The 576,716-nt window shown below is 40.6% G+C and overlaps 17 protein-coding genes, 1 long non-coding RNA gene and 1 other non-coding gene across 28 annotated transcripts in view; 11 read left to right on the forward strand and 8 right to left on the reverse strand.

Moving 5' to 3' along the window:
• usp54b (ubiquitin specific peptidase 54b) overlaps positions 1-22,530 on the forward strand; it is a 113,754-nt gene extending 91,224 nt beyond the window's left edge. The window contains exons 9-21 of one of the 3 annotated variants that reach the window (XM_066665008.1): positions 242-391; positions 505-676; positions 1,887-2,063; positions 2,739-3,351; positions 6,090-6,217; positions 6,401-6,559; positions 7,683-7,802; positions 11,762-11,930; positions 16,543-17,468; positions 19,071-19,192; positions 19,892-20,020; positions 21,372-21,461; positions 22,306-22,530. In XM_066665008.1, coding sequence (XP_066521105.1) covers positions 242-391; positions 505-676; positions 1,887-2,063; positions 2,739-3,351; positions 6,090-6,217; positions 6,401-6,559; positions 7,683-7,802; positions 11,762-11,930; positions 16,543-17,468; positions 19,071-19,192; positions 19,892-20,020; positions 21,372-21,461; positions 22,306-22,392 — 3,042 coding nt within the window. In that variant the 3' untranslated portion in view covers positions 22,393-22,530. Of the gene's footprint in view, positions 1-241; positions 392-504; positions 677-1,886; positions 2,064-2,738; positions 3,352-6,089; positions 6,218-6,400; positions 6,560-7,682; positions 7,803-11,761; positions 11,931-16,542; positions 17,469-19,070; positions 19,193-19,891; positions 20,021-21,371; positions 21,462-22,305 lie in introns of those variants that run through there. The other 2 variants (XM_066665009.1, XM_066665011.1) reach the window with 2 other exon arrangements.
• A 33,929-nt stretch (positions 22,531-56,459) lies between these two features.
• On the forward strand, positions 56,460-97,201 carry opn4b (opsin 4b). Its single transcript, XM_066663028.1, has 11 exons — positions 56,460-56,585; positions 77,084-77,226; positions 79,464-79,597; positions 85,815-86,018; positions 86,156-86,327; positions 86,707-86,874; positions 89,190-89,297; positions 90,536-90,722; positions 92,543-92,758; positions 95,877-95,942; positions 96,959-97,201. The coding sequence occupies exons 1-11, from the start codon at positions 56,460-56,462 to the stop codon at positions 97,199-97,201; spliced, it is 1,767 nt and encodes a 588-aa protein (XP_066519125.1).
• A 12,671-nt stretch (positions 97,202-109,872) lies between these two features.
• Positions 109,873-130,718, forward strand: ldb3b (LIM domain binding 3b). Of its 2 annotated transcripts, XM_066665854.1 has the most exons (8): positions 109,873-109,991; positions 119,552-119,703; positions 122,837-122,912; positions 125,925-125,947; positions 127,334-127,534; positions 129,815-129,981; positions 130,113-130,149; positions 130,260-130,718. In XM_066665854.1, the coding sequence occupies exons 1-8, from the start codon at positions 109,896-109,898 to the stop codon at positions 130,351-130,353; spliced, it is 846 nt and encodes a 281-aa protein (XP_066521951.1). In that variant the 5' UTR covers positions 109,873-109,895; the 3' UTR covers positions 130,354-130,718. The 2 variants fall into 2 exon arrangements, with proteins under 2 accessions (XP_066521951.1, XP_066521950.1); XM_066665853.1 differs by lacking the exon at positions 125,925-125,947 and having other exon boundaries at positions 122,837-122,938.
• Positions 130,719-132,270: 1,552 nt separating this feature from the next.
• On the forward strand, positions 132,271-172,879 carry bmpr1ab (bone morphogenetic protein receptor, type IAb). 2 transcript variants are annotated; one of them, XM_066662753.1, is made up of 13 exons: positions 132,271-132,566; positions 143,964-144,103; positions 153,136-153,329; positions 165,546-165,717; positions 165,816-165,918; positions 166,158-166,257; positions 166,359-166,455; positions 166,730-166,865; positions 167,931-168,123; positions 168,998-169,295; positions 169,900-170,075; positions 170,957-171,087; positions 171,211-172,879. In XM_066662753.1, exons 3-13 carry the CDS (start codon positions 153,263-153,265, stop codon positions 171,334-171,336), a joined length of 1,599 nt encoding a protein of 532 aa, XP_066518850.1. In that variant the 5' UTR covers positions 132,271-132,566; positions 143,964-144,103; positions 153,136-153,262; the 3' UTR covers positions 171,337-172,879. The 2 variants fall into 2 exon arrangements, with proteins under 2 accessions (XP_066518850.1, XP_066518851.1); XM_066662754.1 differs by having other exon boundaries at positions 143,967-144,103.
• Positions 172,880-175,274: 2,395 nt separating this feature from the next.
• Positions 175,275-187,162, reverse strand: mmrn2b (multimerin 2b). Its single transcript, XM_066662755.1, has 8 exons — positions 186,767-187,162; positions 182,307-182,429; positions 181,040-181,146; positions 180,182-180,253; positions 179,440-179,538; positions 177,489-177,907; positions 175,885-177,373; positions 175,275-175,685 (listed from the first exon to the last, which is right to left on the reverse strand). Exons 1-8 carry the CDS (start codon positions 187,033-187,035, stop codon positions 175,282-175,284), a joined length of 2,982 nt encoding a protein of 993 aa, XP_066518852.1. The 5' UTR covers positions 187,036-187,162; the 3' UTR covers positions 175,275-175,281.
• A 4,834-nt stretch (positions 187,163-191,996) lies between these two features.
• sncgb (synuclein, gamma b (breast cancer-specific protein 1)) lies at positions 191,997-201,370 on the forward strand. The gene is made up of 5 exons (XM_066665066.1): positions 191,997-192,517; positions 195,836-195,877; positions 195,981-196,108; positions 198,551-198,595; positions 200,108-201,370. The coding sequence occupies exons 1-5, from the start codon at positions 192,397-192,399 to the stop codon at positions 200,114-200,116; spliced, it is 345 nt and encodes a 114-aa protein (XP_066521163.1). The 5' UTR covers positions 191,997-192,396; the 3' UTR covers positions 200,117-201,370.
• Positions 201,371-205,969: 4,599 nt separating this feature from the next.
• glud1b (glutamate dehydrogenase 1b) lies at positions 205,970-224,134 on the reverse strand. The gene is made up of 13 exons (XM_066663468.1): positions 223,592-224,134; positions 219,756-219,836; positions 219,568-219,623; positions 218,495-218,558; positions 216,867-216,961; positions 213,983-214,162; positions 212,133-212,270; positions 211,852-211,989; positions 211,178-211,258; positions 210,798-210,921; positions 209,681-209,772; positions 209,167-209,229; positions 205,970-206,976 (listed from the first exon to the last, which is right to left on the reverse strand). Exons 1-13 carry the CDS (start codon positions 223,986-223,988, stop codon positions 206,857-206,859), a joined length of 1,629 nt encoding a protein of 542 aa, XP_066519565.1. The 5' UTR covers positions 223,989-224,134; the 3' UTR covers positions 205,970-206,856.
• Positions 224,135-242,250: 18,116 nt separating this feature from the next.
• epas1a (endothelial PAS domain protein 1a) lies at positions 242,251-266,167 on the reverse strand. Its single transcript, XM_066663838.1, has 16 exons — positions 265,758-266,167; positions 257,988-258,178; positions 256,145-256,290; positions 255,954-256,038; positions 254,672-254,790; positions 254,221-254,423; positions 250,483-250,589; positions 248,820-248,967; positions 248,414-248,625; positions 247,425-247,591; positions 247,191-247,304; positions 246,504-246,886; positions 246,275-246,401; positions 246,074-246,188; positions 245,782-245,943; positions 242,251-244,744 (listed from the first exon to the last, which is right to left on the reverse strand). Exons 1-16 carry the CDS (start codon positions 265,790-265,792, stop codon positions 244,593-244,595), a joined length of 2,466 nt encoding a protein of 821 aa, XP_066519935.1. The 5' UTR covers positions 265,793-266,167; the 3' UTR covers positions 242,251-244,592.
• A 1,027-nt stretch (positions 266,168-267,194) lies between these two features.
• On the reverse strand, positions 267,195-342,316 carry prkcea (protein kinase C, epsilon a). 2 transcript variants are annotated; one of them, XM_066663432.1, is made up of 15 exons: positions 341,377-342,316; positions 316,896-316,959; positions 301,732-301,897; positions 301,074-301,108; positions 300,203-300,291; positions 298,620-298,749; positions 298,339-298,481; positions 297,959-298,058; positions 297,205-297,407; positions 296,918-297,091; positions 285,620-285,774; positions 273,435-273,573; positions 272,439-272,627; positions 271,679-271,825; positions 267,195-269,770 (listed from the first exon to the last, which is right to left on the reverse strand). In XM_066663432.1, the coding sequence occupies exons 1-15, from the start codon at positions 341,722-341,724 to the stop codon at positions 269,624-269,626; spliced, it is 2,229 nt and encodes a 742-aa protein (XP_066519529.1). In that variant the 5' UTR covers positions 341,725-342,316; the 3' UTR covers positions 267,195-269,623. The 2 variants fall into 2 exon arrangements, with proteins under 2 accessions (XP_066519529.1, XP_066519528.1); XM_066663431.1 differs by having other exon boundaries at positions 298,315-298,481.
• Positions 342,317-360,375: 18,059 nt separating this feature from the next.
• six2b (SIX homeobox 2b) lies at positions 360,376-362,533 on the forward strand. Its single transcript, XM_066666099.1, has 2 exons — positions 360,376-360,935; positions 362,185-362,533. The coding sequence occupies exons 1-2, from the start codon at positions 360,376-360,378 to the stop codon at positions 362,531-362,533; spliced, it is 909 nt and encodes a 302-aa protein (XP_066522196.1).
• A 9,575-nt stretch (positions 362,534-372,108) lies between these two features.
• Positions 372,109-377,240, reverse strand: six3b (SIX homeobox 3b). The gene is made up of 2 exons (XM_066665487.1): positions 376,259-377,240; positions 372,109-372,527 (listed from the first exon to the last, which is right to left on the reverse strand). Exons 1-2 carry the CDS (start codon positions 376,966-376,968, stop codon positions 372,329-372,331), a joined length of 909 nt encoding a protein of 302 aa, XP_066521584.1. The 5' UTR covers positions 376,969-377,240; the 3' UTR covers positions 372,109-372,328.
• A 48,536-nt stretch (positions 377,241-425,776) lies between these two features.
• ppm1bb (protein phosphatase, Mg2+/Mn2+ dependent, 1Bb) lies at positions 425,777-450,360 on the reverse strand. Of its 3 annotated transcripts, none has more exons than XM_066663417.1 (6): positions 449,950-450,359; positions 432,244-433,089; positions 431,765-431,882; positions 431,522-431,633; positions 431,289-431,346; positions 425,777-427,730 (listed from the first exon to the last, which is right to left on the reverse strand). In XM_066663417.1, the coding sequence occupies exons 2-6, from the start codon at positions 433,072-433,074 to the stop codon at positions 427,701-427,703; spliced, it is 1,149 nt and encodes a 382-aa protein (XP_066519514.1). In that variant the 5' UTR covers positions 433,075-433,089; positions 449,950-450,359; the 3' UTR covers positions 425,777-427,700. The 3 variants fall into 3 exon arrangements, with proteins under 3 accessions (XP_066519514.1, XP_066519513.1, XP_066519512.1); XM_066663416.1 differs by lacking the exons at positions 425,777-427,730; positions 449,950-450,359 and adding exons at positions 428,488-430,501; positions 448,244-448,383; XM_066663415.1 differs by lacking the exon at positions 425,777-427,730 and adding an exon at positions 428,491-430,501 and having other exon boundaries at positions 449,950-450,360.
• Positions 449,866-454,813, forward strand: LOC136691104 (uncharacterized). Its single transcript, XR_010801831.1, has 5 exons — positions 449,866-449,959; positions 450,292-450,385; positions 453,177-453,353; positions 453,492-453,549; positions 453,655-454,813. It is a non-coding gene; the product is annotated as an uncharacterized lncRNA (long non-coding RNA).
• A 13,822-nt stretch (positions 454,814-468,635) lies between these two features.
• On the forward strand, positions 468,636-472,021 carry zfp36l2 (zinc finger protein 36, C3H type-like 2). 2 transcript variants are annotated; one of them, XM_066664651.1, is made up of 2 exons: positions 468,636-468,884; positions 469,554-472,021. In XM_066664651.1, exons 1-2 carry the CDS (start codon positions 468,834-468,836, stop codon positions 470,604-470,606), a joined length of 1,104 nt encoding a protein of 367 aa, XP_066520748.1. In that variant the 5' UTR covers positions 468,636-468,833; the 3' UTR covers positions 470,607-472,021. The 2 variants fall into 2 exon arrangements, with proteins under 2 accessions (XP_066520748.1, XP_066520749.1); XM_066664652.1 differs by having other exon boundaries at positions 469,557-472,021.
• Positions 472,022-521,816: 49,795 nt separating this feature from the next.
• Positions 521,817-521,910, reverse strand: trnai-uau (transfer RNA isoleucine (anticodon UAU)). The gene is made up of 2 exons: positions 521,873-521,910; positions 521,817-521,852 (listed from the first exon to the last, which is right to left on the reverse strand). It is a non-coding gene; the product is annotated as a tRNA-Ile (tRNA).
• Positions 521,911-522,467: 557 nt separating this feature from the next.
• hcar1-4 (hydroxycarboxylic acid receptor 1-4) lies at positions 522,468-526,498 on the forward strand. The gene is made up of 3 exons (XM_066663377.1): positions 522,468-522,707; positions 523,306-523,430; positions 525,299-526,498. Exon 3 carries the CDS (start codon positions 525,339-525,341, stop codon positions 526,302-526,304), a length of 966 nt encoding a protein of 321 aa, XP_066519474.1. The 5' UTR covers positions 522,468-522,707; positions 523,306-523,430; positions 525,299-525,338; the 3' UTR covers positions 526,305-526,498.
• A 26-nt stretch (positions 526,499-526,524) lies between these two features.
• On the reverse strand, positions 526,525-557,678 carry mta3 (metastasis associated 1 family, member 3). 2 transcript variants are annotated; one of them, XM_066663379.1, is made up of 21 exons: positions 556,826-557,084; positions 555,621-555,654; positions 555,084-555,151; positions 549,861-549,954; positions 546,876-547,002; positions 546,080-546,143; positions 545,543-545,660; positions 543,774-543,876; positions 543,391-543,490; positions 543,075-543,263; positions 540,824-540,898; positions 540,681-540,739; positions 540,453-540,574; positions 537,397-537,554; positions 536,013-536,235; positions 532,276-532,368; positions 531,983-532,165; positions 531,844-531,875; positions 530,818-530,942; positions 529,771-529,798; positions 527,704-527,887 (listed from the first exon to the last, which is right to left on the reverse strand). In XM_066663379.1, the coding sequence occupies exons 1-21, from the start codon at positions 556,826-556,828 to the stop codon at positions 527,840-527,842; spliced, it is 2,046 nt and encodes a 681-aa protein (XP_066519476.1). In that variant the 5' UTR covers positions 556,829-557,084; the 3' UTR covers positions 527,704-527,839. The 2 variants fall into 2 exon arrangements, with proteins under 2 accessions (XP_066519475.1, XP_066519476.1); XM_066663378.1 differs by lacking the exons at positions 529,771-529,798; positions 555,621-555,654; positions 556,826-557,084 and adding an exon at positions 557,399-557,678 and having other exon boundaries at positions 526,525-527,887.
• Positions 557,679-560,039: 2,361 nt separating this feature from the next.
• kcng3 (potassium voltage-gated channel, subfamily G, member 3) lies at positions 560,040-565,286 on the forward strand. Its single transcript, XM_066666639.1, has 2 exons — positions 560,040-560,650; positions 564,641-565,286. Exons 1-2 carry the CDS (start codon positions 560,040-560,042, stop codon positions 565,284-565,286), a joined length of 1,257 nt encoding a protein of 418 aa, XP_066522736.1.
• Positions 565,287-570,596: 5,310 nt separating this feature from the next.
• cox7a2l (cytochrome c oxidase subunit 7A2 like) lies at positions 570,597-575,313 on the forward strand. Its single transcript, XM_066664993.1, has 3 exons — positions 570,597-570,785; positions 573,559-573,693; positions 573,784-575,313. The coding sequence occupies exons 1-3, from the start codon at positions 570,714-570,716 to the stop codon at positions 573,922-573,924; spliced, it is 348 nt and encodes a 115-aa protein (XP_066521090.1). The 5' UTR covers positions 570,597-570,713; the 3' UTR covers positions 573,925-575,313.
• The last annotated feature ends 1,403 nt before the right edge of the window (positions 575,314-576,716 follow it).

The raw sequence follows: 576,716 nt of genomic DNA on the forward strand, positions 1-576,716 counted from the left end.
TCAGAAACGTTTAGCTTCAGTCATGTGACTTTTATGGATGTATTGCTGTATGGCATGTATTCATTGTACTGTCGATGTGGCCATATGAGTCAGGACGCCCTCCACCAGTGCTGATGAGTCAGTATCTCCCCTGATGATTTAGTCTCTCACTGAAGATTCATACAATGGAGTGGCAAACTGTGCGTTTGCGTCATGGACTGTTTGACTGGCTCTCACATCTCTTCTGTGTCTCCACCCCTAGTTGTTCTATAGAGTGACAGACGACCGGGCCAAGCAATCAGAGCTCTACCTTGTGGGCATGGTGTGTTATTATGGCAAACACTACTCCACTTTCTTCTTCCAAACCAAGATACGCAAGTGGATGTACTTTGATGATGCTCACGTCAAAGAGGTAACAGCAAGCAGCCGGCACTGTGTTTCTTCAATAATATTGCCACTCCTCAGTAAATAAAGGTAACTGATGGGTTTTTAACCTCCCTCCAATATGTGTGTGTCTGTTGTCAGATTGGACCCAAGTGGAAGGACGTGGTGTCGCGCTGTATAAAGGGACACTACCAGCCACTACTGCTGCTTTATGCTGACCCCCGAGGGACGCCTGTGTCATCACAGGATGTCCCCTCAGCTCAGCTGGATTTGCATCACTGCAGCAAGGCTGGCTATGACAGTGAAGACTCTGGTATGAGAAATAAATGGTGGATGAGGAAGGAGAAAAATTAGAAATAAATTGAGGGAGAATGTGCGAGTGAAAGATAAGGAAGCTGAAATGTAGGAATCATTCTTTCAGCTGGAGACATTTTATTTTGTAATATGTAAAGCACTTTGACTGGCAAATTCATAGGGGATCCAGTGTCTGTGTGGCTGACCATTCCAGTTTCAAGTTTCTCCACACTTTTGCATTTAATCATTTGCCAGTTCCACCCAATGGCTAGGTGTCCTCTCTCACACACACATGGTGGACAATTCTGCACCGCCATTCCACTTACCAACATGTGTTTTTTTGGATTGTGAGAAGAAACTGAAGCACTCTGAGAAAACCCACAGGAAACCAACACAGACACAGGGGGGAACACACCAAACATTTCACAGACTTTTGAGGGGATTGAACAGCAGAGCCCAAGCTCCTAGAGCTGTGTTGTGCCACTACCTGTTGTGCCACAGCGCCATCTTGGAGGAGAACACTAACCACCATCATGTATTCATCATGCTGAGAGATTGGGGAGAGGGATGACTATCTCACTCTCTTTAAGCCAGTTGTGTTCTCTTGTACTCTTGGATTTGGATGTGTACAGCAATGCCAGGGATTGAACTTGCTATCTTCTTGATGTAGCCCATGCTTAAAAAGTTGCTACACTCACATGTTATATTCAGCAGCAACTTGTAAACACAATTTATGAGTTCTGACCAAATCTGAAAAAAAGACTTTTAGAAACATATTGAAAAGCTGCTGTGAAATAATACTTTTGTGATATAAATATCTAAAAATATAGCTACAAATAGCTCAGGATTATTGGTAGTCTGGATGTAAATGTCAATGTAATGTGACAAAATGCCAGTGGTATTAGCAGGTTTGTTTGTTTGAGATCAATTATAACAGTTACTGTTACTGAGAGAGCTTTGGGTTCAGCCAATTACAGAAGGTCATTCACTCTGGAATCATTACTTGTCAGGTTTGAGGACTGCAGACATTGCAGATTTGTCCTGGGAATAATATCACGAAGCTCATTTGTGTACAAATTATAACCTCTCCCTAGATAAAACTAACCCAGCTCGATTTGGGTTAAAGTGAAAATAGATGAAAAATAGTCTGAAACAGCTTTCTGAACTCTGCTATTATTAGTTTCTGTGACTGTGTCTGTGCCTGAATGTTGTGGTTGATGTGTCTTCAGGGAGGGAGCCGTCTATCTCCAGTGACACACGCACAGACTCTTCTACAGACAGTTACAGTTACAAGCACTCCCGCTCACACCATGAGTCCATGGCCTCCCACTTCTCCTCCGACTCTCAGGGAACCGTGGTGTGTAATCAGGACAGCAGCGGCTCACAGAACAGCATGGACTCCGCAGGTACTGCTACCGCCACACAAACATACACACAAATATTTCTAATAGAGAACCACACTGGCCGTCACTGGAATTTTGGTTTTTAGTTGAGAAAGGTGTAGAATAGCCCTTTTATTCCACATTTTGGAATAAGTTCTCCAGTGTAGACTGAAAAAGTAAACATGAGATCTTTTAGATGTTTTATTTATTATATTTCAAATTTATAGAAAATTCTAGCTGTTGATTTTATTGAGACTTTCTTATGTTTTTGATTCTGTTTGTAGTTTTGGATGTTATACAACTGACCTAGTCATTTTAGAATCATCAACAGAGTGAATGTGCATTTCAACTCGTTCTTATATTTAAGTTTTCTTGTTCATGAATATGAATGAATATGGATAATCAGTTCACCTCAGGGAAAAATAAAATGCAGGGTTTAGATGAATTAATACAGGGCTGCAGGCTTGCCATCTTAACATTTTAAGTGACAGTACTTGTGTAGCATAAGAATTAGCTTGCAAATGAATATATTGAAAACATTTGGTAGTTTTTGTGTTGTATACGCAACAGAGGCTGTCTTCTCAGAAGGACTAATGAGCAAGTAGAACTAAAGGGTACATTGTTAACCTATATTTTTTTGCCTGTATTTTTGTAACAAAATGTAAAGATTCAAATCAGTTGTCAATGCCTTTTATCTAGGCGAGGTCCTCAAAGAGCAGCCCACCCCTATGTCCACACCTCGGCCCTCTTCCACAGGCCAGCTGCAGGACTATAAAGAGACCGTGAGTATCATGATCCACAGTCGGCCGCTCTCCTCCTCCTCCAGTTCGGGAGTAGGAGGGTCGGAGGCTGGTGCACGAGTTAGAGACTGGGAAGACGAGAGCACCAGCAGCGAGTCCAAGTCCAGTTCCAGCGGGGGGCGCTACCGGCCATCATGGAGACCCAGGAGAGAAGCCCTGAATATCGATAGCATCTTCACCCGGGACAGACCGAGGCAAGGTGGCTACAGCTCTCTGGGTGCCTCCCCTCTGCCAGAGGATGCAGCTGCACAAACGTTCGGAGAATGTATGTCAGGGCCAGGAACTGAGGATCCTAGAGCAGGACAGTCGGGGAATGTGACAGATGGGGCAGGGAGCGGGTCTGCTCTTGGGGTGGGGCATCTAGCTGCTCCTTCCGCACTGAGAGGTGTAGAGCAGCAGCCTCGGCTGATCCAGAGGATGGAGAGTGGCTATGAAAGCAGTGAGAGGAACAGCAACAGCCCCATCAGCATGGACATGCCTCTCACTGATACCCACAACATCAGTGCACCCAGGTACCATTCACTACTTCTTAAATATTAGGTTAGAGCGAACATATCAAGAAACAGTTTGGAAAAATGGAATTCAACAGCATTATGTTTGACATGTGAAGTAAAGAGTCTCTGTAATGTTATGGCTTCTATGTTTTTTGTTTTGTTTTTATTTTTTCAAATCAAATCTGAAACGATTAGAATTTATTAGATTTGGTTTGATTTTTTCAAAGAACTTAAACAAAAGAAGCAAAGTCCACACAGAGAATAATTTGGCTCATCAACTACATCTAGGGGAAGTGGAAATGTGTACGTTTTTCAACATTTCAATCTATGAGGCACAACAGAGTAGCCAGTCATAACAGAGATAATCAGTCTCATGAGCCTTGAAGACACAAATATAATAAGGGTACTTAATGAAATAAAAATATAATGCAAGAGAATAAGTCCTACTCAATGAGATAAATAGTGGCACAGCACAGTGGCACAACAGCTAGTGTTGCTGTCACATCTCCAGGGTCCTGGCTTGGATCATAACTTCAGATCAATGTCAGAGGAGTTTGGTGTATTCTCCCTGTGTCTGTGTGGGTTTCCTCCAGGTGCTCCGGTTTCCTCCCACAATCCAAATACACACGTTGGTAGGTGGATTGGTGACTCAAAAGTGTCCGTACGTGTGAATGAATGTGAGAGTGTGTGTGTGTGTGTTGCCCTGTGAAGGACTGGCGCCCCCTCCAGGGTGTATTCCCGCCTTGCGCCCAATGATTCCAGGTAGGCTCTGGACTCACCGTGACCCTGAAATGGATAAGCAGTTACAGATAATGAAAGGATAGATGGAGAAGTCCTACTCAATGAGATAAATAGTGGGGTAGCACAGTGGCACAACAGCTAGTGTTGCTGTCACATCTCCAGGGTCCTGGCTTGGATCATAACTTCAGATCAATGTCAGAGGAGTTTGGTGTATTCTCCCTGTGTCTGTGTGGGTTTCCTCTGGGGGCTCTAGCTTCTTCCCAAAGTTCAAAACCACATGCTGGTAGGTAGACTGACTATGCAAAAAAAAAAAGAGTGTGTACAGCCCTGTGATGGACTGGTGGCCTGTCCGGTGGCGGGGGTGTTCCGGGTAGCACCAATTGATTGTGGGTAGACTCTGGACACGTGCCATTCCTGAACTTGATAAAGCAGTTACAGAAATCGAATGAACTGAAAAAAGATCTTCATCATGAAGTTCAAACTACTATTCCAACATTAAAATTCATGAATAACTAGAAAAATTTACATAGTTATCAAGCATCTTGGATCAGTTCAAAACTCTTTCTGTGTGTGTCTCTCTCCGAATTGTGAATTTATAGTTGGGCAGTTTGAGAACATTGAGTTCCTGTATAGTGTGCTGTTTATATTGTGCAGAAACACTGTCATTTAATGAAATCCCCACTGAGACAGCGTGTCCTGTCTGTTTGATGACTGACTAATCAAAACACTGGAGAACTAGAGTCAGCGATCATGATCTCAGGACTGGAACACAACTTGGCAAGCACAAGTGCTTCCTTCACAGTGTCAGATAGGTAATATACACTGTTGGTGAAAAATTCACATTCATTTCTCTCTTTTTTTTTTAAATAGTACTGTTTTTCATAAACTTTTCAAAGATGAAATATAAATAGTGTCTAATACTTTTATTTTCAGCAGTTGCTTACTCATACGTGGGCTATATTTTGCAACATTTTTATGCCACGTCTATCAGCTTTGAAATAATTAAGTTAATATTTAAATCTGACTTAATTCAATTGCATATCTAAAGCAAACCTGTGCTGTGCAACTGAAAATAATTTAAATATAAAACAAAAACCATTGGCGCAGCGGGTAGTGTCGCAGTCACACAGCTTCAGGGACCTGGAGGTTGTGGGTTCAATTCCCACTCCAGGTGACTGTCTGTGAGGAGTTTGGTGTGGTCTCCCTGTGTCTGTGTGGGTTTCCTCTGTGTGACTGTCTGTGAGGAGTGTGGTGTGTTCTCCCTGTGTCTGTGTGGGTTTCCTCTGTGTGACTGTCTGTGAGGAGTGTGGTGTGTTCTCCCTGTGTCTGTGTGGGTTTCCTCTGTGTGACTGTCTGTGAGGAGTGTGGTGTGTTCTCCCAGTGTCCGTGTGGGTTTCCTCCGGGTGCTCTGGTTTCCTCCCACAGTCCAAAAACACACGTTGGTAGGTGGATTGGTGTCTGTAGGTGTGAGTGTGTGAATGAATGTGTGCGTGTGTGTGTGTGTTGCCCTGTGAAGGACTGGCGCCCCCTCCAGGGTGTATTCCTACCTTGCGCCCAATGATTCCAGGTAGGCTCTGGACCCACTGTGACCCTGAACTGGATAAGCGGTTACAGATAATGGATGGAAGGATGGACAAAAAATATTTCCCCCAAAATCTGTTTAATTTATACTAGCATATATAAAAAGTGTTTCTGGCCAAAGATAACTTTAAACACCTTAAAAGAATTAATGCCTGTGAGTGCTGATTAAATGCTTATAAAATGCAAGGGTCATCCCCATATCCAGTTCTGACACAAATACTTACAGGTATTATACTGATTTTGTATTTGATTAGTAGTATTACACATACCCATATCCATACTTAACCATATATAACCATTGCCAGGCTAAAACATTTGAACAGTGTACATTCAAGTATGAAAACAGAAGGCTGTCTTTACTTGGACTGAAACTGTTAAAAATACTTCAGTGATGGTTTACTCTAATCTTGATCATCCTCTTGTTTCTGCTTTAGGGAGGCTAGCAGTAAAAGGGCTGTGATCTCAGGGCCGTCCTGGCGCACTGTGCCCAAGTCCAAGAGCAGCAGTGCCATCCTGCAAGAACTGAGATCTCCGACCTGGAGCAGTAGCCCCACCAGCCTGGGTCAGCCTCAACATCCAACAGCATGCACATCTTTCTCTAACTGCTCTTACCAGCGTATGGACACAAATAGACAAACAAAAAAATACGGAAAGAAGAAACTGTTTTTAATGTTTTTAGAAGGACATTTACTGTAGTGTATTGTATAATGTAGTGTACTCACTCATGCCTTGTGTATGTGTGCAGGAGAGGGCCGCAGTGAGCTGGATGAACTGCAGGAAGAGGTGGCGCGCAGAGCGAGACAGCAAGAGCTCCAGAGGAAGAAGGAGAAGGAGAGAGAGGCAGCCATGGGCTTCAACCCCAAACCCAGCAAATTCATGGACCTGGATGAACTTCAGCACCAGGGTAAATACCCCACAAGCTCTGTAGACATACAGAGTGAGGAAAACACTGGAGTCCTAATTCAGGATCATCATGAAGAAGAGCTGTATTTTCGTTGCAAACTTATACATGGAAACAACCATCCGGAATTTTGGGAAATATACACATGGGCCGTACAATTAAGTTTAAGAACTTGTGACATAGATAAGGTTTAAATGTAGCTGTATTTGTTGTTGTTGTTGTTGTTGTTTGTTTTGTCTTCCTACCTCTCACTAGTCTTTTTAAGTGGGTTAGACTGTCTTTAGTGCTCTCAGAGAGAATGAGAGCGAGAGACAGGCAGAGAGGTACTGACAGAGTAAATGAAGACAGAGGGCAGCAGGGGGCCAGGTTGCCTTCTGCAGACCTGAATTGACTCACAGTACAGAAGTGAGCTCTCAGTAATCCGTCGTCTTCCACTTGAGCATGCTCCAAAGGCTCCTCTGTCTTCTGCAGGTGTGACCAGTGGAAGTTATCTAATTCAGTAGCACAACAGGGTCACGGGATTGAGGCAGATCTCTTCAGTAATAGAACGTTGGCTTAATGTATACATTCACTAATCATGCTAACTATGCAGAGATGGAAGAAGGCACCAATTAACACCAATCAACAATTGCAATAATAGAAGAGCTCTTTGAGGAACAAGCACATCCTGTATGGTAATGTACTAACAACAAATGCATGGTTATAGGCACCAATTAGATCTGTGTAATTTGCATAATGTGATCGAGACTTGGCACGATTCGAACTCCTGTCTTTAGTACAAAGAGATACACACATGCGGAGAACAGTTGAAACATTTTTCACTAAGAAATAGCTGGCTGTACCAGATGCTGAGTGTAGACAAACTATTCCTTTACTTCTGATTATATAAGTCAATGTAAGCGTGAGTATGTACTCAAACATAAATCACTGCTTTTCACAGTAGCCCTGCAGACTTTTTAACTTCCTGATTGCCTCCGAACTGATGATCACTGCATATCCCTGTCGTATAAAGTGATAGTGCTTTAAACTGTTAAGGTGTATTCGGGAACACGCCCGGCCTGCTGTGGCCAGTGTTTGTGTGTGTGTATGTGTTTTCAGTGGCCTGGCCTTGGTGTGTTAATTGCAGGGAAGGGGGGCAGTTTTGAGCGCTGCCTGGCTGAGGCGGACGCTCTGTTAGAGCAGTCTCTGCGCCTGGAGCAGGCTGGAGACCCAGCCGCCGCCCTGGCGCTCTCGCACCACGCAGTGTGTAAGTAATGCTGACCCAGACCCCGCCCCCTGCCTGTGTCTAACCCCACAAAAACCTCCCCCATTCCTCCTCCACCAAAGCTGCCCCCCTTTGTCCCACAGCTGCCCGCTTTTGCCTTTGTTTGTGAGCTTCTGTCTGTCCCTCTCCGTGTCCGTCCTAACCATTGTGTCGCTGTTGTCCTCGTCCGCTTTTCTACCTGAGTGTGTGCCTCTCTTTTTATCTCTCTTTTTCTCTCTCTCTCTGTGCCTGGGCAGGGTTACACAAGCAGGTCCTGACTGGCTCAGCCTAGGTGGATTAACACTACCGCTGATAGCATCACGCTATTGAAAAGCACTTGGCTTGGGTAGATGGGAAGCCCAATGTAAAACGGAGATGGAAGCAGCTTTATAGCCCAGTGGGTTTTGGAACATCTCATTCCGTGTGAGAGTTATCCGTTAAGAATGCCATTTGGATGGGCCTTTTAGCTTATGATGTTTTAAACCTGCATATCTAGAATGAAATTCATTCGGAATTTCAGGGCACAATTTTATGACCCCTCTAAGCCCCCATTTGATTGAATTAGACTACATTTAACTTTAAAGGTTGGAATTCTTGAACAGCTATAAAACCCAGTTGATATATACAGGGGTTGGACAATGAAACTGAAACATCTGTCATTTTAGTGTGGGAGGATTCATGGCTGAATTGAAGCAGCCTGGTGGCCAATCTTCATTAATTGCACATTGCACCAATAAGAGCAGAGTGTGAAGGTTTAATTAGCAGAGGGGCACAGTTTTGCTCAAAATATTGCAATGCACACAACATTATGGGTGACATACCAGAGTTCAAAAGAGGACAAATTGTTGGTGCATGTCTTGCTGGCACATCTGTGACCAAGACAGCAAGTCTTTGTGATGTATCAAGAGCCACGGTATCCAGGGTAATGTCAGCATACCTCCAAGAAGGACAAAACGCATCCAACAGGATTAACTGTGGACGCAAGAGGAAGCTGTCTGAAAGAGATGTTCCAGTGCTGACCCGGATTGTATCCAAAAAACATAAAACCATGGCTGCCCAAATCACGGCAGGATTAAATGTGCACCTCAACTCTCCTGTTTCCACCAGAACTGTCCGTCGGGAGCTCCACAGGGTCAATATACACGGCCGGGCTGCTATAGCCAAACCTTTGGTCATTCATGCCAATGCCAAACGTCGGTTTCAAAGATCTTGGGCTGTGGACAATGTGAACATGTGTTGTTCTCTGATGAGTCCACCTTTACTGTTTCCCCCACATCCGGGAGAGTTACGGTGTGGAGAAGCCCCAAAGAAGCGTACCACCAGACTGTTGCATGCCCAGAGTGAAGCATGGGGGTGGATCAGTGATGGTTTGGGCTGCCATATCATGGCATTCCCTTGGCCCAATACTTGTGCTAGATGGGCGCGTCACTGCCAAGGGCTACCGAACCATTCTGGAGGACCATGTGCATCCAATGGTTCAAACATTGTGTCCTGAAGGCGGTGCCGTGTATCAGGACGACAATGCACCAATACACACAGCAAGACTGGTGAAAGATTGGTTTGATGAACATGAAAGTGAAGTTGAACATCTCCCATGGCCTGCACAGTCACCAGATCTAAATATTATTGAGCCACTTTGGGGTGTTTTGGAGGAGCGAGTCAGGAAACGTTTTCCTCCACCAGCATCACGTAGCGACCTGGCCACTATCCTGCAAGAAGAATGGCTTAAAATCCCTCTGACCACTGTGCAGGACTTGTATATGTCATTCCCAAGACGAATTGATGCTGTATTGGCCGCAAAAGGAGGCCCTATACCATACTAATAAATTATTGTGGCCTAAAACCAGGTGTTTCAGTTTCATTGTCCAACCACAAAAATGCATTGTGCAATTACAGAATCTCCTCCAAAACATGTGGAAATTGTATTTTATGTCTATGTTGAAAACGGTTTAAAATGCTTCACCCTTAACCTCAACAAAGTCACAGTAACTATCAGTTCCTCAGTTTGTATTTGATACTACCCCATCAACAAGGATTTCTTAAGCTTTAAATGGGAAAAACGATTAACACAGTGCTTATAAACGTTCAATCAAGCAAACCAACCCCCAGTCATTGTTTACATGGTGCAGACGTAACCGACTGGTGAACTGACTCACTGTTCATGTATTCAAGTCTTCAATCAGAAATAGGGGATTTTCTGGATTCAGCCCTAAATACTTATAATATACTTCACACAATTTCCTTTAAGAATAATAGTGTTAGCACTGTATAATAGGAAATAAAATTCAATTGCAGTCATTAATCCAAAGAAGCGTAATTAGATATTTTGCCCAGATAATTCAGTCCTAATCAGATCCGCCTGAAGCTGTTTGTCTTGTTCAAATTGAAAAGCTGGGGCCAGGTATCTTCTTTCGGGAATGGTTTTCTGTCCTGGATGTTGGTTCCAGGATATTGTCCAAAGCGCCGACATACCTGCATGAATGATTAATGAGGAGAGAACAATTTCAGCCAAGCAAAACTCTCCACCAAAGCTATTTATACCACGCCCCGCTCGCAAAACTGCTATCCAGGTCAGCAAACCCTCCATGTCTCTCTCTCTTCTGCTCGGAGTTCAGTGTGTGTATGTGTGGCAGAGTTGTACTCTGGGAAAAGGCAGGCTGTGTAAATATTGTTCTTCTGAATCTTTCAGTGCGCTGGCTCCTAAATAATTTAAACCAAACTAATACCTATCTATCCATAGTGTACAGGAAGTTCAAAGCTTAAACCTTCTATTCCACTTTTCAGGCTCTAAAACTGCGGCCCAGTCTACGAGGTCATGCTTTCAGTGTGGTTTAGAACTATCAGGTTCTCTCGCATAGATGGCCCAGATTAAGGCGACCACTGCTGTGAACTCGTAATCCATCAATGGCATTCATTCTCTCTCTCTCTCTCTCTCTCTCTCTCTCTCTCTCTCTCTCTCTATGTATCTTTCCCCCTCTTTTTCTCTCTTCATTTCTATGCCTGTGTCTCTGTCTGTGTGTGTGTGTTCAGGCTGTACTCCTGCTTCGCTCTGTGTGTGTGTGAGAGTGTTATGTGCTGGCCCTAACACCCCCCCCCCCCCCACCCTCAAACCCAGCACCCACCCTTCTCAGCTCAGTCATGAGAGCAGAGCGTCAGCAGTATGTACAGTGAACCAAAGAGCAGCTGGTGTTGACAGCCTTAAACGTTCTGAAAATAGAACATTCATGAAAGGCAGATTTAATGACATATCAAGTCTTCAATGAAACCCGTTTTTCAGGGATCTGTGGCGTGACACTCTAACCTCCCCATGCAGTCTTCCATGTAACAGCTGCAGACAGGAGAGCAACCAAACCAGCCGCTTTCTCTTAAAGATCTCGGAAAAACCCGCAAACAGCTTCCTCTCAGAGCTACAAGAAAATCTTCATATTCACTGCATAGAATGGGCCCTTGGATTTATTCTTGGCTTTATCTTTTACTAACAAACTGAGGTTGGTTTCTCTCCTGTTTGTCACCAGGACAGTGCTTCTCCATACTGTTACCTGGTTTAATCTTAATTAACATTTCACTCATACAGGTATGGGTGTGTTCAGTAAGCAAAACACTGCACGTTCGACCAGAGGAATTTTTTATGAGATTTTGCTTAAACAGGGAATAATGGTTATGGTTCATTAAAAGTTGATGTGTACAAATGGATGTTGTTATTAATCAGTGTACAAAGCTTTGCCTATTGAACACAGCCTAGACCACATTTTCGGGTGGAAGGTGGGCTGCCCTTCTTCACCGCTCTCCTTTTTTTAAAATTCACTACTGTCGTTTCTATAACAAAAGAAATGGTCTGCATGCGGGCCCCTCATAACTCAGCTCTTTCTTTTCTTTCTACATTTTCTTTCCTTTCTTCTCTGCTCTCTTCTCTCTTTTCTTTGTTTTCCTCTCTTTTTTTTTGTTGTTTTTCTGCATTGTAGCTAAACTAAGATTTTCCATGCATGAGGGCAGTGCTAACACTCATAGCAGGACTATGGCTGCTGACGCCAAGCTGCAAAAATGCATGAGGAGAGCGCGGGGCCTACAGCAGCGCATGCAGCAACAGCCAGAGCAGACGCAGGAGCCCAGCCGCCCACAGGGGCCTTCCAGGTACCACTACTGTCTCCCCTGTGTGTCCGGCTTACTGCCTGTCCCAAAATACTCAGCCAGCTCCCCTGTGTCTCACAGTGCATTTTAACCAGAGTAACAGAAATCAGCCATGGCTCGTGGTTTAGTGAAAAAAAAAAGCAATAGTTTGGTGAAAAATCACATTTACACAATTTTCTGCTTGCTCCAAATACAGTTGTGTTACTGTCACATTTGGGGTGAGGGCACATTGTGTAAATTTGTTTATTTGTGGCTAAGTATTGCTTAAAAGAGAGGCACTGTTTGTATCCTGTTTGTGTGTTCCTTAAATTGTGTGCTATTGCTACTGTTGTGTTTGTTTTTGTCAAAATGATTTGTTAACGTTAGTGTTTACTGTGTTGTTGTGAAAGCTTTTTTTCATCAGTGGCTACAATATCCAGCACACCTCTTCAGAAATGTGTGTTGCTGCTTTATAAATAAGGAAGCATTTCTTTAAAAAGGAAGCTTGTCTTAAAATTTGCTGGTGCTAGTTAGGGTGGCATGGTGATGCAACCGGTGATGTTGCTGCCCCACAGCTCCAGGGTACTGGGGTTGTGAGTTCCATCCCTGCCTCGGGCCACTGGCTGTGAGGATACGGGTGTTTCCAGGTTTCTCCCACAGTCCAAAAACACAATTTGGTAGGTGAATTGACCGTATGAAAATGCCCATAGGTGTGATTGTGTGTGTGATGTCCTGTGATGAACCCTGTCTGGGTTTTGTTACTGCCATGTGATTCCTTGTCAAAGATCAAATTAACCACCTGAATGAATGAATGAATGAATGAACAAATTAATGAACGAATGAACAAACAAACAAATGAATGATTAGTTCTAGTTGCATTTTTTTGAGTTGTAGTTCCTTAGTATATGTGACTTTTTACAGCGGTCATAATGTACCACATAATGCTCCCTGTTGTATTAATGAAATGTGCCCTGCTTTGGTCAAAAAATAAATGAAAGAAGAATCAACAACACAGCACAGTTCAGTTGTCTCCAGTCTAAACAGCCCTGTTCAGCACAACCACTTTCAGCACCTGTTCTTTTAAATTAGTATGAGCCACAGTTCTGGATTGTAGCCTTTTTTGCTTGGTTCTCTTTCTTCTTTGTTCTGGATTTATTAGTAAACGTATTTACATCCCCACACTCACCTATGGTCATGAGCTTTGGATATTGACTGGAAGAACAAGATTGCAGATATAAGAGGCTGAAAACATTTATCTTTGGTTGGTTACTGGGCTTCTTTGATTGCCCTGCCCTGATAGATTAGGCAGAAAAGATGATGATTATGATAAATAAGTTGATGATGGCTTATTTCTCCATGCAGATTCTGTTTGTTTTGTTGGTTTAATCAAAAGATTGTGCTGAAAATGTGACTTTTCATCCATTAAGATTACATAAACAATGTACTAGATTAGAACAATGCACAATACAGTAAAGTCTTATGTTTTCAGCTGAGATAAAGTCTTGTGCTATAAACAGAGGTCAGCCACCCACACTGTAAGCACAGACGAGCCAGAGGACATCACTTTTTTCACAGCCCCTGCTTTCACTGTAGCTGAGTACTTATTAAGGGATGGTGCTTGCTGGCCGTCTTGTCAGGACGGAGACCTGGGACTGCGGGCAATGGTGGGGTGGGGTGGGGTGGCGCCGCATTCTGGTCAATGGATTGCGGTTATTTTGCTTCACACTTTTTTCCTTTCTCATCCCTCACAATCGATTAGAGGTGCTGATGTGATGTATGGCCTGACCCGGGCAAAGACCCTTGGGTAATTACCTTACGCGCTGCTTGAGGAGTATTTACAGGGAGCCGATGCGCTAGCACATTCATCAGGAATGTTTACTCTAGTACTTCCCAACTGCCCCCTCTACTTCCCCCTTTCCCCACGCTCTGGAGCATGTGGACATAAGGAGACGCCCTCAGAGTCCACTAGCACGGTTTAAATTGAATGTACTTTGCTTGCTTAAATGGGATTATGGCTCTTCATCTTTGTCGTTCCCATTTTCTCTTTCTCTAATCCAGAGGAAAAAAAGAGGCTTCACACACTTTCTATAGGGATATAAATGTCTTATGAATAGTGAATATTAAGGAAAGGCCTTGGGTTCGGGTCGTAAATGTCAAATTTGCTGTTAAATACGAAGGTAAAAATTGTGTATTTCTACTAGCCTCAAGCATTCTAGAATGTCGTAATGAAGATAATGATGCACATAAACACAATTTATTCATTACATGTTAAACATTTGAAGCTGTAAAACCATTTATATTAGCATATACTTCACCTTGTTTGAAGCATTTTCTCCAATGGCTGTTTCTCTGCAGACCACTGACACATAGCTCCTGCAGTTTTCTATTTATAAAAAAAGTCTAAGACATGTTTTGTCAGTATCAAGAACTTTTTTTACCTCCACTCATTAGAAATCAGAAAGTGACTGGAATAATCTGCTGCCATTTCCTTTTGGTGGTAGATTATTTAAAATGCCAAGCCATCAGTTCAGCTCCTGAAGGCCTATCCAGTGTGAGAGTTTACTTGGCTATGCCCATTAAATCCTATACATTAACCTACAGCACTTGATTACAGTTAGAATATATGTCATAGACCAATATTTAAACAAATAATCAGAAGTAATTAATGATAAATAATACAATAACCTTACCCTGAGTATGTGCTTTGGTCGGACGGTGTTTGTCCTTTCACTCGAGTCACATATTAGAGGGAAACTTACGTGGTGATTATTTTGCACTGCTGGTCATTCTGCGGGTCACAGGGAGACATTACTGGATTGGAGCCCAGATGAATGTCCTGCACTTTTGTTTAAGGGCTGAATTTAGAGACAGTGTTTGGAAATCTACTGGATTCATGTTCAGTGGAGCTTATGGGCCTGTTTATTGCTTCTGTAACTCTTCTGTTTTATGCAATGGTTATGAAAACAATGTCAAGGTCATACTGTGAATCAACTGCTGAAGGCACACAGTCTGTATAAATTTGTGTAAGAGAATGTGTGTTCTGTGTTTGTGTGTGTGTGTGGTGTGGTGTGAAATGTGGCGCATGACTAAAGAAGAAACTGACCTTGGTCTCTCGGTGACATGGTGCCTTTTAAAGTGCCCTTCAGAGTATCATATTCTTATTGAAGTAAACGAGTGTGGAAAAATGAGTTTCTTCAGTGACTACTTTCATGTCAAGGTCTAAAAGGGATTAGAATGAGCTAATAATAGTGTTTATAGATCTTACAAATTAAATAACTGTCAAAATTGTGTTAACATAAAACAACTTGTTATTAATACTTCCTGTACATTTTGGTATCAAAGTGTCCCTCAAGGTAAAACATTGTCTGTTTGAGTTTTCTTCTCCAAATGATTTGTTAAAAAGCACGTATTAAAAATATTTTGCCTCAAAGGTGTTATATCAGGAAGTTAAATTAAGCGACATTTGGCATTATACTCAATGTCGTACTGACAAATGTTTATAGGCTCTGCTGTAATTAATATTTTCTTTTTTAACTTTTGCTAATTTTACCTAATATGTTGTGTTATGTAAGAAATGTAAACCCACAACGTGCGCTCATTTTTTTGTATACAGTACTGTGCAAAAATCAGGGACCATTCTTTACTTATTTAGTATTTCCACATAAGGGAAATGTCATCATGAATCCTCAGCAGATGGCGGGGAGTCTGCAAACTGTTGTTGGATTCCACAATCCACTGGAACTCAATCCTGCTGGCATAACTCACATGAAGGCTCACAAGTTCCCCTTGGAACCTTAGCAAAAAATAATAAATAAAGTGCCTGCAATTGTCATAAAAAAAGCAGAAGGTAGTGTCTAGGTCACACAGCTCCAGGGACCTGGAGGTTGTGGGTTCGAGTCCCATTCCAGGTGACAGTCTGTAAGGAGTTTGGTGTGTTCTCCCCGTGTCGGCGTGGGTTTCCTCCGGGTGACTGTCTGTGAGGAGTGTGGTGTGTTCTCTCTGTGTCCGCGTGGGTTTCCTCCGGGTGCTCCGGTTTCCTCCCACAGTCCAAAAACACACGTTGGTAGGTGGATTGCCTGCTCAAAAGTTTCCATAGGTGTAAGTGTGTGTGTGTTGCCCTGTGAAGGACTGGCGCCCCCTCCAGGGTGTATTCCTGCCTTGTGCCCAATGATTCCGGGTAGGCTCCGGACCCACTGCGACCCTCAACTGGATAAGTTACAGATAATGAATGAATGAAAAGGGGAATATTATAGTTGCGTAGCGATTATAGAAGCTCCAACACAACATCTGTTCAATTTATACACACGCACACATTAACTGTTCCATTTCATTTTATAATATTTGGAACTTGACCCTTAGTTATGCAAGTGGACTATCTTAAACGTAATGAACTTCTGAAAAATTAGTACTGACACTTCAGTGCAGTTACAATGCAGTTTGCCTCTGATTTTTTGCACAATACTGTACTAAGGTATTTATTAAACATTATTTGAAATTTGTTCTGTTTCTTTTAATGCATATCAGTCTGTTTTTGCAGTGTCAATGATGCATTTATTCTTTGATATCAAAGTAATGTGAACATTCGACTTGGAGCAGTAGCATTTTCTGAGTCTGACCACTGCCCTCTTTTTTGCAGTGAACAGCCTGGCCCGGTCCAAATACTGCTGACAGACAATCCTGAAGAGGTGTGGGAAGCCAGCCAGGACACTACCCCAGGCCTGCCACCTCCCACCCAGATGATGCCACCCCCCTCTAATATGTTTTCTGCTTTGAACTGCCCATCACTTGGCGGTCCACACCCTTCTGCATCTCAGCAATGCCCTCAAGACCCCACACAAGGCAGTAATTATTCTTTGCAGAAAGAAGAGGAATGGGGGAACATTCGAATTTCTGATGTTCTGCAGGCCTCTGGGGTGCGGATCAGGCCCATTCGGAAGCACCTGGCCATCTCTCTGCCCTCACTGCCCCTGGATTTCTGGGGGAGTTTGGATGAGGACAGAGAGATGTCTCAGCAGCAGCAGCAGCAGCCTCCACCTTCCCCTTCATCACCTCCCCCTCCTGCCCCTCCCATGTGGAAGAGCACATCCCATAGCCCAGACTGGAGTTGCCATCCAAGTGCGACATCAAGCCCCCAGCCTGAGATGAGACAGGAGCATCCCAGAGCCCCAGTATGGCAGCCCTTACGCAACTCTGCCTTACCTCACTCAACCTTCGTGTCCCGCTCCAGCCCTAGGCCGGCTCCTGTGGCCCGTCACTGGTCTTCCTGGAGCCTGGATCGTCCTGATGCTGTGGTCACTCCCCATGAGACACCTCCAGACCAGAGTCACCTTGTCACATCCACAGTCTCTCCACTCTCTCCTGGATGGAATATTCCCTCACGCAGCCCCCCACTGAAGATCAAGAGCATCCCAAAACACCCCTTCTCCCAGCCAGACCCAAACCTAGAGTCTGAGGACCAGGAGCTTTCTGAACTGGACTCACTGTACCAGGCCAGTCTGCAGGCGGGTCCTGGTCCAGGCCGAGCCCAGCAGAGAGCCATTTCTCCAGCCATGGGGAAACCAGGTATACTGACCATGCATGACATTTCAGATTTACCAGCCTCAATTGGTGAAAAATCTAATTAGTCTAAAGTGTGTTCATGCTTGTAGTTTGTTTAAAGATGATACATTGTTACATTGTTACAAACAAGACATACCTGAAATACATACCCTTGGCATTGGAAGGTCTGGAGAAGCTTTGTTGCTTCAATGTCTTTGTTTGCAATAATAACAAGTAATAAACTATAAAATTAGTTTATTACTTGTTTTTGAACATTTCTAAAACCAAGCACCTTAACATTTTATCAACCAAGTATCTATACTTGATAAAGGGCATTGCTTAAACTAGATATTTATTACTGACTTACATTTCTATAAGTGACCGACTGATAAAACGATGCTGTAACAAATTCACAGCCCCGTTTATTTTGAGTAGCACCTCGCTCTGGTGTTCTGGCTTTAATAACCTAGAGATTCACATGTACTTTACTCGTCAGAATGTCAGTAACGTTAGTAAAGAAAAGGTTGTGACACAGAAACATTCTCCAAAAATAAGGAAGAGACTATGACAAATATTACCTCATCAACGTTCAACACATTTCTGTTTGAAGCTCCAGTAAAACACTGAGCTGCACCGCGGTGGACGGTGGACCTACAGCGCTGAAGTGACACGAACATGTCCCAATTCAGCTCTCAACTCTCTGAATCCTTGAACACTTGAACATGCATTTTTTAGGCCCCCAAAAGTGTTCACAAACCTGAATGTGAAATATGGCTGGACTAACAACAGCGGCGTAGTGGTGGTGTGGCACTACATTAAATTCTCTCTGTGAAATATGGGTGAATTAACAGTTCTTACTCATACCTGCGCATTTCAACGTTAGGTGTCAGTCAGTCAGTCAGTCAGTAAGCGCATATGCCTCTTCTAGGCTGGCCCAGCAAGCAGTCCAGCAAAAAAAAAAAAACATACACAAATTATATATTGCAGGCCATTCATCAGAACAATCCATCAGGTTGGATTGAAGGCCTGTAATGTAGCGGTGTATACCTGGGGGTATTATTACCAACTGGAAACCCAGCTGTAGGTTTATTTAAAATATATTAAGGAGTCAGAACAGCACCATAAATTCCTCATTGCTCTAGGTTTGTCCTCAGCTCATTGTTTGTTTGAAACTCACTCATTTCACTTGCAGTGTTTAGTGTCACATCTGTTTGTCTAGATGCCTTTGGTTCTTATTGTGTTCATACTTGAAAGAAACTGTACCAGAGTTCATTTAGAAATGGACAGAGACCCACCTGCTCAGGCAGTCCTGGTCTGCTTGTTTATAAAGAACCACAGTAACAGAGCAATAGACCAGGGTTCATTTTAATCAGACCAAAGTTGATAAATACAAACACACTATTAATACAGACACTACAGTATGTACTTGTCAAAGATCCTGTGCTTTCGAATATGCTGCTATCTGTGAAATCACATTAAAACCAAAAAAACATTCTGGTTACTTCTACTTGTAAAACTGTTTATTTAATAACTGAGCACATGTCTTAGAATGCTGTCAGCAAAAATGTCTAAAACTATTAGCCCCTGTGCAAAACTAAAAAGCTAATTTCATCTTGCCTTGCACAGTTCCTCCTGCTACACGGAAACTGTTCTCTGGGGTGGGGCGCTCTCGGACCCCTACGGCTGAGTTGGAGAGAACTGCATTTGGGCCACCAGGCAGTCGCAGTCCCACTGCACACCTGAATATGGTCAGACATTTACAGACAATTGTATATACACCATCCGTTGTCCATTCTCTCAGCTTAGCTGACCATACAGCCATATACTTTATAGTTTGACAATTACAGACTTTAGTCCATCGTTTTATCTGAATATGTGTTAGCCCCCTTTTACTCTTTCTCCAATGCTCAGAACCCCAACAACGCCACCACAGAGCAGGTGTTTTTGGGTTGTAGAACATTCTCACCGTTGCAGTGACCCTGGAGTGGTGGTGGTTTGTTAGTGTGTGTGTGGTGCTGGTAGGAGTAGATCAGACACAGTAGTTTCAACATTTGAAATATTGTCTTTGTACAATTTTCAATTAAATATAGGGTTTAAATGACTTGCACATCATTGCATTTTGTTTTTATTTACATTGTACACAGCCTCCCAATTTGTATGGATTGTATCATTGCATATACTTTCAAATGATACAGACACCATCTCTGAAAATTTAATTAAAATACTCTTTTGAAGGCTGCACAGTAAAGTCAGAAGATGTTCATTTACATATTTGCATAAAAATATGTAAAACAGCTTTTTTATGACTGTGTTTGTTAAATAAAATGAATGACACAAATGTTATCAGTGGAGAAACAGTACTTTATAGCCCTTTAGTTGTGTTGTATATTATTGTGTGTGTGTTTTTTTTTATTAGTATATTTACTAAATGTGTAATTGTTCTCTAGCCATTCTCAGTGGCAGATCAGGGGCTTCAGGAGCAGTGTGACGCTGACCACCTGCGCCACATTGCTCGAAGCCTGAGCGGGACCACCATAGGACGCCGGCAGGACCGACTTGCTGTCTCCCGCAGCTTTGTAAGTTCCACAATCTCATTATTTCCCTCACACACTCCCTATAATATACCTGAGTTCTTAATTTATACCCCACATAAGTCACCTCCCATATGAAACATTCACCACCACTAATTGGAACTGTCTACCAGGAAATGTACCGCAGCCTGTTCATTAGAGAATCTCAGCTCTAGCCTTTGAAGCCTGGACTTAGAGTAGCTCATTAATGGCTAAGATAAAGAGGAGGTTAGCACCGGAGCTAAAACGGGCTTGGTGGTGATGAGCTAGCAGAGGCACTGGGGGAAAGGGGTTTGGTGGGGGGTTGGGTGGGCAGGGGGGATGTGCCACAGAAATCTGACCGCAGTGCTGTCACTTCAGCATGAGAGTGACCACTAACATACATCTACTCCCACTTTAGCCTGATCTGTGTGTGCTGCCTGTTCCCTGTCAATCACTGCACAGCTTGGCATCATCATATACACACACTCAATCGTTTACTGTACATACTACACCACCATCTTGTAATATCTTGTTGCAAATAAAAGCTTATCAAGGGCAGATATGTAAGCACATGTATAGCACTTATTTAGTAATTTTATCCCATTTGTCTTCAGCTAACTCACTCTTTGGACACACTGCTGTCCATACACAAGGTCTGAGGTGAAATACAGTACAGTGAGACCATTAATGATGTCATAATAATGTGATTTGCCTAAGAACAGTTAGTATGTTTTTCTTAAAAAATTGAAGTGTCTTAAAAATCAAATATCACATTTGCAACTGCTGTGATGGCAGTTTAATAAAAGCAGTCATGCCAGCTACGGTGGTGGATGATTTGTGACATATCCATGCAACATTTAGCTTAGACAGTGCATCATTTTTTTTTAACAATGAACAGCATATCTCACTCTCAGCAGCTCCCAGCACTGTTTGATTATAGCTGCGTATATACTGCGACTAATCAGCAAAGAGTATGTGCATTTCATCCACTGCCATCCTTTTCACTCACTCTCACACACACACACACACACACACACACACACACACACGCTTCTAATCACCATCTTTGAGTCATACTGCCATCCTGTGCCCACATGCTGTAACTGTCGATTGGAAAGAATCCTGGGTCTGCTCATGCTTAAAGTATGCCTTAGTGAAGACGGGTCCTTTCCATGTGTGAAATTTTTAACTCCCCCTCTCTCCCTCTCTTCCCTTCCCCTCTTTCTGTCTCTTTTTCTTTCTGTCTTGTTTATGGCTGCGTGCATGTGTGATTGTGCGTATGCCTTGTACGCAAAGCTGGGGGACACCAGGGTCACATCGTGTCACATTTCCCCCCAGTTTTCTTGCTCACACAATCCTTCTATGTGTCCATCAGCCCATCATGTCTTCCACCCGCACCATCTCCATCTTCCTGCCTCTCCGCAGCCTGCTCGCCAGCAGCTTGGGCTGGGTGTGGATATCCCAGGTAAAACTGCTCCAGGCCCTCCACCTCCATGAGTTTCACAAGCTGTGAAAGCCATTTGTGTGCCACTCCTGCTGCTTTCTGCTTCTCAACGTTCATGTAATTGCTTTGGGCCTGAGTGCCGGCGGTCTTTTCCTAGTGCTGGGCGATATGTGCTCTATGTTGATAGACTGGCTGTGGTGCACTGATCTAATCAAGTTTTAGCAAGGATGGTTCAAAATACCCCAAAACTATATTACAGCATTTTTTCTTCTCTTCACTTATGATATTTGTGTGATTTTCTGTGCCAAGTGTTTTTTGCCTTATTCAAAATCAATGTAGGCTGAATCATGCCATGTTATTTCTCCATGAAAAATCTAAAATGGCGTAGGCTGAATAGGTGTACAGTTATGTAAATGATTTAGTTTTTCCACCACAAACATTGCATATATATAGTTTGCTATTAGATTATTATTTTTTTATAATAATATAATGCCCAGTACCTTTGATGATGGGTAAGGGATGCGAAAGGCTATATAGAAAATGCAGATACAATAAAAAACCTCTTGTTTATATGAAATATTTTGCATTCATTTACAGCACCAGTACTTGGAAATAATAACATTATTAAAGCACACTGAGACACATGTAATGTGATATATTCTGGGATTATATGTCATTTTTATCAATACCGCCCAGCACTACCTTCTCCAAAACTGTTTTTTATATATTGTGCCTTTGTTTTATTTCGCTTATTCGTTTGTGTATGGCTGTGGAAGTTGTTCCACTTTTGTTGTTGTTCTTCTTCTTTTTTTTTTTTAATGGTTTGGATCCTGTCCTTCACACTCCACCATCCCTCCCCCCGCAGGACGTGTCCAGAGGGTCCCCAAGCTTTTGGCTGTGTTTGACTGGGGTCAAGCTCTCTCCAGTAGGCAGTGCCACAGTCCAGCACTGAACCGTAGCAGCCAGTCCTCAAGGGGAACCCGGACCACAGGGTCCTTGGGGTCCAGATTTCTCCGCCCCTGGGACAGTCTATCAGCATTGGACTGGCCATCAACAGTCCCTGAGTCCTTCAGGCCTGCAGCTTCTCCTCAGAGGCATCTGCATCATTCCTGCTTTCTCCTCCCACCCCCGAGGGCATATACAACTCCCCCCAACTCCCAGCCACACTAAGCCCTTTGTGTAGCATCAGTCCTGGAGGAATGTATTCCTGAATGCACAAACCACACTCAGCTCCAGATCCACTTTTGCTTTGCAGGCCAATGTGATGGGCTTCTATCACCTCTGTTACTCCTGTGTCTTCCTAACTGTCTTTTTTATTTATTTTTTTCTTCTTGGGCTGCTCTGCCCTCTCTTCTTGGTCATGCATAATGAATCTGGGACAGCTAGTTCTTCTCTGTCTGCTTCACAGCAGCGTGTTAAAAAGGTAAAGCGCTTTTCTCATCCTGGCCAATACTACCTGCTCTGCCCCCCACAGCACGGTGAAGGAAGAAACAGAGCTGAACTCTTTCATCTGTCACCAAGGTGTGGGATAGTCTGATAGAGCTTGTGTGTCATTAGCAGGGGTCAGGCTAACAGCCTGCTGTGATACAGGAAAGGCTCGGAGACTCAGAAAGCTCCTGCAGCGGGCCGTCCCAACCCCGAGCACTTAACTTAATTAAACACACCACGTGGAGCTGCAGAGCTAGAGAGAGCCAGCGGCATTCTGGCTAACTTTTTAATATCAGTGAGTTCCATTTAGCCTCTTCAGAAGCGACATGATTAACATGAGTGTGTGTGTGTGAGTGTGTGTGTTTGAGTGCACATGGAGGGGGCCGAGAGCATGTCCTCATGATTCTCTAGTGGAAAAAAAAATGACAACAAGCCATCACTCTGGTCCTGTGCCCTACAAAAGCAAACCCTACACAGCTGAAATTTTCTATGGATTCCTATTGTTTCTTCCACTCTGTTGTTTTAGAAAGAATCTTCTATTTTGTAGGGAGATGGGTATGTAGTGTATAGCTTGTACTGATTTATCCACTAAATACGTACTTAATAGACCCTGAAAAAGAAAAACAAAGGAAAAGAGCAAAGCGGATGGGAGCTGCTCGTGTTTTTGTATGTCTTCATCTCTGAGCTCTGGTGCTGTGTCAGAGCAGGCATGTGTGTGTGCGCAGCCCTGGCGTGGAGAGTCGACGGGACTAACTTGAACTTTTCTTCCTCTTGTATGGGCATTCCCTGTAGCACATATCTGTTTTATGTCTAGTGTTACAGGCAAAAGACTGCTTTACTCATTGTGACTGAATATACACTAATAAATGAATTTATTGTTCAAAATATGAAAACTACGAATACTTAAGAAATATCCAGAGGAATGGAGAAAATCTACGTTATGATGTTATGGAATGTTAATAAAATTTTAGTGATTATAATTATCTGCATTAAGACGAGTATAGTACACTTCAGAAGTGTAAAGCTGGAGTCAAACTGCTATTTTAATTCTACTGACAGTTCTCCCATTTGTACAGGGAGATATGCCAAGTTAAGCTTTCTTTTTGTTTCTTTTGTAATCTGCAGTGACACTGACAACGTAGCTATGAGGCTGGAACAAGCTTTCGAAAGGCACCAGAGAGTAGTCAGTGCTTCTGGTCTGTGGAAGGAATGCAGTCATTCCATGTTAGTTTTACATCTCTTTGGAACCTTCCTTTAAAGAACTAAATAAAAGATTTGAAGCCAAACAAGTTAAACAACATTTGGCTCTGATTGCAACTGAAAGGAAGTTGAAAAACTTGAAGCTTTGAGTGCTTCAGTAATTTATTAACGTTTTGCACAAGAAAGATTAGTTTATGCTGTAAGCATATGATCAAACATATAAATCATTATTGACATGATGTAATGGAGATCGATCTCAGCGTAGTTTGAATATTGTGATATTAAACACGTTGTTCTTAATCATATTGTGATACGTGTTATTTTTTGCTTTGAAAAAGAAGCGATCAGCTATGGATTTAAAGTAAAACTTATTTTCCATTTCATTCTCTTTGTTTAATGTTGTTTCAGCCAAAGATTGGCACAAACACAGAGATCCCCCATTTAGTTTTTTTTTTTTTTTAATCATTATAAGGATGTTTGAGAATGTAGCAATGGTGGCGCACGAGTATGCTATGCAACAAAACGCACTCTCCAGAACAACCAGCAAAGAGTCAGACTGGGAAAACCCAAGGTCTTTTTGTTTGTATGTTTGTTTTTGTGTTTATTTTTACATGTACCTTATGTTCCTTTTATCTGAGGAAGAAAGTGATTCTTGCTGAATTGTCATTTATGTACATATTAATGTCTGTACAAATAACAGCCTTTGAATGCTAGCTGTAGCCAGAGAGAGAGATGGATTTCTCGAAAATGAAACAGCATTTCAATGGTTTTCCTGTTTGGGACACATTTGTAAATGCTTGGGACAGAGGGAACTTGTATTTTTGCAATAAAGTTATTACCAAGGCCCTCCAGCAGGGGCGCTGCACAACCGCCTATGTGCTCTTTGTTTGTGTGCTATTTTCATCACTAAATTAGCAGTTTTCACTGTCACATCTCTCCTGAAATGCACTTACACAGACATCACACAGAAGTCTTTAGGTTTTAGTAAGATATATGTACGCTTTTATTAAAGCTTCTACTATTTTTAGATATAAGCAAATTCAGTCAAAGAAAGTGGTTGCATTTTCTTTTTCTAGCAATCCAGTTATCCCCAAACACAGAGTGACGGTGAGGTCTGGGCTCTGGGTTGGGACTGTATTCTCCGCCACAGACGCTTCACCCACAACCTGATGGAGAGTCTGATACTTTCAGTGTGTTAAGTTGGCCTTATAATTTGTCAGGACTCTGTCAGTTACATTCTGCTTGGCTCTCTGCCTCCTTCTACACCGTCTGCCAAAATAGCAGACTTGTAATTGGTTCTTTTGTGTGAAATTTCTTTCCCTGCAGTAGTAGGCAGCTCTTGGCCACATTGTGACAAACGGTACAATACGAGACTATTGTTCTGAGAAATTTGATTTGCTAATTCATATTTGTCCATTTATATTGTCTAGAAACACACCCACAGTGTTGAGTTAAGACGGTAGTTATTCTTCACAAAATTGATTGTCTTTTATGTAATTTTCCCAAAAACATCAACTGTGAACAAACAGTAACTGAATAACAAAACTAGACTGTGTACAGTGAGAGTGATCTTGGAATATTGTACAATGCTGGATTAACAGTGATGGAAAACCTATTGTAAAAGGTTCTTTAAACTCCACTGTTAGGCAGCTGTTTCTCTCACATGCAGCAGACCTGCTGTGATTAAAATAACGAGAGAGTCTTTCACCATTGGAAGAGGAAGAGCTCCACTTCGTGGTCGTTTCTCCTCATTGCACCCCTCTCACTTCTCTGGTCATGGTACCCTTGTGACCACGTCTCCTCAATTCCTCACCTGTGACTATATAGAAAACTAGCACTGTATAATACCTCAATGTCTCCCTGACCTACACTTATGTGATGTGTGCCATTCACTTTGCAAAGGGGAATGTGGTATTCTGATAAAGGTAGCCTTCTGGGAAGTCTGGTGCACTAGGGTCATGCTTTGATGTGGGAAAGATGGAATAATGCCTTCATCAGGGTGATTACATTAATATGGTTAAAGTGACCTAAAGGCTTTTAGGCTTAGTCCCGTCTCCATGTTGTTATTTTTGAAACCATCAGTGGAATTGCGCAGGTATCTGATTGAGGAATATAACAGTTGTTTTACTTTAATTTTGTTCAGTAGTAGATTTTGGGTCAAGATCGTAAAATACAGTAATCAGTGGCAGCATATAAAAAATTAAGATGGTTGAAAAATGCTGGTAGAAAGGAAAGCAGAAACTTGCTGATTATTTTTAACCTGTATTGTCATTCTTTGAGGCACATTGTTTTTAAATACACCTGAACAGACTAGACTTTGCCTGCAAGCTGCTTTTGTACTGTAACCTGTGCTCAGTTATGTCCCTTGTCTCCTTTATGCTTTGTTACTGGTTCTATCTTCCTTGTGCTTTTGTTCCCTTGTGTTCCCTGCGTTTTGTTTATATAGCCATGTGCTGTTTTTCCCTTCATGCCAACCCTTGCCATGCCCCCTCGTTCAAATGCCTGCCTAGGTGTACTTTGTTTTTTGTGTGTCTTCTTACGCCTGTGCTCTGTGTTCCTGAATATCTTTTTTTTATCCCTTCCAGTGCGGTTTTCATTTAACCTTCCCTTAGTCCCTCTTGTAGATAATTCTTGTAGATAAAAAGCTTTTTAAATCTGATTTTCTCAGGTCCCTAAAACTTTTCCACTGTATTATATAATTTATTTATTTATTTATATTTTTTGTAGTTCCTGACTTGTTGTCAAAGAAATAATTTAGCAGTTTGAACAACCCCAGGCACAGCCTCTGTAAAATACCATCACGAGTTCCACAAGGAGGTCTTGTTTTATCTTGCACTTGACTTTCAATATTATCCTACTATCCTATCCCAAGATAATACTTCAATTAGCCTGTTCTTGTGTTTTTTTCAGTGATCACAAACGCTGAAACTCTTACCAGACAGAAAATCCCTTAGATGCATCAAGAGGGCGAGTTCAGTGACGAGATCAGTAGCCATTGAATAAATGACGCTTTTGCACATTTATCTGTTTAAAGATGCTCAGTAGAAGGAAGCTGTCATCAAGGCCAGTGGCATCAAGGCCATAAAGCATTCCTTTCACTTGCTGAAGACAAGCCTGAATGCAAAAAACATTCAAAATAAGCAGCTAATGAAATTAGCCACATTACACACCTGGCACATCATCGTCAGATACCCAGAGTCCAGTTGTGTCAATACCCAGATACCTAGAGTCTGCTCATGTCTATTGATCACAAACATTAGATAGAAATAAATGTAATGCAGTTCGGATGCACACGTTTCTTAACTGAGTTGAAAATCTCTTCAAAAAAATAAAAAATAAATAAAAATAAAAATCCCTCCAAGAAATTCACTTAAAATTTGTGCCGTTAAAATATAATAGAGAAAAACTAGTGATGATTCTAATCCATACATTTCCAGGCCATCCATTCTGGACACAAGAGAATTACCAACTACAGAACATGTTCAATGCTGTGTCCCGAGGGAGGACCCAGCACTAGAAACATGATGCAAGAGTTTGATAACAAACAGATTCAGAGCGAATAACTCCGATATTAACTATATTTAAGTATGTTTGAAAGTAGTAAATAGTAAATATGTGAGTCACCCAGTCTGAATCTGTTTGTTATGAAACTCTTGCGTCATGTTTCTAGTGCTTGGTCCTCCCTCGGCACACAGCACTGAACCTGTTCTGTTGTTGGGCATTCTCTTGGAAATACATCAACAAGAAAAATCAATCTCTATTTCACTTTCAGTTGTACAGGTTCTCCAACACCTTATTCCACTCTGTGGGCGGCTTTACAAAAGCGTCACTGCATTCTTCCTTTGTGGAGCGCTCTTTTTCCAGACGGGTAACTGCTCTGCTTTTACTTCAGTGGAAAAGGAAAGGGTAAATTGCAGCTTCTGTTTTGTTGCCATTGACTGGACAGGAGAGGTGTTTGAGTTGAGTTTTGATTACAGTGCATTCAAGGACATCAACGTATTTTTTTCTTTGTTTTTCTGTGTACTACTAATGATTGCAGGCCTTTCCTAAGATATTAGAGGGGAGATGTAACTGAAGATGTATGGAGAAATGTGGAGTCAGAGTAAAACCAAATGTTTTGAAAATCAAAAGCAAAAAGAATCAAAACCTCAACTACTGTGAGGGACTGGGGGCGGACTGACGGGGGTGGACGCAAATGCTACACAAACTTTATTTGAACATCAAGAGATAACAAAACAGATAGGGACAAAGAGACAATACACAGGGAGCTAAACTGAGACTTAGACAAAGGAGCTAAACGGACTAGACTTGAACACAGTGTTAAACAGACTAAACCTGGACATGGAGAGCTAAACAGATTAAACTTGGACACAGAAAGCTAAATAGACGACAGAGGAAACTTGGAGACAGAGTTAAACAGAGTAAACTATAACACAGAGAGCTAAATAGACTAAACATAAACACAGAGTTAAACAGACAACTGGTACTGACAGACAAAGGAAAGAGAAGGAAATCATGGAATGGACGAGACAACCGAAAATCAAACAAGGAGACCGCAAACCAAATGTAATCAAACCAAGACACGTTGAATGTCCAACAAATAGGAAGTAACACAAAGAAGCCTAAATAGACGACACTGACAAGGGACACCTGGAATAGAAAGCAAAGAGGGAGGAGCTAGGGCGGGACTAGGGTGGAGACAGAAACAAAAACAAACACAACCATGTGCTAAACAAGCACATGGTGGGAACAACAAACAGGACAGGGTCAAGGTGTTACATACTGTGAGGGGTGAGCAACTAAGGAAGATATTACGAAAAATAAAATATGAAAACATATAATACACAATGGATTATTAAATATGGACATATTCTGTTTATGGAAAAATTGCTAAACCTTTTGATTAATGACTCTTGTTTACTAAATTTGATTTGATTCTCAGTTTTGGTTCTTCCTACATTTCATTTTTCACAGCAGCACCGTGATGCCGAAGGCAATTTGATCTTCACCTCGGGTCATTGTCTGTGAGAGGTTGTGTTCTCCCCTCCTCCCCTTCTCCATCTTCTCCATCTGTGAGCAATTTCACACAGGTTTGAGTGTGTGAGTGACTTGGTGAAATTGTGGTGCCCTGTGATGGACCCTGTCTATGGTGTGTCCCTGTCTTGCACCCAGTGATTCCAGGTAAGCTCTGGACCCTCAGAGACTTGAATTGAGATGTAACAGCATTGTAACAGCATACAGACATTTGCCTGATAAATAATGGCATACCATATACTACAGAATAAGCAGGAGCTTAAAAAGAAGTTGATGCACAGGGAAGTAACACTCCACATTCTACTACTTTTTTTTTTTTTTAGCTTGGAATGAATGGGTGTCTCTCCACAGTGTGTGGGTGTTTCAGTGAAGGGATGCTGTAGCTGTTGGTGATTCAGCTTCTTCCCCCACCCCCCCACATTCTCACTCTCTCCGCCCCTGTTCCTCTGCATGGTCTCTATCTGTGCATGTGCCACTGCCTCACGTGTGCCCAGCTGCAGACGAGCAGCATGTCGGCTGAATGAAAAACGTCTTGAGCTGCTAAAAATACCCACAGCACAGGAGTAGGAGGGAAATAGAATCTGGGAGGTTATTTTTACCCTGCCTTTCACAGACTCTGGATCGTGACTTCCTTCTCCCCGCATGAGTCTTTTTGCTTTTCATTATTTATCTATTTGTTTGGCTCCTCACTTGAGGAGTTATTTTAAGAAAAGGTACTTCAGGGAACAAGGGAGATGTGGTACACAATAAAAGACAGAACTTGAGGAATCTCCCACTGCCCCAACACAGGCACATACTTCATCAGCACCCCTTTATTCTCTCCGTCATCACGTTCAGCTTCTGAGGAATAAAGTTGCGGCTGACTCACTATAGCTGCTCTTCACAACATTGAAGAGGTGACTAAAATGTGAAACTTCACTCTCTCCATTCATCCATGCGCAATAGGTTTGGATTACCGATCACAGGGCATCACTCACTCATCCAGTCATCCACACTCCCACACTTATGGACACTTTTGCATAGCCTGTTCACCTACAAGCGTGTTTTTGGACTGTGGGAAGAAACAGGATCACCTGGAGGCAACCAACACAGACACTGGGAGAACACACTAGGACCCTGAGATCCTGGAGCTGTGTGGCGGCGACACAAGCTGTACTTCCACTGTGCTGCCCGTGATATATAGTTATCATTCAGTATCAGAATAGTGGGGTTCTGGGTTCTGTCCATTGTCCATTAATATGTGGACGTAGATAACAAAACCTACTATCACTGTATGATGTGCAGATGTTATGCGTTTGTGTCTGTTTCTGTTTCTCAACAAGGATTCCACATCCTTTCAGACCCAGCTCTGTTTTTTTTCAACGTGAAAAGATGGACAGAAACAACTGGATTTGTCAGTTCTAAAGCAGGATCTTTCCTCTTCCTTTTGCAGGTGAATTATGCCCAGTAGTGTATCACTGGTGAAGTTTCATACGCCTGGCCAAGGACTGACCCCTCTTTTACACTGACGGTAAAGCCAGTTTGAGGCATGTTGCATAACCCAGGGACCTTTTGGGCTGGGAATAAAGGGCCCGACGGCCTAAATTGAAATAATGTTGATCAGTTTCCGGAATCCCATGCAGCTTTTTGAGGAAACTCATTAATTTGGCAGGATCAGCATGACGGTGAGTGAGTATATGGTGATTAGTTGCGAATATAATAAAACACCCACAGCATATTGTAATTTAATTGTTGCCCTGCTTTTAAGATATTGCAGTCGAGTTGATAATGAGGTGAAGCTCGGATAATGTGGTTCTGTGTGGAAGTGTGGGTTACTGCAGTGTACCAGCAAAATGGGCAAATATCCCCATATCACTGCATTGCAAGGGTGTTGCTTAGCAACAACATTTGCTGGGCTATCACCTTGTCACTGGACTTGTGAAATGTCAAGGAAGAAAGGGTTAATTCCTCTTTTATTTTTGTTAATAAATCCTCCATTGTTCTGCTGAAATTCCTCTGCTTACTTTCACCTTTTAGATAAACACCTTTTTAAACTAATAAAACTAAACTAAGTGTGCTCCTCAGAGTAACTAACTGTAAGCTGAGTGTTTCAGGCCCACGCTGCTCACTTTTCTTGCTCCGTGACTTCCTGGGTTGGGAAACATTACAGTCCTCTTTGATTTCCATCAGGTGGCACTATGCTCATAACCCTAAACTAGACTCTGTGTAACCCCCAGCACACACCGTTCCTCAGAAGCAGTGCATCTTTGTACAGATGTCATGTCGTTTTTAACCTGTGCTCAGCAGGACCTCAAGCCCTGCTATCCAGCTCTAATGCTCCTAAAGAATTTCTTCTCACGTTAACTCAACCAGCCGGAAGCTGCTCTTCAAGCCCGGAGAGGTAAAAACTGTTGACAAACATCAGGAGCAAAGAGCTCTTTGAAAATCTGAAGTATCCTGAGGCACGCTGCATTCAAGACCCAGTAACTCCCATGACCAGACAACAGGGAAATAATGAGTGATCTAGAGACAAGCTCCAGGGCATTTGGATCACAGAGCACAGAGGTTTTATACAGTAGAGAAACTGTATGAAACACACCATAAACAGGTCTGTTCATTAGCTAAAAAAAACGATTCAGAGGGAAGTATTTCAAGGAATCGTTTTTCAGGAAAAAAAAAAAAATCTGTTTTTTAACATGGTTAACATGTCTGTGTTTTTTTTTTTTTTTATTAATTGATTAATACATTTTTATAGTGAAGAAGTGAAATATGCTGCATATTTATAGATCTTCACATGCTGAATGAAGGTGTAGTGTAACGTCTTTTAAAGCATTAGTAGGTCTTACGTTGGAAAGTACGTCTAAATAGGAAATATTTTATTGGCCCCAAGGAGAGATTGCAGTTATTACAGCTGCAACCATTTATAGAAAAAAAAGATAAAACAAAAAAGAAATTTGCAATATGTATATGTTTCAGTTCTTACAAATACAGTAAAATGGCAGTGGCTGTTATAATAAATATGGAATATACTGTATAAAGCAGTTCAAATTATTGTACCTTTGAATTATTGCACACATAATTAAAGATTAATTCCATTATTATTATTATTATTATTATTATTATTATTATTATTGCCCATATAGTGTAATTTGGTATTGAGTAGTGCACAGATGAACCATAGCTTCACACATTGAGAGAGGAGTTGTCAAGTTTGATAGTCACAGGTAGAAATGACCTCCTGTGGCGCTCTGTGGTGCATTTCTGTGGAATTAGTCTTGCACTGAATGTAATCCTGTGTTTCATCAACTTGTTGTAGAGTTTTAAAATGTAGCCTATGACTTTCCAACCACTATTGCAGCTGACAATACAGTGTAGAGTAGCCACCATATTGGGGACCTACTCATTACTCAAAAGCTGTGATATTTAAATTGTTGATTTGTTTCTGTCAACACTCATAGTCCTCATTTAGACATTAAAATGAAAGAAATGCGAGTATGAATCCATGACCCATTTATCCACACCACTTTTTTAAACAGAGCTCTGTTTGTCTGAGTCAGTCTGTAGAGGAAGCTTGGACCACATCCCAAAGTAACGACATAGTCCCTACATAGTGCACATCACAGGATCATTTTTTTATGACACTGTGCCCTACAGAGGGTGTAGGGAGACATGGATTCAGCCTCGGCTTTGCTGCACCATGGAAAACTCTCTCACTGATCACATACACTTTCAGACAAGGAGAACTATGTTATTAACGCTTAAGCCAAACCAGAGGAATCATTTAGGCAGATAGTCACGATAAAACACTATCCTCCAAAAATCTGTTCCACTCTCAAAGCGCATGGACAGCAGAATCAGATTATATACCCTTTAAACAGGGAAAAGAAAGTGAGAAAATAATGTGGTTTGTAGTCTCACTAAAACAACACATGAGTGAAATAAGATGATAACTGAAGCTTGTATATGATCTGTGTAAGAATAACACAGACAGAAGTGCATTAGAGACTGATGTGCTAACAGTGTTCCATTATATCCTATGATGAAAATGCTAATGTGGCTAACAGATTCTAACATTTTTTTTCTACTCATTATGCTACACCGAGCAATTATTTACCCCCTTGACACATAGAACCAGTGGGCTTCTTTGCTTCTGGGTGATGTAAAACTCTCTCCAGTGCAGGGAGAGGAGATGTGTATGAGATAAATTTAACCGTATTTCCCATTCATTTACATTAGTGCTACACTCTGAAACCAGACAGTCGCTCCCTAATATGGCACCCATACCAGAAATAAATCACTTGACTGCAACTCATGGATAGTAATGTCCTTGCTTAAAATTGACTCACCACCTTTGATATGGGTGTTTCCTTAATGTTGTGTATACTTTTGACAAACCCTTTTAGACCTAAGGCTGCAGTGAAAACCTGTATGAGTTGTGATTACATGTTACCTTTAAATGGCACTGAAGCATCTTGTCAAAATTATTGTTATTGTAAACTAAATTAAACTAAACCAAAAACTTTATACAAGAAGAATGCATTCATTTCAGGACACTGCAGGTTATTGACCTCTTAGAACAGAGTTCATATCATTTTCCACTGAAGATGGATAGAGTTAATTAGGTCCAGAGTAATGTAAGCCTGTGGGCCATGAGTGTTGATGAGGCTGACGAAAGAGAAGGGGTGGATGGTTTTACTATCGACACCATCTACAAGAGAAAAGTCAATACTCAGCCTGACCATCTCCAGCCTTCAGGGGTATGAGGATCACATGGACCCAGCCCTCCCTCCCCCCATTTGCCCACACCCCAACCCCTTGTTAATCAGGTCATTTCAGCCTGTGCCCTGAACTTTGTCATGAGTTACACTAATACAGCATGGGAGATGGGACTGAGCATGATTTCTTATGTGCTCATGGAGTCTGAACCAGAGCATAAACAAGACTTTACACTCTATACTCATCATTCACCTGCTATGAGTCTGGAATTATGTCAGTTGTGCTACATTAAGCTGCTTCTCTCTATGAATCACTGAGAATTCAACCAGGTGGATCTTTTTCAGCCACTGATATCCATCCATCCATTATCTGTAGCCGCTTATCCAATTCTAGGGTCGCGGGGGGTCCAGAGCCTACCTGGAATCATTGGGCGCAAGGCGGGAATACACCCTGGAGGGGACGCCAGGCCTTCACAGGGCAGCCACTGATATGGAGTGCTTGAATTTTGGAGCTGTAAAAAACAGCAGCAGAAGAAGATGAAAACGTTCAAAACTTGTGATCACTAAACTAAACTTGTGCTCTCTTGTTCTTCTTTATCCACCATTCTGGCTTCCCTATAACTGTCACATAGACCTATGTCTAGAGCTGAAGGAGCAATCATCCAGCATGCTATGTCTTCAGCAGGAGGTCATCACCTCATGTATCACAGTAATGTTATTGGCCAAGGCTGTCCAGTGACTGTATCAACCTTTTTGAGTGCAATGCCCTTCTGTCACTATGGTCTTTTGTAGTCAACTGCACTCTTAGATAGGGTTCTTTAAAATCCTTACACTGCAGAACATTTCAACATACAGTTTCTAAAGAATAATCTTAATGGGACATATAAAGAATTTTAGTACAAGTACACAGTACAAGATTGACAGACCACCATCATCCTCCAGCAACTATGCAAACATGGGAGACCACCAAGAAAATCACAATAAGGTAACAAGTATTTAAACCTTTCAAAAGTCGGACAATATCAAGCTCCCGACTTGCTCTCGTTCAGAAAATCCCAGATGTTTGTGTTTCAACGGTCTCTTAGAAACCTCAACTCCATAACTGCAACTCTTCAAACTCAGTTTAACAATATGGGCCTGAAAGGATGTGTATCTGCAAACAACAGATACAGAATACAGAATAACAAAACGATTAGGAAAATCAAAAAGCTGCTGGTGGGCGGCACGGTGGCGCAGCAGGTAGTGTTGCAGTCACACATTCTTCCTGAGCAAGTGCTATGTTGTCCTCCTTTCTATTGTAATGCTATGATTTTAATTATGAAAAATCATTGGGTACAATGGGCAATAGCAATGAGATGACCTCAACTTAACAGTCAATTGCCCATTGATGTAAGGTCAGGAATTTTTATTTAATGGAATTAGTAACCATAGAGGGGGCACGGTGGCGCAGCAGGTAGGTGTCACAGTCACACAGCTCCAGGGGCCTGGAGGTTGTGGGTTCGATTCCCGCTCCGGGTGACTGTCTGTGAGGAGTTGGTGTGATCTCCCCGTGTCTGAGTGGGTTTCCAATCTACCTACCAACACACGTTGGTGACTCAAAAGTGTCCGTAGGTGTGAGTGAATGTGTTTGTGTGTCTATGTTGCCCTGTGTATTCCCGCCTTGCGCCCAATGATTCCAGGTAGGCTCTGGACCCACCGTGACCCTGAATTGGATAAGCGGTTACAGATAATGAATGAATGAATAAACAGCTGCTGGTGTTGTCAGAACAATGGGCCCTGTCAGTGTCTACGTCTCAACATAATTGAATATGTTTGAACTTCATGAGAAGCAGCAAAACACATTCAACTTCTAACCCCCCACTGAGGTGTGGCAAAAACATCTGACCAAAAATCTGAAATGAAAGGGCTTCTCCCAGAAAGCACTGAACTTGCAGTTGAATAAGGCTGAGTGACACTCAAATGTAACATAAACTTAGTGACCAGTTAACCTGGGCGTTAAATGAATAAAAAGTGGTCCCTGATTTTGCACAGCACTGCATGTGGAAATTTTTCTAGTGTGTTGCTAGGAGCTCCCCAAGCTTGGAGACTGACTCCTCGGCTTATTTTGTATTCAGATCATACCCTGAATATGGAAAGTAACAACACAAGTAACGTACAGATGCTGGTATGATGGAATATTAGTTCTGGGAAAGATCAGATTAAAGCACTAGTGCTGCCTTAAGGTCCAGTGGTTATGGAGCTTTATCATAACATTGCTGCTTTGAAGGCTCTGTCACAGGTCACAACTGACTGGAACCTGGAATTCATTGTACACACATTCTTCGATGTCTGGACAGAACATCTCCAATATAAGAATTTTTTCTCTTTTTGTTTTGGGCGTTGGGGTGGGGGGATGTCAGGTGACGTCTAGTACTTATAATGTAGGTTATTATATTTGTTTCAAAGGAATTTTGGACCCTTTCTATTGGTCCATTAACTATGAAGAATTTTAGTAAACATTAATTCATTTCTACAGCACTGTCCTGAAATCGGGGCGGCACGGTGGCGCAGCAGGTAGTGTCGCAGTCACACAGCTCCAGGGACTTGGAGGTTCTGGGTTCAATTCCCGCTCCGGGTGACTGTCTGTGAGGAGTGTGGTGTGTTCTCCCTGTGTCTGCGTGGGTTTCCTCCGGGTGCTCCGGTTTTTCTCCCACAGTCCAAAAACACACGTTGGTAGGTGGACTGGTGACTCAAAAGTGTCCATAGGTGTGTGTGTGTGTGGGCACCAGTCCTGTGAAGTCCTGTGAAGGACTGGTGCCCATCCAGGGTGTGTTCCCGCCTTGCGGCCAATGACTCCAGGTAGGCTCTGGACCCACCGCGACCCTGAACTGGATAAGAGTTACAAATAATTAATGAATGAATGAATGTCCTGAAATCAAGGGGGAAGGGGAACGAGGCTGGGTGGTTTCCTACCCTCCTCCAAAAATTGCATAGCGCCGTTTCTGCAGTGTCAATCAAATATCACAATGATCTGTAATTTTCGAGGTATAAATATACATGGTGTTCCTATAAAGGTCTGATGATGTATTTAATTTAGGCATGGGCATTGTGTGCTGTTAGAAGCTAAGGGGTGTGGCCATGCAAAGTAATTCCCTGCATGTGTTTTGCATGTGTTTTTTCCCTGTTTGTGTTTGTTGGTGTTTTTTGTTAAGGAGTGCGTAGTGTTTGGTTTATTATTGTGCCTATTTATTGGTGTTGTTTACAGGCCCTGTGGGTTTTGTTGTTGTGTTATTCCACTGTAACTAATGCCTTCCACGTTGCTTACTGAGGTGTTAAACAAAGCCTTTTAAATTATTGGTAATTTGCCTGTTCAAAAGATAGCATTCTTCCTGAGCAAATGCTATGTTGTCCTCACTACTTTCTATTGTAATGCTATGATTCTAATTATGAAAAATCATTGGGTACAATGAGCAATAGATGACCCTAACTTAACAATCAATTGCCTATTGGTGTAAGGTCAGGAATTTTTATTTAATGGAATTATTAACCATAGAGGTGGCACGGTGGTGCAGCAGGTAGGTGTCGCAGTCACAAAGCTCCAGGGACCTGGAGGATGTAGGCTCGATTCCTGCTCCGGGTGACTGTCTGTGAGGAGTTGGTGTGTTCTCCCTGTGTCTCCGTGGGTTTCTTCCGGGTGCTCCGGTTTCCTCCCACAGTCCAAAAACACACGTTGGTAGGTGGATTGGTGACTCAAAAGTGTCCGTAGGTGTGAGTGTGTGAGTGAATGTGTGTGTGTGTCTGTGTTGCCCTGTGAAGGACTGGCGCCCCCTCCAGGGTGTAGTCCCGCCTTGTGCCTAATGATTCCAGGTAGGTTCTGGACCCACCGTGAACCTGAACTGGATAAGCGCTTACAGATAATGAATGAATGAATTAGCCATAGAGCCATAAGTACTCTGCTTCAAATGTTAAAAAAAATAACCTACTATGCAAGCAATTATATTCTATTTCTCAATAAGGATATTACATTCATTAAGATGAGCAAGTTGACCAATCATGTAGCTGACCTCCTACACTTCTCTGTATGTGCTGAAATAATGCCATGGCCTTTTTCAAATGACCTTCTCTCCTGTGGCTTTCAAGGACCCTATTGTATGTTGTTTTTTTCCCCCTCTTTCATCTAAGGCCAACATGTGACATTTGTATGGGTTCCTACACCAGAAACATTCTTTTATTAATTTTCTCTAAACACTTCTTCCTAAACAGGGTTATGTCCAGAGCCATCCATGTAATCATAGGATACAAGGCAGGAAAGAAAACACCCTGGACAGAGCATGAGTCTATTACAGGCTACTATGCAAATCACAACACACAAATGGACATTTGTGCACAGCCATTCCTGCTCAGATATCTGGTGAGCTGCCATCCTCCTGCTGAGTTCATAGAACTTTCTAGACTCTTGTAAACATATTATGTAATGCACCACTGTCTACAATTAAAACCTGAGCCCTCGTGGTGCTTTGTGCTTGGCAGATATCAGTGTTTCAGACAGACACAATGCAGAGACAGAAAGCAAGGATGGCTAGTGACTAATGCTAATAGTTTTGTGAAATCAAACTCTGCACCTGTAAATCTGATTCAGCTTGTACAAGGATGTCCTTGCTCACCCTCTCAATGTTCCACTTCACTGGGCTCTGCTTTTGTTTACTAGAATTCTTGGAATCCCACAGTCTTTCAGGAATCTAAGACCTTTCTGAGAATAATGAGATTTCAGTGATTGCTACAGCTGACTTTAGATGCAAAGAGAAAAGGTTCACATCTGAATATCAGTAAACAAGAACACTGTATCACTTCCCCCTACAAAGAAACATAGATTTCTAATGTAGCACTTTTCACCTGCTCAACACAAGTGAGTTATTAAACAGTTTCATGTAGTGATTTTTATTTAAACATATACTCATTCATTCATTATCTGTAACTGCTTATCCAGTCCAGGATCACAGGGGTCCAGAGCCTACCTGGAATCATTGGGTGCAAGGCGGGAATACACCCTGGAGGGCAACACAGACACACACACACATTCAGACACTTTTGAGTCACCAATCCACCTACTAACGTGTGTTTTTGGACTGTGGGAGGAAACTGGAGCACATTGGAGGAAACCCATGCAGACATGGGGAGAACACACCAACTCCTCAGAGACAGTCACCCATAGCGGGAATCGAACCCACAACCTCCAGGACCCTGGAGCTGTGTGATTGCAATACTACCTGCTGCGCCACCGTGCCGCCCTAAACATATACTTCAAAGTTTAAAGATGCCTGCCATTTTGCTCCAAATCTGACCATAACATGTTTTGAATTTAAAATGAAGAGGGTAAAACAATATTCTATCTGACTTGAACCAGAACAGATTACCAGGTAAAGACAAATATATCAGTAGATCAGAGATTATTTATAAAGGAAAATAATGAAAGGAATAGTAGGTAGTATTTTTTATCTCAGAATCGATGTTGCGATGTTTCACTTGTAATAGAAAGAATAGACCCTCTGTTGTTACTACACTATGTAATATTTGGAGGAGGGCAGGAAAACAATCCCCCTTCCTATTAATTTTAGAACAGTGCTGTAAAAGTGAATTGTGCTCTGTGACTCTAAGGGAAGCTCAGAAGCAAAAAATTCCAAATCGAACTTGGTGTTACTTTAAGTTTAAATCTCAGTTTTAAAAAATATATTCAATAAACAATGCTTCAAGAAATAAGTAAATAAGTAATTAAATATGGGGGCACAGTGGCGCAGCAGGTAATGTCACAGTCGCAAAGCTCCAGGGATCTGGAGATTGTCCACGTGGGCATTCCTCCGCATGCTTCTGTTTCCTCCCACGGTCCAAAAACATATGGTGGTAGGTGGAATGGTAGCTTAGAAGTGTCCATATGTGTGTGTGTGTCTGTGTGTGTGTGTGTGTTGCTCTGTGACGGACTAGCGCCAACCCTCCAAGGTGTGGTCCTGCCTTATGCCAACCGGGTAAGCTCTGGACCCACAGTGACCCTGAACTGGGATAAGCAGTTACAGAAAATGAATGAAAACAATTTTCAAAACCCCAAAGTCACTTTAAGAGAAAAGATAGAAGGTGCAAATCACATACAATTACTTTACAGTTTCAAATAAAATAAATATAATATGTACACCCCATTTGCCACTCCCTCACAAGTGTGTGGCTCCAAAACACCAGATTTAAAATAAACAGGCAAACAATAAGGCAGTGGAAACCAAAGTAAAAGTAAGTTGAAAAGATAAATAATGGGAAATGCAGTATAAAATCAGGTTGTGATAATGTTTTGTAAGTTATGCATTTCATGCTCTGTTTCATGGTATTGGTTTCACAGCAATTATAATACGATAGGTGTTTTGTGTTTAGTGGAAGTCTTCAGCACTGCTATTGATCATCTCCTACAAATTTACGATGTAACTGTTGGTTGATATATCCTTTTGGTCTACACAGTATTTTCTTCTTTTGTGTGCACTGAAGCACCTTTTGTTACCTCTACCACACAAGCAGACCTTGACAGATGAGTTGTCCCTGAAACTCACTGAATTGAAAACAGTTTCTGGCAGCAATCAGAGGAACACTCTCATGGACACTGGAGCTGTGGTGTGACAAGGTGATTAGGCTGCTTTCTTCAGCAGAATGAAAAATGTCCCTTTCCCAGACGTACATTATAGAGTGGAGAAGCAGTGCACTTGAATTCAAACTGTTCAATTTGTTTTGCACTCATTGATTTGTTTCGTGGAAAGCAGTGATCAGAGAATTGTGTTAATCGGCGTTTTGTCCTGAGCGCAGTTCTATGACAAGCCTGAATAAATAGATCTGTCATGCCTCTGAGGCGCCCTTAACTCAGCCTTGTTCAACGGCGTAAAATCCCCCTGACTTTGCTGCTGACAACAGCCTGCGCTCCTAGAATCAATCACTTTTTTATGAATGGCTATTAAAGCATAAAGAGACTGACTAAATTATCAGCAGGAAGAAACAGTGATGAGAGTGTGAAATAACAGTTTTGTCTTCTTTTTTCTTATTATTTCTTAGAATTAAAGGATTCTGTTCTAATCACAGGTAAGACGCAAACACATGCACAGCAATTGCTACAACGACTGAATCAATAGACGATTATAGAATGGACTGGTGTAACCAAAGTGACGGCTGTGCAATTAGAGGCTTCAGTTTTATGTCCCTAGCAACAACCAAACACTGCCTAATAGCGCTGGACATTTTTGCATCTTGTTTGAAACTGAGTAACACACATCAAAGGTTTCATTTTATGTCTGGAGCTCCTTCATTCATGATTATGACGCTGTAGTTTGAATGTGATCATGTGAGTCATCACTGGCAACTCCCTCCCACATCTCAAATCAAGCCTTGATGTGTTTGGATTATGTGTTATGTGCCGTAACATCCTGTAGTGTAGCACTAATTCAATCATTCTGTGTCAAATCTGATGTAAAAGAAAATGTAAATATACCCTGTAAAATAGGAAGTCTGCTCCTGTTTAACTACCTTTAGCTGGTCCTTTTTAAAATATCGACTGGCCCCTAAACTCACATCATGTGGTGGTAACAAACAGTTTAACCGGTGTTATTCAGCTAAAGTGAAAGATTTGGAAAACAAAAATTTGAAAAGCAAGGTGCTTCCAGGAATTTTGAGACTGTTCATTTAAAAAAATACCACAGGTGAGTACAGACATGATTTCCATTTCGTTGTGCATCCCTAGTAAAAGGAAATCACCAATTTATGTGAATAAATACTCAGCTGTCACTTGACTGTTATATATTTAATGCTGGTAACACTTCTAATGAAGCATTTTTCCATTCGGTTAGGTTTTGACCCCTGCTTTGACCCTATCCTTTTCACACTAGGTCTGTCACTTTAGGCAGTGTAGGACTCAGTTAATTCACTTGGGGACATTTCTGACATCTTCACTTAGTCTCCTGGACCTCATCTCTCTTTGTCTTTCTTCAACTTTTAGCCTGTTTCTATTTTTCCCCAATAACAGCAGAGTTAACTTTTTTGATGCTGATGCACAAGTGGCCAAACGCGTGCACACACAAGTGTAATACATGTGTATCTGTGGGTTTTTGATGATGTGTGTCTCTTTGTGCGTTTTTGCATGTGGGAAGGATGCTGTGGGACAGGATTATTGTGGGATTAATGTACATTACAAAATCCTATCTCCCTGTTTTCATAGTAATCCTCCCATCAGACTAAATCCCACAGTTTCAGAGGGGGGCCTTAGTGGTTTCTAATCTCAGAGTATATGTCGAGCCTCAGCCTCAGCCGCTTTCTTTCATGACTCAGGTGACATGCATCTCTTGTCTTGACAATCCAAATTTGTTTTCCCATGGAGAGGCAAAAACATTTCTCTCTGAACAACTCTGAGCACTGTGGAGCCACATCAAGAAGAGTGGGTTTAAACAATGAGGTGGCAATTAAAACAATTAAGAGAAAACAGGTTGGAGTTGACTCCTGGTATTCCTGGACAACAAACACTCATTGGCTTGACCATCAATTTCAACATGAACATATATTCAGATAACTCTCATTGTCAACTTTCTTTTAAATGCATTTGTGTTATAAATCATTTGGTAAGACTAAAAGTGTGCACTATACTTTTAAATAATTGATCATTATTTACTTGAGTTTGAGTTTACTTTTGTTTAATTGGAATATTCCTTATTTGGCATTTAGCAATATCTAAATTTTCAACACTTTTTCATTTCCCCACAACCAGCCAGACCTCTTCAGCATATATCCAGAGATGGAGATGGCCACAGCTATGAACATTATCCAGATGACCATGATGTCTTTTCAAACATAATACAAGGTCAGCTGTTTTATTTTGTTAATTATATAGTTGCAGTGTGTTGACAAATAGCTTTCATTAATGAAATTTTATATGCATTGGCTCTTATGAGTTTCATAACATTAAAAAATAAGGCAATTAAATTGTAATAGAATTTGATTTCATAAAAATATATATTTTAAAAACTTCATGTCAATTTGGTAATTTGATCATTCAATGCTACAAAGTGCATTGGACTGGAATCAGACTAAAATCTTAATTCTTAATTTTTATTTAATTTGCTACTTTTAATTTTGTGCAGTTCTTGCAATTGCAGCTCTTCCATACTCTCAATTACTGTCAGGCTTGGTAAACAAGAGAGACGCTCGCGGGTGTTTAACAAAAAGAGATTTACTTTAGGGATGTGCAAAGCACACCGTAAAGAGAAAGCAATTACAGCAAAAGGGGCAATCCAAAGAATAGTGAGGGACAGGCTAGGGTCAGAAACACAACGTAGTAAACAGTAGCAGTCCGTAATCAAAAACACAGAGTCAAGTGAAACGTAAGCAAGGGTCATACACGGGTAGGCTTTCAGAGATAAGGTTCGCTCGGTAAGTAACATGGGTTAGCAATACTTCGGAAAGGTTGAAGGTAAGAGTCCGGGTTTATATGGTGAGTGAGTGATTGAGACAAAACCGAAACAGCTGTGAATTAAAATTCAGGTGACTTGGAACGTGTGAGAGGAGTTCTATTGGTTGGTGATGTTATGTGACCATCAGCTGAATCATGGGAATTGAAGTCCTCTGAGTCTTTCCCAGACTCAAGTGGTAGAGTGTCCTTAACTGAGGGAGGAAGCGAGACGTCCGCAGATACAGGCGTGACAATTACAAACCGGATTCCAAAAAAGTTGGGACACTAAACAAAATGTGAATAAAAACTGAAGGAAATGATGTGGAGATTTCAAATGTCAATATTTTATTCATAATAGAACATAGATGACAGATCAAAAGTTTAATCTGAGTAAATGTAACATTTTAAAGGACAAATATGTTGATTCCAAATTTCACAGTGTCAACAAATCCCAAAAAAGTTGGGACAAGTAGCAATAAGTGGCTGGAAAAAGGAAATTGAGCATATAACGAACAGCTGGAAGACCAACACTAATTAGGTCAATTGACAACATGACTGGGTATAAAAAGAGCTTCTCAGAATGTCAGTGTCTCTCTGAAGCCAAGATACCAGAATGGTGTTACCCAGCGTAAAATAGCAAAGACTTTTAAGTTATCATCATCAACCGTGCATAACATAATCAAAAGGTTCAGAGAATCTGGAACAATTGCTGTGCATAAGGGTCGAGGCCGTAAAACTCTACTGGATGCTCGTGATCTCCGGGCCCTTAAACGTCACTGCACCTCAAATAGGAATGCCACTGTCAAGGAAATAACAGAACGGGCTCAGGAATACTTCCAGAAAGCATTGTCAGTGAACACAATCCACCGTGCCATCCGCTGTTGCCAGCTGAAACTCTACAGTGCAAAGAGGAAGCCATTTCTAAGCAAGCTCCACAAGCTCAGACGTTTGCACTGGGCCAGGGGTCTTTTAAAATGGAGTGTGGCAAAATGGAAGACTGTTCTGTGGTCAGATGAGTCACGATTTGAAGTTCTTTATGGAACCCTGGGACACCATGTCATCCGGACCAGAGAGGACAAGGATAACCCAAGTTGTTATCAACTCTCCGTTCAGAAGCCTGCATCACTGATGGCATGGGGTTGCATGAGTGCTTGTGGCATGGGCAGCTTGCATGTCTGGAAAGGCACCATTAATGCAGAGAACTATGTTCAGGTTCTAGAACAACATATGCTCCCATCTAGACGTCATCTCTTTCAGGTAAGACTCTGCATTTTTCAACAAGATAATGCCAGACCACATTCTGCAGCAATCACAACATCAAGGCTACATAGGAGAAGGATGCGGGTACTGAAATGGCAGCCTGCAGTCCAGATCTTTCACCTATAGAGAACATTTGGAGCATCATAAAGAGGAAGGTGCGACAAAGAAGGCCCAAGACAATTGAACAGTTAGAGGCCTGTATTAGACATGAATGGGAGAGCATTCCTATTTCTAAACTTGAGAAACTGGTCTCCTCTGTTCCCAGATGTCTGAGTGTTGTAAGAAGGGGGGATGCCACACAGTGGTAAAAAATGGCCTTGTCCCAACTTTTTTGGGATTTGTTGACGCCATGAAATTTTGAAACAACAAATTTTTCCCTTAAAATGATACATTCTCTCAGTTTAAACTTTTGATCTGTGATTTGTGTTCTATTCTGAATAAAATATTAGATGTTGGCACCTCCACATCATTGCATTCGGTTTTTATTCACAATATGTTTAGTGTCCCAACTTTTTTGGAATCCGTGTTGTAGAACTGTGACCAAAAAAAAACAAAAACCCAAAACTGTTCTCAGAGGACTCAATGACTTTTTCAAGACACATTAAAATTTACATGAGCAATAACCCCACACTCATCAGCTGCCTCACTTTTCATGTGCATCTAAATTGCTGAAAAATGTATATTTATCATGAGTTAAGGAATGCAAATAAGTCTACGAAAAATAGGAGAAAATCCTAGATAGAACTGCTCTTGCTCCAGAGGACCATTTAATGCTGTGAGCCTGAAAAGATGTGTAGCCGTTAAGTTGTTATTCCTGATAAAAGAGCAAAAGACAAAAAAAGAACCCTGCACTAGAACACAAAGATGTGTTAAATGGAATACTACACACCAGAGACAAGCCTTGCATTTGGAAATGTGTTTGGGGTTTAGTTCACCACAAGCAAGAGAAATATGAAAATTGAAATATATTTTAAAGGTGAGATTTAAACTTAAAGGAACACCAAGTAAGACTGGGCAGTTTTGCTCCTGAGCTCCCTTTGGAGTCATAGAGCACAATTTACTTACAGCACTGTCTTAAATTCAATAGGAAGGGGGACTGTTGTCCTGCCCTCCTCCAAATATTACATAGTGTAGCAAGAACAGAGGCTCTATTCTTCTTATTACAAGTCAGTGAAACATCACAGTGATTTTGAAACTGTAATTCTGAGGTAAAAATACTACCTTGTGTTCCTAGTGTACCTTTCATTTCAGACAATGTATTATTTTCCTTTATAAATAATATCTGATCTACTGATATATTTACCTTTACCTGGTAATCTGTTCTGCTTGAAGTCAAATGAATATTATTTTACTGTTCATTATAAATTTTCTTAAAATATGAAAACAAGTGTTTTGAAAAGAATTGGAGATGTAATAAATAATCAAAACATGATTAGTTAGGCGTATATTATTGTGTAGTATTGTCTTGTACCAAAACAACACAGAATATGAGAGTTGAATTTGGCTTGTTTTTTCTGGGCTGTGATTTTCTCAATGTGCTACTCTTGGATTATTTCCAACTCATTTGAAACTGAGCTAAATACCTGCTGTATGTTAATCGTGCTGCCAAACAGCAAAACATCTGGAGGCCAGCATGCCTGCTTACACAAAATAATCTTGATTTATCCACTACACCACTGTTAAACTTCAAGACATGAGCATGTTTCTAGGGACAATTTTAGAAAGCAAGCAGAGGTTAAGTTGAATCGAACCTGAGTGTTTTTAAAAGTGAAAAATTACTGAGATGATAATTCAGCTGGGTATAATGGGAGATTACAGGTTCCAGTTTGCTAAGAGCAGTATCAAAATGTAATTAGAGTTGCTTGAGTTTTTTTGAAAAATCTGGTTCTTTAATGAGATTAAGTTTATCAAACAGACAAGGTTTCATACATCATAAACCTAAGGAACCGTTTCCTTATCACTGGCTTAGAGGAGCTTTTAAAGCTAGAGATAGGAATTAATAGAATATTCCTAGATCTTTATCTGAATTAAGGCAAGGGTATATAGTTATACTACATATTACATAAGGCATTTTAAGGCATTAGGTGCTCCTTCTTGTAAATAACTCCTAATTATATATTTTTTATGCACACAGGTGAATTTTTAGAGGTAATATAATACATAATATAATGTAACTGACCTCGGAACTGCTGAAGGCAAAATATTTAGATTTTTTGATTCTGAAATTAGATTTGCATGTGATTACCTGCCTTGTGAGAAATGTTTGTACAAATGTCTATTTCTGCAAGAACAACAAGTGGCAGCTCTGGCCTCCATACATCTTGTTATTGTGTGAATACCAGTATTCTTCTCTTGGCTTTAAGTGTTCACTCTCAGAAAAATGTTCTGGAGAGGTACATTATTGGTCACTAAAAGTACAAACAGTGTAAACATGCCTTTAAAGGTACAACAGTGGTGTTAAAGTCAAGTTTTGCTCCCTAAAGATACATTACATTCTTTTCTTCTGAAGCAGAGGTGAATGTGTGATTTAATTACAGAATTTTGTAAAATTAAAGACATAATAAAAGCCTTTAAAGTAGTATTTAATTAATTGTTTAATTTTTTATATATATTTTCAGTTTCCTCTAATGTTTAGAAAGATTTAAAATTATGTTTTTGTTATTTCAAATGAATTATGTTCTCTTTATATTATTTTACTTCTATGTTTTCACATTCAGTATCAAACATTTAGCTCCATATGTCATTTTTTAACATAAAGGTTAGTGCACTTGCTGCTACACCTATACCAAATACTGAAGCATTATTATGCAGAACTCATTTTGATAAACATTTAGTAGCCTTTTACTTTCAATGAAAAACATTAGTTGTTGCTTCCCATTACAAAGTACATAATTAGAAAATATTAATTTACATAGTAGTGTCAGGTTGATTAAATGTTTCTGTTTATTTCACACTGAAACCTTGTGTGGTGCATGGAAGGAACGAACACTGTGATAAATGAGTGTGTGGCAAGCGAGTAAGTCCAAATTTGTGCTAAATTGGAGGAGCTATCCTGGGCCATCAGTAATGTGATGAAAATGTCAGGATGAAACCAGGATGAGACTTTGACTAACAGCATGTGGAAAATCAAACCAAATTCTTACCAGATTTACAGTGGCCTAGAGTGACCATTCATCAAGCTATTGTAGAAGTGCTACAGTTCTGGATGCTCATTTCCTGGTACTTTTTAGCTCAGAGTATATAGATCTTAGCTCAAATTATTTGGTTGGATGTTCTCCACAAAATGTTGGCAGTGCGCTTATGGCCAGAGCTCCTTCATCTGAGAGAAGGGACCCTGCCCTGCCCAAGTGCTCTACAGAACTTATTGTATCTTGCTTGTTCTAGCGCCCAGATATGAGTTCACTCTAACCAACTTGAGTGTAAATCATATTTAAGAGTTTGTTCTAAAGAAAACTGATGAAAACAAAAATGAAAAAACATATTTCAGTCATTTACAATTTTGCCATTTAGCCAAAAGACTTGGCTCATTTTGTGCTTAGGCTGGTAATTTAGCCCAGTTAAGTGTTACAACCCAGATGACGGATGAGGTGCTTGCCACTGGAACAGAACCTCAACAAACTGAATAACATCAATGGCACTATTGCTGATTTGCTGATAGAGAGAGGGTCTGATGTCATCACTGCTCCACTCAGTAGTAAAGGAGGCCTTGTTGTAGTGATTCCATTGGCCAGCTTATGGACCCTAAAGCTTATCCTTGTATTTCCAGTGGCACAGCAACGCTCCATCAAAAGACCGGGCCATACATGCGGTCTACTTTGAAGGGCCTTTGGAGGAATTACCGTGTGTTGCCTCACATGTTGTTGTAGCTCATAGCTGTTTGGTTCTTATATAGAGTCAGTTTAACAACTAGTGCGGTTTACAATACTCTTATATTAAAGAGTTTTTTCATATATTTATTATAAATATATTTATTGAGAAGTGGAAGGATAAGCAACCTGACATACAGGAATGACATACAGTATTTAATCCAGGTCTAACCTCACCACCCTTTTGCCGAGTCCAGCAGCCTGTCAATGTGTCCTTGTCAAAGTGGAAGGAGGGCACTTTTTAGGCACTGCTCACTGCTTGCACAATCCCAAGATGATCCCTTTTAACATGAAATTGATATCAAGGATACTCTCGCTTCACTTCAATAACTGTGGCAGCATTGTGTCTCAGCTCATGAGGTTTTCAGAGCCACTGCCTGCAACTTATTCTGAAATACCTGGCACCAGATATCTCTTTCTCACATTAGTGTTTCTCGAAGTACAATATAGTAGTCATTCCAGGTTTTTTTTTTTTCATTTTATGCCTACTACATAAACATAACAATTATATTTGCTATCCAAAACAACTGGTAAAAGTACATTTTTGGAGGGATTTTGGAAAAAAACAGGCAAATAAGAAAAACAAATATTCTTGGAGGAATGTCTTGTTTTTTAATGCCCAGTATGTATTTCTCAACAAGTAATAGATTATGACCTATATATCAACTTCTTAAACAAATCTTCAAAATCTTTATAAAACAGTATTCTAGGTATCAGGCAATGCATTCATAAATGTTGTGTGTAAGGTGTTTCTACTGAAGACATTCTCTTTAAATGTCTGGTTTCTATTACCATTAATGGCATTAGTTTAATCAGTGATAGCTAATGTGTGTAGGAACTTTACTATTTACTATGTCTCACTGCCAAAAGAGTATAGAGCTTTGCAGAGGTTATGTTACACCAATACAAACAGGTTCAGCTTCCCCTTTGGAACAGCTTATGTTTGAAATATTTTTGTGTTTTTTATTCTTGATATTAGTTCTTTAATGCATGTAAAGTGTTTTTATGTTTTGTATGTCTTTGGCTGTTGGTTGTTATAACCATTATTAATATCCTGGGTCTGTACCAAACAATGTAAATTTTATTTATTTATTTTCAGAAATCGCTTGCGGGCGCAGTACTGTCAAACTCCAGGGTCCTGAGTCTGTGAAGGCTTTGCTGTGCTCTCCCCACGTCCACGTGGGTTTCCTCCTGGAGCTCTGGTTTACGCCCATGGTCCAAAAACACACGTTGGTAGGTGGACTGGTGACGCAAGTGTCCAAAGATGTGAATGTGTGAGTGTGTGATGCCCTGTGAAGGACTGGCGCACCCTCCAGGGTGTCTTCCTTGAAGTGCCCCAGACTCACCATGACCCTGAACTGGATAACATTGTTACAGACAATGAATGAATGAATGATATCCCTTGCTGTTTTTTTTAAGGTCCATTGTCTCATTGCCTCTTCCAGCTGAACTCTGTGAAATGTAAACAAAAGCATGAATGATCAGCAGTGGGTAGTCGATTAGCTCAAGCAAGCAGGAATAATTTAACATGTCAGCAAAGTAAAATGCTGTAATGGTGTCCTGTGACAATTGTGAAGAACGTGGCTAATTATATCCCCCCAGTCACCAATTTAAAGCATGACCATTTCATAGATTGAGAGGACACTAGCATGAGCTGACTTCAGTGTGACTGTGGTGAATATGGGATGGGATTTTCCCACATTGACTCTGTAAAATAAAGAGTCAGATCCTACATGAAACTCACTGTCCCACAGCTGTGGCGGTGTGTACATTTTCAGGCATGAATAATCATATTTAGATCCAGTGTTTATGCATGATACACACAATGTGACAGGTAACAGGATTGCTGAGCTCTTTTGCTGAAGCACTGAGAGACACTCAGCAGAGTGGATTATTAGCAGAGCTACAGCAGGGAGCATGGTGTCGTGGGCTACACCATGAATGTTTTATAACCACATGAAGGGCACAGTGTTTAACATATGGCCTGGCTCCAGGACTGACAATGTGTCCATCTCCTGTAAAGTTTCATGGAGTTTACATTATAAGATGCAATATATATATACTTCTATAAATATAAACACACAGGATGGGGCAGTAAATCATTGCTGTGCAATTTTTTTTTCCATTTCAATTTTCTTTTTTCTACATTCTTTATACACAGATGTCCTCTGTTTGATGGAGAATGGACTTCGAATGATCATCTTAATGTACTTTAGAAGCAAAGAACATTTTGCTTTCTCCTGTAAAACTGCCATTTAGTAGATGCTTCTGGAAATTTGCTTGGACAGCAATGAACTATGGGATGAGGATCAGTTATGTGCTGATGTCTGAGTGTGGTGTCTAAAGCCCATGGTTTCAATGCTGGGCCAAGTCCGCTCTGCTCTTTTTTCTTTTTATTCCTGGGAGACCTATGGAAAGAGAAATGCTGTGTTGGGTTTTTCAAGCATTTTCACCCACACTCATTTATCTCAGTGTCTGGTCAGATCAGAAATAGTCTCTAGATGAGGGAGGTCATGTTTTCAGTGAATAATCTCTATCTCTTGTTTAATCTTATAGTTCCCAAGCATTTTTGTGAGATTGTATGTCCTTAAACGCACCCATCTTATGAAAACTGAGACCTACATAGTCTGATGCTTTGCTTGTCATTTTACAACAAAACAGTAAATTCATGCCTCTACATTTAACCCTTTTGTGGCAGTGAACACAAACACACCAGTGCAATAGGGGAGCATATCGAAAACCCCTAGTAATGCGGTTGTCAGCCATCCCAGTGACCAAGGCACTTCAGCCATGTATTCTGAGGGAGGGGTGACAGTTTTTTAATGACTTTCCCCATTTTTTCCTGCAAGTTGAGGAGATGGTATGTGTGACAGTAAAAAAATCAGTTCAGTAAGTGATATTCAGCTGATACTTAATTAGGGTTTGTTCACATTGGAAATCTGACCAAATCTGATTGAGATGGCAGACTGTTGTCTCAACTGTTTGTGTGTCCCCACTAGCTGTCAATGTTATAGCCTGACCACACTTAGGGTGATTTATCTGAACTAGAGTTTGGAGAAAAAAACACCAGGGAAAATGTGCAAACATGGCAATATAATAAAAAAATATAAATTTTCTATATAGGCCTGAAGATTGTAAAAAAAATCCCATCTGATCATAGGAAAAATAGGATATCTTAACTTCCTGTCTGCTACATCACCTTGTGCATAGTCAGAGACTCCACACATGTAGGTGAAGGCTCAACACACAGAGAAGTGTGGCATTGCTAAACAAAGAAAATAAAAATGCAGGTAGAGAAGGCTTCCAACTAAAAGAGGCTGGATGAAGCCAGAGGGCAAACCACAATGAACACATATGTAAGTAAAATGTAAGCATTTTCTGACATGTAAATGAGACAAGAGGCAGGATGATATCTGAAGGCAAATCGTTTTTCACCTCTCTCTGCGTGATTTATCAAACATTGCATAGCATTGCTCTGTTTGAGGGGAGTGGCTTTAAAGTTGGGTTAAATGCACTTGTTCTTGACTCAAGCTTTAAGACACATTTACAATCTCTGTCCTTAATTCTTTTTCATCTAGGTTAAGGTTCCTATAAACATACATTTCACGGAACTGTCATGATATTCATTTAATGAAAGCAGTGAAGTAATGTATTACTTTATGACATTTTCATGCACAAATCCCTAGCCAGTTGTTTATGAAATAAATGTCAAAAATTTGTATACCAGGGCCGTGCTTCAAGGGGTTGTATTTATTTAGATCTGTTTGTTAGACACAGGGTGCAATATCTGAGTGTCGTATGCTGAAATAAGTACATTAGAATTACACAAAGGATTGTACACATTGGTAGAGAAAATGTGCATTTCATAGAGGTTATTTCAACTTGATCAAAGAACAAACATCATCACTCACTCAAAGCACCACAGTGATAAATACTTTAAGAGGTGCCAGGTCCAGCACAATCTTCAGCTTGAATTGTCAACTGAAGATCGCAGTGTTGTTTATGTCATAGAAGAGGTATTGTGTGCGGCCAACACCAGGCAGGTGGCGCAGCATGTAGTGTCACAGTCACACAGCTCCAGGGGCCTGGAGGTTGTGGGTTCGATTCCCACTCTGGGTGACTGTCTGTGAGGAGTTGGTGTGTTCTCCCTGTGTCTGCGTGGGTTTCCTCCCACAGTCCAAAAACACACGTTGGTAGGTGGATTAGTGACTCAAAAGTGTCCGTAGGTGTGAGTGAATGTGTGTGTGTCTGTTTCCCTGTGAAGGACTGGCGCCCCCTCCAGGGTGTATTCCCGCCTTGCGCCCAATGATTCCAGGTAGGCTCTGGACCCACTGCGACCCTGAACTGGATAAGTGCTTACAGATAATGAATGAATAAAAGAGGTATAGTGAAGGCATCATATATGATTCCTCAAAAGAAATAACTGGACAGTTGATCTATTAGTTTACATATTTTGAAGCAGACACTCAAAAACCCTGTGTGTTTCTAATCCAGTACAATATAAGCCTGTTACTAACCAATTAAGGGAATGTAACTATGCTGCTATGTTCAGGTAGTTACAGTAAAGCGTTACTGTATTTAGTGCCAAGACAAATGTCTGGTTTTATGCAAACTTGATGTATTCTGATTTTTATTCTGAATCCTGTAATGGCAGGTAAAGCCGATTGTTCACTATGTTTTAAGAAAATGCCTCCAGATAAAGCAGAATGGAGTTAGCTCTACCAAGTGTAAGGTCAGACCTAAGCGTCAGATTAGATAGTCAGGTCTATTCAACACAGCTGTGCTCAGCATCTTAGTGCTGTGATTTATTTTACTAACTCCTTTGATTTGAACTTCACTGTACTTAGAAGAACATTATCAGTAAATTGGTCCTCTCAGCTTTGTCCAGCAGAATTATTAACATGAGCAGTGTACTGATAACACACATAAAAGTCATAGCTGCTGCAGAACTACTGTAGACCTACACCTTGGTTCTTAAACACTATTTCTACACTATTCTGTGTTTATTGTTTAGTGATTTATACTGAGTTTTGTATGTTTGTTTGTGTAGTCTGTTGTGTGTATTATATTCATACTCACTTTCCACTGCTGCCTTCTGCTCTACTATATTCAGTTATTCACCCAGTACATCTGTGTTTTTTAGGGATGACAAAAAAATTGACTCTGATTATAACAGTTAAAAGCAGACTAATGTTAAGTTTGACCTTTGACCCTTGTTGACTTTGTGGTGACCTCAGAAGAACCATGCTGCAGAATATTTCTGCCATGTGTTTACAAATTCCAGTATCATACACATGACATATTTTTGTGTGATAGGAATCGAGGCCTAATCACAGCGTTCTCAGTTCATTTTCAAGTAGCGTTTCTTCTAATTGCGTTCCATCAAGTTTTACCCATGGCTTGGTCTAAACATTGAGCAAGCAGTCTTATGACAACTAAGAAAAAAAAACCCACAGGATCAGTCTCAGGGAAGCATTGAATAGCCTCTCTTACACCGCCAGCTTACACAATGCTAGGTTTTAGAGCTCATAACTCTATAAATCTCTCTTTATCCAGTTGAAGAAACAAAGAATTTCTGTGTATGTGAGCCATGTCCCTCTCAACTTGCCCCATATTCTCATGTTTATTTCATAAAACCACTATTGTTCTGAATGACCCAGCTTTTCCTTTATCTACATATTACTATCTGCACTTGCTCCCTGTTGCCTCTTAGAGTCCTCTTTAAGGCCAATAATAATCAAGCTGTAACAGCATATACTAGAACTTTTTGACAGTACATATTTACTCTTCATTACCCCCAAGTAGTGAGTGTCCAGTATTTAGCCTAAACATAGTAAAAATAAAGTTTTATAATGTCAATAATAGGTAGTTATAGGTGTAGGTAGTTATTCTCAGAGTGACAGATGGAGTAAACTGTTTTATGGGACAGAACATTGTAGTGGGAGCACTGGGGTTTCAGGTGTGACTGTGTGTCAATGACAAATGGTTTACATGGCTCAAGCGTCAGGAAGGCCCATTAGCAGATTTTTGCTTAGGGTCCCAGAGAGGTCAGGAACGGCCCTGCAGCCAATGATTTGTATGTATATATGTATGCATGGGGGGGTTACTATAGATTGAAACCTCAGTGTTAACATCAGGCTAATTGTCACTTACTATATTTTTAAAGATAGATAGGTTACAAGCAGGGTCTACACTGTGTATCAAGGGTGTAAAATTAGCATGGACAGAGGTGACGTGTCCCCACTAAAACCCAGCGATTATTGAATTGTCCCAACCAGTAATTTGATCCCCTCCAAAATAAAAGACCCGATCTGTCACGGCCTCATTAACTTAGAGGTGCATTCATTCATTCATTCATTATCAGTAACCCTTATCCAATTCAGGGTCACGGTGGGTCCAGAGCCTACCTGGAATCATTGGGCGCAAGGCGGGAATACACCCTGGAGGGGACACCAGTCCTTCACAGGACAACACAGACACACACACACATTCACTCACACCTATGGACACTTTTGAGTCGCCAATCCACCTACCAACGTGTGTTTTTGGACTGTGGGAGGAAACCCACATGGACATGGGGCGAACACACCAACTCCTCACAGACAGGGACTTGAACCCACAACCTCCAGGTCCCTGGAGCTGTGTGACTGCGACACTACATGCTGCGCCACCGTGCCGCCCCCTAGAGGTGCATAAAGGGTTAAATTACATTCTCTACTCGAGTTCTACCACCCCGTAACACATATGGCCAGTGCGATTGGCTGTGCCTTTCCCTACTGTCATGTCTGTAGTTTGGTTGTTAGCAGCGCCAAACCTGGAAGGAAAACTTTCTAGTCATAAGCGAGTAACACTGCAAGACTCAGGTGAATCGTCTGTGACTCATGGGTGTCAAAAGTCAGTGAGGATGTCAGAAAAAGAAGGTGGACATAAGGAACTATTTTTTAAACACACGTGTAAGTCACTTAAAGTCAAGTTCGCTAATGAAATTAGTCCATTATATATATATATACATAATATATATTAATAAAAGTTAAGAAGGTGTTTTTCTGTGGACAGTGACAGTAGGTAAATGTTCTTTTCAAAGACTAGATGTGTTGTTCCTATTGTCTGTTTCCCAGTATTGTGTGAATATTCATTCCAGAGTCGCGGTGGGTCTGGAGCCTACACGGAATCACTGGGCGAGAGGCAGGAACACATCCTGGAGGGATCGCCAGTCCTTCACACACTCACACATTCACTCACACCTATGTGATATTTGTGTGTGTTTTTGGACTGTGGGAGGAAACCGGAGCACCCAGAGGAAACCCACGTGGACACAGGGAGAACACACCACTCCTCAGAGAAAGTCACCCGGAGCGAGACTTGACCCCAAAACCTCCAGGTCCCTGGAGCTGTGACTGTGACACTAACTGCTGCGCCATGCCACCCCACATAATCTAATGAGACAGTAAAGATTTCCACTCATAGAGTCACTGAAATGTTTGGATTACCAGCTGTTTGGTGTTTGCCTTTTTTTTCTTTCAGTTTTCACTTTTATGTGCTTTCACTGGTTGAGCATTCGAGAGTGTATATCAATGAGCAGCTGTTAATTAAAACTCTACAGCTGGAAGGACTGAATGTGTGCGTGCGTGCGTGCGTGTGAGAGAGAGAGAGAGAGAGAGAGAGAGAGAGAGACACTCTAACATCGATATGCATGCACTAGTGGCTTATAAACACACATGGAGCACGCGCTGGATGGGGGAATGTGATGGAGCTGTGGAGCTGAACTTGAGCAAGGGTCAGTGAGACGGCACCGAGACTGCTCTCTCACCTTCTTCAGCGCACTACCCCACTCCCACACGCGCGCGCTGACACTGGTTAAACTTCCCAGTCACGGAGTTGCACGGAGCCGGAGACAGCGCGAGCGCAGCACTTCTCAGCACTTCCTTCACGCCCCCAACCCCAAACCCTCATCATCATCATCATCCTCATCCTCACCCAATCCCTCCTGCACTCCACTTTTCCCGCTGGAGATGTCGCGTGATGCCGCAGTGAGGCTGAGCGAGGCTCTCTGACTGATCTCTCTCCTCCGCTGAGCGCGTGTGCGTTCCCCAGCGCAATGAGCGAAGGAATGACCACCCCGCTGCCGGACAGCAGCAGCAGCAGCAGCACTGACGGAGCGCCCTGGAACCACAGCGCCGCCAGCGCCTACAAGAGCGCCGCGCTGCCCGAGCGCGCCACCTCGGTAAGAAGCGGTGTTCAGTATACTAACTCTTCATTGGCTGAGCAGGAGTTGCTAAATGCTTTATTAGCACGAGACTAAACGTAAAGTTCCCAAAGAGAAACAGGAGCCAGTGATGATGCTCCATTTATAGGTTATGACTATTAATCTCATTGCAATAATATTCACGTTATAATTCTGCATTCAAGTTATAATACTGACAGTAAAAGTGGCACTACTTTTTAGGGACGTTTACCAAAGTTCTAACGTTTTGACACTGACATTTGTATTCAGTATCTAAGACTGTTGCTGTCACATGATGGTAAATGCTTCCTCTGAGACACGTGAACCCAGCCACTACATTAACTGCATAGCTTAACACACTTGGAGGAGAATGTTAACTGCCCAGTTCTGTTGGCTGTGTTGGCTACACATGCCCACACTGATAGCAAGGAGACGGTGGACCACTGTTGGTGACTGAGGGCACTGAAGTTGGAGGTCCACTAGTGTTTCACACAGCGTTTTCTGGACGGACCGCTGTGAATTAAACAGAATTTTATACAAAATTCCACATTTTAGCACTTTTCCATTCACAGTCCAATTTACATTTTTTCCCTTCAATAGTTTCTTTTGTTATTGTTTATAAATAAGATTATTAAATAATTTTAATCCAGCACAGTGTCAACATTTTTAGCATAATCATTTTATATCAGGCTTATACTCATTATTATATCTCTTATAGTTGTTGGTGATATTTGTATTAGTGTGCTTTCCAGAATAAAAGTCTCTGTGAATGTAAAGTCTGTTTGAGGAGATTATAAATGAGTTATATCCTGTACAGGACAGTAATCTGAGTGGTACGATGGTGGACCAGCAGTGGTCTAAAGTCAGTGGTGTGCCAGCATTTTTATGCCAGTGGACTGGATGGATATGGCTTGTCTCACCAGCTGATGGTGACTTTAAGTAACTCTGCATTTTCATCTGTTGCAATGTAACTTATAAACTTAAAAAGTGTAGAATTTTCTGACCAAAAATAAGGTTAAAATCATGTGATCACTTCCAAATAAACCAGAGATAATATCTAATGAATTTAATGTTTATGATTTTTTTTTCTCATCAAATGCTACATTTGCTGAAAGAGCTAGTAGAACAGCAAAATCTCCCACATGGGATAAAGTTATACACCATGCCTCCATTTTCAACGCATTATGAATAGCTCATTAACAAAATAATCTGGACCACAGTCTATATATAAACACAATTATATTTTATTTGGCCACTATACCTACCATAATCGACACTGCAGGAGCATCTACACTACACTATGAAGTATCTTGCTTATATAAAAAAATGTCTTTCAAAATTACATCTAAGTTACTTATTAAAGGGGCATATATCAGCGTTAGACTGAATACATTCAGCTGATTTAAAAAGCAGTCACTTAAATGAGTTAAATTAGAGGTCCCATTTACCTGTTTCCCCACTTAATCTGAGCTCACCCTGCATGCCACGCATTTACGATGTAGTAAAACATTGCCTGTTTCAAGTGGGCACATTGAAATGAAAGAATCTATAGTCTGCGAACAGTCATCAAGCACTCAAGCTCATCCTACACTAAACCTCTGGATTAAACTGGCTTCTGACAGATAGTCATTCCTGGAGAACCTGGGATATAAGACTTCAAAAGCTGTCAGTGAGTGATGAACTGATGCTGTTTGCATTTAAAGCAGGAAACATGTATTCGCTATTGAATTCGTTCACTGTGATTGTGGCACTCCTCAGGTATCCCAGCATTTCACAGCTTTTGAAAAATCTCATATTCATCAAGCAGTGTTTCGTGAAACAGCCAATCAGTATGCCAGAAACATATAACTTGCTTCTATGTGGTTGTACACTGTAGGATGGTACTTTGCGTTATCCATGAGATAAGAGCATAAGAGCAACTGGTCCAAAATTTCTTGGAGAACAGTCTTTCATTAACTAATATCAACAGTTGCTTTAAAAACTTTAGTTCATTCATGAATTCATTCCTTCTTCTTCTGTAATTGCTTCATCCTACTCTGGATCACTGTGGATCTGGAACCTACTAAAATCACTAGGTTGAACCACTCCAAATGGCTTCTTAGCATGTATACATCTCCATCAATTAGTGTCTTCGCTCCCTCTGCTGTGGGAACAAAGTGTGTGATTACATGTTCTGCATATATGCATTGCCTGAGAAGCAACTCTGTAAAAACGTCATCACTTGACAATGCAAGAGCTGTCCCTCTCGCTCTGTGTCACACATTTGCTCTGGGGTGATTACTGTAATGTGCCTGTGCATGAGCATGGGTGTCAGACTGAGGTCCAGTCAATTCAGTGTTTCTCTTTAGGCAGGCTGCATACACACTGGGCAGTGTGGGTCACGGCTGGGTCTTAGATATGCACACTCAGATATCTTTCCAAGCGAAGATGTTAACATGCTGCTCTAGCTATTCCTGAAATGATACTAATGCACTGTACAGTCTCTAAACAAGCAATGTTCCTCAGTCCAGTCACCCATACGCTTAAAAATCAACCTCTGTCCTTTTCCATTTTTTAAATGCAGCAAAGCTCAAAGAGGAAGCGGAATGAGTGAAGTTCCTATGGCTTTAATATCAGCCTGCCCTCAGTCATTTACGCATTACTTGCTGTCATTTCAAACATGTGAGAGATGTATTCATAATCACGGAGTTCTGACTGATGACTCAGAGGACTTCATTCAGAGAGGCAGTGAATGCAGAGCAGATGTGTAAAATGTGTTAAATGCAAGATAAAAATTAATTACCTCATCCTTTCTCTCCAGAGACATAACTATTAATGTGCTAATGATATCGTAATAATGTTTTACCAACAAAATATATAGCCAAACATTTGGGGATTGTAATGATCTATTCTAATTATGAAAATTCAAACTATGTTTTGGAACATTTCTCTGAGAATTTGGTGGCATTCAGTCTCAAGAACATTAGTGAGGTCATGTACTGATGTTTAAGTCTGGAACACAAATGCTGCTTTAACTCAGACAAAAGCTATTGGATGGTGCACCATTATTTTAGTGTGCATTTCCACTGCTTCACAGTCCTATCCTGGGATGCTTTATAACCTTCAAATGCTTGGCGTGGAGCACTGTGACGTTAAGCTCCTGCAATGATGCTTCTGAGTATTGTTTCATTTTATTCTGTCCTATGGGAATTATACAAGCTGTCCATTCACCCTTGAAAATCCACAATGGGTGCTACTTTAAATTAGCTGAATTTCCTAAATATAAGGGGTGTCAACATTTTGGCATATACTTTAAGGGGGATCATCACAGATCAGTCCAGAGATGGTTAGAGTTTTCTTGATAGGGTTTTCAAACAGATCCCAAAACAAAACACTAAAGCTAATTATCAGTAAATGTTATATCTTCTTCCTTTTACACTCCTTTAAACATAAGCTAATGGTAATTAAATGTTGAAGCTTTGCTAAACATTTAGATCACTCCTGATTAATCAAAGTTGACTTGCATTTACCTGTAATTACAATAATTTTGTGACATTTGGCAAACTGCAGTAAGACTTGCATGAGAGTTAATTAATGATACTGACATGTTGCTTTCTGACATTAACAGAGTCTTTTTTCAATATATAATCAATACAACATTTCTGTCATGGCATATTTTTTCAAGCCTCATTTACTGTCTTTATTGTGCTAATTCTTCATTTTCCAAACCATTTCATTTCTGTATTCCCAAGAAGATATTGAGAGATTGTGTGATGTGTTGTATAATGTGTCTCAGTACCTGACCCATGTTTAAAGAACACAGAGAGAGAGAGAGAGAGAGAGAGAGAGAGAGAGAGAGAGAGAGAGAGAGAGAGAGAGTCTGAAACATAGTGAGGCCACTCTAAAGGAGATGGCTGTAGGAAGCAGAATACCTGTGCCAAGCATATTGGTAATCAATGGCTGATCACATGGGTTGACCTGTTTGTGTCATAACACTGCCTGACTATTAGTCAGGAATATTAAAAGAAAAACACCAAAAACTAAAAAAAGCATTGCACAATCCAAATCCCATTCATGAATTCTCTGTATTAAAGCAATACTATGTAACTTTTTAAAAATCTTAAAAATGCAGCTTCAAATTTGTTATGATGAAGTAGTGACCTGTAATAGAGAGATCTGCACCTATGCTACTCCAGGCTCAACACCAAAGTAACTAGACTTTAAAAAATTTGTAGGAGGGTAGGAAACCTCTCAGAAGAACTGTGCAATGCTTCAAAGCACAAGCCAAATCTTGCATAGTGTTGCTTTAATGTTGCTATAGATCACTGTTCCCTAGCTTATTCCTGCAGTATCTCCCGTTTGTAGATAACAATAGTTTCATGCTCCTTGCAACTCTCCCCAGGGGATGTGTCCCCCATTTTTGATCTTTTATATTTCAGGACATAACTTAAAGCATTAAGCCCCAGTCTTGCCTCAGTTTTGAAAAAAATACATAGATGTTCTATCATACTTCCATTGGAGAACCATGTGTGGGTCTGAAAATATGTGGAGCTTCCAATACCATCTTAAACAAAAGAAAGGAAACTGACAAAAAAGAAGATAAACTGCAAGTAAAACAGTCACTAACATTGCTCCCACTGTGAACTGTGATTTTGAAAAAAAGCACACTGTCTCCTCTCTTTAGTGTATGTTTATTGTTTTTGCACTTGTCTTGTGTGTTTGCACTCATGCCCTTCACGTAGTCTTGTGTTTGTCATGTATGTAGCACCTTGGTCCTGGAGGAACATTTTTTCCTTTGTGTAATGTACACACTGTGTATGGTTAAAGTAAGAATAAAAACCACACAGAGATATGGACCAACTGCCTCTGAGCCCAGAACATTACTTGAACTATGAGAAACAGAACATTCAAACAACTTCTCTCATTGAATTATTATGGGCGGCACGGTGGCGTAGCAGGTAGTGTTGCAGTCACACAGCTCCAGGGGCCTGGAGGTTGTGGGTTCGATTCCCGCTCCAGGTGACTGTCTGTGAGGAGTTGGTGTGTTCTCCCCGTGTCCGCGTAGGTTTCCTCCGGGTGCTCCGGTTTCCTCCCACAGTCCAAAAACACACGTTGCAGGTGGATTGGCGACTCGAAAGTGTCCGTAGGTGTGAGTGTGTGAGTGAATGTGTGTGTGTCTGTGTTGCCCTGTGAAGGACTGGCGTCCCCTCCAGGGTGTATTCCCGCCTTGCGCCCGATGATTCCAGGTAGGCTCTGGACCCCCCGCGACCCTAAATTGGATAAGCGGTTACAGATAATGGATGGATGGATCATTATTATTTTTGTGTGTGGTGGGAGAAAAAGAGTGGTATGTAATGTATGCAAAATACTGTTCAGTTTTAATTGCAGAATTTTCATGTGCTCATTATTGGTGGAGAAAAAAAACAACAATATTCTATTATAGTATACGTGTTTTGGTTAAAAAAGTCAACAGATGTATAAGATTCTCTGCCAAATGCAGAAGTCAAAGTGTGTCTAATTTGGTGAAGATTATGTAATAAGAGCTGTCTGTCTGGCATTTTAGACCCATATAAGACTGCAGTTTTCTGTGCTGCTGTGATGGAAATACACTCACAGTAAATTCTACTTTTCCAGCATAAAGTAGGTTACAAAATGCCATTTGAAATTCATTTTTTGTTGAGCACCTGTAAGTGAAACATTTCCATTCACATAATTGAATGAACAGCCTGCTTTATAGTTACTAATGTCTCTGACTGGGTCTATTTTTGTAACTGGAACTTTGCTATTAGTGCTCTACAGCTTTTGTAAACAACTGTTTGAGGTAGAAATAGTAATGTTTTGCCACTTTGATATGGGGTTTAACTGAATTTGTATTAGAAACAAAATAAAAGCGAGAGGAACCTTTTTTTTTCTAACATTACTGATTGATTCATGCCTCTGAAAATCACTTTTTATGTTTGCTATAAAGGCACTGACTGTGATCAATGAGATTTCCTCAGCCAACTTTAAAAGTGGACAAAAAATGCACTGCTTCAAACAGAAAAATTGCAAAGTGAAGTTTGAAGAGATGCTTTTCTTATTTTTGAAGAAAAAACAAACATGATTAGGAAACGTCTTCTACTAGTATGGTGATAGGTGAAATGCCAGTCAGTGTTGTTTCATCCCACTTTGTAAATCTGTTATATTCAGAAAAAAAAATTAGACCCTAAAATGCAATTCATTGTGGCTCACCTGCCGTTCTGTGATTGTAAAAGACACAGCAATATCAATATGTCCACCTAATTTATTCAATATTGTGTTGGTGTCCTGCATTTATTTGTATTTAATGACCAGGGGCATCATTACACCCAATGTTGGAAATAGTACTGTTTTGCTACAAGATTCACAAAAAATTCAGAGAATAAAGTCAGAATTCTCAGAATATTCTCGGAATAATTTGCTGTGTATAATGGAGCAGACACAGTGTAACTGTGGAATTCAGTGTGTTGCTGAAGTCATACTATGGTATAGATTTCAGGAATAAACACTCAGTTCTCTTCCACATCAGGACCACAGTGTGATTAGTATTTAAACCCTGAATCGGTGCACAAACCCATGGCATGTAGTTTCACATGATATGATTAATGATCACGAAAATGATCGATCCAGAGTGAGTGGAACTCCAGTGCCCACGAGGCTCCATCGCATTACGGCTCGGACTCGTACAATGAACTAAAACCTTATGCATCGCAGTCAGGGGCTGCACTGATGGGGTCGTCATGTCATGTGGATGCCTTTAATAAATAATTCTGTTCATTTCACTGACTGCTTTCTTCACAACTCACTCATGGCGCACAGACTGTGAGTCTGTCTGTCTACATTATAATAATTAATAACCCAAACAGTGTTCCTCTAAATATTCTGATTATATTATCGAAATTATACACACCTTTTTTACTCAATTATTCTGAAATTTGTTTCTCATAATTATTCCGAGAATATTCTCAGAATTCGTAGACCTACAGATCACGTCATGCAAGACGTGAGACTACATTGCCCATAATGCCCCAGCAATTTTCCAATAGCTTTAACCACTTAGTTTGCAATAAGAGACAGTTCACTTCGGTTTTTGCAGAGTAATGGACACCCATCAATATTTAAGGAAAACTCAGCCTCGAAACAGACAATATAAGGATAGCTCACAGCTTTATGTTTTGGTTATAGACACTTTTAACCATCTAAACTACCAAAAATATATATTACACCACCAAAGGAGTCTGACATTCCCTGCTTATATAAAAATGGAGCATAAAACACCACACAAAATAACTTCTTATTAACGTATTCATTTTAAAGACAGTTCTCTCACACTATTGGTATTTCCCACATGTAAAAATGGGTGCCGTTTTGGCAAATAATCCAAATCGTGACGATTTATACTATCTGTTTTTATTTTTTCATATAAACCGCATAAACAAATGAATGGCACAAAAAAGTTATTTAGTGGAAATGGCAGGGTCATTAATTTAGTGTTTAACAGTCTTTATGCACTGTTATGACTCTATGACTAATTTGCAAGCAGTAACCCTAGTAAGATGTTCCTTTGTTTAAGCACTGATGACTTGTCCTTGTCCTTTAAGGCCCCCGAAACACTGAATATTCTTCCATTCTCCTTTGAGCAATGCTTTGATAAGTGTGGGTTCTTGAATGGTTTATTTTTTTAGCCATGTTTAACATTTCATTTGTACTGGGACTGTCCATAAAACTTAACCAGGAGGGACAAGCAGTCATGATAGAGTCTCAATCCAGACAGTTGCATGAAGCACTGAAGACAGATTGTTTAGGCAGACTGGCTCCTCTCACTTTAGCCATAATATGTAGTTTCCATCTGTTTTGCAGGTGCAGATTTTTTTTGCATTATGCATTTTTTTTCTTCAGTGACATTGACAGAATTTATTTAAATGCAAATCTCTATGATTTACATAACTTGAAATGACCTTGATTGTTTTATTTATAAAGAAACCTTGTTATTTTATTTTGTTTAAATATTGTTTTTACTTTTGTCGCATTTGTATTTTTGTAGTTGTCTTTTACTTTGTTGATATTTTCCATTGCTTTCACAGTATTGTGCATTCACTCTTTGATTTCACTCCTCATTGCTCTCTAGCAGTTCAACATGAAAACCTGATATCTAACCTCTGGCCCCAGGCCTCATAACTGAAATGTAGACAAATATTTTATTTCTTTATATAAAACTTGGTCAGTATGAGGCCTGTAGAGAGACACTTCCGAAAGCTCTGCAAACGCTTAAGCAGGTGTGTATCCTGTGTATTGACATGGTCAAACATAATCAAGGTGCTGTTGATTAGTGCTCAAAGTATGATTACATCAGTGCACCATTAGGACCCAGTACTGTTCACTCCTCCATGGACAGTTGATTGACCTCCACATCATAGAGCCCCCTGCATACCTTCATTTGATTAGATGGTCAATCCTCAATCTAGAAAATACACACAGCTGCAGGCAGATGGCTCCCCCAGCTCTCAGATGCTTCAAGTGACATTGATGAATGCTGACCTCTTATGTAAAGTGTAAAGTGCCATTGATGGACACTGACATGTCTCTCGACAAAGGCCTTGCAGCTAATTATGGTTTTAATACACCTCAAGCAAAACCTTTTCTGTCAAGCTTCGTAGACGGCTGAAGAGAAGATATAAAGCAGAATGAAAGATTGCTCTTGTGAGATCTCCACTGATTTCCTCTTAGTGAAACTGTGAAGTCAGATATGTCTGTGCTTTATCCAATACCACATACACCTTGCATTCTCTGAACATTTGAATTGTTACACTATTAAATATAGCAATGTTTACATGGATTATCTGGTGTAAGGAGAACCACTTTTATTTTTCTCAAAGCAGAGGCTCACATTCTGATGCTTAGGGGCTCCCAGATGTTTCACATTCTTGCTCAGATAACTACACATAGGGATAAAGATGTTGATTTTGAGGGCCAGATTGAGAACCACATAGAACATTTCTATGAACAGAGGTACTGTACATTTAATGTGGATAGAACCTAAACACTGAGGCATTATTTGTCAGATATAATTATCAAATTAAAAGAAACACTTGAAATATATCAGTCTGTGTGTAATGAATGAGTATAATATACAAGTTTCACTTTTTGAATTAAATAAATCAACTTTTTCATGATATTCTAATTTTATGACCAGCACCTGTATATATAAAGCACTGTATGGTCTTTATCTGATAAGCACTGAGAGCACTGAGGCAGGCTGTTTGTTTTGTTTAGCTGTGCTGAAGGGTCAATCCATTGTGTGTGCTGTGCTGTGTATTGAGTGGTCTGGCTGAAGCTGTTACTAAGATGAAATGCAATTTTTCCCTGAAACTGTGTTCTCTCTTGGCTCTAGGGTTCATTTGCTTTTTTTGAAGTATTCTCAAAGGGCACAATCCTGTTGTAACTCTAATCTGTTACTGATTCATATGCAGTGTCATGTGTAAAAAGCCCAGATCACTGTAACTACAGTGATTTCTACTCTTTCTTCTTCATTACAAGCCCATGCTGAAAAATGCAGTTGTTCAACTTTCCTTTAGGTAGATATCAGCTATTTTCACTATTAAATCTTCACACTATGAATAACACGACTGCCCCAGTGTGAGGGACCTGCCCTATAGGGGATAAATTGTTTGAGTCAGTGCCTAAAGAGAGATTTGATTTTTCATCTCATGTAAGTTTCACTTTATAAACAAAAGCAAATAAATTAAATAATCCATCCATCCATTATCTGTAACCGCTTATCCAATTCATACACCCTGGAGGGGGCGCCAGTCCTTCACAGGGCAACACACACACTCTCACATTCACTCACACACCTACAGACACTTTTGAGTCGCCAATCCACCTACCAACATGTGTTTTTGGACTGTGGGAGGAAACCGGAGCACCCAGAGGAAACCCACACGGACACGGGGAAAACACACCAACTCCTCACAGACAGTCACCCGGAGCGGGAATCCAACCCACAACCTCCAGGTCCCTGGAGCTGTGAGACTGCGACACTACCTGCTGCGCTAGGTATCACATATCACATATAAGCAGCAAATATGTCACCAACACGTATCATTTCAGTGCTAAGTATGATCCACCACACAGATCTTACCTGCTGTGTACTAGTCTGGGCTAATATAATATGCAGAGTAACAGGTCAGCAGTCTGTACGTGGAGATGATAAACTGGACAATGTTGAGCTTATCGAGTAATTTTAAATGTTTTTGGATGATCAGTGTTTAAAGCTAGATTACGTTATTATTCATCCATCCATTATCTGTAACCGCTTATCCAATTTTTAGGGTCGCGGGGGGTCCAGAGCCTACCTGGAATCATCGGGCGCAAGGCGGGAATACACCCTGGAGGGGGCGCCAGTCCTTCACAGGGCAACACAGACACACACACATTCACTCACATTCACTACGGACACCCGGAGGAAACCCACGCGGACACGGGGAGAACACACCAACTCCTTACAGACAGTCACCCGGAGCGGGAATCGAACCCACAACCTCCAGGCCCCTAGAGCTGTGTGACTGCGACACTACCTGCTGCAGTTTGAGTCAGACCAGAGACAAATACAATAGTGGCACTTCTACCTGCCTGGATGCTCGCTCCCTGTAGCAAGGTTTTGTTGTTGTTTTCTTCTACATACATCCTGTGATGTCCAAACCAATGACTGTGACAGAGAGTGCAAGCAAGCTGCGAGGAGCAAGGTGCCCACAGCTTCATGTTCAAACATTATCCACCAACCTCAGGTCCCACTCACATGTAAGTAAACACCCAACAGCTTCACGGATGTTCACTCTGGATTGCCCTCTGGCTTTGGTTTCCATTTCTGCACCCCTCTACCTCCAGACAACATCCATGGATTCTCTGCAGTGTGTGTTTGTGGGCAGTGTGATCAGTGTGGCTTTCAGGGTGATGTTGTAGACAGGCAGGTAAGCCATTCATTCATTTTGTTTGGTCATGAATTAGAGCTTTTACAGGCCTGGGCCTGTGTAGAAAAGGGTTCCATTTGTTTGTGCCATCAGAGCATTTATTTATCTGATTATCAGGATGTTAAAATTTTTCAAGAAATATAACAAAACATTTAAGAAAAAATCACTCACCAAACCTATAAAAGACATGGTCAGAAATGTATGTTGCCACACAGTTGTTAATATATCTGTAAACTATCATCACCCATGCTGTGCACCATGTTGTCATTGAGTCAGTGTTTCTGCAGCACAGCCTAGGTCTGAGCGATGGTGACATCCTGTTTGAATAAGCTGCTCGTCTGTTTTCTGCAGAACCGTCCTCATTGTGACAATGTGTCCCTCTCTGCTCTGTCTCTAATCCCTCATCAATGGAGCTAAAAGACAAGCCTTTAATATCACTGACATCTGGGGATTAAACAAGACATCACCATAGCCCCTCTGGATTTTCCCCAGTTTCATGGGAATGGTGATTGGAGGCAAATTTCTGTCAACCTTTCAACTATTTGCCCTTGAGTGGCAGAATCACTGCCTAATAGTGCAGAAGAAAGCCCTAGTGGTGGGATTGATTTTCAAACACCAATTGTGTCAAACGTCATCTGTAGTCCTAGAAGCTGCATTAAGTTCTCACAGGAACTGCTTGTCCATTATATCCAGGAAACACAAGCTGTGTCAAGTGCCCTCTGTTTTCTCTTAGAATTATAACCCTGCACTGTAGTGTTGGATCTTGTATTGAACACAGAGTTGATAAAATGGGTAACGCAAAAAAAAAACATGTTAAAGTATGCCTTCAGCTATATGAAATTTGCACTGAAAACAATATCAAACAAGTGTGCACGCACCAAGACAAATTCCTTCTTCTGTAGTGTATGCATGTTTTATTGTCATCATTAAAATGCAGATTTTTTTCACTCCTTCTATATGGGTCAGCAGCTGAGTTAACCCAGTTCAGCATTGTTACATAATGTCCTGCGCAGATGGTAAACATACTCATGAATTTCTGGCCTTTGTAAGAAGAGGGAAGTTTGTCTATTACCACAGTGGTATGAATGGATCAGACACATTAATGATACTGGAGTTATTAAACATTGTGTTCAATCACTGTCCTCTCTGTTAGACACCACCTAGTAGATATCAATCAGAGACAGTAGCTCATCTCTGCAGCAACAGTTTGTGTTGGAGTGTAGAAACAAGGAGACATTTAAAACAATTTTCATCTAGATATGTTGGTGAGGTGAAGTATATTTGGAGTTCAAACGTGTGACTTGGTAACTGCTGAACAATGTCCACTTAGAAAAAAAGTATTTTGTAGATACTCATGTAAATGCTTACACTCACAGGGAAAGCTATGTGGCTTGGAGACAGGTCAGTCTATTACTGCTCTCTGTGGATGGAATTCTGAGAAATAACACTAGGGTCTGTGGGGATATCTTCAAGTGAAAAGCACATCAAAGCAGGAGGGCAGCTAAAAGCTTTCAGTGCTCTTTAGAGCCTCTGTTGTGGACTCTCAGTCTCTCTTCATTTCACAATTTTTGCATAACACTGGACAGGTGATACATGAGCTAAAATGTCAAGTTCCAATCGTGGTAAATGTTGGATGAACTACGCTCTAAAGTGGAATTAACCAAGCCCCAGATGCTCAAAGATGGTCAAAACCTTCTTGATGTCAAATATGAGTGAATTAACTGAAATTTTATACCAAGACATTTTGGGCATTTTATCAGTCTATCTTTCATGGAGACTCACACAACACAAATTAAGGTTTTATCAAGTTACACAATACAAAGAATACAAAGCTGTGTTCAAATGTTGTAGAAAAGTAAAAATGAAAATGGAGATACAACAACAATGAATTAAACTTGCCGCCACAACAATGGCAAATTCATACACAGAAAACCATTCTTAACTTTAATGTACGCTAATGTACAAGCTAACAAAAATAATTTTTCTAGTCATAAGTCATTTTTGTTGGACTTTTCACATGAATTGTTGGCACAACATGAACAGCTTCTGGCATTTTCAAATAATAAAAAAAAAAGTAACAGAAAAAGACATGACAGCAGTGATAAGCAAGCTATTTTCTTTCAGCAACTCAAACAAACAATATTGTCAAGGCAGATTTAAGTTGCCTTCTTTTTTCATGCATAAAACATAGTTAATCTGAAGCTGGTTCCCTAATAGGATTTGACAAGCGTTACTAAAGTTATATGTATTAAGAGCACATGGAAGGGAACCAATTCAGATGTACAGATGCCAAAGTCAGATAAAATTGTTTAATGTATTTAATCCACAGTCAAAATGCCCTTTATGTACAAGGTTTATTATATGCATTATTATATGTTATATAATTTTATGTTGTATTCATATAATACAACCCCAATTCCAATGAAGTTGGGATGTATTGTAAAACAATGTATAAAGAAAAACAGTGTTATACAATGATTTGCAAATCGTTTTCAACCTTTATTCAATTGAATACACTACAAAGATAAGATATTTAATGTTCAAATGGATAAATTTATAGATTTTTCCAAATATTCACTAATTTTGTAGTTGAGGCCCATAACAAGTTCCAAAAGAGTTGGGACAGGGGCATGTTTACCACTGTCTTACATCACCTTTCCTTTGAATAACACTCAGTAAGTGTTTGGGGACTGAGGACACTAATTGTTGAACCTTTGTAGGTGGAATTCTTTCCTATTCTAAATTGATGTACAACTTCAGTTGCTCAACAGTCCGGGGTCTCCGTTGTCGTATTTTGCGCTTCATAATGCACCACACATTTTCAATGGGAGACAGGTCTGGACTGTAGGCAGGCCAGTCCAGTACCCACATTCTTTTACTACAAAGTCACACTCTTCAAACACGTGTAGAATGTGGCTTGGCATTGTCTTGCTGAAGTAAGAAGGGATGTCCCTGAAAAAGACGTTGCTTGGATGGCAGCATATGTTGCTCCAAAACCTGTATGTACCTTTCAGCATTAATTGTGCCTTCACAGATGTGCAAGTTACCCATGCCATGGGCACTAACACACCCCCATACCATTACAGATGCTGGCTTTTGAACTTTGCGCTGATAACAATTGGGACAATCCTTTTCCTCTTTGGCCCTGAGGACACGATGTCCATGATTTCCAAAAACAATTCGAAATGTGGACTCATCAGACCACAGAACACTTTTCCAGTCCATCTCAGATGAGCTCGGGCCCAGAGAAGCCTGCTGCGTTTCTGGATGTTGTTGATATATGGCTTTCGCTTTACCTGGTAGAGTTTGAACTTGCACTTGTAGATGGAGCGACAAACTGTGTTCACTGACCATGGTTTTCTGGTGTTCCTGAGCCCATGTGGTAATACCTGTTACAGTATGATGTCGGTTTTTAATGCAGTGGGGTTAATGTAGTGTTAATGCAGTGAGGTATCGAAGGTTACAGGTAATCAATGTTGGTTTTTGGCCTTGCCACTTACCTGCAGAGATTTCTCCAGATTCTCAAAATCCGTTGATGATATTATGGACTGTAGATGATGAAAACTCTAAATTCCTTGCAACTGTACATTGAGAAACATTGTTCTTAAACTGTTTGCTCACGCAGTTGTTCACAAAGTGGTGAATCCACCCCATCCTTGCTTGTGAACGACTGAGCCCTTCGGGGATGCTCCCTTTAAACCCAATCATGACACTCACCTGTTTCCAATTTACCTGTTCACCTGTGGAATGTTCCAAACATGTGTTTTTTGAGCAATCCTCAATTTTCCCAGTCTATTGTTGCCCCTGTCCCAACTCTTTTGGAACATGTTGCAGGCCTCAAATTCTCTCTCTCTCTCTCTCTCTCTCTCTCTCTCTCTCTCTCTCTCTCTCTCTCTCTATCTCTCTCTCTCTCTCTCTCTCTCTCTCTCTCTCTATCTATCTATCTATCTATCTATCTATTTCTAACATATAACATATAATACACCATAACATATAATACCAAGAAGTACACAGAACAAAGAATCTAGAATAACACAGATAACCTGAAAATACACAGATGTAACCAACCCAAACTAGCCAAAGAAAATACATGTTTTCGCTAAATCAGTGCAGTTTAAGGCACGCTGTCACATTGGGACATGATTTAAGCTTGTTTTCCTGTATGGACAGCACTAAGAACAATGTGGGATTAGTTTTTGCCACAAAAAGTACAATGTGATGAGCTGAATTGATGAAAGAACAGTTTTATGTCTGTGTGGGCATCCCTACCATGCTTACACATGAGAACTGAAGCTGATTATGTTTCATATATGCAGAGTAATCACTTCTTTCCCAGATTTACCAACCTCTCCTGATTGCTGCTTCTAGAGGCTGAGCAGGAAAATGAAGGATTAAGTGTCAGATCGCAGGAGTCCCACTCTAGCCAAATGGCAGAGCAGAGGGATATTCCTTAAAGTCGAAACCCTTGGTTAGTCAGGTATCATTAGCCCAAAGATCAGAGTTGCCTATTTAGAAAGTCTGCAAGCTCTTTTGGACACTTGATTTTGAGTTTAAGTTAAATGGACATCTAAGAGCAGCTTTTAGATATAGCTTTGTTTGATTTTAGTAAATGGAAAATTAAGTAGTGAATGAGTGTATTATCATGAATTACATTTTAAACAGTTTGAAAAAACAAATTAGTAACAAGTTAATATTTTAATAGCCCATATAACTCTTGACACAAACCTTGCATCTACAAACTGGTAACTTTTCAGAAAGAGATTTTGACCATTTTTAATCTATTTCATAAATATCATGCTATAATTAAAACAATACACTGTTGGTGGGTTGTTTTCCTATTATCCTCCTTTTTATGGATTATAAAGGGAACAGGATGTTGGCTGTTTGTCTTGAAATGTTAATCTGGGATTAGCCTGGTCTTATATATAAGAGGACCATGAGAAACATGAAACAGCATGAAACTGGATTGCACAAAAATCATGAAACAAAGATTGTAGGATTGGCAGTTTTTTTACCTTGTCATTTATCACATGTTACACTATTACAGATTAAACATACAGTAAAAATCTGCAAGTTTGTTAGTGTTAATTACTCACTCACACAAATCTAGAGCAGATTGAGATTATCATCATCATTCATCATCATCATTCTCTTCTCCGCTTCTCCATTTCAGGGTCGCGGTGGCAACAGGGCGAGCAAAGAAGCCCAGACGTCTCTGTCCCTTGCAACATCCACCAATTCCTCCTGGGGGATCCCAAGGCGTTCCCAGGACAGCTGGGAGATATAATCCCTCCAGCGTGTCCTGGGTCTACCCCGGGGTCTCCTTCCAGTTGGACGTGCCTGGTATACCTCCAGTGGGAGGCGTCCAGGAGGCATCCTGATCAAATGCCCAAACCACCTCAACTGACTTCTCTCAATGCGAAGGAGCAGCGACTCTACTCCGAGCTCCTCCCTAGTCACTGAGCTCCTCACCCGATCACGGAGAGTACGCCCAGCGACCCGTCGGAGAAAGCTCATTTCGGCCGCTTGTATCCGCGATCTTGTTCTTTCGGTCATTACCCAGAGCTCATGACCATAGGTGAGAGTGGGAACATAGACTGACCGGTAAATTGAGAGCTTTGCTTTATGGCTCAGCTCTCTCTTCACCACAACGGTGCGGTACAGTGACCGCATTACTGCAGACGCTGCACCTATCCTACGGTCAATCTCACCATCCCTCTTCCCATCACTCGTGAACAAGAACCCGAGATACTTGAACTCCTTCACTTGGGGCAGGTTCTCACCCCTTACCTGAAGGGAGCATGCCATCTGTTTCCGGGAGATAACCATGGCCTCAGACTTGGAGGTACTGATCCGCATACCGACCGCTTCACACTCGGCTGCAAACTGCTCAAGTGAACGCTGGAGGCCTCCGTGCGAAGAAGCCAGAAGAACAACATCGTCCGCAAAAAGCAGAGATGCCACCTCCCGAGATCCTCGACGGAAGCCCTCCTGCCCCAGGCTACGCCGCGCCACCCTGTCCATGAATATCAGGAACAGGAGTGGAGATAAGGCACAGCCCTGACGGAGTCCAATGCCCACACTGAACAAGCCTGACTTACTACCAAGGATGCGAACACAACTCAAACTCTGAGAGTACAAGGACCGTACGGCTCGCCGAAGCGACCCTGGCACCCCATACTCCTGGAGCACCTCCCACAGAATCTCTCGGGGAACACGGTCATATGCCTTCTCCAAATCCACAAAGCATGTGTAGAGTGGAGTAGCAAATTCCCACGCCCCCTCAATCATCTGTGCAAAAGTAAAGAGTTGGTCCATAGTTCCACGGCCAGGACGAAATCCGCATTGTTCCTCCAATATCCTAGGTTCGACTATCGGACGGATTCTCCTTTCCAGCACCTTGGCATAGACTTTCCCCGGGAGGCTGAGAAGTGTAATGCCACGATAATTGGCACACTTTCTCCGGTCCCCTTTTTTGAAAATAGGAACCACCACCCCGGTTTGCCAATCCAAAGGCACCGTTCCCGAGGTCCATGCGATATTGTATAGGCGTGTCATCCAAGACAGCCCCACAGTATCGAGTGCCTTCAGTAACTCTGGGCGAATCTCATCCACTCCTGGAGCTTTGCCACTGCGAAGCTTTTTCACCACCTCAGTGACTTCAGCCAAGGAAATGGAATCTGACCCCCCAGACACTTCTGGCCCTACCTCCTGTACAGGAGGCATGTCTCTCGGGTTAAGGAGTTCCTCAAAGTGCTCCTTCCAACGCCCAACAATACGCTCAGTCGAGTTCAGAGTTTCACCATCCTTGCTGAGCACAGCTTGGACAGTGTCCCCCCTCCCCCTCCTGAGCTGTCGGAGTGTTTTCCAGAACCTCTTTGAGGCCGCCCGGAAGTCATTCTCCATGGCCTCTCCAAACTCCTCCCATGCTCTGGATTTTGCTTCAGCAACTGCCACAGCTGCAGCCTTTTTCGCCTGCCGGTACCCATCCGCAGAATCTGAAGTTCCCCGAGCTAGCCAATCTCGAAAAGCCTCCTTCTTCCGCTTGACAGCTTCCCTCACCCCTGGTGTCCACCAACGGGTTCTTGGGTTGCCGCCATAACAAGCACCGACAAGCTTTTGACCACAGCTACATGCAGCCGCTTCCACGATGGAGGTCCGGAACAGTGTCCATTCAGACTCCATTCCCCCTACCTCCTCCGGAACATGTGAGAAGTTCTCTCGGAGGTGAGAGTTGAAATCCATCCGGACAGAGTCATCTGCCAGCTTTTCCCAGCACACCCTCACAATACGTTTGGGTTTACCAGGTCTGTCCGGCAGCTTTCCCCGCCATCGGATCCAACTCACCACCAGATGGTGATCGGTTGACAGCTCAGCCCCTCTCTTTACCCGAGTGTCCAAAACATACGGCCTCAGGTCAGAAGACACAACCACAAAGTCGATCATTGACCTTTGGCCCAGAGTGCTCTGGTACCAAGTACACTTATGAGCAATCTTATGTTCGAACATGGTGTTCGTTATGGACAAACCATGGCTAGCACAGAAGTCCAACAACATCACACCACTCGGGTTTAGATCAGGCAGTCCGTTCCTCCCAATCACTCCTCTCCAGGTTTCCCAGTCATTGCCAACGTGAGCATTGAAGTCCCCCAGCAAAACAACAGAGTCAGTGCATGGAATCCCCTCTAGAACTCCAGTCACTGCCTCCAAGAAGGCCGAATACTCTGAGCTGCTGTTCGGTGCATACGCACACACAACAGTCAAAGTTTTCCTCTCTGCAAGCCGGAGCCGCATTGAGGCGACCCTCTCGTTTACTGGGACAAACTCCAGCTGTACAGGCGCCAGCCGGGGACTTGTGAGTATCCCCACACCCGCCCGTCGCCTCTCACCCTGTGCAACTCCTGAGTAAGAGAGAGACCAACCCCTATCGAGGAGTTTGGTTCCAGAGCCTACACTGTGTGTAGAGGTGAGCCCAACTATATCTAGCTGGTATCTCTCAACCTCACGCACCAGCTCTGGCTCTTTCCCCCCCAGTGAGGTTATGTTCCACGTACCAAGAACCAGTTTCCGCTGACAAGTTCCACGACGCCAGGGGCCCCCTTGCCCCCGCTCTGTGCCCGATGGGCATTGCACCGCACCCCTACTCTGAATCTTGCGGGTGGTGAGCCTACATGATCCTCCCACGTTGCCATTTCGGGCTGAGCCCGGCCGGGTTACGTGGGCTGCCCAGCCACCAGGCGCTCGCCGTCGGACACTACCCCCAGGCCTGGCTCCAGGGGTAGGTCCCGGTAACCCTTTCCCGGGCAGGGTACACTGAATTTTAATGTGTGTACTCATAGGAATGCTTTTGGATCATGTTTGTCTGGATCTTCACTCCAGACCTGTTCGCCATGGGAGACCCTACTGGGAGCTAACAGCTCCCGACGACATAGCCCTGGAGGTCATGAGACCACACAAGCCCTTCCGCCACGACAAGGCCCTGATCCAGGAAGGGAGATTGAGATTATGAGCTTGTTATATCTGTGTTTCACTTTTTGTCAGTTTTTTCAAATTTTTTCACAGATTATTTCTAATACAGCATTTTGTCTTGTTTATCTGAGACTCTCACTTTAAGATATTACTTTTTTTTCTCATAAATTAGTGACTTGTTTCTTGAGATAATTTGATCAGATATGACACTTCATCTTTGTTATATTATAATGTAATAGAATATTATTTAATTTTTCATAGTGGAATGTGTTCGCAGTTTGCCTTTTATTCTTTTCTGGAAACGTTCATTAAAAGCATTAAAATATTAATAAAAGTATTATTTTTCCGCCACTCATTCTCACACTGAGGGCTGGGTAAACAGTTCAATGTTTTGAGACAACCAGCAGCTTCTTAGTTTCAATGGAAAATTATTCCTCTTTTTTGTCTTTTTCATTTTCGTAGTAATGGCTTCCTGGCAGGTACTTGACAGCTGAAAAATGAAAACTCATACTTAGTAGTACATGTTATGATGGGAGTGGAAATTAAATTAAAAACAAAGTTAAACTAATTTGAATTTTACAGAGTAGTATAAAGTTTTTGCAGTGTTTCTGTCCTAGCTGAGTCTCAAACTTGAATTATGAAACACCTTATGTCTGAGTGGATGGGCAGGAAGAAAAACATGTAAAGAAAGGTTTTCAAATAAAGCAAGGTCACTGAACCTGCCTGTTGAACGCTTATTGCCTAAAGTTGTCCCTAATTTTCATAAAATGCTTTGGTCACTTCATGCAAAACCCTGAAGCTAAAACAGCAAGATCTCACATGCTGCAAATGTGTAAGTGTTGTAATGCCAATTGAACAAGTCTCAGTTGAAGATTCACAATAAAGCAGTACATGGCAGTGATTAAACCATAACTTTACACCATGGTTTTTTACTCTTCTTTGTCCCATGTCATATTTTAAGGATTATCTCTATTTGAGTTGAGGTCAGTAATGTACAATGTTATGGCCTTCTCTGCTATACTTTAGACTTGGTTTCACCTGCTTGCTTGTATCTGTTTACAGGTGGCTATGGTTCAAGACTCCCAGCATCCTTTTCCCACTGTGGACGTTCCAGACCATGCACACTATACCATTGGATCCGTCATCTTAGTCATTGGCATCACCGGCATGGTGGGCAACTTCTTGGTCATGTACGCCTTCTGCAAGTAAGCCCTTACAGATCCAATCAACATCTTACCCCCATAAATATACATTCTTAAATAAATAGTCAAAAAGATTACAGTGTGTGATGTCATACAGGGACCAGTTTGGTTCCCTTAACAACCTTTCAGCGGGACTGTTTTAACTGAGGATTGAAAGAAGCACCATATTGAAAGATTTCAGTTGTGGAATTTAAAAGGGACCAAAGGCAGTTCTCCTTTAGCCTTGCTTCCTAATTAACATTAAAATGCAGTAATACTTGGTGTGCCAGTATACAAGTTGCCTAAAGTTGCAGACAAGTTATGGGCTAGTGTCAGGTATTGCCCAGAGTGTAATAAGAGTTCAATTTTGCATATTTTGAAAATTTCAGTTCAATATTCAGCATTTTACCACATTTTTAATTTCTATTTACCACTCTGGTGAATGTTAATCATCAGTCTATTATTATAAACTACAATACATTTCATTTTTGAGTTATTCCAGTGTTAGCTGTGTCCATGGAAGTCTAATTTACTGTGTGTGGATTGTTTTAATGCATTCATTTAAACAGTGTGCTCAATGAAAATATGTTTAAAATAAATAACTTTTAATAATATGTAGAATAAAAAGATAAGATCTGTTTTTTTTGGTTGTTTTTTTTTTTTTTTTTTGTTTTTGTTTGTTTTTTTGCTCCTGGGCTCCACCTACAGTTTCAGGGTGTATTTCACTTTTACAGCACTGTCTGGAAATCAAGAGGCAGAGGGAGGAAGAGGGTATTTGTGTCCTACCGTCCTCCAAAATTTGCATAGTGCAATTTTTGCAGTGCTCAGCCCAGTATAGCAACAACCGAGGCTATACTCTCCTTGTAACAGGTCAGCGGAGCATTCCAATGAATTTGATTAAGGTAAAAATGCTACCCAGTGTTCCTTTAAATTGTCAGGAAAGAGTTGTATGGTTAACAGATTTCTCTTTGTAAGCTGGTGTTGGGAATGCTGAAATCTTAAGTTTGATTTAGAAACAAATCCTAAATCCTTAGGAACCTATTCTTTGCATTGAGACAGTCAAATCATTCATTCATTGTCTGTGACCGCTTATCCTGTTAGTTCAGGGCCACGGTGGGTCTCGAGACTACCTGGAATCACTGGGTTCTTTGGATTTTTTGCTAATATGTTTATATCAGTAAAGATCCTTTATGGTTTTTTTTAAACCTTTAAAAGTTTTTCCACACTTGCACATTCCTTAAACAAAAATGGTTCCTTATGGAACCAAAAAATGGTTATGACATCTCTCAAAGGACCTTTTGTAGCACCTTTATTTTTAAGAACATGTATGACAGTGTTTCACAATACAAACCAAGTGGACCAAATGCTGTTCTTCCATTGCCTCAACATTAGCATTAATCTCCAAACCCAGTCCTAATTGGTATTATTTTATGCTTTTAACATTCCAAATAAACCTTACCATAAGTAAATAATGTTGAGGCCTGGGTTATAATGTGGCTAGTCCACGTTTTTTTCACTGGTGTTTTTACAATGGACCTTTTGTATCTGATGGACACCCAAAACTCCTCTGGATATTTTGTTTTCCCAGAAGTGGGATGTGAGATCATATAAATAGACACTGAATACAGTATTAGTGTGAAAATATTTGCTAGCGGGATATCTATAAGTGGAGGATAAGAGTGACTGATGAAGTGTTAATCCATGTGGCAACACTAGATTAATGTTAGGAAGCTTATGATCTAAGGTTTAGACAGTTTGTATTGCAAATGCCTGGAAGAAGATGCCTTTGCTTTTGCAGTTAAAACTTTTCTAATCCTTAAGCTTTATCAACACATTGACAGAGACCTCAAGAAAGGAGAGCACTCAGTCTTTCACTCAAGGAATTGGTGCCAGTCCCAGCCCAGATCCTGATTCTGATCAAAGAATGTATCTGTCTTCACTCCTGCCCAATTTTCTTCAAAATAAAGGATGAGCTTGATGAACCTGACATGATTTGTAAAGAATGTGCCTCTCTCTCTCTCTCTCTCTCTCTCTCTCTCTCTTGTTCCTCAAGTAGTGAATAAGTGTTTGATACCCTGCACAGGTGGTACACCACACTCTGCCAATAAGAGTCTTAGGGTAACGCTTTTAAAGCAGTGATGGCCTACATATGTTGATTAAAATTGTAAGTCGCTCTGGATAAGATAAATGTAATAAATGCAAATCTCTCTTGCTCTCCCTCACTTCATCACCCTCCCTCCCTCCCTCTCTCTCTGTGGTAGGAGTAGAAGCCTGAGAACACCATCCAACATGTTCATTATTAACCTGGCCATCACAGATTTCCTGATGTGTGTCACTCAGACGCCTATCTTCTTCATCACCAGCATGCACAAGAGATGGATCTTTGGGGAGAAAGGTAATCCAGCAGTCAGCCAGCCTTCTTAATCGCTTTTTCCTTTCATCTCTCTAAATGGTTCAGTTCCAGGCCATCATAGCTTCGCCAGCAGAAGCAGGGATAAAGAGTCTGACATCACCTCTTGAAGCTGCCCTTGAACATCGAGTGATTTGTTTGAGAGTCATTCATCTGTTTTGTTTTCTCATTCCTTCTTTTACGTGGAAGACGACCTGATGGTGATAAAGTAGATGAGTACTTGGATTGAGTAGATGTTTGCTGTTTGGAGCAAGTCTCTTTGCTTTTGCACCAAGTGCTTTTATAATAAATATATAATGTTATGTCCCTAGGACAAAAGCTAACATAGATCTTGACCTTGGTCTTTGTTCATATAATAATGTATCTCCAAAACAGCTTTACAGCAGAAGGCAAACAACGTTCTTAAATTGAATTTATTTTTTATAGATATTTTGGAACATTTGTATTATTATATTTTCCCACATTTTGAAGAGAAGCTGTTAAGTTCAAATGATGTAGAGAAATGGAGATGATGGTAGTCTTTAGACAACAACAATATGCACTCGACACTGTGCATATACCTTTAGCACAACCTATTCATTTTTAGCATCCTGTACTTGTAGGAAGATATGCTTTTAATACTTTATGAGCACGAAAGTCTGCTGGGATATATTTCTGCTTTCTGTAAACACATCTAAAGTTCCTCATAATCCGAGTAATCCTAATTACAAATTTAGACGAATGGGGTCATAAAACTTTACTACACAGTCATACTCTCCAATTTCAGATGGCGATGTACTAGTGTAGATTTTCTCTCTTAATTTCAGAAATGACTTTTAGAGAACACAAAACCGTTCACACTCATAGCATTGAGATGTCTTCTCACAGTAAAAGGAAGGACAGTTTCTCTCACAGATGAATTATTCAAACACTGTTTTTCTTGATTGTGAATTATTATACAGTGGTATACTAATAATTTCAAGAAATTTTGGATGTGCCCAGGTTTATTTTTCTTTGGACATATATGTGTTAAAGATTTGTACTGTTCCAATATTTCCATATAGATTCATGTTTATGCTAATTGCATATACAAATCCCATTTCCAGAAAATGTGTGATGCTGTGCAAAATGTAAATAAAATCAGAATGATGTGATGTGCAAATTATACGTTTAAAAGAAACTAGTACAAAGCAATTTTCCAAATTTTCAAACTGAGGGGTTTATATATATATACAGCTGTTTTGAATTTGATGCCAGCAATATGTTTAAGGTTAAGTCTTTCCGAAATAAAGATGAGAAGGGGTTGATCGCTCTGTAAAAGTTGTGCAACAATTCTTAAATAGTGTTTCTCTTAAACATAAAATTTAAATGTAAATAACTTGTGGATTTCGTTTTCAATATTACATGATATAAATAGGGGCGGCACGGTGGCGCAGCAGGTAGTGTCACACAGCTCCAGGGACCTGGAGGTTGTGGGTTCGATTCCTGCTCCGGGTGACTGTCTGTGAGGAGTTGGTGTGTTCTCCCTGTGTCTGCGTGGGTTTCCGCCAGGTGCTCCAGTTTCCTCCCATCCATACCTCTCACCCACTGAAAAAAACTGGTGCATTATGAAATGAGAAACACTATAATGGAGATCCCGAGCTGTTGAGCAGCAGAAATTGTATAACAAACAATGCTGGGGAATCATTTCACTTTTAAAACTGTGACCGTTCTGTTAAGTTCCCATACATTTTCAGAGTGGTGGTAAACAGAGAAGTGATGCAACACCATGGTAAACATGCCCCGGCAGTTTGGCAGTTCAGCATCATATTCTACTAGTCAATGCTTTTCTGTAGTAATTGTACAAAATCTGTGCGCACGGCAAAATACCTGTGTCAGTGGGTGCACCTTAAAATAGTATTTTATGGATGTCTCACCTCTCTTAAGAACTTTATCATAGATTCTGTGAAGAAATGATAAAAGCTTTAAATAAACATTGACTATTGGAAAATAATAGTGTTCAGCCCCTAATCTTATTGCCTTCAGCCGTTTTTTTCTTTGGTGCTAAGCTAAGGATCCTGTTTTTTCTTTGATGTTATGGATGTTACAGATGTGTCAATGCAACTTTATTCATAGTTCGTAACTTCTTAAAATACTGACAGATTATTCCCATGCATTGTTATATTCTGGCAGAATGTGTGTGTTTTTAATCATTCTGCTTAAATCATTCATGTGCTGTAAAGGTATTTTCATGTTTCTGTGGCTGTACTCAGGACCCTAAAAGTCTAAAAAAAAAAAACCCATTATATTAGAGGGCATAATTGTGATGTTCATATGGCATTTGAAATCATGCTAAGCCTACAACATTAAGATCATGTTTGTATCTCTTGTGATCATTCCTGTAGGGACATGTATAACTTATGCAAGAAAAATGTAACCAGTGTCCACAGAGATTTCTCTTCATCAAAACCAGAAAACCACAGTTACATGTAGAGCACGGGGCATTCTAGGTCCTAAGTTGTGAACCACTGCTGTATTTGTGGAATATAAAGAAGGTACTATACAAGTGGCAGGAGATTTTCCATTGTATGGTATCTTTAATGGTTTACAAACAGCATGACAGTATTCTGTTTAAAATCAAGGAAACAGACATAATTAGCGCCTCGGTTTGTATATTGTACAAGTACAATGTAATTCATCCAAACAATCAAAAACAACTCTAAACACACAACAAACAAATCCGATATAACTTATAAAGACAGTTTGCATCATGGGAGACATAGCGTCATCTGCTGTTCCCACCCCACCTCCATCACCTTCTCAAAAACACTGCTCTGCTTGTGACAGCAACATCCATAACTTTGAATGCAACAAGAAGTTGAGTGGTACTTAACGAGATAAATATATAGTGAATGCATGTGTTTTTCAATGATACAAACCTTTGTTTTTAATTTTTAACAGTTCAGTGCCAACTCCATCACTCCATATGCCCAGGTCTTCTAAAGGTTTGAGATTATAAACTACGAGATGTCACAGCTTTTTTCGTTGTATAAATTGATCATTTTATATCAAGCCAACATCAGATGTCATTAGTTGGGTCGATTGAGCTGCCTTTGATCACTGCTGGACCTCTGTTTAGTTTTAAACCCTTTAAAAGGTTCCTGTTTGAAGTCAGGTATTTACCAGATGATTGAATGAGTGCAAGTCCATCTGAATTTACTTTCGGGCCAATGCGAAACAGCTCAAACTCTGTTTCTCTCTCAAAATGTAGTGAAATATCTCTCTCTCTCTCTCTCTCTCTCTCTCTCTCTCTCTTGCTCTTTCTCTCTCTCTGTCTCTCTCTCATTCCCTCTGTCATGGTATTGTCTCTTCATAGCTTTCTTTATTAACCCACTTTCTTTTCTCCCTCTCTCTGTCTCTCTCTCTCTGTCTGTCTCTTTTTCTCTATCATCACATTCTCTCACTTTCTATTTTCAATTCATCTCTCTCTCTACCCATACTCCACTTTTTTCTTCTCTTTATTTATCCTCCACAAGCTCGAGCTCACTCATTTCTATTCTCGCTTAAGCTCAGTTTTTCTTCTTATTCACATTCTCTCTCTTCTTATCTCCCACCAGTCTAAATAAATTAAATTTTATATAATAAAATGATTGTGAATATGAACATGAAAGTGTGATACAGAGACCCGCAGCCTCACAGAGGAAAAGTGGATCCTAATTACAGCATTACATACCCATCTTTATCCTCAGCAGCTGCCACAGATGTTTGATAAGAATGAGTGTTTGAAAGTATGAATGAAGCTATAGCAATCATCCATTCTTATCTCAGTGACTCTTTCCTTCTGACAATCTTTCCCTTCTCTTTCTGTCTCTTTTATCCCTTCATCCATTTTTCTTTTTATCTCTCTCTCTCTCTCTCTCTCTCTCTCTCTCTCTCTCTCTCTCTCTCTCTGTTCTCACTCCATCTCTTTCTACATAACTCCTTTTTCTCTCTCATTTTTTTCTGTCTCCCCTCCCCAGTGCTCTACTCCTGGGGTTCTGTTGATTGTGTCTATGTTGTATGTGTTGCATTTTCTCTGTAAAACTGAATTAAGCCTAAGCTCTCATTAAGCTGAATGCTTTTCTTCAGACATGCGCAGAAGCCAATGATCACAACTGAGGCCAGACACACAGTTACACAGCTTTTCTGCTGTTAATCTGAGGATAGTTTTCAGCAGCTGAATGCATGATCTAGTACAAAGATCAGGGAAGCTTCCAAAAACCCAGCATTCCTGCTGTTAATTTACAAACCCCTTTTCCAACTTGATAGGACAAAACAAATTGTGATTTAAAACAAAATATAATGATGTGTAAATCATTTAAACCCTACATTAAATAGAAAATAGCACTCGCAAAAGTCCTGGAGATGAGATGGAGCATATGAAATCAACACAATTTAAAAATCTATCATTAGAGTACAACTATGTTCCCCTACTAAAGCTACAGGAAATCTATCCTGTAGAACACCACCACAGTGACAGTTTTTCTGGCAGTATATAAAGTAGAGCTGTCCCAAATACCATTTTTAGGGTTTCAGAGATTTGGTCGCATTCAGCAAATATTCGGTGTATATGTGTGTGTGTAGGTGTGTGTGTGTCTGTGTTGTGGGGGTGAATGTTGTATAGAAAGTATGCGTACAATGCCTGAATTAAAATCCTGAGTCTGTACAGGGGCTCCCACTAACTCACTCCCTAACTCGCGCATACACTTAATTATGCAAAGCTGCTTTGTGACAACGTCAGTTGTAAGAAAATGCTATATAAATAAATTTTGATTGATTGATTCATTGGGGCGGCACGGTGATGCAGCAGGTAGTGTCGCAGTCACACAGCTCCAGGGGCCTAGAGGTCGTGGGTTCGATTCCCGCTCCGGGTGACTGTCTGTGAGGAGTTTGGTGTGTTCTCCCAGTGTCTGCGTGGGTTTCCTCCGGGTGCTCCGGTTTCCTCCCACAGTCCAAAAACACACGTTGGTAGGTTGATTGGTGACTCAAAAGTGTGAGTGTGTGTACCAACTGTGTGTGTGTGTCTGTGTTGCCCTGTGAAGGACTGGCGCCCCCTCCAGGGTGTATTCCCGCCTTGCGCCCAATGATTCCAGGTAGGCTCTGGACCCACCGCGACCCTGAACTGGATAAGAGTTACAGATAATGAATGAATGAATGAATGATTCATTGATTGATTGATATATGGCAAAGTGCACAGGGTACATGAGTTAACCAGAGCTTTGTGGAGATGGTCTGGTCTAATTTGAGATATAAAGGTGACAACATGAACTGTAGCTTCGCCACGCTTCGTTGTAAGTAGATTGTTGTAGGGTGGTAGGCTTTTTTAGGCTTCGTTCTGGACTTTTATGTTGACAAGGCTGAATATGGGTGGAATGCTGGGGGAGTGTTTTTGTTTTGGTTTGTTTTGTTTGTTTTCTACTGCTGTCACATTTATCCACATTTATCCAGAAAACGAATACACAAATAGAGGCTTGCCCTAATATAAAGACAAACTTTTAAATGTTAACTGAGAATTTTTATTTTTTTCTGAGAAACAGTATCTGGTTGTCAGAAATATGTTCCAAAATGTTGAGACGGGGACATGTTTACCACTGCTTTGGATCACCTCTCTGTTAAAAGGATGTTGAAGTTATATGTTTATAACTATAGTATATAACTGTAGGGTCACTGCAGCACTGAGAATGATCTACCACCCAAATCATACCTGCTCTGTGGGGTCCTGTGGGGGTCCTGACCACTGAATAGCAGTGTGAACTGGGGATAACACAGCATACAGAAAAACAGGTGGACTACAGTCCCTGGGATACTGTTAGATAGATAAGATATAGGATTTTATCTTTATCAAACTGTAATTGTAAAAGAATTCTCTCTCTCTCTCTCTCGCTCTCTCTCTCTCTCTCTCTCTCTCTCTCTCTCTCTCTCCCTCTCTCTCCCTCTCTCTCTCTCTCTTTCTCTCTCTCTCTTCCTCTCTCTCTCTCTTCCTCTCTCTCCCTATCTCTCTCTCTCTCTCTTCTTCTCTCTCCCTATCTCTCTCTCTCTTCTTCTCTCTCCCTCTCTCTCCCTCTCTCTCTCTCTCTCTCTCTCTTTTTCTCTCTCTCTTCCTCTCTCTCTCTCTCTCTTCCTCTCTCTCCCTATCTCTCTCTCTCTCTCTCTCTCTCTCTCTCTCTCTCTCTCTCTCTCTCTCTCTCTCTCTCTCTCGCCCCAGGTTGTGAGTTGTATGCATTTTGCGGGGCCCTGTTTGGAATGTGCTCCATGATCACACTCCTCGTCATCGCGCTGGATCGATATTTCGTAATAACTCGCCCTCTGGCCTCCATCGGCAAGATGTCACACAGACGCGCCCTCCTCATCCTCGTGGTTGCCTGGCTCTACACCCTGTTCTGGAGCCTTCCTCCGTTCTTTGGCTGGAGTGAGTACTCTATCGCACAGTGTTTTCCAGCTCCATTCCCAGTGACCCCTCCCATGGTCCAAATCTTTATTTTGACTGTGTTTACAGCTGGGTCCCTGGGTTATAAACACTGATGTGTTGTATAATTTGTGTTCTAGGTGCGTATGTTCCTGAGGGGTTATTGACCTCCTGCACATGGGACTACATGACTTTCACTCCATCTGTACGAGCCTACACAATGCTGCTGTTCATATTTGTCTTCTTTCTCCCGCTCTTTGTCATTATATACTGCTATTTCTGCATCTTCCGGGCCATTCGGAACACTACCAGGTCAGCTCAGGTCCACTGTCTCTTAGAGCACACACAGGATTTGTTCATACTGCAGGGAAAATGTGATTGGTTTGTAAATGTGAAATGGTTTAGACCTAGTGCCCACTTTTCAAGTTATAAATGACCAAATTGCAGTTGTTTATTTGGACAAGTAAAATTTGCTGACTTAGACCCCATTGGTTGTTATAGTAAGAAGCTGAATCTGATCTGTTCTCATGTGTGGCATATTCAGAGATCCTATTTGGATCTCATTTTAAACCACCTAGATATGTGGCTTGGATCCAACTGGAAGAAAATAAGCTTTTAGCTTTTTAGAATGCAGAAAATCTGTCTTGCTCAAATCAGATGCGGTACTGTTATATTTGCATGTGTTTTACAGCGCTGTGGGGAAAATCAGTGCAGAAGGGGGAACTACCAAAGACTCAATAAAAAAGTTCCACCGAATGAAGAGTGAGTGGAAGATGGCGAAGGTGGCTCTGATAGTGATTCTGCTTTACGTTATCTCCTGGTCCCCGTACTCCTGCGTGGCTTTGACCGCTTTCGCTGGGTAAGAACACACACACACACACACACACACACACACACACACACACACACACATACACACACACACACCATACACTGCTTTAATGAAAGACGGGTCTTTCCACATGACCTTTCTATGTCTGTAGTGTGTGTTACTTAGTAACTTAATGTACATTAAAAAATCATAATACATCTACCAAAACATTTATCTGTAATATGCCATTTTACATTAAATAAACTGCTGGTGGGAGGCTATTAACAGTAACCACAGTAACTCTTATTGTCTCTTAAATGAAGACCTTGGACAGAGAACAAATTATACATGCATTGTGCTATATCTATAAGGCTCATTTAATATAAAGCTTAGTCATAATATGTATAATGCAAATATAGTTATATTTTCTTTCTTTCTTTGTGTGTGTATCAAGTATAGGTGATTTGAAGTATAAGTTATTTGAATCTGATTCATGTCATCAGTGTAAACTTGAATCAGGAACAAATCAATAGATAGAATTCAAGTAGGCACTAAACTTTATCACTGTTCTGTCTGTGGTCTTTGAAGTAGCTAGGTCCTCAGGGAAGGAGTAGAAAGGAGATTGTCCAGATTGGCCTATCAAATCCTGAGAAATGCTAATTTTATTCCCACTTACAAATGAGAATGTACCACAAATAGTATGATGCTTTTCTACAAATAACTTTTTAGAATCAATGCCAAGTAGCACAAAGGGCTTGTGCCATTCAAGCAGCTTAGGTTGGAGCAATGGAAATGCAATTTAATTGTAATTTTTGTACCATATGTGGTTTTTGTACAATATTTGTCTCTCACATGCCACAAAACACAATCATGAACTAACTCAGTGACAGAGAGGTGTAATTGTGGCTGCATCTCAAAACACTCGCCACTGCCTTTATACCGTAGTGGCAATGGAACTGTAGTTTCTGCGCCTAGTCTTTCCTGATCTATTGTTTCTGATTTTTTTCCATTGAAAAAAAGACTATGAATTCACTGCCTTGTTACACCACATATTTTTACATTTAAGAGATACATTACATCTTGTCATTCCATATAATAATAATAATAAAAATAAAGAATAATAGTGAATTCAGCTGCTTAAAATGCACATATTTTGGACCCAGATGTTCAAGTTGCACACAGATGTTCAATTACACAAAAATTCTTATCTAAAGTAAAAAAATGTGACTATTCAAGGCTTTTAAAAAAATGCCCTAGACATCTGTATGATGAGAACTATGGCTTGCCTAGTTGCACTTTTATTTTACCCAGTTCTATAAAGAAAGCTTACAAATATTCAACACTCTTTCTGTATAAGAGAATGTAATGTACCTTTAGGGAACACAACTAGACACTAAAACCATTGCTGTAACTTTATTTGTACATTTAAACTACATTTAGTGAACAATATTGTACCTGTTTACAGGTGTATAATGGTTTAATGGTGTATATAATGTATATACCTTTATAGATTGATACCTTTAATATATATATATTGTCACTGTCCAATTAAAAACATGTATCTTCATTCTTGTTTATTTTTAGTTTACTCTATCATTCACTCTCAGAAAAAAAGTTCTGTAGAGGTACATTATTTGTCACTAAAGGTACGAACATTGTAAATGTACCTTTAAAGGTACAACAGTGTTTAAAAGTCCAGTTTTGTTCCTTAAATGTACATTACATGTTCTTCTACAGAAGGGGAGGTGAATGTATTTAAGTTTGCATTAAAGAACTGTGTCAAAATAAAAAAAAAACATAAAATCATTCCTGGAGATGAAATGGGGCGTATGGGGCGTACAGTTATGTTCCCTAATTAAAGGCACAAATATGTACCCTTGAGGGTACCACCACAGAAACAGCAAAAGGTGTCACTACAATGACAAATATTCTGACAATGTTTGAATACAGCAGCTGTCCATCATATTGTTTGATCATTTCATGATGAACGGACCAATAGAAATGCCCCAAATTACTTGGAATAAAAATCTTTTTACATTCACTTCCATTTAAGAAGGTTTTTTTCTTCTCCTGTAAAGTAATTATTTTGGAGATACAGGTATTTACTCAGACAGGGTCTTGATAGACAGATCTCCCTCTGCAGTTTGCCAGTTCAATAAACACATGTATGACTCACCCAAAGAGAGTCATTTTAGCTACTTTCCTTCTTCTGTGCACAGTAATGAAGTTGTGACGGGTTGTGATTATGCTGGCTGACAGCCAAGCATTGTAATGCTGTAATGGTGTGTGATATGGTTATTTGGTGGTTTTAGTTGGTAATCTCTCTCTCTCTCTCTCTCTCTCTCTCTCTCTCTCTCTCGTAGTTATGCTGATATACTCACACCCTACATGAACTCTGTACCTGCTGTGATTGCCAAGGCTTCAGCTATACACAACCCCATCATCTATGCCATCACACACCCCAAATACAGGTACAGTACAACACAGTAAGGACCCACCTATTGAGTAAGGCCGCAGATTGTTGTTGGGACAAAGGCTTGAATTGACTATTTTCATCATAATCAGAAAATACCAGCTGCACTTTACATTGGTCAGAATTTAATGAGCTATTAAGCACAGTCTGAAACAACAGATTAAAATATGTTGCATTAATTACATGCATAATAGCCTAATTGTCTTGTAATTACATTATAGGTGATACAAAGTTCTTGTTTGACTATGACCAGAAAATGCTTCTGATCTATATGCTAGGTTATGATTTTTTTTGGTAAATAATTTGCTGCAATCCAGCAAATACACTGACATTAGAAAGTGAGATGTCTTGAGTGCAGTGAAAGGGTTGAAAAATAAGGTGGTGCCTGAGCTCAGTGAATCAGAGAGGCATGTCAAACAGAAGAATTAATAACCAATACCCAGTTTACCACAAAAGCTTTCGATTTCTAAAAACCAAGCATAAGACATTGTGCTTCCAGCAAACAGTGATGGCAATCTCATGGCTCAGCTAAATCACAAACAGCGCTCCACGGATGGTTCATACTTGAGGAGAACACATAAGTATGATCTGATATAAGAAACATTGATTCATTCACTTCATTCATTCATTCGCTTATCCAGGTCAGGGTCGTGGTGGATCTGGAGCATACCCGGAATTACTGGGCACAAGGCAGAAACACACCCTGGAGGGGCCAATCCTTCACAGGGCAACACACACACACACACACTCACACCTATGGACACTTTTGAGTCGCCAATCCACCTACCAACGTGTGTTTTTGGACTGTGGAAGGAAACCGGAGCACCCGGAGGAAACCCACGCAGACACAGGGAGAACACACAAAAACTCCTCTCAGACATCATTTGCTTCAGTCTGTTTTATAATGTATTATACACTATCTTGATTCTATTACACATCAGATAATAACCAGCTAGTCCCACAAGCCACACTGAATATAACGTCTATACACAAAGACGTTGCTTATGTTCATACTCAAAACAATAGACTGGCCACCCCATAGCCCAGATCATAACACCATTGAATGGATTTGAGACTACATGGCGTATGCGAAGCTGAAAATTCAACCAGTTGCTCACTTGTTGTACAATATGGACGTATGCCTTTCTTTTAATTTGACTGTTTTTATTTTATTTTCATTCATAATTTCTTTATTCCTACCTTTCTTTTAATTCTATACCTGCCCGTTTCTAACAGATCTGCTTTAGCGAAGTATATCCCATGCCTGGGAGTGTTGCTGTGTGTGCCACGTAGAGACAGATTCACCAGCAGCAGCTTCATGTCCACACGCCGCTCCACCGTCACCAGCCAGTCATCAGAGATCAGCAACAACCTGCGGCACACCAGCAAGTCACGTCTGTCCTCTGTGTCCGACAGCGAGTCTGTAAGAGCATAGCTTTACTCATTCATAATCATCAGTTCAGTTCAGCATTATTCACTGTGAGGGGACTCAAGTATACTATCATATTAACTGGGTTATTTAATAGTCTACTGTTTCTATTTGGGCGCAGCAGGTAGTGTCGCAGTCACACAGCTCCAGGGGCCTGGAGGTTGTGGGTTCGATTCCCGCTCCGGGTGACTGTCTGTGAGGAGTTGGTGTGTTCTCCCCGTGTCCGCGTGGGTTTCCTCCGGGTGCTCCGGTTTCCTCCCACAGTCCAAAAACACACGTTGCAGGTGGATTGGCCACTCGAAAGTGTCCGTAGGTGTGAGTGTGTGAGGGAATGTGTGTGTGTGTGTCTGTGTTGCCCTGTGAAGGACTGGCGTCCCCTCCAGGGTGTATTCCCGCCTTGCGCCCGATGATTCCAGGTAGGCTCTGGACCCCCCGCGACCCTAAATTGGATAAGCGGTTACAGATAATGGATGGATGAATGTTTCTATTTGATTTACTAAGCATGCTTTACTAAGCTCAGCATGCTTGGAGGAGAGCATTGACTGCCCAGTTTTATTATTGTTAGCTATCAGGCAGCAGGGGAAAGAAGGAAAGGTTGTTTCTTGTTAATATCTAGCAGTATACAGTGAAGAAGATCTGGAGAACTACCAGCAAGAAAACCATTCTAAGAGTATGAGCATGTGATTTTAGAACAAACCAAATGTGTTAAGGAAAAGGTATCTTCTGGACTACTCTACAGAGCACAGTTACAATGAAAAAAGAAGAACTAAAATGAGAAATGTGAAAGAAATGTGGTCAGACCGAGGAGAGGTCAGTGAGATACATCAATAATTAATGTTACAGTCCTTAAACAATTCTGAGCCACAATTCATGAGAAATTCTGTCAAAAACAGTGTATTAGACATGGCCAGAAAGAGACAAAAGCAGTGAAACACTCTGAAATACTGCACATTTGGTAGATTAGGAATTGCGTTGAAGTCCATTGTAATGGATATGTTTTTCAGTTTTGTCTAATAAGAGTTTGAGGCATTATGTGGGTAATGTATGGAAAAACAATGAATGATCACTGGATTGGGAACAAAGTCCGTCTGTTTCTCTGCATACTTTGTTATCCCCATTTCACCCTGTTCTTCAAAGGTCAGGACCCCAACAGGACCACCACAGAGCAGGTATGATTTGGGTGGTGTATCATTTTCAGCACTGCAGTGATACTTACATGGTGTTGAGCTAGTGTGTGTCGCCCTGGAAGTCAGAGACAGTAGCTCATATGTTGCTGCACATTGTGTGTTCATCAGTGAAAACAGGACGCTGGTGGCTAAATATTTGGACTATTCTCAGGCCAGCAGTGACACTAAGAGGTTTCAAAACTCCTGATCCACTTATACCAGCACAATACACACTAACACACCGCCATGTTATTGTCACTGCAGCACTGAGAATAGCTCACCTGCCAAATCATACCTGCACTGTGGGGGTCCAGACCATTTAAATGCAGTGTGAAATGGGGATTAAAAAGCATGCAGAGCAACAGGTGGACTCCTGTCTGTAATTGCATAATTACACAGTGCTCCTGTATGGTCAATGGAGCTGATAAAATGGGCAGTGAGTGTAGATAAAATGTAGGTGTTCCTAATCTAGTGATTGTTCAGTGTATATTACTGCAATAAAATATGGTAGAAATATTTTTTCTTATCTAACAGTACTAGAGTGTTTGTCCCTCTTTATGTTTTTATTATAATGTTATAGTAATATCATTATTAATGTGACTGATGTGTGTGTGTTTGTGTTGGTCTGTCTGTCTGTCTCTGCCTAAGGGTTTGACCGACACAGAAGCAGATCTGTCCAGTGGGATGTCGCGCCCAGCGAGCCGTCAGGTGTCATGCGATATCCGTAAAGAGTTGTCAGACTTCCGGCAGAGCAGCTCCCTGAAAGTGAAGACGAAAAGCAGAGAGTCCGGGGGATTTGACAGGAACTGCATCCAGAGCCCACCTGAGCCAGGTCTAAACCGCACCACCTGTGCTTACATCAGCGTGAGTGACATCATAAGACCAGAAACCATGCCACAACACATGCATCACACTCAGTGGATCAGTCTTCAGGAAATTAGATGACACAGAATTAGGTGAATTATTTATTGGAAGAGAAAATTGAATTAGGCCATGTAGAATTGTGGTGTAAATCACACTGATCCTTCAGAAATGACATTAAATGATGCAAGTCTGAGCTTCAAGCTGTCATGGTGTAATGACTGATGATAGAAGTCTTTTCAAAGAGAGCTGTGGGAAGCCACACTTATAGAGCATTGTCACTGAATTTTTCAGCACTTATTAATTAAACAAAAAGGAGATTAATTATGTTCTCATGGGTTTTGTCAAATAATGTCATTGTGCTATTACTGGAGATCTACAAGCTACCACTCTCAAGTATTTCTTTGGCACTTATACTTAACAAATCGACATGCATTTCTTTTAAATAAACCTGTTATCTCCTGCTTCCTGTAAACATGCTTAGTGCTCCCTCTGTTTTGTTCACTCTCATTAATTTGTTGTGTACACACTGATGCCTTTATTGATTATTTATCTATTTATCTATATACATTCTATCCGTTTGTAATGAATCTGTAATGAAAAGTGCCTCCCTTCAGATTTTACTGGTATGATTTTACCCAAAATAATTTATCCTGCGGTGTTGCTATCAGTGTGTGAAGAGTGGGAGAAGAGAGTTGCATTGACAATCCAACACAATGGACAGCACTTTGAACACATTTTATAAGTGGTCAGAAACTTGTAAAGAACTCATGAAAGAACAAAGTTACGTTAAAACCAAGTACACCATTGTTTTTCTTTATCAAACTCAATAAGTTTGATGTGTCACATGACCCTCTTTCCATTGAAAAAACAAAAGTGGGATCCAAAATGTCCAACTTCAAAATGGCCACCATGGTCACCACCCATCTTGAAAAGTTTCCCCCCTCCCATATACTAATGTGCACAAACAGGAAGTTAATATCACCAACCATTCCCATTTTATTAAGGTGTATCCATATAAATGGCCCCTCCCTGCACATAAAATTAGAGGGCATGTAAAAAAAATCTGTAGTTATATTCCTGGTAAATTCATTTAAATTCAGTTAATTCATGAATTCACTGCTTCATGATGTTCAGTGTCACAAGGGTCCATTTCCCACCCAGAACCACCAGTTGCAAGTCCATCACAGGGCATCAAACCCCATTCACTCACGCAGTCATACCCGTGGATAATTTAACACAGGCAATAGACCTGCAGATATGTATTTTGTACATTGGGAGCATCTAGAGGGAATCCATGCAGACATGGGGAAAACACACCCACTCCCACAAACTATTAGGAAGAAAATTTGAGAGGAACTGAGACTCAGATGGGAAGCCAATCCTCATTTGCTCAACACCAGAGCAAAATAAATATAAATAAAAATGTATGGATTTACAGTGGGGCGGCACGGTGGTGCAGCAGGTAGTGTCGCAGTCACACAGCTCCAGGGGCCTGGAGGTTGTGGGTTCGATTCCCGCTCCGGGAGACTGTCTGTGAGGAGTTGGTGTGTTCTCCCCGTGTCCGCGTGGGTTTCCTCCGGGTGCTCCGGTTTCCTCCCACAGTCCAAAAACACACGTTGCAGGTGGATTGGCGACTCGAAAGTGTCCGTAGGTGTGAGTGAATGTGTGTGTCTTTGTTGCCCTGTGAAGGACTGGCGCCCCCTCCAGGGTGTATTCCTGCCTTGCGCCCGATGATTCCAGGTAGGCTCTGGACCCCCCGCGACTTACAGATAATGGATGGAAGCGGTTACAGATAATGGATGGATGGATTTACAGTGGATAAACACCAATCTGTATACAATGAAAAATAGAGTAAAAAGGAGAAAACTCATTGTGAATATACACAGATAGAAAAGAGATTTTTTTTCTCTTATACCATATAATCACCATTGTGACTCTAAAAGACCTAATTTGCCTCAGTTCAGCTTTGTACAAGTAAATTAAGCTGATTATTCTGCTCAGTTAATGGACTGAATAAATCAATTACAAGTGCCCTCTATTTACCTTCACCGCAGATCAATTAGATTTTGCTTTGCTCGCTAAAACTTGGTGCTATTGTTTGCCACAAACTTTTTGTTTTTAAATCTGATTCATATAAATTAAAATGACACGGCCAAAGAAATGAATAATTTACCAAGTGTTGTGGAAATGAAACTCTGCTATTGATTTTGGTCTCTTTCTGCCCTAATGAGCTCTGAATCGAATGGAATAGATTTGAATGAGGCCACACCACTGTGGCCTGGAGGATCTGGTAATATAGGTCACATGGTGGTTCAGGTCTGAACTGGACACTAATGAATAGCGTTCACTTCCTGTGCGATTAAGGCTGAGTGTATAATACTCTAGGTCTAATCTGCTGCTCTTTGAGATAATCCTCATAAACTGCCTCGTGTCCTGAAGGCCTGGCTCAGGGGGAAGAGTCACTGATGTGTCCACTGAGGGGTGCTCTTCTCAGCCTCACCAGCAAAATTCCCAGTGGGAGGCATACTAAACTAGGCATAAGTTACAATTTGGGATGACTCGGTTCTTGGAATAAGATACAATTACCAGCCATTGCACCGTGATCTATGGTGTATATTCACATACCAAAGTTTGGGAATCGTGTGGTTGATTTGGTGAAAATAAGTACAACTCCTCTATAGAGACTTTCTGCACATTTAAATACACTAATGTTTTACAATAATGCACTAATTTGCAGGATGTATCTATTGAATTAAACTGAACTAGATTAGTGGTTACAGTCTATGAAAGTATGAATGAAAACCATGCTGTGGCCCAATCAAAAGTTTAGGACATGTTATGTATTTTTTGAAGCATTAAATTGCTGGAGAGAATACTGATTCATCACTGTTCTTAACGGATATATATATATATATATATATATATATATATATATATATATATATATATATATATATAATGATTATATGAAAGACCCAACTGTTTTCACTTATTATATCATTAGAACTACTAGAGGTATTGATTTGACAGTTACAATATGATATACATCTTGTAAGTAATGGTATTGTTTTGAATAATGAATTATACAAATATAATGGTGTATGTCTCTCTGTCACAGACTGTGGTAGATAAAGATGACATCTCCCTGACTGAAGTCAGTCCGTCTGGTCATCTACTGCCCGCTGTAAGTGCAGCGCTATTGATTTTGTGTCTGCATAGTTCCAACAATAGTGTTCTGTCCCAATCATTAATCTGTTTTGCTCAGTTGTCTGTGTCACTTTCCATCATGTGGCAATAAATATCGACCTAGCAATTGAACAAGCGATTTCATTTCAATGTAAACCCAGGCATCCACACTGCACTCACATATTGATGAAATATTTTGTGGATTTGAAGTGTTATTGCTTTCCAAGGAAAACGTTTTTACATTCACAAAAGGCTTTAGTAAGTCTGAGCTTTAGAGAGCATGCTCTAAAGCAAATAATGCTTTAATAATGCTTTCATTGAATATAGGTTGCATAAAGGAGTCCAGGTTATGCAAATAACAGCTTTATTATTATTTAATCATTTATAAGGTTTGAAGTTTCTATGAAATCTTATGTAAAGTAAGGTTCCCTTTTTGCCGTGTGTGAGAAATCTTTGTATACTTTGCGCAGCACAAGTTTCTGGACATCTACATAATTTAATTAAGTATAAGACTGTTGGTTTGTTAAATCAGTATGCGACACCCTATTGAAAGTGTCAAGAGGCCAGAGGCCTGTAACTGGAATTTGTAAATGTTTAGTATGTCAGTCCTCACTGCTGTTTCTGAGTTGCAGCTCAGAGAAGCAGTTTCTCTGAATTCATCATTTCTCCAAGGGCACATTGGAGATTTTACTGCATCCACTGCAGAAATTACCGCGTCCACTGAGGGGGAAAATGCGCTTGTTTTTTTAAGGTCTCACATTGAATAAACAAATGATCTTTGTTCTTTGTGCTGGACATTGGCAGTGGTTTCTCCTCATGGAGATGAACCATTTTTGCTCTTCTATTCAATTTTATCCAGATGTTACCAGAGGCAGATATTATTATATATTTTAATGTGTAATTAGGTCAGCAAAGTTCAGATGTGGAAAATAAGCATCTGATATGGTTAATTCACAGCTGTGTTTTATGCTCTCTCTCTCTCTCTCTCTCTGTTTCTGTCACTGTCTCTCTCAGCCTCATGTGGTCACTGAGCAGGCTGAACAAGAGAAACTCTCGGCTCTGATTCCATCCATCATTGTAACCTCTGAGTCCAGTCCTGCCCTGAAGTCGGGCGGGGCCAGTGGTCACCCCAAAAAATGCCTGCCCTGTGCCTCCACAGTAGCCTCTGTCACCCTGGAAACCCTCAGGATGGACCAGGAGAACTGTTCCCAGCCCAGCAGTATCAACAACACAGTCATACCTCTGGACAGAATCTGAGCAAGCCCAAGCTTGTCTGACCACTCCATCATTGCCCTTATCGTATCTCCCCTTCTCTACATGAGGCTGAAAAACAACCAGCATACACATTATGTTTGTTCAAATCACCTACAAATGCACGAGTTTGAGCAACCTTGAGCAAACTGTGTTCTACAGGGAACACTCTCAAATATGGCATTTAACTGTTCACTTTTTTATTGATCTGATAAAAAACTATGGGAAAACATTACTGTAGGTGTCTGTACTTGAGACTATACATAACACCCACTTGAGTCTTTCATGACAACTGACATTTGGAATAAGCCTTTGTAGAGTTTATCTGGGTTTGTGTTCGTTGTCATTTAAGGTAAATGTAGGTGTTACGTAGCTTCATAAACTGACACCTACAATAAAGTGTTACCAAAAACAAATATGCTATATTAAATGTGTTTTTCATTTCACGAATATGATTGTGCATTAACATGTGCAACAGAGTATTCCCTGTAGTTGACACATTAATTTTAGTTTGACCAGTTGTACAGGTTCACCCAAATCTTTTGCACAAAACTGTATCAGAGGGGTTGTGTTTTATAGGTTTTTCTGAAGTAGTGATGTGGATCTAAATGTGTGTGTGTTTGTGTGTGTTTTCACATGTGATCATTGTCCTCAAAGTGGAGGGAGTGTCTTTCTGTGACTTTTTTAGTTTTATTTTGATTTGTTTTTGGAAGCAACACTCTATTACTTCTTCCACTGTTCACATACAGCACACTGTGTCTCCTTAATGTGGACATTCCGTGACATTAAGAAATACAATGAACCAAATCATTAAAAAGGCAGGAAAATCTGCCCTTAAATTTCCAGCCTGATGGGTTGCATCACACTGGATGGGGTCCTGAAATGGAGCCTCACAACTTGATGGATTCAGAGGAGCGTGAGGTCTTTAACCAAAAATGACACTTCACAACTCATTTGATGTCAATGAGATGATGTCTGTCCACAGTAAAGGCTTTACTTCAACCTCCACTATTCTCCGTTAAGAACATTTCTGTAAAGAGGTTTGGACAGGGCTTAGGAACAGTCACATCACACTCACTGTCTCACAGACTCACTGATAATTGTTGGACTTCTTTTTTTTGTATTTGCATTTTTGTTTGTTGAGTTCATATAATATCCCATTAAAGAAATTGCAGGAAAATATATAATACTGTTATAATTACATTAAAATATACACCAGTTAGTCATAAACCATAACACACCGCATTGTTTCTACACTCACTATCCATTCTCTGAGCTCCACTGACCATACAAGAGCACGTTGTAGTAAAAACTCCATGAGCACTGCTGTGTCTGATCCACTCATACCAGCACAACACACAATAACACCACCACCACTTCAGTGTCTCTGCAGCATTAAGAATCATCCAAGACCCAAATCATTGCTCTCTGAGGGTCCTGAGCATTGTAGAAAAATGTGAAAAGGAGAATATAAAGTATGCAAAGCAGCAAATTAACTACTATCTTTAATAGTTGAAATACAAAGTTCTCCTGTATGGTTAGTGGATCTGAGAGAATGGACAGTGAGTGTATAAACAGGTGGGTGTTGTTATTGTGATGGCTAATGGTTGTAGAGTAGATATGCAGAGTGCAAGTCAGAAACCGCCTTATTTGTTTTTCAGTCCAAGCTAAAAAAAATTGTTTTACAGCATCAGGTATAAAAGCTAAATTGATTTCTGAGAGACTTACAGTTTTTTAAAGAAATCTGTACCTATACTTGTTAGAAGTAGGTAGCTCATTCTGCTTTTCATGATCAACTAATCCCAAACACATGCTGCAACATTGATGCGTGGCCTTGCAGCAGCCAGTTTATTGTCCAGAGGACCACCAGCAGCTGCTTTTTTTGCGGAGTTTTATTCTTAGAATGGTGTCAGTTTAAGCATCAGCTTCTTGACAGCTCCACATCATTCCCACCGACACACAGACCTGAGTTGTCTTCTCTGACAACTTCTCTGAAAGGCTGGACATGAACTTCTGGATTTTTCAAATCTGAAGCATGAGTGGAGCTTGATTTTCTCTTGTTTTTCATAGATGAAACTTTATGTATTCTATATCAGTAGTTTCTTAGATTGATATTCTAGATAAATAAAGTATTTATCTAACTGTAACAATTCTGGTGGTTTATCAGGTTTTGCATATGTGTTAGGAGTCCCATGTTCTTTCCATTTTCATTTTTTATTTTTCTAATTAAGTTTTTGAGAACTTTTTTATTTTTATTTTTATTTATTTATTTATTTGTGATAATATTTTAAAGTCCCCTTGCATATGATATTGGATTCCTTCTGGAAACTGAATAAACTAAAAATGCAATAAATGAAGGTTAGTCTCTGACTTTGCACAGAACTCTACATGGTTTTATTTGAAGTTTGCTACTTTTTGTACTTTCCTGACATTTCAGAGCATTCTCCTTTCACTCATTTTATTCATTCATTCATTCATTCATTATCTGTAAGCGCTTATCCAGTTCAGGGTCGCGGTGGGTCCAGAGCCCACCTGGAATCATTGGGTGCAAGGCAGGAATACACCCTGGAGGGGGCGCCAGTCCTTCACAGGGCAACACAGATACACACACATTCACTTACACCTACAGACACTTTTGAGTCGCCAATCTACCTACCAACGTGTGTTTTGGGGCTGTGGGAGGAAACTGGAGCACCCCCTCACAGACAGTCACCCGGAGCGGGAATCAAACCCACAACCTCCAGGCCCCTGGAGCTGTGTGACTGCGACACTACCTGCTGCACCACCATGCTGCTCGCTCATTTTTTTTACTGCTAGTTCTATATAACTTCAGTAGCCTTGTATTAAAAAAGTATCAAAATACCCCTGCAATATCATATCCTCGGTTTACTATGAGAATGTGTATTTTTAATTTTAAGGCACAATTACTGAGCATAATGTTATTATTTATGTACTAATGTACTGCCATGTGCTGTAGTTATAGCAGTTACTACTCCATCTGCGTGAGATTTACAGTTAGGTGTCCACAGCAGAAAATAGAGATAATGGCAGACGTTGCATCCCAGTGTTAGTACATTAGACAGCACAGGAATGACCTAATTCTATGCTTTATTAAAAGTTATATATTTATAAATATAAATTGAAGAACAGGAAAAATAATGTTAGCAGAAACATGCAGAACAAAGGACAATGCAGTATTATAAATACAGTTATAATTGAGCTGTAGCTCAATGTGATCTAGAGCAATTATTGTTAATTGTGAGTTTCTGAATTTGCTATGGAATAGCACAGTATTTCAGCTGCTGAACTTGACATGAGTTTCCACAGTCAGACCACTGATTACAAAATTACATTTACCTCAGTGTAATTCTCTCTATTCTTGAGTGTGTATCCAAAATCTGGACTGACACTTTATACATGATACATGAAAAAAAAACACACACACCCTTTACTTGATTTGAAATATTTTGGTTTTTTTTAAGTTGTCTGTTTTATTCCATGAGTGATTATTTAAGATTATCTTGATACAGTGTGAATATATGTACAAATCTTGTGTACCTCTAGCCTTCAGTGCATCCCAATTTCCAAGACTTACATTTGCAGTAGAGTGTTTTTGTTGTCGTTGACAGTTTGTAATGTTCTTTCATTTGAATCACCACACAGTTGCTGTAGTTCACAGAACCTCCAGAGATGATCTGTTTATTCATTCATTCATTCATTATCTGCAACGCTTATCCAACTCAGGGTCGCGGTGGGTCCAGAGCCCACCTGGAACCATTGGGCGCAAGGCGGGAATACACCCTGGAGGGGGCGCCAGTCCCCCACAGGGCAACACACACACACACACACATTCACTCACACACACGGACACTTTTTTGAGTCGCCAATCCACCTATCAACGGTAGGAGCACCTGGAGGAAACCCACACGGACACGGGGAGAACACACCAACTCCTCACAGACAGTCACCAGGAGCGGGAATCGAACCCACAACCTCCAGGTCCCTGGAGCTGTGTGACTGCAACGCTACCTGCTGCGTCACTGTGCCGCCCAAGATCTGTTTACTGTAATTAAAATCACTGCTTCTAAAGCTGAGACCTCAAACAGACTGCACACTTCAAATGAAGGATTTGCTTTTCTGCTGGATTTTTTTGGAGATGCTTTAGTGGAATTAATACCACCGCATCAGCGTTTCCTGGGGGATTAGTAGAGAATGCTTTTAACAAGATTAATTTTTTGTCTCAAGCCTGATGGTTTGTATTTTGACAAGAATGTTCCACAGCACTTAAAGCTTATTATTCTTTTCACACGTGCTTAATTGGATGGTCAACTTCATCATTAGTCAAGTATGGGCATTATTAACTACCTTTGTTACCCATACACCATTCATTTTAGTTTTAAAAGATGTATTTACACATTCAGATTAGGGTCACAATGAGTCTAAAGCTCAACTGGAATCACTAGGTTCAACAATTGTGCCAAGTGATTTAGCCTCTGAACTGGATAAGCGGTTACACAATTGATGAATGAATTTATTTCTGTCAGTAGAACCTTTAGAACTACTGAAGTACTTAGACGTTGGTTGAATTATCTGCTGACATCCAAGTGATATCAAACACATCCCCTGATGTTGATCTCTGGGCTATGACGTAGCAACTCAGCTGTTCAGAATCAGCAGATTATTTTTTAATTTGCCAGATATCTTTTTCTAAATAATGGTTTATTGACAGATTCACATCCTTTCAGACCTATTGAGATTATCCCAGTGACACCCCAATGTACACCTTTGTATTTTTTCAGATCTGGACCAAAAGAGTTTGATATTTCTCTCTCACAGATAAAAGCTTTAATTATAGTTTATCTGACACTAAAATTTGAGGTGTTCTACGAAGTTGTGCACCTTTAGTCCCTTTTTCACAGTCTTTTAATCATTTTGGTAGCCACCTCCTGTTTTTTCCCTCTTTGACAATCCACTTCCTCATGCTAGTGGCTTATCTTATTTCTCATCGGCTCAAAAAGCCTGAACAATAACAAACTTGTACGTCAGGGTCGTTTTGACTGGAAATTAAACAGTGAAGGTGAACGTTGAACGTTGCACTGTATCGGACGCTCACATCATTTTACCACAAGGAAATGTTTTTGCAAAAGCAAATTTCCCATTGAGCTTCTTATGTCCCTGACTGTCTAGTGTTTTGAGACTGTTGGAATGTTCTCTTGACTGGCTGCACTTCACTCATGTAATGTAGTGCTGACCATTTGGTTGACACATACTTTATATCCTGCCACTCATTGTTATCAGTTAGCTCAGCCATGTGCTCTTCTGACCTGGACCTGCAGAGTGTGACTCACTAGAAATGATCTGGATTGTTTTATTAAAGTGCTGTATGTAATTAAGTCTCTTGTCAGTCAGATTTGACTGTGGCTGTTTTGAAATTCCTTTTGTCACTTAGCATTACCATTCCATTTACTTCTTTATTTTACTGTTGTGCTTTTTCATCTTAGGCCCTGATACTCCACTCTCAAGCCAAGATCCCCCCAAGCATGCAAACATTATGTAAGCGAAATACTTTTAAAATGTCCTCGTTATTGCTATTGCTGTTGCTGCTGAAGCCAAGTCTCCTCTGGTCTGAAATCCCACTGAAGATAAGGCTGCACTTTCCACCTCACTTCACTGTATCTGTGAAGAAGATCTGCCACTCTAAAACAGATCTTCATTGCTGGAGAGTGTCCTATGGTGCAATTGCACGTCTCTGTAGATGTCTGTCCTCTGTGAAATGATGAGCACTCTAGCACTCCAGTGTCCTGGGCATTAATAAAGGAAAGAGCCTCCAAACACCACTTTTAGTCTCCAGAATCCCCCTACAGCCCTTCTGCCAATCCAACCCAGCCATCATTAACCACAGCTTCAGTTTAATCCAGCACATCCCTGCTCTAATTAGCACCACAATTACAAAACCTGATGTGAAGCCGACTCCCTCCCTTCCCAGACCTTTCTAAATGAACATTCATTATGTGAGCATGCACATGTCTGCGGGTTAAGTGTTATAAATAATGTGCTAATGAATTCCTGTCTCCCTCTCGCACTGGTGGCTACTGTCTATTCTCAGTCATAGTGTTTGAAAAGAGCCTGGACCTCATCTACTCCGACAGGTCAGCAAACAGCAGAAAGAAGAGTGACACACCTCCTGCCCAGCTTCTTCAACTCTCTCTTTCATGGCTGTTGCCATCACTGAAGAAAATGATGCACTGATCATGCCTGGTATGAATGCATACGTCGTTTCCCTGTGAAAAAGGAGGGACACATTTCTTGCCAATGTAAGTACACAGGAAATAGCTATGCTAATTTTTAATTTTAAATCCCATTTCACTCAGCACAAAGCAATGTATGCATCATTTTAGTTGATGTGAGTTACTGCCCAACACAACTTCCTTTCTACTCTATACATTTTTGCAAGTTTGTATTATAAAGTGTTACCCAAGTTTACATACACACATCCTGTGGCAATTGTTACGTTAATAGCCACTAGGGGCACTGTGGAAGAATGACTACAAAATTACTCTGAAATTGACTCTAAAATGGCAGACCAGTTAATATGATTAGAAATGTTGCCCTGGATATGAAGATAAATGTAAACTGTCTGTTAATGGAGTTAGTGTTCTCATCCAAATGTGTTGAACTGTGATAAATAATTGTGACAGAAATAGTATGAACATTTAAAACTGTATGTAGGGATTCTGGGCGGCACGGTGGCGCAGCAGGTAGTGTCGCAGTCACACAGCTCCAGGGGCCTGGAGGTTGTGGGTTCGATTGTCGTGTGTTCTCCCCATGTCCGCATGGGTTTCCTCCGGGTGCTCCGTTTTTCTCCCACAGTCCAAAAACACACATTGGTAGGTGGATTGGTGACTCAAAAGTGTCCGTAGGTGTGAGTGAATGTGTGAGTGTGTCTGTGTTGCCCTGTGAAGGACTGGCGCCTCCTCCAGGGTGTATTCCCGCATTGCACCCAATGATTCCAGGTGGGCTCTGGACCCACCGCGACCCTGAACTGGATAAGCGCTTACAGATAATGAATGAATGTAGGGGTTCTTGTCTGTAAAGTCTCATTGTTATATCAGAAAACCTTTGTGAGAAGTAAATGGGGATGTTTAATTAGCCTAGATACTGTATCTACCAAAGCTTTAATACAGTGTCTAACTTGTTAATAATGTTATTAATGTTAATTAACTTGTTAATGTCTATTATTTTCCTTATGATAATGACATAGTCTCAAAATGTATGAGTTAATAGTTAATGTTTACACAAACCCCATTTCCAGAAAATTTTGGACACTTTCTAAAAATGCAATAAAATAACAAATCTGTTATTTGTAAATAAACTGGAACCTTTATTTAACTTAGGGTGACCAGACGTTCTCTTTTACCCGGACATGTCCTCTTATTTAGGCTTAAAAAAATGTCCGGAATTTCACAAACGTCCGGGATTTTGTTTTTCTAGAGCTTACATAGAACTTCGAGAAGCGTTTGGTTCACAAACTAGTCCCGCCCTCCCCTACTCCGATTGGTTCGCTTGAGTAAGAAGAGGGCGTGGTGAAGTAGCCTAAAAATCTTCTGATTGGACGGTCTGACTGTAGAGCTACTGTTATTGGTCAATAACCTTCTCTGTAAACATTTAACTGGTCAGTCTGCACGTCAGTAGTCGTGCCCCCCCCCTCCCGGAGACGTGTCCTCTTTTTCACCATCTCAGATCTGGTCACCTTTTCAATGACTAACTGATTGCTATTTGTTAAATATGGAAAATAAATATACTAATTCTTGCAGTTTTTGACTGTGTCTTTGTGTCTATAAAGCCACACTGTTGAGGAGTTTGGTGTGTTCTCCCTGTGTCTGTGTATTTATCCTCCAGGGTCTTCCAGTTTCCCCTCATAGTCCAAAACATGTTATTATATGGACTGATTGGTGATGTCATGTGATGGACTTGCAGCTCATTCAGAATGTGTTCTTGCCAGTGCCAGGAGCATACACAAAATGGGGCGCCTGGCCATCACAGGGCATCACACACTTCCCCCCAGTCGATAACACACTCACAATTATGGACCCTTTTAAATGTTCAGCCCACCCTCCAACCTCTGTTTTTGGCCTTTGGGAGGAAAGCAGACCACCCAGAGAAAACCAAGGGAACACTACAGACTCCTCGCAGACAGTGAACTGAAGTGGGGTTTGAGCTTACAATCACAACCATGCCCCCACCCCTTCTGAGTAACTTAGTGAAATACACTTCATGGCCAGATGTTTGTGGACAACTCCTTGTCAAATACTTCTTCAGAAATGATGAGTTTGTCCCTCTTTGTTGCTGTAACAGATTCTAAATTTCTAGGAATTAGAATGTTGGAATGTTTCTATGGGAATATGATGGTGCACCTGCACAAGAACATTAATGAAAACTAGGTCCAAGTTTTGTATCAGTGCTGTGTTTGCTCTATGCCTACATATATACATAGCATTGTATCTGTATACTAGGCATACAGCAAACCAATAAAAGCTGTTTCGAGTGTTTCTCTGAAAGGGGAGAGAGCTAATGCTGATATGAACATTAGAAATGATGCTCTTGTCAGCATTTGGCTGTCGTGACAGCTTTTGTGTTTAAGGTCACATGCCCTGAAGATAAGATTTAATTCCTGAGAGTATTGCGATGATAGTGTAACCTATTCTCCCAGTACAGCAGAGAAATGCACTGTAAATAGCCTCAGCTGACCTATGAATAAGACATATCAACAAATGTGACATGTTAAATTAAAATGTAAAACCGGCCTTACATTTACAATTACAGAGAGTAGCCCGCAGATCTGTTACTCTCCATATGTTTTTAGCCCCCTTTCATCCTATACTTTGCTGGACAGTACTTCTGAAGTAGCACCTTGGGACAGGTATATTGTGGGTGGTGGATCGTTCTCATCTTTGCAATAACTCTCATGGTGGTGGTGGTGGTGGTGTGTTCACATGTGTTGTGGCGGTAGCAACTGATCAGACACAGCAGTGCTGCTGGAGTTTTTAAACCCTGTGGACAGTCCACCACCAAAAAATATCTAACCAACAACAGAGGACAAAAACACACTGATGTGTTATTGATGGTTTAAATGTTGTTTTTTTCCACACTAGCTGATCGTTTGTAAAGTAAAGATTGTCCTGAAATAGTTCTCATGTTCTCATGTTATTTTAAAACCAGTAAGTTTTATTAAATCACAATTCATAATTCACGCATTTTAAATGACATTAAGTTAAATTAAATTATGCTGAGTGCACTAGTCATACAGTATACTAGCTTCCAGACTGAACTCATGCATTAATATATGCTTAAATTATTTTAAAAATGCTCAATTAAACTATAAGTCACTAATACAAGGGAATGAACAAATGGACTGTGTCTGAAAAACTCACAAATAAATAAGAAGAAGTATCACAAAATATCCATCCATCCATTATCTGTAACCGCTTATCCAATTCTAGGGTCGCGGGGGGTCCAGAGCCTACCTGGAATCATTGGGCGCAAGGCGGGAATACACCCTGGAGGGGACATCACAAAATATGATAATATATATTATTACAAATTAAAATACTTATAAATCAGAAATATATTACAGTTACACTAAGCATATAAATATATATAGAAAAGTGGTGAAAACAACATATAACTATTTTACTCAGTGTGTATTAAGAGTATTTTGATATAATCTAAATCACATATTAGTAGTGATTTAGTTTACAATAGTGGTTCCAAATGAACTTAAATACATCAGCACAATTTAAGATTTTTTTTTTATGTTTTTCACAAGGGATGGCTTTAGTGGCGAGGATAGGGTATATTTCACAGCATGATCCACAGCGGGTTTTTATAAATGGTGAAGAAACTACCTCACTTTTCTCTCTGCTGAAATTTCTTGGCTCAGTGTGTTGCCTCGGTTTGTTGCTGCCAGTCACCAACTTTGTTAACTGATTGATTCCTGCAGCTCAAGGCCAGTGATGACGCTGGACTGGTCACCACCTTCCTGATTGGACACTGTGACCGTTGCAGTGGTTAAGACCAGGGCGACTCCACTACACAGCAGTCTGTAAGTGAAAGTATTAAACACGTTTTGAGGAATCAATTACAGGAGCTGTGTAAGAGAGACTCATTCATAAAAAGATTAATATTTTGTACTCAAAATCTACATAAATTGCTTCAAATACTTACCCTCAATAAGGGCAGACCATTAACAGAGCGATGATGTGCTGTGATTATGAATATGAATAGCAGGATTAGTGGCCACTAAGCAGCAGTGTGTCTTCACTGCCACATTTAACTCATAAACAGCAGAAAGATCACTGTGAATCACTAACACTCTGTCTAAGGGATTAGGGGTGAGGTGGATGGTGTGGGGTGGGTGGCATGAGGAGGTGTGGGTCAGTGGCTAAACGAGGGAGTGCAAGTGAGATTTATTTTTCCAAATGCCAGCATTGTCTGTGTAATAATAGCCATTGTCTGTGCCATGTGTGATGTGACAGCAAAGGAATGTGTTCTGCAAATTCAGTGAGGGTGTGTGGGGAAACGGGCTTCAAAGAGACAACCAGGTGAGATTAGAGCTTGCCTTTTATCTGGGCAGGATTTGGACCGAATCATGTGGAAAGACCAGTGCCTGAACCGTCTCATCAAACCTGAACATGTCACTTTCAGACTATAATCCATTAGAAGTCAATAGTTATTGTAGTTTATATATAAATATATATTGAAAGCAACTTTTCCACAGTTTTTGCCAGTTCCACCCATCAATTAGGTCTCTGTATCGCAGTCACACAGCTACAGGAAGGTTGTGGTTCAGGTCCCGCTCCAGGTGACTTTTTCTGAGGAGTGTGGTGTGTTCTCCCTGTGTCTGCGTGGGGTTCCTCCGGGTGCTCCGGTTTCCTCCCACTGTCCAAAAACACACATTGGTAGGTGGATTGGCGACTCAAAAATGTCCGTAGGTGTGAGTGTGTGTGTCGCCCTGTGAAGGACTAGCGCCCCCTCCAGAGTGTGTTTCTGCCTTGTGCCCAGTGATTCTGGGTAGGCTCCAGACCCACCACGACCCTGAATTAGATAAGCAGTTTCAGACAATGAATGAATGAATTAACTGCTGCTAACATAATAAAATAAATAATAAATTGGCCAGCTCAACACACTTGGAGGGGAACATTAATCACCCAAATCTGTTTCATCAGCTGACAGACAGCTGTGTTGGCTAGCATCATGCTGAGAGATGGAAGAGTAAGAGCCACCCTATTCCTCCCTCATCATTCTCAAGTATCAAATTCACAGTCTTCCAATGGTCCTTTGGGAGTCCTTCTCCTGCAATTTAATTTAATTTATATTAGCTCCAGTCTGTTAAATATATTTTTGATACAAGCACATATTGACAGGTGTGTATCAATTATTCAGCCCATGCCTCATCACTCAGCATGAATTACATAGTTTAGTAATTATTTACATAACTGAATTACATTACTGAATTAATTGAATATAGAGTTACAACATAGAAATGTTATTGTACTGCACTCTTTAAACGTTAATCACAAGATGAACCCATGCAACGTGCGTTGTTTTTAAATTAGGATTCATAACCTTCAGTGATTTATGGTTTGTTTAAAAAAGACATTATTTTCTGTATTCTGAATTTAAATGTTTTTAAAGTGTGATATTCATTATAACTGCACCCACTGTGTCCTGCAGAAAGCATTAGATCATGTCATTTTCAGTAAGGCTGCATGGGCACATACTTCCCCAGATAGCATACTCATTAATTCAGGGTTATTAAAGATAAGAAGAGTACTTCAAATTAATTATCGAGTCTGACACTGTATGAAACTGTCTGATGTGACCTTTCCTTTAAACCAGTCTAAATTGCTAAGACTGGATGACGAGACTGGACTCCAGAGTTCAATCTTCGGGGAGGAGGCAGCAATGTGTTGCGCTGAGTGCTAGCTGGGGATCGATGTGAGCTCACAGCAGAAAAGCGGGAGTGAGTCTATGTTGTACCATTCCAAAACATTCTGTAGAGGGATGTCAGTGCCCCTTGCTTAAGGAAATTGCCCTTTCCTGTTCATAGGATTCTTCCCACTGCTCTGGGGTGCACTTTGCCCAGAAAGTGCCCACAAGGGGCAGAGTGAAAAAAAAAATGGGTCGGCCTAAGAAGGGGCTATATTCGCCCTGTGAATCATAAGGGCTTGGTATCCGGGGGTGTCCCCTTACACACCATATAAGGGCCCCAAGGACTAGAGTGCTATCGCTTTCTGCAGTGGGGGCTATTCTTAGGCTGTCTGTCCAGGCCATCCGCGCAGGCAAGATCTCTCCTCTTTCTGTTTTCCAACACATTTTCTGACTTAATTTGTGCATGTAAACAAGGGTGTGGTAAACGTATTGCTCACCTTAATGCTGGCATGTTAGAAGGGGTGGGCTTTCTTTTTACATCAGGATTAGTTTAATTGTCTTCTATCAGCTGCTGACAGCAATTCCTTTGATTGCCTGTGCTTAGCTGCACTCACTCTTGCATTATCGCTCTCCATTGTTATTGTTATTGCATTTTAGAGGCTCCTCGGCGCCTGCCCGTCCCCGGGTGTTCGTCCTGACTCCAGGGTGAAGAACAGAAAACGAAACGAAGGAGTTATTTGACCCAAGACGAGGCTGAACTCTCCATAAAATGAGCAATTACACAGTAACACTGAATGGACCTGCACCATGGGGCTTCAGGCTGCAGGGAGGCAAAGACTTCAACATGCCCCTTACAATCTCAAGGGTAAGGCAGCAACTTCGGAAACAGGAAAAACATACTCTAACCATTTCAAGCCTTGTTCTATCCATCGACTACGTACTAATCCCTGAGATATCTGAATTAACACCTGCAACAGTGACCAGACAACACTTTATCCTTCAGATTCAAAGAGACCACTGAGATGAGTGCTAACTCAGATTTTCTGATTACATATGCCTATTGTTCCTGTCAGAACAAATCCTTGTAGCTCCATATCTTTCGACATTGTTTATGTCTGTACATCAACAGCTGCTTTCAGACTTCAGATCTGTGTAATGATCAAGAATAACTTACAATAAAGTTATGTAAAAATAAGGTCACATTAATTTAGATTGAAACATACTTCCTCCACCTGTAAAGCTACTGAGTGTAGAGTTAGAGGGGTGTGATTTCTGAGAGGGGCGATATCAATATATCCATGATTACATAAGCATGCACGCAGCTGCTGTTGTGTCTGTTATTGTCCTCCCAGTGTGCTCTATCCTGCTTTGGCCTAAGAGACATGAGAAGGGCTGTGATGTATTTACAGTGGGCTCTATGAATAGCCAGTTGGGGCTGCCTTTGAGAAAACGAATGTGTGCATGGGTAGCTGCAGTTCATTTAACTGAAAAGTGAGAAGCACAGATACGTTCTGCAAAGCACATTTCACAGGGCGTCTGTACCTGATTTTGTACTTGGTTTCCTCTGCTTCGTTTTACATTAGATTTTCTAGACATAGAACTTATACTTTGTTTGACCGCTGGCCTTCTTATGATTTGCACTTGATTTGCTCGAGTAGAAGTGTGGGTTTTCTGTCCTCACAGTTAGTTTATCTCTGAAGTCTTGTTGTGTCTTTTAATGCCACATTGTGCAGAAAGACATTTGAGTTCTCATTGCTCACAGATAACAGACCACATTTCAGCTCAGGGCTCTTGAGCATAACTGCTAAAATAGCCACTGTTTTCCAGGAAATCAGATACTGATGGGAATAGGAGAACATACTTGACGTATCCAGTGTTATCTGGTTGTAAGCTAGATGGTGGCAGCTATCCTCTGGTCTTTGTACTGTTTTGGTTTTTCTCAGCATTGTACTGCCAGTCTGTAAAGGATAGAGTTTATCATGAATGACATTCTGGATGGTGCTAAACTGTAAAACAGGAGCAGCAAGATTTTATTAATCAGTTTAACTTTTAAAAGTATAAACACAGCATCATTACACATAAATTGTGCCTTCCTATTTATATCTCACCTCCTCTACCTATTAGCTGATGTGTAGTGAGAATTCTGGTGATATATATATATATATGTGTGTGTGTGTGTGTGTGTGTGTGTAAGTGTGTAGATGTGTAACTATCATCACCTTCACAACAGATTAAGATGCATCTTTCTGACAAATGGTCAGTGATAGTCTGAAATACATACTGTTTTACACTAAAAGACTGAACCACATAGTTGTTAAATGTATTTGAAGTCTTTCTAATTATTAATTATTCAGTAAATTAGAGGTGCACCTATATGATAATTGTCTATATCCAATAGCTTTAATGGATGTCTACTCACATCAGTGCCCATGAGAAATATAAACATGTATAAATAAATACATTTGGACTCAGTCCACATAGATTAGCAGTAACGTATTTATAAAGTGTTAAAAAGGTAGTAAAAGCCAAAGGCAAATATCTGATATATTTTTATTTCTTTACATCAAAGTCCCCAGATATGTATCTGATCCCAATATTATATGTGTATCCTTAAAAAGATGCTGTGCCTGGATTGTTGCTGGTTAATTAAGCCTATTTTCAAAGTTGTTTTCCAATGCTTTCATTGCAATAATTGGTATATAACAATCAATATAAATTCAGGATTTATCATTTAGTTAATTTTTTATAATATTAGATTGCAAATTTGCCAAAGTATGTGATCTGAAAGACAAATGTGAATGTAGTGTTCTGGCTAATTCTTTTTTTCTATCCACTATAAGAGGAATCTCTTACCTCATATAATCTGTGTCAGGCCATTTCACTGTGGACAGAGTGGAAATATATCGCCTCATAATTTAATAATAAGGGTCAGTCATTACCTCTGTTCAGCACCAACTGGATTGTTTCAGTGCTTAGCAAAATAGTGCCACTTAAAATGTTCTGTTTTGAATTGCCTTTTACAAACAGGCCAGTTTGTGACATTTACCCTAACACTGCAGTCACCTCTTCTGATAGATGTGAACCAATAAGCAAAAACACAAAAAACATTTTGTGTGTATTGTTTGTTTCTATGACACTGGATTGAAGAGGTTGTAATGTGTGCAAAACTGGACGGATAAGCCATGATCTAGAATGAGCGGCGATGAATGTCCAGTCTTCAGGAAGGTGGCAGGACGCAAACGATAAAGTCTGCCTCGAGCAGTCAACAAAAAAAAGGATGAAATTTGAGATCTGACTGACGCTTTCTGGATATTCAGTGCTGAATCATTACCTGAATACTTGATTCAAAATGGACTTTAGCTGACCGGCCCAGGGTACTGCATTTGTTATTCAGTTTTCAAACCATTTTGATTTTGTGATGTCAGAAAAACAAAGCACACTTGTTATGCCACAGAGGTTTAGCTGAAGTTATAGCTGAAGTCATAAACAGTTTAACAGTTTTTCAGTCTGGACTGTTCTTTGAAGAATTAGTACAGATAACAAAAAGGGGTTATTGTGTAATGCTGATATAAATGCAATCTCCTGCTTTTGCTGATATGCCCAAATAAACAACATAAGTGAATTTCAGTGACAACAACAAGCAGAGCAACTGTAGAATATCTGTCTTATACAGATAAACCTATTACACATCCTCGTTTCCTTATGCAGATATCTTTTAAAAAGTTATTGAATAAAGCATGGCAAAGTCTCCAACTAGCTGCACATGTGAGGCAAAGCAGCAGCTTAGGTCAAGCCACATCTGTATGGCTGGAGATGATGTACCATATTTACTGATACTTAAATGCATAGTTTACGAGGTGTAGACGAGGTTTTTACGAAGCCCCAGTGTCTGAAAATAAGAAAAAGAAACCTGGCTCTGTCTTGTATGTTAGTCCCTCTTTCTCTCGACTCATGGCAGAGCTATCTGGATTTTTTAGACAACAGAGAGAACTCCAAATGTTCAAAAGCACAAACAGAAATGAGGATTGCTCTATTCCTGCTCCATAGGTGGGTAATATTGGTTTATTTTTGCCGCTTCAGGTCATTTAAGGCGGAAATGTCCTCAAATGCAGCAGATGGCTATCCACATTACTGAATGTGCTACAAAACTAAACAACTCGAATTACAAACGAGTTTCTGTGGTAATTCAAACAGTGAATAAAAACTTACAGACAAGTTAATCTTCATCCATTTACAAAAAAACTGTCATTTTCCCCCCCTCAAACATACCATTCCCCCTTAAAAACGTGGAGCATACATTTCCCCATAATTGTAGGCATTCCTTTTAACATAGAAGTGACTTTTGAAATTGCTATTGTCAATCACTGCTCTACATCCTGCTTCACTGCTTTTCATTGATTCCATTTCATTGAACCACAATCTTATTTTATTTAAGATGTATTTATTGTATAGACAGTAAATACAAGACATCCCCAGACTTTCCTTGCTGGATGTAAACTGGAGTGTAATGGTGTTAGAGAAATGTACAATAAAATAACATTTTGAAAGTAAGACCATCTTGCAGTTGTTTCGTTTGATCACTTTGGGTTTTGTTTGAACCCAAAAAGACAGTGTTCTTTTAGAAATAGATCTGACTTTGTTTGCCCTGCCATTCCTGTTTGGGCAGCTTTAGTCACAGTGACCGACGTCAGACAAAGGTCAGGCTGGCACATGCAGATTTAGTGTCCAGGAACACGAATGGCACACAGACCATAGTTTGTTCAGGATAGTAGATGGTCAGGTCTGAGCAAGGTCAGAATCTTTCCAAATAAACTTCAGCAGGACTGGACTGGGCAAACAGCTGAGAAGGGCACATTTACATCAGGGGCTGCTTTAATGTGTATGTGCATTTGAAATGGATTTTTGGGCTAAAATGACACTTGGGTTGTGATAAGAAAGCTCAACAATAACTTTCAGCCACAGGACTGATAAGAGCTTTAACAGATTACCCCGGGGTAATGACATATTTAGTAACAGAGGAGTGGAGATTGTTGTCAGTGGATCTGCTAGCACTCAGTGCTCAGTGAAATGTGCTTCTGATAGCTTAAGAAATGTTGGAAGCAAAAGTCTTTATACAGAATTTGCATTAGCACTGAGGACAGTGTTACATCACAGATCTGGAAAGTGCCAGTGTACAGTTGTATTCAGCCTCCAGTCAAATGGTGCATTTAGTTGACTACCTAATTGAAAATAAGTGAAAATAAATACACATCCTCTAGAGAATGCACTGCAGCTCATCTTAATGCACAATTATGTCTAAATTTTACATGCAAAACGATTTAAATTACTGCTTTAGAACACGAGTGCAATTTTAAGGGTTTTACAAATGGTTTTAAATCTGTTTATCAATGGTTATTAATTAGGCTGTAAACACATTAAAATTCATTAATAATCATTGGTAAAATGAAGACAGAAAAGGCAACAGTGGCCTGTCATTTGCCAAATAGTGACCACACATCCGTCTATTCTATTAAAACCTAGATCTAAATTTCCAGATAATTACCGTACTTTGTCTTCTACAGCATTCAACATGAAGCCTGTCAGCTTCAACACATATTTGTTAACGTTTAGCCTTTTAACCACCACGTTTTATCAATCAATTAACCAACACAATGACTTTTTTTAATACATTAATAGTAGTGTAATAACATACCTTAACATATGAAATCTAACACTTTCACAATTAGGCAGACAACAGTTCATTGTTACCGTTTCTGCCTGTGTGTTTTAAAGAAGTTTAAGTTGTTCACAACCTAATTAATACCCATTAATTTGCAGATTTTAAGCAGTTTATAAAAGGGATGTTATACTAAATAAGAAATTACAATAGAAATTCTGAAACAAACTTTTCAGACAAGTTTCATATTGAAGTTTCTTCTTCACAGAGGATTTTTTACTTAGAAAAATAACAAATGTAGTGTTTGACCAAGTGTTTTTTTTTAATTTGCATAGAACTGAAAAATTATAATATGTGTCAACATTTCACCATTATTTAGAATAGAGATGGTCCACAACCTGTTTGTTTGTTGGTGGAGGGCCTTTGGGGATAGGAGGGTTTTGTTCCACTTGTGGCAGTATTAAACCGTACTGTATTATTTCTCGTATTGACAAGCAGTCCACTTTCCTATCTGTGAGCAATTACACTGTCAGTGTGTCAATATCTCGTCTTAATGCTTCTTGAAGCATTGTCCTGCAGAGGGTGAGTAGGGAGTGGTTAGGGTCAGGGCCATGGACAGAGGTTTGGGTGAGTGTTTTTATTGATGTAATTAGCAAACGGCTCTTTAACTCAGATGGAGCAGAGCAGGATAATTACAGCACAGGATAATTGAGGGCTGTGTGAATATAACACCTTCTGCAGGTCATGTGAATTCTTGCTGTGGTCACCACATCACAACTCCAAACTTTGTATTCAGTCATTTCTATAATGGCATCCACCAATTAAAACTGACATTTAACCTCCACATATCTTGTCACACGGTGCTCTCCAAGGCACAGAACACTGCACGAAGCCTGTTTCAGTTACAGGCTACAGGAACGCGTAACAAACAACGGTATAGAACTACATTAGCAATTTTATAAAATATTATGAATGCAAACGCCTGAAATATACACATTTATGCAGTGATCTAATTAATCATGATTCTGATAAAATATTAATATTATGTCTTATGGTAGATGGTGTTGCCCTCCACGGTTAAGAGAAGGACAGAGGAGTAGAATGAGGTGGAGGAGGAGTGCATAGCTCATTCTGTTCTCCACAATGGCTCTGACAGAAGGCCAGAGTGTTATCCAGACAGATTCACATCTCCGCAGAGCTGTTAGAGTGTTGAGGCCTGAACTGCCCTTATTTCAGAGATGGGGTCTTTGAGGAGAGTCTTTATAGAACTGGCTGCAGGGATTTCTGACATGTGGTAGAGTCTCAAAGGCAAACACTGTAGTCTGGCAAAGCTTAGTGATCCATTAGTGTTTGTGAATTTGAGAGGGCATCTTATATTATCAGATTGTGGCACTAATTATTATGTTCCGTGAAAAGATTTGAACACCACTGGTAAAATGACGTTTTTGGTGATTTTTGAAAATAAAACATATTGGTTAAGAATAATGGAACACATCTTCGACAGAGAAGAGACTTCAATATCATTTGATTCTGTAAAATGTAGTGTAACATTGATAATTCTGCAAAGAAACAGTTTAGTGTGTGTGTGTGTGTGTGTGTTATGGATGTTATTTTCATATAAACAAATCAACAGAACCTTTGCCTAGGGGTACCCACATTTTTTTTAATAACACATTACTGGAACCTTATAATCCATCGTTCCTCTGATTTCAACAATGGCATGTTTGGTTAGCTCTAGGTGGTGGGGAGAGCTTATATTCACACAATGCTGCTACTTACAAGCAATTAAATACATACAGGATACAGGATATCAGCTGTAACTGTAAAGCCACATTCTTGTTTCTACACTCATTGTCTAATTTATCAGCTCTACTGACAAAATATCATTCTGTTGCTCTGCATACTTTGTTACCTTCCACCCACCTTTCACCCTGTTCTTCAAAGGTCAGGAGCCTAAAGGACCACCAGAGAGCTGGTATATTTTTGGTGGTGGATCATTCAAAGGAACACACAGAAAATGACACAATGGTGATGTAGTAGAGTGTGTTGAACTGATGTGTGTGGTATGTCTCTTAGTGCATCAGACACAGCAAAAGTGCTGAAGTTTTTAAAAACCTTAGCGTCACTGCTAGACTCATGGGGAATGTTTTTAAATGAATTTAAATGAAAGCAGAGTCCAATGAGGATCATCATTAGCTGTAGTTCCTTTGGTGGGAGAAGTGGGGATTCTTGTCCCATGAGACACCTGCATACTGACAGTATTGGGTTAGGGTTAGGGTGAGGGTTAGTCAAATATAACATCCAATGTAACACTACTCTTGGAAAGTGTTTATAAGGCTACAAGGTTACTACAAAATTTGACACTGATAGAGATCTACATGAACTTTCATAATCACTTGGTTTTGTACATTCTCAGGGGCCTTTAGGAAAAGTGGGTTTTGTTTTACCATGTATAAAATGTAAATATGTCTGGTATTTGATAGCGTTCGCTGTTATAAATTGTTATGTTATTTCACACAGACTCAATTTCAGAAAAAAATATAATTTTCACCTGACTCAAGTGTTCTGTCAGCTTTACATGAAAGCACACTTATGTAGCTTCATGTCGGTTGTTGTACCAAGCTTGTGTAGGCATTGCAACCTTATAAACACAGTTTAGAGCAAAGAGTTTCTGCGTTCTATTTCAAGAGTTTTAGGGCTATTCATGACCTTAAGTAAATACACCCTGAAGATGTCGAGAAAGGATTAGCTACACACTGAGGATGAAATAATGTTACTAACAGAAGTTTTGCTCTCATAAGAATATGTCAGAAATTGTCAGTTTATAGGCTACAGAAAAAAATGTATTAAGCATTTTATCAACGAATCTGCATTTTTAAATAAATATTTACACAATTAGCACAAATAAACAAAATGATTTATATACTTTATCTTATAAAAGTAGTGTTTATACACTGATCAGCCAAAACTGACCTCTATGTTTCTTCTCTCATGGTCCATTTTATTGTATTAGTCCCCTTTACCCCTGTTTTTCAATGATCAGGACCCCTACAGAGCAGGTATGATTTGGGAGGTGGATCTGTCTCCACAATTAAGTGATGTGTTGATACTGTTTTGTTAGTGTGTGGTGCTCTGGTACAAGAAGATCAGACAGACAGCAGTGCTGTCATCTCGAAGTCCTTCAGTGGTGTACACAAGGTATTTTTGCTTACTGGGTTATTCTCAGTCCAGCAGTGGCACTACCAACACAATCCACCACCCAAACAAGACCTGCTCTGTGGTGGTCCTGACCACTGAAGAACACTGTGAAAGGAGGGTTAAGAATTCCTGCAGAGCAACAGATGGACAACAGAATGAAACTGTAGAACTACAAAGTGTGCTGAGTAGTGGAGTGGACAAATGGACAATGATTGTAGAAACCAAGATGTTGTAATGTTTCTACGCATCTGTGTAACTATATTGTGCTTAAAGAGTCAGTAGAGAAATGTTCTTCTCCGTATTCTCCCCTTTAATGAAACACCTTGACTGGCGAGATGTTTGGTGTGTGCTGGGGGCTGGGACCTGACTGGGTGTGTTGAGTAATGGCAGCAGGTGGAGAGTAATGTAGCAGGGCCCCAGAACGGAGGCTCAGATGGAGGGAGGCTGGGGCCGTCAACAACACTCTTTATTTTTAACCTTTAATGAGCTGCCTGTAAGTCAAGCTACCAACCGTCAGCAAGATGGGGTTTCTTTCTCTGTTTGTTTCTAATGATTTGGTGGGTCTTTTAATGCTGATTTGACAGAAACATCAGACATCTTCATATGTAAGAAAGTGATATTAAGAAACATTCATCTTCCGAAATTGAAACTTCATGTTGAATTGAAACACAAAAAAATTGTCCTCTATACAGTGTCCTACTACCGTTATTTACACACTTCAATACTATGAAAAAACTGGACCTACTGGACTTTTGGTGTTAATTTTTATTTATTTATTTATATTTGAGCCATAATATTTTCTTTGGATAATACTGATATCAGACAGTGATCAAATATCCAAAGAAGTGCCTTTAGACAGTCATCAATTTCTGTAACAGCATCTAATGAATGGAATTTACTGCCCGTTAGCATTAGAGAAAGTAATACTTGTCGTAGTTTCACTAAACTGTTAAAGTTATTGCTGGTTACTAAACAATATGCGAACATTAGAATATGAAATATCTACTGATAATTTCTGCTGCATGCAATTTTGTATGGCGTAGTGTTGCTATTGATTGTGGTTGTATGAGTTGTCTGTAGAGTGTTCATGTGGCTTTTTTTTTTCGCTTTTTTGGCTAACTTCGGCGTGGATTAATGAGCATTGTCCCTGTCAAATAAATAAAGAAAGAAAATATTAAAATCAAATAGCATTACTGTTTTGTTTTGCTTCTTTTATTTCCAGTAAATCAAATGCTAATTGCTAATGCTAATGCTTCTGAAATTAAGGGTATTAAAAAGGAGTTTCCCAATTTTGTTGCAGCCACTCTTCTGAAAAAGTTTTAGTCTAAACAATGCAGCATTTTCTGTGTGGATTTGATTGCAGTCAGCTAAATACATTTCTTTTTATCTCAGCCCTTATCTCAGTTATTGTTTCAAACCTTTAGAATTCCTGTATCTGGTTTACTGCTTTAAGAAATGTATGAAAAGTGCTGCTGAAATAAATTCATTACTACTGTCTTGAGTGCAATTTAGTCAGTGGTATTTGAATGTGAAGTGGTTATATAACAGAAGCTTGTGGTATGTGTCCACAGATCACACCAGGCAGTAAGGCGGCCAGTGGAAACCTGACCCAAGGTGACATCATCATGGCCATCGATGGGGTCAGCACTGATGGCATGACTCACCTGGATGCCCAGAACAAGATCAAACAAGCAATCCACAAACTGGCCCTCAGCATGCAAAAGTAAATAATCCACACACTTTCTTCCTTTCCATCTCTCATACTCTCTCTTTCTGACCCATTGAGTATCTTTCTATTCTCCCACTGTTTATGGTTCAGCTAGAGTGTAGATATCCACCAGAGACACCACAGGTCCATCAAATCCACCATTTTTATTATACTTTTACAACGCTTGGTGAAGGCAAGTGTTTAAAAAAGTGCTCCACAATTAAAAATCTCCCCGTGAGGGAAATGGTAGTCAGAGTTAAGCTGGGAAACAGCAGGAATGAAAGACACATGCCTCGTAACACTCCAGTGTTAAACAGACACATGTCCATGAGAAATCACTACCATAGCCCATATCCCACAGCTGTCCATGTGAATAAATTAAAAGCAGGTTTAATTAAGTTTAGGAGGGGAGTGGGCCCTATGGAGCATTTTTCAGGTATTTAATCAGTACACGGACACTCCATCAGCTCCAGACCAGAGGAGATTAAGCACCTCTATGAAGCAGTCTGAGCCCCAGTAGAAAGAGAACTTGTGCTGCTCTCTTAAGTACCGCAGCTCGCCTGTGACATTTCACTGTGGATATCCGCCAGGCTTTCTATTAGCTCCACCTCAGCTGCTCATCCTGACTGCAACTCTGCTGAATGATTCTTAAGGGCAAGAATCATAGCCTTATAAATCAGAACACTATTCTGACTGGAAATACAGGAAGCAAATGTATGTGTTTATATTTAATGTGCAGTTTCATCACCTTTCAAGCCACTGTTCCCTTTTGAGCACAAATCAAGAGAAATTTTTCAAACCAATCAAACCATCTGTTTAAAAACACATTCAAATTTCATTAGTCATCATGCACTATATGAACAAATGGTTAAGAATGGCTGGTTATCCAACATTAGGACAAGCCTGTTCACCTTGCTGCATTAACACACTCTATCCCAGAGGTGCTCCTTGACTGAAAAAATAAACAAAAATCACAGTAGCAAAGCTCAATGCTGAAAGACTTATAAACTTCTAACCAACATTTAGTATTGCGTATGGGGTGCATAGACTCATGTGCAGCTACTCCAAAATGTGCTGTTTCATCTCAAGCTTAATTATGCAAGATTACACAAGCAATGTTTGCACAGGTACACAATGAAATCACCTAAAAATATCTGAATTACATAGTTATAGGTCTATTGTATATATTTATAGAATTTCTACATGTTGCATTTTGTTGAAAGGTATGAAAATGATGTGTAATCATTAAATTGCGATGGGTGCTGTTAGATATTCCTCTGAGTTATAACTACACCACTTCATTTATTACTTTCAAAGAGTCAGATGAAGTTTTGTGGCATTTCTTCTAGTCACAGTAAATTTAATAGTTGGATATGAATGAATTCATTCACAGGCAGCAGAACCATGCCTGACTGACATGAACATGAGTTTAGACATAAGCTGGGAGTTTAAATAAGATCCATAACATGACTACATCTGAACCATCCCATAAATTATCTGTGAACGATTACACCATGCAGACTTCAGACAGGCATTTAGGTGAAACCAGCTCAGGCTTATTCCATTTTAGGGAACTGTATGGTCCAGCGTGTCCAGCAAGGGCTTTGCAGACCTTCTTTGGCATGATTAATCTGATAAGATTTTTCATGCCTCATAAACACAGCTTACTCTTCCTTTGGAACTTCATACTTTGATGGTGTGTCTCAGTGCTGTCACCTGAGTATTTTAGGCCCTTGTAGGGTCAATGGAACATGGTATATGACCATATTCACCCCACTAACAAACACAGCATATAATATAATAGTTGACACTGTATACAGCTGTGGGAGACTTTCTTTCAGTTTATATATCAAGCTTCAGTCTTACGAGTTGGTTGCTTGTGCTGCGTCTCGTGGTCCAGGTAACCACAAACACATTTAGTGAGGTTTGGGCTCTGGGTGGTCAGTTTGTTTCTTTACATTCATTCATTATCTGTAACCGCTTATCCAGTTCAGGGTTTCGGTGGTTCTGGAGCTCACCTGGAATCACTGGGCGCAAGGAACACACCCCAGAGGGGGCACCAGTCCCTCACAGGGAAACACATTCACATCCCTACTGATGCTTTTGAGCAGCCAATCCACCTACCAACGTGTGTTTTTGGAGATGGAGAGAAGACACTAAACTCCTTACAGACAGTCACCTGGAGCAGGACTTGAACCCACAACCTCCAGGTCCCTGGAGCTGTGTGACTGTGACACTACCTGCTGCGGCCCTATTTTATTTACATTTACACTTAAAACTAATCTTATCAGAAATATTATTTATTAGTAATTATTTAATGGCCATTTTGATTGGAAAATACTTGTGTGTCCAGTTTCCATCCGTCAATCAAGCAATTAATCAATAAATCAGTCAATGAGTCAGTCTTTTCAAAGACATGCTGACTATAGCTTTTGAAATTGAACCATATGGTCTCCGGGGTTATAGGAAATTATCTAAAATGGAGCTGCCTGATTATTCATTAGGAGCAGGGCAAAGGTCAGAGTGGCATTGTTACCATTGTGTTAAAAGAAGTTGGGCCTTTTCAAAGTAGACCTCCTGATTTGTGCGGTCCTTTCAAACGACTGGACAGTTCCGCTCACAGTAGCCTCTGTCTGAACTTGAAACACTTATGACACCTGTGTGATTGGCTCCATAATCTGTTGAAGGACAAGAATCCTAAAGGGAATCCATCAGTACTCAATCACTACCTTCTAAAATCCAGTAAGATCCACTATACATTAGCACTTTTGTTGTAAAACAACCTTGTCATTCTGTTTCTTTGCTTTCGGCTCAACATAATGAAAACAGAGCAGAATCCTTGGTGCAACCTTATGTAAAGCTTACACGGTTACTTCTTTGTATGCTGAAGGCTACGTGAGTTTAAACATCTGAAAGGCTGCTACATTCCCCAGAAAATGTTCAATGACGTGCATAGCCTAAGAGCAAATTACAATTACTGCAACTCACGCCTTTTACTGATGACACATGCTTTTAATCATTAGGTTGTAGCTTTGCAGTGAGCTGAGAGGCCTAAGAAAAGTACAATGTGGAGTATTTGTTCTGGCATTTAAATCTGTTTAAGCCACTGAGCGTGTGCATGACTGCTTAATTGTATTGGTTTTGCCAGGTCAAGACGTCCAGCCCCTGTGCCCACAGCTACGCCAAGAATGGACTCGCCCATGCCAGTTATTCCTCACCAGAAGGTAATGTCTTTTTCACACATTCTGAAGTGTTGACCTCTGTGCTGCAATCCTTTGTTGACCAATAACAATGAAAGTGTATAACATTATTTAAGGCTGCGTTCAAAATTATGAACACTGAGAAATGAAAAATGAAGCATCAGATCATTTGCTTTCATTTATAAAGAAAATAGTGTTATTGTTTCAAGCAGTACATTCAATTTAAGCCACAGGAAAGTTCCTCAGCTCAGAGCATGGTTAGGGGTCGAAATGGGAATTTTGAGTGATGGCTCCCTCTAAAGGCCTTTACTGGCGATGCAATGTCAGATGAAACCTCTCTCACTAGGTACTTGCAGATCTGTTTTCAAGTTCCAGAATTGTTTCAATGGTTCATGAATGTTTCTTCTTTTCCCTTCTGTGCCTCTCATTCAGTTTTGTATCTTTTCCTTCTTTTTTTCTTTTACTTATGTTCTTTATTACCCAATATTTCATTGTTCACTAAGGAAACTATAGAAGAAGAGGAAGCAGAAGTTCCTGTGCAAAAATGTGGATTTTTTTTGGCCAAAACTTCACCAATCCCAAAAACCGAGGTGCAGTCTGTTCCAAAATCAAATGAACGAATATATATCACACCCCAACAAGCTTTTAGCTCACCAGCCAAATCCCCTCTTCCTGCATCCATGTTCCCTGGGAGTGGACTAAAGATGACTCCTAGCCAGAGGTGGCAGTATAACTCTCCTATTGGCCTGTACTCAGCAGACACTGTGAAGGAAATGGCTATGCAGCAGGGTGCCTTAGATGGCATGACATTCATGGGGTAGGTAATGTTACAAGACCTAACCCAAGTATCTTTCTCCAAACAACCACCACCTGCCTTAATCTACCCACTTACCACTGCTAACACAGAGAGAGGAAACAAGTCTTTTGGACCCTCTGCTCAAAAACAAAATAGGCAAAAATCATAGTTAATGTGTCTGAGTTGTTAAATGTGTTTGATGCAAGGAACCAAGGAGGTTATGATATAGCTATAAAAAAAAATTACACGGAGTTTCAAAGGTTTTATCTGAGGACTGCCATAAAACAATGTGGCAAGGTGTATGGGGTCAGATCATATAAATTTTTGCTGAGGTCAGTAGTATGTCTGGTTGCTGTGAAATGTTTACTTGCTATGTCTCACTGGAACAAAAGGTTTTACATCAAACAACTCTAAATTAGCTACATCTCCTTGTAATTTTGCAGAAACGTAAACAAATCTGTGCGTGTTTAATGTTTAATTTATATACATAAGGTTTTATTCATATCAGGAGGATCTCATATTCAAACCAACAAGTTCCGAATGCTGCAAATATATTACTAGTTGTAATGTAATCTAATAAGTTATAGGGTTAAACAGTAACAAATCAAGTTCATAGGCAACTAAACCCACCATCTACCTTTATGTTTTTTTTCCAAACCACTGCTAACTCTTCACTAACGCAGGATTAGGGAGTGCTTGCTGGCATCATCTGTAAACCCACAGTGTCCAGTTTGCTCAGACTGGCAAGAATACTCAGAACATTCCGTAATTACCTCTGCACATTCCTTTCTCACATGCTAGCGCTCAGCTGGGAATGTGCTCGGTGGGCAAGCACTCTTGGTTTACCTGGCCCTCCTCCTGCTGCTGGTAATCCGAACAGGCCCCCGCAGTGGAGTCATTTCTTAGTGTACAACTCCAAATGACCACACAGACCAGTTATTTTGATCCTGTTGGGGCTGCATGGGCTGTCATTATATTGCAGTTCTTGACGTGTTTTGGGTTGTGGATTACACCAGGATCCATCTTTAATGGTGAGCCTAGATGGGTGCAATCCAACTTTGCTAATGCACATTATTCCAAACTTGAGCTGTTCCCCAAAAAGTTGGAATCCAATATTCATTTCTGTTCTGACACAGCGTCATTGGTTCGGGGTGTATCCAGTTCAAAGGTGTTCATGATCTGGTCAGTCCTAAAACAAGAGAGTGCATTTACATGTGACACGTGCCTGGCACAAAAGCAAGCCCCGCACCATGCGGGATGCTCTCATCATGACGGTATAGAGGATGGACCTACCCACTGGCTCTTTTAAAGGATCTGGAATGTTCACGGCTATGGTTACAATGTATTCCAATTCATACCCTGCTGCAATAATCTCTTTGTATATTCCACTTTCTATTTACAGGACACAGGAGTGGGAATCGTACTGGCATTATCACATGCCCTGTGCAAATTTTTATGTGCATTTTCTTATGTATTTTTTCAGAAATAAATGTGTAATGTACCTACGTTGTAAATACAAATGTTTGCTTTCAATTGAAACCCAAAATGTGTTTTAAATGCACATTTAACCGAGCTGTTCCTGTCTGTAACATCAAACAAACATCATTATTAAAGAGGAAAACACTTCTTCTCGAGCATTTTTCCTGAAATGACCATTTGAAAGTTTCAAACCATGAAGGGGAACATCTCGACTAAACACAACTCCTTTCTGGTTGTTGCCTTCTCTTTTATCCACATAATGTAAGACTGAGGGCCTGTTGCTTGGAATAGAGTGTTTAAATATTGCCACATATTAAAAATAAACCAGTTTCTCTTTCTCTTCTATAAAGTTCCCATTGCACATATATTATATTTTATTATGACAGGGATATTTAAATGTAGCTTGGTTTTTGAATATGGCTCCGCTCTTCATGTTCCATGCTGCTGCAGCCCAACTCCTGTTCCAGTCAATCACTCTGTACCTCTCGCAAACTGGAATGTCACTTGTATGAGACAAGTGCACCAATAATAACTATTATTTCCATCACGTGACCAGAGAAAATGCTGTTTGAGTATTTGTGGGTTTTATAGTGCTGCCAGGTTATTGTTCTTCTTTATTCTGGGAATGACATATAACATTTTGTTCTTTCTTACATTAGCTCACCTGTGGCTGGAGGGAATGATACACTATGACCACAACACTGGAGAAAAGCTAACAGTGATTCCTCTCTCTCTGTGTATGTCTTATTTCTTTGCCCCAGGTTATTGCCAACACAGCTGCCACGTCAGTATTATTCATGAGTGTTTAACCTTTAAAGTTTGTTTGAGTGTGTGTTATGTGTATTTGTGTGTGTTTGTGTGTGTGTGTGTGTGTGTGTCTGTGTATGTGTGCATTTCCAAGCATGATATCTTGGCCTTAGATGATTTGGTGAGTGTTATTTGCTTGTTGCTTGTTTAATGTTATGGATAATGCAGAGGATTCACTGAGGAGAACAAAATATTCAGACACTACTTCTGTCATATACAGCCATTTCAAATCTACATACTTTCCATAAATAATGTTGTTTGACTTTACAGATATGAACGAAACATATTCAACCAATATATTTAAATAAAAGAAATGTGGGACCTGCAGAATATTCCATAAATTCTTGGTGTTTTTTAAAAATTTTTCTAAAGGAAGGAGATTGGCTAATGTATGAAATAGGGACATTTATCATAAATAAATAAAGTTTAAACTACCACTTTCCACCTATACCACTATGTAACCGCTTATCCAGTTCAGGGTCGCGGTGGGTCCAGAGCCTACCTGGAATCATTGGGCGCAAGGCAGGAATACACCCTGGAGGGGGCGCCAGTCCTTCACAGGGCAACACACATTCACTCACACACTCACACCTACGGACACTTTTGAGTCACCAATCCACGTGTGTTTTTTGACTGGAAACCGGTTGGAAACCGGAGCACCCGGAAGAAACCCACGCAGACACGGGGAGAACACACCAACTCCTCACCGACAGTCACCTGCTGCGCCACCGTGCCGCACATTTAATTTCAATTATATTTATTAGTCTAAAATCAGAAGACATGTCTGAATGCTTGTTTCCCTTGCAATTCATTTAAGAAAATTCCTTGTGTTGTACGAAAACGTAACGTGGATCTCTCATTTGTATTCGCTTGAGGATTTGGTTGCAAAATGGTGAAATATTGCATGTTGTTTTCTCTCCACATGCAGCATCAAATACTGTAGGATGCTCTTGAAAGCTGCACCTTTAACATTACATATAAATTACATGGATTAAATGCATACATTGATTATACAGTACATGGAACGTTTGTTTTTCTGTAATTTCATCAGCATCCTTGAGTTTGAGTGAAATTGACAAGTTTTGAAAGGTTGATCTGCATGATCAAAATGTTACATTATTATTAGTATGGTGTCGAGTGAGACAGAGTGTGAGATATTACAGTGTATACACAGTAAACTTGCAAATACCTGGACTAAATACCACGGTTAGTTTATAAAAGGTAAGTCAGTATTCAGTCTGTTACAATAAACCTTCACGCTTTCTCTGTCCATGCCTCTTTTGACCCCACCCACCTGCGACCGCAAACCTGGACACTGCCCTTTCCTCTGTCTCCTGCTCACCCCTCACTTGACCCCTGACAGCCAAGAGTACATCCCCAGCTTCAACCCTATTGCACTGAAGGACTCTGCTCTATCCTCTCACAAGCCCATAGAGGTGAAGGGCCCTGGTGGCAAGGCCACTATTATCCACGCTCAGTACAACACCCCAATCAGCATGTACTCACAGGACGCAATCATGGACGCCATTGCCGGACAGGCCCAGGCAAGAGGCAGCGACCTGAGGTGGGTTTCTATTTGGGCCCACACTTTATTAACTGACCTGATGTTTTATTTATTTTTTTACCAGGTCAATATATTTTTTTGATTTGTAGGGTCAGTACCAGAACAGCTACACTTGTTTTTTTCTAAGTTAATTACTGTTAATTACTCCATTATTTGTCCAATTGAATCCAGTTGATTGAAAGATTTCCACGTCTTTATACAACGGGACAACACTGTGTATAAAATACATTCGCTATTACCGCCAGTATGTTAAAAATAACTTGTACAGTCTTAAAGATGCCATACAGGTTTCTACCAAGAGCCATTTTTGTTTTGCTAAATGTCTCTTTAAGAAATGTGTTAATAACATGTTGTGTAGGTTTAAATGTTTAAAATTTGTTTAATATTTTAGATTAATATTCTGGTACTGAATGTAAATACTGCTACATTTTTAAAATGTACCAATTACTTCACAGTCCATTTACAGAAACTAAGCTGCTGGATGTCAGATCAATACATTTCCACCTATTTATCTTATATTTAGTGTGACCAGACGTCCTCTTTTACCCGGACATGTCCTCTTTTTTAGACTTAAAAAATGTCCGGCCGGAATTTCACAAACGTCCGGGATTTTGTTTTTCTAGAGCTTACATAGAATTTCGAGAAGTTTCGTTCACAAACTAGTCCCGCCCTCCCCTACTCTGATTGGTTCGCTTGAGTGAGAAGGGGACGTGGTGAAGTAGCCTAAAATCTTCTGATTGGACGGTCTGACTGTAGAGCTACCGTTATTGGTCGATGACCTCCTCTGTAAACATTTAATTGGGCAGTCTGCACGTCAGTAGTCCTTGTTTACCTCAGGCAAAACTCATGTTCCTGCCTTCATCTCGAGCAGCTATGCCGAAACGTAAATGTAAGTTCTCGGTAAAAGACCTAAAAGCACACATGGGTTCAGCTAAGCATACAACGCCCCCCCCCACCCGTGACGCGTCCTCTTTTTTACCATCTCAGATCTGGTCACCCTACTTTGTTTTCTAAATTAGGCAAAATACATGTCGCCCAATCAGATTAAAGCTTATTCACATTTATCAGCCTTAAGGGAAGAGTAACTAAATCAAGCTGGATACAGAGAGGTTGGAAAATGTATACAAGTGAAATACTGCTAGTTTTGTTACAAAGAAAGCTCATAAATATTATTCTTATTATACCTGGACCTCAGGTGTTGACATGTCTTTGAATAATCTCAGTTTAATTCAGGGTCAAGCACCGTTTATTTTGAGGCCAAATTCTGCTTGCAAATGTTTCCGAGGGTTTGTACACTAGAGGGCAGCATTACTCAACTTTTCCATTAAGATCTGTATTATAACTTCATGACCTTCTACGAAAAGAGCTAAAGGGAGTTTGGTGTAGAATCAGTGTTCAGGCTCCCATGCTGCTGTGTCTGTGTCAACCTCATCTTTCCTTTCCTTTCCTTTCCCTACAAATCTGTCACTCCATCCACCATCCACCCCAACCAACCAACCAACCAACCACACTGTATTCCTCAATCCCTGCTGCACCTTGCATATCCCTTCCCCTGTGTGAAATGGTCCTGTATTGCCCCTCCCCATCCCGGCTCATCGTGTATCTGTCAGTGGTGAGGACCCTGCAGCCGGATCTCCTTTGGCGTAAGTAGGCCCAGCTTATCCAGAACCATCTCATACACTCAATTGTCTTCATTGCGAATGTGTTTTCATCGTTGTCCTGGTAGTGTATATATGTACATGCAAAAAATTAACCAAAGGGATGCCAGAAAATGTCAGCAGTGGACACTGTGGGTTCAGACTCTTCTGCAAACTCTAAAGGAATGTGATGAGGAACTCTACGGACTGATGAACTACACATATAACATCTTACATTGACTGGGCACATGTTCTGGGCTTTTTTATTATCACTTGCACCCTACTATTACCTCACTTACATATGGTTGGAGGAAATAATGTTTGGGACTCCTATTCAAAATACAGATTTATTGATTTGAAAACACACAGAGAGTACACTTTTGCACATTTTACTGGTGAATGCTGATTTTAACATATTAAAGAATAAGATAAACCATAAAATGTGGCCTGTGCGAACGTTATGACAAATTTCCTTATTCTGAACTTTTCCCAATATTTTAAATTATAAAAATTGGAATTGAAAGGTGCCTGTGTGTTCCCTGTAGAAGAGGAAACTGTATTTTCACTTAGTAAACAGGTGAATGACCATTTTTACCATTATGGGATAGTAATTTGATGTGTCTCAATTCTGTTTTGGGGACAGTTCCCTCCCCATCAAAGACCCTCTGGTGGACAGTGCCTCTCCAGTTTACCAAGCTGTGATAAAGCCACAGGAAAAGGACAATGAGCTTTCTGAGTGGGCTCGCCGTGCAGCCAACCTGCAGTCCAAGTCCTTCCGCATCCTCGCCCACATCACAGGGACCGAGTACCGTAAGTACAGCCTGCCTCCCTTCAGCATGCTTGAATGTTTGGGCTGGCATAGGGTGGCATATGATTATGAAATTATATCAGCCTGTATATGCCCAGTCAACACAGACTTATTTATGTTATGTTGCTTTCAGTGCAAGACCCAGACGAGGAGGCTCTCAGGAAGTCGAGGTACTCTGTCATGTTTATTATTTTATATTAATTCAATAGATAGAGGAGCCCAGTCACAGTTGAATTTCCTATTTTTTTTATATACTTTGACTCTGCTTTTCTTTGCACAGGGAGAGGTTTGAATCAGAAGTTAGAGGCCCACGATTTGCCAAATTGAAAAACTGGCACCATGGCCTGTCTGCACAGATCTTGAATGTCCAGTAGTATGCGCTACCAAAGGATGACGGACACGAATTACTAAGGCAACAATTAACCAGGATGAGAAGGTGAAGGAGAAGGCAACACAAAATGGAGGTTGTAAAGAGAAGAGTATTGTAGTGACTGCATTGAGTTAAAGCAGTAGATTAGTTCATAAGCGAATACGAAAAGCTCTCTTTAGTGTTCTATGTTCGTGTGTCGGTATGTCTACTGTATCTTACTGCCAATGAGACAAGACAGAGTTCTTTTTTTTCTTTTCTTGACTTTTCTTTTCTTTTGGCTATTTATCCTAAATTAAAATGAATTGTTGATGTACAAAGACAAAATCTTAGAGAAACGTGTATACTATGCAATGCACCGCCGTATCTCATGCAAACATATATTCATTGAATGTACTGTTATTAATGTGAATAAAACATAATTTCTTTTATCCAATTCAGCAATGTGTTACTGTGGTTTGATTTTGTGAATTCATCTCCACAACGTTACAGGACGTTTTACAGGAGAAAACAAGAAATGTTCTTAACATTCATAATTTTGGAGCATTTTATGGGTCTGCTTACTATGAAATGCCAATGTTAAGGAGCAGAAGATAAAAATTAAGTACCAATATTGTAGGGTGACCAGATCTGAGACAGTACATGAGCTTTGCCTGACGTAAACAAGGACTACTGACGTGCAGTCTGACCAATTAAATGTTTACAGAGAAGGTTATCGACCAATAACAGTAGCTTTACAGTCAGACCGTCCAATCAGAAGATTTTAGGCTCCTTACCACGCCCCCTTCTCACTCAAGCGAACCAATCGGAGTAGGGGAGGGCGGGACTGGTTTGTGAACGAAACGCTTCTCCAAAAACAAAATCCCGGACGTTTGTGAAATTCCGCCCAGACATTTATTTTAAGTCTAAAAAGAGGACATGTCCGGGTAAAAGAGGACGTCTGGTCACCCTAAGAAATGGAAGCTTAAGTAAAAGAGTAGGCAAAGAGTAGACACTTAAAACAAGCATTTTACAGATGTATCTTGTAACTCACTACCTTACTAATTCAGTCAGTTTCAAAAAAGCGGGGGGGGGGCGGCGCGGTGGCGCAGCAGGTAGTGTCGCAGTCTCACAGCTTCAGGGACCTTGAGGTTGTGGGTTCGATTCCCGCTCCGGGTGGGTTTCCTCCCATGGTCCAAAAACACACGTTGGTAGGTGGATTGCTGACTCTAAAGTGTCCGTAGGAATGTGTGTGTGTGTGTGTTGCTCTGTGAAGGACTGGCGTCCCCTCCAGGGTGTATTCCCCACCTTGCGCCCAATGATTCCAGGTAGGCTCCCACCGCAACACTGAATTGGATAGGCGGTTACAGATAATGAATGAATGAACAAAGTGGGTTGGCAGGTTCCTAACCTCCTCCAGAAATGTACATTGTTTCAGTTTCTATTACTGGTCAGTGAAGTATCACAGTGATTTTGAAGCAGTACTTTTAAGATACAAATATTACGTAGTGCTCCTTTAATGAACACTGTGTACTTGTTAAATTAATGAATGTTTCTAAATATTTTTCTGTTAAACGTCTTTTTATCATCTGAAAATCTTACTTAAGTGTGATTTTAAGAGGAATTGAAATATGTGAATGGTCTCACAGTAATGTAGACTGGTATTTGGTTGCATCAGGTCAAATTAAGATGTATTTTACAAGCTCTTTCGATTCAGTCTCCAAATTAGAAAGCAATTTAATCACCGGAAGTAACGTTATGAAGTAGCCAAAAAATAATCTTTTAAATTAAGCCTATATTGTTTGTAAGATTGACTCTCTGCCTGAGGATTTTTGCCCAAACTTGGTACATGGTACAGTCCAGGAGATCATACTGAGGCGTATCCGTGTGAGTTTGTACGCGAGGTGGCGTCTGGAGCATTAGTTTGGACCAGCGCCCTCCCTGCCCCCTGCGTCCGCCTCTGTGCTGCCTCTGGTCGGTGAGCAGTGATTGGAGGACCGGGTCCATTACTGCTGCTCTCACTGCGCAGCGCCAGAGAGGAATGTAGCTCCAGCACCGCAGAGACACGTACGCGAAACCTGGACAAAACACCAAAACAAGCTGGATAAAACCACATTGAAACTACATTTCTGAAGGATTCTGTAGCTCGCGGGCGTGTGTCGAAGGGTCTCGTGTCAGCCGGGCTCTTTCTGGATGGTTTTGGGGGATTTGTCCGGAGGGAGTTGACGAATTCACGAAAAGGTAAGCGGGGATTCCGGATGTTTCTCGATGCGTTTTTTCTTTCCGGGAGAAAACGTTGAGGGACGTTAGGTTTGTAGCTTTACCATAAGCTGTTCCTTGATTTTAGTTGCGATTCTCAGTTGCTACGAAGTTGTTAATCGTTTGTATCTAACTCCCGTTGGTATTAACCCGTTATTTGCGCCCGGTCGTTGTGCCTCTGTTTTCGTTGAACTTTTTTGGGCTGTTTGTAGCCGTGTGGTTGTGGAGCTTTTCCTGCTCTTCCATAAAGAACCAGCATTTTCTTACTTGAGCTTCACCTGCAACACTTTCAGGCAGACAAACCATCCGTTCTGCAAAAGTAGCCACGATTTACTGTGTTCTCAATTTCGTTTTATTGTTAACTTTTCATTGTATATGTTTTTATTTAGTTATAAGCCGAATTCATTTATTCACTCCTCCTACCAGGCCTTCTGCTGAATATATACATGACATATATAGTCTGTTTTGTAAACTTGGGCCTGTGCCGGTTAACGTTGGTCACTATAGCTTTGCTGTTCTTCATTTTATAATTCGTTCATTGGACAGTCCTCTGTCTTGGACTCGTTATTCAACTGTGTCTAATAAAGGCCCACGTCATTTGTCTTGACTTTATTAGACTCGTTTTTCACCTGAGTTTTACCAGTGACCTTTGTGTGGTTTTGTTTTGTGAGTTAAACAAGCACAATTACTTATACGTTGCTACTTTTCAACCTGTATTTGATTACCTCACTTGAATTTTGTCTGATCCAAGAAGCAGCTTTAGCTGAAATACCCCTTAAAAATAGGAACATTTGAAAACTTTTTCTCTCTCTCTAAAAATATCCTTGCAACGTTGCTAAGAATCATCATGGCTATAACTTAACAATCAGCTCAAAATCAGTATATTGTATTCGTAAATGGCATGATTAGGTTAATGTCCATCACATATTAACATAACAAATAACTAACACCAGGGAATGGAATCTCGGGTCAATTGGAGTTGCCTTTGTTTGTGTATTTATTTTCTAGTCTTTAGCCTCAGTGTATTTCTGCCACCACTAAAAGAATGATTGTTCTACAAGCCACTGTAACCTCCCTACTCTGTTTGTACAAGACTCTGCTGATTAAAAAAGTGTTCTTTTTTTAACTTTCTGATTTGAAGAATGTTTGGAGTCAGTGTCTTTCTGCATATCCCAGCCCTCACTAGCACACAGTGTGAACCCACTTCTGATTAGTCCCTAGGGCTGCTACAAATGGAGGCTGAGATAAATCTTCCAGTAAGATGCAAGGCTACTCCATATATCTTGATTCACCATGGTATTGAGGTTTTTTTTGTGCTTCAGCAAATGAAGAGGGGAAACTGCTGAAGGAAAAATGGAGCCTCAGAGTGGGCTGTGCTCGCCTCCTGGCTCTGCTAAGAAACCCTTCTCTTTTTTTAGTGCCAGTGTTCGGAAACACAAATAGACTTTAATGCCTATGGTTTATTTTCCCTGTCTCAACACAGTGAATATGAATAGACTTTCAAGTAAACACCGGGCAGTTTGAGCTACTTAGATCTGGAAGTCATTTGCAGAAACTCTTAGCTGATTGGGTTAGGCATGAGTCTTTGTGAGGGGGGGGGGGAATACATCAAAAGGAACTTTAGTGTGCCAGTTTTCATACAGCACTGTGCGAAAGTCAGAATTTGTTTAATTTTTAATCACGGCAGCCATTAAGTAGGAGTTGTTAGTTTGTCTAAAGAAATTTCATGTACGTTAGATACATTTCACACGCGGAAACAATGGAGAGTCGTCTGAAGAGGTGTTAAACCTATAATTTCTGTGTAAAGATATTGTGGAATAAAGGTGTCCTGAGCAGAGTTGTGTCTGAATACAAAGCAATTGTTTTGGTCTGAGATGCTGGCAGAATGTCACATTTGAATGAAGTCCTTATCATGATGGGACGGAAAAGACGAGTAGCTGTCAATAATCTGATACTGAGGAAGGGGGAAAAAGTGGTAATGGGCAAAATAAACTTCTGGTATGAACTGACTCAATATCCTCTTCAGCATTTTTTCTTGGATTGAGAGAAGCAGAAAATACAACCAGATTCTGAACACTCGTATGGAATGAAAGACTGGTATTTGTGGGGAAACCCTAAATGCCTGTAAGGGAACTAATAAAGGCAGAGACAAACTAAATGACTTTTCTTCTGATGTAACAGTTGTTTTAACTGCTCCTGAGATAAGAGGGAGCTTTTTGAATTTTCAAAGTAAATGTTATTTTTCAGATGACACAACAGGAGTGCATAGCTTAACGAGATTGCATTCCTCCAAGCGCCGATGTACAAGTATAAACATAAGGCAAAAACACAGACGTACTGGTCACATTAACACAGACACAAACTTTTGCACAGCACTGTGTGTTTTATGTCTACAACCAGATAGCCATCTTATTTTGGACATGCTGTGAGACGGATATGTTTATTGGAAATGGCAGTTATTTCAGTAAAGACAGAAACAAAAGAGTATTCTAGAGAAATCATATCCATAGTTCTTAGGTGTAGTTTAAAAACACGTTGCTATTTTTAGTGAGAAGTTCATCAGAGTCTGTTGAGGCTAATATTTGTGTGTGTGTGTGGGTGAGAGAGAGAGGGAGAGAGATTGAGATACTGCATTTGGTTTGTGGCTTTGTACCACGAGTTCTTACCTCCCCATTGCATGTTCTCTTTGTAGGTTACTACTACAGTACATGCTCATTTAAGATTGTGACACATTCAAGCCTATCGTTGCTGTGACCTCATTGTGTTCAAACGGAAAAGCAACTGATCCAACATGAATCATTTAGTGAATTCATCATTTAGCACTTGTTAGGGTGGTGACAAGGTAAGTTTAGTGACACATACAGATGAGCCATAACATGATGACCACTGTGTTGTTTCGAAACTCACTGTTCTTTCTCTCAGTTCCACTGACCATATAGTAGCGTGTAACATAGTGTAGCCCATTTGTTGCTCTGTATACATTGCTTGCCTCTTTCACCCTGTTCTACAATGATTAGGCCTACTACAGGGCAGGTATGATTTGAGTGGTGGATCAGTCTCAGCCCAGCAGTGATACTGAGGGTTTAAAAACTCTAGCAGCACTGCTGTGTCTGAACCAGTCACACTAGGACAACACGCTACCAACACATCATGGTCACAGCTGTGCTGAGAATGATCCACCAGCCAAATCATACCTGCTCTGAGGTGGTCCTGACCATTGAAGAACAGGGTGAAATGGACCAAACGAGGAATGCGTAGCAACAAGTTTTCCTGTATGGTCAGTTCATCTAAGAGAATGGACAGTGCATTAGCAAAGGCTACAAAATGTATTTCTCCCATGAAAAGACAAATAGCTTCTCATATATTCCATTGCGGTGCTGCTAATTGTAGAACATGTGCACAGATAAACTACAGATAGTGTCTGTCTGCGTTTACTGACATGGGCAATTTGCCCTAAAGAATGATTGTAAGATCAGCCTTGTTCTTAAAATCAGGATAAACATTCGCAAATTGTGTGAACCATTTTCTCCCATCGGTTCACATGATGCCTAGCCAGATATTTCTAGTTACTTGCAGCTCTTTTTTTTTTTTTTATTTGCTTATTTGGCTCATTCCTTACAGCCATATTATGGGCTGGAGCTTTTTGTAGATCCCCTCACCACCGCCACCCCAACCTCATGTAGCAAATGAAACCTTTAATGATGTTTGTGGCTCATGAAGCCTTCTGCTTGAGAAAGGCCTCTGCCTGCTCACAACTAAACCGGGAGTGGGAAGAGAACATGGAAGCAAATTTAATTTTCTCCAGAAGAGCCAAGCCTTCTTTATTTATATATCATTATGGCTATATTTAAAGGACAAAAAAAAATCTTGTTCTGCTACACCGTACATGACTAGCGCTTTACTCTCAGCCTTTGTACTTTCAAGGTTTTGACTTGAGGGATGAGATTGAAGTATAGGGTAAAGTGCAGATGGTATTGGGATGTGAAAGAGGAAACTAAAATGAGGTCACTGTTATAGTCTATATCTGTGTGCAGAGTTTAAGAACGGAAAAGTAAGGTTGTACTGCACTGATTTTTGCACTTTTTTGCCAGCAGTTCTCTGTTGGCACTTTCCTCCTGCATGGTCCCAGCTCCCAGCTCTCCATCCAACCTCAATTCCTCAGTGTGCAAGAAATGGCCAATAAAGTGATTATTATTAAAATTCGAATGTGATATATAAACTTTGGAGTGCTGATTGGCCAGAGAATCTTGTAAATCTAAAGCCAGCACAAACTAGCCATTTGTAAAATCTCCAAGTTACATTTGAGATCATGTTTGTTTTAATCTGGCTCACAATGACAGCTTGTAAAAATATGCGATGCTGGACAGTCCAGCAAGAGCTGGATAGTGCAAAAGGAATGAAAATATATACGGATCTGTCTGAACTGGTGCGCAGTGCAATGTTTAGGTCTAAAAGATAAAAACAGCATGTGAAAATATGATGAATAAACAACACTTATCTTTACCACTGCTATTGTGCTTCCCAGTTACAGACTGTGTTTTGCAAAATGTTTTAGCTACATTTGGTGGGGGAGACGTGCGAGTGGGAAACCAACTACAGACCAGGGACCGAACAGTGGGTACAGCAGTGTAGAGTAAGTACTAAGCTGTGGATAAGTTGTAGTTCTGTTGTAGTATGTAGCTCTGCCCAGTATATCTACACTGATCAAGATTAATATTACTATCAGGTAAAGTAAGGAACGTTATCTTGTCCATTCTTGGAACCAATCTTGGTCAGTACAAACCACTTCATAATAGAAGCAGCCCCCAAAACCTGCCAATTTAGGGACACTTTGATTTAAGTGCTTTCCACTGCATGTCACCTACTCGACTTGACTTTACTTGGCTCTACTCACTTGGTACATGGTTGGTCTTACACTATAAAGCTCCCCCCACCCCGAAATGAAGCTAGTGACATCACAAAGCACAATCTTTAATTGGAATTGCCGCCTGTGATAACCACAGCAATGGTAGTGATAACGTTAAACGTTGTGTATTTGTGATGTTGCTGTTGCAGAAAGTGGAGACATAATGTAACATAAGGTTCGAGATATCAGGAACCAAATTTGCCTTATAAATAACCAAAAGTCAAGTAGATACTATGCAATGAAAAGTGCCATTTGTCCCTTGTCAAAATCACTCCCTGTTTTACCCATTTAAACATCTACATAGAAATGAACTGTTCATTTGCTGCTTCTAATAGCCCATACTCGACAGATAACATTGTAACAAGATAATCAGTGCTGTTCAATTAGTCTCTTATTGGTTTTAATCTTGTGGCTTTTTGGTGTATGTGCATACGCCGTTGGCTTTCAGGCGCTTCTCTTTTGTGCACTGAACCTTGTCTGGAATAAGATGTGGTTTTGAAAAGCCAGAGGAGGTCTTGGGTAATGGAAATGGATGGAGGCTGATACGGGTTCTGTAGAGATCTTATCACCCACTGCAGCAATAGTCTACCTGTTTACTTCCCTTTTTACTGCACAGACAGGCGCTCACTTCCTGGCTTGGTGACTTTTTTTCTCGCTGAATGTTATCAGCAAATCTTAATGAACACTGAGTCTACAAATGGTTTGTATGTGGCTGGCAACCAAAGAACACCTCTTTTCAGTTGCTCTGAAGAAAAGAGAAACGAGGAGAAAGGAGGGCAGTTAAATCCAATATCGCTGCTTTGTTTTCACGGTTTTATTCAGATTATTCCCAGAGCAGTCTTGTATAATGGTACATTGTCATTACCTGCATTACATAGTTTGTATAATGGTTTCATCTGAGTATATTGTTTAAGACCCTTGTTCAGGTGGTTCTCCAGTGGCAGGTTTTCTTTTCTCAGCAGTCATTAAATTGAAGGGAAACTTTGTCTTCTTAACCCAGTTATTTTGGAATAGACCTTGGCTCTCACTTTGAACTAACTCTGCATTTTCATCACTATAAATCCCTCTATTCATGCCACGGTAGAACACTGCAGTCACAAGCCTTTGTTTCAAAAGCACTTCTTTTTTCGTAGGGGTTTAGAACAAAAGAATTGAGTTGTTTTGGGTGAGCTGGACCATGCAAAGTACACACACACCCATTATCAGCTGTGCTGGGACCTCGCTTTGTCCAGCTCTTACTGACCATATGCTACTGAAAGTGCTGCTTTGACTGCCCTGTATTGAGGTGGGCTAAACGTGACCACTGTAGCCAAAATATGTGTTCACTTAACCAGCAGTTCAGATTCCTGTGTTACCATAGCAACCAAAAAACTGTATTTCCTCATCCATCCATGTTTGGTCACTGATGTCAGTTTGTTTAACAGGCTGTGTTTGCAGAGTGAGATTCATAAGTATTGCACTTTGTATGTGATCACTGCTGCTGAACATGAGCCAAAAACTCAGTAGAACATCATTAATTAGTGTCCCAGGTGGATGCTCGAAGAAACGGGATTTTCTCTGCATGAATAAGAGTTAAATGCATACGAAGATGGATTAAGGCCCAGTAAATCAATGTGGAAGGCTTTGCTCCACTTAAACTAAAGCCTCATTAACGTAACTCAGAGCAGAATAATAGGATATTTTGGGAAATAAATCATTATGTGCTTGGGCACTGTGCTATTTTAGATTTTTAAAAGTTTACAGGATTGATTTTGTATAATATTTTTCTCCAGACATTTTATGCATTCAGTTATGCTCTTTCTATGCCACGTCATTTATAAAAGGTGTGTCCAGCTGTATTTATGTGGAAAAGATATTTGTAAAAACGTAATATGTTTAGTTTGTACATCAAACCAAACTACTTGTTTATATGTATATGAGTTTATATGTTTGAAGCTTTGGCCATCTTAAATTTTTGATGTTGATGATGCTTGGTTTATTTTTTAAAGTTTAAATTATATTTTCGATAAGTATAATTTGTTCGGGGGCATGGTGGCGCAGCAGGTAGTGTCACAGTCACACAGCTCCAGTGTCCTGGAGGTTGTGGGTTCCAGTCCGGCTCTGTGTGACTGTCCTGTGAGTAGTTTGGTGTGTTCTCCCTGTGTCAGCGTGGGTTTCCTTCGGGTGCTCGGGTTTCATCCCACGGTCCAAAAACACGTTGGAAGGTGGATTGGAGACTCAAAAAGTGTCCATAGTGTGTGAGTGAATTTGTGTGTGCGAGTGTGTCGCCCTGCGAAGTACTAGCGCCCCCTTCAGGGTGTGTTCCTACCGTGCACCCTGTGATTCCCGATAGGCTCCGGACCCACTGCGACCCTGAACTGGATGAGTGGTTACAGACAATGAATAATTTGTTCAATAGTAATTCTGTGTTACACTGACACAACTAAAGAAAATCAAGTTCTGCTTAAAGGGAATGTTTACGATTGTGGGGTACTGCGGTTCTCTTGTTTGTTTATGTTCAGAAGCGCCTCATATTTTAAGGTGGAACGCAATGTTTGAGGGAAAAAATTTACTCTTGTTTGTATGAGGCTAAAGTTTAACATGTCCATAAATTATTTATTCACTGTTTGAATTACCACAGAAACTCATTTGTTTTGTTTTGTAGAACTTTCAGTCTGTGTTTACTTCCATGCAGTTAGAGTTTTGCATCAGTCCCACTTTAATCTGAAGCAGTTACAATAAAATATTGGTAACCACACTAGACTGGAGAGCTAGAAAATAGTATGGAAACATCCTGTGAATTTTGAGAAAACTTTTTTTTTTTGTTAATAATTAAAATCGTGGACATCGCTTTTAAATAAAAATTAATAATAATTAAAGCTGGCGTGTTTTTGTAATTTGTGTCTTGCTCGAACCTAAAATGTGCAGTGGATTAACACTCTCTCTCTTTGTCAGTGGGTCTGGATTTATTTTGTCTATTATTATTTATATTGAACTGTGGGTCCCAGACCAGAAAAGCATTTGAATGATTAATCACATTGTGTAATGTATAATTTTGTTCAGGAATAAAGCTTTTCTGTTACTTCTACAATGATAGCAAACTTAGTGCCCGTGTTGAACCATTTTGTTTAAAACTGATATATTCTGTCACTGACTGTTACTATGTAACACAGTTTGAATGGCTGCCCTCAGGCTTTGGTTTTTTAAAATATTTAGTTTTATGAAAGGGTAAGATTCTTGAAAGTGTAAGCCATTGCCACATGTTCTGTGTGACATGTTGTAATGCAAGATTCATGGAATCACAGAAATGAAATGCAGGAGTTTCGGTAGCCCATCTAAATATGTTCAATTGTTTTTATAAGTTTGCACAAACATTTAGTTGTATTAGATTTGATTAACAGTGTCTTATTTGTGCGTTCTGTTGTTTGTACTTTTGTGTACAGCTGTGACCTCCAGTGGAAAGACCTGATGAGCAGAGGAGGTGAAGCTTTCAGGTCCTTCTGAAAGTGTGAAAAAGGTCAGAGTGGAAGCTCAATCTGTCTGAGCTGAAGCCACTGAGGCCTCCCACCAGTTTTCCACGTTCCCACACAGAGTGCCCCAGTGAACCACACTAACCTTCTCATTTCATGGGCTTTAATTTCAATTAGCTATGGCTGATCGTTCACTTTGATCGTATTAGACCCAACTGCTTTTTATACGCCCTCATGCTTTCCTGTTGGCTTTACTAAACCCTCTGGAATTAACAGTGGCGATGGCATCTTCAAACGTTTGATTTCCACTTCCTACAGCTGTCCCTCATCTTCCTGATCTTTGCTTTTCTACCTTCCACCATCTCTCTCTCTCTCTCTCTCTTTCTCTTCCTCTTCCACATAACAGATCACTCAGTATCACATGCACAGTGCACTGATGTCATCAAGTAAATTCTTCTGCCAGTGGTCAGCCTACTGTTTATACATTGATTAGCTGCTGACGCTGCACTGCATGGAATTCAAATAAATAAATGGGGGTTGAAAGTGCAGCTTGTTGGTTTCATTCCTCACTCGTCATCAGTGGGGAAGTCTGAACTGAAAACACTTTCTAAATAGGGCTGGACGATATGGCCAAGTATAAAATGTTTATATGATATAATTCCTGTATCGATTTAAACAACACAGGGCTCCAGAAGGTGACTAAAATGGTCATAATTGTGCCCAGAAATATTAATTTGCACGTAAAATAATGAATTAAGTCACCAGTGGTGACCGGTATCAACGTTTGATTATTATTATTAATTTTTGCCTTGGAAGGTAAATGATAAAACATTTTGTGAAGCACCCAATCACATGGATGTGTCTGGCTATCAAAACATGCCTGCAAGCTTTTTGACCAAAAATGCGACAACCGAAGCAGTAGCTAAGAGGAGCTGAGCATTTAGCAGTGAACGGTGGAGTGTAGAAAATGGTGAAGCATCAAATATCAGATATTTTCACACAATCTGCACCTTTCGGACCTGAAGAGTCTGTCTGCTCCACCCCAGCCTGACTCCATTTGCAACAGTATAGTAGTGGGAGATGCAAACAAGATGTACTTTGTAACAGCCGCCCACCTCAAGTGAAAGTACAACCACAGAGATATTTCAAAACTTCTTGGTTTCTGGGGTTTGCATGGCTCAGGTACACTAACGTAAAGCATAATATGTACTGTGAGTTCTGTTTCCAAGGCAAGCAAAGATATCTCTTGAAAAACAGGAAGAAATTGTTAAAAAAAAAGATTCATGATTGCTTTATGACCTATTTTTATGCATATTGTTATTTGGCTCTTAAGCTACTGGCGCCTTTTTTTTTCCTCCCCTCATTATTTAGGAGCCATTGGCTCACATCACCATCAAACATTAACCTCTTGGCTTTGTCAATATTAATATTTTTAAACTAACTTTAACATTGAGGGCAGTGGACAGGGTGGCGCTCTTTATTTAACATCAATCAGTGACAGATGCTGTAAATATTGTATATTGAAACATTTTATGCTGCAAAAAAAAAAACATTAAAATAACCCCCCACCTCATACGTTTTTTTTTTCGTATGATGTCTTCAGTAAGCTGCATACTCCAAATAAAAAAATCCTAAAATAGTGTGTATGTGTAAACATACATAACCTAATTTTATGTACATTACTCCAGAGCTGTAGTTCTTCTACTGGGTGGCCTTCTTATTGGAGGGAGCTTCAGTCTAGATGTTAAGTGTGACCATGTGTAACTCAGGCAACGTTTTGCAAATGCTTGGAAAATTAACTGGAATTCCTGCTGAATGAGTGCAGCAATGTCTGCTCTTCCTGGTACATTTAAGATTTGGGTGATATTTTTGGTGTGAGGATTTGGTGAAGGAGAAGAGTGACTTGTGTTGCCTCTGGACCTATCTGTGAGTATGTTTAATGAGCTTGAAATGGATTAGATATTTGAGGGAACATTCCTATATCCATTCCCATAACAAATCTAAGCTTACAATAGAACAAGAGCTTTTAAAATAAATATTGGCTTCAGTTGTTTCATTTGTTCAGTTGTATTGTATTCTGTTGATTATAACTCAAGGTTTCAGAAGTGGTATTGGAAAAGAAAAAGTGGCTTTGTATTATTTGTAATCTCCACTGAACACTACAAAGCCTCTGTGCTTCACAGAAGAATGTTGATGTTGTACAGAGGCAGAAAGACCCTGCACACTTTCTATTACTTTCTTTGTGATAGATGCATTCTTAAGAAACTAAACCCATCACTAGAAAACCTACAGCTTAGAGCGAGGCAGACTAGAGCCAAGCAGCTTTTTGTCTGAATCTAAACAGTTTGTCTACTCCCTGCTAACTGGCATTGACCATGCACCCTTCCCAGGCTTCAGTTCTGCTTTACCCTCATTTGGAATTTGAAACCTCACTCTTGTACATCTCTGTCTGTGTGGATGAGGTCTATTGTAAGTCAGAAACATCAGTGAATGCTGAAGGTGCATCATTAATAATGTAGGGGTCTCTGGTTGGCTCTTAGAGAGTGGTATTTTATTCCCCATGTACAAGGGTTCTTAAAGGTTATCTGCGTATTTTACAAATGTCATAACTTTTTGCTGCGTTAGAAAGGTCATGATAATGTAACCCTTATCAGCTTTAATCAGTGTTTAGTTAAACATAGGAATTTTTTTTTTAGGGGAATGTCTATGACTGCTGGTAAAGGCAGTTCCCTCTCGTTTGTTTACATTCAGAAGCTCTGCAATTTTTAAGGTGGAATGGTATGTTTGAGAGGAAAAAATGTTGTTTGTATGTGGCTTGGAGTTCAACAGAAATATCTCAATATTACCCACATACAGTGCAGGAATAACGCAATCTCCTTATCTCGGTTTGTGCTTTTCAACATTTGGAGTTCCCTTCATTGTCTTAAAAACAAAAAACCTCCAGACGACTGAACATCGCTTTTAAGTACCTGAGCCCCACAGGCCTCAATATCCCTTTTAAAATCATGTTTTTTTGTTTCTCAGCAGTTCTGCAGTTCCACTGACGGATGTGTGGGCTTCTTGAAATTCCCTCAGCGCTGGACATCTAACCTCAGACACTCATGAGTCTGATCTGGTCCGGTTTTTTGGAACATCATGCCTTGCCTTACCGGCTTCCCTCTCAGGTAAGATCTCACTGTTGGTTCTGTTTCCTGCAGTGTCAGTGTGAAAAGTTCCTCACTCAGTATTTCCATCCCTTTCACAATTCTCAAACTTGTGATGTGGCATAAGAATAATATACTGTTAAATTAACAGTATTTGTTTAAGCTTCAACACCGTAGCACCAGTCATTTTTAAGGTGTTGAAGCTTAAGACACTTCTCCACTGCATGATACCTACTCTACTCTGCTCTATTCACTTTTTGGTCCCTAGTCCATGGAAGGTTTTCCACTAGCAGCTCCTCCCCATAATTTAGTGGGTGACGTCACAAAAACACAGTCTGTAATTTTAACCATGGGCTTTGAATATCACCACAACAGCAGCAGTAGTGTTAAGCGCTTTTTACTTGTCCTGTATTTACTTTTTATTTATTTAATTATTTTTGTTGGGAGGACTGAAAATGGCTGTGTGCTGCCATTTCCCCCCCTCCCCCCCCCCCCCCCCCCCCCACCCCACCCACACACACCCAACAAATGTGATCACTAGTATAGCTTATAGATTTTACAGATGCCTAGTTTGTGCTGGATGTCTGTATTCCATTGAGATTTTTTTCTTTCCTTATTTGCTTGTTGCCTGTGTTTTGAAAGGACAGGGCCCTTGTAACACCCTGATTCCTGCCGCCATGAGCGCGGATTAACCCTGGACCCAGCGCCTCAGACAGAGACAGACCTAGGCAATCAGCAGGTTTCCTGTCTCATAATTATTGAAGCTTGATTGGTCCAGATCACCATCCACTCCACCTCCCCTGCACCACTGCACATTAATAACCCCTAGTCATGTGAGGAATGTGTGTTTACACACGCACCTCCATGCCGCACAGCCCCAGAACGGTCCAGTTTGAGCGTCTCTGCTCACAATTACTGCAGCTAATTCACAGGCCTTCATTTTGATTGGACCTAAGTGAGAGTTTAGGTTTGGCTTAGTGAAGTGGATCAATCAGGCCATTTGAGTGTGGTTTAGTGAGCCGTGTGGACCTGGGATGTTTACATGGGGTTGGTAAGATGGCAGGCCTGGGGGGGAGGGGCTGTTCCACTCAATTGCAGCCACATGTTTGCAGAGGACGTGGAGCTGAACGAGGCTGTGTGATCTGCCAGACTTTAAACAGAGTCTTTGCCTTTGGGCAGCTCTGAAGTTTTCCAGTGTGTTCCTCCAGCCTCGTCGTTACTGTGGTTTCAGCACAAACACACTGCCATGCCGCCGTACACTTGTGCATTCATAAATGTTACACACACTTCCACTCATACCCACACACTCATAAATACAGTTTCTTGTGCAGTGTTCAGCACACACGGACCACACACAGCAGCCTAAATTAGGACGAGCCAATCCGTGCACTCTGTGCGGTTCGAGATTTTAAAATCCATACAAAGGAAAAATGGAACTATTGACATTTGTTGTTATGTTGTTTACAGCTAGCTGGCCAAACACATTTAATACATGTGATAATATTTGTGATCTATCAGCTTTGTGGAGGATTCTTTGTGTACTTCATCTACACATCTATTATCTTCTCATGGCTTTAGAGCATAAAATTATGGACATGGAGCTTTCAAGGGAGGAGTTTCAGCATGGCTGTATTTTCAGTTGTAGGTTCAAACAAACCAGACGTCATGTTTGGGCTTTGAAGATGGCGTGTTTTTGAGCAGGGTTGAAGGATTGAGAACATGCGTAAAATACGTGCTTTTACAGCTCCCCCGCTGTTCCAATTAGACGCTCTCAGTTTAAAGCTGTAAAATTGTAAGCTTTTAGTAGCTATACATTACTTTATTCCTCTCTACAGCAAAAGGGACCTTGGTTAGTTTGTTAGGCAACTGAACGGCATGTTTGTTATTGAACATTATATAAGAATACACTAAAGAATTAAAGGTCTTATTGTTGGCAGTCAAAAAGAACGAAGGCTTACAATACTGTGTGAAACAATACTAAGCTCTAGTAGGCATAAATAAAAGTAGAGTAATCACAAAAACACTTTACACAATACTTTAAAGTTAAGTAGTGCTCAGCAATAGCAATATCACTATTAATTACACATTTTACCACGATTACGATTATTTTTGTTTTTGAATTTTTGACCCTCACGTTCAGTGATGAGGTTGTACTGTAAATATGCTCCAATATTAAAGCTGGGATATATTTTCTAATGTTGCTGGGAACTTGTTCCTCTCTCGTTTTTTGAACACTGTTCATATTTGGTGTGTGATTGTGCATTGGTTGCTGAAACTCAGTGTTTTCAGTGTTTACATTTGGCTTCTTTTGTTCAGTGTTGTTTTAATTAGAGTCAAAACACATGGACGCTGTGTTTTTCTTTGGTAAGAGCTACTCGAGTTTGCTTGCTTCCATGGGGCAGATTTCCATGACTGTTTTTTGGTTTTAAAAGAACAGTATATGAACACACAATGGGGACATATCATTTTTTTTATTGTTCTGTCATAATGGATATAGACAAGAATTTGTCGATTATAAGTTCTGTGTTCGATGTCAATTTAGATTAATTATCGATTAATTGCCCAGCCCTAACGTTAAGGATAGTGGGACAAAAAAACAGCTTTTCTTGCTGTCCTGTACTGGTCTGCTCAGATATGTTTAGCAGTTTGAGCAGCAGATATTGTGTCGTTTTTAGGAGTCTTACACTTCAAAACCTTACAATGCTGGATATTTGAGTATGATTGGTCTTTTTTTTTTGTTGTTACTGTTTTGCTGGTTCTTTGTTCGCTCAAACGAACCCCAGAAAGCACAGCATTTCACACACCTATCAAGTCTTCAAGTGGCATGATTTTGTATTGTATTGTTGCCCACCCCTCTTAGGAAGTAGGTGCCTTTTGGTCAAACCTATGACCCCTATGAGGCCTCTGTGATTGACACTCTGTCCAGCTCTCTCTGCAGAGCAGGAAAGGATTTGGGAGGAGGAAGGTTTGCAACAGAAGATAAAGCCTCTTTATCATTCGCCCCCCCTTGGAATGCAGAGGCAGGTAATGGAAAACTACCCCCCTTTACGCCCACCAGTGTCAGGCAGTAGTGCCTCCTGAAAGAGAGTGGCGCGAACCATGGCACCAGACTAGCTCGATTTCACAGGAAAAAAACAAAAACAGTCACCATTACCCGCGATAAAAAAACATATCTCCCAACAGTAGCACAGCATGTCTCTCCAATCTATATGGATAAGGGAGAAAATAGCATGCTTTTAAACACTTTGTGGCAGACATCTAGATGTGCAGGCCCATAGAAAAGTGTCTGCACAGACAGTGTGGCAGCGCAAGCTCTGTGGAGTGTGAAAGTGATCTGTTTGTAAGAGAGGAATGTCCTCCTAAAGCCATTAAGGCTTCTCTGTGGTCAGAGCAGTGGAGACATTGAAACTACCTGCATAAAGTGCATTTCTGTGCTTTACTTAATGTGGCATCGTGTCTTTCAGCTCGCACCACTCAGTGTTTAAAGGAACGTGTACAATGTCACATTCATTAACCAGCCAGATGACATATGTCTTTATACACGGGGGGATGGGGGGCACTTATGAATGTGGATGTTGTTTCCCTGAAATGCTTCGTCAGAACAGCTTTGGCAGGCCTGCATAGATTAGAATCTGTGACTTGGCAAGCAAGAATTCACTTTAAGTGGGCCCACATTATGAAGCATGGTTGATCTATCCCAGGTACGGAATGGTGTGTTTTGAGGGAAGACAGACTTGGAAAAGGGAATGCCTTTTGCTAATGGTGCATAATGGAGAGGTCCACAGAGATGCCGGGTTCTAGTAAAGATAAGCATCTGATCCAGATAGGAATACTGAAATAGGCTTCTAACGTTTCTGTAAGCACACATAACTCTCTGAAAAGGTCACACATTGACTTTACAGCTTCTGTTGACTTGCCAAATCTGTGGAACATAATGCTTACCTTTGGAAATTACTATACCTATACTAGTATTTCATAAATATTAAGTGCTACATTTTTGATACTGATTTGACATTTTTTGTTTTCTTTTATTGGCAGTTCTTTTGCTTTTTTTCTCCCTAAAGCTGATTGATGCAGCCGTGGAAAGTACGCAAAATTGAATTTTGGGTGTTGGGCAGTTGTACTTTTCTTTTTCCGTCATGGGTGTTGGCCAGAGTCAGTGTTGCATCTCTGCCTGGTGTCCCCTGTGATCGCTGTGTGATGCCTTGAGCCCTGTCCAGAAAACCAAGCTTTTTTTGGCCTTGGAATGTGTCGGAGCATGTGCATCTTCTGAAGCTTAGCTTTATTTTCAGCTGGATGGAGTAATTACAGGCTGGGCTGAGCCTCTCCAGCCAGCGAATCCGCAGCACAAGTTTCCCAGGATCTGCCGGAGGTCAGACTGGAGAGGGCTAAAAAGAGTTAGTCTCAGGACACCTCTGAATGACCCTTCAACCACAAACCTTTTAAAACACTCACAGAAGAACAAGCTCTTTAAAATGCTATGCGTATGTGTATTTGTATTGTTTTCACCCAAAGAAGGTTTCAGCGTATTCTTTAAAGACAGCGTCGGAGAAATGGCGTCTGCATCAGAACTCCCCGAGAGCAGTATAAACGCACATGGCCGAGGAAGCAATATCTCCCTACAAAAAAAAAAAAAAAGAAAATGACTGGAGGTTGCTGGAAAGGACATTGAGCCTTGGCTGGATTGTTGTTGGTGCTGCTTGAACCACATAGGACAGTTGAAAAAGGACAGTCTGGGAACAGCTGCACAGTTTGAGGTTAGTCTAGACTCTCTGGTCAGTGTGAGGTGGGATGTCTCTTTTAAATATGTGCAGCACTATTGAAGGAGATTATCAAGGCCAGCAAAAGTGAAAAAAACACAGCCTATCTCCTTTTAAAAAGTGGACTTCATCATCAAACAAACCTAGGCCTGGACTTCAATCTAAATTACATCAATTAATTTTTCTACTCAATATTATATATTAAAGATACCTCAGTATTTTTGTTTCATCACACACAACATTTCATAACAACACACTAATTATGAAAAAGTTATTGCCCCACGTCGTCTGTTGAATATATCCCTGAAACACAAAGAAATGCATCCAAAAAAAAAGGGGAAAATTTGCTCCTTGGAACGAATTACATTTGTTTGTTTTTGATTATCACCGTCTTCCCAGAAATTCCATATCAACACGTCTCTAATGAGAAAGTCCAAACCCTAATGTGAACCATCAGTTCGATCTGGAGCGATTTCTCCAGTTCCACCTTGGAGCTTTTCTTCTGCGTGGCTCGTCTCTGGGGCCATGTTCAAACATTTGATAAGTCACAGATATAACCCGAAGACATGCTGGGGATGTGAGAGAGCAGCAGAGCATGACTGAGCTATCAGAGGAGCTGCAGCCAGTGGGGAGCGATAGATCGAAGGTGTGGTGAAGAGGAGGAAAGACGAGGAAGAGTGTAGCAGAAGGGCTGGAAGGGGGGTGCTCAGTATTCTTATGCTAATCCAGGCTGGGATGAGGTACAGAAGCAGCCAAGCAAACAATGCGAGTGGAGCCGGGAAGTCTGCTCTTCACTGCTGGCCGGCATGCCTTGAGAGGCAGACGAGGCACTGGGCTGCCTGCAAGGAGGGGCCCCCCAGGAGGGGCTGGGGGACGCATGCCAGTGTACACACACACATACTGCATTCACTCCATCTCTGAGCCAGGGAGCAGAGCCAGCCATGGAAAGTGTGTCTGGGTGTGTGTGTTAATGAGCCAGACTTTGCATGAGTTCCTTGTTCCTTGTAAATATTTTGTAGAAAATTTTAAACTTTTATTATCACAAGCATGTGAGTTCACTTCAAACGTTTGATTGCTTTTCTTAGAAATAATGAACCTAAAGGCAAAGTATATGGTCGGTCTTGCTAATAAAGATATGAATAAATAGTGGATGATATGAATTTATTTGGAATTATCAAGTTTTCTGTGCTACACGACTCAACTCAACTCGGCTCTTTTGCTTTTCCACTGGCCAAACCTGGTCCTGGTACAATTGTGATGTGTAAATCCTACAGAGCACTGATTGGCCAGAGAGACGTGTCAATCACCATGAAATTCAGAGCTCATTCAAATCCAGCAAAAACCACCGCTTATAAAACCTCTTTAGATTTACAGCAGCTTTCACATTAATTTCTATCGCACACTCAACGGCAGCTAGTAACTTTACCTCGAGGTGTTTTGAAGAGGTGTTTTAAATGCTCCTTGGGCTGATGGCTGACAAATTTCCAGTGAAAGCAGAAAGTGTGATAAACAAAACTGATCTGTGAGAACTGGGGTTCAGTCCAAAAAACAAAAACAACACAACGTGTAAACAGTGCCTAAATTAGAGACAGCGTTTTGCGACGTCACCAGCTTCATTGCACTGGGGAGCTGTGCTAGTGTAAAAACGACACGCTTTAAGCGAGCTGAACCGTGTCGAGTCAAACACCAAAAGAGAACCAAGAAGAAATGGTTAAAAGCTAGAGCTCCTGTTTCTTCCTGCAATGCAGTGCCCTTATTATTATTACTATTAATAATAATATATTTAGTAACATATTTATGGTATTTTGATTACTTTCCCATAGAAAAGTGATGGAATAGAACTGGACACTGCACATGAGGCTAAAGTCACCAATTCCAATGCCTAGTGTCCTCTTTAACGATCCCCAGTATCCAGCTAAGGACCAGTGAAACAATATGCTCAGGAGTGATGCAGCATACAGTGTACTTGTGATCCAGAACCAGTCATACAGCATTAGTACCTGCCCTTACTAAAGTGAATATGGATGAATGCAGTCTTACACTCCAGTGTATGTACGTTTAAATCTTTACTAAAGGGAAATCTGGTGTTTTTGTGTTTAAGAAAAGATATTTATCTGTGTTTTACATTAATCAATCTGTGTTACAAACTTATAGCGATACACAGCAAGTGGTTTTTATTTTACTCTGGAGGTGGCCCAATATGGATGGTGCTCTTAGACTTGGGCAGACCTTTTAACATGAAGTATATCCTTGAACACTCTAGCGGTACTAGGATTAACTCTAGCTCAATGGAAAAGTCGTTCTGCTTCCGTAGCCTGTGACCTATATTATAAAAACTGAGACATTTAGAGCCACTCTTACTACCTTGGGGAGAGACTTGCCCCCACTCACTCTGCTGCGCCTCAGATTTCTGTCTCCAGAGCGATTTTTCTTTTTCTTTTTTTTTTCTTCCCCTCTTTCAAGCTTTCTGTGATTGACGATTGTGGGAATTCCATCCCAGAAGCCCTCCTCCCATGCCTCAGTGATTCGCTATAAGGAGCAGTTATTCTGTATGGTGGTCACACAGTCTCCTCTACCTTTTTTGTTCCCTCTGTTCGCTCACAAATTTAAGGCAAAGTAATGAGGAGAACTCCTGAAGAATGTGGGGAAAGACCTTCTGAGGAACTGTACTGTTTAGCTCAGTGGAATCTTGACCTTGAGTTCATGATGACTAAGATTGCTCCATATTAAGTAGACTGTCTGCTAGTTCTTATTTATCTTAAGCTTTGTTATTGATATCAGTTTACCCTGGTGAAGTTGGAATATGTTACTTGCCTAGTTTGTAGCCTGATGGTCATGTGATGCATAGATACATTTTATTTTATACAGCGCACTCCATTATTACTCTGAACTGATAAACAGCGTTCCTGCTCAAATTGCCCCAACTACACTATCTGACATTGCGCAAAACTCTTGATCATGTGTGATTCAGCAGAAAGAACTCAGGGGGAGGGGGGGTGGTTCTGGAGATTGAAATGGTGTCCAGTATGTGCTTGTGTGTGTCTGTATGCACTGGCTATGTATGTTTGTGGAGAAGTTTTGTTTACAGGCTGCTGTGTGAGTGAATGACGCGCTTTCACTGGCTGAGCTGTCTCACCTCAGACCTTCATCTGCTCTGAAAGACCAGCTATGGCATGCCCACCAGCGCTGATCCTTTATCTCTGTCTGTTTTCCCTGTGTTCCTCAAACACGGCAGGAACCTGCAGCTTGTACACAATATACAAAAACATAAAAAAAAAAAAGGAATTTTTTGAGAAAAATGACTGTAATAATGTTTTAATTCTAAGTAAAAGCCCTTGCAGTCATTTTATCTGATCACATTTCTTTAGAGAACAGTTAAATTCATGATGAAATCTTAGATTTAACAATGTTAACACAGAAATGGACAAAGATCAGATGTTTTTACACTCAGTTTGTCATTTTGCCACAAAGTTTTGGCAAAAAATAAAAAAAGATAGAGTGCAATTTTGTTTATTGTTCTAAATAGTTTAAGTTATTATAGTTGTATCCACATCTTTAGGTGCTGCGTTGTCCTGTAATCCATTGGCGTTATTTAATTTTGAAGAGTGATGAGTGGTTTAGGATCTATTCCTGGCACTACCTGTTTCTCCCTTTGCCTGTGGTCCTATCAGGAGGGCGCAGCAGCCCATTTTAAGGGGTCCTCCTTGAGCCACAGAAGCCCCTCCTTTGTTTCCCCATTACCCAGAAGTCAGGGAAGTGTGAAAAGTAGGGCGCAGGTCGGGGCTCTTTGTCCCCCTTGGCCAAATGAATAGTGACAGACACCAGCCCCCTCTCCGTGCCTGTTAATTTGGGCCCCCCCTCAAAGCCTGACCAGCAACCGGGATCCACTAATTGCACAGAGACATGCAGGAACTAGGAGAGAGCAGACACATTATGTTATTAACGCTGGACAGGGCCCAACACCCAGGCATTTGTACGGGACACCCCCCTGATCAGAGCTCAGGGGTCAAGCTCCAGTTGAAAGAGAACTTTTAGGGCAGCGAGGTAGGAGTGCGTTGAGACAAATTGTGTATCGCAGTCAAGTTTTATGCAGATGTTCAGTCCCAGCTAACGTTTATGATGCATGTCCTAGTAATAATAAAATGTAATGCTTTATGTACAAAATATCAAAACAAATAAATATATACTAGTTGCTTTTTAATTTTGGGGCACATATTAAAGTTGTGAAATACATCAAAACACAAAGTCCTGTATTCTGACCACTAATCAACCTTCTTTCTCTGACATTTGTAGGGTTTTAACAAGAAGAATCTTTGAGTAGGCTCTGCACTATCCATCAGTTTCTGGCTATTCTTCACTCTGCATCTCTGAGAGACTGCCCCCCCCCCCCCCGAACTCACCTGCAGCCTACCTTTACTTGATGAAGATGATTGGGATCCTCCTCACAGTCATTGGAGCTTGCAGCTTTCTGTCTCCTCAAGCTGAGGGTAAGATATTGTAACTATTTTAAGACAGAACATGCTCTTTTTTAATGCTTTCTGCAAATGTATGAACCATTAAATAGAATTACCTCTAAAATGTAAAGTAAACTTAGGCTTTAACATGTTTTTTCTGTCAAAGTAGGCCATCTTTAAATGTTAAAGTAGACATGTTCTACAGTGATATAGCTATATCATGAACACATATCAAGAGATTAAACAAGTAAGCACAGGCTGAAGTGTAACCGAATAGAAGAGTTTCCTTATGATGTGACAATGCCTTTGTTAGCGATTTTTCCACTAACAAGCACCCAGAACGGTTCCAAATTTGGTTTGTGAACTGGAACCGTTAGTTTCCGCACGTTTCCACCGACATAAACTGGTTCTCGAACCAGAAAAGTTTGTTCCCAGCTGGAACCAAAGAAGAGTTTGATATTTAGCGTGAACCTCGATGTCGTCCTTGGGTGTGTCATGGTTCAGTTACTCAAGAAAAAGCTCAGAACCTGAAAAAGTGTTATCGCCCAGTGGAGCTGAATGGGGTCATTTACAATATATTAAATAACAGGAAATAAAACAGAGTCATGCTTCGATTGTGTGTGTTTCTGGGGATGTGTTTGGCGCGACACCATGTGCGTTGGCCAGAGCCATGGCTCTGCATTGGTTATGTTTCTGCTCAGCGGGACGGCTCAGAACTCTGCAACATTTGCACACGTATTATATCCCACTCTGATCTGACTCCATGGCAAACATAACATAAACAATGACCGTAAAACAGTTTCTGTGGCTCTGGCGCTGTATTCAGCCACAGCTATGTCCCACTGCTGATGACAAATCAAAGTTTCAAGAATCAGGAACACAACCCGTTCAAAACTAGTGTTCTTTTGGTGAAAAAATTCTATTAGATCAGTCTACTGACTGGATTCCCAGAGCATGTAGTATGTTTACCTTTTATATTTTTATTGTTTACCTATGTACAACATCTCATTAAATTTGTCTTAATTTTTATTTTTGATGTTGCAGTACTTTGAAGGATACACTGCCATTTCTTTAACCTGTGGTATTTGGAATTCAGTTACGTTTACTGTGTTTTAAATAGAATTTAAGGAGTTATCCATCATTATGGCGACATGTGGTATGCAGAATATGAATACAGATTTAATGCAGCATGTAAGGTTCATATAAAGTTAACAAGGTTTATGCCATGGTTCATAGTTCTATAACAACACCGGGACAAGTAATTCAAAGTGCAGCACACTGCCACTGTCTTGTCAAAAGAAATAATGTCCTCTGCTTCACGTAGGTGCACTATATGATGTTTATTAACCTGAAGGCTGCAACCCATGCAGTGTAGTCTTTGTTAAATGGGTGAGCAGAGGGCTGTTGTTTTGCTTTCAAGCTGAAAAAAAATCATACAGTTTTTGGAATATTTTTTTTCAAACAATGTTTTAAGAATTACATTTATATATCTCCTGTCTATTATAATACAGCAAGCAAGCGATAGGTTTTTGTTTGTTTTGTTTTTTTTCGTCCCCCTTCCCCAAGTTAGATAATGTAAACCCCACAGTGGTATCTACATAAATACTCACTCTGTACCACTGCTAATTTGTCCTAAAATCCCTCAATTCCTTGTGTTGCTCACACCAGCTGCTCCTATGTTCTATTGGAAGTAAGCTTTAGCTTTGTTAGGTTTGAGAAAACTAGAGAAGAGGGCTTTTTTCTGAGATGATGAATTCTGATTATTTATAGAAATGCCAAAATAGCTTATAACACTCAGCGCAGTGTCAGGAGAATTGATTTTGCCCTGCCTTTTCATGATAATGTCAGTAGTTTGACTGTTTTAATGAGTGATGGCCTTTACAAATCAGCATGATAATGGCCGTGTCCATCAATGTTGATGACTAAAATGGCTTCAGTCAACAATTTACATATTGAATGATTGATGCATTAAAGAACAAATGCTAAATTAGCTGAGGTTTTTGTTAGGATTCATGTTATTATTATTTTCCATCCATTAACAGGCTTCCTGGTTTTCATTTTGTGTCAACTTTAGAAGTCTCTAACATAGCCTATGTCTTCTACTACAGGCTATCTGCAGACATCTGTTGAGCGCCTTACTCCATCCTCTCAGAGTGTTGAGTAGATGTAATGTGAGAATCCCTATATTTCTTCTTCCAGTGCTTAAGTGTGAATGGTCCATTGATAGCACAAAAGAACCATTTGGCTAAACAAAGAAGAACATTTTTGTGTTCTTGGGTGGAGGTGTGTGACCGGGAGAATTAAGTAAATAATGTGATTAGATGTTTGGATTGGATTTTTACATGAATACTGTTTTACAGTCATTGTTAGTGGTATCTGATGAGAGATGGCTTGGAATTAACATGTATCTGTAGATTTAAGGATTTGGGCAAAATGAATGGGCTTCATTGTGCTTCTGCAAATAAAGAAGTATGTTATCTTTGAACTGTACTTAAAACGTGCCCTGAAGTCAACTAGTTCTGCCGACAAAAGCCGACTTTCTTTACTTCTTTTCACTTTTAATTACTTTAGCATCATGTTTATTATATTACACATGACATAACACAAGCTGAAATGGCCATGTCTTGGTGTTTTTTTGCCTTATTAGATCTAGTCCGAGATATCCACACTGCCCTTATTTTAAGAGTTTATCCTTGTCAGTAACAGTAGCTCTTTTGTACACCACTGATAATCTACCCAACAGTTACTCCTGATGTAACCAAATCACACTGCCTGTTTTTGTTTAGGTTCTGAGAGTTTATTTTACTCAAAAAAAAAACTATCTATTTTTGGGTACAATTTCTTGTAGAGTTAAACAGTGTTTATTTTTAGCAACAAAAAAGCCATGGGAGAGAGGGTTTCCTGTGCAGAGCTCTGGAATTATGGCCCTTCTAAGCCTCCTGGGGAAAGCCTATTGGACAGAGATTAAACTCTACTAAGATTTATAGATTAAATGTAAACATTAAAGATCACATTTTAATATGCTCTCTTTCCTGATTGAAAAGGCTCTAGTTATTTTGGTTGGTTGTTGCTGCAGCTCCAGAAGCGGATGCTAAAAGCCGTTCGTCCATGCTCATAAACATGGCCAAAGCCATTAACACAAAGGGCAATCACCGCCAGACACTGCAAAGGACCCCTGAGTGTGGAGAAGAGTCGGACTTACAAACGGCTGCCGAATGTTGATGAGCATGTTCTTTTCATTTTGTTTTGTCAAGGCTGGGCAAGGCCAGGTTTTGCCTCATAGTGAATGCTTTCATCCAAGTGGTCAGTGATTACTCAGAGAAGTGTCATGTCAACCCACACATTCTTATGGGATGGGTCACATGATTCTTGGTAAGGAATTCTCAGGAAGCTGCGTTTTTTGCATTGAGGGAAGTTGGAGTTTGTGAGTTCATCTTCTTACAAAAGTGGAAGTGGTATTAAGAAGCTTTTTTTTTAGCTGAGGGCAAACATAGTAACTTGATTTAACCAGTGGCCTTTTCTTATTGTGGCACATGATATGGTCAGCTAAAGAAAGAATGGAGAAAATTGTAAATTAAAATATTTGATTTATTGAAATTGTATACAATAATTGTTCATTTGAAAAAAAATTAGCTTGAAAATGACAGGTTTTTCACTGTTTTTGCTTGACTTGATGCTGTTTAAATGTGTGCCAGAATTTAAGGATATTAACTAAAACACTAGAAAATTCTTTTCTTTCTTTCTTTCTTTCTTTCTTTCTTTCTTACTCTCTCTCTTTCTTTCTTTCTTTCTTTCTTTCTTCCTTTCTCTCTCTTTTTCTCTCTCTCTCTTTCTTTCTCTCTCTCTCTCTCTCTCTCTCTCTCTTTCTTTTCCATTATCTGTTACTGTAGTTTACAGCTTGTGCATTGTTTGTGTGATTAGCTTTCCCGAACAGCTCTGTCCCATGAGCAAACATCCCTGCCTCTCGCCTGCCCTCGCACTTGTGGCCGGCTGGCTGCCCGGGCCTACTACAGGAAGCTTGTTCAATCTATTGTTGGTGCTCTGTGTTTCCCTAACACTTTAACCATTTCCTGTATTATGCAGTTTGATGGCCATTAGCCTCCACCAAACACCCTAAATTCTCACTGTTCTCCGGAAACGATAGTCAGAAGCTGACATAAAGGACGTAACTGAGGCCAAAGCATTGTGTGTGTATGTTTGTTTGGGCTGGGCAATAGGGAAAGCCCACTCCACTCTCGCTATTACACTATCACCTGCAGTAGTGGTACTGTGGGGAGCTTGGCTTTGGAGGTGTCCCGGAGACCATTAGAAACTCACTTTAATAAAGCCAGCACACATTTTATGGGTCTGTCTAGGGCAGGCCCTTGTTTTCCATATGTTCTCTTTTTTTTCCTTTTTACCCATTCCCTTTTAACAAGCTGGGCTTCTAAAAGTGAAGGATTAAGTGCTGTGGAGATTTTCCTCTGAAATTTGAGCCCCTGTTGTGAAGCATATGATCATTACAAACACGATGAGCTGTTGTTATAAAAAGTCATGTTACCATTAATTATCTCATTCTGGCAGTGTGTTGTGTGCTGTTATTCACTCTGTTTTAAACACTTATGCTAAATCCTTTTCTCACGGGCAGAAAACCTGTTGGAGAGATTGTTGTATCGCTTGAGAAGTACAGACAATAAGTCTGTTTGTGTTTTTTCCAGCCTGCAGTGTTGGTCTGGGCTTAGGTTGAACTGCCTGAGAGATGCTGCTGTGTGTCGTGCTGAGGAACTGCTGACAAAACTCCACTGTCCCATACAAATGACACGAGCTTGTTTTTTTTATGTTATTTTGATGAAGTTAATGGTTACTCTGGGATATTCCGTGTCCTAACAGCGGTGATAGATTTGTACAACTCTGCTCGGCTCTACCTTAGACACAGAGACGCTGTTTAAATGAGCACTGCCATGATTATAGACTCAGAACAGGAAATGATGCAATAACTCAGCCAAGCCTCTAGCATTCCTGCAGCGCAAAGGAACCCAGTACACTTCGGGAAGCTTTTTTTTTTATTATTTGGGACTTTTTCTTAGTTTACACAATATGTAATATAATTTATTATAAACTTTTTAAAAAAATTATATTTAATGGAGAATTATATTTGTATTTTTTACCCACAATTTTTTTTCTTTGCCTTTAAGGTAGTTTGTGTTTATATTTTACATTGTAATCTGCTGTGTGCAGTGCTGTGTGGTTCTTGTACATGGTATATGTTTTTTTGGTAGAGCTAATATCTCACATGCTTCCTCTAAAGCAGTGATAAGACAGCTGGTGTATCCTGTTTATCAAGGTGTGAAGTTTCCATGCTTCGGTGTCTGCATTCTCAGCATTTCCTCCCTCACCTTTTTGGTCCCAGGTCTTACGAGTTCTCTGCTCAACTCCTTTGCTGCCCTGTGCTTTATAAGGGTTAAAGCCCAGATGTTCACCCTGAAGAGAAGACTTTTAGCTTGAGGAAAACTAGAGCTCATCATCCTTTTTTAATGTTGCCTTAACTAAATGTAGTGTAGCTGCAAGACTGCACTATGAGGCTCACTTTTGCTTTTGCTTTTGTTTATTTCAGAACATAGGGCTGGACAATGAGAGGAAACACTTGTATTTCATATATTTCTATGATAATTAAATAATAATAAATTAATAATATATTTGTCAGATTATTTAAACAGCATAAACTATCTATTTGCTCTGTGCTCTTTAAAGCAACACTAGGCAAGATTTAGTGGTTCACTCCTGGGCTGAAAATGCAAAGTGTATTTCACTTTTGCGGAACTTTACTGAAATCAAGGGGAGGGAAGGGGGATGGAGTTGTGTCCAACACTCCTCTAAAAGTTACATAGTGCAGTTTCTGCAGTGATGAGCCTGGAGTAGCAATGACAGGTCAGTGGAACATCAAAATGATATTGACACCACCTACTGCTCGTTTAAATACTGACAGTGTCCACAAATTGGTCAAAGAAATATACAGTTTATTGCGATCATAATAAATCTATACAGGAGATCCTCGGGTTACATCAGTCCAGAGTTACGATGTTTCGTGGTTACGACACATCTCCCATTTACTGTATAAAGCCTTGTTTCGACGTAAGTGGTTTTGCGTCGTAAACGTCGTAACGCGAACTTCGTGTGTGGTGTGCGCGGCGGAAGAATACACGATTACGCGGCTCAGGACCGAGGAGGATAGGTGTTAGGATACAATAAGTGCTTACAGTATGTTATTTACGTACAGTATGTACGTATGTTCCGACTTACACCGAAAATCGGTTTACGATCAGATTAGGAATGGATCAACTTTGTAAGTCGAGGACCCCCTGTATGTTATTTTAAGTACCTTTTATTAAATAAACAGGAGTCAATTTTGAACAGTGTCTTAGGAACTTTTGAGGGAAAAATGCTAAATAAAATGCCATTTTGAAGTTTTAAGATCCTATGCATAATTCGAAGCTTTTACTCGCATTGATTCCATTTGTCAGCTCTGAATGCTAAGTCTAGAACACCAGGAGCCTACATTTTTAAGAGTGTACTGGGAATGTGTGTACTGTGGTGGTGCTGAGGCTCAGGGAATGAGAGCATTGGCGCTAGGAGCTGGACTGAACTAAGGGCTGCTGTCTCTTTAAGAGGCAGGCTCAGTTAAGCTCAGTGCAGTTTGGAGTGGAGTAGAGTAGAGCAGCCTGCAGGCTTAGAGAATGCGGTCAAAGCAACTCATTACAGGCTGAGCTCTGCCAGACCTCAGACTCCAGTGTGACGGCCAGCCAGAATTAAGCACACATGTAGCACCAAAAACGCAGAGGAGCTCAATTTTCAGGGAGGAGCAGTAAGACGCGATGCATTTATGGCCTTCACCAGTGCAGTAATCTGAGCTATTGACGTCCCTCAGAGGAGCAAACTCAACAAACTGCATGTGCTCTGATTTACACACTCGTGCGCTCTATCTCTGGGCTTGTTTGTCTCGTTTCTAGCAGGCCTCCCAAATTCTGTGGTTCTTTGTGTGGCTTTGAGATTCTCAGTCTTATTTCTAGAATAGTCCTATCCATCAAATCCTAGTGTTTTTTTTATTATTCTAAACACACTTTGCACAATATATTGTTAAATTAAATCGGAATTCCAGTAAATTTCTGTATAACCTACTGTAGGTGTGCTATGCCGAGCAATGTGCCGTTCTGGAAAATAAAATTGTGACACTGAGTCAGAATTGTTTACACTAGTGGCGAATAGGTTCATAAATACACTTATAAAGACATGGAAAAGCATGAGGTAAGATGTCAGTGTAAAACAAGTATCTGAATGCTTATTGTGGACGATAAGTAAATGTACGTGTGTCGTAAGCTAAAACACGGCTCAGTGAAAATGTAACTGCTTAAATTTTTTATTTATTTTTTTTATTTTCCCTCCAAGCAGTCCACAAAAAGTTTCATGCCTATTAAGACACAGACCCAGTCCGATCCAATCACTCAAACCGTTTTCAGAGGTGGTCAGAGATGCATATGACCACGTTATTCTTGTGGTGTGTAACTCTCAGACTGAAATGTGCCTTTCATTCTTTTTTTTTTTAAACAGCGAACTATACATATTTGAAAGGGACAGCATTCTGGGTTTATGGGGTGCATTGATTATGCTCCTAGGACAAAAACTTGAGTTTTTTAAGTGTTAGACCTATCGCGACATGATCAGAGGAAACGGATGTTAATGCAAAGTGTGAATGGGACAAATAGCAGTTCGCATGTTATTTGAGTTGGAAAATAAAACAGCTGTGTTATCTTCACCACAGGCTCCTATCACTACGACTGTAAATAAATCTAGATCCATACATTTCTTTACAGTAAACTGTTTTTTCCCCCAAATCTCAAAAATTAAAATGTGCTGAAATGAAATATATTATTTTTTTATATGTGTATATATATTTATCTATAGATAGATTTGAAAATGATACTGAGCCTTGGAAAGATGATGCACATGTAAGATATACCTGTAGTAGTAGTTTTTCAGTTGTATTCTGTACACTGTACTGTGTAGAACTATTATGATTTTTTTTATATAAATACAGTATTTATGTGGCTGTGGGGCTCAGCACTGTTCACTTTTTCATCTTGCTTATTTCCTTCAGCGTTTATTACAGAGGACTGTCTTTCTTTAAGTCTTGGATGATCCAAGAAAGTATTAGAAACCTTTGGTGTAGCATTATTTTGGTTTTGAGTGGTAGATGCTTACATGTTCGTGCCTTGGCCATCAAGATGTGTGGAAGTGAACACATGACAGATTGCTCTGGCTTTTACAGGCCTACTTAAAGCAGCCTGAGCGCTGGCTCCACTCCTCACATTCCTGCCTCAAATTTACTGGTCTCTGGTGGAGAGGGAGTGGAACAGGGCTCTGTTTGTGTATGTGTGTGCTCTGTGTCTGAGGGACGACCCAGTGTGGACTCTCACCTCGTATGAGTAGTCTCCTCTTTTTGTCAAACAGTGTTTATGTTACCGGTTCCTTGTCCATTACCGCTCAAGGCACTGTTTGACAGTGGCGGCGCCTGGCCTAAACTGCGAGGTGATCAAAGATATAAAATTAAACACTTTCAACATGTGTATTTTACGCTCAGCTTAATGGAAGGGCCAAGGGACGCTTTTTTCCGCAGCATCAAACGGAACATTTCTCAACTGCAAAAATCAAACCCTGACACATAAACAAGAGATTTATATCACTGACACACAAGCCAGTGTCTGGAAAAGCTCTAGAACATGAGGAAGAAGGTGAAAGAGGGAGACTGGAGAAGGAAAATGTGTGTGTGTGTGTGTGTGTGTTTGTGTCGGAGAGAATGGTGTAAGCCAGTCTTCTCAGGTCTTATCCCAGTGCAGCTGATGTGACCTTTAATTATTTCCCATTAATTGTCTTTCGCACAGTTTTTATCTATTTTTATTCAGGATTGTTATGATATTGTTCTTTATTCTGCTGGTGAGGTGCCTTGCACTGTGACCATATTAAGATACATTACACTATGCAGAAAAATACGTATATATAAAATGATGTATATTGAAAAATAGCCTGGTGAGTGTTATGGAACTTTTCTGCACTGTATGTGAAGTTAAAATAACTGTAATTATAGTTTGTGATAGTGCTAATTTACTTTGGTTCATTCATTCATCAATTCATTCATTGTCTATAACCGTGTATCCAGTTCAGATACCCGAAATCACTGGGCGCAGGGCAGGAACAGACCCTGGAGGGGGCGCCGGTCTTCACAGGGCGACACGCACTCACACATTCACTCACTCACTCGCACATATGGACACTTGAGTAGACAGTCCACCTACCAATGTGTGATTTTTGGACTGTGGGTAGAAGATGGAGTACCTGGAGGAAACCCATGCGGACACAGGAACAATACACACATTCTTCACAGTTGTTACATTCAGTCCCGTTCAAATGATACATTTTAGAAACCCTGTCGCCATGGTAGTAATGCGTTTAAATGTTTTGCTGAACAATAGACAACTAGTTAGAGATTTGTGTGCATTATTGTGACCAAAATCATTTTTGTTGATTATGTGAACAGTTGATAATTAGTGTTTACAATGAGCTCGAAAACCTCTGTCATCTCTTTTAGTTTATTCATCTGTTATTCTTTTTTGGCACCTCTGTCTTGCTCTTCCTCTGTCTACTTTCTCTCTCCTCTCTTTCTCAGTCTCAGTATCTCATTCCCACTGTTCTCTTTCATTCTGTCTCTATCGTTTATTTCCCAATCTCACTCTCTCCTGTAGTCTTTGCTTCTCTGCAGCTGGTATCAGTGTTTTGGAGTTGAAAGGCTGCTGGCTGTGTGGCTCCAGCTCAGTGTGGATATCAGGCAGTATATCAGACAGGCTGACTCCACCCAGGCTGATACAGCCAGAGGTGTCGCTGCCTGGTATCAGAGCGCTGATATGCAATGAACGATATATATATATATATATATATATATATATATGTAAAATGTGTGTGTGTGTGTACGATGAAAGGGATGAGCTATCCCATCTGGTATTGACAGTGAAGGCTTGGGTTATAGAGACTGAGAAAGAGTGCTATCTAAGGATGAGGATAAGGGCTGAGGTGTTTGTGCTACAGTGAGGTGTGGGGCTGACTCTGGTAAAGGAGGGGGGCGCTAGGTGTGGAATGTGGTGTTTGAGTAAACATCAGCATGGCCATGGCCATGGGCTTTATTTTGACGGAGGTGAGGCCTGTCTGGACCTGCAGGCTGAACAGCAGCAGCAGCATGACTTTAAGAGGAACCACACGGCTGAACACTGAGGCCTTTGTGCCTGGGGAATATGCACCCTGTCTGTCTGAGACAGGCACGCATACACACTCACACACAGATCAGGTTACAGTTCTCAGACATCCGTGTTTCTGCCTTTTCCTTTTGTCCCCCTTCCAGTCTTTATCTGCGTCTCTTACTCGCAGTCTGAGGCTGTTTTGGTCATGCTGTGCCGCCTGCCATGTATTTGACCGAGATCCTGTGTGTGATTTTCAACACTGAAATGCAATGCATGCTCTCTTTTGAATGGAAGGATCTTTGTGCTTGTTTTTAAATGTGACGATCCTCTTTAGTCTCTTATTGGCTTACGGTGCTTTTGAAAACATAGATTGTGATTACATACATTCAGATTTTCATATCTGTCCTTCACACCTGTGTTTGCTGTGCGTTTGATGTTGTAACACTAGAATGTTGTAAGCCTAGATTTGAAATTCCCAGTCTCACAGTACAAGACTTGGGTGTGTATTTGTGTTTTTATTTTATTTTTTTTTTTTTTTCTTAATGACGTCATGGTGTATATGTGATCCACCAAAACAACATTAATGAATCAATCTTGAGGTTCCTGACTCAGTCAAGATGTTAATCGGCCATAACACCTGGGTATGCTTGTTTAGTCTACCACCCAGACCATAGCATTACAGCATGCCCTTCTTTTCAGCCCAGTTGAAAATCTGTATATGAAATGGTCTGAACGAGCCACATGTGACTCTGTCTTTAAATAATATAATAAAACAGATTCTGTGTTTTTTTTTTTTTAAAAAAGCATGGTATCACTTTACAATAAGACCACACGTATAAAGGTTTATGAATGGTTTGGACAAATTTGTATTACATGGTTATTAATTGGGCTGTGGCACAGTGGCGCAGCAGGTAGTGTAGCAGTCACACAGCTCCTGGAGGTTGTGGGTTCGAGTCCCGCTCCGGGTGACTGTCTGTGAGGAGTGTGGTGTGTTCTCCCTGTGTCTGTGTGGGTTTCCTCCGGGTGACTGTCTGTGAGGAGTTTGGTGTGTTCTCCCTGTGTCTGTGTGGGTTTCCTCCGGGTGACTGTCTGTGAGGAGTGTGTTGTGTTCTCCCTGTGTCTGTGTGGGTTTCCTCCGGGTGACTGTCTGTGAGGAGTGTGGTGTGTTCTCCCTGTGTCTGTGTGGGTTTCCTCTGGGTGATTGTCTGTGAGGAGTTTGGTTTGTTCTCCCTGTGTCCGCATGGGTTTCCTCCGGGTGCTCCGGTTTCCTCCCACAGTCCAAAAACTCATGTTACTAGGTGGATTGGCGACTCAAAAGTGTCCATAGGTGTGAGTGTGGGTCACCCTGTGAAGGACTGGCTGTAAACACCTTAAAGGTCATTAATAATCCATTTTTACACAGAAATAGAAAGGGCCACAATGATCTGTCAAAGTTTTATTCTAAAAGTGTCATAACTTACTGGAAATGTCAAGGTAAAGAGAAGCTAACTTTCACCTCATATGTTTAGGTACACACCACATTTTCTTTTCTTTTTTTAAATCAGTGATGATAATCTGTCAGTGGTTAATTGATTAGGCTTGGTGGTTAAATGGTTAAACATAAAAAAATGTGTTGAAGCTGACAGGCTTAGTGTCGACTGATGGAGAAGACAAATTAAGGTCAGTGCCCAACAAGATCTGAGGTTTAACTCTGTAGACGTTCACTATGTGGGTTCACTATTTTGCAAACAATTAGTCACTGTTCTGTCTGTGTTATAAATGATTATTAATGATTGATGTGTTTACCACAATGACTGTACATCATTTATAACCTGTTATAAGTGTAGTCTTATTTTAAAGTGGTACATCGCTAGCATTCAACATTTTAATATTGATAATGATATACTACAGTCATGTACATAAATGCAGTTTGATTTTTATCGCTTTAATAGCTTCTGGATCTCAGAACGTTAAAAATAACGTATTCATGTCTTTAATGTGTTCGTAGGGGGTCAGAACCCAGACTACATGTTGCATGGTACAGGGGTGAAACATGGCTCAGACTCAAGGAGATCTCAGGCAGCTGACGGCTCCACCGTGGCCCCGGAGGACGCTGCCCGCTTCCTCAGCTGCTACTGCTCTGGACACTGCCCCGAGGACGCCACTAACAACACCTGCGAGTAAGTCACCTGACCACGACAGTAGCCTTTACATCAAACTCATCACAATCTCCAAGTTAAATCCAATAACACCGTGACTGACCTTAATGTTTATGTAGGACCAATGGACAGTGCTTTGCCATTATCGAGGAGGATGAGCATGGGGATGCTGTTCTCACATCTGGCTGTATGAAATACGAAGGCTCCCACTTCCAGTGCAAGGTACACTTTATTTCTCCTTTAGTGTTCATTAAGAAATGACTCCTGGTTTCTGCCATTATGTTATGCTTATGCATTACATGCCATCAAACCTCAAACATTGAATCCATTAAAACTGGTAGCACTTAATAGAGCCAAGCAGTGTGTGTTTCTATTTCTATTAGTTATTCAAGCTTTAATAGCAAGTTTTCAAGTTTCTGGATTTTGAAGACTACTGTGCAAATGATCAAAATGTGTGACAGGATTCACCCAATGCTCAGACGAGGCGGACGATCGAATGCTGTTCCACAAATTTCTGTAACAGGGACTTGCAGCCGACTCTTCCTCCTCCTATTATCCAAGGTGAAGAGGAGCTAAGAGTGTGAACAAAATCTAGTTTACATTTTCATCCTGCTTGTTTCCTCTTGTATTTAATGTGTTCTTATGTCTCTGTCCTAATGCAGATCCTTTATTTGGGCACGCACACTGGCTGGCCTTCCTCATCTCAGTGACTGTGTGCTGCTTCACTCTCATAGCAGTTACGGTCGTGTGTTACTACAGGTGATAAAATAAAATAAAAAATTTAAATAAAACTTAACACATTTTATTACTGCCTCAGTCCCTGACTGACTGACTCACTCGTAGTACAGACGCAAGGCACACCCAGTACAGGCAGTTAAGATTGTAAGTTGATTGTAATGCAGATAGCGGCAGGAGTTCAGTGAGTATGTGTGGGATTGTGATAAGTAGCAGTAGGTATACCTGCTGAATAGCACAGTAAAAATGAATGATGGTAGCATGCAGTAACTTGATTGCTTTGTGTATGTTTGTTCAGGTATAAGCTGCAGACGGAGCGGAGACGCTACCAAAGAGACCTGGAGCAGGACGAGGCCTTTATCCCTGTTGGAGAGTCTCTCAAAGACCTCATCAACCAGTCCAGCACAGGCTCCGGATCAGGGCTCCCCCTGCTGGTACTAAACGACATCTACCTGTCTCGAGTTCTATTAGATTATCTGAGGATTAGAAGATTTAACGTGCAAACATGTGTTGTACATTTTTCTCAGAAATCTAATAAAATATTGCCTTGAACTTTATATATAAAAATAATAAAACCCAAATGTTATATATTTGCCGGAACGTGTAATTAACAAACACTGAGCTCTCGCCCCTCGCTGCCGTTGTATGCTTAGCTGAACCTATGTGTGCTTTTAGGTCCTTATTTGCTACACAAAACATGGGAATTTCTTTTTTAATTCATCCGAGAACTTACATTTACGTTTCGGCATAGCTGCTGATGAGGGTAGGTACATGAGCTTTGCCTGACGTAAACCAGGACAACTGACGTGCAGACTGACCAATTAAATATTAACAGAGAAGGTTATCGACCAATAACGGTAGCTCTACAGTCAGACCGTCCAATCAGAAGATTTTAGGCTACTTTAACACGCCCCCTTTGCACTCAAGCGAACCATTTGGAGTAGGGGAGGGCGGGACTAGTTTGTGAACGAAACGCTTCTCCAAATTTTATGTAAGCTCTAGAAAAACAAAATGCCGGACGCTTGTGAGATTCCGCCCGGACATTTTTTTAAGTCTAAAAAAAGAGTACATGTCTGGGTAAAAGAGGACGTCTGGTCACCCTAGTTTACAAAATTCAGGACAGGAAGATGGGTTTAAGGTTTGCGTTTAAAGACAGACATTAGGACTAGGACATTATTACTAGTTGCACTTCAATGTGGTATGATAAATAATACAGTTCACTAAACGTCAGTGAATTTCCTGTCCGTTACAGTGTGTATTCTCTGTTAGATTGTGGTGTAGAAACTTGTTTTACAGAACTTTTTGTATTGTATCAGCCTTCAGACCTAACCATATACTTTTAATTCACTTTTGTAATAACTTCAGATATTCAGCTGTTCATATTGTATTGTAGTTAAGTTGTATTTGCTATTAAAAAGACATTTGTCTTGCAGACTTAATGCAGTCTACCTGCTGGACATTATGTGATGGAGTGAACTCTGATCCTTTCACATTCCTAGGTCCAGCGCACCATTGCTAAGCAGATCCAGATGGTGCGTCAGATTGGAAAGGGTCGGTATGGGGAAGTTTGGCTGGGACGCTGGAGAGGAGAGAAGGTGGCAGTGAAGATATTTTTCACTCGTGAGGAAGCCAGCTGGTTTAGAGAAACTGAAATCTACCAGACTGTACTGATGAGACACGAGAATATACTTGGTATGTCACACAGCTCTATATCCAAACACTTTGGAATAAGGTTTAACATGATGCATATTAGTGGTCCTGTGACCATGAAATAGATTAAGCGAAAAAGATGATGATGATGATGATATTAGTGATTTAATAATTGAGGATGGTACAGGTTCAGTATCAGGTATTGAATCTGATTCAGTCATGTAACACCTGCTATGTCTTACACACATTGTGCTCTATCCTGTGTTTGTTGGCGTTTTTCCTCTTGTAGAGTAGTGTATGTATGATAACATGCTTTTAAATAATTAAGTGAAATTTGGCACATTTTCAAACCATTGAAGTGTATTGTGCCCTGTGAAGGACTGGCGTCCCCTCCAGGGTGTATTCCCGCCTTGCGCCCGATGATTCCAGGTAGGCTCTGGACCCCCCGCGACCCTAAAATTGAATAAGCGCTTACAGATAATGGATGGATGGATGAAGTGTATTGTGTTTATATTGTGTATCAGAAAAGGAACAATATTTACTGAGGGGAATAAGATCTATGATAAAATGCATCTGTGTGTCATATGTTAATCGGAATGTGGTTGTTCAATTCAATCTATTTAGGATCTGTAAGAATCTTAGAATATTGTAGTCAGTTAACGTGATTTTGAATACATTTTATATCATTGGTCACCAACACTGACTCTGGAAATCTACCTTCCTGCAGACTTTTGTTCGACCACAATCAGTCCCATCTGATCAGATTACTTTTTTTTGTCTTAAGAGGCTCTTTATCAGCTGAAGGGTTTGTGTTGAACATGAAGCGGGCCGAATATTTTTAAGTGGTTGAAAAAATAATTAATTAAACTGGACCTGCACAGCATATATTAGATATCCCTCTTTTTCCTTTCTCTAGGTTTCATTGCAGCTGATATAAAGGGCACAGGAGCTTTCACTCAGCTCTTCCTCATCACAGACTACCACGAGAATGGCTCTCTGTACGACTATCTGAAGTTCACCACACTGGACACGCAGGCTCTGCTGAGACTGGCATACTCTGCAGCCTGCGGCCTGTGCCACCTCCACACTGAGATCTACGGCACCCAGGGCAAACCTGCCATCGCCCACAGAGATCTAAAGAGCAAGAACATCCTCATTAAGAAGAACGGAACCTGCTGTATCGCCGACCTGGGCCTGGCTGTTAAATACAATAGGTAATAGGTATTCACTTAATAATTGCATGCAGTTCCATGACTCTCAATACATGATTCAGTATTGCACAGAAAGAAAAACATAGCGCATAGGAATATAAACAGGATCTAGACCTCTGCAGCCCTTCAGTTATGGTTGGCTGTGTCTGTGTTTACTGCCATCTCTCATGATCAACATCCTCCTCTGCCTGATACTGCGAAAGGAAAATTATGAGGTTGCAGTAATCAGGTATAGCTGAGTGACTGAAGGAAAACAGCAACACACAATTTGCTGTGCACACACCTCTCTATAAACTCTGAAGGCAAGCAGTATACAGCATTTAATCACATGTTGACAGACAGGCCATTATTGTGAGTAAATATGTGCTTAAAAAGCTAATGTTATATTTAGTTGACACTTGACTGAATGGTACATTAAGCCTGTGTAAGACTAAAAGAACTCTTTGAAACTACAATATCACATTAGATTTTACAACAATCATTTTTATGCTTGAAATCTTTGAGTAAGTGCAGATTTCTCTCAAGCATTAAATGTGTGTATATATATTATTGTGTGCCATTACTGCTTTTCTGTGCTGGTATTTTATAGCCTTGTGGTTCTTTCCAGTGACACCAATGAAGTAGACGTCCCTCTAAGTACGAGGATGGGCACTCGGCGTTACATGGCTCCCGAAGTGCTGGACGAGACACTGAATAAGAATCACTTCCAGGCTTATATCATGGCAGACATCTACAGCTACGGCCTAGTCGTTTGGGAGATGGCCCGGAGATGTGTTACAGGAGGTATGTTCTATTGTGTTTACATGCATGTGTATGTATCTCTGGGTTTATTTTATTGGATATTTTTTCTTTTAAAAAACCTACTATGAAAGCTGTTAGGGAAAAAGACTTTTGCAAAATTAGAAAACATAAGCACCCCCCAAAATGCAGCTTACAATGTATATGTGTGCAGTTTTTAATCTGTTTGTGTTATTATCATAATGCTGATGGGGTCATGGGCAGCACGGTGGCGCAGCAGGTAGTGTTGCAGTCACACATCTCTAGGGGCCTGGAGATTGTGGGTTCGAGTCCCACTCCGGGTGACTGTTCTCCCCGTGTCCGTGTGCGTTTCCTCCCAGAGTCCAAAAACACACGTTGGTAGGTGGATTGGTGAATCAAAAGTGTCCGTAGGGGTGTGTGTGTGTGTGTGTTGCCCTGTGAAGGACTGGCACCCCCTCCAGGGTGTATTCCCGTCTTGCGCCCAATGATTCCAGGTAGGCTCTGGACCCACCGCGACCCTGAACTGGATAAGCGCTTACAGATAATGACTGATGGGGTCATACCTTACTAATCACTCATTATTCATTAGGTTATATATGTATACTATTATTATTGTATGTTTTATTTAGTCTGATATTTCAGGTTGAGTGGTAAAACAATCAGATTAGGCTCGTTTTATTATCCGCTGATATCCAGTCCAGTGTAATCTGCAGGGTACTGGCACTTGTATTGAATCAGGGCCATTCCTTGAATGTGGTTTTGAGAGAAGTAGCATGGCTAGTCTCTTGGTATCTTACTCTACACATCTAACAATATCTTAATGATTAAGATGGCATTAACATTGCCATGTAATAGCATAGCTATTAAATTAGAGTTGCCTAACCTCTGATTTCTTGGCTTTTCAGGCATTGCAGAAGAGTACCAGGTGCCTTACTGGGACGTGGTTCCTTCAGATCCATCTTATGAAGATATGAGGGAAGTAGTGTGTGTAAAGGGCATGAGGCCTGCAGTTTCAAACCGCTGGAACAGTGATGAGGTAATGAAGTTTTGATTGCTCACAGATGCATAGAATTGACCAATGACTAAATACCTTACCTATAAAGCTATAGTGACATCTTTCATCTCACAAACTGGTCTTCTTTCTTTCTCCTTTTTACAGTGTCTCAGAGCCATGCTGAAACTGATGTCCGAGTGCTGGGCCCATAATCCAGCCTCTCGCCTTACCGCTCTACGAGTAAAGAAAACACTTGCCAAAATGGTGGAATCACAGGACATAAAAATATGAGCTGTATTCCCTCCTTATGGCAGAGAGGAGAAGGACCCTTTTTTATAAAATGAATGCTCTACATATGATTTATTGAGTCATAAACAGAACTGAAGGGGGTGCTGTTGAGCGGAGCACTTCTATTTTGCTGGGATCATCTCGTCCCACTGCAGTAACACTCCCAGTGACATTGTAGCATCCTCTGCTGGACAGCATGTGCTTCGTCACATCTACAGACGTACTGCTGCAAGACACAATCCAGAACACTTCCCACCGAGGCAGTGAGGCATCTGCTTCCCCGGCGCAGGTCATCCACAGCTCCAAGACTTCAGGCACTCTTAGATTGAGAGAGAATTGCCAAGTAAAGTGGTGCTTTCTGTGAAAGCCTTGAAATATGATGTGGAGAAATAAAATGGCACCACATGCCGTTATATGAAAGGACTGGAAACAAAGTACAGGAACGTTGGGAGAAAGCCGAGGAGACACGCGTATCTGAATGGAGGAATTTTAAGTGATTGCCATCCAACTGGCTGCTTGGAACTGTGCTACAGTGTGCCCAGCAGTCTATAAATGGCTGCTTTAAATATAGACCCTGTGCAGCGTATGCCACAGGTGCATACCTATTTAAAACTTTGTGTCCTGTATTATCAGAGAAATGTAATTATTCCCCGTAACTACTTACTGTTATTTAAAAAAATAATCCTGTGAATTTGTCTTTTATGTATTCTCTACTTTAAAACAAAAACATGTCCATTTAATGTTATGTTGACCTCCTGACAGCAGGGGGGAGTGTCTTAAAGTTTTGTATCAGTCTCAGGGGCCAGAGATGATCTTGTAATGAGAATATCAGCTGGAGACAACTTTTTTTAAACGTTGTGCTAGGCTGTGGTGAAATCTGCTGTAAACAGAGGTAGATGTCCTTTAAAACCCACAAAGTTTTCTTCTAGTTCTCTTTAAATGTGTAACGTATGCAACACATACAGTAAACAACAACTGAAACAATACGTCTAAACAATCCAGCTCTGCGAACACTACTGTCAGATAATGAAATTGCTTTTTGCTTTACACAAGGTAATAAATATGTCCATCCATCCATTATCTGTAACCGCTTATCCAATTCAGGGTCACGGTGGATCCAGAGCCTACAGGAATAGACCCTGGAGGAATACACCCTGGAGGGGGCGCCAGTCCTTCACAGGGCAACACACTCACTCACACCTACGGACACTTTTTGAGTCGTCAATCAACCTACCAACGTGTGTTTTTGGACTGTGGGAGGAAACGGAGCACCCGGAGGAAACCCACACGCACACAGGGAGAACACACCACACCCCTCACAGACAATCACCCGGAGGAAACCCACACGCACACAGGGAGAACACACCACACCCCTCACAGTCAGTCACCCGGAGGAAACCCACGCAGACATAGGGAGAACACACCACACTCCTCACAGACAGTCACCCGGAGGAAACCCACGCAGACACGGGGAGAACACACCACACTCCTCACAGACAGTCACCCGGAGGAAACCCACGCAGACACAGGGAGAACACACCACACTCCTCACAGACAGTCACCCGGAGGAAACCCACGCAGACACAGGGAGAACACACCACACTCCTCACAGACAGTCACCCGGAGGAAACCCACGCAGACACGGGGAAAACACACCACACCCCTCACAGACAATCACCTGGAGGAAACCCACACGCGCACAGGGAGAACACACCACACCCCTCACAGTCAGTCACCCGGAGGAAACCCACGCAGACATAGGGAGAACACACCACACTCCTCACAGACAGTCACCCGGAGGAAACCCACGCAGACACGGGGAGAACACACCACACTCCTCACAGACAGTCACCCGGAGGAAACCCACGCAGACACAGGGAGAACACACCACACTCCTCACAGACAGTCACCCGGAGGAAACCCACGCAGACACGGGGAAAACACACCACACTCCTCACAGACAGTCACCCGGAGCAGGAATCGAACTCTCCGGTCCCTGGAGCTGTGTGACTGCGACACTACCTGCTGCACCACCGTGCCGCCCAATAAATATGTCATGACACAAATATAAATAGCTAAATAACCTACTTTCTAGCCCATATTTCTCATAGTTGTCTCCAAGCATTCTCGCTCTGAGATATCCTCCACCCTGTGAGACTAGTTCCATATACATTCATTCTTACTGTGTTCTGTCCAAGACCCAGCCCTACACTTTTACAAATAGACGGCCCAAAAACAAAGCTTTTAACTGATGCCACAGAGAAGCTACTTTGTTACCTGACCTTTCAGTGAATTTTTTTTTGGGAAATGTATTTCCTCTATGGCATTGTGTCAGAGACACTTTATTTGTAAGTGTTGGACTGAAGTCATTAGAACCTCTCAAGCGCATCAGTCACACTTCAGGCCAGTTTGGAAAAAGTCACAATACCAGGTCATCTCTGGCTCATTTCATCTTGAACATGCCATTAAATCACACTAGGAAATGCCAGATAGGATTCTAGCCAAATCTTATTAACAGGAGTGATTTGGGAAACTCGTTTGTCTGATAATTTTGGTTCAGAAAATCATAAATATATGTATTATATATATAATGGGATAGAAAAAAATGACTGCATGTGCTATTTATTCTAACCATGTCATATAGAATGAATTATTGAGACAAGAAAACACCTGTAGAACTAAGAATCCTGTTTTACTTAATTACAACCCAATTTTAAACCTTTTCATTTAAGTTATAACAGTTATAACCTCATTCCCAGCCTAAAACCCACTATGGCCCCAGAAGGTAATATTGGAAGTAAAATATATCTGTGGCCTAACACAATGTGAGCAAAGCTTCTCCCACAGAGTCCAATGTACTTGAGCCTAATATGAACGCTAACAAAACAGTTATTTACAGCAGTAGCAGTGGCAAGACATTTGCAGTGTCTCTGAATACCAGTGCAGATGAGTATACAAAGTAAACGATACTGTGCTAATTGCAGTTAGCCCGAGTCAGCTATCTGTGATCTCTCCAACCATATGATTTCAGTTATTCCCTCCAAGATAACATCCTCACTGTATTTGATCATTTCGGTCAATGTTGGGATTCCAGGAAATGTAGTGCCATCATTGCGGTGTTTTGATGTCTACAATTCCACAACCAGGCTGTCCATACATTAAGTGCTTAGAAGCTAATGCACAGCATCTGCACATTTAAGGTCTGTCCAATGCAACCCCTTCGACTAATGAAACGTATTGCAGCCAGAAGAATCTTATTTAAATGATTACAGAATCTGTCGTGTTTGTCTTACGTGTCCAATGTGCAAAAGAACCATGAAAAATAACTTTGTTTATATACTGTACAGCATCTGGGTTTAAGAAAGGTGCCTTATGTTTACCGAGAAAGGCTGTTCTGTACACAGAATTTGTCCAATGTATCAATTTTTAAGTAAATTACATTATTTTAGTATTCAACCAGCGTCTTTCTCTTGACTGTTGTTGTTAATCACTGATTAGACTCATCGCTAATATTCCAGCTGGTAGCCTCTAGATTTCGATCTTGTTGTATGTGTCAGTGCTTGCTGTCATTAACCTTTTCCAAATTGTGTGAGCTGTAAGTTTCAGATTCCTAATTTATGATCTTTCTAGAAACAGCATTTAAGCTTCTGTCAAAGAGTTATTCTGTGATGAGACTTTTTAACATCCCTTTTACACTCTAGGTTTGGCATACTCCCAGGATGACTGAGCATCTCTGAAGTGCTCTCCTGCATTGTGACTCCTCACTGTAGTAGTATACGATCTTTCCAGTACATGCGTGTTTGTTTTTGCAGGTCCACAAATGGCAAAAGGGGCGACCTAAGGAGAACAAATCTGTCTCTGAACTTGCAGATTGGGAAAAGTCAAGTAACTAGTGCAGTGCAGAGCAGTATGCACTATTCTGCTGTGTCTCTCAGGTCTCATCCTGTCTCAGAGTTTGTCCTTGTCCTCTGTGCTGAACAGCAGAACTCCAGATAAGGTGTTTTCATGAAGCTGTCCTTGGAGTCTTCCCTTTAGCAGCTTCAGTGTCATTTTTTCTCCTCTCTGAAGCTCCAGCAGACAGGTTCGGCTCAGAGGCCCTCCCTCCCCCTGTACCTGTCTGAAGGAGGCCACGGGTACCATGCCGTGCCTAAGCTGTGCCAGACAGGGGCCTTTGCCCAGGTTTAATGTCACTAAAAAGAGGTAAACACCAGTCTGAGGTGCATGAAATTCTCCTGATGAAGACCTGAAAGCATTTCCACGGTTTAGATCCACTCTCTCAGGAATGAGCGTGCCTCTTGTGTTTGTCGTGTGCTGCAAGCTAGTGATGAATGCCACCGTAGAGTGAGATGGCCCTAGGGAAATAGTATGACAGATGGTATATTAGTGGGCAAGCTGAATTGCTTTGTCATGTTGTAATACTGGCATTGTCCAGAAGGGGGCAATGTAACACTTGTAAAACTATCCATTTAATGTTTACACATCATCTTATTGCGTATACTGTTGTTTTCTGTGATAATGCGCTGTAATGATGGAAAACAGGAGTGATCTTACCTTCTCCGGTGCTTCTTTTTCTGCGTATGCTGCTTGAACCTTCTTGATCCTTCCTGATCTGTCCCTTATTTCTCTTCCTTTCCTTCCTCCTGATCATGGCCCACACCCGATTCAAGTCCAGGCTGTGCGAGGGGCTGGCCAATTCTTCTGTATAGCTGAACAAATTCTGGAAAATCCTCACATGATCCCCCAGAGCCTGCTGCAAGGATGCAACCTCTGTCTGCAGTACCACCACTGAGCCACTGGGGGCCCCCGTGCAGTTGCAGAGATGCTGCTCCAACTGGGTTATCCTGTCAGCCAGCTGCTCCACTTCCTTCCCCATGCTCCAGAAATCACTGACAGTGTAGTCCACATCTTCCCCTACTGAGGGTCTGGGTAAAAAGCGATGTTCCTGGTGATCTTCCGCATCCCTTCCCTGGCCCTCTGGGGGTCTCCAGTCGGAGAATGCCACAGGGTCATCGCTGGTCATTTGCTCACTTGTGGGACCGTGCCTTCTCAGTGAAACCAGATTATCCTCATGGGTCTGAATCTTTCCTTGCATCAACCTCATTCTCTCTAGCAGAACAGGTATGGACAGTTCTTTTTGCTGGCTGTCAGACCACCTCGAGAACTCTATGACCTCATCTCCTAAAAGCACCTCCAGTACTTTAGAGTGACGGATAGCATCCTTCAGTAGAGAGGAGAATGATACAGAGAGATGTCTAATCTCCTCAGCCTTGGCTGCAAAACTTTCTTTGAGAACGAGAATCTCCTGCTGGTTTCCTAGAAGTGAAGCCTTTAACTGGGATGTATTATCATTGAGCGTCCTGCTCTTGGCTTGCTCAAATGCCAGGGATTCCTTCACGTGTAACAAGGCCTGATGAAGGTCCTCAACTTGCATGGCCCAATGAGCCTGGCCCCTTGTTGCCTCTGCATCCACCAGTGCATAGTGGTTCTTTTTGGCCAGATCTGTTACATTAGCGACTTTCAGTTGCAGCGTTACCAGTGATTCACTGATCTCCTTACAACTGCAGTCCTCTGCTTCTGTGGTGGCCTCATTTTGGTGGATGCGCTCATAAATATTGTCCAAGTAAAGTTCCAGCTCTCTCAGTTGTCTCTGCTGGCTGCTGAAATTGGAAGACAGTTCATTGATGCTGTTAAATGCAGACAATTTAGCTGCCTCCAGTTCCTGCCCAGTCTCTGCAAACTGGACATCTGAGTTTCTTCGAACCTGTTCCAGCTTCATATTCACGTTCTGCAGGCAGTGGTCCAGTTTCTTGGTTAGAACTGTCAATTGCGTAGAGTTTTCAGACAAGGCACTGAGTTGCATAGTGTTATTCAGCACTTTCTTGTCCAATCTACTAATAGCCTCCCACACACCAGACATCGCCGCTGGCTGGCTTTCACTCACACGGACCGAGGTAGCATACTCTCCTAGCATAAGGTCCCTCAGACTTTCCTGACTAAGTTTAACCTCTTCCACAGATTGACTCAGTGACTGCAGATTCACCTAACAACATGGCAACAGAAAAGTACACTTAGATTTACTGCGTTCATGGTATTGGTCATTTCTACAGATTATAAGGCCTGGAAAATGAGTGCGGTTAATTTTAAATATGAATTACCTGTATTTCCTCATGGCTCTTGTTAATATAATGATCAATTTCTTCCTTAAGGATTGTCAAGTTATTCTGCAGCAGTTCTTGTTGGGCCTGTACTGTGTCTTCCATCTGTTTTTGCTGTAAGTCTAGCTGGGCCTGTATTTGACGTATCTGTACAAAGCTGTCATCTAGCTTTTCCTCAACTGTTCCCATGGGATTTCGTCTACTTTTGGGCATGTTAGCCTCTTGCCCTTTTCTCAGCTTCTGCAGATCCATGGACAGCCCTTCCACCTCATTGGACAAATGTTCCAAGGAGCGATTAAAGCCGTCCAAAACTGGCTGAAGCTGCATCATCATGGCGGCAAACATCTGATGGAATGTCAAGAGAGTGGCAGAATCCATGAAAGGCAGAGAGGCTGAGGGAGGGATTGCTCCACCGGTACCTAAAACAAAAATGGATGGATCTTATCAAACAGAACTGCAAGAGAAATATAATGGTGGAGTTACTGTGAATGTCATCTGTATTTTAGCAATTTTTACACATTTGTTAGCACTTAAAAAGCCTCCTTAATCTTTCTTGTTCTTTTTATATCAGAGAATGACCAGGTGCTTCCAGAAACCCTAAAAGTTATTGCGTTTTCATACTGATCCTCCTCCTTTCCTCCGTGACCCAGAAACGCCACCATGATGCCTCTCCAAATTCCAGAGGAGACAAAAGAAACCCACCTAAGTGGCTTCTAGCAGAAGATACACCAGAATATGCTCCCCATGAAGACTGAGGGCCACACACAAACTATCAATCACAAATAAGCAGATAATCAAACGTAAGTAAATATTCACAACCCAATTAAATGGACGGAATTGCTGTATATGTGCTGTGTTTGTGCAGCACCTGCGATAGGTTCAAGAGTATTAGGGCTGTACTGAAAGAGAGAATTGTGATCAGTTCATCAGTAATCATCATGGTATTTAAAAGAGATCAGCTGTCCCATTTCCCTAATTACGGTTCATTCTTTCCATTCGTCCTCCTTTCTTCCTCTGCTGTCATCTACGGTAGGAGAGGAGCAGTAGGAAGGGAGGGGGAGGACAGGAGTAGCTGTATTTTCTGGAAGCACCCTAGACAATCTGTGCCCAATATGGATCTCATGCCGAAAATAACATTTTTGACTGCAGCCCATGGATTAATAAGTTGTCCTGCTTGTGTATTTTTTGCCACAACCTACGCTCAAGCCACAGCTGCATTAAGCCTGTGCTTTTATTACTGCATGATGTTCACAGAAATAGACGTTCTCCCACACAGCGTCTTCAGACTCTTGTTTCCTGTTTCAAAAACAGACTTCTAATTCGGCTTCTTTTTGGATGGAAGTGTGTAGAACAGTGGTGTCATTATGGGTTTCTTATGTTTAATATTAGGGCGGCATGGTGGTGCAACAGGTAGTGTCGCAGTCACAGAGCTCCAGGGACCTGGAGGTTGTGGGTTTGATTCCCGCTCCGGGTGACTGTCTGTGAGGAGTGTGGTGTGTTCTCCCTGTGTCTGCATGGGTTTCCTCCAGGTGCTCCGGTTTCCTCCCACAGTCCCACAGTAGGTGGATTGGCGACTCAAAAGTGTGTGTGTGTGTCTGTCTGTGTGTGTTGCCCTGTGAAGGACTGGCTCCCCCTCCAGGGTGTATTCCCGCCTTGCGTCCAATGATTCCAGGTAGGCTCTGGACCCACCGTGACCCTGAACTGGATAAGCGCTTACGGATAATGAATGAATGATTAATATTAGCTATGGAACAGGCACTTCAAGAAAAGGTCACTTTGGAGCTAACATTTACATTATTCAGTGTCCTTGTGTTTTTTTGTTTTTTTTTAAACTTTCTTCCTTCTCTATAAATCTCTGCAGGGTCACATCATTCAGCATGATTAATACACATCTTCATCCAGTATGCAGTGTGTGCTCTAAATGGTTCTGCTTTATGCTAAGTGAGCTCACCGTAGTGCCCTGAGGCAGGAAACACTGGGCCACTAGGAGGCTGCTGAACTGGAGTCCCATCCCAGTGTCCATCCTCAAGAAAGTCAGTCTCCTTTACTCCTACAGGTGGGAATATTTGTAGAGTGGAAGTATGAACAGGAAGACAAAATTAGCAATGAGGAACTGGGACATAGCTCCAATCACTTTGGAATAGATTGTTTGGACTTAAATGATTATAAAACTCTACACTTAGATGACTGGCTATTTTTATGTGGGAGGGTAGTTGTAGCCCGCTGTTTAAATGTGAGCCGTATAACAGCATAAATAAATGGTGGGTGAAAATCAAAAAACATTAAACTCACATGGGACATTTGGACACCATCCCACACAAGGAAAACACAAAGCTAGTGAGCTAGACAGTTTTTTTTTTAAAAGAGAAATATTATTTTAGTCCAACAATCTCGCCCATTTGGGAATGTTTTTAAGCTATGACTAATTTTTCTCCTTTTAATTTAGTATGTTCCTGAAGTTTGCCGTGGCCACCATATTTCTGCATGCCCAGAACAGTAGCACCCTCCCTTTCCTGTTTAAGGACACTCACAGGACTTCACAGAGTGAGACATTTTTGGGTATTTCCTCTGTTTGTCAAGGCCAGTGGCTTGAATTGTTAAATGAAGCATACAAGGAATGAGGGGTGAGGTTTAAAGGGTTCAGAGTTCAGAGTTAAAGCCATCCCTGTCTAAACCAAGCGCTGGACACTTGCCTGAATCATCAACCCCAGAATTGTCTGTCCGTGTAGTTTCTGGATGTTCCGGACTGGACTGGCTTTCTGCTTCTGTAAGGTTTAGAAGGAAGAAGGTTGAAATTAGATCTGTGTGTTGCGTTTAGAGAGTTGATCGTTAGCAATAAGACAAGTCATGGGAAAAATGAATAGCATTTTTTGAAAATATGTTAGCCTCTCTGTTAGTTCCAAAGAATAATCTATGTCTTTTTTACATATTTTACTCAGATATTCAATAAAACACCAAACTTTTATCAAGTATCTTGACACGAGTCAACTAATTTGAGGACTCTCCTAAGGAAATGTCATCATAATTAGGCTTAAAATGCAGAAGCATTAGATGCATGTATGTACATTTATTTTTTGTCGTGTCCTAATTCAGAGAAACAAAAATTGTAAGAAAAAAAATTGTCCTAATTTGTGCGTCACAGACTACAAGTGACTACCCACTGTAATCAATGAAGCCTTGTTCTGAAGGTGACCCTGACTGCCATCTATCCAAATAAGTCATTCAAATAGTCTTAACATTTATTACAACTATAAATCCCAATAATTTACAGCTCTGTTCCAAAAATTCTGAGCCAAACGAGTGATGGGCTAAAACTGTTAGTAATAAATAAATAAAAAATCATATTTTTGAATAAAAATTGTTTAGAAATTTGATCATGAATGTTAATTGGTTCTACTTTTAATGTGTTAAATAAATCCATATTTGTGTAAATGTGCATTAGCTAATCATAGTATAACTCGTTCAAAACCATCAAAATAATTGATGATGCCATTATCTATAGGATAATATTAGGTGGGTGCATGTGTTAGGTGGAGTGCAGGGTGTTTTACCTGTCTCCTCACAGTTGTGGCCTCTGTGACCTGGGCAGCATTTCCAGTGCAGTGCAGTAAAAATCTTCTCTTTCTGTCTGTACACAGGCCTGGAGGAGGGCTCATACCTGTAAAACATGTACACACAGTCCAGTAACACACATTAAAAGTAGAACCATTTACCATACAAATGCACAGAAGCCTGATCAACTACGTATTCTTTTTCTAATAAAGATTTTTATTACTCAGGATTTTTTTATTTGTTTATAATTTTTATTAAAGGCTAAGCACCACTTAATGGACCTCCATGAATATTTCACATTATTTTAGTTACTGACATATATAAGTATGAATCAAAATGAAAATAGCAGCTTAATTTGCTTTAAAACTGACAATTTTATTAAACTGACGGAAATTCGCTACGGAAATTCTTGAACGCAACCATGTGACGTCACTGGTGGACAACAGCTAAACAACGCCGCGGTAAAACACTGTTATGACGGTATCTAGCTAAATAACCAGCATTATTCATGACAGTAGCCTAGCAATAAGCTAAACTCAAATGTAGAGGGACCGTTATTCTTGTAAATGTGATCGAAGTCGAACTCGAACTCATCCGACACTATAAACCTCCGTAATGCAGCTACGTAGCCGAGTATAATCTGAGCCACCGAGTTTAGCGAGTCAAGCTAACGTTAACTAACCCCAACTAAAACAGGCGAAGTGAGTGTCCTTACCCTGTTTACCTCCATGTTACAGAGGCTCTTGAACACCTTTCGTTGGTGTCCTTACATGCCCATATTGTTGGAAAAGCGCCAGTGAAATGAGCTACAGATAACGGAGTGAGCGGATGGTCCTTTCCAAAGTGCCCGTTTAAAGTTGACAAATTTAGTCCATTTTCTGGATGTTTTGGGATCTTTGGGCCATTTGTGCTCAGATGTCCCACTGTACATTGAATTATTGCAGCCAAAACAACACACCTTTACGTAATTTTGCATTAAATTAAGTGCAACTTCTAGAGTTGGGGGGGACCAACGGTCTTTTAAACCTTATTCCTTGAATTAGTAAGAAATAACATGTTTTCTGACTATCAATAAACACAAGTTAGGAACTCAAATTCCACTGTATTTATTTGTTTGACACTTTCATAGAGCTGGTGCTTACCCGGTCACTCCTTCGGCTTGATTTTTTGGGACAGAGCTGTACATTATTGGTCTCTAGGACCAAAATGATGGGAGAATTAAGGTTAAGTTTATAATAAACGATAAGACTATTTGAAGTGACTTACTTGGGTATTTGGCAGTCAGAATCACCATCAGAACAAGGCTTCACTGACTTCAGTGGGTACGCCTCAGTGCCACACGACACAGCCATAGTCACCACACGCTGATGAACAACCGCACACCAGTTTCTGAGACAGAGAAAATGCAACCAAACACAATCATAAGAGAGAAAATGTGTAATAACCGCATAAAAGAGGAAAGAACAGAGCAGAATTGGAAGATGTGAAGTGAGATATGGCAGCACTCTGACAGAGGAGAGATAAACAGCAGGGGACTTTAAGGGTCCAGGCTTTTTTCCCTTCCCTTTAAGCTGCAGGGCCGATATTATCACCCCACCGGAGACTGAAAGAGGGGCTCTTTGTTCCCCTATAACTCATGGACTCTGTATCTCATTAGAGGGAGAGAGGTTGATCTGTATTGTTAGAGGAATGTTGAATACTATTATTATGATAGCACAGTGAAATGGTTCAGTCTATAAACAAAACCCCTAAAAGGTCTCTGAGCTCTTCTGTGTAGTCTACAGCATTTCTGGACAAACACTAGTGCAGTCATAACATACATATACATGTATTTATTTAGGACTATTTGTAAAGGTATTCCTAAGCTCAGGTAGTGATATTCAGCACAGAAGCGTTTTAATGCACTGCTCTCTGAGGGACAGAAGGCCAAAGGCATTTGGCCTAAAACTCTTCGCAGTCTATGTCTATTTTATACACTTTTTAACAGTTCACAGACTTATATTTAAAAATGCACCTGTCTCAAATTTCTGGAATGTGTTGCAGGAGTCAATTTCAGAATGTGCATAATTTACAAATAACAGACAAAATAATAAGGTTAAATATAAAAGGGGACATATTACACCCCATTTTCAAGTTGATACAGAACTCTGGCGGCTAAATGCAACATCTGTGATGTGCTTTGTTCAAAATACCACAAGGATCAAACAACAAAGCAGTGTTCTGACCTTGTTTAAACAGCCTGGTTCAGATTGATTGGTTTCAGCTTTTTTTTTTTTTAAATGAGAATGAGCCACAGCTCAGTTAAGCATGAGAGGCCAGGAGTAAGGAGCAAGGAGTGGAAGCTCTGGTTTTTAGCCATTTTTGCTTGGTTCTCTTTCTTCTCTGCTCTTGTTTCCACCATAATAAATTAGTACTCATTTATCTGCCCTGACTGTTTGTTTTGCTCCATTTAACCTTATCTTTGTGTACTCATGTAAACACAGATCCAGAGCCGTGGTTAGAGGAACAGGACAATCCTGAAGTGTCTACACAAAATCAGTGCAAAATACGAATGGCTTGTTTTACCCCATGCTTTAGACTATCACATCTTCAGATTAGCCCAGACAAAAGGAAAGATATAGCCCTTTTAAAAATAATCGATGTCCATTAAAAACATATCTCCCAAAATAATGATTTTACAGAAGAGGAGAAAGAAACTTTCTTAATTAAGGTTAATTTTTGGACATTGACGATATGTTTTATAAGCATTTAGAATACTGCCCCACATTATGGAGCCGAGGTTCATACATAAACCATGTGTTTATAGAAAAGAGTGGGCTGTGTTGGACTCGAGCAGTTTAGGTTAAAACCTCAGGGACACTACTGCAGATGTACTTGCTGAAAAAGCAGATTTTTTTCCTTGTAATTCTACCTTCCTTTTTCTTTCTATCTATTTATCTCCTACTCTCAGAGCCCTCCTCCGCGCCCCAAAAGCAGACATTGCATCTGGGTCAGGACACACTTGTCTGCTGCTAGGTGAAAAGGGAAGAAGAATTTGTGTCTGAGTACAATGGGCTTTGTCCAAGAAAGGAAGTTTAATACAGCTGCCCAAACTCTATCCCTACTGCAGATATTCATTTCAGCTGCTACTACAGTATACACCACATACAGACAGTGACACACTCATGAATGACACCAGGTTTGATCAACACGTGCCCCTTTCAGTGTAGATCACTTGTCTCAAAACTGTCAAAAATATCTTTAATCTTGATCTAATCCATGAGTTGAATATTCGGGTATCTCCATTTTGTCCTTATTCAAATAGTTTTTACATAGATCTGTTCTTGTTAAGGTAGTTGTCGCAGTCACACAGCTCCAGGGGCCTGGAGGTTGTGGGTTTGATTCCCGCTCCGGGTGACTGTCTGTGAGGAGTTGGTGCGTTCTCCCTGTGTCTGCGTGGGTTTCCTCCCACAGTCCAAAAAATAAAACACGTTGGTAGGTGGATTGGCGACTCAAAAGTGTCCATAGGTGTGAGTGTGTGAGTGAATGTGTGTGTCTGTGTTGCCCTGTGAAGGACTGGCGCCCCCTCCAGGGTGTATTCCCGCCTTGCGCCCAATGATTCCAGGTAGGCTCTGGACCCACCGCGACCCTGAACTGGATAAGGGTTACAGGTAATGAACGAATGTTCTTGTTTACACTGCCAAAACGTCACAATGAACATTCATTCATTCGTTTTTTGTAACCACTTCATCCTGTTTGGGTCTGGGTGGGTCCAGATCCTGCTCAGAATCACTGGGCGAGAGGCAGGAGCACACTCCTGACAGGGCCATTGACTTACTTTGAAAACCTTTTCTTCTTCTCCCATACAGTTTTTATTTTATTTTATTTTATATATATATATATACTTACATATTTGTATCCTTAGCAGATAGATGGAATGTAATTACTCATTTCAAAAGCTCTTTGATGATTCTACTAAGGATACACATACAGTGGCTTGTCTCTGTTTTGTCTTCAGTTTCCATTCAGTTCTATGCTGATTAAATGAAGCTGATTTGGCTCTAGTGAAAATAAACCTCTGTTTTAATGCATATTTCTGTTGAAGCCTCCCACAATATAAGAGTATAAACAATACACACCAGCTAGATTTCGGTCCAGAACCATCCACATTATTATTATAGTTTACTTTAGTCTATATCTCACAGCTCACATTGTATTGTCAACACGTTTTTCATAATCCTTAACAATGGACTGTATTCTGACATCTCCTATACTTGATGCTCCTTTATGTGCTCTAGGCCTTTATCTTATTCCAGCTGCCCACACCTTTCTGACCCTCATCAGTCCACTCCTCTTTAATCTTCACTCCTTTCATCTCTCTATTCTTTTTATCAATTAATCTGCTTTTAAAGACGTGCTTTTTTTCCCTCCCTGACCCTTCTCCGTGAGTCATGTTTGGGCCCATCCTCGGTTTATTGCTGCTCCAGACTCAAAGGCGCTGTGACTTTGCATCAGCAGCTGCTTCTACCTCATTGTCACTGCGTCACACTGAGCATGTGCAGTACGGAGCATCGCACTCTGTGCCCATTCACTCACAGAGAATCACTCTCTGTTGTCAGGAGGTCAGCAGTGTGTGTGTGTGTGTGTTATAGATATTTATCATGTTGTGGGGACTAGTCTTTTTACACAGTCACATTGTGGGGACTTGTCTATTTAGGGACAAGAAGTTAGAGTTGTAGTAGTTATGGTTAAGGTCAGGGTAAGTAATCATAGAATAAATGTGCATCTATGAAATGACCCTTGAAAGCATGGAAATGTGTTTGTGTGTGTGTGTTTGTGTGTGTACTGAAAATAGAAGGCTAGCCAGCTGGGACCCATAAAGGCCATAGAGTGTGTACAAGACCTCGAAACAGCCACACTTATCTCCCCTAAATGCTCCAAAGTCTGGCAGTTCATTCCAGTGCGAGGCCAAACCACCAATTCATTTAAAACCATTTCCCAGCCCCATTAATTATTAAACTGGACTTCAAGCTCTTCATTCGAGTTTTCCTCTGGGTCACATTTCTCCACTTCAGCTACATGTCTCAATCATGGTTTAGGATTCTTTTGCCTTACAGGCCTGGCTTATAAGTAAAATAATCACAGTTAGTCACATGTAGCAGGCTGAACGCCCTCCACAAGAGGGAGCTATTAGAACTCATGTTTGTGTGCATCATTTAAAGTGAAGAAACAAACACAAATTTTTGAGCAGGATTTCACGAGTGAGCTCCATTCAGTGCTGTTGCTATAGTAACGACTAGTTTCCAACTGCTAACTAGCCCACCACTTTACCCACAATGAACTGGCATATGATACCAACCGCAATATTTTTGGTTCATCACTTTTGGATGAGAATGCTACGCTGATTCTATTACATGAGCTAACAGATGCCCACACTGGCTACCAGGACACAGAGGGGGGTCCATCCCACCAGAGTGTGTGGGACCATTTGTGCTCTGCTGGGCTTAAGAACATGGATGGTTAAGTCATTACTAGGGGTTAAAATTGAGATGGTACTATATTAGCAGGAAATTGGTGTGTCACTTCAGTATACAAATGTCATTAAAACATAAAGATATAAAATTATAATAGATTCCAATATACATTTCTTCAGACACGTTGCTCTTTAAAAAAATTGGTCCTGCAGTAAAGACGATGGTTCTATAAGGCACATTTCAGCTTGTGTTGTAATTCTGAACTGAACTTACCCTGTCCTTGCAGGCTGATGTGGACTATCTCTTGCTGGTGTCAGAGGGTTGTCTGGAGTACCCAGTGATGGCTGCTGTGGTCCAGCTGAGCTGTGGTGTCTGTGTCCATGAGGAATGGGAAAGTAAGCTGTGTCAAATGTACCAGATGTGTCAGCCTCTGAGTCCCTGAGCCCCTGCATCTCATCTTCCAAGTCAGGGTCCCTAGCCCTCAGTCCAGCAATGCAGGGTCCAGCATGGAGCAGCATGAACACTAGCAGTGTGAGGACCATCCTTCTGTTGTAACACAAAGCCACTGGAAGTGTTCCTCAGCACCACAGCAGTTTGGCAGTTTGGTTTAACTTCCAACACCCCTGGAACGTCCTCAGGAAGACAAACAAAACCTACTCCACCTCCCTCCCTCGACTTCTCCCCTTCTTTCTCAAAGCCCAAACATTCTTACCAAAAACTTCCCCTGTCCCCACCCTCTCTGTGACCACTCCCTCTCTTCTCTTTTCCTTTCTTTTCTTTTCCTTTATTTTCTCTCTCTCTCTCTCTCTCTCTCTCTCTCTCTCTCTCTCACCCCCATCTTCTCCCTTGATGGAATCACACCCTCAAACAATTGAAGGAAGCTGGTGGACTGTTGGAATTGTTGCTTTGTGAAAAGGTTAGAGGCGATAAAGCAATAAACCAGAGCTTCAGCTGTAGCTTATTCTTAACACTCTGAATGCAGCCTGGACTCGCCTGGCCACACACACACACACATACACAAGCTTATAGGCCCAACACACTCAGTCTAATTGGGCCTCCCTGACAGGGAAACAGATGTTGCACTGAAATTTTAAACATGTTTTGTACAAGACTTCATCCCATGCCCTGGAAATATCTGCGCTTATGTACAGAGCTGGGCAGAAAGCATCTGATAGAGCTTGCCTTTAAGCCACTAATCTGGTCATTAATGTGGATTACATGTTCAGAAATGACTAATGGTAATATACATACATTGTTTTTTTAGTATTTTAGTGTTATATTGTCATTGATGAGTAGCGGCCTTTTCAATCACCATTAAATACATAGATAACGTGTGTTCCTATTCAAAATATTGAAGCTGGAGTAGGTGATTTTGTGGAAACTAGTTGTTTTAGAAAAAGCACAGCACTGTAATTACCTACTTTCCCCATCTTATTAAAGACTCTCCCCTAAACCACAGTAATGGCTCAAAGTGTTTGAATCACTCTGCAACAACACCAGTTCAAGGTCACGCTGGGTTTAAATTTGTTTAAAGATTCTGAGTTGTCACATGGGCAGCACGGTGGAGCAGCAGGTAGTGTCACAGTCACACAGCTCCTGGGACCTGGAGGTTGCTGCTTACGCTCCAGGTGACTATCTGTGAGGAGTGTGGTGTGTTCTCCCCGTGTCTGCGTGCGTTTCCTCTGGGTGACTGTCTGTGAGCAGTGTGGTGTGTTTTCCCTGTGTCTGCGTGGGTTTCCTCTGGGTGACTGTCTGTGAGGAGTGTGGTGTGTTCTCCCCGTGTCTGCATGGGTTTCCTCCGGGTGACTGTCTGTGAGGAGTGTGGTGTGTTCTCCCCATGTCTGCGTGGGTTTCCTCTGGGTGACTGTCTGTGAGGAGTGTGGTGTGTTCTCCCCGTGTCTGCATGGGTTTCCTCCGGGTGCTCCGGACGAGTCGTCACATATTTATGTAATTAAAATTTTAAATAAATTAATTTAATTTTTTAAATAATTTGTTTTTACAAAATTATTACATATTATTATATTCTCTCTCAATATTTTGGATTCTACATTAAAAAAATCAAAAATTAATTAGGGAAGGGGAGGTATTTCTGCAAAACAAGGCTGAATTCATTTATACACTCATTCGACTTCTGCAGCCACTTCTACCTGATCAGTGCTGTGGAGGGTCCAGGGCCGACCCGGAATCACTGGGAACACACCCTGGCAGGAACCGACCTTGGAGGAGGTGCCAATCAATCAGACATTCACACCTGAAGCCAATTTCACACAGCCTACCCCACTACCAACTTGTGTTTTTGGACTGTGAGAGGAAACCAGGGCACCTGGAGGAAACCCACACAGACACAGGGATAACACACCAAACTCCTCATAGACAGTGACACCGTGATAATTCCTGAAGTGCCATCATGCCGTCCTACAATAGTAGTTCATTTCATTTCACAGGGTGTAACTAAGTATAGCCTCTGACGCAGAACTGGTAGACGTTAGCCATGACCTGGGTCTGGTTTCATGAGGGTCCTCAGTAATAACTGACTGTGCTCACACACACAGAAAGACCTTGTTCTCGGTGCTGACCCCGTTTCTGTCCCCCAGACCTCTTCATCGATGTACCAGGCCTCAGCTGTTCTTTCTCAGGCTGGAGAGAAAACATCAACATCCCACCAACGAAGAGGTGGTGTCTGAGCCTGAAGTGTTTGAGTAGTGAGTTGCTCAGGGAGAAGGAGTCTATTGTGTGAGAAAACCCAGGAGAAGCTGACCGCTGTGAGCTGCACGGTGACCTGGTGGTCCTCAGGGCCTCGTGTCAGTCTTTCTGCTTCAATAATGTGCCGAGTCTCAGCTGTGACAACAAACCCCCATGGCGAATCCAGACGCTGAGCCCAGCGTCCAGATACTTTAGCACACTTCAGCTTCCTATACACTGATAGAGCACTTCCTGTCTGTATTAAGTATCTGCCAGCTAAGTGGACACTCGGTTTGGAAAGAAAAGCACACATTTCAGAACAATCACATCATCTCCTGCTGGACAACGATAAACTTATGTTGTTCTTCAAAATCCATGGGATCCATGTTCGGTGAAGTGTTTGAGGGTCAACAGACTGACCCAGACTGTCAAAGGGATACTGATAATATGTGAAACAAAGATCTGCCTTGGCCATGTGATCGGATTTTCTCATTAAACTTTACTTCTGATGTTTAAAACAGTGAATTCAGAAAACAGTGCTATTTGTTTGGCCAGAAGGTTGTGATTGGACCGAAGTGTGCGTGTGTTAGGGTCTGTTTCTGTAGACAATATTGTCACCAGAATTTGAGGCTTAATTTCCACCATGAGTACAGCAGCTTCGAAAGATTATGATCTGCCGTTACATAACATGCGCTGGTTTAGATGTGCAGCTTCAGAGAGAGCAGGCAGTGTGCTGAGCCTTAACTCCACCCCTATCCACACACGCACACACAGCCATTATCAGAGGCACAGAAGGTGTCTGTGTCATCTCTATGAAATTCTGTCTGCCACTGTAGAAATTTGTTTTGCTTTCTGCAGGTGTGTGTGTTTGTGTATGACATAGGGCTCTCTCTTCCTGCTGGTTAGAATATGGTTTGGTGAGTAATCCTGCACATCTGGTCTCTGGGAAACATAACAGTAACTGTTCAGTTCATTTCAGTAGTTATCCCTAAAAGGAAAGTTTGTTTTGCAACCAGCTGAAATACATCTTCAGTTCAAGCTGCATATTCAGTTCAGTGAAGTTCAAAGCTAATGTTATAAACTATTACAAGCCGGAATTCCAAATAGATTTGTTTTGTTTTTGTTTCATGTGGCTAAAGAACAGCTTAATATGGACAGAGAGGGATTATATTTACTTTCAAAATTACAGACTGCAAGCCATTGTTTTAGTGTGAGGTGAAATGGTAGGGCCACCACAATCAAACTGTGCTCGGACAAAACCAGACTCGTGTGAAACAATGTGGTGTCAATTGACATGAAAATATCTAAATATTTAATATTTTTTTCTTGCTTTGGTGCTTCCTGCTCATGGTACACGGAAAAGACAGCTGCTCCCTAACACTTATGTGTCAGATGGAAGTGCAGGTCGAAGAATAGACAGTCACCAGGTGGATGCATTGAGCTTTTCTGTCTATTGCTTTTTAGAGTCTCAATCTATGGCCTGAAGGAAGTAACACTAAAGTAAGGACCTGGCCTTTGGGTTAACAAGAAATACATCTATTAGTATAGTTTGTTTACCACTGCTTATTCCATCCATCCATCCATTATCTGTAAGTGCTTATCCAATTCAGGGTCACGGTGGGTCCAGAGCCTACTTGGAATCATTGGGCGCAAGGCGGGAATACACCCTGGAGGGGGCGCCAGTCCTTCACAGGGCAACACAGACACACATCTGGTAACTTTTTTTGAGTCGCCAATCCACCTGTGTTTTTGAACTGTGGGAGGAAACCGGAGCACCCGGAGGAAACCCATGCGGACACGGGGAGAACACACCAACTCCTCACAGACAGTCACAGGAGCGGGAATCGAACCCACAACCTCCAGGTCCCTGGAGCTGTGTGACTGTGACACTACCTGCTGCCCAAAATAAGGAAATCTGAGTTTACAGCATGTACATAGTATACATGGCTCTTAAAATTGTAAACAGCAAACCAAGCCACCAAAACCTAAAAGATAAAATGTTTCAATGAAAAGAAACTTCACAATCCTCCAGAAACCTCCACTGCTTCAGCTTCTGTCAAAACCATCAACCCACCAGCGCTGAACCAATCAACTCTGACCGAGGCGCTGACCTTTTTTTTTTCTGTCGTTCTCTACCAGAAATGTGCACACAGACTGGAAAAGGATTCTTGCTGTGTAGTCATATCCTCTCCTGAGCCAGAGAGGGAGTGATTCAGCTTTTTTAAGGTGGCTTTGTTTTTCGAGTCACCATCCTTTAAGACATGGAGGCGTTTGATTCTCCTCCAGTTTCTGGAACGGTTGAATTCAGGGACTTTGCTTTATCTCGAGATTTACTCAGTGGTCTTGGCATTCAGGGCTTTGTAGAAATGTAAAAAGCCCTTATAAGGGTTTGATGAAGCCATAGTTTCATCATGTAAAGCCTAGAGCTTACTGTGTCGCTTTGGTGGGGAATATTTTACAGTTACCTTTACATTACATTATAATTATTGCTTCTTTACAGTTCAGTAAGCACAGATGCAACATTGTTTTATCGCTCCCTGAATCATAGTTGTTTTTATTTAGTTTGTTTGTTTATTATGTTGTTGATTTCTTTATTTGTGACATCACCAAAGAACAAAAAATGAGTTTAAAACCTGTAATTTAGCTCTGTGCATTAAATCTTATCAGCCTGTGTGACAGTGCTGTTTGTGTGTGTGTGTGTGTGTGTGAGAGAGAGAGAGAGAGAGAGAGAGAGAGAGAGAGAGAGACTGAGAAGAGGTGGGGGGGCGGGTGAGTGGGTGGGGGGTTCTGCAGCAGCACGACTTAAATGCGCTGCAGCATCCAGCAGGTTCTGTCTCACTGCTGCAGCTGCTTGTCACTCACGCTCTCTCTCTCTCTCTCCCTCACTCATAGTCTCTCTCATCCTTGCATGCCCGATCCCACTGCTCTCTTCGTCTAAGGTGCGTGTTTCTAAGAGTCGTGTTTCTGTATGAGCACAGGATTGCTGCCTAATCCTCCTCTCTATCTCATCCCCCCTCGCTGAGACTCCATTTACACAAATACACACACACGTACACACACGCACTCTCTTTCTCTCTCTCTCTCTCTCTCTCTCTCACACACACACTCTCTCTCACACACGCACACACATCCGTACACCGATATTCACACAGAGAGCCAGCCAGATTCCACGCCATCAGGCCTGACCAGTGTCCTGCATCACTCCGAGCACAGCGTCCAGGATGGATGTACTAATGAAGGGATTCTCCATGGCCAAGGAGGGAGTGGTGGCTGCTGCTGAGAAGACCAAGGCAGGGGTGGAAGAGGCAGCTATGAAGACCAAGGAGGGGGTCCTCTATGTGGGTGAGTGATTTAAAAAAAAAGGAGTGGATGGGGTCTGCAATGGGACCGTTAAAAACATCCCATCGCAGAACAGTGCTGTGTGATGTAGACAGCAGCTGTAATCGCTCATTATGTAAAAGAAACAGCCTACAGAGACTGAGATTGATGGCTCTGTGTTATATGTGTCTGTGTGTGTCTGAGTGTGTGTGTGGGTGTGGGGACGTAGAGGGGTCTCTCAGGGGTTCCCAGTCAGTGACACTGACAAAGCAGATTTGTATACAGTATTTTGGTATAGGGAAGGGAGCTGGTTAAAAAATGTAGTGAAGATGGGTGCTGCAGAGACAGTTCAGGGGTGTGGTACACAGAGAGGGATGGAGAGATGGAGGGAAGGATGGAGAGAGAGATGCAGAGTGAGATGGAGGGAGGTGAAATGATAGCATGAGCAATGATACCTTTATAGTGCGCAGGTAGCAGAGCATTGCTCCTTGCCACATTGGGCATGGCATTTAACGACCCTAAGAGCAAGGTTACTTGTTTGTTTCGCATCACTGCTCAGAATGGCGGAAAAGACTGGGCAAGGGCACGGAAGAAATGCACCAAAGCATGCGTAGCAATGGATCGCACCTGTCCAAAACGGCATCGATTTAAAACAGCATGCAGATATAATAGTAAAAGTGTATAAATAAATGGAACACACATGAAAACCCCTCACACGCTCCAGTGATAATCAGTTGTGTTAGATGTGATGGAACAGGAGCAGATAAAACCTATTCGCAGAGTGTGTGATTTAACTACAGAATATTAAATGCACATTATAAATGTCTTTTTTCCCCTGTTCTTCGGTGCAGTGAGGCTGGGGGGCGGTGGGTAGGTTGACAAGTATGGATCAGCTGAGCACTGCAGCAATCATGGCTCTCTGCACCCACCCCACCACCACCACCAACTCTCACACACACACTCACACACACACAATACCACCACCACGTGTCAGTGCTGTTGCGGCAGGATTTGCTTTGCTTGTGCGAGATGACGAACTTCCCCCACCCCTTTCTCCACCACTGAGAGGCAGAGAGAGGCAGAGAGAGAGAGAGAGAGGTAAAGAGGGTTTGGATGAGAGTTGCAGTATTGTGTGTTATGTCACAACCCTGTGGCCACGGACACACACTCATCAGTGCAACAGAGAGACAAAGACGAGAAAATCTAACAAAAATGGAGCAAAGGAGACAGGACAGTGATCGATGAATGTAGGAATTGATAAGTCCCCATCACAGCGAACACCAACCCCCCACAACAACCTACAGCAGGATTCACATCACTACACACTGAGAAATATTGATTCACTGCATGTGTCCATTACTTACACATGAATAAAATATAATCACTGAGCCTTATATAGATTAATGAATTACGTCTCTTTAATTCTGGCCGTTTATATTCGTCCATTCCTCATGAATTATTCATGCAGTATAAAAAGGCAGCTGCTGTTCTCAAATGATGTCATAAAATTAAAGAAAATTTACATGAACGCAGTTCTGTTTTCAGTTCACTCATCTTTAGCGTATGACAAAGCAACGTAGCATTATGTAACAGTGTGGTTTATTCATGTGGAGATAATAATCCTGTTTGAATCAGGGTAATGCAGTGGCTCACTTTGCTTCAGTGTAGCGTTAAATGTATGATGTAAGATTCCTCATCTATAACCATGCCGTGATGAGCTGAACTAATCCAATCAAACCTGCTCACCATCCTGCATCACCTCTGACATCTAAGCGCTGCAGCGGAACACTGTTCCACACTCTTTCCCACACTGCACCACTCCTCACACCAAGGTCATCCCTTTAAAGGTTGTACCCATGTGTGTTTCTGCTCTTACACTGGTGGAGTGCTATCAGGGGGCTTCAGAGTGCTTCCATATGGGCCACTGGGCAACAGAGCATGCAGCCATTACACTCTTTGGCTGTTGCAAAAGCAGGATACAAACTCACTGTTTTAATCTGCTTCACTGGAGTGTAGCTAATGATGCTAGTTGTGGTGTAGTACTGATTATTTTATACATATCAGTATATCGGAAATTAAATGAGCTAGTGGCCGACAATTGACTATGTATGTATGGATGTATGTATATATAAACACAGCAAATATAGTAAGTCTTTATATATGTAGCTATGAAGGCTAATCAAGTTAGTGTTAAGACGCTTCAGATTTACTGCTCCGCAGACAGTAGCCTGCTTCAGTAGGAAGACGCTGATGAGCGGGGTGATATGACGTCATAGCCGCTGGCACGCGCCACTGGAAATGGCACAGAGTTTCATTATTAAGCAGCTGTGCACTGCACCAGGAGCCATTTGATCCTCAGACATATGGAAAGCATATGGAAAATAACTAGCTTACATACTGCAGTCCTATACAGGTCAGTGAGGTGCCAGACCCTAGACAAGTGTGCTGCAGTCATAAAGGAAGCAGGAATAGAAAGTACAAAAGGTGGGGACAAGCAGACGCTAGTCACGCAGCCACTCAGCCACTCAGCCAGGCCCAGTCACGTGGATGTCGCCTACGAGAGAGAGAGAGAGAGAGATTCTCCAGCACCCTAGCCAGACCTAGCAAAGGACAAAATACACAAATAGGACATGAAATGCTCCTTAACATGCAATTCTCAATAAAGCTTATTGCTAAGGAGGAAAGAGAAGAAAGTGTTTCCTGAAACACAATCTTTCAGGGTCACATGCAACACCACTGTGAGACAGATTACTGCGCGATAACCTAATCTTACTAGATCTGGATTTGGTGGTATATCCTCTCTTTCGGCATTTTCCCATCTTTACATTTCATTGCATCCTTCTCTCATCTCACTCTCGTTCACCCTCTCCTCTCCTCACTCCCTCCTTCTCATGCGCCCAACTGGTGGTTATATAACTACCATTTAATCAGCAGGGAAGCATCTACATCCTGATTCATGGACAGTGAGGAAAAGAGCAGCTCGTCAGTGCTAATAAAAGCCCAGTTGATTTCAGACTCTTCATAGATTTGACTTCAGTGGAAATGCATCTAAATATAGAAATCAAACGCCCCGTGCTGTGTGCTGTGTCAGCTCCATGATGAATGCTGTTGTTTGTTGGTGATTGCCCTAAGATTAGATTACTGTCTGTCCCACCACAACACTGCAGCAGAGTAATCTGACACAATCAGAACATGGCTTCCATTATAGGCTTCTGTTAAAATTCTTTTCAAGGGTCAGTTTTATTTCACCAGAGATAGTACGAGGCTATTACCGAGGCATTACAATTTCACCCAAGGTTTCACAGAATCAGTGATTGAGGCTGTATTTCTTTGATGTTTCAGGAAATAAGACAAAGGAGGGAGTCGTATCAGGTGTCAACACAGGTAAGAAAAAATATACTGCCAAAATGTGATGAGGTTTTGGTTGGAGGTGGTGTAAGAAAATGAATCACCCTCATTTTATCCACTGGCCCTTTGTCTTGTCCAGTTGCCAACAGGACCACAGAACAGGCGAACATTGTTGGTGACGCGGCAGCGGCGAGTGCTAATGACCTGGGTCAGAAGACAGTGGAGGGAGTGGAGAACGTGGCTGCATCAACCGGGATGGTTAATCCGGTGAGTGCTTACACGACCCCTTAATGCTTAAAGTCGTATTATTCAGTTATGCATCGTAAAAATATTATTCAGTTATTCAGACACTGCTATGAATGACAAGGGAAAAAAAGATCATATTTAAGAGCATTTTACTGGTACATTCCTTATGAACATTTATTAGAGCAATGTTAAATAAATAAGTAAATAAATAAATAAAAATAATAGTATTAAAAAAACACACAGTGTAGGAGAGAAACAGTGCAGGTTAAGAGCTTAACTAAGATTCTTTTTCCAATCACCACCAGTAGATGTCAGTCTTTCATGTAATGCCTTCTACTGTGGGCCTTGTTGTTGTGTCTACCTCAAATAGAGCTTGTTTCCATTCTATTTTTAGATGTGGTTCTCACCCTTCCTTTCATGTCCTGTCCTGTCCGGTCTTGTCCTGTTCTTAATTGGTTTCCCTGAATTCCCATTCTAAATTATTTGTCTGATTACCCAGCCAAATCAATGAGAAAATCTAAACGTGTGCCCTACAGATCCTAATTTAATCCCCTTTGGAGGCTCATTTTGCCTGCCAGGAATTTAAGATCACTTTGAAATTCATTGTTAACTGTAGAGGAAAGTGAGTAGTTACACTAAAGTATGGCTATTGTCATCTGTGTGTTGTTGTTAGCCATTTTAGCATATTTGCTTGCTAACCTGTTTTTCCATCACTGACTCTTCTGTGTGTGTCTAACCTGTTCTATCTGTCTTTCCACGACGATACAACTCCGCTGCTAACAGGACGAGCCTGTATATGAGGTGTGCTTATTGGAAGGGTTTGGTTGGGGTGGCATGCAGAGCATGTAGAATGCTGCCATGCAGCTAATAAAATTACCTGACCATTATTCATAGCAGGGTGTTGTATGCAAACTCAGAGAACGTGTCAGAGCTAATCTTAAGCAGTTCTGTTTCATGGGTTCACTATTATGATATTTGCATAATGGTTCCATATGGTTAATTTATTAAGCTGTCACTGATAGGTAAAAGCATCATGTAATTTTGGCTTATGCATGTGTAAAGCAACTAGTGCTGTAGTATCTCCATTTCTACACACTTAACCTTTAGTTACTTGCAGTGCTTGCTGTTCTAACTCATGCTTACCATTTTATCAAAAACATTATTTAAGAGATATGGAACTCTTCAGATTCTCAGGGCATCTTTGAGGACAAAGTTTCATAAACAAATAGTATGATTTGTGTTGTGCCACTGTTGTGTTGTGCTTTCCACACAAAAATAAATACATATCCTAGTATAAATTATCTTCTCCTCCAGAGTTTTAATGATCTAGGTTCACTGTGGGTTTTTAAATTTTTCCCTGAATAGCAATAGATTTGTCCTCATATATTAGGGTGACCAGATCTGAGAAGGGGGGGGGGGGGGGGGGGGTTGTATGCTTAGCTGAACCTATGTGTGCTTTTAGGTCCTTTACACCTTTATTTGCTACACAACTCATGGGAATTTCTTTTTTAATTCATCCGAGAACTTGAATTTACGTTTCGGCATAGCTGCTCGAGATGAGGGTAGGTACATGAGCTTTGCCTGACGTAAACAAGGACTACTGACGTGCAGACTGACCAATTAAATGTTTACAGAGAAGGTTATAGACCAAAAACTGTACCTCTACAGTCAGACCGTCCAATCAGAAGATATTAGGCAACTTCACCACGCCCCTTTCTCACTCAAGCGAACCAATCGGAGTAGGGGAGGGCGGGACTAGTTTGTGAACGAAACGTTTCTAGAAGTTCTACGTAAGTTGTAGAAAAACAAAATGCCGGACGCTTGTGAAATTTTTTAAGTCTAAAAAAAGAGTACATGTCCGAGTAAAAGAGGACGTCTGGTCACCCTACCATATATTAGTGTCAGGCAATAGTGCATGGGGGAACATGGCTCTTTGTTTATTGGGTTTTTTTCTCATTATATTTAATACTGATTATTTAACCTGTGCATGTCTGCACTGCTAGATCATAAATGGATCATAAATGAATTATAAATGGTTGCTGTATTGCTGTTCATTACTGTAACCTCCAAACTGACATAGTTAACCTTCACTAAAGTCTTCCTCTCAGTCATGTTTTTACTCTCAGTATTAGAATGAACAGGGGCATGCATTTGACACTGTTTTTATACCCACCACCCTCCCTCCCCCCACCGTGCCTTACAGTGACTCAGCAGAACTACTTATCCAACTGCACTGCGGAGTGAGAGGAGAGAGAAGAAAGAAAGACAATGACAATACAAGAGGATATTTGGATTTCCACCTTACGACCACCATAATTTATCCACTACATTAGTCATTACGCTACTGCTTCAGTGCACTGCAAGTTCAGCTGTAACCCAGTCCGGTTGTTCCTGTAGAACTGAGGAACAGCAAGCTCCTGCCTTCTTACTGGAGCTCATGTGTTTTTATCTGTGTGTCCCCAGGGTGACTTCTCCCACGGAGGCATGGAGGGTGGTGATGGAGGGCAGGTAAGGGCAAAAATCTGAGTGTGCATCTTGAATAATTTTTAATGGATTAACACTAAAAATAGCTACATATATTTATGAAAATGTTATTTATTATCTTTACATTTTTTTTCCTATGAGGTGTAATGATAATAAATATGTGCTAAAGAATCTAAACGCACTGTAACCCCAAACTGAACCAGTTTACGATCCATAGAGCTGGCCCCACATCTGGGGACATAAATTATTAAAATTTGAATAATTTAATACAGAAGAGCTGACACAATCAGGGCATTTGGTTTCTGCATAATAAGAGTTTTACTTGAAGAAGAATCTTCACGGAAATGATTTGTTTTTCCTGTCAGTGTTCAGTTGAGAAAGAACATCTAAGTGGTTCCTCCACCTTAACTGCAAGGCATGTTTTCATGAGGCTCATAAAACCTATTGTACTGGAAGTACTGAAATATTATACAATGTGTATTGTGCAAATTCAAACTACACACCTTTTTTTTTCTCTCTACTTGAAGAATAACTACATACTATATTGTATGTGTCAAAACAACGTGGGCAGGGCCCTCTCGAGCAGCGCAGTGGTGCAGACCGCAGGATTGATCATTGGTGTTTTGCCTTAAACATCTGAGACTAGGATTCCCAGGGAGTACAGTTGGCTTTGCTCTCCTGGGTGGGAATGAAAGCCCCCTATCCCCTTGGCTAGTGTGGGCATTCTCCTCTGAGGTGTTAAGTTGTTCAGTGGAGTTGCATCAGCAGCTCAAAAAGAAGCAATGACTGGGCACGCCTCAAGTTTCTCAAAGGAGCACATGCTCGACTTCAACCTCCTGAGGCTAGTTACACTCTGTGGCACCAATAATATCTGGGCAGAAATTACAGCAAAATTCAAATGAATAAAAAAATGGTCATTGTTGGGGACTTTGTTCATGTAAACATCATTAAAGGTTAGGACTGTCCTTTACATTTATTTACAACCATTTATTGGTCATTAGGACCTTGATGATAGGACACACTTTATATGCGTAGAGTATATTCAGTCCACACAAGAACACGATTTAATTACCTGGTAATCAAACTGATTAAGATTCCCCTGAGGCCCTGAGGTTTGTGTGATGCGTGGCAGTGAGTTGGTGGTGTATTCCATAATTGGTGCTTTTCCACTGCATGGAACCTACATGACTCAGCATGGCTCGGCACGGCTCTTTTGCTTTTCCACCAGCCAAATCTGGTGCCTGATCCCTGGAACCTGATAGGTTTTCGGTCCCAGCTCGCTCCGGGTTCCAACCATGACGAGTTGGTAGTAAATGGTGCTTTAAGCGTGCCGAGCCGTGTAGAGCTGGAAAAGCACCAGGCTCTAGTGCAAAAAAGATATAAACCTCAGACCTCAAATATGCCTTAGCTGATGAGCCGAGGCAGGAATTGTGTAAAATCTTTTACTAAACACTGTCAGGAAACTGTATCTTTAATATTACAAAGTTCCTGTTGTGGGTTCATAATGAAAACAGCTTTTCCGTGTCTTTAAAACAGGGATATTAGGCTGGAGTCTGGAGCATCTCTCCATCCTCAGACTGTCCCCCCCCTCAGCTCCTGTCAACACACGCCACTCTTCAGACGTTTTTTTTTTTTCTTTTTATGTGACAATATGGAACAACCAAAACGGAAACAGACTTTCCCTGGCCTTCATGCCCGTGTCGTTTGCTTTGTGTGTAGCGCTTGGTTTTCCCCACTGCTCCAGTGTTGTTGTCATCATGCTGCCGTCCTAGTGTTGTCACCCCAGCCAGTTCACTAAACACACACACGCACACACACATGCACACACACACACACTACTTTAAGACTGAGTATAGAAGGAAAATGGCAGATAGTAAGCAACGGATGAAGGATGTTTGTCTGTATTTCATTCCATAACGACAAGTGGCAATTAACATTAGGCCACAACCTCATTTTAAACTCTTTTGTCTTTAATGTTATGGCATATGCAGTAATGAGGTGTGTGTACCCTCAGATACATTACATTCCTTTAGCCTACAACGAGAGACTGAACTAGATTTAGTGTGTGCACTTAATCCCTAATAGACTTAGAGTAAGACATTCTGTAAGTTTGTATGTGTTCTCACTATCTGAGATCATTCTGTAGTCTTCGGTACATATCTACTCAGTCTTACAGGCTTGTACTAGTTTTTTGCTTGTCCTTGTACTGTTGTGAAGAGGCAAATATTGAGCAGCTCAAGGTAATTTATTCAAAAGGAGCAATACCTACATTCATGTTGTCTACTTCTTACTGGAGCAATGTTGAAGTGGGAAGAATGATGTGTCAAAGAGGAGCAAAAAGAAAAAAAAATCAGAACATATCTCACTCATTGTTTTATTTATTTTTTTGTTGTTGTTGCACTGCATGTCGTGTGTTTGGTGTGCCAGCATATCAGAGATTTATAATGCCTGCAAAATGAAGCAATAGCCCTGCCATTGCATCGAGTCTGGCAATGGTTTGTTCTGTAGCAAACTGCAGAGGAGTTTCCAGCACTGTGTTTTATCATGAGAATGTGAAGTCGATATTTGCCAATAAGAAGAATGTCTCAACTCTTACTGACTTGTTAATTGGTCTCACACTTCAGCAGAAAGCCCCTCTTCAGCCCCTCACTCAGCAGTGTCCAAGCCCACCCTCAAATCTAGAGCCATCGGGAACTGAATACTGCATGTTGCCTTATTAGCACTCCGATATACTCTTTTTCTCTCTCTCTCTCTCTCTCTCTCTCTCTCTCTCTCTCTCTCTCTTTCTCTCTCTCTCTTTCTCTCTCTCTCTCTCTCTCTCTCTCTCTCTCTCCCTCTTTCAAACACACACACACACACACATACACACCCACTTCTGAGAGTCATAAAAACAATAAACAGAAATTCAGATGTTTTCCCGACACACTCATTGTCTAAGATACACACGTACAGGCAAATATATATGTACATACATACACACACACACACACACACACACTACGCAGATGTATCCCCAAACCGATTAAGTTGGCATCAATGCAGAAAAGCTGGTTTTATAAACAGTGAAAATGAAATAAATTTTTGTTGAAATCTACTCAGATCTGTTCTCTTTTAATTCTTGGGTTTCCGTTCAAATCTGCAGCTTGTACACAACAGAAAATAAGCCTTCATTCATTCACTGTCTGTAACTGCTTTTCCAGTTCAGGGTTGCTGTGGGGTCGGAGCCTACCCAGAATCATTGTGCACCAGGCGGGATCACAACCTGGAGGGGGCGCCAGTCCTTCGTAGGGCAGCAAACTAACTGGACATCCCCCAATACAAAACAAATAGGAAAGCAGGCGCCTACACCTGAGGTCTAGATATGGTGTCTCGTGAATACATTAAGTGTTACGCTGGAGCAACAGGTAGTGTCTCAGTCACACAGCTCCAGGGACCTGGAGGTTGTGGGTTCGAGTCCCACTCCAGATGACTGACTGACTGTGAGGAGTTTGGTGTGTTCTCCCCATTTCCGCGATGGTTTCCTCCCACAGTCAACAAACACACATTGGTAGGTGGATAGGCGACTCAAAAAAAAAGTGTCCCTAGGTGTGAATGTGTGAGTGTGTGTCGCCCTGTAAAGGACTGGCATATTCACTATTATTGTGGATATCAAGGAGCATAGTGTGTGTTTAGAGCAGTTTCTTTTATTATCATGTGGTAAAATATACTTACACTTAAGAAGTGCTTATTAATGCTACAGTAAAAGTACAGTAATGGAGTTGTATACTAAACCTGGTCATTGTTAATGCATTCACCCAGACACCCAGATATAATCATACAGTGCACATATTACAAATGAGTTCATTTAATAGCAATAACTACCGTAAATATAAATATTTTTAACCTGTTTAAATTCTAGGGTCATCATGCCATATAAAGACACAATGTGTTACTATTAAATAAGCAATGGTTAATTCCTTGTTAATAATTTATTTACTGCTTGCTAAAAGCTAATTAACAGATAAGAACTGTAAAATAAAGTTGTTTTTTTACTGGAAGAAATTTAATTTTAAGATTTGACTGTTTTAGTGCAAATTAAATTTAAAATCATAATAAAATAACAGGACTTTTGGTCTAGAAACGGATGAACAAATTTCCAGCTGTGTGTTCGCTGATGATAATGTTTATATCCAAATTCAAAGGAAGGTTTATGCTTTGTTTGGATGAAATTACTTTGGTAGAATTTTCTGTAATATTTAAAAAATAATGATATTCACGGTCATTCATGATGTAAAAATATATTTCAGAGAAAAATAATTAAGTGACTGTTATGACATTTATTTTTTATTCTGTTTAGGGTTGTGTTTGGGTCCAGAGCGTCAAACAGGACACACCCTAAACCAGGTTTTGCCAAAATAATAAAAGCTAACAGTCAGGAAACTTTAACAACAAATGTAAAATATAAAAATAATAATAGTATTAATAATAAGACATATTTATTTTATTAACCAAGAATACAAAGCTTTTCTGGAAATTGCAATAAAATCTAGAATCTGTCATTTGTTATTTTTCTTAATAAAAATACAAAGAGAAGATGCATGGGCCTTATGTATTCAGGTGTTAAGGCTATATTTACATTGGTACATTTTGCATTTATTAAACAAAGAAAGTAGGCAAAGTTTTTGGTAAATGTACAAAATGCAAAATTAATTAAAAATGTAATAATAAAGTAAAAAATGACCAGTGATAAAATAATAATAATATTAATCCCTAAGATATCAATTACGTGTTTGTCTCAGCGATGATAAAATATGCTTATGCAAGAAGTATGAGAAGAAATGTCAAGGAGAGTAGAAGTAAGACAGAAGGAAAAATAAAGAGAAAGAAAAAAGAAAAGAAAAGAAGCTACACTAAAATCTTTGTGTGTGTTTGTGTGTGTGCGCGCGCACGTGTGTGTGTGTGTGTGTGTACTAGAGAGTGAAAGTTTGAAATGGGTGTGTTTTCCTCTTGCTGTTGGGGGTGAGAATGAGAGACTGCTAAACTCTCCTGTTCGTATATAAACTGTGCCACTCGCTGCTGTCGACACAAACACTGAATAAACCCTTTTCCAGCTTTCAGCCAGACAGACAGAGCTCACAAACATGAGCTTCTTAAAGGGAGGCTTAGACGGACAGGTAGACAAGGTTGTCGATCAGGCAGGTAAGTCTATAAACCTATATTTTATAGTATATTGTTTATTTTTGATAAAATAATAATTACTTGTATTTTTCAAAATAATTAGATGGACATTATTTCATTTTACACGTATATTTTATGTCCATATTCTATTTTTACTATAAAGTAACAAGCCAAAACATTTATTTTGGTCTGATTTGAAGAATCAGACTGCAGTAATAAACAGTTTTAATATATTTATTGCTGATTATTTTAATGTGTGAATGTTATTTTTTATGAAGCAACTGCTGTCAAAGGGTCAGTGAACTCAATGCTGAAAGGAGCTGGAGGAGGAGGAGGAGAAGGAGCAAAAACGAAAAGTCAGGGAGGAGGTAATTAAAGAAAAATTCCAGCTTACAGGTTAACTGACATTGCAGAAACAGAGTCAGTTATAATCAGGTTTTTGTTTGGCAGTAACTGTACATTTATTCAGGAAAAGCTCATTGAAACACAGGACTCTGAAAACCAGTCACGGCATTATATCCTGATGATTGCTTTAGAATGATTAGTCACTAATTCATATAGAAATCATTTCTCGCTTAAGAAATAAAATAAGACTGTAGTAAAATAGAGTGCTGAGTGTTGTCCTCCTGTAATAAAGCTGTTTTTCCAGCAGGTATTGGGGAAAAGGTGACCGGTGCGATTAACAAAGCAGCTTCAGACGCTGTTAAAGACAAGGCAGCAGAGCAAGCCATGAACATTGTGAAGAAAAACCTGGGCTGATTTTCTTAATATATCATCTGCACTCCAGTGTCATTATGTCATTTAAAATATGTAATGTACTGTATATAATCTACATCTAAACTGGACTGCAGCAGGGCTTCACAGGTGAACCCTGTTTGATAATATTAAAAACTTAACATTTGATTTTAAATTCTTGGGATCCATTTGTCTTGAGTCTATTCATTTCATTTAAAGAGTGTGTTAACAAAATAATAATAATAAAAAAGCTCATTTTAATGTAAGCAAAACTGTCTCATCAGACTTTGAAATATTACCACCTTTGAATTTGTAGCACTGAAATTAAGCATCTGAATTTTGTTGCTTTTGAATTTAAGTCTTCAGATTTCCACCTCTGAATATTTTACTTCACAATTATGCGTCTGAATATAACTGCTCTTGAATTGAACTCGTGAATTTTCAAGAACACGTTTTCAATCTTATTATTCAAGGTTAATAAATTCAGATAAAAAAATCAAGCTTAAAAAATAATTCAAAAAATATATATCGAAGTTGCTCAAATTCGATGCCAAAATACGAGTTAAAAAATTTCAGAGTACACATCCGGGTCACCAAGAATGAGCAATCGATTCATTAGGATTTTCTATTCCATCTTAAATGGTGCAGTAGTTGCATTAATACCAACACAACTTCCGTACCGTGGAAAAACTACACGTTTAGCTTCCTTCCGCGGATATTATCTCTTTATTTTCAAAGTGTCTCAAAAATATAGAAGGCTCACTAAACACACAATATAACAGCCTATTGATATCCTGAAGATGAAGATATTTTACTGTGGAATCTTTATATAATTGCCCTATAAACATAGGGTGACCAGATCTGAGATGGTGAAAAATAGGACATGTCTCCGGGGGGAGGTGGACGACTAATGACGTGCAGACTGACCAATTAAATGTTTACAGAGAAGGTTATCGACCAATAACGGTAGCCCTACAGTCAGATCGTCCAATCAGAAGATTTTAGGCTACTTCACGCCCCCTTCTCACTCACGCGAACCAATCGGAGTAGAGGAGGGCGGGACTAGTTTGTGAACGAAACGCTTCTTGAAATTCTATGTAAGCTCTAGAAAAACAAAATTCCAAACCTTTGTGAAATTCCGCCCAGACATTTTTTTAAGTCTAAAAAAGAGGCCATGTCTGGGTAAAAGAGGATGTCTGGTCACACTATATAAACATAGGACATGACAGAATGTGTGGAGAAATTGTGCCTTTGGCTTAATTCATTTGACATTATCTCTTTATTCTCAAAGTGTCTCAAAAAATCTGAAAGGCTCATTAAAGACACAATATAACAGACTATTGATATCCTGAAGATGAAGAAATTTGACTGTGGAAATTGTTTTGTAATGGCCCTGTGAATATAGCATCCAAAAGTGGTGATATTTCAAAGTCTGATGAGACAGATTTGCTTCCATAAAAATTTAGAGACCATTTGAAAATGAAGCACAAGGAAACAAACACGTGTTGTCATTTTTATTGTCAATGAAAAGGCAATACAAATTTCTGAATTAAACCTCAAGATGAATGGTTTTGTTCCCACATGAGCTGAGGTCAACTACACATGTAACCAGGGACTTGCCCAATGCATTACTGAGTCAACAGCCTGTGGAGTAATGGCTACAGGACATGAGCTTAAAAATCAGATTCTGTGCGTCTCCCAGGCAAAATACCGAACACTGGACGGTTGGCGGATACAAAATAAATTTTTGGGAAACAACAACAAAAAAAAATCCTTTGAGCATAAAACTCCAGCTCTTGGGGCTAAGGCATCTTTAGTGCTGTCTTTCTGTGGCAACTAGGGTTCTCACAATGTTTGGAACAACGTGGGTTAAAAATAAATTAAACTAAACCTATTTTTCAAAGCTAACAAAGAACAAAATGACTGCAACTTGCTATGATTCAAAGTTGGCTTAATGCAATGCCACTTAAAATCACAGTGAAAGAAACATACAGCAAACAACAGACAATACTGGATAACTGTTCAATGCGAGCTAGGATAGGACCACATTAGTTAACGATGTATGGATAACACAGAATAACATCATAACAGCATGAAGTACTGCAAAAAAAAAAACAATGCTGCCAATTAGTTTCAAGACTGAAGGCTACATCTTTTACAGTACAGTGGAATATAGAAATACAGCCTCAGAACGGAACAAACTCGGTGGTAACATGTCTTGGGGCTGTGTGAATCTAGGAGGAGGTAATAATCTAGTGCGGAGACAGTATGGGCTTCTGTTCTTTGTAAACACCTGATATGTTCAAAAGGCTGTGGTACTAAGAGGCAAAGATTGGGCACAGGGTGGAAATAGAGGGGAAGGGAAGTTTGGCAGAGGTAAGAGGGGGGTGGATTTATGTGAAGGTCAGGCCAGCCTCATTGTACACCTTGAACACCTTCTCAATGGCATTGACATAGGCTGCTGTTCTCAGGTCCAAGCCCAGGTTGTACTTGTTGGCTGTGCGCATAATTTGCTGAAAAAACAACAACAACAAAAAAGATTATCTCCACAAGAAGCCTACAACCCTCTCCAGCATCTGTCCTGCATTGCATACTAAACATTTGGGAACCTAAGTGGTAATGTAGTACGTAGAAACACTGAGCCAGACGTCAGGATAGCGACTATTTCTAAGTAGGGATCGTAAAGTATAAGATCATTTTCTGGGTGTGTATATAGAAGGTAAAGAGAGGTTTTTCTCGTTGTGCTGAAGAAAACGCCTGAAGCTAAGGCAGTGCCACAGTCAATTATTACTTCAAGCACAAAAACTACACCAGCACATCCTGACACTCTTATAACGCAATTAAGGTTGAAAATAAAGCTGCACAACCATGTTGTGCTTCAGGATATTTGAGAGAAAGTGGACTGCAGTGATGCTAAAGCCATGCTTTAAACTTGTACCATGATAAAAATAATATGAATGAATGTCATCATGTGGCTGTAATACACAGCAACAGAATACAACAGTCAAATACACTAATATTCAATAAATAATGTAGTTAATTATAAATAATCATAGTAACATAGTAATGTAGTTTGTTAACTATATAGACTGTGGGTGTCTAGAGAGACATAATTATTATTAACTTGTAAAACAGAATTCAATTCATTTGTACGTTCTGAGTTCAATTCCCGCCCCGGGCTGTTCTTTGTGGCGTTTACAAGTTCTCCCTGTGCTTGCATGGGTTTCCTCCGGGTTGCACGTAAGGTTGATCGGTCCCTCTAAATTGCCCATAGGTGTGAATGTGTGCGAGAGTGTGTGTCTGCTGACAAGAGATTGGGACGCTCAAGTCAGTTTATCTACTCCCATAGAGCACCATGAGTACGGTGAAGCAATGACAGCGATGTATGTGTACAGTCTTTAAATAAATAACTGTCCTTTATCATCTCTTGCCATGTTTAGATAAAGAATAAGAACATAGTCTGAACCTTGTATGTACAGTCAAATTAGATACTGTCTGAAGATCTTGCTTTTACACACTCCATATGAATGTGTGTGTACAGTTCATTGAACACAATTTATTACGATGCAATAAATCATCCTTTAGCTCTGACTCCAAAAAAACAACACTGTTATAGCTGTTTAGCTCCAAGTGTCTTCCTGCACTGAGTGGCTGTCTGAGGGTTAAATTATTATTCTTTCACACAGGAGTTAAAGACTAAGCACCAGTGATATGAAAGTGTTAAACAAATAAATAGAGTGGAATTTGAGTTCCTAACTAGTGTTTATTGATAGTCAGAAAACATGTTATTTCTTACTAATTCAAGGAATAAGGTTTAAAAGACCGTTGACCCCCCCCCCCCAACGGTGTTCGGAAACTCTAATAGGCGTCTTGCCTGTGACGTAGATGGTGGACAACAACTCTAGAAGCTGCACTTAATTTAATGCAAAATGACGAAAAGGTGTGTTGTTTTTGGCTGCAATCATTCAATGTACAGTGGGACATCTGTGCACAAATGGCCCAAAGATCCCAAAATATCCAGAAAATGGACTAAATTTGTCAACTTTAAACGGGCACTTTGGAAAGGACCGTCCGCTCCCTCCGTTATCTGTAGCTCATTTCACTGGCGCTTTTCCAACAATATGGGCATGTAAGGACACCAACGAAAGGTGTTCAAGAGCCTCTGTAACATGGAGGTAAACAGGGTAAGGACACTCACTTCGCCTGTTTTAGTTGGTGTTAGTTAACGTTAGCTTGACTCGCTAAACTCGGTGCTCAGATTATACTCGGCTACGTAGCTGCATTACGGAGGTTTATAGTGTCGGATGAATTCGAGTTCGACTTCGATCACATTTACAAGAATAACGGTACCTCTACATTTGAGTTTAGCTTATTGCTAGGCTACTGTCATGAATAATGTTGGTTATTTAGCTAGATACTGTCATAACAGTCAGTCATAACGGTGTCTTACCGCGGCGTTGTTCCGCTGTTGTCCACCAGTGACGTCACGGTTGCGTTCAAGAATTTCCGTAGCGAGCTCGGGTTTTTCCGTCAATTTAATAAAATTGTCAGTTTTAAAGCAAATTAAGTTGCTATTTTCATTTTAACTCATACTTATATATGTCAGTGACTAAAATAATGTGAAATATTCATGGAGGTCCATTAAGGGGTGCTTAGCCTTTAAGTTTTTTAAATGAAAAAAATTTCCAAGCACAGTAACTTACCCTTGCTGATCTCTCCATAGTGTAGGCAAGACCAGAGTGCACAATATCCTTCTCTGAAGCACCCTATACATTACAGGAGAGGCATATTAAGGCTTAACCAGTTTATTAAAGTCACTGGACAGTATTTTTCCACTTTACACAAAATGTTATTTCAGCAAAAATATGGCATGGGATTATCTATAAAACTCTTTGGAATTTGTATGTGACTTTCTTATATTGCATATTCATTAATTCAAACTGATACGTAGAATTGATTTGCTAACATAGCTTTGAAACTAGTTAGGATTAGAATTGGTGTAACAATGAAAAAGTGCATGAATGAAAATGAATTCCACTTTTGCAAAAGAACAAATCAAAAAAATCTTAATTATCAAGTGTCTGCTCTGCTACACATTCTGCAGTTATTCTACTGAGGCCCAATTTTTATGATATGCACCAAAGCCGATAATTGATCATTGTTCTCCCTTATTTCCATCTTTACCCTCACACTCACACACACACCCCAAATACTTACAGCCACTCTGGCCTGGAATTCTGCAGTAGGAACCACAGGGATAGGGCCTCCTTGCTTTCCAAATTTCCTCTCAAGACTTTCCTGCACAGACACTGAAAGACAGAAATAAAAAAATTAGTGAAATGTAGAGAATGATATCTCTGCTACTCAAGCGTATTTAGCCATAAGACACTCCTCAACATTGCAATTGTGACCAAAAAAGGAAAATTAGAGAATTATGGAAATCACAAGATTAAAAGTTAATTATAAGCAAATGAATAAAAAAATATATAAAAACAAAATATTTTGTTTCCTTTTTTTTTTATAATTTGAGGCTCCTGTGATTTCCATAATTCCAAGGCTTTTCCTTCTTGGTGTTGCAGTTTCAATGATGAGGAATAAGTGTTTTTACATTAGTTACTAAGGTCATGGCAAGAGGAAAATATACAATAAACACATCTGCAGAAATTCTCTTCATAATTTTCTGTATGTTTCTGTATATTTTCTTTATTCTTTTATCTTGTCTTTGTACTGAATAAGAAAATGTAACAGTCACAGAGTCTGTTTTTAACTTATTTTTGTTCTAATGATCTTTTTATTTTCATATTCTACCTTTAAAGAGAGAAGAAGCACGAGAGAGAGAGAGAGAGAGAGAGAGAGAGAGAGAGAGAGACAGGACTAATTGGAAGTATGTGTCTGAGCGATGAGGCATCGTGTGACCTTGTCCACAAAGAGCACAAACAATAAGGGGAGGAGAGGAATGTTTATACTGCTGCAGGGAATAACGCCACACCTTGTTCACCCTGCTGATCATCAAACATCGCACTGACCAAAACACAGAGGAAGAGCTTGAGCATGTGCAAAGCAAATGTGAAAAGATGATAAATGCTTAGCAAACATTTGTGTTTCGTTGAATATTTGTGTTAAATGAATTAAGCCCCTGGGTTCTTTATTACGTTTCTGGTAAAGGAACGTCTTTGAGTAAATTACTGAAAATGTAGGTTTTCCAAAGCACATGTTTTAATAAGACTTTCAGGGAAACAGTGAGGTTTATAGAATAACAGAACCACAGTTAATACGGTACCTCACTGTGGGGTATTTAGGGGGAGACAGCATGAAGCATTCTCGCAAAACTTACTCAGCAGGTGATAGTTGGAATCCCTCTCGTACTTAAATGTCAGACGGCCATAACTGACATGGTTCAGATTCTTTAGCCACTCAAAGTAGGACACAGTCACACCACCAGCGTTCAGGTACATGTCCTGTAAACAGAGGTGCGGGGATCTCATACAGTCAGAAAACAGGAGTGTCTGAGAACTGTTACAACATCGTTCTGAAACAGCAAAGGCTCAGATCAACTGAGAGCAGTAGCATTGTACACTAAACGTCAAAAGAACAAAAGCATTCACATTGGTTCACTACTGTACAAACGTTTTCTGACTTTTCCTAACACTAGTTTATTTACACATACTGTGGCATGTGCATGTGATGAATACAAAAGAAGCTAGGCTCTCTTACCGGGATAACCATGATGTTCCTTTCCAGGAAGATTTTGTCAGCATCAGGTGTGGTTGGTCCGTTTGCGCCCTCAGCAATAATCTAATGTTCATAAAATACACAATAGAAAGTACTAAGCAGAGCAGAGAAACAAGTCGTTACAAATATTATTCCCCAGGTAGCTACACTTCATAGACGCACCAGGAAACTTACGGAGGATAATAAGAGTAACCCTGGCCTTTGTGAAACTCTGAATCAGACTCTGTTAATTGCATTTTGCCGTAGTGATAGAGATAAGTTCAGAAAAGTTTGCTGAAGTGCCGGTTTTTGGATGGTGTGCTGCTGGGTGTCAGTAGGATTAATGGGTCTCATTTAACTAACATTACAGCAGAAAGATCTCGTTTAGATCTACAGCCTCTCTTTAAAAAGCTGGCATTCAGAGTAACTCACTGACAGTTGTACTTTTCAAGAAAAGAATAGTCTGAGATAGGGTGCGTCAGGTTACTTTCCACCTTGAATGCCCCACCAGAAGTACGTATTTTGCTGTTGTGTAACAGGCTTACATAAGTTGGTAGACTGAGGCAGTTATAACTGGGTAGAACATTGCTTCAGTTCAGAGATCTCAAGCATTGCCTGGATCCCTTTTACGTGTATCATTTTTCTTAGGTGTAAAACTGTTAACAGCTAATGCTAACCTTGGCTTTGATGTTGTGAGCATTCTTCCTGGTCAGTTGCTTCTCTCCTGCAGCAGGGATAAGGATGTCACAATCAGCTTCTATAATGCTCCCTTCATAAGCCTGAGCGTTAGGGAAGCCCACAATAGTGCCATGTTGCTGTGAAAAATAAGTTCAATGAGTTTACAGTTTGTACAGAAAAGGTACATGTTCAATTTCTCACACTAAACTTATACTTCAAGCCTTTCCACATTTTTTTAGAGGTTATTCTTTGTCGAATGACAACTTAATTCTCTTCTCACCAGTTTGTAATCCTCCAGTTCCTTGGGGTCAATGCCATTGGGGTTATAAATGCTTCCATCAATTTCAGCAATACCCACACACTTTGCACCATAACGGTGGAGGTAACGCATGGAATGCAAGCCCACGTTTCCAAAACCCTGCAACACAGGATATGTCCTTAAATACAATTAATCAGAAAAAAAAAAAACCTCTGCTGAACATTCCATAAAAAGCAGGTTTATACAGAGGAACACACACAGGGAAACGACTACTGACTGTTACTACAAGCTGGAATTGACGTGTCAAGGACTTGGAGCATTTAAAAAAGTAGTTCCAGATACACAAACCAACGAGTTAAACAGAACAGAAAACATATTTAAAAGTCATTTTGCTTGCAATCCTACACCACCACCACCACATGAAATGGTCTCTGCTGCCCCCATGCCATCTAAAAGAGCTATAGCAACCTTCCAACACAGGCTTTCAAACATGTCTTTAATACACAAGGATATCTAGGCCTAATCTCACATTTTGTTACACTTTCTTCATCAAGAACAGATGAAGAGCCCCCTCTCGTCACAAAATAAATCACAAAGAAAATTGAATTTCAGGAGGCAGTAATCCCTAGAGGACTAGAGGATCCAGATCAGACACTGTGTAAATTAATTAGACTCAGCATAGCCTGGGATTTCTTCTTCACATCAGAGTCCTCAGCATATTGATAAGGAGAGGCTTTGGCTCCACTGCAATTAGGAATGGACGTCAATGAGAAAGAAAATAAAAAAATCTGCCACTAGTGCACCATGACACTTAATCTTGAGAAATGACTTCAGCTGAGGGAGAATCCTCAAAGATGCCCACTCCTCTATTAGAGATGATTGAAGGCAGGGAGGAGGAAGCAGCAGGTCTTGGAACACATTTTCCAGAAGGAACTGAGACCTTTATTCGATGCTGACTTTTAACTCCCTCTTCCTCTTTAAAGCCAGAGTCCATAACAGGAAAAGAGAACCACTCAACACTCAAATAAAAGCTGGCTTACACCATGAAGCTGGCTTTCTGACTTCAGCAAAACCTTTTATAGACAAGATATGGGTAAATGCCTCACACAGCTCAAATATTGTCTGCTGTACTTTACCAAACAGTGAAGTGTACATTTGTTTATTTAGATTCACATTTACATTAAGGCCACACCAGAATCAAGGCCTCCTGGTGCTTCTTACAGTGCATGGTACCTACTGCCTTTTATACTTTTCCATTGGGCCCTTACAGAGCGCTGATTGGCCAGAGAAGCTTGTTAATCATGATGAAAATCAGACCTTCAGCACAAACCAGGCATTTGTTAAAACCTTCAAGCTACAATAGCGATCATACTTGTTTTATCCAACTTACAATGGCAGCTGATAAAATTACGATGAGGTTTTTTTTAAAGGAGTTGAAATGTTCGACGTATTGGTGGCAGATGGAATAATCCACCAGATATGGACTTAACAATAAGGAACATAAAAATACTGATCTGTCTGAACTGATGTGCGGAGCTGTGTTCAGGCGCCGTTGTTGTGGTTTCCAAAAACGGTGGTTCCCATTAGAGACAGTGTTTTTGAGATTTCACATGCTACATTTCAGGGGGTGAACTGCTACAATGGAAAACCTACTGAGTACTGAATGCGAGTAGAGTCGAGTAGAGTAAGTACCATTTAGTGAAAAAGCACCATTTGTGACCTTACTGCAACAGGGTTAAAATAAAAAAAACAGGGTTTGAAAATACATCCAACAAACTCAGAGTGCTGAAATATGAGAGCCTTTCCTATTGTCAGAATCTGAAGGATTCAAACTTAAGCTAATTTGGAATAATCAATGAAATGGATGCTACCTGAATGACGAAGGTCTTGTCCGCGAAGCCAGGGGTCAGGCCAAGCTTGCTCATGTAAGATGCTTCATTAATGAAGTTCTCAATGCCGTGGAAGACTCCTCGACCAGTGGCTGAAATTCTGCCGTGGATGCCGCCCTGGCTGATGGGTTTCCCTGTCACACATGCGTGTGCGTTGATGTCCTATACAAAGATATACGTGACACACAAACAACACAAACACAAAAAAAAAAAAGCAGCAGCCATGTTAGTGTCCATGTTTTTGAGTCTCAGGGCTTCGATTAAAAACATAGAACCTATTAAATATAACCCAATGTACTGTTGTATAGATGAGTATTACACAAATACTATACATTTAGCACACACTGGAGAGGGAAACCCATCATGCAACTGTGCACACAATGCTATAGACTGGAGGTGGGCAATATATTAATAAATTACAGTTAGTGATTAGTGAACATTAGGAAAAACGTTTTTTTTTTTATTCAAATGCAGGGCCTAATCATAAAACATTTTTGCAAAATTACCCACCCTCACTATAGATGTTTGGGTTGTTGAGGTACACATACATGCATGTTGAAAAAAGAGACAGGCCTAATGCACGTGAGTCAACTTCAGCTGTATCACTGCAGTCCATGCTGCCTTACTTTCTCTCCCTTCATCTAAATCTACTTCTAAATCTACAACTCGTTCTATTCAAAACAGAAAGGACTATTGATGGAGTGGGACATAGACATGGACTAGCTGGACACAATAACAACACCCAGAAGTCCAGAGACGTAGAAAAAGGAACGGACATGTGTGGGACAGCAGGATGTGGTTGGACAAAGGACTGTCCACAGGGGGCAAGGTTACTCCCGGAGTAATAAAGTGTATTTTGAAAGAGTCTGTTCACGTGAGGTAGTGCAGGGGAAGGGGAGAGATAAGAGGAGAGGACATGTACTCACAGCAGACTCACTGCAGCAGGGGGACCAGAGAGGACATGGGTTATGCAGGGGAAGGACAAGCTCACAGCAAAACAACTGCAGCACCTGAACTCAACCTTACACCTGGAGGACAGTGTCTTGCTAAATATATTCTACTTCTATAAATATGCATATCACTGAGAATAAGTCCTGCCCAGGGTGTAGAATGGGTTATACAGGACATATCAGTAGCACTTTAATGGGCTGCGTTCAGAAAATCCACATGACAGAAACTTTTCAAACAGTCAGTTTTTTATATACAGAATATTGCTCAAAATAATCATGTGATGCAACAAAATAAAGACTTAAGCTTGTGGACACAAAGAATCTGTCCATCCATCTATCATTTCAATTTATTTTTACCATGTCCGTGTCTATTTACTCTGTATCTAGTTTTATCATGTATACTTTCATGTATGTTTGTGGTCCACTTCAATGCACACGCTCAGTTGGAGGGCAAGGTCTAATGTCCTCAGTCAAACCTATTAACTGCAACCCACTCAGATACTTATTTCAAAAGAATCATCAATCATTTACTTCTCACCTGCAGAGAAACATCAGTGTCTCTCTCTGCCATTTTAAATAAAAGGACCAAGGCAGTTATTCCATCTTGAGAAGAAACACTCTGCCAAAGACTAAGTCTCAGACAGCCCTCCACAAATCTGTTCTTTGAAAACAGGAAACCTCAGTAACCTAGTAACTTTCAAAAATAAATAAATGCATAAGGAGCCTGAAAACAGGCTTATCAGACAGTGACTATGAATAAACTATCAATGTCCGTTTTGAATATACTCAATCTCAACATAACACTATTACATTCTATACTACAGATCATTTCACTCCTTTCTGGGACTACATTGGAGCACCTCAAATGTGAGAATACTCAGTATACACACAGCCTGTCTGATCAAACAACGATAACACACTAAAATGTATCAGCAATAAGGAGAGCTGCATTCTGCAGACAGCTTGCTCATGCTGGGAACATTGTGTTCAGCCACTGAGGCAAAGGGATGGGAATAATGGCAAATTCTCTCATTAGACACTCTTAGAACGGAGAGTGCATTGCAAAACATGATTTAGATTTAGTGTTAGTGCTGAAGTGAACAGTTAACTTTCTGAACACATACATATCCTCAACTAGAAACGATGAGAGAGAACCACACAGAAAACCTAACTACATGTCAGATAAAGAAAGAAAGAAAGAAAGAAAGAAAGAATAGTTTCCCAAGTTGCCATGGCAGCAGTACTTGTTGTGCATAAATAGTGAGCTTTTGAGGAGAGCAATGATCCTTAACTAACAACTCAAAACACAAAGATGGCCACAGAAAACGCTACAGAAAGAATTTCATAATTCTTTTATAAAGCAAGTGTAACATGTGCCAGTGAAGTGGTTTTCTGTATTAATGGTGCGCTACTCGTCCCACATCTACGCAATACCTTATTGTGGTCAGGAGGAGATCAGAGTGACTTCAGCAGTGTTTGAGATTATAGACCAGAGGGCAGACTAAGCCTCTTCAGATTGTGCCAGCTGCTGTAGCCTGACTACAATATCTTTCAATGCGCAAGATGAGTTCCTCCCAATATTTCAATAAAAATAATAAATATATTAAAAAATAAAATAAAAAACCAATTACCAGCCTATGCACTTGTTTAAAAATAATAATTTTTCATCCAGGAACAAAAATATATATAAGTAGTTGTCATCAACAAAAGCAAATACTGCAGAGCCTTCCACAGATATGCCTTGTTATCACAGAAAAACAAATATAGACTGAAGCTTATTATGCGGTTTATCAGAATCACTAATCGCATGGAGACAAGAATGTTTGTAGGGCTTGTTGCAAAAACACCCTTAACAAAAGACTATTTCTGCTTTCATAATCTCAGAAGTGTGGACTTACTAACACTCAACCACTTACAGCGTGGGCAATAGTGTTAGCGTAAGTGTCAGCGATCCAAGACATCTCCCTCTCACCAGTGCTCATGTCAGGGGCAGGTACATCAATGCCAGGGCCTAAGGAGAGGGAAAGAGAATGGGGATTTACTATGACATATTATAAACCCCATAAGAGCAGCAGAGGTGCCCTGAGTTCTGAATGCAGACACTGGTCACTTTGATCATGTGCATCTACATTGATCACTTAAATTAACTTAAACTAAAATGTGCATGTTGTTGCTTTGTAGTAATATATTCATCACTAACTCTATAAAGGAAAAATATTTTATGTAAGTAGCATATTTACCCCAACTTCCGGACACTTTAATTACAATATTGGAAATCTTAGCTAACTGTAAATAAATAGAAGTACTTTACTCAATCAGGAGTCAAATATGTGTAGATTAATGTCCAAAACTTGCTTGACTTTGAAAGAAAATATGTTTTTAGATAAAAACGCTTTTGTTTAAGTAGGTGCTAATACTGCTAAGATTATTGGTGCCCCCTAACTGAGGCCACCTCCCCTGCTTGTGACAGTCAAACGAGACAGTCGCTACCACATTCAGTGGTTTTGAGAGGTTCACAATGAGATTACGTTTGTCCTGTGTTGGTATCCGTACTCTATATTTAAGGATTACAGTGGCGGTAGATTTTCCCCTCAGAGAAAAGCAAGCTAACCGCTAAGCTAACTTTTACACTGAGGGAAATATCTGTCGCGAAATGGAAGTGTGTTGTGTTCCACATGCAGTTTTGCACACAAAGAATTACAACACAGTTAGAGATACTTAAATATTGTTTAGATGTGTGATTTCTTGCAAGACTGATGTTTAAATGCCCTACTAGGGCTTGATTTTATGTTTTATGGTTTTACCCAATGCGATTGGCAAACAGAGAGAGCGGAATTGCACCATAAACATAAACACCCGAGTGATAGACTGACCAATTCCAATCTCTTCCTACACTTATCCACTATAATATTTATCATCTTAAAGATCTCCAGCACACAATGTATAATAATCCATGAGTATCTGTGCTACTATCCACAGGGTTCTGATTAAGCAGGCTGGAACTGATTCTTCAGGACCTTTTGTTTGAGTGCTCATTTCTACCATGAGGACAAAAAGAGCCCCTTTTCCCCAGTAACCCCACTCTATTCACTTTGACTGCAGGCTGGCATGTAGCTTCACAGCCTGAATACATTTCTAAACCAGCTCTGTAGGGGGCCAGGAGAAAATGTCTGGTTTTTTTTAAACAGGGAAACAAATGCTTTTCCGGTTTAAATTCATAAACTGGGAGGTGGGAAGTGAACTAAAATATTGGACACTGGTTTTTAATACTACTAACATGGGCATGTTGATGGTACGGTAGGATGTAAGGGTACCATCCATCAGGGCTTGTTTAGGGTGATACAGCCATGTTTACCACAAGGTGAATGAATATCTTTATGAGGGTTGAAGGTTGCTATAAAAGCATATTTAAAGGACAAACCTGGATGTTTAACCAATTTTAAAATATTTAACAGTAATAAATGCACATGAATTATCTCAATAGCAGATAAATAATATTTCTGTCCTTGATTGTTCTAAAAATCAAAGTGTCAATATGACTCACCAATGAATCCCTTTTTGGCTAACTCAATGGTGAATCTTCTGGTGATTTTCTCCAACTCATTGTCCTACACAGAACCAAAAGAAAAATACAAAATACAACACTATATGAGATTAAGTTGTCACAACATACAATTAAATACAAAGTGAACGTACCCCTATCATTGACAGTAATATGATAATAAGCTACCTAAGCTCTGTAAAGGCTGTTAGCACACAAGGGCAGATGACCAAATAGTTAAAGTGCTGAATAATAGCCACACCACCTATAATCAGCAAGTCAGCTATATTTCAGCCTTTTTGAAGCTCTATCCATAAAACTAAAGGAAAGGGAAATCCATGTCTCATATCAGCACTTTTGCTCTGAGGATCTGCCCAGTTTATAGAGTGCAAAACCTCAGTCTGGCCAAAACTAGCCAGGGTAACAGTAATGGAAAAACTATAAACATCTACACTGTTATTGGATGTTTGCTGTTCCTTGCCCCTTCTACCATGTCTTTTAAGTTACTGGATTTCTATGTTACATAAAGCAGTAGAGATTAGAGAAAAAAAAAGTTCTAATTACATATCTTTCTTTACACACTGATCCCTAAAGCGCAGTTTCCCATCAAGTGAGAGGAACAGAGATTAAACTGCATTCATAAGAAGAGGAGAAGGAAATGCATATTGAGTACTGAGCCTCCATGCTTGCAATCTACCAAAACAAATACATGAAGTACAGCCAAATCAGGACACTTTATTATGCATTCAGGAATACAGCCAATCAGGGTGCAGACAAGAAAAGGGGATTCATGCTATGAATTCAGAGTGAAGAGAGAAAGCTTTGCACAATCCAGAGACAGCCTGCAGAAAATTAAAGCAAACTGTAATTTACAAGCGCCCTTTCCCTCTTGGCGCTCTGCAAAATCAATTAATATATGCTATTTGTGGAGCAGAGGAGGCTGAGAGAAGTGATGTGAGTGCTCATTGAAAAAGAAAGCTGCACTCAGAGTGATGTAAAGATCTAGGCAAATCACTGCCACCCTTTCTAAAGAACATGTGTTGTTGTACATGTTTTCCCAGGGGTGTGGTACTCACAGAGTAATTTCTAGGGTTGATTTTGACTCCAGCCTTAGCACCTCCAAATGGCACATCTGTGGAACAATAGTAAGAAGTAAACAACCTCAGAGCAAAGCAGCACCTGAATTTAAATACAAGCTGAACTGGAATAAAGAACCATTGAGCATCACATAATGATACATTGAGGCATATGCACAGTGTCTTACCCACAACAGCACATTTGTAAGTCATCAGTGAGGCCAAGGCTTTGACTTCATCTACAGACACATCCATGCTGTACCGGATACCTGCACAAAAGATACAAGAAAAACTTTACAAGCCCAGCATTATTATGAGGGTCATGTGTTACTGGGTAAATTAGTTTAATCCTGAACTGATAGAGCGGACCCCTGACACATCCTACTGAAGGTTCATTCAAAACTTGATATTATGGATTTTCATTCAATCTGAAAACCTGTATTCAAAAGGAATACCCTATTTGGGGCGTACAAGAATGAACTGGACATGATGCTAATATATTTATACATTCATTCCATAGATTGCTGGGCATCAGCTCATTAACACCCTGTTACAGTGTCAGCTGGACACATGCAATGCTCTGCTATGCTGTAAATATGCACAGAACACAGAATCTCTTTGTGAAAAAGGCATTTGGTAAAGCACAATTGAGTCATCACATAAAAGGTCATCAAGGCAATTCATGTCCGCTGTAACAGGATTCTGCAGCCAGTGCTGCAGCTGAAGTATGATAACTTATGGCTATCTGCCAAAGCTGATTCAACTCAATGCAAAATGCAACCATGATGATGGCTTTAAACTCACAGTGGTCCAGTATTTAAGAGAATGTACATCCGTAGAAAAGAAGTTTACATTATTCACAACATTTATGTTAATATTTTGCTTCTGTAAGGGCCTTTCTTAGTTGGTAATGACACAGTAATCATGGATTAAAATTGACTTAATGATGCTTTAACTGTAATGATGCCTTAGGGGCATTCATTCATTCATTGTCTGTCACCATGGAATCACTGGGCGCCAGGCAGGAACACACCCTGGAGGGGGTGCCAGTCCTTCACAGGGCGACACGCACACTCACACCTACGGACACTTGAGTCACCAACCCACCTACCAACGTGTGTTTTTGGACTGTGGGAGGAAACCCGGAGACGCCTTAGGATATTTAAGCCAAAAAGTTTTTTAAAAAAATGTCACTGATCCTACAAACCAGAAGTACAAAATATGCCATTCTTTTAGGTCAGCACTTCACACGAGCTGGAGATATCCTATGTGTGTGTGTGTGTGTGTGTGTGTGTGCAATGGATTTTCAGTGAGCACTAATTTTCCTCAAGCACACTGAATGCTTAATAAATGTCTTTATTTTGCCTGTGATATAAGCCTAAAATCCACAATAAATTTTCAAAATGCATCAACAAATAGCATCATAAGATGCGGTCTATCCCATTAGTGAAATAAACAAATGGACAAACATGACAGGTAATTAAATATTCTTTATAATCTTGGCATCTGAAACAACATGATTCAGAACAGAGCTCCTGACTATAATACATATTTTTCTCCTGAATAAGAGGCACAGAGCAAACATGATACCTAGAGCCTGTCTCCACTCGTCTTGCACTTCTCCTTGTTGTGTTTTAATGTTGCGAGAGGCATGGGTTTTTGTTCTTATGTGTTTTTTTTTTCCAAGTTACTTTCAGTCAAACCTGACTAACTAGTATATATTCTGACGACTGCATGGTTTGTTCGCTCACATGCATGATGTGTACCACAAAAAAACAAAATGCAGAAATGGTCAAGCAACATATTGTATGTCAGCATATATGTACTGCTAACAGGTTCAAATGCTGCCTTTGCACTTTGTTACTTCTACAAATCCTTGGTCACTAAAGTCAACCTTGGGGCAAAGCTGTTTTTTTTTTTCTACAGATACTCCTTGAATCCCCTGAGTAGTGTCTCTGACAGACACCTAAATGAATTGATCATGAGGCACAACGCCACGCTGAAATATGTAGTACTATGTCCATCTGGCATGTAATACCATTGCCCTTTAGGATTCACAGTAAACAGCTTTTCTCAAAGACTAAAACAATGAGTAAAAACTATAACGTGGCCTGAGCACCAAATGTTTGTATCCGAGACAGGTTTCAGCCCAGTCAGCATGGTCCAAGAAGACTCCAACATCCCAGGACTACAAACCTTATGAGCCATACAGCACTGCACGCTTGCTAACATGTATTTTTGTCGGGCAGCTGACACATAAGAGCATCTGGCCAGTCATTCAGTAAAGGCACCATTCCCCCAACTGCTTCCCACCCATTAAATTCTCCCCATGGATTGGCTACGTCACCCCAACAACCTGTAATGTACCCACAACACATTGCTGTGTCACTCCTCTCATTCTCCATATGCTTCCACTTATGATCAGACATAACATGAGTACAGGAACATCTGAGCAGCATTTATTCCATCCCTCTGCACTACAATCAGTTATTAACAAACTCAGATATGGACATATGGATTTTTTCATGTGTTCATGAAGTGTTTCAAACAGCTCACACATACTGCGAACTCCAGTTCATACCAACATTTATTTTCCTGAGCACATTTCTGTGTATATTAGGGTATGCTTAGGGCATACTTGTAGTTCAGTTGCCTTGAACTAGATAAACAAGAAAATTATCCATTAGGAGTCAGTACAGCAGTTATGCTGCTGTTTTCAATGCACTGTTCTGTCACTATGATTTTTATTGCTTCATACTATGCCTTTTCATCTTGTGTTTGGTTCATTTAGAAGCCTTAGGTTCGTATTTTGTTCCAACCTGAAAAAAACTGCTCAAGAATAATTTTAGAAGCAGACCAAGACCCATCTGTAAGGTCTTCACACTTAACGAACAGCACTAACAGATTATTCCAATGGAAGCTGACAAGTATGAACACACCTATTCTCAGATATACTACACAGAACAAGCGTTAGAAGATAGAATATGGAATAATACAGAACAATAACTAAACATGCAATCTCTGAGCTACATTTACCTGAGATACTTAATTCAATTTTAGCTTTAATTTACCATACACTCTTTCTAGAATGGCTGTACCAGTGCTTGAATTACCAAAAGACTTGCATTCGTAACAATAGCAGAACACCTTTTTTTTGTACTAAATACCAGCATTCCTATAAGTTTCAACAAATAAACAGCCTGTTTAGAGAAGACTATCTATCCGGCTGGTTCTGTGAGGGTACATGTGTCTACAAAATGACTGCCTTTACTCCTACAGCACTACGTTTAAGGTTGTAAGTCAAATAAGTGTCATAAAGTGAAACCATTAAATAATGTCATATAATCAGTCCACACATACACGAGAGTCCACATACACTGGGGAAATGTATTTGTAGTTCACAAATATAAAAACGAAACCCTGCTACGTTTAAATAAAATATAATGCTGCTAGCCAAGTTGCTAACAACTGAGGCAACAACCTCAGATCCTGTCAGCTCTTTCACACTTCTCCAAACTAATTCCTGCTCTGACAGTACATAAATGACTCGGGTTTGTAAAACAACACAGTGCTAGTCTAACTGCCATATAATAATCTCATTTCAGTGACATAAACAGTGCTAGCTTATGACAAGTGAAAGCTAGCTAACGGCTTTCTTGACAGCTACAGCTACAGCGGAGTCTACAGCTCAGTGCAAAAGTTTGGGAACTTCTGGCAAAACATACAGGTTTTAGTTTGTTTCGTTGATTTTCTAAATGCAAATGTGTATTCGTGCTCTACCCAGAACACAAACTCTAATGATAAATTACTGTTTGCTGTAGTCTTAACCGCAGTAAACAGAAATGTCCACAAGGACAGATTTAAGTTCGTTTCTAGTTGAATTTCTGGGAGCTGCTGCAGTATTTCGCCACCTTGCAACGTTCTGGGTCTAATATATGACATTGTAATAGTCTCATGAAAATATCGAACTCGGTGTAAGGGATGCAGAGGGACAGATATCCAGAAGGACAGTGGTGATTCTCACCCCCTTTGCAGGGAGTCCTGTGCTGGCTGTGCTGGGCTCTGTAGCCCTCGATCACCTCCCATTCCCCGTTGTCCCTCTTGATTGGAAACGACACGCTGAGGACGTGGTTGCATGGCTTGATGATGCGCAGGATTCCTCGCACCCTGTGTCGCTTCTGCTCGGGGGACTCCCGGGTCTTCAGGTCCTCCACCAGCTTGTTCTCCACGATGGCGGCGCCGCGGTCGAAGAAGCCTTCCACCATCCGAAAGAAGTTGGGGTCGTCCTCCTTGTCCACGGCATCGCTGTAGTGGCGGACCCGCGGTAGACGCGAGGCGGCCGGCAGCGCGGACTCGACGCATCCCGAGGCCACGGCTCCACCGGCTCCGCGGCTCAGGAGCTCCACAAAACACCGGTACATAGCGGCGAAGAGGACAGGGGCTTACTGGAAGAAAAACAAAACAAAAAGAGACCACAGCGACAACTAGAGAGGTTTATATAAAGGGGACGGTATAGAGAATGGAAGGAGGGGAAACGAAGCCCGTTCAGTGACAGTGCACACACTCCCTCCTCCCCTTCTCTTTAAAAGGCAGCGAGAGGAAGAAAGACACCGCCAAGCGAGGGCGGGGGGGGAGGGTCTGTACCGCTGGGGGTGGAGCCTCACCACAGAAATTACAATACATAAATCGATCAACCATAACATTATGAACACCTCCTTGTTTCTACACTCACTGTCCATCCTCTTTCCTCCATTGGACAGACAGTACAGACAGTAGTCCATCTGTTGCTCTGCATACTTGTTTGCCCCCTTTCATGCTGTCCTTCAGTGATCAGGAGACCCACAGGACCACAGCAGAGCAGGTATGATTTGGTGGTGGATCATTCTCAGTGCTGCAGTGATATGTTTGTATGAGTGGATTAGACACAGCAGTGCTGCTGGAGCTTTTATAACCAGCAGCATGCTGTGGGCAGCATCCACTGATGAAAGACTCTAGGACATACTGTCTCTGACTTTACATCCACAAGGTAGACCAACCCCAGCATGTAGAACAACAGACGGACTGCAATCTGTAACCGTAAGTGCACTTGTAGGTTAACTGAAGCTGATAAAATGGACGAAGAAGAAATAAGTCGGCCATTTTAAAGTTACGGCTAATTGGTGCCAAAAATTAAACATACACTTACAAAAATATAGATTTATATTATTTGAAAGATAGGTTTTCTCTGGCTAGATATGACATAGTGACAAAAGACTGTCCAAACATTGATGTTGTTTCTGTGAACCATGTCTTGTCCACTCTGACTGTATATTTACATTATCCTGTCGGAAGCTCCAATGATGCCCAAGGCCAGGTTTTTCTGCAGACTGATTTTCTACTTCAGAATCTTAAGATATTCTTCTCTTACCATTATATCATTTATTTTGGCAATGTTGCCTGGCACTCTCACACTCTCACACATCCAAAGCATCAGGTTCCACCCATACTTGGTGGTGGGGATGTATTTTAGAGTTAAATGATATTGATTTCAGGGGTCCCAGTCACACAGCTCCAGGGGCCTGGAGGTTGTGGGTTTGATTCCCACTCGGGTGACTTTCTGTGAGGAGTTGGTGTGTTCTCCCCGTGTCTGCCAGGGTTCTTCCGGGTGCTCTGGTTTCCTCCCACAGTCCAAAAACACACGTTGGTAGGTGGATTGGTGACTCAAAAGTGTCCGTAAGTGTGAGTGAATGTGTGAGTGTGTGTTGCTCTGTGAAGGACTGGCGCCCTCTCCAGGGTGTATTCCCCGCCTTGCGCCCAATAATTCCAGGTAGGCTCTGGACCCACCGCGACTCTGAACTGGATAAGCGCTTGAATGATTATTTAAGACCGGTTAGGTAAGTCATGAGTTCTTATTTCTCAATTGTCCTAAGGAAATGTCAAGTAATGAAACTGTGGGATTAATGGCCAGCACAGGCCAAGAGAGCAAAGCACCTTCCGGAAGCATTATGAGCTGACACAGGAACAGTGGTACACCATTTCTTCTGTGCAGTTTTGTTGCACAAACATGTCCTGAAAGGCTCCAGAGTGGCACAGGAATCTAAAACCTTGCCCATGTCATGAGGAGATTGCCAGTTCCATCCCTGATGGAAGCACTCTTATTCATCAGGGGCTGGAGTCATTAAGAACAAAATTGGCCTCACTCTGTCTTTGAGTACAATAGCCATATTTTCCCAATCACAGTGCTCACGGTGCTAATGAGGGCAGACAAATCTGGAGAGTTGACGCTTTCCTGTGGCATGCTAAGCTGTCTGATGATGTTTTTTTTTTAGCTCTCGTTCAAAAAGAGGAGATGGCTGGCTTCACATGTCTCAGAGGAAGCAGGTTTAGGGGAAGGGTTGTGTGGTAGCCCGAGGCACAGAAAAAATGGAAGAAAGGATATAATTATATCATCAGTTGAAATATAAGGAGATGGTATCTACAACAGGATAACAGTCCATAACAAACCTCAAATCTAACCTGAACTACTCTAACAAATTTAGTCTGAACCCTATGGGATTATGCACTAACATCAGTTAATGTCTGTTGATGTCTTGTGGGTGATCTTTTTCAAGCTGTGCATGAAATATGAAATCATTCATTCATTGTCTATAACCACTTATCCAGTTCAGGGTTGCGGTGGGTCTGGAGCCTACTCGGAATCACAGGGCACAAGGAGGGAACACACCCTGAAGCAAGCACTAAAACGAAGTCTTCTAGCTGGCAAGCAAAAGAAAAAAAAATACCTGTGAGACCTGCCAAAGGTATGTGTAAGTGCTGTTAGGTAGAGTGTACATACCATTCACACAAGCCACACTTTTATTCATTCATTATCTATAAGCACTTATCCAGTTCAGGGTCGCAGTGGGTCCAGAGCCTACCTGGAATCATTGGGCGCAAGGCAGGAATACACCCTGGAGGGGGCGCCAGTCCTTCACAGGGCAACACACACTCACACATTCACTCACACCTACGGACACTTTTTTGAATCCCCAATCCACCTACCAACGTGTGTTTTTGGACTCTGGGAGGAAACCGGAGCACCCGGAGGAAACCCACGCGGACAAAGAGAGAACACACCAACTCCTCACAGACAGTCACTCGGAGGAAACACACCACACTCCTCACAGACAGTCACCCAGAGCAGGAATCGAACCCACAACCTCCGGGTCCCTGGAGCTGTGTGATTGCGACACTACCTGCTGCGCCACCGTGCCGCCCAGCCACACTTTTATTTTATTTTTAATTGCGTATATATGTAAAAGTCTTAAACACATTCTTTAAACACATTATTAAAGATCACTGTGATTCATCAGCGTTGTGTTTCTCCTCAGTCTCACAAGCCGTTAACAGGGTACTTACATTTTAATCGGAGGATGTTGGATTTAATCTAGAGAAGGAGTAATCAGCCAGAACTGGTATGAAAGCTACACTTTATACATGGCTCCCATGAGGACAGACTTGACATAGAGACCGTATTTTATATTAATGTTTCTATGCCATTTCTACAAGTCTATTCAATAACCATTGTTTAATGTAAAATAACATTTATAGATTATAGAATACTATTTATACAGACTATTTAGATCAGTATTTATGTTATTATTATGGCATTCATTCATTTTCTGTAACTGCTTATCAAGTTCATGTTTGCATTGGGTCAGGAGCCTTCCCAGTATCACTGAGCACAAGGAGGGATCACACCCTGGAGGGGGCGCCAGTCCTTCACCGGGAGACACACACTCACACCTACGGACACTTTTGAGTCCCTAATCCACATACCAACATGTGTTTTTGGACCGTGGGAGGAAGCACCACGCAGACACAGGGAGAACACACCAACACACCACTCCTCACAGTCACCTGGAGCAGGGCTCGAACCCACAACCCCAGGACCCTGGAGTTGTGTGACAGCGACACTACCTGCTGCGCCAGGTACTTTGTACTTTTATTTGAAAACGGAACGTCACTCATTACCACTAGAAGTTGGATTTGTTTATTGATCCAAACCTGACCTCTACTGCAGTGTTCTGTAGTATCCTCTGTCAGACCATCTCATGTGGGTACGCTTAGTTTCCAGTCATGTTCTAACTAGTGGCTCATAGATAAATCAAGGAAATATTTACAACAGTGAACAGAGAGATAAGAGTAACAGCCTTAAAGCATTTCATGGCTCTGCAGCAGGAATGTGTGATCATTCACACCACCTGTGTCTCACATTCTACAGAGAGTCAATAGTTTTACAGTGCTACAGGCAACAAACATCTTTTTTTTTTCCCCGAATCATATCTATTGGTCCATTCATCACCCAATTTCAAACATTTAAGAGCAGCTGACATTTTCAAAAAAACAATAAAGATGGAGCTACAAGATCTGACCTGCAGGGACAATTTTTTTTCTATTCAAATTTAAGTCAGGTCATTACTTTGAGGCCTTGGGGTCATAAACTAAGACATATTTTTACTCAGTCAAAGTCAGAATGGGGGACAGGTGCTAATTGAATGACATCTTAGAGGTTTACAGATCATGTTATGAGTGCACTGACCCTGGAATTACATTCCCATCAGTTAGTAGTTTGTAGTTAATTATTATTATTATTATTTTGAACTAGAACAAGGCCTGTAATGAAGCATTAGAGCTCACCATGATATGATTGGTTCATGTTCTAAACTGAACACAGCACAACAAACTATCAAGGCAACATTTGATCAATATAACACCACAGAATACCACCCTGACCTTGACTGTTCGGTTACAAATGGTGATATTAATAGTGGTTTCACTGAACATTAGACAGTTATTGCGCCTTGTTTATGCTGAATACACTGATTTTCCGGACTGACCGTACATTGACCCAATGGACTCTGCACAGCAGATAAGATAGGGCCAATTCTATAGAACCTGCTTCCAATGCAGCTTGATCTGGTTGAGGAAATAAGCAAATATTAACTGACATGCTGTAGGGGTGACACGTCATGTAGGTCTACATGAAATGGTGACAAATCATGCAGAAGACAAAATCTTGGAGAATCTCATTGCAGAAGGTTTTTCATCACTTCTCCATTTCAACTCCTGAAATCAGCAAATCAAACTACGTAAACTGTCATTCTGTTCTACAGGTGTCCAACAGAGGATTATGTCTGTGTGGAGAACTAAATCTCATGCAAAATTCAAGTCTTTCAGATTGTCATTTGGTTAGGAACCCACACAGACACACTAGAATTAAGTCAGATTCTACTGCTAATAAATTAACAGGCTTCACACCTTTTCATTCACACTGATAAATCATGAGCAAAGACATCTTAGGGTGTAGCAAGCACTTCCCAGTCCCTTTCATCTCCTCTTAGGGTTAAAGATCATAGTAGCTTATTTGCGTGAAGGCGTAATAGAATCTCACTTTTCTTGGGATTTTCACAGGACAGGGCAGAGGACAAGATAAGAATTAGTTATCAGCAGCACTAGAGTTTTAAAATGAACTCTAAAGACCCCAAATATTGCTTAGATATCAAGTGTCTGAATATTTTTGTGGAAGAATAACAACACTTCCTTAATAATGAACCTATATTTTAATCTAAATGTTTCCTTTATGTCCCCTCCAGGGTGTATTCCCGCCTTGCGCCCAATGATTCCAGGTAGGCTCTGGACCCCCCGCGACCCTAAATTGGATAAGCGGTTACAGATAATGGATGGATGGATGGATGTTTCCTTTATTTAAATTTTTACTTAATTCAATATATGAACTAAGAGATGAGAGCTGCACTTTCCCTGCACTTTCTGCTCATTCATTACCGCTATTAACAGAGGAGAGTCATAAAGATAAACTGACTTTGAGCTGCACCTTGAGCTAATGCTAATGCTTTATGAGCCTAGTCAGTTAGAGCTAGTCAGCCACATGATGAAATAGCTGACCTGGCAATAATAAGAGCATATGTTGATTACACTTTAACATAATGTACTGTATTAAACTAATTTATCATTGATTTATTATACACCTTGTAAATATTTAATTTCTAGTAAAATATGTTGCATTAGAAGAGAAAGGGAAATTGGAAAATACTGCCACAGCTTCAATCGATCTATTCTTGGACTTCTATCTGGTTGCAAATGGAACAAGATGTTTTAATCAAAGTGGGACCATTGCCTAGGCCTTTCTACTCTCAGCTCTGTTGCTCTCCTGCTCAGAAGCATGTCACTATGGGGGAGTGAAGTAATTTATCATGGCCATGTTTCAAAGAGGGGAGTGCAGGATAATCATTGGCTTCTGCACAGACAACACCCACCATGTGGTTGGCTCAGGAGGGAGGTGGGGAGAGTGTAAATTCTGCTGCAGTCACGTGCATGTCGGATGCTCGACCAGTAGGACAGGACAGTTCACGCGGAACGCCCAAGTTCTGCTTCTGAGAATTTCTGCACCAAGTGAATGAAGTGCCTTCCCTGAGCTTTATCCTGGTAAAGTGTTAAAGACGTGTTCCGCTTGTTGAAATATTCAGCACAAAGACTCAGTTAGCCAAAAGCCCATGTGGCACCCAAATTGGTGTCAGTCCTATTAGAGCTAAATCACAATTACAATAGTGTAATGTTCATTTGTAATTTAAATAGATTTATTTTGATGATTTTGATAGATGATAAAAGAAATAAATCAAGAAGTAATAAAAAGGTATTGTTTTTATGGTAACACAACCTAATAAAGAATCATTCAATACCTAAAAAATCATTAGTGATTTTAAAATAAATATGAAATGCTAGCTACAGTGCTAGCTAAGATTAGCATTCAGCATTCACTTGAAATCACAGTTAATAAACATAATAATAGTTATATTCTTTAAAACATGTAAATAAATGGTTTATTCATATTCAGAGTTGAATTCTGGAGGGAAAAATGCAAGGTGACCTCTAGATGACCTCAGAAGGGGCCTAAGGTCAGAGCCTAGCATAAAGCTAAAAGACATAGGCCATAAAAGCACAAGCTTATTTAGTATGTACAATGTAGCTTATATGTGTGTGTGTGTGTGTGTGTGTGTGTGTGTGTGTGTGTGTGTGTGTTGAGGGTTGAAAGAAGAGGGCGGAGTATGTGGGGGGTTGCAGAGGGAACAGGCCCAGGGGTATATATAGGGACATAATGTGATATTCAGGCATCGGGCATGTCACAGACACTATGCTAATTTTGATGGTGGCAGGAAGGTTGTAGTCTTTCCTCCAGCAAACACACCAGTGCCTGTAGGTTCACTAGTTTCCTTCTGCACCAGCTTTTATTTCACCATTAAAAGATACCGTTTACCATCACACAATATCTACATTTTGTACATAAAGATAAAATAAATAATGCTGTGTCTGTATACCATGTGCAAAGCAAATCAGGGGTAAATCCATGATTGCACCAGTGGATACTGAAACTGCAGTCCTGGTTCGACTTTGCATATTGCCTTTGGTTAATGTTTAATATGAATGTCACAACACCAAATATAGAGGTAAATGATAAATGAACAGGCCAGCTGTAACTTGCGTTTCTGGGTTTCCACAGACTAAGCCAAAAGAATTTGGGCCAATTTACAAAAAATAAACCACTTACTCAAATATAATTGTATGTAAATTTTATCGTTTAAAACACGTTATTAATTCCCCAGTCCACACATCCATATTGATACAAGCCCTTAAAATTTTTTGGATTTTAATAGATTTTTTTTGTGATGTCACCAAAGACATGATATGATGTCCAGCATGACTCTATTGTGAAATCACAGTTTACAACATTTTATCTGCAGCTGTTCTCATTAAGGTATAACACTTCAAAGTTTCAAAAGAGTCAGTCTTTACCATGTGCTGTTTAACTAGGCCTTGAGAGAATCTCTGATGCCATGTTAACGCCTGGTCCATTTATAGTTATGTTCTATTTAACTGTGTTAGCTTGCTAAACAGGTGTAAAACTTTAAAGAAAGGGCAATGGTTCTAAAACAAAGCTAATGATCAGAATATCCTTAGCTGCGCGCATCAAATTCAAATCACTAATGATGGCCTTCAGAGTATTCACTGGTTCTGCTCCCATCTACCTCAATAGACTCTTAAAACCATACGTTAGCGCCCGCCCTCTCCGTTCCTCAAAGGAGCACCAACTAACACGACCAACCCCCTGTACAGGTCAGTTGAGGCTATTCTCATCTCTGGTACCACGCTGGTGGAACGAGCTTCCAAGCACTATCAGAGCAACAGAAACCCTCTCTGCATTCAAGAAATCATTGAAAACCCAGCTCTTCCGAGAGTATCTTTTGCACTGAATGTCTTTCTTTAATGCACTTATTACTTCCTGGCATATTGCACTTAATGTAAGGTATTTTGTATAATTTGTGCTGTAGTTCGAATGTTAGATCCTCTTTTGTAAGTCGCTTTGGATAAAAGCGTCTGCCAAATGCATAAATGTAAAATGTAAATGAATATGTTATTAGTAATGAAGTTTATACCCTGTGTTCAGTTATCTTAAAAAATGTGTTTTGTTATAACCAAGTCTTCCTGGATAGAAAATTACAGTGGGTAAGTAAAGTATTCAGACCCCTTTACATTTTTCACTCTTTGTTTCATTGCAGCCATTTGCTAAAATCAAAAAAGTGCATTTTATTTCTCATTAATGTACACTCACCACCCCATCTTGACAGAAAAAAACCCAGAAATGTAGAACTTTTGCAAATGTATTAAAAAAGAAAAGCTGAAATTTCACATGATCATAAGTATTCAGACCCTTTGCTCTGACGCTCATATTTAACCCACATGCTGTCCATTTCTTCTGATCCTCCTTGAGATGGTTCTACTCCTCCATTGGAGTCCAACTGTGTTTAATTAAACTGACTGGACTTGATTAGGAAAGGCACACACCTGGCTATATAAGACCTCACAGCTCACAGTGCATGTCAGAGCAAATGAGAATCATAAGGTTGAAGGAACTGCTCAAAGAGCTCAGAGACAGAATTGTGGCAAGGCACAGATCTGGCCAAGGTTACAAAAGAATTTCTGCAGCACTCAAGGTTCTTAAGAGCACAGTGGTCTCAATAATCCTTAAATGGAAGAAGTTTTCCTAGACCTGGCTGTCCAGCCAAACCGGACAATCATGGGAGAAGAGCCTTGGTGAGAGAAGTAAAGAAGAACCCAAAGATCACTGTGGCTGAGCTCCAGAGATGCAGAAGGGAGATGGGTGAAAGTTCCACAAAGTCAACTATCACTGCAGTCCTCCACCAGTCAGGCTTTATGGCAGAGTTGCCCGACGGAAGCCTCTCCACAGTGCAAGACATATGAAAGCCCACATAGAGTTTGCCAAAAAACACACGAAGGACTCCCAGACTATGAAAAATATGATTCTCTGGTCTGATGAGACGAAGATTGAACTTTTTGGTGTTAATTCTAAGCGGTGTGTGTCGAGAAAACCAGGCACTGCTCATCAGCACCCAATACAATCGCAACAGTGAAACATGGTGGTGGCAGCATTATGCTATGGGGTTGTTTTTCAGCTGCAGGGACAGGACGACTGGTTGCAACTGAAGGAACGATGAATGCGGCCAAGTACAGAGATATCCTGGACGAAAACCTCTTCCAGAGTGCTCTGGACCTCAGACTGGGCCGAAGGTTCACCTTCCAACAAGACAATGACCCTAAGCACACAGCTAAAATAACAAAGGAGTGGTTTCAGAACAACTCTGTGACCATTCTTGACTGGTCTCTCTGGAGAGACCTTAAAATGGCTGTCCACCAACGTTCACCATCCAACCTGACGGAACTGGAGAGGATCTGCAAGGAAGAATGGCAGAGGATCCCCAAATCCAGGTGTGAAATACTTGTTGCATCATTCCCAAGAAGACTCATGGCTGTACTTGCTCAAAAGGGTGCTTCTACTCAATAATGAGCAAAGGGTCTGAATACTTATGATCATGCGACATTTCAGTTTTTCTTTTTTAATAAATTGGCTTTAATAAATTTGCAGAAATGTTCTACATACATGTTTTTTTCTGTCAAGATGGGGTGGTGAGTGTACATTAATGAGAAATAAAATGAACTTTTTTTGGTTTTGGCAAATGGCTGCAGTGAAAGAAATAGTGAAATATTTAAAGGGGTCTGAATACTTTCCGTACCCACTGTAACTCACTGAAGCTAACCTGTATATTGGTGTTCTTACTCTTATCTCCTCACAGGCTTTGGAAGCAGTGCTGCAGTAAGTCATTCCACATAAAAATGAGAATCAGTCCAGTCAGACCCATGTATCTGTGAGAAAATATGTGCATTATGTAAAAATAGATAGGCAGGAAGATACCTTAGACAGGGAAAATTGCAGGGCATCACAAACTCACCCAGTCACTCACACAAGTGGGCAATTTCACACAGCCAATCCACCTACCACCTATTAGTTTTGGACTGTGGGAGGAAACTGCAGACACAGGGAGAACACTCCTCAGACAATGACCTGGGGAGGGGACTGAATCAAGGACACTGAGATACAGGATCAATTTGTATTCCCAAATGTTTAAAAAGGTGTACTAAAAGGATAGTATTTGTAACACAGTTTTATTCATGCTTATGTCCCAACTTGCTTGCTGTATTTTGCAGACATCCAATTCTAAAAGTGTTTAGATAAACAAAAAAATTGTTTGTTGGTAAAAACATTGGAAGCATTTCTTTGTTCTAAAGCTTTAAGATAATTTACAGTCAAAGTAATTTTCTCAACATAATCGTGTAAATCCAAAGCATAAAACAGCGAAAAACACATTTGAGAAAATCCGTATCTTCCTTTGTCTGAGTTTGGAAAGATATTCAAGGAGGATAAACAACTGATGCGGGAGTTTCTTCCTATTGTTTATCAGCGGGGTGTTGTGAGCACCACGGCCACCAGGTGTCAGTGTGTTGCGAGGACTAGAACTAAAGGAGCGTACGGTCATTAACAGATGACGTATACGACAACAACAACAACGACATTTTTTTTTCACCACCATTTTGTAGGTATTCTGCGGTCATGGCTTTTCTGTGAGAATATATAACATACAAAACATCCATACATTATCTGTAACCGCTTATCCAATTTAGGGTCGCGGGGGGTCCAGAGCCTACCTGGAATCATCGGGCGCAAGGCAGGAATACACCCTGGAGGGGGCGCCAGTCCTTCACAGGGCAACACAGACACACACACATACGGACACTTTCGAGTCGCTAATCCACCTGCAACATGTGTTTTTGGACTGTGGGAGGAAACCGGAGCACCCGGAGGAAACCCACGCGGACACGGGGAGAACACACCAACTCCTCACAGACAGTCACCCAGAGCTGGAATCGAACCCACAACCTCCAGGTCCCTGGAGCTGTGTGACTGCGACACTACCTGCTGCGCCACCGTGCCGCCCACATACAAAACAATACCATAAAAAATGAGAAATACTTTCTGGTTTACTGTAGTACCTTGTCAAATGGGTTTAAATTATTCATGGACATGACATGCTAGTAAAACTATATACATAGGAATATGGATGAATATATAGTTATCAACAGTTGCTGTTAGGATTGGTCGCAGTACGTCAGACAAAAGTCAAACAAATCCTGCGCAAAGACATTGATAAAATGCTTGTAGACATTTAAGAGTTTTATATTTTCAGAACAGCAAGTTCACACACTTATACTGTGAACAAAATAGTAAAATCCAAAATAGTAATATTCAGCAACGTTGAAGGCGGCAACATATTGGATAATTTATCCAAATAACATTCTCTGCTTTCCTTGCTGAGTTTGTCTCAGTATGGATTTAGAACAAATCTAAATCCAATCATGCAGAACAAGGGGATGCACTGAATTAAAGTGATTACATGATCTACATTAATAAAATTAATCCACAGAAACTTTGCCTAAAGTAAATGAATAAAAACTACAGAGGTCTGTGATTTGCTTATACAGCCACAAGATGGAGCCACGATACACACCACTCTCCAGTCCTCCTCCAAGTCATTGCTCTATGGACTTTCCTATTTGACTACAGTGGCTACCCAGATTATTTTGTAATTTATTTATTTATTTATTATTATTATTATTATTATTATTATTATTTATAGCTAGTGTTTATTTCGGTTTCAAAATTAATACATTAATATATATATATATATATCAGCTCCACCATAACATTAATTTAAAGTGTTTATTTTGAAGGTATTTAGAAATACATTTATTAAACAGATGAGCTTGCATCTGTTGCTTTTCAGGTGCAGAAGAGAATGAAGCACAGACTGACAGTCATACAGACAGAGATTTGTTACATATAAACCCTTGCGCGCACACACACACACACACACAAACAAACACAAACACACACACAAAGACACTTCTAGATAGACAGAAGTGTGTAAGTGTGAGAGGCCTAAAAGGGAAAAAGTTGTACAAGTTCCCACGAGAAAGCTGTGTCGTGTGCCTTTCTGCCGGAAGCTGTGGTTGTTGTGGTTTCACTTTAGGTATAGAACAGTGCATCTGTCGGCCAGAAGCAGACAGCGTCGCAGAACACTGATCTGCAGTCAGTCTCGGTCATGCCAGATTAATTCAAAGCTCCACTCATTACTCATGCTCCAGATGAACAATGATAGGCCTGGCTGATCAGGCAAAAAAATCACAGCTCTAACCATGAGCAGCGACAACTTTCAGTCCCGCGTTTCCCAAGAGGGGCATAGAAAGGTCACAGTGTTCAAAAATGCTTCTGCAGCCTCACGGGGTATTTATCTAGAACCAGAAGCACAGACAGTGTTTAGACAATATGACTCCATTCTAAATGATACTGTGAACTCTGAGCTTCCTTAAACTGAGCTTACATTTTCTTCACACCGTTAAACTCTTTAGGGAGATGTACCTGTTGAAATACATGGATGTTGTCTTTGATCCACCCCAAATAACGAAATGACTTGAACGGTTTGTGGCAGGGGCGTAGCCAGGCCCACCCACATTGGACAAACGTTTAGACTAGAGGTGGGCGGATCGATCCAAATGCTGGTATTGGTATTGATCAATACTCATGGAAAAAGATGGATACTCAAGCCTTTTTTCTCTCCTGCCCTCTGCCGCTAAAGTGTGTGTGAGGCAGCGCACACCCCCCACTCCCGTCTTTTGCTTCTATTGCATATGGCGAAGACTTCCAGTATCGGTATCGGTTTCAATATCGGTTATACTGGCCCTGTATTAACTTGGTATCGGATCGATACCAAAACTCCCAGTATCGCCCACCTCTAGTTTAGACGGATTTTTTGCTCTCCCTCAGCCGGAGGGAGGGGCAGATACTCCACGACATGCCAGACAGAGAATGCGCTTCTCATTGGTCAGTACTTATATATATATATATTAAGTCAATTTCGTTGGCAATCATTCAGCACAGCAGCCAATGGAGTCACAGTCCCTCCTGCAGGGGTTGTTTTGAGGTGGAGCTGAGAGCAACAGGTCATCCCTGGGACCTTACAGCTCTGTTTTTAGATACAACTGTTAGCACCGTGTCCTGGAGAAACATTAACATTAACCTTAACTCAATTTCAGAACTTTGGTGGACGTGATGGGAGCTCAAGGCACAAGAGCAGGAGACGATGCGTTAAGCCTACAACCGCACCCCAAAACCCCCACCCCACACAACCCTGTCAACAACATCTGTGCGTTCGTTCTGCCAAAACTGAAACCAGTGCAGAATTTCCCTACACGCCTAAGGTTTGCGTTTGTTTATTAATCTACAATGAATAATTGTGCCCACCCACTTTTGCCTAAGTCCAACCAAAGGTCAATTTCTGGCTATGGGACTGGTTTGTGACCATATGAGCTCATAGTGGGTTTCCTTGATTTAGATCAGGTGGGCTGCATGCATTGTTCATGTTTAACCCATCCTGGTCCAATCAATGAGCCTGGGGGGCATCTAGGTTTGGGCCCAACCTTTAACCTATGAACAAAACTTGCTGCTGCTTATGTAGGCCTCATATGGGTTTAGTGGCTGGAACATCTGAATGTTTTACTAGTCAAGTAGCGTGGGATAGCCAGTCTTTACAAAATTCAGATTTTAAGGTGCATACCTTAAATTATTTTCTAATTGAACAGTATGCAAGGGGGTGGCATGGTCACACAGCTCTAGGGTTCTGGGGTTGTTGCTGCAAACCTCACCTCAGGACCCTGTTAGTTAGGAGGTCCCCTGTGTTTCCCTGTGCTCCCGTTTCCTCCCACAGTCCAAAAGCACATGTTGGTAGGTGGATTGGCTAATTGAAATGTATCCATAAGTGTGAGTGACTGTGTGTGATGCCCTGTGATCAACTGGTGCCCTGTCCAAGATATGGTACTGCCTTACACTCAGGGTAGGCTCTGGACCCTCCGCAACTCTTGATAGGGTAAAGACGTTACAGAAAAAGAGTGAATGGAGGAATGAAATGTAAGGCCTGGATTGACTTCCTGTATTTTAATAATGATAAAATCGAGAAGAGTAGATTAAAAACAGTGGGAAGCTAAAGGTTGAGTACAGCCACATTAAAGAATATTCATCAGTTCTTCCTGTCTGTCTACAGTCACAGTAACTTGCCAACATTAATACGCATTAGGATTAGTTTCTGTGTTCAGTGTGTTCGCTCAGATTCACCAATATCCATACATTTTTGTAGCATTTGCATCAGAGAAAAAAACACCCTTCATAAGGGCTCAGGAAAGTCCCACCCAGTGCTGAATCAACACAGCAAAATGCAAGGAAATAAAACATGGGAACAAAGCATGAGGACAGTGGACCAGCAAATAACCCTCAAACCACAGACATTGTACACTAAATAACACAACATACAAAACCATAATAAAGGTATGAAACAACCCACTACATCATAAAAAATATAACACAATATAACTTAGTCAGATGAGTGCAATGCTCACTGAGAGACATTCTGAATGGCCGCAGAGGTGGATGCCACAGTATCATCAGTGAAAATACAGCACACACATGCATGATGGAAAAACACCTCAGTGATTTTGGTAAAAGGATTTTCATGTCGTTTCATGTTCTTCTTGTTACTTGAAAGTGAATTTGTGACATTACTTGACAGGAGCTAGTAAGTAGACATCTACAATGGCATGCATTATTATACGTTCTGTAAAATGTATTCCACTTACATGCCCTGAATATCCCACTCATGGTACTGTGATTGAATTGTAGAATGTTGACAACCCTGTAGTTCACATGGTTTCGAGGAGGGGTTTAAAACATCCAGTGAATTCTGCTGATGTTTAAAAATGAGGTAAGATGCTTGATTCATTATTTATGTTTTTGACATTTTGGCTTGTATTTGTTTCTCAAGGTTTTAGTGCTGTTATAGGTATCGGTGTGATATTCTGTGCCGTTCTTGCGCAAATAGCTCACTAGCTTTCAGCAATATGTGTGTGGAGCTGTATTTGCATGTACAGATAAATATATGTGAAAACTGTGGTTTGTACATATGATCTGAAAGATTTACAATCTTTTAGCTGCCACAGCATTTTTTGGTTTGTTTTTTAAATACAACCACATGTTGGGTAAAATATAAATAAAAATAGAATACAATAATTCGCAAATCCTTTTCAACCTATGTTCAATTGAATACACTACAAAGACGAGATAGTTAATGTTCAAACAGATCAACTTTATGGTTTTTATGCAAATATTCACTCATTTTGAATTTGAGGCCTGCAACACGTTCCAAAAGAGTTGGGAGAGGGGCATGTTTACCACTGTGTTACATCACCTTTCCTTTTAATCACACTCAGTAAGTGTTTGGGAACTGAGGACACTAATTGTTGAAGCTTTATAGGTGGAATTCTTTCCCATACTTGTCTGATGTACAACTTCAGTTGCTCAACAGTCCGGGGTCTCTGTTGTTGTATTTTGCGCTTCATAATGCACCACACATTTACAATGGGAGACAGGTCTGGACTGTAGGCAGGCCAGTCTAGTACCTGCACTCTTATACTACAAAGTCATGCTGTTGAAATACGTGTAGAATGTGGCTTGGCATTGTCTTGCTGAAGTAAGAAGGTATGTCCCTGAAAAAGACGTTGCTTGGATGGCAGCATATGTTGCTCCAAAACCTGTATGTACCTTTCAGCATTAATTGTGCCTTCACAGATGTGCAAGTTACCCATGCCATGGACACTAACACACCCCCATACTATCAGAGATGCTGGCTTTTGAACTTTGCGCTGATAACAATCGGGACAGTCCATTTCCTCTTTAGCCCGGAGGGACACAATGTCCATGATTTCCAAAAACAATTTGAAATGTGGACTCGTTTTTATTTATATTTTTTTCACGATAAAACAAATGTTCACTCACACATTCACTCATCTTATCCAGATTTGACTGCTTTAGAGCCTGATCTTTTGAATGAGGTCACTGTAGAGCTTTCACAAAAATATAACTTTCCATTACAGCCGAGTACAGCACCGATTGGTGTGATTTGTTGACACAGTCAATTTAAATTTCCCTGTAGCCATGGAAAACGGTGCCCTGCCACAGAGACCCTGTATATGATGGAGGCCCTTGAAGACGTCTGCGAGCTCCACTGAGAATAGGTCAAGCTTGGCTGTGCGCCACAGCTTTCATGAGAAAGAACGGCACTGTTTACTGAGCTCAAAGCAGCAGCAATCAGAGCCCAAGGCCACTGGAAATGAACACACAAGGAAAAATAAGCAAATTAAGAAAATCTATACCCGGGGAGAAGCTGCTGGATGGTTTTCCTAAAAGCTCGTCTGTATATCTTAAAGTTTGTAATAGCAGTTTTTATTTTTCCTATTATTTAGATATCTCTAAAGAAAGTGTGCAAGCAACTTCATTCGGCTGTTCAGTATGACCTCAGACTGCTGAGAAACTGGAATGTACTACATCAGATTAGGGTTTAGGTTATGAACGTTCTGTTGCTACAAATGAACAATTGGTGGATACACGATAACTTTGTAATGGCAATACTGCACCAATCACTCACATCGCTGAATTCAGATCGCATTGTTGTAGTTTCCTCTTTAAATGTTTGAAGCATTCAAAGCAAGTCCAAACCTTTATTGAGATAAGATTGCATTGTGAAGTGTGATTTCTGTTGCATTTCTTATTCTCATTTCATTATATTTCTTGCCCCTTCCAAATGAACACTGCTACAATGTTCAGTAGTGAATAGTGTCCTAAAAAGGAACACAATGTCTAAAAAATAATTTGGCAAGTGACACTGAAAAAGATGGTCTTTAAATGTTCCAGTAACTCAATTACTCCAGTAATTCAAAGAACCCTTGACTGCATTTTAATCTCTTTTACTTTCAATTTGTTTTTTAATTGTTCTCTACCATGGAAAAACCATTGTTTCCTCTACTGTTGTTTTCCACTATTTTTGTATGTCAAGGAACCGTTTTGAGGTTACAGTGCAAAATACAAAGCCTGCAGTTTCTGTAACTGTGATATACAGTGTCAAAACATCCTGAGTATCACTATGTTTCTCTGAATTTGTTTGTAATAACACACAGAGTACAGTAATTCTTCAGTTGTCTTTTAGTGTTTCTGGAAGTAAAATTAGGATGTCTTGATTTGGTTAACAATGCTCAGGGCGGGGTAAGATTTGGCTAATTTTGTTGGTTTAGGTTAAAATATTTATTACTGTAGCTCAGCAAAGAGCAAGTTTTGGTTCTTATTGTTTATCACAGAATGAGACTGGGTCAGTTTAGCTTTTCTTTTTTTTCATTATATCAGTTTGAATCATTTCAATCATGTTTTCTTCTCTGGCACTAGTTTAATTTGTTTTTTTCTATTCTTGCTCTTAGTATAAATGCTTTTTATTAGGGTGACCAAACGTCCTCTTTTACCCGGACATGTCCTCTTTTTTAGACTTAAAAAATGTCCGGCCGGAATTTCACAAACGTCCGGGATTTTGTTTTTCTAGAGCTTACATAGAACTTCGAGAAGTTTCTCTCACAAACTAGTCCCGCCCTCCCCTACTCCGATTGGTTCGCTTGAGTGAGAAGGGGGCGTGGTGAAGTAACCTAGAATCTTCGGATTGGACGGTCAGACAGTAGAGCTACCGTTATTGGTCGATAACCTTCTCTGTAAACATTTAATTGGTCAGTCCCCCCGGAGACGTGTCCTCTTTCTCACCAGCTCAGATCTGGTCACCCTAGTTTTACTGTACTTTTAGACTCCGTAAAGCACTTTAAATCGCCCTATTGTATGAAAGTTGCTTTGTAAACAAACTTGCCTTTTGCACTTCACAATTACTTTGTGAATCAGAATGATATGGATATCTAACTGTACTTCAGTGTTTTCCACTCTACAGGGTATTGTCAAACGTATCACTTATCATCCACAGCTCTTCAGTTATTTGTTTCAGATGAATTTTTTTGACTTGCCTCTCATCAGTGAAGGCACTTGGAAAAATGAAAAAATGAAATGTGTTCCTGTTTATCCTTCATATGGTGGTGTGTGTTTCTTGGCACCAATGGCTTGTTTGCTGTTACCGTTGCACTCTATCTCGCTCTCATGGGATACAGGGATTGGAATGTTCTTGAAATTAAAATGTCATCCACAAAACAGTTTCTTCTGGCTTTCTTGGAAACTGAACTCACTTTGGCTTTAGTCATTAATCAGGTACACAGTCCATGTGAAAATACCGTAGTTCAACTGAACACACAATCTTTATATATACGTATTTTAATATTCTTTAATAATTAGTTATATATTCTTATATCTGGTTCCCATACAAGTTCCAATAAACTATAACAGGTCAATAATACATATTTAAATATGCATTAATCATTTGCCAAAGAATTAGCAAATGTGAATATAAGGCTTAAAACTCTGATCAAGGCAGACACTTTCTCAGGAAAAAAAAATACCCTCATCTCACAGGAGAAAGCTGATCTTGTCAGTAAAAAGATTTTGGCAGAATATACATTTCTTTGTGGACATAACAAAGCATTATTCGTCTAACAGATCGGGAGATACCAGCAGTGGAAAAGTTTGTAGGTGTGAGGTTTTGACTGGACAACACACACACAAAAATGTTTCAATTATATGAACCTTGCAACTTTATGGCTGTACCATAAAAGTTACATAATGTCAGGCTCTAGGCCACTGATAAGTTCAGTTTAAAAATTCAACTGGCCATAGACACATTATGTAGGCTATTGCCCCAGTTTCTTTGCACTAGTTTCAGTCTATATGACTCAAGTCATTGTAGGAAACTCTGAATCTCAACAGCAATAACCTCAAGTTCCCTCCATTTTTTAGAAACACCCTGTAAAAAGCATTGTTTTATAACAGCACTTTTATATACAGATATTTAAAGGCAGTCAGGCTGTAGAATTAGTCAATACAGTCATAAGGCTATGTATATACATACACACGCACACACACACCCTCAACACAGAAACACAATAAAAAATATAGTTGTAGAAGTTGTATTACTGACATATTTTAAGTTGGCTCCTTTAATATTTGACACATTATGTAAAGTTAAAAATAGCATTCACATTTGAAGGTGTGTATATATAGTGTTTTTTTCCATATCTGAGGCCAGTGAGCATGTGTTATCTGAGAGTTGCATCAGTGGGCTAACTGAGCAGCTCTTATACCCACAAAAATCAAACAAGCAAACAGCACGGCCCTGAATAAGACCCTCACAGTCATTGAGCGATTCGGCTACTACAGCTGATTAAAGCTCAGCTATTCTGTATCTACTTTCTTTATACTTGGCAGTTGCAGTGTGTGGGTTTGACGGGCATTATGGTGTATATAACAATGAAATATGAAAGTCAGTAGAAGGAAATCTAAACTGAATTAAACAATTAAAGGAAGCAAATCCCAGAAAGAAAAATGATCATGAGGAAAAAAAAAACAACAACAACACAAACACAGAACAAGGAAGCGGGTTCATCTTTAAGCTGCATGAGTCAATGTAACACCTCCTTAAACAGTTTGAGAGCCATTTGCTTTTATGAATGATGTGCCTTTTATGAATAGTGATTTCTGAGCTGCTACATAGTGAAAGTTAAATAGCTGACAACTATTATTAGTTTATGCCACTGCTTTCCGCATACTTTTAAATCATTTTTATTTTAAAAGCACTTAAATCCTTAGATACATATAATTTCACCTACCCTCTCATAAAAGATATGGATGCCATATAAATTAGCACAAAATATAATACAATCAGTTGAACACTCCGTGTCTGCACTGGGTAGACAAAAGTACCTAGTTCACTGATGAAAACCATATACAAAAACTGACCGTAAGAGAAAGCAGAACTTTTGAGCTAACATTACTGCTGTTACTGTGAGAACAGAAGGACCTGGAGTTTGTTGCTGCTGGTTAAAATATAGTTGTGGGTGAAACTGACACCACCTTTTCGGCATCAAGGGTATTATTGCTTTCTCTATAAATTTGGTCTAAAAACCAATATCTCTCTTGAATGGTCCATACAATGCCTCTTTTTTTTCAGTAAAGTGCTTCACAGGATGTGGAGGGCGATGATTGACTGGGGAATGTGAACTAGAGATTGAGAAAGCAGAGTATAGCTACACATTTTCTGAATTAACATGATATTATGATCATGTTTTGCTGAAGAAATTCATTTCAATCTCTTGGAATTTCCAGAGATTGGCAACATTTGCACCATCACAAAGCTTGTAAATCAGCTTTAACTTTTGCTCTCAGTACTGTATATGTGAATGTGAGCATGATATGCAACACAAGAAAGACATCAGTAAGATTCACACAGTATCTTCTAAACCACCTTACAAACAAGTAACACATCTTAGATGAAAATATAATACACATTTCATCAGTTCCCTGGAGAGACAGGCATCATCCTGAAGGCTGAAACTGTTGTCTCTGAGATATGGATACTGTTCTGTGTAGATTTTGAAACTGCAGGAGTATGTGTAGTGTGAAAGGCAATCGTTTATAGCGAGAGAGAGAGGGACAGACTGCTGTATACAGGCGCAGATCCGGCTGCAAAGCATCAAGACCGGATGATTCAGTAGCTTCGTCTCTATGAGGCCTGGTCCAGAGCTTTGAGTAAGTCACTGCCCTGCAGTAGGCGAAGATTTCCTTGCAGTGGAACGTTCACGTCACAGTCATACTGCGTCAGTTCTGTCAGACAGAACGAGTCAAAGGATGGAGCCAGGAGTCGACTTGTCATCCCTGAGCAAAACCACATAACACAATGTGAGAAGACATGCTCTGAAGTAGGTTAAAATATGTAAGTCTCCTTTCTGAATGTAAACTGGGAAGAAAACTCACAAATACATAAATTTTTTATTAAGAAAGATAGAACCTACTTTGTTCCACCAAGTAGGCCTTTCCCAATAATTACAATATGAACTTATCATACAATATATCCACACTTCCTCAATAATTTTGCTGACATTTGTGTTGCCCATTGTGTTTACAGGCTTGTTTGTTTACATAAGAATAAACATATATATTTTAGCCAGAAACTATGTTCTGTTCCCTGGTGTTTATGTCAATTGGTTTTATTATTTTTGTTTTATTTATTTAGGATATTTAAACATTTTTATATTCCAATATCTTTTTGCTTTTGCTATATACAGGGGGTCCTCAGGTTACGTCAGTCCCGACACATCCCCCATTTACTGTATAAAGCCTTGTTTTGACGTACATGGTTTTGCGCCATAAACGTCGTAACACGAACTTCATGTGTGGTGTGCGCGGCGGAAGAATACACAGTTACGCGGCTCGGGACCGAGGAGGATAGGTGTTAGGATAGGATAAGTGCTTACAGTATGTTATTTACGTACAGTATGCACGTATGTTCTGACTTACACTAAAAACCGGTTTACGGCGCGACGTAGGAACGGATCAACATCGTAAGTCGAGGACCCCCAGTATATATAAATATAAATTGACAGTGTTAGCATTTAAGTTAAGCAAGGCCACCTTGGCTAGCTGTATGCTACAAGCTACAATTAACATAAGCAAATAGAGTGACCTGCAGAATTTATTAGAGCTGCTTGTTAAACGCTTTGACTCTGAGCTGTGTCAAAAGCATCACCACCCAGATTAAGGTGTCAGGCTCCACTGGTTCTCATCAAATTTTTTCACCACAATTTACTTCGGTCTCCTTGTGTTTTTAGTAGTTCTGGTAGCATTTCCTATGCTTGATGGAGCATGAAATATTGAGAGATCCTTCCATCTTAAATGCTTTCTTGAGGACTGACCTGTGAGTTTGTTGGGAGGAAGCAAGCTGTACTGGTTGTATTCAGGAGTGCAGAAATGCTCAGCGAAAGACTGTTTGAGCTCCACAGAGTTCTGCTGGTCTGAAGGAGGCTGACTGTGACTAAGCTGTGAATCCACTCCTGCTTGTCTGCACGAAAAAGTGTCTGAGAAGAAGAGGAAAAAAGCATAACGGAGTGTAAGAAGCAAACACACCATTACTACCACGCAATTATTTATAAAAAAAATAAACAAATAAAATAAAATAAAAAAAGTTACCCGTACTATTAAATGTACCTTTAAGCACTCCAGGGTTACAGGGCTTTCTGGAAGAAAAGGCACAACTGTCACCGGTTCCTGTTTTCATTCGCTTCCACACATCTTCCCTGGATTCACTGCAAGGAATCCCCCCCTGAACACAATTACACAGCAATTATGTCCATAACATTCTGTTCTTTATCAATAGACAGACAAGCAGTATGTTTTTATGAAATTTACCTGAGAGATATTTGGGAAGGAGTACGAAGAACTGAACTGTATCTGTCTTTTGCGTTTAAAGTTAGTGGCCAGTGGAATCTGACCGGGGCTTTTGTCATCACATTGCTGAGCAAATTTCTCAAACATTCTGTAAAGAAAATGATCAACATTAATCATGTGTGTTTATAAAAGAATTTGAACTCCATGAAAGAGCCTGTAACTGTTAATAATAATAAAAAAAGGTTGTTACCTTTGCTGTTGTTGTTGTGAACAAGGCAGATTCTGTCTGTTCATCTCAGACTCAGCAGTACTGCAGTATAGAGCACCTGTGGGCCATTGGAGGTTCTGTCTGCTCCCTCTGGCATATAATGTTGTGGTAGCAGGTGCTTGGAAATGGGGCATGAGATCTGTTTCTGAGTAGGATCTGGCTGAGTCTTTCCTCTCAGAGGTGAAGGGGCCCAAGGCCTGGAACAGGCTAGTGACCGTGCTGAATTTATGCTGGGGTACGGTGTATAAAATTGGGCCTGGCTCGCATAAAGCCTCCTCGTGACCAATGGGAATTAGCTGGAAGTCCTCACCATCCATTGGTATGTAAGGGGCCAGTGTTTCCAGGTCCAGATCGTTCAGGTCAAACTGTGTTTGGGGGGAGAATCCTTTATTTCCCTTATCCTTTATTACCATCAGAGTTCATATTACATAAAACAATTCCTCAATTATGTATATGTGGTTTTATGTAGCGGGTAAACCCTGCTACAAATAGAATCATTTACATGAATAGTCTGTATGTATAAAGCAGGAAGAAGCAGCCAAAGGAGAAGCAGCAGAAGAATAAGCATAAACAGCCGAGGAAGAAGAAGAAGAAGAAGAAATGAATGATTTGAGAATGAGAAATAAAATACTGGCCTATATATCTTGAGTCATCATGTAATGCACTGACCTGTGTGTTACTGGGATCCTTAATCTCTGTATCCTGGGCAAACAGCCTTTCTGTCAACTCTACTTTAAGTACATTCTCTCCAACACCATAGTACTCTCTTCTTGGACTGTCTGGCTGCAGAGTGCAAGTGCACAATTTAGTTATATTTTTACACATCTGTAAAACTGTCACATTAAACTCACTGTAAAGCTAGAATCCACAGTAGTCTAAAGGGAAGTGAGAAAGTACACCTACCGTGGAACAGCTGCTGCAGCTGCTCAGGCTAGGCATTGAGCTGGACATAGATTTGGCCAGGCCACTGTCGGAGCTAGAAGCTGGAGATTCCATCTTGCACAGCTTACTGACTGCGCTCTCACTTGGGGATTTGTAGAAGATGGACGGCTCCTCAAATTTATGCTTTCCTGTGAATGCAAAATAAAGAACATGGAGATCAGAGGAGAACTCTAAAATCTTGCATGGATGATGAATCATAAGCTCAGTCCAGGATCTACAATATAAGCTATAACTACTTTAGCCATAGACATTCAATTCCCACCCTACATGAGATGAGTGAGTGTGAGAATGAGAAAGAAAATGTTGTTTGTTAAAAGTGACCCAAATGATCCCAAAGGTTCAATCTAAAACAGACAAAAGATGAATGATTAATAAGTTTTCATTGCATGCAATGAGAGAAACACATTGAGAAATTATTATTATTAAAAAGGTGAAATTAGCACACCACATACATTCCACAACCAAGAAGAAAAGTAACATCACCCAATAACGCTCCATCATGCAAACCAAGAAAGCAATAACCATGATTAAAAAAAGCCCCGTTTATTAAAAACAAAAAACAAAAAAACAATCATTTTAAAAGTATCACAAATGTTTTTGTGCCCATACTCTATCAGAAAACCCAACTGGCTTAATAGCAGATATGCCAATTTATTTCAGTCCTCTAGAGTTTTGATATAATGCATAATGAGAATTAGGCAGCATACCCTGCTGCAAAGCCAAGCTACAACAAAGCTACTGTACAAAAAAAAGCTGCCGTTGCGAAGCTTAGGACCAGGGCGCTGCATGTGCACGTTGTGTTTCCGAGGTAGAGAAGTGGAAGAATACTGACAATATATTAGTAGGAGTTCATGCATGCAGGAGAGGGGTGCACATGCCATCGAAGGATGGGGTGGAGTAAAGATTGAAGTTGTTGTGGGGATAGAAGTAGTGACGGGGGGCATTCTGACCAAAGTCCAGGGCAATGATGGCGTCTCCTGGTGTGGGAGCGAGCTGGGTCAGCTCCTCAGGCTCTTCCTTCAGCTTGGTGAAGAGCAAGTTTGCTGGATCTAATGCAGCGCCAGCAGGGCAGAAGAGTTCGTTTTTGCTCAGCATTTCATGTGACTTCAGCATCGCCTCTGTCTGGTCCATGGAGAAGATAACGGACTTCTCTTCGATTTCACTAAAAAACACATATATTCAAATAATCACATATCACATTCAAAACTAAATAAATATATATTTTACAAGTTTCACATTCATTAAGACGTCCCTGAAGGGGGAAAAAAAAAGCCTAGAACATTCCGCTCTGTCCACAGCTTTCAACTGTTGCCATGGGTACCGCACTTTTGTCTCTGTAGGACATTGCACACTCACCTCAGGACATAGTTGATGCACACAATGCACTGTGGTTGAGAGTTGCGGCTGTTGTATATAACAGTGCCCTGGGTCTCCATCCACACGTAGCCCCCGTGCTTGGCCAACATCCGATAATGCCCACTGGCCGCCTGGCCCTTAGCACACACTGCGCATATAATATAAATAATTAGTACTATTGTCATTTATAGAGTATGTGCACAGGAAATTTACCACTATTTTGGAATGCATTTGTTCCAACCATCATTTTTGTTTTATTTTGTTATTGCTCTGACAAACTAGTGTGCTGTTGCATATGGTGAACAGACTAGTCTCTTTGGATCTATTCAGCACCATAAAGTGCTGTTAATCTATTCATAGTGAAATACAGTGAAATTACATATGTCTGTGAGTCTCAAAGCTCAAATGTGCTTTAATATATCAGCTATTTAGAATACATTTCAACCAGATTGAAACATGCAAGTTCTTCTTTCCGTTATTTGCATTTTAAGATGTTTACTAAAAAATGTTTAAGTATTACCCTTACAATTTTCATGACATGCATGAACAACACTAGTCCCAGTCTGCGTCTCAACCACATTCAAGAGCTGAGACACGGCTCTGCTTAGAACAAAGTGATGAGAGTCTGTTAAAGACTCATTAGCAGATAATTCCTCTCTAATCACTCAGCCTGACCTGGCTTAACAAGCCTCAAAATGCTGAGAACATCTCAGGAGTTCAGACTGAGCATTTACTAATGCAAACACAGGACACAACCAGCAAGGAACTGAACAAATAAACAATCCTAATGTTCATTCAATGACCCCCCCCCTCCCCCCTCCAAAAACGTTGCTACTACTTGCATGATGTTTGTGAAACTTGTGACTCATCGGCATTATTAAACTCTATTCATCTTCCCTGCTCTCACACTGCCAGGCCTGTTAAGGATTTCAGTTCCTTTTTATTTTGGGGGCTTTCTTCTTTAGTAATTTTCTATTATCAGTAAATAAATGAGTTTGATGGTTAGTAAGTTTCAGGATGTGAATGTGATTTTTTAAGGACATTTGAAAAGAAGGTTAGGTCTCAAATAGTAAAATTAAAGTGTAAATCCAGAGTCTTCCTACTGACTGGTATGGTTGCTGGCTGAAAAGCAGGCAGCCAAGTTTATATTATTGGTCATTGATCTCTTCAGCAAAGCCATAAAACCCTAAGCACATAAATAATGTGATGTAATAACCAATGAGTTTATAAATAACTCAACAATTCCAGGACCTAAGCTGGACATCTGCTTCCCTCAGTCATTGAGACCATGGGAAGTGCCTAATGTCCAGGGAGGTTTAAACTTAAGCCTGGAGTTTACTCATTTCAAGAGATAAGATGTGTGGATCTGAGCCAAGCCGTGGGTCATTCTGAGACTTTGTGAAGGTTGATATAAAAGACACAATGCAGTCAGTTCAGATTTGGGTGCTTTCTCAGGAATATAACTCATTTCCAGTGCGTTTCAGTAGAATACATGTGATGCATGTGGGAGTATGAGAGTGAGAGGGGATATGAGAGCAAATGGCCAAATGGGAATTTCAGAACATTTGATGATTTCACTGCAGTAATTTTTTTTTTCACCTATTCACCTACCTATTAAGTAGATTACAGATTATTTAATGTTAATGTTAGAATTTACACTCACAGGTCTGATGACACTTGGTCATATGGTCCGAGTCCAGTGCATGGTAGAAGTCATATGCCGAGCGTCCAATCAAGTCCTCTGGCCTGTAACCCATCAGCATACTCACCCTGCAATACATATTTTACAGTCTTGATTAATTATTACTCAGAATTATCAGACACATTATATACTGCCTTTGCCAAATCTTACGAATGGAAACTTTACTATTAACAAATATATTAAACAGAATTTATAACAAACCGATTAGAAATTAGCATATTTGTATTTTGAGGCTTAGTTCCATCTATAGATAACACAGACTGCCATGGCCTAAAGTTAGAGAAGCAGCTTGAGGCAAAAGATTTGGGCAGTTCAATCCCTGGACTAGGCAAAAAATTGGAGGATGGGAAGAAAGAAACAGAACTTTCCACTCTGTCAAAATTAATTGCTGAAGTGTCCTCAATCAAGGCACAAAACCAACTTAGGTGCTGCCTGCCACCTGCTTAAATGTTGTTTAAATTAGTTACTCATATGACCATAATGTATACTGTTATTCATACTAAATCCTGTAAAAGGACAGTGTTAATAGTGTCATCATCACCATGCAAGCATAGATCCACTTAAAATAACAAATAGGATTGAAAAGATTGAACCAAATGTCTTCAAATCAAGACTCATGACTCTCCTCCATGTCCTGAAGCACACCAGTGAAAGACAAACTAAACCATTAGTTCACTAAATAAGACAAAACTCTTCTGCTTGAAGCTAATGTAAACCTCTTTTCTCACATCAACACAAACTGCAGACAAGTGAGGCCTTTGTTATCTTAGAGAATAAAACACTGTCTCTCATTCTCTCTCTAGAGAGCCTTTTTATTTTATCTTTGATATGCTTCCAGCTTGTTCAAAAAACGATTTACCACCTTGTATATCAATGCAAAGCTTTGGAGAGACTGATTTCAAAAACTTGGAAAGAGTTTTTAGTCATTAACCACACAGGAGTTTACTCAGCACATCAGAAAGATTAAAGGCAGCTCTGAAATGAGAACCTCAACTGTTAATCAAGACTGCATTTATCTCACTGATCAATATCCTCATCATGCTGTTGTTCCACTTCTGATTGCTACTGACCTCGTAACATGGGTCATCATGCTCCAAGGTTTCTTTTCTGTGCTGCTGGTTTAACTATCAATAACAGCTACATGACTTACATAATCCTATGACTGCAGAACCCTGAAACTCATTTCATTCATGTCTCAGCTGGGAGACAAATGGGTCCAGCATGAGAGCTATTTTTGTATACATAGTTAACTTATAAAACACTACTGTTATCTTGAGAACTAACTTGCTTTCGTGGAACATAGTATTGTACAATTTAAAACTAGACATGCTGCTCTTAAACACTGGCTTTACACATAGGGTCCAATTTATTATATTCATACATCCCTAATACCAACTACCTTGCAAACATTTCATAGGTGTCATCAGGCAGGCATCTACTTCATCGGTGTTTCACTGAATTAAGCCCACAACATCTCTGGAAGTCTCAACACTGAGGTCTGTTATACCACTGTACTTTGCCCCACTGGCACCGTTAATGCATGCCCAGGGTTACCAGTTCCACATAGACACTCTGCATCAGTAATCACACACACATATCTCTTGATGACCATAAATCCACACTAGCCTTCCTTTTGACTACATAATCATCTACATCTTCAACATATGCTAAAGTTTCCATATAACTACAAACCAGGCTACACCTGCACAATCAATGATCTACTGTAATTCTCCAACCAACCTGTGCCCTTCTCTACAACTATTGATAATTTCTTCATGCCTGCCTTTAACACATGGCCTCAAAATCTATATTAAACTTTGCTACAAATCCCCTAACTCCTATCTCTTCTGGCCTAATATATGCCTGGCCCATCACTCTCATACACCAGACACTATATCTGCATAGCGTAACATCTTCCATTCATAAGCTGCATCAACTTTATCTTTAAAAAGGACTCTTAATTCAATATAATAAACCAGCATTTTTTCCTCTCATAAGCACAAAACCATATCCAGTCTCTGCATAATTACAGCATTGCACTTTTGAAGGAAGATATGAAGGAAACTGCAGGTTCCAATCATGTACTTTAACCCATTTCCCAATATTATACATTTCCCTTGCACTCCAATACTCGCACTTGATGTACCTAAATGGCATACTATTAAAAACAATGGGCATAGTGTTATTGTCCGAGCACACCTTGTCAACTAAACCTGAAAAACAATATATTTCAACATTCCATTCTCGCACATATTTTAACTTAAGGACTTCCTCCACCCACTGCCCAAGGCTTATTAGAGTTGGAAAAACATTATAAGCTCCCATCAGGAATTTTAAGTGACTTGTATCCAGCGACTATAACCCTCACTAGGCAATTCTCTGCTTTTCTACATGTTCCCATGTCCCTGTTTTCTTTTAGAGGCTGCTGTTGCCCACTGTACTGCAACTCTGGGCTCAGCACAGCAGACTGCACTAAGTAGCTTCTGGAGGAACTGAGAAAAAATAAAATAAAACACACACTCCTTCCACTCTGCACCCCTCCAATTTCTTCTCCCTCCTTAATTTCTTATTTAATTTTGAGTCATACTTTCCAATTTAATATATATAGTCATGCAGAAAAACTGTTTAAACTGCACAAGCAAGCAGTGCTACTAAGAAATAGAATGTGGCTAATATATGTTTTTATCATTGGAAGCGATCACCAAGTGTGAAAAATCTATTACATATAGCTTCAATACTTTTTCAAAATTGAACAAAATTTTCAAATTCTGCTTTTAGATGTGGTTTGTTTTTTTTATTCACACAACAGTCAGCAGAGATGACTAAACTGTGAACATTCTCATATCACAGCACATTTCGGCCCACAGCTCTGACCTGGATAAATTGCGCCATGGACGGCAAAGCTGGACACAGCCCTGCCACTTCTGGTCAGCGCTGCTTAGAGCTTATGTAACAGAGCAGCTGCTACTCCCAGAAGGCTGCCAGAGGTCAAGCTACACTAAACGACAACCCTCATAATCACTTTCCCTTATTATACAGAACGATAACAACACAGGCAGCGCCATAACTACCGTGTCTCTCAGGGAATTAAAGATAAGAATTTCAGTCTTACCCTTTAACACACAAACAAAGGGACAAGTTCTCATTATAAGGATAAAGACTCATGACCATTAAACATATAAAGAGTGTTGTAACAAGACATTTGACATAATTTTTACTTTTCTTATTTTACTCTTTTGTGTGTATGTCTTACATTGAACGATACAACAGAAGTGACCCATAAAGACTTAAAGGAATTAAATCTTATTGCATGAACTTACAATAACCCATTAAAATGAGCCCCTCACCAAAGATCTGTTCTGAGAACATGCCAATGGCCATTTTAACTCAATTAACAGAGGAATTGCAAATGCATGCTGGCCATGGGTGTGTAAAACCAGTGTTTCTTTGTTCGTTTTTTTTCTTTTTGCAATGATGCATAAAAGTTGCACCAGTCTTCCTTTATTACCAGATGAACCACAATTTTATTTCTGAATGAGAGTGCCAAAGCTTCTTATGCTTTAAGCAAATTTGTACTTCGGCTTTAAATGTACCATTTCTCAAATAGACACTATTGACTTGATTCACATATGTTCAGGTTTAAGTTTCACTAATACACATCCACACACTGTCATGTGACATACAGTAATAAATACATGCCTCTCATCACAGTAGGTAAACTTCATGTCCATGTTGTGTCGGCTCATAAAGGTTTTGCTGTCAAGGGGCGTGTCCAAATTGGATGGGTGAGGGATGGGCTCGCACAACATTACCACACAGGTGAGCGGGGGCTCTGTAAATCCACATAAAACATGAGGGGGACAGCTTGTGTACAACTTCAGATGGCCCGTACAGTGCAGCACCTGAGGAAAGGGGCACACACCATATCAGTAAGAACAATAACCTTCTACTAATAAAATTAAAGTAAGTTTACTAACAACAATCCACAGCTTATTCTCGAGACAAAATAGGGGCATGGTGGTTTTAACGATGGACATAAATGTACATTAAAACAAGATGCATCTAATTTTGAAGACTTTAATACATGCATCTGTCAGAACACTCATTCTGCTCTTATTTATATGCTAATTGAGATTTTCCATGCTCTCACCTTCCAGGTGGCTGATTTAAGGTTTACTGTACGTCCTCTGCTGGTGACAGTGCACTTCATCCTCATGAAAAAATCTCGCTCGGTGTTCAGCTCCTTACACTTCCTGCTATACACAGCCCCTAACAACCAAATTTCTGCAAGTTAGTAACACATTTAACCTTTTGTAGCATTCCAAATAGTTTTAGTATTTATAAGCAACCACACATCCATTTAGTTCTATAAGTTGTTTTAATTGACTACTACTGTAACAAGTTTAAATTATTACAAACAGAGATGTTTGTTCTATGTCTTTTTTCTAACTGAACCATGGAGTCTGAGTTCAAAGTGCAGCTGAGATGAACAGGCCTCTTGAAAGCCTTGCTACAGCATAACCAGTCTGAGTCTGCAGTTCTTTCTCAGAGATTATATCCTTGCAGCCAATCAAAAAGGCAGGAAAATTAGGCACACCAAGTGTGCCAAGCCTGACCAAGTCAGATGATATAAAGAGGGGGAGTAGATGACAAAAAACAATGAGACAGGAGCATAGATAATTTTGCCACATATTAACTGTATTTTATGACATGTATTTTACACATGAATCTACACATTGTTTAAAAAGCACATGCCCATATTTAATTAAGTGTAATCATATTAATTATGTATGATTACATGCAACGTGTATAATTTTATATCACATGTAACATAATCCATTTATTGTTGTTTTACCCATTCCAAGTGAACAGGTCCAAATAAAAAAATCTTGAAAATTATTTATTATCAAGACGAGTTATTTTTCTGTAAGTGCATTAAATAAATTCAAACTTAAGAACACAACTATTCCCATTGGTAAGAGTACTCGAATTAAAAATCTGGGTAGTATCTTTAATTCTGTTGAAAACGATGCACACATTTAAATTAAGTAGATTTAAAACATCACTTTATTGTGTACAGGATCAGAAAAGGTTAGTTCTAGACAAGATTGTGGAGTAGAACTAGGAAGAACCACTTAAAGAATGTACAATATGTTATGGAACCAGTGATGTTATGGACAAAGACATCTCCAGGCTTCTATACAGAGAAGATAAGAAAGATACAAGGTTTCTGTTCCTTAGAGGATCTCAGAACATTTGAACATAAAGATACTTGGCTATCTACACATCTCAAAACACAACTATAATCGCTGAATGGGGGGAGAAAAAAATAAAACGTTCCTCACGTACTGCACTCATTCACCCTCTCTCTCTCTCTCTCACACACACACACACACACACACACACACACACACACACACACACACACACACCTGCTTTGATGCTGAGGTTTTCTCTGATCTCTTCATGATCGCAGGGATGTGTGAAATCAAAGATGCTGTGCCCTGTTAACTCCACCTAAAGGGATTCATAGTGAATATTATATTCATACCAGAATACAGCATCCAGGCTCAGAAACAGAGACATGCACATATTTAATTGAGAAAGGCCAGTAGACACTCACCTGCGTGAGGCCCATGAGTTTACTGATGTTCTCTGATAGGAAGATCATGTCCCCTTCTGATGTCACCACAGCAACAAAGCCCTGCAGGCTCTTCATGTACAGTGTGTCCATCTGTGCGTCCTCCTTTGGCGATTTAATCGTGCAGCCTAAGGTTTAAAAACAAACCAAGAGATAAAAATTTATTTAAGGCTTTAACTTGTGCTGGTGTGTGTGTGTGTGTTTCCTCAAGGTGGTTGTTGTTGTATGATCATATATTGGGGGGAAAATAATTATTTAATTTGTGTGTTTTTCTTTTTAATTGCCTCATTAAATACACGACTGAATGAATTTTATTTTGGTTAAGCACATTTTTTCTGTAATAAGGAACGAGAGAGAGAGAGAGAGAGATAGTTAGTTACATGCTCTAACTGACCCTGAGAACCAAAATATCTCCCATCTAATATCAGCTGAAAAGGACACAATGTCGCTGAACAATCTGAAGAACGTGAGACAATTAAAACTGGGCCTCCTGCAGGGAGGAGGTGAGCTGCTTCCCCTCGATAAGAGCAAGACTCCTTCCCCCCAAAGACTGGAGAAGCCCGACCCACACAAATTCATTCTCTCCAGGGGTGCTTGAAAAATTCTGTCCACTATAAATACTTCTTCATTTTCAGGGGACCACCCTCTACACTCTCTGCATTCTTTCATGGAACTCTATTACACTCAACCTGACGTTGAGAAACTGTCCTTCCTCTCTCCATGCTCCCAACTCTGCCTTATATCTGTTCATTCCTTTTCATGCAAACTCAAATAAAAACTCATTATCCCTGATATGTATGAAAACACTAGGGATATAACTGCAGTTACTTTATAGTAAAGGCTGGGACTAACAGAAAGACAGGAAGAAAAGCAGATCTCACTGTCAAAAAATGATCATATTTAACACACTTTTTTGAGAGGGTGCATGCTATCATTGAAGTGTGGCTACACAGATGTACAGAGAGCCAATCAGAATGCAATTGGCAGAATCCTGACAGTGTGGTCAGGTTAGTGCACTGAAATGATCAGACTCTGTTTCAACTTGTGGGCGGAGTGTCTGTGGCTGAGGCTGAGGCTAGAACTCCACTGACCACACAGATCCACTTTGTAGTTGTACAATTACACACTACAGTCCTTTTGTCTTCACCCTGTTCTTCAAGAGCCAGGAATCCCTCAGGACCATCACAAAGCAGGTATGATTTGAATAATGGATCATTCTTTGCTCTGCAGTCAGTTTTGGTACAAGTGGATTAGACACAGCAGTGCTGCTGGAGTTTTTAAACACACTGTCCACTCTGTTAGACAAACCACTCTAGTTAGTTCACCTTGTAGATAGAAAATCAGAGATAGCAGCTGTTCTGTTGCTGCAGTTTGTGTTGGTCGTCCTTCATCGCTGGACACAGGAAGTTGTTGGCTGGATATTTGGTTGGTGGACTATTGTCAGTCCAGCCGTGACACTGAAGGCTTCAAAAACTCCAGCAACACTGCTGTATTTGATTCACTTGTATCAGCACAACACACACTATCACATTAGTGTCATCTGCAGTGCTGAGAATTTTACATTACCCAAATCATACCTGTTCTGTGATGGTCCTGACCATTGCAAAACAGGTATCCATTCAACCAGTGTATACACAGAGACAGATGGACTCCAGCCTGTAATTATAGAACTACAAAGTGCCGCTGTGGACAGTGGAACTGAGAGAATGGAAACAAAGAAGTGGCCATTATGTTATGGCTAAATGGTGAATATTTAATTGCCAGAAGTAGGATTAAAACCACAGTAGGGTATTTTATAGTGTACAAGTGTGTATATGCCGCAAACCTGATGCTAGTAGTTTGCGTGTGTGGAGGAAGCTGATGGTCAGTCTCATGATGGAGGCTTTGTCCAGGTGTGAGCGGACACTGTGTGGCAGGGGCAGCTGCTGGGCCAATTCGTAGAACACCTCTGTCTCTTTACTGCGTCTGCAGCGAGCCGCATCCCGAGACTTCTCTTTCCGCCTCTCTGAAGGGTGCCTGGAAACCAAGGTCAAAGTTCAGTAGCACATTCAGCCAGCTGAGGACATCAACGTGTGTGGCAAACAGAAAACTTCCCCAAACAACAATAACACTTAAAAATCTTAAAAATAGGGTGGTCATTCAAAATGCCTGCCCTCATAGCATAGAGCCAGAATGTCTGATGAGCTTTTCCGCCTTGTACCTGAGGAGGCTGCAAAGACATCCTGTTTATCCTGAGTAAACGAGCAGGCGGAGACGCTGACCTCAGAAGAAAACAATCAAGTCACCAACATAAGTGGAGCCAGACAACAATATGAAAGTGGACAGTTACTGCGTAGGCGAATCATGGCTGAAATGTGACCAAATATGGCTCATTTGACACACCTTGTCATGACCACGAACCTTCTGACCTCTTTTTCATTCAAAGACAAATGACATAATTTATCTGGTCATCAAAAAAATCATAGTTTGGCATTTGTCTAAGCAATGTTCGTGTTTAATCTGATCCTATGACTCACATCCTATGCGCTAGAGAGAAAGAGATGCCAGGATGAATTCAATTTAACAAAATTTTAAAGAAATTCAGCACATCTATAAATTAAATTAAACGAAACAAGTAATGGCATGAGTATAAATACTAAATGAACTCAGTCAACAAAGACAGGTTTAGTTCTAAATGTCTTCGTCTTTAGTGTTGCACTGTTGTACAATGCTAAAGGATTGAAGCTTGTTCCTCACTAATCAGTCACACTAAATCGTCATAGCAATGTTCCAATATCTTTTGTGACATGTTGCCAGAAGAATACAAACTGTTACTGCAGCAACTGGAAACAAACCTCCTATTAATATCTCTTGTAATTTCAGAAGAAATGTTGGATAAGCAGACGTCCAACATTTCATCTTTATGAATAAGCTGATGGATGCTGGAAGCGTTACACCACCATATACTATACATACACTGTCTGATTTATCTCAGAAATAATTACCTTTTAATTAGCTTATTCTTTACAGTTGATTTCATAATGACTTTTTATAAGGCAATAATTTTCAGATGGACAAGATTAAAGCATATTACAAAACATGCATCTACATATTTGTCAAATTTAAGTTTACATCATATGAACTCAGCAGTTGTCCTTCACATTGTGTAAAAAAAAAAAAAGATTATGAATGGATCAACAGAAACGCTCTAAACTGAAAGTCAAGAAGGTTTATTCCTTCTCCTGTAATGTTGCTATTTTGGAGATACATGTTTTTCATTGGTGCTGCATGTGTGAGAGACAAAAAGTGTGAGTGCTTTATTAGGAAAGCCAAGAGAAACGCTGTATTTACAGCGGTTATATCTTGCCAATCAGTAAGCCCTGTGGTCTGTGGCTTGTCATCTTGGGTTTAGAAACTGTGAGGGCGTGTGGCAGAGAAAGTTAAACTTTGTGCCCTTGACTGTGGTACACCACTGTGGCCTGTGCCCCACACACACACACACACACACACACACACACACAAGACTACAGCATGCTTCTGTGTCTCCTTTTATGTCTAGAAAACAAATAAACTTTCCACTGGTAAATATTTGTAGTTCAGGAGTTCACTTACAAGCAATTTATCTTCTGTGAGCTATATAAAACAATTTCTGGAAGGACTTCTTGTTAAAATCAGTGTTCAACAGTGTTAACATGTCTGTGATGTTGTATAGATGCTAGAAGACATTCACAGATTTATTCATAGACCATGAAACTGACAAAGGCGATCTGAAATGACCTAATTCAGGCAGAAAGATATTCTTACTTAGTATACTTAAAAAGGGATTAATCTTACAGTGTGGGACGTCTGAGCTGGAGCCAAGCAGCAGAGTCGTGGGTGGACACAGATGAGGACTAATTGAATGATAAACATTGAATGAAAAAAATCTCCATTTTTGTGTTTCCCATTTCGTGATGAATGGATCAATAGAAATGCCCCAAAATTACTTTTCGTAAAAAACCCATTAGAATAGAACAGAGCTGCAGAAAAGTGCTTATCTTCCCACAATCCTCTCTTCCCAATATTTCTGTGGGAACTTCACAAAGCTGTATCTGCCACGGCACTCTTCACTGTCATGTCGGCAAAATAACAAAATTCTGTTTACAAGCAAGCGACCAGGCTCATGTCTGCATTACTTCAAACTCAGAACATTCAGAACATACTGATCCAAGAGAAAAAAAGGCCAGTTAGGACCGGGGGGAGGGGTCTACAGCACAAAGCTTTGTTACTGAGTTTCAATATTACTGCAGAAATCTGACAGTCTTCAGATTTTACTGTTTTGAGGGATTACTGAAATCAGTAACTGGGTATTCACAAGTTTTATTTATAGCAAGTTTAAGAAATTCCCAAAACAATTAATATTCGTGTTGCTCATATTTTTTGTGTAGATTTAGGACAAATTACTCCTCTCAATAATGTTTTTATGTTGTATAACACTGATAGACGCCATTAGAACAAAAATAAAGAGTGATCAGAATGGGAATGTGTGACTGTGGACTTTTAATATAATATTCTGGGGAAAGAAAATGGTTCTTCTACTTATGCTGTTTTTCTTTTTTACTCTTACTATTATTATTAAATATTTTGGCTTCACTGATTTTATACAGGCTCAGCAAAGCTCCTGAAAGTTAAATATAAAAGGGGTAAAACATGGGGATTACTAATTATGCAGAAATAACAAAACAGTAATTGTTGAACTATGAATGCACTTCTTTACAGTGCAGTACAGAGTCAGGTGCAGTGGAATAATGATGTTCAACCCCTTGCCCAATGACACATGACTAAGGAGAACAGGTGACCCTGCAATATCATGATCATAAATCTATCTACACAGTAAGAGCCCATTAACCACAGCAGGGGAAATTAGGATCTCACTCCACACAATCATTCACTTTTAAAAGTGCTCACGTTTTCTACTAACTGTAAAGACACACTTAATGCCAGTTATACGTCAAGCAGGGGCAACACACCAAGTTTTAAATATGGGTGAAATGCCAAAACAAGAATGTATAAACAACAATAAAATATTGTTGAAAGCAGAGCTGAGTGTCTTAGGAGAACTTAGGTTCAGAGAACTTAGAATCTGTCACACCTGTATTATTAATGGCTCAAAAACAAAAGGGAAAACACAGATATCAGCATGACACACCACTATCTGCAATCTACAGGTGTCTGTTTGTGTAAGGCATTAATTTAGTGCATGAAAGAACCAGCAGACAGAGGAAAAACCTGAAATAAAGTGATGAAATATTGACAGGTACAAATGAAGTGTTTGCACAGATGTGACATGCTCTAAATCAACACTCCCCCAATCACTCATGCACTCCATCTGCGGCTAAAACTCCTTCAGCCTGAGGCAGCTGAGTGCAGGATCTGCTATCTATTATTTAATGTCAGCTGCAGTCAAACATTTGCATTCTTAATCTTAAAAGTCAAAGGCTGATTAAATGGTTACCCTTGATATCAATTAATTTAAAAGTTATAAAAGAGCTCTATAAATGTTTCTGTGTACTCGGGGTGGGGGGGGTATTGTGGCAATGGTGGGACAAAAAAAACGTGCAGGGAATATGAATACTAAGATTTAATTTCACTGTAAAATGTACAACACGTAAATCCATGTCATTCTGAACTAAACCTATTAAACTGGACAAATTATGAGCCCTTTTTAAATAAACATGCAGTCAGTTATTAAGCCACCATATCTATAGTACTGTTAAAGATGTATAAATCACATAAACATAACCACGGTAATGCTGCCTACCCACACAGCTGAGCAATGTGGGACTTCACATCATGGTTTTTCATGTATCAGCAAATGTAGACTTTAATGTAACAACACCAAACACTGAAAAACATACCCTCAAAAGTGAAAAGTGCACTGAATCATAGCCTAATAGTTATACATTCATAAATGATTTTCCCTTAGGAAAATCGATTCTTTGCATTTAACCCATCTGTGTTAGTGAACTCCCAAACACACTAGTGAGCAATTCTTCACACAGTCTGGGGCAGTGAACACACACACCTGGCGCAACAGGCTGCCAACCACCTCAGGGAGCAGTTAGGTGCCTTGCTCAAGGGCACTTCAGCTGTGAATTTATTTAATTTTTTTCCCTGCCAGTCCTTGGAATTGAAACAGTGCCCTTTTGGTCTGAAGCTCTCGTCTCAAACCTTAAGGACACAGCTGTCACCAAAATGTAAGCTTACTTACATTTAACATGTTAGTACACTAAAGGGGTTTTAAACCTACATCTTAAATGTATGTTTTGGGCTGTGACGCAGGGGTTTCATGGACCACCAAAGACAAGTTGGTACCGCAGTAAAGAAGGACAAATGTTGTATTAAGACTCCAGGTCTTCACATATTACCACTAGACTCTAACAAATATTTGTAAAATAAATGTATGTAAATACGGCACTTTCTTACTGGCATGAAATATGTATCATATAAATTACAGATGGTCAGTGTCCTAACTCCATCCCTTCACCATTATTTAAAGGTTTATTGTATCATATATTACAGTAATATAAAAAAGTAAAACATGCACACAATCTAAACATAGGCCATGGGAAAAGAGTTCAGAACTGCAATAGTTCTGCTTAATTTGCTAGTTTAGACAGTGGGATTCTCTCTGCAGTAGCCCGGCCTGTGCTTGGCCTCACTCCTTCTGGCTCTGTTCCTCAATGGAGCAGCGTAGTGCACTGTCGCCTGCCCTTGGCGAGACTATTGCGTCCAGTTCCCACACACTCCAGCTGCTGACCTCCACCTCAAGCCTGAACTGCAACCTAAATTTCAGCAAGCCAAACAGCTTCTGAATGTATACACTCCAGAGGAATTTGAATGCAGCTGTAATATTTGATAAGGGGGTCAAGGTGAGCAGTACATCTTGCCGTCAGCAATTCCGACATGGCCGTGTTAAACGTCCCCGGCCCCATTCACCTAGTCACTATACCGCAAGACATTACACCAGCCACCCCTCTTGACAACTACTTCTAGATTGCCTTTGATTAAAAGTGTCAATCAAATAGGTGACAGTGTGAGGTGAAAGGTCAGGAAAAATCTTAAAGCAGATTTACCTGTACGAGATATAATTATCTTGCTGTAGTTTGCTGTGTTTTACGTATTGAACAAAGATGAATGATGACTTATTTCTTCAGAAATCCACCCAGAGTGTTAAATGGTACACAGAATAAAAATGTAGGATATGGTCCCTTTACAAATACAAATATGCACTGTTCAATCTTCTGCAACTTTCCCCCAACCTCGGGCCTTTTTACTCACTTGATTAAGGAGAAAAAGAAAACGGGCAATCACATGACAGCTGAACTGACCCTCGGCCCTCTCTCACTCACTCCACTTAACAAGATCAGAGCAGAATTCAGAGACAGCCAGAACACACAGAGCCTCCATTCACAAACAGCGGCTCCTCATTATCGCACTGCCCCTGCTGGATAGATACGGCCATTTACTGTAGGAAATCTTTTAATCACTAACAGCATTAATTAGTTTTAAGGTGTTGTGTTAGAGCTTATGTGCTGGAGAATGATGAGTGAGGATTACAACTGCATGGAGAAAACCATTTAAGTTGAGCGAAGGAAGATAAACTCCCTTATAATGTCATTACGGGTGATTATATAATTACACTAAACCAATCTTTGTTTTCCCCTCTCTCTGCCATCTTCCAAAGGAACCATTTATCTCAAAAGACCCCACTCTGAAAACATCAGACTAAATTATAGAGCTGACAGAGTTGTATGAAAATGAGCTAATCAGAATCTGGCTAAGGAAGGGGGCAAATGATAACCGATAAAGCTCCAGTGCCGAGGAGAAATGGCAGGGGCTACTGAGGTGTGTTCTCCCAAAAGCCCTCTTCTCAGTGCCCATCTCTCTGTGCTTTTCCACACTCTGAATGGGACGTGAACAATTACCTGCTAATCTCCATCTGCATTGGAACATTATGTCCCTTCTAACAAGCAACTGATGCCCTAAGCACAAGCACAGAGCACAAATAAACCCTTCTTTACCTGTCCCCTGGGCATCTGACAGACAAAGTCAGCTTAAAACACCATAGACAAAATGCGCCCATTCAACCTACGTTTATAATTTTATATTTTAAAAGAAAAAAAACGTAATTGCATCCAATCGTGTTCTAATCTGACTGCATAAACTAAAGTGAGCTTTGGGAATGACCAATGGATCGTGAATGTTCAAGCAACAGATCTTGACTCGGCCAAAATACATGCACTCGGTATTGCCTTTGCCCCAAAAGCAAAGCAGGACTGTTTCTCAACACAGGGCCTCACTGAAGAGTTTTAATTACTCATTTTCAGCTTTCACTGCATTCTCGTAGTCCACTTTCAATGTAAAAAGACACTGCTAGCAGTTTGAGAGGCTCTGTTTATGTTAATCCAGTCAGGTGAAAGAATCATCATAAACCAGATTTAGATATGACTGGGCCACAAGCTTTCCCCTTTGGCTTAATTTAATTATTACATGTGAAACAGACCTGCTTTCTTTCAAAGAAAAGTAAAGGTGACTGACACACATTGTAGGCCTGCAATCACCTCTTTTCCACACTGTAAGCAATCAAGAACACGGTTGTAATGCTGATTACAAGGAAAATGCTCTAATCTAAATTCTGCTTTATCCACACACACCCACACAATAATAATAAACAAAAATTTGCTGCATGCTTCATATGCTTCTAGATTAAATGTTGTTAGAATGAAATCCACTCAGTTATATTCCAAACCACCTGGACATCTGTTGCATCAGCCTAGTGGCCCTGGGGGCTATTTTCAGCTCTATCCATGCACTTTAAAACAATCAGACATTTTCATTTCCCTCAGCCTTCTCTGCCCTGGCTGGGTTCTTAATTGTATTCCTCGGGCCAACAATTTAGGGCCATAAATAACCTCAAGTTATTATCTTTTTTGGAAAACAATTCACCCGTTCGATTTTTCGATTTCAGCATTATAAATGAAAAAGGACACAGTTCCATTTGCAGCCTACTTTTGTAGCCCCTTACGCCCACTCAAGGAGGCCTCTGTATCTAAGGGTTAACTACAGTAAGGAGCACGTTAATAGCAACCTGTGCATACGCCATATTATTTACGTACATTTCACCTTTCGTTGTAGTCATTAATTCACTATTGTCTCTCTGCAGCTCACTGGTTTTAGAAAGAGCTCATTAAGTGATTTTGCCCTCAGCAGGGAGTCTGAATGTAAAGATAAAAAATAAAATCAAGAGTGAAGGGCGAGTGAAGACGCCTACTGGAAAACTACACGGCTGTAAAATGCAACAGGTAGTGGCGCATTTATTTACCACCACCAACCGTCGTCCAAACCCCTGAGGTAAAGCAACGCGTAGAACTTTGAGCAACACTGGCAGGTAAACTGTTTTGTGCTAATGTCCCAAAAAAACGTTAAACAGAAAATAAAACTACTATCCATTAATAACACAATCTCAAAACCCATCTGCAAACACTATCACTACGCTATCTACATAAAAGCTTAAAAATATTAGCTACTGGCGGCAACTGCAATTATCGTAACCCGAAGCCCTCCAGGTTCTTACCTCTTCTTCTCTTTTTCAGTCTTTTCAGCAGTCATGGTTGGCTGAGGTGGAAAACCAAATTCCAAATCTGACGCCCTTCACTCAACTCTTGAACAACAACAAACAACCAGAAGAACAATTCTGAAAAATAAAACTCGCAAACATCCGAAGCTTAAAGACGACCATTTATCTCTTCTCCAGAAAGTCCACTTTGTGTCTGGAGTCTGAAATTCTCTGCGAGTGTTTGGAGGTGGCCGAGTGCAGTCTCAGGACACTGCTGAGGATCGCACTCTTGCTCTCTCTCCCACAGACGGCCTCTTTAAAGGTCGGTAACCGCTCTCCCCTAGAGCTCTATGTCCTTTGCAGCTTTTCGTGCGACTGTCAAACACAACCGCCCCCCAACACACCCGTATTCCGACAACGTGTCGCCCGTCTTCCGGCGCAGACCCGCCTCCTGCGCCGACATTGGACTGTGGCTAACAGTTCACTACTCGGGGGAGTATGAGGTACCAGCCAATCCCAGCGGAGAAGCCGGGAACTTTAGGACCAATCTCATCGCAGAAGCGGGAATACCATTAACCAATCACAGTGGAAGAAAGGGAACACTGATAAAATAATAATATAGCCCCAAGAGAAATAAATGGTAACGTCTCTTGGTGAAAAGGGTGTGAAAACTATATTGTATATTTACAATTATTTTATCTATAAGTAAATTGTATATTTACAATTTCAATATTAATTTGTCATATTAATGAGCCTAACCGGAATCACTAGGCACAAGGAAGGAACACACCCTGGGGCAATATAATAATAAAACAATTAAAATAATGATACATTTTATAACGTATTAGCTTGCTTGTTAGTGTGTATACAGACTTATACAGAACTCAGCTGCTAAATCACACAATAATATATAGGATATTATACTTAGGAAAATTTGTCATATATAAAACTTCTATGTCAGTTTTACCCATAAATAAATTTGCTCAAACGTGAAATTCTCAATATGGGCATGATGACAACTACAGGATGAGCGCAACTTAAGAGATCTATAAACAAATGGCCATTCAGTCTATACAGGACAGACTAAAGGTAAAAAAAAAAAAACCAAGTGATTGGCCTATTGTTGTAGTATTCCAGTTGGATTTTAATATCTGTACTCATTTAAACGAACAGAGGTTCCTACATGGCAAGCAATAATAGAATAATTTCAGAGAGTTTGCCAAAGAACTCTGAAACAAGGCCAGCCGACTGCCATCCACCAAACCAGCCCAAGAGCACATTTACCTCAAGTTCACCTTACCAAGCCCATGTTAAAAATAAAGGTATTCTGCCTCAATGTTTTAACATTGAATTTAAACCCATTAAGGTGTTTCTCTTCTCCCATTTTTCCTTTCTCTGTGTGTGTTGCAAAACCAATGAAAATGATTTTGACATCTTAGTATTTAATAGGTTCCAAAACAAAACCAAACATTCACATCCTTTAGATTACAGTACATTTGGCACATTAAAAAAAATGCTTACAATGAGAGACCTCTAGGGTGTTCAGAAAAAAAAACAAATCTGTGCACAAAAAGCTTCACCAAACAGAAACTGAAGTCCAATACAAGATGTATATAATACATACAGCACTATTATACATTATGAAACCGTTATGTATTTTAATACTGCATGTGTAAATATTTAATATTCAGCCAGACAAACCTTTGCACTTAATTGTAAGAGGTAATATTTCAGCTGTTTTGTTTACTTTGTTTGACTTTTAAGACAGACCATTGCTGTTGTCTATATAGCAATTCATTATTTTACAGTAAAAAAGGAAGAAAGAAAAATATACCAGAGTTCAGACATAGATTTTGGCGAGAGAGCGAGAGCGAGCGAGCGAGAGAGAGAGAGAGAGAGAGAGAGAGAGAGAGAGAGAGAGAGAGAGAGAGAGAGAATGAAATGTGGATGGCAGGAAAGGCTTTCACAAACACAGGTGAGATTGAGATCGACCACAAAACATAATAGCAATAAAATGTACAACATAAAAAGCAAAAAATATTAAAAATTAAAATTAAGAATACGCATACATACTTAAATTATGAATAAAGCTGGGAAAAGGGATGTGGTCAATAAAAAGACAATTTTTTTTTTCAAACAAAAATCTGAAGATTTATCAAACCGCAACTGAGTTGTTCAAGCAAAGTCCCCACATTCCAGCAAAGTTTTAATTAGTTAGCCTGAAATTAACCCTTTTCTCTCACTGACCTGTTCCCCAACTTTGTTCACATATTTTATAAATAACTGGTTCCACTATTGGAAATGTACACAATGGAATTACACCATGAGGAGGGAGAATCTATTCAAAAGAATTAGGGAGTGGCATAACAAGGCTTACTTGTTTGAAATATGCAGACACAACAAAGCACAGAAAGAAAATGGACTGCTTGCTGACGCAGTGAGGAGGGCAACCCACCGTATGTGTACATTGTAGAATAAATTATGAGAACACACATTATTCCACTACATTCCACAGGTTCTGTTCTATGTACACAAAAATGGTATACAAATATGTACACATCAGAAATATATAAAGAGACAGAGATTGAGAGAGACCCTCCTCACTCGGTCAACATCAACATCCTGATGTTTTCTTGGGCTTCTAATACACAGGATGGTCGTCACCATTTGAAATCAGCAGGGGGTGACAGCAAGAGATCACACAAGAGAAACTTACAACAAACACCAGAAAATAATAATCTAATAATAATAATAATAATAATAACAACAACAACAGAAACAGAAGAGAAAAATTAAATATGTTCAGGGTATTGCACATGTACATCAGAATTTTTTTCTCTCCATATACTTGTACTACTCAAATAATAATATAATATGCCAGAACATGCAACAGTTGACTACTGTATTTGAAGCTTTCACAGACTTTGGAGCAGATAATATTTACATGTTAAGCTCTGTACAAAGGGCAAGAACAGCTACGGGCACTGGCTTCTCTGCCCCCTCTGACTATGCCTCCTGCTGCATAGTAGCTGGGTACTGTCCATACATAGCACAGCCAAGCAGATAGGAGGAGCCAAAGAAGAAAAACATAAAAACGTAAAAATGACAACCAAGAACTTTTTTTGTTTGTTTTTTGTTTTTTTAAATGGCTTGTGCACTCACTCATGCAGAGGCATGCACATGGTGGACAGGTGGCCAGCCAGTCAACACAACCCATATACAACAGGTCATCATTCTGAACCGGACAGACTATCATAACACTGTGAGGGAAAAAAATTCCATAGTATAAACCTTTATATATATATATATATATATATATATATATATATATATATATATATACATATATATATAATTGCTCCCAAAATGTTAGCTGAATACAGAAAAAGGCATTTGAATGCACAGCACAATACAGTGCATTGTCAATTACGCTCACTGACATCATCATGATCCTTATTATTACCACCCTCAACTTTTCTTGCTAGTACAATCATTAGTATCCTCATATTTTGGTTAAAGAGTGCAAACTGGGGCCTTCATCCCACCATTTTGGAATTTCTGGAGCAGCTTTCTGTCCTGTTTCATTGGTGCTGGCTGGAGAGGCCTCAGGATGAAAGAAGAGATGAAGTGAAAAAAAGGCAAGGAAGCGATTGGAGAAGAACACATTGGAGGGAAAAAACTAACAAAAGCAGTAGTCCCTTCAGAAACACAGCACAGACCTCTCGCTGTGACTGCAGTTATCTTCCTCCAAACTGTTCTCAGCATGTTGTCCTCATTTCCCACCAGATATTTGTATGTGTCTATGTAGATGTGTCTGTATATGTGCGTATGTATGGGTTTGTGTGTGTATGCGTGTGTGTAGACAGGAACTGTGAGGCAGAATTTTAGGCCAGTGTCTCTTCCCCAAAGTAGGAGAAGCCCTTGAACTCATCCTGATTGATCTGCTTTATGATGGCATCATCCACAGGAGTGAGGACAGGGTCCTCGCGTGTGAAATCCTGATCAAAGTTATTCACGTCCCGCTTGGTTTTCTGAAGAGCGAGAGAGAGAATGAGACAGAGACAGAGACAGAGAGGGATATTCAAGTCTTTTCCGTTGTATTCTATGTGTAAATGTGACTATAGACAGAAATAGTCCGAAAATATAAGTAAAAACATAATTAGATACTTGTCCCATCCATCCATATTATTTAATTTAATAAATGGTTGAGTACCTAAACTATGTATTGGATGCTAATATCCAAAAACAGCAAATGTGAACATCCTCTAAGACCAAACTTTGAGAACATCAAACATATCTCTGCAGATTTCTTTGAAAAATGGCTACAAAATATGTTTTTTTTGGTATAAATTAAAAGCAGTTTTGACTTGAGCTAAATAAATTAATGCATGATTTTGCGCAGTAATTTACTTGTTATTTAGTCAGAATTCAATGAAAAGCTTATTGAGATGGAAACCTCTGAAACAGAACAGGTTATTTGAGTCACTGATTCTCTTGCGTAATGATTCTGACAAGTATAGCGGTTATGACTCTGGCTTTTACATCATTAGACTATCCCCTTTCCTCTTTGGGGGGGCTTTGAAATGTATGCTATTAAAGATTACAGAAAAGCAAGTCTTAACACTGCAACTGATTTAGACCAGTGCCTGGAGGAGACTGATATGTTTACTTTTACTTAAAATTCTGCAGAATTCTGCATTCTGCAGGTAAACGTTTCCCTGGTAGAGGCATTGGTTTCCTAATTTTACTAATGTGGCTGCCCGAAGTCAGCCAGTGTGGTTTCAGAGACAGAGGTCAAATGGAGGTCGATTAGAAAGACAAGAGGGCAAATGGGGCAATACTTTCTCTTCACCTTCCTGTGACCTCACTCTTTACCACATTTGCTTAGAGACAAGCTTTTTTCTCTCTCACGACTATAAACACTTAAGCACATAGAGACGCTCACATCCTCCTCAGCCTGGGAAAGCAGAAGCTGAGCGATGTCGTTGTGGCATCTGACTTTCAGTCTAGACCACAAACGCTCAGAGGCGCGCGTCAGTTAAAATAGGCAGTCTCTAAATAGGTGGTTTGAGCGTTTTCCTGTATGCTGCATAATATATATTTAGGACATGAAAGTATTTAATAAGTATTTTTTTAAATAATTCATATCATCCCCCCTATCCAGTTTTTAAATTAATTGTACTATAACAACAGTTACAGTAATTGTTTTTAATATCCTGCTTCCTTATTGCATTTTATTTAACAATTTAACATGCACATCCACTCTTCTTAAGTTCTTGCTGATTTATTTATAGTATCTCTTTCAAAAAATAAAGCACATAATTTAGAAGGTGAAGGAAAAATCATTCAAATTTTTAAATACATTTTAATATACAAATAATGTGAACATACATATTACTCCAAGTAATTTGGAGCTTTCTTTTTTGTCAAATTATTTAAGATTTTAACACAATTTAAAGAACAATTACTGTATTCAAATTATGTGAGAAAATACAAAGTGTAGTTACTGTCTTTGGACAGCATCAACTATATTTTTTTTTATGTAAATGTATACTGTACTGTATTTGGGACTGTCACTTTTGGCACTGACGGCTCAGTTATGGTACTAGCAAGTGTTGTGTGGCTGGACATGGGCCCACATTTGGTCCATAACACACCTGACATCTTGCCCATAGAAGGTTAACCTGTGGCTGAGTTGAGGTAATCAGACTCACTCTGAGTTAATGCCACATTCAGAGCAAATATTCATTGTTATCTGGGCATTGTGCTAAAATACTATAATAGAATGCAGACAAACTACTAAAGACGTGAAATCTATTTGGCACCAGTGCTGAATGTGTATCAAAATACAATGTATAGTGAATATCCCAAAATAAAAAGCTCTGAATCTGAACCTAATTTTCTTTTTATTTTAGTTGTGCGTGTGTGTGTTGACTCACAATCCGTGGTTTGAACGGGGGTTTGATCTTTCTCTGCTCCAGCAGAGCCCAGTCTATCTCTCTGAAGAATGGGTGAACTTTTATGGCATCTTCCTGCCCCTGAGACACTACACATCCCAGGCGTTTATTTGGACTCTTTGTCATGAACTGAGAAGAAAAGAGAAGCAAAGCACACTACAATCAAATGTCTCCAAATGGTAGCTTTGCAGGAGATGCAGAAAACATTTTTTTGGTTTCAATATTAACTTATTAAATACATAGTAATATGTAATTTTGGATCATTTCTATGGGTCCATTCATCCTGATTTCTTTTAGAAAATTAAAAGAGCAGAATATATTTGAAAATTACATAAAAAAACACAAACATTGTTATACAAATTATTACTCAGACAGTATTAAATATTAAATATTGCAAATTGTTAGGTAATTTTGTTGCATGGAAACTGTTAATATGCAGAATTCATTTCAAGCTTAGGCACAGGGCAGGTCAGGAGGACTCTGACTGTTTGTGAACACAAATGCAGGAACCTGCTAATGTGAAAGGGAGGGACAATCTCTGGAGAGGGAGAAATGGGTGGAGGGGGAAGAAGGAAAATAGGTGAAAGGGTAAGGGAGGAGCGTAGGAGTCAGAGGAGGGACACTGAAGACTACACAACTACACAACTCCAGAAGCAGAAAGGCCAGAAACGGGGACAAAATGTCCCCAACAAACACAAAACCTTCCTTAACACACAAGTGATGTCAGACAGAGGTCACTCACTGCTTTGAGGATGCTGACGGCCTCTTTACTGAGCCACACAGGGTACAGCACGTCATCATGGAGAATAGACTCAAACAGATCGTCCTCATTATCAGCTTCGAATGGTGGCTGACCAGCCATCATCTCGTACATCAGGACTCCCAGTGCCCACCAGTCCACCGAGGGGCCGTACTCCAGCTCCTGCAGGATCTGAGAATGACACATAGAAAAAGAAGATGAGAAAGATTTGTGTTTTACACACAGTGTCCTATGGCAGGTTGTATGGAAGTATGAGGTAGAGATACGTTAGACCTAAAAAAACCCATTAAACAACACATCATGAATATTCCACTTCATCCTGAGAAAAAGCTGGATTTCTATCATTTCCAGAGAAAGCAGTTCCCTCTATCCAACCCTTTGCATTGAACATAAAAAGTGTAGTTTTAATTTTGTTGTAGTTCTACAAAGGGTTTTTAAACCTTTTTATACACCTCAGTATCAGTGCTGGACTGAGACTCCAGGCAATAGCTTCCTGTGGCCTTTATGTCATGTGCCATTGCACCAGAGCATCCTACTTCCTCTCGTGCTTTTCTATGGAAATAACACAAGCTGAGTGTGCACCTTATGGTTTGAACTTGTGAAATATATGAAATTATGTTTCACAAATTATTAAATGTATCATTCTGAAGAGCATTCTCAGAAAAGTGAACAAATGCGGAGGTTTATTTCAAATTTCTAATTGATACAGTTCTCATGTAGACTTTCCATACTGTAACAGACAACTTTATTTTGAGTTGGGTGAGTTGTCTTATGACCGTGATGATGTTTTTACTGTAATGAGTGAGTGAGAAGAAGCGTGAGAGTGTGATAAACTATTACAAATATATGCAAATTATGCCGTAACACGTGTATTGCGTCTCATTACAGCTTCTGCTGCAATGCTTGGTGGACTGAGCCACAGCAAACTGAGAAATAGTGGGAAAGACGACATTCTGTTTCAGTGGCTGATGTATGTACCTCTGGGGCGATGTAATCTGGCGTGCCACAGAAGGTGGTGGTAGTGACTCCATTCAGAATTCCCTCTTTACACATTCCAAAATCGGCCAGCTTACAGTGACCCTCAGCATCCAGCAGAATGTTGTCAAGTTTCAGGTCCCTGAGCCAAGCAGGAAAAAAACAGAGTGAAATGAGAGAAAATAAGAGCTGGAAATTGTATGAACTTCAGCTATGTAAGTCATGAGCACTGAGGTCAAGTCTGAGCAGGTATCGGCAGGGTTGCCCTGCAGCACAAACAATTTTATGTTTGAAAACAACTTGTGAATACTTAAACATCACTGCTTCGCAAAGAAAACCATTTACAAAAAACGAACACAGGAGATATCCTTTGTATTTTGAGAATCTTTCATGAAGAATAGACCAATAGAAATCCTCTTTGACTTGAAATAGCCTCTTTACATTAACTCACTTAAGATGTAAAGGAGGTTATTTCTTCTTTTTTAAAGTTGCCAGTTAAGATACTGGAGATACTTATTTGTCAGGATAGTGATTACATATTATTACAGATGTTGCAATTAGCTAATTTTAATATACTGGAAACATTTACACAGACAACAATTTATGACCATTTTTGGCAAATGACTAGTGTAGAATAAAATGTGCAGGACAGTGTTCTCAGTAAAGAATGTATACTTATTTTCATAAATCAGCAAAACATCTGACAATGGGTGCACAAATATTTGCATAGAACTGTACAATACAGCAAGACATCAATCACTCAAAGGCTGCATCTCTGTACATCAGTGTTGACGTCCGTATGGTTAAGGTCAGTAGGTTTTGTAAGAAAAGCACCTCAGGGGGTATGTGTGAACCTCCTTTGCACGAAACATGTGAAAGTAAACTGTCCTAGAGCTTTACTCCAGTACCTGAATTACAGTGTCAAAACAAAGCACTTTCAAACTGTCTTCATTACGCTGGGATTAATGATGGTATGACAGGCTTGTTTCCTATGTGTTCCGATAGAGACAACTTATTACTGTACTCTCTGAATGAGATCTGTTAAGACTGTTTAAAGCCGCATAAACCATGTGAGATTTGGGACTTTTGAAGTTGCCATTTGAAGTAGAAAATCATTTTTCAATTAAACCTGAATGAGAAGCGTTAAAATCCTAAAAAGATTTGTTTAGAAGTGAAAACGTCTGACTGTTCCCAAATTCCTTCTGAACGCAAGGGTAGTAATGGGTAGTTTGTCCCCTCTTTTGAAGTAGTAATAATAGCTTCTAATCTTCTGAGAAGGCTTTAAAATACATCTGGAAATATTTCGGTGAAAAGGTCATGAGGTCAGTTACTAATGTCAAATTGTTAGCTCAAATGGATCACAAATGGCACCCCAACTCATTCCTAAAATATTGGATGGTGCACGATCACCCTGGAGAACACAGTTGTTCACAGCCCAGTGCTGAGGCCTTTATACCCTTCCAGCCCACAGCTGTCATTGTGAGGTTTGAAGGCTCATGTGCAGCTGCTCCAGAACGCTCAGTTCTACTGATTAAAGGTTTTTTCTTATGGAGACTGTGCAAACTGCATGAACTATAAGAAGACAAACTTTTAGACTTGGAATATTTGGAATATTTAAACTTGTTAGAGATGAATACAACATCCCAACATGACGGCTGGCCTCTGATTGTACATTCTGGAGCAGTATGGATTCATATGACCGAACGTGTGTAAATGCAACCCATTGCTGTGCCCCCAGCAGGCCATTACCCAACAGACCACCCAAAGCGCCAGCTTTCATCTAAGCCTCCCATCTCTGCTGACTTCCCCCATTCTACCATTCCAGACCCAATCCTGATTTTCTTCTTCCAGTTTGCCTGCCCCTCGAGGTGCACTCCCAGAGTCATGTCCACACCCAGTCACAGACACAAACACAAGCAAAGGTTCTGTAAGATTCTGTCTTAAGCATGTTTTTCTGCTGAGTGTCAGAGTCAAATAAAAGCTAGTGATTTAACACACAATACGCAGTTCGGACCTTCGAAGGGTTATTATTGATATGCTCAGCAATGTGTAGTTTATGCATTCCAAATGGCCACATATTTAAAATGATTGTGACATAAACAGAATACAAATTTCTGTTGTTTATCATTGTCAGGTCACATTCTCTACACATTAATAAAAGAGTGGATTAAAATGCAGACGTTTCTGTGTTCTCACTGTTAGGTCTATGTTATTGAAAACTGCAAAGGGGGCACACGGAGAGTCTGAGAGGTGTATAATGTCACTGTTACTCAGGAGAGAACGAGTTCTCTGCATATCAGCCAGGACTTCATTATGGAATGTGGACAAGGACACTGACCCGTGCAAGTATAAACAGCAGCTATACTCCAACAGCTCACATGACTTAATATGTCACATGTAACATGCTTGCCATATCAGCAATGATGACATGTGAAGTAGCTGATATTGACAAGTTGTACCTCTCTCAAGACATAGCAGTAAAGCTGTGGTGAACCTGTCTAAATATTGCATACTGCTTAAAGGCATAATACATAAAGACTTATAGTGCAGCATTATAGATAAAGACTTTAACATAACTGATCTTAACATTTAATAGTTTAACATGATATTCTGGTGTACTCTACTACAATATCACATTAAAGTTAGGAGTCAATGTGTGTGACACATGGCAGGCATCTCTTTTTGAGACCTCACACCTATAAAAAGAAGAGCCTTTTTAAAAGCATTGACCATAATTTGTGTTTAACTGGTGCAACATGGATGGAACACGATAACAGTCACAAGTATCTTGCAGAGAGCTATTTAACCATCATCATCATTACAGAAGCCCAAAAAATCAAATAAATCAATTTCAGACTCAAAGCAAATGGACAGTGGATATCTACCTGTGAACATTCTCACGTTTCAAATGCTGTTCAAAAGCTATTGGCTCATATCTACAAATATGTTTCAAAAAGATCATTTATACCCGCTTTTATCTCAATTGTTTTATTCTATTCATGTTTGAATTTCTGATTTTTATTTTCCCTTGTTATGTTGAATATGTTAAATGGTCTGTGTGCACCTACCAAAACATTTCCTTGCAACTGCAACATGCATAATATAATGAAGTGAATCAGATTCTGAAATCCATAAAAGCAAAAACGAAACCCACTTCACTATACATATTTTCCTCTCTCTCAATCTTGTCATGTTTCTGTTATGTTATCTTAGATCGGATTGGCCTGTAGAAACCAGAATGCTGAATAATGACCGTGAATTGCTGTTGTTCTCCCCCAGAAGGCTCTGTTGATAGATGTCCTACAGTCTGTCCTAAATTTAAAAACTCTTCAAACATATGATGCCCATGACTGATATATCCAGAATTCTCATTGACAGATTTCACAGAAAGGTGTCAACTAGTCATATATGTACATATATGTGTTCAGTTATGTATGTATGTATGTATGTATGTATGTGGTTGACAGTGAACTTGTTTCAGTCACAAACACCTGGACAAACTGGCTTAAACCTGACTGCAGCAGGAATGAAGAACAGCCTTAATCTGATTGTCTTCTCTGATAAACTCTGTTCTCTTAGTTCATGGAGAAAGATGCTGGGAGGGGTAAACTGTGATCTGGCTGCATGCTCAGGGAAAGCAGGGTCCATGCAAATGCTGATCCTGCCCAGAGGGCTTACACACAGTTTGTCAGAAAAAATGTATCAATATTTCTGATGTCACTTACTTATTGGTATCTTTTCCCATTTAAACTGGTTGTTTTGTTAATTTGTGAATTGTCTGCAAACAAACAAACAAACAAATCACCAAACAATTTACAAATAACAGCTAGAGCTTTATGTAATAAATAAAATATGCTGTCCATAACTTATTTCACCATTACTTTTTTCCAGCTCATTTGTTTTGAATTTAAACGATGACTGGCATTCAGACTGTAGTAATTTCATAGCAGCATTAAAATACTTGCCAATCTTTCAGTAATGTGACAAATGGCTGTTTAACCTGTACTTGTCCCGTAGTGTGTAACTGAATCATCAGTTCCTGAATATGAGTGTTGATTCTCTGGTATTTGAATCTGGAGCCTATTTAATGCAGACAAAAAATTAGGGAAAATTAAATGTAGGGTATAAACCCAATATTAAAAGTGTAAAATCAACTGCCTAATGCACTGGCACAAGAAGCAGTAAAATAATAAGTGATAGCAAACAAACTATGAGTACATAGATGATGATTACATATTTTTAACTGTTAAATACACCAAGAAAATATCCAGGATGTAGTTATGAACGTCTCATAATGACTAATACACCAGAATAACCACAGAAGGTTTACCACAATTTGCAAACCTCTGGTGTCAGTAAGAGGATTAAGAGAATGGCCAGGTTCCAACTTGTGTAGACATTAACGTTTACATTTAAGTCATTTGTGAGATGCTCTTTTATATATATCTATATACTAATTATATGAATAATACTAAAGTGGTAGGCTAAGGCAGTGTTGACACTCTTCTCTGCACTGAAGAAGACAGCAGTGTTACCATGACACTACACCAACTACTGCAGTAGTACAATTCTTTACAGACTGCACTAAATCACTCTATTGGAATCACACTAATTTTCAGCACAGCAGCCATCCACTCATACTGCAGCTCAGTTCACTAAGAGCACGAGTGTTAGCACCTCAATAAAGAACAGGCCAGGAACCAGGGAAAGTGACCTCAGATCAAGCAGTCATGCAATATTTAACAGATAGGATCTCTGAAGTGGGAGGTAGAGCCGTGTGTGGGTCTGAAGTAGGAATGACATCATGTTGTCATTTTGATCTGGCCACATATTAAATCTATAGTTTGGTGAAAAAATAGTAACTCTCCTCTGGACATGCAGTTTACTCAATGCTAATTTAGGGGTAAAGCTACATTACTTGTTTCCTACCTTACCTTTGTAGCTCCAGGATTAAACTAAAGAAACAAACCTGAAACACCAAACCTGGGGCGAGTCAAACAGGTCAAGCTACCAGGCTGACCATTATGTGTATTCATGTGTTAGTTACAGGGAGAAAGGAAGAAAATGTGCTTTCTTCAATTTCCTGTTCTGTGACTTGATCTTTTAAAACAATGACCCACAGCTTCAAGAGTTAAAGCTTTGACGAGAAACTCTATGATAGAATACTGACACAGGAAGTCCATATATAGAAAAATGTGGTGACATGGTGGCGCAGCACCTCCTGGGACCTGGTGGTTGTGGGTTCTATCTGTGAGTTTGGTGTCTTCTCCCCATGGGTTTCCTCCAGGTCCTTACATGATCCAAAAACACACATTGGTAGGTTTTTTGGTTATTGGAGACTCAAAAGTGTTCATAGGTGTGAGTGTGTGTCGCGCTGTGAAGGACTGGTGTGCCCTCCTGGGTGTGTTCCTTGTGTTCCTCCGGACCCACTGCGACCCTGAACTGGATAACTCACATAAATAACTTAATTGTTATTGAAACATTTTATATTGCAATATATATTGATATTAATTATTCTGTACAGCTTACAAAGTCTAAAATGCAAATATCACATTTTATTTATAAAGCAGCCTACAAGTCTGCAGGATATTTTTTGTAGTGTTGACATGTTAAATGCTGGTACATTTCACTGATCATTTCCTCAGCTCCACTGACCATAGAGGAGCACTTTAGTCTCTTAGATTTTATTCCAGCTGAACACCACAGAGCAGATACGATTTGAGTAGTGGATCATCACAGCAGTGACACTGTACTGGTACTGCATTATGTTGTGCTGGTACTGTACTGGATCAGACACAGCAGTGCTGCTGTAGTTTTTAATCGCCTCAGTGTCAATGGTAGACTGAGAGTAGTCAAAAATGTTAGCAATGTGTTAGCAGCCATCACTGCAGTGCAGAGAATTATCCATCACCCAAAGCATTCCTGCTCTGTGGGAGTCTGGTGGGGGTCCTGACTAGTGAATAACAAGGTGAAAGGGGACAAACAAAGTATGCACAGCAACAGGTGGACTCAAGTCTATAATTGTAGTTCTTCAAAATGCTCCTGTGATTGAACAGTAAGTGCAGAAACAGGGAGATGTTCATAATGTTATGGTTGATCACTGTAGGAACAGATATAAATTAAGTTGGTGAAAGGTCATCCAGCTCACTTCTTTTAATAAAGAACAGAATCAGGGAGGTTCTGGGATCTTTCTCATATCTATCTTTTTCTTTCTCTCCAGATGTCTCCTTGTCTCCATCTTTCACTTACTCACTCCAACTCTTTTCTCTTTTGCTTTTTAGTCCTTAGGCAAGTATAACGCCTACTATACAGTATGTGTGTTTGTGTGTATACGCACTGATGCCGAGATAAAGTCTGCAAGGACAAAGATAGCACGAGGAAGCCAAGCAACATGGGCTTTGATGGTTGATTGGTAAAAAATGTCAACATTTCTTCACCAGCATCAGTGAAGCAAAGGTGTTTTTGTGAGGCACTGTTCCGACGAGAGGGCGGTGGCTGGAACTGCTTTATGTAACTGTTCTATTCTGGAAAAAGAACAGCAGGGGGACAAAAATGGCAAAGGTGTACAATTTCCAGCATGTTCTGGAAGAGTCCATTGGCTATGGGTGAATAATATTCACACGCACTTACAAAACGCCATAAACAACAATTTCAGGTCACGTCGTATGTAACCAGGGATTGAAGTAATTTACTGCTTTTAACAATCACTCAAGCAATCAGAGGTGTGTATTCGGAATAATAGATAGAAGCTGTAAATGTTGGGCTTCCACAAGGAGAGGTTTCCATGAACATCAAACACTAGTCACTTGTTAGTATGTATTCATTCTAATCTTAGAAATCAGTAGCTGTTTGCTGTCAATTTTTTTGCAGTGCCCTTAGTGGTTCATTAAAAAAGATGGTACAGGAGAAGGTCAACAAGTTCTTAGAAGCTCAGAGCATCATGACGGCCACTTCAGAGCTCCTCAGTTGAGTAACTGGACTCTTATCGTTAAGCAGACAAACAGGCAGACACACACACGACTGTTCAGACTTGGAAAAATGCATGCAGCCACACGTAACACCCACTGATTGGAGACGTGACACACTGCCCCTGTGCTCCAGTGGGCCCTCACTTTGTAGCTATAGTTTACAAAGCCCTGATGATGTTATTTCTCCCTCATCTCCCCACCCAGTCCCAGCCTTTCCCTCTCCCCCTGTGTAAAATACACAAGCACATATGTACTCACATACACTCACATACAAACACACACATAATCAGAGCCTATTGAAAAGCCTTCCTGTGTCACTTGATAGTGCAGAGTGATTTTTCCATAAGACCATGGACAAACCCACGGCTCTCTGCAGTGATGGACCCCTTCTCAATCCCAGCTGAGACCCTTAGAGCCCTGTTTGTATCTTAGAAAGTGGTAACTTCAAATAATACACAGACAGAACAAGAATCTTTGTCTTTAAAGATTCATTTTACAGAAGTCTAAATTTGAAGTCAGATCAGTAACTACCTTAAAATGAAATTCACATAGTGAAATATTTTTACGTGCAGGTCAATGAGTGTACGGGAGACATGCAGGGTTGCTTTGTCCTGGCCCTCTGAATCAGACTGGACATCTAGAGCACAGCAAGTCGCAGCATGCTCCACAGACCAAACGGCTCCACTCGTTCTCCTCCTTTCACTCTTTCAGGAGGAGGAAAACATCCCTGAAACCCTTGCTCCTAGCAGGACAAAGCAAAATCTCAGTGCTTATGCCAGTAAATAGAGAGGTTGCAGACAGACCTAATTACATGAAGATCAAGGGTTTATGCTGCAGTTTATTTTCAAAATGTCTCCTCTCTGTCTTTTTTTAGTCTTATGTGCTATGTTTGTTAATGCAGCACTCCACCATTTGAAACAAAACCTTGTTTTTGTGCTCCATCAAAGTGCTTCCAGATTTTGGTCATTTGCAAATGCACTGCACCATTTCAGAAGCGATTGCAAAAACAGGACACCCTCCTCCCCTAAGCACGCACACACACACCCTGCTGGGTCAGCTTGCATGTAAATCAGGGCTATTACAAACTTGTGGTCAACCTGTTTACCAGGTTTATAGCAAAAAAACAGTTAGGTTTCAGTGGTAAAATTTAACCCTCATATAGGAATCATACTTTATTTTATGGCTGGAGTTTTGCACCTCGTCACAGTCACAGTAATGGTTCTAAAACATGGATATTAAGACAAGAGGAAGGAGAACTGTGAGGAGACCATTAAAAATATGTGGTATGACCATAACTACGGTGCATGCCGTGCTGAATCCGCATCAGTAGTGGGTATAAACCAGCCCCAGCCAGTGCAGCATAACAAACACTATACACTCTCATCCCAGTGGCGTGAATAGAGGTCCATCACTCCAAATAACATATTCACTGCTCCAAAACTCAGCCAGGTAGAGATTTATACCCCTCTAGCTGACAACTAGCACTGATTGTGATGACATTAAGCTCATTTATAGTATCCCATTGTATTACATGCTTTTATTTGCTGTGATAATACAAGCAGTTTGTGCACAATGAGTGCATATTAAAGCAGTTGTACTCTCTAATAACAAGAGCTTTCTACAAAATTTGGACATTTACATTTACAACACAAAGTTAAATTTAATCTTCCATAGATGCCAGAACTACAAAAATAACAATAAAATACAAGCAAACAGTGGCATGCTGTTACACGACATGACAGATTACAATGTCATGATGACAGCTATTTCATGCCTCTGCTGCCTGACGTCTGTAAAAGCAGAGGAAACGAGTTGAGCGTTAAACACATTGTGTGCTATTGTGGAGATTCAGTCAATGTCTAAAACCTGTCAAATACCAAACTTCTTACCCTTTTCTGGCAGCTATAAGCTGACAGTCTTATTGTCAACAGCAAGGAGGAGTCAATAGGAGTCGCAAAAGAGAGAAGCATATGAGGGAAAGAGAGAAACTTAAGGCCGTTTGGGTTCATCAGGCTGGTCCAATCATGCAGTAATACAGAAAAATACTGTTAAAATCTCCCTCTGGTCATCGGCAAAACCCAAAAATTTAATCTCTTTTCCTCTAAATTAGTAATATTAGTATTAATATTACCAATTTAATAATTCCCTAATTCTTCTAAGTGTCTTAGATGCTACACATAATGTACATTCACACAAGATTCTGATATCTTCAGGAAATCAGATTTGGCAATAAATAATCAGTTTAAGATTAAAAGCAGTTAACCCCCCCCCCCCTCTGAGTCTACATAAGTCATTCAGTAATGTAGTAATGTAAATAAGTCATTTAGTAACAGCTTGACATTTATCAATGCTTATCTATTCACCACCTGATCAAATATGCATAAGCAAAGCATGATCTTTAATTACAGCATTTATAAATCATTTACAAAACCTTTCTAATTAAGAACACAATATTGCAGTGTTAATGGTACATAATTAAATGTTTCAAGGAATCTGAAGAAACGTCAGTGCATAAAGGGCAAGGTCACAAGCCTAAGCTAACCACAATCTCCAGTTCCCCCCAAACCAGCACTACAACAAGAATCATAATTTCAGAATCACTTCTTCAAACCTGTGTTGAGCACTACAGTACATAGTTATATCCACAAGTGCCACTTAATGATTTACTGTACCAAAGGAAGCCTTTTGGAATCCTTGTTCAGAAGTGCTATTGACTTCTCTGTCTGGAAATGTCTAATTTTGTCAGAAACAATATTTCAAAGTTTATTTATTTATTTTTCCTTTTTGAAAAAATGAACCCTGTGTGCTCTGAACCAGAGTAGAAGATGATCAACAAGACTAAAATCCAGGGTCTGTCCTGGTACGGGTTGTGTCAAAGTTAACATTCTGTGACAGCAGTGAACGCTACACAAAATGCTTGCATACAACAACATATGCTGCCTTCAAGACAACATTTTTCCATGGGTGCCCATACATACTTTGACAAGACAATGCAAAAACCGGGTGAGAGTGCACATTCTGGACAGGCCTGTCTGTAATCACCATCTGCCCACTAAATAGAACATGCATGGAGTATTTTGAAACACAAAATGAGACAAAGAGCCTATACTGTTGCTCACTACCAACACCAAATCCCCCCTTGATTTGGTATTGATCCATACTATCCCAACGTTTTCTAACTTTTTTGAACTACAAAGAGACAGAGACAGAACTCTGCAGTAGTCAGCATCTTAAACCACAGATACATCCACTGTGCAGAGATAACTTTCAGAAAAGTGAAGACATGTTTTTTATTCATAGTGCTTTTCAATAGTGATAAAACAAAGTGTATCTACTCAACTATATCTAACACTGGACAAGAATGTGACATTTTATATTTGATAATGAATTGCTATCTACCATTGAGGAAGTGCTGTAAATCTTTGTAAGTTTATCTCACCAACCTCTGCTCTCTGAAATCAGCTTAACCTATTTGTCAATCAAGGCTTGTTTATTGGAAAACCTTTATTGCTCACACCAATTTGAAAAAAGGAAAATGAAGTCAATTCAAAGCTATCTTAATCCTCAGCTTAAATGTACGTGTTTATTGCAGCACTATTGTGCATACTCATTAATTTCATTATTAAAACTATTTACAGAGATGCACTACATTTTTCTTGCAGTTTACATTTTTCCCTGAGGTTCACTTGTAATGGTGTGTGGTTTTATGAACGGAAAACCTCCACAGTTCATAACCACTTCACAACTTTACTTAATACCTTAAACTTAAACAGGCTGCATGTAATGCTCTAAATGATATCTCTTATTTTTGGCTGCCCTTCACTATGCCTCACTGAAAATCCAGGGCTAAAACACTCCTTATTTCTTCAGGCTACATTGGGCAGGGATTAAATCAGAGCAATCTGAACACATTAAAATATGATTCATGTGAAAAAGTTATGAGCACATTTTCAAACCCTAACAACATTAACACTCTAGATGAAACTCTCCACCTGAAAATAAGCCACTTATCCATTATGTGGGACCTTTTTTCTTAACTATGTTTAAACACTCATATATTGGCCCTTAAGTGAAAAGAGACACAACGAATGCTTTTTTCTTTCGTCTCTTTGTTTGTAGAAAGGCTCTGAAAGAAGGGTGTGAATTCGGCCCCAGGGTGAAAGAAGGCTGTGGTTTGGCTATGCTAGCCCTGTGTAAAGAAATATGAAATGCATCCATCTTCACTAAGAGCTGAGCACACAGGCTCTGTTCTTTCACCTGTTTCCGGGGGGTTGTAAAACCGGCCTTAGCCCCTCTGGGGCTCTCAGTTCATTCATGAGCCTGAGTGGACCGGGTTTGCATTGGATACTTTTTGTCCAAGTTTAACTGAAATAGCATTTCACTGCTGGAGGGAGTAATACAGCAAACAAGCAGTGACACAGCCCTCATCAAGAACAGGATCTCTGAGGTTGCCCTGGGACTCTTGACTCTCTGGGTCATAAGATTTCTTGTCAAAATTTCTTATCTCCAAATTTTTTACGTTACAGAAGACGACAAAAACATAATTTTGAATAGAGGGGGCAGCTCCCCAATAAAATCATGTGGAAAAAATAAACCCAACATCAAAATAACCTACATAAAAGAACATTTGATGTGAACTGTATGTTTGTTTCTGTTACATTTTGTGAACTGTATCTGAATGACCAGCTGGATTTGGCCAGCATTCGAAGTGAAGGAACATATGTTTTGTGCGTTGACGTGTTAGTGCTGCAAAATGTGTTATTTGTTATTCTTTAACACATTGTTAGCCGTTGTGATGCTAATACTACAGAAAGCTGCAATATGCAAATGATTGTGCAAACGAGTCACCGCATTTAAAACATGTGCTTACAGTCCCAGATGTGAGATGAATCAACGAAAGCAATTATGCTGTGTCAAAACATGCAGGCCGGTCTTTAAAAATATTGCATAATTCGTTAACAAGTGTTATTCTGAATACTTATGGCAAGGGATATGACAATTGCAATAAGTAATAGCAAAATTTACTGGAGAAAATAGAGTTGGGAAAGCACCGTTGGCAGCATTTTAACTGATGAAAATATGCAACATTTACAAATCACTCAAACCTATTACTTCAGGTCACTTGTGTAGTAAAACATTTTCAGTCATTTCTAGACAGTTATTTGCACTGGTAATCAACAAAAGTAGTGTGTGTGTGTGTGTGTGTGTGTGTGTGTATACCTATAAATTACTCCATGCTGGTGCAGGAACATGAGGGCAGATGTGACTTCAGCAGCGTAGAAACGTGAACGATTCTCATCAAACTTCCGTGAGCGCTGGATCTGAAACATCAGATCTCCTCCGTTGACATATTCCATAACAAAGAATAACCGATCCTGCAGAGAGCCACAGAGAGAGAAATAGATGGTTAAATGTTTAGAATCATAGCTCATATGCACAAAGAGCTTTTAGGCAAGGCAAGTTTATTTATAGAGCACCTTTCGTACCCAAGGGCAATTCAAAGGGGTATGAGTACCGAGGGGTATGAGTATAAACAGAGTTGTGCATGGAATGATGTACAATAAGTTTATTAGATTTATTCAGCTGAGAGAAAAATGCATATTTTGAAAGTGAAGCAGCATAGAAAGGTTTGGAATGTTTTGGTGGAAAACAAATTCATTTACTGACATTGCTAACGCTTATTTAACTTGCTGAACTTTTCATTTGGCTGGAGCTTGTTTACAGCTTCCATTATTTGAAAATGTACAATCCGTAGGTCCTGTACATGATTAGATAATACTACAACTACTACTTTTTACAACTACTACTGCTGCTAATAGTAATAACAATAGCCCTGTAATGGATTGGCACACCTCATTTATTTATTAATGTTTAATTACTGCTTCGTCCTGATCAGAATTACTGTCCAAAGCCTATGCAGAAACATGTGAAAAACAGGAAAACACACTGGACAGGGCACCAATTTATTTCAGGGGATTCTAAACTCAGTCGGACACTCACACACTCGCACCTATGGACAAAATTACACAGTCAATCAACCTACAAACACTGTTTTTGGATCATTGGAGGGAATCGTGGACCCTGGAGCAGTGTGACACTACCTGCTGCACCACCATGCTGCCATATAATTATTATTATTGTTGTTGTTGCTGCTGCTCATTATTTTTACATATCACCAATGTGCAGAGAACAAAAATACATTAATATCATTTTATATAACACTGGGTCATGCATGCAAAGCACACAGTGCCCCTAGGAGAGTCTTCATCCTGCTAAATGTGAGCGAGTGAGATATATGTTAAACGGCAGGTGCTTAAGCTGAGTCCTAAAATGCCAACTCATTTAAACTCATCTCAACAGAGTATAGATGGCACCTGTCTTGTGGCAGCAGTACTGCTCCTAAGCAATGTAAAAACAAACAAAAAATAGCCTAAAAATAGTGCAGGCACAAACGTATGATAACAATGCGCATTCAGCAGCACAGCAGGTTAAGTCCTGTGTAATTCAGCCTGATGAAGCACTGCTGCGCCATGGGGATTAAGAAAGGAAAGGTCAGTCTTCCTGCATTCCTGATGTGTGATGTGGGAAATGGGAGGGAGCATGTCCAGATATCCACTTAAATGTTCCTCATCATGTGCAATTGTTTTCTCCCCTCACAGAGCTTAGGATAAGGAAGCTAAGACACATATTTTATAATGTCCTTACAATGAAACAATGCCATGCCTCTGATGAGAAGGAAGAGGCTCCAGTGTAGCTTTATAGGCTCATTGAGCTCAGCGCTGAAATGTCTCTCACTGCAAACCACACACACACACACACACACACACACACACACACACAGACTGTAGGAAGTGAAGGCCAAAGGGCATAGGCTGAGCTCTGTTACTATCAGGAAACAGAACTTTCTCCAAGGATATTTCGGGAAAGGCAGTAAAACTTTATATGGCACAGTCTCAATAAAAAGTTTAACATCAGTCTACGGTATAAAGCATAAACATATACCAATAATATAACGCTGCTGTAACATTGATGGTAATAAAACACATCCTAGGTGTTCTGAGTAAATTCAACAAATATTTCCCACAATCCTCACAGTTCACTCCTATGGGCTTCATTTTTTCCCCTTTTTTCCCAGAAGAGTAAGAGTTAAATAGACTTTGTGTGGGTTAATGTATCAACAGTCAGAATTCTCACTTAATCCTCTATTAGGGAGAGTGTACATATTAATTAAACAATGTACATATAAACATGTTGGTTCTTGTGACACCACAAAAAAGTACATTCAAAACATGCAGTGATAGAACAATCTCTACTGTTTTTTATGCGAGTGCATGACTGCCCTGTGCATTCAGTGTTTCTTTATTGGGAAGGAAGATTTAAACAGGATGCTGAAAATATTTGCGTAAATGCACTGAGAATTCTAGAGGAGGCCCACCCAATCAAACATGAACAAACAGTGCCTGCTCCTAATTACACATGTACAAATACTGTTTTCCGGCTGGGCCGAGGCAGCTCTGACTGGCAGATAGCAGCCCAGAGACGGACAGACTACACACTCTCCACTCCCTGTGATACAATGTTTAACACCAACAAAGTAACATCCCACAATGACTACTCCTATTCACATCACATAACAAGAACGCCAATGTTTCACTGTCTAGAAAAATCATGTCCCTATTATTTTATATGTTTTTAAGTACAAATGTCCTTTACGATACATTATTTTCATGAATATTAGACCAACGGAAATGCTTATAAATTATTCACATTAGGTTGTATTAGAATATATGATTTATTGTGAGCAACAATATGTTTGGTCATTCTTATGTTATAGACTGAGAAATTAAGCCTGGAGCAACTAAAATAAGCATGGAAAAGAACAACCAAGCAACAAAGAAAAAGCAGAGCTCTTTTGTGAAATTTTTCAAAATGAAAATGTGTGTGTGTTAAGACAATACCGTGTCTCTGACAGCACGGCAGCAGCTGGGTGGTGTAAGGAAATGTCTGTTTAGTCTCTGCTGTGCTTATATAAGATGTTTTGAAAGGCATTTTCAATGGCTCCTCTTTTGCAGGTGCGGTAGCTTTCTGATTGATCAGACACTGCTCTGAGAATACGGACATATACAGTGTACGCAAACGTGTGGACACCCTTGCTCAACTGACATGTTTTGATGATTTTTTTAAGTGAACCTATGTTAACTCATTCTCACAGAGAGCATGTAAATAATGCGTTCTCCTCCAGCAGCTGTCCAGTGGTGCTGTATTTACTGCAGTTTGAAAAGAAGTGGTGGCTGGTTTCACCTGTCTTGAGAGAAGCATGTGCTTGTCATATCAAACCCAGGTTGACGGCATTGCATGTGAATGGGGCACTATTATGTATGGGGTAGAACTGGCAATAAAATATACGAAATATTGTTTTCTGAAGGAGATTGTATTTTTTTCCACTTCTGAAATAATCTGAATATAACTTCACCACTAGTGTGTTGTGTGTTTTGTGTGTGTGTGTGCGTGTGTGTGTTCACTACCATGGATGGCTAAAATGTACATTAGATGACACATTTCATTTCATTATTCATCATGTTCGTTCATTCATTGTCCATAACTGTTTAACCAGTTCAGGGTCGCGGTGGGGCCGGAGCCTATCCAGAATCACTGGACGCAAGGCCACCCAGGAGTGACCTCACAGACAGTCACCTGGAGTGGGACTTCAACCCACAAACTGCTGCACCACCGTGCTGCCCTTCATTGTATGTTGTTCCAGGAAATATATTTGCCCATTTTTAATGTTTACTTCCAAAACTGTCAATTGTCCTTGTCCTTTTTCTGTTGCAGGATGCATCAGTCCTATTGTACTGTTATTTCTTAAATATTTAAATGTAAAATGTAATGTCTATTTTCCCTATGAATCCCTGTTTCAAGTCCTTTGGAATTTTAGAATGAAGCAGTCAAATAAAAAGGTCAACTCGAAAGCGGAAGTCAGCAAAGCTCCAGAATCCAAAGCTGCAGCATGTATGGAAATTCAATTACCATCATCTATAACCACACAGGAGAAATGATGACACAGTTAAATTCTTAAAAACGGAGAAAAGGCTTTACAACTGAAATGACAATGACATTTTCTCAGCTGTGTTTTTAATGTCAAATCGTTCTGACACTGCTGAAATTTTGTAAAAATGGTATGAAAGCTGAGCGGCACTTCAGTGCCTAAAACAGATCATTAGTCCACAAAGGTCTGCTATTGATTTATTTCAGATAAGCCCACTGTTCTTTTCTGCAGCTTGAGTTCCGGACTCGATGTGAAGCAACACCTCCTTTTCTCTTCCGGACGCTAGTCACTAGTCACTGGTTTCATGGTTTAAACATCCACCAGTATCAGTCACTAACCCCTCTGACTTGCTCTCAACTTTCCACTGAATCTGTGTGTTCAAATCTAAATTTCATACATATTTCTATACATATGTTCACACTCAAGTACAAAGATCCAAAATGAAATTTAAACCAAAATTTGAAAATATGCTGGAAAAAAAAAACAATTACAGTACATTTCTCACTAAAAGTTGCATTAACTTTACATTTAGTCTGCCTAGTAACAGTACAATAAGAATGGCGCAGTGTGATTTCACAGTAACCAAGACCACAGACACACTGTGAAATAAATGTAACCAGCTCACAGTAATACACTGTTCATCTCTGTGTTTCAACCACCACAGCTTTTCACTCTGAGCGTACAGCAGGTTACAGCTATATCACAGCATGGTTGTAGTCCCGTTTACTGTGTAAATATAGCTTCAGCAACAACAACAAAAATCTACTAGTTCATTGACTATCTCTCTTATAAAATTGGAAAGAATATGCTTTACAACAGATCACCACATAGTTTACTGATACATCTTCCTGCAGCATACAGGAACCCAAGTGATGTGGTTTCATTTAGATTGTTGCTGCTATAGAGCCATGTACAAAATGCTGAGCTTAGTGGGTTTGATGATTGTGTTTGGTTGATGTCTATGCATTGTCAGAAATAAAGGTACTGTACAAGTACATTGTTGTTAACCAAATGTACAAACAATGTAAATGTACCCTCAAAGGCACAACAGGCGTCTTAAGGACAGGTTGTGCTCCCTAAAGATACACTATTGAACTGCTGTTGCTTCTTGACCATCGGACTGTCCGGCAGAGAGTGACTGCTGTACCTGAAGCTATCAGACTACTGAATCATGCTCACATTATTTGCTTGGACACTAGGATTATTTTTTGGAGACTTATGGGTACTTAAAGTTTGTCTTTATTTGTTGTCAAAAGTTTTATTAAGACTGTGTGCTCAGGGTGAATTGCCTCTCAGGGAAAAATAAAGTAGATTCATTCATTCATTCATTGTCTGTAACCCTTTATCCAGTTCAGGTGGGTCTGGAACCTACCCAGAATCACTGGGCACAAGGTTTGTTTGTTTGTAAGTTGGGCGGCACAGTGGTGCAGCAGTTAGTGTCACAGTCACACAGCTCCAGGGACCTGGAGGTTGTGGGTTCGATTCCCGCTCCGGGTGACTGTCTGCGAGGAGTTGGTGTGTTCTCCCCGTGTCCGCGTGGGTTTCCTCCGGGTGCTCCAGTTTCCTCCCACAGACCAAAAACACACGTTGGTAGGTGGATTGGCGACTCAAAAATTGTCGGTAGGTGTGAGTGAATGTGTGTGCGTGATGCCCTGTGAAGGACTGATGCCCCCTCCAGGGTGTATTCCTGAATTCTGAATTGGATAAGCAGTTACAGATAATAGATGGATGGATGTTAGAAAGTTTGTTTACATAATAATAGAACTAGTTTATATTCAACATCTACATTTATGTATAAAACCAATGCAACATAAAAACCATAAAAACATACCATTATAATATAAATCGTGACTGGCCTAGCTGCATCCTTCCTTTGAGCCACTCAGTGTTCATATAACTAGCATCTACTGAACATATAAGAGATATGACACGTCTGCAAATTACATTCAATTCAATAAATATGTTTTTGCTTTCAATGCGTTATACTTCCACCTTTTACCATGAAGGAAGATAAATAAGGAACCAGAACTGATCATTCAGTGACATTACTGGAGCCCAAAGAATGTAAAGGAAGCGTGAAAGAGAACACAAAATGAGAACTTTGTGACACAGAGGGAAAAGCTGACTCTGCTTGTGCCACAGTTGCTGAGTGATCAGTGTCACTTGTAATGTCAATTATTAATCTATGTGTGTGTGTGTGTGGGAGAGAGAGAGAGAGAGAGAGAGAGAGAGAGAGAGAGAGAGAGAGGAAGCAGGCAGAGAGACAAGGAATACCAGGAAAGTGTACCTCTGCAAGCCACCAAGTGTGTATCAGTGGTCAGCAGTGTGGGCAGATGCCCTCAGAACATGCTCTCTAATCAGAACACAATGAAAATACTGATCCAACCAAACACAGAGATAAATTAAATCCAGGCAGACATTGAGACACTGTGACTCCTCAGTGTGACCACTTTCACTGTATTATCCGCCCTATATCTAGACCAGTGGCCCCATAACCTTTGATTTGGGAGGACCAAAGTGTAATGTATCTTTTGGGCCAAGGGCCAAAAAGCCCAAGAAATGTATTTAAATTTAGTTTTAAAATGCAAAGCACTAATTTGTTTCTTACTGCTTATAGAACACAAATGTGAAAAGAAATGAAGTATTGAAAATATTGTGTTTGGCTATTATTCTTGCAGGTTTCTTCCACGTTTTAAGCAACTCTGATCTATGAAACATCATGTAGTCTAATACATAAAGAATTAATAGAGGTTTTATTTCCAAATGGCACCAAACAGTAGATATTCTAATATTCTAAATGGCACACAAATCCTCAAACACATATTTCTACTGGAGCCCTTTACAAATATCATACAAATGGATATACAGATAAACCAACTCAATCAATCAATCAACCAAATCAATTTGAGCACTAATGAAGGTAAACTGGACTACCACGACAAACAAGACTTCATATACTACACATAGAATTGTCCACATTAAATTATCTGCCAATACTTTCCTTGATGGCTAGTTTATTAGGTGCCCTAATATAGTATCTATTCTCATTATCCATTTTATCAAGTCTACTGACTTATATACACTGGGCAAAGGTCAGAGAGCAATCACCATTGATGTAAATCCCTGCTAAAATAGCCATTAATTAAAAGTCATTCATATTTTAGCATCAGAACGAAAAGAAGAAACCAGATCCTTGTTGTATTTCAGTATTCAGTGGGTGTTTAGTGGTTTCCCATGATCTAATACCTTTCATCAATCTCTAAAACGACACAATTCTGGAAATGTTCATCTTTTTTGTCTAAATTCATTCAGTAACAGCTGCTTGCCAGTTGCACATCTTAGACAACGGCTGGACAATGTATATAAGGCTTAGACAATGTATATAAGGCTGGACAATTTGGGTAAAGTATCTTTTTGTGATATTTCTGACCGATGTTGTGATTGCAGGCCTGTATTTTAACCCACAAGCTTCTGACTGGTCAGATTTGTCATGGAGTAACTTAAAAGATGGTGCAAACAGCTAAGTATTAATATTTTATTTTTTTACTTTTTCCTGTAAGGCTACAACGTTGGGGAAAATTAGGCTTTGTTCCAATAGAGATGACATATTAAAAACATGATTTACAGTCCCTACCATATCAAACAGCATTTTGTTCTATAAATGGCATGAGTACTTAATGAAACATCGGTATTAGATGTTAAAATAAATATTAAATATTAAATTTGATAAGTACAGTACCAGTCTGTACCAGTTTGGACACATCTTCTCATTAGTCATTGGTGGAATAGGGCTATACGCAGAATAGAACTGTGGACCAGCCCCTACCTCTGCACAACCCAAGTTATGGTCTCAAACACATTAAGACGTTGAGCAGTTCTACAAATCATCTCTTGACGAGGCCACAGCTGTTCACTGAAAACCATTCCAGGTGACGACCTCATGAAGTTGGTTTAGAGAACGACCAAGAGTGTGCAAAGCTGTCAGCAAAGCAAAAGGTGGTAACTTTGAAGAGTCTAAAGTATAAATCATATTCTGGTTTGTTTAACACTTTTTTGTTAACTACATAATTCTATATGTTTCTTCATAGTTTCCATATTCATTTAAAATGTAGCAAAAAATAAATAAATTTGTCCAAAATTTTGGGCTGGTACTGTACATTCACAATATGTGGCAAATGGCCCAAAACAAAGAAACCCTCTCTGAGTGGGTGTGTTCAAACATTTGACTGATATATACACAAATTAATACGTATACAGTAGCCATATTTCACATTTGTACATGCATTTCTTTCTATATTTCTCCCTGCCGTATTAAAGCAGACCCTGCATTCTCTACAGTGCCTTTTAGACTTTTTCACTTGACTTAGAACATTTTCATTCCAGATCTTATCCCCTCAACTCAAATCAGCAGCTCTCTCTTTTTATTCTGTTCTTCTCCTCTCTCTCTGTCTGTCTCCCTCTGTCTCTTTCTCTCTCTCTCTGTCTGCTACTTTTCTTCCACTCTTCCTCTCTCTTTTCTCTCTCTGCTCAGACATGTCTGTCTATGGTCTGGACAGGCCCCTCAGATCCCGTTGTGTAACGTTATTTACATTTCTGCACTGTAATTACGGACGATAAGAGCATGGCTGTGATCCCAGTGCTGATTAAGAACAGAGGCAGAGGTTCAGCCGGAGTGCATACACCCGCCTTCCCCAAATCAATTCATCTCTCCATTTTCCCTTCCTTTCTCTTTTCCTCTTTCCTTAATTCAGCTCCCTCTTCAGACCTTTCTTCTACTGTGCACTTGTGTCACTGCTCAGCTTCCTGACGGACTCTAGAACGTGTATAAGACTATAGGCCGGGTTTTTTTTACTGCTTTACAGGAATCATTCAAAATTTTGTTCCATTAACATGAAAATGATTTGTCTTTACATTGCTCCAACATTTCAGTAGGAATAAGCATTTTTACATTAGGTAAAACAGGTAATGATTACTCCTTTTAAGTTAACAAACACATGCAAAGTCAATTGAACTTTATGATAAACCTAACTTAGAACTGTCTCCCCATTTACACATTCCTCTGTCCATTGCTTGCTGTTTCATTTCAAATTAATGTGAAAAATCAATTTACATGAATTTCCACTGACCACAGATGCAGTAAGTCAGCCATGGTGTTTAAAATCCAAATTTAGATTCTTTAGTTGGCAGCTAGCGCTAACAGGCTAACAAACACTGGAAATATATACTCACCCAAACAGGCTTCATATCTACATACTAAAATATTAATATATATATTTCAAAATGCTTTAAGCTAGGTACATTTCATTCATTTATTATCTGTAAGCGCTTATCCAGTTCAGGGTCGCAGTGGGGCCAGAGCCTACCTGGAATCATTGGGCGCAAGGCAGGAATACACCCTGGAGGGGGCGCCAGTCCTTTACAGGGCAACACACACATTCACTCACACTTTTGAGTCGCCAATCCACCTCCCAACGTGTGTTTTTGGACTGTGGGAGAAAACCAGAGCACCCGGAGGAAACCCACGCGGACACGGAGAGAACACACCACACTCCTCACAGACAGTCACCCAGAGCGGGAATCGAACCCACAACCTCCAGGTCCCTGGAGCTGTGTGACTGCGACACTACCTTCTGCACCACTGTGCCGCCCGGTAGGTACATTTATTAAAATAAATAATACTTTTTGCACAGATTGACCTTAGTGACACATTTAAGCTAATACTGGAACTACAATACCATCTGCATAGCTAACCACATAACTAACTACTTTCTACGCCTTCCACAAAGACTGGAATGCAGGGGCATATTGTTGTCTTGCATGGATTAATACTGATAAACGATGAAGTTCCATTCATTTTCTATTTCACTAAGTCATATCGTGTACTAAAATACATCAATTACTTCATTCTGGCTTAATTAAGACCTGAATGCAGACTGAGCAGGTTGAAATAATTTTGTGGAAGTGTATTGACAGATGACAAACATGTTAGACTCATAGCTCAAGCTAAATGTGCTCTCTCGACATATCTTGGCTGATACATTGCATTGGATTTAATTAATTTCTTTAATTTTAATTTTTTTACTGCATGGCAGGCTAGGGTTCAGTTCCTTGCACAGACAGGAACACTGGACTTAACCAGGGTCCTTGGGCCAGGGTTTTTTTTACAGTATTTTAACATACAGCACTTTATTTAAAAAAAACCTCACTCAAGATAAGAGCGTCAGCCAAATGCCATAGATGAAAATGTACTCTAATGTTTTCAGGGTGTGCAGTTTAACACTGTTTACAGAACAGAATTTAACTGTATGTTATCTGGTGTGTGACTAACATTAGCTTAATACAACATGCGCATGAATCAGCTTATTTTCGGCTTTACACATAGACTGACCATACGCTATCACCTAAGTGACTCCTTCTAAACTTCAAACACAAACTGCCTTCCAATCGGAACTCTTTTTCACAAGTGTATAATGTTGCTGAGAGACAGTATCACCCCTAAACCACTTTCTGCAAACCCTGCTGACAGTCAAAGGTTAAAAGTCTCCTCTCTTTTGAATGTGTCTACATTAACCTCCATTGCACTCTTTCGGTCTCAGAGCTCTCTAATGTCATGCAACAGTATGCCACCTGCTGGACAAACACTTAGGCAAGAAACCATTTTTAAGTTTCAGGCAAATGACAACAAGTGAAAAATATGGGTACAGAATGTAAAGTAAATTTACAGCCCAGATAATTTCTATATACTATAACTATATAAACACGTAATTAAATTGTAATGTAATTATTGGACCTTAGCGCAAAGTAAAAAGCGAGTTCCAAAGGTTAATGAAAATGTTGGTACTAAATATTTTGTTGTAATCCAGTCATAGTCTTGCTGTGTTTGACTGAATGTTTAAAGTCTTGGTTGTGGTTTAGTTTTGTTTTGATGCTTTTCCACTGCACGAGTCCGGCTCAACACAACTGCATGTTTGCATGTTGTTTTAGTTTTTTGGACTAAACACCACTCCACGCCCCAGTTCTCAGATCAGTTTTACTTGTTGCACGTTCAGCTTTCACTGGAAAGTGTCAGTGGCCAACAGCCCAAGGAGCATAAACCTCTTTAAAACACCTCGAGGTAAAGTTATAAGCTGCTGTTGTGAGTCCGATAAATGTAAATGTGAAAGCTGCTGAGATTTATGCTGAATTTGAACCAGCTCTGCATTTCCTGGTGATAGACATATCTCTCTGGCCAGTCAGCGTTCTGCAGGGTTTCCCTATCACCATTTTAGAACCTACTCTGCACGGTTAGAACCTGGAGTGAGCTGAGACGGAAAACGTACCCAGTTCCAGGGACCAGATTTGGCCAGTGGAAAAGCAAAAGAGCCGTGCTGAGTTGAGTAGAGTCATGTAGGTTCCATGCAGTGGAAAAGCATCATTTGATCACATTTTGGCTGTGTTTGTGGTTTGGGTATTTCTAGGAATTAATGTTGTACCTTGGTCTGAAAGCAGCAGAAGAGCTGGGTCAAGTAGGGGTGTTTTCTGGCCAAGGCCAGGATGCGTTTCTCAGTCAAAGTGCAGTCTACATCATCATCCTGAAGAATTACATCTTTTTTCAGCACCTTTACGGCGTATACCTCATCTGTGCCTTTCAGTTCTGCCAGCATTACCTACAGAGGAGAGAGGAGTGGGGCAATCACTTATCAATTCAGTCATCATGCAATCTGCAGTGGTATTCTTTTAATGTTGTATTCAGGAGTTGTAAGGGTTCCGGTCTCTCCACCTTGCCGAAGCTGCCTTTGCCCAGCACTTTGATGAAGGAGAAGTCAGTCAGGTTCATCCTCTTTGACTGGATGCTTTTCACATCTCCATTCTCTCGGCCCTCACTCCCGGTGCCTTGGAGCCCACCGCCCACGGAAGATGAGGAAGACTTGTGCTCCTGTCCAAATGACAAAGCTTTACGAATGCTTTCAAGCTCTGATAACTCTGCAGTGGAGAGAGAGAGAGAGAGAGAGAGAGACAGAGAAAAAAAACGAGAGCAATAGACTTGTAATTTATTGTCTTTGTACAACACACACACACTAACGATTAGGGTCAATGAAAACACAAACACACACACACACACACACCTGGAGCGGAGCAGTGGGCAGCCACTCTCAGCACCCAGGGAGAATTTCGGGGTTAGGTGCCCTGTTCAGGGGGCACCTTAGCCGTTGATTGTGAGAAGAGACAGTGCCACGGCTGCCCCTTGCTTTTCAAAATCCTCTGAAGCTACATTCTTTTATACAGTTATCATTTTGTAGATAAAAGCTTTTATTACTTTCTAAAATAATATTATTCACGGGTTCCTCAGTAAAGGCAGTGTTTCTTAGAACCATGAACTGTGTAAATACCTTCATGTTCTTTGCTTGATTTAATGTTTTTTTCTTTGGAAAACCTGCAGTAAATTGTTCAGGAAAAGTCCAGTTCCATACAGCTCCCCTTTTGTTAGGAGTGGAAGACAATAATTATTAGCTTTTATTTATTTGTTTTTTTACCCTGGTCACATGGTGATGTAGGGGCTGATTTGCAGCGGTCAGATTCTTCGGTTGTGGCAGTGTCCGATACGGTCGGCTGGGCATCCTGGCCTGGAGTCAGCTGCAGAGAGAAAAATACATGAAACATCCCCTTCTCCGCCTGTTTTAATCCCACTGCACTTTACTGGGATTATCATCGTTCGCTAATCTATCACCAACCCTCTCTAGTCAATCATCATCATCATCATCATCATCATCATAATAATCATTACTAATGCTCATTGATTTCTAATCATCTTTAGTAAAGCAGGCCATAGACATACAGGATATTCATTCTCTTTCATTTCATTCGAATGGTTTTTAACAGCTCAACCCACCCCAGGCCCAGGAGTGTTATTTGCCTTTTTCCTGCGTTGGGTGCTGTTGGAGATTTTGTCTGGCGTCACTCCAAGGTCCGACAGAACTTTAGCAATTCCTCGAGCATCCACGCCACAGTTTGGAGCGACATTGGTCTCACAGCGCCGGTGAACATTCATTTTACAAACTGAACTCATACAGACAGGTGAAGAAAGAGAGAGACATGTAGGTAAACATTCTGGTCATACTTCTCCAACAGCTGTGTCAGCATTCCATCAATTCTATGGTTTTCATGAATCAAACTACATTTCCCATAATGCCTCACCTTTGCACTGCAGCCCCTGCCGCATCAGCCCCCATAATAAAGAGCCGCAGTGGTCACAGAAGGTTGGTACTTTATAGTTGTGAATACTGAACTTGTGAGGCATGTTTACACTGAAGCGCTGAGAGCCAACCTGTGGACAAAAACTACATTATCCATGATGCTACTCATTTGAATGGACAGACACCAATAGTGTAAATCAGAGCTCTAAAATGTATGACTACTGAGTTCAAACCAAAAGAATTAGTTATTCCATACATGATATCTCTTCCTCGCAAAAAAAAAAAGCCTGAAGAGCCCACAAATACACACAAAGGATACCAGCTCTTATGTATGCTGTTCCCTTCAAAACAAGACCAAATTTGAGTCAATCCACTCGTTAATAAACCTCATGTTTGTGTAAAGATTACTTGGGCTTGGGCTCTCAGCTTTAACGACACTTCAATCAAATCTGTAGACCAATCAGGGCAATGCTCAACCAAGAAGGCGGGGAAGCCTAAACTTACAGGCACGCACCGTGAGAGACGACACAGACAGTTTTATATGGCAACAGCAATCAAAACAATAAATAAGTTTTCAAAGCTTAGATCCCGTTCACTGCCTGCTATTTCCTTACTGAGACCATTTAAATACAGGAGGGGTGTGACGGAGGCAGCCAATGGGGGGAAAGCTCCCTCCTTCCAACGCTTAAGGCCTTAAAGGGAACTGTGTTAGAAACAAGACTAAATATCAGAATAAATCGAGAATATTTATAAAGGAAGGTCACGTAAAATGTTGCCATTAAGCTTAGATAATCATTTTTTTCTTCAGTAAAATTAATAATTTTCCTTATGGAGAGGTTGGGGTCTTAGAATATTTCAAAAAAAGATTTCAAAGAAGATTCAAAATTAAATTTAGAAAATGTTTTGTTGTTTTGACCACTAAAGATTCATTTCAATATCTTTAAAAATTCTGAAGGCTTTTCAGGAACATTACTACATAAAATTGCCTCTAGTTTTTTCACTGACTCAAGATTTGAGATTTGAGTATGTAATTTCAGAAGGAAAATGGAAAAAATACCTGAAGTGTTAATAGAAAGAAAATAATCGTGATAAAATTGAGATTGTGATCCTGAAAAAAAAAAAATCGTGATAATGTATTTTTGTCATATCGACCACCCCTAATTAAAGGCACTGTATATGACTCTGGAAATGGCTGTTGATATTTGAACTCAGCAGCAAAACAAACACACCCCTGCCTTCAGTGCTCCCTCAGAAGCTCCACACACACAAATTCATGCATGCGCCTTGCCAAGGTAACAACGCTGGGCTTTCAGCCCATACACAGTCACCTGTTCCTCCCCTTTCCCTGCCCAGTGCATGAGCATGAACACTCCCTGTTGCTAATAGGCTGGAAAAGTGTTGAGTAAATTGGTCTGAATCACTTTGTTTTTTCCCATTTACCAGGCCAGGGCTGAGTGTGAGCACCAGACTTTCCGATGCGCAAACAGACCAAAGAGCTAGTGAACCATGTGGAAACATTCACTGAATTTTACAAAAATAATACTTGACTGTAACCAGTGCCTTTAAATCAGAGTGACCACTCACCTCCTCTGGAGTGTCATCCTGCTTTTTTAAGCCAGGACATTTTGTGATGATGAGCTCATGGCATCGTTTATGAACCACACAGGTACACACTGCCAGGAGAGCAAACCACAGAAACAATTAAAACAACACCAAATATTAAAATCTAATAAGTGATTATATTAGATCCACTCTGAGGACTTAGAAAATCTAACTTTCCATAACAGACATTTCAGACAGAAGTGAAAACTGATCATTTCTGCATTCACATACAGTAATTTGCAAAAGTCAGAGGCCACACTTCTAGTTATTCCTGAGGAGATTGGATTGACCCTAATTCTCCTTCATACAGAAAAAGCAGGAGTTTCCTCAGAACAGAAGAATGGAATTATTCATCATCTAGTTCAGTGTCGCAGTAGGTCGGGAGCATTCCCAGAATCACTTGGCACAAGGCAGGAACACACCCTGGAGAGGGTGCCAGTACACTGCAGAGCACCACACACTCACACAGCCACTATCACATTCACACCTGTGAACAATTTCACACAGCCAATCCACCTGCCAGACTGTATTTATGGGCAGAGGGAGGAAACTGGAGCACCCAGAGCAAACTCATGCAGAAACACTTAAAACCCACAAAACTCCTCACTGACAGTGAGGACCCCAGGACCCTGACACTGTGCGGCAGTAACATTACCTTTCGCAGAACCGTGTTGCCCCTGTATTCAGCACATTTGTCCCTAGCCTGTAAAGTGGACAGTTTTCATAGGACTGCTGTTGTGACTAGAAATTAAATACATTAAATGTGGTCTCTGACTTTCGCACAGCGATGTGAAAATAGATATATCTGGATACAGAAGGCTAATCAAATATGTAGAAGAGAGTGGTGCCAAACCTTGACATTGGTATCCCTGCTTTCCTAACACACCCCTGCAAAGATGACACAGAAAACATGTGTTAGACAAAGCAGATCTCACGCTCTGTCAGCTTGTGTACACGTCTGAATTTTCCATGCTATAGAAACACAGCCAAGATTCTGCTCGTCCTCTGCTGACCAGCAGAGGGGGCCTTCAGCACAGAAAAACCCCCCATGTGATCGCCACGCTTACTGAGGGGAAAAATAGACAACATTGTCTGGTGTCACACAGGCATACTGTTTACCAGTTATGCAAATTGACTCACTGTACAGCCTTGAGACCTAAAAAAAGAAACAAATAATAGACTGTAAGTGAGGTCAACATGTCAGCTGTCTGTCAGGGCCATTAGAGTGTGCTACTGTCCACTAGAGAATAGCTGTAATGCAAATGGACTATGTCAGACTATATAAGAAGAGAAAGAAATGAAAAGAGGGAAGGAGATGGAGGTAGGGAGAGTGAGAAAAAGGTAATAAAAGACAGGGAGACCCAGAGAGAGCGAGAGAGAAAAAAGGAAAGAGCAGGAGTGATTGAGAAAGGGATAGAATTAGAGAAAGAGGTATTAAAGGTAGAGAAAGGGAAAGAGAGAGAGGAGGGAAAAGAGGAGAGAGCAAAGACAAAGATAGAGAAGGGTCTTACCAGATGAAGTCTCTACAGTGGGAACAATAAGTGGGCTGTCTCAGGTAAGTGGCCATGAACTTGTGTCCATTAACCTGATGGACTCGCCTCCGAACAGCCCCCTGGCGCTTCCGGGGCCGCACACGCTCCCGGAAAACTCGCTCTTCATTTTCACTGGATGTAGTAGCTGTTAATGAGAGACAAATAAAAGTATAGTTCACAATAGTTACAGAATACACAAACCACCAAGTTTTAACCCTTTAAAGCCAACCTGAAATCTAAACGTTCCCTTTATACTCTTTCAGTTCATCTTCACAAAACCGCATTGTTTCCCTGTCACTTTTAATCAACATAATGGACTTCTGCACTCCCTGAAAACATCTTCTGAGCTTGTGATGTGTCACCATGCACCAGTGGGTTTGAAAAAAATAACAACCGTTTAGAAACATTCACATCCACGTCCCATATCCCCCCCCCTCCCACCACCAACAAATAACTGAATTAAAATGCTCCTCTTACTCAGAAATCCCTCCTCCTGATATTGCGTCTCACCTGGCAGTATGCCACGACCCAGTGCACAATGTGTTATGACATTCATTCACACTGTTATTATGAGTTAATGAATAATGACTGCCATAAAATAATGTGTAGGTAATATCGCTGTATACGAGGGTGAGGATTTGAAACAAAGGAACAAATACAGGCTCTGTTTAAGAGGATAGAACGGCCAGCAAAAATAATACAGAAATAAATGAGTTTAACTGAGTCGTGCCCATTTCACATTCACCTGTCCACACCAAAGTACTCTACTCTATAAAGACCATTCTGTTGGCTCTGAGAATATACATTAGTGACTGTTAGTGCAAATATAAAAAACAAAACACAAGACACACACATGCACGAGAGAGAGAGAGAGAGAGGCAGAGAGAGAAAGCGAAAGAGAACGCAAGCTGTACGCTGGACAGGGAACATGCTCACTTTGCACTGAGCCAAGTCAGGCCTCTTTAAAACAGAGAGGTACTCAAGCCTCCGTCCTCAGGTCAACTCAGCCAGCAGAGAAAAGGAACAAACACATCTTTCATTCCTCTGCTCTTCTCCTCTGTGTGGCCCTCCCAGAGCTGCACATGGTCTGAGTGTGTGTTTGTGTGTGTGTGTGTGTCTGTGTGGATCATGAGAGGGACCTGAGGCCCAGACCACCTGACCTACCATGTGCCCTGTGCAGTCATGCGCATTAACTCAGGTCAAGTCATACAGCCTGAGGGCCATCACAATGCAGCGCCGCACTGACCTGCACGAGCCGTCAACTGGCAGCAAACCCAGTCCTGCTCAGAGGAGAAGCAGAAAAGAGTTCCATTTTCCCTTTCATCTGCTTTCTATCACCTGTCTTCTCCTCCTCTCAGTGCATATCTCTGGGTGTGTATTGAGGAAGGCTGATTAAAATGAATTAAAATACGCCACTTGTTACAGCACCACATATCACAAACAGGACAGGTTTCTGTTTTGATGCAATGACTGCTAAGTTATTGTGACCACAATTATTTGCATTTGTTGGATCATGTGATCAGCTTCTGTCTTCACAACAGACTCCATAGTATTCATCGGGAACCTGTAAGATCAGTCAGGGTAATAAAAGCACGCAGTAACCAACTGCAACAAAAATAATGCATTGCGTTAACTTGAGTCTAATGTGCAATAAACTGGTGACGCCTATTATACACAGCAAATTCACCAGTGTTCAGTGTCAACAATGTTGACAAGTATACATTTTTACACTAATGATGTTGATTTAACACATTTGCTGTGTGCATATACAGGGGTTGGACACTGAACCTGAAAAACCTGTCATTTTACACAACAATAATTTATTAGTATGGTGTAGGGCCTCCTTTTGCGGCCGATACAGCGTCAATTCGTCTTGGGAATGACATATACAAGTCCTGCACAGTGGTCAGAGGGGGTTTAAGCCATTCTTCTTGCAGGATAGTGGCCAGGTCACTACGTGATGCTGGTGGAGGAAAACGTTTCCTGACTCGCTCCTCCAAAACACCCCAAAGTGGCTCAATAATATTTAGATCTGGTGACTGTGCAGGCCATGGGAGATGTTCAACTTCACTTTCATGTTCATCAAACCAATCTTTCACCAGTCTTGCTGTGTGTATTGGTGCATTGTCGTCCTGATACACAGCACCACCTTCAGGACACAATGTTTGAACCATTGGATGCACATGGTCTTACTGGTGCAATGTGCAATTAATGAAGATTGGCCACCAGGCTGCTCCAATTTAGCTATGAAACCTCCCACACTACAATGACAGGTGTTTCAGTTTCATTGTCCAACCCCTGTATATCTTTTAATTAAATTACTTTAAAGGTGTTTTTACACATAAAACATGTCTGAACCCAGGTTTCTGTTTTGTTACGTTGTATACATTTGTTCTGACAAGTTTTGGTTTGTAAGTATTGCAATTTAGCGAGTGGACTAAAGGACTTTCCTGTTGCCTGTCGTAATCACCTACATGAGCTGTGTCTCCCCACACTCGAAACAAAGTGTTTGTAGAGGGGCACGAACAGATTCATGTCTACAATTTACTATTTACTACTACTACGTATGTGTGGCTACAATATTGTAAAACACATACATTGCTTACTGTTGCAAGGCTTACTTATTTAGCAGCTCCTTATTCACATTTTCCATTCCACTTTAGTGGCTGAACTTGTGGCGCTGGATAATTAATGCTGTGTTCCTAAACACACCCAATGACACTTTACCTACTACTGAGTGCCCTTCTAATAATGATGTCGTATGGTTTATATGCTACAAAGTTGGCACTTTGGTATAAAGCAGAAGTAAAGCAGTGGGAATCAGACTTTTTCTAGATTCTAATTTTATTTGTGTTTACTACAGTAACACCACATAAAAATGGAGACAGTCACATCTACCTCTGTCTTTTATATTACTTCAGCTTCCTTTGATTGGTCAGAAAGTCTGAACCATCCCAAAAAGTGCTTACACACTGCACACAGACCAGACCTTGGCTCAGTTTGAACAATTATATTTTGTTCCTTTGGTCAGGACCATGGTCCAAGGCAACGTTCACACATGCAACTCTGGTTTGGACAAAACTGAAAAGTCTGGACCAAACTAGGAATGTATGAAAGCACCCGAAGAGGCACGCATTGTATAGAGACATTCAGCTGAGCACACACAGCTTGTATAATTTCCACAGTAAAGCATGAAACAAAATGATACACACTGGATCAGCCACACGGGTTTGAGGTCACCATGCCAAATGCCAAATGCCAAATGCCAAGTGACAGCTAGAGGGACACCAAGTCGCCAGGCAATGGGGTGTGGAGCAGTGTAGGAGAAACACCAAAGCCTTTGGTATTAGTTGGGAGTGGTGTCTGATTCAGAGCTAATGGTTCAGCATCGATAACTGACTCCACTCATGCTCTTTTTGCTGAAGACCATCAAATCCTCACAGATCTGTTCCAACATTTATTTAAAACTTGATCATATTACAGCAGTAAGTGAACATAGCATAAGAAGCCTTGCCCAAGAACGTTTACTGATGTAGCACAGGGTGAAGTGAACTTAAGTGTGTTATGTGGAGGGCAGTGGTGTTATCCACTATGCTACACTCTATCAACCAACCTGCAGTGAGTGCATAGATGACAAATGGCATACATTAGTAAACAGTGTAACTATATGGATGGAATGTATTTTATTGGTGGAAATTACGTAAACATTTGAGTGAATTCAAAGCATTTATTTGATTCTGTGTAGTGAGCTCATTTGCATATTGAAGCTGCGGGCAATATCAGATATGATCAATTAACCAATGATACCATGTATAGCAGTAGTATAGAAGAGGTACAGAGCAGAGGAGAATACACACTTTACTGTGATTACATTACCATTACACAGCTTCCAGAAGCCACACTGTGTGTGTGTGTGTGTGTATGGTCTGTTTCACGTCAGCAACCTTTTCTGAACACATCTTCTCTCTGTCTGTGCCGTGTCAGCAATATTCTGGAACACACTTGCTGTTTGTGTGTGTGTGAGCGTGTGTGTACTGGGTTGTGTGTGTGTGTGTGTGTTGTGTGATATTTTGCAGTGAGGACAGCTGCTGAGGAGCAGAGCAGCTAAAAGGGCCATTAGTGGGATAGATGTGCTTACATAACACTGCTTTACCCATCTGCTTAGAGAGCAGGCTTAAGCACAGCCTAAGAACTCAGCTCTATGAGCCACAAACACTCAAACAATACTATACACACTATAAACAACACTATATACCAGCCCACCAAGCAGCATGTACACGCAATGTTCAGATATATACAGAATGCATAGTGAGACCAGAAAACGCAGTTGCTGAAATGAAGACTCTTGAGTACCGTTTTTTGCAGATGTGTAAACACCCCTTGTCTGGGTAAAATAAAGAATTTCAAATGAGCTTGTGAACAGGTTCATGTTCCCTGATGAAGCTACAGGATTTATTTGAGTTCTAAGTTATAAGACTTCTTTATAACATTCATTCATTCATTCTCTTTCTGAAACCGCTTATCCAGTTCAGGGTCGCAGTGCGTCCAGAGCCTACTTGGAATCATTGGGCGCAAGGCAGGAATACACCCTGGAGGGGGCGCCAGTCCTTCACAGGGCAACACAGACACACACATTTGAGTCGCCAGTCCACCTACCAACATGTGTTTTTGGACTGTGGGAGGAAACTGACGGACACAGGGAGAACACACCACACTCCTCACAGACAGTCACCCGGAGCAGGAATCGAACCCACAACCTCCAGGTCCCTGGAGCTGTGTGACTGCGACACTACCTGCTGCACCACCATGTCGCCCTGTTCATAATACCACTAAGTTAAATGTTATTATGTCATTGGTCCTATTATCACGGTACAGAGCTGCAAAAAGGAAACCTTAACTCATCATGTTTTGCATTGTGTGCAAACCAATCAAAGGTTTTTGATTAATCATGGTATATTCATTCATTCATTCATTCATTCACTCCTATTTTTACAGATTCTCTGAAACTAATTCACTTTGCTTAGGGCTGCAGTGGGTCCTACTCTGAACCATTGGGGGCAAGGCATAAACAAACCATGGGACAGGGTGCCAGTCAATGGGAGTCATGTAATTCTACAAAAGTGAATTATTTTGTTGAGAATAGTGCAGGCCGATTTTTAATCATGTCACTTGATTTACCATCCTCCTTTCAAGAGATTTGTTTTAGATTCTAGTTTTATTTGTGTTTACTACAGTAACACCACATAAAAATGGAGACAGTTACATCTACCTCTGTCTTTTATATTACTTCAACTTCCTTTGATTGGTCAGAAAGTCTGAACCATCCCAAAAAGTGCTTTCACACTGCACACAGACCAGACCTTAGCTCAGTTTGATCCGGACAGAGACCTCCTCTTATGGTCAGATTATATTTTGTTCCTTTGGTCAGGACCATGGTCCAAGGCACTCTTTGCTGAAGACCATCAAATCCTCACAGAACTGTTCCAACATTTATTTAAAACTTGATCATATTACAGCAGTAAGTGAACGTAGCATAAGAAGCCTTGCCCAAGGACATTTACTGATGTAGCACAAGGTGAAGTGAACTTAAGTCTGTTATGTGAAGAGCAGTGGTGTTATCCACTATGCTACACTCTATTAGTCTATTCATTATAACACATACACACAATGTAGAAAAATAATAACCGAATATTAAGTTGTGTTTTTATCTGAGCAATAACAATAATGCATTATGGGATGTATTTAAAAATATATATATAAACAACGTGATCGTGATAGTAGTCATTTACTGGCCCATCCTTGCACCATTGTCCTTAAACCTCTCTCTCACTCGCTCTCTGTCATCCTTTCATGTTTTCTCCATCTCTCACATCTCTTGTTCATTCTATTCAGTACACAATTTCTCTCTCTCTCTCATGTGGAGTGGAGGATGTGGTCTGCAGGAGGCTGATCTGATGAGAGGGCAGCCGAGTGGAGCAGAGAGCTGACCGCCTACGGTCAGACAGACAGAGAAGCACAGGGCTCGCACGCCCACACCAGCACCACTCCAGCCCCAGACACGGCACACACACGAGCAGCACAAGCACCCTCCAACTAGGCACACACTCATTAAAACAGCATTAATCAGAGAGAGAGACAGAGAGAGAGAGAGAGAGAGTGAGAGATTTCACACATTCGTCAGAGAACGCAGCACTTTCAACTAGGGGAGCAGACACAAGTATACACACACACACACACACACGGTGTGAACCATATCCATCAGCAGTCTGTGAAGAAGAACACTAGGAAAGCAAATGGCTCAATGGCAATTAGACAGTAGATTACATTTACCACTAGAGCCTGGTACAATCATGGGGTGGATGATATAACAAAAATATAACATTCTGATGCTTGATATATGATATTTATCATAATATTCCGCATTTCTTTGTAAAGTAGTGGGAGCAGATAATGTGCACCCTTAACACACCCTTACTGTAACAATTCAAAGAACTACAATAGTTGTCCGCTGTCACACAGCTCCAGGGACCTGGAGGTTGTGGGTTTGATTCCCGCTCCGGGTGACTGTCTGTGAGGAGTTGGTGTGTTCTCTCTGTGTCCGCGTGGGTTTCCTCCGGGTGCTCCGGTTTCCTCCCACAGTCCAAAAACACATGTTGGTAGGTGGATTGGTGACTCAAAAGTGTCTGTAGGTGTGTGTGTGTGTGTCTGTGTTGCCCTGTGAAGGACTGGCGTCCCCTCCAGTATTCCCGCCTTAGGCCCAATGATTCCAGGGAGGCTCTGGACCCACTGCGACCCTGAATTGGATAAGCAGTTACAGATAATGAATGAATGAATGAACAATAGTTGTCAAAATAAAATTGACAAAATAAAAGAGACCAATATGATGGAAAACCAAGCTGTCCTCACATTTTTGGGATAAAACACTGTGAAGTAGTAAGCGAAAACTTCGAAAGATTACGCACACCATTTCTGCCATTAATGGTTTCAAGTGGTCGCATTTGTACTGGAATAACGAGTTTCCTCACCAGCAGGCAGCACATAAACACCCTCCCGTGTCGGGCGATTAAGTCGGGTTCATCAAAATCAACCGAAACTGTTGTGTGGCCCAAAGTACTGTCATCAAGGCAGAGCACAGAAGCAAACATAACATCAAAGGAAAATAATCAGATTAACTGTACAACTATAATACCTAGCAAGAATAGGTATTGTTTCAGTCTTAGTATTAATGTCTGGACTAGATCCAACTCATCAGCTCGCCTTTCACCAAATCAGCGATGAACATTCCACTTTTTCACCTTTTCTGTTATGAAGGACTAGATGTTAGGAAATAGTTGTGATTATTTAACTGTACTCAGCCACAAGAGCAGTGAGGAGAGAGGCTGAATGATCAGCTCTGGATTATAAAAACCAGTCCAACAAACGGGGTCGCCAAGAAATGTTTGGACATCAAGTGCATTTAAGAATGAAAAGTGAGAGCTTAATCCTAATAGAGACAAAGATAGAACGAGTAAAGAAAGAAAGACGAGAGAAAGAAAGTACGAGTCAGGAATGGTTATAGAGGTGGAGAGGAGGGAGTGAAGACAAAACAGCTTTATTCCTTAGTGGATTTCTTCAATCTGTTGGCTGGGTCACAGGAGAGTTTGGAGCTTTCACTCGCTTGCTGTTTCTCTTGCTCACACTTTCTCTCTCTCAAGCACACTCACACACACACCCAAGACAAGCTGGAGGTGGAGAGAATAAATACAGTGACATGATGGAGGTGCTATGGCGTGTGGAGCTGAGATGTTATCTAACTAGCCATCTGGCAAATGACTCTGATTCTCTTTATCCAGATCAGAGTGGAATATGAGCACTCTGCTGAATGTACACACAGGAGGAGTGCATTAGAAGTGCACTGTACTGCTATACACACTCCAGCACTACACACTCCAGCAGGACCTTGAGATGCAGTAAACATGCTAGGAACTCAAACGTTTATGCTTTTATACTCTTTTACATGCATGTCTCTCGTCCTTCTTTCCCTCTCCCTATCCCTCTCTCTCTTCACTCTCCAGACCTTGCTCTTTCTCTGTCCCTCGAAACCTGTGAGCTCACAGCCTCGTTTCCATGACGACCCCCGCAATCCAAATGATCTGAGCGCCTGGGCTGCCCTGCTGAACAAATACAGGTAGAGACTATAAAAGGGCTTTGCAGCAGTCCCCCGAAACACACTCACAGCAATCGATCGCTCCACTAAGTATAGCAAAAGAAGAGAGGGAAAAAGAGGGGAGAAGACGGCTGAGGCACGGCTGGAGAAAAGCACGCAGACGGGGAGGAAAAGAGAAAGGCTGGAGGATGAGAGGAAAGGCCGGAGGTTTAGGCGCATTGCAGCCGCCAAGTCAGGAACTCGTGGAGAGAGAGAAAGAGAAAGAGAGAGAGAGAGAATGAGTGAGGGGCGAATGTGAGAGAGAAATATAAATGGGGGGGGGGGGGGGGGGTGGTAGTGAGCTTGAGAGAGAAAGAAAGAGCTGGACTGCAGGACTAAAAGAAAGAGAAAGAGTGGCTAAAAATAGTCCTCTCCCTCCAACGCCACCTCTCTTTCCCTCGCTCACAGCCGCGGCCACGCATATATTTGCATGGAAAGTGGAGAGGGGCTCACTGAGCAGGGAACACATGAACCCTGGGAGAAAGTTCAGGTGAGGTAGCGAGAAATAGAGGGCGGGAAGTGCCCAGATTTACAGCCAATGAGGAATGAGAGGACAGAAGCTGTGAGGACACCCCTGGGCATCTCACCATTTACAAATGTGTTGTTACATACTGTGGAGACCACAAAGGTCCATTTTGCAGCTCTGTAGTTCCAGACAATAGTCCATCAGGTTTGTTGTATTGTTGCTGTTCAAAGTAAATCATGTATCTCCATCTTTGTCGATTTAAGTTCACTACAGCTGTCGTTTACACAGCTCCTTCTACTATAAAGTAATCATCATCATGGGTTCTACAGCAGCAAATATGCACTGTGTTAAACTTCCATTATTTCATTTTTACCTTTGGTACTCTGTCAGAAAACTGTCACAGTGCTGATACTCTCAAGAGTACATTTCTGTACCTTGAGTTATGGAGCAGACTTGTACCTTACTCTATTATAATTGTAGATTTTAAAATTGTGTTGTTTTCATACAAGGGCAGCACAGTGGTGCAGCAGGTAGTGTCGCAGTCACACAGCTCCAGGGACGCTCCGGATGACTGTCTGTGAGGAGTTGGTGTGTTCTCCCTGGGTCTGAGTGGGTTTCCTCCGGGTGACTGTCTGTGAGGAGTTGGTGTGTTCTCCCTGTGTCCGCGTGGGTTTCCTCCGGGTGACTGTCTGTGAGGAGTTGGTGTGTTCTCCCTGTGTCTGCGTGGGTTTCTTCCGGGTGACTGTCTGTGAGGAGCACATTCTCTCCCTGTTAAAATGATCTAAACACTAAGGTATTTTTAGGAAACTGGGCACAACAAATTAAACATTCACACAGGGAGGTAAGTGAACGCAGGGGTCATATGATTTCTTGATCCTGTGATTGATTTCTTTTTTATTATACATGACAAAAAGAAACAATGAAGTTTAACACTCGACTTTACGGTTTCGAATTTAGCCTCTAACTGTCAGAAAACTGAACCGATAAAAGTTTCACAAACTCAGTGTAGTGTAAGTCTGCAGTCTGACTCTGCTGACTGTCTGATTTGAATATTAGCGCGCGCACACACACGCTTTTACCTCAAAGTAAGTGTGTGTGCACGTGCTATAATCCACAGCTCAGTCTCACCTGCTATTTTTAGACAGTAAACCCTGGTCAGCAGACTGACTGCTTCCAACACAAATGTTTCCACTCATGCACATATGCAAACAGCAATACATAGACAGAGAGACAGACAGACAGACAGACAGACAGTCAGTCAGTCAGCCAGACACAGACCAACACAGACTAACACATACAAATGAATCTTATTCAGCACTGCACACGCTGATGTGCTCACTCTAGTTGGAATAAGTTAATAACTTTAATCCTGCTCGACACACTGTTCAGAAGCAGGTGAGTCATTTATGTGATGAGCTGAGCTCTATAAATAGAGACGGGTAAAGACAGACACTGTTGTGTGTCTCATTCTGCTCTTCAGAGGTGTGTGCCAAACACAGCACATGGGATACATTCATGTGGGACAGCTGGGTCTTGGCCCTTTCCTGATGACCCTTCTTTGTGGGTGTCAGGGTGTACTATGTGTATGGAGCTCTCAGACACACACACCTAAGTTTAGAACTGACTTATCTATATTATTCTATAATAATAATAGTCATAATAGATGTAGCTTTTACCGCATTCCAGTGTTACAGATGAGAACCACACCTTCATTTGAAGTTAAAGTTAACTATGTCTTAGAATACTACAGAAAGTGTGTGTGTGTGATTTAACAGGATTTTGATGAAATAAGCTTGAGGTGCATGCATGTTCAATGGCTGAACAATGCACTCCACTGCTAGCACTCCAACATAGCAAAAACATGTATATTATTTGAAGGATCACATGAATATTTACAGACATATCCTGCCATTACTTCCAAGGTGATATAAATTGTTCCATGACATAAGGGATAATGCACTGGAATGAGAAGCCTCAAAGAATATTGACAGATATCTTCCACTAAAATCAAGAGCAATATGAGAGTGAGAGAGAGAGAGAGAGAGAGAGAGAGAGAGAGAGAGAGAGAGAGAGAGAGAAAGGGAGAGAGAAAGGGAGAGAGAGGGAGAGAGAAAGAGGGAGAGAGAGAAAGGGAGAGAGAGGGAGAGAGAAAGAGGGAGAGAGAGAGAGGGAGAGAAAGAGGGAGAGAGAGAGAGAGGGAGAGAAAGAGAGGGAGTGAAAGAGGGAGAGAGAGAGGGAGAGAGAGTGGGAGAGAGAGAGAGAAAGAGAGAGAGAGGGAGAGAGAAAGAGAGAGAGAGAAAGAGAGGGAGTGAAAGAGGGAGAGAGAGAGGGAGAGAGAGGGAGAGAGAGAGAGAGAGAAAGAGAGAGAGAGAGAGAGAGAGAGAAGGAGAGAGAGAGAGAGAGAGGGAGAGAGAGGGAGAGAGAGAGAGAGACTTAGCTTGTGTCTGTTGGACATAATGTTGAGGCACACGTGCAACAGCCCTTAGTTTCAGCTCATTCAGAGTAAATGCAAAGGCCTTAAACATTTAGAAATTTAAAGATTTGCTTTTTTCAAGCATCCTCCTTCATACAAATTCACAGCACTGTCAGCAGACTTCTGAATCAGGATTAAATTTGTGTTTCTTAACCTTCAACACCGTGCAGCAAGACAGGTCCAGGCAGGTGGGATTGTGGGTAATTGTGCAGGGATTGTGGGGAGCTGCAGTGTCTGAGCTGTTCAGAAGCGTGTGGCTTGAGGCATCACTGAAAATAGCTTAACTCCCCCTCGCAACGTATGAGAGTTTCTCCTATTTGCGTGCATGCGTGTGTGTGTGTGTGTGTGTATGTATGTGTCAATGATTGGGTCTGTCTGTGAAATCAGAAAAAAGAATGGCTATTCCTTTCCTCTCCTCTCTCTGCTTAGATAACTCAACCACCTCCTGTTGCCATGGCAGCAGAGGTCAGTGGTCATGACCCAGCTGGGATTAGCATGGGTAAGAGAAACAGAATGTCTGAAAGCCTGTTGGGCAAATGCACTTTCTTTCAAATTTACTGGGCTTTCCCAAACATACTGACCTGAAGTATTTCACCTGAGAGCTCGCTCATACTTATGACCGGTCACTGTTACATGTTAATCCACATCTAGATAAATCCCATTATTAGTAAGTAATTAGAGAGTTGGCGTCTGCAGCAGACAGCAATACGCAGATGCCCCTGGAGAGAAGTTTATATTGTGTCATTAATCCATAGATAATGTATGGAATGAGTTTGTATTGGATTTGGATTCCACTGATAAAGAAGTATTCAAGTTGGATACTTGGAAATTCCAAATTTTACGATTTGTGTATTGCATACATATGAAGTCCTATTAATTGGGAAACTAAAAAAAGGGTGAAGGGTAAATCTGCCTTTACTAGTTAATTTGATATGGATGATGTATCAGTTGAAATAATCTATCCATTCTCCACCCACAAAGGCATTGTTTTGTAGCAACTGCTGCTGGGTTGGACAAGCAGATAGAAGAAAAACAAAAGATTAATTAATTTCTTACCATATTTATATTGTATGTGAAAGGTCAGCATGATGGACCTTATGTTGCCAGGCCAGTCACAATCACAAAATATTAGATGATGAATGTCATTAAAACAACTTGTAACTGACATATTTGTCCTCTGTAAGAAGCTCTTAAAGCATAATCCTAAAGTGAACATGCTAGCTAGTTAGCTGCCTTGCTTCCTAGCTGTTGGTACTTCGTAGCTGCCAACCAACACTGAAAAATTATGGTGATCAAGTAATTATGTAATAATTGAGACAGGTCTAGCTAAAGTTCTTCTGTTGAATAATAAAGTGAATATTTACGTACTGGCAAATTCATTGTTGTTTTCTGATTAGCCATAACAACAGTATCCAGCTTGCTAGCGCTGTATTTTATATTAGAAACCCACTATTATGTAGCATCTAAACCCTAACCTAAAGTATCTAAACCCATTGGGATGAATGTGATCTGGAATATGAGTTTACTGGGGCTCGTCCAACACACACACACACACACACACACACATACACAGTCATATGTGTATTGTATGCAAAATTTAAAGATTGTGTTGATGGCATACGTGTGTATGCATGAATGTAATTTATGAAAGTAAATCCACTGGTCTGATATTTCTGTTGGCAGTGGGGTGGTGCTGGGACATGCAGTGGCCCACGTGAGCTCACTGCAGCCAGCCAAAGCGACCACAGCGCAGAGAGTCGATGAAGCAAATCAACCAGAAATCAATGAGCGTGTGAACACACTGAACACAATCACCTTGAAGCTGGTTTCCTGGAACACAGATGAGGGCTTATGGCCTGGGCTTAGTGCAGCCCTGTGGACATAAGCCCATTCAAATGAACCATGAAAAGATGCTGCACTTTCATTAGGGGCCCATGCAAAGTGAACCAACCACAGCACGCACAGCGTCGAGCAGTGCTCCTTCATTAACACTGATTGGCTGTTTGCACCAAGGCAGACACACTAGAATTAAAGCAGAATTAGTTACCCACACCCCCCAGCAGGGGGCCATGATTGCTGTGTCAACCAGACACCACCACCACTATCATTTACACACTAATCGACCATCTGTGTGTTTGTGCGCGTGAGTGTTTGTGTTTGTGTTTGTGTATGTGGGTTTTTTTTGTCAGCTAGTTTTTTCAGCATCCGCTGGAATTCAAGGGGCTATTATTCCAGATGGCAAACTAGACCAGTGTATTTAACTCATTTGTCTAGGGAATGCCTCAGAAATGGAAATACTCTCATTATTGTTGAAATCTAAATAGTCAACAGCAATTACCGTCATTTTGCTTTAGTATTCCAATGTAATTACACAATTTTCTAATTATTACATAGTTGACACATGAGGAATTATCTTCCCTTTTCACTCTTTTTAAATGGCTTTTAACAGTTTCTTTGTTTCAATGACAACTGTGTTATTAGGACCATATGCGCAACTATAACATTTCATCAAATTCAGATCATGAAGTATTATTTATCCTGCTATTTGAGAGCGTCTACGCATTCAACACAATTCCTTTGCTATTAATGATAAGTTATATATATATTTCAATGTTTTTATCACTTACAGTTAGTTTTAAAGGGGACATATTAGAAGCATTTCCTATTACATCACCAGAACTATCAGAAAAGCAGGAGTTAAACTGTGTAACACAGACATGACCCAAGCGGAGACATAAGAAAACTGCCCAAAACAGAGAAGAGAGCATAACAGCAAAACCTGGAAAAACGAGCAGAGATAAAGTAAAACCGTGTTAAAACAGAGCTTCTCTGAGCCTTGCTTCGTTACATGTTTGAGCTCTGAGTGAGCCCTGGGTGAGCTGTGTGTGTCTCATTTTCGTTTAAAGGTACAGGGCTGTTTATACAATGGTGATAATCTTACCGTATTGTTTGATCCTTGTGATATTTTGATCAAAGCCTGTCACAGAGAGTTAACGTGAGGAAAAGATGTACAATAGGTCCCCTTTAAGGGTTAAATAAAACAACATCTGGTTTTTACGATTTGATTCATGCCTGTCAACCCATGGCCTAGTGAAAGAATATATTAACCCCTTAATGCATATACAGTAAACCCTTTATTTACAACCTTCAAACTGCAAACTTCAAAATGACAAACGTCCATTTGTTTAAAATTTGTTTAAAGTGCAATTGGCGGAACCTCATAAGGTTAGTTCATGACTTTGCTGCTTGGCGTCTTGTGGGTCGCATGCTGTGAGTCAACATTTATAGCAGAGCGCTTGAAATACAGTAGTCCATAAAGTCTTTGTGCTCTTTAGTGTAGTAGCCACTCAAAGCCAGTCCACGTATGCCAGCTGTTCTACTTGATAGTCTACTTGATAGAAAACTTTATAACTTTCCACTCTATTAACTTTATGCTTTAAGTAGTAGTCTCAAATTAGTGAATGATTCATGGAAGGCCTAGAGATTAAGAGTTTCAGCTCTTAAGGGAGGCCCTACCTTAAGACATTATATATGCTGAAAACTAATAGATAATGAATCATCAGATTAGCTGCAGTGCGCAGGAAAGCTGTCTGTGTTGGCCTGCAGTTGCGAGCTAGAGTAGTGTGTGGGAACTCTTCAGGTAACTCAGATGCTATGATCTCCACAGTTCCGGCACCCACACACATTCTGACTTTAAAAGAGTGGGATTTCCCTACAGATAGCAGACCATTTCTCTACCGCACTAACGAACACACATCGGCTGGCACAGGAAATATCAACATATCCTGTTGTATATGTTTCGGAAAGCACTGAAAATAATGAATCTGAAACTTATCCAACCCCAAACACATTACAATAAATAATATTCACACAAGAACAATAAATATGCTTCCCACAAATGAAAGGGAAAGGCACATTAAATGAAACCTAATATAAATCACAGCCTAAAGCACTTGAGAATGGTTCCTCCCTCTTTCCTCTGAAATGGGAATGAGTACACGTGTACTCTAAAATATTACCTTCACTGGAGGATCCTGACAGATCTATGATGACATAGACTTTGCCCTCAGGCTCCAGGTCAATCTGAGGAGAGAACACACACACACACACACACACACACAGAATGAGAGATTAGACAACCTGTACACTGGCTCAATCACTCCAGCTGACGAACTGGGAGAGATTAGACCATCACAGCACTAAATACATCACTATCCACTTTCTAATACCGAGCAGCTCAGCAGTTATCAGATATATTTACTCATTCAACTTCAGCTAGCAGAGTTCAAATATAAAAACCTTATCTGGGGTCTGATTATCAGATGCTGATTTCAGGTCTAGATTTCTATTGTAGTGAAATTTGTTAATTAAATTTTTACACGGTATTAAACAGTTATAAATGAGTTATTCTCAGGGACCCATAATGTTTTTTGTAGGGGTCTAATTCACAGTTGATTAAAACAGAGCTGTGCAATTCTGGTTAACTGGCTTACTCATTTTGCTAGCCATTTAGCTAGGTTAGATTGTCCAAATTTATGGATCAATCTTTATAAACTTTGAATAGCAGACTATTTTTTTTATTTTATTAATTTAATATTTATTTAACCACCACGAATATTCAGAACAGCTTCCTATGTACAATAGCAGCCTGATAAAAAAGCAAAAAAAGAGATAGAGGACAAAACAAAACACTAAGGAAACAACAACAACATATGAAAAAGGATCAGTGAATATCTGTCTTGCAACACGAGTTTTTAAGAGCAAATCTAAATTTTAGCAGCAAGTTCCCATCTTTGACGGCCAATGCCAATCCCTGGAAAACACACACACACACAAACACACACACACACATCATTCCATTCTTCTTATATTTAGTGTTATGACCACTTCACCCGTTACTAGTCACTGCCGTCAGCTATAATCTGTTATTTTGATTACTGCAAATTATTAAGTTTTCAGTTAACAAAACAGTGCAGAATAAGCCAAGACCATAACATGCACTGTATGTTGCCTCTTACTTCCACTGATTGTTCATCATTCATTCATTCATTGCCTGTAACCTCTTATCCAGTTCAGGGTCGCGGTGGGTCCGGAGTCTACCCAGAATCATTGGGCGCAAGGAGGGATCACACTCTGGAGGGGTTGCCAGTTCTTCACAGGGTGACACATTCACTCATACATTCACTTACACACTCACACCTACGGACACTTTTGAGTCGCCAATCCAACTACCAACGTGTGTTTTTGGACCGTGGGAGGAAACCGGAGCACCCGGAGGAAACCCACGTGGACACAGGGTCCCTGGAGCTGTGTGACAGAGACACTACCTGCTGCGCCACCGTGCTGCCCTCCACTGATTCTTTTTATTTTATTTTTAATCATTTGCAATGTGAGTTTGGTCTTCTTAAAAAAACAACATGTAGTTATTTATATTGATTCCTTGTTTAAAAAAGCACTGGTGCTTGGGTTTTGAGTTCACTGAGGCCACAGAGTGACATTTGAATATTTGTTCTCATAAAAGACAAAAGTAAATATAGCACTAAAAGAATCAGAAAAATACCACAAAAATTCACGACTTGTGCAGCGCTAGTTACCATCCAACACACACCCAGCGGCTCAATACACTGCTCTATGCGTGCTCCACAACTCCAGGAACTATTTCATTTTCAAAAGTCCATCAGGAGCATTTGAAGTTCAAAGTGTATGGTGTAGAAATTTAGTCCACGGTGGCAGAACTGAAACACAGGGTCAGTTTGTGTGGACTGAGCGAGCTGCAGTGAGTAAGTATGGAGAATACTCCTATTCTACAACTCCACCTTAAATCATACAGCTTGCCTGAGCAGCCCACGTAGACTCCCACGCAGACCATGAGCACTGGACCCCCGGAGAAAGCAGCTTCACGCTGTCAGAAACCCACTGCTTAATCTCATTATCCAGAGAGCGAGAGAGAGAGAGAGCGAGAGAGAGAGAGAGAGAGAGAGAGAGGGGGATGGAGAGAATGAATGCTGCACTGTGTCCAATGGCTGGAGGAGGGCGGGGGTGTCAGAAAGACATCTGAATTAGGACACATCAAACCTTCAATTTAAAGCAGCTCATGCGCTGTGCGGTAGGCTCTGGAGAAGTAGATAAGCTCTGAAATCACTGGATGTTGTTCTAGTGGCTCTGATCACGCACATTTGCTTTAGCGCAGGATGCATTTGGGCTGCAAATAAGAGCACATTCAGCCTCCGCTGATAACCAATGTACACAGCAGTCATGAAAAACTGCCACTTTTCTCTGTCACACACAGTGACTGATCGTTATATAAGTACACACACACCTACATATATATGGTGATTGTATAACATAGCCAATAACAACTAGGCCTGAATAATTTTAATACCCAACCATTAATTTGGTACATTGGTATAAATCCATCAAGCCAAGTAAAGCTAATTTATGCCAGGTATTTACATTATCTTGCCACAGACCCACACAAGCTGCACCATTTTACCTGATGCCACTCATACTACAAAACTATATGTGCAAAACCTGCAGGAAAAGGCTGGCATAATGTTGAATCATCTTCTTAACTTAGTACAGCTGTCTATTGGATATTTTGGAAAGGCAGTGATGAAGACAGCTAAATTATAGTCCGTTATTAAAGTGTTTTTGTGTTTAAGGGGCAGTATTTGAATACTCGACTAGATAAGTTACAAATATTAAAAACAGGCAAATATCTTCTGGGACAACCCTGTGTGTATCAATCCCCTGTATACAGAAATGATCCATTTTTAATTCCGAATGACCCAGAAGAACTTTTGCCCAAAAAAAAAAGGAGCCGTGTCTGTTGTCTGGAGGTACTTCGGTTTTAAAAGTTTGGACGTGGACCAAACAAACACTCACTGCAAATGCTGTCGAGCTAAAGTATCAATAGTTTTATTGAGGGGAGTTGATAATTATGATTATTTTTTATTATTTATTTGCTTAAATATTGTTATTTAATGAAGATATTTGGGACTTCTTTAGTGCAATACAACCACTGACCAGGAGCCCTGGCTACTTTATATCTAAATACCTCTTATTTGTTTAAATATGTTGTAAATTAATGAAGGTAAAGTTTTCTAGAAAAAAAAAAACTGGAGAGAGATTGACATTGTAGCTTGTTTACATAAGTTTTGAAAATTAGTCTATAGTTTTGAAGTTAAAAATGTGTTAAATAAATTTGTATACATTTTCACTGCAACTGTCATGCCATATGATTCCTTCACTAATTAATGCCACCCTCTAAAAACTGATGATGACTGTAGGGCCATGCAAACCTGTATTACAAGTAATACTAATGTACAATTCTAAAACTTTAAAAGTTTTAATGACAGTGGAGTAGGGTACTCTTAACCACCCTGCTGCAGAAATTCTTCTCGCAATCAATGCGGTTAACACATCATGCATAGAACAAAAAGACAAATACTGTACAACCAATATAATATTGAAAAATACAGCAATATAGAATTGTGTTCACACCCCCAAGCACTAACTCACACCTAGGGACACACTTAAGTCACCAATCCACCTACCAGCGTGTGTTTTTGGACTGTGAGAGGAAACCAGAGCACCCGGAGGAAACCCACATAAAAATACCAAACTCCTCACAGACAGTCACCCAGAGCAGGACTTGAACCCACAACCCCAGGACACTGTAGTTGTGTGACAGAGACACTACCTGCTGCACCACCTTGGTGCCGGCTTCAAAACTTTTCATTGGCTGCTGTCCCATCTTATCTGAAGTGCATGGCAGACATCAGACTCAAAACATGTTGATATTTACAACACACAGTCAAGTTGGTCAATGGTGTTTTTGTCGGTTAAATGAAGATAATTGAAAAAATTATCACAGATTCTTGTTTTTTATTGAATTTACTCAATATCCTTCTCCCAAAGGAGCACCAGTCATATAACAGTTTACTCAGAAGTAAATAAGTGTGTCCCAGACATTTGCTTTGAAGGCTGACTGTAGCAGAAGGCCATTTTCTTCTACTTCATCCTTTTAAACAGACATAAAGTTACTGGAAATACTATCTTTGGGTTTTATAACACAGCACATGTCCATTCATGCTCTTAAAAACTGACATTTAACAGAACTTCTTTGAAGGACCACTAAGGGCACTGGTCAGTGGCAAATGTATTACAACACTGTATGAGAAAAGATGACTAAGGGTTTTTACAAGTCTCTGTAAAAGAATACTGCACTCCTTCCCTGGGTTGATGAAATGTCTTTTAGGGAAAGTCATCACGGGGCAAAATGAAAAACAGCAGATTGCGCGTGAGCAGCTGATGATGTCATCTGGAGCACGGACAGGGTGATGACACGTCTGTTATCCTCCACTCTGCCCCCTCCCCCAGCCCCTCTCTTCCTGTGATGTCATCAGATTCCATTCAACTGCTGTCTCTTCAAGCACGGTTGTCTCGGAGGTGCAATGGCCACTAAATATAGCCGAGGAAGGAAAAGCCTTGGCTTGTGTGTGTGTGTGTGTGTGTGCGCGCGCGCATGTGTGTGTGTGTGTGTGTGTACGTGCTGACCCGCCTGCAGTGTGCAATTTTCTCTGATGATACTGTCTGTAAAAAGGAGGTAAATACTTTTGCAGCTAAACAATGTTGGCAAGTCACCGTTGAGATTCACAGGCTGTCTGTGTGTGTGTGTGTGTGTGTGTGTGTGTGTGTGCGCACGTATGTGTACTTAAGTGTGGCCCCTGTGTCCAGTATCTTGCTTCCAAAACATCAATGTGTAGTAGCTCCAAACTAACTACAGATGCATCTCAGGTTCAAACCAGCCACCAGTTCTAATCAGATCAAATAACACAACTTATTTTAATGTATCATATATATATATGAGTCAGTTTATGGTCAGTTACAGGGGTTAATGTAATAATTGTGACAGGCTGACCAGCTATGAGACCAAAATTGCTCTCAAAGTCACACCCATCAGAAGGCCCTGACAGACTGCAGACAGCAGTCAAAAGCACATATACACACACACACACACACTGCGGGCAGCAGTGTCATGCCCCAGCAATGGACTCACACCACTTCACACAGAGGTTTAACCCCACAGAGTGCTCATAGACATGCCAACACAATGCTCCAACCACTGACCCTGAACAACACACACACACACACACACATGCATGCATAAACAAACACTAGAGCCACCAGAACTCTGTCTTCCATTACTGAGGAAAGAAAAAAGCCTGTGGCAGAGAACCAAGTTAATTAAAGATGGTACTACTATTACTTTTTAAATACCGATATTTAACCACTGCGTCGTCTATGAAAGCTAATAATCTACAAAATGAACCGTTTTTCTCATGTTCAGACAGCGCTTTTCCACCAACATGGAAAGGGCTTCATTCTGGTTTGCGAAGCTAATTTTGAACTGTTCTGTGCATTTCCACCAACAGGTTCCGGAAAACTTTGTTGCATAAACCATGACAACATCTACACTGAGCATACAGTATTGTCTTCTATGTCTTCTTATCACCAAAAGTTGATCTATGTTTGCTTATTGGGGAGAAAAAAAACAAACGTCTGTAACAACAAATGCTCGCAAGTTCGGCCACCTTCTCACTTCTGTTTACTGCCGCTGTGCAATGCCCTCTGTTGATGACAGATCCTCTGTTGACAGATCCTCAGTTCCACTAAAACTGGTGTAAACGGGGGTTGGTTCGCTGAAAAATACCAAGGGAAATTAAACTGCTTTTCCAATTCAAGGTCATGGTGGGTCCGGAGCCTACCCGGAATCACTGGGCGCAAGGCAGGAACTCACCCTGGAGGGGGCGCCAGTTCTTCACAGGGCAAAAATTAAACATCAAAAATTAAAACATGACCCAGAAAATTCAGCATCCTCGAAAAATCCTTCTGATTGGGTCTGCAGACTCCAACATTAGAGTGTTTGTACAATTGTTCAAGTAAAACGTACACATTAGTTTTGTTCATATCACCCCAAAGGTAGTCAAATAACAGAAGCATGTTTTGTGTCTGAAGTTTTGTGCACTGATAGTAATTACAGCTAATAGAAACATATGCTTCACCAGTGAAAACTACACGTCTTAATCCTCACAAACATGCTTCTGACTGTAAATTCTAAATGGGCTGTTATCTATGAAAAGCTATTGAAAAACGCAGAGATGCAATGCATTGCACTCCTGTGTGTCTTATAGGAAACTAAGAATCATACCAGAGTGTTTAAAAATTTTTTTGGGCCAGGTCTCCAATGTGACAAACCAGTACTGTCACTTTAGCTAATATTTAATGGACATGTATACGCTACCGATTCAGATTTTAACAGCATTATGTGGTTTCTGAAAACATATTCAGATTCAGATTTCTGAATCTGAATACGTTTTCAGGAACCACATAATGAAGAATATTAAAAAAGTTATATATATTTTTTTATATTTAAAATTAATATTTAAAAATTAAATAGTATGATGTAGCTGTTAAAATCTGAATTGGTAGTGTTTACATAAATATTAGCTAAAGTGACATTACTGGCTTCTCACAGTGGAGACCTGGCACAAAAAAATGCGCACTCTGGTTGCACTATGTACAAGTTAACAAATGTTTTGTCATCTGCAAAGCCTTTTATTCATTCATTATCTGTAACCGCTTTTCCAATTCAGGGTTGCGGTGTGTCCGGGGCCTACCCGGAATCACTGGGCGCAAGGCAGGAACTCACCCTGGAGGGAGCGCCAGTCCTTCACAGGGCGACACACATTCACTCATTCCTATGGACACTTTTGAGTCACCAATCCACCTACCAACGTAGGTAGGCACGGTGGCTTGGTGGTTAGCATGTTCACCTCCCAGCACTGGGATCTTGGGTTCAAGTCCCATCTGGGTGGAGTTTCCATGTTCTCCCCGTGTCTGCGTGGGTTTCCTCCGGGGGCTCCGGTTTCCTCCCACAGTCCAAAAACATGAAGGGTAGGTGAATTGGCTTCTGTAATAACTGTCCTGGTTTGTGAGTTAATGAGTGTGTATGTGTGAGTGAATGTGTGTGCCCAGATATGGATTGGCGCTCTGTCCTGGGTGAAATCCTAGTGCAGAGGACGATGCAGTGGACGGTCGTTTCTGGTTGAGAGTACGCTGTGTGCGTTTGGCTGCCGCTTCTCGCCAGTGTGTGTGTGTGAATTGAGCGTTCTGAGCAGTGTAGATTGTAAAGCGTCCTTGGGTATCTAGAAAGGCGCTATATAAGTGTAATGATAACTAACTAACAACGTGTGTTTTTGGACCATGGGAGCAAACCGGAGCACCCGGAGGAAACCCACGTAGAAAACACACAAAACTCCTCACAGACAGTCACCTGGAGCAGGACTCAAACACACAACCTCCAGGTCCCTGGAGCTGTGTGACTGCAACACTACCTGCTGCACCACCGTGCAATCTACAAACTCTTGTAACTCCAAAATCATAACTAACCTAAAAAAACAAAAGAAATGTTTACTTATAATGTAAGTATTTATAGATATATTTAGAAGTAATTTCACTAAAAAACAAAAAAAATGGAGCAACAAATATATGGAGAAATTAATTCTTTCCCAAGAGCAAAGATATTTAATGATGTGTATATAAAGCAAACCTCCAACAACAGACATGCAAGTGGTCTAGCACAAGGACTCCAACACACACACTACCTGAGCTGTAAAGAGACCAACCTGTCCATCAGCTGCTGATTTGTGTCTGAATAATGCAGAGTTCTGGAGCTCAGCACTGGCTCACATTGTGCACGCACAAGCACACACACACACACACACACACACATAAGATAAAAACACTCATACATAAGATAAAAGAGAACAAAGCGGAGAGATGAGAGAAAAGAGCAAGACAAAGAGAGTGTGTATGTATAAATGAGTGGGAAAGAGAGAGACTGGGATTTTGTCACCTTCCGGTAAACATTGTGTATGTTGTTGTGGGTGGTGGAATCAGTATTTATATATATTTTATATATTTTATTAATATATAATATTTTTTCATGATTTCTTGCTCTTTTCCAAATTAAAATGTAACATCAAACACTGAGATTTAAAAATATATAGAAATCTGCTTGGTAATAGTAAATAACAAAGAAAATATTACAGAAAAGTACATTTATTGTTCATTTCCTCAGTTACGAAACTGAGTGTGCTGGGTATCTTTGTATTTGTTTTTGAATCATGTAAATCATGTTCAAATCAGTTATTTAAAGAGGACAATGAGACAGGTAAATTGTGCTCAAATGTGAAATAAAGTGACCTCCCCTTTCAATATCTCTGCATCGTCTCAAAAGAGCTTTCTTCAGCTTGTATATACAGGGCTACAGCTGTAGCACAGTGGGAGGCTAGAGTGCTTTTATATAAAGTAATTTATTTGCCTTTGGTAAACTACTACTCTTTTATTTTTCAGTATTACTGGATGTTTTTGTAAATATCTATTCATAGTACTTTTATTATGGAGGAAGTGAGTGGGGTCACCTGCCATATGGTTATATATGTTATAATAATATACTTTATTTGTGAAATCATAGGTACTTATCTTGAACAAAGTTTAATTAAATCTTGGCAGATGCTATTTACATTAAGTACAAACAGACCCTCAGTTAAAATTTGTATTTAACTAATTTGAACGAAATACTTTAATTTGAACAAAGCATGGCGGCTAGCAGCTACCTGTGATTTACACTCACACAAAGGCTCAAAGCTTTGATAAATTAAGACAGTTTAATATATTATACTTTGCAATTTTATACTATATTTCTGTTGTATTTATTAGAAAACTGTTTTATTAGCTGTTTAAATTACCAGAGAAAATAATTTGTAACTCGAGTTGTTTAGTTTTGTAGAAGTTTCAGTCTGTGTTTACTTTCATGCAATTAGCGCTCTCCTGACTTTGAGTCAGTTCCAAAACAAATTTTCCAAAACAAAAAAAAAAAAAATAACAGCAAAAAATAAGTCAGTATTACACAACTATGGAGCAGGAAGAAAGCAATATCCTCATCTATTTCAACATTTAGACATCTTTTTGCATTTTCTCTGCCACGAGGAGAGAGAGAGGAAGCCTAGCATGTAGCATGTCTGACCCAGCTAATTTTTTGTATATTTTTAAACTTGTTTTAAATTGACACTAGGGCTTTGTAAACACATTAGACCACATACAGACTAGAGAGCTGGATAATAGTTAGGAAACATTTTAATTAAAAAAAAAAATTTGATTACAATCGTGAACGTCGCCTACTAGAGAGGGGGTGGGGGGTGGTTGTAGAATGGGGGGATAAACTAAAGGATAAGCTGTGGGACAGCAGCAGATCCTCTTATGCAATACCCTGCAGCTCACTCTCTAACCCAGCAGGAGCTCTACACACTCCAGAGCCAGCATGTCTCACTCTCTCAGCGTCCTCCAGCACGTGCACACACTCACAAAGAAGAACACACTCACACAAATTTATACACTTGTACACCCCACACACTGTATACATTTAATTGCTTCTAACACTGGTGTCTTCTGGTGTCTTGAACAAACTGGAAAACAGCTAAAAGCTCATGGCAGTGTGTGTGTGTGTGTGTGTGTGTGTGTGTGTACTAGGATCATCCAGAGAGCACAAACCCATCTGCACACATTGCCCTCTACAAATTTCTGTGGTTCTTGGAAATACACTGATGATATCCCATGTGTTCTCCTTCATGCTGTCTCTCTTTCTACCTGTCTCACCTCTCTCTCCGTCTATCTCTCCTGTTTGTCTCTGTCCCTTTCCCTCTGATCTGATTCTCAGCTCTAATCACTACAGTACCATTGCACATTTACAAACCACAGAGAAAACACAAACATGTGCACACACACACACATCCACACACAATGATTCTCAGTGAACTGAGCTGAGATAATTCCTTTAGTGTCTCTCAGACCTGATTAAAAAATGCATTTTAATATTTATTGCTCTTTTGTGATTGCTGGGAAAGAGGCAGTCATCTCTAAACAGCTTTGTCATTGATTAAATATTTCATTATACAACACTGAGCTATAACGTTATATCTGAGAGATAAACATCATCACTGCTAAGTGTATTGAGTCTGAATTGTACTGCATGTCAAATCAAACGTTTGCATCTTTGATATCATCTTATGTCTCTTGAGTTTATGGTTTTGATTGTTTAGCATGAGGGAGAGAAGCCTCTAATAACACACCAACCATGCCTCTCAATTAGCAAACCCAACAAATGTACCACTGTACAAATCTGTACGGTCTAAACAGTAACTGGTCAACGTCAGAAACTGACCAGTAATGAATGAATATCATTCTGTAATTGTGCACCTGTATAGTGGACTCATAAAGTAGACAATGAGTACACAGCAGGGCTGAACAATATAGAAGTAAGAAAAATACCATTCATTGATCGTACTGAACACACTGATGAAAAATACCTACATTCTTTGCCATCACTGGATCATGTGGATTGATGTATGTACATGAAAAAATATTTAATATCAACACGTACGTGTTTCTACTAATGTGCCAGTGAGTCACAGGTTGAATATATAATGCATTCAGAAACAATTCCCTGCATTTACATCTGACACAAGACCCCACTAGCTCTGAAGGCAGAACCTAAGTACATTGTTTAGAAAATATAATACTCACCTTACTTTTTTTTTTACCAGACTTTTGAAAAAGCTCTACAGTTTTTTAAATATAAAGCATCAAAAAAGTTTTTACTGTGTGATGATCTAGAAGTTTTGATTCCATAAAGAATTTTAGTTTAAGAACAGATATTATGCAACATGAAAAAGCTTTTTAAAGTTGTAAAGGACTAGTGCTGGGCTAGGGCGGCACGGTGGTGCAGCAGGTAGTGTCACAGTCACACAGCTCCAGGGACCTGGAGGTTGTGGGTTTGATTCCTGCTCCGGGTGAATGTCTGTGAGGAGTTGGTGTGTTCTCCCTGTGTCCGTGTGGGTTTCCTCCGGGTGCTCTGGTTTCCTCCCACAGTCCAAAAACACACGTTGGTAGGTGGATTGGTGACTCAAAAGTGTCCACAGGTGTGAGTGTGTGTGTTGCCCTGTGAAGGACTGGCTTTTATATTGTTCATATCGATATTGCACATACATTGTATTGAACAAAATTAAAAGGTATATCATGATATAAAATATGGCCATGTCATCCATCCCTAATAAGCATTGTATACAGTGAAATACACTTAAAACTATTTAGATAATGCAGCAAAACTTATTTAAGAGCGAGGAAAATTTTCACTGTACTGGTATGGCACGATTTGCACTAGGCAGAACGAACACACACCCACACACACACACACACAGCTAAGTTTCTAGAAGATACCACAGTGTACATGAACACGAGGTGGAGTGTCATTACACTTGTTCACTTCATTAAGCTGTTAGTCCTATTAGAAGCTCTCATTTGGTCAGGAGAAAACCGCGACTCATTTATAGACTGGAGGAAGAAAGAGGAGGGTGAGAGAAGGCTCATGAGAATAGGAGTGATGTGACTCAAAATGCTCTGTGCATGTGGGAAATCAAAAAATAGTTCTAGGCATTAAGCACATGTACCGCTCAATTCTTAATAAAAAAAAGGGAAAAAAATTCTCCTCCACAATTACACTGTGTAGGAGACAGAGGAAAGCTTTTCTTCCAAACGTACCAATCCCTCTCTTTCTTTTCTTTATTCTCCCTCTCCTCCTCCTCAATGCACCTCTCCCATTGCACCAACTCCTTTCCCCCTCTATCCATCTCTCTCTCTCTCTCTCTCTCTCTCTCTCTCTCTCTCTCTCTCTCTCTCTCTCTCTCTCTCTCTCTCTCTCTCTCTCTCTCTCTCTCTCTCTCTCTCTCTCTCTCTCTCTCTCTCTCACTGTAGGACAGTTTGAGCTCAGTAACAACCCTCCCACGTCCATCTGTCAACAGCACACTCTCAGTGTGAAGACAGGGCAGTATGCCTGGAACCCATTCACACTCTCTCTCTCTCACATACACACACACACACACACACACATACGTACATATACACAGAGGCATTCAGAACACATTTGTACCCTAGCATGCACACATACAGTGCTCCAACACACTGAGTGAGACTGTCTGAGCTGTATGAATTATTAATCAGAGAACACACCAGGGCTCTGAACTTTGCATAATTCATGACAAACTGTAATAATGGGCCCCTTTGAAGTTCTGATTGAAATTGTGTTTGAATAAATACTTGTTCCCATGGGCCTCTGAGGCGTTAATTCTGTAAATAATAAAAAAAAAACAAGGCCTGACCCTATAAAAATACCAGCTGAGACATAGACACAATTCTGGGGGCTACTTTGCTGAGGCTAGAACAAACAAGACTGTTAAACATCACAGTAATGTCTCAGTAACAGACACTTAGTCTCCACACACATACACACATACGCACGTGCCCACACACACACACATACTTGTACACTCCTAAAAATAAAGCTTTAATAAATGGTGCTTGTTCAGATGTATAATTGTCGGCATTATCCTTTATAAGTACAGAGCCTGTGCATTACTTGGAGGTTCTTTTCACAAATGATCTCATTTATTTATTTTATTATTTTTTGTAGATTTATATAGCAGTGCCCCAAATAAACCAGGAAGCTAGTCACCAAATCTTCAACTGCCATTAACACAATGTCATTAGATAGCTCAATGTGCCTGGAAGAGAACACTAACTCCAAATCTGATTTAAATCTGTGTAGCATCATAAAGAGTGATTGGAGGGCAGGACATTATCACACAAATCTAGAAAGTGAGGCTTATTACATTTTCCTGCCGTGGATGGCTGTGGATCATACTTACAATTTTCCACTCTTACAGAAAGGTTCTTTATACAGGGCCAAAGAAGACATGAGTGTCTGAAGGAGAAGAATCTCCACAAAATGTGAGAAGAATTCCTAACTGGGAAGAACCTTTAAATCATATGAAGGTTCTCTGTGTTCACAACTCTATTTATCATTTCTGAGGCAACTAAAAGTGGTTAATCTGTGGAATCACTAATAGAAACCTTTGGAACACCTTTATTCAACAATGTATTTTTTTCATTCATTTATTTAACATTTGATTGGTTGCTCAGGTGTCTGAATAGCTATATATATTTGTTTATTCATTCATTATCTGTAAGCGCTTATTCAGTTCAGGGTCGCGGTGGGTCCAGAGTCTACCTGGAATCATTGGGCGCAAGGTGGGAATACACCCTGGAGGGGGCACCAGTCCTTCACAGGTCAACACACACAGTCATACATTCACACCTACGGACACTTTTGAGTCGCCAATCCACCTACCAACGTGTGTTTTTGGACTGTGGGAGGATACCGGAGCACCCGGAGGAAACCCATGTGGACACAGGGAGAACACACCAACTCCTCACAGACAGTCACCCGGAGCGGGAATCGAACCCACAACTTCCAGGCCCCTGGACACTACCTGCTGCGCCACTATATACATATATTTTATGTAATCAGACTACTCAAATCCAGAATAAGTTACTAACTCTATCTTCAATTCCATAAGCCAAAAAGACACGGCTTTGCTCTTTCAGTAAAAATGGAAACATTTAAAAATCATTAAAATAATTATGCACTCTTTTCTGTTTTTGACAAGCTATACTCTCACTGCTTTTGTATGATTTTCTGACACAGGACATTTGTGTCCTGAATATGTACAGAAACACACGGGTGGCTGTGTGTGTATCTGTGTGTGAGAATATCCTGTGTGTGAAAGGGGTGCTGTGAGGCACTGGGCCTGGTTTCAGGCTCCTGCAGAGCTGATGATGGCAATGATGAAGATGGTGGGAGTGCCTGGATCTTCCACATGGTCATAATGCAGCACAGCACGAGTGCAACGCTGCAAGAGCAATGCGAGAAGTGGGTCAATGACGAGTCCTTGCTTCACTTTTGCTTCCTACTTACTACACAACTGCTCTCATCCCTCGACAATGAGATTTGAGATGTAATATTTTGTTTGTTTCAACAAGAGGAAGAAGAGAAAAGGAAAAGGAAAGTAAACAAAGGAGAAATTATAGAACACTGGACACTTGAAGGATCTTTGGCATCATTAAAATGTTCTTTGCGTTGTGAAGGGGTTACTCAGACTGATAATGGTTCTATACGGTTCCTCTATAGCACATTCACCACCAATCTGAGTAAACCCTTCACAACACAAAGACCCCTTCAATCATGGAAAGGGCTCTTTAAGCGCTTGTGGTTCTATATAGAATCATTCATTTTCATAAAAGAGTGCAACTTTCATGATGAAGGGAATAGAAATGCACTTGAGCTTTTATGAACAAACCTTCATAAACATAAAAAAAGCTTATTATGACTAGTGTCAGTCATCATAACACCTCATAGAACAAAAATAACTAAAGCAGCTTTGGGGGCCACTGCCACGTACTGAAATAAATCTTTATAAATGTTGGTACTGATTCACTTCAGTTGTTCAAAAGGCTTAACTTCTTGAATACCTGTTTTTTTATGATTGCAACTATACGTATAGGTGATGCAAAGGAAAAGGCCTCACTTGAATGAAACAATGATAAAGTCACAGGTGAATCTGACTGAAGAGTGGATGTGAGAGCTGACATACCTGCTGGGTCCCTGTGACTGTCTGTCTGTCTGCACTTGTGTGTTGTTGTTCTTTTGGACTTGTTTGTATGAGTGTGTGTGTTTATGAATATAATTGGGTCATGCAGACAGTCATGCAGCTCAAGTGTTTTTATTGGAGGATGCGAGCACTCATGTGTCACCCCTATTGTTCGTCTCACTGAGCTCCATGAGTCCTGAGCCACAGAACAGCAGCATAAGCAACATTGGCTTTACCACTGGCACACACCCACACTCAGCGGGAAAGCTGCTCAATGGCTAAACTAATAAAAAGGTCAAAGCACACACCTAGCCCTAACCTTTTAACTCACACTTACAATCACGAAACGCATGAAGAATCATTTTTACAAGCAATTCAAGTGAGTGATATTAACTATTGAGAAGATAACAGTTTGACATCACATGATCAATAATAAGTATTATTAGTATTATTAATTTATTGTAGAATAATATTATAAAAAGGTGCAATTTGTAGAAAAATAGCTGGACTCTGATTTCTAAACTATAGAGGCCATGTGTTCAAAACAAATATATGCACACACTCACGCATATGGACACTTTTGAGTCACCGATCCACCAACCAATGTGTGTTTTTGGACAGTGGGAGAAAACCAGAGCACCCAGAGGAAACCCACGCAGACACAGGGAGAACACACCACACTCCTCACAGACAGTCACCCGGAGGAAACCCACGCAGACACAGGGAGAACACACCACACTCCTCACAGACAGTCACCTGGAGGAAACCCACGCAGACACAGGGAGAACACACCACACTCCTCACAGACAGTCACCTGGAGGAAACCCACGCAGACACAGGGAGAACACACCACACTCCTCACAGTCAGTCACCTGGAGGAAACCCACGCAGACACAGGGAGAACACACCACACACCTCACAGACAGTCACCTGGAGGAAACCCACGCAGACACAGGGATAACACACCAAACTCCTCACAGACAGTCACCCGGAGGAAACCCATGCTGACCCAGGGAGAACACACCAAACTCCTCACAGACAGTCACCCCGGAGCAGGAATTGGACCCACAACCTCCAGGTCCCTGGAGCTGTGTGACAGCAACACTATCTGCTGCGCCATTTACTTTTCATGAAGACCAGTTAATCTTCACATACTGAGACATTTTATATGTTCATATCTTTCTCTTCTGAGACTTGTTCATTTTAAACTCTCAGCTACATGTGCACTGTCCCTAAATGTGCAGATTGTTATTCTACTAGTGCTGAGTTCACTGCTTTTCAGTGTCTGTTGGAAGGGCACTGCATCCTCACGAGACAATGTCACACTCCAATATTGGATTAACCCCCACCACTGAAAGCAACACGTACAAATGAACTGGAGAAAAAATAATACAACTTTAGATCATTATCTTATTTGCCTTGTTTGTAACTCTCCAATACATCTGATATATATTTTCTCGTATTAATAGCAGTGATAATAAATATGCCTAATACTTGTAGAAAACAAAAACTACCTTCCACTATGAGACACTGCAACACTCCAAAGACAACAAACAGACACAATGGCACACATGGTGGAATGGTATGAAAAGAGAATAATGCAAAGGAAATGAGGAGAGGAACTATGGAGGACAGCAGTAGTAAACCGACGAAAATACCTCAACAGTTAAGCAGATGTGGCCTCCCAGCGAGTCACTTCCTATCACTAATTACTGCTGCTGGACGGCCACTCGGGCCTCCCTCATCCATCAGGGAGCACAGAGACACAGCAGACACCTCCACAGACAGCTACACCCTTCATATGTGCCAGTTAAAATCACTGTTCTTCTAAAAGAGTGTTGAGCTTCCTACGTATTCTGCATTTCTATGAAGGCTGCAGTGGTACATTGGCAATGTAGATGATGTATGTTTACAAAATAGCACTCTATAACGCTGTATAATGGTTCTACGTTACACAGAGTTAGTGTCACATGTTGAAATGCACTACAGGAAGTGTTGGGGGCAGTGTAGTTTCTATTATTTTGCTGCATTTAACCTCAAATATTTACAGAGCCAGTGCTGTGGAATCCTTCTTAACCCTTCTATGGGGATTTACACATTTTGTTGTATAAATTGCAGCCTCAGAGGGCATGACCACAACTGAAGGGAGAATTCAAACGGAAACAATTATGTCTGTGCTATTTGGAAATCAGCAGCCATGAGCTAAGGCATTTTAACTGTTTCTTCAGGGGGACGTAATATAACCATTTCAACAAGTTAATTTCTATGGGGTCTTAATGGAACATCTGTGGCTTTGGTCAAAACACCACAAGGACCAAAATCCAAAGCACCATTCTAACCCTGTCTAATGCTACGTTTCACATTACAAGCATCAATAAAGGAACACTAGGTTGTATTTTTAACCGTAGAATTGCAGCATTAAAATCATTGTGATGCTTCACTGACCTGTAATAGTGAGAGTAGAGCCTCTGTTATTTCTACTCCAGGATCTCCCAACACTCCAATTTTTCACTTGGTTCCCTTTGTTCACTTTTCTTATCTTCCCCATATTTCTGTGCTCATTTTGTTTTACTTGGTTTAACATCATGTTTGCTCCTTCACATAAACGTGGGTCCAGTGCTGTGATTGGAGATGCTCAGATTAGGAGCCTTTATCAGAACAGACTTTTATCCCATTTTTTCTCATTTAGGTAGAAAAACAAAAACAACCCTAACAGGGGGCGGCACGGTGGCGCAGCAGGTAGTGTCACAGTCGCACGGCTCCAGGGGCCTGGAGGTTGTGGTATTAGGTACCACTTCCGGTGACTGTCTGTGAGAAGTTTGGTGTGTTGTCCACGTGGGTTTCCTCCACATTGGTAGGTGGACTGGTGACTTAAAGGTGTCCCTAGGTGTGAGTGAATGGGTGAGTGTGTGTCACCCTGTGAAGAACTGGCACCCACTCCAGGGTGTGTTCCCGCCTTGTGCCCAGTGATTCAGCATAGGCTCTGGACCCACAGTGACCCTGAACTGGATAAGCGGTTATGAACCCTGACAGGGTGGTTTTATTTAACCGTTTATAGGTTGGTAGGATCCAGATACCCAAACTGCTATGGAAGTCAAAGTGCCTAAAATTATGTTTCACCATGAAAGAAAGTTTTCATAGGGTCAGAAGTATGAATGATGGCAAAACAATAAAATCACACAAGGCATAAAAGTTTGATTCGTCCATTAATTATAGAAGTAACTGTTACTTGCATCTAGAGAAGACACATCTCTATCAACAGGTTTTGACAGGTTTTCCCCAAAGGGAAGAAATAATGATCACAAACTAATTCTTCACTAAGTGAAGTGCTTTAATTAAAAATAGTTGGATATGTGGCAATACCGGCTGATTTTCATGTGCGATCCAAAGTGATATTGCATCAATCTCTAATTTCAAATCTAAATTCTGAGATTAAAACCTCAGCTTGTGGGTGGGGTGGGGGGAAGTATGTGCACAGATTCTTCTCCTGCACAGGCAAGTGAGGACACTTATGATACTTAGCAAACGCACTGGTCCCGCTCTACACGACTCGGTTCACTTAAAGGTTGTCGCTTTTCCACTGGCACAGCTCCCACGCGAAATGGAGCCACCATTTAGTACCTACTCGTACCATATTTGGCCAGTGGAGAAGCAAAAGAACTGTGGTGAGCTGAGTAGAGTCGTGTAGGTTTCATGCAATGGAAAAGGACCATTATTAACACCCAGCTCTAACAAATGCTACTTTAGCAAGACAGTAACATGCGTTTCCGTGGCAACAATGCGCCAAGGAGGAAGGAGGGGGTTTGAAGTATCCACCTCGGCTGGCCCTATTTGTACAGAGGGTCACAGAGAGGTGGCCTGTGAAGTGCAGGCAACGCTTCTAGGCAGAAACGTGTTAAAGTATTCTGAGTGCAATCAATCACGGTAAAACAAGACTCTAGGTAATGGAAGAGCATTAGACAAACAGGCCGTCATATCTAATGCCATCATCTGGAGCTAAAGCAGCATCTAGACTCAAATGCTGTGTAAGCACGTTAATGGAAACCTAGAGTTTATTTCCATGACTAATGAGATAATGACCATTACATTTTTTTGGTTATTTGGAAAATCTTATAAAAAAATAGTAGATATTTGAAAATGAAAATACACAGGAAGGAAGCTTATGAGAAAGAGGGGTGAGAGAGGTAAATGGACAGCAGACTAAGGACAATACTAGGAAGGAGAGAGAACCAAACAAAGAAATAAAGTGAGTGGGTGGCAGTGCTGAAAAATGGGCGATCCCACTTTACCACACGAGCTCAGCCAGTAGGAGCATCTCCTTCACACATACGCATGCAAACGCACAAAAACACACAAAGTCTGTACTAAAAGGCTGGTAAGTGAATGAACAAACAGCCCTACAAATAGGGACCTCTCAGTGCTGGAAAAATGGAACGCAAGGCATAGCAAGCCTGTGCACTGGCCGTGGTGGCCGTGGAGTGAGAGCTTGAGCACTCCAGAAAGTGCCTGATGGAAGGCCTGTGAATTATTTAAGTTCTTCCTGCCTCACATGACAAAGACAGGAGGCCAAGTCTTGCTGCTGTCTGAGACACATCCACAAAGACATGGCACCCGGCTCCAATTACCCCCCTGGCTGGACTCGCCAGAGACAGCCAACATGTGCTGCTTATAACCCATTCAGCACCAAGCCTGAGTGAGACAAAGCATGGCACTCTAATGCATGCGTTTGGAGAGAGAGAAAAAAGCACCCAATCTGAGAAGAGTCCGACCCACATGCTGCTCTACATCAAGTGTGGAAATCCCTGTGATATTGCAACATGCATTGTGTATACATCAGTCTTTATTGTAGGTCTGAACAAAACCAACAGTGAAGTAGTAAATAAATAGATATGACACAACACTAACTACTTCTTTCTGAGAAAACTCTCTATACTTTCTGTACATAACATTCATTCATTCATTATCTGAAACCGCTTATCCAGTTCAGAGTCACGGTGGGTCCAAAGCCTACCTGGAATCATTGGGCGCAAGGCAGGAATACACCCTGGAGGGAGTGCCAGTCCTTCACAGGGCAACACACACACACACACATTCACTCACACACCTACGGACACTTTTAAGTCGCCAGTCCACCTACCAACGTGTGTTTTTGGACTGTGGGAGGAAACTGGAGCACCCGGAGGAAACCCACACGGACACGGGGAGAACACACCACACTCCTCACAGACAGTCACCCGGAGTGGGAATCGAACCCACAACCTCCAGGCCCCTGGAGCTGTGTGACTGCGACACTACCTGCTACACCACCATGCCGCCCTGTACATAACAATATATATATATATATATATATATATATATATATATATATATTTTTTTTTTTTTATTGATTGATCAGGAACAATGCACATTAAACAACATTCCAGTTTCCACATCAATGTAAATGCACCAGAGTTAGCTAAAAAGCTCCTTTTCATCTGTAGTTCATAGGCAGGTGATCATTAAATCATTCATTATCTATAGCCTTCTTCACTGGGCGCAAGGCGGTAACACACCATGGAGGGGTGCCAGTCCTTCACAGAGAGACACACACTCACATGTTCACTCCCACCAATAGGCTGCCAATCCACCTACCAACATTTGGACCATGGGAGGAAAATGGAGCACCTGGAGGAAACCCACACGAACACAGAGAAAACACACAAAACTCCTCACCGACAGTCACCTGGAGGATCCTGGAGTTGTGTAACAGCGACACTACCATTTGTGCCACCGTGTAGCCCGGCAGGTGATTAATAATTAAATATTCTTGTTTGTACCATGATAGTATGTGTTAGCATATGTTGATCATGCTGTGCATCTGTCATTATCTCACATGAAATGCCCTACACGTGTCAGTTTCAGGTGAGTATATAAACTACGAACTTCAACATTACAATAATGATGACTACAGAGAATCATACAAACTGTACACAGCTCAACCCACTGACAGCTGCCTCCTGAAACACAGGGTTTAAATGGCCCTGTAAAAATCTGAGTCAACAAGCTGGAGACAAAAGGGAAAAAAAAGAAAGTCCAGTAACCAACAAAAAATTCTACAGGGGTGTTATTGTACTCAGACTAGAAAAACAGAGTTTATGAAACCGTAACCGGGATCACGGAGCATTAGTCTATTTTTTTAAGCATGTTTACCTGATACCTGAAGTTTAAAAAGAGTTATTTTGTTGGTAAATTTACTTCTACCACATGCCCAAGGCTCATGCCTCTGTCTAGCCACTGTCTGATGCCATTGTTGGTGAAAGTCTTTCAACATCATGATTTTCAGCCTCAACGTATGCTTGGTTTTAAAAGGCAGAAGAAAACCTACCCCAAGTAGACTACAGGACATTGCTTAAACTTTAGCGGATTGAGTGGAACATGTAATCAGTCGCATGTGTAATATGTTCACTCACTTTTTATGCAATCTTCCCTCAAATGCATACGCATGAGAAAGAGAAGAACACTGTATGCTTCTCTATACACACTGCCCATAAACACAGTTGTGATTGTAATATACAGAGAGAGTGGGTCTGATTCACCCCTGAAAATGATGTAAAGGTTTGGTCTCTCTTAAGAGAATAAAAGTCAACCTAGTGATGAGTTGATTGATAACAAGTCTTATATCCATTTTAACCTTCTACTGCTTAAAAGGAAATCATGTTTTTATGGTGATTTTACAACAGTAAAATTAAATTTGACCTCTGCATTTAACCCATCCAGGGCAGTGAACACACTCACACCTGATTAGGGCAGTGAACACACACACCCCAAGCAGTGGGCAAACGCACTTTGGGGGTTAGGTACCCTGCTCAATGGCTCTTCCAGTCTCAAGACCATTTCTCTAACCATTAGGCCATCCCAGTAAACAAGGAACGTCCCTGGACGTTCAAAATGGATCTAAACGTAGTCTGTCAGTCAAGGACATATTTTAAATGTCAATGGATGTCCAAAATCCATCTTAATAAGTTAATAAGTTAGTTAAGTGGTGACCAATCAATAACGTCAGTGGACGTCCAAAATACGTCTAATAGTCGTCTTTTCAGTGTCTGTGTTTGGACGTCTTTTCAACTTTCATTTTCAACCTTAAGAGAACGTTGATTAGACGGCAGTCATTACGTTATTTCAACGTTGAATCAACGGCTAATTGTTTACTGGGATGGCTGCCCCTTAAAGTTCTTTATACATGATATTTACACACAGTATCCACAACCTGAGCATTACTTTAATTAATGTTTGGTCAAATTTGTAAAACACTGGTTGACTAAGAACACTGATAAAGCATATGATGGTTAATGTAATAATGCAAATTCAGTTTTTATCTTATTCCCCAGGACTAACTTTAAATGATTGTAATACTGTATTTTAACAGCAGCGACCTGTACTAGGTGCAACAGTACCCACATGTGGGAGTGTCTATGCTTTGTTCCTCCCTGCAGCTTCGTGAGGACTCTCACTCTTGAGCAATATCTGTAGACGTCTAGCCACATGCACCACTGGCCAAATGTATGGGCGTACTGGCCCACCACCGCCAACACTGTTTATCCTGGCTACAGAGAACTGGGCTCTAGTCCTTGTAGCTGAGTTAGCTGACTAAATCTGACAAGCACCGCTACTTTGACAGACTGGTTTTTGCTGTCTCGCTGTTTCTGATCCACCAAATATGCTTAAGAAATTCTATGCTTAAATATGCTTAATGCTTTACCTTGAGCACTCTCTTCTGTCAGCCTGCACAAGCCAGTCTCAAAGTGGTACTGATAATTACGTTATCCAGCAATGACAAACAGGGCACAGTAACAGGGCTCATGTGATCTACTGTTTGAAGTGTGTTTTAAACAGACGTTAATGTACACACTCGGTCATGCAAGGAAACACACAAGGCCCTATGAGAAACAGCCTTGAGAACATGTAAGAAAGAGCCACAGGCAGCGAGGGAGATGCTGGGCAAGTTGCTTCAAAGAGAGATGTGTTAGTGGACAGGAACAATGGGGGGAGTGCAGAGATGAAATTGATTTCCTCCCTTCGTTCTCTCTCTTGACACATTTGCAGAGCAAGCTGCCAACGCAGAGAGGGGGAAGCCTTACCAATACGGAAACATGATCGATACATTCTGACCTTTCTCTGGGAGCCTAATGTGAGAACACGAGAGCTCTCCTCACTGTAGCCCCTCGGCTAGGGCTCGGATTATATAACGCCGCCGCGGCTCGCCGTTCCACGCAAATGTGGCAAATCTCACATTTATTATTTCTTTTCTATTGCAGACAGGAATAAAACTGTAGCCCGTGATTCAGCAGATCACTATTCAGCGTCTTGTCTCAGCACCAGTGCTGTACTATGATAATCTGATGTACCAAGTAACACGTTAGTAAAAGCAGAGGCCTGTTCTGTATTTTCTATATTTTAATCTTAAAAAGCAAGCATTTAAAAGGCCTTATCACATATGACGTAAACAGCGCTCTGTGTGCCGAGGACAGAAGCTCAGATAATTTGTCCTTTTTCTGTGCTCAGCAGGCCCTCGCCCATTTTTGCCATAAGGGCACACTCCAAGTGAGTGTGAGTGGCAAGCTGCCATATTTGTAATCAGATCAACGCTACATGGAAGCCTGGCTGAGATTATATCTAGGAATGGTTTGAACAGAGTGTGCTGTCTTTCCATCTTTTCCATTCGCATGTTCTAGGCAAGACACCTTCAGTCCAGCCTTAGTCCACCTGCTCCTGCACCAGTCACATCATTAGCTAATTACCTTGTAGTGAGACTCTGGATTAAACCTCAGAGCTGTTAGGCCATAGGTCTGACATGTTAATTACACTGTTAAAAATAAAGCTATCTAACAAGTGTCTGACTTCCATCTTAAAAAATAATAATAATAAAAAAACAATACAGAACTAATGCGCTGTTTAAATGATGGTGATACCCACACACATGCAGCTCAGTTACAAAATGGCTCTCTGACGAGCTGGTTACTGGAAGGTGCTCTAGGGACATGTGGTTCCGCTATGGCCCCAAAAAACCTTTTCTTGCATCTTTATTTATACCCTAGCCTTGTTTAGCAGCTCCATCAGCAGGGCAGTTTATGCTAGAAACCTGATTCAGATGAACATACCTGGTGCACCTCCAGAGGAACGTGATCATTTGCTGATAATTGGCTGATGATGTGAGTCATACACGGGAAAAAGAGTGATGTGCGGTGCAGGTGGACATTACTGGAGATAGGGAACACTTGTCGACACTGTGCAGCAGCTTGAAATCAATGCTAGTGACAAATCCAGCATAAAAGCAGGCCTTGTTTACATTCAGATGGACAGACATGTCACCTATGCGTATGAGTCTGCAAACAGCTGTTTAATGTGACAGAAATCTGTGAATATCGCTCTGAGTGCATGATATGTTGTAAACCAGGGGAAAACCCACTGTGGTATTGTTATTCTCTCTCTTTCTCTCTCTCTCTCTCTCTCTCTCTACATATATATATATATACACACACACACACAAAAGTGTGGGCATCTCTGGTTTTTTATATTTTGATCCTCAACAGAGGACACACTCCTGCGCATTTAACAGCAATATAATTTTTTAAATAATCAGTGTCTGGAAAATAAGGCATTAAATGTGGCCAGCTGAAAAGTTATAGCATATTTGCATTGTGTATATATATTTTTGGCTTATTAATCCATGTCAAGGGGCGAAATGAATGGAAAGTCTGCACTAAACATTCAATGCCTGAAATCTGCTCCCTGTGGAGGATTCGTCACAGCCAACCACCACCAAGCCCACGTCTTTCACTCACTGACGGCAGACCTCTCTCTCTCTCTCTCTCTCTCTCTCTCCTTCTGCGGTTCTCTGGCTTTTAAAACATACCCAGTCCTCGAAGTGGCGGCTGCCGTTCTGCAGAAGGTCCTCGAACTGGATGGTGCAGTTGGCCACGAAGTCGTCGTAGCCGATGGGCGCGTCGTGGAAGACGGACAGCTCGATCTTCTTGCCATCGTAGACCTCGGTGACGAACTCGTCGTTCCATGCGGGGCTGTTAGTCTTCTGCTTGGTGGAGGTCTGGCCCACGCGCCAGTCGTCCACGTTGAGGGCGATGTATGTGTCCAGCAGGAAGCCCTGCGTGCGCGCGCCTACGGCGTGTCGCAGCGACCACGCCGTGGGTTTCAGGTCCAGCGCTTCGCACACCTTGATCTTCAGCAAGCCGTTGAACACCACCATGATGAGGCGCGCGAGCAAACGCAACCGGTTGCACCCAGAGGAAGAAAGAAAAAAAAAGAAACAAACAAAAAAACAAGAGCGAGGTTCAATCCGACGGTTCACTTCGGTGTAGCATCACGGCCGCATCGCGCAGCTGTGTGCAGCAATGCATTCAGGGCATGGGGTACATTTCGCGCATTTCGTGCATTCGCAGAGGATGCTGCTCTAATTGCCCTGATTCTCCTCTGCGTCTACGACACGCACGAGACTGGCACACACCGAGTGCACGCTACAAGCCAAGCTCGAGCCAAAACAGACAAAAGAAAACCAACAAGAAAAAAAAACTGTCCGTATCCTGCTTGTTTTTGTTTGCGTTATTTTTCGAGGTCCGCCGTTGACCGCTGACAGAAATCCCCCGGTCTCCTCTGGAACAAACAGCTGAGGATACGGCGCGCGCGTCAACGTCAAATAAACACTGCCGTACGAAACGAAACCCAAGCGTGTGAACGTTAAAAAAAAAGAATCACGACGCTCCCAGTCGCGAGGGTTACAGTACAGAGGAAATAGTCCGAGCGTGAAGGTCTTCCAGTGGGCGGTGTGTGTGTGTGTGTGTGTGTGAGTGGGGGATTCAGTGCGCAGTCATCAGGGTAGTTCTCCTCTTCTTCTCTGTGGCATACTGCTGGCAGCCCTCGGTCGTCCACTGCTGTGTGTTTGTATGGCTCGTGTGTGTCTGGGGGTGTGTGTGTGTTAGTGATGGCAGGAGTGTCCGCGCCGTTCGAGCCGCCCGTGTCTGCGCGCGCAGAGGGCTGGAGCTGCTCTCGCTTCCTGCAGCCTTCCACCCTCTCCCCCTTATTCTACCCATCCCCTCCCCTCCCTCTATTTCCCTCCTCCCCTTCATTCTCTCCGGCTCAATCTCAAATGCCTCCCTACTCACTAGATAGTGCACCATATGAGCAATAAAAGTTTCTAAACTTCTACACCCAAACTGTGCACGCGTCTGAACCTAAATATCACCCTGACTCTGCCCCAGTGCTTGCCCTAAACCCCAGTGTCCTCTATGAAGTAGATCCTTTGTGGAAACTGTGGGCATCCGCTTCAAAAAAAAAAAAAAAAAAAAGAACTGGGACACATTTGGCTTGTGCTCCTTTGAACTGTGTGATTTAACATCATTAAAGTTACAGCAATATCATGTTCTTTACTGTAAATAAATAAACAATTGTCTTTTTTCATTTAATAATTAATTCAAATAATCTGTAAAATGTGAAGCATGTGGTTAGAGAGTGTTTGTCTAGGCAGTGGCAACAGCACAAGAGCATTCTCTACCAGAGAAAACCTGTTTGGAAAACTGCATTCCAGAAAAGAGAGCCTGTCTTTGTTATTGTAATTCACCTACTTAGCTGCTAGAGGTCACACACCTTCAAGCTTAACCAACCTGAGCAGGTGAAGATAGGCAACCTCTAGTGGATAATTCGGTGAATTACAACAACACAGACACACTCCAGTAAAAGTGACATTTGTCCTTTAACAGTGTTTAATTTATTACAAACCTAACCAAGGACACAGGAGTGAAGCTGTAAATTCAGGTAATGGGATAGGGCTTTTTCACTATGCATTGATCAGGTGCAGACCACAGAGATGTTACTGAGGACCCCCTAGTTGCACATTGTGGCTGCTCCCAAGACATCGAAAGGTTATTAATACACAAGTGTTTTCAAGTCCAATACTTCAAAGGGAGGCAATGTAACGCAAGGTACGCCGACAAGTGTAGTGTTCGATGCTAAGAAACATCCAAAGATCTGCACCAAAGCCAATTGATAAATATTTTTGAGCAAATCTGAGAAAAGCTGGTGCCTACATCTCAAAGCAGACACACCAGAGGACACTGTACAAGTCTGGTCTCTGAAGACATTGACCAAAAAAGGACTACACGTCTCCAAGATAAGCATGCAAAATCTTACCTAGCCTTTACAGAAGCTCACATGGTCATCAATTTTGTGGTCAGATGAGATTTATATGTTATATTAATAAATACAAGAATGTGGATTTTATTTGGTGAAAGAGGTGAGAAGATTTAACTCCTAAGAATACCATCCACATAGTCAAGCTTGGTGGTGGAAATAAAATGCTTTGGGGGTGTTTGGCAGAGTAATGGCATGAGAGCCTTCCAGTCTCAGAGACCTGGAGATTGTCAGAAAAAAAGAAAACAAAAAAAGTATATATATTCAAAATAAATCAAAATTAGACACAGGTATAATTTTATATCCTCAGAAAGGATTGTACACTTAAAGGTATCATTAAAAAAACACTCAAGAAGATGTTTCCTCACCATTTGGTAGCTCTCAAGTCTAATGTGTTTAACGTCTAGTCTAATGTGGGGCTAACGAAGCCCCAGTGTCAATAAACCAGTAAAAAACAAAGTGGCTCAGTCAGACATGCTAGGCTGTCCTCTTTCTGTTCATGGCAGAGAAACTGCAAACTGTATAGAGATGAGGATACTGCTTTATTCCTGCTCCATAGGTGGGTAATATTGCTTTATTTTTTGCTGTTAGAAACCCACATTAAATATGGGAGAGCAATAAGTGCATGAAAGTAAACACAGCAAAAGTGCTACAAAACTAAACAGCTCAACTTACATATGAGTTTCTGTGGTAATTCAAATCGTAGACGTTCCCTTTAAATAGAACATCATTTGTCTAATATAACAGCATTTATATTCAGCTCTAACTACCTCTCTAACATTTAGTGCAGTACTTGGACGTTTGGGTTTTTGTAGTGTGTTATATAGAGAGCAGGGAGCCCTTTGATCCGTATATGTCTCTCTCCCATCCTCTCTCTCTATTTTTCACACACACACACACACACATAAACAACAAATAACGTAAGCAATGGGTTTGTAAGCTTCTACACCCAGATATTGTTGCCGATATCCATCAGGAAATCAGGGACATTTATCCTATTGATAAATCAGTGACTGATTAAATAAAGAGGCAGTATCTAATTGCACTACATAGTGCACTGCGCAGGGAGCAGAGAGGCAATTGAGATTCATCCCCTCTCCCTCCCTGCTCTGAGCCTGAGCAGGAAATGCGTGAAACACGTCAGCTTGGTTAAGCTGTGCCGCGTCCAGCTTTAGCCGGATGGGCGAGTGTGTGGACACACACACACATACACACACACACACAGTGTATGTGTTTGTTAGTTGGGGGCTAGTGTTTACATATGCATGGGTCTCATATTTTACTGTGCTGCCATTTTCTTTGACCTTAATGGGGATTCCAGTGATTTGGGCTTTCTTTTGGTTCATTTTGATATGAAATATTTGACAGTGGAGAAGCTTGCTGACTGAGTTCTTTGCAGTAAAATTAGAGGAATATTCTATCCGCAACATACATTTCTGCCAGAACAGGCATCACTTTTCTGCCATTAATGCCCTGCATGTACCTCTGACATAAATGGATTTAAAAACAATTGTAAGTTTGTAAAACCATGTCTTGGGCATTATGCAGAATATTACATAACCATAACACACGTTATAGCTTTTAGAAGTGTTTTATTTTAATCCCTTAGGCACCCAGTCACCATCACTATAAGCACCACTCAATGTTCTTCAAAGCAAACCACTTTAGATCCTGTGAAATGACATTGTTATAAAATATAATTTTGCCAACTTTCCAGAATTCTTTTTAAAATTCTGTTACATTAGTGATGCCTTTGATAAGAGGTATTTGTGCAAGTGTTGGGGTGGGAGTTTTTGTGTGTGTGCTCATGCGTTCCGCCACTTGCTACCTGCTACAGCTGGGGTTCAGTTTTCAGCTGTGCCATGTGCCATCTGAGAGGGGGTGTCCCAGAGGATGCCGTTTGTATTGTTCTCACTGGAATTGGAAGGCCACAGGATTTCACTGTCCACTGCTGCAATGTGATAGGCAGCCAGCTGTATAAATGGATGGAGAAAGGCAGGAGACATTTAGCTGGAGGGCTCATCCGTCTGTGGGCTGTACTGAAAAGACATGATGACAAGTTTCATATGCAGCCAATACAGCATTGACAACATTCTGAGAGCAGCTTATGTGCATTTGCTGCGTTTTAGTGGTCTCTAGTGGACAGAAACTGTATTGAAACTTAAACGCACCCTGAAAAAAAATAATAATTAAAAATTGTATTAACTAATACTGTGGTCGCATTATCCTAGTGGATTTTAGCTTTAATATTTCCTAAATATTTTTCTGTATTATTGGCATATTCCATGAGAATTGTCCTTTCATTTACCGTACATTAACACAAAGCCATAAACAGTGCCGTTTAAAAAAGATTATATGATCGCTTTACTCTGGTCAGAAGTAGTAAGTTACTCAAAGAAGAAGAGAAAAAGATTAAAAATGGCCACAATTCACAGGCCCATTCAAGACAATGTTGATGCAGTTCTATTCATGTCCTGAAGGGGGGAGTGTTGGGTATGATTTTGGCTCAAGAAGTGGCCGCAGAACTTACTCATTGAGTGCTCTTATATCATGCCAAGTGTGGAAAAGAACAATAAACAATACTGTATCACACAGAACACAGAGGAAATAAGAGTCGAGTCCTTCATTAGCCTCTGAAGGGGAATTGAATTGTGTAGTCAGTTGTAAAACAACTCCAACCATCAGTTAGTGGCAATAACGTGATTATTACTATGAAAATGTGAAATTTTTATGTGAAATGTTTCGTTACAGAGTCAAACTTCACAAAAGTGGTGATGAGAACCAGACATCTGATACTTTTAATCCTCTGATGTTACACTGTAAAAATCATGGATTTGAACAAGTATTACTCGTTTATTAAAATGCAAACAAAGTCCAAGGATGTTATGATCCAACTGTGCACTTTAATTGGATTTAAAGCCAGGACAGTGTATGAAATCAATGCATCTAAAAATATATGAATGCAAAGTAATATGGAACTAATTCAGTAAGTTACCACATACAGATTTACTGCTGGTTTTGGATAGTAAATAAATACTTTATAGTTTTGTTAACTACAACTGTAAACTTTGTAAATAGTTTTGTGCTGTAAATGCAATGAGCTTTGGTTCATAACAGCACCACCGCAATTTTAATTTTGCAGCAATTTTGCAAATCAGTGACAGATTTACTCTCATCATGATTAAGGTTCTACAGACCGTATCTTCACAGACCAAAAATTCACATTCTTTATCTCACCATGGAAACAATACAGGCTACATGTCATTCACAAAAATCGCATGTTAAAGGAACTGACAAATGCTCAAAAATAAATATAATCATCCTTCGATCTTGAATCTAAAATTAGCAGTGGTTTCGTCTTCTCCGATAAAGTTACATTGAAGAGGATGTGGGTGGGTGTGTGTTTCTGGACAGTGACAATATATACGTCTTCACTGTCTGGACGAATAACTATAAGGAGCACTGTGCAGATGCAGCAAAACATTCATTCATTCATTCTTTCATTGTCTGTAACCACTTATCCAGTTCAGGGTGTCAGTGGGTCTAGAGCCTACCCAGAATCACTGGGCACAAGGTGGAAACACACCCTGGAGGGGGCCACACACACTCACACATTCACTCACACACTCACACCTATGGACACTTTTGATTCGCCAATCTACCTACCAACGTGTGATTTTGGACTGTGGGAGGACACCCACACAGACACGGGGAGAACACACCAAACTTAGTCACCCAGTGTGGGACTCGAAACCTCAAACCCACGTCCCTGGAGCTGTGTGACACCACCTGTTGCACCACAATGCCACTTGCCGTAAAACATGAAGAATCAAAAACTATAGGGGGAAGAAGAAACAGGGCTCCTCTAATCAAATTTCCATCACAATCATAAATATGTTAACCACAAGAATGGCACTCTTTCTGTGTGTGTGTGTGTGTGTGTGTGTGTGTGTGTGTGTGTGTGTGTGTGTGTGAGTGAGGTTCTTTGTCTGATGCTCTTTTCTTTTCCCTTAAATGGAGTTAAGTTTCATCACAGGCTTACTATGCTGAGTTTCACCAAATATGAAACTGATATTTACTGTCCATTGCGTTCTCATTGAAATAACAATTACAGTCTGATTACTTGGATTGGCCCTTATTCACAAACACAGAACAATAGAAATAATACAAATAAAAAAGTAATTAAATAGAAGAGGAACAAAGCGTTTCAGATTTATCACCACAGCGAGCAAAATCACAACCAATCCTCAATTATTCAAGAAAGAATCCACCTCTGAAAGTATCTTATGTAGAGTACAATATTTTGTGAAATCTGAATAAAGAATCACAATCAAAAAAGAATGAAGCTACAAACAGAAATGTTCCATAATGTCTTCTCTACTTTACTCTGGACAGAAGAATTCCCTAATCTCTACTTCTCTACACGTCTCCTATGAGACACATTCCCTGATCACTTCTCTACTCTTCTGTGGATGTACTAAACACTTAATACAGCTAAGTACAAGAATAAAAGATTATGATTTCTCTCACGTATTTAGCAGAGAACTGGCAGTAGAATGCTTAAAGAAATCAAGAGAAGACATTCGTTACCAGACGACAGATGACTATTTAATAAAGGAACTCAGAGCAGGTCTGTATTTGTCTCCCTCTGCTTGAGAAACACAAAGGTTTATTCACTTGATTTCTACAAGTGGACACACATCAGGGAGAGAAAAGGCACCTAGATTATATTAAGCTGCCTAAATATTAAGGCTAGGCGACAGAGGGACGTGCTCGGATATCAGCGATGACTGACACGTGACCGAATGCCAATGCTTGATGCGCGATAATTGCCCACACGTGCAGGGGGATAACTAATGCTGAATGCACAAATGTAACCATGACAACACATTCACTATCACAAGTCTCATATAGTATTATGTAGTTAGAAGTGGAACAATTGAAAACAACAAGGGTTGTATTATGAAAAATTTCTTGAGTAAGATCATTAGTAGTGCTGTTACTTACTAATAAAGAAATAAATAAACAATTAGCAGGTAGGTCACAGTCACACAGCTCTTGGAGGTTGTGGGTTCAAGTCCCGCTCCGGGTGACTGTCTGTGAGGAGTGTGGTGTGTTCTCCCGGTGTCTGCGTGGGTTTCCTCCGGGTGACTGTCTGTGAGGAGTGTGGTGTGTTCTCCCTGTGTCTGCGTGGGTTTCCTCCGGGTGACTGTCTGTGAGGAGTGTGGTGTGTTCTCCCTGTGTCTGCGTGGGTTTCCTTTGGGTGCTCCGGTTTCCTCCCACAGTCCAAAAACACACGTTGGTAGGTGGATTGATGACTCAAAAGTGTCTATAGGTGTTGAGTATGTGAGTGAATGTGTGAGTGTGTGTCGCCTTGTGAAGGACTGGCGCTCCCTCCAGGATGTGTTCCTGCCTTGTGCCCAATGATGATGATGATGAATGAATGAAAACAAGGACAAAATGTGTCATTGATGCAGCAGAAAAATAGCACCTCCTTCTGAAGCAGTCCCTAAATGTGAGTGAGTATATGAGAAAAAGACCTGTTTATGGTGCAATTGCTACCCGTGGGTAAGTGTGAAAGTGATTATGTGTGTGAGTAAGGAAGATATAAATATGAAAATATATCAGTTCTGTCAGAAGAAAGCTTCCATTTTGTTTGTTTGAATTTTCTTTTTACAAAAAAATGAAAATAGCAACAAAATTTCACGAAACTCTAAGAAAACAGAAATGGCCCAACATTATTGTGAAGGTTGGTACTGTACGCCGTGAATGTTTTCTCTCCTTTTCTGTTAAGTTACTATACTCGAGACGCAAGGGTCTGTTCTTATATAATTATTAAAAACTGTTAAATTAACAAAATTATAGTAAAATGTTACTACCAGCCTTTTCATTTACATGGTGTAAGCCGGCCAAAGAGGGAGTGGCTAGGCAGCAAGTTGATGGGTATGTCCCTAGGGGAAGTGTCATCTTCTGGATATGAACAATAGGGGTATAACATTGCATTGTAACATTAGTGAGAGGATGTGCCTGCGGCATAAACTGTAAACATATACACCCCAAACTCTCACAGAAAATGAATCATAGAGGACTGATTTCAGCCCTGTTGGCTGAGCCTAAAATACCACTGGTGCGTGTGTGTGTGTGTGTGTGTGTATATAAGTTGTATGTGTATTCAGAGATATTCATGCAGCCAAACTTCACAGAACACCACCTTCTTCCATCTGTGAATTCTGCTTCATTAGGTCTAAAACCCAGTCTACATTCTACATTCTCTGTATCTGTTTTTTTTTTGGTCTGAATGTGTATGAACATAAATCATGGGAAAATCCAGAATGTGGTGTTTTTATGATTTATCCTCAGCCCCCACAGAGCTTGCCTGGGTCTGGAGAATTGTGTTTCAGAACTGGAGGAGGGGCAACCACAACAGGGCAGTATGTGTCACAGACAAGGAAAAACATATATTTAAACAGTCCGCAGTTTACATGTACTTAACAAACATACAACGTTAATGTTTAAGCCTGCGTCATTTGTCCAAAAGTTGGAAAGTGACTCGTCATTGTCTTGAAATGTTGTAAACCTATCTCATGCTTATACTAAAATATTTTCCCATGTCTCTAAACCCTGTTTCTTCTCATCACAAGCAGCAGAGAAATCTCCCTTTTTCACTTTGTCAAGGCTTTCCTCAAGGTCTCTTAAAAACTTTTAGGGCTTTTAGAGTCACTGAGGCTGATGGGTTTTCAAAGGCAGTGATTCAACACTGGTGAATGAAACATCATACTTTATACTCTGGTACATTTCTTCACACTGCATCCAGCTACAGTTACTGGACATTCCACAGAGAATAATAATAATGGTGCAATGATCATTTCGTTTCCAACAATCCAAATAAATCGAGGTGTGCTTTACCAGACAGCAGGTGCACAGAATTCAGGTTACACACGTGACTCCATCTAGTTGTCCTGCAAGAACGGTCACTTCAATATTTCCAGCTTGTCTTCCATCCTTTATCCATTATCTGTAACCGCTTATCCAATTCAGAGTCACGGTAGGTCCAGAGCCTACCTGGAATTGGGCGCAAGGCAGGAATACACCAGTCCTTCACACACTCACACCTACGGTCACTTTTGAGTCACCAATCAACCTACCAACATGTGTTTTTGGAACACCCGGAGGAAACCCACGCAGACACAGGGAGAACACACCAAACTCCTCACAGACAGTCACCCGGAGCAGGAATCGAACCCACAACCTCCAGGCCCCTGGAGCTGTGTGACTGCAACACTACCTGCTGCGCCACCGTGCCGCCCCCTAAGACATGCCATTGTCACATAATCCATTCACGTCTGAGAGATACAGACAGGGTGTAAGACAAAAGAATACCCAAAGAAAATCTAGGATAAGATTTGCCATTTTAACATTATCACTATTGCACACAAAATAATCAGACGGCACATGTAGGTTCTCTGGTGATTTTGAATTGTGAATTCTGTATTTGTACTGTGGATACAGCACTGGAAATGCTGTAGATTCCCATTCCTACTGTTGTAAATAAAACTGTGTTTGAGCACACAGTCAAAACAAGATGATTGATTTTCACATCTGCGGCACGGTGGCGCAGCAGGTAGTGTTGCAGTCACACAGCTCCAGGGACCTGGAGGTTGTGGGTTCGATTCCCGCTCCGGGTGACTGTCTGTGAGGAGTTGGTGTGTTTTCCCCGTGTCTGTGTGGCGACTCAAAAGTGTCCGTATGTGTGTATGTGTCTGTGTTGCCCTGTGAAGGACTGGCGCCCCCTCCAGGGTGTATTCCCACCTTGCACCCAATGATTCCAGGTAGGCTCTGGACCCACTGCAACCCTGAACTGGATAAGCGTTTACAGATAATAAATGAATGAATGAATGATTTTCACATCAATATAATGGTGAATTAGTGTAGAATATTTAAAAGAAACATGGTGACATTCACTTAAAAAAAGTCAATTCATACCCAGAGTTCTTGCCCCAAATGCACTGCATTTAGTCCTGCACCTGGACCACATCATGGAACAAGCCCTGCTGTACATGTGACTGAGACTCTTAACATTAGTACTGAATTACAGCACTGATTTCCCAGGAGAGACGTGATAAGTGATGAGATCAGATCAAATAAGATAAGAGCACTATAGATAGCTTCGACTGAGAAAAGTGTTTATCCAAAAACATCTTTCAGCATCTTTTGTAGGGATCATTGTTTGTTCCAGAGGGGAATAAGTGATGTGAGAACAAGGTTAGTGGCCGTAAAGGACACCCTTCACATGAGCACGTGTACACACACCCTCAAATCCCAAATACAAGGCCAGATCCTTCTCCTGGTCCTCTGTGAATAGCTCAGGGCTTGAGTGTCAGAAGAAACTGAAGCCTCCATTATCACCTACTCATTAGCACACTTTTAGACCTATCAACACGGCCTGACAAACACGTTTAAACATGGGACACTTCCATACACACACAGCTCCACTTCTACACAGATAAGCCCACTCTAACTCCACAGAGGATCATCCAAAAGTGCCTCACACTCTTCTTCCGGAGCCTTGTGTGATGAAGCTTGTTGAGAGGAGGTAAAAGGGACGTTGTAGTTGACCGGGGGGACTCAGGGCATGGCTGGAATTTGTACTGGCAGGAAAGTGTTACAGTGGAAAGGTCAAAAGCCACAGTGTATGTCGTGTGCAAGTTCAATCAGAAAAACTTGCTCTGCTTATTACTCAGATTGCTTCCATAACTTTAGGGTCAAATATGCTGAACCACATTGGGTATGTGCAAGAGGGCTGTTAGGGGCACAGCTGACCCCAGACAGTGAGTCAACTGGAGACCCCAAGCCATAGGCCCAGAGAGAGACAAATGTAAGGGGTGGGATTTATTAGGTGAACATTTAGTAATTTTTAAAAGGCAATGTAGACTATTCTGGAGAAGTACTGTTCTTATGCAAAACAAACTCCCCCTTTGTGTTCATTCAGGTGCGTAGCGTCTTTTAAGGTGGAACTGTATTTTTGAGTAAGTAATTTATTGTAGATTATTCATAGTCAAAATTTTACTGTTCTGTAGGTTTTTATTCACTGTTAAATTTACCACAGAGGCTCATTCGTGGTTTGTGATTAGTGTCATGCAGCTGTCTCCAAATATAAGTCAGTATTACTCACCTATGGAGCCAAAATATATCAATATATTTTTTGCATTTGATTGTCTCTCCACAGTGGCACGGTGGCGCAGCAGGGAGTGTCGCAGTCACACAGCTCCAGGGACCTGGAGGTTGTGGGTTCGATTCCCGCTCCGGGTGACTGTCTGTGAGGAGTTTGGTGTGTTCTCCCTGTGTCCACGTGGTTTTCTTCCGGGTGCTCCGGTTTCCTCCCACAGTCCAAAAACACACGTTGGTAGGTGGATTGGCGATCTGTGTGTCTGTGTTGCCCTGTGAAGGACTGGCGCCCCCTCCAGGGTGTATTCCCGCCTTGCGCCCAATGATTCCAGGTAGGCTCTGGACCCACCGCGACCCTGAACTGGATAGGGGTTACTGATAATGAATGAATGTCTCTCCACAATCCAAACGCCTCCAGATGTCATTTCTTGGCCATGGGGAAAAAGAGAAAAGACCAGATTCATTTTGGACTGAAACCCTTAGTTTTTTACCCCCATTTACAGAGCCAGACCAGGGAGCTAGCAAATGGTGAGGAACCATTCTCTGCATTTTGTTAAAAAATAACTTTTTTAAAAAGCAGGAAAAAATGCCAGAGTAAGAATCTTAGGGACTTTGACAAGGACCACATTGTGAGGATCATAACTGTTGGGGTCAGAGCATCTCTACAAGAGTGTTTTATGGGGCGATCCAGTATTTGCAGTATTTAGAACGGACTGAAAGTGGTCCACAGTTATCTTCTCTGGGGACAGACCAAGACAATTTGGCCCTGGGTCATACTTGCTCAGATACTTTTATCCAAATCCTACAAATCTGTCCTGCTTCCAACATCAACTTTAATAACTAACTGTTTACCTGCTGCCTAATATATTCCACAGTCTGGACAGCTGCCATTGTAATAATAATGAGATGATATGTTGTTATTCACTTCACCTGTCAGTGATTCTGATCTTGTGGGTGCTCAGTGTATTCCCTTAATTTTTCCCGTGCCTGGAATTCAGCTATTTTAAGGTAAACCATTACACACACTGGCATTTCATTGCATTTATAATCTCCATAGGACTCTACTCCATTGCCAATGGGGTGTAATACCAGCATTTGGCTGAGTAGCAGTGGAACAGCATTCTCTGGAGTGATGGAGCATGCTTGGGATGAGCTGGAGTGTGGTTTGTGGTTTAGAACTAGTCATCCAGTATCAGTATCTGAAGTCGCTAATGCTCTTTTAGATGAGTGCAGTAAGGTCCTCACAGCAATATTCAACATTCACGCCTAAAGTATTAAACTTTTGCAAGCAGTAAAGGCTGTTCATTTCACTAGCACTACTCTTGATTTCAGAAGGAACATTGGATGGGCATTGCATCTTCAAAGAAAAATAGATGTAGATAGATAGACAGATCACATTACAGCAATTCACCCACTACAAATATTCATAGCACTATCCTCCATCAAAGATTATGTCCGAGAAATCCAGAAATCCCTCTAGCCTCAAAACTTTAATTACCACAGTTAATCAGATTCTTAGGGGTTTTGAGTAACAGAAAAAAAAAACGCCTGCCCATTACTGAGCATATGGACACATTCTTTACATGCATAACAGACAAGAGAGATACTTCCTCCTGAGCAGGGTGTCCATCTGCTGCAAAGCAAGCAGCAAGGTCCTCTCAATGAAAACACTTAGGAATGTAAAAGATCAGCTGCTGTTAAGAAGTGTGGAAATATTTGATTTATCTATAACAGGTGCCACTCATTGGAGAATACATAAGTGGCAAAATTTATATACAGGGACTTGCATTTATAACCTTACTATTATACAACATGTGTTTAGGGGTCAAGGGTTTAATCATTTCAATATTGTCACAGAAACTGATTCTGAATTAGACATGAGGGAGTTGCACTAAAGTAAGTTTATATGATTAAGTGATGGATTGAGGGACTTTCAGAGAGTGAGTAAGCATGTGTGTGTGTGTGTGTGTGTTAGAGAGAGAGAGAGAGAGAGAGAGAGAGAGAGAGAGAGAATGAAAGATACTGCTTTGATTACAGTCTGAGAAGCATGTTCCTGCCCAGACGCTGGCGGTGTCACTTCCCTATGCATGCACATTTAATCCCTCTGCCTGCCAGGAGGATGGAGGGGAGAAACCTGATCACCCAGGGGGCCAACAGACAGGAGGACAAGAGAAGGAGAATGAGACAGAGCCAGATAGAGAGAAAGAGAAAGAGAGACAGAGCCAGAGCCAGAGAGAGAGAGAGAGAGCAAGCACTGACAAGATTTATATATTTGCTAATGGCATAGTGATATTATGTCTCTCAGCACTAACACATTTAACCCGGAAATACTGGTTCACAGAATGTTCTTATAATGTATACGAACAACAGCGGTGCAATATGAAAACTCTTTAAAATGAAGTCTTTGTTAATAATTCAGTTGTTTTTCTTGCCTATTGTTAAACAAATACAAATCAAAGGTCAGCTCAGAACTATAGTTGAAACTCATGAACTTTTGAGCCATCATCATCATCCCCCACCATTCTCTCACACACACACACACACACACACACACACACACACACACACACAACGGCAGCCTCACCCAGTGCTATCGGGTATCGCGTCCCTCCCGAGAGGGAAGGTGAGCCAGCTTCATGAATCATTTAGAGTGTGCGCTGTGAGTGGAGGTCAGTGTGATTGCTGAGTGTAGAGTGTCTCTGCCCACGGCCCCCACACAACTGCCTTGATTTGAATAGAAAAAAAAAGAAACAGACTTAGGCCATGGTGTGGTCAGCAATGGGCCTCTAGTGAAACAGAGCACAACAGAGCCGTATGGATTAACAAGAGTTTTCCCCCTCACTCACAGCCCACTGAAACAGGAGACAGGTGCAGATGGCTACAGGGCAGTGGACTGACCAGTCTTACCTCTCCAGCCCAGGTAGCAGCAGAGAACTCTCATCAAGCCAAAACCGCACTCCACCAATCCTAGCATAAAGAAGACTGAGGATTTGGATATTAGCATTGGACATTATCAGATAGAGGTTTGCTGCAGAATAAAGAAATGTACTCTTAATTTCTAGGACCGCAGAGATGCATTACATATACACTGTTATTAACTATTATAATGTCGCTGTCCAATTAACCAGTCACACAGCTTCAGGGGCCTGGAGGTTGTGGGTTCAATTCCCGCTCCGGGTGACTGTCTGTGAGGAGTTTGGTGTGTTCTCCCTGTGTCTGCGTGGGTTTCCTCCGGGTGACTGTCTGTGAGGCGTTTGGTGTGTTCTCCCTGTGACTGCATGGGTTTCCTCCGGGTGACTGTCTGTGAGGCGTTTGGTGTGTTCTCCCTGTGACTGCATGGGTTTCCTCCGGGTGACTGTCTGTGAGGAGTGTGGTGTGTTTACCCTGTGTCTGCGTGGGTTTCCTCCGGGTGACTGTCTGTGAGGAGTGTGGTGTGTTTACCCTGTGTCTGCGTGGGTTTCCTCTGAGTGACTGTCTGTGAGGAGTGTGGTGTGTTTACCCTGTGTCTGCGTGGGTTTCCTCCAGGTGACTGTCTGTGAGGAGTTGGTGTGTTCTCCCTGTGTCCGCGTGGGTTTCCTCCGGGTGCTCCGGTTTCCTCCCACAGTCCAAAAACACGTTGGTAGGTGGATTGGTGACTCAAAAGTGTCCGTAGGTGTGTGTGTGTGTGTGTCTGTGTTGCCCTGTGAAGGACTGGCGCCCCCTCCAGGGTGTATTACCGCTTTGCGCTCAATGATTCCAGGATGGCTCTTGACCCACCGCGACTCTGAACTGGATAAGTGCTTACAGATAATCAATGAATGAATGAATAAATGTCCAATTAACCACGTGTATGTTTCAAAATAGTAACTTTACAGTAGAAGGAAAAAACCTTCTTAACTTTCAAAGGAAGTGAATGTAAAAAGATTTTATACCAAGTAATTTTTCGAGCATTTCTATTAAATCATTCATCACAAAATTAGTAGGACAACTGCTGTGTTCAAGTGATGCAGTCAAATAAAAACTGACCAAAAAATTGAGATACATCTTTTTAGATGGAGAGCGACAATATTTACTCTCAGGTTATATTCTGAAGTCCACATTTTCATGTCTATTTTCAATATCTCACGGTGTCAAATAAATCAAAACTGAATAAAAAATAGCTACCCGTAAAATATGTTGTTTCTTCAATCAAAGCAAAACTGATGCAAACAGTAACTAAAAACAGTGTAATTTTAAAAATTATTTGCACGTTCCACTGAAAATAATATTTATACAGCTGTAATAAAGCTTTTGATATTACCAACAATGTTGCTCATGTTATATTTGAGGTCCTGTGAATCTCAGATCTTCTTTAAAAGCTCAATAATAACTCAGGCAAAATCATGTTTTTATGCACTACATGATTCTGCCTGAAAGACACCTTTCACCAAGACTCTAAAACATACTCCTCGTTTGAAACGGCCAGCACTCCAGTCATTTTTATAATTGTTATTTTACTTTCCATTAGAATTAAATCTTTTTCAACATACACAGTAAATTCCCCAGTGTTAAACCAACACTGTTAGTGTTAAATTAACACTGGTGGATTTTCTGTGTATATAAAATCCACTGACTTATTCATTACTTGATTTTTTAACAGTGTTATAATAGAAAATATTAGCTTCTTATTTATAAAAAACATACATATTAAATTATTAATTTTTAAATATTACATTGCTGAAGTCTCTGAGACCCCAAGAAATGAGAACGCACAGGTATTTATTTGAAGTATTATAGCACATTTGAGGCCACAGGAAACGTTTTTTTCAATGTAAGCTGTGAAGAAGATATAACGTGATATTAAACTCGTGTGAATAGGAGGAGGTCTGTCAGTGTTTCTCAGCCGTCTCTTCTCCATCAGCAAGGTCAGCTGGAGGAGCACCAGACAGAAAGACCTGGCCCTCTGTCTGTAATGTGAGGTTTAGAATGACACAGCATGTTTAGCGCCAACCCAAGCCTCTGAATAAACAATGGTGCTTAAAATCAACCAGCTCCCTCCATCTTCCTATACACGTCTGGACATTCCACTAGCACTGGAACCTCTGCTGCTCCACCACACTGCCTCTGGGTCTACGGCTGGACAGCAGCTCGTCTAAACAGTCTCACAGCCCCACAGGCCAGCGGCTGCTCACGCACCGCCTCCCCTTCTCCAGAAAACTGATACTGCCCATGTACAATCAATCAGGCCCTTTACTGCACACTCAGCCATGTGCTGGTTACTGAGTGTGTGTCAGGGCATTTAGGGTTTCACCATTTATTGCCCAGGCAAATATTTCAACTTTTGTGCTTGTTTCAGTGAAAATAAAGATGTGTTTGCATTGCTAGGGGACTTTGTTTTCAAACAATGACATGTTAACCCTTTACAATCCAGGCTACATTCTACCATAAGAGTTATTATACTGTAACAGCACTCAATGCAGTGTACACTTAAGTTAAAGGCATGTAATAGTTTGGACAGAAATAATCGAGTTAAACGAAAGACATTTAAGAACTAAATATTATATTTTGTGAATATATAAATCAGTGAATTCAATTACTCTTTGTGAACACAGATTTTAGAAAACAACTAAACGAAATGCCACTCTCTGAAGCAGCCACACATGACACTAAGGTCACAATGCATAATGCCAAGGAAAATGAAGTAGTAAAACTGTGCTGAATGCCATCAAATCCTCACTTAACATTTTGTCTAAAATCATGAGAAAGGGTAGATTCTGTCACTGCAGCAATGGAGGACAATGTACCATTACAATGGCAGTTAATATGTCGTATTAAACATACATAACACTGGATTCTGCGCTAAAACTAAGTGTATGTGCACTACAACAGTTTTATAAATGTGATGGAAATAAAGAGCTACATTCACAACAAACCTCCGCTGCTGTATTCGACAATCTACTACGCCTCCAACATTTTTGATTATACTTTAACAACATTCTCAGAAAAACAGATTTATAAATCAATAAATCCAGTTTAGTAAACATCTCTCTTTGGAACCAAATGCTGCAGTTACAATGTCCATATGAAAAAGTACGCCAGCCTCATGTTACACTCCAAAATAACTCAACAGACACATGATACCAGTGACTTCTGCTCACAACTCTCAATCTAACACACTTCTGCTGGCTGACTTGTCCAAAGCCACAAACCCAGAGGCAGCTCTGATAGCACTTTCCTGTTTCTTTTCTCTTTGGTTTAGATTTTTATGATTTTTTTTGTGCTTAATTAATGTTTTCTTCATCACTGCTCTATAGTTTTTTAGGATGTTTTTCTTCATTTTTAGTGAAGACTAATTCTCTGTTAGAATATTATTTTTTTTAATTTAGGTCCACGAGGATTTTTATGAATAATGGCTTTTAATATAAAGTGGCTGCAACTCTCGTGCCAAAAGTATGAAGTGTATTGTGAGATAAAAAACAAAACTGGCATTCATAACAGACTCTAAAAACACTATAATGTCATTTGAAGCAACAGTTTTGTTTTTAAAAAGCAGCTGGTGTGTTTCACATTGACTTTGTTTAAATAATTTCTTTGCCGAAGTCAAAAATGTCTTTGTATACCTCTGAGTTTAGGATTCCATCAATGAACACAGGGTCACACACACCACAGTGAATTAAACAGCTCTAGACTTTGAGGTTTTCTTCTCTGTGTTTCACTCTTCGAATTCGTCTCCAGACTCTGTCCACAACGGCGTACCACCAGTTTACTGTTGTGCTGAAAGTGTTCTCTGAAATTACATCATTTCCATAAACATTTTGAAGTATGTCAATATTTAAATAATGACCAGATATTCCTGGGCAACTGTATTAACCAGAGGAGTCTTGAATGCTCTTATTTTATTATTATAAATATCATGGATTTAGTTTACAGGCCTTTTCTATGTTCTATGTTCCCCCAGTAATTTAAATGTGGCAAATAATGTACAGCAAATGCCATATTTTATTTCCCTGATGAGTACTTACAACATCAACAAAACGTGTAACTTGAGCAAGGCTATTCAGACTTTTGCGTATGACAGTAGATCTGCTATGTTATATATGTCAGTCTACGCTTTAAGCCACTGCTCCGTGTGCACTCTCCTTCCCCTGAGGCGGAGGATGGTGCCACACAACTTCTCTGTGCTCTTCCCCTGCACGGCTCCCCAAGAGGATGCTCTCCCCCTGTAAGGAGATCCGATTACCGGAGGGCGGGCCAACAGCCCAACACGCTCGAGGAAATAATGTGGTGCGCACAAGTTGAATGCTCAACGCTGGAATAAGATCATTTGCACACTTTGGCAGCTTTGTGCATGTGATATTTTTTTTTCCCAATGAAGCAGAGGAAATACGGCTGTTCATACCTGTCCGTGTCAGGATCGGCAACTTTTTCTGCTGCTGCTGCTGTTGGTCTTTTATGTGTCATGCATTTTTCATAGGCAGAGTTGAGTTTCGCTCGTGGGAACAGCTCAAACCGAGTGTGAATTTGGGTTAAAGCGGCAGCCAGTTTAAGGAATTTACAGAGACGCTCGGACCTTTTTCTCATTTCCACAGAAATGTCAATGCCACCCAGCTTCGGCTTCACGCAGGAGCAGGTGGCCTGCGTGTGTGAGGTCCTCCAGCAAGGGGGGAGCATTGAGCGCCTGGGACGCTTCCTGTGGTCACTACCGGCATGTGAGCACCTGCACAAGAACGAGTCTGTCCTTAAGGCCAAAGCCGTGGTGGCCTTTCACCGCGGGAACTTCAGGGAGCTCTACAAAGTGCTGGAGAGCCACCAGTTCTCACCACACAACCACCCCAAGCTGCAGCAGCTGTGGCTCAAGGCCCACTACATGGAGGCAGAGAAGGTGCGTGGTCGTCCCCTCGGAGCCGTAGGCAAATACAGAGTCCGGAGGAAGTTCCCGCTGCCACGGACCATCTGGGATGGAGAGGAGACCAGCTACTGCTTTAAGGAGAAGAGCCGCTGCGTGCTAAAGGAGTGGTACTCCCACAATCCCTACCCCTCACCCCGAGAGAAAAGGGAGCTGGCAGAGGCCACGGGGCTTACCACCACTCAGGTCAGCAACTGGTTCAAGAACCGGAGGCAGAGAGACCGAGCTGCAGAGGCCAAAGAAAGGTACAGTTCTCTATATATCACTCAGATTGCTTCATTTCTCATACATTTCACACTTTTGCACTTTTTTATGTAAAGGATATATTTCAATAATTACTTACATCAAACCAAACATTTTATCTGCCTTTTATTATTTTCACATCATTCAAAAATGGCAGAGGTCATTTACACTGTTACAGTTTCAAGATAAATAGACTGAATAAAAGTAATTTAGAATCACATATTGTTCAGTTCTTTTATACGGAAAGCTACAGATTTTTAAAGATTTCTCTGCTTTTTTCAAGTTGCAAATTTTAGTTCTGATCACAATTTTAAATTTAAATATATTTTATAATTTTATTTTAATATTTAGTCTTCAACTTATTAATCTATATTTTCAGCTTATTGCAGAATTAAAATCTCTTTAAAATAAAAAAAATATTGTAGATTTAATTTCATTTCTCCATCAGTCAGATTCCTGTCACACTTAAATAGCTGTACTGCAGTCTTTTACATAAACCTCTCGTGCTACTGTCGTGAACATTGATCTTTGTCATTAATGTGGATCCATAATGCAAATCCAAACAGATATAATTAAAAACATTAAGATTTAAGCATCACGATTTCAGTCTTACAGCCTCATATTTCGGTCTTTAAAATATTTTAATACGGTCTTGTTTATAAATTAATGTTTCTGTTGTTACCTGTTATCTTATTAATAACCACTTGATTTGAACAAATAATGGTCAGAACTCTTTTACTCTCAGAACTATCAAAAGTGGGAAGTGTACATCTGAACCCTTTATTTATTGTGTATATTTAAAGCGGCTAGAACAACTTACCAAATCAGCCTGAAGGCTTGAGAAGATATAATTTATAAGCTTTGTTTAATTATTTGTAGAGTAACCTCTTAATAAACACTATGTCACCAAAATTTGGTGGACATTAACTCATACCTCTTTTTTTCCTGGTGTTTGTCGCCTTTAGTGCAGTAACACTTTCTTCTCTTTTGGGAAAACTTTAGACCAGATTCTTTAGAACTTTTAGGCCAGCACAGACAAGATTAGATAAAGATCTTGAAAGTTATTTGAAAGAAAAAATTCATGAGAGATATTCTTTGAATGAAATTAAATATTAATATTTCACTGGTCAATAAGAACGAGCAGGTATACGGTACTAAATCCCATATAAAGCAGTGTGAACGGTAAAAGGGCAGTAGGGGTGTGCAGTTATCTGACCACTGTATTAATGAATGTAATGATCTCCTCCTCAGGGAAAACGAGGGCGTGAGTCAGAATGGCCACAACACCCTAGCGTCTCAGTTGAGTGAGAGTAAATCTCAGGGTGAAAGCTCAGATGAGGAGAAATCCCCAGTGGGAAGTCCAGACCCCGCCTCCTCAATGAGTCCCGCCATGCTGATGAGCTCCAGCTCGAGCCTATCCACCCTGCACAGCTTTGGACCCCCTCCCCCTGGCCCAGGGCCAACTGTGGACCCCCATCAGCACCACCAGCCCCACCACCATCAACACCACCAACAACACCAACACCAGCACCACCATCTCTCCATGCATGATGGCCTCCTGAACCCCATGGCTGCCAGCCTGGTGGACCTGGGCTCTTAAACACTGAACGTGCAGCCATGTTAACAGAACGCCTTATTCTAGAAACCAAAGATGATGTAGAAACTCACCTATCCACTTCCCACTCATCATCACATTGCCTACCATTTGTCACAGGACAAGCTTCAACGAAATGTATCCAACTGGACAGCTTGTAGTCTTTAAAACCGATAAGCAACTTAAAAAACACAAAGACCAAAGACTAGAAGGCAACAGTCTTATGCACTGTACTCAGAAATGAAAGGAAAAAATATATAGACCCTTTCCATGTGACGAATCAGTCGAAGTCAGCTGATAGTTTTTGATATATCTTGCTATATATAAACTAATAAAATATATATTGAATAAAAACAATTCTGACCAGAGTTGTCTTTTTGTAGATTTATAAGTTGTGTTTTAAAAGTGCATATAAAACAAAGCTAACTAAAGTCATGAGAACATGAAAAACATGAGCACCAATTGTTCTATAAAATTAAAAAATAACTGCCTCTCTGTTTAATCCTCCTGTTTATAGATGACTGTTGTTCATTGACCAATACTGTGTTTTCTGCTTGTCATAAACAGTCATTAATGGTTATAGTTGAGGTGGGGAAATGGTTCTTACACATGTCATTATTGCCTGTTAATGGATTCTGAATCTATTTTAAAAAATCCATAATGATCACAGGCTTTTGATAATAAAAGACACTTACCCAGAGATTTTAAACCCCAGCATGAAAATGAAGGGAAAAACACAGAATCTCATTAATATATGCATGTTTACAATCACATATTGATCACAGATTTCATGTTTAAAAAGTAAAGGACATTAAGATATATCAAACTAAAACTAGAAACATGGCTCTGTCTAACAGAGTAAGTGCACAAGGCTTGAAAAAAAGTAGGAGTATGTTTTTCAAGCTGAAGTTCGCCATGAATGCAACTAGTGAATCTCAGGAAAATTAAATTAAAGATTAATATATTTATATACTGCATCATGAACTGTAACTGAATCAAACAGTAAACTATCTATAAATTCCTAGCTCTAGTTAACAGTTAACTAAGAACCTAAGAACACAATCAATATCAACACTTTCCAGGTGACAAAATGTATGTAACTAAGGGATGAATATTTAATTTGACCTATTTTTCTCAAACTGGGATATGTTTTCTAATGTAAAAGACCCCTGACACAATTAATCAAGAGCATTATGGGTGTAGTATAAAACAAAATGTGCTTGCACCTCTAATCATATTCCTATTAGTGACATTAACTAATTTTAACAAGCTGGGTACACACATTTTACTCTTCGAAAATCTGTATACTTTAGAGCTCATTTCTGCAAATTGAAAAAGAACTCTCAGTATAATGTTAGTATCTCATATCTCTGCCATAATGATGATTTATCGTTAATACTTAAAAAAATATTTACAATTACTATCCAATAATAATGATTTAATCTATCATCTTTATTATTTATAATAATAATAATAATGAATTTGTATTAACTCATAATGTTTCCTTAATAACATCTCACAAGGATTCATCTCATAATAAGAATAAAAATTATATCTTCATAAGTATATTTGAGTAAATTTGTTGTATTTATTAAAATTGTTACATTTTTTGGATACACTGCCGTTATGAATTTTAAAAAGCAAAACGAGAACATTAATCGTTAGTGAAATGTGAGGCATTAGGCGGCGACAAAGGCCACGACTGGAAGAGTTAACATCTACTTTGAGCACAATAATAATGCTACAGTATATGGTTTTGTCAATAATAGACAGTTTATAGTTGATATTTACAAAATATGGTACTGGAGGCTGTGTTATAAGGTTATTATTATAGTTTATTTTGTTTTGGAGTGTTTCAGCGTAGGCCTCCTGTTTCTGAGGTGAACCCGACGGATATAGTTCCGGTCATGTGACTCACGCAAGAAATGCAGTATTAATACTACACATAATTTAATTTTCCGTGAGAAGAAGACACAACCATTCCAGAGCTTCACAAAGTCACAATAAATTTCGGTCACAGCAAAAAAAAATCGAGTTGTGATTACACTGCCACCCAGTGTTAAAACTGTGTCAGTATAAGCCCTCAGTGAGGCACTAGATCAGGACATTCACACAGTCAAGGCCGTAGAACACTGGTAACCATTGTAAAGTTACAGACCCTTCTCTGCTTTTTGTTTTTTAATGATTATTGGTGGGTTTCTATGTACTAATTTATCAATCAATATTAGTCTTTTTTTATCCTTAACCGGGTTATTGTTTACTGATTTATTAAAAGGCCCAATAAATAATTTTCATATTTTTTAATGATTTAATATAATGTCTGCATTAGTGAAGCTTTTAAACTTTGTTTACCCTGCCAGTCCTTACAATTCTGAACCCATTTTAAATTAATAATTTACATCTATTTAAATGTATTTGCATACATCCGTCTTTTCTGCCTTTATAAGATCAATCCCACCCATTCTAACTGGAATCTGCATGTAGCAACTATATAAAATTATATACAAATATTTAAAAATGGAACATAACGCTGGATAAAGTAAGCTTTATGGGGGGAATGTGCTTGGTCTAGCACAGAGGGTAACACCACTCAGGGGCGCAGCCAGTGGGTGGCCAAGGCCACCATAAATTAATCATCACCCCCAGGCCCCCCATCACCACCATTTTGCCGCAATTTTTTTTTTCACGGAACCATTTCTTTAGGCAGAGCTTGGCCAGACTTTCCTGGGGCCCTAAGCAAAATTTTAATAAGGGGCCTCCAAACTGAACACTGTGAGCCAAAATGTGAACATTTTCTGACACCTGACTTTTCACTAGTACTCTCCCTCCTTTATTGGCTTAAGAATAAACAGCCACATACAGAAAAAAATTAGGTGTATAAAAACAACACATTCAAAAAACAATACATAAATAAACAGATGCAGCACCTAATGTGGAACAGAAGAAAAAAAAAAACAAACGCATCTGTTTATTCTCCAGCTTGCAAATTTGCGTCACCTTAAATGATGCAGCAGTTTGTCCAGGCGCCTGTAAACACTTCACTGTTTAAGGTGTAACGAAAACGTCAAATATCCCGGTGTTAGTGATTGTGTGACTTCAAAGAACTCAGCACTTGGAAGTAACTATGTCATTTTTAATATTTAAGGATAGTACGGAACTTTTAGAGCAGGGGTGGGCAAGTCTATCAGCAAAGGGCTGTTGGATTTGAGTCCATTCAGGCCAGAGCACACCTGATTTCACTCCTTTAATAAGTTGGTCTCAGTAAAACAATTGATCATGTGACCTCCTGGTTCATTCATTCATTATCTGTAAGCGCTGATCCAGTTCAGGGTCATGGTGGGTCCAGAGCCTACCTGGAATCATTGGGTGCACACAAACACACACACTTTTAAGTCACCAATTCACCTACCAACGTGTGTTTCTGGACTGTGGGAGGAAACTGGAGCACCCAGAGGAAACCCACGCAGACACGGAGAGAACACACCTTCTCCACAACTCATCACAGACAGTCACCCGGAGCGGGAATCGAACCCACAACCTCCAGGCCCCTGGACCTGCTGCGCCACCGTGCCGTCACCTCCCAGCAGCCACACAGGCCCTTTGCGGATAAAATTGCCCACCCCTGTTTTAAAGTGTACTGGTGTGTTTCGTAGGGTGACCAGACGTCCTCTTTTACCCGGACATGTCCTCTTTTTTAGACTTAAAAAAATGTACGGGCGGAATTCAGAAATTTCAGAAACGTCCGGGATTTTGTTTTTCTAGAGCTTACATGGAATACATAGAAACTAGTCCCGGTCTGACTGTAGAGCTACCGTTATTGGTCGATAACCTTCTCTGTAAACATTTAATTGGTCAGTCTGTACGTCAGTAGTCCTTGTTTACGTCAGGCAAAGCTCATGTACCTACCCTCATCTCGCAGCTATGCCGAAACGTAAATGTAAGTTCTCGGATGAATTAAAAAAGAAATTCCCATGTGTTGTGTAGCAAATAAAGGTGTAAAGGACCCAAAAGCACAGATGGGTTCAGCTAAGCATACAACGGCAGCGAGGGGCGTGACCTCATCACCCTAGTGTTTCAGGGAAGTTTAAACAAGTACTAGACAGTATAAAAACATCAGTATGTCCACTCCTCACTTTTCTGCTTCAAAGTTTGGTCCATGATGCTGTGGCGCTGCGAGGCGTTTAAGGTCGTAGAGAGCAGCAGCGCAGTGCACGCCACCTTTAATTGTATTCCCACTGCTAAGTTTGTAGACTATTATTTATGAACAATCCAAGAAGGAAGAAGAAGAACAATCACAGGTTTACCTCACTGCTGTTCCCGCAGCTCAGTCTTTTTTTCTACTGTTCATATCCTGAAGGATAATTTCGCTTCATTTTCTGGCGATACATTAACTTTCCCTAACATGACACGAGGGGGGCCTTCGTTAATTTGCTGCGCCCTACGCAGGTTGCGTAGTGAGCGTAAAGAGCGGTCCGGCTCTGTCTGTAGGGACGCAATTTATCAGCGCACCTCAAACAAGTAGTTCTCCGAAGAAACAGATGGTGGCACTGTACTCAATGCCTGTATCAGTAAATGAGTGAGTGATCAAGAAACACTAATAGATCACAGCAACTTCACGTAGAAAAAGAATAGTCACCGCTAACTTCAGAAAAGCTTTTGATTTACCAGCTACACTAATAAAAGTGCTTAGGTAAGACTCCTATTATCACAGACAACTATTACAGACAATTACCTACGTCTGTAACTTGATTAGAAATGTACATCACTCTGGATAAGATCTGACAAATTTGTCTGGGATTTCAGGTTTTAATTCCATTCCAATTTGACTGGACACTTTAGAGGCTACAAGTCCACACTAATTAAACTCTCTGGTTTATAAGACTAGCTTTTATTTTAGGTTTTTCTTGCTTACCGAAACCATGAACACTGACGAATAGTTTAAATTTGTGTGTGTTTATAATATAGAGCATATATGGTTTGGAGTAGCTGTGTTCCTGAACAGTTTTTCTGGCCAAGCACTGTTATTCTTAAAGTCTCCCTTACATTTTTGTCTCTGTGCACTACTCGTGTTGGCTGTCTGTGATTTTGCAGTTCACCTTCCCAGTCACTGGAAGTCACGCATCACAAATCCTGACCAATGCACTTGTGCATTAGATGTGACCTGCAGCAGGCAAAAACAACCACAACAACAAATACTGTCCTTCCAGGTAAAAGTTTTCCGGACAGGTATTCCTAGGCACAAACATATCTTAATCATATATTGCACTTTTTTATCTATCTTTAACAATTATGTTTATGTGTCTTATGAGAGTGTTTAATTTAAAATCAGCATGCATGAATATAGTCCTCCTCGTCTGATGTGGTGATCTGTAACTGCAGGGCCTCTGTGTCACGAGCACAAGTTATATATCCTTACAGTTCTGAAAGTTCTAAAGAGAACCACAAGGTGGCGCCAAAAGCACGTGATTGAGAGCAATGGCAGTCCGTTGTCAATCTTCTTTCTTCCTATTTTTTCTTTTACTCTGTAGCCTTCAAGTCGTCTCATAAGAATGAATCATACTGAAAAAAAGAAATATTCACTTAAGTGGAAATTAGAAAGCATGAGAATCACTGTTGTTTAGAATTAGAACATTTAGATTATTACTAAACTGAAGGGGATAAAATTCATATTTTAAGACTGTAATATAATGTGAATTAGGTTCGTCTGGATTGTGTTAATGGAAGTTAAATACTCAAGCAGAAGGATGAGGCTGGTGACCACAGGGTCAAAATAAAGTCCTGAGCAGAAGAACAATGATATGGTGTGAGTGTGTGTATTTGTGTGTGGTCCAGATATTTATCACAGACTAAGATCTGTTTACACACTTGTTTCTGTTATGGTGACCCATTATGTAACTCTTTTGAGTCTTGCTTACTGCAAGAGTTAAGCTTAAGCAAGTACTAGGTATGGCCGAGATTAAGGTAAGTCTCTACAAAATGAATGGAAGTCTACCTAATGTCCTTCAGGGGCATCATTAGACCCAATTTACTGTAGCACATGCCCCAGTAAAATGTTGCCGTGCCCCACTAAAATCACAGTGGGGAAAAAGGTAAATATTTAAAGTAAGTCTGCCATGCAGCGGATAAGGAAATGATAGCTCATTGTAATGCATTTGGGCTATAATCAATATAACCAATATAACATTATAACCAGATATACGTAATAAACCACTACATCAAACAATCTCCTCACAGAGCATGATAGTAGGAGCATGCAACACCATTAATCAGAACTCATGATCATTTTAAAAACTGTTGTTTATGAATTATTCAGTTCCAAATAATGCCAAATTAAATCAGGAACTGCAGAAGGCATCTATTTACACAATATTCCCTCATTTCAGTGTACTCCACATATGTCAGAGGAATGTGTTTTTATTTGTTCAAAAAGTGCATGTGAACAATAGGAATGCATGTATATAAAATTTCTTCCATAAATCACATAAAATATTAGTTTTAAAACAGCTTTTTAATAAAAAATGACTGGCCAGCAGAACTCTGTGTGTGCCCCAGTACAACATATAGTCTCTCCACGTGTGTGTGTGTGTGTGAGTGAGTGAGAGTGTGTAATAATGACTGATCAGTTGACAAATGCATGTTTTATTAATAAGGCAAGGTGAGCAGTGCTGCAGTCAGTAGTACTCAGTGGAAGTGTGTTTTCCTGTGCAGCTGAGAGTGGACAGCTGGACAGGGCTCCATCTGCCAACGGACACAAATTAAAGTCCAGAAGTCCGGCTTTCCACAGCTGCTCATCCTGTAAGCCCTGGTCCTGACCCTGCTGCTGCTCTTTTAATAGAATTACACCAAACCTACTAGGTGTTAGACAGCGGACCGGCTGTGAAAAATATATTAAACGATTAAAATGAGTCCAGTTGGTGAACATTTATTTCATTCTAATGGGCAACAGCAGCAGTCTGAGCTCAGTGTGTGTGTGTGTGGGGGGGGGGGGGGGGGGGCAACTGTGTGAAAGAAAGAGCACGGTATGTGGGAGCTGAGTGTGTGTGTGTGTCAGTTGAGTTTGTGTGAGCTGAGTGCAACTGAACCAGGTGAGACTAGAAAGCTCAGAGTGTATGTGAATTTTTAGTGTGTGTTTGTAGGTGTGTGAGCCAAGTGAGAGCTGTGTGTGTGTGTGAGCATTTGCAAGTATTTGAAAGGTGGTGTAAATGTGGTGTTTCCAGGTCAGAAGGAGCTACGCCTGGATGAACACAGAAAGATATGGAAATTGAGGAAGACACATAAACACACACAGGAACCTGTGGTCACTAAACCTGACTGGGGCTTGATAACAGGGTGCCACAGATTTATAGACCCCAGAGAAAATCACTCAGAACTGCCACTGTTTCAGAAAGGAGTTTTACCAGGTATTTATTTATCAGAGCTCAAACTATGTAAATGAAAATGATACAGTGCAATGTATTCACCTTTCCCTAATGCAATGTTAGGAAATAGAGATGTAAAAATCTACTGATGGAGTGTTGTCCGCTAAATTTACAGTTATTACTGTAATTGAATATTACTAATACATTCCTTAAGTAAAGTAATGAACACTTACCTTACCCCAGTTACAAATGAGTGTAATTCTTAAGAGTGCACCTTCAAAAGTAAGAATGTAGTGCCTTTGACAAAGGAGCATAGCTCTGGAGCATAAGGGTGTATTTTTTTCTACACTGAACTCTCACATACACCGTATTGTATCATAACATACATGGTATATTATGTTACTGATTTTAGACTTTTATATTGTTTTTTAAAAATGTACACAAATACATAAAACTGAATTATGCATGTTACCCTTGAAGTGTGAATGTAGTGTTAACTTTAAACACACATTCTGACTAAACTCTCATAGCTTTGGAGTACATCCACACTGTTTTTTTTTTAATCTTGAGTATTCTTTTCACTCACATTGTACAGCTGACTGAATATGATGTCATTGTCCAGAAGAACACACTGGTATAAAAGCTGCTGATACAGCCCTGCCAGTAAAATGAGTGTCTGTACAGAGGAGAGGGACTCCACAGATCTGCTGCACAATCAGCCCTTACACGGTTTTTCACCACAGTGATAGTGAAATAATAAGCTAAAGTGTTAGAGCTTAGAAATTCATTCGTTTATTTTCTGTACACGCTTATTCAGGAGGGTAGCGGTTGAACTTAAAACACATTGTTAACCCTCCATAGTGTTTTCGACTATCACAGCTGAAAGAACGAGCACAACGGTTAAACAGATTCCAAGCTCGGCGCTATTTAACGCCATGGTTAACGAGCTCACCTGAAAATTCAAACCATTCAGCGGGGCAAAGGGGGTCACCCGAATATAACCTCTCACTGCGCCACAGATATCACACAATAACACCGGGAAATGATCTGATTTCACACGATGACGTCAGTAACGCGCTAAACACCGGGGCAACTAACGGAATATTTTAGCAGTCTCGCGACGAAAAAAATGACCAAAACACAAAAACATTATACATCAATATGACGTATATCTACTAATACATTAAAATATATTTAGAGAAAATAATTTTCAGCGAATATTTTCGTGATTCACAAATGGGGTCCACTTCAAACTAAGTGGAAATATTGTGGATTACGTCACAATGGAAATAACGAAACAAACAACAACAACAGAGATTATGATGATGATAATAATAATAATAATAATAATACGTCCCAGTAATAATAATACCCCCGATTATTATTTAGAGACAACAAAGCAGGCAAAAGTGAATTAGGCTTAAAATCTGTAAACAGTTCAGTAAAAAAGTTATACACAACTGTGAAAGCATTAATGCGCGTCAGAAAAATAAACCCACTGCTGTTAAGATCCTGGCCGCCTTCAATGTGAATAAAACGATATAACTGCATTAAAACATAAGCATTATTGCTTGATTTAAAAACACTGAAAGACAGACTTCATTTTAACACAACTGAGAGTAAAATATGAATCTGTGTTACAGCCAGACACCCTGAGCAGCCAATACCATGAGGCAAGGTATTATTAGAGTTATCATATTAAATTATATTTATTTGCATAAAAGTGACCCATCACACCGCGTTTTCAGCGTCATTTACAGTATAAAATCAACCAATGAACAGACATTAAAAATCTCAAAGCACTTTACACACACTTAGACAGCTTATGGACACAAAGTAAGGGAGCACGAGCACAGAGAGAGAGAGAGAGAGAGAGAGAGAGAGAGAGAGGGAGGAAGGGAGGGGGGGGCTGAAGAATATAACGCATCAGACACTGAGCATTCAATAGAAAATCTGGAGATAAAAGTCCAACTTTGAGCATCTGCCGTCGAGTCAAAGGAGAGAAGAAAAGGTGCTTTTTGACTTCCACGATTGTCTGCTGGACAGAGAGAGAGAGAGAGAGAGAGAGAGAGAGAAATGTCCGCTTTGCGGCTTTAGAGCGGGGAATGGAGGAAGCTGAGGAGAGCCCAAGACTCTCTCACTCGTTCCTCATGTAGTGCCTCTTCAAAGAAAATAACGTCCCAAAATGATTCACAAACGAACATGCAGTAAAAATAAAGAGAGAGAGAGAGAGAGAGAGAGAGAGAGAGAGAGAGAGAGAGAGAGAGAGAGAGAAGAGAGAGAGAGAAACAGAGCGAGAGCGCAGAGTCCCTGGAAAAGCCAGCGCGCGTTTTCCCTCTGAGTGACAGCAGTGAGCGCGCGAGCTCCCGCCGCACGTGGCCCTTTTTGTTTTTTGTTTTTTTTTGTTGTTTGTCCGTCAGTTTGTTTGTTTGCAGGTCCAGTATCATACGTCGAAGTCGCTGGAGTCGCTGTCGGAGGCGGAGAGGACGCTGGGCGCGCGGCGCTCTAGCCGCTCCGCGCTGCTGCTGCTAACGCTCGCGCTGGGGCTCGCCGCCTCCGTTTCCGTCGCACCAGCAGCACTGCAGCGGGGCTCCGAGAGCGCGCGCAGACCCGCCTGAGACACCAGCGCGTGCTGCTGCAGCCTACACACGAGAGAGAGAGAGAGAGAGAGAGAGAGATCAGAAACGCTGAACATTAAACAACTGCTTTCAACTCATTAGGTTCAGGTGCAGGGCAATAAAAGCCATACGTCAACACAGTTCTCGCCGAGCGAATGAAGGACATTGTGCTGATGTCACGTGTTAGTGTGCAAAAGTTTAGTCACCAGAGTCTAACCACATGTTCTTTTTACTTGTTTATTGGAAATAAATCAGCGCAATATCTACAGGGAAATAACTGCAAAATTACTAATCATTCATTTAAAAAAAATAAATGATATTTAAATGTTACATTTATCCATCTGTGCAATTACAAATGCAGTATATAGAGCATGCTTTTTAAAACCCTGAACACGACACTCACTGCTTTGAATCTACTCGGTTTAAAGGTGTTCGCCAGCTCCGGGTGAATAAAAGGTATCACATCACACACGAGTCTTGCGAAAGTGGGTGAACTAGCCCTTGTTCTGACGTGACAATTCATTCAGGTGAAAGCAACGCGCCACTTTGCTTTCAGCGTTGTTTTACAGTAAAGTGAGGAGTGAACAGGTCCACAACATCAGACATTACCGACACACTATACTATACACCACACTACACCACACCACACTACTCTGTATTACATTTCACACAACTTTACTACACTATATTACAACACACGTCATTACACTCCACCACACTTCATTTCACAACACTGCACTATATTACACCACACCACACCACACTACTCTATATTACAGTACGTTACATTTCACAAAACTTTACGACACCACACCACACTTCACAACACTAAACTAAACACCGCAACACTGTGATGCGCTTTATTACACAAAACTAAACTACACAACATTAAACTACACTGTAGCACAACGAACCACTTCCCATTTACAGCATCAGTACTGTACAAATCAGCTCTGAGAAATGACCTAAAATATCTCTTTTAAAACACAGACCTATGTCGTAAAATAACCATCAATGTCTTTTTTGACTGTTGTCGAAGCTGAGGGTAATGATATACATACGTCACAAAGCCCTCTACCGTTATTTTCCTTCTGATCTCATTATGAAGTGAACCGTCAGTGAAGCTGATGTTTTAAAAAAAACTACGAAAAGTGCTTATAAAACTTATTTGGAACGTAATTGTTGAATATTGTAAAACTATTGATTAACACCCGGTAGGGCGTGTAAAACAGTGGACTACGTCATCAGCCATTTTGTATTTGCTATTTCTTTTTTCCATTTGGTTTTTAAATCTGATCTACGTAGTTTAATCACTCCATCACTGTAAACACGGTGCTAATCTAATTTCGCTCAGATGTCCTGAGAGGTTTTAATAAGCGTAAGGCTGATTATAACAACTAAACCAACTTAACCAGATTATTATACTTTTTGGTTTGTTTGTTTTTGTTTTTTCATCAGGCTGCGTGTATTTGTAAATGTATTCTTCTGTGTTTATATCTTTTATTAATATAAGTAACATACAGTCTAATAGCTTATTTACCGGAAGAGAGAGAGTAAAAATGTGGGCTAGAGGCTCTGGATTTTCAAGGCTGTTGATTTATGGAGCTCAAACAGCAGCGTGGCCTGGAGTAGAGCAGCCAAGCAGAGGCCAGCGATGTGGACATGTTTTGAAGAAAGGTTTAAAATAATCGCTGTGGGTTTGTATCGTTTGTTTGTTTGTTTGTTGTTGGTGGATTTGAACGGTGAGGTTTTTTGATCAGCTGACCTCACAACTGTTCCAATACGGTGACTGAAATAAATAATAACCGCTGATCAGTTTAGTCCGTTTTGTCGTGAAAAGAACGTAGCTTTAAATAAAGTATCGTTCAGATATGAACACTGCTTCCACATAAGGTTACATCACATCCGTCACTGTGTGAATGTGGCTTATTTCATTTGTGTTAAACTACGAATTAGTGTCGCTACTGAAATGTGTGGCACTCTCAGGGGTCTTCACGGGACCATATTTTATTGTGATTACATATATATACACGTGTGTGTGTGTGTGTGTATTACACGCCTTGGCTTAATTCCAGGCGTCGTTTTGTGTTTGATATTTTGTCTTGAATCTATTTGCTGAATAATAGAATATTATTTATTTAAAATTGACCCAGAGCCTGTGATACATATATTATTCAGAGCACGACTTCAGTGTTAGTTTCATTTTTAAATATCAACATATTGATTTTTTTAAAAAACAACGTGCATAACTTTTCCTGTAAAACTGAACGTAGTGAACATTTAAAAGTCAGGCTACTGACGTCGCACAGATGCCATTGATTCTGGAAAAAACAAAACACGTAACAATATTGGGGCAAAATATTTTTGGTAATTTTGTAAAATAATGAGTTCCTTGGAAAGATCCGTCCCTGGAATTGTCCTTATACCTTCGCCCAGTATAATAATAATAATAATAATAATAATAATAATAACAGGAGTGTGCAAATGTTTGGACAAAGCAAACCTTATGTTGATATTTTAAGTAAAAAAAAACAAACATTCCCCATAATATTAAAAGCATTTGAAGATATAAAGAGAAGAATACGAATGTACGCTAACTTCGCTGTCTCTGCGGAGGGTGTGAATTCAGAGTGATCACCAGGACATCAACAAATGTCACTGGAGCAGGAATTTCCAAACTTTTGCACATGAACCCACCATCTGCATTTTAACGCCGTGATGGTGTTTTAAACAAACGTGGATTTGTTTTTATTTCTCTAAAAGCCGATTGGCTGAACCATGATGAACCCTGCCTCTTGTTTTCCCCCTGGGACTGTAAAAGTATTGCTCTGAATCTACTCCATTCAGAAGTGTTCCTGTGTTTCAAATGAATGAAATCCGCCCCACTGCAGAACACAGCGCCTAAAGAGATAACCGCATGTGGAAGGAGCAACTGGTGGAAAAATGTGAATGAAGCAATGTTTCATTTGGGGCTTGGTATTAATCTGAGTTCAGATGAGTTCAGCTGCTCGTTATCCCCGTTTAGACTGTTTTATAATATTTGATAATATTCCCCAACAGTAATCGACGGAAATTCTATAGCGAAGAAGGTCAGTTAGTCGCTGTGTTGATGGGATTGATTTTATTATTAATGTGTAACCAATGAACACAGAATAAATGACACTCAACTAACCTTCTCAGTGTGTGTCCTCTAGTCATAGGTGTAGAGCCCGTTAAGCGTTTTTATTATTATTATTATTATTATTATTATTACTATTATTATTTGATAACATAATGATCATGGTGTAATTGCGTTGTTCTTCTTCATTTTCTCGATTTTTATTTATTTATATATTCTGTTTTATTATCAAGTCATAAGTTGATTTACCAATAAAAAGGTTTTGTTTATTTTTAATCCTTAAATTAATTATAAATTAAAAATAAAAAAACAAATAATTAACACGCTGTTATTGACAGGTTGCCATTTCCCTGTTTTTTTTTTTTTCTATTTATAAAAGCTGTTGTTTAATACAAAATAATCTAATAATAATATAATAATAATACGTAAATATTTTACCTATCAGACTCCAGTAGAATTACATTTTTTTCTGATTTACAGATCTAAAATATTCACAGTCTTGGCAAAAGTATGTGACGTGACCGACGGCCATTTCGTTCCCGTGGAACCAGAGAACCCCTCTGAATGGAGTGTAGTCAGTGTTTACCCCCTCCACATTCCCCAAAGCCCCATGTTTACCCCCCCACACCTCTCTGACCTGTTCTTGGCGGCGGCGGCGCGATCCCTCTGCCGCCGGTTCTTGAACCAGTTCCCCACCTGCGTGGGCGTGAGTCCCGTGGCCTGCGCGAGCTCCCGCTTCTTGCCGGGGTTGGGGTAAGGGTCCTGCAGGTACCACTCCCTCAGCAGGCCGCGCGTGCGCTCCTTGAAGCAGTGCGTCTTCTGCTCGCCGTCCCAGATTGTGCGCGGCAGCGGGAACTTTTTGCGCACGCGGTACTTGTCCACGGGGCCCAGGGGCCTGCCGCGCAGCTTCTCGGCCTCCTGGTAGTGCGCCTCGAGCCACATGGCCTGCAGCTTGCCGTGCGATTCCTTGGTGAAGCGGTGGCTCTCCAGGATGCGGTAGAGCTCGCGGAAGCTGCCCGTGTGGTAGGCGACGACGGCGCGCGCACGCTGGATGGCCTCGTGCTTGTCCAGCGCGTCGCACGGCGCCGCGGCCGCGGGCAGCGACCAAAGGAAGCGGCCAAGGCGCTCCACGTCGCCCGTCTCCTCCAGCGTCTCGCACACGCCCGCCACCTGCTCCGCCGTGAAGCTCAGCAGCGGCGGGGGCGGCGGAGGCGGCGGAGGAGGAGGGGGAGGCACCGCGGCCGGGGAAGAGCGCGCGCGGGCCGCCGCCAATAACGCCGAGCCGTCCGCGAAGCCCGGGACCAGTAGAGGAGAAGAGTAGAGCTCCAGAGGAGAACGGAACACCATTGAGAGAGAAGGAGGGATGGAGAGAGAGATGGAGACAGACAGATAGAATAAGTGATAAGAAAAGTAGGGAAAGTAGCCTAGGTAGTTACTGGAGAGAGAGAGGGAGAGAGAGAGAGAGAGAGAGAGAGAGAGAGAGGTGGGGGGTAAAGCAGTAGTAAGGCTCTCAGCAGCTGTGGCTGTGCTGCTGAGCTCCGGCCTCCATGCGCGCGCTGAAGCTCGGGCGCGGCGGATGAAGAGTGCGGTGTGTTTCTCGGTTGTGTCTCGGCCTGACCGCCGTCAGTGTGAGAGCGCGCTGGACAGCAGCCCACTACTCTTCAACATGAAGCTCTCGCTGAGGGGGAGCGGGCAGCCACCGCTGATTGGAGCGCGCGTGCACTTCCCCACGGATTCCACCAATCAACTTCAGCAACACAAGCACACGCGCACAACAGCTGCAGGTCTAAGGAGGAAGTTTAACTGGAAAACACAGAGAGAGCTGGAGCTGCAGCAGAGGAGTGATAATCAGCCCAAGAGAACACAGTCCTCCAGCATTTTCAGACCGTATTATTATTATTATTATTATTATTATTATTATTATTATTATTATTATAAGCGGTAAATGTAGGATTCATATTGCTACTATTAATACAAATTCAGGTAATAAAACTATTAGAATGTGAACATTTATTATTATTATTAATATTTAGTTGTTATATTGCTATAATTCATAATTTTTCATTTGTATATATTTGTTATATTTTTATTTTTTATGTGTTAATATAATTGTTAAATATGTAAATGTTAAAAACAAAACTAAAGTACCACCACAATATAAAGGTTATGAAAATAAAACTGGAGGAAGATACCTCTGTTGAATTTTGTTAGCAACCAGTGTAAACAAACAAACAAACAAACAAACAAACAATACAGTAAAAAACAAGGAAGGGGGAGTGGAGCTGAGTTTGCCAAGCGCCCGGACCCCTAGCATTCTTTCACTCGGGCTCTTTGTTTGCACAAAGCGTGTAATTAATGCCACAAACAAGTGAATTCACTCGGGCCTAATGGTGTGTTTATCCTGAGGCTTAGCGCTTTAATGGCCTCCTCCTCTGAATCTGACTGCACATTAAACATTCATCCTGTCTCTCTCTCTCTCTCTCTCTCTCTCTCTCAGCACTGCACCGCTGAAGCTGTCTCCATCACCTCCATCCTCATCTTCAACTTCCTCACACAGGAAGCTAAGTTACAGCTCGGTTCTGAGTGAGTGTGTGTCGGGGCGTGAGACTGAGGGTCGTGAACGTGTGCAGGTGTTGAGATGCTAATCGCTGTAAACTGAAGCTCTAATCTGTGCCCTGCAGGGAAGCGGCGGGATTAACTCCCTGCTCTCTGTCTCACACGCGGAAAACGCCTTCTCGCACCCCGGGATCTGACTGACACTCTCTCTTTCCTCCCTGCTACTCCTCTTCTGCTCTATCGCTTCTGGAAGACAGAAACGTTCAGGGCTTTTCTAAACAAACAGGCCCCAGTTTCCAAGAAAGCTCCGTGGTATTAAGATCATCTGGGAGGGAGAGAGAGAGAGAGACAGAGAGAGAGAGAGAGAGAGAGAGTTTAATGTAATGCTCGCTCCACCATTAAACGACCATCTTAATACTACGGAGGCTTTAGGAAACGAGGCCCAGTTTCGTTTTATCCTGCCTCTGACTCTTTAACCCACGCACGCGCAAATGGAATCTTAATTTAAAATATTATATCGGATATAATAATAACCCAGTAAACAATTAGCCGTTGATTCAACGTTGAAATAACTAATTTTAACTAATAACGTTTAATCAACGTTCTCTTAAGGTTGAAAATGAAAGTTGAAAAGACGTCCAAACACAGACATTTAAAAGACGACTATCAGACGTATTTTGGACGTCCATTGACGTTATTAATTGGTTCCGAAATAAATTAATTGTATAAAACGCGTTTTGGACGTCCACTGACGTTATCGATTGGTCACCACTTGATAACTAACTTATTAAGATGGAATTTGGAGGTCCATTGACGTTTAAAATATGTCCTTGACGGACAGACTACTATTAGACCTACCTTGTTTACTGGGTATAATAATAATAATAATATTAATAACAATAATAATAATAATATTAATAACAATAATAATAAAATAATCGTAATAATTATAGTCAATTATTACATAGTAAAATTAAATCACATCTAATATTGTTATTATTTTGTCTAAACTGTTAGATTTTTATTCATAATTAGATTTAGATTTACTGTTGTTTTATTAAAATGACATATAATTAAACGTAAATAAACTTTAATATTATAAGTAACTCACACAGAACCCTTGCAGGATTTGATTGTTATTTCTGCTCAGAACATGAACCCAATTTAATATTTAAGATATAGGCATTATTAATAATTCATGGGGTATTATGACACAAAATGTCTGGATGGGATCTAGTTATAACTTATTTCTAGAATGAAATATAGTAACAGGATTTAGGACATGTTTTTCACACCACTTTATATCGTCTCATGAAAACTGAAATGTGAGGAACATCCCTTCAGACAATAGGCAGCTGGACTAAGTGTGGTGGAGGGATACAGAGATGTTTTTAAAGAGAGAAAGTACATTAGTCATGAGCGAGCAGTAGTCCAGATTTGGAGTCTGAATTAGTGCTGGGGTTTTGAGGAGTGTGTGAGCTGCGATTAGCAGGCTTACAGGGGCTTTATTAAAAAAGCAGAGCTACCTATTAAAAGATTCATTTTAACATCGACATGGAGATGACCACACACTGAATTAAAGCTACAGCAGACGGACTCTAATAGAGAAGAGGTGCAGGTCTGGAGGAATAACACACCACCTCACAACACCATGCAGAACAGGTCTTCAGCTGCGAGTTAACTCACCACACTTCAGCTCTCCACACTGTCCATGACACACACACACACTTGTTCACACAGAGAGAGAGAGAGAGAGAGAGAGAGAGAGAGAGAGAGAGAGAGAGAGAGAAAATGATTGTGGACTGGGTCAGAGAGTAATGTACATCAGTAAAAGCTGGAGATACAAAAAGAAAAAGTACACACTATGGGAAACTCAACTCTCAACAGGTCTCTCTCAACAAATAACACCATCTCACCTCCAGTGCACACCCCACAGATTCTAAAATGAAAGAAGAAAGAGGGTATTATTTTCTGCTAAAAATGGATGTGATCATAAATCCCTGCTAAATAAAATATAATATATAAAATATAGATAATCACTATTATATAAACAAATGTAATTCTGTATTATAACCAAATATACCTGCATATATATATATATAGTTAATATTATTTTTCTTATTAATGTTTATATGATATAACCGATTTCATCATCATTATTATATCTGTATGAAATAAGCGAGCTCTGCAGACATTACCTGGCCACCGTATTAAAGATTTATATGTGACAGCTGTGTAATGCCACAAACCCCCACTCATGGGTGCAGCACTAAAACATTCATCACATATTTTTATGAGACCCTCATCAGTGGGAGCCATTTTATTGTATTGGTGGTTATTTTTATTTAATGTTTTCAATCCAGAAAAAAGAGAGAGATGATTGTCAAATGGGAAAAAAAAATACTTATTTACTGCATTGTTTTGTGTACTGTATATTTGAAAGAGGCTGACGTTACTCAAACAATAAAAGAGCTCTTGTTTCAATCGGATAATAGTGGTTCAGCCTAAAAACAGTTTAATCCCCATGATACCAAATCCCATTTTCCTGATTTTGATATTGCATATTACGAATAACGTTTGCTTGCTATAAATAAGTCACAGAATATCATTTCAGTGAAATAAATCCCAACGTATTCATTAGTGCGGTTCTCTAAAGCCTAGGAATCAGGTTCAGGAAATGGCTCCCTGTAAAATCTAAAAAGAATATGACATTGAATAACTTTTTCCTCTGTCAGGAACATTCTGTTAATCTAAAGCTCACAAACAATGACCATGACGGTACCATTGTGCTTTAATCCTAAACCTGTTCAACCAGATTGTTTTTCTGCAGAAACAATGTTGACCTGCTCACTTCGAAATATAAAAGCTCATTCTGAGGTTAGATTTTCCACAACAGTGCTTCTAAAACCACGGTACGGCATTATAGTTATTGGGACGAGCAGCTTAACGGCATAGTATAGTCACTCTGCTCATCAGGGAGGTGTGTGAGCTGGAGGTCTGATTTAATAAAGGTAATGGCCATGTGACTGAAGGTGCTTGTGGTTTGTGCAGTAGCTTCAGGTGTCTCTATCACGGACATATTCTCTCTTTCAGTTCTCTGAAATTTGTACTTTTCATTTTGTTTAATCATTTTTCTCTTACATCTCCACTGGGCTCTTCCTTCATTAAGCGTCTACTCTTGTCTGCACTCTGTACTGAGCCCAGTGTGAAAGCAAAACACACATGAGGACTTAGAGTCCATCTTTTCAGGTGTTTCAGCCACATGTAGCGTTCCATTGTGGTGCCTCGTGTACAGTAAACAGAGATGTTTTGAGCTACTTTCACTTCTGATCAGATGGAGTTCCCTGTCTGAGAATGATGTTGTGAACTGTTTGTCTCTGACGCTGCCTTGGAATTCACCCTACCACAGGAGCAGAAAGTCAAACACTTTTCAACCAGCCTAGCCATGCTTCCTCAAGGTCATCTGGAGCGATATCCAAGGTCTGTTTCTAAACACAAGTCTCCATTGTAATTTGCCTTGCTGTTGAAATTGTCCATCATTCCTCAGATTTCTGGGAGTGATGAACTGTGATTGTCAACCTTCTCCCCTTTTATAATGCAGATGGGACCAAGCGTGTCTGAAAGAGAAAAGACAGAAAAACACTGGCCTCAGGCGCAGAAAGAAACGGAGAGACGAGTGAATTGGCAGAGACATTCAATACAGAACCATGGAACAATTGTGCTACGCATGTGGAATGCTAGCACGGGGGCTAATTGAGTGTTTTGAATGCCCTCAGACCATAGGCCTATAACACAGAGCAGGAGATCGAGGTGACAAATTAAAACAGCTTTTCCTGAACGAGGGGCACTGCAAAAAAAGAAAGAAAAAAAGAGGAAACACACACATATGCACACACAAGACCAAGACCAAAACGAGAGGAGAAAATAGTCAGATATTGAAATAAGCAGAGTAGTGAGTAGTACGGAGGCTGATGATGCTCCTATGGTTAATACCAGTTAGGTGCAGTGGCAGATGTCATGTTATGAAAAGTACTAAGAGAGCACAATTGCTCTGCTGTAAACACAGAAGAGACCCATGACCTTGCTGGAAAACCCGTCAGAGGATTTCAGTTTTGGATTACTTCTTCCACTGTATCCAGTGTTTCAGCAATCTTTGGGAATGCATATTATGTGCGTACATTTCCTCTCAAAGCCAGTAAAAGCAACCCATTGAGCTGATTCTTCTTTAACGTGGCTGCCTCACATCAAGATGAGCTTGGAAATTCTCTCCAGCAGATGAAGGTGATGCAGGGATGTATGCTATTAGAAAACAGGTCAAACACAATGTTCTGGCCTTCAACATGCTTTCAGCTTGCATTGCAAGTGTTTCATTCAGGAAGGCCTTCACCAACAGGTAGGGTGGCTAGACCGCAGGCTTTGAAAGCGAGCATGTCTTGGCTGAAGGCCACTTTCCCCTTTTTCACTCACTATGCATATGGCGCTGTTCTGTTCTCCCTTCATTCTGTGCCTGACAGGGAAGGGCTGGCAGAGGGAAAAGCGCCAGGTCACACAAGACGGAGGAATGTAATTAAGTCTCAATTCGGGCAAAACACTGAGCGCTCCAAGCGGGGCTGAGCTCATTAAGTACGGCCTGCGAAATTAAATGCTAAACAGTCGCTAAATGCTAAAACATTCAATCCCAGCTCAACAGGCAGCCACGCCACTGCTGCGGACTGCATGATTTTTTCGAGTGTCTTCTCCACCGCCCCCTGCTTAAGTCAATCTCGCGTCTTCCTCTGCACTTTTGCAGTGGAATAAAATATGCCCTGATTTTTTCAACATTCAAAAGAAATTCTGCTTAATTAATTTCTAAATCATCTGTGATTAATACATGGTCTTAATGGGGACATAATATAGCTCGTTTTCTATAGTTTTATACAGTTTTCCGGAGTCCTAATAAAACATATAGGGCATGCTCTGTTCAAAATACCACAAGTATCAAACAACACAGTTGTAAACCAAACACGAGGCAGCCAGGAGTTAGGTGAAAGGAGCAGAAACACAGGTTGTATTGACGTTTGCTATCATTACTTTTATTTCTCTGCACTCGTTCTATTTATTTAGCTGTCTTTAGCCTCATCTTCTTGCTCTAACCTCAAGGGTACATATTTGTACCTCTAATTAGGAACATAATTGTGCCTTATTTTATCAGAATTGTAGATTTTAAAATTGTGTTGATTTCATACGCACCATTTCATCTCTAGGACTTTTATTATGTTTTTTTTACAGTTTTAAAACTGGACTTTTAAACACTGTGGTACATTTAAAGGTACATTTACACAGTCTTTACCAATAATGCACCTCTACCGTACCTTTTTTCTGAGAGTGTGTTTGCTCCAGTTCACACAAATCAATGTTCTAATTCACTCAGAAAGTGATTTTTGTCATAATATTTCCCCTTTAATGATTCATTCTCTCTGATAAACCTGGGCTCAAGCTTCAGTGGGGGATTTGGTGCAAAGGACAAAACCCTACATAGCTTTAATTTTTAAGTAGCCAGACTCAGCCGAATTTCCACATTAAATCATGCGTAAAAATACCCATCTGGACAGCTGGTTCGGCCCTCAGTATCATATCATGTCATCTGTATGAGATCCTTGTGCACTCCTGTTGGTTCGGAAGGGGATTTAGGATTTGAAGAAAAGGTGGAAGGCTCAAGGCAGACGGGCCAGAAGAGTGCTGGGGAAACCACAGGCCGGACCTACACGGAAATGCACTCATCAGACAAGCTGTTTTTGGAAAGCTGAGGACAAGCACACCCCAATACCACAAGCCCTATCTCTGCCATGCTCTGGGCCTCATGAAATAGTGATGGAGCAGCCTCTGTCCCCATTCTGCCTCTGTGCCCTCCCTCCTCTCTCTCTGTCTCTCTCTCTCTATGAGAATAATCCTCATTTAATATGTCCAGGTATTGGATTTTTTGGATCAGTGATATCTTAAATAGTGGTTCAATAAACCCTCTAATATCACTAAATCAATGGAGGGAGGTGTTTAATGTATTTGTTATAGCTCTGAAACGTTTTAAATTTGTTGTTTAATAATGTGTTCATATAGATCAAAATGGTGCTCCATTAAATGGTTCTCAAGGGACTCAACACTTGTTTTTCACTGGTTATACTCTAAAGGATTTGTTAAATATACAAAACCTTTTGCAGGAAAAATGCAAAAAAAAAAAAAAAAAAATGATACGATTTACGATGTTAGAAATAAGTTCTTATAAGTCAGAATATCAAAATAATGACTCCATCTCTGACCCATGAAAAGTATTAGCTTTGAACTTGATAGAGCCCTCATTAAGTCTGGACCCTATGATAGGGTATGTGGTAATCTTACTGATTCCCTCTCAGGGGGCTGGTGGAGGTAATACTGCAGCCTGCAGAGTCAGGACAAAAGCAGCCTGTTATACACACAGCCTGGGGTGGAGTTTTGGAGGTGAGACCTTCATCCTCAGATCTGCACATGTTGAAAGAATCAATATGGAATATGGCATGCTAACTAAATCGTTACGGAAAGCAACCCAATGATTTATCCACCAAGCTGTCAATCAATGTCTCTGTGCATTTCCGCTCTCATCTCTCTTTCAGCTTCTCTGTCAGATTTGTCAGCTCTATTGTTCCTTGAACTTGTAGATTCAATGCATCATGACTGCTGAAGGTCAAATCAATAGAAAAAATATGTACGTCAGGCCAAAAAGCGCTGACATTCTTGTGATGGAAACAATGCTTCAGACACAACTAAAGCTGTACTGTCATTGATAGACTTTTATAATGAGTGCTTAACGGCTCTTAGCTGCCAGGACTCCTGATAGCACAGAGTCTGCTATAAGCAGAGCTGGAATGTGACTTGTAGCGGTGTGATACATACTCAGTGCCACAGAGATCCTGTCATCTTCCCCCACTGTGGGATTAACCCAGCAGAACACAACGCCACCTGTCACTTCCCATAAGAGACACTGCTTTGCTCCTATTGTGTGCAGAGCCTAGGGGAGGCATGAGGGGTACAGTGCTTGAAAAAGAGAGGTTATGGTTAATAAGGGCTCCAAAGAGTCCAAAACAAGCTGACTCTCCACTCAAATCCCTTTCATTTGAGTCTTCTGAGGTCCTTTGGGATTCCTGCAAGGGTAAGTATAAAACTGCTATAAGGCACATTCTGCTAATCTTTTCTTCTCTTCTTCTGTTAATCTGCAAATGCTCCGGGATACACTGCTGCTTTCTTCTCTGAGGCTACATCTAAAGCAGATCTTTAGGCTGATGTTTCTCCTTTAGGTTTTGAGAATCCAAACAGAAAAGCAAGAACATCTTGTAAGCGTAGCCCTGCTCTCATTCTGAGGGCTAGGTGACGGAGAGGGTGCAGGAAATGGCACTGGCAGCACTGCCTCCAGCCACAGCGGCAGGCCAGCTAGGCAGAGAGGCCGGGACATGAAAAATTCATCAGGACGCTGCGTGATGGGGAGGCGACAACAGGAGGGGTGAAGAAGGGGCTTTAATTTACCCGGGTGGGAGAGCCAGAGTGTCCTGTGCTCAAGCGCTACAGTAATTAAAGGGACGAAGCCCGCGGAAATTGGCTTGGACCCCGCCACAGTGCGCCGTCACCCGCCTGCCCGCTCTCATCTCTGCTCTATTCTGAAATCAATTATCTCCAGAAAACAGCTGTAAGGCCCTCACTCCAGCCTCTCGCTCCTGAAGTGAGGAACACATTTGAAAATCATTACCGCATGAAGCGAAAGGGCCTTCGCATCTTTAACAGTGTGATTTTGCATAAACCATGTTTTCCCTTTTTTATGAGCTTGATGACAATTTTACCCCTTTCAGCCTCCTAGTGTGAAGACCAAGCAGAGTGGCTTGATTGGGTTATTTACGAGCCTGCAAGAAAACAAGGGAGGAAGCGAGGGAAGGAGGGTGATTTAAAATGTCAGGGCAAGAGTTTAACAATGAACATGATCATTGCTTGTTATTCATTGAATTCTTGTTGCGCTTTCATACGAGATTTGTACGGGTCTAAAAGTTTAATACAACTTAAACACTGACCTTTTTGTGACACCCTAACTTTGACACGTTTTTGCTCAGACTGGTCCTTCAACAAGGAGATGCTTTTCAGTATTGTTCACGAGGGCTTGCTTGTGCTACAATGAGCTTCACTGCTACCCTGCCGCTCCTGTGTACTTGTACACAAGAAGGAAAAGGCATAGAAGGGATGACACAAAGCAGGTGCCTGTCAAAATCACTTAGGCCAATCAAATATTAAAGTGCACAATGGTGTTTAGCTGAAGGAGAGAGAGAGAGAGAGGGAGAGAGAGGCAGCACATTCGAATCTTCTCCAATGGGTTTGTGCATTCCTCTCTCTTCCATGCGACATTCTTAATGAGTCTTTTAATTGCCTACCTTCTGTACTAGCTTCTAGGTCACCACGTTCTGCTAGGGCGGTGTAAATAATTCACCGACAGCCAACTGGGCAAGTTTGGTTTCAGAACTAAATGGAGTAGCAGGCCCTGTGTCAGCGTCTATGTTATTTCTGATCACCGTACAGACTCGTCAGGCTGAATCAGACTGGATGAATGGCCAAAAGACTCGACTGCACGAACATTAGCCATGGGGGCGGCTTGAGTAAGGGGTGTGTGGTGTCAGGGATTGACTCATCTTGTCTGACTATTCCAGGACAAAGAGACGATAACGGGCGACTCACCGGGGAGCTGTCTTCTCTTGCTATTCACAGTCCACTGCACCCTCTGTACTCTAGAGCTGGTCAGAGAGAGAAAGAGAGGGAGTGAGAGAGAGAGTCACTAAATCACAGTACTCTCAAAACCTCTCAAAGTGTTTGAGGGGGGACCTGTCTGAGCTGAGTTCACATGGAGAGAGACCAGGTGGAAATGGGGAAAGAGTGCACCAAGTTTGTTTGGATGTCATAGCGCCAATGGGTTAGCTCCTCCACTTAAGGTGGGTTCACTGAGGTGTGGACAGTGGGTTGGCTCACTGCAATAACAGACTGGGTGTAGGGTACATAGCAGGGCTCCGTGTGCTGACATTATTCATATGGAATTGATGTTTGAGGGTGAGGAGTGCGGAACTAGAGAGACTACAGAGCTGGTACTGCAAAAAACTACGAGCTACAACATGCATTCTATATTCGAAAATTCGAGATATTTTTAAACAGAGAGGCACAGTGGCGCAGGTAGTGTCGCAGTCACACAGCTCCAGGGGCATGGGTTTGATTCCCGCTCCAGGTGACTGTCTGTGAAGAGTTGGTGTGTTCTCCAAGTGTCTGCGTGGGTTTCCTCCGGGTGCTCTGGTTTCCTCCCACAGTCCAAAAACACACGTTGGTAGGTGGATTGGCGACTCAAAAGTGTCCGTAGGTGTGAGTGTGTGAGTGAATGTGTGTGTCTGTCTGTGTTGCCCTGTGAAGGGCTGGCGCCCCCTCCAGGGTGTATTCCTGCCTTGCGCCCAGTGATTCCAGGTAGGCTCTGGACCCACCGCGACCCTGAACAGGATAAGGGTTACAGATAATGAATGAATGAATTAATGAATGAATGAATAAATATTTTTAAACCTGATATCCGTCTGTACCTTTGACCATTTTTCACAGTTTACTTTACATGGCTCTGATGCCAGAAATACTTTGTCAGACCGACTATGTTGAGACAGGGGTGGTTTTTGAAACCACTTTACATGTCGTAAAAGCCTTGACATTTTTCTTTTGAAACAGGTATAATATATACTTTAGTTTGTGAGTGTATCAGATCTCTTGAGATTTTCAAATTAGCATCTGCCATCAAAAAATATTTAAGCTACTAATGAGTTTTGCGTACATTTGAAACTTTTTGTTGTCTTCTGACACCTCTCTGACAGGAGGAGGGCTTGATGTCTCCTCAGGGTGGGCTAAGCCTATCAATACACCTCCTCGTGATGGCAGGTCTTTAGAATGACAAACACTGTCAAACCCCATAATCAAACTTGTTTGAGAATACTTAACAACTCAATGTCATTTAAAGAAATAACTTTGCACAGTGGATACTGATTGCTACATTAGAATTATATCTCTAAAAATATCCACCGTAAACATATCTCGGCTGGTAGATTCCATGTGGGTTAAGGATTAAATTATAAACAAGTGTCAATCTTAGGTGAAAATTAAGTAAACAACATGTAAACTTTATAAGTAATATATCAATATATAAAACAAAAATATAAGTAAAAATACACAAAGTACAAACATTGACAGTCAGTATTCAGGGCTGGTCTATTCTTCAGCCCTGAGCAGTAATCCACGGCTGTGTAAAGATAGTTCTTATCCAGCCAGCGTAAACATATCAGCACTTAACGCCTCACAGCTGAAGCAAATAAGCCCCTGAATCAATTAGTCCTGAATGAGGCTTCCTTAGTAATGCTAATGGCGTGCTCACTGACCAGTGTTATCAGTGCTGAGGGAAGAGCGAGCAGAACTGCAGTCAGCAGGTGCCCACAGACTGGAGGAGGACACACACTGATCACACAGACAAGCAAACAAGATGTTAATCCAGCCCAACTTAATAAAGACCCCAATAAACACAAACAACAACACACCCCAAAAAATATAAATAAATAAATAAAATAAAATGAAATAATAAAAGAAGAAGGTGGGGTAGAACCACATACCTATTGGGATTGTTAGGACACGTTTGGGGAATTTCACACTGTTCTATTCATTTCAGAATAGTCTGCTCCATTCTAATCATTCTAGAATTTTCTGCCTATTTAATGTTTTTCAGAACATTCTCCCTGTTCACTTGGTTCTACAATGCTTTTTCATTTACTGATTTAGAATTTCTTTAATGTGCTCCCTTATTCACAGAAGTTCTAAACAGAACATATCCTGGCTGTCAGATGAAAAACAAGTATCTCCCAAAAAAGCAACCTTACAGAAGAAGGCAAAAACCTTTATTTTCAATGGAAATCAATTAAAAAAGATGTTATTCCAAGTGATTTTAGTGCATTGGACCTTTAATCATGAACTCTTCACACAGTGTGAAGGACAGCTGCTGTGTTCAGATGATGCATGATTTTAATTGGAAAGCGACGATAAGTAGGTTTTGCTTATAACTGGTCTAAACTGGTTTTTCTAACAGGGATCCCAGACTGTGGTCTGAGGCACACAGCAGCAGAGCAAGGAAGACGAGATGTCTGCTGGTGTTTTGTGTATCTGTGCATGTTTGTTTGCCTCTTGTCCTGTCTGAGGACCCTTGGAGTGTTCTTAGGTAAATCCCCCAGAATGGAGTAAGACTAACTTCCCAGACATTGTCCCATGATGTCACAGACGCATAAGATACAGGTCTTATACTGACACCCGTGTCAAACATGCACCGTGAAGACAGAAAGGCCTTCAATTCACACTATTCATTAACACAGGAAACTGCTACACAATACATAACCTAGCTTTGAGTCTTTAGCTCTCTCTAAATATCAGCTGAATCCTGTTAACCTTGTTATGCAAGAATATAAGACTTCACAAGGACGTTATCTGATGGGTCACCATCTATGTGTGTTCACTACATTCAGCAGATGCTTACAAAGGAATGCAAGGAGAAATATAGATTTCCTGGAAATCTGTTACATTCTCTCCTTAGTCATAGGAGCGTGCCACGGATCATATTGCATTAAGGTTGACACTGATTTTCTCCCTACAATGTAGAGAAATGCAGTGCAATATTAATCTGCTTACATTAACAGCAACAGAAGTGTCTGACCGTCGCAGCTGCAGCAGCAGCAGCAGCAGCCTAATGGAGTTTCTGTGTGCTAAAAGACACTGACCAGACAGAGGGTCTCCGAAAGTGTGTATGGGCAGAAGAGAACACAGACATGACTGTGAGAATATTTACGGAGGGTAATGAATGTCAAACATTTCTTCTGTATATTAAAGAAAAAAACGTCAAATGAATGATATTTGGGAAAAAGAGAAGAGTGGCACAGCAGGTAGTGTTGGAGGCACACACCTACCTTCAGGGACCTGGAGACTGTGTGTTTGAGTCCTGCTCCAGGTGACTGTCTGTGAGGAGTTGGTGTGATCTCCCCGTGTCTGTGTGGGTTTCCTCCGGATGCTCCGGTTTCCTCCCACAGTACAAAAACACATGTTGGTAGGTGGATGGGTGACTTAAAAGTGTCCATAGGTGTGACTGTGTGTGTGTGTGTGTTGCCCTGTGGAGGACTGGCACCCCCTCCAGGCGCCCAATGATTCCAGGTAGGCTCCGAACCCACCGCGACCATGAACTGGATAATTATTACAGACAATAAATAAAATGAGAAGATTTCCAAAACTAAAATGTTGGCAGAAAATGAGACTCCTAAGAAGAGCAGGTAAAATAAAAACAAACAAACAAACATCATCTTGGTTACATTCAAATATGCAAATAAGTACAATGGGCAACAATAAAGTCAGAATGAATGAGGAAATGTCCATATATCGTACGATAAATCGATAAAGTGATAATTGTTATGAGCCTTCCAATATCTACGACTAAATTTAGTTATAGCAAATGTCCTGCAGATTTTTTTGAAAACCTGAAAGCAAGAAACGATTGCTGTGTATACTAAACAGCTATATTATAATTAGTTGTTGATGCCTCTAAGGAATTATCTGTTAATATATGAAAGAATGTATAACTTGTGCCTTGTAGCCATTTTGCCTTGAAATGAATACGTCCAACCAGTGTAGATCGGCCTGTTTTTCCACTAACCCATGAACTTCTCAACCAAATGCTTCTTATCATACATCAGGATCTCCTAGTGTCCACACATGTAAGATTCTCCAAGCTCTGACCCAGCTTTGATTTACCTGAACTTCATCTCTAAGGGAGCATTTATAAATAGCTAGCTATCCAGGGGGCCTTTGACACAGCATCTATGAAATTTTAATTCACACAGCGAAGGCGAGGTGAAGGACACTGGGAAACACGAGGTTTTGATGCAACACATTCTGCAATGCCAAGGCTTGCATACAACATAACAAAACAAGAGGTCAGTAACAACACAAGAGGCTGCAAAAAAAAAAAAGAGGACAAACACTGAATAGGGAGCCAAGTCATGACAGTTAAAGAAGCAGCCATTCCTGTTTTTTTTTTCCTCTGCTTCATTTGTTTTCTTATGTTGCTCTTAGGAAGATTCCTCCATTTGTCAAGGGCAGCAAAGCACAGTTTGTACATTTAGCCCACAGAAACACTGCACGTCCTTCTCAATGAGAGCTAAAGAACAATGCCCCAATAATAATATTAACAATTAGCTACACATGTCAAATGTCAGCTCCTTCTTTCTTTTCTTTATTTGCATGCTGCTAATGATGGAAAAGTGTGTGTGTGTTACATTTGAACCCTGGTCTTTATCTCCTGCCCACAGCAGATTGAGCGAGCCCACCCAGTCTACTCAGTGCCTCCGTCCTATTGACGCCCCTAAAACCCTCAACAATGGTATTTGCATGCTGGTTTATTCTGTAATAACACAGATATGCCAGGCGGAATTAAAGCGGGCCAAACAAACACGCTGAGCGTCGGCTAATTGTGCTCGAAGAATGTGTGTGTGCGCAAGAAACAAATGAGAGGTTCAATTTGATATAACCCGCAGCTTTTCCTTCAGGCATCTTGCTAAGTACTTTCAAGTCTTTGTGAGGAAATAATTGATTTGTGTATGTGCCTCGGGCTGTGTGGAGAAACGTATTATGATATTTGTTGAATAATGGTTAGCTGTTGGGAGGGGGGCTGGTTAATGGATTAAATGGCTATTAGAGAGACAAGTCTCAACAGAATACAACTGCCAGTGATTGACAGTCCACAAATTGTGTGTGTTTCATTGCTTGTTGTACTGACGTGGAATAAAGCGTGCATGCACACAGAGATGTACTACGATGATGATGGATATTCATATATTCATACTACCCAAAACCCCACAGTGTGTTATTAGGTGTAATGTGCTTGCATGAGCATACGGATTTCTTCGCAGAGAGAGATATGGACACAGCAGAGAGAGACAGAATGTGTGAGAGAGTTTGAGAGAGAGTAAAAGGACGAAGAGTAACCGAGAGACCGTTTGTGAAAGACAGCACAAGAGAAAGAGTTAGAAAGAGAGAAAGTGAATACGTGAAAAAAGGGGGAGGGAGAGAGTAAGACAGAAAGCATAATAGGTGCAATGTAAGACTGTAAAAAAGACGTAGGTTTAGAGAAAAATAGAGAGAGAGAGAGAGAGAGAGAGAGAGAGAAAAGGTAAGAGAGACAGCTACAGTGTGGGAGAGGCTCATTTCTGCAGTCATATCTATAGTAATGATGTCTGGTCTAATCTGAGTGTAGAGGCAGCGGAAAGGATATTGGCCAGTGGAAAGGTTAATCACCACTGGCTGGCTAGCAAGGGAAGACAAGCTAATTCCTCCGAAAGGCAAATGGCATACGGCTCTATCTGAGTGCAGATAAGCCGTGTTAATATACACAGCAGAATGGAGGCTCAAGGGCTGAGGCTGTGTTATCGGCAAACCCTGAGACAGGGCAAAGCTGGCAACAGCACCACAGCTGCCCCATACACAATAAACCCTTAGCCACCCTCTCAAGCAGAACTATCACTAAAGCCTGACCCCACCATCAACTGTCACACCCCTATATGTGCTTCTTCAATGCCCTCAGGTTTAAAGGGGACCTCTACTGATTCTGTGAAATTTCAGCATAATCAAACACTTAAAAATGTAAACAATGTCATTCTGAGGTGTTTAATGGTAAATACCCCATGCTAGAGAAAAGTACACAGTCAGAATCAGAAGTCTGAAGTATTTAATGTCTTTAAAGCCAACCCTTAAAGAGTTTATAAACAATATTATTCTAAATGCGTTCATGGTGGTGAAGTACATGCAGGTTGATGCAAATGTCCCCAACTACTCAGTGATGCTAAGCTAAGCTAGCCACAGCTAGGCTTAGGTTTGACATAAAGCTTAGCGTAAGGTTAAGTTCAGGGCTGTGTGAGGATTAGCAACATGTTAAAAACAGGTTATTTTTTAAGTGGTCAGTCACAGCAGTAAAACCAGCAGCCCTTTCTTTTTTTTTTTCTTTTTTCTTTTTTTTTTGATTCTTAACACTACTATAGTAAAGAAATCCTAATTTATACGTTTCTCTCCAATGAACCCATAAGCATCAAATTACATTAAATGACTTTGTTTCATTGACTGGTTTATGTAGAAATTTAATAAAAAAATTGGTGGAATTCCCATCTAACTTTTACACTGGACATTTGCCAGAACCCCAGCAAACAAAATGAGGCATTAGATGGCTCTGCTAATTGGAAGATCAGCATTAAATGATAAAACATTCTAGCTGCTTGCTGCAAGCATGGATCAGCACGGCCAAGAGACCTATCAGGCCTTGTCACACATCTATGTAGGACGCCCAGCACAAATGTAGCTAGCCAAATTATTCCAGTAATATCTTTGTCTCTCTGCTTAACATTACCACAGAAATGAGCATGCGATGCTGAGTTGGGGTGGGCTATATAAGCAGAATTGACAGCCCTCAAGTCCTAAATACGACATAATCTCTCTCCACCTCTCTCTAACCTTCTCTGTCCACCTCTCCCCCTCTCATGCCCGCACGCACACACACACACAGCCACACACAGCTCATCAGCAATTGTATCTTGATGTGGTGGAAAATCCCATTTTCTGCTACATGCAAATTGCAAGCCCCCCCAATAGCATAAGCCCAGACTTACATGGAGCACACTTTCACTCAGCACGTTCCAGTGTCAGTGCCCAGGGCGAACGCTGCCCTCCTCTACAGCCCCCCAAAATACAGCCGGAAGCTTTCTTTTCTCCCTAAATAAAGCACAAGAGATTACTCCATTATCACAACGATAAGAAGAGCTACTTCAAAGTGAACACCAAATACCAAAAATTATTCACTATTTTTTTCCGTTCTTTTAAATAAAAAAGCTTTCTAAAGGTGAGTGAGTTGGAGAAGGTCAAACAGTAGATTTCTAAAAGGGGTTTTAATCTCAGAGGAACTACACTGAAATAATACATTTGAAAAAAAAAGATACATATATATATATACTTTATATATTACTTATATATTTATGATTGCTGTTCTTAATAAAAGAATAACAGCAGTGACCAGAGGTGCATTTTTTTTTTATTCAAAGGTTGTTTGCTTCAGTTAGAGACTGTTTTAAAATAAAGAATGCCCCATGCTTCAAAGGCAATCTGAGTGCGAATCTCAAATAAAACGCCCTGACCACTGTGCCCTAAAGATATACAGAAATTTAGAAATGTACTAATCAATTGGAGCTCAGATCAGATTTAGGTTTATGTAGAGACCTGTTCAGAGGAAAAACAGACATCCAGTGTGTTATACCACAGCTTTAAAAGAAAGGACAGCAGTTTTATAAGGGGTTCTCTTTTGAATTTCTGTTATGTTTTGAATCAGGGACACAACACATAACTCTGACATAATGAGATCAACATAACAACAATATTTAGAGATTGTGGAACAGATGAATATTTGAGGAAAAGTGTAATGTAAACATGAACAGTGAGCGTATCAGCAGTTCAGCAGCGGCAGTGTCAGGGCAGAGCTAGTGCAGTTCCAGCTACAGCTCCAGGCTCTCACACTGCTCTGTCTCTCCCGTTAATTGGGGAAGTAACTCTGGTATGTCAGCAGAAGAGCAGTGATGTGGAGATGGGGAAGGAGAGGGGTGCAGCGTGGGACAATTTCCAGAATGGTGGGGGTCAATGAAGTTGTACTTGTCCCCTCGGAGAGCTGCTAATTTGCTGGAGGAAGTGCCGACAAGACCTTTCTGTGCCACGTTTTCCTTTCACAGCTCGCCTCCTTTTCTTTTTCTGGCAGACCTCCTGTTACGGAGCTGGAGTGCTGGGAATCCCATTGGGGCCACAACCTGGAGAGAGGAGGCCAACGGTAATGAACCACTTCAACATGTGTGCTTATGGACGCGGGACGGGGATGGGGGGGAAGGTTTGTGCGAGGCCAGCGGGTATTGTGGGGGGGGTGAAGAAGGGACCTGATTCTGGAAGCCCTGAGAAAGGCGGGCTCCACAAAGCCTGATGGTCGAGAGCAGAATTTAAAGACATTCTCCAGCAGTGCACGGGCCCCTCACTGCAATGAACCACTTAACACAAGAGCACCTCTCTCACCTGCCAGGCAAACACAGCAGCCCCCACCACGCTCTCTGTTTACCATCACAATCTCTCAGCCCCGCTCCAAACCCATCTGCCCCAATTCAGCCCCAATTCACCCACGCTGAGATGCTGCTAAATATTTGTGCCACTCAGACAAAAGGTGATAAGTAGCCATGAAGCAAAACAGAATGCACAAAGAAGCGTAGGAGGCATGATGTAGGGATGAGTAATCTGTACAGAGGGATCTGTAAATGGTAGGAAAGAAAACATAAAAAAAGGAAATGTCATATTGCATCCTCTTTCTGGCAGCAAGTAAACGAGACAGACAAAAGAAAGAAGCATTAAAGACATCAGAAAGAGCCCAAATTGAAAAGAGTGGAATACGAAGATCAGAAAGTCTTTGCAAGGAAAATAGCCAATGACAAAAAAAGAAAAAACCAAGCCTAACAAATATGCATACAGCCGTATATCACACTCCAACACTGCTTTAAATGAGTTTGTTTTGAAGGGTCAGTGTCTCCCAGTGCTGTGTGGTCAGAGGAAGTTTCTAATCAAATCGGGGTGGTCTATAGATACCTCACAATTATAAGGAAAAGAAGGCAGACTCCGAAGTTCTGATACACAGAGAATACAAACAACGACAAAAAAGACGCCACCCTTTTCAGAAAATAAGAAATGTCCTACCCAACTCTTTTTCCTCTCAGGACAATGACTTCCTGCTTTTAAATTAACCACCGTCCTGACCCAAGAGGCCCCTGTCTCTATAGAGTGGCCCTCTAAGCCCCCCAAAAGTTACCCCAATTTCCGTTGTGCTTTTGTGCCGAGCCTGGCCACAGTGAAAGGCTCTGTCAGGGTATTGTTGCAGAGAGGAGCCGGGGGAGAGCGACACATTGTACGACATGATCTCCTTATAGGTGCTACTGATTGTTGGAGCCAGCATGGGTCAGAAACCACTCAGGTCAGAGTTTAGTGCATGATCCTGTATATAAAAGTTGTTCAGTGCAGAAATGACAAATTAACTAAGCCTGATGGGCAAAGCATATACGCTAAAAAACTAGCAGCGTGGAAACGTAAATTCCTGGGTCTTTATGGTTCTTTATTCATGGCTAGACCTTAAGTCTTCCTTTTCTCCTCTCTGTTTAAGGAATTTAAAGGCAAAGTGCCTTTGTGTAAATCATAACACAATCAGTGACAATCCGATTGTGGTGGGTGTCACGGGTACAATAATAAAGCTGGACTGATTGACTGATGGGGAATTTTACAGTTCATTATCCAATCAGGCGGTGGCGTCGTGACGGGTGCTTGTCACCGGGGGAACTCTCCTGGCGGGGGCAGATGTCACTCTGATGCTGTTAAGATGACAAGCGCTGGAGGACAGCACCAAGAGAGTGACATTTTCCCTTCCTCCCTCCGATGAATTGAGAGATGAAAGAAAGGAAGAGGGAGCGAAACGAGAGAGAACGTGGAAGCGGAGGGAGCGGGAGGACACAATGTGACAGGCTCCATTTTGACATCTGAATTAAAACCAAGACGGGGGGGAAATTAGCCAGAGAAAATAACAATGTCTGACAGCATTATCATCCTGTTTATCCTCTCCCAGTTACTGCATGCTGCGACGAGCTACAATACACACAGCGGCCGACTTAACATACACGCTCCTGCCTTATACCACAGAGGAAACCATCTCACGACTCAGACACAGAGGAACAACGTAAGGATAAAATGAAACAAGGAATGAGATGAAGGAACTGAAACTTTGGGTGCAGTATCCAGACGTTTAAGGGTTTACTGGAGCAGCAATGAAAGAGGAACAGACAGCAGGGTATCTAGAAAGAGTCAGAAACTGTTCTTGATGTGGACGCACAGACCGAAGGGAAAAAAAATCATTGGTATACAACTTTTTAGAGGATCCCTTTAAACCCTTGCTATCCCAGAACCTGCAGAGGCCTATTGTTCAGGATATAGAACAGCATCCTGATCCTTTATAGGGTTAAAACTGTCTACAAACCTACACTGTCCTTTACAGAATCATCCACTGAATGAATATTATAGGCAGTGATTCTCTAACCAGTCCATAGTGATGTCCAGCCATTTCAAAACATTGCTCCATGCCAACCTGCAAAAACATATACACACAGAAATAAGGTACCACACTTTCTCACTCTGGTAACACTTGCAACTTCCGAACCTTTAGTTGGGGCCCTATCAGGGCCTACTGGATTCAGTTTTTACAATGCTCTGATTATATTTGAAAGAGTGCAAAGAGTAGGATGAAGCTCCTGTGTTTAAAAGGATCATAGTGTTTCTAGAAGTAAAAGATAAGATATGAAATAAGTTTAAATATAAAATGTAAGAGAGAGAGAGAGAGAGAGAGAGAGAGAGAGAGAGAGAGAGAGAGAGAGAGAAAGAGACCAAGCTAGCAATATCTCCATCTACTCAGAGTGAGGGCCCCATTAACTTGACCACTTGCCCTTTGCACACAAAGGTTTCAGCAGCCCTCTACTCCTCCCATCCAATTATGTGTGATTAGGCTGAGTGTGCTGTGTCAAGATGGAGGGGAGCAGAAAAGACAAGCCACACACTCACTCTCTCTCTGTCTCTCTCTTTCACACACAGACACACACACGCACACACACTGCAGCGACTATACAGACTAGCTAAAAATAAATAAATAAATCACCAAACTCAAACAAAACACACAGTTTTTCCTGTACACTGCACGCCCGCAAGTCAAGCAAAAATTCACAGCCATGAACTCAGAGCAGGCGACTGGCACGGCTGCTGCTGGTGGTTCACTCTCAAAGCAGACACTTGTGTCAATTCATCAGCGACTCAAGCCGGCGAGCTGAATGTTGTTTTCACAATCAGAAAGAGAGCAGGGCGCGCTCAATTAACAGCCCCGTTACAGGCAGTGATTAGCAAGGCCTTGCCGTTCTCACAGGCCCCATGGGGCACGAGCAGGGCCACCGCTACTTCAGAGCTGTCACCACGGGAACCCCCGGTGTGTACCACAATCCCCTAGATGATAACAGACCACTTTGTTGTGCAACTGTTTCTGGTGATTATCAAAGCAAGGGAATATAACGATATGATGCCATCACTGACAGGAGCAAAGAGCGCTGTCTTTGATGCGAAACCAAATGATAGGACAACCTTGGAGGAAACACCAAAGGAGTAATTACATAAATAAAAATAAAAACATTGCTAGTGTGGAAGGAGTGCAACGTGGGCTGAGCATGAGCAAAGAGTGGAAAAGCTGGCGTATAACTATGTAGGAAGGGCGACTGAAGAGGGTTGAGGGGGGCAATATTAAAATTCATGACTCTCTTTGAAAGCATTTGTATAAGAAAAAGATTAAGATGGGGTGGGAAGGGGTGGGGAGGCTGCTAGAAGAGGCATTATCAGTCTTCCTCCTGCTCCATGCTGCCTGCTCTCTCCACTGAGACTGGAGGGATAAGAGGATAACTGGGCCCTGGCCGAGCTGAATGGAGGAGGCTTGTGGAGTCCAGGTCACCCCAGCTGCTCTCCCACTCATATCCAATCCCCCTCAAACTCTGTTCTCTGTGCCCACAAGAAAGCCCTCAGCACTCAGTCTGCCAGCTTAGAGCTAATGAAATACTCACTCAAGGCTTCACAGCCCTCTAAATAAGTGTTATTAAAACTCAGCAAATCATATGACCTGGGAGCTAGCAGCTAGGTGCTCTGTGCTTGTCGCATGTGAAGGCAGACATGCTAAAGCTGTGCACTTATTTGTCAGGGTCATTCTGACATTGAACTGCTCCAGAGTCAAGTTTTGGGTCACTCTCGCAAAGCTTTCTTGCAGTCTTAAGGCATGCAAGGTTGTGTTGTTTTGTTGAAAGCAGCTTTAATAAGATTTAAGCTTATTAAATATTTAATGAGGGCGGCATGGTGGTGCAGCAGGTAGTGTCGCAGTCACACAGCTCCAGGGGCCTGGAGGTTGTGGGTTCGATTCCTGCTGTCTGTGAGGAGTGTGGTGTGTTCTCCCTGTGTCTGCGTGGGTTTCCTCCGGGTGACTGTCTGTGAGGAGTGTGGTGTGTTTTCCCTGTGTCTGTGTGGGTTTCCTCCGGGTGACTGTCTGTGAGGAGTGTGGTGTGTTCTCCCTGTGTCTGCGTGGGTTTCCTCCGGGTGACTGTCTGTGAGGAGTGTGGTGTGTTTTCCCTGTGTCTGTGTGGGTTTCCTCCGGGTGCTCCGGTTTCCTCCCACAGTCCAAAAACACACGTTGGCAGGTGGATTGGCGACTCAAAAGTGTCCGTAGGTGTGAGTGAATGTGTGTGTGTGTGTGTTGCCTTGTGAAGGACTGGTGCCCCCTCCAGGGTGTATTCCCGCCTTGCAACAAATGATTCCAGGTAGGCTCTGGACCCACCGCGACCCTGAACTGGATAAGGGTTACAGACAATGAATGACTGAAAATATTTAATGATAATTTCTGCAATGTCTTTAATAATTATATCACTAAAAAAACTGAGTGGTGTGATTACTACTGAAACAATACCACCATGAACTGAATGTTGGAACATGCTTTAATCACACAAACTGTAATTGTAAACAATAAATTCTGCTTAATTTTTCTTTATTGTGCTCACCATTTCAACATTAGTTTCAGGAGCAAAGGTTAAAGTGATCAGACTAATGTTAGACTGAGGGGCTAAAAGCTATTAAACATTAGTTCTGTCAGTTCAGATTCAAATATTCCTGTAGGCCTCCACACAGAAGAGCAAATGAGACTGAGTTCTGAACTATGTTTAAAGTTTACAATTTCAGTAAAGCAATGATAAGTCTGAGTTATAGGCATAAAGATATAAAAGCCATTTTTATCCCCTCCACCACTGTGGTATATAGCCCCTGGTGAATGCTTCCCCAGGCTGGCTGAGGAGAATAGCGCAGCTTCATTCTGACTGCATGTATTCCCCAAGCAAACAGAATCAGCTCCATCTTAACAGGCTCAGCATTGCATTTGGCACTGTCTAAGGGAAGATAAGAGGAACGATTCAATCAGGGACTAAATCCTCACCTGCTCATTCCAGACCAGCCATATTCATCTTGCATACCAAACCTCAGGCCTTCAACTTCCTGCTCAAACAGATCAAATTTCCACTTTTTATAAATACATGCACAAACAGAGAGAGAGAGAGAGAGAGGGAGGTGTGACTGTGACCACTAGGTGACCGCTGTATGACCTCAGCACAGTTCCTCAAATGTGAAGAGGAGAGCAGGTAACTTTACCTGTACTCTTAATCCTGCACTTCAATTTAGACTGAAACCCGACCTGTCTGCCTGATCCTGGGCTCTAATTGGAGGGTAACTCCACCTGACTTTTTGATCCTGTATCCTAATTGGAGGGTAACCCTATCTGGTCAGTTAAGCTGGAGTTTTTGATGCAACCTAAGTGCCACAAATTATGCCAAGTGTCACAAAAATATCCACAGCTCTACGGTTGAGTCGTATTCGATGTCAGTCTATTGAGAGCGGCTGATTTTAGAAGATTTATAGTCTCTCACACTCATACATGCCTCTACCTGCATTCTCTCCTCCGCTTATTGTCCTGCCAAATCTCCTAATGCCACTTACTGTGAAAGGGTAAGGAATGGACAGAATGAAAGAGACTCCACGAGGATCGACCTGCACTCAGGTGCCTTTTTGTGTTGGAACGATTTACAAATACGCTTCAGCCTTGAATTACTTCCATAAAATGCATTTAAATGACATTGCACTATCAGCAGAAAACAAAGGTTTTCAGACAGACAGCAGAAGGATTCAGAAAGAATTTCATGCATCCAGCATCGCTACCACCACATGCAAGGTAAGCATATTCGGGATGGACGTTTTCCAACTGGGAAAAAAAAGGCCTGGTAATATCTTTTGGATCGAGCAATTCTGTTTAAAGAAGAACAGCTCTTCTTTAAAGTTTGCTTAAAAATTTCTAGCCATCAATTGTTTTTATGTTAGATCAGATCAATGTATGAGGTTTCACAGATTCATGGTAAGGTTTGAGATTGTGAATTGCTGTTAACAGGAGAAGATGTCAGAGCACAACAACAAACCAAAAACACTTGCACCCTTGCATACTAGCTATCATTTTGTATTTTTGGTTTTTATTTAATATTATTACATGTATTATTATTAATAAATTTGTAGCTATCATCATTTAGTCCAAATGCACAGAACTAATGTACTTCTAGGTGTAATGCAGCTCATTGTTAAAATAAATTAATTAGTGAAACTACACAATATCAACATGATTTTAATGATTTTATGATTTGTAAATGCATAGGAGAAAGGAGCCTAATTAAATATATATTTTATTTAATTTGTGTGCTTTCAAAATGAAATTCACCAATAAATAAATACATTTCAACCAGTCAGACCCTGATACGTAGATGTGTACGAGTAAGAGGATTAGACTATAGTTTTCAGTAATTAAAATGACTGTGAATTTGATTTAATAATTTAATGCTGTTAGTGTCATTTTAATTAGAGGCCAATATAAGATAAATCCACAGGGTACAAACAAGCATTCCAGAAAACAATAAACATCTGGACAGTGTTCCAACACAGCTGTGTATGAGGCACTGCGACTCTCACTCACAACATCCACCAGTTTGTCCCAAACCTGTCTATCATCAGGACAGGCCTTTGTTGTAGTAATCATATCCTTCTGAGTGGAGACTGTGTTTCCATCTAATGCAGTCGACACAAATTTACATGTAAACACGCACATATTGAATCCTCAAATATGTGGAGGGCACAGCATTTTCCCCAGTACACACTCAATAATAGATTCAATCTGGGAACTTAATTTCAAGGTGGAAAAAATGACTAGGTAAACGAGGACGCAGTCGCTCGCTCTGTCTCCTCTTTTCCGACAGTGTGTGTGTGTGTGTGTGGGTGTGTGAGTGTCTGCCTGCAGCCAAGCACCTCTCAAAAGAGGTTACAAATGAGACTCAGCCCCCAGAGAGTATTCAATTTGCTCCTTATTTTCTCAGTCAAATGTGTCTCTTTATCAAAGTGAATAGTCCGACCCTGCACAGATAAACAATAATCTCATTCAGTGGTTAATGTTTTCCCCCTGCTCTGCACTAAGCACAGCCCTGCCTTATCTCCAGCCTGGGAGACTAAGGGTCTCTGCTTAGATTAGCCAAAGGCATCAGACAGATAAGGACAATAAATCCAAATTGCATATGAAAAATATTAAAGCGTTATGCTGTATTAATCTGGTCATTGTATTATTTATCCTAATCATCAAGGCCAGTGTCTCCATGTGGCTGAAGAGGAGAGCAAACCTCAGGTTAAAAAATTACACCCACCATACACACAATCTGAGGGGGATTGATGGGGAAAAAAATCCACTTAGTAACACAACAAAGACCTTAACTGCACCCTGCAGCTTAAGGAACAATTCACTGGACAATTAAAAAAAAGCAGGTTTTATCCCGTTGGTGTCAGACATAGGCTTTTTAAACTATGCATGGGAGCTGCAAATTTAATAGAAATACAATTGAAGGTTGTATCACCTTTTTTAGCTTTGTTTTCTGGGTCCAGTGCAAACTTTAGAAATAAATAAATAAATAAATATTTTTTAAAAAATCAATGTGAGCTTCCAAAGCTCCCTTAAAAAGTGTATTGAAAGTGTAAGTGTACTTATAATCATATCAGGATATGAAATATGAAATATAAAATAATAAATTCCGTAGTTTGTCACGAGCCAAAAAGATATGAATCACCAAACGTGAAATAATATAAACACACAAAAGAAAACTGAACAGAATAAAGTGAGAAACAAATATTTGATTTTGCTGAAAAGACCTTAAAAGGAACAAGCAAAAAAGATATGAAAATATGTCCATCCATCCATTATCTGTAACCGCTTATCCAATTTAGGGTCGCGGGGGGTCCAGAGCCTACCTGGAATCATCGGGCGCAAGGCGGGAATACACCCTGGAGGGGACGCCAGTCCTTCACAGGGCAACACAGACACACACACATTCACACCTACGGACACTTTCGAGTCGCCAATCCACCTGCAACGTGTGTTTTTTTTTTGGACTGTGGGAGGAAACCGGAGCACCCGGAGGAAACCCACGCGGACACGGGGAGAACACACCAACTCCTCACAGACAGTCACCCGGAGCTGGAATCGAACCCACAACCTCCAGGCTCCTGGAGCTGTGTGACTGCAACACTACCTGCTGCGCCACCGTGCCGCCTGAAAATATGTCCTTTTCTGCAAATTATTTGTTTAGTTTAATATAGTTCCATATGCATAGGATTGTAAATATAGTACAGGATACTAGTGCAATGGACTGATATACAGAAAACCTAAACTACTGGAAGAACTGCTGAAATTGAGGAGCATACTGAGCTGTTAAAAACACTGATGTGAGCCGGGCTGACCCTGAGGCCAGTCAGGAGGTTGTCTGTATGCGGGGCCCTGGGACCACAGCACTGGGTCCCTGTGGCTGGGGTGGAAATAGGGGGTGGCAGACAGGGCTGCTAAGTCATCTCTGTCTACCACAGCAGTCGCATTTCTCCCCATAATCTGCTCTAATCTCTCCCACATTCACCTCATCTGTACAATGAAACCCAAGCGATCCCCTGGAACAATGGGAGAGTGGCGCATTTGCTAAATTACTCAGCTAAAATCATATGGTGCTGCTTAGAGGAGCTTATTCTAATCAGTTATGTTATCACTTGATGTTATTGGCGATTAAATTTTTAAGGCTATGGGTGGCCATGTGGAAATGACTGGCTTGACGGGGGAGCAGGGACTTATTTCTTTGTTCATTATACATAATATATTTCACTCATTTAATATATACTTCTGAGGCATTAGCACATGCCTTGTTTACTCACTCGATGCACATACCATATGTGCTTAACTGCAAATTCCAACCCAAACGGATGATGAGGTTTTTGCCGGCATTTCACCCTCCTACTTTCAGATCATTTTCCAGAACAATTCATAATGCATACATTTCCACAGAAGGAGAGACCAATGATCAATTTAAAGTGAACTTGACTTTTCAGAAAAGATGTTAACATGTGAAGAAGTCTTTTCAGTTTTTTACCTCCTATGTTTAATTGCTCAGATATTTAAACTTTCAGTGATAAGTCACAGAAAGCTTAACATCTTGGTTTTTTAATGTTCATACATTAAATGTCATTAGAATACCTGAAATAGTTGAACCATGAATGATCATAACTCCGTTTCCTCTGGTAATATATCATATAAAATGATACACAGCCTAATTTGTATGCATTTTAATAAGTGGAAGAATTTGTTCACATTCTGAAACTGTTCTGAAATATAAATATCATTAAAGTCTGCATTTTCCACATCACAGTCAAGAGTGTACCGTCAAAATCAGAAACTCTTCTTCATGTATTTCATTTACAGCCAAAAACCCATTAAGGGCAAGTTGTTATATTGCAGTACCAGGCAAAATGAAAGGGTAAAACAACTGCCACTTATTTATGCTCCTTATATGGTGTGTTGAGTTAATCTTCCATTGCCAAAGTTACGTTCCAATTTTCAGAAACTCTACACCAAGCATATAATACTCAGATTTTGTTCTTAATCCTCCCCAACTAGCATCAGTTCGCGACTTCTCAGTTGGGCCGTCCTGAAAGTCCCAAAACTCCATGCAACAAATTCACTCATGCACAATGACGCCCTATACTTTCAGAAAAACTGTCACTATGGTGATACCCTCAAGGATACACATTCTACACCTTAATTAGCGAACATAATTGTACCTTTTTCTATTGTATTTGTAGATTTTAAAATTATATTGATTACATACACCCCTTTTCATCTCCAGGACTTTATTATATTGTTTTGATTTACACAGTTCCTTCATGAAAGATTACTAATATTTCCCTGTAATGTACCTTTAAGGAACACAAACAGACATTAACACCACTATTGTACCTTTAATGGTACATTTACACTGTTGATTCAATTATCTGTATGAATGAGTAACTGTCAATAAGTAGTTAATGAGAAAAAGAAAATGCAAACAATGCACAGAAAAATATACATAAAAACAAAACTTCAAAAACAAAGTGTGTGTTACTGTCCAATACCATGCAGTTCCTTTTTTTTTTTTTTACATTGGAATTTGTCAATAAGCCTATGCTTCTCTGCCTTCTGTGTTTATTGCTTTGCCTCTCAATTCCTCAGAATGGTTTTTCATGGAGGGGGAAAAACAGGAGGTGTATATGTGCTGAACTGCAACAGAAAACGTCCTTCACATCAGACAAACGTACACATACAGTATAAGCACCCAGGTCCCTCATGCCGCAGGTTATCACATGCCTTGAAAAACAACAACATAAACCCAGCACTTCCTCATACTCTCTCCTGATCTTCCGCAATCCCTGTCTCCCTTCTCAGAGTGTAATTATCTGCCTAATTTTTTTTTTCTGCCGTAATTTTTATCCCATCCTCCTTGACTGTGATGCATTAAATGAAAACTATAGAATAATGGCATTCACTGTGCATCAGGGCAGAAGGGCACTGATGTGATGGTGCATCCTATGTGACAGGGACCATCTGATACTCGTCTTTCCTGAGGGAGTGAGGCTGAGGTGGCAGAGTGCAGATGCTCCAAAGAGGCACTTCAGTCTTGGCCCTGAGCTCCAGCCTCTCACTGCCTGTGCTAAATAGTTAGGGCACAGCAACAGAGACACAAACTGACAGCTATGGATCTTTCTCCTCTTTCAGAAGCACGTAGAGTCTGGCTTCTTGAAGCCTTCCACTTCGCATTATTTGTACTGTGTCAAGGTATTTCTAGACTACAGAGGCACACAGAAGGACGGCGGCCTCTTTGTTTGCATGAAAATTATAAAGTCACATCTCTATTGACTGAATTCACTAAATTAACTGGCCCCCTCTGTCATACCTGCGCATGAATATATATAAAAAAATTCAATATTCAATGTATATATATTTTCATAATTATTTACTGTGGCTTTCTTCATCCATATTCTCTTTATTGACATTTTGTAATACAGTAGCTATGCACCTTTCAGGTCAGACTTATTCTTGTAAATGTAGCATACTTTTGGGGGAAAAAAAAAAAGTGTGTATATAATACACTTTTTAAATATTTATTTCATCACATTTTATTTTGAAATACAATTAAAATAAAGATTCTGATGATTCTTTCAGTCTAGCTAGGTAATACAAGCCTATAATACAATGAATTTGCATTTTAAAAGAAATTTAAATTTTTCAAATTCATAATTATAGCTGCCAAATTAATAATTGCCTTGTTTTTTCGTAAACTATGAGTAATACTTATGTGGATGCTTGCTGTTTTTTAGACACAATGTTTATCTGACCACATTCAAAGGTAGAAGGGGGAGGCACTCAGGCGTTAATGTTTGTGAAGTTTTAAAGAAAAACCTTAAACCAGAAAATGTTTACTGTATTGATTTGCCTCGACTTATAGAAGGGTACAGCAAAATGTTAAAGACCCTGTATGTCTCATGCTTCAAAGTTGAGGAGATTTACCTTTCTTTATATGAAGCAGCTCAGTCAAAAGTAACAGAGCTTTACAAATTGCAGCTTAAAATCACTGTGTTTTTTGTATATTTTACTTGGTTGTACAGAGGCAGGAACCTGTGCGTAAGTGAAGGCTACATCAGATGTGTCTTAGAAAAGACTGCATTTCTTGTCTGTATTCAGAGGGTCTTGGCTATTGTGGTTGGACATGTTTTTTTAGAACTTTAAATGAAAGAAATATTTTAATAGACATATTCTACTTAATAATGTAACATATTATGCCCTTATCAGTTAAATAAAAATGTAAGTAGTCAGTGTAATTATTGATACTGTGTACAATTTTGAAACGGTGTTTTAGTAATATCATGACTTCTTAACACTTTAAAAATATATAGAGTAAATAAATTGATTTTTATTTGTTATTATTTATTTTAAGTTGCCTAGTCATGTGCGGCCCCGAGAGCAGGGAATGTGTGCAATATCCCTGATCTCCGGCTGAGCAGAGGCTGAGCTCACACTGGCAGCCTCTGATTACTCATCACTCATTATTCACACTCACTACACTAAAATTACGCCAGGGGAAACACTATTTCTGCCCCCGGCAGGGTGCCCCATCCAGCCCCCCTCCAGCCAATCATGCATCATGGTCTAGCCCCCTCCGATTGCATGCTCAGAAGGTACTCCTAATCTGCAAAGAAAACAATGGAGACTAATTACACGTTTATGTCTTCAATCTCGTCTCTGAGTGTAAATACACGAGGAGGAGGTACTGAAGGAGGGAGGGGTGTTCAACAGGCCAAAGTCAAAAGCACTCTAAAGGGCAATGAATACAAGACAACACTTATGAACTGATCCTTTTTTCTTCCCAGTTTTGGTATCTAATATGGATTGGTTCCAATTCCCATCAACTGTCCTCTGATGCCTGTGAGTTACAAAGCTAGGACAGTGAGGACTAGAGTATGGTAGCACAAAGCTACATTTATTTGTGACTGGATCAGACCCAGAGTTCTCTCTTTGAGATCCTAAAGATGGATTCTTGAGAGCATTCCTAATATATCCAAACGGACTTTTGCAAAGCAGTACATTCCACTCTTGTTATTCCCTTAATTTACACCACAGTCTGAGAGCAATTGAACAGTGACCACTTGTGCCCTTTAGTACACTAGCTCTGAAATAAAACAATGAGACTGCAGTTAAGAATGTTAATTAAATTTTAATTGAAGTGTAATTGCATCAATATTAGGGATTTCCAGCAACATTTCAGGGGACCAGAATTCAATAGACAGATGAGCAGTGGTTACATACAGTACTTAGTTACTGTAAGTCTTGAGAAAGTAACAAAAATGCTTTCTGTTCTTCTGTTTCTGCCCTTCTGTTCTTCTCTTTCCTCCCGCATTCTAATCATTAAGTCACATCAGTCAATAGCTTTATTATCTGGTAGCCTGGGAGACTCTATCTTGCTATCGTCCTGTAGAGTAATTGCATTGTGACAGGGGATGATGGGGCCTGAAGAGCCTTTCATTTGCAGGTTAGCGTTTATCAGTGCGAGCCATCACGCAGGGCTGTCACTCTGCCATCGGCTCGCTTGGTCTGCCTACCTCGTGTCCTTCATGTAACTTTGCTCTGCAGCAATTTGCCATTTTGGCCTCTTTAGCCCATTGTTAATGTCAGTGATCGGGGGGTGTGAAAAGGTGATCCGCCTTACATCTAAAAACCAGAAACGATAGACACTGATTGTTTTCAAGCATTTTATCAACAATTGTCTTCATTTTCTTCAGTGGTGTGTGATTTGTATCCCACATCTCGACATGTTGTATTATTAAAGAGCGTGAGTAAGGAGAAAGGCCTTATTGAGCTAAAGTGATGATATTTCATATATTGTATTACACAATTTACACTGAAAAGAATGAAATAAACTACTTTTAAACCACATAATTGAACTGATTTAAATATGTTAAAGTTTAGAGCACTAAGTTTGATTTAACGCTTCACCTACGGACCTTAATGAGCTATTAAAAGTCCAGCAGAGCACTGAAGCGAATGGGCCGTCAACAGACACCAGACTGAAACCTGTGTCTAGTTACTAACATGTTCAGGATCAATCTAAACCCCTTTGACATGAACTGACATCTCCCCATCTCCGATGTCTGTGCACAAGCGTTTGGATGGAGCATAATGTGCAGTCCCCAACATAACAAAGGAAAAAAGTGAAGGTGATTAAAGTGTGAGTCAATAACTTTGATTTTGTTCATTTTTTGCAATTGTAGTTCACTTGCCTTTTGCCAGGAGCTGATCCCGATGCCTGTGAATAGAAATGATTGATTTACAGACCTCCACCTTTGTGTCTCTATTTCTTGGCTGAATCCCTTCAACATCCTACACTTCCCTTTGTATTTGTGCCCTTTAACTGTGCCAGGGTTCAAAAGAATTAACCTTGATTGGGATAATTGAGCCCAGGCCAGAGTGGACTGATTATGTTTTATAAACCTTTTCTCTGCCTCTCAGTACTCCCCCAGCCACCCTGCCCATCTTCAGCTTTTCTCTGTATCTCTCCCCCACTGACAATTTGACCCCCACCACTCCCTCCCTCCCTTCTTCCGCTGTCATCAACGTTCCTGAGATTTCCAGCTCTCCCCTTTTCTATTCTTTGGGTACAGCTGGGACAATTCAGTGTTGGCAGCAGCACTGTTAAAGAGGACATTTTGAACGAGGCATCATTATTGTGGACAAAGTCAGTGGGTTTTAAGAACATTTGGGACAAAGGCTAGGTGACAGGTATCTATTTAATTTTTTTTTAACGTGGCAACAACATCGTAAAATATCGGTGCTGCCCCCCCCCAAAAAAATAAAAAAAATAAAAAATAAATAGAGAGAGAGGGGACCTTTTGGTGACATTTGTGTGTAGAAGCCGAGTTAACTCAGGTACTATGCTGACCGTCAGCTGATAGCATTAATCAATAGCCAATACAGCCCACTTAAAAGCTCGAGAGAAGAGAGTGAGCTCTCCCAGCCCTATTAACTTCATGCTTTACTCTGCTGGGTGGATGGGGCACAAACAGAGATTGCCTCATGAGGAACGTTTTAAGGCAGGGTGTCTGTGTGTGTCTGTGTGTGTGTGTTTGGGGTGGGGGCAGGGGGGGGGGGGGGGGGTTTGTGTACCCATCAGCGTCTGAGCCATGCTGAAAAGGAGAGGAGGCAAGCAGTCAATATCATAAGCGGCTTACAAGCTGGCGTCCACTGCCTCTCACAACAGATAGAGACTGTCTTGTATAGCAGGCCTCTCTGTCAGCTCAAGATTAGCAGCAGCGAGAGGGATTTCATCACCTTTATTCAGAGCGGAAAAAGGAGGGGAAGATTGCCACTCTGGAAATGTGCATGCACAAGCTACTGTAACTTCTGAGGAAGAAAAAAAAACTCTCCTAGCTTTTCAACGCTTTGCCCCTATCCTTCCTCGGCAGAAGCCTATGATTGCTCCACACTCCAGTGGACTCGGGGGGTAAAGCCGACGGCACAATAACCTCCAGCAGATACATTAAAAGGCCCTCTAACACTGTACAGGTGACTGGCGGATGAGTCTTCGATAGCAGAGAGAGGAAACAGGTGAAGACCACTTTGCTGCACATATGTGATTACAGAGCTGCTCACCTAGCGCAGGCACTTGTACAAAGCTTTGAGAGGCCTGCGCTGATTCTGATTATAGATGACCTTGTGGCACAGCAATGCACACTTCATTTGCCCCCACACAACTTATTCAAATCCAGGGACAACAACAAAAAAAAAAAAAAAAAAGAAAAAGTGTGGGTGGTCAGCTTAAAAAAATGTATATATATAAAAATAATAATGGTGCAAAAATGTTAATTTTGTGTTTGGGAGGGGGATGTAGAGCTGTTAAAAGTAAGCTAAGCCTTTTTTAAAAACTTCACCCAGTCTGCTTGGCAAAGCATATCCCCAAATAGCAGGAGGCTAAAATCATTTCAGCTTCAATAAGCTAACCATCCCCCACAAACTAACTCTCTCTCTCTCTCTCTCTCTCTCTCTCTCACACACACACACACACACACACACACACACACACACACACACACACACACTCTCAGGGGAGCCAAGGGGATCGTTCACATCAGCTTGGGTTAAGGTTTTTAAAGCAGTGTGGTGTGACTATGGGGGGCCAGAGGCTTTCTGTGCTAAAGACATGCAGCATCCCCCGGTGCAGCTCCTCTCTCCACTGCAGGGCTAACAGCCTCCATATGCCCCGCCACAGCGGTCAGCTGCCAGCCAACAAGGCCCCGTCTCAGCCTCTTCACGAGTCAAACACAGGACTCTAATCTGAGCTGAGCTCTCCAGCCCTGGCGGTTAGAGTCTCACACAACATTACTGACCACTCATTTTAACAGTGCTAATCTACTTAAAAGGTCAAATGGGGAATCATTTTATAATGTGTTATTGGATCACAAGGGGCACTTTCTCTCTGGACATCACAAGGGAAAAAGGTCCACTGTTGTGGCTGTACTCATGGTAAAATACTACTTTTCTGTGTTTTCTTTTAAGGTCTACATCTGTGGGAGTGGACTTTACGTGTACAACAACACTATATTATGATTAATACTTGTTTTATTTAAGAACCAAAATGTTTTTGGCGACACACATCTGCTTGTATTCTTTTTTTTTAAAAATGTACAACTTGATTCACAGCATAAACTAGTCTCTAATTCAGTGCTTGTTTTTTGAATGCATGAACAATCAAGGTAAAATTTATTCCTGATTATTTTAAATATTATTGAGTCTGGGTGTACTACCGCTGACTGTTCCACTTAATAGACCTTGTTCTTCAAAGGAACATAATGACTCTAAATACCCTCACATCTGATCCACAAGTTCATTAACACAGTACTTTTCTACTTTTACTCAATTAGAAATACACCTACGATGCTTGTGCTTTTGTCTAAGCAGCTTTTTTAATAGGAGCACATCTACTTTTCCTCAAGTACAGAAGCATGGTTTTTTGTCCAGCACTGCTCTTCAGAAAGTGCAGTAAACAAAATTTTGGTCTTCACTGATCTGACCCTGTCCAGATATTCCATGAACTACTGATGAATTCTTTTATGATCTGAAGTTCTCCATTTGTTTGACAAAGTCTGGGCCATTGTTGACAGGAGAAGCAAAGTTCAGCGTATTAAAATGGCAAACGTTCTGCTAGTAAAACTCATCATCATGTCCTGTCTTTTCCATTCTCTCAGTCTCTACCCATTCTCTTCCTTCTCTTTCAGGTTAATTGCCTGTTAACCCTCCACTTACCGTAATTACTGGCCCCAATTACCATTTGACAACAGTGCAGGACAATTGGGAGAGAACGTCTTTTACCGTCATTCTCTACCTTTGACAACTTCTGTCTGCGAACTCGGCCACACAACTTGTAGACCCCATGCACCGGTGGGTTCGTTTCTTCATTCATCAAAAGGGGCATGCTGAGGGGAAAAAGGCAGTTCTCAACTGAACATCCTGTACTACCAAGTGGTAAACAGCCTTCCCATCATTAGATATTCTACATTTTTTTAAATTTTTTTTTATAAAGCACCTTACCCTCATGTCAAGGCTGCATTTGAGCTTCTTGTATTTGTGTCAATCTAATAATAATAATAATCCACTTCATCTCTTCAGATGATGTGTCCAACATCTCGGCTCCTTTCTGGGCTATGCCATACACTCCTGGTCACCTTTCAGTTAGCACAATAAAAACAATCAAGAGTGGTTCGAAAATGTAGACTACAAGATGAAAAATACAATTTTTCATCGACGTACTGTGGCGCAGGTTCTGTGTGAGAGAATTGACAGACGCTGGTTAACAAAAAGTCCACTTAAACCTGTTAAACCTCCTCTATTACTGCGTGAGCTGCTTGCTCTACCTGACTCTTTCATTCACCTTGTTGGTAATTAAACATTGCGCTCTTCCATGATGCTATGTCCTTGATGTCCATCCATGCTTGGATAATGAAGCACGGCTCAAAGCAACGATACAGAGGAAGTCTACTGTGAGAAAAGCATGGAGTGTGAGGCACACTAGGCTCAGAGGAGGGGTGAAGAAAGAAAGAGAAAAAAAAGTAAAATGTTCAATTGGTGAATTGTCCTGTGGCCTAGAAGCCTCTGAACATGGACAGAGCTAAAGATAAAAATGAACCGAAGGGGTATGTGGGGGCGGTGGGGTGAGAGGGAGAGGGAGGTGTTTAGTTTGACATTAAACAGAACTTACAGAGTACACTGGATTGTAATTGAAAACAAAACTGCTTTTTTGAATATTTCATCTGCAGAAATGATTTAGTGAAAGTGCTCAAATGGCTCCCAGGGACCCTTGAGCACTTTACTTCCTCCTGCCTTATCTTTGTTACCATTCCCCATAGACCTTACCCACCGCTGTCAGGCCCAACTCTCTGAATTTTCCACCTCCCTTATTTCCAATTACTACAGACAAATTCAGCACGCAAACTCACTAAAATAGCATTAAACACCTCAAGCCTGATTGTGGCTCGCAAAGTTTCTACTCAGTCCGATCCCCTGTCTGTCCATGAGCAACATCTACATTTGAACAGGAGATAAGTGGTTTTACTTAACTGTGTTAAATTAGAAATTAGATTTCAATCAGTTCGATTCCTCATGTTCACAGATAAAACCCATGTACCGTGTCTGTAAAAGGGAAGCTGTGTCTAAAGATTTTACCAGATATGACGGGCTAATCATGCAAAAGGTGTAACATGTCAGTCCTGTGGCACAAAACAGGCAGTTATATGAGGCGCATGAAGCTAACAAAGCACAGCACAGGCCTGACGGCGTTTTACCTAGTCTTTCATTCTTCTATTCATTAATTTACATGTAGAAAAGCCCATTGAGTCCAAGGTCTCTTTAATCAGGCCCTGTCCAAAAGAAAAAGAAAAAAAATGAAAACACTACAATCAAATAGGCAGTTACATATAAAACAAGCGCACAGAAAAAAATAAAACTATGAAAATACCAGAGATTAAAACAAAACTTTAATAAAATGGCAACTTATCAAATTTAAATGAATAAATATTTTTAAACGTAGCCAAATTTTGGTTCTCTAAAGAATTTTTCAGCCTTCTTTAGGCTCTAACTCGTTTTAAAGTTTAACCCTTTATCACAACACACCTAAAATAGTTTCCCTGGAGATCTTCCCTCAGCTGAAATTGCCTTTTTTTATTTATTTATTCAGTAACATGGAAAATGCTTATATGTAAATGATTTATAAAACCAGGAATGAACAGGATGTTCAACTTTAATTACGTGTTTCTTTATATTGCATTTAAACGTGATATGAAGAATGCAGCAGTTGAGTTGTCTTTTTCTGGCTTGGCCTCATTTGTGAAAAACTATGGATTGTTTACAGAATGGGGTTCTCACCACTCATTGCTCACTAGCAGCTCAACACACAGTGAGAACACAATCACAGTAAACAAATATCCTCCTACTTAATTTAAGTTAGAAGAGGAAAAAATCATACATGAATATGTGTGTTATAATATCGACTTGCTTGATTTAATGTACAAGTTTGTTGTTGTTTTTTTTTAACTGTATGTTCAGTACAAGAACCACCCCTATGCACTATACTACATATTTGTATATGTATTAAATAACTCTACTGAGACCTCGCCTTACATTATTATGTATGACTTATGTATTATGTTTAAATGTGGCTTGTTCTTTTATCAAACTCTCACAAACTATTTGATTCACTGTCTGAACCTTGAGAGGCCTTATTACCGCAAGCATGACGAAGCCTGATGATGAGTTAATGCTGCTTTCCCAGCATTATGGCTTATAACTTTTTCTTTTTTTTTCCTTATTCAAAGCATAGGATGTTACATGCATTGAAACTGTTTTATAGGCCACAGCAAAAAGCACATTGCATAAAGCATTTCTGAAACCACACCACAAAAAGCATTTCTGGGTTCACTAAACTCTTATGAGGTTGCACGGTGCCACAATGTGTTCACCTGAGGTTAGGTTTAATGGTGACCTCTGCGTAAGATCAGGGCAGAATACAACAGCTCTTCACGTTATATTTCAGCCTGATATTCTCTTCCATTTTCTCCCAAACACACTTGGTTTCGGATCCATGGCCCTCACGGAAGAAATTCCAGTTACCCTACACAAGGTTAATGGAGTTGCAGCTATCTGCACTTGTAACCACGGGGCATAAACATGACCTCACTATTACAAACTGTTCATGGAGTTGACTGCCTGCACTGTGCAGGCTTTACCTATTCTGATCTCTACGAAGCGAATGGCATTCACCCTTTGGCCTTCGATGACATTCAACTGCTTTGAATTGAACAGCGTCTTTATCCATATGCATTTTATACTGCTGGCAATGAAATGCTGCAGCTCTCTGTCAAATGCATTACGGCGCTCTCCTTTTGCCCTCACCGCTGAATGTTTCTGATTTCAAAACCTTTGCGAAAAAGTCACATTGCTAAAATGTTTCTTTCATTTGTGAAGCTCTTCTATGAGAGTTAATTTTTCCAGTCCCCAAATACCTTCACTTCTTCAGTCAATTTTGTTGAAAATGATGTGAAGGTTTTTTAGTATAAAGGGTTGTGTTAGAGAGGATAGAAAAAAAAAAAAAAAAAAAAAAAAAAAAAAAAAAAAAAAAACAGCCTGAAGCTGAAGAATGACCATACACGTCATGCTCGCACACACGTACACGCAGATACACACACATACACACACAATACCTGCAATCAACATCCAGCAGCTCTGCATTCCCTCCCTCCCGGTTGAGCCGCAATTGCTCATGCAGCGGTGAATATGAAAAACAAACAAACGCTCAAATCACTTCCAGCAGTAAATTACCTGTGTCCCGATTGCATCTGACCCTTAACCCAACCTGTCAGCAGCCAATTACAAACCCTCTCGTGCCATGGGCACTCCCCTGAGATGGGCCAGTCAAAGGCAGCTCTCTGAATTCACCAAGTGTAAGAGCATCGCTTGAGCATTTTAGTCACTTCTCGGCCCATTCTCGAATCTCGCGATCAACAGAATGGCTCAGAGTGGTATTTGCGCATGTGCTGACGACAGGTGAATTTTCATAAGGCCTTTGTGCTGGTGTGTTCAGTTGGGTGGCAATAGTGGTATCTAACATCTCTCACTTCACACAACGGTTATCGGTAGAACAAAACAATTAACCTCCTCAACATCTTTATTCCAAACCAAACACCTCCTCCCCACCACCTCCCTACCTCAACCCCAACCCTGCCGGTTCTAAAGTGCTGCATTAATCATCTTAAGTCTCTGGTCAATATGCAGCTGGAGAGGAAAGCGGCTCAGCACTCTGCTTATTTAACGGCTCACTGCTTTCGCACCTCTGTGGATTAGAGAAGAACGACCTGCATTTACGCATTTATTCACTCCACAGAGACCTGCTCATCCTCCACTCTCCACTATCAGAGAGAGAGAGAGAGTGAGCGAGAGAGAGAGCAAGAGCAAGAGAGAGAGAGTGGGAGAGAGTGAGAGTGACTGAGAGAGTGACCTCGCAGGTCTTCCATCTCCAGCAGAAAACACTGTTCTCCTGCTTCAATGCACATGTGCATGTTTGTATATACTTCACTGATACTGCTAGAGAAGTTAGTGGAATGAAACCACGCAGTATATTAAAGTGCTCTGTTATGAAATTGCCATACAACTGATAAGATGAGCAGACTACAGGGAGCTACCTAGAGACATAATAGCAGCTTGATGGACAGCATGGCTCTTAAAATTTAAGAGGCACTTAACAGCAATAACTGAGTAATGTCTTGACACTGTGTCTTTTTGATGAGCAGCAACTGGCTCATCACTAACAATGTAAGTAACTTTTTGCATGACAGCCCCATTGTTTTATCCAATGGCAATTTATCACTTTTTTGTACATTTTGCAGCAATTTGCGGTTATTATGCCAATTTAGAAGATGCCTTGATTGCCACACACCCAGTGGAGTTAGGAGATGGGCATGCTACTTTTTAAACAAAACAGACCAATCACGCTTCAAACGTGGCTAGATCCTCCACAAATGCCAAGTTTCTTCTCGAACTTCTTGAACTGACCTAACCTTACTCCACACACAAGTTTTTTAGCAATTTAGCAAAAAAGTATAAAGGCTTCACAAAAGTCTGACAAAAACACAAGCAGAATTAACATATGTTTTAATAAATGCAAAATAAATGTTTCCAGTTAAAGCTGTTTCATGATTTAGCTAGACCATGCTGTAGCTAATCAAGCTAACATTAGCTAGCGTAAATTTATAACAGTGTTTTAGTTTGTGCCAAGAATGTCAAATTTCCATCAAAAACAAGGGGAGGGGGTATGTTTAACAAAGTTAAAGGTATTTTTTACACAAGGTACTTTATGTTCTAGACTAAATGCAACAATCTGAATCTGTTAACAGCATGCTAGCTTCACTAGCTGTGAAGCAATTCTTACATAGCAACAGTTGCTACAACATGCATTTGTGGGTGGAGCATAGATTGGACAAGTGAATTCTGCACTGAGAAATGTTTTCTGTTCATGTTACGGTTCAATCTGTGTTTGCAAAACAAGCTCTGTGTCAGATGAGAGATGAATGCGTACACTTGCTAACGGACACAAGGAGGCCCGTACCCGGGCAGAGGCTGGTTACGTTACATGAAGGTAAAGGCCTGCCCACGAGCAGAAGGCAAGAACGAGGGTCACACTGGGTTTGTGTGCTGACCCCGTGGGTCCAGAGCAATTCCAGTCAAGAGAACGGGAGGCCTGAGGTAATGAATGCTGTAGAAGATAGAGGGTGCTGAGGGCATGCTGGGCATAGCAGAGAGCTCCAGTGTGAATGGAGGGGTCAGTTACTGGGAGCGCTTCTTCTAAAAGAGCCACCCTAGAGAGAGGCATGAATGGGGAGCAGCGGGAGAAAACGTAATGCAAAGCAGACGAGGCACAATCACCACCAGGCAATGACATAAGGCTCTGTCAAAGGCCATTTCAGCTGACGCCTTCCCCAGCGTTCACAGTCCTCCAAGCTTTCACATTCCACGTTGAAAGGGAAATGGAATGGCCCAGCTTTAGTTCTTTCATAGCGGGTCATGATTTTTAACACAATTTTAACTGTTTCTTTTTCACTCCTTTCTATAGTTAAGAGTGCCTTGAAAGAGCACAGCCTCAATCACAGACGTTAAACTGTCTGATGAATAATGAACGATATTGGTGATCCTCAAATTAAAACTCCATTACATGCATGTAATATTCAGATGCTTTAATCCAGGCTTTTAGCAGGTTCTGTATGTTTGGAGGGCGCCCCAGAGCAAGAGCAATCTCTGCAGAGGGAAAGAGAAAAACAGAAAGAGAGATAGAGAGCACACCTGTTCCATCAGGCTTGCATTTGGAGTGTGTGGCGTTACACTGCATGTTGTGTTTTCATCCTCATAAATCAGGGCTCTTTCATAATCTGGGTCATTGTGGTGGCAGGCATCTCTAAGGACAATGAAATGGTGTAACCTAACGTATGCTCATTTACCAGGATGACCTGTATTAACTGCAGACGCATAGCGATGAGGTCTGATGACAGAGTCCTCCCTGTAATGAGAAGCTGTGCTCTGCTGGTGGGTAGAGATGAGGGGGGGGGGGGGCTTTGCTAAATCCTGTCCCATTACAATATGAAATTAATCACAAAAAAAAATGGGAGCAATTATATCAATATGCTCTTTTTGTCAGTAGAGAGGCCACACCTGCCACACAAGCCTGCTCAGGGTGACCTGGGTAATGGTGCACGGAAATGGACCAGGCCTCCATCACCGAAATTACACTGAGGCCGACTCTCATAATGGGCAGCAACAATACAAGCCTAATCTCTTAATCCACAATACTGATTGAGAACACCTTTCAGTTATGATTGCATTATAATGGACAGACTGGCGGTAAGCTGCTACGAGGAGGGCTCAGGAGTCAAAACACAGCAGGGCGGTCGCATCGTTTGCCCTGATCCCACCTATTCCTCTGAGCTCCCACTACCAATCAGGAACGATTAGAGAATTATCAAAATCCTGCCTCCTAGCCACACTGTATCAGTGTTCTGAGCCCTACCCCACTTTGATGGATCTGTTAGCCAAAATCTCCAGATAGAACTAGACACACCTTCCACTCCAATTAGGAGCTGCATCCGATCATCAGAGCTCCGGACATAATCCTATAAAACCATACCCCCCAGAGCCAGGCCTTAGATAACCTGCTGAAGGTGCTCTCTGGGGGGGTCAGAGCAGGAAAGTGTCGGACACATTTGTGACAAAGTGGAGGGATTAAACCGAGAGCAAGAAAAGTACAGGCACACATATGGACACAAATGGATATATGCATCCGTTCTGCTGGGAATATAATTACACAGTTCTGCCAAAACAAAGGTTATGGCACCAATTACAATTTATTATTTTTATTTCTGGAGTAAATATGGTGTAAATAAATTCATAAAAGACATAATTGACCAGCATCACTTGCATATGTGAATGACTATGCGCATCTGAACAAGTCAAGGGAACATGATCTCAGCTGGTACTTGCACTGTAGAGAAGGAAAGAAGACTCTCAAGTTTATCAATGCGTAAAAATATTCAGTGCAGCATAAAAGGACAGGGCACAAACAACATGAAGAAAACTGTGCTGCAGAGTTCACCACGAGCAGGTTGTGGTCAAAGGCCTTTTCGCGACTGAGCAAAAGAGAGCAATTCTGAGAGAAGGCAAACTGAGACACACTATATTAAGCACAAGAGCCTTTCCTTTTTTTCCTTTCTGCAGAGAGGCAGTAGAATACAAGCATTAAATACATAAAAGTAGTATACAGCGGGTCTTAAAAGTGCACTGTGATACTCACCTCTGCATTAGCTCCTGTCTTGTCGTGTGTTATACTCATTATAGTCATAGCATGAATCAGCAGCAAAACATGCTCTGAAAGAGAAAGATACATCATCACATGCACAGAGATCACAATCACATCTACCTTCCACATTCACCTCTGCCAACTTGAATGGCGCTCAAGCAAATGGTTGTTTCTCTCGTTCATTTCATTCGTTTCTCTGGCTCTAAAGCAGCAGACAGACTTCCAGTCTGCATTTATAAGCTTGAATTTTGCATAGTTACACAACATACCAGAGACCTGAACTTTAAGATTCACAAAGGACTCTTAAAAAAAAAAAACTCACATTAAAAGTGTGGAGACTGCTGCCACCCACTGGCAGACAGCAGGTCAGTAAACACAGTTCACGTCTCCATTTGTAGGTATCATCCACACAGTTTGTGACACATTCCTTTCTTCTTTTCTCCATCCTACCAAAGCTGTTAGTCAAGATATTAGTTCAGTTGAGACTCAAAAGAACTGAGATTAGAATGGAATCTGCGGTAATTGAAGATATGTGAAGGTACCTTTTTTTTATTTTAAAAATTTTGGCACCATTTATTGACGTTTGTGTGTGTGTGGAGGGGTTGCCTTTTCTTAGAAGTACAGCAGTGACAGCTACATGTTCTTTCAGACCTACTCTGTTGTTATTCACACGTTTATTTAAGTTCTTTCGGCCTACTATAATTTAATGCTTATTGGGTCCAGCCAGTCTTCATTACCATGACTAGTTTGTCCAAAATTCAGCAGCTCATCTATATATTAGCTTCACTGCGCTGGCTTACGAATAAATAAATTGATTTTTATTTAGTTTTATTGTGGGTTTTTAAGGCAATAAACTCACATCAGTTACACACACACACACACACACACACCATCAAGAGCCCTGAGATCTGCTGAGCAGTTCTTCTGAGGGTTCCCCAGGCTCCACACTACTGGCATTTATATATTATATATATATAGCATTGTAGTACTGAGGAATCACTGCTGACACTGTGGGGAGTTAAAGAGTTACAGTCCATCTGCTGCATACTTTTTTAACCCATTTTCACCCTGCTCTGTAATGGTCAGGACCACCACAGGACCCTCAGTGAGCCGGTATGGTGTGTGTGTGGTAGATCATTCTCAGTGCTGCAGTGACACTGACAAAATACACAGAGCAACATACAGACACTCATCAGTAATTACACCTACATGGAAAACAACGCTGATAAAGTACTCATGTTGATCTGAGTAACTTCAGTTAAAGTATAATATAATGCATACAATACTTCTTTTGGGCTCATTTTAATGATAGCTTTCTCTATTCTCTAACGTTTTCCAAAAAGGCAGCTCACATCCTGTGTCCTCCTGTGTTCTTGTGCCTCCCTTCTCTCATCTGAGCCACCACACTCTCAGTGACACCCATGTCCTGCCGTTGCCTCACTCTCTACACCCCCCCCCCCCACACACACACCCTTTAAATAAGATAAATGGCCTTGTCTCAATGCTCAACTGTCGTCGTCTAAATTCATACGGCTCACAGAAGATAGGCCACATTGTGCTTCACAATGACTGCCCAAAGGAGCACACATTGAGTCCAGATAATGCACATACACAATTGGGCAATGTGCATTATAGCAGTGGATTAAGAGCATTCACGGAAGTGGCCCGAGGGCAGCTCCAGAATTAAATGCTTCACTTGATCTGAATCAAAACTATTCTTTTACCTCTGACCTTGTGTTTCTCCTCTCTTCAGCTGGGTACAGGACAGAGGGTCAAATGACTGGAAGCGCGCTTGACGTTAATGGGCAAACCTCAGTTCAGCCGCAGTGACGAGGAGTGCTTTTGGAAATGAATCGTATGCTGTGACAAAGATCTGAGATATACAATCGGGAAAAAAATGCTTAATCCTGGAGAGTTAAGGGATGAAAGAAGTCGCACGCAATTCCCAAGAATAAAAAACACAAAAGTTCGGTAACAGTTCACTCACTGCCGTTTTACATAAAAGGAACGAATAAACAGAGAGATCTGTAGCCCCCGCCCCCAGCCTAACACCTACACACCTGATGAAAAACACTGCAGGGAGGGGTCGTGTGTGTGTGTGTCGGCTAGGCCTCCACACTGATCCAGCAGTAATCTGCTCCACTCTGTTGAGGTTGAGAGAGAGAGAGAGAGAGAGAGAGACAGAGAATGAAGCAAGGAGAGGTGGCCCCAAGCTGTGATTACTCCATTTAATTCAACATGGTTTCTGAGGCATGAAACATGCTCAGCCCTTAAATGACTTCTTCCTCTCCACTCTACTCTGCTGCCTAGCCTCCGGACTCTGGCTCCTGCACCTGATCGTATCGGAGCCTCTCTCCTCGCTTACAAAAGAGGAGCCATAATCTGGAGAGAGATATTAGCAGCACACTGGTCTGCCTCCTCAGGGTAGTGCACTACTGTCAAGGGGAAATGTGAAGCAGAAAGCTATTTCCAGCCCCAACTCCCCTTTCTCCTGATCCTGAACTTAACACAAAGGCATGTTCAGTGACACTATAGAAGTACAAAAAGGCTGCAGGCTCACTAAATTATATAAAAGGTGTCCTTAGCGTAGGCAGGACGTTTATTAAAAGGCCAAGATAAAGAAAATAGCATTTGTGCATTATATATACACTATTGGATCGAGCTTCATTTTGTCCCTACATTACCATATAAAGAGCTACCATATACCACTTATAACAAAGGCTACAAAAGCTCTAATAATTACGATAAAATTGCTGACGAACCAGAAGAGCCATGCTGAGGTGCAAAGCTGCATGTTAATGGGGAGGGCTGTAATTGGAGCCCGCTTTACATGAAGAGCTTATCCCGCCGTCCCCAAACCCAGGGCCGAGCCGAGGCCTCTCGGGGGCTCCGAGGTGTCATGTTCTGATCCGCCTGCACAGGCATTCCTGCTCTTTTCACTTGACTTGACAGTGTTTTGTAGTGCATCGCATAATTAACACAAGGATCTCCAGAATTCAGTGACTAAACATAATTACTTCTCCCCTCTCCTCCTCCCTTAATTCCTTCCTGTGGCCAGGGCTTTCGGCCTGGCTGCACAAACACAAAGGGCCGTCATGTCAGGACAGCACCGGCTGGTGGGCCAGCGCTGGAGAGGGAGGGGACATTCAGCTCCACTGGACACTGCCTGCTGAGACTCAGAAAGTCTACTGACACAGAGAGGACGTCTTTCTCACTTAGAAAAGGGGGGAGAGAGCGAGAGAGAGAGAACATTCACAAGTCTATGAAACTTTTTTTTTTTTTGGAGAGGGGGAACAGGGCCCGACTAAACATCAGCAGCCAGGCGTACCTCAAACTGAGACTTAAGTACACACAAGAACCAGAAAGTAGGGTCCTTCAGGTGGGCCGACAACAGCAACAATGGGCAGACAACAACAATTCCAACCTCCAGACAGAGCCACACAAACCTGTTACGAGTCAAAACCACAATTGTGAACAATGGGAAGTTTGTGAATGCATTGAATAACAGTGTATCACACCAGGTAGAAGCCAATCCTGGTGATACAGAGAAAAGCATGCAATTCAGTGAATGTGTTTAATTAGAGCTGAATTACCTGACAGTGGCTCCCCTGCTCTGTCCTCTCATTTCCTCTGTAATCCTGCCACTCTGCCTGGGCTTAAGCTCTGGACCCCAGGACGCACGGCTGCACCACCCCTGTGGGCATTCTTTCAGCAGCTCATTTAATTCTGCAGTGTAACTAAGGTTTTGGAAAGAGGGGGGGTAAATCCTTACCCCCTGCTCACTCTACCTGCCATTCAAACCAACACTGCCCACTACACAGAGAACAGGAAGGACACTTGCACAGTACAGTGCAGGGAAAGGAGTCTCTTAAAATGGCCAAAGTGTTTACGTTCCTTGGCAAACCTCAGGAAATCTTCACCCTGACTTATCGTTTCCATGTGCCAAAGAAGCCAATCAGTGCTCGGCAGCAGACGAAGATGATCTCATTTGTTTTAAGTAAACAGTTTCAGTGAACATCTGCCGCACGGTGGTGACCTGTTTGCTTACCTATTAAGAGCTTGTTCAAGTGAGAGCTTGTGAGCAGAATACACAAACTCGCAGGGGTTTGATTTACTCCATTCAAGCTCTGCCAGCAGGACAAGAACCGTGCCGAAGAACAACACAATCTTAACTCTGCAATTTAAAGATAGACCATGAGAAACAGAGTTTTTCTGGAATGCTCAAGTATTTTTCACACCACCACCACAGCCTCCCCTCTTCACTTAGCCTCCTACTTTTTAAACAATTGCCCAACATCCACTCAATCTGCTTGGCTTAACTTTCCAATCCACAAACCTGAGGATGTTTGCAATCTAATCATGCTCCCCCCTACTGCTTCAGCCTCAAGAGTGTGGATTACTTTAATCCACACGTTTGGCATTCTGATCTAGGGAAAACAAAACAGAACTGCCTGGAGAGGAGAGTTTTAGGGGTCGAGGGCAGGGAGGGGGCTTGTCTGGACCATTAGTGGGATTTGTCCTTTAGTCGGATGGGGACTCTAATGAGGAGCAGAAGTGAAAGACCAAGCTCCAGCTTTACGAGAGGATGTGTCAGCTCTTTGAGAGCGGCGATGACCCGTTGGACAGCGCAACACACCCTGTTAACTCCGCACATCGCTAATCTTCCACCAGATCTCACCCACACATTTCCAGCAGGGTCATTGTGGCAGATCCTCTAAATGAACAACAGTAAGGTCCACTATTCCAGGAAGCATCATCAAGGCGTTAACAGAAGCCTAATTTCACGTTACGCTACGGTTCACAATGTGATGTCCATTTCTGACAGAGAAGTGTAAAAGAAGCCCATGTCGATGGTTCGTTTTCTGTGAAAGTCCAATTACCGGCACAATCAGATCACAGGGCCTCACTCTTAACACACAGTCATTTTCTTAGAAGAAAGAGATCACAGTACAGGTTTGTGATCAGTTAACAGAATGTAATGTCTTCCACCTTAGCGTTATTGGCTATTACAAGCGAAGGTGTAGGCTAAATATATAAATATATACACACATAAAAGAGGAATGTTCTGCTGAGTCTAACCTCCTGAAGAGAGTAATTAAACCGCCTGTAGACTCAGTGCAGTTACCATGCCCTCTTGTGTCTCAATATTGGCACAACAGCTTCAGGCTTTTAACGAGAACAAATACCAGGTTTAAACATTTCCTCACTGTATCACTCCAGAACTGTATTTAAAAAAAAAAAGAAAGAAAAAAAAAAAAGAATTGAAGTGTTGTTTGCTTCTTTGTCGCCTTGGCAAAGGTTTTCTTATCTTTACAAAACAACAACAGATCAATGTTCACAAATAAGGCAGTCGTAATATTAACATCAACCTTAGCAATCCTTTATTGATAACAGATCATGTTCACTGTATGCTAATGAAACAACACAATATCATACTGGGGCTATCATTACATTGATTTGAGAGTCAGAGGGAGAGCGAGAGGGCAGGACAGAGCGAAAGAGAGAGAGAGAGAATGCACAAGGGTGCGAGGATGAGACTGAAAGAGAGAAAGAACGAGTGAATGAAAGGCCAAGACAGAGAGCCTTTTGTAAACCTCTCAGAAACAGACTAGGACAAAGTCTCCCTCTCAGCTCCCATCAAAACTCTCCCTCCCTCCCTCTCTCTCTCTCTCTCTCTCTCTCTCACATCACAAAGCCAAAGATTCTGAATAAATAAAATCTGTCACAATCATTCTATTCATTTTAGATATACAAAAAAGCAGGTGCTTGTTCTTGGGCACCCACAGCACAAAATATATATCTTTGACATTTTAATTTGAAATCATTTAGTAAATTTAACTTTTATCATAAAATTAAGCTTTCCAGCATATGGCTACAAGTTTGTGTACCAGTGGGAAAAGAAACTGCAAAAATATATATACATACATAAACAATCATTTCATTAAATTTAATTAACACACGTTTTAAAGCTACACACCAGATCAGGCGAAGGTCAAAGGAGAAGAATTATTTACTTAAAAAAAAAAAAAAAAAAACTAGGGATGGTTGACCTCCACAGCTATAAGTGTTCCTGTAGAGTAAGGGGTAAAAAGGAAAGGAGAGGGGGGTGAACCCAAACAAACAAAAAGGAAATAATAATAATAAAAGGTAAATGAGTGTTGTCCATACAGCATGAATTTGTATATGAGGATTTGGAAATAGATTAGCAAAACATACATGAGGCGTGAGCAACACGTTATTCTGCACTTGTGTGTGTGTATATATACAGACATGTGCGTATGTAGTATGTATGAATGCATGTATGTATGAGTGTGCGTAAACAAGGGTTACATTCATCCATGGCTAGCTGTCCTGCAATGGAACGGATCCTTCCATTGATTCTTACAGGCACAGTTCAAAATCTGAAAAGCAAACCTACTGTAAATAACCCCTGAAAAGAGACAAAGAAAAGGAAAAGAGGGAGAAAAACAAAAAATCCCAAAAGCAAAATCACCCAAGATTTCAAGTACCTATCAAACAAAGGGAGAATGGAGTGTGCTCCCCACTCTTTCACGTCTTTGCTGACAGAATATCAGGACATAAAATATATATTTTTATATATACACATATTTCTGCAGTTTTTCTTTAGAAATATTCTAACATCCACAACCTTCTCAAATATTTCAGTTACTTAAAAGTCATGCTTTCTGTACTCAAATGTGACTGGAAAACACCACCAATTACACCATAGAATCATAAAAAAGCTTTAATTAAAAAAAAAAGCTTTAAAAGTTAAAAAATTAAGTTTCAATGTTTTTAATTTGATACTTTTCTGTTAGAGGAAAAGGAGAAGGCAAACTGATGGAGAAAGGAGAGCGAGGAGAAAGCAGAGAAATTAGTAAAAGAGAGGGAGAGAGGGACAAATGTAATGTAAAAGAATAGGTTCTTAATCCAATTCTTCAGGAGATACATCAATGCCTGAGCCAAATTAATAAAAGTTAATAGGAAACGAAAGGCTGGAGTTGGGAGGAGAGAGAGAGAAAAAAAGTAACCTTAGCTCTGGATCCACAAGGCCTGGATTTGGAACCTCAAAGTAGAGAGCAGCCACCAAAAATCAAAAAGCTCACCGTACGAACACATCCTAGAGTAGTCCTCGTCCATCTCAAACTGCTACGTGAGCGTGTCTCATTCGCCTCGTGATCTAACGTGTGATCTACTTATTTTCTTGTTTTACAGCAAGCACCAAAAAGAAGCATCTGACACAGTAAACATAACCCCAAACAGAAATCAAAATATGCAGAAGAACCCACAAGCAGCAGGACAAGAAACATGAGAGAATCAGAGAAGAGCATTAAATGCAGGACTTCAGTAGAGTTCTGGTGTTCTGTGGCAGAGCAAACGAGGTGAATACCGATAGGTATCTGTTAAAAGTCACTTGGAAGCTGCACATGCTTGGGCGGGGATGAGAGCCATGGCTGAGATGTAGGTGAAGAGGTGTAAGGGTAAGCTCCACATGATAGAGCAGCCCCAGAGGTCCAAACTTCACACCTCGTCCTACAGGAGTACACACAGGCACTGTCGTCTGTCCATCTGCAAAGTCCAGGGACCTCTCCTAAAGCTCAGCAACGTGCCACAAATCCTCAAACAGCTTCATCACTCTCAGATAACGTAGTGGGGAAGGGAAACAAATCTCCAGTCGTCATGACTCTCAGTTAGTGGAAATGATTGGGGGGGGGGGGGGGGGGGTTTAAAATTATTTCTCTCTATACAACTCTGCAGTTCTAAAAATCTCACCATTTCTGTAGAGTCCTCATCTTCGAAAGAAGTGGATGTTGCAATGTTTACTTTCCCGACTAACATTTCCTATGAATTTCTTGAAATCAAAACCAATAAAGTGTTAATACGGATTTTCTTCTGCGTGAACTGCGGACATTCTCAGTTGGAGACTGTAGTCGTGGCTGTCTCTGGTTACCAGGGGTCATCCAGGTCGCCTCCGCTCTGCGACAGGGGAAAAAACAAGAGAGGGATAGAAATGAGCAATCTAGAGGAGGGGAGGAGAAAAAAAAAAAAGGAGGAGAAAAACTAGCAAGAACCAAGGAGTCAGCAGAGAAAGCACAAGGATGCACAAACCTCATGAATCTTTTTTTTTTTTTAAACTGTAAAACTACAAAAATCTAAACAGATTAAATAATGGGTAAATATCAAAAGTAATTATTCTGAGGGGGAGGGAGGAAAAAGAAGCAAATGGTTTGTAAAAGCAGCCATTTATTTGAACCTCAAGTGCATAAAAGACCACTGATGAGAGCTGTAAATCTCACCGATTACTAAAAACAAAACCTGGAGGAGCATACGTTCTCCATAAACATGTACCAAACACAAGGAAATGCAGAGTGTACTGCATTCATGAAGCTGTAAGAATTGGTTAACTCTACCGGCTAATCAATTTTTTGTTAATACCACATGGCACCATTGACCCATAAAGAGAATTAACCACTACAGCACCAAAGTAAGGCAGACACAAATTCCTGCTTTCGGTTTTTCACACCGTAAAAGCAGTAAATTGTTCAGAATACACCTTACCTATACTTACCTGAGGATAATACACAGTGTAATCTATTAGAAGATAAATAGCCTGACATTTTGGAAAACGTGGCTTATTGAGCCAGATGTTGATACACTTCCGTCTCTCAGATGTGCTGCATTCAGAAGCATCGAGACCATTGAGCTCACACATTCTAAGTTGAGTCTGGGCTTTTGTGTGTTATTTCAGTTAGACAGTGATTTCAAGCAACAGCATACACAATGATTGAACTGTTCAGTAGGATTTATTTGGTCGAAACAAAACAAAATAAAAAGCAGAGTCAAACAAACGGAGCGCACACCGTTCAGGATGGAGATAAACTCTTGACAAAGCTCCAAACCAAACATGAAAATAACAATATTGATAACTGAATTGTGAGCGAAAACAATTGCTAGACCAAAGAACATCTAACTCTTAACCATATTAATACCAAAGTATTCTCAGTAGGGTGCAAAACAGTTACAGTTTTTACTCCACAAAAGCTTTATATATGCAGGTATTCTCAGTATTCATTTGGCTAGGCTAAAGGAAAGAATATATATATTTAAAAAAAAAAAAAAAGGGGGGGGGGGGGGGGGCATCAATATCTTTGGGTATGATAACAACCTCTGTGGACAGGATTACATTCTTTATCCAGCACGCAGGCTTCTGGATAAATTAATGTGCAAATTGTGCAAAATACAGACAACTAAGAGCAATTATTTCCCACTTGTCTGTCAGCTAACCTGAGGATGTTGGTGAAACACTGAGTAAAATGACCTGTCAACAGTAAATTTGGGCAGCAGGACCACAATATGAGGAGGAAAAGGTTTTTAGAGGGAAAAATGACCACAGGTCAGAGTTAACATAAAAAAAATGATTTCATATTAATGTAATTAATTTTTTACTCAATTGGTGCAGGTGCATTGAAAGTTGTGCTTTTTAAAGGCAAAAAACCTGAAAGCCTTTCTCTGTAACACTCAAAAAACAACATGTGACTTTAATCTTACATTCATATTATGGAATGGAAGAAATGCATTTTTACCTATTGAATAAACTGTTTAAATACTGTTAGATAATAACACACCCTTAAACAGTACCCACGTGTCTCTTATTTGTGTCTTCACATATATTTGGTCATTCACACATCTTCTACATCACAAAAGTGCCATACAAATAAAGTCAACCAATCACATGTCCTAAAACCAATCAAAGTAGAACCCAAAATGCAAATTACACATGCACTGCATAGCATACAGCATGTGCTGGTGTGCACAAAAGCAAGACATCATTGATATCTCTGGCAAGCCCCAGACTGCCTGTAAAACATGTTTAAAATAATATAATTTTAAACATTTATTTATTTACATGTGGTGGATTCTGGAACGTGGCTGGGACAATGCTGCACCCTTATCAGAAGATGCAATTATATGTCTCGTGTTTTGAAATTCTACATTCAAATGTACTCTAGCACACAACCAAATAAAAACAAAGATCAATACTAAGTGCTATGCATCAGAAAAGAGCTGACTACAGACAGTGCTGGGATACGCCAGGAATGAAATCATTTACAGTTCTAGGGCAGGTTTTCAGTTATGAAAGTATGGCTCTAGGTTTTCTCTTCAATAGATTTTTATTTTAGTTGAACAAAGGTTTAACCCAAGCCAACAAGTCGTTTTCCTTCACCAATATTTACACACACACACACACACACACACACACACAAATGTTATACTTTATTATACACATGAAAACCAAAAACCTGCACCACAACTGTTCATTGGATTGGGAGGGAGCCATGCCACATTACATTCAGGGGAGTCGAATAAGCTCTGAGCCAGGGGGAGGAGAGGAAGGTCGACGAGAAAGATAAGAAAGGGATCTGGAGGTTATTGGGCTGTGGTCATGCAATGGGGGGATCAGAGAGCTCATCGAGTGGTTGTGGGCTGGCTTCCTCATCTGCTCTCTCCTCAGAGTTGAGGGGTTCAGTAGCAGGGGATGGTGGGGGTGAGGGAGGTTCCTCTTGAGGGTTCGGTCCCGAGGTGCCACCTGGCTCGTAAGACACCCGGTAGGAGGACAGTGCTTGTTCCAGCACATGGCGATACTCGCCCCGGTGGCTGAGGCGGAATTGACGCAGCGCCTCCAGTAGATGAGCAGCAGCGCTGCCTTCTTCTTCCTCACCCGTAGCAGCTGCTCCTCCCTGGTCGTCCTGGTGCAAGACGCCAGTGTCAGTGGACAGAGCAGGTTAAGAAACTGGACCTGATTAACACAGGCCACCTGCCCTCGATCTCATACTGCCCTCATCCTGGCTCATCATTAATGTGCTAGCACATAGATGGCTGCCCGAAATCAGAAAAGCTTTTAAATGTGCAAGTGTAATAGTGTGAGATTAAGCAATTGAGAGAATACATTTGCAAGCATCTTCAACACCCACGGAGAAAAAAAAAAAAAAAAAAAAAAAAAACATTCTCAATTTTTCAGGCAATGCAAATACACTGATATTTAACGATTTTTTCTAGAATTTGACTGAAATCTTAGAGGTCCAATGTACATATATATTTGCACACCACTTCTCTCGTCCTGAACCAATGCAAATTATTTTTGAGCAATACAAAAGCAAGACCAAAGATCAGAAAATATCCCTACACGGCCAAAACATGAATTCAAGATATGATATTGAATTCAGGTTTCCATACTGGCTTAAAGATTACATGCACTCATCAAGTTCCTCATAACTCATATCAAGTACATATGCCAAGACCTTAAGCTGCACCAGAAAATCATCACATCAACCAAGCACCAGGGGATTTTTCAATAAATCTGGAAACCATTAAATGTGCCCTAATAATTATAAACAACCTTTTAAGAAGATAATATATCTGCATTAGGATGTGTCAGTCTGGTCTGAAGTCTAAACACAAGGCAAAGTAGTGTTATAACCTACTAATGGTTTTAAGAAACAACATAACATATAAATAACATAAAAGCTAACTCACCCCATCTTCTTCTCTATGTGGGTTAAGCCTGTTGTACACTGCCTCGATTACACTGCGCCTGTTAGACAAGAAACAAAGTATATGATATTGAATAAGCACAATAAATGTACAGAGTAAACAGTGGCTTGTTGGCCAGTCAGTTAGTCTGATCATTCTTAGTTCTGTGAACATAATTCATAATGTAAATCAGTAGAGATAACAGAACATTTCATGCTCAGTGGGAGTTTCCATACTTGCTAGCAAGACCACCTCCTGGTGGTAAATTCGAAATATTCTCAGCAGAGAGGTTTCGCATGACGTAGGCCAGGTCTGGGATACCTTCCTCCCCTGACTTCTCCATGATCTCTGCAAAGTCAGAAGGTTAAGAACATTACACAGACATAACAACTACAAATAACAAATATCAAAATTTAAAAGCACTAACAAGAATGTTTACATATTCAAAAATGTGATTACTTGCAATGACATTCTCTTACCTTCAACGCGTGATTCTAAGAACTTGTCCAGCTCTGCCTCTTTCTTCATTGCCTCATCTGAAACTTTGGGTGCATTTGGGAAACACACTAGCACAACACTCATGTTGTCACGACTGCCCTGGATGGAAAAATAGTAGATTTGATTAGGAAAGGGAAGAGAGAAGAGAAACAAAAAACAAACAATTCAAGAATCCTTCACTGAGGGTGTAAAACACCTGTTCAGTTTTGCATAAAGAGATCTGGAGCTAGAGCAAAGCATCATAAATCTAATGCTAAAGCTTTTACACTGAATGGAAAATTTGACATCTTATTATAACATCTATTTTTAACAAATTTCTAGTAAATTACAGTAAATGTCTGACTTCAGGAAAGTGAATTACTGTTTAAAAGTAGAGAAACCCAACAACGCTAAATTACTTAAGGCTAATGCAGCATGAAATGTGTAAATACAATCAAAATCCACCCTGTGCCAATCTTACCTTGTGTAGACACGTGTCCACCACAGAATTGCAGACTTTCTCCAAATCATCCCACACCTCCAGCCGTGAGCGGACAAAATCACGAAGCTCCTCGTTGCTCATCACATCCCAGATGCCATCACATGCTAGCACCACAAACTCATCTTCTTCTGGAACTCTGCCAATCTCATAGACCTCTGGCTCAGGTGACACCAGCTGCTCTGTGGGTCCCTTACCATCCACACACTTGTAGTCATAGTCGCCCAGAGCCCGTGACACAGCAAGAGAGCCATTAACCCGCTGAATCATTACAGAGCCTCCAGCATTTTGTATACGCTCCTTCTCTCGCGGGTTACAGGGCTTGTGGTCCTGCGTGGAAAAGCGCACCTGTCCGGCTCGGGACAGGACAGCTCGGGAATCTCCACAGTTGATAAAGTAGAGGTGTTCGGGTGACATCAGCACACCTACTGCGGTAGAACCACTGCGGTCCATTCCATTCCGCAGGTCTGAGAAGTTGCGCATGTACTCGTCAATCTTCAAGAAGCCTGAACGTATGCCACTTTTCACACCCTCAACTGAATCTGGGCCAGGTCGAAAGTCCTCACTGCTGGTGATGATGTGCTCTAGCAGGTGTTTAGAGCAGTAGTTGGCCACACGGGATCCGGCATGGCCATCGTATACTGCAAAAAAAGACCAGTCATCTAGGCCATGGGGAAGGCCAACCACAGCTGTGTGCGCATCCTCCATCTCCACCCGCCAGCCCTGCATGCTGCTGAGGCCAAAGCGCAGACCATTACCTGCACCGTGGGCATTGTGCTTCTCTGTCTTCGGTTTGTCCAGAAACGCCCCCATGTCTCAGGACACCGTCTGCATAAGGAGATGGAGACATGGAAGAGAGACAGAGACTTTTACAAGACTTATAATTAGTTCAAATAATGATCCATTAAAATCCTTTTGTGCAACACAGTATGCCATAATTTAGTAGTTATTTTTAGTTTTATTTTCCTTTTTTAAAAAATCTGATTCATTTATTGGGTTATATATGGGTCACGTGCCAGGGAGCTAGACTTACAGAGACAGAAATTAAGCTTACTAATGCTTATTAAACCTCACATTTTCATACATTTTGCTTAATATTTTAACAAATGTTCTTGCTAGATTATATCACAGGATAAGTCACTGTGACCAACCCACCCCACCTGACACTCTAGATGCTTAATTATGCTCACAAGCTGCAAGTCTGCTTGGTTGAATGAATATATTCAGCAACACCTCGCTCCGGTGGAAGCTCCAGCAGACCTAAGACACCAGTTCATACCAAACATCTACTGCAAGCACCTATAGCCTCCAAAAGCAAGGTCAGAATTATACATGGGCTGTTTCTCTGACGCATGCTGTTGCTCTCTGCTTCATAAATGATGAAGCTGAAAAAATGGTTGTCGAGTTTAGATGAGTATGTGTAGAGTTGTTGGTTCTGCACTGTCATGGCTGTCTCAGCAAGGTTGTCTGCTTGGCCAGTTCACCCACACCGAGAAGCAAACTATTCATGAAAAGCTAAGCTTAGGCAACAAATTGCTGTAACCAGTGAGGGGCAAAGCCACACATAGTCAAATTCAATCCAATGCATGACCTTTGTAGCAATGCCTTTAATTTTTTTAAATCGTTTGCATGAGAATTATAGAAAGTGTCATAGAAAACAATCCTTTGGAATTACTGTAAATTGTTTGTGCATTGCCTGTCCTCTCAATGGTAGAGATCTTTAAATAAACACTATGTACTATTTCAACCTTAAAAGTGCAGTTTCTAAATGAATGTGATGTTTCACTGAGCTGTAATATGGAGAATAGAGCCTCTGCTGCTGCTACGCCGGGTCCACTGGAGGTTTACTGGACTAAGTAACTCCCGAAACCCTCCTGCGAAGGGCTCTCACAAGAAATACATAATGCTTTACGGCACAAATCTCATGGGTGGCCAGTTACCTAGCTACAAGAAAAATCTAGCTCAGTATTCCCGGTATGGACATTATATGGCGGAGAGAGCAAGGAGAAGAAAATCAGAGAAAGGGAGAGACAGACAGAGAGAGAGAATTAGCGGCCATACAAGAGTTAATACAGGACTGAATTTACACAGCAGAGTGAGCTGAAACAGACATGAGGACACAAGGTGGAGTAGTAAGTATTTGTGGCTATTTTTTCATGTGCTGCTGTGTTAGTTAGTGATAAGGTTTGTTGACAAAAGTGTTATAATCAGCTTTTGAGAGTTACTGTGCAGTGAGCCAGGGTTTGTGGCTGCTAATTTTAGCTGTATTAGCTGACTTTTTCATGTTAGACATCGATTCTGGTAATACGTGCTTTTCTCCGGTTGCTGTACACCATTTAATATAAATACAGTATTTGCCCACAAGGAGAAATAATATAAAATTACATAGGGATACAGGTTAGTCATCAGTACATCTGTTAAAGATGGGAAAGAACTAATCGCTTACTAGGGTTGGGTGGTATAACGGTAATAACATACCACGGTATTTAAAAATGTGGATGGCCGTGCACCCCCACACCACTGTAATATGGTATACTGCGTTAATATTTTCTGAATATATGACGGTATGTCATATTACACAACTTACATAAGCATACAATACATAACACAAATATCAAACAATCCTCTAAATTATATCAGAGCCATCTCCAAATCAGACAATATTCACGCACTCTCTCGTGTTTCAGTAGAGATGCTCTTAATTACTTTTCTGCAAATCTAATTTAAGTCTTGGAGCTCGAGTCTAAGTCAAGTCTTTCATCATAAATCCAAGTCTCTTATGGCTGAAAAGCATGAATAACTTCTGTGCCAGCCCATAAGACTGCATTGCTGTTTCTTATGCGTTTAAAGCATGTACTGTACAGCCATTAGCTTACATTATAAAAAAATTGATCAGTCGTATGACCACTTTCAAAAATACAGTTCAATACAATGTGTAAACACCCACAAAAAGCTTCAAGTTTACAACTATTTTTGAAATAATTTTGCATCAGTAATGACTAATTATTAGGCATCTCAGGCATAACATGGCATGATCAAGGAGAGTACGTCTTTGTGTGTGAACTCTCGCGAGGCAATTAGCATTGGCTGAGTTGACCTTGAAGCAGTTTGGGCTACATCACTGGTGAGTGGACATTTATTTTATTGTTAAGCAGGCTGTTTACTTTTAATAAACACCAAGCAAAGTTAAAAATATAGTACCTTTATTTCAGTAGGTTGTGCTTTACTGCACACAGCATAGTAAAAAAGATAACGGAAGTTGGCTACATTAGCCAGATAATAACAAATAAACATGGCACCTATAGGCTTAGACCATTTAATACTATAAATAAAACCCCAAATCTAGACTCCAAGTAAAGTCTGAGCAACCGTAAGGCGAGTCTGAAGTCACTGTTTGAGAGATTTACGTGCGACTCAAGTCAGAGTCTCAGATTCGAGTCCCCATCTCTGCAATTCTGATCTATCAGACAGCTTACCGTTGGCCATAAAGTCACCCAAACTTGGTTCTGATGGGAGGGGGTAATGTCTAACATGTCTGATATCCATCTCCTGTTGATTTACAAAACAAACCTCATGAACTAAAAACCCCCTACCCTGATAAAGCACATTTGTGACTTCTGCCTCTATGTTCCTTAATCTGGGTGGCCAGTAAGCCAGCACTCCATTCTAAAAATAAAGTAAACACTGTGGTGTTGCCAAGCAACTACAAGTGCTGTTCGCTAAACATGGGACTTAGCCTCATTCAGCGACCCAACTACAAACAGTCTAACTAGAACAAGAGACAAGCTCCACACAATCCCACTAAATAAAAAGTATCTTTGACCTTCAGCTCTGTTGAGAGATTTAAGTGGTGACTTGATAGACATTTATAACTCAAGACTGAGATGAAGTTAATTACTACCTGGTTTGTGTGAATTCCAATCCATTTTAGTATTACAATTAAAAGAGAGATGCAAATCTACCAACAACCCATTTCTAGAAAAGCTGGAACAAGATGTAAAATTTGCAAGATGCAATAAAAACAAGACGTTGTAATGTTAATTCTCCTAAAGATTTATATACCTTGATTATATGTTGTAAATAAAAACATATCTGGAAATTGCTGTTAATTTTATTCCGTTTTCAAACATTCCACAGCAATGGAACGTAAATATCAGATATAAAAGCAGCATTCAAAACAGGATTAGTCATTGCTAGAAAAGATGGGCCATGGTTCACCAATTTTTGCCAAACCTGTGAGAAAATGCTCAAATAGGGCACACATTTATTGATGTCCAGCAGAAACATTCAACTATCACGAGTGCACTTGTCTGCTTTATTACTTCTGTCAGAATCTGACCAATATATTTGCACAGTTACATCAACAACAATATTGATAATAACTTTAATAATAATAAGCTTCATTTATATACCGTGTCTCATAGCTAAGCACATTTGTGAGAATCTAAAACGTTTTACTGCATCCAGTCTGCGGTAAATCTGCTTGTAGTTTGATCTTTATATAATTACTTATATTCAGTATTGGAGTAAAAAATGTAGTTTGATTTTTTTAGATCTAGTCTGATTCCATTACACTCCTATGGAAACAAAGTGCTTTAAAATAAATGGAGCACAGTGATAAACATTCATTCCTTTATGAATGATTGTCTGTCTGCCATTGTGTTTGAATCTTTGTCTATTCACATATTTCATCTAGTTCTGTGTATTGTGTTGTGACCTTTTGTAATATAATTTGTATTACGAAGTTGCTGACAGTACCCAGTAACATTTATTTCCGTTCACAGTGGTCCCTGAATTTAAAAGATCTCATATCTCCTACACAGAATTAATACATTTCAAATTAACACACTAGGAAAATTTACACTTATAAAGTGAACTTTTAATTCCAGCTGCTTGAACAGCAGATAAAAAGTTACAGAGTGCTGTGAAGTTCACTGCCCCTTCTCACTGTTCTGGACACTCCCCCAGCTAACACAGTGCATGTTACATCAACTAGGCATCAAAACAAAAGATGAGCAACAAGGCCCTTTATGGAGAGAGGCTATATCTGTCCAGTCCCACTCAGCTGAGTAAACACAGCTCCTAGAGAACAACTGCCCATCTTTTACACTTTCGTCAGTGAAAGCTCCTCTTTAGTACTTGCAGACCAGCAGTAGGATCCTACATCCACTCTCAACACACACGCAACATAATGACCTGGGGAGTTCTCACTTCACTTAAAAACACGACTCCCGCCCCTATCTATCATGGCCAAAACCACAAACCCTCAACCTCTTGTCCCTTGAAACTGTTGCTGCTGACATTCTTGTCCAAACCACAAACTGAAACCTGAAATATGGGCCTCCCACACAAAAATGCTGTCAAAAACCAAAGCATCAATGATAAGGGAACTGAAAGATATCAAGGTTACCAAAACACATCTGACATATACAAAGCCTGTTTCTGGAAAAGAGTAAATACAAAATGTTCGTTCTGATTTGTTAATAGAGTTAAATGTATTTTGTACATAAAATAATGTTTCAGACGATTCATTTAACAAATGTGATTGTGTTTTGTAAATACACACGTATTGAAACCAATAACATCAAAAGGGGGAGGAAGAAGAGAGAAAAAAAAAATAGACATCCGTGTTTACATCACTGTAGCTTTTAATTATACTTTTAAATGATTTGGTATGTGAGGATACAATTTACCAAATAGTTTTTTAATTCACATAATTGAATACATTAAATTGAACTACATATGACAATAACGCTAACAATTGGTAGGGTTCAGACAAAAATGTTTATAAATCCAGTTTCCTACACTAGGCAATGACAGGTATAATCGGCACAATATATATAGACCTAGAATATTATATGTTATCACTGGTACAAATTCAGTTAGGAAGAATACACTACATTAGTCCATTTAGTATCCCATTTAGCTTAGCATTACTGTCTGACTGGGCTCAGCTTCTCTACATTATTGCAGACTGTGTGTACAATATCAGAGATGAGAGAATCTATCGCCTACGAAACAGAATAAGGTGATTTTCAAAAATTTGGGTGACACCAAGATCTGACCAATAACAAAAGTTGTGAGCCAGATTTGGCTGTGTAAGTAAACATGGCTTCAGCCTGGACCCTGGACCTTTTTTCTAATATTTGACAAAGCCAAAGCTATCTACAAAATTTGTAAAACATGGCTTGTGGGGAAATCAAAGTAAATACTTTTAATCACTAAGCTAATAGAATACAAAGGCAACCAGATGTTAGCAGAAATAAAGCAATCCAATATGCAACACTTAATTGGTTGCCTAAAATATTGAGTACATCCATTTCCTTTCGCTGTTAGGCAGGGGTGAGTGTAAAGTAATGCATGTGCAAGCCTCGGGTCTGCTAAAAGTCAAGCAAGCCTCAAGTAAAATCATATTAAATTGTGATGTTGTAAATCCAGTTTCCACATTTAAATCATAAGGTAATGGTCATGAAGAGCTGAATTTTATTTTCTACATTAATGAATGCATTTCATTGTTGCATTTCATCTTGGCCTGTTAACAAAACTGTCAAAGCAGATTCTCAGGACACACTTATTTGAAAAAAGCACTTATTTGAATAGCATTAAGAGATGAGGTAATAACTAAACACAAAACTGGAGACATGCCTTAAAAGATTATAAAATGTAATTAATAACTCTACTATTAATACAGTCTACTATTAATTAAAAGGAAGACCCTAGTGTTTTTCCTTCAGCTCTGTAATCAGTCATGTGTTTTAGTGAATTACTGTGCACCCTTATTTATCACAATAATAATGAGTGATTAATTAGTATAGTAATGAGTGATTAATAGATTCCTAAAAAATTAGGAATCCATTTTTGTCACAGCCAAAGTTTAGACTGTTGAGAATCAAATGGCAGAATGCCATAGGGTAAGCTAGAGAAACATGAACACCGTGTTTATTTACTCGTACTTGCAAACGAGGCTCCGATACCAACATACGATACCTTGTGCCTAGTGCATGTTGCTGTGCTAAAGAGAAGACAACTCAAAGTGTTGACGATCTGGAATTATTATTTCACAATCAGTGATGGCAACCCAACAAAGAAGACAGCAGGGAGAACCCAAAAGCAGTGAGTATTTTTGACTGTCCTTGAACAAGGTGGAATTTTCTTCACTCAAAGTTGATTTACCTCACGGGAAATTTTTCCCGTATGCAAGAGCCTGACATGTTTTTTCCCCCCCAAACAAAATTATTTTTTCTGCTCGCAAATTTTGAATTGGATGCAACGCCATAAATCAGGCTGCCGCTCTTAAATAAACACTGCCAAGAACAGAACTTCCCAGCCATTACTGTATAACAGTAAAGATGCACAACACTGTGCAAACGCAAATCAAGAGCTTGTTCTGGAAGTTCAAATTATTGGTGGTGTAATGCGAGAAAATGCTAAAGAAAAGATGAACAGTTCCAGAAATAAACAAAGTTTTTAATTAAACAAATTTCTTAAATTAATAACTACACTATTACACAATGCTCCTGATTGCATAATTCTAGGTAAGTATCATATCCGTATCGGCAAGTACAAGATTACACATACTTGTACTCGGTTGGGGGAGGGGGAAAAATGTATTTATGCATCCCTAGGGTAAGCATTACCGAAATGACATTGGTACTTCTGCCTATGTGCAGGGCAAAATGCTTCCAACCTAAAAACAATTTGAATGCCTAAGTTCTACATTTTTGTTGTTGAAAATTAGGTTTTGGTTTACATAAATACACATGCATGCCATCATTTATAACAAAAACACTGACAAAACTAAAGCCAGTGCACACCATCTCAAAATGAAGAAGCTACATCTGTATGATGCATCATTAAACATATATCATTTGTTTGCATAATACACAAAATGACACCACAGTTTCTGTACGCTGCCCAGAAATAATGTCTTTGTCATGGCACAGAGAAACTGACAGAAGTAGTGTTCTTTAGATTAATGAGCACACTGAGCCCAATTAAGCCAATACAGATCAGTAAAATAATGTATTCATATTATAATAAATATGAATAAAGGTATACATTTTTAACTAAGCTTATTGTATAGAAAATCCTAATGAAATCCTGTAGTGACAGTCATTATTTGTAAGTTTAAAAATGGTATTTGTTTTTAAACCTTAAATGATTAAGCAGTAGTGACAGGAGTTTTACTGACATGACTTATACTGGTTTGTTTTAGGAGATAAAAAAAAACAACTGTTTTGTCTTATATTAGTACAGCAGGAGTAATCAATCATTAAGGTCCAGTTAGAGAACAAATATTAAAGCCAAGGTCCTGAACATTATGCTTATTTTCATTATCATCAGTGCTCTATTATAGCTGGCGAAAGGAAATTATCCATAACCAGCAAGCTGAAAGTCTCTTTTGGCTGAAGGGTGGGACTATATCCATAAACGGACTCCATATTCAGCTTCATGGGAACTGCAAAGTCTTGCAATTGGTCTGTAAGATAGAAATGTCACACCAGTTCAAATAAATACTTTTTCAGTAGTCCTCAAAAGTTTCAGTTACAGGTCTGGACTGGACAGCATCTGGGTACAGACCCGAACCATGGTCCACCTTTTCCTGACCCTGGTGTATCGTGTGCATATACAGTACTCAAATAACGCTGTTTATTTTTAAAAAAATTAGTAGTGACACAGATTGACCTATTATTGTTAAAATCCATTTTTTACTATTCTTAGCGATTACAACAACTTTTTTTTTACCTCAGTCATTAAATATTACCAGTTTTAGTGAAACAAGTACTGTTAACCAAAAAAAGTTTACATTTTTTTAATTATTTTTGGTCTGGGAAAAAAAAAAGTGAACTCATAACATGATATATCCTGGAACAATCAGAAATTTTAACTGTATTAATTTTTTGTCAAAAGTGTGTCAGTTGGACATTTTTTATTTATTAAGTTTCCCAACATATGTATTTAACAAGCTGAGCACGATACCTACAGTTATAATGTTATCTGGGAAACAGATAGAAAACAGTTAATCCTGAGTCATTGTGGCCAACACCCAGGCAAGCCCATAAAGCACACAACCACAGATTGTATATGTATTCATTCTATGTAGTGCATATGTTACTGCACTTTTACAAGCACCCATTCATTTTCATCAATTCCTCAGTCAACCCACACTTAGCAATATTGAAAAATTGGAAATTGCTGTATTTTTTTTAAACAATGTGTCTATTTCACTATATATCATTGTATTGTTTGTTTGCTTAGTCTTATGTCAAGAAAATGTAGTATATTAAAATGTCATTGATAACATTATAAATTTTGGTGAAGGAATCTACCTACACTTACACGCACACACACAGATTAAAACATGTATCTCCATTTTTGTCGATTTTTAGGTTACTACATCGCTTGAACACAGCAGCTTCCCTTTAAAATTTCATGATGAATGAGCCAATAGAAATGCTCCAATACTTAACACAAAAAAAAGTTTTTTTTTCCTCCTTCTGTAAGGAAAATGCTCCAAAATTATTTAGAATATTTTCTTTTTACATTGAAAGTGTGTGTGCATGTATACACACCCACACAGACATACACACATACTGTCGTTAGCAGCACGGGTGCTAAGCATTTGTGCTGCTTCTAAATTATTTAATGTCAAATTCTGTTCTGCATTTCTGTTGCAATGCCACAGTATATAAGAAAAACAGACCACTCTATACTGAATGAACCATTATATCATCCAGCGCTACCCATGCTAGTGGGAATAAGATTGTAAGATTGTTTTTTAATTTTTCTTAGTTTCTTTGGATTCGTGATGAAAGCCCATGGACAGCAAAGAAAGTATGTAGCACAGAGATTCTGATGCATATAAAAAAATCACTACAGTCAGAAAGGACAGAGAAACAAATGTTAAAGCATGAAATTCTTAATTTTACACAGCAACATTGTTAAGTGTGTTAGTCAGGTTTGAACATTTGAAGTCCCTTGAAGTGGCCTGTTAATTTCATATTGCTCCTAGAGCATTTGAGCATTATGTTAAATCTTGTAAGGTGTGACTTTAATAAATATTATTTAAAATTTTACTTTAAAAAAATTTAGCTTTAAAATCATTGTGATGCTCCACCAACTATTAATAGTGTGACAGAACCTCTGTTCAGCACTAAAAAACTGCAATATGCAACTTTAGGATGACGTTTGGGGTAGTGCTGAGTGCAAATCAATATCATAAATAATTCCACATTTTAAGAAGAATACGATTATTGAACAGTTATTTATTTTTTGCATTTTTGACGAGTCTTGTACTGTAAATATGCTCCAGTATTAAATATGGGATATTTTTCTAATGTTGCTAGGAGCTTTTTATATTTGATGTATGGTGAAAATTTCTCAGTGTTTACATTTGACTTCTTTTTGTTCAGTGTCATCTTAATTATTGACAAAACACAGCACATCCTGAGCAAACCACAGATGCTGTTTTTCTTTGGTACTAGCTGCTCGAGTCACTTGGTTGGCATTTAGGGTGCTTCCATGTGGCAGATAGGGATAGAATCACGTGACTACAGCATGGTAACGTGGTTTTAAAAAGGGACAGTACATGAACACACAGTGGGAACATAAAATAAAAATAATCAATATAGACAAGATTACGTTGACTAGAAGTTCTGAATGTCTGAAAGGTTGAATGGAGCACTGCACAATTTAAGGCTGAATGGACAGAGATTATAATTTGTTCTCCTCCCCCATGAAACGTCTTGTTAGTTTTTTTTAAAAGTAAAATTACTACACAAGCTCAAAGACACAACCTAACTTTGGTTGACACTGCATATCTTAAGTTTTTCAAACCACAGTAATCTACACTGAAATACTACCAATCAGGAATTTCAATGTGATTTACTAATATGAATAAACAAGCCACAGAAAACTGCCAAGAACACATCATCACCATCAAACAAAAACCTTTTGGCTTTGTCAATATTCATTTTTAAACTAACTTTAAAACCAAGTGCAATGAACTAATGGCAACGCTTTGTAATGACCATGAGTGAGTGACAGATGTTGTAAATAATATACAGGAGGTCCTCGGGTTACGTTAGTGCCGAGTTACGATGTTTCGTGGTTACGACACATCTCCCATTTACTCGATAAAGCCTTGTTTCAACTTAAGTGGTTTTGCGTCGTAAACGTCATAACGCGAACTTCGTGTTTGGTGTGCACGGCAGAAGAATACACGGTTACGCGGCTCGGGACCGAGAAGGATAAGTGTTAGGATAGGATACGTGCTTACAGTATGTTATTTACATACAGTATGTATGTATTTTCTGACTTAGACCGAAAATCGGTTTACGACGCGACGTAGGAACAATGTCATAAGTCGAGGACCCCCTGTATATTCAAATGTTTAGCATTTGTATAAAATCGTATCATTGTTATTAAAACATTTTATATTGTGATATATAATGATATTGAATCATTGTCCAGGCCTAGCTGGAACAGGTTAATACATTAGGCTTAGACCCCAAACTACTCTCAGCATATAGTATGAAAAAAACCCATCAAATATTTACATCCATCTCAAGTAAAAAGTAACATAAAATAAAAGCCAACAGACAGCATCATATGAATCCCCACAGTTCCCCTCTGCACATTTGAAATTGGCTATGCAGCAATATGTAATAATGTCCTTACCTCAATGCTTAACACTAACATTGTACTATATATCCTTTATCTAGGTTATTTTGCTGTTTGTAAATGTCTTCATTAAAGAAAAAATGAACGATAAATTAATGTCTGGTTGAATTTGAACTTTAGGTGACCAATAATTCTTGTTTAACCAAAACCATAGCAAGTCGACTATTTCCACAACTTAAGTCAATTTAGGAGTTTAAGAGTGAGTTCAACCTACATGGCAAGTCTCAAAGTCCAAATAATAAAAACATACAAGGGTCACTGGGATAAGGTTTTTAGCAAACAACAATCCAGAAACTGTAGCTGACACATCAGATATTTTTGAAGAAATGTAAGGTTTGTATAAAAAAATAAATACAAATTAAAAAAAAAAATCTTTAAATCTTAACAGTATTTAGAACAATAATAATGAAGAACTGCAGTTCAAGGATTGACTCTTAAGACAGAGGGTGCACAAAAAGAGTCCTAAAAATATTCCAATAACAATAACTTCCCTAAATGCTATAAATTAACCCACACAAAATAACCTAGTCTGTTAGGAAATCTGTATTATGACAGGTTTACTTTTCCCTGTTATATTTAAATGATACGCTAGATAGCCAGTGTTTGCATTGCAAATGCTGTGTTTGCCTTAAGGTACTGTTAAGTGCTGCACATGCTTGTCATGCCGCCACCACCACAAAACTGAGACTGTTTACAATTTGCATTAGCATACCCCTTCAGTGATCAGATCATATCAGAATTTTCTTCACCACGTGTGAAGACACCATGCCTAGTGACTGGATTAGAGATAAATCACTCAACCCACATTCTGAGGTTGTTAAGAGACATATTCTGTTCACATATTCAAGTGTAAATGATAAGACTTTTTCTATATCCACATAAAAACACACTACAGTGCAAATAAAAAATAGAAAAGTAGATTCCAGCCAAATTATATCCAGACGGACTGGACGTGAAACATTTTGATACATATTATAAAAAGGAACAATGTGCATGCTGACTCTACAAATATCTTTACTTTGTTTGAAATGTTTATTGCTGGCTGCACCAAAATTGAATTAATTTGTAATACACTACAGTTCACTGCAAATCATGAGTATTTAAGATGATGCAAAATTAATATCTAGTGTTACTGCAGCTTAATATAACAGTACACCAATCAACCGTGTAGGGTTGGGCAGTACAAGAGTAATAATGTATCCCACAGTACTTAAAAATGTGGTATGATATCCTGGGGAGTTTGTGGGAACTCACTGACTGCTGTTGTCACACTCTGAAAACACGCGGGGGAAAAAAAGCCCAGTAGCCAACCACAGTTGTGAGTTGAGCACTGAGTTTAAATTAAATGAGAGGGGAAGAAAGCTGAAAACAGACTAAATCCTCTGAAGACACTTCACTCAACTTTGTGTTTACAGGTATGTGTGTGCTTTGAGCATCAGTTCACTGGAAAATCATCTGCTGTTGTGTAGTAGTAAACCACATGTGCCTGGCCAGATATGCTTCTAAACAATATAGAGCTTATCTTATTCCACTTATTTTCTGTTCCTCCAGCACCAGATGTTGAAACCTGCTCTCTCAGAAACGTGTATCGTGTGCACTGTCCCTTCAACACTATCGTATAACGTTAATATTTTGACAGTACGTCAATATGAAATATTTGGATACCGTCCTTCACTATGGTGTATAACCTAAATATAGGGATGCACCAAATATTCAGGAGAGGAATTGACCAAAAATGGCAAAAAGAAAAAACATTTTCTGTAAATAATTGCTTAATAATTTATACAGAATAACGACATTTTTAATGACGAAGTCACCTTTTTCCTAGTCCCCAGCTGTAGATGAGAACTAGAATGGAACTTTACTCCTTAGTTTTTTTGTAATTTCGCAACAGCAAGTCTCACCAGAACACATTGAAATTTTCCAGCTTTTATTCAGTTTCAAGCATTTGAGGCTGTCGTAACTACAGAAAGAGTAAAGAACAGAACAAAGCTGTCGTGTTTACACAATTTCTCAGTGCGTGTACACTCCACCGCTCTCTGTCCTTCTCTTGCTGCACGTGATTTTCGTTTTTTGTTTTTTTTTGTTGTATACAGAGATGCAGGTTATTTTCTTAGTTATTTATTTATTTAAGTAATATGATCATACTGTATGTCTGTTTTACTAATTTATTTAAGTTAAATTCACAGGCTTTATTTTTATTGGAAGGGGGGGGGGGACACAGCTTTGTCCTTTTTGTCATAAATCAGATATATTTAATGGATGAAACGAGAAAAAGTGCATTTTACTGCATTGCTAACAACACATGCAAATACAAATGACTAAACATGTCTCTCACTGGCACTGCTGAAAGTTCAGCCACCCTCATTCATTACCAGGCAGCATCAGAGTCACATAGCCTGCACTGTCAGCACTCTACAGAGCAGTACCTCTGCTACTTGGGTCAAAGTTTCATACAAAAATCAGTAACAGAGACAGATTTGATGACAGAAACCAGTCAGTGGTTGTCTATCCTTGGATCACTTTTGGTTGTTACTAAATTTTGCAGACAATCAACCACCTACAAAACCTGGTATTTTGGAGGTACTCTGACATAGTTGTAAAGCCAATATAATTTGGTCCTTGTCAAATTCACTCAGATCTTAATGCCTGCTCATTTTCCTGCTTTCAGCATCAACTTCAGGAACTGACTGTTCACTTGCTTCATAATATACACCACCCCTTGACAAATGCATCTATACCAAGATAATCAGGGTTTTCCACTTCATTTGTGAATGTGAATTTAAATGTTGTGGCAGACTAGTAAATAAATGACATATAACAATGACAACAAAAGCAAGACATATAATATTAATAAGTAAAGGTGCCTGATGTGGTCCAAAAAATCTCCTGCCAAATCCAGAAAGAGAGCTTTGGCTTATGAATGAGTGTTTAAGACTCTATAGGATGATGCACTGCAGCAGATGGGCATTTTTTTTACCTTTTGATTCAGTATTGCGAATTCTCTCATTTTCTTTTTACAAAGAGATCTTATGTAGTACAGCTTTAAGTGGTGCTTTTTTTTTTTTGCACTTCATATCCCTATAACATGACCTTCAAAAGTGGTAAATTCACAAATCAACAGAAGCCAACCTGTTGCAGTTTATAACTTACATTTGGCCATTTATACAATTAAAAATGGCAGACAAAAACATTTATAGAAATAATCATAACTAGGGTGAGAAATCAGCATTCACCACTGGACAAACACAAGCAAATTTATGAAACGGCGGGTAAATTTGATCAACTCACAAGGCGGCACAGTGTTGGATCAGCAATTTGGACAGAAGCAACAGATCAGCATTCAATTTCGCAAAACAACTGACCTAACCCAGGGCAGGCATGAGGACCAATCAAAATTGCTATGCTCCAGACGTGCCCACCAATCAGTAGCGGCTCAAGATCCCTGAGTGTATGGCCGCCAACAAGAAGCATGCTAAAGCTAAAGAAAATTTCACATTTGTGATGCAAAGAAATGTCAACCACTGAGCTAGAGCAACCCTGGGTATTTTAGTCCTCCGGAATAGCAGTTTATCTGTGATAAAAATGTTCTGAGCTTGAGAAGAAAGATATACAACAAAATAAGGTATGGTGCAATTTTATTGTGGCGCAATCTTCAAATCATGCCAAAAGTATTAACACATGAAAGGCACCACAGGCTCTAAATAACGAGTTTATGGCCAAATGAACGTAGCAGTAAACCAGTCCAGTCAAACTGCTAGTTCGTAGTAGTTTGTGTGTGTTATTCTGTATGAAAATGTAGTGGTCTTTGGCGCTTAAAGATGTGGACCAGTCTTCAGTATTAGGCACCTAATTACACCCCAAACATATTACAATAAGAAAATAAATAAAACATGCAAAAAAAAAATAACTTCTGGTCTCTTAAACTAACAAATCTAAACTTATTTTAACTTAAACTTAAAAAAAAAAAATACATTGAGATGTTTAATTACTTTCGCAACTCCAAATTGTTCCCCCACTAATGTTAAATTCTGAAGATAAACAGTTACTGTAATAAAACTGTAACTGCAGAAGTGTGTTCCTTGTACAGAATGTGATAACTTATAAGTTAGAAATCAATAAATAAATAATAAAAAAAAATTAACCAATAGTGTAGTATATTGCATAAGCCTGTATAAGTTATAAACTAATAATGAAAAAATATTCAAGGTATTTTTAATAAACATTCTATTTTACTTTCATTTATTCATTATCATTATCCACTTATCCAGTTCAGGGTCGCTGTGGGTCTGGAGCCTACCTGTCTTTCGCAGGGTGTCACATGTTTGAGTCGCCAACCCACCGACCAACATGTGTTTTTGGACTGTGGGAGTAAACCCACGCGGACACGGGAAGAACACACCACACTCCTCACAGACAGTCACCCAGAGCAGGACTTGAAAATTCAATAAATTGCAAAATGATGGCTGGTAAAAGCTAAGTGTCTGGTAGGATTTTAAGAAAAATTTAATCTCCAACAACCAATCATATTTAACATGAGTACATACAGATGCATTTTAAAAACACTAATCAATTCAGGGAATTTAAGATTTAAACCTAATAAATAAACGTGGTGTCAATTTTTAGACTTACACACATCCTTAATTTGTGACAAAATTATTTAACTGTATTATGTAACATTATTTAAGTCTGGTTTATATTTATTGCACACGAACAAACACACAAAAACGTTATTTGCTTAAACCACGAGACTACCCAGCTGCTCATGATAAGACATGATAAGATATTTCTGTCTGCAGGTCCTTCGTTCCGAGCAGTTCAGGTCAAAAGCCGCAAAACTACATTGCAATGCAACGCAAAAAGAAAGCAAACTGAATTAAATACCAGGCACATGTGTATAAATACGAACTAGGACACAATGTTTAAGGTTCTGATTCAGACATATGTTCGAAGCACAGCATGGCGGATCAGACTGTAAACAGTATTGTAATATAGAGCCCGACTAAAGTGGATTATAAGTGACACGGACTTGTTTGTTTGTAGGTTTGTCGTTTCAAAAGCTTGAAACCTCCGGCGAAAATAAAGCAATTACATTAAGTTTGCTCATTCCCAGTGAGCTTTAGGGAATTAATACGGCTTCTCATTCGAACGTTCCGTTACACCTTAAAAGGTGCAGCAGTTAGGAAAGTAGCTAGCTAGCTAACTGTTGCTCTATTTAAGGTGGAATAGACCATTCGAAGACGAAGCCCTATTCCATTTCGTTTACTTCGGTTGTCTTTATACGACAAACACAAAAACTCGCCTCCTTTTAGTCTAGCTGACGCGTGTGTGAGTTATACATACGCTTATATTTGTACGTATTAGCTCTTTAGCTAGCAGACTAACCTGTTTAGCCAGCCTAGCTATATAGCCTAACCCCCTCCCCTTAATAAACCGAGGCCATGTTAGCTCACCAGCTAACGTCAGCTAAACACAAGCTAGAAGACTGACGGGCTTCTAGCTCTTTCAGCGAGTCAGATCAGTCTGCTTGGTACAAAAAGAATCGACTCTTTCAAAACTCCAACGGCTCCTCGTTTAGCTTACAATTAACAGTAAATAAATACGGTAAATTTTGGCCAGCCATGATTTCACTAAAAGAATTTGGAGAAGTAGAGGTCACAGGAAGGAAGATGCAGACAAGTCCATGAACACAGTCGAGGCCCAGCTAATATATGAAAACCGCAACAGCACAAACATTAACGTTGCCGGCTAATTAGGAAAAGAAGCAAATATGTCAACAATCATAGCGAACAAATTAAGGCCTAGCTGTTATTACAGACCAAGTCACAACCTACCCCCTTGTTTTGTCTTAGTTTACACAATGATTCAACGATTCAATACAAGTGCACCTAAAGAGTCGATTCTTGTTCAAACGACACTTCAGTAGCAGCTAACCTTCCAGAGCTAACACCGAGCTAATGAGTCACACACACACTATCACACAGCTAGCGAGAACTAGCCACTTACCGTTGTTAAGGTATACCACGAATTTCAGTATTCCTCTCAAATGTTTCTAATGTCTGTACTGTTTCCCCGTCGTACGGTTTTCTGATCTCCTACTTAACGTACTCTCTTCTTAAACAAAAACAAATAAAACGAGCGGTTCACATGAGAGCCGATAATTCCGTTTTCGGTGTTTCACTGCTTTGATAGCGTAAATTCTTGGGCATTTTTAAGGCAGGTTTCTGCCCCAGAAAAACTCCACGGCCCAACGGATGATCTGACGACACCCTCGTATCAAAATAGGAGCATGGCTTAAAAAAAGAACTAGGCTACAGACACTAAAAAATATCTTTCTTCTACACACAGGCCAAGATCTTCTTCGGGTCAGAGTCTTGTTGAAGGGGTGGGCTTCTTCTCCCTGCGGACCTGTGTTTGGCCAAACGTCAGAGAATGGCGCTCGGTAATTGGACCTAAACTCTGACAAACAGCGACACGGAGGGCGGGTCCCGACATCTTATTGGTCACCGACCTGTCACTCATCTCAGGCACTCGAATTAAATGCATTACGTATGTGGTGTAATCTGTGAAACTCTAGCTGTAAACCTGTGCAACAGTTGCTGAAGTCAGTTGCCAGAAACATTTGAACAGTGTTCCCCAGCTCTGCTGCTGAGGTTTTGGAGTTTCCCCAGCAGTAAGCACGCGCTTTACTTGCTCTAACACGCACATTTTAACCTGGGTTAAAAAACCTTGCCTAACTTGAATGAATTAATGGTAAACTAATATTTGATTACGACCATAATCACACATACGAATCAAAAGACTGATTTACGTATGTACGTCACAAAGCACCTATACTTTATATACTTACATAACTAATAAAACATACATCCAATAGATGTGGGTGCTCTAGAGTAGCAATACGTAAGCCACTTAACATGATGCCCAATAGCAAGTCTAAACAATAGGGCTGTAAAGATCCTAGCACTGGGCTGTGGGGTGATGGAACTGTGCTCTCTTGAGTGAGGGAGCACCATTTAATATCTCTTGGATGACTTGGAGTACTGTCTGGCACCAGTACCTGACTTTACTAAAGCTCTCGTGGAAAGATCAAAGACATAATTTTAGATTAAACATTGGTAGGAATAGAGGGGATAAGGCCATTCTTCATTCAGAGAATGTTAAGAGAAAGAAATGTTTAAACTGCTAGGTAAAAAAAAAAAACAACCTCATAATTTTTATTAGTGCAATACCTACTCTCACAAATACCTACTGACGAATCAGCTACACACTCTGGTGTTGTGTATTTATTCATTTTTTCTGTTGTAAGTATAATAAGAGTTTTTTGTGAAGTGATCATTTACTGCGTGTGTCTCTGACATAAGTTTGGTTTTACTCGTCAGACACTAAGGTCTGGAGACACTGACTGCTTGATAGCGCCATCAAGTGGCCACCAGCGGTAAAGAGCAGTCCTTTCTCGATTTTTCTCAAAGGTTATTCACCGTGAGATTTCGAGAATTTATTAATTTAATTAATTTAGTCAATTAATTTATTCACTTTTTATTTATTAACGGGACCAGAGACCAGACTACTCCTGATCCGATGGTGTGGTTTAATTCAGGTATTTTTAAATATGTGAATAATTTTATTTACATTTTTCATTTAAATTTTCATCAGTGTTGGATATTTTTATTTTTCTGGTAGTTGTCAGAAAGACTTACTAACTCTATTTCTTTTGATTATCATCTGTTCAGCATGCAGAGGTAGAGTTTAATCGTTTTAATTTATTTATACCAGAGGCATGGTTGATATGCATGAATGAAATGTGAGTATGAGACTGCTTCATTTGGGTACACATCTGAAAATAAATGAGTTTTATTTGTTGAGATAATTTTATCTTAAAGGCTAAGCACCAGCTAAGTGTCAAACACATAAATACAGTGGAATTTGAGTTCCTAACTTGTTTATTGATAGTCAGAAAACATGTTATTTCTTAGTAATTCAAGGAATAAGGTTTATCCCCCCCCCCGCCTGTGACGTAGATGGTGGACAACAACTCTAGAAGTTGCATTTAATTTAATACAAAATGACGAAAAGGTGTGTCGTTTTTGGCTGCAATCATTCAATGTACAGTGGGACATCTGTGCACAAATGGCCCAAAGATCCCAAAATATCCAGAAAATGGACTAAATTTGTCCACTTTAAACGGGCACTTTGGAAAGGACCATCCGCTCACTCCGTTATCTGTAGCTCATTTCACTGGCGCTTTTCCAACAATATGGGCATGTAAGGACACCAACGAAAGGTGTTCAAGAGCCTCTGTAACATGGAGGTAAACAGGGTAAGGACACTCACTTCGCCTGTTTTAGTTGGTGTTGGTTAACGTTAGCTTGACTCGCTAAACTCGGTGTCTCAGTTTATACTCGGCTACGTAGCTGCATTACGGAGGTTTATAGTGTCGGAGGAATTCGAGTTCGACTTCGATCACATTTACAAGATAAACGTTACCTCTACATTTGAGTTTAGCTTATTGCTAGGCTATTGTCATGAATAATGTTGGTTATTTAGCTATCAGCTAGATACTGTCATAACAGTCAGTCATAACGGTGTTTTACCGCGGCGTTGTTCAGCTGTTGTCCACCAGTGACGTCACAAGATTTTCCGTTCCCGAATTACGTTCAAGAATTTCCGTAGCGAGCTCGGGTTTTTTCGGCAATTTAATAAAATTATTAGTTTTTTGCAGACAATCAACCACCTACAAAAAAATGTGTAGCATATTAAGCTGCTATTTTCATTTTAACTCATACTTATATATGTCAGTATCTAAAATAATGTGAAATATTCAGGGAGGTCCATTAAGTGGTGCTTAGCCTTTAAGCATCTGATCACTGAAACAGCATAAATTATTTAAAGTTATTTAAACTTCTTTGATGGAATTCACTTTGCCCAAAATACACTTAGAGTAAATCATGTCGTCACTAACCCCACAACTTCAGTATATTCTCATAAAAGTAGATTAGCAACAGATTATTTATTTTTTTTAATTGCACTGTTTTATTAATCTTATTATTCTCACTCATCATCACTTTAATCGATTTGCCTTTAAATACAAGATTGTTATTATTGAATTTACTATGTTATTATTAACAAACAAAGGAAAATATCCAAGAACACCCATTAGTAGTTTGTCATATTCAAGGTCAATGTAAAAAGGAGAAATGTATTGTAAAATGTTCCGTGCTCTTCCATTCCAGGGCACGCTTGTTCCAGATGAAGAGCTGCTCCCGGGCGCAGTGAGATCATTATTGCTGGTGACACCACACAGCTGCTGCTGACTGGCCCATTTTAGCCTGGAGCGAAATCATCTCACAATATTTGTGACCGTCTGCATGAATCCATATCAATGGCTCGGTTAATCAATTTGAATGAAAGTGAGTTTTTTTAGGAGGCCAATATTTGTGTGAAAACAGGATGCTAAATGTATTTTAGGGCTTGCTATTGTGATTAGTAAGCTACTGTCTTGAACTCAGCAGCTCATTCTTACCCTCTCTCTCTCTCTCTTCCCCTAGTTCTCTCCTGCTTTTGCTCTGCGCTGATGGATAAGGAGTGACGTAACGCCATGTAAATGTGAGCGCTTTGAGGGGATTCACTTCAAATCAAGCACGCTGGCCTACCCAGCATTAAATATTGAGTGGTGGAGCCGTTTTGTTTTTATAATTTCTTCCCCCACAGGTGGTGTTGGCAGCCAGAGCGTGGCAGCTCCGAGAGAAAACTGCATTTTGATGAGGCTTGGAATGAGTGAGCAGAGGAGACTGGAGGCTCTTTGGTTCGGTGCCCTGCTCAGCTGCTTGTTTGTTTTATAGCTTGTGACACGGAGCAAGCACAAGGACACACTTCACATCCAGGTCTGGCCTTTGTTGGGGCCATGTCTGGATGTTCTGTGAAGAGGACACCAGTGCTGGAGATGAGATGATGTCATCCTCCTTGTGTTTCTTCATCCCTATCCTTCAACAGTATGGCTCCATTCAGCCTTACTCCTCATAATCCCTGAGAGATGGATAATTCAACAGGAAATGGTGGCAATACTGACTGTGAACCTCAACCTGTTTGTTAACTTTAGCATATGGGGCCTTGTAGGCTTTCGTACCTTTTTTTCACAGGTCAGTATAAAGTTGCAGTAGAGGCAGTTCCACTGAAATATTGCTGGATATGAAAACGTCTAGAAGACTCAGTAAAGAAGTATTTACCTGTCTGACCTGTAGTTTATAGACCAGTTTATAGTTCCTTCAACAGTTCCCTATTTCCTGCTGTCACTTTAGTGGTGGCATCAATTATAAGGCAGTGCTGTGTGAAAGTCTGTCCAAAGAATATTTTAAAATATTACACTGCATCCTGTAAAAGCACAACAGAGCAAAAGCACATAAATACTTTTAAAATTAAGTAATATTTTAATTAATACTTGAAACTGATACAATTACAAAACCCCAAGGTTTATTTCAGACTCCTTGGTGCACTCCAGTCATGGATTTGTCAAATGCCTTTTGTCCATCGTGAAATGTTAAGGGTAGTGGCTGTACCCATGGTGCGTGGGGTTGATACAACAATGCGTTTCAGCTTTTAGCATTTCGTTTCAGACAAAAGGGATTTAAAACTGAGAAAAATAACAACGAACAAACGTCAGTCCTTATGCATTTCTGGGGGTATAAGTGTTTTGAGGGATTGCAAACTGTATATGACTTCCTTTACTTCTAATTAAGTTAATATTTCATTAAAGAAACAACAGATTTATTTGACTGTGAGTATAAGCTGTTGTACCCAAAGCCTGTAGTGCTTTCTCCATATGCATAAGGCCCCTCTACTGTTGTAGCCAGTGGTCTTGAGTCTAGCGTCCAGGGGCCAGAGCTGGGGGTGACCTTTAGGTGAGGCCGGAGTGCTCCGAGTGCCTGTGGCCACAGTGGGCTTAAAGGAAGAAGCCAGCAAGTGAGGGGTCTAATGAGAACATGGCTAATCTCACTTCTGAGTGTACTCCACCCACCTCAAGGCTCATATGGTAAACATGTTTCACGCATGAATACTAACACACCAGTTAGGATTCAAGCTGCTAGCCTTGCTGTGACTAATTTAACAGTGTGAAGAGAAGGTGGTGTTTCAATGATTGATAGGTCTGGAGTGGAGCAAAGTATCATAAAGTCGGTCTTATACCTACCACCAATTAGAGAATATAATACTCCATTATGGTCTGTTTAAAGGTATAAAATGTGACATGATAATTAACCATGTTATTTTTTACTTTAGCCCTTTTTAAAATGCATAATCACATATATAACATATGAATTTAGATGTAAGGACGTATTGTATTGACCTCTCCTGGAGAAGAGAATGTAATGTACCTTTGGGGAACAGGGGAACCACTTTTCCACCTGTAAAGGTACAAAATGACCCAATTCCTTAACCGTATCCATCACAGTTAGCTTCCATCAACAATACACAGACGCAGCTGACTGTTATCTGGCTCTTTATTTACATTGCATCACATCCATGTCATAACATAACAAGTCATTAATTGTAGTAATACAGTTTTTTAATCCTGCAGTAAGAATTTACCAGGACATAGGTAAGGTGTGACCAAACAGCATTATTGTGTGTGTCTGGTTCTGTCAGTGCCGGACAGTAATGGGGGAGCATTTTGAACGTTTCACACACTCTGCATATGAGCTGAAGCGTTTGATTCTCAGGCGGCACAGCCATTAGCTTGGCTGTCTTCCAGCATTCTGTCACCCCTGTTTAATGTGCCTCAATGGGCGTGTGTGTGTGTATGAGAGAGAGAGACACACACACACACGGGTGTGCTGAAGCACAGAGAAGAGCATTTTTCAAGGAGTGCTGGATACAGTGGCATGTGATTGCCCACAGGCAGAGGGTTAATGGTCTCAGTGTGGTTTTTCTTTCCACCAACATCTGTGCCACCTCAAAACATCAGAGCCACACACTGTCGTATGCCACACGTCAGCTGACTGCATGGTACAGCTATCTTTGATGTTGCCTGAGTCCATTACAGTGAAATTCTGCCTGCTTCAGCTGAATGTTTGGGCAGCCACCTGGGCCTTGGTCCAGCAGGCCTGACTGCATCAGGGCCTGGGATGGCCTACTTTAGTCTATAATGACCCTTCTGGGAGAGTTAAACTGTGACTGCCCCTAAACAAAGAGGTGGAGTCCCTGAAAAGCCAGAATGACCCAGATGATACCCCCTACTGTGCTCTCTCTCGCTCTCTCATTGTTCAGACAAGGCAACGGGCTTGCATTACATTTGCATAATAGCCAGGAATAGAACAACGAGATAGTGCCGCTCGTCACAGCTTTAAACATTGCCTATTATAGCACCATGAATATGATCTTCACGATAATCTCATGATCATTTATAGATTGGCTTGGGTTCACTGAGTCTTCTCATTCCCTCAAATCCAAACAAGTCCAAACACAAATACACGAGTAATGCTTTCTCACACTGAGAAAACAAAATGCATTTATTAACATGTGTCCACGCAGCAGAAGATCTTTGCTTTTTCAAGAATATAAATATATCTACATTGTTGCTAATGGGACAGAAACTTATATCTCAATAATGATTATAAGAAGTAATTACTGACCATTCCTAAGAGGCAATTTATCATTCAGTTTTAACATACTATAAATCAATCAATCTGTCACATCACAGCCTCAAGCCTACAAGTTCCAGGTGTCCCCGGTAGCACACGTGGGTAGCAGGATGGACTGTACAGCCTATAAGTGATCTGAAAGGCATTTTCCTTCACACACTTCATTCAAATCCTATAGCATTTCTCCTCTTCAAAAATGTACTGAACATAAACTGCAGTCGTATTGTACACTCTCAAGGTCTCTATATTCTGTATGTTTAGTTTGGGAAAATGAATGTACCATATTATATTGTTTACTAATACCACTCAAGGTATTGAAATATATTCAAACTGCATGAACTCCCTACTCCCCAAAGTGACTCCTGGATATATATTCTATTTTAAAGGGCAATGCTGTGAAAATGGAAACTGGAAAGATAAAAAAGTCAAACATTGCAGGCACTAGAACATTAAGGTCAATGAATTAGTGCTTCTTTTGTTAATCTGTAGGTTGAGTTAATGCTTCATACCAGTTATTCATTCTGATATAGCTATTTATATTTATGGGACTGGCTTTGACCGTGGCTTTGGCTTTGATTTCACACAGTGTTCACAGAATGTAAAAGGTACCAAGCCTTTACTGGTTGGAAAAATAAATATGTTTTGATATGTGAGTATTTGCTCACAGGCGTTACTAAAACTAGAAGGGTCTCCATGTTATCATGTGTGTGTGTGTGTTAATGCTTTATTCTCTCACCCACAATGTGTTACTTCTGGGATTACCCACCTCACATCAGGATTATTGTAGCCGTCTTATTTCTTTTGCAGTATGATTATTATTGTCATTGTCATTTTCAGTTTTCCTGTTTACTGTATGATTAAGTCCAGCCTTATTAATGAAAAGCCCATTGGATGTCAGTTCCTGCTGCCTCAGGATAAGCGATATTTATGAGACTGAGGGTAAAGCTGGGCAAATGTCCCTGTGAGATTTGCATGCATTTAAGTACATTCCAGACCAGAATAATTCTGTCTGCATGGATCAGAGATTCTAGTTGCAAGATAAGCTATCATGGTTGTCTCAGGACAGAGGGACACCGACTTAAAGCTCACTCTCACAGATCAGAAGGTTTAAAGTGTGTATTTTCAGGTTAAACAGCACAGCCTACAGGAGGCAGAATATGTCCCAGCTGTGGGTTAGAGCCTCATTTGCCTTGTAAAAAGATGGATTGAAACAAGTAAAATTTCATCATTCCTTACTGATCTGAGGATTTCACTGGAGCTCCGGACAATCACAGAGCGGCCTAAGCTTTCTTAATTCTCGCTGCTTTAATTTGTAAAGTGCCAGTGATTCCCATGATCCTTGTTTCTCATGATTCTCATCCCTCTGATTGCTCAAACCCTGATTCGGCCATTCCTCATAAGAATATCCTAGCCCCTTGCTGTAAAAAAAACAGTGGAGGTATTAACGTCTTATAAAACAGATTCGGAGACAAATTAAAAATTGTCATGCCTAATCTTCTTTGAGCAAGAGCACCAAGTGCAAGTGGTACATGTTCTTAAATCTCGGCCCTGATCCCAGTTGTTTACAGTGCTAAGCCCTGCGAGGGATCTGGATGCTCATAAATCCGAGCTTTTTGATTGTGTCACAGCGAGAACGGGACACAAAGACACACTCTCATTTTCACTTCCTTTGCATCAGCATACTCACATCTAGGTCAGATAATTACTGCCTATCCTCCTCCAGCTTACATCCAGAGTGCGCTCCTTCCTGGTGCCCAGGGATTCTGGGTAGGCTCTGGACCCACCGTGACCCTAAACAAACAAAATGGTTATAGAAAATGATTGAGTAGATATTTCAATATATAACTATAGTGTCTGCATTTTAACACAAGCCCACATCAACTTTCTTTATCACTAAGGAAAAAAGTAGTGTGTGTGTGTGTGTGTGTGTGTGTGTCACTGTGTAAATTCACCAGTGTTAAATCAACACTATTAGTGTTACATTAACAGTGTTAGTGTAATAATTTAACGCTCTCATGGTTAAGTTAACACAGAAGTTGCTGTGAAGGCCGAAGAGAAATGATGTATGAGATGCCACTCAGAGTGGAGAGGACCATCAGACTCAGGTCTCAGCAGCAGTATCATAGTGAAGATAGCTCTGCAGCTTCATTAAGTCTATTTGCAAACACAAGGAGGATGTTTACAGAATTAAATCCAGAGGCGGGTTATAGCTGCAGACTCCATTCAGCCCCATTCACTGATTACACAAAACAACATAAAGCCTTAATACGACACGGCCATAAATATTATTCTGCATATTCCTTTAAACAGCCTTGCAGCATTCAAAACACTTCATCTCTTTATATATAATGCAGAGACATTATACCCATTCATTTGAAAAACACTTTTATTCATTGCAACACACAAGTGAGGTAAATACCAAGCAAGCATTCAGCGAGGGCAAGTGCAGCTAAGATCCTGTTCAATAAATACATTATATACAATGTATAATAACCAGCAAAAGCATATGGATGCACCATACTTTGTTAATAATCATTGTGAGTAAACAAAATGTCAAAGCAAGTGGTATTCATTCATCCATTATCTATAACCCTTATCCAGTTCAGGGTCACGGTGGGTCCAGAGCCTACCTGGAATCATTGGGCGCAAGGCAGGAATACACCCTGGAGGGGGCGCCAGTCCACAACAGGACAACACACACACATTCACTCCCACCTACGGACACTTTTGAGCAGGCAATCCACCTACCAACGTGTGTTTTTGGACTGTGGGAGGAAACCGGAGCACCTGGAGGAAACCCAAACAGACACAGGGAGAACACACCAACTCCTCACAGACAGTCACCCGGAGCAGGAATCGAACCCACAACCTCCAGGTCCCTGGAGCTGTGTGACTGCGACACTACCTGCTGTGTTAGTAGCATTTATTTAAATAAATAATCCTTTCTAAGACTGCTTTTTTTCTTTTCTTTTTGGTAAAGTAGTTTTTCAAACGTCAGATAAAAAGTTTTTCCCTCTTTCTTATATATGGGTGTTTGTAGCACCTGCTGATTCTGGAGAATGCAGTTTCACTGCTCCATATGCAGTGTTTCTAGCCAACACTTGTTACTGAGCATGGTGACTTAAGATACTTGTGCAGTTGCCCCACAGCGTTGGATGTTTAATTACACAAGCTGAAAATGACGCAAGCTGAGCTGAATGACCACAATGGTTGGACATAGAAAGTTTTGAACATTGTATTATATAGCTGTGTTTTGTAATCATATGCTCAGATTCTCTGAGGCTGCAGCTGAACTGAGCAGCGCTGAGGCTTATGGCCTGATTAAAGAGATTTCTGATTCCTGCCACAGTCCAGTGAAACAGCACAGGGAAGTGGCCCGGCTGCATGAGCAGATTTTCTTGGGATTGCTGGGAATTATTTGGAGTATTAATTCAGGTCTCTGTGGCAATCTGTGAGTGGCGGCTTGCCGGGTCCTTTAGCGATTCTGAGGATAAGGAGCAGCTGCTGATGCTCAGTTTAGCAGGAGATTAATCTGACGAGACTGTATATTAAAAAAAAAAAGGGACAGAGCAAGTTTGATTGAGACTTAGAACTGCAGAAATTGAGGTGTGTTGTTGGAATGGAGGACATTAATAACGGCTTGTTCCATGTGTTGTTGAGACCTGATGAATTCACATTCTCATGGGCATGACTGTACTTTTTTTTACTAAGAAGCTTCTAATAGATGTACTATATGTTTTTCTGAAAATCATCTCTTTTTTTTTCCTGGATACAGTGTATACTTTAACAAATACCACGTGAAAAAGGGCTTGGTTATAATGAGCTTCTGAAATTCTGCTTCAGAACAGGGCGGCACAGTGGCTCAGCAGGTAGTGTCGCAGTCACACAGCTCCAGGGACCTGGAGGTTGTGGGTGACTGTCTGTGAGGAGTGTGGTGTGTTCTCCCAGTGTCTGCGTGGGTTTCCTCAGAGTTACTGTCTGTGAGGAGTGTGGTGTGTTCTCCCCGTGTCTGCGTGGGTTTCCTCCAGGTGACTGTGAGGAGTGTGGTGTGTTCTCTCTGTGTCTGCGTGGGTTTCCTCCGGGTGACTGTCTGTGAGGAGTTTGGTGTGTTCTCCCAGTGTCCGTGTGGGTTTCCTCCGGGTGCTCCGGTTTCCTCCCACAGTCCAAAAACACACGTTGGTAGGTGGATTGGCGACTCAAAAGTGTCCGTAGGTGTGAGTGAATGAGTGTGTGTCTGTGTTACTCTGTGAAGGACTAGCGCCCCCTCCAGGGTGTATTCCCTCCTTTCGCCCAATGATTCCAAGTAGGCTCTGGACCCACCGTGACCCTGAACTGGATAAGTGGTTACAGACAATGAATGAATGAATGAATGAACAGTTGTGCAGCTAAGCAGCTGTGAGCAGTGAACACTGATTTATTGTGGGGTTCATCTGAAAAATGCAAGCCTCAGACTACTGTCATGATGAGTGGTGTTTATCTTTGTATAAGGACTGGTCAGTCCTAATCTATTCTATTATTAATCTATTCTCTAATAATAATTTTCCAAGCCTAAACTTAACCAAACATATATAATAACAGCATGTAGACCTCACTAAGACAAAAGAAAGGTCATAAATATTTACACGGGGCAGTAATAATAACTTGTTGCATTGTTGCGACTGCTGGCCCTGAATTATTTACCGGTGGCCCCTCTTAATGCAGGGCTGTGGAACATGGCCCTGTGCTTCATCTTTCCTCCAGTCAGATCCACTCTGCTGCTCCATGTCTCTGTGTCACTGTTGTTTAGGCCCAGACGAGGGTCAGAGTTCACTCTGCCAGGCCCTGCGAGTCTGTGGCCGCTGGGGCCAATCAAGCATGGGACAGCTTTTCACATCCAGTGACTGTAACTGCACAATATCCAGCCAACAGACCCTCCATGCCTCACACATTAATCCACTCAGCTACATTAATGCCACAAATAAAACTTTCATGCTCTTCCTGTGCTGTAGCCCTGCTGTTTTCTGATTCAAGTAAGTCTTAAGTCAGCAAAGGCACCTCTCCGCTTTTGACTCTCTACATCCATTATATAGAAATGTGCTGATAAATACTGCATTTGCAAGCAGGCATTAAAATGTCTGAGATTTGGCTAATCGTATGTATTGTAACCAGTGTTCACACACACATTAATGAATCCCCATTAATCTGCACTCAGTACCCTATAATAAGAAAATAAAAACAAAATGTTCGTATTTTTAACTACAATTTTGCATGGACAGAAGTATGGGAACTGTTCAGAAGGTAAACCATTATTGCAGCATTTCACCAATCTGGGTATAAGGTAGACTGCCAAAGTAAGTAATAAAAGACACATGAAAACCCACCTGTTAAAAACAACTAAAGCACTCTCAGACTGTTAAAAAACAAGATTTACTTTTCTGATGAAATGATCTGGCTTCAATTCCAAGTGCCATGTCTGGAGGAACCAGGCACTGCCTATCACCTGCCTAATACCATCCCTACAGTGAAGTATGGTGGTGACAGCATCATGCTGTGGGGGTGTTATTCAGCAGCTGAGACAGAGAGACTTGTCAGGGTTGAGTGAAAGCTGAATGGAGCAAAGTACAGAGATATTCTTCATGAAAACCTGTTCCAGAGCACTCAAGATCTCAGCCAAGACAGCACAAGGGTGGCTTAGGGACAACTCTGTGAATGTTCTTAAGTGGCTCAGCCAGAGCCCTGACTTGAACCCAATTGAACATCTCTGGATGATAGGAACACCTACATTTACAAACTAATGGCAGGAAATGCATGAGAAGAGAAAATACAGGCAAATGTAATTCTGGCTTTTGCATAACATAACAAAAAGTGGATAATGTCGCCCTCTAGTGTTGCATGCGTATGACTCACTAACATCGTACACTGTCAGAAAAAAACGTACGCAAATGGTGTAAATGTACTTTTAATGATCCAACATTGGTTTTAAAGTTCATTTGTGTTCCCTAAAGGTACATTCTCTTCTCCTGAAATAGAGGTTAATATTTTAAAACTTTTATTATAGAGCTTTGTAAAATAAAAGACCAAAAAAAAATTCCTGGAGATGAAATTGCGCATGTCAAATCAACACTTAAAAATAAAAATCTAAAATTAATATAGAATATGGTACGATTATTTTCCCTGAACTGAAGGAAAGATAATAACGTGGTACCATCACAGTGACAATTATTTTAACAGTGTATTCAGGGCAGGGGTTGGTGTGGTTATTCCACAACAAAATGAATCTTGGGGGAAAAAATAAATATATATATATACTACCTTCATTCATTTCATTCATTATCTGTAACCGCTAATCCAGTTCAGGGTCGCGGTGGGTACAGAGCCTACCTGGAATCATCCCAGTGAACATTTAGCCGTTGATTCAACGTTGAAATAACGTAATGACTGCCGTCTAATCAACGTTCTCTTAAGGTTGAAAATGAAAGTTGAAAAGACGTCCAAACACAGACATTGAAAAGACGACTATTAGACATATTTTGGACGTCCATTGACGTTTAAAATATGTCCTTGACGAACAGACTACTTTTGGACCTATTTTGAACGTCCAGGGACTTTCCTTGTTTACTGGGATTGGGCACAAGGCGGGAATACACCCTGCAGGGGACGCCAGTCCTTCACAGGGCAAAACAGACACACACACACACATTCACACCTACGGACACTTTTGAGTCGCCAATCCACCTACCACCGTGTGTTTTTGGACTGTGGGAGGAAACCGGAGCACCCGGAGGAAACCCACGCGGACACAGGGAGAACACACCAACTCCTCACAGACAGTCACCCAGAGCGGGAATCGAACCCACAACCTCCAGGTCCCTATAATAGTGCACTGTATAATGGAGGGGACTGGCGCCCCCTCCAGGGTCTGTCCTCGCCTTGCGCCCAGTGTTTCCAGGTAGGCTCCAGACCCTCCATGTCCCTGAATTTGATAAGCGGTTACAGACAATTAATAATAATAATAATAATAATAATAGTAAAAATATTATAGATTTATAAAGGCCAGATGTCAAATTTTCCAATGCCACATATTGAATAAACTAAATTAAAATGTTATATATATATATAAACAGTTTCATATATGGGTGATATCAATTACTGTTCTATATTTAACAGTTTTCAAGGACAGTAGTTATAACTTACCATAAAAAGCTTGGAGTAATTTTTCAGCAGCAGGGGGCAGTGTGCTCTCACAAACAACAGGGAGCCCTTCTGTCTGCTCACCTTGTTGTCACATTAATTTATATTAATTATTTTATATCACAATGAAAGCACGGTCAATATCTGCGCACCTTTCCACGTTTTCTAACTGCAGGCTAACAGCATGGTAAGCAAATTGTTTAATTTGAGGTTTCCAAGTCCCATCTGCAAGCCCCAGCATCTTTAATTAAGAGTCAGAGCTCAAACATAAACCACGTGACATATTCTTTGTAGTCGGACTTGGTAGGTATTTCTTGGTGTGTGTTTATTGTGTTTATTCTCTTGGTGCCACACACTGTGTTTCTGTTTTGCAGCATGCTGGAGAGCAAGACATACACAGGGGTGTGGTGGTGTCCTCAATGGGGGTGTGAGGGCACCTCCCTCGGCAGATGTAATGAAAGGCTTCCTGGCTGTGGCTAGGCCAGCAGGGCACTGTGGAACTCTGCATCTCAGAATACCAGTCTGTGACCCAGCTCTCTGGCACTGAGTTCAGGGAGGAGAACACCATAGCCTTCAGAGAGAACTCTCAACTCTGAACTCAGAGCGTAAACTATAAACATGGAGAATCGGCTCAAACTGCACAACACTGTTTAGATTTTGGATTATTATTATAATGCTGGATACACATGACCTTTACCTAATCAGACAGTGATTGGATGCTGGCATTTATTCAGAGTGCAGAGGTTTGTTGAAATATTTCAATTCTGTTGATTTTCTAACTAAAAGTGATTTATGACTTTCAACAAATAACCGAATAAAGTTATTGTGCGTTCAAATGTGTGTGAAAGTGTTCCGCTCATTTGTACAGCATGTATATGTATTTCCACTTATATTATCAACAAAACATCTAACCATTTCTCTCTAAATTTGATTTCCTAAACATTTTTACAGTGATCTTACTTTGGAGTTGCACTATGAAGCACCTTAACTGACCCTCAGGTCACAATATCTGAAGGAAGAACGTAGAGCAAAGCCTGAGACATTGGCTAAAAATGAAAATCCCCACAGAGGAGACGCCTGTGACGATAATAACCTGGAGTGGCGAGCCTGGTTCTGTATCCGGCGAGCAGTGTAAACCGACCTAAACCAGTCTGCGAGCATTGGGGCAGAGGCCTGGGTGCTGCAGCAGATGGAAGCTGGGGTTAAATTCAGCTCTGGGTGTAACCATACATAAAGAAACACAGCAGACCTCAAACAGGGCTTCTGGATGCACTGCTGCCTGCTGCTTGGGAAGATGACTCTGAGAAGAAATTGTCCTTTCACTCTGATTTATAACCAGCTCTCCCTCCCCTCTTTCTAACTCTAATATAGCTTTAACCATTATAATCGAAACAGACGTTTATAACAGAGATGGGAGATGATGCATACTGGGCCTTAGAAGAGGCAGCAGCATGAAGACAGTGGCTGTGGTTTTCTAAACAATATTTTTTATTTAAAAAATGTTAAACCAGAGTGGCACGGTGGTGCAGCAGGTAGTGTCACAGTCACAAACTCCAGGGACCTGGAAGTTGTGGGTTCAAGACCCGCTTCGGGTAACTGCCTGTGAGGAGTGTGATGTGTTCTCCCTGTGTTTGCGTGGGTGTCCTCCGGTTGCTCCTGTTAACTCCCACGGTCCAAACACACGTTGGTAGGTGGATTGGCGACTCAAAAGTGTGAGTGAATGTGTGTGTGTGTGTGTGTTGACCTGTGAAGGACTGGCGCCCCCTCCAGGGTGTATTCCCGCCTTGCGCCCAATTATTCCGGGTAGGCTCCGGACCCACCGCGACCGTGGACTGAATAAGAGGTTACAGATTATGAATGAATGAATGAATTTTGAACCAGTATAGGTGGCCAGGTCATGATGAAATTTCAAATAATTAAAAAAATGTTAATGGCAAAAATGCAGACAACATTTTTAAGAATATATATGTGATAGATACATCAGTCTAAAATATCTTTCAAGTAGGGGTATAAGATTTTACACTAGACTTTTCTCATATCCTAAATAAAAGAGGGTTGGTACGGTGGTGCAGCAGGTAGTGTCACAGTCACACAGCTCCAGGGGCCTGGAGGAGTCTGTGAGGAGTTGGAGTGTTCTCCCCGTGTCCGCGTGGGTTTCCTCCGGGTGCTCTTGTTTCCTCCCACAGTCCAAAAACACACGTTGGTAGGTGGATTTGCAACTCAAAAGTGTCCGTAGGTGTGAGTGTGTGAGTGAATGTATAAGTGTGTGTTGCCCTGTGAAGGACTGGCGCCCCCTCCAGGGTGTATTCCCGCCTTGCGTCCAATGATTCCAGGTAGGCTCTGGACCCACTGTGACCCTGAATTGGATAAGCAGTTACAGATAATAGATATATAAAAGATCTATAGTCTAAGAAACATTTTTCCATAGTCATTATCCACGGGTCATCTTTACATTATCTATTAATAATTATAGCGAGCACTTGTCCTGTGTGAACATTTCACAGTCAGTGCAGTCAAGAGATTAGCAGTGGACACATTCTTCAAATGACACACAATCAGTTCAGTGTGGCACATCACATGGAAACAACTGTTTCTAAATATACAGCAGCAGCACATAACGCAGCATGCCAGCATACAGTGGAATGTACTATGAGGGCCTAAGAGCTGTGTCGTGGACATGCACCTGTGTATGTGTGTACATTTGTGCTGATGAGGGAGAGGCCGATTGAAAGCGTTCTGAACATTAGCATGCGTCTCAGTGAGGGGGAAAAATCCTTTCCTTTGTGGGATGCCCTCTATACCAAGTGGTCGCCTTGGAAACTTTCTGTGGACATCACAAAGAAGCCAGTGTGCAGCTCTGCACAGACAGCTTGGCAGCCACGCTGGCCATAGTAGCGATGTTCCCTCTGAGCAGTGATGTAATGTTTTGGAATGATCAGAGCGCCTCAGCAAGAAGTGCAGTGTGTAATGGATGAGTGGTTGCTGTGGATGAAGTTTTGTTTGAGAGTTTTCTTGTTTTGGAGGGGGCGGTTTCAATATGGCCGTCTATGGACTGTGCCAGGTCTATGGCCTGCACATTTTTTTCTCTCTCTTTCTTCTCACAGTGTAATTTAAAACACCAAATTGAGGGTTTGCAGCCAATCACTGCATCCTCTGTGATTTGTGCTCTGTCAAGTTCTGCTATGAAACTATTTATTTGCCTATCCACTCATTTGCCTTTGTTTGTCCCTGTGTTCAGGAGCTAATCCCTGGCTTATGAGAGCAGTCAAAAACCTTCAACACAAGACACCCCTTGTATCTGATGGAACACATTACATAACCCTAGAGCCCAATCATCATATATATGCCATGCCAGTGCGGTCAGCAGCAGTAACACAAACTGCCAATTTATGGTGATGGGAATTTCACAAAATTGTAACATGGCCTAAATTTAAATAGCATCTATGTCTGCAGCCTGCAAATAGAGCCTGCACTGGGCAACTCTCATTTGACTTGTGCTATAGACCACACTGTTTACATTCACGACATCTCACTCCGACACAGCTGACTGCCAGCAGTGCTCAGACCAGGGTGGGCAGCAGTCATGGACATCATTTCAAGCATTTGTACCTAGCTTTATTATTCACACTTTTGGATGCCTTGAGCTTGTTCTTAATAAGAAGTTCTTTATAAAAAGGTGATATAAGCGGTCCTTGACTAATACCATAGAACAACCAGGTTTGGTTCACTGCAGAATCAAGTGATTTGTGAGTGTAACAAAATTCTTGACTAGTTCCTGGATCCTCACGTTCACTCGTTTTTATACGTCTCGTTCTCTAAAGTAATATTCATTCAGAAATCCCTCCAAGGAAACACAAATGGTTCTTATGTGGCACAGTGCAAATTTGATGGCACACTTATTTTTAAAAGTGGCCTAACATTTACAGAGATGTATCCTGCTTTTAACTCCACTATATTTATCTAAATCATTGGTAATTTTGGAGAGGATAATTAAAGACTGAACTGCTTGAAAGACCACCAAAAACTTTCACTTCTGATAGAATTATGTAATCAGCTGGCAAGCTGCAGTGAGATAGAAACCAGTCATAAATACTCAGATACATCTCAAGCAAAAGATTTCATGTCTGAAGTGTTCGCAAATTATAACATTTTTATCTTCCATCATTAATTTACACTCAGTTCTGTTTTGTTGTTGTGTTGTTTTTGATTGTGTCGTACCACTGATGACTGTTGGGGTTTTAGGCTTTTATTGCAGACCAGATAAGATCTAAAAGGGTTTATAGCTTTATAGCTGCTATATTCCTGCACAGTTGTTACTGGGAGGTTAACAGTGCTTTAATAGAATATTCTACTAACCTTTGGCCAATTGTTAAACCAGATCTTATGGAATGAATTTCATAAAGCAGCTGTAGTGATGCTGTTTACATAAATTTGCATTGGGTGGCGCTGTTAGCCTATACTCCTACCTATTTTTATGAAAATAAGACAGTTGAGCATTCCAACACTGTTTTTACAGAATAGCGGTATATAACATGACACAAGAGGACCAGTAGTGTATCATGCTGTAATTCTAGCAGCACCGCGGCAGTGTAAGTGTGGGTGTTCGAAAAGGGTGATGTCTGTGGAGGAATGGCGGGATACAGCGGTCCTAGGTCAGGATTCTTACTGGTTTTAGGCGCACGAAATTTTTGAGATCTATTTAGAGTAAGAGAAGCTCAGATTTGTTTGTCAGTGGGTGATGGACATGACAGGCCTGTAAACCCGGGGCTTTGTGATGACGCAATAATGGTGGGCGGGGCTACAGGACTAGGAGTTTCAAAGCGCCAGTCGAAACTTTTTCAAGCTCCTCCCCTTCAGCAGCTGCAAAGCATTTATACACATGTGGAGAGACCACCACTACACGACACTCCCCAAAGCACAGGCTCAGTTCTCCTCTACAACAGCCTGAACACAGAGGAACAGCACGGAGGAGTGCCAGCTGTGCCAGAAGAACCGCCAAAACACACCCGCAGTGGATACTCTGACACGCACAAGGATCCTACTTGATCCGCCAACAGCTTTTGAGCTGGAAACTCAACGGAGAAAATGTCTGCTTCAGTGCTGTCTTCCATCTATGACTTCGACCTCTTGTACAGGGTAAGGAACTCGTTCTGAGGCGAGAACAAGCAACAACATGCCTGGGATACTTCTTTTCACCACATACATAATATTTCCGTCTGTTTTATAGAGGCCAGCTTGAAAGTATGTAGTTTGAAGAGCACTGTGTTAGTAACTGAGCTGAGAGGGGTGTGTGTGTGTGTCTGTGTGTGTGTGTGTGTGGCGCAGACTAAAACCAGTCCTCCAGTACTTGAATGACATAGGCAGTTGACTCAGTTAGGAGCACAACCTTTCATTTTGATCACTCTTCTTTTCCCAACAAAATCTTAAAGAGCTCTCTATAAGACTGTAATGACATTTCCAGAATCCGTCTGCGTAGGAAATTAACATTTTTAGAATCTTTTCCTGTCATTTGTGGATCTTTTTGGTATGTAATATACTGCTGAAGTGTGTAGCAGTAAATATGGGCAGATACTTTCAAGTGTACAAATGTATTAAAATGAGGAACAAAAACTGAGAGTAGAGAACATAAATAATTAAATTATTAATACTAGAAGAAATCACTCATTAAAAGTCTATTCAAGTTCTTGTAACTGCACATGCAACTAGTTGCCACCCTTCTCTAATTCTGGCAGCAGTGTACTTCAAATAAACACTAGCGAAACCACAAAGACTTGCTGGCTAACTAAACTTTCTTCTTTTCTGCAGCAGGAGAAAACCCAGAACTCTAACACCATCCACCTAAACACCATGTTGGACAGGAGAACAGTAGTAGGGCTCCCTCTGGCCACCTCTAACGCAAACAGCAACAGGTCCAACTACTTCAGGAGCAACTCCGTGGGACACGTGGACTCTATGGGCGGGAAGGAGAGCCCCACGGCCTCCTGCACCAACAAGGAGAATCGCTTTCGCGACCGTGCCTTCAGTGAGAGCGGCCAGCAGCACCTGCAGGAGGTCCTTCTCCAGCCCCGGGCTGGCTCTCAGATCAACTCCACCCGCTATAAGACAGAGCTGTGCAGGCCATTCGAGGAGAATGGCTCCTGCAAGTACGGCGAGAAGTGCCAGTTTGCTCACGGCTACCACGAACTGCGGAACCTCTCTCGCCACCCCAAGTACAAGACGGAGCCTTGTCGTACCTTTCACACCATCGGCTTCTGCCCCTATGGTCCACGCTGCCACTTCATTCACAATGTGGACGAGCGTCGTCCGGTGGGGCCCATGAAACTCAAGCGGGAGCTCAGCGAGAGGGAGGCGGAGAGGGACGAACTTGTTTCGTTTCTCGTCCACAAGGACAACAGGCCCAAACTTCACCACAGCCTGAGCTTCTCAGGGTTCTCTAGCCCCCGCGGGGTCGAGAACACCCCCTCACGCACACCACCGCCCCCTATTACTTCCAACTCGTGCCTCAGTGCCTTCTCATTTCCCGAGCAGGATCTCAAAGCTTTCCTCACCCCTCTCATTCCACAAGCCCTCGGGGCATTCAACAGTGCCTCTACATACGGCAGCAGCGTCCAGGCTGGTCCGGGCTGCCCGCCGCCTTCACCCCCTTTCAGATTGGGCCACGTGCCGGCCATGAGACCCCTGTCCCAGTCTCCTGTGTTTGATTCACCCCCAAGCCCCTTAGAGTCTCTCTCAGATCCAGAAAGCTTCCTGAGCGGCTCCTGCTGCTCCTCTGGCACCATCAGTGGATCAGAGTCGCCAAGCCTGGACTCAAACAGGCGTTTGCCCATCTTCAGCAGACTGTCAATCTCAGATGATTAAGTTATTATTATGGTTATTATTATTATTATTATTATATTATTATCCTACAATTATTACGGTTGGCCTTACTATTATTACTGTTATTATTCCGAATTATATTTGGTTAAGCAGGTCACATTTAAGCTTTTTTTTTTTGCTTGTTTTTGTTTTTTAAACCAACATATTAACAAGAAGGTGCCTTTGCAGAGTCCTGATCACGGACTATTGTGTCTTTTTTTTTTTGTTGGATAATGTAGCCTAGTTATCTCGGGAAAACATTTGTTCCAACATCTGTAACTGTTTCGCAGTGCCACCATGTGGTGTTGGTGAGTTTAGAGCAGTCGCCGTGATGGGCCCACGACTTCCTGATGAAATGCCGCTGCAGATAATTCTTTTTTTTCCTTTTCTTTTTAAACTATTAAGTTGTATCATTGCGATTTGCAACATGCTATGAAATCTATTTAACTTATTTATTTTCATGTGAAAAATATAGCCTTTGTGGATAAAATGAGTCCATATGGTATTTATCAAGTCTAAAGCAATACAGCTATATTCCTTTTTAAATTATGATCTCCATTGTTAATCTGGAAACACTTGTTGTTTTGTCCTCACAATAATGTATTTTTGTTATGTTTTGGGTATTGTGCTGTAAATAAGTAAATAATTTATAAATTGTATGCTATTTATTTCAGTTTTGTTTACTACATGTGTTAAAGAGTGGGAGCATCTGATGAGGCCTCATTTCTTGTTTTGGGTTGGGGGAAGGTCAGAGGATCTCTGGGCATTTGGTTTGTATAGAATGTAGTCATTTTATTAAGTCATGTATGAACTAGCCTTTCACAATTCAAACCATCACTTATGTTTTAAGGATAGCGACAATACGAACAACCAAAAAATCTTATTTGCACATAGTTGCACTATTTCAGTCAAGTGCCAGAGAATGTAGCAGTCCCTTATCTTGACCTTATCTTTCTAATATGTGCCTACGGTGTAAACCATCTTACATACTGTAGAACAACCTAACTAAGGATTTTGCTTTAGTACAAATGTCAAGCAAATTCAGATGAATGTAGCTTTTCTTTAGTTAGATCAAGATGCATTGATTTAGACTATTTAAATGCCTTTTTTTCCAGTTATGCTTATTTTTATTGTCAGATCACTTCTGAATACACCATTCCTTATAATAAAATAAAGAATGCTGTTTTGTCTTTTTGACTTCATGTAAATCTCGAAGCTTGCTGGTCGGGGAAGTACTTTGAGACGGTTGTATAATGTAGTTAGACAATAACTCTTAATGATCAGTTGGACTACTTGGGTTGACAGTAAACTTTTGAATGTACTGAACAGTTAGCTTGAGTTATGAAACATTGTGTATGCAGCGTTTGTGTGAGGCATAAATTTGTACCTTGAAATATTTTACATTGATATCTTAATAAAGATACATTTTCAAAGAAAACTGAGAGTTGAGCCTTTCTTTAAAGGGACAACCGTTGAGGGAACATATTCAAATCCTGCTGAACAGAACCGTGGAACTGTAAATGACTGACTGTTCATTATCCTCACTCTATTTCCTCTCCTGCCTTTCTTTGAGAAGAATAGCCACCACAGTGTCCTGTAGTTGTAGTGTCCGAGAGAGCTGTAGTGGTCTGCTTTGAATGACAGGCAGTGAAGTGGATGGGGGGCTTTGCACACTAATGTGTGAGACACAGTCATTTGCGAAGAATTTCCAGGTTCACTCATCCACAGAATCACAGAAACATCTATTGTTTCACTGCCCGACGTCTAATGATGGTAGCTCTGGAGATGAAGTTTGTAGAGTCAATTCATCACAAAAGAGTGCAATTAGGAAAGCAGCCAATGTATCAGCACCAAGAGTTTGCTCAAAGATAAGGAGGTCGGCAAATATTTACATCCTAAGGACTTCAGACAAAGCTGTTTAACCTTGTGCAAGCCTAAGGGTTTACAGTGAGGCTCACTGGCCTGTGTGTGTGTGTGTATTTGTGCAAATGTTAGCTTTAGCTTGTGTGAGACTGTGTCTAAAAGTGTGTGTGTGTGTGATAGAGAGAGAGGGAGAGAGAGAGTACGTTTACTTACAAGTGCAGATGTGTATGTAAGGAAAAATAACTGCCCTTAATGAACCTTGCATTACAATAGCAGGAAACCTTCTCTGTTCTTTGATTAGGGGCCCTTGGGAATTGTTCCATTTTTTTGCTAGTTCCCCACACAAGTGTTTCATCTAACAGAGGTTTTACCAGTGGGCCTTATTTCAGCTCTGGTTAAGGAAGTACACTTTAGCATTAGCTATGTTGAAATACTAAGAAAATCAATACTAATATAAGTATTAGATTTAAATGAACATATTAGCAGCAGCCTAAGTTGTCTTGCAGGGCCAGATGTAATTAATCTTGTAATACAGGAAGACATTTTGGTTTAAATATGAGTAGGAATGTAGACTTATTAGGGTCAGACAAATTGTGAAGACTAATCTCACAATATAGAGCAGTGGTGCACCGATCAACATTGTTCAAATGTAAACATTTTGTTAGCCACTGTGCTACGTGAGGGTCATATTGCATGGTACAAATCGCACTGGAAATTGCTCTGCTAGCGAAAAATATTCTTTTCCTTGTGTTAATATTTATAAACCCAGAGGAAGTTGGTTTCACAAGGAGCTAGGTTTTGCTGGTTTCTGGTAGAATAGAAAATTAGATTTTCGCTTTAATTTTCACTGTTTCACAGATTCTAATTTGTCTGTTTTCTTAAATGATCCCAATTATATTCTATCCTGAGACCGTCGTGATGTTGCCTGAAAGAGCTGGTTATTTACTGACAAAACAGCAATGGAAAGCTGTGGGAAGGCGAGGGAGTGTATGGGAGAGTTTACAAGCACATTCGCGTGGGTGCGGCCGTGCTTTTAATAAAAGGGCACCGTTAATATTTTCAGGAACAGGATGGTTGTGCTGAAGGTTTTGAGAGCCATGCTCCAGTTTGGCTCTAGCTTATCTTTAGTAGCTGTGCACCTGTGACAAACGAACTAGCTAACCGTGCCTTTCCTGTTTTGCTGACAGAGGAGTGTGTGTGGTGTGATTGGCTGTGCCCCCCTGCACAAGGCAAGGAAGTTCCACCCTCCTACTCCTCTTCCTGTAGTGTCGCAGTCTAAAGGACTCCAAGTGAACGTTTCCTTCCTCAAGCCAACAGTGCTTTGACTGGAACCAATGCAAACTGCTCCTGGGGCAGCCATGTTTGTGCTGTGTCCTATCTCAAAGCAATCAGTGCAAAGACAATAAAGCACAGTGACTCATGTGAGATTTTTTAGGAGTGCATATTTTATCCATGCAGACGTAGAGATAAAGGAATGAACACTGATTTGAGACTTTGTTCCTACAAGCTGAGTATGATAAAGTGTTTAGTGACAGATATTGTTCTATAAAAATGGAGATCAACCGGAGTTAACGTTAATGTTTAATGAACACGGTTTACATCAGGGGACACAATTGTATTAAGCACAAACACAAACAGTGAAACAAGATGAGAGCAGCATTCTTATTCAGGTTCAAAACAAGGAAATAAGTGATCCCATCTGGGATTAGAATACTATAACAGAGAACAATAGCACAACTTGTTTACTGGTTAGAATTATCTTGTATTGCATGGTTAGCCTGCAGATATAATGAGATGGAGGTGGCTAAAGGCAAAACTTCTTATGCCCTTTAAATATTTGCTTATTTGGTGGGAGAGACTCGACTTCAGGGGTGGCACAGTGGCAGTACTGCTATTGTCACCACCACAGAGGTCCAGGACCTTGTGGCCCTGCGTTTAAACCCTAACTCAGGGGACTGTCTATGAGGAGTTCTCCCTGCATCTGCATGGGTTTTTTCAGGGTGATCTGGTTTCCTTCCATAGTCTATGGTGACCAGACATCTTCTTTTACCTGGACATGTCCTCTTTTTTAGACTTAAAAAAATGTCCAGGTGGAATTTCACAAACGTCCGGGATTTTGTTTTTCTAGAGCTTACATTGAACTTCGAGAAGAGTTTCGTTCACAAACTAGTCCCGCCCTCCCCTACTCTGATTGGTTCGCTTGAGTGAGAAGGGGGCGTGGTGAAGTAGCCTAAAATCTTCGGATTGGACGGTCTGACTGTAGAGCTACCGTTATTGGTCGATAACCTTCTCTGTAAACATTTAATTGGTCAGTCTGCACGTCAGTAGTCCCCCCTCCCTTACATGTTGGTAACTTACATGTTGGTAAGTGCATTGGTTATTCAGAAATATCCATAAGTTTGAGCGAATGGATTTGAATGTGATGGACTTGAGACCTGTCCAGTGTGTTTCTGCTTTGTGCCCAGTGACTCGAAAAGATGACTCGGTTTACAGAAATTGAATAAATGAATGAACGATTTTTTTTCCCTCTTACGATTTGATTTTTCTTCAGTCTGTGAACTCTGTTTCACACTGTTGATTCAGGTCTGGAACAGAACTAAGCTGAACTCTCAATTCCCTCTGCCCCCTCAATGCTAAATAGGTCAAATGCATATAGACAGCAGAGCACAAACACTACTGGTCCTGCTACGAGCTTTCATTGACGTCACTGGGAAGCGCACACGAAACTGACCTTGAGCTCGAGGCTGATGGGAGAGAATGGCTGCTCTGTTTCACCTGACTGGAAATGAGATGTTCGCGTCCAATCATTAACTTTCCCTTCTGTGGGCAACAGAAAGAACTGCTTGAGACCAACATTTGCAGACAAACAGAAAATTATCTGAACTAATTATCTTAAAAAACCTATAGGGAATGTATTATATTGCTTTACTGCTTTGATAGAAATTTCTTCTGTTGCTCTTGGAGGATACAATTATAGACTAGATATTTGAATTGAAACAGCTGCATGGCTAGTTGCTGTGTAGGGTTCAGAGAATGACATGCTTTTGTGTATGTGACAGGGATATTGATGGATTATAGGTATGCTGTTGATCATGCTGTAAAATATGAAATCTGTCAATAACATACCTTGCTGATATAAATTAATATCCTATTATGCAATATAGCATTCTGTAAAAGGGCGGCACGGTGGCGCATCAGGTAGTGTTACAGTCACACAGCTCCAGGGACCTGGAGGTTGTGGGTTCAATTCCCGTTCCGAGTAACTGTCTGTGAGGAGTTTGGTGTGTTCTCCCAGTGTCCGTGTGGGTTTCCTCCGGTTGCTCCAGTTTCCTCCCACAGTCCAAAAGCACACGTGGATTGGTGACTCAAAAGTGTCAGTAAAAGTCTGCGTGAGTAAATGTGTGAGTGTGTGTCGCCCTGTGAAGGACTGCACCTCCAGGGTGTGTTCCTGCCTTGCGCCCAGTGATTCCGGGTAGGCTCCGGACCCACCGTGACCCAGACCTGGATAAGCGCTTACAGACAATGAGTGAATGATTCATGCTTTGCAGCTGAATGAGCTCATATTTAGATTTTTGTGGGGGTCCTTCTTAGGATGTTTATTTGAGGTAGGGTTTACACACTGACCTCATTTCGATGCTCCCAGTGCCCTTTCTTGTTGGCTAAGGGTGTTCAGTTTTCCCTCTGCAAATGTAATCTGGGTGGCCTTGTTTTCCACCTGCTCCAGGGGACTGCAGTGCAACTCAACACTCAGCAGCATTCAGTGTGTTACTAGGCTCATGAGAACTCACCTACTGCTGAACTCTTTCCAAACACATCAAAACACATAAAACAATATCCTGTCCTCCAGCATGGGACTTTGCCCCTCCACGGAAAGCAACATAAAGCACTTCTACAGTACCATGTCCCAGACAGATTACATATCAGTAACTCACTGTAATGTAGGTGATACAGAGCCAAGAAGGTGTAAATAGACTTCACTTGGAATTTTAAATTGAAACTTGACGGTAGAAAAATAAATAAATCAAGGCAAATCAAAAGCAAACCCACAATCACAAATGTCAGAAACACCATAATAAGTAGCACAACTTTGAGACTAGAGCATGCACCGTTGCTGTCTGGTAAAACAGGTATCATTTTTGGCTTCTGCTGTAATCTGAAATAATTTGCAAAATCACCAGCTGGTTTCTATAGTGTCCTGATGAAATGGACCAGTAGATGTGCAAAAGTAGTTGAAATACTTTACCCCATTTATTAGCTTGCATTAAAAGGTTAGCAAGTCTTTACTATCTCCTGTAAAGTTACCATTTGGAGATGTTTTAAAGGTGATAATATGCAGGTTCTAATACATCATGGAGACCTTCTGAATCCATGGATGAACATCAGTTGTTAGAGTGTGAAAAGGGAGTGTATAATTCAGATTATGTGTGGAGATAGTTTGACACCTGCTTGCACCTGGCACACTTATTCCGTAATAAAAATCACACATAAGCAATAAACGTCTGTGATTCATTTATATATAATATTGTTATAGAAGGAATTATTGAACTTTGCCAGTAATCCAGTACAGTATTTTGCCTTTGTACTGTAAGTGCTACTCTTTCAATGCTCTGCACCTTTCACCCTGTGGAAAAGAGTGCTGCACACTCCAGGTGTGACAGTGAGAGGTTAAAGGTTTAGGCTCATTTAAGTGTGAGGGGGCGGGTGGGAGTGAGTAGCCGAAAGCATCATCTGACTCAGTCGAGGTCAGTAGGTTCATACAATGGACACAGTGTATAATGAACACATCAACCTCTCAAAATTACACAACTTCTCTATTGACCAAACCACTTGGTTGAAACACTTAGAAAGTGGATTTAAAATGTTTAATCAGAACTAGCATTGTTACACACTGAACTCTAAACAACCCCTGTAAGGCTTAGACGAGGTCCAGTTTGTCGTAAGCTCTATCCACATACTTTTTTGTTCAGTCCTGAGCTTAGCGCTTATGTAAACACTATGTCCCTAGGTTTAGTTACTGAACTCCCTCGGAAAAAAGTCTCTATTAGTGTACTACAAGAGGATCATCTAAAAAAGAGATTTAAATTAATGAAACTGTATAAAATGTGACCAATAGGATTTCAGGGGATTTGCCACAACATTTTTAGAAGGTAACATATAAAACTTTTTTTTTCTTCTTAATCTACCTCATATACCAATATGTATATGTGCGGGAGGTTTCATGGCTAAACTGGAGCAGCCATGTGGCCAATCTTCATTAATTGCACATTGCACCAGTAAGACCATGTGCATCCAATGGTTCAAACATTGTGTCCTGAAGGCGGTGCCGTGTATCAGGACGACAATGCACCAATACACACAGCAAGACTGGTGAAAGATTGGTTTGATGAATATGAAAGTGAAGTCGAACATCTCCCATGGCCTGCACAGTCACCAGATCTAAATATTATTGAGCCACTTTGGGGTGTTTTGGAGGAGCGAGTCAGGACACGTTTTCCTCCACCAGCATCATGTAGTGACCTGGCCACTATCCTGCAAGAAGAATGGCTTAAACCCCCTCTGACCACTGTGCAGGACTTGTATATGTCATTCCCAAGACAAACTGACGCTGTATTGGCCGCAAAAGGAGGCCCTACACCATACTAATAAATTACTGCAGTCTAAAACCAGGTGTTTCAGTTTCATTGTCCAACCCCTGTATATATATATATATATATTTAAAGGGGCACCTAAGGGTCAACTAATTTAAGTTAGATTTAATGTAGAAAGTGACTAATAGAGTCCATTTGTCTATTTTTGTTTTGTAATTTCCTTGCACTACTATGTTAATTATTGTATGTTTTCCTCTATTTCAATATTCTCATCTATTGCGCATAATAAATTGTATGTTATTTTTTTCTGCAAATTAGCTCCAGGGACTTGGGATTCTGGGTTCAATCATCACTTAGAGTAACTGTCTGTGAGGAGCTTGGTGTGTTCTCCCTATGTCCACATGGTTATAAACTGGGTGCTTGGTTTTCCACAGTCCAAATAATATAAATATATGAGTGAGTGAGTGACTGAAGGAGTGTGTGAATAATTGGGCGAGTGGGTGAAGTTCTGCAATTACTGGTTCTTTGTCCAGTCCTGCCTTGCATGCTGTGATTCTGAAATAATTAAAAAATTTCAGATTCAAAAAGACCCTCAAATGGGAATGCTATTGCATTGTTGTAGTTACTAGGGGATATAAGTCACCTTGAACTTACAGTAACAAATCACACAGTCATATGTAGCAGAGCAAGTAAGAAATCAATCCCTGGGCAATGTTTCTGTGAGATGTACAGCAAACCAATCAAAACTATTGGAAATAGCACAAAGCATGTCAGAAACATTGCTGGAAATCATCAGGCAATAATTACTGTGTATTTTACAGATCTAAATGTACGCTGGGGTTTAGTGTACAGTAATAATGCAGTAAGTTCTGTTTTGCAGGTTTCCAAAGTAGAAACCTCAGCCGACTATTGATTTTATTTTTGATTTGATTCCAAATGTTGAGAAACAGCTTTAATGATACGTCGATACCTCTACTGTCATGTTACCAGTTTATTCACCCTGGACATTGAAACGACGGTTAAAGTTTGATTTGCTTTGCCAGCTATAAGCAAAGATGACCCTGCTGCCTTTTGACCTGTGACCAGTGCATATCAGTTACAAACAAAACCACGTTTGTCTTTTTGACTGCAGGCAGTTATGGTGGACGAGGGCCAAAATTTGAGCAAATACATTTGCCTCCTCTCAGAGTAGTCTGTCTCTGGTCTATTGATCAGAGCAGGCTTCCTGTAGAATTAGTTTTATCCCTTTGCTCAGGATATTGCTAGTGTGGAACTTCGGTGGAGAAATGCCAGTTTGTCTGACAGGACATACCTTCACTTTTTTCTTTAGATTGAGGCAGGGTGTGCTTCATGTATAAGACACTACATGTGCGCCCCACTTCTGATCCTATAACGGTAGACTGTTGTTGATTTCTCAGAAATATGGGTTGTGATACTTGACACTCAGAATAGCTGTCCGTCAGCAGCCAAATAATCTTGGATACTCTAGATCTCTTTAGGTTGCCCTTGGTATTTACTTAACATCTAGAGATGAGAATGATGGGTGTTACACTATGAACACAATCGACGGAGGTGGTGGTGTTTGTAGTTCTCTTGCAGGGGTGGCCTACACATAGAATCTACATGTCCTAACTCCTTGCCTGTACTGGAAACAGTAATCAAGAGCAGCAAGGACTAAAGCCTTTCTTTGAATTCATGATGAAGTTTTGCTTTACACTGATTAAGAAGCTTTTGGAGAGGCTTATGATCTCAGCAAGTTGAGAACCTTCTTCCACAGAATCTCCTCTTTCTCCAAATATAAGAGACTGAAAGGCTTGATGTTCATCACCCTCGTCTTACAGGAATGCACCATGACACTACCTAGTTGAAGTTGTAGTTGAAGACAGTCTGTGATGACTAAGGAATTGCTCAATTTTGACAATAAGAGGTCCTTCTTCTGTTTCTTTGCAGCTCTCTAGCACTAAGACAGAATATTAGCTTAGCAAGAGCTAGGTCATTCACAAAAACAATTCAGACTAAGTTTAAAAGCTCAATTTGTCACATTCATTAGCTTCTTCATGGTGCCGGATTGTGACTTTCTGTTAACTGTGATTTTGAGATACTCACTGTTGCAGACATTACTGTATAGTTTGAAACTGGAAATTATAAATGACACCCTATGACCTTGGAGTTGCTATAATTAAATCCACTAAAAGAAAGCAATCTTTATTCAGTTTTACTATCATTTCATAAGGCAATAGCCTCTCTCTGAAAACACACGGTACACTATCAGGGTCCATGTGCTTTTTTGCAGTTATCCCCTTCAATTTCCCTAATTCACTTAGGAACACTTTGTCCCTTCATGTATTTGTGTATATGTATGTGTGTGTGTGTGTGTGTGTGTGAGTGTGTGAGTGCTGAGCCACTAATTCAGCAGGGAATATCTCTGCCCGGAAATTTAATTGTAGAAACAATGGCCCCTTACCTTTTACCACCATTTGCTCAAAAACAAAAAACAGAGTGGATATCTGTTGTCCTCTGCATATTCATTCATTCAGCCTCTGTAACTACTTCATCCTAATCAGGGTTGTGGTGGGCTCCAGACCCAACAGTGGACATAAGGCAGAAACACACTCTAGACAGTGAGCAAGTCCATCCACACTACAGAATAATCTGGCTAATTTGCTTCTCCTGACAATTGCAAGAGGTCTTGTTCAATATTTAGGACTGAGTACCTGTATTCTGGGGTGGACGCAGACACTCAGGTGTGAAACCACTGAAAGACCGCAAACTAACGAGAGTCTAGCAGGATTATAGGGAGGCACGGTGGCTCCAGAGTCACACAGCTCCAGGAACCTGGAGGTTGTGGGTTCGATTCCCGCTCCGGGTGACTGTCTGTGAGGAGTTGGTGTGTTCTCCCCGTGTCCGCGTGGGTTTCCTCCGGGTGCTCCGGTTTCCTCCCACAGCCCAAAAACACACGTTGCAGGTGGATTGGCGACTCGAAAGTGTCCGTAGGTGTGAGTGTGTGAGTGAATGTGTGTGTGTGAGTTGCCCTGTGAAGGACTGGCGCCCCCTCCAGGGTGTATTCCCGCCTTGCGCCTGATGATTCCAGGTAGGCTCTGGACCCCCACGACCCTAAATTGGATAAGCGGTTACAGATAATGGATGGATGGATGGATAGCTGGATTATTTCACCGTTGTTTACTCCTAGGTTGTTTCTGAAATGACCAAAATGCTGTCCACTGAGGCAGTGTTCTGAGGGTGGAAGGTGCAGAGTTGTGTCTTCAAAGTTATAATTTCTCTGGTGAGGGAGTGTTAGTGTACAGGTTTACTGGGCTAACAGTGTGATTTCTGTCCTGTTGGGCAGCATCTAATAAACTGAATTAGTCTACTAGCTTAAGCCAATTCTCTCTAATCTAACTAGGGGTTAGATTTAGTTGTTAATACATAGTCATTTAAAACGCTGATATGAAAGTCCGGTCTAAGATGAATCTATATTTATTTGCACTGTATGAATCAGTTCGGTAAATCCCTTACAAATAACATTACAGGACCCTATAGTGAAACTAATCCAGCTTTAATAGTCATCTATTTGCCCATGAGTTGGCATCTTAGGCTGTTTGTGACTAATAACTGGTATTGCCTCACACCAAGAAAATAAAAACTTCTTCCTGTGTTCCTGTAGGTGACTTACTCAGTGCATTGCCCAATCTCTTTTCTTTGTTCTGTTTTAATCTTAGTAATTATAAACCCAACCACACCTGGCATCTCGACATTAATAATGTTCTCATTAGACGGTCACCTGTTCTCTTCTACACAGCTAAAATAAACAGCATAGAGCAAATACGCACACAAACTCACAATCCCACAGGTAAGCCATTAGAAAATGGAACTGAAGTGAATGTAAACGCTCACAATGTCACAGGCCCCCTATACGTTTAAAGTAGAGGATGGTTTCACCATTTCGTCAACAGTCAGCTCAGGATAATGTTCAGCAACGAAAAATAACAGCAGTGTGATTTCTACAAATCATTAATAAAGAGCCTGTTTATAGACACTGAAGAGAGTGGAGTTTCTGAGTCGTCAGCAGGAAAAGGCCCAGTCAGCTTCAGGGCTCTCTGAGCTGTGCAGGTTAATCAAAAACCCCACCTATGCTGTAGGTAAGACATGTACTCACAGCACCTCGTTGCTGAAGGCAAACACTGTGTGTGTGTGTGTGTTAGTTTTACTGTAGGTAATTGGTGAGAAATGTAGAGTAATTGGGGGTTCAGGACTGATTACCTCATGACAAGGAGCCTTAGGCTAAACAGGATGGCTCACAAACCACAGGCCTGATTCACAAACAGAGTAAAGCACATTGAAATGTTTACACAGTAAAGTATCTACTCGTTTTAGATGTTTACAGCTAAAACAGAAAGCACTGAAAGGAAGCATCATACCTACATTTTCTATATCTGTTTCCTGTGCTTGTTTAAGGGTTTTTTTAATGTATTGTTTTCTATTCTTACACAACTTTGAATGACTTCAATATTAGCTGATACATTAAAAAAACACGTAGAAGAGGAACTGCAGAACAATACTGTGCTGTGCAACTATATTGTCCCACGTGTTATGTCCAGTAGTGTACCATTATTACAACCCTTAAAATAGACAAACATTTGTGCTTTTGATTGTGTTGTTTGTCCTTTCAATAACTAATATATGCTTTTTTTGTTTCTATTTGACACTGGGTGGAGTATGTGAAAGAAGAACAGACATTTTGATCACTCCATTCAGGTGATAAAACTACTTTAACTCATAAGTCAGAAGCCCTTGGTGTAGTCTGAGTTAGTATCGGACTTTTAGAGACAAGACAAAAGACTAATTCTTCTGACATTTCTCTACAGATAGTAGTTGCTAGGACACAGCTATTTGGTCATTTTGGTTGAAACTATGCCAATATTAGGGACAGTAAATTGGTGGAATCAGTTTCTGTATCTTCAAAAGTTCACAAATTATGTGGCAATTTCACCATTTTTATGATAAGGTTTGGTATGTTTTTCAGTTAAAGTCACACTACGTCATATGTTATCATTAAAACTGCATCTTCATAATCAGTGCAATACTCCACTAATCTGTAATAGGGTGAGCTTTATAGGAACAGCATGTAAGAGTTGGTATTTTTGCTCCAGGGCTCCCTCTATAGTTGCAAAATGTAGTTCCCTTTTACAGCACTGTCTTGAAATAAACGAGGGTGGGTCCACCCTCTTCAAATATTACCTAGAGCAGTTTCTGCAGTGCTGAGCCCAGAGTAGCAACAGCAGAAATCTGAAAAATATAAAGCAATAAAACATCAAATCTATGGCCTATAATATATATGACATTATTATAGTGGTGTGGAGCAGTGGAACTGATGAATCTCTATCCAGTACATTTGAGTAGGGATATCACAACACCAGAAATGTATAAGTCGGTACCAATACCATTAAAATTCCACGATTCTCAATACCAATGATACCACAACAAAAAAATAAACCAATGAAACAACTTTTTCATTTGTTTTGTTTACTTGTTTCTAACCCAGTACTCTACCCCTTTAAATGCCATGACATGTTGGAAAGCTTCACCCTGATTGGCTGTAGAGTGAGGCAACCTCCCTCAGACCCCTCCTGTATTTAAAATGTCTCAGTGGCAGAAAGGCAGCTGGTGACAGAAATCTAAGCTTTGTAAACTTATCTACTGCTGTGATTATCATTTGTTGAGCTTGTGGCTGCTCAATAAAACTGTTTGAGTTGTCTCTCGTGCTGCGTGGGTCCATTAGGCCCAAATGCACTCTAGTGAAGGTCTGTGTTTGTCCCTGGTTTTGTTAGTGTGACCTCGTTTGGTCGTGTGATCTGTGAAACCTTCAGTACCTCTGGTACCGCAGGAAACAAGAACTGTATTGTTTTCAGAATTGTGGTATTGATTTCATACCGAAGCATCATTTCTTGTGACAGCTCTACATCTGACATAATTTGGTGCGTCATTTGTGGTCCAAAACTTAACATTCAACATCAGAACCTGACCTCGTTAATGCTCCTGTTGTTAAACACAATCAAATCCCACAACAATGTCTCAACAAGTGGTGTTCACCTTTCTCCAAAAAGTGCTGGAAAGGTGAGACAAAATTCCAGTTATTACCCTTAACGCCCAAAAACAAACAAACTTTTGGTCATGTTGTATATTAAGATCTTGTGCGCCTTCCTGTTCCACGGCTTTACTTGTTTTGACAGCCTCTCCCAGTATATCTCCCGCAGCTGATAACAGCATGGGGCCAGACTGACAGGCTTCTGCAGGACATCATCACAGCGCCGTAAAACACTGAACAGCTGTGGAAAAGTGCAGCTTTCACACATACGCATTCAGACCAGAGCTGAGAAAAATGAATATGACACATGCATCTCTCATGTCCACGGTGGAAACACCCTGCTGCACCCTGGTGTGAAGAACTGAACACAGATATGTTTGACATGATGGTTACTGCTACTATTACAACATACTTGATTAATGGTTGACTACATGATACTGTACACCTTTGTCTTCAGACAGTCCAGATATCATAAGTGTAGTCACAAGCAGATGCTTAAATAATGCCTGTTGAAAATTTACAGATAGGAACCTGTCATTAAAATTGCGCAAGATGTGAAAATGTCTTAAAAGGATTTAAACACTACAGTCATGGCTGACTTTGAATTTTGACAGAGAGAAAAAAAAAGGTTATGTCTGAAGTGAAACACAGATTCTCTGGATGCTTGTTAGATTCTGCAGGACGACAACAAACCCATGGCTGCACAACAACATATACACTGATTGACTATCTTCTATCGGACAAACCGAGCCTTCATTGTAATTTATTTTTACGCTGGAGGGTGCTCAGGGTGGCTTGTATCTTAGGATGCCCAGTGAAACAGAAGACAAAGTGGATTTATTTTCCATATTATGTCAACAGTAATTCAGCAGTTGATACAGAGAAACTTATTTGACCTGCCATCATTGTAGGTCATAGAAAAACAAATATTTAAGATAGGTCTTTTATATTAATATAATCTGGTTTGCTGGCATTCTTATTGCTGAGGAGAACATTACCTCCAATCACTTCTGCATATATTATTATACACTTCTCAGCATTTACATGCTGTAATCAGCTTTTTAATGCTGGCTTTGAAGGGGACATTCATTCATTGTCTGTAACCACATATCCAGCTCAGTGGGTTCTGAGCCTACCCAGAATCACTGGGCGAAAGGCGGGGGTATACATCCTGTCCATCACAGGGCCACATTCAATCACACACAGGACACTTTTGAGCAATCCACCCATCATGTGTTTTTTGACTGTGGGAGGAAACCGGAGAAAGCACTTTTTTTGAGTATCCCATTTAAGATTTGTTTTCAAACATGTGAAATCACTAAATGATACAGGGAAGCCTACTTTAGCTTAAACTGGGAAGCGTTCTGGTGTAGCCAACCCAAAATATCAGCTGTTCAGTAATGCAGTAATTATACATTAATCATGTAAAATATACAACATTGAAATGGAAGAGTAAAATAAATGGTACTTTGTACCAAAAATAATGAACAAATAAACATACAGTGATATTTATATGGGCCGCATGGAGGTGCAGCAGGTAGTGTCGCAGTCACACAGCTCCAGGGATCTGGAGGTTGTTGGTTTGATTCCTGCTCCCGGCGACTGTGAGTTGGTGTGTTCTCCCCGTGTCCATGTGGGTTTCCTCCGGGTGCTCCGGTTTCCTCCCACAGTCCAAAAACACACGTTGGTAGGTGGATTGGTGACTCCAAAGTGTCCGTAGGTGTGAGTGAATGTGTGACTGTGTGTGTTACCCTGTGAAGGACTGGCGCCCCCTCCAGGGTGGACCCACCGCGACCCTGAACTGGATAAGCGCTTACAGATAATGAATGAACAATATTTATATGTTTATATAAATTCCTATGTCAATATCCAGGATATATCCTTTGATTGTTGTCACTTATCCTGTTGACCATGTGATTGTTCCCACTTCTAAGCATGCTTACATATTTGAAGACGGCATTAGGAAATGCTCCAATACTCTAAAGTCCTATAATCTAAAGTGACCACTAATATGTCAAAGTAGTAAAAATTAGGCAGTAAGTCATAGAAATGTTTTGTGGTTTTATGAATGGCCGAAAAAAGCGATTTTTATGACTAAAGTGCTGACCCGGACCAATGCACCTGTTTGACTCATGGTCGTTGATAGACATGTGGCTCAAAAAACAGATGCAGAGAGGCTCCTGTGTAGCTTCTGACCACACGCTTACGTCCCCAAGCACCAGCCAACTTTCCTGCAGATACAGCACCACTGCAGATGAATTAAAAGGAAGTATAAACCCCACAAGTATCTGTGTGGTGGTTTTATAAAAATATTTGCATTTCATAGACCTTGAGGCAGGTTGGCTGTGGCCATGGCTGGCACCAGGTTGATGGACTGGAACAGTAACCGTCTCCTCCCAGAGGGGCTTGGCCATCTGGGCTCACTCTGCGGAGCTCTCACTGTTAGCTGCCATTACTCAATGGGCAGGCATTATTTCAGCAAGCAGAGCCACAAGGGACAGTATAAGCAAAGCATACCTGCACACTACTCTCCAAGACCCTTTTGCAAACCCCCGCCCCCCTTAGGCTACACTCAGAAACAACACCACACCTTGGTGTCACTGCTGGACTGAGAATTGATAAAGGACTAGAGGAAGACGTTCATAAAGTATGCAACAACAGACGGGCTTCTGTCTCTACTTCAGCCACATTGTTGTGTCTAATCCACTTGTACCAGCACAACACACATTAACACCACCACAACGTCAGTGTCACTGCAGCACTGAGAATGATACACCACTCAAATCATACATGGACTGTGGAGGTCCTGTGGAAGTCCTGACCATTGAAGAATAGGGTGAAAGGGGGTAAATAAAGTATTCAGAGCAATAGATGAGCTCCAGTCTCTAATTGTAGAACTACAAGGTACTCCTGTGGACAGTGGAGCTGAAAGAATCGACAGTGAGTGTATAAACAAGAAGGTGGTCATAATGTTATTGTTGATTGGTGTATTTACACCTTGTGAGTATTCATGCTGAGCAGAAACTGAAGACTGTGAAAGGGATAAAGTTACAGAGTTGTTTTCTGGTCTGTGGACGTAGGAACAAGCTCCCAGAATCTCAGCTGAGTTACATAGTGCCAGACTGTCAGTGTTTCTGGCTTCTGAGGTTAGGTAAACAGCAGTGTCATTCCACATAAATTATAAGTGATAGGAAGATCTGCATGTAGTAAAAATATAGTGCTTAGGTCAACCCCTTCAATTCCAGGAATCCCTCTGCTGTGCTTTATCTGTGGCCTGCAGACATGTGTGATAGCTGAGGAAAGGACGACTGGGAACTGTGTCAAATTTGGTCTGGGGCATACTGTCAACACATGAATGCAAAAGCGTTACGCTTGGGTCCGAAAAACAGATCTCTCAGAATAACACTGAATCAGACCTACTTAAGGCAAACGACCAATACAAGCAGAGAAAACCAAGGCCTAAAATCCTATAAGATACAGTTAAATGATTCTTGGCTGAGTGAGAGTGATATGATTAAAAGTAATGGAACTGAAGCTAATGATGGCTATAAAATGTGAAAAGTTTCACTTCAGGAAATGTGCAGGTCCTGTACTCATCCTGACTATAGAACAGTTTACTGTATGGGGCTTTTCTCATGAAGGAGGACGGACGGGGTGTGGGGGGGACAGCACTCTCAAAGAGTCCAATAGAGACATCTGCAATCTGTCGCCTCTAGCAAACTTGCCCCCTCGACCTCCTTTTCAGACCAGAGCCACTGCCAATGAGGGGGTAAAAAAAAACCCATCCATGAATTCCCAGCACTTGGCAGCCACTACATTCACACTCTCTCTGTGTCTTTTGTACACGCTCTCTAAAAGATTTCGTTTTCCTTTTCTCCCTAAGGCTTAGGCGCTTTTCTCTTGCTCTAAGCAAGGCTCTGGAGGAGTCACGGCTGCTGTAATGAACAGCATGACAAAACTGTCATTTACATTTCCAGTGAATGTGGCCTCATCAGAATTAGGACCTGCATTAACTGGTGTCTAAATTCCATTCCTACAGACAAGCTTCATAGGCTGTGGTTGGTGGTTTAGATTGTACTGCATTGTAAAAGACTGGAGGAATTTCGCCCCCCACAGCATACAACAGAAGTATTGATATTTTCCTTTGTACTGGAACAGGGGCCAAAGAAGTGGGCCAGGGTGTCTTTAATATTACACTCAAAGTGCTAGACTAAATACAACAATAACAATGCTTTTGGCCAAGTTAAATGTCACTTCCAATAACTCTCATTGTAACCATTCTCTCAGACTGGAGACTGTGCCGTGTCTTGTGGCTCTGACCGGGCCAGGCACACCAGTGTTCAGACGCAACAGCAGAGTGCCAGTTGGCTGATCCAGCCCTTGGCACTGGAACCTCTTGGGATTGCCTAAGAATGCCCTGCTGGCTGTCATGGTGACAGACATGCGAGTATTTACAGCCTGTTTTCTCTTGCCTCATGCTCCTGCCCCTGCTGCTCCTCGTAGCACAGAGGGCTGGTGGGGAGGGGCACTCCAGTCTTTGTGGAGGGTTTTTGTGGTCGGTGTTCTGGGTTTATTTTCCCCTCATTGGGTCTGTCTGCGTTGTGAATCTCATTCGGTAGTTTATGGAGACTGACCAAGCAGAAGGTGTGTGTGTGGGTTTGTTTGGGTCTTTACAAGGCCCATCTGGACAGGTCTACTGCCCAATAAAGCATCAAAAGCAGCCTGATATAAATTCACCATGAGGCCTGGGAGTCTGCAGCAGGTGTGTGGCTGACATAGCGTTGCCATGTACGAGCAAATAGCCAAGGCTGATGTGCCTCTGTAGGCACTCACCGCCTGTGTAGATACATTTGTTCCAAAGGCCTGAGCAGGCTTAATAATATCTCATGCCTCTAAGCTGTGTTCTTGTAAACTGTCACCCTAAAACCAGTTTTCCCAGGATTGACATGCTTCAACATGTAATCTATGTGCATGGATTTAACGCCTGCCCTATCAATGCATCAACACCTCATGTTGTGCAATGAAACTCACACCTTTCAGCTTACATGCATGGGTTCCTATGTCATACTTAAAGGCAATGTTCACGATTTTAATCCAAAAGCTCTCCGGTCGGTTTGCGTGCTCAAAACCAGTATAATGTGTTTTTACAAAGCCCAGGTGTCAGTACAAAAAAAAAACAAAAAAAACAAAAGCAACATGTCTCGAAAATGCCAGGCTTTCTCTCTCTCTCTCTCTCTCTGTCTCTCTCTCTCTCTCTCTCTGCTCATGGCAGAGAAAAGCACCTGGTAAACAACAGAAAGAACGCCAAACACTGAAAAGCATGAACTGAGATGAGGATACTGCTCTATTCCGGCTCTACAGGTGGGTAACACTGACTTATTTTTGCTGTTTCAGATTACATAAGGTTGAAAAATCTCAAAATACTGGAGGCAGCTAACTGCATGAAAGTAATCACAGATCTAATCTAATATTGAACTAAACGGCTTGTGTCATTTCTGTGGTGGGTGATTCAAACAGTGAATAAATACTTACAGACACATTACATTTCAACCACATAAAACCAAGTCATTTTTTCCCTCAAACACTGTATGTAAACAAACCAGAGAGAACAAGGTTTCCCCACAATCATAGACGTCCCCTTCAAATGACCGAGCCAACTTTGTTATTTATGTTAAATGGGTACCTGACCTAAAATACTTACTCAATTTAAAATAGCCAAACAAGTCATTTACAGTTTGATAAATAGATTTTTAAATAGCCCCAGCAAAATGCACACTATATTTCCAACAAGAGGGCGAGGAAATCCAAAATTAATGTTCCAACATCAGTATTCGAGGTTTATGTGGCTCAGTGCAATTAAATCCCAACAACAATTGTCTAATATAGTTTACAGCCTTCCTAGAAGAGAAAAGAATGTCGCTTCAGCAGCAAAGATGGGGCAATATCCCAACTAATACGTTTGATTTCAGAGGAAACATAAGAGATGTGAGTGTCTAGGCGGTTTTGAAAACACTGGAAGTTATATATATATCATAATAACTGGATTCCTAAAATCGAAAAAGCAGTCTTTTATAGTTTGAGCAAGACCTTATCCAGTAACAACAGAAATACATAACCTCAGATGTACTCTCTGAAAAAAAAGTACAGGAGGTCCTCGGGTTACGTCAGTCCCGGGTTACGATGTTTTGTGGTTACGACACATCTCCCATTTACTGTAAAGCCTTGTTTCGACGTAAGTGGTTTTGCCTCGTAAACGTCGTAACGCGAACTTCGTGTGTGGTGTGCGCGGTGGAAGAATACACGGTTACGCGGCTCGGGACCGAGGAGAATAGGTGTTAGGATACAATAAGTGCTTACAGTATGTTATTTACGTACAGTATCTACGTATGTTCCCACTTACACCGAAAATCGGTTTACGACGCGACGTAGGAATGGATCAACGTCGTAAGTCGAGGACCCCCTGTACATGGTTGTCACCAAAAATACAAATAGTGTAAATAATGTACCATTAAAGGGACAACAATTGTTTTGGAGTAGAGTTTTGTTCTCTAAAGGTACATTACATTCTCTTGTCTTGAAGGACATGTGAATATTTGCAATCTTCCATTATAGAACTGTGTAATATATACATATATATATATATATGTGTGTGTGTGTGTGTGTGTAAATCCTGAAGATGAAATGGGGCGTATGAAATCAACACAACTTAAAAATCTACAAATATTAGACAACTTGGTACAATAATGTTTTCTAACTAAAGGCACTGAAAATGTATCCTTGTGGGTACCACCACTGTGACAGTTATTCTGACAGTGTAATATGTGTAGACATTTATTAAAGTAAAGAGTGAAATGCATATATTTTCTACTCAGGCAATTAAAATCCCATAAGCCTGGGAGCTGACAACTATAATTTAAATATCACAATAGACTGCAGTGTAGGCCTAACTGTAGGTTCAGTGACATAATGTTCTGGGGGTATGTTAAAGTTGGGCAAGGCCAAATCAGGGTTATAAAAAGATATACAACTAAAAAAGGTCATCAGTAGATTGCTGAAGTAAATGGTATGTTTGTTGACAGTGGCTCCAAGAACATGCCCCAGTGATGGATACTGAGAAAGTTTCAATTATGCGGAAATGTAGTGAATTAATCTGATGCCAATGTCCATAGAAATAATGATTTTGCCAGTTTTTTTTAGAGATATAGTTTTCTTTGTGGGATATTTGAAAAAAGAGTTGCCTCAAAAGTAAGGAAACACCTTTATTAAATGAAAACGCTTTGGCAGATGGTGATTCAATTTAGACCAATGTTGTTGGGGAAAGGGAAACAGGTTAGAATATGTCCAATAAATCCAGGACCCGGACAACAGCACCAACTTAAACACAAACTTCTTCAGTCAGATGTTATGGTGAAAGATCATCAGGTTTTAATATGAGTACATAAAGTTATGCTAACAGGAAGCATGCCATTGTTTTTCTGATGAAATTCTTTACTAGTTCATTGTGCCACACACATATTTTCCTATTTGAAAAACTGAATTTAAATTCAAGATTGGTGACCTAAGAAATTTCCCTTCCTTCCCAATTGTGTCTAAATTTGGATCATTGTTTGCCAAACTGTTTTCCTATGAGCGTTTCCTTATTTTGTGCAACTTCAAACAAAAAAATCACATATTGAAAATCTAACACTGAATGTGACATTCGGAGGTGTTTTTTTCAGTGAAATGCAATTAAATCTGATAACATACATATATTATTAAAAAAAAAGCTAAACACATGCTTTCAAAAATAAGATAAGAACCAACTCTCCAAGTACATCTTAAAAGAAAATGATTACTGCAAAATTAACGTTACAGGAGTTGCACAGATATTAAATTAAATTAAAAAAAACATGCAAATTAGAAAGTGTACACATTTTACAGTAGGGACATATGGATTGTTAAAGGTTGAGAAATCCAATGTCTATATGACCTTGACATATTTGTCCATTATCTGTGATGTGATAAGACAGGACACTGGTTGAAGTAAAAACCCAGAAAATCAGATGAGCCCAATGTCAGAAAGTTTGAATACTTCTGTGAATTCTGGCTGACTCCAAAAATGCTTAAAAGTAAGTATAAAATTTCAACCTTGCTGGTTCCAGTATTGTGTGGCCCAGTATAAGTTACAGACAGGGAGCTTGTTTCAGTAGCTTTTTCTCTGGCCAGAGGCAATTAACTCAGACCAACCATACTGAAGTTACCAATTGCCACAAAGGCAAAAGGCTGTCTGACCACTTCAATCACTGCCCCACTACACTATCTCTTCCCGGAAGCCCCTGGAGGCTTTCTAAATCTGAACCAGAGCTGGCCCTGTCTGAACAGGACTAGACTGAGAAACCTAGAAGGTAACTCTAGTCAGCAGAGCTCCATCTTTGAAGTGGAGTAGTTTATAAGAAAATAGCTGGGACTACCACAAGGAAATGAGTTCAAGTAGAGCAAAACATAAACAAAGAACCTGTACTGTGGTGTATACTCAAAAGTCAGTAAGGCAGCAATAATGAATGACTAATATGGGAAGCTGTTTGTCTTGGATTAGCCAAAATCTCAACTATGTAACTAACTGAACAGACCAAGGTTTCAGGTGTCACCCTTGACCAAGCATGCAATGGATTGTAGAGTTCAAGTCAGTGTCAAGCCAAACAACAACAAAGGGAGCAGCCTAGCAGCAGCTGAGATTTGTTGGTATTGGGCTGCCACACGGTCCACATGCAGATGGAGCTCTACAGCTGATCCTGGAGCAGCAGGCATGTCCATGCCTGTCCCTAACAGCCACCTTCACTCATAACAGCTGAGACATGCCCTCCAACTCCCCCTCCAAAATAAACTGGGTGCTACACCCTACCCCCTCAGGCTTCACACAGCAAGCATGGTGATGGGGGATGTGTGTAATTTGTTTACTCAAATGCAATGAGTGAACTGCAAAATACAAACTGGAAGAGTGTCATCATCAGTAGAGCAGAGAGAGAGAGAGAGAGAGAGAGAGTATGTGTGTGTGTGTGTGTGTGTGAGAGAGAGAGAGAGAGAGAGAGAGAGAGAGAGAGAGAGTGTATGTGTGAGTGTGTGTGTGTTATATTTGTGTTTGTGTGAAAGTGTGTAATGACATTCACTTGAACTTGTCCAGAGAAGGACGTAAACAGTGTGGTCTGGGTATTGAGTGGCAAGGCAGGGTATGGTGTGAAGTGTCAGCTGTGATATGACAAAACACATACACACATGTGCGACACACACAGACACACACAAGCTTGCCTTTTGTGCTAGTTAAAAAGGACAGCCACTCATCATATCATTCTAAAAGTCTAACCAAGCATGTGGCAAGTGCAAGGTCAAGACCTGTACAACAAAACCTTAGACCCCAAGCAGCAAAAAAAAAACAAAAAACAGAGGGACAGAAACAAAAATAGATTTGTGCAAACATAAGCACACACATACACACATGAACATCCATCCATTATCTGTAACTGCTTATCCATTTCAGGGTCACGGTGGGTCCAGAGCCTACCTGGAATCATTGGGCACAAGGCAGAAATACACCCTGGAGGGGGCGCCAGTCCTTCACAGGGCAACATACACTCACACGTTCACCAACACACTCACACCTACGGACACTTTTGAGCCACCAATCCTCCTACCAACGTGTGGACTGTGGGAGGAAACCGGAGCCACACATGAACATGTTTTAAGCGATGTGAGGACCTTGGGTCCTACATATAATCTGTATGATTTATATAGATTTAAATACATATATAATATAAAATACTTAGACATCGACACAGCAGTGCTTCACTCACAACCCATTTTTTTAGACACACCTACATTGTTTGTCCACCTTGTATATGTTAAGTCAGAGAGAGTAGCTCATCTGTGGCTGCCCACAGAACGCTCTTGATGGGATATTTTTGGTTGATGGACCATTTCCTGTCCAGTAGTGGACCACTACAACACACAACAGTGTCACTGCAGTGATAACACTGATCCTGCTCGGTGCTGGTCCTGTGGGAGTGCTGTCTATTGAAGAATAGAGTGAAAGGGGGTTAAGAAACATGCTGAACAACAGATAAATTCCAGTCTGTAATAATAAAAGTGCTCCTGTATAGTTAGGGTAAGTAGTGTAGAAACAAAGGAGGTTTTCATAATGTTATATATATGTGTGTGTGTGTGTGTGTCTCAAATATTCTTTTAAAGAAAAAGCTGTCAGTAAATATATGAATACAGTCCTTGATTAAGACCCTTTTTGGGTCTCCCAAGTTGGAGATAAAGGTGCATTCTGAGAATAATGATCCACAGGAATGTGGCCCTAACCCCTGCATACACTATTCACTCCTCCACTGGAGCTTCCAAAGCCTCTTTTGATGTCCAGTCTAATGCAGACTAACAGCTGCACAGCTCTCATGAAAGCCCTTTGCTTTTCTTTTAGAAGTGAGAGAGAGAAAGAGAGACTGATCAGAAGCCTGGAAGTATAGCAGGATGAATACAGGGCTGCCTGAATTGCTTTGCTGAATGATTTGTGGGCAAAAGAGTGAGAGAGAAAGGGAGAGAGAGAGATTGGCACTCTTACATGGATTAGGCACACAAACCATAATGCTTGTGAGAAATTGATTTGTTTTCTAAAGGCCTCTTTGTATACGCTTGCACTATGCTCATTATTAACTGCAGTGGCTGGAAGTACCTAAGGCCATTTTTTTAAAGGTTTTACACCTCGGATAACCGTAGTTAATAAGGCTGCAGTATGTGTAAGAAATGCCCTTTTGATGGAGTAAGGTGAATATATGCATTGAGATGCCTGTGTTATTGCTGTGATATATTTCCCTTCCCCCTTGGCCCTCCCAAGACCCAGCCTTCCATTCTCCCCTGAGCCAGTTACATAACTAATGTTCAATGACCTTCCCCATCCCTCTCCTCGTCTTTGTACAGACACACACACACACACACACAAAGCTAAACTCTAAAGTATTTTTTCTGGATACTTCAGCAGAAGATTAGACAGGCTCTGGGTCAGAACTCTCCCCTGCTGTGAATCCCTGTGTGGGTCTTTTTTAAAAAGGGTCTGGACTTTATCCTCTGCTCCCTCAGTATCCCGCGCTGACGGCAAAGCACACAACTCCAAGTCTGTAAACCGTTCCCTCTCTGCCTCCATTTTTGGCTTCAACGGTAAGATACATAACAGAGCAAGGAGCCACGTCTCAGAGAGAAAAGCAGTGGCTGGTGTTTAAAAGGGAAAGCTGTAAACAGTTAACATTTTAACATAGGCAGAGGGCATTTACTGTAAGTTGGAGGATAATGTAATAGCAAATCCAGATGGCTAACCTTTGACATCTTGCATCGCTTTGTTCCTTTTTAGTAGTTTTGGTTTGCCTAGGGAGTTGGCTTTTGAAGATAGCAAGTGTTTTCAATTCGTAACATGGAGACAGACTCCACTCTCTCTGTTTATATACCTTATTGCTCTTTGAAAAGATACACAGTTTGTTGGAATTAGGATTCGTAATTATTTCTCATTCCAGAAGAATCCAGAGCAGTGCTCTTTCCTCCAGCCCCAGTGTTTGACATTTTAAAGTGCAGATATTTTTCTGCCTCATTCCCCCACAGCGACTCACTGATGGCTGCTGCTGGATCTCCAGAGTGGTGTGTGCGTCATCAGCAGGTTATTAAATCCCATTCTGAAATAATATTTATGAGAGGAGGCGGTTATATGGCCTGCAGCATCAGAGACGGGGGAGGGAGCAGGAGGGAGTGCAGGTCAGAGAGGAGGTCTTTTTTCAGATGGAACACATCTGGAGTGAAGATTCTCTAGCGGTCAACATCAGCCAAGTCTCTGTATACCACAATGCACACTAGACAGATTGTAGCTCGAAAGGACAGGCAACTAATACAATCTAAGGCTGGACAGAAACATTTCTACCCTATTTTATAAGACACTGAGCAGACGTTTTGTAGTTCGATGACAAATAGGATTTCAAATAAACATATCCAAGCAGACTACAGAGAAGTTTAATATGGATTAATGTGAAATAGGTTAATGTGCAATACTCTCTTTTATAGAAATTAGAGCCAGCGTTTAGCATAGGGGTGGGGCCGAGTGTTTAATGACTCTAAACGTTACACCTACCTCACAACATGTAAGTTTAATAACAACTAATGCATTGTTTTACAGTAGTTTTACAATAAGATTTAAGCCTAAACCTTTTAAAATTGTAAGTATATAAACACACACACACACACACACACACACACATTAGATAGATAGATAGATAGATAGATAGATAGATAGATAGATAGATAGATAGATAGATGTTTCAGAAAAGACTGCAGTAACAGTTATACAAGAAGTCTATTTATATCATTTAAACCTGTAAATTAAAATGTAAAATGTCAGCATTTTAATTTGTTCAGTGGAGTCTTATATTTGTCCTTCAGCACAACAGCTCAGCCCAAAAATAAACCAGAATATACAAAAATGCTGAGTGAAACTGTTGCAGATGGTACAAGTTATCACAGTTTACAATATTTAATTACCCCACATGGGTTCTCTCCAAACAAATCAGGACCAAATTTTCACACAGGGGATTATGACTAACATACTCAGTATGTGCTTTATTTATGAACCCATGGGAGCCATCTTATGGAAAGTATTTTCCAGCTCCAGTTTGCCAGTTGTGTGGCATAGAGGCTGGGCACTGGAAAGCCCCAGGGCTGCTGGCTTTCGTAGGCTGATCTGAGATCAGTGTTTGCGGTTTCCCTTGTAATGGTCATGGTCAAGACTGGTGCAATAGTTAGGCTCAGATTAGTGTGAAAGAGCTAGTTTTAGCCAGGGAAAGCACCAGGGACATGGGCAGCTCTCCCAGCTTATACCCAGCCAGAATGAGGGACTTGTGTTCAGAGATTTCTCACCCTACCCCCATCATCAAGCCGTTCTTTGATGTTTTCAACCAAAACTTTTGGACACAGGTTCTCTTTTCCCATTGGCTCATGTGTATGATTTTGAATGATGGCGGCCAATTCCATGGCCTGCTGCCCAAACAGAAAGCTCAGTGGGTGAGCAGGGTTAGCCAGGGCAGGCCTGTCAGAGGGACAGCTCAGGGTCAGGTGTGACAAAGCGTGGAATATGAACCAAGAGAGAGATTTACTGATAGCAGCCATTACACTGTCAGAGTCAGTTCACCCCTAAGCCACAAAATGTCTAACAGCCTATAGGCTACTAGGGGGCCAACTCACAGCTACAACTCACTTCCCCCAGCCAGCATTTGGTCTGGCTGAGATAAAACACCCATAAAGTCCAGTGAAGCTTGAGTGAAGAAGTAGAAGACTTTCAAAAGTGTAAACAAATATACTGCTCGAACCATTCTATGACACCTACGATAAAACAAGCTGGCTCCAATCATCGAGACAGAGGTGGAATGGAAATTGAACCAAATGGTTAAGTAGCCTAAAAAAGGGGTTCTCAACCACTGGGCTGTGGATCAGTACTGGACCAAGAATCACTCCCACTGGGCTGCAACCACAGCCAACTACTGCAGGCAAAAGAGCATAAATGCAAATCTCACTTATTAACAATATTGCCATAGTTAACTGTTTCAAACAAAACACTCAGAGTAAATGTATGTGATTAATTATACATCAGTATACTGCATTTTTCTCTGTTTTTCTGGATTAAAGTGAGGCCAGGACCCTGAAATTGCCACAATGGTCCTGAAGATGTTTTTGCATTTTCCAGTCATGTATTTATGTGAGGCTGGGTATTTATATCTTAAATCTATGATGTTATTTGATTTTGTAATATGAGGGTACTACTCAAGAAGAACTCATTTGCTCTTTTGAAAATAAGCTCTCATACATTTGCACTGCTTGCGCTTAAAATCTTATGCCTATGTAGAAAATTATCCTTCATACTTGTGTTCAGATATTCAGTGCAGGAAAATGTTTCTGCCTCCAGACCTTATCACATGATGCCAGTGTTAAATCAGGCTAAAGATATGAGTGTGTTCACCACACACATCTCGACCAAGCAAAATGAGAAGAAAAGAGGCAGCAACAATTTCACTGGTCAAAATCGGATTGGTAACTTTTCATAAAAACTTTTCACACATGTGCAGGAAAGTCAAAACCGCAAAGGTGTGATGTCTGTTCCTAGGTCATAAAAAGACTGGAAATTCCTGACCTTGACTATAAAGACATGTCTTAACACCTAATATGCTGCTTTGTTTCCTGTTGCCTATTGCTGTGTAGCTTTCTCAAAACTGAAAAAAGAAACAGTTTACAGTGTCACTCTGTTATTATTTAGCAATCAATTCAACGTTCTTCTATCATTTCTCAATTATCCATTTATGACAAGAGGATGTTTAGAACGGTAAGAAACAGACAGAAATGTAGCTAGCAAGTACGGTTAGTCAACAAAAGCATGAGCTAACAAAAGCAGCTAGCATGAATACCTTTGAGGTAGCACCTTACACTCTTCCATGATAAATGTTTGCAATGTAGCTGCATCAAATAACTCATTATTTAATTGTCAGTAATTTAACAAGAGTAGTGTATTTTATTTTAGAGCACCAAATTAAGTTAGTTGATGGATCTCAATATTGTAGGGTGACCAGACGTCCTCTTTTACCCGGACATGTCCTCTTTTTTAGACTTAAAATAATATCCGGGCAGAATTTCTTAAACATCCGGGATTTTGTTTTTCTAGAACTTACATAGAACTTCAAGAAGCGTTTCGTTCACAAACTAGTCCCGCCCTCCCCTACTCCGATTGGTTCACTTGAGTGAGAAGGGGGCGTGGTGAAGTAGCCTAAAATCTTCTGATTGCACGGTCTGACTGTAGAGCTACCGTTATTGGTCGATAACCTTCTCTGTAAACATTTAATTGGTCAGTCTGCACGTCAGTAGTCCTTGTTTACGTCTGGCAAAGCTCATGTACCTTCTCAGATCTGGTCATCCTACAATATTGGTACTGGTATTATATAACATTAAAATTATAAAGGAATAACACTGACCACTTGACCCGTCACAACCTGGGCATCTCTCTGTCAAGGACATGGTCATGAATGGCTAGCAGGTTGTTGATTTATAGTCCAAGACTGTCGTCCCAACACAAAGTCGTAAACTCCTTTCAAGGTTAAGACAGGTGGTAAAAGCTCTGTATTTGAGCTATATTCAGCAGTCTGGCATTCCTTCTGAAAAGATGGCTGTGTCTGTCTGGACCTTTTGCCTACCTTGACCCCTATATTGCCCATCTTGACTCATGGACACTATTGTTGGCTCTTGTTGTTGCTACTTGTCTAGACAGCCAACCCTATGTATAAGGGCAGAAAAAACACAGCACAGAGTAGTAAATAGTGGGCTTTGCTGCATGTGATTATAATGTCTGTAAGTCACCTCCTGTCCACTACTTATTTGTTACAGGACAAATAGTAACCGAATAGTTTCATTCAGCTTAGAGAGCTGCTGCGATAGCATAGAAAACACTTTTTTCCCCAGTCACAGTTTTGGGGAGATTTCAGACTTTGCAGCAACAATCTCCAAAACCACATTTAAACATTTCCAACCCTTTGTACCAAATGAGAGATTGACTTTATTTACAACATTTACAAGTTGGTCAGTGATTTTCAGTATCAGAAAAAAGAATCATAGGGGATAACAATGAAGCCTTAAAAAACTAATATCATCTGAAGACTTTCAGGTGTCCACACTTTGCCTGTTTTACACATATTCTATTGTTTCCATGTCACTTGCTTTCAGTTTTTCTGTAGGATACTCTTAACATCTCCAAAGACTTATTCCTATAGTAATATGTTTTTTTTCACAATACAGACAACATCTGTGGATTTATTAAAGTCTGAAACAAGAGTAGAGTTTAAGCTTCTCATCTGATGGTGAGAGTTTTTTGGGTCAATGGCTGCACAGTTGTTTGGGGTTCCATTTTACGAGTAATTTCTTGAACTCTAGTTTTGGGCACTCCTGTTTCACTAATGTTATACTGTTTTTATGCTAAATAATAGGAAAACAAAGAAGAAATGGTTTTATAATGATCTAGGAGGTTAATTATTAGGTCAAAGGCTTGGGGATGGTTTTGGACAGATCTAGTCTTACATACTTTACAAAGAAACCTTACTACCAAGCCATGGAATTGAAGAACAAAAGACAAACAGAGCCTTATAAGACTGGTGCTTTTAATACTGTGGTCAGCATATGCCAACTCGATCCAGGGGCCTGCCATTGATTGTGTTCCACTTTCTTAGAGGTAATGATGAAGTGGGAAACCAAGGGATTATAAGGATGGAGAAAAAGGGAAGCGGGACAGTATGTTCTTCTCCAGCACAGCTCCAGAAGATACACAAGACTTGCCAGTCTTTCTCAGATCACAGTGTACACTCTCTTCTCCTTTCTCCTCCTCATCATGTGGACTAAAATACACAACTGGACGCAGCATAGAGAGACGATACACATACTAACTCTCAAACATACAGACACATACACACACACACAGCTGAAGCATCAATACACAATGAGAGCCTCTGAGATGGAGCAGCGCGGCTCCCACAAAGCCCTCTGAACAGAGCTGTGATTCATCCTCTTATCGGCTTCCAGGGGCCCATGAATGGGCTACTTTAGAGGAGCGGGGATTCTGGGTAATCTGACTCGCCGCAGTTTATCTGTGGGGTTGGAGAGGGAGCAGAGTGGACTCTGGAGACGTGGAGCTTGGAGGATGAGGGTCAGGAGCAGGCTCTTTGGGGGAAGCTGGCTGTTGCCTGGGTTTACAGCTGCACATGAAACTGCATGATGTAACCCTGCTGGGCTGCAGATGTTTATAGAAACAGGAAGCAGCCCAGAGAAAGGGGGATATTGTGGGGGGGGTTCTCCACTGCACCCCCTTGTCTGTCCAGGTGGACGGCCCTACATCCCTGCTGAGGAACAACCCGGACCAGTGAGGTTATCAATGCCAGGGTCATTTCCCCTCATAGGGCTCATCGCTTAGCATGTGGGGAAAATGAAGGAAACTGACGACGACATAATACTCCATTTAAAACAACAGCCTCGCAGCACACAGTCTTCACTTCCACTTCCAAGAGCTAGGACCACTCATGCTTCAGTTTCACAGAAAGACAGCTTTGTCAAGTGTTTTAATATTTTAAAATGAGCAGTAAGTTTTTTCTGATCAAAAAAAGCTCCTAAAATTAGAATAAAACCTTAGTGAGAAGTAATGTTCTGTATGTGAATGTGTTGGTTTAACCCTTTCTCACCTTGTGGCTGCCTCAACTCTGAAACTCTGGACCTTGTGGGACTCTTAAGTAACTGACCTACCAACCATGCAATGAAAGAACAAAAGAGAGGAGGAGTTACATAAGTTCCTTGCAGGTCTCTTTGCTCATCACAAACCACAACAAAACACCCCACTTAATTTTCTCAGCTCATGATCTTCCTGATTTTGCTTAAAGGGCAAAACCTCAGCATTTACTTGAGGCTCACGAAGATACACAAAAAACACTCTTCTTCTTTCAAAGCTGTTGAGTGATGGAGAAAGGAGAAGTGGAGATGAAGCAGGTGCTGAAGGAGGGCTGCAGGGGCTTAGCTGATAACAGCCAGGGGAAAAAGGAAGGATTCTGATAATCAAAAGACTGGAGAAGCGGGGTGGGGTGGGGTGGTGTGCTTGATGTATTTGTCATCTATTTATCTCTTAAACACATATTTGTGGTCACTTAATTAAAAGACAACACAGTAGGCCGCCTACTCACCATCAGGGCCACTGCTCATTTCTTAACAGCTTCTTTTTTTTATTCCGCGAAGGATATCTTTGATTAACGTTTGGTTCTTGATCCCTGACGGCTAAGGACTGTGTTTAGGAGCTTCTGAGAATAAAAAAAGCTTAGTTTTGGTTGTTGTAGCCAATTCCACTGACACGCTGCATTCCACTGAACCCTCGAAGAATTGTCGCCACCTCTCAAGTCAGCCCTAACACTTTTTCACCTGCATTTCACAGCCAATAAACAGTTTTTCCTTCAAGCTCTGGTGGGATGTGTAACATCTGACAGATGGGCTCAAAGTATCCAGCTAAAGTGTTCTGTTAGGAATGTGGAACTCATGCTTAGCTATGCACCTCATATATCTGCATTAGAATAGCAAGGCTTAGTTGTCTTCCATTTATGTTTTACAGTGCTTCCCCTCTGAAGTACTGTGGTGTGTACATTGTCACAGTGCAATGTTAATTCAATATAACAGGAGTGGTTCAGTAGAAAAGCTTCAGGAGGTTTTGGATAGATTGCCAATGGTACTTCACTGCCCTTCTCCTCGTGCTCCCTAATGGATCTGGATCAGTCAAGATGATGGAGCAGATCAGCACGTCATGGGTCTCTGCACTAAGTCACTTTTAAACTCAGGAATGTGTGGGTCAAAATCATTCCCAGATGCGGAGGAGCTTTGTACATCTGGAACTGGCAATGCTCATAAATTAGGTTTGCTTTACAGGAGTTGCAGTGGGGATAGGTTATCACTTTGAATTGATTTAGTCAACACGGACGATACCTTCTCTCAGTGCCACATCTTTTAAAGTCACACTACTGAAGGGAGCTGTAGCATCCAGGGCTTTTTTGCAAAGCAGATGGCTTCTGAGAGCCCCTTTCAGCTTTGAACCTTTAGCATGTGGCGCACAAAACTCTGATACACTTATTTGTACTTGAATATTTAATACAAAACTAGTGTGGTGCTAAATTAACTCAGTAATGTCTAGGGTGACCAGACTTCCTGTTTTACCCGGACATGTCCTCTTTTTTTAGAATTAAAATAATGTCCGGGTGGAATTTCACAAACGTCCGGGATTTTGTTTTTCTAGAGCTTACATAGAATTTCGAGAAGTTTCGTTCACAAACTAGTCCCGCCCTCCCCTACTCCGATTGGTTCGCTTGAGTGAGAAGGGGGCGTGGTGAAGTAGCCTAAAATCTTCTGATTGGACGGTCTGACTGTAGAACTACCGTTATTGGTCGATAACCTTGTCTGTAAACATTTAATTGGTCAGTCTGCACGTCAGTAGTCCCCCCCCCCTGTTTTTCACCATCTCAGATCTGGTCACCCTAGTAATGTCTTAGTGATAGAATTGCTGAATTATCTGTCCACTTGAATTCGAGAGAGAGAGAGAGAGAGAGAGCCTGGAGTAGAAATGAAAGTGTCTTAAATACAATGATATCTGAATGTCATCCCAGTTTCTTATATCATGTTCATGTGAAATGTTTGAGGGGTTTTCTTTTGTTTAACAGATGGATGGAGAGAGAATCAGAGAGTGACAGAGGGCACAATCACTCTTCATTAAATTAAACATTTAATTAGAGTATTTCAGTAATCTCAGCTGTGGTAATTGTGATTCTTTGCATTGCCCGTGGTCAGCTACAGCTTCTGAAAGGCTTGACAAGCTTGGTAAGGCATTAGTAATTATTAAATCACTACAATAGTCTACCAAGCACACTGTGCTATAATAGTTAAGACACTTATCTGCAGCTCGAAGTTCAAAAGCAATATACAATTATAATAAAGGATGGGAAGTTGGAAACAAATGTCTTTACATCTGGACTCCAGGTCTATTGTATATTGCTTTTGAACTATATATGTTTTAAACTTTGGGATATATGGATGAGTGCCGGCACTAATCTTCTTGATAACCTTTAAAGAAATCTCTCTCTCTTTCTCTCTCACTGTCTGTCTGTCTCTCTTCTTCTTTTCCTGTCTCAGGTAAGGCTGCGACCCCGTGCTGGCAGGCAGTGTGCTGTATTTGGCCACGACGGGCGTCCAGCTCCCAGCGCTCAGATAACACACGGCTCCGGAATGTTCCATAGCAGGGCGCCTGCTTTGTTGGGGTTATAATGATGGAGGGGCGATGAGCCGAAACACAGAAGCCCCTAGTGAGTGGAGGGTGCAGTTAGAGGGGCCTTGTGTTTAGGCCCTTAGGCTGCAGCCCAGTCTCACCTTACCCCAGCCCCAGGCATAGCCCCTCTATAACACAGCTCCTTACACTCACACACTGATGGGCTTGATTACTCTGCTGTAACAGCCAGAGCATGACCATGAAGAAGTATGCAAGAACAAAGCAGCTATGGGCAAGCAAACCAAAATGGCTCATGAAGATGTAGAGATTGTTTTGGGACCTTTTTTCCTGCTGTCTAATCAACACTATCTGCAATGGCATGTGTAGCTAGCGTTCTGTGCCAACCTTCTGGGAAGAAATGTTCTTTGTGCGCATTTTTCTAAAAAGAAAAGCTCTTAATCATCATCATGAAAGTTTAATTATCAGAGTTCCATGAGGTTTAGCATGGTAATGACACAAGTTTTTTCTGTAATGATCTACTCTAATGACACATGAGCACCCCCTAGTGGCCAGGAGCAAGGAGAAGACAGACGTTCTTTCCCACAGTGAAAATTAAGCAGGACTTATTGGATGTAGGATGATAAAAGTGGGTTAATAATTTACCTCTGCATACACATTCACTGTTCTTTTTTCTTATTAACCTCACCCTGTGTTTCTCAAAAATAAATGATCCTCCTAAACTTTTCCTAGGGCGAGCATGCACGGTATTTCACTTGAAGTGAGAGAAGTGTTTTCTCTGTAGTAAAACTTATCTGTCCAAAGATCTCCATTTCTGTCAATTATTTTTACTACGTCATTTGAAGCTGATAAACATATACATGCTGCCGATCCCGATATAGTTTTCCCTGTTTTCCAGTGGTGACTGTATGTGAGAGCCAAATACCATGACTCAGATTCGTCCTCTCTCTAACCAGATTTTGAGGAAACTCATTTGAGGGCTCTGGGCCTGTTACAGAGAAGCATGAGGTAAAGTTTGAATCATTCATGTGCTGGGATGTAGTCAGAACAGGGGGTGAAATATGCACTCAGAAAGGGACCATCCACACCAACACCCAGGGTCTGGTTGGAGATTAAATCGTGTTGGACACAGCTCTGCAAAAACAAACTTTATTAAAGCCAGTGTTTGCTCAGGCCAATGCTGCTCCCTCTCTGGCTCACCCCCCTGACCCGCTCCCTGCAGTTCACCTACATTTATTAGGCCTGTGCTGCTGTTTCTAAAAGCAGTCTTGCATTTGCATGAGGAGTGCCATTAGAAAGACATCATTTAAACGGGCTCCCACTCTAGACGGTAGTGTGTAAGAGAGTGTGTGTGTGTATGTCTTTGCTCTGAAGCGGGTTGCACTTGTTAAGGAATCATGTGAAGTTTAAAGCGAACTACATCTGCCTGCAGACTGGCCACATGTGTATTTACTGAAGGCTTGAACACTCTTATATAAACTCGCTGTGAGATGACGGGGAACTGGGGAAAGCTGCAGATGAAACAGATAGCAGTGAAACTCATTTAAATGGTGTTGACTGATGTGGAAAATTGTGTTTTTTTTCTTCAAGGTAGCTGATTCATTTCAATCTGCCTGGGCTATTGCCAAGCTATGCAGCATAAATAAAGACCTCCAGTAGATCACACTATCAGCACAATCACAGAAAGCAAGGGAAGAAGGAACGCATTTCAGGTTGAATTTGAGGTCGGGCCAAACCATGCAAAATAAATAAGGAACACGACAGGCCTTTTACCACCAGCCAGATCAAGAGCAAGAGAGAGAGACTTATAGCAGAGCAGGAATTTCCCCAAAGAGTGAATGCAGTTATGGAAAATAACTAAGTACACATAGTTTACTTGTTATTGGTTGTTTTTGTCCAGAATCTTTGGTCCAAGTAATTTCATTCGCCAGCATTTTGAGTTGTCTACAATTTACATTAAAAACATACTTTTGAAAGCTGAAATAAACAGAGTACTTAAAAAAGAATGCTATTCTATGATCAGCCATAACATTAAATTTAGCTCTATGTTTCTACACACATTCTCTCAACTCTGTTGAACACACAGGTGCCCTTTGTAGTTCCGAAATTACAGACTGGAGTCCATCTGTGGGTCTGTATGCTTTGCTAGCCCCCTCTTACTCTTCTCATCAATGGTTAGGACTCTGACGGGTCTGATTTGGCTGAGGGATCATACTCAGCACTGCAGTGACACTGATGTGGTGGTGATTACTGTATGTTGAGATGGTAGAAGTGGATCAGAAACAGCAGTGCTGGAGATTTTAGAACTCATACTGCTGGAATGAGAATAGATAAGCAACCAATAATACCCAGCCGACAGTGTCCTATGACCGGCTACTGTCTCTGAGTTTACATCTATAAGGTGGACCAACAGTGAGTGGGCAAAGTGTTTAAAAACAAGAAGCACTGCTGTGTCTGATCCACACATGCTAGCACAATACACACTAACAGACCACCACCTGTGTCACTGCAGCGCTGAAAATGATCCACCACCAAGTACTGCTGGAGGAACCACCGAGGAACAGGATGAAAGGAGCAAACAAAGTATGCAGAGGAACAGATGGACTACAGTGTGTAACTGTAGAACTACAAAGTGCACCTTTAAAATAGACAGTGAGTGTAGAGACAAGAAGGTGATTTTAATGTTTTGGCTGACTGGTGTATAATGTTACAATGCAATGTCACTGCATTCCTCCCACGGTCCAAAAACACACGTTGGTAAGTGGGTTGGCGACTCAAAAGTGTCCATAGATGCTAGTGTGTGAGTGTGTGTCCCCTTATGCAGGACTGGTGCCCCCCTCCGGGGTGTGTTCCTGCCATGAACCCAGTGATTCTGAGTAGGCTCCGGACCCACCGCGACCCTGAACTGGATAATAATTACAGACAATGAATGAAGGAAAGTATCACATCCCAAAGCTTTTGCGAATTTGTTTGCTTCTCTACACTTCCAAGAGTTTGCATTCACTTCTAAAAGACTTTTGGATTTGATACCTGTAAGAAAAACAAAGGTTTAATTGTTATAGTATCACTACATTAAGCAGATGTTTTTTTTTTATCTGCACACTACATGACACCTGCATAAATCTCACATGACTACTGACACAAGCATAAATACACTCTCAGAAAAACTCACTGTCCTGAACCTCAATGCCCAATTTACTCTCCTGAATTTTTATTAGGGTTCATTACTTATTATTTTATTAACAATAATATGTGGTGTAGGGCGGCACAGTGGTGCAGCAGGTAGTGTCGCAGTCACACAGCTCCAGGGACCTGGAGGTTGTGGGTTTGATTCCCGTTCCGGGTGACTGTCTGTGAGGAGTTGGTGTGTTCTCCCTGTGTCTGCATGGGTTTCCTCCAGGTGACTGTCTGTGAGGAGTTGGTGTGTTCTCCCTGTGTCTGCGTGGGTTTCCTCCGGGTGACTGTCTGTGAGGAGTTGGTGTGTTCTCCCTGTGTCCGCGTGGGTTTCCTCCGGGTGCTCCGGTTTCCTCCCACAGTCCAAAAACACACGTTGGTAGGTGGATTGGCGACTCAAAAGTGAGCGTGTGAGTGAATGTGTGTGTTGCCCTGTGAAGGACTGGCGCCCCCTCCAGGGTGTATTCCTGCCTTGCGCCCAATGATCCCAGGTAGGCTCTGGAAGTTAGGGAACAAAACTGGACTTTAAAACCACTGTTGTACTTTAAAGTTACATTCTGACTGTGTACATTTACGGACTAATACTGTATTTTTACAGTACTTTTTTGAGGCTTCTATAAAGGCTTAATCATACAAGCATCAGCTGTCGTCAAACCTGCTCTTCTGTTTCACTGTAAAGGTGTTTTGACATCTGATACCCATGTTGGAATAGGCTTTTGTAGGTTTGTGTCTCTTAAGAAAGGCATATGTAGTGTTGACATGGCTTTTTCCAAATTCACTTACTCAGTGTTGAACACTGTCTAAAGCAGTGAGTAATAAAACAGGGGTAACAAAGACATACTATTTTCAAGAAGAACATCATTTGTAGTCTGTCTTGAAAACTTTGTGCTGAGGCCATCTATGCTTCAGTGATTCTGAATAATTAAAATTTAACTTATTAAAGATCGGTATCGCTCATAATAATTTGGTCTGCCTCGCAATTCCCTACAGGAATGTGCTGCGGTCTGGAGAGGAGCAGTGGGCAGTGAACTCATTCAGCTGCATCTACTCCCAAAGCTCTCCAGCTGCATTCTGCACTCATCTATATTACATCACCTCATCCCACACTGCTTTTGTCCCCTCTTTATTCTTTCCTGCTGTTTATTCCATTCGTGATGTTTTTAATCATTACATTTTTAGACTCAGTGATGCCCATATGCCTCGGAAGCAACATATTCTTAGGAGACAATAAGCCCCTAGTGTTGTTCTAAAGAGGAGACAGCTCCTATGATGCCTTTTGTGCTTTTACTCTTTGTAGCTGTAACCATGTCCATGTACTGAGGGCAAAATGCGTTTTTCCCCTTTGTCTACTTTACTGCCTGCTTTCAAAAACAACCACAAGCTATGTTTCCTAAAAATATCAATCTATATATATATATATATATATATATAAAGGCTTTGTTTAAGGGGGTTCCTTGCTGAGATTCCATGGCTATAATCTATAAGCAAGAGCATAAAACACTGAGAAATATAAATGATATTCAATATTGCTCTAAAAAGTATCATGATTTTAAAAGCTTTGAGTACATTTCAAGGACTGCCAAGATTTAATTATAATAAGACACTACAGAGGCAACCACATACGTCTGGTTTCTTTAAAAAAAAAATATCCTCTAATATGAACCATTTTTACCAAAAAATGATAATGGAAAACATAAGCAGAGCCTCAGGAGCACAGTTTATATAAGAGAGACTATTGTTTGGATAATTGCAACATGGACGTACAGATGTTTGAAGAAAGTGAACTCACAAACTCACAAATATCTAACACTGAGGAGAGTGTTGTTTGACCAAGGATGGCACAAACCAACGTGAATTCGCTGAGGCAGAAGGTGAGGGAAATAACATCAATATTTCATTGGTTCTGGTTTTTGGCACCTGTCATTTTACATTTGATGAATGGGAATGGCAATAATGAACTATACCTCAGGCCCCAAACCCTGCTTATGACAAGCAAATGGCCTGGTGCACAAAAGCAAACGCCCACACGCATTTGACCCACAGGAGCATGGCACTCTTACCAGCTGACTTACTTCAAACTGTTTACATAACCTTCCTCCCTTCAAAAACAGAAGATATTTTTAACTTCTTGTTTTAGAAGGAAGTCAAGGAGTGTGAAGGGGAGGACTCTGGTCACCAGCGATGCTTAATAACAGCGGTAAGCCATGACATGCCTACGGACATGAAGAGGAAAACACTGTCATTAGTGGTCTGACACAAAGTGGTTATTCAAATGTGAATTTCTATTCATTTTCAGTGAAAGCCTTCAGGCTAAGGTGGGGTCTGTGTGTATTCATTTGAGGAGACATATTATTTCCTTGAAAAGCACACATTCCGTAATGTTCCCAGTGCCTCAGAAAGACAAGTGTGCTACACAGGCTTCATGGAGCTTTCTGGAGTCAACATTTTCCACCTCCAAAGTCCATTACAGTTCAACAATATTTCTTCTTTCATGCAAGGTCCGACTGCTCTGGCTCCTGAGTGGGAACAGATTGGTTCCTTGAGACATGAGGGAAGCTTACATTACTTTGTCCAAGTAGAGATATAAACTACATGTGTGAGCATGCATAAGTTTCATGGCCATAGGCTGACATGGGTTTTTAGAGCTCATCTGGGAGTGGAAAAGGCAGGACTGGGCAGGAAGCATAACAAGAGAAACCAGAAAAGGAACACAAAGAGGTTTAAGATGTTTCATCATATCGTCCTCCATAGAGTTCTTAAACATTATCTCTGCTATTTCCTGTTATAGCTTATGATGATGTCACTTGTTTGTTAATGCTCTGTGGCTCAGGACATGCTGGATAAACAGCTCTGCATGTAATTTGCGGGCACAATAGCACTGGAATTTCCAGTGTTTCATCAATGCCTCATCCATTTCTGTACTCTGAGTTTGCTCAAGCTCCTTGTACTCATCATCACGGTTTTCTTGGCTGCACAGCCAACAGTGAGAGGCAGAAATCAGCTGTAAAGTGGATTGCAGTGGACTCTTTAGTTCTAACTTTTTTTGTAGTTCACAGCATCACTAACAAAGTCATTTCAAAATGCAGACACATTTCGTATGAGGTTTCTAATGTTTGTTACCACTAAGCCGATGTTGGTGAATAGTTTGAGTACATCTCTACATTCATTCATTCATTATCTGTAAGCGCTTATCCAGTTCAGGGTCGCGGTGGGTCCAGAGCCTACCTGGAATCATTGGGCGCAAGGCGGGAATACACCCTGGAGGGGGCGCCAGTCCTTCACAGGGCAACATATTCACTCACACCTACGAACACTTTTGAGTCGCCAATCCACCTATCACCGTGTGTTTTTGGACTGTGGGAAGAAACCGGAGCACCCGGAGGCACCCGGAGGAAACCCACACGGACACAGTGAGAACACACCAACTCCTCACAGACAGTGACCGGAGCATGAATCGAACCCACAACCTCCCTGGAGCCGTGAGACTGCGACGCTACCTGCTGCGCCACCGTGCCGCCCCATTTAATTTGATGTGATATTTGACATATCTACTTCCTGTTCACTTTCGTATTATTTTTCAAGTATTATTTTTAAAACCAAATGCAATGGCACAAGTTTGAAGGCTGGGTGGGTGGGCTTGGTTGTTTCAAGTGGAAAGCTTGCCTGATGTTGCCAGATTTAGCAGAAAATCCTAACAGCATGTAGGATCACGTTGTGAAAGAAAAACATGTCAAAATGGAGGACACATTTCACAATTCATAAGATGTAAAATACAGTGACATGTATGTATGAACTGTCAAAAAATCCGTTTTGTTTACTATGTCCCCTTTAAGGCTTAACATGATCACTTAGGCCTGGGACAGAAATTGCACCATTTCAGCAACTTCTAATTGCAGTTTAAACTAAACATATGTTAAAGATTTACATTTTTTTTCCCAGTTTGGCTCACACAAACCTCAACAGCCTTCCTGTGATTTCCCTCTTCATTTCTTCTTCACTCATGTAAACAACTGAGAATAATTAGTCTCCACTGATTAGAATGCACAGAGCAGAAATGATGTTCTCTTCTTCTGGAAATATCATTAAGGCAGCTGTAAAACGTACAGTAATCTCCAGCAAAAGCAGATTCCTAAGTTCATCTGCATGTTCTTATGGGATTCTGTCACAGTGGAAACTAAGAATGGATATACAGCGCTCATGAAACCAGTTAAAGTCCATCTACGTCCTCAGAGTGTTGTAACTGTGTTAAAGCAGATGTACAGTTGGTTTCTGATTTGTAATCACAGACCCTTTATTAGCACCTTCAGTTTTAAGTCTATAAACAACAATTTTAGACCAATGAGGGTTCTAAAAAGAGGCCAATGTGAAGTACAAACGCTGGATGAAAAAATGTACATTGTCTGATATGTAATTACTAAATAATGATCCTGAAGAATGTGTGTGTGTCTGTGTTGCCCTGTGAAGGACTGGCGTCCCCTCCAGGGTGTATTCCCGCCTTGCGCCCGATGATTCCAGGTAGGCTCTGGACCCCCCGCGACCCATATTGGATAAGCGGTTACAGATAATGGATGGATGGATGGATGGATGATCCTGAATGTTTAAACCCCTTTTTTACCGTAAGGGCTGGTAAGGGTTAGGGTACACGACTCTCGTAAACACACAACTTAAACACTAGTCCCATTGTAACCCCTGAATCATTAAAAGTATAACATTCCTAAACTTAATAACTGGAGTATACAGGGTTAAGTGAGAACTTTAAAGCTGGTTCAGCTCAGCAGCAGTCCTGTAATCCTTCCCCCTTCCACTGATCTTCTCATACATTCAACGTATGGAGACGATTACACTGGCCATCCTAGCCTGGCTGTGGTGAAAAATGTTTGACGTCTATCAAGATGTGCGTCATGATGTCATTAGCAGGCCCCAGAGTAGGGGTCTATCCAATGTAACTGAGAAGACCTTGGTGGATTATAACCTGAAGCCTTCCAGCTGAGCATTAGCACTTTGGAAAAAAGCTTAAAATCTTAAGAGTGTGGTAATTTTTAAACATGTTCCCGGACCTTGGGCCTGACATGTTAAATGACGCTATAAACTTTGAGCCAAAGGCATAACAATATTTGCTTTATGTCCCAATACAAACTTGTAGATGCAGTCGTTTGATCTCCATCAAAATACACCGCAGGAATGTCTCAAGCACGTCTCACTGAGTTGGCCCGAGTTAAAATGTGGTGTAGAAAAGTCTTTGAGGGCCTTGGTAGTGGAACCTCGAGGCACAGTGCAGCGGAGTGTCCTGGTGTTGAGGAGTTAATAGGTAGCCAGAGGCCCGTGCACACCTGAATGTGATCAGAGCGCATGGGTGGGGGTCTCCCTGGGGGAAGTATAGGCACACGCTGACACACCCCTTCTCATGAGTCTTGTGTTTACACATCTGTGCACCGTCTCGACTGTGTTTCTCTCGCACTCCGTGGCCTTTGTCGTCACAGAAAAGGAGGCAAATACGGGATGCTTGTTTAATCTTCTGCTGCTCTTAGAAGAGAGAGAAAGAAGACGGGGAGAAGAAAAAAAAGAGGTTTCCGGCCTATTCTGAGGCAACATTCTCCTGGGTCATGCCAAAGTCAATATTTATGGAGCACAAGCTGATGAAAAGAAGATGTAGGGGCGGGGTCAGTTGTAAGGCTTAGAGACTTCTGACCTTCATTCAGATAGGCATTCTTATACAGAACCAAGAGTGTTATGGGCAAGTCATACGTGTTTATCCTTCATCGAAGAGCGCTCACTTATCTGCCCTGCCTCTCAGCCAAGACCAAACATGCCCCCCCAGTGCGTCTCTGTCCAATCTACACCAGACTTGCCTTGCACAATGTACGCCAACAAATGAAAAACAGCTCAAAAGAAAGTAAGTGACAAGGGAAAGGTTTGAGACACGCAACGACAGCCGAGTCCAAATGGTCTGTTCTGGCATTTATTTTTCCTTCCCCCACCTCCTTTCCACTTAAGATTTCCAAGTAATACTTTCTCCCTACTTCCTTTAAAAATATCCCTCAGCTATAGGAGTCTTGGTTTATCAAGGATATGTGAAGTGGAAAAAAAATCACTCAAATTTAAAAGTACACTACTCAGATCCTTACATCACAATTAATATTTTCAGCACGCGTAAACGAGTTTAAGGCTAAGATGTTATAAACTTTGCTTAAGCCTCCTCTTTGGAACTTCCTCATCCACTCGAGTCCGCCTGTTCATTATGTGCAGATTACAGAAGAGTTATGTTCCATCAGTTCTGGAAAAGAAAATTCAGCAGAAACGGAATAAGAGCGAGCGATTTGGGCATTTGCGGTCCATCATATGACCAACATTTAGTCAGAACCCAAAATATGTACTATGGACATTTGACCCTTGGGCCGGTTACTCAGTGAGTCTAAAATTAGCTCTAATTGTAGCCTGAAAGGAGCGAAAAGGCAGAAACCATGTCCAGTCATTGCCACAGCCTCGCAGCTACTCTTCCTTCAGCATTCGCATGGTTAGGGAACAGCATGTTCTCCGCTAGAGCTGCAGATCAAGGAAGGTCCATGTAAACCCACTAACTGTGACCACAAATACCATAGGCTTTGGAAAACATCACCGTATTCACACGCTCCTTGTCTGGCTGTGTTCAGTTTGATCCAGAGAGTTGCACCATCATCTGACACCAGGAGTGAATTATCCTCAAGCCTCTGCAGTCCACTCTCTGGAGGTTTAAAGGTTCTTGAGGCTGAAAAGTGGCTAAACTGAGATGTGCATGGATTTTTACTTTTGATTACATGAAGGCATTTGTTTTGTCTCAATCTGAGGAGGAAATGAGAAGAAAAAAACGAGCGCACAGGCGGGTCTCCATGTGGAAATATTGTGCCGTAATTACACTTTAATAAGCATGACACAGGTCAAGTCACAGGAGACAGTAATGCTGGTTGAGTAGAGATCCTGCAAAGCTGACAGTCAGCTGGACTGAATCACCGCTAATTCTCAGCATCAAGACCCCAAAAGCACACAACTCTGTATTCCACTGTGAGAACACAGCAGAAGAGAGAGGCTGTAACTCTTCATCTGTGTGCGTGAAACCCATCCCCAGAGCCCCCATTCATGTAAACATAATTCCACCCTTGTATGATTTTATGAGCTCATATGATTTTATCATCTTTAATTGTATTACATACATTTATGGAAGGTCCAGCTCTTCTGTTTGAGAGTCGTTCTCCGAGCTTGGCCTACAAACTAATTCGGTTTGAATCCATGTGCGTCCAATCAGTAACAATTGCACATTTCCAGGAAAATACGTTGCTTTGATTAAAAGGTTGCACGTCTCTTCTTTTTCCAATTTTGGAAGACTCAAACATTCCTTAGGGATATGTCTGATACGAGATACCAAGAACAGACGAGGGAAAGAGAAGATAAAGTAAGGGAGTAGTGAAGATGATGATTGTGATAGCATGTGAATCCTGTTATACAGAAGAAGTCAGAGCTACAGCTGTTTAATCCACTCAGTTTCACATTTCAATTTGCAGCTCTTTGAAACAGTAGATTACTGCCACTCTTTTTTTTATTCAGTCTGGTGAAAGATAGGTTCATTAGTTCTGAAATAAATCTTTATTGATGCAGTGATTTGTCAGATTTGAGTTTGAGGTCAGGATTATTTTCAGAAATCTACAATTCTGAGGAAAGGATCCTCCTTCGGGGAATAAACATGGCATTTAGACCCAAGCCTGGGGGGAGGAGAGAGAGTGTGTGAGAGAGAGAGAGAGAGAGATAGTCCATCAACCAGTCAAACTGAATGCTATCATGCTAATGCTAACATCAGTGGGAAATTCTCTTGCCAAAGTGTGGAACTGAACCCTTGTCCACAGTATTTGATGTACTATCCATTCGATATTTTTATTATAAATCACTTTAAGCAGCAAGGTCCATAGGGTCACAGATGAATTTGTGTTTTTTACTTGACAAAAATAAAACTTGAGGCCTCTTACTACCAACATTATGCTTAGCTGTTAAAGATAGCATCGCATTCCTGAATGTGGTTTTCTTACATTGCAGCAGGGATGGCTGGTTAAATGGGTTAGAAGAGCTAAGCCGTTTTGACATCCATGTTGTTTTATTTGTACTCTGTACTCAATAATAACGGCCAAAGATTCTGAATGTCACCTAGTCCAAACTGTAGATTCAGTATCATTGTTATTCCATAACCAATGCATAGACACGTATTACATATAGAGAAACCCACATTAGATTTGCTGTTTATTTGTGAATAAAAATATTACTGTCCACTGTGTTAGAGGGGCGGCACGGTGGTGCAGCAGGTAGTGTCGCAGTCACACAGCTCCAGGGACCTGGAGGTTGTGGGTTTGATTCCCACTCAGAGTGACTGTCTGTGAGGAGTGTGGTGTGTTCTCCCTGTGTCTGCGTGGGTTTCCTCCGGGTGACTGTCTGTGAGGAGTGTGGTGTGTTCTCCCTGTGTCTGCATGGGTTTCCTCCGGGTGACTGTCTGTGAGGAGTGTGGTGTGTTTTCCCTGTGTCTGCGTGGGTTTCCTCTGGGTGACTGTCTGTAAGGAGTGTAGTGTGTTCTCCCAGTGTCCACGTGGGTTTCCTCCGGGTGCTCCGGTTTCCTCCTGCAGTCCGAAAACACACGTTGGTAGGTGGATTGGCGACTCAAAAGTGTCTGTAGGTGTGAGTGAATGTGTGTGTGTCTGTGTTGCCCTGTAAAGGACTGGCACCCCCTCCAGGGTGTGTTCCTGCCTTGCACCAAATGTTTCCAGGTAGGCTCTGGACCCTGAACTGGATAAGCACTTACAGATAATGGATGAAGGAATGTGTTAGAGTGGGAGGAAACTGGTGGATCTAAACCGTTAAAGAAGTTATAGACCACCTGATGTACAACTTCAGATCTCAAATGTGATGTTACAGTTACCTATTGGCAGGCATTATTTTTCTAGCCTGTCAATCCAGTATTATAATTTTTAACGTATTGCTGAGCCATTCATCTTTGACAGGCTGGAGTCAACTGAGCCAAACCTTTTATAGGATTTCTTACTGAATATCTTCCAAGCCTTGGAACAGGCTTGGAAAGCTTCAGAAAAGTTTAACTTACACAAACATTAACCTATGCACCGGGTATGACTCAAACATCATAGAAGCAGAACTCTCTTGATTGACACGTATGGGACTGAACGTCTAGCAGAGCTACAGGCGATAGCATTCAAGATTAATGAAGAACCCTGCCTGTGTTCTAATCACAGCTTTCCATTGCTTTTATCATCCAATTTATTCATGACTCATTCCACAAACCCAAACCACATGTCCAGAGGCAGTGATATAAGTACACGGTTAATGACACATCAGCCCCTAGCATAAGCCTTCAGTAAACATATGTGTGAATCAGTGTATTTATATTAATTGTTGTGATCATTATACTGAGCAAAATTCATCTTCTCACCTACTCAACACACACACAAACACAGATCTGAAGCTCAGGGCATTGAGAAGTGTGTGTAGAGGAACATGGAGCTGTACTGAATAATGTCTCAATGGAGAAGCAGGGAACAGAATGTCTCAGGCACCAATCGGCTGAGCAGCTGTGAGAGATTTAGCCAAAGCCAGAAAAAAAACGAAACAAAGAAAGGAAAAAGATTGTGGTGCCGTTCCAGGAGTTCTTTTGCTGTGAATAAGAAATAGCACAAACAAACCCAAGTGAACGGTGTGTGAATGAATGTGTGTTTATAATAAATGCACTGACTGGACCAAGCTTGGATGAACAAGACCTGAAATGATCTGCTGGAAACAATACAATAACTGCTCCTTTGTTCTTTTGCATGTGTGCGAGGGAACGAGATTAGTGAGCGTGAGTAATCGGTGACAGCTCAGGGCCTGTGTGTGAGTTGCTGGTGAGTGATATTTAAGGCAGAATGTAGCTGCTGTTGACTAGTCCCCTATTCGTGCAGTCGGGTGTACTGTGTACTCACTCAGCACTCACAGCTCATTCTGATTTACACTAATGGGTTCATGATTCGATATTTTCACTGAATTCAGATTAAAAAAAAGTATATAGGGCGGCACGGTGGCGCAGCAGGTAGTGTCACAGTCACACAGTTCCAGGGACCTGGAGGTTATGGGTCGGAGTCACACAGTTCCAGGCTAGAGGTTATGGGTTCGATTCCCGCTCCGGGTGACTGCCTGTGAGGAGTTGGTGTGTTCTCCCTGTGTCCGCATGGGTTTCCTCCGAGTGCTCTGGTTTCCTCCCAAAGTCCAAAAACACACGTTGGTAGGTGGATTTGCGACACAAAAGTGTCCGTATGTAGGTGTGAGTGAATGTGTGTTGGTGTGTCTGTGTTGCCCTGTGAAGGACTGGCGCCCCCTCCAGGGTGTATTCCCGCCTTGCGCCCAATGATTCCAGGTAGGCTCTGGACCCACCGCGACCCTGAACTTGATAAGCGCTCACAGATAATGAGTGAATGGATATATATATATATATATAATGGCATGTCATCATGTCATAATTTTGTTGCGCAACTTTCTAACAGTACAAGAGTTCTGAGGAAGGAGAAGTGCTGGAGTAATGCTGATTCTTTATTAACTTTAGTGTCCAAATGACGCAAAAAGGTTTAGATAGCACAGCTAAAATGCACCCAGACGTTTTGGGTTAAATCTGAAATGATCAATATTTCTGAGCTATGCTAAACATGCCAAAATATGCTGTGTGTTTGTTGCGTAACTGTAGGGGTTGACATTATAGAGATCATATGCTGAAAACTGCAGACCACGTAGATCACTAGACATTTGTTTAAAACAAGAAGTGAACACAATAGAGGTGGAGGTGACCACAGTTTCTTTTCTAACAACTGCTGCTGCAATACCACCCAGTTTACACTCTGGAGGAGAACACAGTGTGTCTAGATGTCTGTGCTAGCCAGCAATGCTGGCAATGATGAGAGAGGGCTGTTCTATGCACCCAGAAAGACATGTCAATTTTGGTCTTTTATCTGGCACCTAGCATGTGGAACTGTGCACTTTTTAGTCCCTGCTCGCTCATGGTTCCAAGTGAGCAGAATAGGGACTAAACCATAAATTGTAAACCATTCTGCAAGGAATTGGCGAGAGATACTTGTCAATCACAATGAAATACAGACATCCACCACAAAGTAGGCATTTGTCAAATCCCCATGCTGAAGTAGAGATCACATTTGTTTAAATCCAACTCACAATGGCAGCGTGTATAATTGAGCTGTGCTTTTTTGAAGAGGTCCAATAGTTCCTTGGATTGGTGGCTGACGAAAACACTTTCTAGAACGGCACAGGGCATCAAGGAATAAAAAACTACACTGATATGGGGCACAGATCTGTGTTCAGTCCTAAAACACAACAATATCCAAATGCACAATGTGGCTCTTAACACTGGTGTGGTTTAAAAACTGGCTACATTTTGGGGGGCTGGGATTTATAGTGGAAAACCAACCAGGTGCCAAGCAAGTAGAGCAGGGTAGAGCCATGTACAGCAGGGGAGAGTAGGTACCATACAGTGAAAAAGTGCCAAAGGACACCCACCTTCATATGGAACACTCACAATCACAGAGATTAATTGGGAACGAGGTCAAAAGCACAACCATCACTACAAAATTACATGTTCACTAATCCCACAGTGTTACTTAATATCTCATCTGTGGTGCACACTGTCAATAGAACGTTTTTTTAAAGTAAAATAAACCACTAAAAGCTTTACTCACATTTGTGACTAAAATACTTTTGTTATTCCCTTTTATTCATTTAAGTGACAAATCTTTTTCTCCACAAGCTATTTTTCTAGAATAGAAAAGAAGTCCTGGCCAAGGACAAGTTAAGAACTTTTGTTTTTAGGAGCATATGATTTTATATGAGCTACTGATAAAGACAAAACAGACGTCTCCATGTCGGTAAAGTGAAAATACACAGTGGAAGAAGCAGAGGGAGAGAAACAGGAGAAAAGTTCAGGGGGATGTGGGTATAAGATACACACGAATAAAACCACCACAGCAGAAACCTCCAGTCTGCGATCTTAGGTGAAGATTTAATACATTCATGTCTCTACAGAGCACAGATGCTCCCTCAAAGCCCTGCAGCAAGCCTCCAGGTCCCAGCATGCTATTAAAACACAAACACACACACACACACACACACATAGAGGGAGAGAGATGCTGGGAGGAAACGGTTGGCTCGACTCCTGTCTGCACTTGCACACCAGATGCGCTCTGCCTCGGCGCTGGAATGTGTTTGTGAGAGCAGTTTAACCGCTGACCCTCCCAGCCATTACCACAGAAATCTGATCCCTTCAATCCACTCAGCCTCCTCCTCAACGTGTGTGTGTGTGCGTGCGTGCCTCTATGCCTTCCTCACTTACTCATTTTCGTTTCCTCTATCTTTTCCCCCTCCTTTATCAACTTCTTTCCATGATGTCCCGTTGCCTACTTCTGAAAGCTTGCTATCACTTCGAACACGCCTCAAAAATATGCTGCTTCCAACTTGACCCCAGACGCCCATTCACATCCATTGTGTTTTAATGGCACTCATGAACCGTGACATTGGCTATAAAATTAAATCTGATACGCTTAAAGAAGGTCATTCCATCCTGTTGGAACTTGCCAAAAAAGAAAAATCGAACTATTTATGTCTTCCTCCTGTTTGCTTTATAAATCCTGCTCTCCTGGTAATTTTCTCTCAGCGAAAAGCAAAAGCAAGGTTTTGGACACTATGGAAATGTTCCTAAATGAGCACACACTCCAAAGCTTCCCTGACACACCACTCCTGGTGCCCCATTCCTGACCACAGCTGAGGAGAGTTAAGAGAGTGTGACTGTGATTAAAAAGAAAATTGTTCATTTACAGGATGCTCCTATTGCTTAATGATTTGCCCAAATCTGGCCTTTTCTCTGAAAAGTGTTTCCAGTCATCGTTAAAGATTCCTCGGTACTCTTTCAATGAACCTGTCTAATTTCATTTCCAAGAATTATGAATTCAATTTCTGAAATATGTCCAAGTTTCCTTCTCCCTTTCCTGAATTAGGGCCTTGATCTTTTTTGTCGAGCTCTTCCAGCCTCTCTTCACTCTTTCTCTTTCACATTAGCATCAAACAGTTCAGGAACATCAGCCAAGGCCTTAAAAGGCTCTAAGTTCATTCATTCATTATCTGTAAGCGCTTATCCAGTTCAGGGTTGCGGTGGGTCCAGAGCCTACCTGGAATCATTGGGCGCAAGGCGGGAATACACCCTGGAGGGGGCGCCAGTCCTTCACAGGGCAACACAGACACACACACACGTTCACTCACAACTACGGACACTTTTGAGTCGCCAATCCACCTACCAATGTGTGTTTTTGGACTGTGGGAGGAAACCGAAGCACCCGGAGGAAACCCACGCGGACACAGAGAACACACCAACTCCTCACAGACAGTCACCCTGAGGAAACCCACGCGGACACGGGGAGAACACACCAACACAGTCACCCGGAGCGGGAATCGAACCCACAACCTCCAGGCCCCTGGAGCTGTGTGACTGCGACACTACCTGCTGTGCTCTAAGATATGTAAGATAATATTCACAACAGCAGTCATTAACGTGAATAAAGTTAGGCAAAGTCCATGTGTAAGTGAAAAAGCTTATATTTCAGAGGATAAACTAATCAGTCTTAGTCATTTTTGTTCAATCACAAGACATATTTAACTTCATGGTCATCAGAAAATGACTGCATTATTCACTGGCAATTGCAGAATCATCAAGCAAACGAGAAGAGGAAGTACGAAAGGCAAAAGACTGAGCTATAAACTCATACTCACTTCCTGTAAAGATAAACACATACACAACGATTAAAACGTAATTCTGGCCTGAGCTCTGAGTGAGCTCCTCTTAATAATTTTATCTAAACATTTATCACTTTAATTCTAGAGATCAAAGATTACATGGACGTCTCTTAGCTGTATTATGATCTTCAGCAGAATCCAAGTGAAATCACCTCGGCTTAATGCGACAGATCGTTAAAACCACAGGACGTGTATGATTTCATTACACCAGGTCTTAAGGTGTTAAGGTATCAGAGTAAACCTACTGTACTTTCCTAGCTGCGCAAAAACCCAATATTTATTAAGTAATACCTTATTTAATTAATGAACATATTACTGGATGCCATCGGATTAATATAGCTGATGTCTCTTGATCACTTACCTACTATACCCTGTCACTAGCCATAGGTATCTGACAGTAAAATGTGTTGCCAGATTCAGCCCATTGTGGATAACAGTGAGTCAGGCTGCGTTAGTTGAAAAAGACGAGGCAATGCTGACCCCTAGCGTTTACATTCATCATTACAGTAATATTTTAGCACGATTTAGAGTTTGTTTGAATAAAAGCAGTATTCCTGTGCACTGCCTGCGATATCACTACAGGGGAAATGTTGACATGGTCCTCATAACGCAGTAACAAAACAAAATGTAATACCGATAATTAACAAGGCTCCACCCATGAACGCATAAACCTAAAAGCTAATCGAAGAAAAATGCAGTACATAGACTTACCGTTTTTGCTGACAACATAGGAAGTAATTATAACTGGTTAGCATTCTGGGATTATGTTGAAGGCCGTTAGAGGACTCTTTCGCATAGCTTTAAGACTGCATGTAAAACTCTGCTCCAGGTGAGGCTCGAACTCACAACCTCGGCATTGCTCTGCTATGTACTGTCGTATAAGTACCGCGCGCTAACCGATTGCGCCACTGGAGCTTCGGTTTTCTCGCTGACTAACACGGCTTACGAGCGGTAAAAGACCATGGTCGCGTCCCAACTCAAACAGTAGTGTTCTAGGAAGTGTGTCAGAAAATAGCTCTATAGCGTCAAGGAGCGCGTTCCATTGCACGCTGTGTGTAGTGTCTTAGCGTATGGTTTCGGACGCAGCCAGCGTGTTTATACAAAATAATTTATAGTTATATTTCTAAAGGAATTCCTCGTCGTTAATCTCGCCAGTTACTACGAGACACCACGTCGACGAAATCTCAAATGGCTCCCTATTCTTTACACAGTGCATTAGGAACTTAAAGAAGAGACATAGTCCGTTTACTTAAACAGATGGTAAAATGGTACCTTGAGCAGGTGCCGCAAGTTTCATGGGTTGAGCTGAGTATGGCCGATTTAACTCTAATTTCTGATACCGATAATGTAATTTCCGCTAGTAGAAACTCAAATTTCAGATATCGCATGTGGAATATTTAATATATTCACACCGATTTCGAAGTTCATTTACTCATATCTGTAATTAAATTATTTACTAGTAAAATATAAAACAAACTATAGGCGCTGATGTACCTGAATAATTATTTTAGAAACACCAAGAGTATTATATTGATATGTGCTCTTGAGAGAAGAGGCTTGCTACTCGTGTAAACTAGTGATAGCATGTAGCTAACCTCAGCCTGTGTTGAAGTTTTGATTGGTCGCTAGGTGTCGCTACCAGATTTGCACTACTGCCGATTTGGACTGCGCATGCGCTGAATATCGTTTTTTGTACACAGCTGATAGCTACGGTATTTATTCATTTCTTTATTCATTACGTTTTATATCTCTAATTCAATATGTACTAGTAAAATGTATATTTGTACTATTGAATATATAATTTTGACTATTTAAAAATATAGTACGGGTTCATTTTTACTAGTCATAACTTTATTTTTTTACATTTTTAATACAATTTTATGTTTACTGGTAAGTGAATAATGACTTATATGTCAGTTTAGGCTTAAACAGCTTGCAATAACAGAGCAGATCCGGATACACTGTGTACATCACTCCTACCATTTTACAAAATTAAAAGTAATCTCCTCTATCCATTTAACAACACAAGAAATATCTGACTGTTAAGGCATTTCTGAGGAGTACTGCACATATACTATTCTACATATACTCTATATATAATAGGTGAAACCTCTGAATGTATTTATACCAGCGCGAGGTAGCTTAGTATCTTAAATGAGACTGTGACACACTTGATATAAAACATTTCATCAAACAATACATTTTTAAAAATGTTTCCAGAGATCTGTTCCTAAGATGGATACAATTTGTCTTATGTATGGACCAATGTTCCTGTCATGTTCACACAAAGTTTCTCTTGTAACCAAGAAGGTTACACCACATTAAAGATCACAAGAAGTGGGTAAGTTCCCAGAATATGACGCTTTTAAATGGTATGTGGGAGGAGCTCTGCTGAACACTCACTCCAGTGTGACTCGGACACAGGCTTCATGTTGGTGAGTACCACTAAAGAAAAATATGTTTACTGTGCTCAGAATGTTCATATATGTTCAGAATAAAGATATATTTCAGAAATTGAAACCACTTAATGATCAGCTGTTGCTTTTATGAAAGCAAATATTTGGTTATTAGCACAATCTCTTGCCTAAGAAGGGAAAACATCTCTTGTGCAACATTGAACTGGTTGCCCGTTACTTGGCTTTATTAAAACCGTTAAAGTACCTATTCAAATGCAAGTAATTTGATGGATAATACGGTGGAACCTCTACTAACGAACTTTCCAAGATACGAACCGGACATTTGAATATTTTTTTTACCTCCATCAGCAAACCACGGCTCTAGAAACGAACCCGAGCCGGCGGCAGGAAATGGCCACAGACCCCCATCGGCGAGTCCCAGACTTGAGTGAGCTTTTAAGATTAGCAAATTGTAGCTTTAGCAATTTAGCATTAGTGTAAATAGACATCGAAATTAGCGCTAGGTTAAGCCGTATCTACGCTTCGTCTCCCCACATTCACCGCCTACTCTCCGTTATTCCCCTCCAGCCAGCCGTCACATCTTCAAGGTAGTCACCCGGAGCGGGAATCGAACCCACAACCTCCAGGTCCCTTTTTTATTACTGTTTCCACTGTATTTCATTTTTATTTTTAATAATGCTGCATGTATTTTTCTTTACTAATTTGAGAGTGTTGTAAACATATATCAGTGCAAAAAGGGTGATTTCAGGGTGGGGGCTGGAACGCATTAATTGCTTTTCAATTATTTTAAATGGGGAAAATTGACTCGAGAAACTTTTCTACTTACGAACCGGGTCACGGAACGGATCAAGTTCGTAGGTAGAGGTTCCACTGTATCTAAAACAGGACCATTTAAGGAATTTAATTTCCTCCTGGGTTAAAACATAAGTGGCAGGCTAATATTTATTTCATACTCACTCTTTAAACATTTTATATCTAGCGCTCATGTATTGCTTATGTTTTTCTCTTTTCTTCTATGTATTACGGTTGCATATGTTCACTTATGTGATAAATTCTTAATCCTAATTCTGTGGATTTTGTTAGTTCTGCCGTTTCACTGATCTACGATTCCCACCACTGTTGATCCTCCTCTATTGTTATATTTTAGAATATATTTTATAACAGAACGGGGGTAATGAAACCATCAGTCACATTCTAGTCCTTCATCGGAGGTCATAGGACACTTTTGGTTTTTGGAATATAGTCCAGCAGTGACACATTAAAAACTCCACCAGTAGTGCTGTGTCTGATCCAGTCGTACCAGCACAACACACAAGAATACACCGTCACCACATCAGTGTGACTGAAGATTAATCCACCATCCACTTAATACCTGTTGTGTCTTGACTCTCACAGAAGTGAAAGAAGTAACAGAGGAAGTTGGTGGTTTCATCTTTCCCTGTTCTCTGAAACAGTGTACCACAAACAGACATAGAAGGAAAAAGAACTTTTAGTAAACCATAAGTGTACAGACATTGGCCATAGATCCCGAAAATAATATATAGGCTAACATAACAATATAGTGCAAAACAAAAAGGATAGGAATATGGGAATTTAATAAATGTAGAACTACAAATTATAATTACAATTACCATATAGTAATTGTAACTGATAAAATTGACATTGATTGTAGAAACTATCATTTTAATATTTTCGCTGATCTGTTAAAATGTGAAAAGTAGCAACCCCTAAGATTGGTTACCTTTCCGAATTCATAGAACCTTTATATTCTACTTCAGTTTGATACGTCCACGCTTTCCACTAAGTAGGAACACAATTTATTTTATGAAAAGCACAGAAATCACTGTGAAGTGTAAACGTTGAACATGTCAACATTGTGTCAACAGGAACCATCAGATTTGTCGCAGCTTTGTAAGCAAGTCATCAATGCTGGGAAATATGAGCAACACCACCACTTCCATGGAAGCTCAAGGTTCTGTGTTTGCACTCATGCTCATCTTGGACTTCATATTGGGGTTGCCAGGAAATGTCGTAGCATTATGGTTGCTTGGTTTCAAGGCTCCCTGGAAGCCTGCCAATATTTACCTCCTCAATCTGGCACTGGCCGATGTTCTGCTACTCGTTGGCCTTCCTTTCCGCATTGACAGTGTTATCCGTGAGGAATGGATTTTTCATGATGCTTTTTGCCGTCTCAACCTCTTCATGTTGTCAGTTAACCAGTCAGCAAGCATCGCCTTCATGACCGTTTTGGTAGTGGATCGGTTCTTTAGGATCGTACAACCACTCCACTCCATTTGCCACATGAGCATTCGATGCATAGTGATACTCAGCAGTGTAATCTGGGCTGCAGTTTTGACTCTTCGTCTTCCGCTCCTTCTGAACTCACACATGAGATCATCAGGAAACTCATCAGTGTCCCTTTGTTCTGATATTTACATATGGACAGAGTCAGGGGTAGTAATGAAGGTGCATACTTTTCTGTTTGTGGTGGAGTTTGTCATAGCCTGCATGTTGGTACTGTTTTTCTCTGTGCGCGTCTTTTACTACCTACGTGATAAAGCCAAGCTCAGGAAGCACCGAAGAGTTAAACGTACAATGAGATTACTTCTGACTATTATGATAATGTTTGCCTTCTGCTTTGTGCCAAGCTACATTACAGGTCTGGTGTCTTTCTTCCTCAAAGATTTCTCCTCTTGCTCTCCATATCTAGTGGTGGACAAGATGTTCAGCATCTTCATAAGCTTTACTTATTTAAACTGTGCCCTGGACCTCATCCTCTACTGCTTAACAAGTGCCTGCTTCCGTGATACCATTAAAGGGGTGGCCAACTCCACGGGAGTAACCCATTTCCGAATGAGTGTCAAGGAAACCAGATCACCTAGACGCCCCTGATGATTTATGATGTCCAATTTTTCAAACTGAACTATTTTTTTTAGGAAGATATCTGCAGTGTTTAAAAATATGTATGAATTTTATGCTTGAAAATGTGTCCTACATGGTTCTTCAACCGTCTGTATCATCTGTTATGTCACTGGAGCACTGTATTTGTTGAAAGTATATATTAATAAATTTTATATTTAAATAGATTGTGTAATCAGAAAACCATTTACAATTTTTTATTCACATATTTCACTTAACACATGTGACATACAAGGAAACACAATATATGAAGCTTAAAAATAAAAAAGAAGTAATTAGCTGATAATTATGACTGTCACATGCAGTATAAACAGCCTGGATTTGCGCTAGGGACACTCCCTTTTTTGTATTGTGTATCTGAGATCTGAATTTTTGAATGTTTCAGGGAATCTAAGCTTACATTTATGGCCAAAGTGAACTAAACTCCAGTTTGTTTTTTTTCACACCGTCTTCCTTTCGATCTGAAAGGGTACATTCATCCTGATGTACTTGGATCAAAATGCAAATCATTTCTTGAAGTTATAGATTATGCCATTCACTGTGAATGATAGTAGACCAAAGCAATCATTCACGTATTTAGTACTGCACTTGAAGCAGAAATTTAGAACTGTAGATCTTCCTGGCCAGTCAGTGCTCATGAATAGATAAGATATATATAATAGTAGTCACAAAGAGTAAAATGGACCTCCACTGATCAGTACAGTTAGAAACACATTACATTGTCTGTAGTACAAAACAAGATCATAATGAGTTGTATCAAATTCTTAGGTTCTCCCACAGATAAGTCTATTGCTTAAACTGGAGGATAACCAGTAACTTGCAAGGGCCATGCTATACACATAATACTGTCCTCCAGTAATGTCCAGTACAACACACAATCTCTTCTCTCAAACATAGTTCAAAACAGCACACACACTGTCATAATTTTCACAGAAGATAAGAGAAATAAAGGGTCTCAGTGCAGCAATAAATGAAATGACAAAAACAAACAAAAAAAAGCACACAATAACTTTTCCGAAGAGTCTTTCTGGAAATACAGACATTTCACCTGACCACTGCCTTGTAAGAACCCTGTTAGCTCAATCCATACAACCACAAAATATTAGGTTATGAAAGAAGATCAGCAAATTTTCATAGTTTAAAGAAGCTACCAGAGCAAAGGCTAACTGAGACAGGGAGCACTAGGGGTGCTCTAAGTGAGTATGTTTTAGGGCATAGCAAATGCTGTTAGTTTAGTATGCTTCTTGGAAATGCTTAGGGCTGCTTCGGTAGTCCTGTAGAGGGCAAGGCTTGAAAACTGACAATGTGTAGCCAGTGGCATAGTGTTAGAGAAGAGAGATTTCAAAGAGAAGGAAAAAATGGCTGGCAGTCGAAACACGACAGACATGGGTCAGTCATGAATAACGATGGGGCCTCGCATCCGTAGACTAGGGTGAGGTGGCACAAGCACAGGCCCTTGGGCCGCCCCCTGAGGGACTCTGCGTAGGTTGATCTGCTCACACGGTTGCCTACAGGCTCTTCTTAACTGCGAACGAGAGAGCAGCCTCCTGGCTTTCCTGAAACAAAAAGAGAGCATACGGACATAATGACTGTTCACTCAACAAATCCTTTTGTCCAAAGCTGTGGTAAAGACAGAAGTATGGCAGATAACAGAAAACTGAAGTGTGTTAACCACTTGGAAGCATTCTTACAAAATAGACCCAAGCTTCATGCAAGAAGCACCGTTACATAATGCATCAACTAAACAGACTATAATCTTAGGAGGACTGTCAAAGTCATTGCCTGGTCATTATGGGGACATAATATGCCCCAAATTATGCGCAGATTTGCTTTCAAGTGAGTTTCCTGGTTTTTAACACCACAACTCACAGACTAACTAGATATTTCTATATTATAGTGTAATTAGCAAGCTGTTATTGTATTAATGAAAGCTAACGTTGTGTTATAATGACATGGGGCATTTTTTTGTCCATCTAAACCACAGAAAACGTCATTAACAACTACATGTTATCCCCCTCCCTTGAGAGAAACCTGTGCTGTAAAATATGCGTACAAGTTTGCACATGCATACAAACACAAAGTGAAAGAACAGAGGAAACACATACAACACAGAAGAGCAGTAACATGAAGTTGTAAACCATTCCAAGCATCATGAAACCTGTTCCAGTACATTCGCTGTCTCCACCAGTGCTGTGCAGTTAGGTTATAGTTAGCATATACATAATCTATCTCAGACCAACAATACATATGAAAGGAATTCTTTCTCCTTCCTCACGTGACAGTGAGAGCTCTTTTACCACAGCGCCTACCAAAGTGCATATGAGTAATCTGCAATATGAGCCTGCATTGCCTGATTACCTTAATATAAATGGCCGATTCCATAATCACAATAATCAGGCTAATGGGCAAATGCCTGGGTCTTATGTTCATGCAAAATGTATGAGGCTCACAGGCGCCTTGTGCTTCTGATTGGATCTAATGAAGGAACCATGATCTTGGCTCCAAACAGCCAATCGACCAGTACGTTATAGAATGAGCTGTGACAGTGAGAGCTTATAGTCATACTCAATTACAAAGGAGAAAACCATGTGCATGTATGGTCATAATTTAAACATGACCACCCGGTTGAAGAAATGGATAAAAGCAAGTATCAGTCACTACAATTTATTCCAAAGGGACAATGACATTTTTAAAATGGAACTCTATAGAAGCCAGAGTGGAGAAGAGTCAGTGGTAACACAGGACAATAAACATACTTAATGGCAAATGTATATGACTTAAAGACACTGCAGATGGATTTTCACAGTCTTGCATGGTAACACAATGTCTCATGCGTCCTCACTGTTTAAGACACAGGTTATGAAAAGAGATCGATTCCACAACATTTGTTTCCAAATATCCCCGTATGGAACCCAATATAAAGATACAAAACATGAATGCCAGACACAGCCTCAGACCATTTGTCTTAGCCTCTCTGAGCCCATTTACAGGCTAATCTTTCAGAGCAGGGCCTCTAAATTTAGCCTGGCTTCCGCTTCTGCACCAGGGATGAAAGGGAATGGTGCTGCGCCAGTCATGGCTCATCTGGACAGGGTATTAATGGAGAAGCATTTTCCTTCCCAGCTCCAGCTCTCAGTGCATTAAACTCCATATTGTTTTGGCGTCAAATAAAACTAGTCAATTCTTTAATATAAAATGACTTTCGGCCAAACTACTATAAATTTCAATTTAAAATTAGGCATGTTGACAACCATCAGTGAGAGGAAAATACAGTCTGGTCCTGCCTACGATGAATCAGGTTTCTCCGTTTGATGTGTAATAATTTGGAATAATTCTTTGAGCTGCAGACTCCACGGTTAATCTGATGCGGTCTCAGTGTGTTTAACATGTTGATGCACATGTGTTTTGGTGTGGATGGAATGGTGGGGCGAGATCTTACCATGAGCAGGTGTCTAACGGCTGCAGCACTGAAATGAGACAAGCAGCCAGTCAATTATAGGAAGTCACAAACACACTGTGACCCATGATGCAATTGGGTATAAAAAAATAAAGCTTCCTGTACCTGTAGTGTACACCCCCACCCTTCAAAAACCAATTCCTTATAGAGATTAATTTTGCAATCTGGTTACTTTTACTTCGCATTACTTGGATTCAGGGAAATTATCATTTGTACTGTAGAATATATCTGGTAAAATGATACTTAAAGTAATCATTACCTCCATTTTAGAAATAACACCAGCGGGAATGCTGGATTAAAATATTTGGTTTGTTTAAAGAACATGTTCTGCTTTCATCAGATTTGCCAGGTGAGTCAAACCAGCTCTGTTATGATTAATTCTGCTCAGAGTAATGAAATATCTTTTCTACAAATTCAGCATTAAGACATGTATGGAGTTCTTGATTTTTATTATTATATTATTGAGTTGTTTTGGATGGTCCTTTGTCTTGGTATGGATTTATGATCACCATCAGGTTACCTGTGGAGTCTTGCACAGCACATTCCTACTGTTCTAAACGTTACTTCCTGTAATTATTATGAATTCCTGTTCAAATATTCTTCCCATTTATATACATCAACTAAAAGCGTTGTTAGCATTAGCATTGTTGGTTTAGGAAATATATATACATTTAATGTAATTTGAAACGTCTTGACATCTTTATCTGACCAACCATGGTTTAATCCCTTTACCTATTACTGCTAAAGGTTATGACATGTGCAGCTCCTGCCATTTGAATGAGTGGCTGGCTAGTTCACTACGTGGGAAATATACTAGAAATTCCATCAATAATCACAACAGATGCCAATCAAAGGGCAAAATGGGATTCTACCTACTCTCTGATCTGTTTTATGCAGCATTTTTCTAAATCATTGTACTCATAAATAATATGATGGGGGCTAGCTCTGGCATGTGCGGTGTCCTGAAGCATAGATACATAAATGAAATGGTATACAAGGAAATGCCATGATAGACATTTTTAGGCATACCTTGTCTCCCTGGAAACAAGGAAAAAGCTGTCATCAGGCGCATCAATCCAGTTTGGCCGCCTTTTGCGCAACATCAAGTTGCTGGGTCGTAGGCTGGAGCCACTGGTGCTCCGGCCATTATGCTGCTAAAAAAAAAAAAAAAAAAAGGTGAGGAGATATGTAATGTAAAGATTAATGACAGGAGAATGGAAAAGAACAGAGAGACACTGGATGTACCCTTTTTCTTGTATACAAGGTTTGGACAATGAAAGTGAAACACCTGGTTTTAGACCACAATAATTTATTAATATGGTGTAGGGCCTCCTTTTGCGGCCAATACAGCATCAATTCGTCTTGGGAATGACATATACAAGTCCTGCACAGTGGTCAGAGGGATTTTAAGCCATTCTTCTTGCAGGATAGTGGCCAGGTCTCTACGTGATGCTGGGGGAGGAAAATGTTTCCTGACTCACTCCTCCAAAACACCTCAATAATATTTAGATCTGGTGACTGTGCAGGCCATGGGAGATGTTCAACTTCACTTTCATGTTCATCAAACCAATCTTTCACCAGTCTTGCTGTGTGTATTGGTGCATGTTTGAACCATTGGATGCACATGGTCTTACTGGTGAAATGTGCAGTTAATGAAGGTTGGCCACCAGGCTGCTCCAATTTAGCCATGAAACGTCCCACACTAAAATGACAGGTGTTTCAGTTTCATTGTCCAACCCCTGTATTTCGTTCACCAAAACGTATTTGATGAAGTATGTGGCTAATAGTTTTTCAGCTAGTTTTGTGGTCGTACTGACATACAGCATACCCATGTTTCTAGGCTAAAGGTGAAATACATTGCTATCCAAATGATGGCATGCAGCAATAAAACTACAGCAGAGAAACTGTAGAACTGCAAGCATTCTGTTGTTTTTCCAAGTCATTACCAAACTGTTGGAGAAAACCTTTAGTGATATAGGCGTAATTTTATAAAGACTTATAAAGACTGTACAACAAATCCTAATTTAAAAAAAGAACTGAGGCAAAGTTACCTACCAGAATGGGTCCCACAATATGACCTTGGTTTTCTGCCAAAAAAATAAATAAACTAAATTAAAAGATAAAATATAAACTGACAATTTAATTATATCACTCCTTTCATTGTTGATGTGCATGCATTTCTTTTTGCAGTCACCTTGCCCTGGTGCATTCCCTCTCCTTTCAGTGGACTCCACCCTGCTGTGGTGGTGGTAACTGCGTTTTCCCAGCATGCTGAGGGGACCATGGCTAGGTAGGGAGGAGAGAAGGCGGCGAGGGGGCTGGACCTGCAGGCCAGGTGTGCGATGAGAACGCTGGACGTGGGGCACCGGACGAGATTCTGAAACAACACAACACAAACCTGAACATGGTGTTTCCTCAAAGGAAACAAACACCATCCCCGTGTGTATGCACACACCGCAATATATCCCTGGATTGAGGTATGCTCACCAAGGTACTGCAGAACGCTGGTCAGGGTGCTCCGTTGGGACGGTTTGGGCTTTGTGGATCGCCCTGTCATGCCTTCTGCCGCTCGGATCATATCTACACATCAGCCAGCAGCATTGGACACACAGAGACAGGGCCAAGTCAATATGCCGCAGCAAGCAAGAGAGAGACTCTCAGGCATATGCTCAGGAGTAGTGCACTGGTGCATACTGAATGGATCAGACTGATGCATGTCCTTGCAAAACCACACCCTGTAGTACTTATCTTATTGACTATTGGACATCTTGTGAGAAGAAATACGTAGAGGGAAATTCAAAGTCAAATCACACATGTGCTGCTGAACCATTTCTTCAGGCGAAAGCCATTTTTTCTTTCACAAACTCTAACACATTACACTCAAACTCCTCATTAGTATTAACACTTCAGGGATGCTGAATCTGGTGCAAGATTCTCTTAGACCTGCCCCTTCTATTGCCTTAATTAATTCTTTAATGTGTACACGCAAATCTGAACATTTCCTGCTTGACTGCTGTAGTAAAAAGTATTTTGAGTGATATGTCGTCAGAGATCTCTTGCTATAGAAGTGAACTTGTAGTTTAACGCATCAAGTAAGGAACATGATATATTATTTACAAGGAATTTAATCTGAAATGTAGAGCTCAAATGACTTATTGGGTTTAATCAAACTTTGTTGTACTGACATCTAATCCAACATTTAAGAGGTTATATTATGCTGGTTTTACTGAATAATGTCATTTCAGAGCAAAAGCTGACTACTACATGCATACAACCCTCAGGCTCAGTTTCACAGACACTGATTAAATCAACAGTATTACATAATTAAAAATTCCATTTAGTCCTGGCTTAGGTTTAATCTTGGCCTGGGAAAGCAGCCTTTAGAACGGGAACATTCAATTATTGCACAGCATGCTTAGATAATTTCACTGCTCAAGATATCTACTAAACCTGGCCATTAACAGATGATTTAAATTAAGTAAGTTTGAGCAAGGAAATCACTAAACTGTGCTGGCCGCTGCTCCAGCAAATTTGGAATTGATGGCCTCTGCTTCAGAAAAAAAAGAACTTAGCAGAACTAATATTTCAGAAGAACCACTCACTTTTTAAGAACAAAAGAGATGGGTATGCAAAAAAACCTCATTAGCCATCATGTCAGATGAAGTTGGCTAGAGGAAACTCAAACATGGATTTGCATTCACATCAGCCCATATGGGTGAGATGCATTGAATGAGTGTGCGCACAACCACATTCACACACCACAAAAGAAACTGTAACACGCTTTGATGAGGGCATGGACAGAAAAGAATGACAGGAGCCAAAGAAGCAGAGCTCATGCTGTCAGTGGAAGCCGATTTCCTATGACCGTCTCTCCACTCGGCCTATCAGTGAGTGTGGCACAGTGATGGACAGGTACACAAGACACATGAAACTACAAGGACTCAGATAAGATGGTTTCAGCCATGGTTTTATTGTCGTTTTTGATTGCCCACAGGACATTGACACCATGAAAACAAAATATAAGATAGAAGAGGAGACACACCATAGAGCATGCCCCAGGGGCCCCATGCTTTATTACATGGAGCTGCCTAAAATTCTTCTTATGGGTGGGACATTAAACACACCTCTGAAGGGGGAAACAAATGTGGAATGAAAGCACAGAATGCGAGACTGCACGCCATAGGATAAGCAACACAAAACTTGGCAGAGAAGCTTAAAACAGGCCATGATGTAGGGAAGTGTGCAAGGCATCTGCCAAGTTTAGGATTTACTTTCTAAAACGAAAAAAGACATCTCCAAAATCTGTTTTGAAAGCATGTGACAGGAATTCTGCTTCAACAGAAGCATGGAAACAAATGGCTGCTTGCAGTATCTGACATGGTGCTTGGAAGTTTTGGAATGCTGGTCTGCATTGTTTGTTTTAACAAAGGACAAATGTCCAGCTTTACAAATTGTCTGGAACTAAAGGTATATGCAGTTGAAAAACCAAGTAACTAACGGTTACCCTTTTGAACCTACTTAAGCAAACATCATTCTGAATATAATAAAGCCTTGATTTAAAGTTTTTGACCTAAAATATATTGTCATCCTTTAGTTCTTTCCAGAATGCTGAGCTTCAGAACAATATTGTAATTCACACCCACTTCTCACACTCTATACCCAGAGAGAAAAAGCCACTAAAGTCTTGAGATGATTCATGATCTAATTACAAAACAAATCCACAAGGGCCTCAACAGCCCGTCAATGGTGCTCTTATGTGAGTTGTTCGCTACATAAAAGCAATTCAGTCAGGCCAACTTTCCAATGCTTTCACAGCTCTCTAGGAGTAAAAGCTTTTTATTTACATTAGGGTTTCCTCCAACCTCCTATTCACTATGTACTTACTTCAGACCAGGCCTGCATGTCCTGCTGTTTACAATACAATTTACATATAGATATTTAAGCCCAAGCCAATGTTGGTTTAATTGTCATTCATCAGCTCTAGCACTGCATTTTCACAGCTATGTCAATTTTGCCAAATGTATGAACTAAAAACAAATGGAGGTGAATAGACCACAAACAATCAGTTGGGTCTGTTTGTTTTTCTAAGAGCAACTGCAAAATATGAACCAAATTATTGATGGTCAGTGCACTGTTTATTTATTACTTCCACCCTGAATCAACCTGTCCTGAATTCTCCCTTTCCTCAAAACTCCAAGCTGTTCCTCGTAATCTTTAAGGTGCTTTAGGTTTCTAACCTGAGAAAGATCGAAGAAGCACATTAGACAAGCTAAATAATCATTACATTCATTTAACTTCCTGTTTAACTCATATAACCCCTTCCACTTAAAGTTTGGGAATATTATATAAAACATTCATAAGGTAATTACTTAAAGAATATTAACTGTAAATAGACATATTTCAGAGCTTGAATCTTGTAGTGAAAGAGAGGCATTATGTTCAGCCTTATTTTTAAACAGACATTGAGCCTGCCTGTCCTAGACACACAAAGCTACAGTGCTAATCAGCTTAAGTTGCTGCTCAGATCATGCAGATACATGCAATAACAAAATGAGTGCCGGATATGACCTTTGGGATGAAATGAAGCAAGCAACAGTAAAACTAATCATCTACTCTAATAAGGGAAAATGGAAAAAAGAAAAACAAGGAAATCAAATCTAAAAATGGAATATACACAGTGTCTTTAAGGGGTGTGCAAAAAATAGTTTCTATAGGCAAAATAGATTTAAAACTCCATCTTAATTTGTTGCTTTCATAAATATAAGGCTCATTCTATAGGCATTTTCAAGTGCTACTACAGTCTACAGTAAAATTATGAGTATGATACAGTTTAGATACTCAGTTGTTGGTTTCTTCTGTGTAATCAAACCTTCTCAATTATTTTTGGAAATTTATTTTGTAAAAACCAGACAAAAATAAAATAAAAAACTGAACTGAAAAGATGATGGCAACTCAAAATTATGGAGGACAGGCAGTCTTTATTGGAAATGGGGTAGGGGAATACAAAAAACAAAATAATATAATAATAATATAACAATAATAAAAACAGTAAAAGACAGATGGAGGAAAGGAATGGCAGCGAGAGAGGGAGTGGAGAGCAGAGCAGGGAGGGCATAAGAGGTGTGGTGATGTGAGTGTGTGTTTATGTGTGTAATTGTTTGTGTGAGGGAGAGTGAGTGAGAAAAAAAAAAAAGACTGAAGTTAGGAATTTAAAGAGCTCTTACACTCCGCCTTTATGGCACCACAGTTAATGGGCACAAAGGGGCGGCGCGCAGCCCGGCGCAGCCTGATGATGTCACGGCACATGTGACGTGCCAGCTTGGTGAGACGTGTGGCCTGTAGCAGGAAGGCCTGCTTGGTCTTCATGGAGGATTTAGGACTGCCGCTGTTCCTCACTGGAACCATATGAGACGTCTGTCGTAGAGTGTGACCACGAGAATGGAGCTCCTACAGACAGGCAAGAGAATTGGAGACAACCCAGGGGAAAAAGACAAAGGAGGAGAGAAACAAAACACAAACACAAGATGAGACAGTTGGAAAGTGACAATATGAAAGTGAGCAGAAGAAAGAAAGTGAGAGCATACTATTAGAAAAGCAGGCAAATCCTTATGTGACCCATTTCAGATGGAAACTTAAAAAGAACATTAATAATGCAAGCTGGTACTAAATGAAAAAGAAATTTCCCTTCATGCAGGTAATTAAAGTGATTTTATGTCCGTGAATATGCATTCATATATTTCTGAGTGTCTCTATCACTACTACCAGCAATGCAATGGTTCTGCTGCACTTCAGCATCCTAGAGTTCAGTTCATGGTGCGTGATGTGAACTGCATGATAAACAAAAAAAGCCATTTTGACATGTGGGTTCTGTTTATACATGTCCTTTAAAGATATTGCACATTTTCCCATAATATATAACAGGACCAGCTAATATATAACAGAATCACCCTGGCATCTTAATATGACTTGATAATGTAAATCAACCAACCTGTCACCACAGTGCCTACTGAACAGTAAGGCTACCCTGAACACTGCATAGCATTAGGCCACTCAGCTCAGTCTTCGAGGTTTTCATTCAGCCATGTCTCAGTAAATAAGCCTTCCCTCAAACATGGCTGAGATGCACATGAAAAGCCTGCTCTCCTCCAAGCTTGTCCTGCTGTGGTCTTATTGGGGTTGTAGGGTGTATCAAACAAATCTCCTTATAGGTGCATATACAACATCTGTGAGCCAACCAAGCTTGCTAAATTGGCTTAGATTCTATAGACAGATTTTCCTGCAAAGATATTCTGTTGTGAACTCAGAACTATGAATCTAAATGAATGTTGAACACAGAGTAGGCGTCAGCTCTGTAATTTTACGTAACTGAGTTGCTCTGGTTCCTAAATACTTCCAATTTTCAATAATACCACTCACAGTTGATCGTGGTGTACCCAAGAGAGCAACATATCAAATTCAGTGAGCTTTTTTAAAATGACCCATTTTTCAGAAATATCTGTAAATTTTCACGTGTGTGTCCCAATATCTTTGCCCATATTTTGTACAGTAAAACGTAACACACATTTAAAGTTTGACTGCATGTAAGCTCATTAAACACAGACTGCTTACATTTGAAGCAGGGCTTGGGGGTGTCTTTTCTTCTGCTCCCTCAGCTCTGCTTGGCATCTTTAGGCCACCATACTTTTTCCAGTACATCCAGCAGGAGACACACAGACGACATTGCATGTTTGGAGGACCCCAGGAGTACCACTGAGGAGACTGCATGGCTAAAGACAAAAAGACGACTGAGAGTCAAAATCTTGTGCTACCAGCTAACTGGACACATTGCACACCATGTACACACCATATAACTTGTTATAATAAAGAATTCACATGACCTACTGAGGAAGAACTCTATCATAATTCATATGAACTAAAAGCCAGACATTGGCATTTGTAATGTTATGTTAGCATTAAAAAAATCCTTGAGACTGTTTGTGTATTTTAGTGTTACATAATATGTCAATTTTTCAATCTGGTAGAAGTCTGGACAGCAAGTGCTCTTGCATTATGCAGCAAAGCTGTTCCAACAGTAGAACACAGAATGTGGATTAACACAGACAAAGACACAGAAACAGAAGTCCAAGATTTTTTGGATACTCTGGAATTTCGAAACACTACTTCCATTCTGCATCACTGGTTGATGGGGCCCAATGACAGCCATATACAGTGCCTTGCAAGAGTATTCGGCCCCCTTGAACTTTTCAACCTTTTGCCACATTTCAGGCTTCAAACATAAAGATATAAAATATGAATTTTTTGCGAAGAATCAACAACAAGTGGAACACAATCGTGAAGTGGAATGAAATTTATTGGATGTGTCTAAATTTAACAAATAAACTGAAAAGTGGGGCGTGCAATATTATTCAGCCCCTTTACTTTCAGTGCAGCAAACTCACTCCAGAAGTTCAGTGAGGATCCAATGTTGTCCCAAATGACTGCTGATGATAAATAGAATCCACCTGTGTGTAATCAGGTCTCCGTATAAATGCACCTGCTCTGTGATAGACTCAGGGTTCTGTTCAAATCGCAGAGAGCATCATGAAGACCAAGGAACACACCAGGCAGCTCCGAGATACTGTTGTGGAGAAGTTTAAAGCCGAATTTGGACACAAAAAGATTTCCCAAGCTTTAAACGTCCCAAGGAGCACTGTGCAAGCAATCGTATTGAAATGGAAGAAGTATCAGGCCACTGCAAATCTACCAAGACCCAGCCGTCCCTCTAAATTTTCATCTCGAACAAGGAGAAGACTGATCAGAGATGCAGCCAAGAGGCCCATGATCACTCTGGATGAACTGCAGAGATCTACAGCTGAGGTAGGAGAGTCTGTCAACAATCAGTCGAACACTGCATAAATCTGGCCTTTATGGAAGAATGGCAAGAAGAAAGCCATTTCTCAAAGACATCCATAAAAAGTCTCATTTAAAGTTTGCCACAAGCCACCTGGGAGACACACCAAACATGTGGAAGGTGCTCTGGTCAGATGACACCAAAATCGAACTGTTTGGCCACAATGGAAAAAGATATGTTTGGTGTAAAAGCAAAACAGCTCATCACCCTGAACACACCATCCCCACTTTCAAACATGGTGGTGGCAGCATCATGGTTTGGGCCTGCTTTTCGTCAGCAGGGACAGGGAAGATGGTCAAAATTGATGGGAAGATGGATGGGGCCAAATACAGGACCATTCTGGAAGAAAACCTGTTGGAGTCTGCAAGAGACCTGAGACTGAGAGGGAGATTTATCTTCCAACAAGACAATGATCCAAAACATAAAATCTACAATGGAATGGTTCACAAATAAACGTATCCAGGTGTGGGAATGGCCAAGTCAAAGTCCAGACCTGAATCCAATTGAGAATCGGCGGAAAGAGCTGAAGACTACAGTTCACAAATGCTCTCCATCCAACCTCACTGAGCTCGAGCTGTTTTGCAAGGATGAATGGGCAAGAATTTCAGTCTCTCGATGTGCAAAACTGATAGACAAACACCAAACAACTTGCAGCTGTAATTTCAGCAAAAGGTGGCGTTACAAAGTATTAACGCAAGGGGCAGAATAATATTGCACACCCCACTTTTCAGTTTTTTATTTGTTAAAAAAGTTTGACACATCCAATAAATTTCATTCCACTTCACGATTGTGTCCCACTTGTTGTTGATTCTTCACAAAAAAATAAAATTTTACATCTTTATGTTTGAAGCCTGAAATGTGGCAAAAGCTTGAAAAGTTCAAGGGGGCTGAATAATTTCGCAAGGCACTGTACATAGCTTGTTTAATTGGCACAGATATTCAGTTTCCATTCAACAGCATAGAAACACTCTAAAGTTGCTGAATGAAAGCCCAAATCCATCATACCCAAAGCAATTGTGAACTAGAGGACTATAAAAGCACCCAAGCAAGGGGGATTTGAATCAGTTTAACTGCACACTCTAGAGTGATTAAGCACCATCCATTATGTCTCGGATGAGTTGGAGTAGTATATGAGACTGAGAAGAATTCAATCAAACCCTCACTACACATATCTAAAGCAAACATTCAAAGAAGTAAAGAGACTCTTATTGTCACAATGGGGGTGATTATATTCTCAAAATTATAATTATAAGTGATGGGCACTAATTCATGTCCAAACCCCTGTACACGCCCTGATTTTTAGACTAGTAAACATCTAAATCACTCTTTATGCAATTGACTTATATGCCCATGATTTTTTTAAACTTCTGAATGCTTGATTTGTCAGATCACTCTACATATTTTCACAGCACATCAGTCTATTACAAGTAAATACTAGCAGTGGTATTATCTGCATATCACATACTGTGACAAATTTTTGTAATTCCAATTGGTATAAAATACCTATAAAAGCAAGCTAGTTCTTTTTTTATAACTCCTGCTATTGGAAGAAAAAAAATTATCAAAAGGACCAAGAGTTTATTCCCAACTGTCATTATTGATTCTTTTCATTCCTGATTGATCATATGGATCGTTTGGTAAATTAGATGTGATTGAACAAGAAGTGTATTGATTGCAGGGCACAACCATAAGATATAGAGAAGGTCTAGCATGATGTAGTGAACAGTCTAAACCTCTATTAATGATTAAATGAAGAGAGTCCTGAGGTGCTCACCAAAACAGCTTTCGCATGCACGGCCACCACCTGCCGTGTGATAGCTGCCCGGTCCTGCTGCACCATTCATGGTGGCCATTTTACCATTGCTGACAGAGATCTGGTTAGGGTTGGGCTTATTACTGTCAATTAAAAGAAAACACATTTTTAATGATTACCAATAACATTTAAAATCCATGAGAATAAACTAAAAGCATCTGTGTTTGGAACAAAGATGTTCACACTCACTACGTGGGGATGTAGACTTGCTTCAGTTTACTCTCTGCTTCAGCTGCCTTCAGTCTTTTCTGTATAAATTAATACAAATATCACCAGGTACATTCAAACACATACATATTCACATTTATTAATTTACTTTGTTATTTGCTCACCTGCTGCACATATCTGTCTGTGGTCTTCCACATGTAATAATACTCAATAATGCTAGTCAGGGACTTCCAAGGAAGCTGAAATGAAGAAGAAATAAAACTATGTGTGAGAGAGAAGACACCAATGAATTCCTCCATAGCTTTTTCGTTGTAGCTCTACATAAAGACTCAGGCTACAAGTGATTAATGGCTCAGCACAGACATCATCAATTACAAAGCAAGACCAGGCAAGCTTAGTAATGCTGGACCACCATAGGCTGCAAGGTTCTGGTCACATACACATCATAGATATTTTCATAAAAAGGGAGTCATTTACTCATGTTCATGAATGGAAAAGTAGTGGTAAGTATTCCCAACACTAGCTTTCAAAAAAACATCAATTTTCTGTACAGCAGTGCCCTGACATTGAATTCTAAATCTCACTCAATTCAATATATCATTAAATATAATTAGACCATGCATTTCATTAATCATTCTGTAAAAGAAAATTAATGAACACAATCAATACAAACTGCACAATACTGCCAAGGGGAAGTATTGTAATGTAAAAATAAAACACACGCATATTCAGAATGCTAGTCCAATGTTTAACATCCACCAGATTAGTAAAATTTATTTTAAAATGTTTTCAAAATACAGCCATGAAGAGTCATGAATGTCTTCTCCACCTAATTCACATACGCTTCCCAGTGCTTTCCCATGGGCCATTTTTTTGGCTGTGCTAGGGGATTGTCACAAATTTAATGGATCTGATATCCAAACATAGGTCTGGTGGTAAAGATTTAATGGAAAAAGGGATATATGGCATATAATAAAGTATCGTTGTAATATGGTTCATATACAGAAGTAGCAAGTGTACAAAGTACTGTGCTTCTATGTGCTTTAAAAAAAAAAAGGATCATTCCCACACTTAGAAACTCTTGCCTATGCTATGTAATGCAGTATATGTTGGGAGTATAGGCTAGTAAACTCATATTAAACTTGAAGCAGCAAAGACCAATGTGACTTTCACAAATCGGAATGTTTCTGCACTGTTATGTGAAGACAAATATGTAACAGAGTAGACTAAATAGATTGCAAAAGCAAAAGTTCTCAAACTGACCAGAGGACTATCTAGACTTTGTTTTTTTTTTTTTGTTTTTTTTTTTAAATAAAGAAAGACTTCTTTCTCTCTCCTTAGTTATTGTGATTGAAGTGCCTGTAACTCATCTCATAACCTTCATTGTCTCAGTATCGGTTCAAAACAGAATGCATCTTGTAGTATCCAAATACAAGATGATTCCGTATTTTACAAGACGGTTGGCAACACTAGTTCCAGCCCAGGCTTTCTCTCTCTGCTAGTCATTTCACATTCAGCTAATCGTCCAACGGGCTAACCACAACAATAGCATGGTGTAGTTCCCCCAATAGGGCACCGTCATAGTAACACAGCATTCCTATTACACACCATGCCATTAGATGTTGCATGAAACTACTACAGCACACCTCAGAACTATATCGTGCTCTGCATATGGCTACAACTCATTAATGTGGGTTGACAAAGGCTCAGAATGTTTTTTTAAAATAAAATCTTAATGTATTCATTTTACAGCTCTTATTGTATATAAAAAAAAAGAATATTACTGTGTGTATTGTGACACCCCTACTGCATAGTTATTTCCCATCACAGTGGCACACAGAAAATGTTTTCCAAGTATTATAATCCAGCTTTGAAAGATACTGATGAACGAGGGCAAGTGCTAGCGCCCACTTACTTTACCCAGAATAGCTCAGTTTTTAGCATTGGACATCGATTCTGGTAACAAGTGCTTTACTTTTGGTTGCTGTGATGATAACAGCTATTATACCACCAAAGTTACACTTTATGGTTGTAATAACACGGTTCAGTGTGTATTATGAGCGATATATGGGTTTTATCATGTAGTCAATATTATTTTATTCAATTACACACACTCCCCTTTTGTAAATATCACTCGATGAGTGAGTGAGTGAGTAAAAGTGAGAGTGAGAGAGAGAGATGTGTTTGTCTGTGACAGAGAGACAGAGAATGTGTGTGATAGTCGTGTTTGAGTGAACAAGCAATACGTTGCCAAATCTGACAAGCATGCACAAGTTGCAGGCTAATGGTAACGTACTAGTACTTGGCTGTATAAATCGTATTAATGTTTATTTGTCCTTGGAAGTGCATAGGCTTACATAGACATATGTATATATAAATTAGCTTTTATTTATGGCAGCCCAAGTTTGTACTCACAAAGTCTTGCCGGATGTCATTGAAGTCCTTGCCATATTTCTCCAATGCTTCCTCAAACAGGTTTGCCTCTGAAGAGCTCCACTCCTCCATCTCGTCCCTGCAGAGCACAGGCCCCCCCTGAGGCACCAGAACGCTGAGTGCACTTGACAGGTCGTAGCCATGCCGGTGCAGTGTATCCATTGCATGGAACTAGACAAAAGATAGCAAAATGTAAAAGAATAACTCTGAATTTTTTTAAATGGCATTTGCTTTCTATGGAAATGTGTAGAAGACAGTGTGGGAGAGCTGTGAGACAGAGTGCTGTTGAGGCTGATACCAGTGTGATGTCCCGCGATGCTGCTGCAGCACTCATGTGTAGACTAGGCTGTCTGACTGAGCTGCTGCAGTCCAATGCTCGAGCAAAGGTACCTACAGCACTGAACAAAAAACATCACAACCATTTTACCAATCTTTGAAAGCAGCAGAGTCTTGCCTGGAATAATAACTGAAGTAATGTCGTAATTTAAGGGTATTTAAATCTAAAGCATAAACAAAATTATATTTCTGACCAGAGACATTATCTTTATTCATATAATTATTTTTAAATATTGCATGCTGTGAATGGTAAGGATTAACAATAATATAACTTCTAGCAGAAAGGAAGAAATAATTTTAACTTAATAAGAAGGCCAAAATCACCACATGAAAGCCCATCCTTACCGGGCTACCACCAGGAACTGGTCTATTTGCTTATTGGTCAGGGGGCATTCTGGGTCCCACATTTTCACCTCTAGCTTGGACTGGTCCCTGTCATCTTCTTCTCCTGAAAGAAATTTAAATTATTTAAATTTCACACTTCAAGGAATAACAACTGTGTATGCTGGTACAATTCCTCAGGATAGAGAAAAAACAACAAACACAGGATAGTAACAGCTTTTATCACTATGCTGATACATTCATTCAAAATACTTACTGAACTGAAGCATTTTTCTTGTTAGAAGTTACAAAGTCAGATTAGTAACTCAGATCCATTATTAGTTTTAGCCTCTAAATCCTGTCTCAGCACTAATCCAAGGGGCCAAACTTAAAATTGTATAAATGGGCAAATGCTGAGGAAACACCCTCAGGCTTAATAGCTTTTTCTAAATAAGAGCCGGTGGGGGAGGAGCAGAGCACTATACCATTCCAAAAAACTGTAGATACATTGAACTGTATGCAGCACAAGATCCTTACCAATTGGCTTCTCTAAACACCACTGAATGGAACTAACCATAGAAGGTTTTCCAGTGCCATAGCAGAATTCTACCTAAAATCCATCACACTCTTTTTCCCCCTCAGGAACAAGCACACCATAGCCTAGTATCGCTGAAGTTATAAAACAATAGTGATGCAGTTAAGAGCAGCCAGTGTAAACTAAACCACTTCTATACAGACAGTTCTCAGGTTTGAATAAAAATGGTTGAAATTATCGTTCTGTTCATGTTTGGTAACTGCAACTAATATTGGTTTGCTTCAGTTCTACAGTGAACCTGTTCAAGATTCAGACGTCAAGCAAGTCTGATGTCAAATGAGACTTCATGTGGCTGTTTCTATTAACTTACAAGGCATGCAGTGGTAAAGGGCCTATTAAATACATCAATGAGCACTACAGAGGTGTATAAATAGCACCAATGACAGAGTAAGTGAATGGTGAAGAAACACGCAGTCAGTTATTAAGCAAGAGAGCTTTCAGAAAGCATTTTAGTTTATCACTGAAAAAGCAAATTTGTTTTGCAATAATTTGATTTAATGTCATATCTGCAAAGAATGAATTGAAATGGATACGTTTGCTATGTATTTTGCACGTAAGTTCAGTAAGGCTGATATTTAATGAGAATGTCTAAGAGTTGGTAGGCTCTTTGCTCATGGGATATAATCAAAGATAATTTGTGCATGTTTTGAGTGAAGAGGTAAAGTCAAAGACTGACAGAAGAGCAATTTCACACTTGACTGACTGTAGCTGCTGATACTGCAATCTACACTGTTCCTTTTGCGACGCACCAGTGGTCACAAATCAAGCTTATCATGACATTTTGCTGTAGCAAATACACAGTACCATCCACTAAGTCCCCTTGCCGATGCCAGCAAAGATATCCAGCAACTACCCAATGCAATAGAAATCAGCTTTCTTCAAGCACAATGAAGAGAACTTCAATCAAATAACGAGACCCCAGTGTTTTTTAATCAATGAAGCCCTTGTCTTTTCAGAAAAAAACAGACGTCAAATAAATCTTGACAAAGAAAAAACAATAAAATTACACATTAACTGATATGGAGGTAGCATGCCCTCACATCAAGTCTCACTATAAAGAGAACCATTTCCAGTAAGCATCTTACTGAAACAGATCCATAGCTACGAAAGCAATCAGGTTTCTGATTTCAAGAAATATGGTGTGATTTGTGTGCAAGAAAATGTATTCTACTATATCAAACAAACATGCTCTGCTCACCTTCCTGTAGCATATCAGGGACATCAGCCTGAAAGCGGGGGCCAACACGGATCTCCCCCTTGTCTGCCAGCAAGGTCTTCTGTGTGGGGTCATACACCAACGAGTAGAAAAAGGTGTCCTGTAAAAAAAAAAAAGAACACATAGCAGCAGCTGGCATAATCTGTTTCCAGCCCCAACCATCCTCAAACACCTCAGACACAGCCCACTGTTAATATGCATCAGCACATATAAGGAACATGAAAGCATGACTGAAGAAAATGCAAAGTGGAGCAGTGAATGTTTAATATGTGTACATCGACCATGTCTAACAGCTTTCTTCTGTGTTACTTACATATTAGGATTTTACTGGTCATGTGGTATGATGCAAGGTGAAAGGATGAGATCAGTTAAGAATACATGTTGGAAAGTATCTTACAAAGTAAGTGAGAGATGAGGGTACATTAGGGTTTGAGTATTGGCTCTCTGCAAAATATATTAGATCCATGGACTAATCTATAGCAGTTACATGTCCTGCTACAAGAGTCAGCATTCAGGTACCTCTCTGTCCAGATAAGAGAGCACAGATTCAGTCTCATTCAGTAAGGCCACACTGCACTTCCCCCTGAAAAATAAAATGGCACAGACAAATTGTTCAGAATCACAGATGTACATACGGCCTGTATATTCCTCTGCTCTACACGTAGCCCCACCCTCTCACAACTAAGGTTCAAGATTACGAAAGAAAAAGCAAGTGTGTGAAAGAGAGATCAGAGTGAAAAAAATGAGAAAAAAGGTGACAGCTGATATGGATAAGGGTCAAACAACAGAAAGTAGTAGTGATTGGCGACAGGAATAAGCTCTTTTATGCTTCTCAAATTAAGTGAATATGTATTCACTGTCTGCAGCAGGAAAATCTGTGTATGTATTGGCCTTGTGGGTTTTGGCTACTCATGTGAGGTCCAAAACAGCACATAGCCAGAAAATAATTGACTAACCCTAGAAGAAAGACAAGCAATAGGGTGACATTTCTCTTTCTTCATTGGGCAATACAATTTGGGGGAGCACAGCAGGTCTCTGCTAAGCTTGCCAAGCTCATCTTTGATTAAAAAAAAAAGTAGCTCCATGTCACTAATACATTCTTCACAGGAACTGCAAAAGGACTTTCTATCTAGTGCAAATTGATGCTCAAAGCTTGTGAACAGACAAAACATGAAGAGGCTGGAAAGGCCATAGACGTCAGATTAACACCATCAGCTTAGCTCGGGTAGTCACAGAACTCCTCCTCCTATTCAACATATGTTGACAATGTACGCTGTCTTGCCAAGACCGGTGGTGTGAGTATATTTGCATTTACCTGATGTGTGTAGCAGGAAGTGATTCATACTGGCGAGATAGAAAGAGCTCTCTGTGTCGAAGCTGGTGTTTCTGTTTCTCACTGAGCTCTGGCTCAGAGGGGCTCTCCTTTTCTTCTTCCAGGTCCTCTGTGTGCATAAACACACAAACAAAACATTAAGCCAGGACAAATGTCAGGTCCATAATTTATTCATTATGAAGTGTTAGAGAAAGGGCAGGAAATCAGGCAAGCAATGAAAGATCAAATATCATATCACAGACCATAAAGCATCCAAACAAACTTTTAAGGTGGAGATATGAAGAAGATATATGAGATATATAAGCTCCTATATGATTTTATCACTAGAATATTAACTATATAATATAGTTACAAAATATATTTAAAGATGAAGTTTAAAATGGTAGTAAAAATACTATTTATGCACGATATATCGACGGCCGGTATATTATTTGCCAATATGTTAATTTTGTTTAGTTATTGTCATCGGTCTGATATTGGAATTTTAGCCAATATTACACCTGGGCCTTTTTTGTGCTTGCGCATATCCACTGATGCCTGTAAATACATAGCTATGTCTGCTGCGTTTTTCACAGTTTCTGCAAAGCACAGTTTCTAGAATTAAATTTCTCTGTGGTAAAAACTAATTTAAAATATCAGTGACACTCAGTACACACACACAGATAGCAGTGTAAACACATACACAGCAGATTAAACGGCAGAAAGGTGGTCTCAACCACCACAGTGCAGTAGCCCCTCTTATATAAAACACATAAAAATAGATCATCGAGTCATTCAGCATCTGAATTTATTACTGAAACACAATGAAAAACAACTGCTAACTTAAAATAAAAACTTACAGAACAGTTACATTTCAACAATGTACAAAACAGCAGCCGTTAGTTTCCCTCAAACATACAATTCCACCCTAAAAGATGCGGTGCTTAGAACTGCATTTCCCCACAATCGTACATGTTCCCTATAAACTATGAAGAAACAGCTGTTGATGAGCACTTAAGCATTACATTATGTACATAATAAGAATGAATACAAAACAAACTCAGCAAAATGAAACAGGATTTTTTTCTCTTATAAAACACAGTAGATGTGTTGTGAGCTAGTGTAAAAAACAAAGTTTGTTTTCAGATATTCTATTTGACCGTATTAATTTATTTTAAAACACACTTGAATACACATTATGTAGTACTGATTAACAAAACTAGCTATTAAATGATAACAACACACAATACTGGACTACCATGAGGAGAAATTTGGAAAGATATCAACCAAATCTTTTACATACAGAATATAACTATGTACTGTATTCATTTTATGCCATTTTTGTAAATGAGCCAGTGTTTACTGCTCAAATAAACATACATTTAAATCTTATTTATTTTTTGCATAGTACAGTACATGGGAAGACATTACCCTTATAAAATTTCTATTATATGAACAAACAGTCTGAGGCTGCATTAGGCAATCAATCATAAAAAATTTGATCTGGCACCAAATTTGATCATGAGGTTGTGTGAGGAATGTGTAAATATAATGAGTGCTTATCATTGTTTAGTTAACCTTTAAGTAAACCTGGTAACCTTCTGATGTAAATGTATTAGTTAATTAAATATATTACTAATGTCAGAACATACTCAGCATAGAGCTGGACGATATGGCCAAAACGTATATCACGATACATTTCTTAATCAAAATGATATATTTCCGATATCGATATAAACAATAAAAAAAGCCATGAAAAACTGTCAGGAACTGAAAGCCACACTGTCAGGAACTGACATCACCATCAAACAAATACCTCTTGGCTTTTTTCAATATCTTTAGACTAAATTTAAAATTGAGTGCAAACTGATGGCAGCATCCTGTAATGACTGTCAGTCAGTGACGGATGCAGTAAATAATATATATTAAAATACAGAAAATCTGTATATAAATAAAAAATTCATATCAGTGTAATGCTGGGTGTTATGAGCTCAAATCAACATCACGAATAATTGTACATTTTACCACAATTACGATTAATGAACAATTGTTTTGTTTTTGTATTTTTATAGTTCAGTGACGAGGCTTGTACTGTAAATATGCTCCAGCATTAAATATTTTTTTCACTAATGTTGCTGGGAGCTTGTTCCTCTCTTGTTTTCTAAGGACTGTTTATATTTGATGTGTGACTGTGCTGTGGTCGCTGAAACCGTTTTTCTCAGTGTTTACATTTGACTCCTTTTTGTCCAATTTCGTTTTAATTAAAGTCAAAGGAAAACACATCCGAACCACAGACGCTGTGTTTTTCTTTGGTACTAGCTGCTCAAGCTGCTTGGTCAGCCTCAGTGTTTAGGTTGCTTCCATGTGGCAGATAGGTGCAGAATCACGTGACTACAGCTTGGTAGTGTGATTTTAAAGGAACAGTACATGAACACACAGTGGGGACATAACTGAATAAAAATAATCAATATTATCAATATAGACAAGATTATGTTGATCAAAAGTTCTGAATGTTGATTTTGATTAAATGCCCAGCCCTATACCATTCTTATTGCAATATATTGATTGAAGTATTGTCCAGCCCTAATTCAGCAAAATATATATGAAGATTTCTTTCTAAGAATTTTCAAAACACCTTCCATAAGATGGTAAAATACATAGTTGGGCCTGTCAAGATCAATTCTTAAGCAGTTCTAGGCCCCTGAAACTTGGATTAGGCAACCCCAGCAACCAATTATGGCTGTTTGGTATTAGCAACTCTCTAGAGAGAACAGGCTCCCTGCCAACAAACAGAGATTCTCAACATGGATGGATACACTGCAACACACACCCACACAGCATACACATACATGGGCTTATTATGCAAAGTGCCAGACAGTTATAGATAAGTGGCATAGGCCAGTGTTTCTACTAAAATACTCTCTTTAATAAAACACATGCTCAGACATTGCCACAAAACACCTCTTAGTTTCACAAACTCCCACTTACTTGCATGCTTGTCTGCCAGCTGAATGAGGCTCTGTGAGATGTCCCTTCTCCTGTAGAAACAGACCACCTTTGCCTCCACGTTGCCACTTGCTGTCTGAAAGCAGAATGAGAACACCATCACATAACTTGTCACACTTAAACATCCGTTTGTCTCTTGCACCTGTTTCATTAATACAAGGACAAAGCCTACAGTCCAGCATGTAAAGTTTACCAGGGTGGTGTTGACTCTGGCAAGATTACTGAACTTCTCCATAGAAATGACAAACTACAGCAAATTATATACACACACTGCATCCTACAACATCCTAGATCTTTTGTAGATTATGTAGATTTTTCACTACATAATGGAATGCATTGAGAACAAAATAACATAAAAATGATCAATATAAATCAAAACTATTATCCCATGGAGGTCTGGATTTGGAAACATAATAGTAAATATAATATAATATAATAATCAAAATAAAAGTGGAAAATCAAATAACAGTCTGGTCCAACTTCAGTGGAAATATCTCAAGACAAGTTAAAATGAGGCTCAGTAGTGTGTGGCCTCCGTGTGCCTTTATGACCTCCCTACATTGCCTGGGCATGCTCTTGATAAGGAGGCGGACGTTCTCCTGAGGAATCCCGAGGGATGTCCTGGACAGTCTGTTGTGCAACGTGGCATTGGGGGATGGAAGGAGACATTATGTCCCATATGTGCTCGATTGGATTCAGGTCTGGGGAAGGGGCAGGCCAGTCCATAGCATCAATGCCTTCATCGTGCAGGAACTGCTGACACACTTCAGCCACATGAGGTCTAGCATTATCAGGCATCAGAAGGAACCCAGGGCCCACTGCACCAGCATATGGTCTCACAATGGGTATAATGATGTCATCCCAGTACCTAATGTCAGTCAGGATACCTCTAGCTATGCTGCCCTCCAAAGAAATGCCTTCCAACACCATTACTGACCCACTTCCAAATCAGTCATGCTGGTGGATGTTGTAGGCAGCAAAACTTTCTCCACCGTGTCTCCAGACTCTGTCACGTCTGTCACATGTGCTCAGTGTGAACCTGCTCTCATATGTGAAGAGCACAGGGTGTCAATGGCGAATCTGCCTGTATTGGTGTCCTCTGGCAAAAGCCAATCACCCTGCATGGCGTTGGCTGTAAGCATAAGCCCCACTTGGAGGTCAGGCCCTCATACCACCCTCATGAAGTCTGTTTATGACAGCTTGCATAGAAACATGGATATTAGTTGCCTGCTGGAGGTCATTTTGCAGGGCTCTGGCACTGCTCCTCCTTGCACAAAGGAGGTAGCAGGCCTGCTGCTAGGTTGTTGCCACATGAATTTGTTAAATAAACAGCACACATTATTTAAGATCATTAGTTAGTAACCCGTAAAACTAGGTATTGGATGATAACACACACAAGATCACACTCACTAGAATAATGTTATTTGGTTTTATTCTAAATTGGGCATTATTTCTTGTTTGATTTTTTAGCAAATAAACACTTGCTGCTCAGATAAATTGCTTTTTAATATATATTTTACACATATTTTTAGATATATATATATATACACACACAGAAAAGAAACATATAAATCGGCAAGGAAACAAAGCAAAAACTACAGATATTGGTTTACAAAGCCATGTAATAAACTATACTGCTTGTTGCTGCAACAACCTTTAAAGATAAAACCATCTAGGGAACCATTCTGAAGTATTGTCAACACAAAATGAAGCAATTTCAGCAAATCAGATATTTTTTATCTTTATTCTTTAAAGTGCCACCGAATATTTTTCTCCTTATATGATATAAACATAGCACAAAAAGTAAGAAAATGTGTGTTTTGTATATTAATTCTTTGTTGTAACAATACTTCTTGGCAATAAATCTTATACTGTTGGAAAGTCTGTAAATTTTAAATGGTGCCACATTTGTAAGGAACATGCATTTGTGGGATGAGCAGTAGAGCAGAGTATGTGGGTTGCGCCCATGAAAAATTTGCCAAATCCTCTCTGCCAATACCAAATATATTATTTTATGTGATGGTGTGGGGCGGCATCTCCTTCACTGGAAAAGCAAGGCTTGTCACCATTGGAAGCAATCTCAATGCAGCGAGATAAAGATGAAATTCTGCAACAAGTGTCAATCCCACAGTCTGGGACAGACCTCTATCCTCCAAGATGACAAAGCTCACCCCCACAGAGCGAGGTTATTAAGAGACTACCTCCAGAATTTGGAAGTGGAGAAGATGGAATGGCCAGCCAGCAGTCCTGACCTTAACCCCATTGAACACTTGTGGGATCATCTTGGGCATGCTGTTCATGCCAGAGTGACCAATACAACCACGTTGGCTGACTTGTGACAAATACTGGTTGAAGAACGGGATGCCATCCCACAACAGTGTGTGAACTGGCTGGTGACCAGCATGAGGATGAAATGCCAGGCTGTTGAGATTGTGTATGGTTCTTCCACACGCTACTGAGGCTCCTGTTTGTTAAATGAACAAATTGTTAAATTGCCAATATGTCTTGTTTCTTCAACTTTGATCATCCAGTTCACCAAACAAGTGAATGGCAGAATAAGCTGTTTGGCATTGGCAGAGAGGATTTGGCAAATTGTTCATGGGCGCAACCCACATACTCAACTCTACTGTTCATCCCACAAATGCATGTCCCTTACAAATGTGGCACAATTTAAAGGGGAAAGCATTGTTACAACAAAGAAATAATCTACCAAACACAAATTTTCTTACTTTTTGTGCTATGTCTAGAAGTATGTGATTTTCTTCACACTTCTGCTTCAGTCAAACATAATAATAAAACTTGTTTTTAATTTTTGTGTACTGCATACCAAGCAGAGCTTTGAAATTTCACTTCATGGGAAATATACAGAAAATCATGCTGAAAAAAGTGCTGAAATGGATGCAGGGTTGCTCTGTACATTACTGCATTAAATTGTGGGGTGATATGAGAAATATGTTGATTTCTGTCATGGCACATTTCTAAATTTTTGAATGAATCTCTGGGTCTGTTTAGAGTTCACGCTTAGATTTTGTCAACTTGTAATATTTAACTGTATATAGATCATAACTGTAGTTGGGAATTGTCGCTCCTTGTAATACTATAATTGTGAAAACATACATGGACTGCATAATAGCTTGTTTTACTCTCCCAAATACAGCATTGTACATACAGTGTATAGTTATGTACGCATGACTGCCTTCCAGATATCTCTGTTTAAAACATCATTTTATGGATGCAGGAGCCGGTATATTGAGATCTGTGTACTGCACTATGTCAAAAACACTTCCACATCTTATACATAGGACAGATACAGTATGTATATTATACATGCACAGCATACATGCTTTCTTTGAATGACCTACTGTCAGATTGACCTGTCAAACCAGACCATACAAGACAAACTTGTTCAGGATGCTTTACCACATATGCCCACTGATCTACCACTTACATATACATAAGCAAGTCTGCACATGTTGGTACAGGATATATATTAAATGTGTGTTTATTGTCCCATGTCTGGCTATGCATTAAATTTTATACTTTCAATATATAGTAATTTTTTATTTTATATATTGCACACACATACATATATAGTCTTTGGTCTTGCACTCTTCTGCTTTTGCACTATGCAACTATTTGCGGTTTTGGTAAATGCTAAATATATCTTGTTGCTTGCACTTGTACTGAGAATCTATCCATCTATCATATTTCGTCCAAAATTTAAGAATAGTTAAAGTACCGTTTTTACATTCCACATGTGCAGTATATGAACTTGTGTTGGTGTCTTTTCTGAGTATGGAAAGACGGAATGGGGATCAATGACACGTTAGGGGAGACAATCCCCAGACACTCTCCTCTTGTACTGTATGGTCTGTTGTGACAGTTAAGTCTGGCAGTGGTTTGAGGCAAACTGACATGTATAAAATACAGCATGCATACTGTCTGTGTGTATCTTCACACATGTGATTTCCCATGAGAGAAGGCTTGCAAAGATCAAACTCAGTTCTTTTACTATACTGCAATCACAGAGATGAATAATCAAAGACTGATTAATAAAAATGGATGACCCATGAATTTGCCTATTAACACCAACTGCATCACAACACTGGACAAATGGTGATGTCCTTTGACACGCAGAGTAGCTGAAGCAAAACCACAGTAACAGCCAGCACAAAAAACTAATTAAATCTGCTGGACAAGTGAATCCTTAGTTTTGACATGTCAAAGATAAATCACATCTAGAACAAATGGATTGACCGACTCATTGGACTGGACAATTTTACATCAATAAACCAATGTTGTTGAGATTAAATCACCACATTCTATTCTATATTTCAAATTTTGGTTGGGCACCCTGCATTAACAGAAAAAATAAAAAATTACCTGAACTTTTAATCAAATGTAGATGTCCTGGGATTAAAGTGAGAATGGACATGAAAATTAGTGAACAAGTAAGACAAAATCAAATTGGGTGGTGTAATTATACTATACGTATGCAGCTAAGGCCCAGGTGTGCTGCAAGCAACCTTTCTGTTGCCGTGGGAACGACAGTTTTAACACCTGCCACCATGTATCACATTACAGATATATCTGAGGCAAACACAAAAACACAGTAGACATATTTTACATTTCTCATCATGATCTAATCTGAAAACAAAAAAATGATGCTACGAAAGGGATAAGCAGTTGCTTAAGAATTTAGATGTTTAGTTCTTGTTAATCCTTACTGCATGGAACAGACTTAAATAAAAATGTCTAAAAATGAGAGGGGGGGGGGGGCAATGGGCACATCTACATAAACATGTAATTGGGTACCAGTACCTGGGCAGTCAATATGTTCACATTTAAAGCATGATCTTAGCAATGATGTTTGAACAAATCTTTGTCACATCTGAAAATCTTCTGCAAGGTACTCTTCGTATATATTTTTTTTTATTTATATTTAAAATTTTAAAAAGCCAACTCGCACAATGATTGCCTTACTTCAAATTCATCTGATCAGCCAAACCACACATGTCCAGGACTGGCTACTTAAACACTATAGCTACAGGACTAGAATGTCATTTTAATTATCACTAAAAAGGTTTTAGCTGACAAATGTCCATTACTGTGTAACATTCCATACATTAACATATTCTGGTGAGTTGGCCTGGTTTTCAATCCACTCCCAAAAACAACGTCTTCCCATCCCCCACACAACTTTACCTTATTCAGCTCTTCTATTCTCCGGATCAGATAAGGGTTGCTTGAGGAATTCTCGAAAAACACATAATCTGGGGTGGAAAGAAGACACTTTATTTCACAAACATAAGATTATTTCAAACCAGTTAACAGTTGATAACACACTTCCTAATGCTGAATAGTGCAGTCAATTTCACACAACAGACTTCAATACATGTGGAGAAATTGGAAATTAACCATGAAACAAAATTCCAGAGACTGCAGAGGTTACATGTATTTTTTTTTTTTCAAACTGGTTTTGGAAGTATCGGTGACAAGTGAGACTTGTGATATAATCAGTTTAGTCCCAAAGACAACGTATTCTTTAAACATACTCTTACTTTGGATTAAAACACATTAACCCATTTATGATAATGTTAGAATGATTATTTCCATTAGAAACACAAGGCTAACACTTAGTTAGACTAGAACCATCCTTTAAAGGCTGACTCCCAAATCCATTTTTAAAACAATTATGCAAAATATTGTTTTGAATGCATGACTTTGCATCAACATATTTACCAACGTCTATTGTGCCTGTCCAGTCATGCCGAATCTAAAAGGAATATTTTGGTCAGGGCTGAAAATTAATAATGCTTTAATCAAAATCACCATTTGTGAAAGCAGTTTTCAAATCACACAAGCTGCAATTATATTTATCAGCTTTGTCATCAAGAACAATGTTTTTAATTTTTTAATGGGTATATTTAACTTACATAGTACACAGATATTCCAATCAGAGGAACCCAAACACTGTGCTGTGTAAATGACACCCAAAAGGACAGTGTGCATCTTTACATTTTAGCATTGAAAAATTAAACTCAAATATTGGTAAATTATTTGTTTTAAATTGCAATCACAATATTGATTAGAAATATCACAATTAGATAATTCCCCCAAATAGTTCAGCCCTGGTTTCGTCTTGGAAAGCTTTTGAAGGAGACACTATTCAGTCCAGACCTCTTTTGCACACATAAATCTTAAAGCCACTGTAACAAAACGCAGTGGGCTTTTGGCACTGCAGGATAGAGAGGTTGGAAAATAATAATCTGTAATAAATTAGGACGATTTTGGTACAAACAAGCATGTTGATTTTGTAAGTGGACTTGGGTGGGGACAGGTATTAAAATGCATTGAAAAGTAGGATATGGTTGCTTGATATTAATGACACAGGCCCATCAATCGCATTCCGATACAGTGAGCCTAAATGAAAACATTGCAGCGTGAGTTAGAATGTAGTTAGCTCCATATAAGTGTTTAGATTGGAGTATATGCGAGGGAACAGAAACTGAGTACAAGTTTGTTACATTTTAGCTTCGTTTTCTGCTGCCACAGCGTTAACCAACGCCATGAAACAATATCGTTCAGTCAACGTTAATCTGTCTCCGGCTAATTACCTTAACGACGCCGGAATATTAAGGCGAATATAAATATTTTAAGCGACTTCGTAGGGCACAGAGATGTGCATTCCTTAGCAAAGTCTGTATCAAAAACGTCCAGGTAAATACAATAACTTCCAACAAGATCAGTCAATAATGGATTTTCGGCAGTTAACGTTAGCAATAAAGCGGCTGTAAAATGCTACCTTAATTTAGCGTGAGAATCCGTAACTAACGAACGCGTGCCAAAGAGAAGAGATGCGGTCACAAAGAAACATTGCGCCGGCAAACATGAATAAACAGAGCACCGTCGACATTAGCTGCGTTAACCAGAACCATTCCGCTTACCATTCCGGGTCCACGTTTATAAGAAAACGTGTTTTAATATACTATCAACCAATAGAGCTCGTTAGCCTCTTATTGGCATCTTCTGTTCCACCTTAAAAGTAACCACTGCACCATTTAAGATAAAACGGACGCCAGAACGTCAAGTTCTGCAGTTTAAGGTGGAAATAACTATTCCAACTAGACTCTGGTCTGTAACGCTGTACATCATAATGGAACATTTAAGGTGGAACGGCAATTCAAGTAAGAAGCTGGTTGGGTCGCCTAAAATGTAACGTTTAACTGCTACATCATTTAAGGTGGAAACGCTACTCCGACTGAGACGCTTGCGTTGCCATGCTAACCCTCCCGCTAGCACGCTAATGCTAATGCTGCTAACAGTTTTGGAGGCCTGACCCATATCAAGCCCCAAAATATTTCCCAGTCAACACTTTCAAACCTTTCTGGTGTCTAGTCCGGTTCGCTTCAGAAGTATTCGTCTGTCTGCGTTCAGCTGAAAATGATAAAACCTTCGAGTCCAAGAAAGTGTGCGCTAACCCTGTGTTTATAACGAACAGAAATATCAGACTGACATACCTCCGACCCGGTACATGTTGGCCGCCATTTCTGCCCTCCCGGAGTGTTAAAAAACCAAACCATAAACTAACAAAAATAACAATAAATAGTAGACTTAAACGAGTGTGTTTTATATCTAATAAAATCTGTACAAACTGCTACTGAAGTTAAAGGTAAATCTGGAGGTGGGCGGGAGAGTACTTTGTGTTTATACCCTCTATTTTGTGTTTTTTTTTTTTTTTTTGGTTGAGGAGCCCCCCCCCCTCCTAAGATTCACACTCACAGTACAATACAGTAACTCAGAGGAGAGAGAAAGAGAGAGAGGAGCTTCCTCCTGAGGGAGGAGGGGAGTGGAAGCCAGACGAACAGTCAACGTAATAAAAATTACCAATGCTACATCTTTCTATTTCGAATTCATTGCAAAATTACACATTCCAATAAAACATTCCAAATCCTACTGATCCAAGAGAGAACAAATAAGTAGGAATATGAAAACATTATTCTACTCTATACTTTTTTATTAATCCATACAGCCATGAAAATTCGTTAAATAAACGGTTAAATAATTAAGTGTAGCCAATTATCACCTGAAAACAGCAACACAAAGAATGTGACTTTGAAATTGAAATTAACAAATAATGATATTAATAATTAAACATAATAATAATAAAGACATAGAATAAAACATACACAAGGGTCCTAAGAATTAAGAAATAACCACACATTTTCTAAAAACAGCACTAAATTAAACATTAAAGCACTAAATTAAAGATGCACTAAACAATTTTACGGACTGCCTGACTGTGTTATTGTAATTCATCTACCTAACCAGCAGAGGGTGCACATACCAAATCTCGACCAATGCACTATGCATTAATCAAGGTGAGCTCCAACAGCCAGCAGGCAAACCACAACAGAAAAGACAGCTAATGCATACCTGGGTGCAGTTTTTACTAAAACAATATCTCAGGCAGAGAATGTACTTGTGCTGATTCCACTTAAATTACAATTTCCAATCATAATTTCATAGTTTACATTTTATTTAAACAAGTAAGAACATAAAATAAAATCACATACCACACTTTAAATGTAGAAGAAAAAAAAGTCCAGACATTAAGAACTGTTTTTCATATTTTCAAGTGCAAAAAGCTAGTGGTCTTGCTCTGTATACTCTGTAGCTAATGAAATAAGGATTGACACTGACTGTTCAGTACCAGGGCTAATCCCAGTAACACTTAGAAGGGCCATGTACTTGAAAGGGAATAGTTTGGTTTCTTCATTGGTGCTGAAGCGATTGTCCAAATATTATTTGTGTCAATCCTTGACTTATTATGGTAAAATTTACTTCTCTGGAAACACAGGAGCTCAAGTAACTTAATAAAGGCGTATTATAAATATTACTTTGTATACATTCTCAGAAAAAAGGTACAGTACAGGTACATTATTGTTAATAAAGGCACAAACAGATTAACTGTACCTTTAAAGGTACAATATTGGTTTTAAAGTCCAGCTGTGTTCCCTAAAGGTACAGTAAATTTATTCCAGAATGAGAAGTGAATATCATTGTATAACAGTGTAAAATATAATAAAATGCGGCATAAATGGGACATATAAAATCAAATTTTTAAAATCTCAGAATCTCTGAATATGCTACAGTCATTTTCAAATATGTACCCTTGAAGGTACCACAACAGCGACTGTTTTTCTGAGAATGTACATTGGTTTATTTTTGATGTTTTACTATGAATAGTGGCGAAGCCATTGAAGAATTTGCAAACAACATCCACATCTTTGATAGGCAGAATGGTTTTTATTAAACAGACAAACTCTAATGAAAAGAAGCCCTCAAAACACCAGAAATCAAGTGGGTAAGCACCATATATCGAAACATATGAGTGGATTAAGGTTGATTACCACACAACAAAAACAAGCTACTACACAGACATGAGCAGGATCTACACAAGTAGACTACCCACTCCTTATTTAATCAACAGTTAATATAAACCACAGAGTCCTGTAATGGGGTGACTGCAGGGTATGGGAGTCGATTTGCATCTCCTTTTATTGTCCCCAGGATTTCAATCCAATTTCCTGACTTTCCCAACGACCTCAAACCCACCAAAGAATTATCAGGGCACTCGAGACTAAAGGGTTACTTCCTGGACCTGAACACCTCTCACCACTGATAAAACAGAAAAAAACGTAAGGATAATTTCTTACAAGGGAGCGTCCGGATGTATCGTAGGTATTGAGAGGGCAGTATCGATCAGCCCTGCTCTTCAGAGAGATGAAGCCGTGGTATGGGACACGCGTGCGTAAAAGCGCGGACCGGAGTCTCTCCGGCGTGACATCACCGAGCGAACTGCCCTTCTTGTTCAGAGAGGGGCTGGAGTTCAGATGAGAGGAGGCAACTCTCAGCAGCAGCAGCAGCAGCAGCTTCAACTTCAGCTTCATTTTCTCCCTGACAGCAAACTCGCAGTAGCAGCTTCAGCTCTTAACTGCGAAACAGATCCCGCGCTCAACGCACTCTCCAAATTGCGCAAAAAATAAATAAATACATAAGACATGCCAAAGCTCAGCCGAAAGAGTTTGTGCGTTTTTCCCTAAAATCAACGCCCCTCACTCCTCCCCCCGTTTCCTCCTCCTCCTACTGGACCAGAAGATGAAGTTTGGGAAGAACATCTGCATCCTGAACGTCGGCGGCACAAAGTACGCATTCTCGCGGGAGGTGATCAGGGACTTTCCGCTGCGCCGGGTGAGCCGCCTTCACAGCTGCGCGTCCGAGAAGGAAGTGCTGGAGGTGTGTGACGACTACGACCGCGAGAGGAACGAGTTCTTCTTCGACCGGCACTCGGAGGCGTTCGTCTTCATCATGTTGTACGTGCGCTCCGGGAAGCTGCGCTTCGTGCCGCGGATGTGCGAGCTCTCCTTCTACAACGAGATGCTCTACTGGGGCCTGGAGAGCTCGCACTTGGAGTTCTGCTGCCAGCGACGCCTGGACGACAGGATGTCCGACACGTACACGTGCTTCTCCGAGGAGGAGCTCGTGGACGAGGCGGAGGCGGAGGTACAGTCGGAGTCGCAGGAGGAGCAGGAGACGCGCTCGTGGCTGGATCGGATGAGGAGGACCTTCGAGGAGCCCGCGTCCTCGTTGGCTGCGCAGGTGCTCGCCTCCGTCTCCGTCATCTTCGTTATTATCTCCATGGTCATCCTGTGCGCGAGCACACTGCCCGACTGGGACACGGCTAAGAACAACACAGTGGAAGAGCACAGGTGAGGAAAAGGCAATGGAGTAAAAACACAGCCTTAAGCAAAAGACTGGGCACATCTTGTCAAAGTTCCTTTTCGTTTTCTACGTGAAAGGAAGCGACTTCATCAGGGGTGCCCAAACATTTGCACGACACAGTAGAAGTATAAAAGTGCTGCACTGCATTCCAAAATATAGGTTTTTGGAAGAGGTTTCGACGCCCTCGAGTCTACATATAGTTAGATGCAGAAGTTTGAACTTATATCGATTTGATTTTCTGTGTGAACAGTGCTGTCTCTTTGAGAAGAGCCTCTCACGAGCCTGCAGGTGATGTTGAGGCTCGGGCAAGTTCCACAATGCCTTATTTATTTATTTATAAACTAAAAGCATGAGCTTGGGTTGTCTGAGGACCTAACCCAGTAAACAATTAGCCGTCGATTCAACGTTGAAATAACGTAATGACTGCCGTCTAATCAACGTTCTCTTAAGGTTGAAAATGAAAGATGTCCAAACACAGACATTGAAAAGACGACTATTAGACGTATTTTGGACGTCCATCGACGTTATTAATTGGTCCCGAAATAAATTACTTGTATAAAACGCGTTTTGGACGTCCACTGACGTTATCGATTGGTCACCATTTATCTAATTTATTAAGATGGATTTTGGACGTCCATCGACGTTTAAAATATGTCTTTGACGGACAGACTACTTTTAGACCTATTTTGAACGTCCAGGGACGTTCCTTGTTTACTGGGAAATCTTGGAACAAGGAACTCCCACCCATTCTCTTTCATTGACCAAATATTAAGTGAAATGCTGTGTGTATGATTTCAGCATGGATAAACAAAACTATGTGGTAGTTTATGCGTACTAATGCTCTGACAGAAGAAGAAACCCCAAATATCTCCATTATGCATTTCAATAGGTGGCCACTTCACTTTAATGGTGTCCTCTCAGCCACATGGTTCTATCAGAGAGAGCTTTTGAGGTTTGGTTCCAGAGGTCTTTCCAGAATTCACAATATATGTTATATATTATAATCACATCACAATAATACTCATAATGATCATTCAACTATTCATATAATAAGCGTTATGGCACATCTTAAGGAAGAAAGAGCTCAGAAGGACACCCCCCACACACCCCTTCATTTCTGTGTCCATGTTTGTGCCCCAGATTTATGACATGTTCTGGTTTATTTTACAGACTCCCTCTCTTTGATCTCTTTTTCCTCTTCCTCCCTGAGGTGATGAACTATATAAAATATATAAAATATAAAACCTATTTCAAACCTTCTACGCCATATGCCACACAGGCTTATCCCATAGAAATAAGGGAAATAATGTGCAGCCATGATTAGATTCAGTGTGGTTTACAGCGATGTGTTGAACAAAATGGTATATTATCATCATGCTTTTTTCTAAATGTGTTTAATGGTTGGCTTCTGTGTTCTCGTGTCCTGTGAATGTATGATGACTGTAAACGGATAGCTTGAATCCAGTTAGTAAAGGGATTGATTGTTCTGCTCGTAATGAAGTGCCCCCACTGTCCAACAGGCGTCAGTACAAACCCTCTGCGAGAAAATGTGAAATCCCAAAAACAGCTTCTTGACCGCTGCACTTCCCTTCAGACCAAAAGTGTTGAGCTGTCTATTCAAACTCAAAGGATGGATATCCTCAGATCGGAGGCAAACTTTTTGGTGTCTTGTGGTGTGTAAATGGCTTGTACATTCTCCACAAGAGGTGATATTTTAGGCTTTGTATTAATGACACCATGTACACACACACACACAAAGAGAGAGAGTGTGTGAGAGAGAGAGAGAGAGAGAGAGAGAAAGATTAATATACTTCTATAGGCTTGTAAAACCATCTCTTTGGGCAAAAAGCATATAATTGCTTTCGTGTTTGATTCAGATGCATTTATGTTACAGCAGCATTAGTGCTCATCTGAGTAGTTTATGCAGTTGTTATTGTTTTCATGTTTTATATTTGTGCTCATTAATAATGCCTGTTAATAGATCTGGTCAAAGGGCAAGAGAGAGAGAGAGAGAGAGAGATCCTTTTAAATTTAACAAAGGATTGATCTAGTTTCCAACAAGTGGTTTCAAAATAATTCTCCTGATCATATGTGTTATCCTTTTGTTCGCTGATGTTTCTCCTCCGTTGTTTCTATCCCTACAGTTGTTGGCATTTGTCTCTTTTCTACCAATGTCTGAACATGTTTGTGTCCTCATGTTTATATCTTGTGCATTCTTGATTCCATTTACTTCTCAGAGGTCAGGTATGTGTCAATGTACGTTTATGAGGAGCTAGAAAGGGAATACATAAGAGACACCGAGGTTTGTCATGCATGAGTTTCAGGATACTGCCAAAAATGCCAGAAACAGAGTGATGGAGTTTAATCAAAATATCTGAATGCCCAATAAGGATAATGCCTGACTAATAAATATATAAATACACTGTAAACCCTGGACCTTTGAATCTCATATCTGTGATATGTGCTATATCCTGTCCTAAGTCAGGTTTGATTGTGTTTGTCTTTCTCATACTCTGGCATTTGTGAGCAGAATTTAATATGTTCTGTTTGAATATACCATTGCCATCATCTCCTGTTTTCCACAATAAGGTTTGGTGCTACTCTCCCTACAGTGCATCATTCTCCTTGCTGTTTTTCTCTGTCCTTTGTTCTGTGTTTTGTCCCACGTTAAATGTAAACAACACAATGACCTGTAAAACAGTTCGGTTCGAAAGTCTGAAATGCCTGAGGGACAACTTCATATGCTGCAAATTAAGACTGACTACATAATACGTAAACAGGGGACTTGTAGGTTCAGAGGCACCAACATAGCCCCTGAGAAGCTACAAGCTTTCCTTGGTATAGTTGCCCAGGGCCATCAGACTATCAAACGACTCTTTATATTATCTGCATGAAATTCATATTCAAAACTCCATACAAGGTAATCAGACTGCATGGTTGTATTATAAACGCCATTTGTGTATTTCATGTAAAATGTTTAAATATGTATGAAAGGGAAACCACTCAAATATCTGCAATACACTTAGGGCCAGATTCCAAGACAAACTGCGGTGCCAGTAGCTAATCGTCATTGGAAATTCTCCTGTGTCTAGGCTTAGACTTTAGAGGAATTCCAGCAGCTGCATAATGAAATCATTACGATGTAAACAAAGTAATTCAGAGGGGTTTGATGTAAAATATTTCATTCTAGAAAAACTTTTGAGAGCTTAATCTCCTTTCTGAAAGCTACTTTGTATAAAGTGTATTACATGAAATGATTACAAACACACTGCTTGACACACTATTCTGAAAATAAGCTCATAGCCTGAAGCATACATTTAAAATCTATTCAAATGAGGAGCAGTTAGGTTATTTGTAAAAAAATATATAGTTCTGAAGTTACAGACTCTAGTCCATCTGCATTGGTAGCCCACATTCATTCTGTTCTACACTGTCCAGGACCTCTACTGTACCACCACAACTAAGATTTGTGTGGTGGGTCATTGTCAGCACTACAGTGACACTGATGTGGTGGTCGTGTGTTAGTGAGTATTGGACTGTGACCACTGATGAAGGACTAGAGGATGGGTCACACAAACTACTACCTTTTCAGGCTTTAGTTGGGCCAACAGGTTAGGTGAGTCAGGTAGAGTGGCCAGTGAGTGTACAACAGTGTTTAAAAACTACAGCAGCACTGCGGTGTCTGTTCACTGGTGTGTAGGCTCACTTGTCATTTTAGACATGAAGTAATATCATTGTGACCACTGATTATTATTATTTTCAACTCTGTAAAAGAATGCTAGTTAAGGATTCCTAAAATCCCCCATTCAGCATCAGACAATGTGAATTGAGGTGGAATTTTAAAATAAATTGGTGGGATTCGCCCCTAATGTTACTTTGATTTTATTATTAATACAACATACTTTATTAAGGGTTGTACATATGTCATCATGGTTGTTTGCTCATTCTGTCTCTTTGCCCCCTATTCTCTTTCTCAGGATCATTGAAGCAGTCTGCATTGGCTGGTTCACTGCTGAGTGCATAGTGCGCTTCATTGTCTCGCGGGACAAGTGTGAGTTTGTGCGACGGCCCCTGAACATCATTGACCTTCTGGCCATCACACCATACTACGTGTCGGTTGCCATGACGGCCCTGACCGGGGAGAACCCACAGCTGCAGCGGGCAGGGGTGACCCTCCGTGTACTGCGGATGATGCGAATCTTCTGGCTGATTAAGCTAGCACGGCACTTCCTGGGCCTGCAGACGCTGGGGCTGACGCTGCGCAGGTGTTACCGTGAGATGGTCATGCTCTTGGTGTTTGTGTGCGTTGCCATGGCGATCTTCAGTGCCCTGGCCCAACTCCTGGAGCATGGACTGGACCTGGAGCCCAGCAATGAGGACTACGCCAGCATCCCAGCGGCTTGCTGGTGGGTTATTATCTCCATGACGACTGTCGGCTATGGAGACATGTATCCCATCACCATGCCGGGGCGCGTGCTGGGTGGTGTGTGTGTCGTGAGTGGCATTGTGCTCCTGGCTCTCCCCATTACCTTTATCTACCACAGCTTTGTGCAGTGCTACCACGAGCTCAAATTCCGCTCAGCACGCTGCGTGCGAAGTCTCTCCGCTGAGTTTCTTAACTGACTGTCATTATTGATTCCTCCTTGACCACTACTGGTCCTCAGCCCAGCTCCATTACTCATCACCTGGCCTCTACTCTTCTGTGCCTTTGTTTCACTACCCTTGAACAGCCTCATATAAGCTAAGCTACACAGAGTAAGGAACAGTGCTATTCCAGCTGAGGAAATGACAAATCAAATGAAGCATCTCTACATTTTGTCCTGTATGTATCTAAGTGATACCAAGTACCTCTAAAAATGGAGCAATGCTATACTTCATCCAATATAGACATTACAGGAGATAAAAGGTTTAAAGCACATTAACTGAATCACAATCCAAAGGATGTTTACAAGCCTATGTTTGCTTTGTAACCACACCTGGAAGTAAACCAATGAACCTGATCCAAAGAGACGGCATTTCCCGTTTGATGCCATTTGAAAAGGACAACTGTGGCAACAGCCGGCACCAGATGGCATGGCCGCCTATAAGGGGGTCTGGCAAGGCTTTCAGGTCTTGACACTTCTCCAGACCATAGCCGGTCTTTCCTCAAGCGCCCTGGTCTGGCTTCACATGCAGAAACACTCTGTTCCCATGGAGAAATTTCTCCAGCTCGTTAGATCATTAATTCAGTTCAATTTGGCTTTGAAATCTCTCCAAATCTGAAGGGCAAAAAGGGAGTAGAGAGAAGATCCTAAAGGAAATAGAAATACAGAAATAAAATATTTGAAGAGACAGATGGGAACAGGGTAAAAATACAGCTAAGCCTAGACCTGTTGGAGATAGTTGGGTGTTGTATGTTTATCTTTTCATGTAAGCAAAATGCAGCTGTCAAATTCTGAAGGTTCATTTCCCTAGATACAACCCCTAGAAACAAATCATCAGCTGTTCTGCTACACAGGGACGAAGCCACCACCTGGAGCCCATATCTCTGGCAATATGAGTGCTCAAACCAAGAGGTGTTAACTAAATTGATTAGCAAACACCTCTCCCACACACTCAACAGTAGGAGGGCTGTCACTGTCCTCCTCCTTCACTGTAAGCAGAGTGAGCTCGAAAACAAGCCGCTCTCCTTCTTTGAATGGGCTCCTGGTGTGCTCCATAGTTTAGTGATGTGGAAGGAGGCATATAGTGAAAACAATTAGCAACCCGGCCAAGCAAAGTTTAGGATTATGAGTTATACCATATTTTTATGGCAGTTTGCGTAGAAAAGAAATTCAAATGTTTATTCAGAAGTATATATAGAATTATTTGATCATTTTATCAACATATTGTGAAAAGGAAATCTAAGAATGAGTGCCTCCAGAAGTGTATGTTATACTGCCACACTTGGTGTTTTGTGTTTAGCTTTAACTCTCATACCTATGCAGGAAACACTTAACGTTAGCACGGTAACATTATACATTATACAATGTATATGGTAAAGAATTTCCAGAAATTAGGAGTGAACACTATAGGAAAATATAACATTACAATAGGTTTTCATATGATATTAAATATATTGAAATAAACAAGGACCATTACAGCCACATATAAAGAATACTGTCAGAAACTCTAAATTAATTTATTCAGTGTTTTACACACTTTATCCTACAAGATTCTATTATAAAGGAATAATTATGCTCTATTTGTAATGAAACATGCAGTCAATGTACTTCAAGTGCTGATGAGAAACATATTTTGACACAATTAATTATCGAGATAAGGAAAAAAATCGTCATATTGCCCACCTCTAATAGTAGGGTGACCAGATCTGAGATGGTGAAAAAGAGGACACGTTCCGTCGCTGCCGTTGTGTGCTTAGCTGAACCAATGTGTGCTTTTAGGTCCTTTACCTAAAATTTATTTTTTAATTCATCCGAGAACTTACATTTACGTTTCGGCATAGCTGCTCGAGATGAGGGTAAGTACATGAGCTTTGCCTGACGTAAACAAGAACTGACCAATTAAATGTTTACAGAGAATGTTATCGACCATTAACGGTAGCGCTACAGATTTTAGGCCACTTCACCACGCCCCCTTCTCACTCAAGCGAACCAATCGGAGTAGGGGAGGGCGGGACTAATTTGTGAACGAAGCGCTTCTCCAAATTCTATGTAAGTTCTAGAAAAACAAAATTCCGGACGTTTGTGAGATTCCGCCCGGACATTTTTTAAGTCTAAGAAAGAGGACATGTCCGGGTAAAAGAGGACGTCTGGTCACCCTATCTATTAGAAAACATAGAAAAAGGCTTATTCTGCACAGGTATGGTGTAGTTACAACCCCAGGACTTTGTAACTTTGTAGCTTTGTAAGCTTTGTAACTGTGAAGCTTTGAGTACTGCAGAAGTAGAATTAATTGCTTTCTGTGGCTGGTAGATCATTACAGCTAAAACTGAGATCATAATTTTGCTGTGTGAAAAATATGTGCATACCTGTCCTCTACCAATGAAACTATTTGTGAAAATATTTTATATTTAGCATACGTTTTTGGCAGGATTTTTTGCTGAAATATTAGAACAGTAACGAAAATAAAGTGCTTTCCAGTATTTGCATGACACATGTCAGTTCTTCCACTTTCAGTGCTGACCTTGGACAATTATACACTTAAGCTCCCACTCTGAGAACAGGATGTTTTTTTTTTCTACGTGATTCATGTGCCAGCCCTTATGAAACAAAAACAGAGCTATTAACTTCCTGTAGATTTAATTATTGAAATTAATGGATGTGGAATGTACACTGCAAACCTCACAAAATTTGCATTTACATAACTTATTATAACTGAGTGCACTTGTATTGTATCATAACCAGTGAGACTGAACTAAGCACATTGAGTTCATACTATTCATATACATTTGGTCTCACTGGTTATTATAGTTCATGGTTCAGTAATTCTCCACAAATCATACATACTTCCAAGTAATTACATATATTCTTGTACTACGAAAATATATGGAAAATGTTTTAACAACAAAGTGCAATGTTTACTGAACTACATAAAGACAGTCCATTTATATAACGGCCCAATATCCCAAACTGCATACATGACAAAATTAAATATGCATTATTATTTAAAATATTTTATATGTTGCACTACATTTTTTAAATTGCATCACAATCTCTTTTTGTTATGGATGTTTTGGAACAAGTACCTTTTGAAAAATGTAAGCTGTCAAGCTATGAACGCATTGAGCTCAGCTGCACTCTCTGCACTCCCTTATTGCACACCCTTGGTATAATACGGTACAAGCAACGTGACTCAGCCTAGACACAAACCTGCAGTGGGCCTTCATACCGCCAGACTTTCTAATCACATCTATCAGCATAGAAAATGAAGTTGCTATATGTTTATTTTTGGATCCTTTTTCTCAACTTTAATGATTCATTTATTTATTCATTGTCTGAAATTGATTATCCAGTTCAGGAGCCTACCCGGAATCACTGGCCACAAGGCGGGAACACACCCTGGAAGGGGTGCCAGTCCTTTGCAGGGTGACACACACACACACACACACCTATGCACACTTTTGAGTAGGCAATCCACCTACCAACATGTGTTTTTGGACCGTGGGTGGAAACTGGAGCACCCGGAGGAAACCCATGCGGACACAGGGAAAACACACCAAACTCCTCACAGACAGTCACCCGGAGCGGGACTTAAACCACAACCTCCAGGTCCCTGGAGCAGTGTGCTGCGCCACGTATTACCCCCCTTTATTAATGAAGCTAGAAATTGAGGTGTGAGCAACAGCAGGGCATTCCAGATACTGAACCAACAAAACAGAATGACATTAAGAGACTGAAATAAAATGAAACATGAAACAGATTATGTGAAAGACTAAAATGAAGAGTAAAAAAATAAACAGATTAAAGTGTTTAAGTTAAAGCATAAGTACATAGATAGTGGCTTATGCTTATTTATAAAAACTTCGGCTTGTGCTTTAGTCTGTTTTTCACTCATTTCATTTCATCCACATCACTGTCACTGCAGCACTGAGAACGATCCACCAGCCAAATAAAACCTGATCTGTGGGGTTCCTGACTACTGAAAATTAGAGTGAAAATGGGCAAATAAAGTATGCTGAGCAACAGATGGAGTAATACCTCTCGTCTGTGAGAGAGGGAGAGTCATTAATTCTTCTAATAATGTATTATATAATAAACTATGTTTTTACCGGGGTTAAAGATCCTGCCTACCATTCTCTTCAGCAAAAGTAAAGAATCATGCACAGTGATTTGTGTTCCACTTTTTCTCATGAATACAGAGCGCCTAGTAAGTGGTGATGTAACATAATGTACAACATAACAAATACGCTATTACATCCAAAGGCACATCTCCACATTTCCCCCCATTGTTTTTTCCTATATGTTTATATTAGCATACATGTTGTTTTGGGAATTATAAGATGCTTTTTAATTAGTATAACTCATTAACCTTTCACATTAAGACTTAATATGACTTGCTAAATGGCTGTCTGTTTATTTTAGACTTTAGGGAATGATTTAACCATACATGCGTGTACCTGTCCTACAGACTTCCTCGCTAATCTTTTTTAACGTTTGTGTTGGTCATTATTTCAGCAAATTAACTGTATCCCCTGTCTATATATATATACATACAAACATTAAAATGACCCATTTCTACACTCATTGTCCATTATAGGTTGTTCTACAATTACACCTTGTTGTCTTGTTACTCTGCACACTTTTAAGCACACATCCTTTTTTTTTTTTTTTTAAGTGGTCAGGACCCCAGAGCAGGTTTCATTTGGATGAATGATCATCGGATCATTGTCAGCTGTTAGTGTGTGTTTGGTACTCGTGGATCAGTCACAGCAGTGCTGATGGGAGTTTTTAAAATCCGTACGGTCACTGCTAGATTGAGAAAATTCCACTAATCAAATCTATCAATCCAACAAAGTGCTGTGGCCCCTGTGACATCTGGTCAAGCTTTAAGGTGGAACTAACACAAACCGCAGCAACAAAACAAGCTACTGTCATCTTCATGGTGGATCAACAAAGTGAATAATACAGTAGCAAGTGCACAATGTGTAAGAACAGCAGCACTGTTATGACTGATCCACAGCACACTACACACTAACACACTACCACCAAGTCTCAATGCAGCAGCTGAGAATGATTCACCATGCAAATCATATTTGCTCTGTGCTGGTTCTGATCACTGAAGGACAAGGAGAAATTGTTTTTTTAAAGTATGCAGAGCAACATATAGAATGCAGTATTAAATTGAAGAACAACAGTGATTACCAATATGGTCAGTGGAGCTGATAAAATGGTCAATGAGTGTAGAAACAAAGTCATTTTTCATCTTATTACTGACTGTTGGATGCCCACTCCATTCTCCCCAGTTCTCATCACGGGGGCGTGCCCCTAACGTCACGTTCTCGCGTTGTTTCCTCCATCAGCTGAAGGAGAAGCCGGTGATCCGCGTGTTCAAGTTCAGTTCAGTGAGAAAATGTACTATAAATTCAGCGGTTTAACTCAGAGGTTAACAGGCTCCGTGCTGTCTACAGCCTATACTCCACAGGTAAACTCTTAGCGATATTCCGTCTAGATAGTAGGAGATAAAGTAACGGGCGGAAATGACCTTCCTCTCTGTAAGTGATAATGACAGTAAGTTAACGTTAGCTTAGCCGATATGCTCAGCGTGATGAGCCGAGATTACAGCTCAGTACACAAGTGCTGTGTCCTTTATTTACAAAGTAACGTTTTATAAGACGTGTCTTTGAAAGGGTCTCCCTCAATTTATCAGATAATATCCGCCATCGTGTCTAAATGCGTTTTAATTTATTCACCCTATTGTCATTTGTCACATGACAAGGGTTTATGACATATTTGTACCTCAGCCAACTGCCTTTCTCTTATTTAAATATGTTTGAGTGAAGATAATTATTTTAACAAAATGGATGACCCTTCTCATAAACCAAATAAATTGTGTATTATTATTATTATTATTAATATTTAAGCAAGTTAAAGCATTGACTCATTAAAGCATTGATTAACCCTCAAAAATCTGTTCATTAAAACATATTGTTTATAAGTTTTTTCTAAGAAAGGAAACCTCCCTAAATGCCGAAATAGTTGCTTAGGTGTAACTTTTGCCTTTATTCTGAGGCAAAGTTTTAGAATATGTCATTAATCCTCACCTCTGTCTTCACTTTACCTGCAAGTTGACGGGATCGACATCGTAAACACTGGCTGTAAATCTGCCCATTTGAGACGATTTGGATCAATGCTGTTTCAAAGTGGAAATGCTCAGTCATGGCATTGACTGCTTATTGTGCTCACAATACACCTTTTAGTGTATATGAAAAAAACAAGGTTAAAAATTAGATTTCCATTGGACGTGGGGATTTAAAGATTAATGACATCTTTTTTAGTCTCAGACATCCGAAAGAATGGCTTTCCAGGTCGAAAGCACTGCCCTTTTAATTTAAGGCAAAAACCTCTATTTTCAGTCATCTCAATTAAATGTCAGATGCTTCTAAATCTGTCGTGTAGGCATTAAATCTTGACACACTATTGGGATAGTGCCATTCCCTTTCAATACCATACTAATCTTCAGGTTTCTGCCGATGCAGACTTCCATTATCTGTTTTAATTCTGAATGAATGCCATTTCCTAAATGTATAACATAATATTATTAAAATTAACTTTTAACTGATTTGTTTTTCTACTGATGTTTTCAAGATGTCAGGGTTGCCAAATATTTTGGATGCTGAATTTTTTGTGACCGCCAGCCATTTCATCATAGATACATACAGAGGGCACTTGAGTAAAGCCTCAGAAGATATTTACATGTAAATTATCCATGTTCCTTAAATGAGCTGTTCACAGTGTTTGTGTAAAAAATGTATAACTGTAGTATATTTTTTAAATCCTTAAGCTTTTTCTGAAAGATGTGCATGAAAGAGGCCGCAGATTTATATTTTAGGACAATTAATGTGTACAGGAGGTCCTCGGGTTACTTCAGTCCCGAGTTACGATGTTTCGTGGTTACGACCCATCTCCCATTTACTGTATACAGCCTTGTTTCGACTTAAGTGGTTTTGCGTCATAAAGCGAACTTTGTGTTTGGTGTGCACGGTGAAAGAATACACAGTTACGCGTGTCCGAGGAGGATAGGTGTTAGGATAGGATAAGTGCTTACAGTATGTTATTTACATACAGTATCTACGTATGTTCCGATTTACACCAAAAATCGGTTTACGAAGCGACGTAGGAACGGATCAACGTCGTAAGTCGAGGACCCCCTGTATAATATTATTGATTGCTAACATTTAAAGAGTTTCACACTGACAATTTTAGTAATTTATAATGTAAATTTATAATTTGAAATGGGAGATTATAAATTTTTCCCAAATAACAACATTTGTAAATCAAGAGACCTAACATAGGGGCGGGACCCATGGTTTGAGGACCCTTGAAGTATAGATTTTGCAGTGAGCATTTTCCTACTTCTTGTAGGAAACATTTAAACAGGTCAGACCTTACATTAAAGCCACCTTTGTTTCTACACGTTATCAATTTCCTCAGGTTCCCTTTCCAGATAGGTGCACTTATAGATATAAAGTTTGTATTAATGATTGTTTATTCTTTCAGCAGAGGTCAGATGACACTGCCTATTGGATGATGTTGGCAGGGTGTTTTTGTTGGACTATTCTTAGTCCAGCTGTGACACTAAAGTGTTTTAAAATTCCAACAGCACTGCTGTGTCTGTCCCCCTTGTACCAGTGTAACACACTAACGCACAACTACCAGAGTGTAGAAATATGGTGGCTTTAATGTCATGGTTGTCATGTGTGTCATATGGGTTGTGTGTGTGCATGTCAGACACAGTCTTATGGTGTGGGTATAGTGTTGGCAATAAAATTAACACAATAAATATAATCAGCCCTGTTCAGAGTGCCCGGTATCAGCTCCTGTTCTGTTAAATGATAATGAGCCACCGTTTAACGCAGTATAATACACACAGCACTGAAGAGTGAGCAGAAGAGCTCTGGTCTTTAGCCCCATTTTGTGCTTGATTCTCCTCCTCCATTCTTGTTTTAGCCATTTTTATTTTGTACACTTATGTCTCCATGCATGTTTTTTTTGTGCTGTTTCACTTTAAATTTGCACTCTCACGTAAACATGGCTTCTGAGTTGTGATTGGAGAGGCTAATATTTCAGAAACATATGTGGAATGACTTTCCATAATACAGCTACCATATTACAGTGTATTCCATGCAGTGTTTTTAACCGGTGATTTGCCTCTGCTTTTTAACTAATTTCTCTATTGTGACCATCTTTTCTTACAGGGCTTGAGGCCTAGCATACCCTCTGAGCTTCCTGCTATGATCTTTGCAACCCCCACCAAAATGGCTTCTGAGGCAGGGCCTTCCTTAGAGTATATGGGTGCAAACAAAGTGCCAGATCTTCAGAAGATATTTCAGGTACGTACTTTAAAATAGGATTCCAATGTTACTGGACATATGCACATTTTGTTTAGTTTGAAGATATTCTTAAGTGTTCTCTATATTTAGTCTTCAGATGGGATCCCAGTGCACCTTAAACGGGGTGTTCCTGACCGGCTACTCTACAGAACCACCATGGCCCTGACGATCGGAGGTGCTCTCTACTGCCTTGTGGCCCTTTACATAGCAGCGCAACCTAAGAATAAATGAACACCACCTGCCCTCCTCTCATCTTCCCACATTATTATTCATGAACTTTACAGGGACCGTAATGAATTATTGTAAGATATTTATCATCTCAGTGAAGAACTGTCAGACTATTTTTTTCACCTCACTTATGGTGAAGAACCATGGTGTGCCAGTCTATTAACACAAAGGGACAAATGTTTCTTTTTTTATTCGTCATCACTAAAAAGTGTTTAGAAAGATGTATATTACAGGAAAATTGTGTACATACAACATATGTTTAAATTATATGTTTTTATGTAAGTGATAATTGTAAAGGTCTCTCCTGAACAGGGACACATTATAACCCTTTCTGAATAAATTAACAGAGTTATGGGGTTTTAATGAAAGGTCTGTGACAGGCTTTGGTCAAAATACCAGAAGGTTCCAGCACCACTGCACCATTCTCACATTGTCTAAACAGCTCTGTTGAGAATGACTAGTTTGAGTGCCTGTTTCTTTATATGACAGCTCACTGTCAAAGCAAGTCTCACAGAAGCTTAGTTGTACCCTGGTCCTCTTGTTTTAAGCCATTATTTCACAGTTCTCTCCACATCTCTATTCTCATTCTCACCAGATGGTTTGGTTCCCTCATTTCACCCGCTCTTGCTTTTACTTAATTTTCTCACTTCTCTGCTCAGGTCATGTCTGTTCTTCACATTTTAACTGCACCTTTGCTCACATATATGTTGGTCCAGCAATGTGATTGGAGATGCTCTGAAGAGGGGACATTAAGAGTGTAATGAGCCTGCACTCAACATCAGGAAGCAGAGCAAAACCAGTATGACTAGTTTTATCTCATTGTCAGACATAGGCAGCCCACAAACAACAGATTGGGTGGCCTCATTTCACAGTTTCTCAGGACTAGAGTGATATTTTTCATAATATATCCACTAAAAATTCCAGCGCCTGCCATTTTAGCTCCATCCACACAGTAGCTCTCTACAGCCCAGGGTAGAATATTAAGCCTGAAGTTACGTGGCCACGACTCAGTGATGGATTCTGTTCTATTTGAGACTGAGGAGAGCTTAAGTAAGTAGAACAATGGTAGACCGTTTGGGTCGTATCTTTCAGCAGTGTTGGATGGTGCTGCATTTTAATGCACTTAAATAAATGGGTCTTGAATCATAGGGTTATATAAAGTGGCTGGATTGTTTTATTGAAAGGAAAAGAAGTGTAATGTGAGCAGAAGTGACCACTAGGCTAGAGTTGATTGCTTTCTTGGAACATATTCACTAATTTTGGAGAACATCTGAGCAACACCATCTGGCAACATGTCGACATCTGCTTCTGTTATGTTATGACGTCATTTGTTTGGAGTCTAGATATGTACATTTAATTTACAAAATAAATGTGAAAGAAATGGAAAATCTATCTATTTTATCAAATCTTCTTGTGTTTCCAGTGGTAAGAATACCCCAGGTACACACAACCGGATAATTGCATTAAGCCTAGCTAAGAAAAGCAGGACTAAAATGTAACAATGTATACTTTCCGTTTTTGGTCCAGAAAAACACACCTTTATGTCCCACACTCATTAAAACTCATTGCATGGGATTTTCAAGGTACAAACTTGAGTTAATCAAAATGAACGTCTCAAAGATTGAAAGTGTTTTGTCTTTATATATGCTTTTGACTGAGGCACAGACACTGCTAGCCTAGTTGTTCACATGGCAACAAGATTTGAAACATGCTTGCTAAAAGGACCCAGTAACGGAACAAAAGTCTTTTGAGTCCTCTTCTCTTTTCCCAAACAAAACGAGAGGAAACTCTGCTTGGTTTACTACTGATGACAACAGATGAGTGTTCTTCTCCATCTTATTTTCATAAATCTCTTTGCCGTCATTGGTATTCATACGATATGAAACTGACAGATTGTGTGACTGTTGTTTGGCATTTGATAGGCTGTCACTGTACAAAGCAAGGCGAGACATTATTTGACAATGAGAGGCGATGATTCATTTGCTATGGGTTGACATCTATGGTAATGAAAGAACATTTCTCCCAACCCCTAGACAGAGTCATCACCAACTGAAATGATCCATCACACCAAGCTTAAAAGCTTCACTCTAACCAGCAAATTGCACACAGACACGCACAATGAGCAGAACAAAGAAACACCAGCAGCCCGACTTAATAGCCCTGGGACTAGAACAGTCACATGGATGGTTAAATGTAAATCAATAAACACTTTGTGGGTTGCAGTGTTTCAGTAATGCTCTGTAGAGTAAGATTTGTTCTATGAAAATAAGTGTTAATTTTCAGTTTGAGGCCGAAATGTAAGACACATCTGGTAGCTATGGAAACGTGAAGACTTTCCAGGTGTGCTCTGACTTCCCAGACGCCTGCTAATTCTAATACAACAAATTACCTCACCGTTGAAGTCCATTTCACGTGTAAATCAATTTGCAATCTGGTACGCCTTTTAATATACACATAATAAAGAATGGATTTGCAGGAAATTCTTCGGTACCAGTTATTCAGAAAACATTCCTACTTTCTCTAATCATTCTCTCTAACCCCCCCCACCACCCCCAACCCATACCAAGTACAGTGCATCCCTCAGCATCATTGGTTTGACAGAAGCCACATTTGTTTAGCCTTTTATGCTCATATCCATTACTGGTCTCTCACTACAATACCCTGCATAAATAATGCAGATATGTCATACAACCCCCACCTCAAATCTAGGCTGATGTACCATGGTTTTAAAGGCTAATTCTTACAAGACATTTGACTTTCCAGGTATAACAGTGGATATGTGGCTTCTGCGTTAG

This window comes from Hoplias malabaricus, chromosome 3 (genome assembly GCF_029633855.1).
Source record: "Hoplias malabaricus isolate fHopMal1 chromosome 3, fHopMal1.hap1, whole genome shotgun sequence".
Lineage (NCBI taxonomy): Eukaryota > Metazoa > Chordata > Actinopteri > Characiformes > Erythrinidae > Hoplias > Hoplias malabaricus.

What these genes read in the sequence shown, in the direction of transcription:
- hcar1-4 (XM_066663377.1), top strand. Translation starts at nt 525,339, where the DNA reads ATGCTGGGAAATATGAGCAACACCACCACTTCCATGGAAGCTCAAGGT.
- mmrn2b (XM_066662755.1), bottom strand. Translation starts at nt 187,035, where the DNA reads ATGGTCCTCACACTGCTAGTGTTCATGCTGCTCCATGCTGGACCCTGC. An exon ending in CCACAACTGTGAGGAGACAG is followed by an intron (nt 180,254 to 181,039) that starts GTAAAACACCCT and finishes TAAACCTTACAG; the next exon opens with AAGCAGAAAGCCAGTCCAGT. An exon ending in TCCTGCCTCAGGGCACTACG is followed by an intron (nt 177,908 to 179,439) that starts GTGAGCTCACTT and finishes TTTTTGTTTTAG; the next exon opens with GTACCGGTGGAGCAATCCCT.
- bmpr1ab (XM_066662753.1), top strand. Translation starts at nt 153,263, where the DNA reads ATGAAGATGATTGGGATCCTCCTCACAGTCATTGGAGCTTGCAGCTTT. An exon ending in CTGGCTGTTAAATACAATAG is followed by an intron (nt 169,296 to 169,899) that starts GTAATAGGTATT and finishes GGTTCTTTCCAG; the next exon opens with TGACACCAATGAAGTAGACG. An exon ending in CCGGAGATGTGTTACAGGAG is followed by an intron (nt 170,076 to 170,956) that starts GTATGTTCTATT and finishes TTGGCTTTTCAG; the next exon opens with GCATTGCAGAAGAGTACCAG.
- ldb3b (XM_066665853.1), top strand. Translation starts at nt 109,896, where the DNA reads ATGAGCAATTACACAGTAACACTGAATGGACCTGCACCATGGGGCTTC. An exon ending in TGCCCCTTACAATCTCAAGG is followed by an intron (nt 109,992 to 119,551) that starts GTAAGGCAGCAA and finishes ATGTGTCCACAG; the next exon opens with ATCACACCAGGCAGTAAGGC. An exon ending in GAGGCTCTCAGGAAGTCGAG is followed by an intron (nt 130,150 to 130,259) that starts GTACTCTGTCAT and finishes TTCTTTGCACAG; the next exon opens with GGAGAGGTTTGAATCAGAAG.
- sncgb (XM_066665066.1), top strand. Translation starts at nt 192,397, where the DNA reads ATGGATGTACTAATGAAGGGATTCTCCATGGCCAAGGAGGGAGTGGTG. An exon ending in CGTATCAGGTGTCAACACAG is followed by an intron (nt 195,878 to 195,980) that starts GTAAGAAAAAAT and finishes TGTCTTGTCCAG; the next exon opens with TTGCCAACAGGACCACAGAA. An exon ending in CAACCGGGATGGTTAATCCG is followed by an intron (nt 196,109 to 198,550) that starts GTGAGTGCTTAC and finishes GTGTGTCCCCAG; the next exon opens with GGTGACTTCTCCCACGGAGG.
- zfp36l2 (XM_066664651.1), top strand. Translation starts at nt 468,834, where the DNA reads ATGTCTGCTTCAGTGCTGTCTTCCATCTATGACTTCGACCTCTTGTAC. An exon ending in ACTTCGACCTCTTGTACAGG is followed by an intron (nt 468,885 to 469,553) that starts GTAAGGAACTCG and finishes TCTTTTCTGCAG; the next exon opens with CAGGAGAAAACCCAGAACTC.
- cox7a2l (XM_066664993.1), top strand. Translation starts at nt 570,714, where the DNA reads ATGTACTATAAATTCAGCGGTTTAACTCAGAGGTTAACAGGCTCCGTG. An exon ending in CTACAGCCTATACTCCACAG is followed by an intron (nt 570,786 to 573,558) that starts GTAAACTCTTAG and finishes CTTTTCTTACAG; the next exon opens with GGCTTGAGGCCTAGCATACC. An exon ending in ATCTTCAGAAGATATTTCAG is followed by an intron (nt 573,694 to 573,783) that starts GTACGTACTTTA and finishes CTCTATATTTAG; the next exon opens with TCTTCAGATGGGATCCCAGT.
- mta3 (XM_066663378.1), bottom strand. Translation starts at nt 557,426, where the DNA reads ATGGCGGCCAACATGTACCGGGTCGGAG. An exon ending in CAGACAGATATGTGCAGCAG is followed by an intron (nt 540,740 to 540,823) that starts GTGAGCAAATAA and finishes TAATTTATACAG; the next exon opens with AAAAGACTGAAGGCAGCTGA. An exon ending in AGGGAATGCACCAGGGCAAG is followed by an intron (nt 531,876 to 531,982) that starts GTGACTGCAAAA and finishes TTTTTTTGGCAG; the next exon opens with AAAACCAAGGTCATATTGTG.
- prkcea (XM_066663431.1), bottom strand. Translation starts at nt 341,724, where the DNA reads ATGGTGGTGTTCAACGGCTTGCTGAAGATCAAGGTGTGCGAAGCGCTG. An exon ending in TACATCACCATGTGACCAGG is followed by an intron (nt 297,408 to 297,958) that starts GTAAAAAAACAA and finishes TCTCCACTGCAG; the next exon opens with AGTTATCAGAGCTTGAAAGC. An exon ending in TCTGCTGCTTTCAGACCAAG is followed by an intron (nt 285,775 to 296,917) that starts GTACAACATTAA and finishes GGCTCTCTGCAG; the next exon opens with GATCGGTTATTCTTTGTTAT.
- ppm1bb (XM_066663416.1), bottom strand. Translation starts at nt 433,074, where the DNA reads ATGGGGGCGTTTCTGGACAAACCGAAGACAGAGAAGCACAATGCCCAC. An exon ending in GGAGGTGGTCTTGCTAGCAA is followed by an intron (nt 431,347 to 431,521) that starts GTATGGAAACTC and finishes CTTGTCTAACAG; the next exon opens with GCGCAGTGTAATCGAGGCAG. An exon ending in CACATAGAGAAGAAGATGGG is followed by an intron (nt 430,502 to 431,288) that starts GTGAGTTAGCTT and finishes GTCTTGCACCAG; the next exon opens with GACGACCAGGGAGGAGCAGC.
- kcng3 (XM_066666639.1), top strand. Translation starts at nt 560,040, where the DNA reads ATGAAGTTTGGGAAGAACATCTGCATCCTGAACGTCGGCGGCACAAAG. An exon ending in AACACAGTGGAAGAGCACAG is followed by an intron (nt 560,651 to 564,640) that starts GTGAGGAAAAGG and finishes TCTCTTTCTCAG; the next exon opens with GATCATTGAAGCAGTCTGCA.
- opn4b (XM_066663028.1), top strand. Translation starts at nt 56,460, where the DNA reads ATGAGCGAAGGAATGACCACCCCGCTGCCGGACAGCAGCAGCAGCAGC. An exon ending in TCCTCCGTTCTTTGGCTGGA is followed by an intron (nt 86,019 to 86,155) that starts GTGAGTACTCTA and finishes TTTGTGTTCTAG; the next exon opens with GTGCGTATGTTCCTGAGGGG. An exon ending in GCTTTGACCGCTTTCGCTGG is followed by an intron (nt 86,875 to 89,189) that starts GTAAGAACACAC and finishes TCTCTCTCGTAG; the next exon opens with TTATGCTGATATACTCACAC.
- six3b (XM_066665487.1), bottom strand. Translation starts at nt 376,968, where the DNA reads ATGGTGTTCCGTTCTCCTCTGGAGCTCTACTCTTCTCCTCTACTGGTC. An exon ending in GCCGCCGCCGCCAAGAACAG is followed by an intron (nt 372,528 to 376,258) that starts GTCAGAGAGGTG and finishes TCTCGTGTGTAG; the next exon opens with GCTGCAGCAGCACGCGCTGG.
- six2b (XM_066666099.1), top strand. Translation starts at nt 360,376, where the DNA reads ATGTCAATGCCACCCAGCTTCGGCTTCACGCAGGAGCAGGTGGCCTGC. An exon ending in GCTGCAGAGGCCAAAGAAAG is followed by an intron (nt 360,936 to 362,184) that starts GTACAGTTCTCT and finishes TCTCCTCCTCAG; the next exon opens with GGAAAACGAGGGCGTGAGTC.
- epas1a (XM_066663838.1), bottom strand. Translation starts at nt 265,792, where the DNA reads ATGACTGCTGAAAAGACTGAAAAAGAGAAGAAGAG. An exon ending in AGGATCCCAGTAACACACAG is followed by an intron (nt 246,887 to 247,190) that starts GTCAGTGCATTA and finishes CCCCAAACACAG; the next exon opens with TTTGACCTGAACGATCTGGA. An exon ending in TCACAACAACAACAGCAAAG is followed by an intron (nt 246,402 to 246,503) that starts GTAACAACCTTT and finishes TTTTCTTTACAG; the next exon opens with AATGTTTGAGAAATTTGCTC.
- glud1b (XM_066663468.1), bottom strand. Translation starts at nt 223,988, where the DNA reads ATGTACCGGTGTTTTGTGGAGCTCCTGAGCCGCGGAGCCGGTGGAGCC. An exon ending in GGAACATCATGGTTATCCCG is followed by an intron (nt 210,922 to 211,177) that starts GTAAGAGAGCCT and finishes CTCTGTTTACAG; the next exon opens with GACATGTACCTGAACGCTGG. An exon ending in CTATGGAGAGATCAGCAAGG is followed by an intron (nt 206,977 to 209,166) that starts GTAAGTTACTGT and finishes TTGTTTTTTCAG; the next exon opens with CAAATTATGCGCACAGCCAA.